At 37.4% G+C, this 576716-nt stretch overlaps 8 protein-coding genes, 1 long non-coding RNA gene, 1 other non-coding gene and 1 pseudogene across 28 annotated transcripts; 6 read left to right on the forward strand and 5 right to left on the reverse strand.

Moving 5' to 3' along the window:
- Positions 1-11120: 11120 nt before the first annotated feature.
- On the reverse strand, positions 11121-234759 carry LOC5566279. Of its 3 annotated transcripts, none has more exons than XM_021840864.1 (11): positions 234536-234759; positions 233922-234158; positions 87035-87308; positions 23685-25896; positions 23440-23623; positions 17376-17658; positions 16658-17201; positions 16420-16591; positions 12713-12901; positions 12487-12642; positions 11121-11832 (listed from the first exon to the last, which is right to left on the reverse strand). In XM_021840864.1, exons 4-11 carry the CDS (start codon positions 25760-25762, stop codon positions 11542-11544), a joined length of 3897 nt encoding a protein of 1298 aa, XP_021696556.1. In that variant the 5' UTR covers positions 25763-25896; positions 87035-87308; positions 233922-234158; positions 234536-234759; the 3' UTR covers positions 11121-11541. The 3 variants fall into 3 exon arrangements, with proteins under 3 accessions (XP_021696556.1, XP_021696555.1, XP_021696554.1); XM_021840863.1 differs by having other exon boundaries at positions 234465-234759; XM_021840862.1 differs by having other exon boundaries at positions 233922-234337; positions 234465-234759.
- Positions 222598-222669, forward strand: Trnaa-agc. Its single transcript has one exon. It is a non-coding gene; the product is annotated as a tRNA-Ala (tRNA).
- LOC5566290 lies at positions 223512-224669 on the forward strand. Of its 2 annotated transcripts, none has more exons than XM_021840866.1 (3): positions 223512-223806; positions 223867-224123; positions 224194-224669. In XM_021840866.1, exons 1-3 carry the CDS (start codon positions 223699-223701, stop codon positions 224564-224566), a joined length of 738 nt encoding a protein of 245 aa, XP_021696558.1. In that variant the 5' UTR covers positions 223512-223698; the 3' UTR covers positions 224567-224669. The 2 variants fall into 2 exon arrangements, with proteins under 2 accessions (XP_021696558.1, XP_021696557.1); XM_021840865.1 differs by having other exon boundaries at positions 223517-223806; positions 223867-224135.
- Positions 234760-241688: 6929 nt separating the features above from the next.
- Positions 241689-254371, reverse strand: LOC110675560. The gene is made up of 2 exons (XR_002499599.1): positions 253944-254371; positions 241689-241892 (listed from the first exon to the last, which is right to left on the reverse strand). It is a non-coding gene; the product is annotated as an uncharacterized LOC110675560 (long non-coding RNA).
- A 3782-nt stretch (positions 254372-258153) lies between these two features.
- Positions 258154-273533, forward strand: LOC5566283 (E3 ubiquitin-protein ligase Bre1). 2 transcript variants are annotated; one of them, XM_021840867.1, is made up of 5 exons: positions 258154-258288; positions 258519-258944; positions 262536-264358; positions 264425-264616; positions 272246-273533. In XM_021840867.1, the coding sequence occupies exons 2-5, from the start codon at positions 258581-258583 to the stop codon at positions 272816-272818; spliced, it is 2952 nt and encodes a 983-aa protein (XP_021696559.1). In that variant the 5' UTR covers positions 258154-258288; positions 258519-258580; the 3' UTR covers positions 272819-273533. The 2 variants fall into 2 exon arrangements, with proteins under 2 accessions (XP_021696559.1, XP_001650655.1); XM_001650605.2 differs by having other exon boundaries at positions 262536-264355.
- Positions 273463-293031, reverse strand: LOC110675561 (tektin-1). The gene is made up of 3 exons (XM_021840877.1): positions 292731-293031; positions 291849-292364; positions 273463-274206 (listed from the first exon to the last, which is right to left on the reverse strand). The coding sequence occupies exons 1-3, from the start codon at positions 292883-292885 to the stop codon at positions 273627-273629; spliced, it is 1251 nt and encodes a 416-aa protein (XP_021696569.1). The 5' UTR covers positions 292886-293031; the 3' UTR covers positions 273463-273626.
- Positions 293032-293753: 722 nt separating this feature from the next.
- LOC5566289 (ribosomal protein S6 kinase beta-2) lies at positions 293754-456175 on the reverse strand. Of its 8 annotated transcripts, none has more exons than XM_021840875.1 (11): positions 455971-456175; positions 450003-450463; positions 343906-344073; positions 334675-334806; positions 334444-334577; positions 334169-334360; positions 334016-334106; positions 333699-333947; positions 333531-333638; positions 321755-322251; positions 294485-294542 (listed from the first exon to the last, which is right to left on the reverse strand). In XM_021840875.1, coding segments are annotated over exons 2-11 (1653 nt in total). In that variant the 5' UTR covers positions 450084-450463; positions 455971-456175; the 3' UTR covers positions 294485-294541. The 8 variants fall into 8 exon arrangements, with proteins under 8 accessions (XP_021696568.1, XP_021696567.1, XP_021696565.1 ...); XM_021840873.1 differs by lacking the exon at positions 294485-294542 and adding an exon at positions 307167-307243; XM_021840869.1 differs by lacking the exon at positions 294485-294542 and adding an exon at positions 318712-320643 and having other exon boundaries at positions 455976-456175.
- A 13875-nt stretch (positions 456176-470050) lies between these two features.
- On the forward strand, positions 470051-471135 carry LOC110676937 (annotated as a pseudogene).
- Positions 471136-485199: 14064 nt separating this feature from the next.
- Positions 485200-536791, reverse strand: LOC5566291 (rab GTPase-activating protein 1-like). Of its 5 annotated transcripts, none has more exons than XM_021840879.1 (12): positions 536664-536791; positions 522301-522997; positions 500020-500470; positions 499759-499958; positions 495861-496240; positions 491522-492481; positions 490698-491405; positions 490394-490639; positions 490056-490220; positions 489819-489993; positions 486266-486333; positions 485200-486201 (listed from the first exon to the last, which is right to left on the reverse strand). In XM_021840879.1, exons 2-12 carry the CDS (start codon positions 522821-522823, stop codon positions 486094-486096), a joined length of 3984 nt encoding a protein of 1327 aa, XP_021696571.1. In that variant the 5' UTR covers positions 522824-522997; positions 536664-536791; the 3' UTR covers positions 485200-486093. The 5 variants fall into 5 exon arrangements, with proteins under 5 accessions (XP_021696571.1, XP_021696570.1, XP_021696572.1 ...); XM_021840878.1 differs by having other exon boundaries at positions 536540-536791; XM_021840880.1 differs by lacking the exon at positions 536664-536791 and adding an exon at positions 536397-536420.
- A 7534-nt stretch (positions 536792-544325) lies between these two features.
- On the forward strand, positions 544326-559121 carry LOC5566292. The gene is made up of 4 exons (XM_001650597.2): positions 544326-544535; positions 548303-549205; positions 549259-549570; positions 558193-559121. The coding sequence occupies exons 1-4, from the start codon at positions 544488-544490 to the stop codon at positions 558736-558738; spliced, it is 1809 nt and encodes a 602-aa protein (XP_001650647.1). The 5' UTR covers positions 544326-544487; the 3' UTR covers positions 558739-559121.
- Positions 559122-571414: 12293 nt separating this feature from the next.
- LOC110675562 (protein arginine N-methyltransferase 1-like) lies at positions 571415-573186 on the forward strand. 4 transcript variants are annotated; one of them, XM_021840883.1, is made up of 2 exons: positions 571415-571755; positions 571807-573186. In XM_021840883.1, the coding sequence occupies exons 1-2, from the start codon at positions 571538-571540 to the stop codon at positions 572903-572905; spliced, it is 1317 nt and encodes a 438-aa protein (XP_021696575.1). In that variant the 5' UTR covers positions 571415-571537; the 3' UTR covers positions 572906-573186. The 4 variants fall into 4 exon arrangements, with proteins under 4 accessions (XP_021696575.1, XP_021696576.1, XP_021696578.1 ...); XM_021840884.1 differs by having other exon boundaries at positions 571816-573186; XM_021840886.1 differs by having other exon boundaries at positions 571819-573186.
- The last annotated feature ends 3530 nt before the right edge of the window (positions 573187-576716 follow it).

Consider the following 576716-nt stretch of genomic DNA (forward strand, 5'->3'; position numbering starts at 1 on the left):
CGGTGTAAATTATTACGGGAACCGCAGTTTGTTGCTGATTTTATTGTTAAGGGCCTTGCGTGAATTAAACAAGTCGTTTTCATGTATTCATTAGTATTATATATATTATATGTATAAATATTATGTATATGTATAAATATTATATGTATATGTATATATGTATAAATTAAAATGAATTAACAGATTACACGAAAATATTTTTTTTTTTACCAGGATATTTTTTTTAGAGTATGATCGATGAGTTTTTAAATGTTATATATAAACTTTAAAAGTTTTGGATTTGGGTATGCGTTATGAGATCATGAAAACATTATATTAATACTTATTTATTTATTTATTGTTATTCAATTTTTTTACAATATCGAACACTTTTGCATCATTATCAGTACAGTTCGAGTATAGTTTTGCTTTAATTTTATTTTCTGACAATGGAATGAAACAGTGAAATTTTTGGGTTCCTTGGATCGTTTTCGCGTTATTATATTGCTCGCTGAGCTCTGATGCCGTTAATTCGTACTCTTCAGTAGTAGTAAAACAACTCGACCTAGCATTTTTGGTTGCAAGACAGTTATTTTTGAATTGTTTTGCCTCTTTTGCTGTATTTCTATTGGTTTTGAACTCATCAATGGCGTCTTGAATAGACCACGAGCTTGGCAGCATCGACAAAATCAATAATTTTTCTTTCCTTGTCGTGGCTAGATTCGAGAACCTTTCCTTCATATTCATAATTACCTCATCGTAGTCTGTATTTTCCACATCCTCAGGTCCTAATTTGAAGAGATTTCTTCGTACAGCTTCGTTGATTTCACGGTATTTTTTCTCGGGATAATTGACGTAACCCATCTTCGTCCATTCGTTGAAGCGTTCGATGTTGACCTTCTGGATGCACTCATCTTCTGATTGATTTGTTGAAACAGATGTCGCTGATGGTACCGTGGCAAGACTATCTGCACTTGGTACTTCTGGTAACTCCTCAGTTGTTGTCGGTGCATCTAGTAATTCCTCAGTTGTTGTTGTTTTCGAACTTCCTGCAACCTGATCCACCGATGATGTACAGATTGCCCGTTTGTCAACGTTTAAACGGCAGGACGTACAAATGCGTAAATTTGTATTCAATGTAGACATTGGAGCATAACCAGCCGCTTTCAGTTTATCTATGGTGCTTTCGGTGAGATTTCGTAGCTCTTTCGAACACTTTTTTTCTGCAAACGGCCTGCAACAGTTGAGAAAGCGACTACTCATGTTGCTCGTTAGATTTTAATAAACAAAATCACTTTTAAGTTTTTACTGACTAGTTTGGTGTCGTTTGCTTGACTGAAGAAAAATTTTACAATTAAATCTTTTATAACCATAGTGGAAGTATATTTTTAGCTTTTTTGTGAGTATGTTCATGGTATGTACCTATCATGTTTTTGATGTTGTTGAAGTTACTCGCTTTCTCCCAAATATGATTAACAAAGTCTATTCTCTACCAAGGCGGGTCTATACCCAGGTGTAATCAGATTTTAACTTTGTGGAGAAAACCAGCGCCGAGAAAACCGACCTGCTTTACGTATACTAGATCACCTGGGTATAGACCCGCCTTGTTCTCTACGAGGTAAACTTTTTGCAGGTAAACTAGTCGAATACCTGTATAGAAAACTTTTTTTGTAGCTTTTGTCTTCAATATTAGATTTCTTATAGGTTTCTTTTATCAAAAGGTTTCAACACTATTGAGAGAATTTTTCTTCAGTTACGTACAATAAAAAATATGACACTATCAAGACTTTAGATCACAACACTGGATCGCGTTTAACTTTCTAATAGATGCTATAATAGTTATGAATAATTAAATAAAATATCATGAAAACAACTTGTTAACCTCATGTGGTACCCTTAACAAAAAATTCAGCAACAAACTGCGGTCCTAAAAAATTAACAATGAAAAAAAAAATTCACTAGGTGTCAAATTTGTGAAATATTTGAAATGTCATAACTTTTTTGTTTATTGGCTTACCATCACCAAATTTTTATGGTAGATAGCTAATATTTATAATGGACCGTTTTCCCTCAAAAAATTACGTTGGTATTCCGATAGGGTTTTGAGATATTTGAGTTTTTGTGTCAAAAATTATGTTTTTTAATGCAAAAAAAAATTTTTTTACTGTGTGTATTTTTTTTTTTTTTGGAATCTTTATTTTGTTGTCTAACTTTGTTTCTTTAGTTGTCTAACAATCGAACAAACCGTTTTTGCTGTGCAGCTTTTTGAATATTTTTGAACCATTTTCACATACACCCTTTTGAATAGTTAGTCGTGATTCAACTTGAAGATTTGATATCGGAAAATTACGATTTAGATGGAACTGAAAAACTGTGCAAAGCTTCAGATATTTTTGAAATGGTCGATCAGAATCGACTTGCATGCCTCCGTGGAATCCCTCAAAAGTAAAAATGTAAAAATCGGGAAATGGACAATCAATACATGTCCCCAAATAAAGAAGCTATATTGAAAGTGAGTCAATCATGGAAGGTTAACCATGACTTTTTTTTTTATTTGGAATCTTCAATAACTCGAGTGATTCTAAAAACATAAATCTTTATAACCGACTTGTTTCGTAAAGCAAGTGATAGAATAAGAGAAAAAAAATATCTGTGAGTTTTTTTGGCATCCACCATTAGCCACGTGGCAGTCCTTCAAGGAATTTCTAAATATCTCCAGTACCAGATAGCTAAAACTTTCATTCAGGGTAAATACTGAAGATTGAAGAGTTTTTTGACTGTCTGTCCCAAATGGTGTAAAATAACTTTAAAACAAAATATAACGTGGTTCAAATTATTTTCAAGAGTAGAAAAGTATAACGTCTTTTCAAGGACTGAATATTGTATAGCAATATATGACCGAAAGAACGTTGGGCTAAGCCATTTAAGTTATATTTTTAAAATGATTTTTGACGCTAAACTGATCATATTTCAAACAAAACGTTCCCTTCTTTCACTAAAAGGCTGTTCTTTTTAGTTGTTTTGCGATATTTTTCCACAAAGATACACTATTCATATTAGTGAATCCATTCAACTAAACGTATTCGTTCTAAACGTTTCAGCTTTTTTTTATCAAGACAGCTATATGTATAACAAGAAAAGGTAATCTTACGTCAGTTCTGCCACACATGTTTCAAGTTGTGAAAACTACATAAAATTGTTTGCGAAGGATTTTAACAAAATAAACTAAATAACATGGATCGATCAGTTGTTTTATACTTGTTATAATATTGATGACAACAATGATTTAATTATTATTTGGACAACATTTACGATGCGAGCACTGTGCTATAGAAGTTACGCTAAATTTCAATTAATTTTGCGCTGTAGCTGTGCAGTGCTAGTAGTCCAATAGTCTTTGTTTAAATAGTCTGAGAGTTGGCTTCACAATGTTTCATGTTATAAGTACAAATAATATGAGTATATTTAAGATACTAAAATGACGTGTATCGAAAAATTCGGTAGGCCTAAATTTCCCATAAATTTGTCGATTAATTGAAAATCAGATTGAAAATTAATTACAAAAATTTATTCTGGGGAATGGTTTTCTGGCAAAAATTATTCTGGCGAATTGATTCTGGCAAATGGTTTTCTGGCAAATGTCATACAATCAATGTTTAAGATTGGTATAAAAGAAACCATGGGGAAGTAAACTTCCACCTGACGCAGTTTCTGTCAGGACATGATTGCTATAGGCAGTACCTGCATAGGTTCAGGCACTCAGAATCTCCTGCGTGTCCCATATCTGCTGGTGTGGAGGAAACATCGGAGCATGTCGTGTTCGATTGCCCGCGTTTCATTATTGTGAAAGATCGCATGCTCGCTAGATGCGGACAATCCCGAAGGGCATTGTGATATTGCAAAAACGCTACAAAACACCAAATGAATCATTCCGATGATTTATTCAATTCATAGAAATATACACAGACACTCGCACTTCCACACGTTCCTTGTCGCACTCTCTCGAACGGTTTCTGTGAATAAGTTATTCATATCTAAATAATCTAACAGCTTACGGTAATTGGACAATTCAGTAGTTACGATATAGGCGTAGGCTTCTTCAATGGCATTCAACTTTCAGTTTTTTCTTCTTTAAATTCTCGATCAACTTACTGGATTGGATCAGTAAATTTTGCACTCCCGTTGGATGAAGTGGAACTTAACAAACTAGTCGTTATCACTTACAACTTAATGCTATTTTATATCTGTCATAAAAGCATACAAAATGTTGGAACTTACCGAAAAAAATACATACAAAACGGAAAACTGACAGGAATGGAAGGGTCGTGGATTCATACGATCTGTACACGATAATCTCGGAAAATGATTGCAATATAATGCAAGAACTCGCCGTCAGTTCGCCTGATTTATAACTAATGCAAAAGGTGTCATAAAAATGGACGTGTTCATTGTCATAACGAATTTGCGTAGGTGAGTAGTTCGCCTAATGTGTAATTCAGTATCAACGGCTATCTATTCTGCTTTTCTGCGTCTAGCCACACAGATTGGGATTTTGAGAGGACATTTTCTCGACCGCAAAGGGGATCGCTTTCTATGGATTTATGGGAGGGAATTTAGTTCTAGTCTTCGTAAAGTTTGATCATTCGTGCAAACTAAGTGAAAGCCAGAATCAATACTATTGCTTTAGGATAACGCTTTTTCTATTGATTTTTACGAAAATGGAATTAATTGATGAAAACATTGCATTTTGCTGTCTTTGCTGTTTTATGTTGGGAGTTGTAAAACTGCGATTGCGTTTTCATTGCATAGTAAAGATGCTTTTCTCATTACACGAGAAAAGGTCCTAGCAGAGTGCATGTGCAGTTTTCGAGACACGGAAAGGGAAAATACCTCAACTAAGGAAAACAGTAGTAGAAGTCAAAGATTGTTGTTTTCAATGTAATTTATTGGTGAATATCGTCGTATAGTTTTATAACAAATCTGAGGAACAATCATTTGTAACCAAGAGAGCGCAGGATGGCACCTTTTTTTTTCTTAGTTATTTTTCAGGAGATACATAGATGACCCGATTTTGTCAACCCATTTTTCAAAACATTTTTCGGCTCCCCTTCAAAAAGTAAGCAATTTATCAATGTTATTTCTGCCCTATGCTATGCGTATTCAGAAAATTTGTTAATTTAATCAAAAAATTATTACCGGCTATTCTGCTATTATTTTGTCTAGATTTTCCCAAGATTTATACAGTCACCCCACGCAGTTGAATCACCCACAATTTATGAATCAGCTGACTTCAAACGACAAAATTATTATCAAACTTGCCAAAAAACATCACAGAATTATTTTTACTGATAAGAAACTATGTGTAGAAATAATTCTGTGATGTTTTGTGACAAGTTTGATGATAATTTTGTCTTTTGAAATCACCTGATTCATAAATTGTGGGTGATTCAACTGCGTGGGGTCACTGTACCACAATTTTTCCAACACGTAATCCAGGAATTTCTTCAGAAAGTAATCCAATAATTTTCTTAGGAAAATTTGTTATATTTTTTCGGGATTTCAAAAGAACTCTTTAATGGTAAACCAGGAATACATCCAGAAATAAAATTTGCTCAAAATATTAACTCCTGGATTTAACAGAATGTTTCTTCAAAAATTCCTGCGAAGAACCATGGAGTAATTTTGAACAAAATTTAGAAAAAAACCCATGGAGAAATCTCTGTATAAACTTTTGAAGGAGTTTCTGAGAGTCCGCTTAACTCTTTCTTAAAAAAAAACTTTACAAAAAAAACTTGTTCATGAGAAGTGTCGACCAACTTTTTTTTTTTCGAAAATATTTTGGTGTCTTGGGAGTTTTATCTAGATTACTGAAAAGGTTGCCGTTATTGATTCTTAAAGAATTCAAGAAGGACAAATTCGAATGAACTAAGGTGTGCTCAGACATACTCATAAGGATGCGGCTTTTTTGTCAAATGTTCTCAAAACCAAAAAATCGCGTGCTCTTCTGAATCCAAATCACATAAAAAGAGAAACCTCAAAGTTAAGCAATAATTTTCAATATTTAGAGGTGGCGCAAGCGACTTGAAGGTTGAACTTTCAAGTTATACCTTATGACCTTCAGTGAAGCCTTCATAACTTTGTTATTTTCCAGCGTTTGTTTAAAGCTTTCATTAGCGTTCTCTTCAAAACTGAATTTATGTAAATTTTGGTGAATATCAAACTTGTCAAAAATCAAAACTAGTATTAGTTAAAAGTAGTTTTCTCAAAATTTGTCCTCATTTTACTAAAAAAAATCATCTTTTTTTGACCATCACTATATGAATACTCAACCGTCTTCACATATTCTTATGATTTCGAAGATAATTACGATGTTTTTCAAACTGTATACACAACGTATTTAACTTGAAAATGGTTTTGACTTAATTATTCAATGAAAACTACGCTTGATTTTAGACGATTTGATATTTTACAAAATTTACGTAAATTCAGTTTCGAAGAGAATGTTACTAATTTTCTATTAGAACACATTCAAGAACTCAACAAGCATGGATAGATACCTCTTGAATTTTATCGAGGAATTCGTTCAAGATTCTTCTAAACATTCTTCAAGGAATTTCTCAAAATGCTCCGTTGGAAAGAATTTCTCAAAACGTTCTTGTAGAGGTGGAGCGCTATATTGAAATACTTAATTTTATTCGGAATTTGACCGCAAGGTGGCACTAATGAGCATGAAACTTTTACTTTTGTTTCAGATATCTCAGGAGATTGTCCATTCAGAAGGATGGCATCTTCAGCCAAGTTTTTAAGTAACTCAAGGGCTATCATTGCTCGAGCTAGTTGATTCAAAATTTTGCCACAAGGCGGCGCTAGTGCGCATGAAACTTTCATTTTGCAGATATCTACGTATCCTGACCACTAAGAAAGATCGGCAAAGTTGTTCAGTAGCTCAAGTGATACCATTGTATAAGCCGAAGACGCCATCTTTCTAAGTGGTCAGGATACGGACCTACTAAAGCAAATATTTGTTGAACATTTCCTAGAGCTGTCAGCATTGAAATTCTTAGAAGAATGCTTTGTGCAATTCTTAGAATACTCTTGGACTAATGTTTGAAAGAACTTATAAAGTATTTTTAGTTAATATTAATAAAGTCCAAAGTTCCTGAAGACATGTCTGAAACTTCTCCTGGAGAAACATGAAGAAATTACAGGAATTTTAAGAAAAAAACTTGAAATGTTCCTGTCAAATTCCTGAGAAATCCTTCGTGGAACTATTTGCAGGAGGCATTCCGAAATTTTGAAGTTATTACTGACCAGACTGATAGCTACTAAGTGTCTAAAAATAGGAACCTTGAAGACCTCATCCCAGGAAAAAAGAACCAATTAGAGACTGAACCAAAAAGGAACCACAAAGATAATGAATAGACACCTAAAAGAAACATAAGAGGAATCAAGAGATATTCTCAAGTTTTAATGAGGATTCTTCAGAGACTCCGACCAAAGATCGTCAAGAGGATTCTAAGATTTTTTTTGGAATTCCTTGTGACATTACGCCAAGTATTACTCTCTGTGTTTTTCACGATTTTCTCCGAGAACTTCATTATAATGTTGTTTAGGTATTTGTCATTCAGGTATCACTCCAATGATTTCTTCTAGTAGACAAATGATTCTTTTATGGACTTCAAAAGGAGCTTCTCCTTGATTTTCTAGTAGAACACCATCAAAAACTCTACCAGCAGTCTTCCAAGGATAGCTCCAGAAATTTATCGAGGGATTCGTTCGAGAATTCCTCTAAAGATTTTTCAAGGAATTTCTAAAAAAAGTGCACCGTCTTTCCGAAATTAATTTTATGATTCTCCAGAAATACTTTTAAGGAATTTTGGGTAAAACACTTGGAGATATTGAAGAACCTCTTTTGAAGAAGCCACGCGCAATTTATTTTAGGAATTACTAGAGAAATTGTTGGTGAAGAGACTGCAAGAGTAATCACTGGAGGCAATGATGGAGCAATCAATTGATAAATCTGTGGAGGGAATTCCTGGATACGATTCATTAGAAATTCCTGTTCGAAATTATGTATGAATTTATGGCAAAGTTCCTTATATATTACGTTGAATATCCCCTGTATAAATTCATAGAGCAATTCTTGTAGAATTTCCTGGAATAACTCCTGAACAAACTCCTAATAGTTTAGAAAAAAAGAATTCTTGTAGGAATATTTTAAGAGATTTTGTTCGACAATGGACAGAGAAATCTGCAGAAGAAACGGTGGAAGAATCTTCGAAGCATCCCGGAGAGAATTGTGAGTAATCCTTATAGAAATTTTTGGAGGTATCAGAGTCGAGTGCTACATCATTTCCTGGAGAAAATTCTAAAGACATTCATCTACATCATCATTGTTTTTCTGCTTTGGCGGAATCTCCGGAGGAGTCTCTGAATGTATCTCTAAACGTATCTTTGGAGAAATTTGGGTAAAACACTTGGTGATATTGTAAAACCTCTTTTGAAGAACACATGAGCAATTCACTTGAGTAATTACTAGAGAAATCGTTGGAAGAGACTGCAGGAGTAATCACCGGATAATTGGGCTTATTCTACGAGTGGCGTGAGGTGACAATTGTCGGTGTCGTATAGCGAGGTGACAATTGTCGACTCGAGTGAAGTGACTATCCATTTGATTTGCACGGCGAGTCACTTCACTCGAGTCGACAATTGTCACCTCGCTATACGACAACGACAATTGTCACCTCACGCCACTCGTAGAATTACCCCGAATATGGTAGAGCAAACCATTGAGAAATCTATGGAGGGAATTCCTGAATACGCTTCATGATGAATTCCTGGTAATCACCGGATAATATGGTAGAGCAAACCATTGAGAAATCTATGGAGGGAATTCCTGAATACGCTTCATGATGAATTCCTGGTCGGAATTATGTAAGAATTTATGTCAAAGTTCCTAATATATTACGTTGAATATCCCTGTAGAAGTTCATGGAGCGATTCTTGTAGAGTTCTTCTATTGCCTTAGAAAAAATCTTTGTGGATTAAAGATTGGACTCGGAAAAAAGTTCTACACTTTATTTTTGGTGTAACTTTTTTTTTTAACTGTCAAATAGTTTTCAAGATGCACTCGAAACCAGAAGAGTTACGCCAACAAATCTTGAGCGCGGTGATCGATAATCCTGGTCAGTCGCACAGATGGATCGGCAAAAGGCGTGGAATCCACCATTCTATCGCGTCCCGCGTTGTGAATATGTAAGAATTTATGTCAAAGTTCCTAATATATTACGTTGAATATCCCTGTAGAAGTTCATGGAGCGATTCTTGTAGAGTTCTTCTATTGCCTTAGAAAAAATCTTTGTGGATTAAAGATTGGACTCGGAAAAAAGTTCTACACTTTATTTTTGGTGTAACTTTTTTTTTAACTGTCAAATAGTTTTCAAGATGCACTCGAAACCAGAAGAGTTACGCCAACAAATCTTGAGCGCGGTGATCGATAATCCTGGTCAGTCGCACAGATGGATCGGCAAAAGGCGTGGAATCCACCATTCTATCGCGTCCCGCGTTGTGAATATGTTCCAGGAGACGAAGACCATCGACAAAAATCGAAAACGGAATACCCAGGGAAGGCGCGGAAGATTAGGGAGTACTTTAAGAATAACCTGAACCTTTCCACCCGAGACGTGGTCAATTCTTCGAAGTGGTTCGTCCAGCAGACCATGCAGTAGGCTGGGACACGTTTTTTTAAGGTCAGAGAGGAGCCAAACTGGACTGACAAGCAAAACACGATGACCAAATTGCGTGAGTGGAAGCTGTACCGTGTGTGGCTGATCAAGCCAGGCTGTCTCGTCATGGACGACGAGACATACATCAAGGCGTACACCAAACAAATCCCCGGTTCGAGTTTTTATTCGGTACGTCTCGCATGGAGGTTCCGGAAAAGTTCCGAAAGAGAAAGATGGACAAATTCGCTAAGAAGAACCTGGTGTGCTAGGTGATTTGTGAGTGCGGACGGTACAGCAAGCCGTTCGTTACAACCGGCACCATGAACGGGCAGATTTATCGAGAGAAATGCTTGCAGAAGCGCTTGCTGCCCTTCCTCCGCTCTCACCGTGGTCCCACGCTGTTCTGACCGGATCTCACTTCGTGCCTTTACGCCAAGCCTGTAATGGATTGGTACGAAGCGAAGGGCATTGATGTGATCCCGAAGGAGGCGAACCCGCGAAATACACCAGAACTTCGTCCGATCGAAAAGTTTTGGGAAATAATGAAGAAGAAGTTAGAAAAGCGGAAAACATTCAAAACCGTCTAGTTTTTTCCGAGTCCAGTCTTTATATAGAAAAAATTCACGTAAGAATACTTGAGAAATTTTGAAGAGCAATGACTGGAGAAATCTGTAGAAGAAACGCTGGAAGTATCTCTGGAATAAATGTTGAAGTAATCATTGTAGAAATTAGTGGAGGTATCAGAGATGGAATGCTGAACTAAATTCTAAATAAATTCATCAAAACATCTCATCTGATGGAATCTCTGGAAGAGTCTCTGAATGTATCCATGAAAATATCTCTGGAGAATCAAGCTTTTTGTCGAGAAATCTGTGAAGAAATTATTGAAGAAACTTTGAACTATGATCGGTAATTTTAGACTGTTTATAGCAATATCGTCAAAAATATTCTTCAAAGACAATTAAAAAAAAAACACGAAATATGCCTACATAACAATTCTGTGTTTAGAGTAGTGTTTAGGTGTGAGGATTGTTTGTCAAGTTTGGACCATGATTAACAACGGTTTGCTTGACCATTGATTAAGGTTATATCACACAGCCTTGAAGCAAAGGGATTCAAGATTGAAAAATAAAGATATGCTCAATCGGTAAGTAAATCTTCCTGGTCTCAAACAAAAGTCGAATCGTCGAAGAAGTTGTCTATGAACATATTTTACATAAAGTGCGCCGAAATTACTGTCCGAAAATGTCCTCTCAATCCACTTATCTCGAAGTCTTCCTCTACCGCTACTCGCAGGGGCGGCTTATCTAAGTCTAATAAACTGTCACAGTTAATTGACGCCGCATCGGGACAATATTCATCAGTGAAACGCTAAAAAATGCAACTAGTTTTGATGTTTTCTGTCTTGATTGGAACCTTTAAAATTTATTCTATCATCCTATCGCGCCGACCTGTGCGCGCTCTACACATAATCCTAGCATATAATTGTTTAGTTGAAACATCATTTTCGCTACTTTGGACACTATCTTATGCATAACAAGGAAACATGAAAATACTACATTTTGTAAGGTTTGTTTTTGCTTATTATCCTAGTTCAGATTTTCCTTTATCTACTCAATATGAACTATCCGGATCGCGATTTTGTTTTGGCTAATGAAACTGTCCCAATCCTAACGAATAGTTTATGTTACTAAATATTTATAGCTTAATGATCACAATATCTCGTTCACTTTGAAACACACAAACCTACGAGCAAAAACTCTATCTCACTATCTAATAATCAGAAAACAGGAAAAATCTTCGACAGTGACCCTCACTTCGTTCGGCTGTTCTATCGTTATGCCGTCGAATCGATAAAATCCGGTTGGTTGAGCTGCAGTCCTGCTACCGCCACCGAACCGTTGCTATTTCCGTTGGTCTGGTTCGCGTTCAGGTCGATACTGCCATCTCCCGTACCATTGGCCGTAGAGGCCCCCAGGTTTCCATTCTGATGGAGGTGATGCGGCGCCATCAGATGTGCCGGCAGGGACACCAGCGAGATCGCTTGGAAGTTGGTTTCTTCTAGATCACGTTGCAGCTGCATCAGGGCGGGCGATTGCTCCACCACCGATTGTACGCTGTGAAGCGTCTGTGGATGAAAGCGTTATGGTTTGGGTATTGCGTGGAATGAACACTCTTTTGGGAATGTTGTAAACCTGATGAAAGCTTAGTTCTAAATTATAGGAATCATGCAACATGCGGGGAAAGTGGTGATTTTTATTTGCGTGCTTTAGAATAGGTGATTGGGATGAAATGATTTTCCCGGAGCCTAGAATCCCAAATTGTCTTCTATGTTGGGTGCTTTTTCCTTCAAGGGAGCGTGCAGACATGCAGGAAAAAGACTAGCTATATTAGGAACTGGAATATATTATCATCTGTTTATTTCATTTTTATATCCAACAAATCAAATTACCTCTTCAAAAACATATCATATAAAATCAGATCTTTTGCGTTATACAAATAAGCACCCACAGCCAATTGATGAAAGATAAAACAATAGTTAACATCACAGTAAAACAATCGCTCTGTGTTGAACATGTATCACTTTCGATCCCTAAACGTAGACAATGTTATATTAAATATTTCATAAATAAACACGTTACCCCTTGGACAAAACTTTCGCAAACAGACTATACGGGAAGGTAAAAGGAAAGTAAAAAGCAAAGCACCTAACCGTTGAAATGCATTCGAACATCTTGTGCACTAGCAGTTTTTCTAAGACTTTGGAAAATCTCGGACTTACTTCTAAGGCTCGATCAATCGCTTCGTACTGCCGCTTGGTTTCGTTCAGCGCCTGGTGCCAGCTAGCCGTCATCACCAAGCTTGCCCCTCCACTACCGCCCATCATGGCGGCCACCTGCTGTTCCTTCTCCCGTAGACGAGCCTTCAGTTTGGGAATCTGATGGAACGAAACATTCGATTGCTGTTAATAAATTTTCCCTTGCAACGAAATCAGAATGGATACAAACCTCATTGCAGGCTTGAACCACGTGTTGAATGAGGTCCGGCTCTGGAATCGAGTCGACGTCGTTCCACAGTTTGAGGGCACTGATGATATCTTCCCGATTGATCACCAGGCCACCGGTTGAGACTGTATTGTTGCTATTCTGGCTATTGCTGCACAGCGTGCTCAGCTGGCAGATGTCTTCGTTGAGTTTCTGCAATTTGGATTGGGAGAAAGAGAAAATGTTGAAGTTCGGACAAAGGTGGATGCTTCATCCTTGGTATAATGAACGAATAAATCCCTCAATCCTTAAGACCAACTTCCAGTAAGGTTACCTATATAATTTGGACCCTCTGGGCCATTTTCCAACAAATTTCTCTTTAAATCAAAATACCAATTCAGTCCGCATGTCATTTAGATAGATAGGACTGTTTTACACCACACAGTTTGTGCATGTCTTTCTTTTGACTGAAATTAACCTGTATCCGCTCAGCAAATGGAAAAAAAGTTCAAATTGTAGCCATTTCGGCTATTCTTCACGAATTTTCTTTGTTTTAGTTCAAATGGAATCATCTAGATGTCTAGTTTTTCAATCATCATTTGCATTTGTGGATACGTCTACCGGTTCAGAGTTATTCCGGTGGGTTACTGGGTCTAGTCGGGTAAAAATGACCCCAACTTCCGTTTCAATCAATACCTTACTTATTAGTATGAATCTGACTCCAACTCAACTTGTTTTTATAGTCTCGACTACAGACGTCATGTGAGAACTAAATTAGTTATTAAGACCAGATTTGGCCTGGGTATTTTTATGTTTATTTATGGGACCTGCTTAGAACCGGCCAAAGATAGGTTAATTTTGATTTTCTTCCAAACTGTCGAAATTTGAATGCCTAACTTCATCATTTGCGAAAACCAACTCAGACATGGTCGTGGGAAATCATATTAGGATATTAACCACTTAGATGACAGGTCCAGGGACGTAGTTATTTACAAATTGGGGAAATTTCGAGCCTAGAGAATACTGTAAACTATTCTTCTGTTTCTAGGTGGTTAATACTAAATCTTGTTCGATCAGGATTGAGCTGGTCTTTCATAATGATAATGTTCAATACCCAAATTTGCCAGTTAAGAAGAAAAGTAGAAATGACCTTTTTGGAGTTGGTTTCAAGGGGTCCTAAATTACCAAAAAAATACCCAAGGACAAAGCAGGACCCATGGTCTTATTCAGTTCTGACATGTTGTCCGTAGTCGAAACTAACGATTGTTCAATAAAAAAATGATATTTTTTTCAGTCATAAAGTAAATAAAAAAATATCGGCAAGTTGAAAGGAGTTGTGGTGGAAGTTCAAATCGATCCTAAGGGCAAATCAGTCCAGCAGACGCAAAATCGTATCCCGATTCAATTGCAACCGAAGGTCGAGCAAGAATTAGCTAGATTACTAGAGCAAGATGTCATCGAGGAAGCCCCACGAGATTCTCCGTGGATCTCACGAGTCGTCATGTCGCATGCATATAAGTGACTGTACGGGAGTGCTGATCTAAGCCTAACTTTCAACAACTGAAAGAGTAATGAAAATGAGAATAAATCCAGATACAACCTTCTGTAATTATGCTCATTAGGGTATCAACTAGTGTATTTGTCATTCTGGGCTTATTTGAACGCGAACAATTAGTATACCGAACGAAACAGTGACCTAGGATCAATTTTCAATATATTTGAGACGAATATCCCATACAAACTTCAGTTCGAATGCGCCAGCTGGTGGAGCAACCAATTGAGTTGAAATTTTTAGAGAGCGTTTTTCTTACCCTAAGGCTTCTATCTAGTGGGTGCCCCGTTGAGTTTTACAACTTTTTTGTTTAAAGGCCAGTCTAATCCGGAAGACTGGCAGTGTGATTCAGAATTCTGCCGCTACGTGAGGAATCCGAATAGTATCAAGTCTAGTCTTCAATAAAGTTCAAAAATATTATTCAGAAGGTTGTTGGCATCCGATAGGCGAAAAGTTAGGTTCTAAGTAGCACATGACGCTAGTAAGCACGTTCAATCGAGCATTTTCAACTAGTATTATACCTGCAGAAACTTCAAGTTTTCAGTGAAGTTGTTCAGAAAGTCATTGCACCCAGGAGGTAGATAATCTGGTTTTGTCGCTATGTGGTGCTGAAAAATTAATCACTTTCAACTAGATAATTTGATTCGAAATACTGTCGCTTCGTGAGCAAAATTTTGGATACCTTGAATACGAATAGGATCAGATTTAGAAACGTATAATAAATTCATTATTAAGTGAGTCATATCTGATTTTCCAAAATTTTAATTGAATCAATCCTGAATCATAGGAATATGAAGTGAGTTATCACATGAATGTAAAGTGGACCAATTCTAAGTCACTTGAACATGAATTGCATTTGGGTACGAACCTAAGATAGTAGTTATAACACATGCTTATAAGAAAACCGTTACGACGAGGCCAGATTTTTCCGCAAAATCAAAACATTCCGTATGTTTATAACAAAGTGCAAACTGTGAAGAGCAAAGAGATTCTACTGCCTATTCAGTATGTTACAGATATCGTGTGAAGTAAAGTATGTGGAGGTTCCGAAACTTAAGCGAAAAGTGTACTGGAGATAGTTTATTAGTCGGTTAGCCTCCAGCTGTTTGTCCAATTTCCGATTCCCTCAGTAGAGTAAGGTGGGGCAAAAGTTCGACCTTAGTTGTATAATCAAAGTTTCCAGGAAAACAATTGCAGTAAAAACAAAACAAATACCATACAGTAAACCTTCAACATATTGGCTATACTTTGCTGAACAAACTTGTGTCAAAATATTTACTCATTTTTAGTTATAACAGTTTCAAAATTGATTGTCTTATTCGAACTTTTGCCCCACCGGTGGGGCAAGAGTTCGAATCTAGTGTGGGGCAAAAGTTCGCTGGCTAACACACAAAATATCGATTATTATTATTATTATTATTTCTTTATTAACGAGAATTTTAACTTAAAGCTAGTTCTTCTACAAAATATCGATCCTTTTATGACAGGCATACCTTACACCAGCCGTAAACTTAAGTTTAACGAAAAATACCCACTAAATTTGCATCAAAAAATTGCCAAAAACCGAGTTAATTGTAATATACTCAAAAATAGTAGTTTTTCGCAAAATTAAGTGGAAATGTAAAATTTTGGTGACAATTTTCACACGATCAGACAAATTTAACTAAATTTGAAGAAAATTTGTGGATTTTAGGCAATTTGCAAATTTTTCCGTGATTTTATACATGGGTCGAACTTTTGCCCCGCTGATTCGAACTTTTGCCCCACTATGGGCCAAAAATTGTTTTCAAGCATTTATGCAAAAACTAATACACCTCAAAGCAACCTTATGATAGGCCTAGAAACGCCCTTACATAAAATATTGAAAAAGATGTTATCTTCAATTGGTTCCATGCAACGAAAGTTTGTCCAGAAATTATAATATTCACGTCGAAAAACAACAAATAGCCATAACTTTTCCAAATCTCAATCGATTTTTATGATATTTGGAGTGAAAGTCTCTTACTTGAATAGCATTAGAACCACCATGACATTTATAACATTTGTTTTGAATTGAGCTAGAAATCTTAAAAAGAATCTCTTACCCCACTCGAACTTTTGCCCCACTTTACTCTATTTTGTTTATTTGTTATTGTTGAATCGCTTCCGGAAAATTATCATCAATTGATTAGATACTTACATCAATCTCCATCCGGTGGGATTGCAGTTCGGCTTTGCTCTTGACTAGCTCGGTACCACGTGTCACCAACTGTTGCGAGGCGTCCTTGAGATCATCTTTCAGCTTTTCATTCAACTCTTCGTACTCTTTCACGCGATCCTGTATCTCCTCGTTGGTTAATGCCAACTTGTTTCTAAAATTTAATAATTTTGAGATTAATTTATCCCTTCGATTATACAAGGCCACACAATTAACTCACTTGTGACAAACCAGCTCCTGAATGCAATGATCGTTGTCCATCTGCACGATTCGCAACACTTTCAGCAACTTGGTGATCAGATTGTCCACATCGATCACCTGGTCGACCAGCGATTGAGCGTTGCAATACTCGCAGATCGATGGCATCTCACCCATGGAAGCCCCCTCGGCACAGCAGCTGTTCTCGTCGTCCTCCAGCGATGAGCTGTGGCTGGCAGAGGTATGATCGGCTCCACCCCGCTGTTCCGAACCGCTACACGAACGTCGGAACCGTGGCGACCGCCCACTGGCAATAATACTGGACTGCAGCTCGATCTGCTGCCGGTTGGTGATCGCCTGCGACAAATTGTCCAGCGATTCGTCGTGGGAGATCATCATGTTGGCACCGCTTTCCAGCGACGATGGCATCTCGATTTGGGAAATGCGCGTCGACGATGACACCATGTTGTGCGAGTGGGAATCCGGCATCGTGACGTCCTCCAGCACGTTGTCCATCATCAGGCACGGTTCGGTTTCGGAGTCGAGCATCTCCGTCGAGTCGGATTCTTGGGGGTGATTGGAAACGTTAGAAGTGGGTCTGGGGCATTTGCCATTAAGCCATTTAGCATAAAGGTTTTTTGGCATAGCTTCTTTTTAAAGAAGGGATATAATTCGGCTTCCAAACGACTTTATGCTGAATGGCCCGCTCCCAATTGAGTTGAGTATTTTGTGGAACTTACCGTGACCGCAAATGTCCCTCTTCTCGCGGGAAGCAGCAGCTGACGCACTGGATTTAAGTGCTGCAGTCTTGCTGGTAGCATTCTTAATCGCACTAATAACGGCAGCTATGAACGATTGGCCCCGCTGAGGAGACAACGGAGTATCACTCTTGCAGGATTTCTGCGGGGAATCTTGCTGTTGCTTCTGAAGACCGTTCTGATTGGTGCTACCTGGTTGTTCGGATTCTGGACTACCGTCGCCACTGCTGCTATTCGTATACGCTTCGTTGTGGTAAATTACGTCCTGAAAATAAAGCGTTGAGATAAGGACGTTAAATGGGAAGTTCTCGTTCAATTTAGAATCACTCTGGTCCATGCTCGCTTCACGCTAAATGTTACCAGGAAAGAATTCTAAAACTATATCACTATATTCAGGAGTCTATACCTACTTTCTCTGAGCTAGTGAAACAATCTTCAACATGCTTGATAGGCGACTAAAGTTGGAGAAATACAACTCGTTGCTACCACACGGAGATAGGATGTTTCAGGACAATCCGTTTCAAGGGAATACCACAATTTTAAATTCATACGATAAAATGGTAATTACTTCAGCATTACTTCACATGTGGTATTCCCAGAGGGGAAGAAAGGCAAACAGGAAGACAAATGGTTGAAATCTGCAGTGGAAGAACTTACCGTATGGCACGCAACCTCTAGACAATCACACGTAAGGGAAAAATTTGGATGGAGGTTTTGTGTTGGAGCAAACAAATAAATCGTTCAAATTGTGTTGCCAAAGGATGGAATTTGAAAATGGTCGATCATGAAACGGAGAATTTTAGAAGAAGAAAGTAACATTCGGTTAGCATACTATCAAAGCAGCACAAGCAAGTTAAACTGGAATTAATGCAAAAACATTCTGTACTATGAGGTTATTAGCTATGCTAGATAAATTTAGTAAATCATCTGTAATTTCTGATATACTCCTAGTTCTATGATAACAGCTAAAGAGTTAAAAAGTTAAAAAGAGGATCTGTCAAAAAAGGTGATTTAACATTATAATACGATACTCAAATTCACATGAAGTTGTTAGAGATCGTTCAAATAATACGTAACGCAATAGGGGGAGGGAGGGGGTCTTACATAGGGTTACGATCCATACAAAAATTTAAAATTTTCCATACAAAAGCTGTTACGTGGGGGTTGGAGGGGGTCGTTACGTAATATTTGAATGAACCCTTACCAAATAATATATTGAATTTAAATTTATTTATTCATTATAAAGATCATAAGTGCCATTTTGGGCTTCATTCATCTTAGAAATATATAAAAGTATTGAGTTTGTGTCTAAAATTATTCAGATTCAGACATTATTCAGATGTAGTAAAAGGCATTTGGACAATTCATAAGAGAACAGATTAGTTATTTGAACTTTTTTTTGAAAAACGCTTTTTCAATGATTTTTGCTATTAGATACAGTAAGTCTAAAAAAGAGGAGCATTTCCTTAAAAATGTTATGCAGTATTCTAGTTTCGTTCTCCAAACCGAGCAGTTCGATCTTTTAGTTTTTTTTTTAATCTGTCCATGTGACCCTGTTATTTAACTGGCTTTCTTTGCAAATGTTGCCATTTTCACATTCGTATATCGTGTGGCAGGTACGATGATACTCTATGCCTAGGGAAGTCAAAGAAATTTCCATTACGAAAAGATACTGGACCGACCGGGAATCGAACCCAGACATTATCAGCATGGCTTTGCTTTGTATCCGCGGACTCTAACCACTCAGCTAAGGATGGCCCCAGAATTTAATCTAGTAAAAAACATATCAACGCACTCCATTCATTTCAGTAAAGTTGTTATTTTTAAATTGTTAAACTGCAAAATGGGTTCATTTTTTTTATAATTTTAATATCAATTCACAGGAAATTAAATATTGTGATGAAATCAAAGATATGGAGCTATGGACAGCATAGTGTATCATAGTTTGTATACAACAAACTAACAAACATAACGCATGTTTCTACAGGAAAGATTGAAAATAACCTACTCTCACCGTTTAGAGAACAAAACCATGGAATCAATACGTAGATCCACTAGATACGAGTAACTGACACTGAAGAAGATAACAAGTGATAGTCAAAATAAAAAGTTAATTTTATATGACTAAAAATTATTTACAAAGATAGGAAGTTCGACATCGAAAACAATTATGGGAAGTATGCACTTCAACAGAAAAGTAAACGCCTATCTCAATGCGTGGAAAATTTCTTGCAAGATACGGTCAAGAAAAGCATTTTTCTTTGATCGCAGTGGACCGATGCACGAGTTCACTATTTTGACGTTTGAGCGGTGCTGTATTATTTATGTGACCATGGAAACCAGTGAATTCGGCACCGCTCAAACGCCAAATTAGTGAACTCGTGCACTGGTCCGTACGCAGTTGAAAATAAATGTCAATTCAAATGGAGCTCACTGAAGAAAATTCCTTGACCATTTCTTCAACAGAAATGTTTTACTTTTCTTGAGCATACCTAGTATACCTAGCTTTAAACAAAAAAAAAACTACAACAAATTGCAAATTAGTTTTCCCTTCAATAAAAAAACAACAGTTTATTATCTGTTTGATAAATTTAAATAATATAAGTAAAAATCATTGATTGTATTGAATTTCCGCGAAAAACAGTTATGATCATCGAATGATCTTCAATCATCAAATGACCTTTAATTATCAAAATCAGATATGAAGAAAAAAGTCAATTCGAACTTAACGAAAAAATAGACTTTCCCTTAAAATGGGATTCATATTTATGGACAACAGCGAATATTTCTCTGGAGAGTTTTTTGTATTTTTTCTTCAAGGAAAATCAAGGCGTGTACTGCCGTTCTACGCATATTTGTCCCGCGGTCCATAAGGTTTACATAGAAAATGGGACAAGTAGGCGTCGAAGGGCAGTGTAGCGTTCGATCGTTTTGGAAATTGTGACTTTCGATATCTCTCGCCTTAAAAAAATTTCATAGAATAATGCCTGAAGGAGTTTTTGGAGCAACTCCTGTGAGTAATCGTAGGGGATTCCAAAAAATAAAGAGAAACCTTTTCAAAAATAAAAATAAAACAGCATAAAAATCATTGTAGAGTTTTTTGGATTAATGACGAAAATCTGAAATAAACATATGTGGAAAAACTTCTGTAGGATCTGTGGTAAATCTTCTCTAGTGAAAAACCGGTGAAAAAATCAGTGGAAACATCTGGAGCAAATACTGGGAAAACCGCTTTGTGTCAGGGTGATATCTGTGAAAATTACTGTAGTTAGTAACGTTGGAGTGCTCTAGGATTTTCTGAAGAACTTCAGCTAAGCATCCTTTAAAAATACTGGTAGCATCTCTTAAGCAGTTCTCAGTGTCTCAGGAGGAATCGCTGGAGAAAACACAAGAATTCTTGAAGCATTCCTTGGGATCTGAGATAAATATCATTAAGAACTTGTGGAATACTTGTCTCTGGTAGTTCCTTTGAAGCCTCTAAAATGTTGCATAAAATATGAACTGAACACTTTGAATAGTGTATTGATGTTAAAACTTTTTTATTGAGAAAAATTGCCACAAAAAGGACATTTTCTACCATACTGATTAGACTGGCCCAGCTTAGTATGGGAGAAAAATAAAGATGTATAATTCCACGGGGCACCCCCAGGATTATTCTTTAGGGTTAGAGGAAAACTTCCTGAAAATTGCAACTAATTTGGTTGTTCCATGAACTGGCACAATTGAATTGAAGTTAATATGGGATTTTCAGCTCAAACATATGGGAAACAGCACATCATCTCCTGTTTGGTCAGGAAAATTGTTGATCACGTTCAATTGAACCCAGAATGTCAAAAACACTACTTGATACCATAGCAAACAATATTGTAGAAGGTTGTATGATGATTACAATTGATAAAGTTGGTGTTTTGACAATCTAAAGTAGAATTGCAATATTGCTTAGTATTTCTTCAACTTAGCTGGGTGGTAGCCACCTGAGACGAGACTCGCGAAGTCGGTCTTCTTTTTCTGTGATTGCTGAGTTTTTTTCTTATTCCCCTTTGTGTTTATACCAATTATGCGCATGCTGTTCAAATCCTCACATGAACCTCTCAGCAAACAATGTTTGAGTTTGCATCACATCGAATCATAAATAGCCGTTTGAGTGAAATTTCATGCCAGCAAACGTAGCAGACATTAGAAATAATTAATCTTCTGCTTAGATTTATCAGCAACTTTGGACAAAACTGCTCCGGCGACTGAGGTTTTTAATAACAGTTTGCTTTGAACACAATACTTTTCACTTTTTCAGCCGGTGGGCTGCATTTGACGTTTCGTGAGAGGGGAATCTGGGCTGCATATGACGTTGATATTTTTCCTCTTCGCGAGTCTCTCTCAGGTAGCCACTAAGCGCATCATAGCCACCTATGACGCTGGGCGAGCTGCGGCACAAGACGCATGCATAAATGTGTTTGTACGGGAGTGCTGTTTCAGCCTAACTTTCAACAACTGAAAGGTTAATTTATTATTATTATTATTTCTTAAGGAGGTTTTAACTACAAAGTCATTCGCATCCACAATGAAAGGTTTATGAAAATGAGCTTAAATCCAGATAATATAAATATTAGTAGTAGAACGCTAATGGCGGTGTTCTCACAAAACTGAATTAGTTTATTATCACCTTTAACTGTATCTTTTCATTGTTTGGTCGATGCCATGTTGTAGTGGATGATTTTAAAATTTACTTGACACTTTGAGGACCGGTACTCAAGCTGTCAGCGCGTGGCAAACTAGATGTTGGTAACACGAACAGCAGCGACATTAGCATTCTTAGGTTAATGCTTCTACTATCCAGATACAACCTTCTGCAACTATGTTCATTAGGGTATCAACTGGTGAATTTGTCATTCTGGGCTCAATTGTACACGATTAACTAGTATACGGAATGAAACAGTGACATAGGGTCAATTTTCAATATATTTGAGCCGAATAATTCAAACAAACTTCAAATTGAATGCGCCAGCTGGGGGAGCAACCATTTGAGTTGAAGTTTTGAGAGAGCTTTTTTCTTACCCTATGGCACATATCTAAGGGGTGCCCCGTTGAATTTAACAACTTTTTTTTTAAGGGCCAGTCCAATAAATATTCCTGATTGTGGCCTAAATTCCTAGAGAATCACATGTTTTTCCCAGGTTGAATAAAATTCCGTGATAATTCCAGTTTTTTTTTTTTTTTTTGCAGGTGATAGACACCTTGGGCGTAATCAGTAGGTACAAAAAACTCAAATCTATTTTTGGACTCTCTTTATAACCCTTTCGGAACGGACTATTTTTCACCTTTATGAACAAATTTTTTTTGCAAAGTGGTAATATTCCAAAATGAATATCAATTTAACTCATTGGCTAAGGGAAATTCAAACCAGAGAGAAAATATATGTGATTCCGCCTCTGCATAAATTGTTTAAAAAACTATATCCAGCACAATTGTGCCAATTGTGCTGGTTCGCCCCGAACGGGATAAGAGTGTAGAGGTTATTTAAAAAAAAATCCTCAACTTAAAAATGATAAGAACTGCTTGAAATTTCTGTAAACTTTAACTGTGTTTTTTTCAGTGGTTATAAATTTCATTCTTATAACAGATCCATTAATAAAAATGTAACTTCACTGCCAGACTTATTGGATTTGAAAGCAATAATCGTTAAAAAAAAAGTGTTATTTTACAAATATGACCGCTTATCAATTGTCAAAATGAAGGGTTTGGGATATCATAGAGAAAACACTAAAAACTTAGTTTAGAGCGTTGTGAGTTTGAATTTATATAGGTACACGAATATTGTTGACCTAATTTAGACAGAAATTCAAAACTTTTTTTTAGGTTTTAAACATTAAAGTAGATAGAAACGGTTTATGATTGCTGAATAATAGATGACACTTATGACCTTCATTATTGACTAAGTATTTTCTATTCAATATATCATTTGATAACTTTGAGTGAACTGCACGGAGTCACTATATGTAATGGCTTCGCTTCTATCAAAAAATACTCAAACTATTATCAAACGATTTACCTCCAAATCCTGCTCGGAAATATTGTACGATGCAATCAGTTGCTCCACCAGATGATCTAGCCTTGAACCTAGGCCAGATAACGCCACAGATGCTCCGGAAACAGCGGCACCCTGCTGAATGAGTATATCTTTCGATCTACTTTCTAGTGCATTGTACTTGGCCTGCATCCCGAGAAACTCTTGTCTGAAAAATAATATAAAAATCAATCGTATGATACAATAATGTAGATAATGACCACTCGTACCTTCTCTGTTCCCCAATTCGCACCAGATGCCGGCACTCGTCCTGCTGCCGGTCGATTTCGCTCTCCCGCTGCGCCAGCGATTGCTTCAGTTGGGATATCTCCAGCTCGGCGTCCTTCAGCGCATCCATGCAGGATGCTTTCTCGGCCTGGAGGAAGTCCTGCATCTCGCACGATTCCTCCTCCAGTTCAGTCTTCTGTCTCAAAAGTTCCTCTTGGTTTTTCAGCGAGCGCTCCATATCGTTCTGAAGCGCACGGCAAATGCTCTTCAGCTTGGAGATTTCCGCCTGCTTCTTCTCGAGAACCGTTCCGGACTGTTGCAGTTGTGACTCCAGAATCAACAGACTGTCGCAATCTTCGCCCGTCTCGATTGGGACCCCATGAACGGATTCAAGCATTCCCAAGACTCGCTCGCTGTTGCACTGCAGTTCCTTTTGGGCGGCCAACTTTTCTTCGCGTTCTTTCAGTAGCTTTTGCTCCAGCGCCGTCACCAGTTGGCTCTTCTCCGAGTGCTTGGTCATCAAAGTCGAATACTCCGCTGTCAGCTTCTTGACTTTCTCCTCTAACTTTTCCATCTCTTTGTCACGGATATCTGACTGGGTATGTTTGTGGCACATTTCAACCGCTTCTATCTTGATATCTTTGGCATGACCGTTGAAGGCATCTTCCACATCCTTGCAGGTGATTGCCGTTTGAACGCTGGTTTCATGATAGATCTTGGTTTTCTGGACTAGCTTTTTGGTCACACCCACTAATCTCGGATAGCTTGGCATGGTTCTGGTGGGGGTTTCCTGTTTGGATGATGGTAGCTTTTTAATGAGCGAGGAAGTCATTCGGTTTGAATCACGAGTAGCGGACGCACTGCGAGAACTCGACCCTTTCAAATCCTCTGCAGACCGTTCTTTGGCCCGTCGTGGGAGAGTGCCGTATTTGTCCAGCGGACAACTTGCCTTCGCTTCCAACGCTATCGTTCCGACACGAGTTTTAATCGTGAGTGCCTCTGGGGCCACTGAAGTGGCTCGACCAGAATTTCGAGGAGTTGTGTTACCCTTACCACCTACCGAAGGCCAACGGCCATCATCCGTTGGAGTTCCGAGTGGTGTTCTACCTCGTGTTACAGAAGGCGTTCTTGATACGCTGACCCTTTGTAAGGCAGGCGATCCATCTTTGATGCCGGTTGGCAATGAATCAGGCTTCGCCGGACGTCTCGTTTGTGGCACTGGCTTTGCCGCTGCTACAGTTTTACCAATAGCAACATTGGAAGCGGTGATTTTCTCCCGAGACCGGGCTCTTTCTCGGACATTTAACGCCGAGGTTGGAGGCGTTTTCAAATTCAATGAAACCGATCGTCCCAGGGATGACGCTCTGGATCTCGAACTACTTCTGACCATAGAACTAGTATCTGCCGACTTTCTTGGAGATCTGGTAGTTAACGGCTCCTTCATTGCTACTTTCTTCTTAGTGGTACTACCCGACTTTCTTAGCGAACTCACCGGGCCACCCGTTACCGACGAGCTTTCACTACCTCCTTCACTTGCGCAGTAGTCGTTACTCAATCTACTACCACCGAGCAGAATAGTACTTCCAGTCTTATCATACGCGTCCGAGCTATAACTAATCATACTGGAATTACACGAAACACTAACTCCATTTCCTTCCTCCAGTCCACAACAACTGCTAGCATATCCGGCGCTATTATTACTCAAAGCTCGCTGCAGTATCCCGGTTTCGTTCAACGAACCACTGATACCGCCGAATTCGACCCCGCTATCACTTCCATCGCCCCCATTTAGCACCCTGACTGCGTCAGCGTCAACAACCTCCTTCTCCGGAAGACTACCATCGTTGATAAGCTCGATAATTTCGGCCGTCATTGCAGCCACAGTTTCCGACCCAGCATTATCGCCATCCCCCACCAGTGAAGAGCAGTTGTACTCGGTCACCGTGAAGGACGAATCCTGCGAGGATTTTGTCGTGTCATTGTCCGTCGCGATGGCCGGCACCTTGAGCTGGTCCACTTCTTCGGCACCGTCGCCGGCATCCGTTGTCTGTTTGGTGGTCACTTCCTGGATGGTGTCCATGGCGTTCGGTGTCGTCCGGTAAGGTCTAGGTCGGTTGGTTGTCGTCTATCGGGAATCACAGATTGGGTTTTACCAGTGGAGTTTTGTGGCTCCAGTTTACATCTTCGGAGGATGGTGTGTTTTATCAGTGCAATCTGTAATATGGAATGGAGAATATAGGAAAAAACAGCATTAGTGAGTGATTGAAACAAAAGCTTTCGCAGTAGTGGGTGGACTGCGTCAATTTGATGGGACTGCTATCGCACTGATAAAGAAATGCAACAAATACCGATAGCAAGATAGGTACCTACTGACTTATCTTATCGTATCTGACACAAATGCGAAAATTGCTTCGCAGGCATTATCAAGTTTATCGGCACAAGAAGATACACAGTTGATGGAAAGGTAATTTTAGATACAGTAACAAGCATGATCAATCAAATCAATAAATTATCAATTAATCAATATTCAATATTAATATCAATATAAATATTTAATACCAATATTAATTTCTTCATTAGTATCACTCAAAACGAAACCACTTAAAACATGTCTTCTTGAAAGTTTTAAATAGATAAGTTTTAGTTTGGTTTGGAAAAAAAAATGAAAAAAAAAAAAAAAATGGAAGCATTAAGAGAAATCTACTATATTGGATAGTATGAAGAAAATATATCAAAACATTTTTGCAATCTACTACAGATGACACGCAGGGTTCGTCCATAAGCGAATGTCATCCGCAAACTAAGTTTTTAAACATCCTTGCGGTAGCTCAGATAAGTCAAATGTGAAAATATTGTAAACAATTAGTCTCAAAATGCTGCCTTTAGGAACAGCAGCTTTCACAGAAAGTCTTTAAGACTTGGAATTCTGATAATTATGATTATTCTAACAATGCACGGTAGCCTTTTTTTTAGTTTAACAATCAAACATTTATGCCAAACTATGTCGAATGCTTTTTCTATGTCTAGACAACCAGTTGAACAGCCTTCAAATTTATCGCAACGAATCAGATTCGTATTCATTACACGTACAAGTTAATGAGTGGAGGTATACCCATGTCGGAATCGGAACTGCTTATTGGCAAGAATTAAATTTTCGTTAATGTGAACCGAAACAACTTTTCCAAGTAGTTTACTGATAGAGGCGTGTAAACTGATTAAATAAAGTTTCAGAAGGATTTTTGTCCGGTTTCAAAATTGATACAACCTTGAATTTTTTCCATTTGTCAGGAAAACGTGCCAACTGAAAACATAAATTAAATATATCAACCAAGAATGATAAGCTGCCATCTGAAAGTTTCTTGATGAGGATGTAAAATATATACCATCGTCGGAGATTTCACATTCTTGATTTTTTAAAAGGGTAGATAGCCAATTATTGCACAGGCTAAAAACGCGCCAATAATTGGACCTTTTGCTTGAAAAAAAAAAACAAGTATGAATAAAAACAGCCAAGGGCTGAAAGTCTCTCTATTAAAGACAATATTAATTAAAAACAACATCTAGACATATAAGATAGTATGTAATTAAAAGTATAACAGCTCTTAATACTGTATGCATTGTTCAAGATGTTTGTAGGAATTTAATTACAAATTAATTTGGATATTTTCACAAAGAATACATTTATTGATTCTATAATTTTCAGAAATTATTCCAAATGTACTTTTTACCAGTTATTCATCAATCGATTTCTCCAGGATTTCATGCATGGTTCCTGTTAAGGACATTTTTAAGAGCTCCAGCAATAATTTATCCATATAGGTTAGACTGGCCCACCTTAGTATGGGAGAAAAATAAAGTTGTATAATTCCACGGGGTACCCGCCAGGATTATTCTTTAGGATTAGAGGAAGACTTCCTGAAAGTTTCGCTCATTTGGTCGTTTCATGAGCTGGCGCAATTGAATTGAAGTTAATATGGGATTTTCAGCTCCAACATATAGGAAACAGCACATCATCTCCTGTTTGAGTCAGGAAAATTGTTGATCGCGTTCAATTGAACCCAGAATGTCAAAAACACTACTTGATACCATAGCAAACAATATTGTAGAAGGTTGTATGATGATTAAAATGGATAAAGTTGGTGTTTTAACTATCTGAAGTACACTGATAGGCAAAATAAAGTGCCCACCTCACCAGTTTTCGAATTTTTTTCATTGATTTGGTTCAAATTAAAGTTAACACACTTAAATCTTTTTTGATGTTTTATTTTTGATATTCTTTTAAAGTTGCACTTACGAAATTTTGATTAAAAAAAGAATTTTACTCAAAGAAAAAGGAAATCAATTTGTATTGAAAAAAATAGTGACAAAATAAAGTGCCCACTTCCTTCTTGGCCCCAGAAAAAAATATTTAAGAAAAATAAAAAGCAATTTGATAGTTAATGTGTCCACCTTTGGCCTTAAGGACTTGCTGGAGGCGCTTCGGCATGCTTTTCACCAGGTTTTGTAGTTGTTGTGGTTCTAGTTCTTCCCAGGCGCGCCCCAAGGCTTCAAAATAATTATTTTTGTTGGTAGCACCACATTTCCTCCTCCATGCTTCACTGTTCCTTGGATGTGGTGCTCTGCACCACACACGAGCCCGCCGCTTTCGGTTAAACAGCTCGATCTTCAGGAGCGCTACATCCAAGGAACGGTGACGCATGGAGGTGTGATATGATGAAATGTGATGGTCTGGGGGTGTTTTTCATGGAGTGGAGTAGGAAGCCTCGTGAAAACCGACGGAATAATGACGGCAGATTCCTACATCAACATCTTGCGGGAAAATCTGGATGTTTCGCTGATCCAGACGGGCCTTGAAGAGAAATTCATATTTCTCTAGAACAACGACCCGAAGCATACTGCCAAGAAGACCAAGTCTTTCTTCCGGTCTTGTCAGATTAAACCGCTGGAATGGCCTCCACAAAGCCCAGACCTCAACCCCATCGAGAATTTGTTGGCGATTCTCGATGCCAGGGTTGACAAAACTAGTGTTACAAACAAAAATAATTATTTTGAGGCCTTGGAGCGCGCATGGGAAGAACTAGAATAACAACACCTACAAAACCTGGTGAAAAGCATGCCGAAGCGCCTCCAGCAAGTCGTCAAGGCCAAAGGAGGACACATTAACTATTAAATTGCTTTTTATTTTACTTAAATCATCTTTTCTGGGGTCAAGAAGGAAGTGGGCACTTTATTTTATCACTATTTTTTTTTTTTCAATACCAAGGATGGAAAAAAATCGTCTCTAGCGACAAACAACACGGTACACGAACGGTCTAAGAAGGCCGTCGCTCTTGCAGCAAGCATGATTTGAACACCTCACCACGCGTGCACTCTACCGAGGTTGGGTGACAAAATGTCGAAAGACAAAATGTCGAATGCCAAAATGTCGAATGCCAAAACGTCGAAAGGACAAAACGTCGAAGGGACAAAACGTCGAAAGGACATAACGTCGAAAGACAAAATGTCGAATGCCAAAACGCCGAAAGCTAAAATGTCCAAAGGACAAAACGTCGAAGGGACAAAACGTCGAAAGGACAGAACGTCGAAAGACAAAATGTCGATTGCCAAAACGTCGTAAAATCCAAATTCAAAACAAAGTTTTTGGAAATTAAAGCAGGGAATTTTTTTTCGCAGTGTTATCACTTTTATATTATAATAATTAGCTTGTCTTGGAAGAGATTACAAAAATCAAATGACAGTAACCAAAACTTGTCGGAATAAATTAAATGTTTTATATTAAATAGGTCATGAAATAATTATTGGAGAGACATTGATGAGAGATTGTGCTACTTTTAGTCAAACTTTGAAACGGCAAATGCGAGGAGTGTGTTTTGAAATAAAACTATCAATTTGCATTGTTCTGTATTGTATTATGGTGTTTATACGATATGGTTATATACATTTATTCTCTACATAAAAAAACAATGCGGTAGAAGTCTGTTCTGTAGTACATTTCGAAAAACTTACTGGATATACTGATGAAGAATTTCTGTTTCCAAAAAGTAAAACAATAAATCGATTCAATTTGTTCTAATTTGATAAAAGAATTAGTATTTTTTAATAAATAAATAAATTACTAATTGTCAAACATTCAGTTGTAAATTTGATGAAATTGCTGCCACTAATTTGTTGAAAGAATGAGTGTACTTTACAAGAATAAACAATACACTATTTATCAAGAGATAGCATAACCAGTAGCAAATAAAAATTACTTTCAAATAATTGCTGTATAGATTTTAGAGAAGCTAGTGCACAAAATGAATGAAATGAAATGAAAGGGTATTCTCTACTCGAGTACAGAGTTTAATATTGCAAAAACTTATAGCAATGTTATTCAGGAAAAAGGTTTGAATGAAGGTTGTAATGAAGTTTGCGTAGAATATTCGTCATATCCAGCTCGACAGCCTGTGTTGTGCCTGGTATCCTTTGGAAGACTTGGGATTATTGAAGGTATTAGTTTGATTATCTATATTCGTGCCTAGGATCGGTAACTGTCATGTAACTGACCAACTGATAGAGGGTCCTGAAATGCTCGAGAGTTGAGTTAACGGAAAAGTCGTGTGAGACGCTCGTTCATACTTCGATCATATCTACTTTTACCTTTGGCTTCATTTTAACGCTTGTTCTCGAAGTGATGCACTGCTTCTCCTCTAGATTGAAATTGGTGTAGGATTGACATTTTCCAATATAAAATGTTACTTGCTTACTTTGATGAAAATGGTAAATTTTATTGTCCCCAACGCCGTTCGCATCGCAACCAATTTTTTCCTTGGCAACGCTAGTTACGTTCAATACCAACACATTCGTTAGAAAAACGACTACTTTCGACATTTTGTCTCTTCGACGTTTTGTCCCTTTCGACGTTTTGGGATTCGACATTTTGGCATTCGACGTTTTGGGTTTCGACGTTTTGTCTTTCGACGTTTTGTCCCTAAACCCTCTACCGACATATGGAGCATCCGATGCAATGTTTGTCGTGGGACAAAGAGTTTATCGGATGTTGTAGCGATCAACTTGAATCATGGCGCATTCTCGCCATTATTTATCACTAAAATCATGACCGAATGATTTTAGAATCACAAACAATATATCTGAAGGGAAATCAACAGATAAAAATGAAACAATCCTCAGAATGATAAAACTATGACTTGCGAACACTTAATCGCTAGCATACATGCAGAACGATGCATTAATTGCGGAGCGTAGTTTGTTGTGATATCTTAACGACAAAAGGTTAATCGTTGTTGCTATGATCGCACGATAAAGAACAACCGCGATGCATCGTGGATTTTGTCATGATCACTAGATTTCCATCCTTGTTCAATACAAATTGATTATCTTATTCTTTGAGTAAAACTCTTTTTTTATCAAATTTTCGTAAGTTCAACTTTAGAAGAATATCAAAAATAAAATATCAAAAAAGATTTAAGTGTGTTAACTTTAATTTGAACCAAATCAATGAGAGAAATTCACTGGTGAGGTGGGCACCTTATTTTGCCTATCAATGTAGATTTGCAATATTGCTTAGTATTCCTCCAACTTAGCTGGGTGGTAGCCACTGAGCGCATCATAGCCACCTATGACGCTGGGCGAGCTGCGGCACAAGGTGCATGCACATGTGTGATTGTACGGAAGTGCTGATCTAAGCCTAACTTTCAACAACTGAAAGCTTAATGAAAATGAGCTTAAATCCAGATACAACCTTCGGCAACTATGTTCATTAGCGTATCAACTAGTGAATTTGTCATTCTGGGCTCAATTGAACGCGATTAACTAGTGTACGAGTCGAAACAGTGACATAGGGTCAATTTTCAATATATTTGAGACGACTATTCCATACAAACTTTGAATTGAATGCGCCAGCTGGGGGAGCAACCAAATGAGTTGAAATTTTGAGAGAGCTTTTTTCTTACCCTAAGGCACATATCTAGGGGGTGCCCCGTTGAATTCTACAACTTTTTTGTTTAAGGGCCAGTCTAATATAGGTATACCTCCTCCACTGATTTCTTAGGATTCCCTTCACAATCATCGTTCAGTTGTTCACAAGATTTCAACTAACAAATTCTTTAGGGATACCTCTAGAAATTCCTCCTAAGATGTCTTGAGAAATTCTTTGAAATTTTTTTCAAGGCAGTTTGCGAAGAATTTATCTATGAGTTTTTTAAAATATATCTCCAGGGAAGAATGACAATTTTAAATCATTTTGTGGAATTTCCTGATGAACTCTCGCTAGGATCTCTGTGAACTTCTGAGGTAAACTTGTTTTTTTTTTTCTGAATTGCGAAGACAATTAATAATCAATTGAATTCCTGCATAAAACCTGTAAGATTTTTTGGAGGCATTCCTTCAAAAACATGGAACACAATAGCAGTAGAATTTGCTGATGTGAAACCTCAAATTAAATTTTAAGGAATCCATGTTCATTTTACTCAATTTTTCGAGAATTGTTTTGAAGAACTGCAGGAGTAATCATGGATGACTTGTTCTACATAAATTTCTGAAAGAATCTAATTATGAATCACTTTACTAAATAGAATTTATTGAGAAATTTGTGGAATATTTCTCGATAAATTTACAGAAATAATCCTGGAATAAGTATGGATCAATTCCTGAGACGTATCATATATGAAATCACGAAGGAATTCATATGAAAATGGCTAGAGACATAACTGAAACAATTGACGTAGGAACTTCTATATGTATTCTTCTAGGGGTTGCCGGAGAACCATGTAACTAATTTCCCCAAAAAATGTTGGAATAAACCCTTGATTATAGTATAGACCCTTGTGGATTTTTCTTGGCAGCATTTTTGAAAGATCTGGATACGTTATTGGAAAACAACCAATGGAAAAATCTTTGAGAGACCATTTCGGTTAAAGAAAGAGAATTTAGAGACGTTCCATTAAAAATATAGAGTTCTTAGGGCCTTGCATTGAAGTAGAGACCATGTTCCTTAACCCTTAGATACCTACTATCAGTCCTGCTGTTTGAATTTTTGTTAGGAATTTCATCAGAAACTGTTCGGTGTATTTGCCCAAAGTTTTCCTAACTGATTCTGAAGATTTCTTCAGTGATATTATACCTTTTTACTTCATATGAAATTAGGTACCGTTCCGGGGTAATATTAATCAGTTGGGCAACATTATTCGGAGTGACCCAATTCGTAAAATGTTCGAATCAACATTCATCGATGGAATATTTTTTATGCATTAATGGTGCTTCTTTTCCTTCTATTCTGGAGCTAGTAAAAATTGGGGGTTTTGCGAAAATTAAACTTTGTTCATGCGTAAATTTTTGAACTTTCCGATATCAGATTTCATCTATAAGTTCTTTGATCCAATAATTTGCTCCGCCGTTAGGTTGCAGAGCGACATGTTCAGAGGTACATTTCCTGACGACATCTTTAATTAAAACCATTTTACCACATTTCATTCGGTATAGATTCGTAGCTAAATACTATCATCAATAGGCAACTTATCACCGCTCCTTATAAACCTAAAATATAATGAAATCACATTAGAAAAATAAGCAAATACCTACTTATTTTAATTTAGATATTCAAGCCTGATTCGCTGCTGACAAGTAATTTCTCGGCCTGCAAGGAATCGGCCTGGGAAATTTCTGCAAGGAATCGATCAAGAATGCGCTTTTTTCTGATCGCAGTACGCAGTTGAAAAGAACTGTCAGTTCAAATGGGAGTCGCTGTAGAAAATTTCTGCAAGGAATCGGCGAGAAATTTCTATAGCGATTCCTTTTCAGTAGCAAATTAGGCTTCAAAGAACAAAAATGGTAAAACTCATTGTCAACAGCAAAAATTGTCATTTCCTCAAAGCTTGCTTCGATTGAGCTATAAAATAAATTATAGTGTGTGTAAGAAATGTCAAAAGGGGGTGATTCAGATATTATGGCAAACTAGTGTAAAAAGCTGGATAAACATTCAAACTAGACGAGCAGTTGGAAAGAATCAACGTTGCTGGAGACGTAGATAGCCTGTGGGACCCTATCCACGAAGCTGTGACAACAACGGCGCGGGAAGTGATTGGCACTGGTCAACGACGAAGAAGAAACGACTGGTTCGATGAAGAGTGCCAGAGAGTGAAGAATGTCGCCAGAAGCCGTATGCTTGTGGCCGGTACCCGACAGAACAGAGAGCAGTACAGGGCAGCGAGAGCCGAAGAAAAGCGAATCCACCGCAGAAAGAAAAGGCAGCACGAAGAGAGTGTGGTAGCTGAAGCTCAAGAAAGCATGAACCGGAATGATATGCGGAGATTCTATGCAACGGTCAATAGTGCTCGGCACAATGCCGTACCAGTGCCCGCCATGTGCAATGATCGAGAAAGAAATTTGCTGACCGATAAAACGACGGTGGCTACCAGGTGGAAGGAACACTTTTAGCAATTGTTGAACGGTGAAAATGAAAATGTAGCGAGAAACAGGGTGAACATGGATGATAACGTTCAAGCTGTGGACCCACCGACCATAGGAGAGGTTAAAAAGGCTATCAGTGAGCTGAAGAACTCTAAGGCTTCTGGGAAGGACGAGATCCCGGTCGAGCTTCTCAAGCACGGAAGTGAGCAGCTTTACCAGTCGATCCACCGAGTACTTCTGAAGGTATGGGAGGACGAAGAATTGCCCACCGGCTGGTTCGATGGCCTCATCCGCCCTATTTACAATAAAGGGCACAGACTGGAGTGTGCCAGTTACAGAGGAATCACCCTGCAGAATTCGGCGTACACAATTCTGTTGCGCATCCTGTTTAACAGACTGAGACCGCTCGAGGAGTCCTTCGTCGGCGAATACCAAGCTGGTTTTCGCGAGAGCCGTTCGACAACGGATCAGATGTTTAGCTTGCGAATGATCCTAGATAAATTCCGGGAGTATAACTTGCAGACTCATCATCTGATTATTGATTTCAAGGCGGCGTACGACTCAGTGAAAAGAAATGAGCTATGGCAGATATGTCTGAACATGGTTTTCCGGCGAAACTAATTAGGCTGATACGTGCTACGCTGGATGGTTCGAAATCAAGTGTTCGTGACGTTAGACGGGCTGAAGCAAGGAGACGCACTGTCGTATTTACTGTTCAACATTGCACTCGAGGGTGCAATAAGGAGATCTGGTGTGCAGAGAAATGTCACTATTATCACCTATAATATAATAGATATAGACCTAATTGGAATCGATCGCAGGTCAGTGGAAAAGGCCTTCGTGCCTCTGAAGAGGGAGACAGCGAGGATAGGCCTGACCATTAATTCTACCAAAACGAAGTACATGGTTGCAGGTAGAGATAAAGTCAGGCATGGTGGTGTACGTGCTGAGGTAGTATTTGATGGGGATGTGTTTGAAGTTGTTGAAGAATTTGTTTACCTTGGAACACTTGTGACATGTGACAACGACGTTTCCCGCGAAGTGAAAAGATGTGTTGCGACTGCGAATAGGGCCTTTTACGGACTACGTAACCAGATTAGGTCCCGCAGCATGCAAATGGAAACATAATTCACCCTGTATAAAACAATTAACCTTCCGGTGGCTCTTTACGGGCACGAAGCGTGGACGTTGAAAGAGTTAGACCGGAATACTCTCGGTGTTTTCGACCGTAAAGTGCTGCGGACAATGCTCGGTGGGAAACTCGAAAATGGTGTGTGGCGTAGACGCATGAATCAAGAGTTGCATCAAGTGTAAAAAGATGCGAATATTATCAAGCGTGTAAAATACGGCAAACTTCAACGGCCGGTCACTTAGTGCGAATGTCGGAAGATAAAATTGCGAAAAAAATATTCAGTAGGGAACCAGGTAGATGTCGGCGGCTACGGGGGGACCACAAATACGCTGACTGTACGCAGTGGAAGAGGAACCACGAGCTTGCGCCACTCTACGATGAACCAAGTATCCAGAAAGTCGCCAAAGCTGGAAGGGTACGCGATGGGCGGGATACGTTGTGAGAATGACGGACAACAATCAAATCAACCGCAAAAACGGCGTTCACCTCGAATATGGCCGGTACAAGACGAAGAGGGGTGCAACGAGCTAGTTAGTTTGGCCAAGTGGAGCAGGATCTTGGAAGTGTGCGACGCTCGAGAAACTGGAGGCAAGCAGCTATGGACTGAGTTTGTTGGCGTAACATTGTGGCGCAGGTCATGTCTTGAAGGACGTAGTGCCATCAAAAGTAAGTTTGGCTTCTAGAGGCTGTTTCGATTTGTTGCTCAGAAAATATGTTTGCTCATTTCGATGTAATTTTCACCATTATCAATTTTTACCTTGAAAGGAAGGACGCATCCCGAAAACGTTTTCCTTCCCTGTTTGTCATATTAAACGACAAAACGAATTCAACGAAAAATTGAAGGTACGAACTCTAGCATTGAATCTAGAAAGGATCAATAGGTATAAAATAATTCTTTTTAGTTGGTAATATCAAAACGTTCGTCAACAGAGTCTGTGTAAAGGTTCGGCACAAGAGTATAATGTGCACATGTACCGAGAGAAAACCTTAAATTATCTAAAATTGTTGCTTACTAGCTAATTGTTTATTTTATTGCTTCCTTCAAAGGAATGATAATTCAATAGATGCTTTAATCATATGATATAGCATCGCATTGCTCTCATGTCCAGAAACGGAGGTTAATATTATTCCAACGATGTCTCATTCCCCATGTAGATTGGATCTCCTTAGATCTACAAAAATGGTCCATAATAAACATATGCATGACTATTCATCCAATCCTGGCAGTAATTCTATCGTAAATCAGTCTTTGTTTGCGCTCTGTCTTCAAAATCGCGCATCCAATAAAACCTCCTCCACACATCCCAAGAAAGTGGGCGGAAACGGAGCAACAAACAGACCTTCTATAGACAAGGCTAAACACAGACCTAATTTCGATATTGACATCGGTACAAATTATCGTCGGGGTGAGTATGAATGTCTCGCGTGCTTCTCGGATACAAACTCCATAAAAAGTCACGTTTGCACTTCGCAAGTCTTGTGACTCGGCTGAATTTCCCCGGGATCTGTCTCATACGCGACGTCCAATAGATTGGGAATTAATTTACTCTGGCGCGACGGCCGACGTCCTCTTAGCGCCTCCAGCAACATTACATGCATGGGGCGAACAAGAAGTGAATTAAGTAATTATTGAAGATAAATACTTTCCTAATTGAAACGAATTGAGGTGCTAATGTCGCACCTACACGGACGGTGGACATACAGGCGCCATGAGATGTGAGAATACTTTGAACGGAGTGAAAAGGCATTCACGGATTTCACCAAATGCAGGGCTAACAGCAAAGTCTCGAAAATAGAAACTTTAGAATAAAAAAGCGACCAAAAAGAGATCAAATAAGGACCAAGCAAACAAAAAAAACTAAAGGGAATAAGAATTTTTCTAAGTATTTAACAAAGAATCCGACCAGAAATTTTACTGAGTGTGTTAGATTTTTTTTTCAAATTTCTTGTCACATTACGACAAGTTTTACTGAGTGATTTTATTGCATGTCTCTTGAGGCGAGCGGTCAATAAAAAAACAGTGACTTTAGGATCATTTTGTTTAAAAAACGAGACGAGGTTGGTGATAGAATCGCCATTCGCAGAAGGTCAAGGGTTCAATCCCAGGCCCGTTCATTTCCTCCTAGTTGTGTCGTTCACAAGCTTCTGTCTTTTGTTCTCAATCTATCATTCGATCGTTATAGTACGCTATAGTACCTCATTTTGTTTGAAAAGCGACATAACTTAGAAATCATCCATTGAAAATAGAGACTTGGTACCAGCGCTGCAGATGTCCCGGTCCCTCCATCAAATAAGTTTCAAATATTTAGCTTCGTGACCTAGAGGCAACAACCACCGAACCGGCTGCTGGGGAATTGATTTAGTTTAGATATGGAATGAGATTCCGAATTCAATTTCAGATTCATCGTCTCGTTTCATTTGCTGCGATGGCAGGTTCAATTTTTCCGTTTTCATATTTTCCATCTGAGTGCAGTGTGGTGGGCGGGAAAGCAATCTCCTATGTATGAGCTGAGCTGTGTTACTTTTTTTTCTACAGAACATGTAACTAGTTGGTGAATTTCTACCAACACGTTCTACTTGAAATCATACGAGCCAGATTCAAGCGATTCATTTCGGTTGTGCTGGGTAACTGAAACCACACAACTCATCCGTCCGTGAAGTCTGCCGTCCTTGAAGATTATACCTTAGAAAAGAGGCATCCAGCATTCGGAATCTCCAGTGCTAGAAAAACGCTTGCTGCAGCTGCAGAGCCAATGGAGCTGATTTAGATGGAACCGAAGCGGAAAGCATACACTGTGTGCGGCGAGGGAGTAATTGAATGCAAGTGCTCAACAAAAGCTCTACCTTCTGGACGTTTTCTCTCTCTGTTATGAGCGGGAGTAACGTCATTCTTAAGGTTGATTGAGTATGGCAATGGTTTTCAACCGAGTGTGACATGTTCAAAATCCCTGAAACAGATTTTGTCATCGTAAGTTGTATGAATTTATTAATTTTGTTGAAATACTCGAAATAAATGAATTTTTCTTTAGCACTCTTATTAAATTACTTTTAAGTTTCTAAAATGTTGTATATCTATTCAGAGTTTTCAATTTTCGAATGCATGAAAACATTGTTACTATGGTCAGTTATGTTAAACCTTTATTTCCCAGGACTTTGATCGATTATTTCATTACGAAATAAGCGTTGTTCAAACAACCAATGTTGCAAATGGGTTGAATTTATGGAATTCAGTTTGAAATGTTTAAATTGTTTTACAAGTACCATTGAAATAATGGACTATTTGATTAGTCTGAAAAGTATGGAATCATATTTTAGTAATTATTGCATAGTATTCATCTGACTCTGTTTGAAATTCGAAAATTAATAGAGCTCTGGAACTATCATGGTTAACAGAGAGTTAAAGGTCACGTATATCACGCGAAATCGACAATTAAGTATTGCGTATATCACTCTTCTTCGTGAAAAACTTCATCTAAAAATGTATTGACCAGTTTCAAATTTATATTGGTAGGTTATACCGGCTGATGCAGCGTGATATTTGAATTTCAAAATTACCTAAATCTATAGATTTACCTCTGCTGAGTCCGTTCTGGTTTCTGACCTTTGAGGTTTCTGACACACGATAAGCTTTTGGAGATTTTTCCAAATATTTCGTTTTGAATACTTCTAAGAATTACTCAAGTCCTAGAGTAATATGCCTCATGTTTCAGAGGTAATATCTAAACATAAAAAATGCTTTCTGTAGATCATCCAAGAAGTTTGCACATTACCTAAGATAATGGAAATTCCTTTAATGGGTTTTTGCTGTAGATATATCTCTTTAAGCGTCCCATCGAAAATCGATACCAGACACTTTTCGCATGGCTTTGCTTTGTAGTCGCGGACTTTACCACAAGGCTAAGGAAAGCCTCTAGATCAGCGCTGGTAGCGTAATAATAACTTTAGTGATTAATGATCAAAATAGTGACCAAATAGTGACTAACAAGTGCCTTCAAAACTACAAACATTAGTTTAACAACGGCTATGAAAATACGTTTTTCATGATAATAAATCGATAATTAAGTCAAGTCTAGTACACGACATTCAAGACGGACTTACAGTTGAGGTCGAAATACGGGTATCTTTCAAAGGATACAAACTCTAGTGGAATAAAATGGAATAGTACTAAATTCGATTTTTCATCTACTTACATTTTCCAAACAAATTTATAATAAATTTGAAACTGACATGTTTTACTTATTTGGGCAAGTTTGCTTTGAATGGTTCATTCTTAGAATTGGGGCAAAAGCAGTATCAATGGGAACAAAAGATTGAAAGAAGCTAGGTGATATTCTCACCGTATTCAATTCAATAAATTTTTTTTCTGAATATAACAAATTTATTAACGATCAACGCTCCGTCATCGTAATCATCGTCATCATCGAAACTTCAAAAGCAGTTTTTCCGTTCAAAACTGAAAATTATTCGATAAAAATGTGTTCACCGTGTTTCGGTTGGAGAATAGGATACAGTGAACACATTTTCCTCTAAATTTTCTTAATTTTGAACGAAAAAACTGCTTTTGAAAATTCCGAAACCAATGACGGATCCAGCCCCCTTAAGCCCGAAGTAAGAAATTTGTAAATGACCTTCATAAGTAAAAATGCAAGTAATTTTACAAACATGAAACAGCAATTAGTGCACACCCACGAGCATGAAGGCACGATTAGTGCTATTTACGAACCTGTGCAATATTTGATAATTTATTCTATAACGGATGTATTACTTTGAATTAATTGAATTATTTTTTCTCAAAAAAAATGTAAAACTGCAAAAAGATTTTTGCGAAAAATCATGTCCAGATAATTTTTGCGAAATTGTGGAGAAATTCTTTAAGGAGTTCAGAGAAAAGTTTTCGATTTTAGTTGTGGGTAATTGGCGGACTTAATACGTTCCGTATTCTGCCAACAATTCTACGTAAATAGAATTATCAATAATTTTCATATCCATTGACAAATTAATTTGAGTTGTGAGTTGAAAATTGTTCTCAGAATACAAAATCTATATGAATAATAATGGAATGGTGTTTGTATGCCACGAAAAGGCTTGAGAACGGTTCAACGGATTGTTACAATTTTTTTTACCGTTTGATTCGAGCAGGGTTCCGGCGTGTTCGTACATAGAAAAAGTTTAGGAAAGTCATTGAAATAGTCTTAAACGCGGGAGAAAACTTATGTGTCTTTTTGTATATAGCCTACTTGATGGCAAGATGAAGTTTGCCGGGACCAGGAGTTTAAAATAAAAATCATAAACGGATTTTCTGATAGTATTCCAGCTCATTTGTTGGAATTTCGATCAAAATTCCTGAAATAATTCATACCAAAATCTTTTAACGAATTTGATACTTATTCTTAGATACAATTTTAGAGAGAATCCTGGAGAGGGTTCTAACGAATTGTTTATTTTTTTTTTTGTTTCGATTTCAGTGAAATTATTGACTTGAATTGTGAAGGAATTTATAAAAACTGTCTTCAAGAAGTTTAGTGGATAAATTTTGTTCAAATTCAGACTAAAATCGTGTCTACAATATTGCCAGAATTATCACCGAAGATTTCTTCTAGAATCCCAACAGCACAACTTCATGCAATACATCAGAAATATCTACAGAAATATTCATCACGTTCAACTGCAATACCTTCTTTTCTTGGCACTTTTAAAAGCTAAAAGATTTCCTCTTTATCATCACCAAAATAGTGGCTTCAATGACCGTTTTGCTTGAAGAAGTGACTAAACAGGTTAAAAATAGCCAGAAGCATATTTCTATAAATTCAAATTACCAATCAATAGTGTGCTCACCGATCAAGATTTTTTTTTTAGCGAAAGTATATTCCTGGTTCTTCAGATTTGTGAAAATTTGATGTGTAGTTTGAATCCAACTTCCCTTAAAAATTTCATAAGAATTGCAACAGAAATTTCGATAATCCTCAAGAGTTCCCCCGGAAAAAATTAAAATATGTTTGCCCAAAATAGGTGCCATTGATATCTCAAGGTATGAATGCAGCGTTTTCTCTAGAAACTCGTCTGGTATTACTGTTTTTAAGGATTCTTAGGACGAATTCCGTGTCAAATCGGTCAGCCACGGAACTCGACCATCTTCGATTTGCAGTATATTTTGCACATGTTTTTGGTATGATACAATATGTGTTTTCCATAGAAAATCGATCATTTTGACTCGAGAATAACTTGTAATGAAAATGGCTTATACATTATTGCATGCAACTTATTTGATCAATTCTAACTCCGAAACTGTTGATTTTAGAGAAAAATGTTCTGAGAAGAAGTTGTAGTGAACCGTTTGGCCTGCAAGAAAAAAATATACACTAAAACAATATTTTATACTTGTTTTTAATTATGAATCGTGGTTTTACGGCTAACCAGCCGAGTGGAAGTTTAACAACTACCGAAAAGCTAAACATTACATATAATTTGCAATTGGATTAGATGGACAAATTGATGTGAAGATTTGCGTAAAAGTTACACGTCTTCGCAGTGAGAATCGAACTCACGACTCCCCGATCTCTAGTTGGGGCGCGTTACCACTACGCCATGAGAGGACTCATGAACGCAGAAGTTAACCTGAATTCGATTTCAGCTCAATAATCACGTGGTCCTTTTTCGCAAAGTGCACCTCTTTCGGAAGAATTGCGAAAAAGGACCACGTGAGTATTGAGCTGAAATCGAATTCAGGTTAACTTCTGCGTTCATGAGTCCTCTCATGACGTAGTGGTAACGCGCCCCAACCAGAGATCGGGGAGTCGTGAGTTCGATTCTCACTGAGAAGACGTGTAACTTTTTCGCAAATCTTCACATCAATTTGTCCATCTAATCCAATTGCAAATTATATGTAATGTTTAGCTTTTCGGTAGTTGTTAAACTTCCACTCGGCTGGTTGGCCGTAAAACCACGATTCATAATTAACGCTCTAATACCCAACCCCGCCTTTAGACGGGGTACACTTTGCAATTTTGTGTATTTTTTCGTAGCTCGGAAATCAAAATGGTTTTATTTTTGGCTTAAACCTTGGCTCATATCACGCATATGAGGAAAGTTTTTATGACTTTTGAAACTTTTTTGTGTTTATGAAAAATGTTTGAAAAATTGTATTTTTATATAACCTACAAACGCCTGCGGTCATTTTAACGTGTAATATAAAGAATAATATCTTTAATATTTTTCTACAATCAATCTATCACAGAAGAAGTGCCTGATGTTATTAAAATAATTTCAAATCTGTTTTTCCGTTAGCTACACGGAAAATAAAATATGCTCCAGAAAAAAATTAAAAAATATATATTTTCGAAAGTACCGTAAAAACATGAATTTTTATTATTGCCAAAAATCAGTAATCAGAAGAGGCTTCAAGGAAAAATGAAAAAGGGTAGGGATGTTCAAAAATAAAAATTATAAAAATCGAAAACCAAAATTCATAAATTTGCAATTAAAAATAAATCATTGCCCAAAACGTGTTAAGAACGATTTTAGATAACGAAAAATAATATATAGATCGAAAATAAAAATTTGGGTATTAGAGGGTTAAAAACAAGTATTTATCGAGCAACGGACTCATGTTCCGTAACCGGTCGTTTGAGAACGTCGCGACCCATTGGAAACCTCAGCCAGCGCAGTTGCTGGCTAGTGTAGTGTGCTATTCCTATACCTAAAAAACAATGCGCTCTCGGGCTAGGCAATGGAAATATATAGAAAGCGTTGTGTTTGGATGGGCATCTAATTCTTCCGAAAGAGGTGCACTTTGCGAAAAGGACCACGTGATTATTGAGCTGAAATCGAATTCAGGTTAACTTCTGCGTTCATGAGTCCTCTCATGGCGTAGTGGTAACGCGCCCCAACTAGAGATCGGGGAGTCGTGAGTTCGATTCTCACTGAGAAGACGTGTAACTTTTTCGCAAATCTTCACATCAATTTGTCCATCTAATCCAATTGCAAATTATATGTAATGTTTAGCTTTTCGGTAGTTGTCAATATTTTATGTTTTTTTTTTCATGAAAAATATAACTTAAATTATACAAAAACCCTTATTTTAATATTTTTTTAATTTTCGCCATAGAATCTTAATAGTAAACAGATGCAGGGTGGCCACCAAATATCCATTTTGAAATTCCCGTTTTTTCCCGGTTTTCCCGGCATGATATTCAAAATTTTCCCGGTTTTTAATTGAGAGGCCCATACGCAAAAGAATGACCCTTTGGTCGGTTTTTTAACTGAATATACAGGTCGGACTCGATTATCCGGAGACTCGATTATCCGGGGACTCGATTATCCGGGATTCGATTATCCGGAATTTTAGACTCGATTATCCGGAATTTGTTTTTTGATGTTCTTGTTTTTTAATTTTTATGCTTAAATCTGAGATAATTTGGTATTGCAATATACAATATGAATGGTTTTGCAGCTTTGAACATATTTAGGAAAGAGGGGGCTTGAAAAAGTGTATTTTTGTGTATGCTGATCAAAAATTGTATTTTCTTGTAAAGACCCCTACTATCCCTAGAAATAACTTCTGGCTACGCCACGGCATCATATAAATAAAACAACGAAAAGAGATAATATATAAGTTTTTTTTATCGAAGATTTCAATTTTTTCTTAGTGATTTGATTATCCGGAGGACTCGATTATCCGGAGTGAAAAAAAAATCTATACTCCGGATAATCGAATCCGACCTGTACTAAAAAATTCTACTTCAAGCTTTTCAACTGTATTTTTAGGTGATTTTTCCGTCCAATATGAAAAATTATATTCAAGTTATTTTTTTTTTGGTTCCCGTACAATTAGTATGAAAAATTGCTGAAAAAAACTTGAAATTCAACACTTGGCATTTGTCACTTTGAGCCATTTGTTTCTGGATTCTATTCTTGGCACTTATGATTCACTTCAACAACTAGCAGTCCCGGCAAATGTTGTATTGCCCAGTAGGTCGTACAGGCGTTAAAAATAATACCGAAGATTATGTAAAATTTACATTTCCCGTTTTCTCAACTTTCATGAACGATTTTCAAAAATATTATTCCACTTAAACACATCGGAGCTCTTGAGGACAACAAAAGTTAAAAAAATGTTCAAATCGGTCGTCCCGTTCTCAAGCCAACTCGTGACATACGAACACCATTCCATGATTCCATTTTCATTTATATAGATATGCCCCTCTTGTGCATTAGAACATTTTTCTCTAAAAACAACAGTTTCGGAGTTACAACTTTTCAAATAAGTTGCCTGCAAAAATTTAAAGGGCATTTCCAAAAGTTATTCTCGAGTCAAAATGATCAATTTTTCTAAGGAAGACACTTATTCTATCATACCAAAAATATGTGCAAAATTTAATCCAAATCGAAGACTATCGTGCACGACTTTTTTTTCGACTCATTCTGGATGGAATTCGTCTTAGGACTTATTAGGAATGATCTCGGAGATTTTTCTATTGCTTCTTTCTATTATTTACACTGAGATTTGCCAAAGAATACCACTAATACCCAAAGGATCCCTTGGAAGTACTCTTGGATGAATCTATGAAGTAGTTTCCATTAATTCATGGAGTAGATGTTGATGTTGATTTTTGAAGAATCTTGGAAGATTTCCAGAATCAATTATTTTTTTGTGGGAAAATCTGAAAGGATTATTAGATGTGTTGTCAGGGATATCTCTGGAGTTTAATTATTATTTTTCAAGAAATCATTAGATGGGTTTCACTCAAAATCATGAGAATACTCAGGCATCACTGGGAAATTATCAAACCCATAGGGAATCTCAGGGAAAATTGATCGAATCCGTAGAATAAAAAAAGGAAAGTGGCCGATAGTTCTAATGGATCGTAAGGCACTTTAATTTTTAAATCGAATGGATTTTTTAGTGGTTAGATCAGAGTAATTATCATTATCTAGAAGCTGCCGGTCAAATAGGTTTTTAGTTGTAATGCCAGGATAACTTTCACTTCCTAGAAACCCACAATATCCGTTTTGAAAGAAAAGACATTGTTTAAAAGAAAGAAAAACAGTGTTGAATGTGATAATTGGTCAAATGTAATTTCGACCTAACAGCATTCGGCGAAACGGCCTGATCCCCCAAATTTTAGACTAATTTAGGATTCAAAGACAAGACTTTTATCAAACAATTTATTATTCAACCTCAATATATTGAATAGTGCAGTAGCTAATGCAAAGGCCATTTTTCTAAAAAAAAAATGAATATTCATACAAAAAGTGTGCATAAAGTGTCGAAAAATTATTATAATTCGTGCAACAATTTTAAAATTTTCATTTTGAATCGATCTTATATCTTATATCTTAGAGTATTCAATTCACACACAATGGACCAAAAAGTTTCAATCTACTGCGATTATTGGATTATTCTCTAATTAGAAGTCACACCCTTGCAAATGGTATTGCCAAAACAAACGCGCAAAATTCATTCACATGCGAACAAGAAACCAGACACCGGTCCATGTTTGAACGTCCTAGAAACAAACGAGTCATGCAGGGCACATTTTATGGACTGTTTCGGGTTGTCTTATTTGGGTCCCAAACCAGCGAATGCTGGCCAAAGTGGTTTCGCGAGCAAACATTAAATTATGTAGGTATGTGGAATATGTTCAGATCCACGACGGGTGGTGCCCACAGTAGGTCTATATTTAGCAACAAAACATTCCTCAGGTGAAAAGTTGGGGGCAACCATCAACCGAAACATTCATGTCATGATCCTGAATGACAAATGAAAGCAAACAATCGCTCCATCATTCAGGGGGACCAAAATAAGACATACGACTCTAAATAAGAAATAATGTTATTGACCACATTATCACTCGTTAAGATCGCCGCTCTCGCTTGAGATGCGAGTGATAATCGAAACGATAAACGAGATAATTCAAGTCGTGTACAATGTGATAAGTGCACACTGGGGAAATTTCGCTGTTTTCGATGGCCAAAAACTCTAGTACTCTGGATATCGTACATGTTTGGTGCCTACGGGTCCTCAGATAGGCAATTTAAAGAACTTCAATGTTTGAAGTTTTATTCGGTCATGCACAACTGTGCGGTGGTGCTGCACTGGACTACCAACGACAGACAGACACATTGACAAGATGCAGTTTTGAGTGTGCCGTATTTGGATGAAATTGTACGACTGCGATTGCCACAGCTCGCTGCCGACCTACAACATGAGCTGGACACGACTGACCTAGTTGCTTCACTCTCGCGGTCGGATAAGGTTTCCATCGGCGTGATCCGGTGGTCACGCCATGAATCTGAATGCAGCGACATTGTCCAGTTGGATAATGTTGAAGGTGCGAAATTAATTCAACAGTTAATAAGTCCAATATGAAAAATTATATTCAAGTTATTTTTTTTTTTGGTTCCCGTACAATTAGTATGAAAAATTGCTGAAAAAAACTTGAAATTCAACACTTGGCATTTGTCACTTTGAGCCATTTGTTTCTGGATTCTATTCTTGGCACTTATGATTCACTTCAACAACTAGCAGTCCCGGCAAATGTTGTATTGCCCAGTAGGTCGTACAGGCGTTAAAAATAATACCGAAGATTATGTAAAATTTACATTTCCCGTTTTCTCAACTTTCATGAACGATTTTCAAAAATATTATTCCACTTAAACACATCGGAGCTCTTGAGGACAACAAAAGTTAAAAAAATGTTCAAATCGGTCGTCCCGTTCTCAAGCCAACTCGTGACATACGAACACCATTCCATGATTCCATTTTCATTTATATAGATATGCCCCTCTTGTGCATTAGAACATTTTTCTCTAAAAACAACAGTTTCGGAGTTACAACTTTTCAAATAAGTTGCCTGCAAAAATTTAAAGGGCATTTCCAAAAGTTATTCTCGAGTCAAAATGATCAATTTTTCTAAGGAAGACACTTATTCTATCATACCAAAAATATGTGCAAAATTTAATCCAAATCGAAGACTATCGTGCACGACTTTTTTTTCGACTCATTCTGGATGGAATTCGTCTTAGGACTTATTAGGAATGATCTCGGAGATTTTTCTATTGCTTCTTTCTATTATTTACACTGAGATTTGCCAAAGAATACCACTAATACCCAAAGGATCCCTTGGAAGTACTCTTGGATGAATCTATGAAGTAGTTTCCATTAATTCATGGAGTAGATGTTGATGTTGATTTTTGAAGAATCTTGGAAGATTTCCAGAATCAATTATTTTTTTGTGGGAAAATCTGAAAGGATTATTAGATGTGTTGTCAGGGATATCTCTGGAGTTTAATTATTATTTTTCAAGAAATCATTAGATGGGTTTCACTCAAAATCATGAGAATACTCAGGCATCACTGGGAAATTATCAAACCCATAGGGAATCTCAGGGAAAATTGATCGAATCCGTAGAATAAAAAAAGGAAAGTGGCCGATAGTTCTAATGGATCGTAAGGCACTTTAATTTTTAAATCGAATGGATTTTTTAGTGGTTAGATCAGAGTAATTATCATTATCTAGAAGCTGCCGGTCAAATAGGTTTTTAGTTGTAATGCCAGGATAACTTTCACTTCCTAGAAACCCACAATATCCGTTTTGAAAGAAAAGACATTGTTTAAAAGAAAGAAAAACAGTGTTGAATGTGATAATTGGTCAAATGTAATTTCGACCTAACAGCATTCGGCGAAACGGCCTGATCCCCCAAATTTTAGACTAATTTAGGATTCAAAGACAAGACTTTTATCAAACAATTTATTATTCAACCTCAATATATTGAATAGTGCAGTAGCTAATGCAAAGGCCATTTTTCTAAAAAAAAAATGAATATTCATACAAAAAGTGTGCATAAAGTGTCGAAAAATTATTATAATTCGTGCAACAATTTTAAAATTTTCATTTTGAATCGATCTTATATCTTATATCTTAGAGTATTCAATTCACACACAATGGACCAAAAAGTTTCAATCTACTGCGATTATTGGATTATTCTCTAATTAGAAGTCACACCCTTGCAAATGGTATTGCCAAAACAAACGCGCAAAATTCATTCACATGCGAACAAGAAACCAGACACCGGTCCATGTTTGAACGTCCTAGAAACAAACGAGTCATGCAGGGCACATTTTATGGACTGTTTCGGGTTGTCTTATTTGGGTCCCAAACCAGCGAATGCTGGCCAAAGTGGTTTCGCGAGCAAACATTAAATTATGTAGGTATGTGGAATATGTTCAGATCCACGACGGGTGGTGCCCACAGTAGGTCTATATTTAGCAACAAAACATTCCTCAGGTGAAAAGTTGGGGGCAACCATCAACCGAAACATTCATGTCATGATCCTGAATGACAAATGAAAGCAAACAATCGCTCCATCATTCAGGGGGACCAAAATAAGACATACGACTCTAAATAAGAAATAATGTTATTGACCACATTATCACTCGTTAAGATCGCCGCTCTCGCTTGAGATGCGAGTGATAATCGAAACGATAAACGAGATAATTCAAGTCGTGTACAATGTGATAAGTGCACACTGGGGAAATTTCGCTGTTTTCGATGGCCAAAAACTCTAGTACTCTGGATATCGTACATGTTTGGTGCCTACGGGTCCTCAGATAGGCAATTTAAAGAACTTCAATGTTTGAAGTTTTATTCGGTCATGCACAACTGTGCGGTGGTGCTGCACTGGACTACCAACGACAGACAGACACATTGACAAGATGCAGTTTTGAGTGTGCCGTATTTGGATGAAATTGTACGACTGCGATTGCCACAGCTCGCTGCCGACCTACAACATGAGCTGGACACGACTGACCTAGTTGCTTCACTCTCGCGGTCGGATAAGGTTTCCATCGGCGTGATCCGGTGGTCACGCCATGAATCTGAATGCAGCGACATTGTCCAGTTGGATAATGTTGAAGGTGCGAAATTAATTCAACAGTTAATAAGTGATGTTCTAGGGTATGAATGATTTTCTTTTTTTATTGAGTAATATTTTGTTCGTTTGCATTATCTACTATTTTCAGAGCAATTGCCAACGCTATGGTTTTTACAAATAAGTCACATCTTTCTCAATTACGACCCAAAGCAAAGATTTCCGTTTTTTATTTATTACAAATTCATCAATCGTTGTTGATGATCTGATGAGCGTGGCCGGTAATGGAAGCCAAGTTGTCGTTTCATTAATGACCCAAGTAATAATTTCAGTGCTTCTTGATCTTAGATGTTATTAATGGAGGTTTTATTAGAGATGTATTCATTCCTTACAGATTTAATAAAGCATTGCAAAGTGCCAAACGTTCTTTTCGGTAAAACCCACTTTAAAATGCTTTGTAGATATCTACAAGAGCTCCCGTTGAAACTTATTTGCTGGCCACATTTGTTGATAATAAATTGTATTTTGAAGGATCTGTGTAGTGTCTATTAAAACCTATACTTAAAACCTCATCTTGTTTGTCTTTTCAAGGCATAGGTAAAACTTCTGTACAGGACACAGTCGGCTCACCAAAGGTCACATACTAGATAAAAAGTCCCCTCCAATCTGCAGCATGTGTCAAGAAGAGAACAGCATAGAACACATTCTAATCCATTGTAATCAGTTTAAAAGTCTCAGAGACAAAATAGGATTAGCTAAATCAATGAAAAACATTTTTTAGAATGACAGAAAATCAGAAGGAAAGTTATTAGCGTTTCTCAGAAGAGCGAAATTGTATGAATTATTGTTAATATTTAAATCTACTTTAAGAGGCGAATGAATTCAATAATTTAAAGCCTCTATAATAAACGCAAAAAAAAAGGTAAAACTTCTAAGGCTACACTAAGTCATGTTAAAGCCTTCTTAAATATCAACTGTCTGATGCATGTTATTGGAAAGCAATCTGCGTGTGGTTATCAATATCATTATGTTGATAATGATAATCATGTAGTGAATTATGGATATGACAAACATAGAAATGACAAATATTCCTCTCGAAGAATCAACAGACTACCGTATAAAGCATATTTTACCCATGCTTGCCTGAACTTCCCGTTCAACAGCTGAGCTACACGAAAAAAGCTTTCATTTTTCAGGCACTTATCACTTACCGTTTTCTGCATAAGTACAATCAATCAAGCACGACGGGTTTCATTATAACAATCCAGTCCAATAAAACAGTTAGATACATAACGGCACAAATTCAATAAAATTAATTGCATCACAAACCTGAATCTTCCGATTTGTTTACCTTTTTGACAGCACTAGCTTTCCTGAGTGCATTAAGTTCAAATCAAGGCTCCCAAAAAACCTATTTGTCTTAGTGCAGAACAAATATTCTGATTTAGAAATATTTTAGCCAGTGAGGGTTTTGCGCACGGGTTCTTAAGATCAAAAGCGCTTATGATTGATTATATTGTTCAGAATAATCACCAATTGATCTTAAACTATCCCAGACAAGACCAGCAAGATTTAATTGGATGGAATCCATTTTTATTGTCGCCGTTTCGGATTGATAATGTTTCCCCCATTCAATTTATGATTAAGATGAGCATGAAATCATTCTGAAAATGGAATGGAGTAAAATATTAGATAGCAAATAATGATGTCGTAACTGTGGCGCGTTACTGTAAAACGAAAAATTTTATGTCATTCCACCAGTAAATTTTTATTGGCAGGAATTTCACGCGATCGTAAGAAAATTTTCTGCAACACAAAAAAATATTGTTTTAATTGATTATTATGAGTCGGCAGACATCATGATGGTTTCAATTCAAAAAAAAGGTTATGGTTCATAAACAACTTATTGGTTGATGTTTGTTCAATCATAAGCTCTTAACATTGGTTTTATTCCGTGTATTAGGATATCGTAAAAGATTTAATACCGCTAGTTGAGCTCAATAAGGCTATACAATAGCTCTTATGAATGTTTTATAGCATACTACAAGGGTAGATGTATTCATACGATACAAAACTAAGAAGATTAAATACGGTTTTAAGGTATAGTCTTAACAACCTCCTGTAGTGTGGGCCTTTTCGGGCTTAACGGAGTTTTATCAAAGGTTTATTAAGGTTGTTAAGACTAATAAGTTCTAAAATGAGTTTTAACGATATGGTGGTAACAACAGCTTGTAGTAAATGAAAAAACTAAAAATGTTACTTGGGGATTACCGAAAATCAATCTAGAAATGTTCGCATCAATCTTTTAAGGATCACACTCACAATTCACCATACACCACTTATCGTGGAATGATGATTGGTGTAATCTGTCAAATATCTCACCACTAATCCACTATAAGTAGACAGCAAGCACTTAGAGATATTGTAATAAGCTAAAATGTACTGAATTATTTACAATATTGTTGCAAAATCAAATCTTGATATATTTTGTTGTTTTTGGATAATAATCTACCATTTATTGATAAATTCCCAAAACAATCTACTATTTTCGAAATTTGCACTGATTTCAACTATTTTTCACATATTATTCCAGAAAATGGTCCAGTAATTCTTCCTAAAACGCTATAAGAAAAGTGTATTCCCAGTGGCACAACCAGGGTAATTTGGGGGTCAAAATATGAATATCCTGGTCATTATGATTTTCTAATTATCTTGCAAATATTATTGCTGACAAGAAAATATCAGACGAAACTTAGGTTTTACCAGGTTACTCGGTATTGGTTGACATCCAGGCTGGTAATGTGAACGCTGGTAAAATAACATAACGAATGCAGACAGCTATTCAACAAAACCAAGAGTTATGATTTTCCAAAAGAATCTACAATTATGTCAAGGACCGTAGACGCCTAAAGCTCATTTTCATCAATTTGGGCTGAGTAGTGACTGGGTATTGGTAAGGGATAAATCCCTTGGGTACAACCAACAAGTCTAAATATTTCATGTTAAACCCAAATTACACTCCCTTCCTATGTAGCATAGAGGTGGCCACCATCATAACGCACAGCATCCAATTTTACTCGATTCGCGCCCTTGCTCAAGCCGAGATTCTGGCTATGCAGTCAAACTGTCTGCAGCGTAGCCTTTCCGAAGGAAAACACAGGCGGACTACCATCATCCCAAAGAGGGTGTTTGAATTGTAGCCGTAATTGAGTTATTCTTCCTACCCCCAGCCCGGATTGCAAGCGCTGAAGTCCGCAGAACGTCGGATGCGATCAGATATGCACGTTTTCACTCCCTCTTTTGAGCTTATGGGAAGGGAAAAGTGGTTCAAACGTACTCATGGGGTCAAATTGTCCAATCTATAATCCAATCTATAAATAACGGAGAGTTATTACAGAACATTGGTTGCTTTTGGTTATATAGTATCAAATACAGATCTCAAAATATGTTTTTTACACTTTAATCAGTAAGGTAACATAATTATATTCAAATATTTTCTTACACCTCACTATCTTGCCCCAAAAAGTTTTGCACTGCAAAACTGTGTATGAAATCAAAAAAAAAAAACAAAATAAATTGAAACAACACAATATAGATACGCTTCCTAATATAGGTAATCGATATTTTTAACATAGTTGCTACTCCAAGATTGATCGGAACTGGTAAGAATTGTACTTCGATCCAAATGAGTAAGGGATGAGACTATCCGCTTATTCTCGAACTGCACATTTTAGCAAATTTCATATTTTCAATCAATAACCGCACCGGCCAAGTCCTTGCAGTCAGTTGGGATGGGGTAAGATTATTAGTATGTAATGATTATTGCTTCTAAAGGCCGAGAATACCTCTGCATCTCCACATTTTGTCTCTCAGTGGAACGATAGTGATAGAAGAATAAAAAGAAGTTTAGACACTGTTCAATATTTTTAGTTAGTGCAGTTCGATACTAATTCTCGAAAAATTATTCAAACAGACTTAAGTCAAAAAAGTATACAAACTTGCTTTAAAGCTTATACGTGTTTCGCAGATGAAATTCTACCCATTTCGCTCTGAATCAAATCAATTTTTCACTTTTAGAACGTTTAATTTCCGGATTTACAAAACGACGAAAGTAAGATTTTCAACTTCCACAACCTAACCACTTCTTTCGCCGCTCCGTTGTATGGAGAGACAAAGTGACTTAACCACGAATCAAAACAAAACACGACTTGAGTCGATTTTATATTGGTACAAAAACGTCAAAAGTAACTGAATATATAATTTTGTAATAAAATTTTTGTGGGAAATAACAGGAACTCCCTAGTTTTTGAACGCGAGCTTTAAGCTTTTACACGGCGAGAAAATGTTAAAAAGGTGATTCATTTTAAAACAGTTTTAGAAGACAAGTTGTGTCAGGGATGGGGTGCGACTCAAATCTCCTTCGGTGTTACCCAAAATTCGAAGGAGACGTGCACGAGTATTTTTTTTTCCGGACTGCACACTGGTAGTGCTGACTCGCAATGTGCTTTGGGCTGCGTGGTATCGAGTTGTCTCATTTTCATTCTTTGCGTTTGGTACACGCGTAAAAACATTCACTTGAATTCATTTCATTGATATGTGACTGTCAAAACTCTTAAACACGATAAACACAATTCATCACCACCTTATATTTCTGACTTTACCAAATATATTAACATCAACAATTATAAGTTTTTGCAAAGCACTTACTAAGCTTGTCCCCTTTTAAAGCAAACTTTGTTGAACATTGTCTAGAGTGAATTTTTGTGCTTTCACGAAAGAGACTGAAAGAGTAGAAATTGTGCTTTGCTTTGTCTCGCACAAAAACAAATTGTCTCCAGCACCTTGCTTTGAGTTTACTCGCAAAGAATGAGAGACCGCACAATTAATTTCTAAGTGGCACGCATGTTTTTGGCACAGCACTGAGCTTTCATACATTCGCTGGTTGTGATTCTTCTGAATTAATTTTCTCAAAACCGTATGGAAGTTGCATACGTCAATTTGAAAAAGTAATCTAGAGTTAGTGAAATTGGCATGACAATTTTTAAAAAAAAGCTGTACTGAGCATTTTTGAGAAACGCAACTCTGTAGTGGGAGCAGGCTGTTAGGCCGAAGGCCATTAGGCAGAATGCCGTTAAGCCGTTAGACTGAAAGGGCGAAATAACATTTAAGGTGAATAATACTAACTATTGTTTCATATGGCTAACCCTTTCTTCAGTGTTTTTTGTCTATTAAACAAAGGCTGTTTTTTTAGTTATATTTTACATCAGATAATGTGGGCTTCTAGCTAATGCAGCTTACCTTAACCTATAAACTATCAACTCAACGACCTAAAAGTAAAAAAAAATATTCGGAGGCTTATCCTGGCCTGACAACTAAGAACCCATTACCTTACAATTATAATCGATTATTTCCGGCCTTATGACCCTTTCGGCCTAACGGCATTCGGCCTAATGGGATAAAACCCTCTTTAGTACGTCGACATTCATAATGTCGACATTCATAATGTCACTTATTTTTAGTAATGACAAAAAATAAAGGTAAATAAAGGTAATATGAACCATCCATAGTTTGTTAGGGAGATATAAAAATGTAACATCGCACAGTGCCCTCGCTCTATACAAATGCTGGCCAAAAGTACAATTCTCACTCAAAACGTTCAAAAATGCTTATTATTTGACATAAAATGTTTTCTATGGCAATTTGATAGAAATAGTTGCTGAAACAAAAAATATATATTTCCGGTACATTACACATAATTGATTTAAAAATGACATGTTTTTTCAATTTATTCAACAGAACCGTATCCAGTTCAATTTATTGATATGTAATTATTTGCGTTTCGATATGAAGTTGAATCTCTTGTCAAGCTTTTAGTGGTTTCTGAATCTATTCGGGAACAGATGATGGTAAAAAAGCGATATTTATAACAGATATGAATGGTCTAATTTGCAGTATAACCGAACTTTTTTTATATCTTGGCACAAGAAAGTGCAAATGAAGCCATAGAACTACGATTTCTAAGGAATATTCGCCACTCATTGAGGGATAAGTGATTATTTTAGAGCGTTTCCTAGATATCTTACACTACTTTTGAAAATTTGTCTTACTTTTGAAGGAGCTCTAGGTTTTAAATTTCTTGACCATCTCATATGGTAAACATGTCAAATACGATTCAAAACAAAGCATAATGTATGGTTTTTCGAATGAGGCTGGTTGAGAAAGATTTGGTCATGATTTAGTACTGAAACTACAATTTCTATAAAACACCATTCACGGAATTCGAAAATTTCAGCCGACATCTCTACAACTCACATGGTGTAAAAAATAGAAATATACATCGATCGATCTAAAACTTTGAGGAATTGTTATTCAATATTAAGGAAATCAAGAAAAAATATACGATAAGGAACTTGCGAACTTCATTTTTAAACTTTGGTCAGCTTTAGGCCACTGGGCGTTGACACGATAAAATTATTATAAGCATGAAACGAGCTCACCAGCTGGTAATCCATCCTCGACTGAAAACAACCGCCTTATGAGGTTCATGAGGAATTCATAAGCCACCGAGAGGGTATTAGGCTCTATTGTGATTCAGGGTTATGGAATTTGGAGAGATGGTACATTCAGAGATATGGAATTCGGAGTCATAGCCTTCGGGGTAATAGGTTTCGGAGTGAAGGGGTAGAATCGAGTTTCAGAGCTTTTGGAGGGGTTTTCCAGGGGAAGGGGCATATCAGTAGTGGCTTAAGGGGGAACGAGTGTTTATCTATTTAATATCCCTTGTTTTCAACCATTCAAAATTTATTCCAAATCTCTTTAGGTTTGTTATGAACTCTATTTAACATCTTTTTATGACGTTCAGGAAAAGTTTATTGCTGTCGAAAAGGGTTTTAAGGAGACAAACATTGAGTTCCATGGGATCTAGTATTCCTGTAGTGACGTAAAGCGGGAACTAGCGACCTATATTTTTCACTTAATATCTCTCATATTTAACAATTCAAATTCATTCAAACTTATTACTAAGTGGCAAATGGGTAAATGGGGTAAGTGAAAAAAATAGGATATTTCATTGAATACATTAACTTATCCTCCAAGTTAAGCCTATGTGGGGAGTGAGCTTATTTCACACTTTTCTACGTCTTCTTAACACCACTTACATTTACCAATTCAAACTCCAACTCAAATATCCTTAAGGTGAAGATGAATCGAAGCCAAAACTCAAATTTTCAAGAGCACAGATCTGGTGAACCGAACACCCGTTTGGGCTGAAAACTTAATCGATTGATCACCACCAGCTAGAGGACCAATCGATTGAGTTTCCAGCTCAAACGAATGTTTTGTTCTCCAGATTTGTGCTCTTGAAAATTTGAGGTTTGGCTTCGATTTATCTTTACCTTCAATTACACTGCGGAACGAATTATTGTCTCAAGCACCAAATTACGCTATTTATTTTATTTTGGGCAGGTGAATGCTTTGCCGTTTTCTGAAATATCGTAGCACGTTTTCAAGTTTTCAAGTTCAAGTTTTTGAAATATCGGCTGTTGAAAATACAGAATTTGTCGATTTCAGCCAACTTGCATGCAAGTTCACCAACTTTTATGGCAATTTGTTAGCTTGATTTGTCAGAAAATTCAATTTAACGTGTTAAACATAATAAGTAAACAAAGTTCACAATCCTTTCTATGCTCAAAATTTATTTTTTGACGATTTAGAATAGTATTCTATAAAAAAAAGTTCACACTACAGTTGCCATATAAGAGAAACGAAGAATTTTGTATGGATACTGCAAACATGTTGATTTGGTATTAATTTAATCGTACAATTTGGATCAAGTTATATCGTAAATGAAAGTCGATGTCCTATTTTGCATGCTTGATTGATCAGATTAATAAAAGATTGATAAAACCTGCTTCAAATACCTTATAAACATCAATGAAACCACTATTTACACAACTTTGATGACCTGTAGCCAGTGTTGCGAAAAACTCAATTTCTCATAACTCACGCTTGAGATTTTTCATGCGTGAGTTGTCCATCACGCAACTCAGCAGTCAAAAAATCATAGGTGAGTTGGCTCACTTTTTTGACTCATTATCCCGTTTTTCCATAGTTTTCTCACGGCAATAATTTATTGTTACTTAGTCTGATAAAATTATAGTAATCCTTTCTAACGTAAACAACAACATTCGGATTTCACGAGTTTTTGCGACTAAATCATTTTTTACGGTTTGAGTTGATTGACTGATTTTGCATCAAAATCTCAAGCGTGAGATTTGCGAAGCTGATCTCTAATGAGTTTGCTCTCACGGGAGAGCGTATTGATTGAGATTTGAGTGTGAGTCTATCAACACTGCCTGTAGCACAACACTGTGACGTGCTGGTATAGTTCTGAAAATGCTATTCGATTCAGAAATCCTAAATTTACTAGAGATACATAACTTGATCCTCGAGTTATGCTGTTACTCTTTGTTATTTTTAAATCTATTATGCCCTCCTCTCCGCCCACAATCTCTTTCTTACACCACCTTATGAGGATCAGAGAGGATACCAAATTTCAGTATAGACGTAAGAAATAACTAGTTGATTCCGCTGAACATTCCTTATTTTCGACAATTCGAATTCTATTTCAAATCTCTTCAAATCCTTTAAAACTCTATTGTGACCCTCCCTATCTCTATTATGACTACCTTTTCGCACTCCCTTAGGTTATGTGGAACTTCAAGAGTGTCCGAATATGTTTTAAGGAGATAAAAATTGAATTCCAGGGACATTTGCGAAGTTTGAAGAGGAGTCAAACAAGATTGCAGTTTTGATGTAAGTGGAGAATGGGATGATTGTATAATATAAACTTCGACACAAATATCCTTAAATTTTCCAAAACCTATTATCAGCACCTCCCCGTCTTTTTATGACACTCTAAGTATTACAACATCTAAATAGGTTCAGGAGGTGTGTAAAAGCGTTAGCAGTAATAACCGGTAAGAGAAAAAAAATAAAGTAGTTTCAGCATGGATGGAATGAACCAAGAGTTTTTTTTTTTTGACTGAATTGTCTGAAATGTTTTAGAAAGATGCGATTGAATACGGAGCATGTTTTTTTTAAATATGGGCTTTCTAAAATATTCACTACAAAAGTGAATCAAAAATAAAAACAATAGCATTTGGCTGCCTGATCAGTACAGAGAAGTCAAACATGAATGTACAATCAGGTTTACTTTTAATAATTATGAGAATAATAAATCCTAGAAAAACGACCTTCTATAAAAAAAATAGTTAAAAATGCTAGAAAAACAACCTTTTATAAAAGAATAGTGTGAAAAATGCATTTTAAATAGTATTGTTTTCAAAACATCAAAAATTCAATAGTTTACATTAAATGAATATGGAATATTATTTGTTTGATAGAAAATATTGCAAACTACTGCGATACGTTACAAGTTTCTTGTAAAACTTTGTTAATTTTCTGTAGAATGAGAGACTGAGCTTGAGATAGCATTTTGAACCATATTCCCCTACTTTGCGAAATCCAACCCCCGAAAAAGGGCGATAGAACCTCGACGCGCTGCTGCATTTGAAAGCATCACGACGTAAACATAACTCTTCAATGAATGTGCGGTGTAACACGAAATGCGACGATAAAAATGGGGGATTAGACCGCAGGGGATTGCAGCTCTGTCAGAGGACACAGATCATCACGATAAAAACTGATGAGATTTCGTTATCAGGGAAGGATCTCAATTCGACTCCATGTTTGAAACGCGTGCCCTAGAACTACATTGGCCAAACGTGTCGATATTGACATTTTGCTGTCAAAATCCTTGAAACACCACCCTAACAGCCTCAAAAGCAATCAACCATTCGCAAACAAGGGTTCGCCTTCGGGGCAATCAAAAATGCACCCTTCTATTTGGCGATTTCTGGCAAAAACCAAACTTTTTTTCCATTTCGATTCAACGAAAGCGAACCTCGTGATTCCGTCCATACAAACGCGTCACTCCGCAACGCCATTTCGGGGTGTTGAAAGCAAAAGTTTCCGTTTCGATGCGTTTTTTTTTGTTTTGTTTTCTCAGTCTCCGTTCAATTCGGTAAACAAACCAGTAGCTGAAAAGGTGGACGTGCGACCGAACCCCGAGGCAGGCAAAATTATCATTTGTTGCCAGGAAATCCGAGCCGAAAAAGTCTAATTACGACCGAGTGAATTACGGGGGTCTTTGACAGGCTTTTGTCAGCTATGCACAGTGTTTTAATGAATCAATTTCACGATCAAAATATAATACTTAAAAAACGATTGTTTCTAGATGGGATGTGACTTCAAAAAAGTTTCTAAGTAGCCGCTTCTTTTGAGGTTATGAGTTTAATGATCAATCCACTTTAAAGTGAGAAAAAATAGGGTACCGTAATCCGGGGTAACATTGATCATTTTTCTGAATATTTCTTTAATATTTCGTTTGAAAATGCAAATGTTGCAAACTTTATATTTTTAAAACAAGTACTGCCATCCATAGCTCGTGACTGTATATTGTATTTTGATTATTGAAAGATTTAAGTATGTGAAAAAAAAATGTTTTAAGCGATTTTTTGATTTATCTGATATGGGGTAACATTGATTACCTATGTAAACAACGTTCGGTAATATTTAAAATGGCGTTATTTACTTAAATAATGGCCCCTGAAGCCGAATATGAAGGCTAAACTCTTGCAAGTCATTTACTTTTTGAGTTATTTTAAAATTAAAAACACCTCGAACCACGGAATACGCCTAAAGGTAGGCAATTTCCTAAGGGAATTTTATATTCTTAACAGTAATTCTGTAATGTTGCCTAATTGAGTATACTTATGAAAATTTTGACAACGGAATCGTCTTCAGCGATGCCATTTTAAGTAAGAATAGCATTTTCCTTGCTTATATCGTTTGCAGAACTTATGTAAGACATGAATGTTCGGTAGTGTCATCCATAACCATTAAAATCATTGTTTCGGAAAGGTGCCAAATTTACGCATAGGGTAAACGCAATTCTCGCAAAAATATTAACTTCTTTTACTAATGAATATAAATAGGAGCGGCACTATTTATGATTTGGGAATGTTACATCAATTAATGATAATGTTACCCCGCTGATCAATGATACCCCGGATCAAGAAAATTTACGGCTTCGGCACTATTATCGGCAAGCAAATTTCAAACCCCAAATAGAAACCACACCAATAATAACATTCAGATGATTATTTGGTCTGCCAACTTCCCGCTGACGAGTTTTCCGAGACTGAGCAAATAAATTCGCCGGAGATGCCATCAATTCATTTGATTTGATTTGGCTGATTTGAAACTGCCGAAGATATTTGCCTGCAGTTCTTATGGGAAAGCTGACGAAGAAAACTAAGCTGCCGACAATAGTTACACTTTAATGAGATATTCGAAGCGTGGTAAAAATGTTTCCAAAAAGTTTGTAACAGGTCTGTCGGTGTGAATCGATAAAGGATTGAGCAGCGCATAAATGTAAACAGACAAGCACTTAATTCGTCAGCTTGTGTCCAATAATATTACAAAAGAAACGCGGCTTCGACTTAGACTGCCGAGAATACATAAATTCTCCCAAATAAAAAAGTTAGAGGTTTAATGCCTTTGGCAAAATTTGTAGAGTATAGTATAATAATTTGGCCTTACACACGATACAGTATTGGATAAAACATTTGCAACTTTTTCAATTTTCCATACAAAATGACCAATTTTGGTAAGCTAGATCTCAGTTATTTATGGACCGATTCGAATGAAATTTTCACTGGCCAACAGACATAACTCGAATTTTAATATATATTTTTGAACAATTTTTCCAATCACGAGTTTGAATGTAATAACGATTTAACTAAAGTGACATTTTCGATGAAAAATTCAAAACTATTTATCTCAAAATCTGATAGCTATACACAAAAACTGTCTTCAGCAAACTTGTTTATCTCGTCAAAATCTACAACTTTGCTGAAGATACCTTGAAGCTATTCCTTCAATGTGCTTAGTTATGTGAATTATAAAAAATCGTCAAAATATTTACTTTAGTCAAACCGTTACTGTTTTTAAGCTCGTGTTTGGAAGAATCACTCAAAAATATATGTCAAAATTCAAGATATGTCTGATGTTCTGTGAAAATTTCATTCAAATCGGTCTATAAATAACTGAGATCTAGCTCACCAAAGTTGGTCATTTTGTATGGAAAATCGAAAAATTTGCGTATGTATTATTCAATACTGTATGTCTATAGATTGGTGGTACACAGAGCGTTTTCTGAACATAACTTAAAACAAATATTTTTGCGCTTTCTACAAAGTTGTTTGCAATGATAAAATACATGTTGTTGTTGAATACTAAAAGTCTGTATCTCTCATCGTTTAATATTTATAAATGAATGTATGATACATTTTGTCCACTTTCACTTTAAAAATCTTCATTCACCACAAAATGACGAAGACTATCATTCTTCTTCTTCTTGGCATTACGTCCTTAATGGAACAGAGCCTGCTCCTCAGCTCAGTTATTAACTGAGAGCTTTCTTTGCCTAAGTTGCCATTTTCGCATTCGTAGATCGTATGGCAGGTACGTTTATACTCTATTCTCAGGGAAGTAAAGGAAATTCCCATTACGTCCATCCTGGACCGACCGGGAATTGAACCCAGATACCTTCAGCATGGCTTTGCTTTGTGTAGCCGCGGACTCTAACCACTCGGCTAAGGAACGCCCCACGCAGACTGTCATGATGACTTTACGTTCTAACTTTAACATTGACTTACAGATTATAACTTTTTTAAACAAAATGTTTCTTTGCAGCAGTGGCATAGCGAGGGTTCTCGAGGCCCGGTGCGGAGCAAATTCGGGGGTCCTTAAAATGGGCTAAGCTAACATACAATTCTCGAAGATTTAGTCAAATAGACTCAAGTCAGAAAAGTGAACAGACTTACTTTATCAATCCTACGTGTTTCGCAGGCGAAATTTTACACGTTTTGCTTTAAACCAACTCGATGTTTAATTTCAAAAATTACAAAACGGCGTAAGTAAGATTTTCAACTTCCACAACCTAACCGCTACTTTCACCGCTCCGTTATTTGGAGAGACAAAGTGTAAGTCACCATGAATCAGAACAAAACACTACTTGAGTCGATTTTACACTGGTACAAAAACTTCGTATGTAATTTAATGAAACGGCTTATCATTTTGTCATATTTTTTTGTGGGAAATGATAGAAACTACCTAGTTTTTTAATACGAGCTGATTGTATGCAAAATTTAAGCGATGTACACGGTAAAAAATGTTAAAAAAGGGGATTCGTTTTAAAAAAGTTTTAGAAGACAGGTTGTGATTCTTCTCATTTACTAGAAATTTATCAAAACATATCGTGAGACATTTTTTCAAGTCTCCTATAGGAATTCTTCAGCAGGTTCTTCCAAATATTTCCCAAAGAAGCTCTAATGTCATCCAGAATTTCTCTAAGAACGTCTCCAAGGAGTGCGAAGGAAATTTTCCAGAAATAATTGGAGGGGATTCCTAAATAATAAATAAATAAATTCCATTAAAAGATCTCCAAATTTTTTCTAGAATCTTGAGAAATTCTTGGGTAAGAATTCCATTGCAGAAAAACTGAAAAAGTAATTATTGAAACTTTTGAAGGATTTTTTTTTAATGCATTCCGTGCTTGTGGCCACTACTGTGCCGGAATCAGTTTATCTGTATCTTCCTTACCGATACAGTTCTATTTTTAACTAATCTATATTTTACATCTGCTTTCACTCTCTTCTGCTCTCACTCCGAGCAGGTAGGAGAGTGCTCTGCTGTTGGTCCTATCGATTTCCATAAGCCATAGACAATTGCTCTTGCGGAGGTTCGTTTTGCCGTGTTCCTGAGTCGTTTGAGGCTAGCTGCCTGCAAAGTGGGTCAGTTTGTCTCAGTCTCCATCTGATACTGACGGAGGATGGATGTGCTCCCCTATGCACGGTCCTCCGTGCGGCGTCTTCTGGTGGCTGGACGGGTTATTTTTTGGAGGGGCTGGGAATTGAATCCATGACCTTCCGCTTATGAAGCGAAAGCGTAACCTCAAGGCTACGGACCCCCCTATTTTGAAGGAATTACAGGAATAATTGCTGTAGCATTTTGAGGTCTTAAACCCTAGAGGATAAACTAAATTGAAGAAACTATTGAAATATAATTTAAAAATTATTCAAGAAATGTTTGAAAGAACCAAAATTCATGGAGAAATGTATAAGGAAATCCCGGTTCAGTTTATTTTAAAATTTCTGAAAGAATCATCAATAGATTTCATAGAATAATCTCTAGTAGAATTTATGGAACAATTAACAGGGTGTCCATTCAAAATCTGTTTTTTAATTCCCGAATTTTTTCCGGATGCCTAAAATTTTTAAACTGGCCTACATTAAGATCCTTCGATTTGATATTTTCCAGGCCTTTGTCAGTAAGTGCTGATATTTGAATTCACTTTCAAAATATTCGTTTTCAAATGCAAAGAATTTTTTACCGTTCAATGCCTTTATACTTTTTATAACATGAGAACATTATTTAATTTTCTTACATTTTGACTGTCTAATATTGGAAAATATTATCAACACTATTGCAGTTACATATAAGATTAAAAACTGTAGAGGATTTAATAGGTATTGAAATCAAATCACTGAAGGTTTTTTTTTAAATTCTGCCACTGTTTGCTCTAGGATGTTGAGTATAGAGTTTTCAAATTTCCTGGGAAACGGGAAATAAATTTGCCATTTCCCGGGAAATCCCGGGATCCCGGAAAATTTTCAGAAACGTGAAAATAAAGCCTGTTAGATGATTTTTTTTTCATTACAGGTACAAAAAAATAAAACAAAAATACGAATATATTTTTGTTATATTTTTTTGTACCAGTAAACTTGTATGGTACCTACATTCTCTTTTTTGTAAATAATTTATTAATGTTTCTCAAAAAAATCTATTGATTTCGTTGTGTATGCTAGGCTTCTTTCGAAGACACATTTCAAATGAAGTACCGTAATCCGGGGTAACATTGATCATTTTTCTGAATGTTTCTTCAATATTTCGTTTGAAAATGTAAATGTTGCAGGTTTTATATTTTTAAAACAAGTGCTGCCACTAATAGCTCGAGACTATATACTGTATTTTGTTTATTGAAAGATTTAAGCATGTTGAAAAAAATGTTTAAAGCGATTTTTTTTATTTAGTTGATATGGGGTAACATTGATTACCTATATAAACAACGTTCAGTAATACTGAAAATGTCGTTTCTTACTTAAATCATGGCCCCTGAAGCCGAATATGAAGTCTAAACGCTTACAAGTTATTTACTTTTTGAGTTATTTTAAAATTAAAAACAGCTCGAACCACGGGATACGCCTAAAAGTAGGCAATTTCATAAGCGAATTATACATTCTTAACAGTAATTTGGTAATGTTGCCTAATTGAGCATACTTATAAAAGTTTTGACCACGGAATTGTTTTCGGCGATGTCATTTTTAGTAAGAATCACATTTTCCTTGCTTATATCGTTTGCAGAACTTCTGTGAGACATGAATCTTTGGTAGTGTCATCCTAACCAATTAAAATCATTATTTCGAAAAGTTGACAAATTTACGCATAAGGTAATCGCAATTTTCACAAAAATATTAACGTTTATTAGCTCATGAATATAAGCAAGAGAAGCACCATTCATGATTTGGAAATGTTTCATCAATAAATGATAATACGAACTTTTGATGAGGTGAGTCATTCCGATCAATGTTACCCCGCTGATCAATGATACCCCGGATTACGGTACCTTCACATATCAACAAACTTCTTCGAAGACATCAAATATCTAAGAACAATAGTTTACAAGTTATTCATTTTTGATCGTGAAATCGATTAATTAAAACACTGTGCTATGGTGTGCTTTGCGTATCGGTAACCCAAGATGCCTCCGGGTGGGCTGAAATTGACAAAGACGGCGAAATATGATTGGCTACCGGCTCTCATTATTTGAAGCTTTGAGACCGGTAATGTTTCGTTTCCTTCACAGCAGAGCTCAAGTCGGTCATCAACTGATTAATAGATTTTTTCGACCTACGCAAACAGAATTAAACCAGCCTGATCATGTTCCGAAGGATTACCAGCACGTGACCAGGTGACCAAGTTCACGGTCGTGTTTCGAAAGCAATCTGAAATGGCTGTGGGCTGTTTACTTCGCGCAAAACAGGACAAGTCCCCATTATGGAATGTGGATAATGTATGGAACCCAATTTATACTCGAAAGACCTCTGAACTTCCCAATTAGCGTTCGAAATATACCTTCGAAGAACACCCACGTTCTCAATTTATAAGTTATTATACGGTGACCATATTGCGTAAGCGTTACTGAATCATTGGCACAGGACACCGAAAATCGTTGCAAAACAACGACTGATTTCGGAGAAGACTGCTACTAAATTGCGAATGTGAAAATGATTGTATTTTTTTGTGTTTATCTTCGCCAATTGAAATATCATCGCGCCTGAAGTAGATTGCCACTGTACTGTAGATTATTTTTATTGTTTTGATGCGTGTTAACCTTAGTTCAACTTTTAGAGAAGCGTGATTTCCTATCGCATACAATGCAAAGAAAATTGACAACACTATAGGTATCAATGCATGTCTCTTCCTTAGTTTGACATGGGTTTATTAATAAAGTAGATATTTTTTTATCGCAGTCCTTACTTGAATTGTTTAGCTCGAACCTTATGCGTTGCTTACCTGAAAATGAAAGAAAAAAAAACTTTTAATTTGATGACTTATACCAGAACAATATTATAAAATTCCGACATGTACTTCAAACTTTTCATCAACTTTTACGTTGAAGGAATTCGATTCGTTTTAACAAATCTGAAGGTTGTTTAATTGATCATGCTTTTCTAGTCATAAAAATGCATTATATAATGTTTGGCATATATTTTTTTTTTAATTTTACAATCAAACGTAATATCGATTACTTTTTTAAAAAGACGTAGGAAACGTTCATACGAATTTAGGAAAACTAATAAGGAAGAATCTCAATCTGTTTTCCAAAACTGTTTCAAAGTGAATCACCGTTTTAACATGTTTTTGCCGTGTACATCGCCTAAATTTTGCATACAATCAACTCGAGCTCAAAAACTATGTTGTTACTATTATTTCCCACGAAAAATCTATGGCATAAAATGATAAGCCGTTTTATTTAGTTACTTACGACGTTTTTGTTACAGTGTGAAATCGACCCTAGTACTGTTTTGTTTGGATGGCTTAACCAAGATCACTTTGTCTCACTATACAATGGAGCGGTGAAAATAGCGGTTAGGTTGCGAAAGTTAAAAATCTTTCTTACGTCGTTTTGTAAATCCGGAAATGAAACGTTCTTTAAGTCAAAAATCGGGTTGGTTTAAAGCGAAACGTGCAGAATTTAGTCTGCGAAACATGTAGGATCGATAAAGTAAGTTTGTTTACTTCTCTGACTTGAGACTTTGTTTCACTTAACTACTTCGTAATGACTCGGTGTGTCTTTTGGTAGCACATGTCCTACAAACCTTTTTAAGTGGAACCCCCAGAACATAAAAGTTCAACAGAGTTCAAAACATCGCTCGAGACCGTGAAAGAGAATAACAACAAAACTTTTAATGAGTTCCAACGATAAAAGCTAGGACCATAAAAAGTCGTGCCGAATGCCTACCAGATGCGTCAACGGTAGCGGAACCATAAAAGCATTCATCGTATGCATGCGGACAAGAATTGGACCCTTTCGGCATTGAAAAGCCGATAATTGGTTTTCCTGTTACTTCATCGTGGATTGCTTTCGAAAATTGTTGCTTATCAGTCATCACGACCGACAGACAATGTCACCACATAGTGGACCAGTATTGAGCTGATGACAGAAGATGCTGAGTGGAAATGATAACAACGAACATGACTGCCTTGGTAAAGTGCTCCTTCGAGAGATGCTGGCTGCCTAAAGGTCATCATCGATCCATAATTATGGAATGGAATTTTTCATTCGCTGGAATGAACAAAAAACGAAGTTTCTCGTTTGAGCCAGATTGTGTAATTGCATCGCTGGTTTTGGAGTATCGCTTCAGGAAGGGACCGGAGAATGACATAATTATTATCGATACGTCGGCGGCGGCAGTCACGAACCATGGAATAGAGTTCCCATCTTCGGTAATTTTATGATCATAATAGACCATCTCCATGGCATAGGTCATCAGTAGGGGCGGATGTCGGCCATCTACTGCTCTATTCAGGTACACCGCCTCACCTCTAATAGGGCCTTAAGACACTTCCTCGCCGATGTGGATAGCTTGAAGCCACCAACTTCGGTTGAACGATGCGGTCATCAGGCAATCATTAAAGACCCCTCGCCAGAAATTTTCACTTTTCTCTACCTGGTAGCCTAGCGGCACCGTTGTTTTATTGAAAATTTAACATTGCCATAATTTTTCCTGTTCTCCAGTAACCAATTGCCTCCTTTTATGGAGACCTTTAATGAGTTTCTTTCATGAGCGTAGTAAGGATTTCGATCAGAGGTAAACGGTCTCAAATGCATTAGTCACGAATTACTCACAAAATGAACATTTTCGACACCTTCCGATTTTTTGTGGGATTATTCTAAAGTTTCTCATTGTTACATAGCGCGGGAAGATCACCTTTTCGTAGTGCGTTATGAGGTAAAGATCTACCAATGAACACTAGCTACTACTTCAAACGGCGAGAACAGCATGTTTTAGTAATCAAAAGGACTTATTAGTTCTTCCCGAGCAACAGAAAATAACTACTGAATACCAAATTGAGGTATTCCATACCATATAATTTCCAATATTTACAAACTAAATGAGATATGAATGAGCCCTGCATAAGAGGTAAAATACCTCAAATAATACCTTCTGCATATTCTACAAATACCAAGATGATAATTAAATCAGGTATTGTAATATCTTAATAACACTTGATGGATTTTCATATAAAAGTGAAATTTTTCAATAGTAAATCAATACCTCCAGCAGAACTCAATAGCTGTTCAATACCTCAATGAAGTATTTTTAATTCTTTTAAAGATTTTTTTCAATACCATTATAATACCAAATTGAGGTATTGACAGCTGAACAATACCTAATTTTGGTATGATACCAAAATACGGTATGCATAAGTTATTGGGGAGTTATTTGTTCCTCCTCGGGTTGTTACATTCGAAAGCTTGTTAAAAGTGACAAGTCTCGGTGTTCCCAGTTGGCCGAGAATGATCCTGAGACAAGAAATGAAATGGTGAAAAAAAATGATTGGTATTCAACTATTTGTCTTCTATTTTTTTTATTTTGTTATTTAGTTTAAAGAAGTAAGGTTTAGGAATCTGATGCATAGACAATATCAGTGTCATTTATTAACTTTATCAAGGAATCCGATTTTTCTGACAAAAGGACACATTTTTGGAGAGTGTGCTCACATTCTTTGAAGGATATAAATAGCGGTACTTTTCAATCAGAATACTTTATTGTGACAACTATAAGAAAATCGAATGCCTTATCACATCTCGATAGTGACAAAGTACAACGGCGTGCACTAAACAATGGACACGAGATAAACTACAATAAAAATATTGTTACGATCATATGCGGTTACTTTTTATAATGGGAACATTAGACTTGGTATTTTTTTCTAATTTTTCAGAAGAAATCATGTAGTCTGGTTAGTGCAGATGAAAGATCATAGAAATATATGCTTAAAGTGAAAATAAATCGAAATCAGACCTCAAATGTTCAAGAGCACAAATCTGGAGAATCAAACATGCGTTTAAGTTAAAAATTTGATTGAATGGTCACTATGGGTGCGGCTTGTTTTCAAAAGTTCGCAAAACTTAAAATTCCTGTGCTCAACTAAATTCAAATCACAAAAAGAGAACCCTCAAAATCTGAGCCAAAAATATTAATATTTAGAGGTGGCGCAAGCGTCTTGAAGGTGAATTTTCAAGTTATAAAAAATGACCCTAAGTGAAGTAATCATAACTTTGTTATTTTTCAACCGATTTTGAAACTTCTAGCAACATTATTTTTCAAATTAAATTTATGAAAACTTTGTAGAACATCGAATTTGTCTTAAATCAAAACTTGTCTTAATTAAAAATACTTTTATCCATTTTTTTCATTTTACTAAAAAAATCATTTTTGTGTGACAATAACTTCATTAATACTCAATCGATTCCGAATCTTTTTACATGTTTTTGAAGCAAATTTAGTTGTTTTCAAACTGTTCATACAACACATTTTTCTGAAAAATAATTTTGACTTAGGTATTCAACAAAATCTATCCAAAACCATGATTTTTTAATGCAAAAATCAAATTTCTTTAGATTATCTAAATTTTTTCGCCGGAAATTGCATTTTTCTATGAAACTTAAATTTATAAAGCATCTTGCCTTAATTACGAGTTGAATAGCGCACATATTTTTTAACATATGATAAAATATGTTTGTTTCAAAATTAATAAAAAACTGTTGCAAAGTCCTTCCCAAAGGTTAAAAAATGGGAGAAACCAGTTTCAGCTTTAGAGATACTATTTAACTGGCAAAAATTTGGAAAAAAAACTGGCCTTTTTCGTTAAAAAATCATATTTTAATGCAGTTTTTGCTGAAGAACTTGGTCAAGACATTTTTTTAGTGAAGTGTGATGTATGAAAGGTTTGAAAACAATTGAATTAGCTTCAAAAGCATGTAAAAAGATTTGGAATCGGTTGAGTAATCATGAAGTTATGGTCAAACAAAGTTGAAATTTTAGGCAAAATGAGGAAAAGTTTGTAATAAATTATTTTTAACTAAAACTTGTTTTGACTTTAGACAAATTTGGTGTTCAACAAAGTTTTTACAAATTTAATTTTGAAGGTATTCATGCTAAAATCGGTTGAAAAATAACAAAGTTATGTGTACTTCACTGAAGGTCATTTTTTATAACCTGAAAATTCACCTTCAAGACGCTTGCGCCACCTCTAAATGTTAATATTTTTGGCTCAGATTTTGAGGTTTCTCTTTTAATGTGATTTGAATTCAGTAGAGCACACGAATTTTTGGTCTTGAGAATATTTGAAAAATAAGCCGCACCCTAATTGTCACTAACTGTAGGTGACCCATCGATCAATTTTTTGGCCCACACGGGTGTTCAGTTCTGCAAATTTGTGCTGTTGAAAATTTGAGGTGTGAATTCGATTTATCTTTATCTTAAAACTGATTTCAATTTGATTCTGACAAACATTTGACTGATTTGAGATTCGCAACAGTGTTCCTCTGGCTAGACATTTGAGATTCTTTTAGGACTGCGTCAAAAGTACAAGGATCAATTAATTCTCCAGGTCTTCCAAATATTTTCCAAGAATTGAAGAAAGCATACGCTCATGAATTCCACTAATGATTCCCAGGAAGTTCCCATCAGATGCCTTAGAGTTTTTTTTTCTCTTGAACTCCCAGAGCAGGGAAAACTCAATTCATTTGTTTTAACTGTTCATTTTTTTCATTCAATCAAGTAGCCAAACAGAGCACTTATCAAATGAAAAGCGGTTACATGTCAATTGAATGGGATCTCCTTCGAATGGCCCTGCCCTGAATTGTCTATTTTTCGGGAATCAAATGATTTTTTTTTAATTCAATAATACCTTTACAAGATTTACAAAACACTTGTCTTGATACAGGGTGGCCACTAAAATCCATTTTGAACTTCTCAATATTTTTTTAAAATTACAAATGCTTAATGGCAATATCATCAGCCATAACAACTTCCTACAACTTATTTTTGGTAGTTTGAAGATTTAAAGCTTGAAGATGTTCGTCCAACATTATTTTCTCGATGACCATCTCAAATTCCCGGTTTTTCCCGTCCTTTTCCGAATGGATTCAAATTCCCGTCTTTTTTCCGCTTTTCCAGTTTTTTCCGGTTTTGTGCCTGCCCTGTTGATTGATACTCTTGATATTTTTAAGAAAATACTCATGACAATTCTCTTGAGATGTTGCAATAAGACTCCACGAATTCCTTATCAGATCCCTTTCCCAAGGAGATACCTCTGAGAGCACAGCTATGAACTTTTCTAGTATTTTCTTTTTAGATTCTTCCAGAATTAACACCAGTGACTGCTCAAGTAATCTAGATAGTTCTCCCTGATCAATGGAACACTTTCAAGATTTCAATAAAAATTTCCTCAGAAGCTTACCTTGTGATATCTTTTAGAAGACTTCCAGAAACTCCAGAAATTCATTCAGAGATTTCCACAAGAATCCTTTAAAATAATTTCCTGATTTAGATCCACAAAGATCCTGCGAGATGATATTTTTCAGACGTTTAGTAGAATGTTTTGGTATTTGATTTTACTTTCAAAATATTCGTTTCCACTTCGTTTCAAAATTTTTATTTACGTTTTGAAATGACTGGCGTTCAGACAAACTGGAACAAGTGTTTTCAATGGTTTCAGGAAAACGTACCCCAGGCATTCGAAATAACAAAATATTTGCATAATTTGCTGTAATAATGCAACTTATCTATTTGATAGTACATCTGTATCAAAACAGCATCAAAATTTAGTATTGATGAAGTTCTTGTCGTTTTTACCAAAGCTGATTATCGACCAAAATTAGAAGAAATTTTTCGATCAAATTTCTCACTAAGTTTTTCGAGAAAAAATGGGAGAAGATTTATTCCATTTTATCAGTTTTATCTTATTTTACAACAAAAAAACTGTAAGCAATGTATAAATATTAAAGTCATCTGCATATGCGATAAATTGAAACATCTTAAATACCGATCACTCCCTAGAAATCATCAGAAATTCAAAGAGATTTTGAAATTATATGATTAAATTTCTGTTCTGTATAGCTAAATTGGAACCAAAGTACCAAAAAGGACAAAGTTAAATAGTTAATCAATTCTTTTTTAAGAATGGTTTCAAAATTATGCGCGAGACACGGCTACTTCCTGGATAAATTCTTGACCAGATGAAAATTTTGTTGGACCCAAGAAGAGATCTTCTTAACAGAAACGATGTATATAATGATATATCGCCACAAAAATATCATTGTTCTCCAAAGCTGGTAAATACGTTTGACAAAACAGCATCTTACAAGGAATCCATTAAAGATTTTGCCAAGAGTTAAGAGAACTTACAATTCATTCATCCATCGAAGATAATTCATAATAGTCTTCTAAGTAATTTGTTGAAACCTGGGAGGGAGGCACCGATACTACACACGAAATATAAGACAACGTTATTTTGAACTGCAAGATAACTCCAGCTTGCCAACAACAATCAAGGCAGGCTTCGATAAAATCGGTAGTTTCCTTTTGTTGTGCACCTTCGATCTTTCCTGACAAACATGGAAAAAGGGCCACAGTTTTCTATGCACTAAATATTCATTTTCATTGGAAAAAGTAGAACGATGCGTTTTTCAATGCTTTATGTTCAATCAGATTAAATAATGCTCACGAGACATTACTTGCGTTATGTGCTTGAATTGATTTTCATTCGATTTTTATCACTTTTGAAGAAAAAAGAAAATGTGTTTTAATCAGTTACGCGCTTTTTTCATGTTAGTCCAATGTTTGAGATCTGGGCTCACAGTGACAGTTCGTGACAGCGGAATCTCGGCTCACTATGACGTACAGAAATTTTGTATTGGTTTCTCCCTCCCAGGTTGAAACTAATTGGAAAAGTTCGTTGTAAATCTGCATAAATCCCTACAGAATATCTTCAATGGCCTCATAAGTAATTTGTCATAGATCAAGGACTAGCCAACCTAAAAATACAGAAAAGGCTTCACCAAGAATCAGTATCATTGATAATTCCAGGAATTATGATTATGTTTCGAATTTCAGTAAGAGTCCCCTTAAATCTTCTAAAAAATTATCAAATAGCTTTTTGATCACGTTTTTGCCAACTTTAATGAATCTGCTTAGAGTTCCAAAAAAACAGTCAAGTGTCCTTTATTGAATCCACTAAGAATTAAAAATACTAATTACCTTTCCAGCAGTGAATTAATTATCAGCCCACACGCAACAACAAAAACATTGTCCCTTCCTATTCTTGTTGCACAACTTGAACAGAAAATGACAATGATCGCTCACTGCGTGCGTCACTGTCTAGGCTTTGCATTGCAATTTTCGAGAATTTACCCCGTGTTGGTAAGCATTGCCACATTATCAAATATCAAACATAAAATAAATTTAATGTTGTGTTTAAAACTACTGATAAATTACACGTTAAAAAGATTGCAACAATGTTGGCCCCCGTGTTTGTCATGATATTTTTTCTTGAGGTTGTATCCCAATTCTCAAAAGTTGTGACAAATGATTGTGAGCGCGCTTACTTTGTTGCTTGTTTTGCATTTATGTCCAGAGCAATTTAATCCACTGCTTTTCAGTAATCTTTCAAGAAACTGGTCTAGTATCACCTTGTTTCTCGTTAGGATTGCTGCAAAGATCTCATTGAAAATTTACCTTGAATCCTAGTAAATTTTATAAGGTATTTCATCAAAAGCCTATATTTTCAAGGATCCTAATGGTGTACCATAATATCTCTAAATTTATTCAATATTTTACGGCTATAAATCTATTAAACATATCACAAGAAATCAATAACAATTTAAGGAAAAATATGTCATCAAATTCTCCAGGAATGAATTATTTTTTACAGGGTTTTGGTAAAAAAATTGTAGAAACCGTTAAATATCTATTTAACAATTAATAAAATGTTAATCAAGGTCCGAATTACAAGCTGTCAGGCAGGTCTTGGCAAAATTTTCTAATTTCTCCCGATTGAAACAAAACGGTATTTTTGTGTTTGAAATGCATACAAAATCTGATTCAAAATAAGCAATATTTCACAAGTTTCAAGAGGGCTGCATTTGTGCTTAACCCATTCAGACACATCAATAAAGGCTTAAAAAAGTAATATTTCGCTATAGAAACTCGCTCAGTTGTTCGAACTTACAGCAGAAGTAGGAAAAATTTCTGATCAAAGCAATTCTGCCGTTTTGAAGCCATGAATTTCAAAATATTTAACCAAAAAACAAATACCGTTTTATTAAGTTGCTAAATTGTCATAGTATAACCTTGATATACAGAAGTTTGCTCATATTTTCATATAAGATTTTATTTAAAAATAAAATCGAATTATTGTAATTTATTTTACTTTATTTAAATCTGTGGCTAGCAACTGCGAAATCTGCGAGCTCCTATATTGAACTCGGTAAGTGAATCCATCAGGTTTCACTGCTTACTATTAGAGATGGTCGGGTCTCGGGTTTTGAAACCCGAAACCCGACCCGAACCCGAACCCGACGGATTCGGGTCGGGTTTGAAAATTTAAAAACTTTCGGATTCGGGTTCGGGTCGGGTTTGAAAGCTACAATATTATCGGGTATGTGTCGGGTTCGGGCTTGAAAAAAGTCGGATTTAATCGGGTTTGATTCGGGTTTAGTGAGCATTATGAACATTGTAACAACCTAAAAGCTTCCATATGCATTTTCGAACTCGGGTTTCATTCGGGTTTATCTTAGAAAACTTTTTCGGGTTTCGGGTCGGGTTCGGGTTTGAACTGCGAAAATTTTCCGAGTTCGGATCGGGTCCGGGTTTGCTTTTCAATTATTGTCTCGGGTTCGGGTCGGGTCCGGGTTAGCAGAAATAAAATATGTCGGGTACGGGTCGGGTTCGGGTTTGAAAAATGAGAAAACCCGACCATCTCTACTTACTATGTAATCGAAACTCTGTTAAGAACTCCACGTTATCGAATGGCCCTTTTTCTCGACAAATAGTGATGAAAAAGCCGTATGTGCTAAAATCACCCGAATAAAGAAAAAAGAAATCAAAATTAATGAAAGATTGATCAAAATAAATCGTACTCCACCTTTTTGTAGGAGTTATAGGGTTGATATGAGATTTAAAAAAACAAATTTCAAACGAAGTGATGCTGAAGGACAGATGCTCCACGCAACAATTTTATTTCAATAACTGCTCCGCGAGCTAAAAAGGCTGAAAACCCCTGGCATTACAATATTGAGAAAGCTATTATAAACTTTTATTTTGAAAACATCTATTTTAGGGATCCGTGGGATATTAGTAAAATTTGGAAGGGGCCGCAGCTTCAAAAAGGTTCTCAACCCGATAAAATTAAACCAAAAAAAAAAACTAAAATGCCAGAACGAGATTTGAACCAAGAACCTTCTGATTGAGAGCCACGTACGTTACCACGCTATCAATTTGTAGTGTTAAATTAAAGGTGATCGATACGAATGAGTTGAAGCAAAGCACTCCGCTTAGTTTTTTCACTCTGGCTGTTACGCTTATGAGGAATCATGATTATGGCTCCAGGAACTATGATTTGTAGCCATGATATCATGACCAAAAAAAAAAATGAATTTCATGACTTATAAATTCTGATATGGGAATCAGATTTTTATCCGCGTGGAAGAAGATATTTTTTAGGAAGTTTTACTGAAATTCATGGAAGATAGTCATCGTACTGAGTACAATTTTAATCGTGAAAATACTTAGAAAAAAAAATGCTGAAGTAATACTTATAGGAATTTATAGGAATATCTGGAGGAATATTTTAAAAGATTTCGAGATGAATACGTTGTCTTCTCTTATTGAATGAATTTATTATGAAATTAACCATTACGCATTTTTTATTATGAAATATAAGGATAATCTTTGGAAAATTCAAACAAATTATTAGTTTTTTTAATCTGTCGATCGCCCCTTGATCGACTACGCCCATGGTTTCTCTCAATATAGTGGAAGACTCGTTCGGTTAGTCCCCTCGCCGCCACCGCCGCAATGACCTTTCAAGGCAGTTTGGTGCGGGTTCAGTATTTTTGCCAGACCTCTTCATCTCCGTCGTTGCTGTTGAGGCGGCGGTGTCTCATTCGGGCTTTCAGATTCAAAATTTATGTGATCGGATGAGCCCCGTTTCGCGATTGGGAAGGGCTTTTAAAGAGTTGTGCAATTAATTTCAGGAGTCGTAAATTGCGTTGTAAACGAGTACGGCAACCGGTCATCGGATCGGGAGTCACAGAGGAGGACTACTGGTACTGAATTGACACGGTGCGATTTCAGAGAAGAAAAAATCCGCTAATGAAAACTTATTACCAGGATGATAAGTGATCTTCTTACCCACTGACTGACAGTCGAATTCACGAAACTGGTAATGAGTTAGGGTCCAAAAATGGTGAACGACGTACAGGTCAGTAGTTGCGGCGTGCTACAAAAAGTTGGTCACGGAACTATCTTTTCGCATCGTTGATTTTGTAAGTCGCCTTCTTTTGACATCTAATCTCGTGAACTCAGCTTTCTGAGAAAAAATGTATGCGACAGACTGCCGAGAAACAATGAAGTAATTACGATAGTTAATGTATGGCATTTAGTGTTTATTCACTCGCCACGATGCGCACAATTTTGCATTTTTAATCACCATTTTGTGAGAACACTACACATCCATTGCACGGTCGACCGCCCATGGGGATGCAAAAAGAAGTCACTGCTTCTGAGCAATGTGTCATATGCTACTGCTACTCTGCCGCTAGTAGCACACAATCTACTACCAGAGGGCAAACTTAGCACCATCAGGTTCGACGCGGGACGCGGAGAAGTTGTTTACGAAATTGTAAAGTCAAAACGATTAAACTCATTTGCTGCGAGCTAGATGAAACAAAAAAAAAAAAAAAAGTAACAACGACTCGAACGACCTCGACTTCATTTATGTTGGTAAAACTAGTTGTGTTAGCGGAAGCGATCAATTCCAGGGCGTTTGATTGGGGTACTGAGACGAACTAAAAATTGAGAGATATTGCGGCAACCCTTTGATTTGGATTTCTCACCATTTTAAGAGAACCAACGAAATGTAGAAGTTGTTTCATGTGCTAAATTTAAATGTTATTATATGATAAATGAAATCCTAAATATGATTCAATGGACACTTGTTTTTCTCTGTGTGTCTAATATTATATAAAGCGAAAGTTGTTCGGGATAGTAAAAGTTTCTCCACAGCAAAGCGGCATAAGAATGTTGTAAGAATATTTCAGGTCTTTTCTTCAATCTTATCGGCCGATTAAACTCATTAACTTTAGTTTCAATTGTGTTGTCATGTTGTATAAATATTTGAAAATTGTTTTCATGCTTTAAAAATCATGAATGAAGCAAAGAAATCTCAACTATTGAAACCACCAATGAAACAACATAAATGAGTAGAACAAGATCTCAAAGACAACGAATTCAAAAGCAATGCAAGTCTAAAGGAAACAAAAACAATATCCAACCGAAAGGAGGAAAAACACTTCCGAGCTGTTTACAATCACGGAGCGAAAGACAGACTGGAAGCGAATCATTTCGCTTTTTTTTTATTGTTGTCAATCGTAAATGCTAAAATGTTCCATGCCGTAGTTTCTTAAAAAAAAAATCCACTTCCGACGACGCGTTGCAACACTCGGGTAAGTGCTATTGCGGTGACGTTGGTTTGCTGTTGAACGCCAAGAAGATGAAAACCACTCACAAGAAATTGACGCCATGTTCGAAGAGATAGCGGATTTTTTCTTGTTAGCTACAACATCCAATACAAAACGTTTCTGTACTGGTACACAGGCGCGAGAAAAAAAAACCTTGGCTTATTGTAACGCACGTTGTTATTATTGCAATCGTGCTGTTATGATTTGAATACTGATTATTACAACGGACGCGGTTTTTTCTACGGTTGTAAGATGATGCGAGGAGCTTTCATGCACCGGTGACGGCCATGAGCTGTGATGAGTTATGACTCATGGAAGTGTGGAAAACGATGCAAACCAGATTCGGTACAATGTGCAGCAGAGAAAGCAACTATACGAGTACTTAGAAGCTGGCAACTGAGGAAATTTTGTGCAGATTCGGAACGATTGTGTGCAAGCATCAAGAAGTAGAATATGATTATGATGGCGTTACTGTCTGAGGGAGTTTATTGTGTCAGAGTTGCATCATAGTAGATTCGCTTGATGGTCGTACTAAATGTGACAGGGTTGGAACTTTCAGCATACTGTTGGCTTAACATTAAAAATTATATATCAATGTGAATGAAAATGAGCAAGGCAGACAAAATAATGGTTGTGTGGTATGAATTGTACATACAGAAAATATTTGTTTAGAGAATAAATTAACTACAACCTTATTCGGAACAATTTAAATCAAACAAGTCTACATTTACTACAGTGTTTGCAATATCATAAAACGATGAATTAAATTACCTACCAGCACAGATTACAGCAATGGAAAAAGAACAAAGTCGTGAAAAGACAATTATTTTCAGCTTTTTATAGTTCGTTATATTTTATGGTTCGATAGTAATCGGCAACTTTTGTTCTGAGACCATCAAATTACTTTGGTGCTTAGAGGGGTTAAGGGATGCATGAACAGATTCGGGAGTTATTTCTGGAAGAAATGTAGTGTACTATAAGGAATCCAAGCAAATCCCGGGTCCGTAACCGGTCAGGGGTAAACTACTGTCGGTCAATTGAACCGCAAAAAAAAATCTTCAGACTTTTTCCAATCAATAATTTTTTAAGCTAATTAATGGATCTGTTTCTTATCTTATAAGTTGAACCAAAAATTCGTTTTGGACTTCTCTCTTCAACCCCCTTGTGGAAGTAAAACAAAGGTGAATGTTCTACATACTTAGTTTCACGTAAAAAGGGTGTAGATGGTATGTATAATTAACCTTTACGAAACCGAAGACTTTTCAACAGGTCCGTAAATCAAACTCGCAGTCTCCAGATCGGCAATTGAAAGCTCTTGTTTCCATTCTAGATGAAAATCGAAGTCATGCTGAAGAATCTGGCTTCCTTAACTTCTTCGGGCCCAAAGTATCAACGTAGTTGATACACAATTTAGGAATACTAAAAGGGCTACTTTGGCAAAAACAGCTCTTTACTATTAACTTTAGGTTGTTAGAATAAATGAAAAGTTGAAAATCAGGATCTACTTTTGCGAGGACGTAATACTTAGGAAAAAAATCCCTATTACGTTACATAATTTGACAACGACTCGAACAATTACGGCAACAGAATGGGAAAATTCTACCAAAAGCTTCTACGGTTCTACCGTACGTCAATCCCGATTTTTTTTTTGTCACATCATCACAATCTGCATACAATCGCGCAGTAAATCAAAGAGAAGAGACGCTTTCCCATGGCGAACGGAACGGACAAAAAATCCCACGCAGTCTGGCGTTTGATTGCTGGTGGATGATATCACAGTCATCAGACTGCTCGACCGGATTATAATCTGTCTCTCGCATTCGACGAGCCGCGGCAATTAAAACCGACTGATGAGAAATTAAGTAGTGGTCTTGGCGGATTTTATTTTTCTGCTTGTGTGAGTGGTACATGATGATAGAATCGGTAACAGTGTGGTGCACGCGTGAGAAGTGTACTTAACAGACCTAATTAGATTCAGTTATCCAGACTGAAATTGTAAACAGAGCTTTGTATGATAATAGCACTGATAACGGGCGGATATTTGACTTCAGCTTAATATATAAGGAGAAGATGCAAAGAGATAATGTCGAATACACACTAGGCGCAAACATTGATTTAAATTATAGGTGCAGTGGGGTAATGACTTTAAAATGGAAAGGTGAATTTGGGTTAATGACTTTAAAACGGAATGGCTCGAAATCCAATTGCAATATAGTACCAAAACATCAAATATACAAGTTTAACTATCGGTTACGTTGGAGGAAATGCATGAACGTAACTTTATACATTGCCAAGGACAAAACGTCGAATTATGTTAAAATTTCAATATAAATTAATATAAAATTAATTAATAGAAAATCATTCTTCAAAAAAAATTCCTTCCTATTTTCTCCTTTCGATATTTTTTTTCCATTCAACTTTTGGTCCCTTCGATGTTCTTTCGACATTTTGACATTTACTGATAAATCGACTGTATGGTTTCAGTCTAGTTTGGCAATTCAAAACAACCGTATGGTTTCTCTTTCCAACGTTTCGGTCCTTTTTGGATCTTAATCAATACGGCCAATAACCGCTTTTTTTTACAAATAATTCATTGCCCCCTTGCTCAAAACGACCAATTATCGGATCTCTCTCCATTAAGAGGACAAACAATTGAAAAGTTTTGCAAACTGCCATTGGTCTTAGCATGGTGAGTGACCAATGACTTTCTCTTACTCATTAGTTGATTACCAAAAGGGTCTAGTCTTGGTACAAGGCACGCTAGCAAAACTCAAGTTGGCCTCTAAAAAAGGCACATGTATGCTTGAAAATCGAAAAAGGGTCAATCATTTAAAATCACGGAAAAGATTCATTCTTTTTGTAACTAAACAAGATTTCTAGAAAAAAAAAACTTACAAGGAATGTCCTTTGTGATTCTTCCACGAATTTCGCAAGTACTTAAACATGTGCTTTGAAGAGATTTCTCTGAGAATTCCTACCGAGATTTGTTCATGAATTGTTTTCGTAGTTTTCAGTGCTTTCTTAAAGAACTTATTTATTAGTTTTCACTGAGTTTGTCCTGGGATTCCAACGGAAAATCGTTTTCAGGCTTTCTGATCTCACCAGAAAATTTTTCGAACAAATTAGACTAAAAAAAATCTCTTGAAGAATTCCGTCAGAGAATGCATTAGAAATCCTTTAAATGATTTCTCCTGGAAAGTCCTCTATGTACTTATTACATATACATTTCAATTGTAAGTTCGAAGAATCCTCCAGCAGTTCGTTTATAATTTGTTTAGGATTGTTAGAAATTACTTAGAATTTCTCCAAAAAATAGTACAAAAAAAGGAGTCTCACCAAAAATGTCTTCAAGATCACTTAGTAATCCCCCTCAATTTTTTTTTTTTTCAAAAATTTCAACTCTAACATTCCTAGGAAGTTCCTAGCGGAATACGTTCAACTATTCTTTCACTCTTCCACGAAAATACTCAAATTAGTTCAGGAATTATATTATTGTTTCCCTAAGATTCTTCCGAAAATTTTACCAGAGATTCTTCCAAGTATTTTCCGGAGATTTTTTTCTTTACATTTTTTCGTCTTCTATAACAGAAAATGATTGGTGTTAATGGATGGAATTTCAACTGAAAATATTTGTTACTTAAATCTTACATAACATTTTGTATGAACTCGACAGTTTCATGATACTATGTTGAACATATTAATGTAGAGCCCATTTTCCTAACATTAGAAATTCCAAGCAAACTTTTTTAAAGGGTGTATTATCGATTATTTTGTAGTACTATAGAAATTTTACGCAAAAATATTGCCGGTATTTTCTTAAGAACATTACGGAAGATATATTGTGGTAAAATTCGTAATGTAAGATTTCAATGAAATCTTTGGGTAAACTTTGCATTACTTTGAAAATTTGTTGAGGAATTCCTGATGGGGTTTGAGAAATTCAAAACCATACGCATAAGAATTCTGCATTTTTTAAACTATCATAATTTACCTTTTTATAGATTCTTTGAAATGTTGGTTTTTGTAGTATGGAAAGATTTTTGTACGAAGTTCCTTAAAGCGTCATGGAAAGGAAGGAGAAACAACAAATTGTCGAAGCAGGTAGAACAATAGATGGGCAATGGTACAATGAAAATTAAGTTAAGGACTGTTCATTTTATAAAGTGGACATCTTGTGCATGCTGTATCTTTTTAATTTATCAATGATGTCGGATTTCTGCACATCGTTCGACTAGTATTGTACAATGTTGTGATAATAAAAATTCTCCAAAATAATTAAATTTCACACGAATATGGCACAACGATTAGAACGGTCGATTTTTGGAGGTTATCAATTGTTTGGATTGTTTGGAAAATTCGACAATTTATATTTTTTATTTTCAAAAAAGGCTTGTTCTTCGCAAGCATTATCAATCAGAAGCCTGATGGAAAAAATCAAGCTATTTTTTGGAACAATAATTTTACAGATAGAATAAAATCATTTTTCCCCTATATTTTTCAAAAAAAAATCAATTCAAAATCTGAAGGGAACTGATATGAGTAGAATTTTTTGGTTAAAGGTATGTCCTGACGGAAGTCCTAATATAGTATTAATATGAAAAACAACTTACGCCTTCATAAAGTTACTTATCTAGTCCCCACGTCACATTTAAAGAACAGTAGAAACACAATTGCTTTATTCTTAGAAGACCTTTCAAATTACAATGACAATCATCAAAATTGGTAACACTGCTGTAAAAAAATCGATTTAATTTTCCACATATTTTTTCATAGTATGTTATTCTAAGATTACCAATTGAAATATTTGTAGAAAACCATTTACAATTTGCTGTAGATCGATAAATATGCGTACACGATTTTAAAAGTATGAGACTTTTTAGTAAAACTACCATAAACAGTAAAATTTGTACTTAAGACAATGGTTGAACGCACGATTTAGCTCTCGTTTGTACAAATATAGTTTCTTTAGAAAGCCAAACTAGTTTTGAACACGCTTTCTACTTTTCTCTTTTGCTGGGAGTGAAAGGATGGTGTATCAGCAAATTTGGCCATAAATGGGTAAATCAGTAAAGTTACCTAATGTCAGAGAATGGTGGAATATAATTGATTTTTTTAAAGCTATACCTTCAGTGGGATAGTAAAGAATACAAACATACAATTTGTTCATAAAAATTAGGATTTTTGTTTTGCGAATAATAATGTTAAACTTTAACGAACAGCTTTTCTTATGAGTTTTTGGAAAAACTATTTAGCTCAACAACCAAAAGCATTTTCTAAGATTTTATATTTTCATAGCATTATAGAATAATGTTCAACTATGCACAGAAAACCGATTTCGATTTTATCAATAAATTAAAAAGATATAGCTTAAACAAAGTGTCCTCTTTATAAAATGAACAGTCCTTATTATTTATAACCTGGAAAATTACAGGATAGCTGCAACCTCATCAATAAATTTACAAATAAAACAGTATAGTACTAAATTCGGTTTTTTCATCTACTAAACAGCACGAAGATTTATAATCAAATAAAACAAATTTCTCAAGAAGATCCATCAGAATCTTCTTTGGAAATTGTCTTTGGAATCTATCTATGACTTCTGGTTTTCTAGAATTCTGCCAAAAAGCCTCCTAAAATTCCGCCCTCGTATTGCTGAAAAATGCAAACCAAAAATATGGATTCTGCCAAAAAATAGTAAAATTATTTCTGAAGAAGTTTTTTAAAGGAAGATCAATACAAATGTCTTTATGAATATCTTAATAAATCCCCACTCCCTTCCCTGTTATTTCGCTACATGGTTCTCTACAGATTTCTTTACCGCTATGTTTATTTTGGAAGCAAAAATTTTCGGGAGTTTTTCAACTAATTTCCTCCGAAGATTCGCAGGCAAGAGACATTCCAAAAACAATTTTCTTTTCAATTCTTGAATAATTCGGGGACTTGAAGCAAAATTTCTAGAAAAGAAAAACATAAGAGAATTTTTGACCCAATTTTTTTATGTATTTTAGAAATATTTCTCAAGGGCTTTTGATAAACTTCGTGAAAGAATTAGTAATCAATTTTTTGGGAAAACTATTTGAAGGAACAGAAGAATTTCTTATACAACTTTCAGCGAAATATCTCAGTATAAGATTTGACAGAATCACTTATTTTTAGAGGAATGCTGAACTTTTAATGGATTAGGTAATTATTTTTTTTTTGGTAAATCCGGGATTATATTCCGGAATCAGTTTTATAATAAATAGTAGACATAGAACGAATGTCCATCAGGAGGAAATTGCTTTGAAAGTATGAACAAGTCCCACAATATTACTCGACTAATTTTCAAGAGATAACCAAAATTTCTGAAACCACCTTTCAATATGTCTTCAAGAATTTCATCATACTAAAATTTCATAAAGAATGTCGAAAAGTTTTTTGGAAAATTTTAGAAAACTTGGCCATGCCGAAATTATTTGAATGTCAAGCCTAATTTTTCGACAAAAATTCCAGCTATGTACTGTCTGAGAAATTCCTTTAGTAATTTTGTATATTTTTTCAATTTTTTTTCGGACATCACCTTGAGCAGGGTATCCCCCAAAAACATGAGAAATTATAATGCAGTGAATATGCTGCTTTATGCTGAAACAGCGTTTATTTGGATTATTCAGAAAAAAAAACGAATTTTTGGAATCCAATTTCCCGGATATTGCTTTTTTTTTTTGTACCACGATATTTTTTTGCAACGGAAATGTCGAAAAATTGCGCTTATCGCAAACAACAAGAAGCTATTTCTAACAAATAACCATTAAATCGACAGCCGGACGGTTAAGATTTCGGTTGTCGCGCGATTCACCATGAAGTCAGAACCGCCACGCTGATGTTGTATAAGACAAGCAAGGTTTCATCACTATAGATGTTCAACATAAAACAACGTTACTATAGAAGAGATTTTTGTCAATAACAAGAGTCATGTACATTGAATCAGAAGATTTCGCTTCATGTTAAATATATTTTGGTAACATTTTCATTTTTATTATCATCAAAATTTTCTGGGGGGGCCTGGATGATTCTGGAGGGGGCCAGGCCTCCCTGCCCCCCCCCTGTTCCTACGCCAATGAATATTCACTTCAAATTTTCTCAGAATCGACAATCTGTGATCGGCCCTTTTGAATTGTTATAGGAGATGTATAAAAAATAATCATAATTGATCTCAAAAAGTAAGCGGCTCAAAAAGATTGGCAGAGCAACATTCTACGCAGTGTGTGTTGTCCGTTTCCAAATTAAGCATCAATAGATGTCATAACTCTTTCAGGCTTACTACTCTATTAGGAGACGTAGGCCCTAGGAGTACAATCATTTCAATACCTTATTTGACTCGATAATCTAGCCAAAATAACAAACAACCCTTTCGGTTAGATCTTCTTCGGAAATTACGCATTCTCTTCCATCGATCCAAAACCACGAGTTTCTCATTACGAACGACCTTCAAAAAACACTCCGAGTATTAATCATATCACAAACAAAACATAATTCAACATACTTCCGCTTCCTTCCGTCTGTGTCACAACGGAAAGCATTAAACACATTAACCAGATTCTAGACAGGAGATAACCAATCACCCGTTCAAAGCTCAGCACGATGCATGCAGCCAGCCAGTTCATATGTGCGTGTGTGACTGCAAACTGGATTTCCTGTTGTCGTCATTCATCCACTTAAAGAACGCGACGTTTCGCAGTTCCGTGCCGGGTGGTGATGGGATGGCGCTGCAATTATGCACCTATTATGCACATCGTCGCTTGTCGTTCACTCAGAGGTCCACTTCTTCCAGATGAGAAGAATAGGGTAGGTAGTAGGGTGGTTCAAATTGAAAAAAAGTTTGAAAAATATATTTTTCATATTTTTAAATTTCATGACTCGATGTCTGAAGGCACCATCGACTCATGGAAATATTGAGTCATGGAACAGATATGCTTTGGGGAGCTGTTTGAGGGTAGCATTATAGTAATCATGATATTTTGTTTTTAGTATAGTTCTACAAATCGATATCTTTTCCTATCAATCAGACTGTTCAACTCTCCTTAGCAACTTTCAAATTTGACTTAAAGATAATAAGATTGTATGTATACAACAATACTATCGTATTTAGAACATTTTTGTAAATTTCACCATAGTTTTTTGCATATAAATCTTCATCGTCTTTTGGCCACCTTCAGATCACCAACAAAATGGTTGTCAATTTATCATAAACATTGTAAGAAAGTTACAGAAGAATGGATTTTCAAACCTTTTCGTTAATTTGAACCACCTTAATAAGGTAGCCTTCTGCCGCGACAAACAATATGACAAGTATGAGTACCCATCGCGACGCGGTGACCCAAAGAACCACTTGTGGCAACAGGAGAGCAAATAATAACGAAATATGTATACCTAAGGGTGACATTTTTACGAGTTGCAAAAGAGATGAATTGATACACGACAATGTATGCCGACCGACAGAGTGTTCCATATATAGAGCTGTGTCGAAGCTTATCCACTTCCCCGAGTCAGCGAGTCCATAATTCACGCTGACAGGTGAATGGCGTCGGAACAACCACCATCATCATCATCATCAACCATCGCCGTATGAATATCATTATTCACTCACGGTTGGTCAGGATTGTTTTAATAATGTCGTAATTGTTATGGTGGTGTTTGTAGTTCTGGTGCCAACGGAAGTAAGGACGTACCTAGGAACGGTTAAAAATGAACTCCGCAGGTTTATACTAGCGGGGATGTACGGTATACACGTTCTTTAACATTTTCTGCAAATCCTTCGAAATCATCCAGTAGTTCTAATGACGAGGTACTCGACAGAAACTTTTAGAGTTTTATACAGTGTGAGAGAGATTAGATTTGTGTTGGAACGATTTCAGGTGAAATTTTCGGAAAAATACTGATTTTTAAGGATTCTAAGTATATTTGTAAGGCAATTGTTTTTTTGAAAAATTCAAACATTACATTAATTATTGTAGCAAAGTAGTTGGTTTCAAATTTCAACCTCTGCCCACGTTTAGCTACGCCCATGAACGAAAGCACCCAGTTCGCTGAGAATACGGATCATTTTTCATACTTGACAGCAATTGTTTCACAGGGATTGTCTTGGCCAGATAGTGCAAAACTCAAACGTTTCAAATCAGTTTCGAGATCGAGAACCACTGCTCTAAGTGAATATCGGAATTCAATCAAGCGTGCTTCACACTTTGGAGTACATATCTCAATTATTGATCCGATTGAAACCTCGGACAAGCAGTAATTCGATCTTGCAGTTGACCTTTCCGAACGCGTGCGCGCAATCTGGGGATCTCCCAATCGTACACTCGATGTTTTCGTAAATGCGTACGGCTAATGATACGTTGATGGTTGCCAACAGTTGTGATAATTAATCGATCGGCTCGCGCACAGGTCCCTAGAAGGAAGTCTCACCTCTTTGGAATCGGATTCGGCATCATCATCAGCAGTAGCTACAGTAATTCGCCGGCGATTGACCTAGGCGATTTGCATCGTCAGCAGCATCAGTCGGTGGTCGTTGGATTGTAGCTTTCGAGCGCGGTGAACACTTCAAGATGACGACGAACTGCGGACACGGTTGTCCTCCAGTTTACCATATAGGGTGGGTCGTCAGTAAGAAACGGTCATTCTCCGGGTCAAGTTGAATGAACCACCACCACCACCACCATTACTCGAGGGATTGAACTATCTGCAAAGAGAGAACATAACGAGAAACGTTAGTCAGAATATGGAAAAGGTAAGCAAATTAACGAGCATTTAAAGAAGAGGAACAGACTGTGTCTTGACAAAAAGCAGCTTAAAATACTTAGACTTAAGCAATAGTTTAATCTGGGAATAATTTTTTTACCGGTAAATTGATGAAAATAAGTAATGACATATCGGAAACTAACAATATAAATAAATAAAATCAATTAAAATTAGCACTTAAAAATAAAAATTTTCCAAGTAAACATTAAAAATTAAAACTACGCAACTAAAAAATTTCCAATGAAAAATTTTGAAAGAAGCACTTTAAAATTTGAAATATGCTAAAAACAAAATTAAAAAAGTACTAAAAAAAACAAAAAGTTGCCAATAAAAACTGTAACAACGAATTGCTATTTATTAGGGTTTAGATACTTTTTTTAAATATTTGTTTGACAAAATTCTAATATTGTAGTGCTTATTTTCAGTTTCGGATTATCATATGTTTCAGATAAACTAGTGATGGTAATCGTTTTGTAAACGCACGATATAAGTTTTCCCATATGCAAAATCCGAGCAACTTCGGTAAGAACCTATTGAATTTTTTTTTTTCGGCTCTGAATTTATTGCTACATCCGATGGCATCGAATGAACGAATGGCATATTTCCCTGGTGGCTTTCACTGTGCTACTGGAACGCAATGCACGTGTTCGTTGTTGAAGGGGCGAACAGGGGGAAAAAACGCTGTTCAAGGACTTTCCGGTATATTTGCACATTTTGTGCATCTGAATTTGAAATCACTGCGCAATTTTAAATTAAGCTAGAAGTATCTCGAAGTTGATGAGTTCGTTTTGTAGGTTCATTTAGCAATAATGGATTGAAACAAGCGAAATTGCACTGAAAATTAGCAACGTTCAGATTGCTGAATCGGATACCGTTCACAGAAATATTCCAGCACGTCACAATTTTGAGCAACAGGTCGACAAAGTTGTATAAAACACTGGTTTCATTGATGTTTACATGAAATTTAAATTATTATTTATCTAATTTTCAATTTTTTTTTTCAACAGCTAATATCTGAAAAACTCGACGTGTTATGATATTTTTGAAAACGATAATAGATTCAGCAATCCCAAATTGAGTAAATAGCGGTATTATAGTGCTTGAGACAAAAAAGTGTGTTCCGCAGTGTTATTCATTGATTTCACCCACTAGTATGGAAAATTACCAACTTGTACTTGTTTGTTGTATGCTGATTTATGTGCTTATATTACTATTGAAGTCAATTGAAAAGAAGTTTTCAAAAGGTTCTTTTTGATGTTTAAGAAAAGTATTATATTCAGCTATATAAAAGAATCGGCGAATTTGGTATGGAGACTGCAAGTACACTGCCGTTATACGCATAACTGTCCCATGTTCCAAAATATGCAATCGAGAAAAACGCGTTTAAAGATTTTACCACATTTAGGCCTCGTATTGACCAGGTGTGTGGTAAATTAAATAAAATCCTTACAATAGCATAAAAAATAGTGTGTTCATTAGGGTCAAGAGATTGTATTATGGGAATAAAGTAAATTTAGCTACGAAATTCAAAGTGGGACTGTTATGCCTAGAAATACGAGGTTTTTGGTCAATTTCTACGCATTACAGTCCCACTGAAAGTAGTGACCAATTATGTGCTAAGCACACTGCTGTAGATGACCTTTCTTACGTATATATTGTACCAAATGTAGAGGACGTATAACCTCAGGACTATGTTAAGGCATCTAATGAAGGCTCAAGTGACATGTGCCAAACGGAGCAACGTGTGGGGAAATGAAGAAATACGATTTTATAGTATGGGATGGAAAGCAAAGTTTTCTGTATGTGTGATAATGAGAAAATGTATGAGTTAGTGATAGAAAGAGTGGATGTGTAAGTTAGAGTTTCTTCTTCTTCTTTCTGGCATTACGTCCCCACTGGGACAGAGCCTGCTTCTCAGCTTAGTGTTCTATGAGCACTTCCACAGTTATTAACTGCGAGCTTACTATGCCAATGAGCATTTTTGCATGTGTATATCGTGTGGCAGGTACAAAGATACTCTATGCCCTAGGAAGTCGAGAAAATTTGCCAGTCAAAAATGGTCAATGTTGATGTTTCAGCATTTTGGCACAGAAAGTTTGTCGAATATCATTAAAAACTCAAAAGCTTTTTGTTTGTAATCGCTGAACCGTCAATCGTTCAAAGGAACGATATTGGTATAGAAGATTTTCTCATCCAAGTCGATTAACACCCTTCTGCGAAAATCGATTGCTTACGTCATTCTTATGTCTAAATGTCTAAGAAAGAAGGATTTTCGGTTCACTGCACTTCAATTGTTGAACCGTATTGAATCCGATTCATTAGATTAGACTTAAGCAATAGTGTAGTGTAGTGTAGCTCACTCAATTAGAATGGAAATACTCAATGTAATGGCATTCAGCAAGATATGCAACAATTACAAATGATTGTACATATGTACAGCCCACAAAAATGCCGATCAGCAACTCCCTCTTCAGCCCAGACTAAAAGTTGTACAATCAAAAGTTCTAAAAGTACTCGTAACAAAGTTTTGCGAGAAATTATCGTATAAATCGTTATAAAAAAAACTGATTTTTCAGTGTTATTTATTTAAAAAAATAAAATCATAACTTACCAACCATAAGGAGATAGAAATTTGGGTTATTCGGTAAAGTTGCTCCAAATCAGTTGTTCTAATACATTGTAGAACATTGTATACGCCAAAATGCGTCAAGAAAAAAGTTTATATTCTGATCTCGTAAACCAAGCGTGCAACCCTAATTTCACATCACTGAAAAAAATGTCTGAAAAATATGGAATGCCGAAAACACTATATATCTAAAATTGACGGTTAAGACGCTATCATTTTTGTCTTCCTAGATATGGTTTTGGGACCAACTCAGAGACCACTCAGAGAGATAGCAAATTCAGCAAAGTTGTTCAGTAGCACAAAGACTAATATTATTTGAGCCAAAACTTTCAAGATTTTGCCACCAGGCGGTGCCAGTGATCATGGAATTTTTATTTTGCGGATAGTTTAGTAGCCTGACCACTTACAAAGATGGCGTCTTCGGCAAAGTTGTTCAGTAGCACAAGGGCAAACATTAATTGAGCCAAGAGATTCGATATTTTGCCACCAGACGGCGCTAGTAAGCATACAAGTTTTGATTTGCGGATAGCTCAGTAGCCTGACTACTGTTATCTCAACGATCTAATTACAGCTGTAGCAAACAGATTCACGTGATGTGTTGCAGATCATGAATACTACACTGTAACAATATTTCAGAGAGCGATATGTGAGAGATATTTTCAATTTTCTCAAAATCCAATCCCTGTACTGTATCGTCTGCAAGGAAGTCATAATTACAGTAAATATTACCTGTGTTATGGATTAGCTGAGTTCTGTCAAGTAATAGAATCGAAATCCATGCAAAATTTCACAACTCCTACGAATCTGGTTTTCGATTACACAAATTGTTCGAGTATCAGCGATCGCCAACCGCATTGATGATCCCCTCGGTGAGCGATTCATGTTTCATTGGATATCAAGAGAAAATATTACACCCAAGAACGAGAACATCGCTGCCGTTATACGCATAATTGTCCCATGTTCCAAAAAATGCAATCGAGAAAAACGCGTTTGAAGATTTTAACACATTTAGGCCTCGTATTGACCAGGTGTATGGTAAATTGAATTGAAATCTTCACTATAGTATACAGAATAGCGTGTTTATTAGAGTCAAGAGTTTGTATTATGGGAATAAAGTAAATTTAGCTACGAAATTCAAAGTGGGACTGTTATGCCTAGAAATACGGGGTTTTTGGTGAATTTCTACGCATAACAGTCCCACTGAGAGTAGTGACCAATTATGTGCTAAACATACTGCTGTGGATGACCGTTCTTACGTATAGATTGTACCGAATGTAGAGGACGTATATCCTCAAGACTATGTTAAGGCACCTAATGAAGGCTCAAGTGACATGTGCCATACGGAGCCACGTGTGGAGAAGTGAAAAAAAAAACGATTTTATAGTTTCCAAATTTGGGAGGGAAAGCTAAGTTTTCTGTATGTGTGATAGTGAGAAAGTGTATGAGTTAGTGAAAGAAAGAGTGGATGAGTAAGTAAGAGAGTTTATAAGATGTAATAAATTCCTAAATCGACTCTTCCAGCTACAGGCTTGACAGAAACTCATGTGCGAATTCAAGGTTAATCTGCCGAGTAAATATTTAACTCAAAATTCACGACACAAATCTTCACAAGATTTGACATTTCTTTGGACTTTGTTTGCAATACATATCATGATATTTTTGATACATCGCAAATTAAGTTTTAGAACCACCAACATATTTGCAACTTGCACCGAAGAGCCAACTATGCGGAATAACCCAGTATGTGGCCAGGTCATCCTATTCTTCTTTTGACTTGACTTTGACTTCGTCTTGACTTCATCAAGTTTGATATTTCGCAAGATAGGTCTCAAGATCGCCAATATAATGGCTACTTCCTCTGGGGAACAGGGTATCCAAAACAACCTGGCATGTTATCAAGTCATCCAGGAACCTTTAAATTACACTTCTTTAGCCTTGATTTGTGAATTTATGAAGTTTGATGTTGCCAGCTAGGTTTCAGAACCGACAGTTTAGAGGCCATTTCCCCCAGGAAACCGGGAATTCAGAACAATCCGACATGTGGTCAAGTCATTCAAATACATTTGAACCACCTGTAGACCTAATTTGCAAATTCATGAAAATTGATATGTCGCAAGCCAGGTTTCAGATTCGCCAATATAATGGCCACTTCCACCAGTGAACCGGTATTCGGACCAACTAAGCATATGGCCAAGTCATCCAAAAATGGTCGAACTATTTTTATTTGGACTTGGTTTGCTAAATTATGAAGTTGATTTGTCGCAAGCCATGGAAATTAAAGTAATTACTGATTCTTCAAGTGGGATTATTTCAGTATTCCTCGTGATGAATCCAAAATTACGGTGAATTTCTAATCGATGACGGCGGTTCAAAAAAATTGAAAAAAATTGTGATTGACCCTGAAAATTCAACTGAAATTCATTGTAAAACCGATGGGAAATAATATTACAGTAAATAATACCTCGATATAACGTAACTCGATTTTTATTTTCGTTACGTTATATCGATGTTACGTTATATCGAAGCAAAATATTTTTTTTCTGAATTTCGTTCATCATGTATTGTTTGGTGAGAAAATGGGTCTTATATTGATATTATTGAAATAGCAGGCATTTTCAGTTTATCTCACATATTTTTTTAAATATTTTTCAGTATGTAATTTTTTTTATATTTTTCTTTTTGTTTTATTTTTTACTTTTACCTTTTTAATGCAGTAATCCCTAATGAAATGTATTCAGGAAAAAAACTATGAAGGAATCCTTTAACACTCGGAGAAACTATAGAAGAAATTCATAAATGAGATCTTTCAGAAATCTTTAAAATGTTAATGTTGAGCAATACATGAACATTTCTAGCAAGCAGTTATGGAATTTCAAGAATTTTGTTATGAGGAACTCGTGGTAGAACTCCTAAAGCAAATCTTTTTGTAATTTTAGAATGAACGTCCCAAGAATTTTTTGAAAAATGTTTTTTTAGAATTCATGAAGAAATCACTAGAAAACTATCAAAAACAAGAACTATCTTCGAATAATTTTTCATTCAAAAGTTTCTGAACGAATACATTGTGGAATTTTCGATAGTATTTTAGGAGAAATTTCTGGGGGATCTCAGGAGGAGGATGCTCAGTTTTTGAAATCCGTGAATATGTTTTTGTAATAAAAAACATCCATAAAAAATTTCTAGACTTATAGTCTTCAAGAATTACTTGAAGAACCCAATGAAAAAGAATCATTGGAATCTTTCTTAAGAAATTCGTGATGGAATCAATGAAAGATTTCATTTCACATAGAATCCTTGAAGAACCTAAAGTAGTATATAGAATGGTTTCTGCATAAATATTTGTAAAAAGTTCTGCAGAAAATCATAATTAAATTGGTGGAGAAATGCTAATAAAATTGTTCTTCAGGTTTTTGGACGAATACCTGTACGGTTTTTTAAATAATTTGTAGAGCATTCCAAGAATTAGAACTGGATTGTCCTTTAAAGTGGCCGCTGCAAGAATTCATGAAAAAATGCTGAAATAATTTATAAATTTCTAGACTCCGGAAAAATATAAGGTACCATATGTGGAATCGTTTGAAGAATTCATAGTTGAATCCACTTTGTATCCTGGAGAAATAACACATGAATATCAGGAGGGTTAACTTGTGGAATTTCTGGAATATCCCTGTCGGAATTATTTTAAGAATAGGTTTTAAGTTTTATACATGAATACCAGGACAGTTTGAGATAAGCCCATGGAGCAATTATTGGTGGAATATCTGGAGGCATCTTCAGAATCCGTCGAGAAATTTCGATATCGATATATGACTGTATTCAGTGATAGTAAATGCTTGAATTGCTCTGATTTACTATTGGTAGGTGTTTGAATCTTGAAAAATGTTTATAGCAGTTCATAAACCATGTTTTTAATAAAAATTGTAAAAATAAATGGGGTCAAAAAAAAGTTACGTTATATCGAGGTAAAAATTACGTTATAAAGAGGTTACGTTATATCGAGGTTACGTTATATCGAGGTATTACTGTATTAAATTGAACATTTCAATCAAATTTGACGTCAGACTCGAATGAATGACGAATGCATCCCGATAATTCTTCTTTCTGGCGTTACGTCCCAACTGGGACAAAGCCTGCTTCTCAGATTAGTGTTCTTATGAGCACTTCCACAGTTATTAACTGAGAGCTTTCTTTGCCGATTGACCATTTTTGCATGTGTATATCGTGTGGCAGGTACGAAGATACTCTATGCCCTGGGAATCGAGAAAATTTCCTTTACGAAAAGATCCTCGACCAGCGGGATTCGAACCCACGACCCTCAGCATGGTCATGCTGAATAGCTGCGCGTTTACCGCTACGGCTATCTGGGCCCCTGGGCATCCCGATAATACAAACACATAAAACGGGTTGTGTTGCACATGGGATGTAAAGTCAACGTAAGAAGAATGTGTTCCACATGGGATGTAAAGTCAACGTAACGATTTTCACAAACACCAGCTAATTCAAAACTCACAACTGAATATTTTGTTCAAGATTAGCGCAGCGAATTGTATAGTGTGACAGTTATGCGTAGAAATACAGTAGTGGGACAGTTATGCGTGGAAATTCAACAATGGGACAAATTGTAACATGGGACAATTATGCGTATAACGGCAGTACAGTCGCCTCTCCACATCTCGATATCGAAGGGGCCATCGAGATAGGGAGACATAGAACATATTTTTAATGAATACTAGATTTAAAACCGATCCGTTGTTAGAAAAATAGGAATAATAATAAACAAGCAGACGTCATTTCACGCTCCTCAATCTTGTTTAATCACGAAAGTCTGGTCTAGTATCCTTTGATAAAGTGATTATCGACATACGGAGAGAAAATCGAGAACGAAAAATCAACAAAACCACATCGAGATATGGAGATATCGAGAAATGGAGAGCAAATTTATATGCAGAATGAAGGGACCGAGGAAATCATCGACATAAGGAGAGATATCGAGATGTAGAACATCGAGATGTGGAGAGTCGACTGTATATGGAAAAACTCGATTACATCTACATTTATTTAATCATCTAATTCTTACCAAAACATGTCCTATATGAAAGTCTAAGTATTTTTTTGTATGCTCGATGGATTACAAAGCCTCTTATCGTGATTTTGATGAGTTTCTCAAGTTATTCTTATGAAATCGTTGGTGAAGCGCACTCTTCTCGAAAGTCTAAGTTAATTTATTGCTATATACTTATTGATCTGCAAATATCATCATTTTTTAATTGCTGTTGTTATCTTCAAAAGGGTTTTGACAAGACCTTCGATGGATCCCGGGCGAGATTATAGAAATACATCGGTGACTTGAACAGTCAACTTCACAGGGAAGTTCGCCGACTGTGTCAGTGTGCTAAGCATGCTATTCCGATGTCCAGTCAAGGTCTTCCTGTACACTGGAATTTACAGTGTTAATTTATTGTCAGTTATTTTAACTTTTAGACCAAGTTGTTAAGAAATCTTTGTAACAGAAGACATACGGTCATATTCGACACGCAACAATTCAACAGCTCTGAAGTGCCATAAAATATTGATGCTCATTTTTCTCACCGAAACCGTGAAATCTGTCCAAATCTAAATCGGTCGCTTCTCTTGGGGTCCATCCTTAATCCATTATTCAGTGCACACGTACACGCAACCGTTTCGCTGCTGCCCAGTGGAACTCTTTCCTTTCGTTCATCGTGTAACATCGTTTTCCACAACATATAGCATGCAATGGGTCTGGTTGCGGCAAAAGGCAAAGACAACCGAGTGAAAGTGGGAAGCTGATTGCGAAATCCTTTCTCATCCATAATCGCCGCCTCCTCCCACACGTTGAAGTACATTCGGCTATCAACGAAAACCATACCAGACAGCTTGGTGAAATGGTCGATAAAGTAAATGGCATCTCCTTGAAGTGTAGCCGGAGAAAGAAGGTGAGATTCTGGAATGATTTCTGAATAAGAGGCAAGTCGATTCAGGTGAAGGTCATCAGTCTTTTTCAATTTTCTACGGTGTTGATTAAATCCAATTCTGAACACTTGTAGTGTTTGAATCTTATTAAGCTTTGAAAGAGAATTCAGCATAACACCTCGGTCATCCGAAAATCGCGATTATCCTTCGTCTCTGTTCTCTGCTTTGGTCACACCAGTGCAATGTCGTGCCGCATAAAAGCGAAAGCGGCCGCAGCCGAATTCAATCTGTTCCAAACACTGAACGGCTCACCTCAGCATACAATTAGTGACCTCGATACCCGGTGAACGGCAACGATGACGACTACGCCAACGACAGGGTTGGTAGCGAAGCACTTTAAAGTGACTTTGTCACTTTTTGAAGATGGTCATTATAGAGTATTTTTTTGAAGGCTGTCACTTTTTCTGGCAAAGAGATGCTATTTTTTAACTATTTTCAACAACAATTGCGAAAGAATCGGCTTTTTTCATCGCAACAAAATTGGCTGAAGGTATTCCTTTTGAAAAAGCCAGTTTCATAGAGTTCCCACGTAACCTTTTTTAAGTTTTTAAAGAGTTTCTCTCTTCTTTCACTCTCTTCCAATTATAGCAAAGCAATACCAAAGTTTACAAGTTTTTCACTATAGATCGAAAGACAATGTCCTTGGTAAGCGTTCCATACAAAAACCACTACCGAAGAGGTTAATATGGCTCGCAGTTATTGATTGAAGAGAAAGTTAACAAAAAGAGCCTCTCAATGTTTGACAGGCCCTTTTGAAAAGTTACGCGAGAGTTCCCCAAAACTGGGAACAGGCCTGGTGTAGTAGTTAGAACACATGACTCTCACACCGAGGAACAGGGATCGAATCCCATCCCAGAGATATTAATTTTCTTATTTGAAGGTGCTAGTGATTGCTTCCTGAGAGTAGTGTGCTGTCTTTTGATTACACTGCGGAACAGGTTTTTGTCTCAAGCACCAAAATACCGCTAATCACTCAATTAAGGGTTGTTGAATCCATTGCCGTCTCCAGAAATATCATAGCACGTCTAGTTTTTGAGATATTGGCTGTTGAAAATGCAAAAAATGACTATTTTAGCCAACTTGCATGCAAGTTTGCCAGCTTGTATGGCAATTTATTTGCTTAATTTGCCATAGAATTCAAACTTCATCTTTATAACAATACTTATCGGCAAACTTTATAATACTTTCGATGCGGAAAAAATATTTTTTGATGGTTTTAAAAAGTATTGTATATTCCCATATAAGAGAAACGAAAAATTTTATATGGAGACAGAAAACATGTCGAAAAAAACCGTTCAATTTAAATTTAATCACGCAGTTTCAACCAAATTTATTCCAAAATGAAAGTTTAAGTGAAAAATAGCATGCTCAGTGGATTTGATCACAAAAATTTACAATTAATTATACTTTAAATTTCATATAAACATCAATAAAATCAATGTTTTATACAACTTGGGCGACCTGTAGCTAAAAATTGTGACGTGCTGGAACATTTCTGAAAATGGCATCAGATTCAGCAACCTCAAATCTACTCGAGACACATATTTTGATCCTTGAGACACGCAAAAATGTCATTTTTGTTACGCAGTGTTATATTACATGCTCTCATGGAGCGAGCGACGGAAGCAAGATCAATCGTGACCGGTTCGCGTCGTGCGAGTATGAAAAAATATTCGTGTTCAGTCGAAGATAAATTACTAACTGGTGAGCTCGTTTCATGCTTATTATAACACATTTTCATCGTACAGTTAACTCTCCCTTACTCGATGTTCTGTATCTCGATATTTCCCCTAACTCGATGGAATGCGCAGTCCCTTCAATCTAGCATACTTTGATCCCTCTGTAAGTCGATATCTCTCTAACTCGATGTTCCCTAACTCGATGCGATCTGTTTCAGTTTCCTATGCAAGTTTACCTCTCTAACTCGATATTTCCATGAAAATTTTCAAATATTCTTCAAATGTTAATAAATTTCATAAATTTAATAATTATGATTATAGTGATAGTAAAATGAAGGTTGACAAGTCATTTCAGGGTGATAAAAAAATTGAATTTTTGAAAACTATGCAAAAAGTGTCACTTTGCTAAATGTTCTTAAAATTTACTATTTTCACATTTAATTAACTATTTTGAATGTTCTTTGTCGAAATAATCAAAATTTCAAAAATTTAAAAATTTGTGTTCTTTATCTCGATATCTCCCTAACTCGTTGGTCCCTTCAATATCGAGTTAGGGAGATATGACTGTAGTAACATTAAGTCAATGTAATTTTCAAACAAACTATAAATGGTTCGTCGCTAAACATGTCGATAAAACTTCTTAGGGATGATACACAAATTATTTCACGCTAAATTTCCTTTTTTAACCCAATTCGCCCCTCCGTTTCGATATTAATAATTGGTGATCTGGTTTTAAAGATGTTCCTTGGAGGATCGACATTCTCCATATATAATGCCTTTAAAGGCCAATTTGGTTTTCGTCAATTTATAAAAAAAAGACTATATATACCAATTAACCAGATAACACTTTAATTCGCCCTTCGTGCTAATATAGGGCTATTATAGAGCTGACAAGCTCTACATTAGCCTATAACAGCCCTATAAGCCCGAAAAGGCGAATTAGCGGGCTATTGGTTACTTGTGTACAATATAAAATCTGAAAAAATAACATAAAAATCGGTTAATTTTTTTTTTTTTTTTTGAAGATATCTGAAAATTACGATATGATTTTTGTGAAATTTTCAAGATCTTCATTTGGCATGCCAGAAACCAAAATTCTTATTACTCAAAGACGGCTGCACCAAATTGTTTCATTTTTTCACAACGTATTCGCATTAATGTAAATGAGCGAAGAGTGGATATCGAATACGATAAAACTGAATACGATAAAAAATCTGTAGCCTGAGAATTTTTTTTGGATTATGGCTACGCGTCGATCCCCCAAGGAATTTTGGAATATTTCCGGATCCAGATAGACAATGATCGATATCAACACAGATGCAAAAATTAGAAAAGTTTTTTTTTGATACCTTGTGAAAATATTGAGAAACAAAAAAGTAATCACGATTTGAATATTTTTTGTGTGGTAAAAAATGAAGCTGCTAGTAGAAAGATTAAGTGCAAAACCTGTTTGAAGGCTAAAAAAATTGCATGATTTGTGAATTCTGTTCAACTCTGTTTGAAATTTCAGATTTTCTGTTTTACAATAAAAAAAACTTAATATCCAATCAGTTCATTGTAAGGTGAAGAACTACTTGGACACTTCCATGATTCACTTACATGTCTTGTTTTTTTTTCAGCCAAATTGTCTGAAACTTTATAAAATAAGCTTATTCTGGCCAAATATGAACTCAGTAACTTTAAACAATAAACAAGTGAATCAAGTGCTAAGAATAGGATCAAGAAGATTCTTCAACAACTTCAAACACATCCCCATCAAACACTACTTCAGTGCCTACCTGTATCTCCACCAGCAACCATGTACTGTGCGTTTTAGTAGAATTAAGGGTCAGGCCTATCTTCATTGCCTCCTCCATCAGAGCTACGAAGGCCACCTGCACTAAATGATTCCAACGAGGTCGATATCGTCCGCAAAGCCGTAAGCACTATTATACGTCGTATCAAACTTAAAATGTTCTATCACGACGGATGTTCGAACTTAACTACAATATACACTCATTTTCCGAGTATCATTTTATGAAAGCTGTTATGGTTCGTTCACTTGTACACCAAACATGCATAAAACTACTGTATTTCGATAAATAACTTCAGTTCAATTATCCACTTTACACTTTTTCACCGAAACGGCATGGACGGAGACGACCGAGCGGAATCTGATTAGCGATCGACAGAACCACGTCCCATTACGATTACTAATACTCAATATGTTGGATCATATGGCTGGAAGGAGATTCTCTATTTCCCGCGGGTTTCGCGTAAGTGTTTCTACTTACGGGTCTGCCACCCCCTTTTTGGCCCTTTATACAGCGATATGTTGAATGCAGATTGGTAATAAAATTTGACCTTACTGTTGAGTGGAGCCGCATGCAGAGCAAGACTCAAGCAAGGATTGGTGGCTACCTACATACCGTTTTGATTCATATTACGGACAGCTTCAAATTCCGGACACTCTAATTTGTATGGGAAATATTTCACGCGAAATGTTTCAATTTTTGCTGTTCAAAAGTTCTCAATTTCAAAGCTCGTTTTAGTAAACTTTTTCCATAAATATCTTTGAAAATTTATAATTCCCAACTACCTTGAATGTCTTTTTGGTGGTTTAACAATTTCAATTGATGAATTGACTGTTCCATTGATGGTTATCATGAGCTGTCCGGAATTCGATTCAAAGTGTCCAGAATATGAGGCAAAAGTGAGGAAGCGTCCGGAATAAGAATCATGAAAAGGCCACACATTTGGATTTATTTAGGCCACACATTTGGATTTATATAGTTGCGGAAGCGTATTCTTCACCCACCGTTCGAAAGTAAAGGGCTTCTGACGTTCGATAGCGCTAAGGAATCATACAGTATGATTTATTTTGTATGCTCTATGCTGGGTTATCCCTGAGTCCTTAAGTGTCCGTAATATGAATCAAAACGGTACATACATACATACAATCCATATATTTTATCATCCTGAAGGAAGAAGAAATTTTAGTAAAACATTTTATTGTAACATTGAAGTGTTGTATTTCGACCACTCACTAAATCACAGTGACCCGTTAGTTGTGAGACGAATCAAAACTGATTGCTACAGAAATGAAAATGGATACGACGAATATAGGTAACGGAAAGTGGTAATTTCATTGCATTATTTTCAGTCAAAAATCAAAATTTCATTGCACCATGCAAAAGTCGTCTTGGGAAAAAAGGTTGGGCATCGGTTTGCATCAGTGTCGTTCTCTGCAATACTGCAAAATTGCAGGTTCTCCCTGATCAAAGCCTCATACGATGGATATTAGCGCATGCCGTTCCTCTGCACACTCTTGGGTGTAGGATTTCCAATTTTCCGGGAAACGGGAAATAAAATTGTTATTACTCGGAAATTCTCTAGATTTCAAAAAAAAATCTCAAAAAGTGAAATTAGTCGCACTCCATATAATTTTTTTTTACTAGTTAATCTTTATGGTTCTCTCGTATTTTGTGAGTAGCTTATGTATTTTTCTCCAAAAAAATTGGTTGGCTTTTTAACGTCATGCGTGAAAAAAAAAGTTGGAAAAATTAAGCAAAAGACCAAAATGCTTGGCAAAGCACAAATTATATTTTCCGACATTGAATCAATTTTATCAGGTACTGGAATAAGAGCCAGTGTCTCCGGACGGATTGTGACTGTTGCATTGAACAGAATCCATAAACAATTTTATTAGCCTACTATATTCGCCAAATCACGTTGCAGCCTAATCCGTTTCGACAGAAAACCATGGTCCGACATAATCTTCCACATACATTCTTCTCAAAGTCAATAAACAGATTAATTATACAAGATCATTCGCATGGTAAATATCTGATCCGTTGTCGAGTGGCCCTTAAGCAAACCGGTCTGATATTCGTTGACGACTTTTTTGGCACCACTTTTCTCAACCAGCCCTGCAACGACGACGACCAAGCATTCGAAATCGTGTCAATCGGCGTATGTTGCTGGTCTCGGTGCGCCAGGGGGCGATGCATCCTCGTAGCAGCGAAAAGCATCAGGCCTCGCCACAACATTGATGAAAGTCACCGGGGCAATAAATAACGTAAAAAATGCTACACAGAGACCGCGCAAGAAAGTGGATTAAATTTCAATTGGCAGCGGTCTCCCTTTCGTTTGGCGCGATTCACAGTGTGAAAAAGCCGTGCCAGAAAATGTATCGAGATGTGACATGGGGACGTGATTCAGCGCGAACTCGATTTCTTTTATGTCTTGTCGTCTTAGGGAAATCTCTCGACAACGCATCGATGACCGTCTCTTGTCACATGTGGCGTTCATAAATCAATGCATTTTGTATGCTGCCCTCGTGAGAGAGATCAGCTGCTTTGTGCATTTTGTTGGGTGGGTCAAAGCGATGATCTATGTTATGTATGTTGCTGTGAAAATTGGACTTTCGGTCATGCTTCTGAATAGGCTTAGTTAGGCCTAGACTGATGGCACTTCTACTAATGTTCGTTTGGAATCTTTATAATCCAGCCGACAAGAACAAATATAGATGCAAACTAGAGAGTGTAGACACGGAAAATATAGGTAAATCAAATGGTGAAATAGATAATAACGGGGGCCTTCCTTAGGTGCACAGATAGTCGTAGCGGTAAACGCGCAGCTTTTCAGCAAGACGGGTCTTGGGTTCAAATCCCACCGGTCAAGAATCTTTTCGGGTTGAAAATTTTCTGGACTTCCCAGGGCTTTGAATATCTTCGTACTTGCCGCAGATACGAATGCAAACATTATTAATTGACAAAGAAAGTTCTCTGGTAATAACTGTGGAAGTTCTCATTCAACACTATGCGGAGAAGCAGGCTCTTTCCCAGTGAGGACGTAATGCCAAAAAAAAAGAAGGTAATAACAATCGGGACATAGAAGCAAAACGCGTACATATGTGTGGTGAACGTGGACTACCAAGCAAGGGAATCACAAGATAGATTGCTTCTAAACACGCAAAAGTGGGAATATAATGCATCTTATATTTAGTGCGCAGTTGGATGTGAAGGGTAAATGTGACTTGATTTATTTCTCGGACGACTGCTAATGTGTGATCGATGAAAGTCGATCATTTGCAGTGTAAATAGTTGTCATCTGCAGCGGAACCATTCAGTTTACATATTTCTAAGTAGATATTAGGATCGGTTTACCGATAGCCGATCAGCTAAAAAAAACTGCCACACATCACTCTCCACCGACGTGAATTCTTCCGAAAGCTGTGCACTTGGCGAAAAAGGACCACGTGATTATTGAGCTGATATCGAATTCAGGTTAACATCTGCGTCCATGAGTCCTCGCATGGCGTAGGGGTAACGCGCCCTAACTAGAGATCAGGGAGTCGTGAGTTCGATTCTCACTGAGAAGACGTGTAACTTTTTCGCAAAACTTCACATCAATTTGTTCATTTAATCCAATTGCAAAGTATATGTAATGTTTAGCTTTTCGGTAGTTGTTAAACTTCCACTCGGCTGGTTAGCCGTAAATCACGATTCATAATTAAAAACAAGTAATTTTAACAATTGTTTATGAATTAATTCACCTATCATGCAAAATAGGACTTGAACTTTAGTATGAGACATAATTTGATTACAATTCCACGATTTCATATCGATGCAAACGATTTTTTTAAACTCTTGCAGGCTCCATATAATATTCGCCGAATCTTCTATATGGCCAGATATAATACCAAATCATAAAACAAAACTTTTCCGTAGCGTATTATCGAAATAATGAAGAATCCAAAGGCCTACTTTTTCCACTAACATAAACAGTATTGAAAAGTGCTACTTTGCAGCACTGTTTCATAACGGTGTTGAAAAATAGTACTTTTCAGTTTTGTTTTGAAATTGTATTGCTCTGGAATTCTCGAGTCAGGTCATTCGAGCGGTTCCGGATGAAAAAATAATGGATGCGCCTATAAATAATTAGAGTATAAAGACAATTTTCGTAGTTGCATAAAATTGTGTATGCAACTCGTTGCAAAACTCGATTGTTTCAGCACTCGTCGTATTGTTCGACACGTACTAAATAAATCTTCATTTTACCACTTGTGGCATAAATAACTATTTTAACCACGAAAGTACTACCAGGCTTTATTCTGCTCATCTTGATCTGATAGATGGAGCGACCTCGTACGCTCACAACAATTATGAACCAGCATTCGATGTTGGTTGAATAATCCGTGGCTGAGAGAGCGGAGAGAAACGTTGGCTCTATCCAAACGCACATCTTCCATTTGACAACTCTAGCTTACTGCGAGGCTCTGCAAACACATCATCATTGCTTTTGGGATGAACTCTCGCGTAACAATTCTAAAGGGCCAATAATCAAATTGTAAACAAATCGGGTTTTGATACCATTCGATAGCATCTCCCAACACCCACAAACTGTGCAAACATTGTCAACATAATCATAAATCTTACCGTTATAAACTCGGTTTTCAAAACGGCCAATAACCGCTTTTTTCCAAATCATTCATTGGCCCCCGCTCGAAAAGGCCAATGATTGGTTCTCGCTCCATCAAGAGGGCCTACAATCGGAAAATTTCGCAAACTGTCATTGGCCTTAGCATGGTGAGAGGCCAATGACTCTCTCTTGCTCATTCATTGAAAACCGAAAAGGCCTAGCCTTGGGCCAAGCACGCTAATAAAATTCTATTTTGGCCAATAAAAAAGGCCCATACCTTGATGAAAATCGAAAATAGGCCAAGCATTCAAACTCATCATTTTTTCCACATTTTTATCAGTATTCAGAATAAAATCGATTATTAGCGTGTAGTAATAGTAAATCGTCACTCAACTAGCAAGAAATCACATTGATTGATTTGAATTCTGAAAAATAGGAATTGAAAATGTGGTGAATAATATTCAAATCGAATTTTCTCAGAGTCAATGATCTGAGGATTGGCCCTTTTGAATTGTTACGCGAGAACTGAGGTTGGTTTCTCCGAAAACGCGAGAGCATGATTTCGCTTTCCTCTTTGCCCTTTTGGGCAAAGAGCTACAAAGAGACAACGCAGAGCTGCCTGGAAATGCTCTTCCCCGAACTGAGCAATGAGAAAACATGCTCTCCCCCTAACTGAGAAAGGGAGAAAATAATCTCTTTCTCTTTTAAGCACTGAGGTTGTCAAAACAAACTCTTCACCACTGTGGGAATGAAAATAACCAAAAACCCAAACGTGTAAACTCTTCATCCCGCAGAGCTCGTACGCTCAGTTTGTCTGTGGGTAAAATTGCTTCTCTTTTGTAGTTAATCATTACAAGGGGGAGAAAGAGGCTAAGTCAAGAGCAAGGAAGAAGCCTGAGTACTACAGACTTCGTTAATACACCTTAGAACCTAAAAACTTTTTTTAGTAATTTAACCACATAAATCTGCACACAAGCTGCTAAACTTGCATGCAATCATCTACTAATATCTCAAAAACCTGACACGCTTCGACATTTTTAAAAACGGCAATAAATTCAGTGTTTTCTTCTTCTTCTTTCTGGCGTAACGTCCCCATTGGGACAGAGCCTGCATCTCAGCTTAGTGTTCTAATGAGCACTTCCACAGTTATTAACTGGGAGCTTACTATGCCAATGACCATTTTTGCATGCGTATATCGTGTGGCAGGTACGATGATACTTTATGCCCTGGGAAGTCGAGAAAATTTCCAACCCGAAAAGATCCTCGACCGGTGGGATTCGAACCCACGACCCTCAGCTTGGTCTTGCTGAATAGCTGCGCGTTTACCGCTACGGCTATCTGGGCCCCAATTCAGTGTTCTCAAATTAAGTAAATGGCGGGTTTTTGGTGCTTAAGACATAAACTTGTTCTGAGTTCTGTTTGATCTTTCGACCTTGACACTTGCTCCTACGGGGGCGAGCGACGGAGGCAGGATCAAACATGTCGCGCGTCGGTCTAGTAAGTAAAAAAGTGGCGTGATCGGTTAGTTCGGTTAGAGTAAGTGAAAAGTGCCGCGATCGGTTAGTTCTGTTTGATCTTTCGACCTTGACGCTTGCTCCTACGGGGGCGAGCGACGAAGGCAGGATCAAACATGTCGCGCGTCGGTTTAGTAAGTGAAAAAATGGCGTGATCGGTTAGTTCTGTTTGATCTTTCGACCTTGACGCTTGCTCCTACGGGGGCGAGCGACGAGGGCAGGATCAAACATGTCGCGCGTCAGTCTAGTAAGTGAAAAAGTGGTGTGATCGGTTAGTTCGGTTAGAGTAAGTGAAAAGTGCCGCGATCGGTTAGTTCTGTTTGATCTTTCGACCTTGACGCTTGCTCCTACGGGGGCGAGCGACGAAGGCAGGATCAAACATGTCGCGCGTCGGTCTAGTAAGTGAAAAAGTGGCGTGATCAGTTAGAGTAAATGAAAAGTGCCACGATCGGTTAGTTCTGTCTGATCTTTCGTCCTTGACGCTTGCTCCTACGGGGGCCAACGACGAGGGCAGGATCAAACATGTCGCGCGTCGGTCTAGTAAGTGAAAAAGTGGCGTGATCGGTTAGTTCTTTTTGATCCTTTGACCTTGACGCTTGCTGCTGGGCAGTGCGTCAAGAAAGCCAAGTTTTTTTTTCCTTTTCGGGTCGCGCGCCTATTTTTTTCTGAGTGCTTTTATATAGCCGAGCAAACGAGTGAGGCTGAGAGTGGATTGTGGCTGCATAGTGAAGGATAAAGGATCAATTGGTGAGCTCGTTTCATGCTACTATTTCTAATCTATAAAATATGTATGACTGCACATTTAATCGTTACAATTGTGGGACGTAAATATGAATTTTCAACAAACTATGAATTGTTCGTCACTGTGAGTGTCGACACAAACTCTGATTCATGAATTATTTATGTTTCACATTTTTTTTTATTATCAGAACACCCCTTTTTACCTTTATTTTTGTAATTAAAAAAAAAAACTTTGAATGGTTCGACACTACAAGTGTAGACTTGCGAAAAGTTCACTTTATTCAACAAACTTTGGATGGTTCGCCACTGTAAGTGTCGGCATAAGAATAAGAGTGTTCTATGATGTTCCAACCAATCAAGTTTTTTGTTTCTTTTCAAATAAGTAAAATATAATAACACATGCTTTCGTCCTGACAGCTGTAGGAATGTTACATTTAGGTATTTGTTCAACAATCTTTGAATGGTTCGTCACCTTAAGTGTCGGCATAATTTTCCTCTACATAGAAATTGTTCATATCAAATGAAAATATTATATTTACAAATAAGCATGTATATATCTCACAAATCACTATTTATCATGGTCTAATCGCTTATCAAAATGAATCCTGCGACCCAACGATCCTTCCCATTAACAAACATCCCTCTCAGTAACCTTTGTGGAGATGCAGAGGCAAACACGGTCTCCAAATAGCAAAGGTTACACACTAACATTCCTTCCCCCAATCCCACCTGACTGCAAGGACGTGGCCGGCGCCGTTATTGACCCTGTATAAATAGAGGCACTGAATTATGCACATTGAAGAAGATTATGGCCAATCCCAGCCAAACTTCTAGTTGATTCTTTGTGCATTTTCACTGACTTCGGTCAATCACGGAATAGCAACCATTGATATGTGTAGTCAGTCTAAGCTAAGCTAAGCTAAGCTAAGCTTAAGACATAAACTTGTTCTACTGTGTTATTTGACTGAAAGGTTTAACGGATGCAAGAATTCAACCGGGAACACAAAAACGCATTTTGCTAAAAATGAAAGATGCTAGTGGTTCGTATTGTACCTTATAATTCCACGCTAATTGCTTATCTTTTGACAGATACTCGTATTTCGGATACCACTTGAAGTGTTCTTCAGTGTCAGTTACTCGCATCTACAGTGGACGTTGTATCCGACTCGAAGAACCATGAATGTAATAATTAAAAGCTTTGTTCTGAACTCAATTTCCAACTTTTCTTTGTAACAAAATGAAATGAATCTATGACAAAAGGTCGTTAGACAAAACGTCGGAAGAACAGAAGAACGAAAGACAAAAGGTTGGAAGGATAAAAGGTCAAAAGAAAACGACAACCAAATATTGTTAATTTAGTTTTGTTGCATACATTCGATAGACTTGTTACATAGCGTAAAAAATGCGTGTCTCAGAGATCTAATTATACAGCCATTCCATGAAAAACCGATCTAGTGGGTCTCCGAATTCCGTGAAAATTTGCTATGTTGTTCCTTATCCGAAATAAGGATACACGTATTTTTGGATTTTTTGATTAGGGTGACCAGAAAAATCGCGATTTTGCAAAATTTGTATTTTTAAAAAAATTATAACTTTTGAACCGTTTGACCGATTTTCAATCTTTTTGGACAAAATGAAGGCTTTTTTCGTGTTTTGAAGGCCTCGGGACCAAAGGGGCTATTGCTGCTCTCATTTTTTCTTAAAAGTTCAGAAAATTTTACGTAAATTGTCAAATTTTCAGCGATGTATGTTTTTTAGTTTTTGAGATATATTTTTTTGAAAATAAAAAATCAGTCATTTTTCATCGGCACACACTGTAGATCTCAGCGCATTAGATTTGTAATGTTAAAAAAAAAATCATAACTTTTGAACAGCTCAACCGATTTCCAATCTTTTTTTATGGTATGTCTTGTTTACCTAACTGTGTCCCCTATCTTGCATCAAACAATGTAACTACGTCGTAAACGTTACGATCGTAACAAGTTGCCGACTAATATTGCGTCCACACCGCTACTTGCACAACCGTGCCAAATTCTAAGCAAAAAAGCAGGGAAAATCAAATTCAGTGAAAGTGCAACACCCGCCTCTTTACACACCATCGACAGTTTCGTGGAAGGTGCTAATTAAATCCAATTACCGATTGCCACGAAAGTGAATGGCTGTGATGGCTATAGGTTGCCCATGACCACACTCGCACTACATTCTTTAATTTGCACCGTCATTTTTTTGCTCTTGATGGCTAAATTGAAAAAAACTGCACAAAAAAAAACCTTGCCTTCGATATGGTCATGTGTCCACGTGTGGATCAATTTACGCTCAAAATAGATGCTGCAATCATCAATCACGAAAAAAAAAGTAGGAAGTTCAATCAAAAAGAACTGCTTTATGCGAGCGTCCGACCGTTAATGAACTTTCTTAGTTGAAGCTTATCGCGATCATGATCGCTCAACGCCCGACCGAGAATATCCCATCTCCGTACGTTGAGTGTAACATTGTTTTTCATTGAACAAAGTGTCTGATACATCCATGGCTGTGAAGGTTGTTCGATGTAAGTAGATTGATTGCCACCTTGAACGGACGAAATTGATGGATGCATGCGGATCTAAAAACGACCAATTCGCTCAACTGATGCCCACTGCACTGCAATTTCACTCGCTCATTTATATGGTGATCACGAACGAGGCAGCCAATTGAATATTCAGCAGGTGATTTGCGTACTACACGGATTTTATTGATCGTTTAAGCTAGGCTAAGTATATATTGGCAGGGCGGCGGGGTAATTGAACTATGATCAATTATTCCTATCCTTATTTTCTTTTTGTTGGAGTTATGTTCAAATTGGAGCAGAGTCTGCTACTGAGCACAGTATTCCACGACATTCAAACTATTCTTAAATGATAATTGAGCTGAAATATCTGTAAGTAGATAAAATGTAATTTAGTACTATACCATTAACGTGAAGATGCATCGAAGCCAAACCTCGAATTTTCAAGAGCACAAATTTAGATAACCAGACAACCATTTGTGCTGAAAATGCTACTCACTGGTCACTCGCTGGTGGTGACCAATCGATAAGATTTTCAGCACGAACGGTTGTCAGGTTCTCTAGATTTTTGCTCTTGAATATTCGAGGTTTGGCTTCGATGCATCTTCACCTTAATTTTCAACTAGAAATTGAATCCTTTAACATATACGATAACGATTCGGTTCGAAAGCTCTAATTTATTTTAATAATTCCACGTTTCAGGATGTTTTGAAAGATTCCGTCCATAAATTATTCAAAGATTCGTATAAAAGTTTTGATGTATAATGAATTTCTCCAAGCATTATTCTTGCTGTTACTACAGAAATAATAAACAAAATAATAATAAAAAAAAATTTAAAACCTTAGTAATCAGCGAAGAAATTGTAAAAAAGAAGAAATAATAGATTCGATATACCGAATCCGAAAAATAAAGCCAGCGGCATTATTTTTACATCATCTGAAGGCTTTTTATAATGGTTTTGTATAAAACATATGAAAACTACGAAAACATATATGTTTGTATTTATTATCGCTTGTGCTAATATAGGAACACAAGTGCCTATAATAGCACTATTTCTGCTTTCTGTTCCTATAGAACAACTAGATTCGTGGCATAGGTAAACTACAAATCAAAACCGCCGTATTTTTACAAAACTTTCATATTTTTCTTTGAAGTGTGTATCAAAAGCTTTCGATTGATATAAAAAGTTCTTAATTTATCAATTATTTTGTTTTATAAAAAAAAATAGTTTTTCTGAGTTGTACTACTATAGGAAAAATAGGTTTACTATAGGTGCAAAGGAGCTTAAACTGTAAGCAAAACAATTTATTTTGAACAAAATCTAGCTGAGTACCAATGGCATTTAGATAAATAGCTCCGGACCTTCATGTCAAAATATATTTTGCAATGATTTATAGCAAAATGTTACTATTGCGACTGTAGGGGACTGCCAACTAAAGAAACACCGACCCTACAAACATTTCTCCTTCTATGAAATACATGTTTTTTCATGAATTTCTAAAAATTCTGTAATTTCCATGAGATTTTTTTTACAAATACTTTTCATGATGCTTCCATGAATTCCTACTACAGTTTCTCCAAGGATTATTCAATAAGTTCTTCGGGATATCATAGAGGAATTCCTCCTGTAGTTTTCATAAGGATATTTTTCTTAAGATTGTTCGGGTATGTCTTCAGTAAATGTCGAAAGACATTTTTTCAGAAATTTCTCCTAGCACTTTAGATATGCCACGCGATATTTCTTTAGGGATTCTTTTTAGAATTCTTCCAGGGATTTTTTCAAGAGCTTCTTAAAGTTTCTTTTTGATTTCCACTTCTTTGGAGAATTCCTCAAAATTTTCTGTTTTTCAACCTTTTGGAAATTCCACAAGATTTCTCATTAGAAATTTCTTTACGCATTCACCCATTCAAACATTTCGAAACTGTTTTGATCAACGAATCCTATCGAAAAGTGAATTCAGGTGGACCTTCTATGATATCTTTAGCAACTCTTTTAAGACTGTTTCCAAAGATTCATTCAAGAATTTCTTCAAGTTCCTCTACTGATACTTCTACATAAATGTTTTCAATAATTCCATCTGAGATAACTTCAGATTTACATTAGATATTCCTCCAGATATTCTGTCGAGCACACTTCCAGAGATTTCTTCAGATTAAAGAAATGAATTCAGTTTCTTAAGAAAAACGTGATTCCAGGAATTAATCTAGGGACTCCTTCAATGATATTTCCAGGAATTCTTCCAAGGGGTTCTGACATGATTTTTTTTCAAATGATTTCTACGAGAATTCTTTGAGATACTTCTATGCGTTGATCTAGGAATTCTTCCAAAAATGACCCCTAGTAATTGTCCAGGGTTTTCTCCAAGTATTCTCATAATCGAATACTTCTTCTGTTACAGTTCTTCAGGATGTTTTCCATTAATTCCTGCTAAGAAATCAAGGATTCCTAATGTAAGATTAAATTAAAACGAATTCGAATACTTCTTCTGTTACAGTTCTTCAGGATTTTTTCCATGAATTCCTGCTAAGAAATCAAGGATTCCTAATGTAAGATTAAATTAAAACGTGGTAGTCGAACTTTAACTGTGAATTATTGATATTACTAAATTTGTTTGCTCAGTACCAAAGTTTCAGACTAGTGGGCTTCGCGGCCATGCGATTAGCGGCGTCAGTCGTTTAGGCGTATTGTGTCACGAAGTGTGGGTTCGAATCCCGCTCCAGTCGGTGGCAACTCAAACTCAAACGTCAAACGAAAAATTCATCACTGGGCTGTTCCGTGTTGTCCGTTGCCTAATGTTAGTGCAGCCTTTGGCTAAAACCGGTGTAAATTGTCTTTTTTATGTTTACAGTGCCGGATTATGGCTTCGGGGGGTCCGGATCAGATCTGTGGGTAAAATAACTCGTCTGTTTAAATACTTAAAAAGCTTCACATAGCTGAGGCTTGTAAATTAAATTTTGACTGAATCGTTCTCAATCAAGTACAAAATTCAAAATGCTTCAGTTGAAGACTATGTCAAAATTTAAATATGTTGGTATCTAATTCGGGAAATTTTGATCACATTTCCGTAGTTTTTGTATCTTTTAACATCTAAAATTACAATTTTTTGTTGTCAAATACATCTTCAAGAATACGTTTTTGTGTCGTTTCATCACTTACATTCAGTCATAACGAGAATAACGTCCGCAGTTTTCATTGTTTTTAGGAGTATATGATTTATCGAGACATCCTAGAAATAACGAATAACCGGTAAAATTTCAGATGATAGAATAGTAGTTACCCTGATAGTAAAATCAAGATAATGTATGAATTACCGAAAATCTTCGTCTTTTCAAAATCAATTCAGGACATAGAATTTTGGACAGCACTTTTCAGTAAACTGTGACTGTTTGCTCAGGGTGTCTACTCGTTTACCCAAATGAAATTCCCTGATGATTCCAGGTTTTTGCCAGGTTTCACCAAATAATTCCAAGTTCAACAAATACTCTAATTTTATATGGCTAAAACAAAATGATGACATATTTTGAAGTGTTTTTGATTTAATAGCAACACTTCTAGACATTTTTAAAGCATGCTGAAGCTATTCCAATGTAAAGGTGCTAACAATACCAATTTTATTTCCTAATGATGAAGTCTTTGAATTCGTTATATAAGAGCTTTTTTCATCATCGTGGACTTAACAAACCTTTCAAGTGTATCAGTATGCTTGTTACATTTCATTCGAACATGTTCAAGAGTTCTAAATTAACTATCTCTTTCCCATGGTAGCTCATAGCATAGTTCTGGTAGCGACTGAGTGACTTGAAAATAAGAAACTTAAAAAACTCTTTCCTGAAAAATGAAACTTAACAGGAATCAGAAAGAGACCGAAAAGAGACTAAACGACAGTCAAAAAACGAAACCTAACAGTAACCAGGAGAAAAGAGTTTAATACGATACGACCAGACATTTATCAGAGAATATTTCTAAAACTTGTTTTGAGAATTTCTCGTGATATTACGACAAATAATTTCTTCAGGTTAGGATTGAATTTATTTTTTATGAAATCTCTCCAAGAATTTTCCTAAGGAATTTCCCAAAAAAAAAATAGTTTGGGTGTATCGAAATAAAACCTGATTTTTTTTTTCATAAATAACCACTGACAATACCTCAGGGATTCCAACAGGAATTCCATCATATATTATTTCTGATATATTTTTTCAAGAAAATTTTGAAATCCCTCCAGGATTTTATCCGGCGATTCTTTCATAAGCTTTTCTAATACAAACTCCACGGCTCTCGTTTAAAACATGTTGGAATATTTAACCAGAAACTACTCTAGATATCTCCAAGCATTTTTCTAGATTTTCTACAAAAAATTCTTTAACATTTTAACTTGAAATTTCTCTAAGGATACTTTCAAGAACTTCTCAAGAGATTACTCTTGAGATTAGCATTCTTCGAGGAGTTTTCTATGTATTTCTTCAAGGAAATGTGAATGGAATTTTCCAGGAAGCTGAGAAACTGATAAAAAAATCGTGACGTTGTCTTAAAGCAATGTGGTTGTCTTGAACAATAAAAAAATCCTGTAGTGTTAACTGGTGTGGAATCCCAAACGAACTTTTGAATATGCCATGGAGATTTTTTAAGTAATTCATTAAAAAATGTTTGGAAGAACTCTAGTAATACTTGGATAATATGCTGGAGATATTCCTAGAGAAAAATGTAGGGAAACTCAATTATGAAACACAGGTAAATTTTAAGGAATTATTTGAAATGTTCTTAATAGATTCACTCGAATAACCCCTCTAGGATTTTTTGGATAAATTCTTTGGAATAACCTTAGATGGAATGGCGTAGAAATTCGGGATTCTTGAAAAAAAATCCTTGCGACGAATTTTACAAAAACTCTGCAATGAACCTTTGCGGATTTTCTTGAGAAAGAAAAAATCTGTGGAAATCATTGGAAGATCTCTTAAGGTAACGACTGAAGAGTTCGGTTGAAAAGTTAGTGAAAAATATCTGGAGGAAATCCTAGGATAGTCTTTGGAAAATTGTTCAAAGTGAGAAGAAATTTAGCATCATCATTATCTGCAAGCAAGATAAGGAAAAAAGATACTTCAGAGACCTTTTTGACAAAAATAGAAACTGTTAAGTGACTTACATAAAATAAAAAATTCTCTAAAAGGAACCTGTGACCAGCCCTAGATATGTTAATCCATGATTATATATGGAGATATTTAAAACGTCAATCATGTTTTAATAGGTCGATCAAATTTCATACTCGAAAGGATAATCACTGAACAGTTCAAATAATGTTGTGATAGCGGCGCAGCTGATTTTTTTTCGATTGAAGAGAATTTTCTTGCAAATAATGGTTTCTCTGTGTTGATGCAAAAATCCTTTGTCGTGAACATATTCTACCATGAATGATTGCATCAAAATAATTTCCCTGATTGTGATCGAAATTCCCTGAGAATTCCAGGTTTTTTCCAGGTTGAATAAATTTCCCTGATAATTCCAGGTTTTCCAGGTTTTTTCAGGTAGTAGACACCCTGATTGCTGTACATTAAACCTAGAAGAGTTTTAAAATTTTTGATTAAATCTTGATGGTTTGCACAAGTTTGCACTATGAAATAACATATGTAATCTTAAAGAATGGAATCAGCATTGTAAAACTTCATACTGAATATTGCAACACTTTTAAAAGTTGATGAGTTTCAAGATAATTAGACATGATCTGTTAATTACCTCGAAAATGTTTAATTTTCTACACAACTGTTTCCTAACCTTAATATGAAGCGAGCTTTCCATAAGGCCCGGAGTTCCATTGGGAATTGTGGTAGACGGTTTGTTCTGCACAGAAAACCTGCCTGAAAAATTGCGTTTATTTGGATGATTTTAAATCAATCAGCGATGTTGCACTTAAAACCGCTCGGATGCAGCTTGAGTTTTAGCATTCTTTGAACTTCGCTGTGTGTTCACACTAACCTTAACATTTCAAGATTGGTAACGGGGCCCAGATAGCCGTAGCGGTAAACGCGCAGCTATTCAGCATTACCATACTGAGGGTCGTGGGTTCGAATCCCGCTGGTCGAGAATCTTTTCGTGAAGGAAATTTTCTCGATTCCCAGGGCATAGAGTATCATCGTACCTGCCACACGATATACACACGCAAAAATGGTCAATCGGCAAAGAAAGCTCTCAGTTAATAACTGTGGGAGTGCTCATAAGAACACTAATCTGAGAAACAGGCTTTGTCGCAGCTGGGACGTAACGCCAGAAAGAAGAAGAAGAACGGGGCCGGCCACGCAGGCAAAAATGTTAAGCAGATGGTCGTTGTTACTAGAAACTCCAGTATTTTCTACTGTTAACTTAAACTTGGAACTGTTTTATAAAAGACGGACGGGTTACCATAGGGTACCACTGTAGTAAGCAATGGGATCATTTTATTCAATATCATGTGCCGTAAAACCTTGATAGTTTTTTTTTTTTTCGAAGAAAACTTCACTATTTATGCATGCTGTTTCAAAGAAATACAATTTAATTTTTTAAAACGAGTACTGACATCCTAGCTATCGATTGCACTTGATAGATTGCGAAAAGCTTTATTCTGAATGGATATATTATTTTTCATATAATCGAAAGTCGGTTTTCTGTTTTGGGGTAACTCTGATATTGGAGTATAAACCGAACAAAATTGAATGAATTACGGAACATTTATAGGGTGTTGCATAGCTCTAGGCGTTTAACGCTATATGGAAATTTCTTACTTAGATTACAAAAATGGTCCCAGTTTGTAAAAATTGGTTTTCGCTAAGAGACCGAATTCCTGTTCTACTATAAGTAGGCTATCATGGATAAGTGACCAACTCATTATGACTTTATCAAATAGTGATCGTAGAACAGATTGTTTGTAAGCGTCGCAAAAATGCTACAATCTTGTAAATTTCTAATATTTGCATATACATCTTCAAATGCACTTGATTCCAACGAATATAGCTTTGACATGAAGTGTCATACTAATACTCTTTACTTTTGCATTCGTTGTGCTTAACTGATTGACAGAAACTTCATTGTTTCGTTTAATATGTTGTGGGTCTCGCACTATCAAAGTTACCCGCATTATCAAAGTTACCCCGTTTTACGGTAGTTTAAAGAACAAATATGAACCGTTCGTTATGGTTCTAGCGATAGATATCATTTCAGAATCTGTGTTTGATGTCTTTAATAAACATGACGTAGAAAGATAAAGAACCATAAATAAATTATAGGAAAAGTCAAAAATTCGGAAAAAGGACGGACCTGGTATTGAACCTACGATTTGCTTCTTTGTAAGCAGAAGCGATAGCCGTTAGACTACAAGCACGTCTTTCTACATTTTTGTTATAAAAAAAGAAGCAATTGACACTAAATTTCGAGAAACAATTTTAATGCCTCGAAGTTTAGATAGTTGTGCTATGAAATTCGTAGAAGTATAAGAATGCCATTGTTTCACGCAGAGCATTTCTGAGATTGACCCATGGAGCAGAGTGAAAAGCAAAAGTGTATATGGCACCAAGGCAGGCCAATAAGCGGGCGAGCTTTAATTGAAAATTGCTATTTCCTCCCGCCCGCCTTTACTCGATTATTATGTTTTCATTGTAACGTAAACTCATCGTTTGAAGGATGATGACCGTTGTGTCGGACAGACGCGTAACATTGTTGCGAGACAGTGAGTCAGAGAGAAAGAGCATCATGAACATGTAGTCTGAAGTTTTTTGCCTGTTTTACATTTCGCTTCACATGACGTAAAACACGGCGAAGAAGATGTATTGAACAACCCCTTGAAAAGGGTTCCATCATTGAAGGCAAGGTCCGGTGGTGTTACAATTTCTCAAGCCTAATGAGCTTCCAAACTCGGGCAACTGTGCGCTTCCAAGTTGATTGTGTAATTTTCCCTCTTAGAGCTCGAAATAAATCATCTATTGTAGTCAATCGGTTATTGTTGGTCAAGATTCCTAAAGGGGACAAGATGGCGCTGAGTAACCTCAGCTGGAATGCGCAAAGTTCCCATTATTCATTTGAGGTAGAGCATGGTAGATACTCGCTGGGTGGTACCGACAGATTACCACGGATAATGAAGTGATTACTGTTTTTAAAAAGGGGACCGGGGTGCATATATTTTTCAGCATCTTGATGAGTTGAGCACGCGGTAACTCTTCTCCGATGGTTGATGCGTGCCGTAATAGTATACAATGATCATTATCATAATGGGTTATCGCATTCGATGCCGCTGTTGTCTTGTGCGTTGCCGTTACAATCCATTCCGTAATACGATGGGTTACTATATTTACAATCTTGATCACAATTGGATGAATGAAAAAATGATGCAGCTCATCATGTTTCAAAAGAGGTAAGTTAGCTTTTTCCCGGCATGATCAATCAGGTCAGTCCTACTAACATACTTTATTTAGCTATAAACATTACAACGGTTGAACCCTCGAAGTGCAAATCTAGCGTGTCTTCGGATACTGTGAGTACTTATTATTACACGATGGCCTCGCATTCGGCTTTGCTATAGCGAAGAACATATTCAATGGCGGATTACTCTTTCCATGACATCAACTTAGACACCATCCTGTGCCGAGCCATGTCGAGAACGTACCATGGATTATGGACAGCCACGAGTTATCTAGACATCGTGTCGCCCCCGAAGTGACCAAGCGTCTAGTCGGCTTACATACAGAAAAAGGGGGTGTTCACGATTTAATTGCAGCGTACAAAAATATCACTCTTAAAATTTTCATATTTTTTTTTATTGTCACTGTCCCGCTGTGTAGACTGATTCTTAATCCCAATTTTTAGTCTTATTCCTAAAAAAAACATAGAGCCAGGGATTTTAGCACGGTTTAAATTAACTCGCAGATTCTTCTAGATGTAAATACATTTATAATACAATGTTGGTAATTTCGGATTGGATTTGACGAACACTGCCCATAACTGCATAACAGTCACATTCGACATTTTTGTCAAATTGGAGTTAATACCATGGAGAGTCATCAAATGATAAATACTTTCGATCAACTTACTAAAATCTGTGAGATTGTTCTAGAAAATTCGAAAAAAATACCAAGTTGTTTTGTCACATTGGCAATTGTAACCGCATAACAGTCACATTGAGATTATACATGAGCCTCCTTTATTAGTAGCAACGAAATTTCTATCTGAATTTTTTTCTGACTATTCCTCCAATATGCGATATGAGTTGTAAAAAATTTCAGCCTCAAATAAGCTCTTTTGAATTCTTAATATTTTTTTGAAATTTTAGTTTCCTCCCATACTGCACTAAAATGCAAACTTGGTATCCCATTTACTCAATGCCTACTTTTGTCGAATGTTACAGCAGTCAGGTATCGATACCCAACGTATTTTTGGAAAATTTCCAAATCTAAAATGGCGGTCATATAATCACAATTCAGTGTCCAAAACCTATTTGGTCATCTTCCTAGGTCGATTTCTTCTTTCTGACGTTACGTCCCAAGCGTGCTCCTCAACTTCATCATTTGTACGGAAACAAACCTAATGGTTTGCATGAGGTATCGTTCAAAGCGGCGGGGGTATACGGTAGTGACGCCCACACAATTACAAAATAGCGTCGATTATCCTGAGATTTCTCCAAGAAATCGTCTAGCAATTTCTTTAGTGATTCTTGCAAAAATTACTTCAGGAGTTTTTCGAGGGAAATTAATAAAAGCTTCTTCAAACAATTTTTCAAGAATTTTCCGAAAATTCCTCCAAGGATTAATCCAGTGCTATCTCAATGTATCCCTGTGGAGAATTAGATATTATAGTTAAGCTTTTGTCCTAGTTTCTAGCTCAATTCTCCGAGGTACTAAGAATGGGCACGATGGAATAGTATCGCGGATCGCGTAAGTAGTGTTTGATTCTTTGCTCGTATCGCTTGCTCCTGCGGGGGCAGGTGATGTGAGCATGATAGCTTTAGGACATTTAGTCGAATGACGTTTGATCGAATGATATTTGGTCGAAAATATGTTTGGTCGAACGGACATTTGGTCGAATGGACATTTAGTCGAATGGACATTTGGTCGAATGCATTTGGAACGTCTAGCCAAATGATTTTTTTCGGCTGGACATTTGGTTGGAAAAATAGTTTGTAATGGTTTATTGGGAATGTATTTTGTAACAGATATAGAACTAAAATGGATTTTTTTCACAATGGATTGAAATTGGATCTTAAGAAGTCAATAATGAGACTACGCTTTACAACGTTGTTAGAATACCGTTTTGACTCATATTCCGAACATTTAAGGCCAACAGTGACTTCATATGCATCTGATTGGCATAAATTGGCTGACATTTGTGTAAATTTTAATTTCTTCGCAAAGTCTAACTGTTAGCTGTTGGGTGTACGAATAAAAATGTTGATTTAATTAGTTTCAGTATTGTTTTTACCTAAAAGTATCGAACAACATTTTGATTCAAATGCCGGCTACTGGCTCAAACTAGAGAATCATAACTACTGCCGCGGTATAAATTATATTGGAGACGTTGCAATTGAATTGCAATTGATTACCATTTCCTTGTTGTTTGGTAACATATTTCAGTGGAACATTTCAAGCAAATCGTCATACAAAAACCAAGAGTTCGAAATATGAGCCTGTTCGGAATTTGAGACAAAACGGTATATGCTAATGTTTATATATGATTAATTATTCATGTTAATTATTTTATTCTTCAGCCGTTTTTGGATTTAAAGACGGGACGTTTTATTTTACCAAATTTTGTAGAACCCTAAAGGGAATTGTGACAAATACTATAAAAATAGTTTTCCTACGGTAACCAATATATTCGACCACTATATATTTTATTTTAACTAGAGTTCTCCAACGTTGGGAACACGAAGATATGTTGAAATTATTATTCTTCCAGGATATCATCATTCTTGGAAAAAATGCCTCACAAATACGTTGCTAAGTTATTCAAATGTCAAGCTCTATAGAATTGATCACCTCGAATTGTCATTGTCATACTCGAGGCGAATCAGTTTATTGTGACTTCCAGTTATATTACATTCCTTGAAGCTAGGATGACGGTGTCGATGGCATTGATTGATAATAAGTTGATAAATAATTCAATCGAATTCATCGAACAAGACAGTCCAGTTTATTATGTGTACCGGGTTAGAAGAGTTGAGTCGACTGAGGTAACAGAAGTTGACTTCTTCCTTATAAGATCTGCTCGACGCGATGCATCCGATTGGCAGAATAAGCCTCAATGAGAAAAAATCCAGCAAGAAACGTCAAAAATGCAAGTCAATCGATGTTGTGGAAGAGTCCGATCAATTTAATCGTCGAAATATCGCTCGTCACATAATGAAAGCTTGAAGTTCATTCAATATGTTTCAGAAGTAGCTGACCTCTTGCACTCTATCATGTTGTTCTAGCAGTACCATATACGCTTTCCTCATTTTCAATCACTGTAGTAACGACAAAATGTGAATCTATTCAATAATCTGAAAAATCCATATTCGACTAAATTCTCTACTAAATTTCCCTTCAACCAAACTTCGTAGACTTTTTAAATCAATTCAATTCTTTTCGACCAAATGTCCATTCGACGAAATGTCCATTCGACCAAATGTACTTTCGACCAAATGTCCATTCGACCAAATGTACTTTCGACCAAATGTCATTCGACGAAATGTCCTAAAGCCCCCAGATCTTACCTCACTAACCCAATATTCTTCCCATGACAACTGTGAAGATGCAGAGGTATATTCAGCCTCTAGTAACAATGGTTGTCTAACTAACATTCCTTTCTTCCTTTTCTTCCCCGATGACCTCATTGTCTTCTAATTTTCCATGTGATTTCAGGGATTTCTCAAGGAGTTCTGCTAAAGAAATTTCACTATAAATTCCTCCAAGGATTTCTTCAAAATTCCTGCATGAATTCTTTTAGGGTTTAAATAAATACTACGGATTTTTTAGAAAATTCAATTTTTTTCCAAGAATTCCAATAGATTGCACCAGGAAATTCTTCAAGAACCCCTTCAAGGCTTGTGTCAGGTATTTCTTGATAAATTCTTCCAGAGATTTCTCTACTCATTCAAAAGGGGATAATTTTCTCTAAGGATTCCACCAGTAATTTCACATAGATGCTTCCAGTAATCCTTCCATATAAGTTTCGAACAGAATATTTTTTTTCTGAAAATTCCTTTAAAATTCTGACAGATATTTTTTTCCAGACCTATTTCACGAATTGCTAAGATCTATATCAAGATTAAAATGTATGAATATGAGTTTGATACTCGACACTGGAGACAATTGACGTCTCTGTCAACTGATTAGGACCTGCCCAACCGTGGCTCAAAAACCACGGGCCAATATCTCAGCAACAAAATTTGGTGGCAGGCCAAATTGGTTGTAGTCAAACCTATTTTTATTAAATCGAAAAAAGGATTACGTCCTGGATTTTCTGTGAATGCCTTTTTGTTAATTCTAGGCAAACTAGGATTAAATGAGTACCATGCGCAGGATTTTGTGAAAAAATTGCCATAATATAATCATGCCCAAGATTTTTTTGTAATCCTGTCCAAGAATATGTAAAATTGCTGTTCAGTATTTTTATATGAATTCTGCTCAGAATTCTATAAGAATCCCACCATAAACTATGTGAATACCCTGCCCATGATTTTATGATAATATTGTTTCAGATTCAGTGTATTTGTTTTGATTCTGTATGAATCCTCTCCAGAATTGTGCGCAATTACGGCTAGGATTTTGCGAGAATCCGGTGAGATTTTGTTTGAGCAATCTGACCTACAACTTTTGGAGAAACTTTAAAGTAGATGGAGTACCGTATACCTTTTAATTCCGCTCCTAAATGCTTATCTTTGACAGATACGCGTATTTCGACTACCACTTCCAGTTTTCTTCAGTGTCAGTTACTCGTATCCACTCCACTAGTGGAGGGGTCAATTATATCTAGGGAAGATTCAAATATATTGTATAGTAGAATCAGCCATTCCACATAATTCAAAATTATGTATAATATGATTGACTGGACAATTCATTTATTTCTCTTGTAGAACAAATTTCTAGGAAAACATCTTCTTTGGGTAGTTTGTACCCAAAAATTATATGGAAAAATAACTCTCGAAATATTATTTCCGTTTTAGCATTAAATATAAGAAGACAGTCTAAGCTCTCATTTGGTGGATGTATTAGCGATATTTTTTTAATTAGGTTCTTATAACATAGACACGTCTAATAGATGAAAATAGCATAAATATTGAATTAGTCTTGAATTTTGTTCAGCGAAACTTTAAACGATAGATAAACAAAAAATGTGTGGTTTTTTCTCATTTGTCGTAGTTTGACTGTTAGTTTATCCATAACTTTTGTCCCATGTTAAGTTTTTCTATTGTAAAAAATAAAAACAAAGTTTATCGTATACACCCTTCTTTTCCCAACACAGTATTGACTGCTTAATAGCAATCATCATTTTCCCCAATCTCACATCAAACTAGCATCGCACACATTAGCTGGGTATGAAAAACGCAAAGGAAGCCGCGTGGCTAGCCCAAACAAAATATGTAGGGGGATTAGGGGCATAATGAACATACGGGGCGAAATGGACACCCCCTCAATATCTGATAATATGCATACTTCATCAAAAGTTCATACACTGCATGAAATCTGTAATGCATTTGAAATGTTTGACGGTATAAAAGTTTATTTTTTGCTTCAAATGTCCATCCAAATTTGAATTGAAGTTTTTCTCAGTTTCAAATTGGCATGTAAGCAAGGCCGTGGAAGAATCTAATTTTTGAGTAAAATAACACGCCCAGAAAGATTCTTTTTAGCTATTATGATTGAGGAAGAGTCCTTTTACGCATCGGAACGATTGATAGTCATTAAATATATTGGATTCACTCAATTTCATGCAAGTGTTCGTTTCGCCCCGACACCTTTTTACCAGCCTTGTTTTCGACCTAATTTTCTATCTCGCTTATCTGACATATGATATGATTTTTATCATCATAAATGAATGTAGTACGTCGTACTAACATCAAACTTGAAAACTAGACGGGGATAAATTAAAAACATTGTCATTAAATGGTCTTAAAACGAACATTTGCTTAACGTGTCCATTATGCCCCTAATTCCCCTAAGCATAGAGGAAATTCATTAGTTAGAACGCTTTTTCGCAAACTAATCGCCGGTCGGGTCTTCCTTTTCGACACATCCACTGCCAGTCGAAGTCATAGCACCTTGTCAACATCGGCGAGCGAAAGTAAAAACAGTCGTTTGGTTGCGCGATCGATTGATTGGGATCGTAAACAAACTCGGCACCGCTGGAAAAGGGGTATGCAAAATGAGCGGGGAAATGAGGACCGTTGTCGCTCAGAGGTTCAGTTTTTTGAAAAAGCTGACAAAAACTCCTTTTGTTAATCATGATCTTAATAAGTAAATATAATCGAAATCCACAATATTTGTTAATTAAGGACACATGTGATAATTTATAACGAAAATTTAGTCTCATCATGTTTGGACGCTACACACGCTATGTCTAAAGCAGCAGATTATGCAAATAGAATGTACCTTGGATTTTTTCCCGCTAGATATCAGTATTTGGTCTATAATTTCATTATCGGAAGGTTACAAAATATTCTATCGGTGAATTTTTTCTCATACATTTGGTATGGGCTGAAATGCGCAGAGAAACGTGATTTTCATTGATTTGCATAGTCTGTACAGTTAACTCTCCCTTACTCGATATTCCGTATCTCGATATCGAGTAAGAGAACCATAGTAAAAGTTGGTTTTCATGGCTAACTCGCTGGTCCCTTGGATCGCAGTTGCACTGGTATTAAGTATGTTCTGTAACTCGATACCTCCCTAGCTCGATGGTCCTTTCAATATCGAGTTAGGGAGAGTTGGCTGTATATGAAAAAATAGCTATAACGTGGAAAAAATCAATATTTCACCGATGGAATATTTTAAAACCTTTCGATTATGAAAATATAACCCTATTACTGAACTCTAGCGGAAAAAAATCCGAGGTACATAGTATTATAGTATTAGAAAATACATACATTACCATAAAAAATGACCAACTTCGGAGGCTTAGATCTGAGTTATTCGTGGACTGATTCGGGTAAAAATTTTCGTTCATACAACATATATTGTTTTAACTTTATTCAATGTAAGGAAAATTTCGTCACATTGTTCGATATTTTATTAATAATTAAAGACCAGCAAAATTATCACATATTTTGTTAGAAAAAAAAAAGTTAGAACTGAACAACAACATCTGTTATCACTGGTCGTATAATTTTTATTTTTTTTTTAAATAGAATTTCAAAATGTATAGAAGTTAATGATTTTATTAGAATTTTTTCATGAAAATCAAAAAACTGACACTATGTTCAAAATGATTATTCAAATCTGGACCACTATGCGCCGGATTGGTACAGCTGTTTTCGACCGAACGAGCAGAGAAAAAAGAATCGCGAGCTACCGGCGGCGGGGCAGCCCATTAATGCAATGCACGACGATGAAAACTGTTTGTTATGATGGTTCGATGTGTTCCCGTGCGTAGGTCTCGTTTTGTGTATTCACAGAAAGCACTCCGAGCCGATGGATAATTGTCATTACTGAGTGAAGGCCATTGTTGTAAGGAAGGAAGTTGCACGTTTCGAGCGTCCGTTCCCAAATGGGTGACAGCACACGATGCCCAATTCTGGAGAATTGGACACCCGTAATAACGGGTCCCTCTATTGAAGTGGTTTCCAAATTTTTTTGAAGTTGAGGACCCCCTTTGAGTTTTGCAAACATTCATGGGTCCCAAAGCAAATCATCTGAAGACCTTATAATAAAACAGCAAACATTCTTGACAGGCACAACCACCATACATGATTTTACTACGACACTCTGGAGTCATCTAAGCTCCTTAAAAGCCTAACCAGGAGTCTACCAAACAATTCTCTATGATTCCGCTGTAAGTCAGATATTTAAGAGAATTCCAACGAAAATTTCCGTCGGAAATTTGTTGAATTTGAAAGGAATAAGTTAACTTTTGCACGATACATACATGGGATAAACCCAAATTTTTGCACGATTACTTGAATGACTATTTCATTAATATTAAATAGTTTTCAGATTTTTTTCCATCAAAAAGTTCACAAGTGCTCCACTTGGAATTTAAGATTAAGGTTCTACTGACGCACTAATTTCAAATTTTATTCGATCCAATACTGAAAAAAGCCATGCTTTTTCAGTGTTTAAATGTCACCACATCAAGTAAAAATCTAGTGAACAAAATTAAAAAAAAAATTTTGTCAAAATATGTACGAAGTAAGATGAACTATTTGCCTTTCGAATTCACCATAGAGAGTTTCAATTGGACGTGTAATTTCAGAGATATGGACAAAACACTTTGATATGTTTTGGAAAGGGTGAACTCAAACTTTTGCACGGAATTGTACAAACGTATAGCCGAAAAATCTGAAAACTAGTTAATATTAATAAAATGGCCATCGAACTCGTCCTGCAAAAGCTTGTGCTAAACAAGCAATGAGATACTCACAAAAACCAAGAAATGCGAAACTAATTTACAATAACTTCGCAAGTTTCTTGAAAAACCGTCATGTCTCCCTAGAGGTCCACGGACCACCAATTGGGAACCCCGGCTCTGTTCATACCTTTACATAAGACCAGACAAGACCATTTGAAATCGGTTGACGAAGTCATTGAACTGTATCCCCCTGTGTCATGATCATTCACAACTCCACCGATCATTGCAGTAAATAGACCTTCGATATGACAATGAGACAAACCTTCAATTCGACTGTATCACGTAACGGAGAGTGCACTTTGCCGGTCGTTGAGCCTTTCACTGCTGCAGCTCGTGGTTACCTAAGCATCATATATGCGTCCGCAATGCCAATTATGGAGCTACACGTAGCACAGCACAACGTGGGCTCCAATTTCCACGAATCCCATGCTTTCTAACCTGGGCGACGGGTGCACCTGACCGAGTGAATCAACAGTTTCCCGCATGAATGTGACAATTCAGATGAGCTTCTCCGCCATGGAAATCCGTTATACATATACAATCGGACCATCCGTTGCAGCGTTTCCACTCTTTCCCCTCCAGTTAATTGCAAGCAACATCATGCAATATAAGTCTATATCACCTTGCGAGTTGGACCAACCGACCGCCACCGATGAGACCGGAAAATTGGAAAAAGCCGCCACACAAAAGAAAAGCTAATTAGATTTTAATCCGAAAAGCTTTGCACACTTCAGAGCCACTGGGACTTTGAATTGCCGGTAACAATACAACACGGTCGGTCCGGTCGGTGATGATGATGATGATCATAAACGAATCCACCAGAGAAGGTATCATCATCATAGCCTTCATGAGCGTCTGAATTTCAAGTGCAATATAGTCTATAAAACTAGACTGTTTTCAAAGGCCAAAAGTGGGGAAACAGATGCAAAAATGGGCCAATTTTATTCTGACTACACCTTGAGGTTACCATTCAGTCTGTTTTTTGTGTCGCTATCTGTTTTAAACCAGTCAGTTCTAAGCAAACCTCGTGTTGACCAATAATTCGTACTGTCCGTAGGAAAGGATTAAAGCTGCTGGATTCAGCCTGGTAAGGATGCGATTCATGCAATCTCAATTTTTAATATAACAATTGGTTCGACTTTGACGATATCGTGAGCCGAAAGTACTACACGTTATGTTAAAAAAGCAACATAAAACGAGCTCACCAATTACTAATCCATTATTGGCTAGGCTTGCTTTTTAGTTAACTCTCCAATACTTGATATTGAAAGGACAATCGAGTTAAGGAAGTATCAAGACGCTGAACACACATTATTCACTTAAGAATTGAGTTTTGAATGTTTTTCAAAAAACCCAAAATAGTACACGAGTGGAAGACTACGTACTTGTCCAAGTAGTCACTTCGTTCACTGGACTATAAGTAGCATGCAGAGCTACTTGGGCACTTCTGTGATTCACTTTGGCATGGGGGTTTTTCTCGATCGAATTGTCCGAAAGCGCTTTAGTACGACGCATATTGTGGCCAAATATGAACACTGTAGCTTTCGAAAAATCCCTCTACCGAAGTGAATCAAAAGTCCCAAGAATAGGATCCGGCTCCTAATCATGACAAATAGAAAACATTGGAAAAATACTTAAGGAATACATTTTTCAATGTATGATAGTCACATATGACGTTATAGTGACGATATCATGCAGAAAAGATGTGAAGTCATCGATCCGGAGTAGTTCATTCAGTGCTGTTAAATGTCAAAATTTTGGTAAAATTTAAATGCTGCACCCTTGCATGCGAAATATCGCATCAACAAATATTGGCAAACATTTTCCGGTGACTTTTTCCACTAGGAGCGATGATATTAGCAATATTCAAATGTCAAAGTCACGTGAAATTCATGGCATTTAACAGCTCTGAGTTCATCTCCATCTAGAGCTATTTATTGTGCACCCCCGCTAATTTGAACGCCACCTCATTTTTAATTTGAATTTCTGGTCACCTTATGAACAACAGAAAATCGTACTTCTGGTTACCTCTTTGGCTGTTTCATTTTGTTTCTGCGTTTCGTTTCCAATGTTCCATTTCCATTCTTTCCGTTCCAAGAGCTGAGTTAGCGGGGTACACATTAAAAAGTGTGCAGATTGAATGCGGTCAAACCAACGGGGGTACCCGATATTATTTCAGAACATCTATTGGAAATCAAACAGGAATCTCTATCACTGATATCTCTGGAGAAAAGTAGAAATGAATTTCTTGAGAAATTCCTGAACCTCAGGAGTTACTCGTTGAGGATATCATAGGATCTTCAGTTATTTCAGCAGTAAAGAAAGTTCAGTTCAGCAGTAAATAAATCTTAAAGTTTTTTTTTCCGGATGTGGTTCTTAGATTGACTTCCGGAGGTAGTCCAGATCTAAAATGTGGAAGTTTTATGAAGAACTTGTTATTTTTTCTGGATATACTCATAAAATAATACAATCAGTTCTGATCGAATTGCAAAAATCCTAGAGTGATTGGTTGAAGAGAGGCATTAAAGAGTTTTTAGAGAAGGCCTACAATAATATTTGGAAAACCTTTCCAAAGAATTCTTGGTTTTATTTTTAATAGAAATCTTTGCACAAATTCTTTAAGGAATCTCTGGATGGATTTAAGGTTTTTATAGAGAAATTTGAGCATGCCTTTAAAAAATATTTAGAGGTTCTTTAGAGAAATACCTATAGGCATAATGAACGTTTGACATGTCTTTTTCAGCTTCTACCTGTTCTTATGTCAAATGTTCTAATGCGAAACGTCTTTATGCGAAATGGGCCACCCCGACATCCTAGACGGAGTGAGCTCGGCATTTTTCAATCTGAATATTAGCATTTATTAGCTGACTTTCGGCAAGCAAGCACCACGTTGGCTGAGATCTCGTAAAAAACATGTTTGATAGCTGTTCGGCGGTGCCAATCTCGGTGAAAATCTTTGAAAAATTCCGAGATTCGGCGAAAAACATTACATGTGTAGTGTTCCAAGTAGAGTCTCAGATGGATTGCCTGAATTAGCCGTCTAATACACAAATTTTTATTTTCGATAATAATTTTTCGTTATCTAAAATCGTTATATACACTTTTTCGACAATGATTAATTTTTATTCGCGAATTTATGATTGATTTTAGATTTTTTTTTGAACATCCCAAACCTTTTTCATTTTTTTCTTTTTCTTCTCTTCTGGTTACTGATTCTTGGCAATAACAAAAATTTGAGTTTATACGGTACTCTTGAAAACACAGGTCGGACTCGATTATCCGGAGTACCGATTTTTTGTCACTCCGGATAATCGAATAACCAGAAGAAAAATTAAAATCTGCGATAAAAAACATAAATATTATCTTTTGTCGTTAATTTATTTATACGATCCTGAGGCGTAGGGATCTTCAGAAAAAAAGCAATATTTTGGCTAGCATATACAAAAAAGAACCCTTTTCAAGCCCCCCTTTTTTACCCAAGTTTTATTGTATATTGCAATACTAAATTATTTCAATTTTATGCATAAAAACTGAAAAACAAGAATATAAAAAATTACACCGGTTTTTCAGGTCTAAAATTCCGGATAATCGAGCCGCCGGATAATCGAGTCTCCGGATAATTGAGTTCGACCTGTATTATTATTTTATTTTTATTTTTTGGATCAATTTTAATTTTCCGTTTTCCGGTTGATTGAAAAAAATATATAAAAAGGTACGATTTCTTGTCATTACACATTGAATAAACCCCTGGAAATTGTGGGTTAAAAAAATACAATTTATCAAACATTTTTCAAGACTACAAAATAGGTACAAAAGTCATAAAAATTCCGGATAATCGAGCCGCCGGATAATCGAGTCTCCGGATAATTGAGTCCAACCTGTATTATTTTTTGGATCAATTTTAATTTTCCGTTTTCCTGTTGATTGGAAAAAAATATATAAAAAGGTACGATTTCATGTCATTACACATTAAATAAACCCCTGGAATGTGTGGGTTAAAAAAATACAATTTATCAAACACTTTTCAAGACTACAAAATAGGTACAAAAGTCATAAAAACTTTCCTTATATGTGTGTTATGGTCCAAAGTTCAAGCCAAAAATAAAATCATTTTTATTTCTGAGCTACGAAAAAAATACACAAAATTCCAAAGTCTAAAGACGGGGTTGGGTATTAGAGGATTAATTCTTTAGAAAATATTTGGGAGTATTACCAGAAGAATTTTGGTAGGAATCGCTAAAAATTTACACGATAAGATATTTGAAGACATTTGAGTAATTTCCCTAATTTTCTTCAAAAAAGCTGAATCAATCCATTATGTAATGACATGCATTGCAGCATACACAAAAATCCACTGGTTACATGGATAAAAATCTGATCCCCACACCATGATTTACAAATCATGAAATTCATGAATTGGTTGGGTCATAATATCAGGATCACAAATCATGGTTCCTGGAGTCACAATTATGATTCCTCATAAGCGTAACATCCAGTGTGAAAACACTAAGCGGCGCACTTTGCTTCATCTCATTCGTATCGATCACTCTTAATTCAAGATGACGAAGCGGTTGTGTGGTAGAGTACGTGGCTTACAATCGGAAGGTTCTTGGCTGGAATCTCAATGTATGCTATTTACACTTTTTTTATTTTGTCGATCATAAACGGATGCGCATTTTTGGAATTTGAATCATGATTCCGAGCAATCAGCTACAAAAACCTAACACGTATGTTGCGTTACGGCAATCTGACTCATGATATCATGAGTCCAAATCATGGTGTATTTTCATAAGACGAAAACACGCTGAAATCATGATATCATGAGTCATAATCTTGTTTTTGGATTCTGATTTCTACCCGTGTACTTATTCTTGTTCGAGTTTTAGATGTATTGTGTCGTCACTCGAATCCTTAGTGTAGTGCAGCGGTTTTCAGATCGTGCTCCGAGGAGCTATGGCAGGTGCTCCGCGACTGTTTTGGAAATATGCACCAACGCACAATGGTCGGAAATAAATAACGTTTGGCCAAACCTTTTTTTCGCATTAATCAAACAAATATGTTATCTGGTGTTTTTATTGTTTCAGAAGGGACTATTCACATCATACGTAACTTTTAAAACCGCTTTTAAAAAAATGTGTTTTATTAGAAATGGAATTCAATTTGGCGGAAACCAAAATTTTTGATTGTATTTGATCGAGTTTGATCAAAATGTGTATGCAAAGAGGATAATTATTCAAACCGCTCTATCTAGAAAAAAGCAAATTTCTGCAAAAAAAAATCGAACGTTCTTGTAAGCTCTAACGATGCTTGATGATGTGCACTATTCAAAATGGCGGCGGCATGTTAAAAAATTATTCAAATTAGTTAAGTGTAATAGTGAACAGTACTAAAACTTAAACCAAATATTTTTTTCATTTAATTTCTCTATAAAAGTTGTGAACCATAAGCATTCATATAGTGCATAACAATGAGGAAATATTGCATTCTTAAAATATGAATTTTGTGCTTTATTTTCTTACCACGTTTTTTCGACTTAGCCAATTTGACGTCATAGAAGTCAAATAAATTTTAATTTTAGTTCAATTTCAATCAAGGATCATAATCATATATATAAAATCCCAGAGTTATCTGTCTGTCAGTAACGCTTTGAAATGTTTCATCGAAAAATTTCATTGAGAGCAACAACAGAAACTTGAGAGCACTACAACAGTTATTTTAAGTTTTAGAACATTACAACTGCATATTGAGAGCATTACAACAGCTATTTCTCAGAATATTCTAGAGTTTTCTGGAACATTGTTCTTCTTAATTCGTAGAATATTCTCGAACTTTTTTCATTGTCGTTTTCTTTTTCAGGATCTTGGTCTATGATCAAAACGTAAACAAACTAACTTTAAGCAAATTGTGGTTCGGTCGAATTTGAATTGAATTGTGGTTTAATGTTTAATTCAGGACGGGTTTCGTCAATTCCAGCCTAAGTTCCAAGTCGGTATTGACTCATTTAAGCATACTAAAAACAAAAAAATGATCAGCATTTGAGGCTATTGTTTCAGATTAGAACATTACAACAGCATTATGGCCACGTGCTCGATATAGTATGGCCAATGTATAAATTTAGGAGATTTTGCGGTCAATAATATCATGCGCTTCAAAAGATTATAGGGTAATTTACGGCTTCGGGACCATTTTGGTCACCCCGATACATTTTGGACTCACAAAGTATATATTTTGGACCATTGGCGTTCACATTCTGGAGACAAAGCCTAAGAAACTGTTTGTTTAAAAGCTTGCGCATAGTAAAATCAATCGATTAACAATGAAAAACTAAAGGAATTGTATGCTTTCAGCCTAGAAATTTGATAAAAGTTATTGTTTACATTCGTAAATTTTTTGACGTCTTCAATTTTAGTGTGTGACGTGTTGTGACGGTTTGTGTGGATGAACCGATTGAATTTAATTAATTTTAGTCATAATACAGATATTTTCCATGCGCAAACGTTTGATGCAAGTGTACAACAGTCTTATCCATCCAAATAACATGCACACTGATTGGTCTTTTGATTTAAGCTGGGAAATTTGTTGGTAAATGACCCAGAGTTGGACCCTCAAAGGTCTAAAATATATTGGTTACCCTTTCGCTTTAAAATTTCGATGGGACGTGACTAGCCACGTTGTGTAAGCTAGTAATGTAATCCTTACATTAAATATATTTTATAATGATAAAAAACATGAAAATCTCAAAATCATTTTTAGTAGTTTTAGCTGCCTCTTTATATGAAGCCCTACCATTGTGCAATGCTTTGAAATACAGTTAACTCTCCCTTACTCGATATTCCGTATCTCGATATCGAGTTAGAGAACCATAGTAAAAGTTAGTTTTCATGGCTAACTCGATGGTCCCTTGGAACGCAGTTGCACTGCTTTTGTGTTCTGTAACTCGATACCTCCCTAACTCGATGGTCCCTTCAATATCGAGTAAGGGAGAGATGACTGTATCTCAATTTTTTGCTTTAAAATATAATTTTAGTTGTACCAAATCAAACCTAGAATATTCGAAAATACTAATTTAGATAACAATGCGACCAATCGATTGAAGTTTAATTTATATTAACCTTATGATGGTTTTTACGTTATGGTGGATGGCGAAACACGGTTTTTAGAGTCAAAATCTTGATCATTATCTAACTTCCGTGTACATACCTTGGATATTTTTATAAAAAAAAAAATATGTATGAGAAAGCTCGAGCTGCAAAATTTTGTATGGAAAATAACATTTAAAGTTGAAGAAATCAAATTTTTCTCGACAGAATATTTTCGAACTTTCAAGATGTGAAAAATTGATGTAATATTGAAACGAAAGTCGAAAAATGTCATAATCAAAGCAATTCTGCTATTTTCAAGCCACGATTTTTGAAATGTTTGACTAAAAATCAAATATAGTTCCATTTAGAAGCCCAGTCGCTTGCTCATAGGAATTATAGGGTCGATATGAGCGTGTAAAAAACAGGATTCCAAACGGAGTGAAAACGAAGAACAGATGTGCCGTGCAACAATTTTATTTCAAGAAGTGCTCCGCGAGCCAAAAAGGCTGAAAACTCCTGGTTTAATATATACGACAAAAGCACGTACGTGCTATTAATTTTGCTCTAAATCATTCTAAAAATTTGAGGATTTTGGCAGACCCAGGAATCGGTTGATTAAACCGTAGGATTCCCCAATTTCCCAATGACCCTAAAGGAATTATTCAAGGATATTAAACAAAAATTTTGCTGAAATGCTTTCAAACTTCTAAATTTTCTTAAAATTTCTAGGAATCCTGTTGGAAATCCACACAGCATTTTTCTAGAAATTTGTTGATCAACTCAATGAGATTCTAGCTGTAAAGAGGATTTGAACGAAATTTCATAAAAGGTACCTCACTTAAGATATTGTCATGAATCATGATAAAAAAAAATCAGACCAAATTCGAGAGGTTAGACCGATAGAATTTGTAAAAGTATCCCTGGATACGTTTAGGAACAAATCTTTCGGAGCAGTCCTGGATGGGTACATTGTGAGATAATGAGTAGTTTTACTAGTAAGATCTTTGTCGGATTTTTGACGAATTACTTGTAATACTCTTGACGAATTCATGGCGAATCTTTCAATATGAATCCTGATATGATCTACAAATAGCTTCTAATAACGCAACAATACTATTAAGATGAATATCAAAGACTGAATTGAGACTGATCTCCGTTAAGTAAAGTGAAAATTTTGACAGAAAATATGAACGATCTGAAAATATAAAATTTTTACATACAAACTGTCTTTGGAAAACTTGCTCATTTTGTTTAAACCTACAACTTTGCTGAATGTACCATAAAGCTATTCCTTAAATATTTTGAGTTATGTCAATTATTGAACTTAGCAAAAAAAGTGATTTGGTCAAACCTCTAATGCTTTTGGAAAAATCACTCAAAAATATATGTTGAAATACAAATTCATTCAAATGGGTCAATAAATAAATAAGGCTTAGAATGTCTAAAGTTGGCAATTTTTATGAAAAAATCAAAAAAGTTTCAAATGTTTTGCCCAACACTGTATATTTCAATATACGTCATTGTTTCGCAAGCCATTGCACATTTAGAACAGTATCGCCTTTCAAATGATATTTTTCTTCACAAACAATTGCAAACAGACTGCTTACGTTAACGACTTGAACCAGGAGCCGTTGCTCCCAACAAATCCTCCATCATCTCCCGTGACCTGTCCGGCATTTAACGTTGATGCTCGCGGAAAACACGTACGTACCTGAAAATAAACAGAAAACGTAAACAAATTATTCTCACGCATGATGCAATACGAGATGTTTACAACTTCGGGTAAAGAGATCTATACTCTTCAGACCAGTCAAATAGACGCTCAAAACAGACGAAAACGAGTTAAACAAATAAATGTTCTATAGGTGTAAGATTCGGCGTCCGGTTAAGAGTGCAATTTGCTAGCTGCAACCAGGCTTGCCCCAAATAGTTTCACAATTTTAAATGATTGTAAGCTGCTACAGAAATAGCGGCCTCAGCACAGACCACACGCACTACCAGGGGCATTCCGTTATGCATCGCACCTTCTGTGCGAAACTCAACCATTCGGAATTAGAAGCTAACCTTCAACTGGTGCATGACTCCACGCACTACTCACAGCCTGTCGGCTGAAAATAGCTGCTGCCAACTCACGCCAAGCAGGCAAGCCCAGCCTGAATTTAGCGTACAGTCAGTGGTAGACCTTCCCCTGACTGACCCATCAGGAAGCAAATGCCAACGTCGTATATGTCAATCGCTCGCAGAACCGTTGTAAGCGATGCTGCTGAGCTTCCTTCTTTCTAGAAAGGAATGTGCAGTAGTTCTACAAACTAAATGTTGTCTCTAAAAATAGGGAAAACTTCGAGATTTCGTTGTTGTTTGTCCTCGAAAGTGAATCTGCATCCAGTGAAGGTATAGCGGCTGAGAGTCTTAATAGGAATTTTTGAGACCTTATGCCTAAATAGAAATATACCAAGACGAGACCCAACAGGAACCAGAAAGACAGCAAACAAGAATCTGGAATAAACGTTTTCATAAGCATTTTTCGGAGGATCCGACCAAACATTTTCTTAAGGATATTTCTACTTTTTTTATTTCTTTATATATTACATGTGACATTACAAACAGTATTTTTTACAGAATTACTGTATGTATTTTTGCCAGGAATTTCATAAGAAAGTGGTGTAATGCAAGGTACCTTCAATAATTCAATCTTTTTTTATATTTTTCCTTCCAATACAAATAGAGGTTTTTAGAGACCTTCCTCAAAATAGTGACCAATACTCTAAAAAGATCCCCGCCACCACCCCTGCGGAGCAGAGTTCACCATTAGCTATGCGTCACGGTCTATGTCTATGTAGGAAGTCCACTGCTAGACATTTGCGGGCGCGTTCCTATCGCTGCCGGAATCAAATTCAAAACAAACCACCAAATCAAAAACTGCAGCAGCCCCAAACTAAGTCCCCCGGCGAGCATAAGAGCAAACAAAACATTAATCTTGAGACTTTCTCACCCACTCGTCCGTCGGAGCGATCGTTGGTTTGGTTTCTGATGCGCGAAATTGGAGCAGGAAATGGGGAAATCAGACGCGAGTCTCAGTCGAGTCGAGACAAACAATATCAGTGAAGGCAACTCTCAATATCTAATAGTTAGTTTTCTTCGGTGAGACTAAAGTTTTGATATGGGTTACACCGACGACGAAGGCGGACATTGAAATATCTCTTTTTCTCCGGCGGTGGTTGGAAAATCTATGTAGGTCAATGATGAAGACGGAGGCAGCACCGGGTGTCATGGCTCAGAGGCGTAACCTGTTTTTTTTTTTTCATCAAGAAGAGGGCTTATACGATGTTGGATTATGTGAGCTAGATGATTAAGGGTTATCCATGAAATTTCTAAGGTCTTCTAGCGTTCTTTTAAAGAACAACTGTCATGTATCTCCAAGCATACCTCGAATCCCTTTTTGGAAAATTTCCTCCAAGGAGTCCGAAAGAAATTCCATCTGAAATTAATATAGGTATTCCTGTAGAAATACTGCTAGAATTTCCTTCGGGTACTTCTCCTGGGACTCATCAAGAAATTCCTCCAATAATTTCCTAAAAGCAATGCTTCAAAATACGGAATTTACACTATGAGTTGTTCCAAGTTTACGGCATATATTCTTCCGTGGTTGCTACTCCAGTATCCCCAAATTGAATCTATAGCTGCACTTACACAAGGAACCGACCAGATAATTGCTTAGGACTAACAGACACGCTCAGTGTATAGGTGCTGAGGATCTTTTATTTTTAGGAAACAATGACGCCTGCGATGTCAGAATGCAGATTAATGATGGGAAGGGGGAGAAACTGATATTGTATTTAAAACTGGCTTACAGTAGACCGTATATACCCCTGCATCTACGTCAGTTCATGCGGGAAGGTACAGTAGTAAGGTATTATATGGCAGAGAGGCTTGTGGTTATCAGACTCCCCCTGTATCAGGGACGTGAGGTAAGGCGTGCTATAACGATTGAAGGTTGGAAGCGTAGGGAAACGGTTTCTTGTGCATCTCTGGTTCTAGCGATTGCTATGAACGAATAGTTTAAGTGTGATAGATTAAGAGTGGAAGGTAGAAACAATTGAAAGACATAACTACAAAGTACGAGGCGCGGGCCTGGGATTGATCCCATGACATTCAGCCTATGAAGTAGAATTGGTTCCTCGTGAAATCACGAAAAGTATAATTGCTCACAATACTTCATGTATGTTTTTCATGATTTGCTTCAGAAATTCCATCAGAAATCAGTTAAGTTATTATGTTTAAGAGTTTTTTTTTTTCAGGTTTCACTCCGCAGGTTGCTGCAGTCGTTCATTCAGTGATTATTTTTCCGGCTTACTAAAGCATTCCTCCAAGATTTTCGTGCAAGAAATTACTTTGAGGTTTTTAAAAGAAATTTCATCATAAATTCTTCCAAAAATTCTTAAATATTTAATACTTTCCTCCAAAAAGTCCAGAAATATATCTATCAATTCTTTTTTTTTTTTTTTTTTGAAGATTTATTTTTAGTTTTTCTTCTAGAACTTTCAAGAATTCAACTAGTAGTTTCACTAATAATAGTTTTAGATATTACTTTTATGAATTGAACTAGTAATTTCACTAAGAATATTTTTAGATATTACTTTCAAGAATTCAATTAGTAATTTCACTAAAAATATTTTTAGATATTACCCCAGAGATGCCTCCATGGAATTCATACAAAATTTTCGTCAAGATTTCTTCAACATTTCAATCGGGAATTTCTCTAAGGATACCTTCAATAGTTATTTCAGAGATGTCTAATGTGATTTTTTTCGGGAAATCTTCAGAAAATTCTTTGAAAAATTCTCCAACGAAGGCTTCAAAGAATGACTCTATGAATTTTTGAGTATTTTTTTAAATTATTGCAAAAATTCTGGAAAAACCGGAACTTCTGCAAGAATATCCGAAAGAACTTCTATAAACTTGAGGGGTTCTCTAGAAAAATTCTCCAGATAATCATTGTAAAAATAACACGACGAACCCCTGGGTAATATCCTGCCGTATTTTTTGAAGAAATCGCTAGGAAACATCGAACAGAATCCCTAAATAAATTGCCTGTAATGTATAGGAATGATTGGAGGAATTACTTGAGTAGTTTTTGCTGGTGGGAAACGAATTCCTGGAAAAGTTCCCATCCGGAGCGTCTATTTACGGAGAATTGACTGTATTCGATTGATCAGCAAATATCAAATGATTCAGAAAAAATGTGTATTCTCTAAATAACTTTTTACGTAATCTTGGTAGATTCTTTGAAGCAAATTAGAATTTAATTTTTAAGGATTTATTTTCAAAACTATTCATGAAGTATCGATGCATGTTTTTTACTCGAAAAAAAATTCTATAAAAATTTCTCGAATATCTGAATATTGAAAATATTTTTAAAATAATATAATGAGGAATCTATGAAAAATTATTGAATAATTATTGAACATATTTTTAAAATAATTAAATTAAAAACGTTGAAGATTTTTCCGATAGAATTACTAAAAGGGATTTCTGGGAAAAACTTCTCTAAGAAAACTCTGGAGAAATGTATTCAAATTAGTTTCAGAATACTTTAAAACTATAAAGTGAAATGCATAAGTTCAATGTCTATAAAAAGTCGATAAAAAAACATGGAAGATTTCACTGCGGAACACGTTTTTGTCTCCAGCACCAAAATACCGCTATTCACTTAATTAAGGGTTGCTGAATCCATTGCCGTTTTCAGAAATATCATAGCACGTCTAGTTTTTGAGATATTGACTGTTGAAAATGCAAAAAATGACTATTTCAGCCAACTTGCATGCAAGTTTGCCAGTTTGTAAGGTAATATATTGGCTTAATTTGCCACAGAATTCAAACTTTATGTGTATAACAATACTTATCATCAAAGTTTGTATTACTTTCGATACGGAAAAGTTATTTTTTTATGGTTTAGAGAATTGTTGTATTTTGCCATATAGAAGAAACGAAGAATTTTGTATGGAGACTGCAGGCGTGTTAAAAAAATCGGTTTAATCGAAATTTAATCGCGCAATTTCAATCAAATTATGTCTGAAATGAAAGTTCAAGTTCTATTTTGCATGTTTGGTGGATTAGATTACAAAAAAGTATGATAAATTGTACTTTAAATTTCATGTAAACCTTTATAAAACCAGTGTTTTATACAGCTTTGGCGATCTGTAGCTAAAAATTGTGACGTGCTGGAACATTTCTGAGAATGGCACCAGATTCAGCAACCTCAAATCTACTAGAGACACATAATTTGATCCTTGAGACACGCAAAAATGTCATTTTTGTTACGCTGTGTTTCCTGACAAAATACTGATGATATCCTTACAGGAATTCTAATAAATATGAGTAATGGTACACCGAACCACTGGTTGCAAGATTTCCATATAATTCTGCCTGAAAATCTTACAAATATTGTATAATAGTGTTGCGTGTACAAAAATGTAAAGTTTTTCTACTGTATTTGTGTTGAAATGTTTTTGTCTTAGGACTTGTTTTGGATGTACTGTCCAGTCAAATTTCCAGAAAATCTCTATAGTTACTCCTGGAAGAATTATTGTTTGAATTCTCAGAGGAATATTTGCACACTAATAAAAACTAATATTGCACATTACGTAAACTTCATGGCAAGCAACTAAAATTTACGTCGCTTTACTTACTTTAATATGTCGAGCACATATGACGTAAGCTTTAATGATTTTTCAAAGTGTGTGCAATCATTCCTATTTATTGGAACCGTGAAAAAATAAAGTTTGAGGAATTTGCTGAAAACACTCTAGTAGACTTTCTTGGAATCACTTGATGAATTTCTTGAGAAAACTCCAAACACTGCATAAGACATCCTTATAAAAATTCTTAGTTGGATTGTTTGATAAATCTAGATTCAGGATAATTTCTCAAGTGTTTTTTGACAATTAAAAGTCTCTTCTATGCTGATGGTTATTTCCTTGAGAAATTTGTGCCATCTGTTGGAAAATTTCGGTATTATTAAGATCCTTTGTGAAATAACCGAAAGGTAAATTCTGTTTTTATTCCAATAAACTTCATGGACGAACCCTCAGAACACGGTAGAAAATATCGAAACACATTCCTGGAATCTCTATACAAGAATTGGCTAAGAAACTTTTTTAAATGTTGTTTAGAAAATCAAAATTCTCTTCTAAAATGTTGGGTTGTTTCCAATATTCCAATCTTGTGAGCGAATTTATAATAACTCAGTGACTCAGTGAGACTTGATTATGAAAGTCCAACTCAAAAATATTATCACTGCTAATTTTTTAGACTTACTTTTCAAAAGCTGCGGTGCTCGTGGATTGTGACTCTTTCGAAAAAAACAGAACTCATTTTTAAGAGTTGACTCTTTTGAATGATTTTTAACCTGATAAATAATAAATAACAGACCCCAACAACTAGGTCGAAACGTTGGCAATGATTTGAAATAATCAACGCTTAATTTGTGACTAAAACCCGAAATCGCAAATTATCTATGTAAGAATGCCTTGAGGATTTTTAATGGAGTCCTTAGGAGAGCTTCAGGAAGACGTATCAAATATTTTTTTGGAAAGCCGAATTGATGACATCCCTAGAGTAATCCCTACATATATCGTTTAAGATTTTTTAAGACATAATCACTGGAATACAGCCGAGTAAAAAATCCGAAGGTAAAAAAACTGCAAATGCAAAATCCATGATATAAATTCTCTAAAAATAACTAAAAATACCTTTATATCCATTATTGTATAAATTTTGTTTTCTGTTGAAGTTTTTGATGATTTCAAGAAGTTATTCATGACAGAATCCCAGAAGAAGAAAACTTAGAGAAATATCAAGAGAAATTCTTAGAAGAATTCCTAACGAAATTTGTACAGGAGAGTTGTCTAGTCAAATTTTCCAAAAACTTGCTGGATGATTTTATTTTAAGACAACTAGTAGTTTCAAGACTCTCAATAGAAACCTGAAAAGTTTCGAGACGTATTTTCAACAGATTTCATGCATTATCCATTATCAGGCTTTGCAGAATTCGCTCTCATTTGATTTCGAATCACGATTAAAGCAAGCGGAGAACAACATATACGGTCCATGATCGGCAATGTTTCGCAAGTTGTAACAAGCTTGATAAATAACGGCAGCGAATGAGAGCTCCAAAGAGAGAGTGATGATAAAATCTTTTTTTCCGCTTATTTAACATTGGATCTTCTTCTTCTTCTTCTTCTTCTTCTTCTTCTTCTTCTTCTTCTTCTTCTTCTTCTTCTTCTTCTTCTTCTTCTTCTTCTTCTTCTTCTTCTTCTTCGCATTAACGTCTACACTGGGACAGAGCTTTCTTTGCCAAATTTGCCATTTTCGCATTCATATATCGTGTGGCAGGTACGATGATACTCTATGCCCAGGGAAATCAAGGTGATTTTCCATTACGAAAGGATCTTGGAACGACCGACAATCGAATCCAGACACCTTCAGCATGGCTTTGCTTTGTAGCCGCGAGCTCTAACCACACGGCTAAGGAAGGCCCCATAGGGTGTTCTCGTTTTATTTCACTGACATAATAAACAATCCTCGAACATACGATAGCAATACTGTCCCCAAGGTTTGATACTTGTTTAGATGGCATTATAAAACCCAGCTGTTATCCCCCCGATCTAATCAGTGCTGTAGTAGAATATGATAAACAGACTCTTATGATGTGCTGCGGATCATGTTTGTTACAGAAAGCAATAAGCAAGAGGTACTCTCCATTTTTCAGCTTTCAATCCCTGTCCGTTAAAGATTTGGGTGACTTCTGGCAAGATCTAGGAAAATTCCAAGAATTTTCTCGAAATGTTATTATGGCGCAATTATTTTAGGAAAAATTATGCCGCAGGCAATTCTACTTTTTTTATTTATTTAAAACAGTTGATTTACAAGGCAAGGGATGCTCCCTCTGACTACGCTCACGACATGGCTCCAGATAGTCCCCCACGATTGAGTCCGCTGAGCGTTCTGCTGCAGCCAGCGTCGCCAAAGAAAAACAAAGAAACCGCGAATAGAAAGAATCGCCTGGCCGCTATTTTCCGCCATAAACAACACGAGTTCAACGGGAAAAACAATAAATTACCATTGCTCCATTATGGATATTTGCTAGCTATGTGAAACTAATAGCCATTTACAATATGCACAAGATTACCACGGACGTCAAAACAATGTCGTGTGGCTTTGGAGCGCCATGCCAACCGAGCTGCTCGCTGACCTCGATCATCCGTCTGTTGGGGAGGAATTGCCTCCGCGACCATCGTGGCTTGCTGATAGGTTGCAATTAAAATCGCATCCCACTGATTTAGAGGTGTCGACTGGCGGCGACCCGATCAGAATTACATAACCAGAATTCATTTTTATCAACAGCTCTTAAAAATAAGAAAAAATGATATAATTTTGCTATCAAGATGGCTACATTCTTAACTTTTTTTGTTTTCATCACAGGTATAACAGCATTTGTTATATTTTTCATATTGAATTTGTAAATTTGTTGTAAATAACATCTAAAGTAACATATTTTACGACGATTGAAACACATTCAGTAATAATTTTGTTATGATGATAATGGGACTTGATATACATTTGTTTAATTTTGTGCAAATTTTGTTACAATTTTTGCTCTAATGACTACAACTAACGGTACATGTTTCATAATACCTGGCAATATTAAATTATCATATTAAGAGAAACATATTCAGCTATTATTTAGTTTCTTCTGTCTGATCGGGAAAGATGCTGACCATTCAAGGCATTATTGCTCCCCGTATACACCGTTTATGAACAAAGCAAATTTAACGCGCTCCAAAGAGCGCCCGAAAATCGCTCGCCGCCACGTAATGAAACTCGACGCTTACGGATTAGTGTCTTTCATCGGTTTCGTCAGTTGCAAAAGCAAGCAAGCCAACTGCAGTATCATGGCAAGATCCCAGGTTTTCAGCAGGGTGGCCAGACCTACCGATTTCTCGGTTTCGACTTACAAGCAAGAGAATATAAACTACCAAACCAATATTACATTTTAAATATCCCATGAAGCTATTCTCAATCCTATCAGCTCCAGTCGATATTATACAATATTTTTACATCAGACTTACCTGAGTTACCTCAAGGGGGTGGGACGTTTCGCATAAGGACGTTTGGCATAATTGACATTTGGCATAATGATAGTTATATGCCTTCTTTAAAATGCTACCTGTTCTTCTATGAAACTGCTTTATGCGAAACGTCCATTAGGCCAAACGTCCTTTTGCGAAACGTCTTTATGCGAAATGGGTCACCCCCACCTCAGGGATGTCAAAAATCTTTGTTTGCAGAGGACATAGGTGCCAAAGCACAAATCCTGAGATTGCAAAAAAAAGTTTGAATATTTGTTCTTCATACTTCTAATGCTTCTAAAACTCAACTTATAATATTCCCTTATAAACCAAAAGCTCTTTATTTGAAACCTTCAAATAGACATGCGGTAACAATAAGAGGGGTTCCAATAAATAAGTCAGATGAAGTTAGGTATCTAGAGCTCATGCTAGAAAATATATAATATGTCTCCATTCCCTTATTATTAGAAAATCAAAACTTTGTCTTAAGAACAAGCTTTTGATATTCAAACAAATTTTCAGGCCAGCCATGCTGTACCAATATGGACTAGCTGTTGTAATACCAAGAAGAAAGCTCTGCAGAAGATTCAAAATAAAATTTTGAAAAATAATTTGAAGCTCCTTCCCTGGTATACTACTAGCGAGTTTCATAAAATATCCAATGTTGAAACATTGGAACAACTGTCGAATAAAATTAAAATTAATTTCAAACAAAATTCGTTGCAATCTTCTATTGCCAATATTAATGCGTTAAGTCAGTTAATTGAAAGCCTTTTTTATAAGCAGGTGAAATCAACTCACCGCTATAAATCCTGAACTGATACAACGAATGAAACGTAATAAGTTGTCAACAAAATGTTTATAAAAGCTTAATTTAGTTTTACCAAATTAGGATGATAGTGTTGCCCAACACTGAGCACCTAGATATGAAAAATGAATATAATGTTTAAAACAATACTGATAATAAACAAATAAAACAATAAAAATGTCTGGCCACACTCGTTCCCGGCCATCAGCACAGATGCATAAATTCCGACCGGGGGTATTAAAAATATACCGCCCATCGCTGGTAAAACATACATTTCGGCAGCTCAGGAATGCGAGCGATTTTCGGAGGATGCGGATTGTGGTGAACGGAGGCATGGCAACCGAGAGGACACCGCCGAGAGGTGGCCAACACAAACATTCCAATGTGAAAATGGTGCGTGCGAGATGCATCCACGACGGCTGATATTTATGCTACGTTCTGAGACCACCTCATCACAGGCGAGCGAATAGTCGACTTATATAGAGTAGAGTGGTTCAACATTCAAACAAAAAAGGTTTGAAAACCCAGTCTCCCATACTTTCCTTAGCCAATTGGTTGAAGTCTGCGGTAACAAAGCAAAGCCATGATGAAGGTGTCTGGGTTCGATTTCCGGTCGGTCCAGGATCTCTTCGTAATTTCCTTGGCTTCCCTGGGCATAGGTATCATCGTACCTGCCACATAATATACGAATGCGGAAATGGCAGTTCAGTTCATAACTATGGAAGTGCTTACTGAATACTGAGCTGAGAAGCAGGCTTTGTCTCAATGGGGACGTAATGTCAAGAAGAAGACGAAAAAAAAGAATACCTTTCTTGTTTGTTGTGTTCATTGAAGTTTTCAACTTTTTGAATTTTGAACCGCCCTAATTTAAAACATTTCAGTTTGCCTACAAGAAACTACAACACTAGCAAATCTTCCATCAGTTTACGGGAAAGCGTTATGTGTGATGCTGATTTAAATGGATCATCATATGTCAAGGGGCCAAAGCATAGATAGGTGTTTCACCTTTAATTATTTTGTGGTGTAGTGCAGTTCGGGTCTAATTTTAGAAGCATCAGAATTGTCATAAGCAATTCAAGCAACCTGAAAATGCTAGTGCTCATGGGCAATTGAAGCACAATGAGAGCAGAATCATGCATGCATAATTTGTACGTGCCAGATGAAATCGGGAAAAAAGAAACCTTGTAGCAGAACAAATTGAGAATTATAACGTCATTATCAAGAACCATGAAGATTGAATCATCTTCGAAGATAATAAATTAGTCAATACAAGACAAAAACAAAACTAAAGAATAAAATTAGCAATTCTTTTTGAATTATCGAGAAAAGTATATGATCAACAGAGAAACAAATCTTTGAGAAAAATAAATATATTGAATATCATTCGAATAACATGTTCTACTATTAATTGTTATTCAATACTTTATTGAACTCTTGAAAACGTACCACGACATACGTTCAGTGAGCGATTCCACAGAAAATGACGACTTTTTTCCCAAATTTCATTTTTATATGTTTTGATTTGGATGAAATTTTGCACATGCTTTCTTTATGCCCAAAAATGCCTTTTTGCATCATCGGCACAGTGGGTCAAGATGGAGAAATCATGGTCAAAAAAGTTATGATTTTTTAAAAAAAAAAGGTTGATTTTTCAACATGGTCTAAATAAACTTTTTGAATGCTTTTCGACCCGATTTTATGAAAGCACGCAAAATGTTCAACAAAAAAAGTATATGAGAAAATTTTGCTAATTGCTACCGAAACATTTGAAAAGTTTATTATGACCATTTTCAACAAATTCACCTTTTTTTTTTAATCATAACTTTTTTGTCCATGATTTCTCCATCTTGACCCACTGTGCAAAAGACTTCATTTTTTGTCTACTTCAACATATAAAATAAACCAAAAATACGATTTTTGAGAAAATTGATTTTTAAGCTTTATTTTCGATACATAAAAAATTACAACATTTTTTTTACAGCGTATATTTTTTTCCAGATAGTCCCAACAATAACCTAAAACTTTGCGGAAGGCACCAAACTGATCGGACAAACCGTTTCTAAGTTATAATTTTTTGAAAATTATTAAGATTTTTTTTCTTAGGCCCTTCTCAAAAGTAAGGCTAGAGTCAAAATGGCGAGCCGATGATGCAAAAAGGCATTTTTGGGCATAAAGAAAGCATGTGCAAAATTTCATCCAAATCAAAAAATACAAAAGTAAACCGACATTCGAATTCAAATGGAACCGCTCCAGTATTAAAATAATTCAATTTATTACCATTTTATTAAAAACATACTCTGCTATTTTATTTCATTATCATGGCATGTATTCGTTTGCCCTTTTTTTCTCGTCAAGTTTGAATACAGTTAACTCTCCCTTACTCGATATTCCGTATCTCGATATCGAGTTAGAGAACCATAGTAAAAGTTAGTTTTCATGGCTAACTCGATGGTCCCTTGGAACGCAGTTGCACTGCTTTTGTGTTCTGTAACTCGATACCTCCCTAACTCGATGGTCCCTTCAATATCGAGTAAGGGAGAGATGACTGTATCTTGGAAAAAATCCAATAAAAATCCAATGAGTGATTCCTAAACAAAATTCAGCACTAAATCTTTAAGAATCTTTGCTTTAACTTATGGTGTTGACCAGTGCCTAGAGAGATTCTCTTATGTGTGCCGTTCACAAATTTCGTAACGCTTCAGGAGGAAGGAGGGGCTCAAACGTAACGGCGCATAAAAATATTTAAGAAAATCATAGCAAAGAGAAAACTATTCTAAATTTTATCGTTACGTAAAGAATAGACGCTGCCTTAACATTATTTATCTATCCCAGTGAATCAAAACGTTTTTATAGCTGCGACCCCCTTTCGAAGTATAACAAACATTCCGCGAACCTGGAAGTGGAGAAAAACGAAACGAAAAATTATGAAAATCTTAAGTAGATATTATTAAGAAACAACAGACATCGATGGCAGATACATTCAAAAGTTTCATATGTAGTTCATCACAGATAATGCAAGAATTCGTTTAAGATTCTTAATGGTCTCAATGAACACCAGATGATCTTAAGAGAAGGGGTCTAAAAACATCATTCCAATAGTCCGTTGAGAAACTTCAAAGAAGGATCTTGGCAAAATCCAACTTAATATCAGGTAGTTGGGAAGAATTCTCAACAAAAATTATCGGCATAAATTTCTCAAAAATATTCCCAGGAGCACTATGAATATTTGTTCGGGGACCAACCCAAAAGACTTTTACAAATATTTAAAAGATTTCTATGGGTGTACTCAAAAGCTCCACTAGAATCCGCGTAATTTTTGCTAAGACATTTTTCTTAGATAACCAGGTGATCCACCAAGCTTTCAATATTTTGAGAAACTTGTCTAATGGGCTTCTTACACGAACCATCTAATGGGCTTCTTAGTAGCCTATTAACGGAGGCTGGAGGAAGATTTCACAAGCAACTCTTCACAAAACGTTTCTGGATATCTTTCGAAAATTTCATAAAAATCGTGATGATTGATTCGAGAAAATCTCGCTAATAATTTGAGAAGGAACCGTAAAGAATTACGATTTTCTTCAATTTCGTCTATTCTTCCAAGACATTTTTCAAAGCCTAAAATATACCAGGAATCTCTTATTACAGATTGCATTACAAGAATTTTATCAGTTATTGCGTAGATAACATAGCCATTTTAAAGTTTTTAATATTTGAACTCTAAACTCGACTAACAATGATCTCTTGCAAAACAAGCCTCACATTTATTTATCAATCAGAAAACGACACTTATGAACAATTGCTTCACGGACCCCTGAGAAGTCGTCACGGCCCCTAGGGGCCCACGGACCACCGATTGGGAAACCCTGATCTGTCCTTAAAGTATTTTCTAGCGTAATTTCTACAAAAAATAAAACATGGAGGAATGTCCAAAGCATTTCTATATTCCTCCAAGCAGTGGTCCCGGCAAACTTCGTGTTTGGGTGTAATCTTAGTAGTCTTTTGAAATACGCCTTGAATCGTCCCATGCAAAATGTCAGTTTTTTTTCTCGTGTTTCTTGTGAACACGTCGGAGCACTTCAAGGACATTGCTAAGGTAAAAATGTCAAAATCCGATAACCGGTTCTCAAGCCAACTCGTGACATGCAAATATCATGTAATTTTGATGTATATAGACATATAGATAGATATTGATTTTTTTTTGGCAATCCTCAACCATTTCAGTAATAATTAACTCTCTCTTTCCCACGACTTTGATCGACTATTTCTTTACGAAAAAGGCGTTTTTATAAAAAGTGCTTGAACAAACAATGTTGCAAATGGTCTGAATTTTCCGAAATCAATGTTTGATTGTTTTTCAATAGTTTTATTATTGAAACAGTTAGTTGACTTATGAATTAATCTGATGAGTATAAAATCACATTCCAGTAACTATTGCATAGTATTCATCTGGTTCGGTTTGTCTCAAGTTCGTAAAAAATCAATGGAGCTCTGGAGCTACCATGGGGAAGAGAGGGTTAATAAGGGGATTTTAAAAGAATCATAAAGTGAAGAAGGAACAATTCTGCAATCTGATTTTTTTTATGCATCAAAAGCTACAATGTTTTTTTTTTCGAATCAGGGGAGAAGCACTAATTTTTGACCTACAAGAATTCTGTGCCAATTTTCGGACTTTCACACACTGCTGTAATACGCATAATTGTCCCATGTTCCAAAATATGCAACCGAGAGAAACGCGTTTACAGTTTTTCACATTTCTACCTTGCGATGCTGTGCTGGTACCCTTTTTTTACGAAATGCTCTGCTGTAGTTCATTGATATTGAAATTTCGAATAAGGCTTAAGTGACATTGTGGTGAGCTTGAAATTAGTGATGTATCAAATAGTTTGGGATAGGAGAGCAAAACCTTGATAGCGTTTCTCTATCTAGCTTCCACCGTCACTCTCATCTATTTCAGATACCTAAAGCACCAACCAAATATTCAAAATTTTCCAAATCTAAAAACCTTAATTGTCTAGAACCATGATGTTTTTGACAAAATCAAGCAGTAGGGGTCAAGCAAGCAAATGATTTTTTCTATCTCAAGTACCCGCAATTTTCTCAAATCTAGCTGTAATATTGTGAAGAGGTATTCAAAGTTATTGTAAACTGCAAATTCATGAAGTTTGATATGTTTCCGAACAAAGTAAACTTCTTATCCATTTTTTTAACTATTGCTAAACTATAGTGTTTGATGGCAAAAAAAATCAAAATGGACAAAAACTAATATGCGTGTAATGGTAGTACCAAGTAGACCAAATCGTATGAACGGGTCGAAAATTAATGCTCTTCCTCCAATTCCTTGTGAAAATTTTGGAAGCACCCAAGAAGAAAAGTTTCAAAGAATCTTGGGAGAAATGCATGGACGAATTTCTTAAGAAATTCTTAGAAAAATCGTTTCTGATGGAACTAACCGGAGTCGTGGACATTTATGGAGAAATTATAAGAAAAATATCACAAAAATAAGACGTTCAAATGCTGAAATTTGTCAGCCCCCTAGAAGAAAAGTTTCAAAGAATCTTGGGAGAAATGCATAGACGAATTTCTTAAGAAATTCTTAGAAAAATTGTTTCTGATCGAACTAACCGGATTCGTGGACATTTATGGAGAAATTAAAAGAAAAATATCACAAAAATAAGACGTTCAAATGCTGAAATTTGTCATATAATTTTAGTTATCACTGTAATGAGGAATTCTTGGTAGATCGATTGTCAATTTCTGAAGGAATAGTTGTTAAAAAAAAATCCTCGACAGATGTAAGTTCTGGTGACATAATTGAAGAAATTCGTAATATCCCGCAAATTGTTGTTTTTTTTTTCAATACATTGAGTAAGAACCGCAATTAGAATTCCTGAAGAATTAAACTTAGAAATTCACAAAAAGATTCTAGGAAAGTTTCTAAAACGAATCCTTGGACAGAATCCTGAATAAATTGCCCGAAATATGAAGGAGTTCAGGAAATTTTCCAAGCTATCTCCATAAACATTGTTGTTCAAAATTCTAGGAGGAATCCATGAAAGTATTTTAAGATAAATCTATGAGAAAATCGCTTGCGCAATCTTCGGAAACTACCTGAAAAAATCGCAGAGGCATCACTGGAGTATTTCCTGAAACAATATCTGAACGGATTAAAATCTTCGAAGAGTGTAGTTGAATGTAAAAAAATCTGTCAAGAAATTAATTCATAGTCGTTTCAGAAATCAGCCAAGAATAACAAAGGGTTCACAAAAATAAACAAAATTAGGGACGAGAAACCGTTTATACCAGCAACCCTCCATGAATACGTCATGAAATGCAACTGGGATTGAGTTATCTACGGCCAACAAATAAGCCAAGAATTACGATATATTGTCAAAGATGTCTTCAAAAATACGCGATCAGTCAAATGGAATCTATTAAGATCTCATGAGAAGTCCGACAAAGATTTACGTTAGGGTTTTAATAGTTGATAAATCCCCAAAAAGTCGCGGGAGTATCCGTCAATGGTCTGCTGGTGGATTCCTGACCAAGACTTCCACCAGAAAACCAGTAAGGATCTTGCAAATAATTCGTCTAAGATTTCACCAAGAGTAAAAGCCAGATTCTTGCTCGTTAGCATTCTATCAAAGATATCAAGAGAAATTCTTCAACGATTGTTCTAGTGTTTTTTTCAATATAATTGTCTAGTGATTTCTCTACGAATTATTTTACACAATTTTTACAGTACAATTCTAGAATTCTTGTAAGAAATCTCGGAATGATTTTTCTCAATAGGTTTCTTTTAATTATTTTAAGAATTTTTTACAGGACTCCTTCATAATTATTGTCAGGATTCCTGTAGCGAATCTCTGTAGAGATCCCATCTATAAAATTGGTAAAAACTTACCACAATGCTCTAGAAATGTTCATGGACTGCTTTAACTCTTTAACTTTAACTCTTCCTCCAAGTATTCCTTCAAAGATTCTTTCATCCATAGTGTTTTTTTAGGTTTATTTCAATATATTTTTTGAGGATTACTCCAATAATCCTTAGTTCCAAAAAACAATAACAAATCCATTAGAAACCAATCGAAGATTAGACCAGTACTCACCAATGATGTAGCAAGCATTCTATCAAAGATATCTAAAGAAATCTTTCAAATATGTTTTCGAAAATCCACCACAAAAATTATCCCAATTTTATCGAATATGATCAAAATATCGTGATAGCAATCGTTGACTTATAGGTAATAATATTTCCTGTTCATATATTCAGTTCTCTTTAAACTTATTAAGCCCAACTCAGTTATGAACTATATACCAAACTCGTCGACATCGACGGCATCGGTGGATGGCAAGTCGCAGGTTTATTTTTAAGTTTAAACCATTTGGTTAGGCTGGTAGTTGCGCTCCTCGACTGATGTTTATGATTATATGCGCTCTAGTGTCTGTCTTCGCGATGCTGCACTCCACTGGCAATGCTGCTTCACTTTATGGAATCATGCATTGCATATAATATAGGTACCTACACAAGCACAGACGAGAGGATGCTATATGAGTGCCGAGTAGACTGGCCCAGCTCAGTATGGGAGAAAAAAAAAGTTGTATAATTCCACGGGGCACCCCCTGAAATTATTCCTTATGGTTAGAGGTAGACTTCCTGAAAATTTCAGTTCGTTTGGTCGTTCCATGAGCTGGCGCATTTGAATTGAAGTTAATATAGGATTTCCAGCTCAAACATATGGGAAACAGTACATCATCTACTGTTTGGTTCAGGAAAATTGTTGATTGCGTTCAATTGAACCCAGAATGTCACAAACACTACTTGATACTATAGCGAACAATATTGTAAAAGGTTATAGCATGATTAAAATTGATAAAGTTGGTGTTCTAACTATCTGAAGTAGATCTGCAATACAGCTCTGTATTTCCTCAACATAGCATGATGGTTCCCACTATGCGCATCATAGCCACCTATGACGATGCGCGAGCTGCTGCGCAAGGCACATGCATATATGTGACTGTACGGGAGTTCTGATCTGAGCCTAACTTTCAACAACTGAAAGGTTAATGAAAATTAGCTTGAATCCAAATACATCCTTCTGCAATTATGTTCATTAGGGTATCAACTAGTGTATTTGTTATTCTGGGTCCAATTGAACACGATCAATTAGTATACAAAACAAAACCGTGACAAAGGGTCAATTTTCAATACATTTGAAAAGAATATCCCATACAAACTTCGAATTGAATGCGCCAGCTAGTGGCTCAACCAAATGTGTTGAAATTTTGAGAGACCTTTTTTCTTACCCTAAGGCACATATCTAAAGGGTGCCCCGTTGAGATTTACAACTTTTTTGTTTTAGGGCCAGTCTAGTGCCGAGCGCAGACAGTTTGGGGAGTTGTTTATTTGCCTTTTATTCCAGCGACCCCATCATTGGAGCTAAGCACGAAACTAAGCAGATACTAAAATTGAAATTGACGTTAGTTAAAGCGGACGGCTGTAAAAGGGTTATACATACACTAGAAACAGCGTTGGATAATTCGTGAACAATTTTACGCTGTAAGTAACGAACTACTTTTCTTATGAACATAACCGAAGTTATGTAAATATTACTTAAAAACTTGTAAGCATCGAAAGTAATATGAACTTTTTTTTGATATGTATACACATTACACATTAAGTTTGAATTCAGCGGTAAATTAGGCAAATAAATCGCCATACAAGCTGGCGCCATACAAAAACTAGACATACTATGGTATTTTTGGAAAAGAGTGATAAATTCAGCTACCCTAAATCAAGTAAATATATGTTTTTTTTTTTATTTGAGACAAAAATATGTTCCGCAGTCTTATAGAACAGTTTTGTATTGAACTTATTAACTTATTAACTCATGGAGCAAAAACTCCCGGTCGCCGTGAGTTGCGAAGATTGCCAGCCACGGATCCCTTCATAACCAGCCAGTCAGTCACCTCGCGAGATTGAATTACAAAATAACGACGACGTTGACGTTCCGAAGCTTTCTCTTGGCTGGATTTTGTTCGATTTAGATAACTCATCATCAATGGACCGCGGCGGCGTTGCTGATGAGCTCCGCCGAAAACCCCCCTCATTTCTGTTGCACACACAATCCCTCAATTTAAAAAGTGTAATTGTCGTCGATCGGCACACTCGCATTCAGCATTTAAGTGCATTCAACCTCGATTGGGTGCGCTTTTCGGTGCGCTGTCATCGTTTTGTTTTATTGGTGGACACAGCAATATACCGAATTGCCGACGCACAGTGGCACGTGGCCGGACACAATATCAAAAATGGAAACAGAGTCCTGAAGCCCTATCTCAATTTTGGTATTATGTCAGAAATACGCGTTTACTCAATTTTCTAATGTTTTATTTGTCAAAAATAAAACTTTTTTTTTGTGTTATCTGAGTTTATGCCACATTCCTAGATTTTAGGTGAATTATGTTTTCCGTGTACCTTCCGAAATGTCAGATAGCAAAACACGCAGTACACTGTATGCATCAGGCTTAAAAGCATCAATTATGCAGTAATGGAGTTTCTAAGCGGTGAAAATGCTGTTATCAGGGTTGTCTGAATTTATAGTACTGTTATAATACCTCTATGCATTTATGATGCTTATTTGGGGCTTATTATTCGTGCTTATGATTACTTGTGTATTACTGTGCATCGAAAAACGCGTAATTTCATTTTTTTTTCATGAAGATTGTTTTATGCATCCACTAAATTATCGATTTTTTTATGACAACGAACCTCTGTTGCGACGTTTTGGAAACTCGGGACTTTTGGACTGTCGTAACCGGCAATGCAACTGAAGAGAAGATCATCGCGCATCGGACACCAATATTGGCGCAAACTGCTGCTGCGCTTGCGGTGGCGTATCTGATGGGGTGCGCACGCGGGTCTGCTGGCTATCGATTTCATTAGACAGTCGCCGAACCGTGCAGCACGAAAATGGCATTAACGAAAAAAAAAAATATATTGAGAAGAAGAAAAATATGGGCGCGCAATAGATGCCACAAAAGGCCAACGCAGAGCAAAAGCTGCTCCTCCTCCAGTTTGTGGGTAATGGCACCAGTATTGCAGCCTTTGCTCTTGCTTTGTCCATCAGGCACCAATTAATCGCTAAATACGTTATGTTTCTTTTCCTGAAAACTCTGCGCTGGCGAGGATTTATAATAAGCTCATCACGAAATGTAATTAAAGCGGCCTAGCAAGATCAGGGCTGGTAGCGACTGGGTGTCTTAAAAATAAGAACATTAGAGACCACATGCCTGAAAAATGAGAGCAAAAAGAGACTAGACAAGAATTGAAAAGAGACCATACAGGAAGCAAGAAAACAAAAAGAAATCATGAGACGGAAGTTTTCAAGAGTTTCTTTTTAATATTTCTAGCAGTATTTGGGAGTTACTAATCGTATTACTGTATACATTTTTTGCATGTTTTTCTTCAGAAATTTCATCAAAAATTATTTCAGTTATTTCTCCAAAGCTTTTTTCAGATATTACATCCAAAGATTTTTTCAGATATTTCTTAAGAAGGTCATAAGTCCTTCAAGAACTAATCCATAGAATGAAAAATCGCATATAAAAAAAAACTTATGAACTTCTTTATAGCAAAATAATCACAATTTTTAATCAAAAATTGTGTTTAAACTTATGGTTGATAATAAACGCTCAGATTAAAAAAGAGAGCAAGTCTCCCAAAAGAGACCTGCTACCATCCCTGCAAGATGAAACAAACTGGTGGGTGAATGCCGTGCCGTGGTGCACTTTTTTCCTTCGTGCAGTGCAGTGAAAAATGAGCCCCACTTTTTCCGCGGGTAGGTTTGGCCGAAGCGTGCGTAGATTGGTCGGATGGGAACCTGTTTCATAGAAGAAAAAAAAACTGTGTCGATGAGGAAAACGACGAGGAGACAACCGAAAAGGAAAGCCAGTTCTATCCGTTCTCGATTCGGTAGCTAGTAGGGCCTACACTGAATTACACTCCTAGACAGTGGGCAATGGAGAAATAGTCGGCAATGGGAAGGGGAAAGTTTAAACTAATTACAGATCTCCGATCAAAGGAAAGCACTAATGAAATTGCGCCAAATAGTTCCGAGATGAAAAATGTGCAATCGAAAGCAGGTTTATTGAAATAGCGCAATGTTGCCGCAGTGGGTGTTGGGTGTATTCTGGTGAGCATAAGAGAGTGAAAAGCTAGCCTTAGAAGTATTATTTATACATTCAAAGATTTATGTATAGATATTTATGGCAAAAAGTAACGATAGTTACCGTTACCTTAAAATAACTACGTAAACTCAATTTATACTACATTTTAAGATGTTTAGAAAGCGATAGAGGGCCATTCGATACAAAAAACAATTAACAAACTCACAAATCTCGCAATAATTTTTTTTTTGCTTTTTTGTCTTGAAAATACATGCTGTTATATTAAAACCACAAAAAAGTAATGTATTAGTTTTCGCTCATATCTGCTCTGAACTCCAGAACATGCTGGAATACAGGTCATTAGATCTATGAGCACAATCGATTATCGTTGAAACTACATGAATTGTGGAATTCGACAAACGTTATGAGTTAATAAATCTTCGAGCTGTTTAGTAGAATACCTACAAGAAGATAAAAAAACCGAATTTAGTACTATACCATTTAATTCCACTAGAGTTTGTATCCTTTGACAGATACGCGTATTTCGACCTCAACTGTAAGGCCGTCTTCAGTGTCGTGTACTAGACTCGACTTGAAGAAAACCATCGTATGCACACATTATATATTAACACTAGGTATAAACGTATTTCCTTACCCATTATTATTTTTTAACTTAAAATTTATGAGCTTTAGGTACATTTCATCCCTCTTTTGTTGAAACTTTAAATGCTGAAAGGTACATCACGGGAACGATTAGTAGGTACCAAGTTTAATAGCCATGTATTGCCGTTGCCGTTGTCTCTGTTGAGTAGCGTCGTAGGTACCTGTTTGCAAATTTCCAGACTCTCCGCCACATCCAGTTTCCAAGGAGAAGAAACATTTCTCAAAATTTTGATATCGGCCGTCGTAATTGTATGTCCTTCTGAAAAGATATGTTCTGCCACCTTAGATTTGAAATCGTATGTCATCCCCTTGTCTATCGTCTTCTGAGCTTTTCCTATTTCCGCTAAGTGTTCCTTGAATCTAACCTCGAGAGACCGCTTTGTTTGACCAACGTAGACCTTGCTGCAGTGGGAACAGCTAATTTTGTAAACACCAGCCTTGTTTAGTGTGTTTACCGGATCCTTGGTAGAGCCTAACGAAGTTCTAAGTTGGTTGTCTCTGCTAGAAAATACCAAATCGATTCCGAAATTCCTTAGCTTTGGGCGGAGCTGTTTGCTGATGTGTACGTCGTATGGGATGGAGACTCTCTTCATGGGTTCGGTGATAGGGGTTAGTGTCGTCAAAGCATTCCGGATTCGCTGTCTTTCCTTTTTGTCGATGATAGCTTTTATCGTCCTTTCCTTGTATCCGTTGATCCTTGCCGTCTCGTAGATATATTCCAGTTCCTTGGTCTTTCCGTGTTCGCTGAGGGGTAGAGTCTGCATCCTGTGGATCATGTGGTGAAACGCTGCCATCTTATGCTGGAACGAATGATTCGATGTGTAAGGGATAACTCGCTGGGTGTTTGTAGGCTTCCTGTAGATTTCGAAATTGTAAGTTGAACTTTCTTCCCTGGTGACAAGTAGATCCAAAAATGATAGTTTTCCATCCTTCTCCTCCTCGTGGGTGAACTTGATATCCTTGTGTACGCTGTTGATTGTATCCAAAATTTTAGCCAGATCGTTCCGCTTGATAACGCTGAAAATGTCGTCGACATATCTCCACCATTTATCAGGTAATACTCCTTGTTTCTTTAAATTTTCCTCAAAATTCGCCATGAATAGTTCGCACAAAAACGGGGAGAGAGGGTTTCCCATGGGGGCTCCTTTCGTCTGTTTGTAGAAATTTCCTCGAAATTGAAAGTAGTTTTCGTCCATGCACAATCTTGCCAACCTCATGTATGTCCTGACCTTTCCTTTCCATGCTGCATCCGTCCTTTGGGGTAATAACCAGTCCTCGAGAAGATTTAGGGAATCCTTTACTGGAACGCTGGGGAAAAGAGCCGCTACGTCGAAAGAAACCATCATCTCGTCATCCTCGATGTGTCCTGACTCTAATAGTTTCTGGGAGAACTCCTGGGTGTTTTTAACTGACCTAGTGGGGAATGGATTCGGCATACTCTGGAATACCTTGACTAACCATTTCGCCAGTTTATGAGTGGGGGATCCGTCGGCCGAGATGATTTCTCGCATTTCCTTTCCTGGTTTGTGAATCTTCGGTAGTCCTTTAATCCGTGGAAGAATGGGGTTTGACTCTTTCAAACGAGCCTCGCCAATAATTGCCTTGCAGTCCTTTAGGGTTTTGTCCGTGAGCTTGATGAGTCCGGGTAGTGGATCCACTCTCAAATGTCGGTAGGGGCCTTCGTTGATCTTTTTCGCCATTTGTTCGTCGTAATCCGTCTTGTCCATGATGACGACTGCGTTGCCTTTATCCGCCTTGATGTAGAATACTGGTTTATCCTTGAGTTCTTTCACGATCCTCGTCTCGTCCTTGTCTGCCTTGCTTCGTTGTCCTGTTGTAATGGCCTTTGCTACGATGTTCCTCGTTGTGTTCTGGTCCTTTATTGGTACGTTTTGGATGATTGCTGTTTCCATGTCTACGATTATTTTCTCCACATCAGGCTTCGTAGTCACCGCATATCCTAACCCCTTGTTGAGGTGTGTCAATTGCTCTACTGTGAACTGCTGCGTCGAACGGTTAACTACGAAATCTTCAATGGGTTCTATAATCGGAGCAGGAACGCAGTTAACTTCCGTCGTCTTGGATCGCATGGAGGCTAGTTTTTTCCGATGTAGCCTGTTCTTCCTGTCGGCTTCGCATTCTTCCGCTCGTTTAACCTTGGTCAGGAATAATGGGAATCCTTCCGGATATTCCTGAGCCAATTTTAAATGCAGAAAATAACACCTCGTCGTCAGCTTGTCCAGTTTCGCATAGTGCGAATTAATCGATGCCGTGATGTACTCTTTCTCTGCTGTCTTCTTGATATGTTGTGGGATATGGGGGCCCATCTTAATCCTATGGCTAACGGGTGAGTATGCCGAATCCATTCCCCACTAGGTCAGTTAAAAACACCCAGGAGTTCTCCCAGAAACTATTAGAGTCAGGACACATCGAGGATGACGAGATGATGGTTTCTTTCGACGTAGCGGCTCTTTTCCCCAGCGTTCCAGTAAAGGATTCCCTAAATCTTCTCGAGGACTGGTTATTACCCCAAAGGACGGATGCAGCATGGAAAGGAAAGGTCAGGACATACATGAGGTTGGCAAGATTGTGCATGCACAGTTAAAAATAATGAAGATTACACGTCATGTAAACTTCATTTGTGCGATGTAAGCATGACGTCATGTAAATTTAAGTCTGGAATCATGTAAATTTATGTTATATGTCATGTAATCACTCAGAATCCTGCTGGATTACATGACATATAATTGAAGTTTACATGACATGTCATGTAAATATCCATTATATACCACGCTCCAATTATGTGCATTATATGTCTCAGAAATTTACACGTTTCGTTCGAACTGTGTGGACGAAAACTACTTTCAATTTCGAGGAAATTTCTACAAACAGACGAAAGGAGCCCCCATGGGAAACCCTCTCTCCCCGTTTTTGTGCGAACTATTCATGGCGAATTTTGAGGAAAATTTAAAGAAACAAGGAGTATTACCTGATAAATGGTGGAGATATGTCGACGACATTTTCAGCGTTATCAAGCGGAACGATCTGGCTAAAATTTTGGATACAATCAACAGCGTACACAAGGATATCAAGTTCACCCACGAGGAGGAGAAGGATGGAAAACTATCATTTTTGGATCTACTTGTCACCAGGGAAGAAAGTTCAACTTACAATTTCGAAATCTACAGGAAGCCTACAAACACCCAGCGAGTTATCCCTTACACATCGAATCATTCGTTCCAGCATAAGATGGCAGCGTTTCACCACATGATCCACAGGATGCAGACTCTACCCCTCAGCGAACACGGAAAGACCAAGGAACTGGAATATATCTACGAGACGGCAAGGATCAACGGATACAAGGAAAGGACGATAAAAGCTATCATCGACAAAAAGGAAAGACAGCGAATCCGGAATGCTTTGACGACACTAACCCCTATCACCGAACCCATGAAGAGAGTCTCCATCCCATACGACGTACACATCAGCAAACAGCTCCGCCCAAAGCTAAGGAATTTCGGAATCGATTTGGTATTTTCTAGCAGAGACAACCAACTTAGAACTTCGTTAGGCTCTACCAAGGATCCGGTAAACACACTAAACAAGGCTGGTGTTTACAAAATTAGCTGTTCCCACTGCAGCAAGGTCTACGTTGGTCAAACAAAGCGGTCTCTCGAGGTTAGATTCAAGGAACACTTAGCGGAAATAGGAAAAGCTCAGAAGACGATAGACAAGGGGATGACATACGATTTCAAATCTAAGGTGGCAGAACATATCTTTTCGACGGCCGATATCAAAATTTTGAGAAATGTTTCTTCTCCTTGGAAACTGGATGTGGCGGAGAGTCTGGAAATTTGCAAACAGGTACCTACGACGCTACTCAACAGAGACAACGGCAATACATGGCTATTAAACTTGGTACCTACTAATCGTTCCCGTGATGTACCTTTCAGCATTTAAAGTTTCAACAAAAGAGGGATGGAATGTACCTAAAGCTCATAAATTTTAAGTTAAAAAATAATAATGGGTAGGGAAATACGTTTATACCTAGTGTTAATATATAATGTGTGCATACGATGGTTTTCTTCAAGTCGAGTCTAGTACACGACACTGAAGACGGCCTTACAGTTGAGGTCGAAATACGCGTATCTGTCAAAGGATACAAACTCTAGTGGAATTAAATGGTATAGTACTAAATTCGGTTTTTTCATCTACTTAAACGTTATGAGTGCCAAGTGCCTTTTGAAATGTTACTTTTGGCGTACAATGAGTTATTTGAGACGGTTTTGGTTATCTTACTAGAGCAGACGTTTATTGTTGCAGAAAACTAAATTGTAGTATTCCGTAACATATAATATCCAAAGTTTAACTTTAGAGATCACTTTTCTGAAAAAAGACCGAAAAGGTACCAATCATGAATGATTTCGGAAGTAGTTAATCAGAAATCAGTTAAGGAATTTCTTCAAAATTTTCTCTCACAATTTGTTAAAAAAAAAACTCCTGTGCTTCTTTTACGGATTTCCCTAGGAATAACTTTAAGATTTTCGTTCAGCATACCGTCATGAATACAATCAATAATTTTCTTAAAGTTGTCTTCAGAAATAACTCCAGAGATAGTTTCGAATTTCTTCCTGAAAATTTTCGAGAAAGTCCTCAGTTCTTCAGAAGTGTATCCAGGATTCTTCGGTAGCATTTTCTAGGATTCCCAAATTTTTCAAGGAATTCCTCCAAGAGTTTTATTAAGGGTTACTTTAAGATTTTCCCCAAAAAGTTCTCTACCACCAGAAGTTATGCCGAAGATTTATGCTGGGTTTCCTTCATGAATTCTTTCAGAAATTTTCCAAGGAATTTATCACAATTTTTCCAGGCATTGTCCAGTACATTTTCCATAAACTATTAGAAAAAATCCTGAAATAGTTACGGAGGTGTTTTCATAAGAAATCATAAAACCATACAAGATTAGGGGAAATTTCTTGAGAAATAACTGATGAACTCTTGCCGAAGAGAATTCTCCATCCTATTTTCTGCAAGGATTTCTGAAGAAATGTTTGAACCCTTGAGAAAGTTTTAGTCTGTCCTACGGTACTAGAAATTGGTATTTCCGTAAATTTACAATCTACACTCCAACCTTTTTTTACGACCGTTCTTCTTACGACGATTCTTTTTGCGACCAAAATCCAGATTAACGACCGTTTTAATGAATGATTAATATATTAACTAGTTATCAAATTAGACGGTCATGATGTTCCGCAAAATTGTTCAGTATATAAGGGCTAACATGCTGTGACCATTGAAATATGCAATTCCTCCACCAGGTGATGCCAGTGGGCTTTAAAATTTTTGTTTTTTCAATATCTCTAGATCCTGACCTCGTGGCGTATTCGGCCAAGTTCGTCAGTAGCTCAAGGACTATAATTATTTTAGCCAAGACATCCGAGGTTTCCCAATCATCAGGATCTTGAGGCTTATATGTTACAAATGTTATGTTCATATAGTGCCCCTACCGGTTAAGTTCTAAATTAAAAGGATGATCCTCAACTCCTAAAGGTAGATTGTACTTAGTACTGAATTTACTTCGAAGACAGTTCTGTGCCATCTCTTAACGCATACGAGATATTCGACAACACCCCAGAATTGATGAAATGTCATAACCACTGTGACTCCTATAACCCCAACCATTATAAGACACCTGACTGTATTCAGTTTATTCGTGCCCTTTTATCAGTGTTGTTATTATAAAAAATGATTGTGTATACATTACACACAACACAAAATATATACTTAAACAGGGTGTCTGCTACATGGAAAACCTGGAGTTATCAGTGAATTTCATTCATCCAGGAAAAAACCTGGAATTCTCAATGAATTTCGATCACAATCATAGAAATTATTTTGAGGCGGGATTTTTGCGTCAAAGCCCAGAGCAACCATTATTTGCTAGAAAACGCTCTGCAATCGAAAAAAAAAATCGGCTGCGCCGCTATTTCAGCTGTTCAATGAGGGTGCTTTCGAGTATGAAATTTTATCGACTTACCAGAACATGATTAATGTTTTTAATATCTCTATATTTAATCAGGAAAAGATTAACATATCAAGGACAGGTAGTAGGTTTCTTTTTATGGTTTTTATGCAGGTCTTTGATAAAAGGTCTATGAAGTATCTATTTTAACCGAAATGGTCTCTGAAGTCTCTTTTTTCTTATCTTGCTTGCAGATAATTACGATGCAAAACGTTTTCTCCTATTTCTCGAAAACAGCTTCAGGAATTATCCTAGCGATTTCTCCAGAGGTTTTATTTGGAATACTATCAGAAACTAATACAAGGTTTTCTACAGTAATGTTTACAGAAATTTCTCCAGAAGTTACTTAGAAAATCCTTGAGCACCTAAACGTTACTACCTACAGTAATTTTCTCAGGGATTACTTTGAACAATTTTCCATAGACTTTCCTAGGACTTACTCCAAATGGTTTGTTCACTTTTCAACCGAACTCTTAGGTAGTGACTCGAAAAGATCTTCCAAAGATTACCACAGAATTACTTTCAAGAAAACCCGCAAACGTTAATTCAAGAGTTTTTGATAAAATTTGTTCAATAATTTTTTTTTAGAAACCCGACAAGAATTCCTACGTTATTTCATTCACGATTATTCCAAAGAATTGCTCCAAAAAATCCTCGAGGGGTTATTCGGGGGAATCTATTGAGAATATTTCAAATAATTCCTTGAATTCGACCTGTGTTTCATTATTGAGTTTATCTAGAATTTTCTCCGCCATTTCATCCAAGGATTACTGGAGTTCTTCCAAACACTTTTGAATGGAATTCTCAAAAAATCCCCATTAAATAATGTAAAGCTCATTTAAGGTTTCACACCTGTTAACACTACAGTTCACAAAATCCTGAGAGATATTATTCAGAGATTCAAATGATATATTTTTTAATTCTCTTATCAATAATCTTGAAAATCTTATAAAAGTTCTTCAAGAGTGAGTTCTAGAAACCCTTATTCATCAAGGGTAACTTGAGAACATACACAAGTCTTAACAGAATTTACCCTAAGATTTGCTTTAGGAATACGCCACGATTTTTTTTTTCAATAATTTCTTTGTTTTTTAGAAAATTTTATTCACATTTCCTTGGAGAAATGAATGGAAAACTCCTTAGGGTATCCTTAGAATAATTTCTAGTTATAATCTTAAAGAAATTCTGAAGGACAATCTTGTAGAAAATCCTGAGAAATCGTTAAGACATCAGGAGAAGTTTCTGGATGAATATTCAAACATGTTTTGAACGGGAGCCTTGGAGGATGTAATTGAAAAACCGATGAATGAATGAACTGAATGAAATCCTGGAGGGCTAAGGGATTTCTTGAAAATATCTGAAATAATATATAAAAAAATCCATGTTTCATTTTGAGATATCCAGAACAAAATTTTTGGAAGAATTCCTTGAAAAATTCTTGGAGAGTTTCCATGGGAAATAATCACTCATGAATCACTTGAACACCTGAATAAAAATGAAAATCTCTCAAGTAAAGGTATCTTTACGTCCATATATCATGAAGAAATTATTTGTCGTAATGTCACAAGAAATTTAAAAAAAAAAGTTTTAGAAATATTCTCAGAGAAATGTCGGTTTTGATCACACTCTTTTTTCCTGGTTGCTGTTAGGTTTCGTTTTTTATTACAGTTGAGTTTGGATTTTTTTTTTTTTTTTTGGTTCCTACTTAGTCTCTTTATTCAGGTTAGAGGATTCTAAATTTCCTATTTTCAAGACACTCAGTCGCTACCATTTCTGCTCTATGCACAATTTTTAAAATAATTGGAAAATATTTGATTAAAAAAACGATTTTAGAAACATAAGCTGGAATTTAAACAACGTTAAATTTGTAATTTCGTGACAATTTTGATTAATTTAGAATTCTTTGACGTTTTCGAATGAAATGCAACAATTAATCATTTATCTAAGTTCCACATTTAAGTCGGAAACTATTAACCGGGTGCTTGATAATCCGTGTTTCAATTATCCTAAAAATGGAACTAATAGATTGAAAAATGGGCCCTTTGGAATGAGGTTGCATCACTTACCAAGGTGTATCCGGATCATGCAGCTTTCGAACCCTCCCCCACTAACAAGAACTCATTTCTATGAAAATCATGGAATTCCCTTCCCCGATGATCGTAATAGCGTGGCCGGCGCTTTATTGACATTACTAATTTGGGAATCCTCGAAAATGTACATTCAATATGGTAAGCTACTCCAGCTTTTGAACGAATATTGATTTATTTTATATTTATTTAGCCAGACCAAGTTGAGGATCGTGGGTTCGAATCAGGGTTGTAAAGCGTCAATGTAAATAGAGAATGTCGTGCGACTTTTACATAGATGCTTCCCTCACTGTCATCGGACGGCGAGATAAGACAGATATTTTTTTCGAATTTTCTTTCATTTTTCCGTCGCTACGGCTTATGACGGAATTGTAAACTTGATAATTTTTAGTTCATTATCTGGTGTGAATGTTATTTATATCGCTGGAATCATGAAAGGATATCCACATAACTTGTCAAACACATTTACTTCCCAAAATTCTCCAAAATGAGATAGAAATTTTACTAGCAAAACAACATAAAAATTGCTCTCGCGAGAGTTCCGTCATTGCGACGTGACGAAGTGAGCGCATGATATATAGCTTTGCCTTGTGACAGTGAGAAGGCTCGTTTCGTCAGTGTCGCAAGTCGGACATGAAACTTAACAGCCCTGGTTCGAATACCACAGGTCAAGGATTTTTTCGTAAAAGAAATTTTCTCGACTTCCCATTGAAGATTCTTCTCAAATTTTGCCAGCTGACTAGGGGCTAGGACTAGGGACAGGGGCTTCATTTTCAATTTTATTTCAACCAATTAAATTTATATTTTAACACGATAATTGTTAAATTTCGAATCTTCTTAACAACATTTTGTTTATCATGTAAAAGTGACCGAATAGCATTTTAATTCGCCCTGCGTGCTAATATAGGGTGATTATTGAGAAAAGAAATCCAAAATGGAGGAACAACGAGCTTGGTTTATTTCCTTCAATACTCGATAAATAATACCTGAACAAAAGTTATTGCCAAACATGCTACATTTTCTAACATAATTTCACTGAATCGCAAATTCCTAGAAATGACGCTAATTAACTTCTGGAAGTGATACATGCAGAATGTTTGACTCGGTTAGAGAGAATATACTGCTTATCACAAAATGTTGAATAGGACTTTCAAAGAATTATGGACACGACTTTCACTTACAACATGGTCAAGATTCTCATAGAATTAGGATTCCATAGACTTCCAGCCAGGATTTACATCGAATTCAATGCGTAATTTTTAAAAATCTTGGACTAGGTTACAATGGTGTCCGGCCATTTGGCCGAATGCCGTTTGGCCGAATTCCATTTGGACGAATGGGTCGTTTGTCCGAATGCCGTTTGGCTGAAACAAGAACAAAAAAAATAACCAATTTTTTTCAACGCTGATGTGTAGGATTTATAAGTGTAGCCCAATAACTGACCTGCTAGTTAACTTGTTGATCTTAATGATGTGGTGGGACGTCATGTTTGTCGCTATATACAGTCAGTGACATAAGTTTGTAACCAAATGCTGTGTTTCCATACAAAATGCCCAAGTTTGGGATACTCTATCTGAGCTTCTGGTAGTCCGAATTAGCTGACATTTGGATGACGAACTACAAATAACTTGAAGTTTTGCCTGTAAGGGAATTATTACATTGCAGTGATTCTACATAGAGTTTCAAAGGGTTGTTCGAAGACAAAAGTAAGTAACCGAGAGACTTTTTAATTTAATTCGAAAACGGTAAGTCATAGAGAGTTGGTGTGTTCTGCAAATTTGTGTGACTTCTGAAATTGAACAACTTTGTGGAACATTAAATTAAAAAATATCTCGGTTACTTACTTTTGTCTTTGAACAACCCTCTGAAACTCTATGTAAAAGGACTGCAATGTAATAATTCCCATACAGGCAAAACTTCAAGTTATTTGTAGTTCGCCTTCCAACTTTCAGACAATTCGAACTACCAGAAGCTGAAATATTAGCACCCCAAACTTGGGCATTTTGTATGGAAAAACAGCATTTGATTACTAACTTATGTCACTGACTGTAAGTGCTCCAAGAGAATACATCAAACTATCCGTTCATTCAGGACGTAGTTGTGAACTCGCGTCAAGACTCTGAGCTTATAATTGGTTCGTCTCTGGGCTACCAACGGTGTGCTAGTGTTTGAAATGTTTTTGATAATTCCATAAGATTTTTTTTTCTTCTTTCAAACATAGGCTATTCTTTCAACTTGTACTGGTTTCATTACTATTGGCAATAATTTAGCTCATATATTAATTGGAAATTTTACCGTCTTTAAATCATCGATAATTCTTTATAGTTATACTGATATAACAATTATTTGCATTACACTAGCTTAAATTTTTAGAGATTTTTCCTTCTTTCGATCATAGGCTGTTCTTTCATATTTTAATATTTTTCATAGTTAATGGAACAAAGGCTTATTATACGTTCATTGAGTCTTATTAAAAATTAAACCGAATGACTCGATGAACACTTACGTTGTGAAAAGAATAAGCCAAACTTGTGATTGCTAGAAATTAATTAATTTACTAAGTACTCTCAGAAGGATTGAAGCAAATCGATGTTACAGAAAGACGGATAAGTCGTGAACCGTTTTAGGAACTGTCAAAAGCTGACTGCAAACGCAATGCGAAAACCTATGCTGGCAGCTATTACTGCTAGCAGAGAATTTAATATTTGCTTACATTTAGAATGTTCTACTTTCAGCATTGACTGTTCCTTGAACTAACAGTGAAGAGCTGTATCCTTCTTCAAGAATAAACTGTTCTTTGAAATTCAGCTTTGAATTTCATTACAAATGCATGCTAACTGTAGTTCACAATTGTTTTCAATTTCGGTCAAACGGCATTCGGCCACATGGCATTCGACCAAATGACCCGGAATCGGTTACAATATAATCTTAGGTATGATTTTGATAGAACCATAGGTGAATTTATCATAGAATTAAGGACAGGTTGCTTTTGAAATCGTGGACAGCATTCTCAAACAAACAGTAAAATTTTGAAATGAATTTGGGGCGAGATTCTGAAGGAGTCCTAGGCACAGTTCTCATAAAATCATGGACATTATTATTACATAATCGAGGATATCGAATAATACAACGAGGGATTCTTGTAGAATTCTGAGTATTTTTTTTATAAAATGCTGGGCATTATTCACACAAAATCTAAAAATGGATTATATTGTTTAAAATATCCTTTGCAAGATTATTACATAATTTCAACAGGGACTTTTCCAAAATCTCTGTTTTTCAATTTCTCCAAAATAAATTTTCTACATTTTCTGAATTTTGTCAAATTTGAGGCGACTGTATTTAAAAACATGGCTCGTCACACAAAATCGATTAACGTGTTTTGGCCCACGGTTCAAAAAGGTTGGGCAGGCTTGTGTTTGCAACTGAATTTCCTTATTATCCGTCTCCACAGCTGCCACGATCACACATTATCAAACCGATTGAGGAACAGCGTCACAACGGAAACTGTTTATCACCAAAAAGCACCTGCCATTAATTTCCTAAACGATATGCATGGAGTAGAAACGCCGCTGACAAACGGGTTACTTGTTTCAGCGAAACAGCCTGGGTAGCTTTTGGAACCGTACAACCGAAGCGAATTTGAAACACAAGAATCCAGCCAGCCCCAACAGAACAGATAATACCTATACACATTGTGGAACTACAGTATTGTACGATGCATTGTCACCTTTTTCAAATTTGATTATTTTGTAAGGAAAATCGCGAAAAAAAAACTTGTCCAATACTGTAATGCTGAGAGATAAAGCTCCACTGCACAAATTATGTCGGTATTTCTTCCACTTGTGCATCTTCCTGACGCTCGCCGTAGTTCCGCTGCTGACAGACAGCCAGAGTAGAACTCAATGAAAACCACAGACGTTTAAATACCCTTGCATAGCCTTGCCCGTTCCGGTAAGATGCGCTCTGATGCCTTCGCTGTGGACGGCGCCGGATTGCTGCAACGCAAATGCATCCATTCCAACTAATCCAAGGACAATCTCCCCTCGGGGTGAGGTTCCTCTTCCGAGGTGGATACTACAGTATAAGGTTCCTTCAGCCTAGGCTATCAGATTCCCGCTTGGTATAGGGTGGGTGCACCGGTATTCACCATAGAACTTGTATGAATGTCATAATGATCATTCATGATAATGTGGCAACAATTTAAGAAACCTTAAATTTTGCTGAAAACATAATATAAAATCCTCATTTCGCCATGGTGTTCCAAAATTAGCCGCCTTCTTCTTATTCTTCTTCTTCTTGGCATTAACGTCCTCACTGGGACAGAGCCTGCTTATCAGCTTAGTGTTCTTTGCCAACGTTGCCAGTTTCGCATTCGTATATCGTGTGGTAGATACGATAATAGTCTATGCCCAGGTAAGTCAAGGAAATTTCCATTAAGAAAAGACCGACCGGGAATCGAACCCAAACACCTTCAGCGTGGCTTTGCTTTGTAGTCGCGCTAAAGAAGGCCCATATTAGCCATCTTCTATAAGAAATCAACGTAGGAGAAGAATTCAGGAATCGAAATAAGATACATGGCGAATACTGGTGCATGTGATCCAGTATTCGCCACTCATGTTTTAATTGCAAAATCAAAGCTTTTGACTTGTTCTTATATTTTTCCTAATAAATATGAATTGAAAACTTTTGTTGAACATATGAACAATGTTTAGAAGTATTTTGATTTATTTTTAACATTTATTTTACCTTATGGTGGCGAATACTAGCACATCTACCCTACGAGTGTTCATGACACTCGAGCGAGAAAAGGGTGAGCTTGTGACTTGTGTGTGGCGACAGATTGCTTATATTTACATACATGTTTTCTGACACTGGAGAACTTTGCCTTGAAATGGAACGCGATAAAAGTTAGTTAGAGATGTTAAAGTGGGGCTTCAGGGTAGATCTAGTTGCAAAATGATTGTGAGAGAACTCTTCTGGAAAAGGCTAGCAAATCGAGTTTTCCAGTTTTCATTTTCCATCCTATGTTCATCATTTCTAAGATCAAAGCCACGTGGCGCCAAACGAGCCAACATTGAGGTAGAACGAACCCTTTGCAATCATTCAACTTGCTTGTCAGAGAACAAACAGTGGGCGTATCGTTCTGAGAAGATGTGGCATAGTGTTGTCAGTCGGAAAACCACCGACAAGATGTCTGACGGAAAGCAGTTACACAACAGTCGTCTTGGAGAAGTGCAGGGATGGTAGCGTTTTTTTTTAAATTATTTATTCGTATCATTCCAAACATTACATTTATTTCTTATATCTATGTGTTCTGTGTTATTAGACAACAGTATCATCCTAATTTGGTAAAACAAATTTATGATTTTATTAACATTTTGTTAACAACATATTACATTTCATTTGCCGTAGCAGTTAAGATTTTTACGGTGAGTTGATTTCACCTGCTTATTAAGAGAAAAAACGCTTTCAATTTACTTAGCATAACCTGAATATACAACGCATTAATCGTGACAATAGAAGATTGCAACGATTTTTGTCTAAAATTATTAATTATTTTATTTGACATTTGTTCCAATGTTTCAACATTGGATATTCTATGTAACTCATTGGTACTATACCAGAGAGGAAGTTTAAAAATCATTTTCAAAATTTTATTTTGAAGCCTTTGCAGAGCTTTCTTCCTGGTATCACAACAGCTAGTTCATATTGGTACAGCATACAACATGGCTGGCTTGAAAATTTGTTTGAAGATCAAAAGCTTGTTCCTAAGACAAAGTTTTGATTTTCTAAGTGGATAAAGACATTTTACACATTTGTTACATTTGAATACCCTGAATGTGATTTTTGGAAGTTAAATTTTTATCTAGCACGAGCCCTAGATGCTTAACTTCATCTGACCAATTTATTGAAACCCTCTCATCGTAACAACATGTCTACTTAAAGGTTTCAAATAAAAAGCTTTTGGTTTATATGGGAATCGCAGTCATTTTTGAAAGTATAATGAAAAACAATCCAAAATTTTTTTAAATCTTCTACAGCCCAAGGAGGAAGTAATAACTCGCAATAACTAATGCATACCATATTTTGGTATCATACCACAATTAGGTATTGTTAGTTATTAATACTTCATTTTTGTATTAAAATGGTATTTGAAAAAATGTGTAAAACAATTAAAAATACTTCATTCTGGTATTCGATAGCTATTCAGGACTGCTGAAGGTATTGAAAAATTTCACTTTTATATGAAAATCCATCATGTATTATTTAGGTCAGGGCTGCCCAACGTACGGCCCGCGGGCCGCATCCGGCCCGCTACCTCATTTTGTGCGGCCCGCGAAGAGTTCGAAGATTCTTTTCATATTTGGCCCGTTGACTTTCCTACCAACCCGAACTAAATTCCGTGTGTTTCAACCATAACTTCCTCCGGCATTCAAAAAATGCAGCCTGAACAAAACTGATGGACAAGAGGCTAGGTTTTCATATATAGTTTCACTGAATCATAGGCTAATACTCTCACAGAATCCTGGAAATAAATTATACCAACACCTGGGCGTTATGCACGTAGATGCATTGACAAGATTATAAAAAAACACACACAGTTAAAAATAATGAAGATTACACGTCATATAATTTTCATTTATGCAATGTAAACATGATATCATGTAAATTTAAGCATGAAATCATGTAAAAATGTATTATATGTCATGTAACCACACAGAATCTTGCTGGATTACATGACATATAATTGAAGTTTACATGACATATCATGTAAATATTCAGCGTGAAATATACGCTCCAATTATGTACAGTATATGTCTCAGAAATTTACACGTTTCGTTCGAATTGTGCAGGATTTTGACAAAATCTTGAACAGATTTTTTGAAGAATTCTGGGCACGATTTTGACGGATAACATTGGCAAGATTCTCACAGAATTTTCACCAAGATTCCATAGACTTCTAGCCAGGATTTTCAACAAATACAATACATAATTTTCTAAAATCCTGGGCAAGATTACAATATACTACTACCATGCCCACACAGTTACGGATCACCCACAGTGACGGATCACTTTGGCGTTCAACATCGGATAACTCGCTCAAAACATAAACGTTGACCTAAAACATATTTTTCCCGTGTTATACTATTTGTCTTCTACCATTTGTAATGTTAAGCGGAAAAGTTAAGCACAACACTCAACCGCTAAATAACGGTGTATTTGACAAATGTTTAGTTGATACCACACAGCTATCATTATATGGTCGTTTTCTGTAAGAAGTGCCGTCAGCATTCATAAGCCCCCACAGGTGGTAAAATTCAAATGTTATACTATAAAACATGCTCGTTCGTTTCGATTTAGTATGAATTCATCTGTGGAAAACATTTTTCTCGATTGTTGATTCTAAATACCGAATATTAGCACTTCTAACTAGTGATCCATAATATGTACCAGGAAATGATTGTTTACCACGGTTATGGATCACTTCCAAATAATGTAGAGTTCTACCATTTTAAGCATTGGATTCGACATTTTTCTGACAATAGCACTAAGGATAAAACTAATAAAACAACAAGGTTTGGAAATTTCATTTTTTAGCAGACGAAAATGGGTGGAAAACTTGGTGTGGAGCGAAAACAGTACATGTCTCACTTACTACAATGCAGTATCACAACAAAAAAGGCATTTTACCCTTGTTTCCAGCTCTTACACTGCTATTTTTTGCAGTAATATGTGACATATTAATAACTTTCGCCAAATCATGGAATACAGATGCATTGAGTTAAAAATCTCTTGATTTGGCGCACTGATCCGTAATATGTCACAATTTGATCCATAATATGAAAATTGATCTATAATATGGTTTTCAGAAACCGATACAATTTTTATTTTTTTTTGCAATCCTATTCAAATATTGCACTCAAAACAGTTTACTAACCGAAGTTCCAATTTGAAACGATTCAATTCGTGCTTTTAAATTACAATTTTACGTTTTCCATGTCGTTTTATTGAATTTTATAGGTTGGACTCCACACTATTCGATCCATAACTGTGGGGTCATGGTATATAACATTTTGCAAGAATCTTAAACGAATTTGTAATAACATTTTGAGCAGCTTACTTTTGAAATACTTTTTAAGCACTCTCAAAGATTTCAAGGTTGCATTTCGAAATGATTGTTGAGTGAGATTCTGAAGGAATTCTAGGCACTATTCTTGTAACATCCTGGAAATATTCATAAAAGCTTGATCAGGATTTTAGCACATTCCGGGTCGGATTCTGACAGAATTATAAGTATGATTTTTATAAAATCCTGGGCATTTTTCGAAATCCAAAATATTTGTGGTACATTCTTCAAAATATGCTGGACTATATTATTATATATAACCCTATATATATATTGTATTATAACCCTCACAAAATCCATCTGAATGATAAGCAGAAAATTGTCTGTTTCTCGATTTCTTCAAATAAAATTTACATCATTCTCTGATTTTTGCCAGATTTTATGAACTTCATTTATTTACTTTTGTCAGACTTCATATTTGAGTTTATTTTCCAATGTGGCCCGCGACACAAAATTGTTTCTGTGATTTGGCCCGCGGGTCAAAAAGGTTGGTCAGGCCTGATTTAGGTATTACAATACCTGATCTAGTTATTAGCTTGGTATTTGTAGAATATGCAGAAGGTATTATTTGAGGTATTTTACCTCTTATGCAGGGCTCATTCATACCTCATTCAGGTTGTAAGTATTAGAAAAAATCTGGTATGGAATACTTTAATTTGGTATTCAGTAGTTATTTTCTTCTGCTCGGGAGATAACACGCAGGCATCGTCCTTTGGCGTCCTTTGACATCCCTGAGGGGCCCAGATAGCCGTAGCGGTAAACGCGCAGCTATTCAGCAAGATCAAGCTGAGGGTCGTGGGTTCGAATCCCACCGGTCGAGGATCTTTTCGGGTTGGAAATTTTCTCGACTTCTTAGGGCATAGAGTATCTTCGTACCTGCCACACGATATACGCAAGCAAAAATGGTCATTGGCACAGTAAGCTCTCAGATAATAACTGTGGAAGTGCTCATAAGAACAGTAAGCTGAGAAGCAGGCTCTGTCCCAGTGGGGACGTAATGCCAGAAAGAAGAAGAAGATTTATTATAACTATTGATGTAGGAATTTTCTAAAGAAGTTCCTGCCGCAAATTCGTCCAAAAACCTCTATCAGCGAAGTCCTAGAATAATATCTGGACTCTGGAGGTGTGATCTATTGATTCAGAAGCCTTTTCTGAGAGATCTTAACCGATAATTAGACCCATCGAGAATGTGTACCGTAATGGATTTAAGTTAGTTAAATGTATAAAGAAAAGTTTACAACGTTTATTACAAACATAATCAGCATTATGTTATAAACACTTTAGGGAACATTGAAAATTTGATTCAAAACATTAAATTACAATTCCATGGATAAATTGAAAAAAGTAGCTTTAGAGACCATTTTGGCTTTAAAAAATGACTCTAGAGATCTCCCATTTAGAGACTTGCACCAAAATAGTGACTACACGGAGAAAAAAAAATTGTCCAGTCAATCATATTTGCTGGTAGAACAATCATATTTGACATTGGATTTCAGTCAACCATACATTAAAATTGATTCAACAATATCTATGCTAGGTTTAACTATTTGGTATGATTGGTTCAACTACACAAAATAATTGAATCAACCATATATATGATTGACTCAATATTAATATACAATCATGACAATGGTATTATTGTTGATGTTGTGTTGTCAAAACCGGCACGAATCTTCTTTATCGACATTGCAAAAATGCGACAAAATGTAAATAAAAATGGGAGCAGGAATTCAAACCACTATCTTGAGAGTGAGAGCGCATTAACTTACATCTACTCCAACATCGCTTGTTGGTAAAAAGCGTTTTTTTGCGGTACAACTCATAACGTTTCAAGGTAATAATGTGCGGAAAGCTAATTCAACAATAATATAATTGAAATAATCATGTGATGGAAGACAGAAACAAACGCAAAAGCAATTGGGCAAACCATACTGTCAGTTTAGAAGCACCGAAAATATGCTTGTAACAATTGTATCCTGGCATGTTAAAGCAACTATCGGAAAAGTTATGTCAATCGTGCAAGAATTTTCTGCGTGTAAGTCTATAAGAATAGACCCGCTACCAACCCTGGAGGTGGATAAATTTCGTTCTGGAAAGGAATGGGCCACAATCTCTCACTGATGAAAACCATAATGCCGTAGCAGTCGTCACTTGGAGGAAGTTTCGGCCGAGGTTTCAACATGTGGCCCTCATCAGAACACTAATTTTGCTACACCCCAGTACGGAGCAGAATGCGACTCCTCTCGCCTGTTATGCTTCAATTGTTGCGACTAAGAAGATGCAATTCCAAACGAGTTATGGGCATCGCTGTTCTCGCCATGCGTGCTCTTAATACACGCGCATTTTGAGTTTATTTTTAAACGACTCCATCCCGAAGAAGAACGTTTAACACGATACAAGTGGATTATGGCGAGAGAGTGGCTTCAAATATTGTAAACTGCTACTCTCAGCTGCTGGAGGATGTGAATTATGCATTCTTAACTGCCGGTTACGATTCAAATTTTCACACAAACCATGTGCGAAAGGCAAATCGTACAATCCAAGAGGCCTCTAATAGAGCAGATAATTGGATTAAATCAAGAACAACACGATCAGCAGCAGCAGTAAAATCCTTCACCGTAGTCAGAGTTTAGAGTAGACATTCATTCCACGGACACTGCAATCACGCGTGCATTTTCGATCTCGACCAGTGTAAATCGTACGTACACCCAACATGTGAATGTCCAAAGTTCATACATTTCTGGAATTCTGTGAAAATTGTTAATGAAATCTTCACACATGCCGAAAATTGGCAATAACTTCACTGAATTGGAAAACTGAGATTTCTTATGTATTTTCTATCAAAAAAATGATCAAAATGTTTCACTTGGGTGTAAAAGTACTTCAGCGAAGAAAACGAAGCAGAAGCACCCCATTATCCACTTCAGCGAATTCATTAAGTGCTACCGCTGAACTAGAGGAGGTGGTGGTGGTGGTGGTATTGCCATATGCTGTGCTGAGTGGAAAAGAATCAAAACCGAAGCTCAAACTGCAATTTTGAACGTGTAACGAAATTGAAAATTGAAGCGGTTGTCAAGTGTGCGGTTCCTATGATGTGATGAATTCTTCCAACTTTTTAGAGGGACCGCCAGTTTGAGGGCTTTATTTAACAGAATTGGAATTGCTCTTAACTATATGTCTAATGACCATAGCGTTTTGGATTATACTAAACTTTTGAAGTTCATAACTCAAAAGATCTATTAGATAGTGATTCCTTCACTAGTTTAGATTGTATGTACCACTGCACCAGCACGAGTTTATGCATAGCTGTCAGGGGAGAGGTTATTACGGCACAGATTCACTTTGGTTAGCATTGAAATTAGTGCGGAAGAATTTGGTTTCAATACTTTGACCTGATCTGAATCTAGGTTAAAATTCATAATCCGAGAATTGGGCAGCCGAGTTGTGAATATCTTTTATTCCTTTAGTTCATAATTTTATAATTTTAGTATGAAAATTGAAAAGGGTGTTCACTTACGAAATACCAAATCGTGCACCCACATCACCTATACCTCCTACAAATCAATAGACGAATCCTTCTCCAAACATTTTCACGGCCCTTTTCCAGTATGCATCACAGTGTTTATGTCTACTAGTAACAAACGAGTCCATTGGGAGGACGAAAGAGTGATATAGAATCGGACATTGAAATAAATTTAATTTGATACTTTTCGACGTTTGTTGTGCTCACGTCACGAACGTTCCCATCAATTGAAAGGGGTTAAAAACGGACCCGGAACAGAGTGTAGCCGGGTTGATTTTTTCGGGAAAATTTATAGTCACTATTTATATAGCCTTTTCGATATTTATTACCCTGCATGGGAAACTAACTGTCGACGAAAAGCGATACAAATCAACAAAACGAAGGGGATCTCTCACATCACTCAAACCACGCCGAGTAACGAAACTTCCAACGATGAGACACAGAAGCTTGACAATCGAATTCCTGTTGCAATGGATGTCAATCTGATAATGGGTGACTGTTTGGAAAACAGAACGTCCGTTATTCTTCTAAATTGCAAAAGAACCTACGACTTCATCCAGCTTTCACGAAGGAGCTCCAAGTCAGTTGATAAAGAATGACGCAAAACGCGAAAAAGGTGTTCTCAGCTTCTCAGTACAGAGACAACCTTAAAAAGAAACAACAACGAACCTCGTTATCGATTTTGCTGCTGGAACTGTTTCATTCTTGACCGACATCCTAGAGACGAATGGAACAGGTTACCACGGACGATTTTTGCTAGTGCCAGGTTGTAACTGTATTTCGCAAGTCAGCTGATGGCAGGGCGTGACGTGACGACAACGCTCTTGCGCGCCTGGGAAGTAATCCGTCTTCTGGGTTTCCTCTTTACCATCCTGATTTATGCTAGGTCTTGCAGCAGTGGAATGTGGATATTGATGTTCTTTTTATAATGGATTTTTTCTCGTGCACCATTTTTGACGTCGTCGCTGTTGTCGGTCGTTTGAGAATTTGATTGAGTTGTGGATCTGGCTACAACCTCATCAAACATTTATCTAGTAGAAGCAAGCAGACAATCGACAAATATGACTATTCCAATCATGTACAAAAATGTGGTATATTATGCATTATACAATGTGCAGAGCTGGTCGAAACAGAAAGGAACTTTACAGACCAGACGCTTAAAAAGACCAAAGTGGAAGATAAAAAAAGACCAAACACGGACCAAAAAATACATACTCCGAGAGTTTTACATTTATTCAGGAAACCATACAATGGTTCGTGTTTAATGGAATGTGTTTCTTCCGTGGATTTTTGTTAGAACGCCACCAATACCTTTGTTCAGGATTTCTTAAAGATATCAATCAGCAACTAATCTAAGGAAATCTCCAAAAAGTAATACAGAGATTACTTTAGGAATCTCTCCAAGATTTTTCCAGAAATTCATCAAAAAATTCATTCGTGAATTTTATAAGTAATTCTCTATACATTTATCTAATCCAATCCAATCCGTGGAAGATTGGATTTTCTTCCGAGAATTTCATTCATTCAGGATTTCTTTGAGATTTTAACCAGGAGTTCCCCCAAGAAATACTCCGCAGATTTTATTAAGAGATTTCCTTAGGGACTCCTGTAGAGAATATACATTGATTTGCAGGGAACATGTCAAGTATTTTTTGAAGTCACTACTGAAATGAAAATTGAAAGGTACCAAAAAAATGATTCCTAAAGTGATTTTATAAAATGGACACCTTGTTTATGCTATATTGTTTATGTATATAGATGAAATCGTAATCAGTTTTCTGTGCATCGTTCAACTACTATTCTACGATGTTATAAAGATATAATATCTAATAAACCAGAAGCATGGTTAGAGAACAAAATAGTTATACAAAAACTCCTAAGAAAAGCTGTTCTTCAAAAAAATAAAGTATTTTTATGAATAAATTGTATATTAGTATCCTTTACTATTCTACTGAAGCTAGAGATTCAAACCCACCAATAATATTCCACAAATATATGACACTAGCTCATTCTTGTGATTTATCAATTTATGATCAATTTTGCCTCAAAATTTAATGAGATACCATCCTTTTACTCTCAACAAAAAAGTAAAGTAAAGTTCGTGTTCAAATTAAGTTTAGATTATTAAAGAAACTATATTTTATTTGTATAATAGAAATCTAAATTTGGAGTCTTAACCGCATTCTAAAGTATGAATTTTACTCTTTATAGTCGCTTTATTGTCAAATCTCACACTTTGAACAACAAGTTCTTTATGAAAATTAAAAATATAGATTGTCGGATATTTTAGTCAATTTATAATAATCATTGATTTTGATAACCTTAAAAAATCAATTAAATAGATATAACATTCACTAGCCACTTTATAAAATGAACAGGCTAGGCGACCACTTAATATATAATTTCTTAATGTTAGAAGAATGTCATTTCATTTCTATAGAAATACTTGATCTATTTCCTGGAGTCTTTGGATTTATTAGGAAATAGAGAGAAACATCTCTCGATCAATTTTAGAAGAAATCCCTTATGAATAGACTGTATGAATAACATAAAAAATCGATGCAGGAAATCTTGGAGGAATTATTGTATGATATCCTAGAAAATACTTCAACGTATTTCATCAGAAACCCTAGAATAAGCCTACATGTAGTTTCCAGGAAAAAAAATCTGTAAGAATATTCGGATGATCTTCTAGAGTAACAACTGCATAAATCGGAGGAAGTCCCTACACATTAGATGTTAAGACTTTTCTACGTATTCGAGAAGAATATAAAAATAAAATCAAAATAATAGACAGAGTTGCTCGCTGTCACTATCAACGCTTCAAATTTGCTGATTTGTACAGGCCGACTGCGATACAATTCGGATCAATCTATATCACATCAACATCATGCTGTCTACTCCATCACAAGTGCATTGATGGCGATAGACTATGGATATCACTGATGGGTTAAGTTCAGACTTAAATTAAGCAGTTAAAATGGCAAGTTATCAGTACGATATTTTTGACAGTGTTGCAGATAGAATGACTATTTGTTGGTCACTGAAAAACAGTAATAGCATGGATAATTACAACGTGGTCACTCATTCCGCAGTGATTATGATCTAGAGTGCGATGTCGCATCACTGCTGTTGGTTGTCAAATCAAAGTGATATTGATAGCTCACAAGTGATAGTGATAGTTTTAGACCATCAGCAATCAGCTGATATGATTGATATTAAGCAACTCTGAGATTATTTAACTTTCAAATTCCACACTGACTGTTACTGAGAATATTAAATTTCAATGGCTTTTACTAACTCACTGAGATAACTGCTGTGATAATTAGTTAAATTTAGATAATTTAATTCATTTTAGTACTTTAAATTGTAACTTTAGGTGGATTCATAGATATTAATGAATTACTTCAATTATCAAACCGCACAATCTCAAATTACACTGGCATGACTTTGCAGCTCACTATTTCTTTTATCCTAGTGCTCATGAACATTTATCTGTTGCTCTTTAATGACATATAGCTCTGTCAAATTTAATACTAGCTTGCAATGTCATCACTGGGCAGTGTTGGCAGCAACATTCCTCCCCAGGCTAAGTCAGTTGTAAATATATCTTATTATAACAACGGTAAGAATTGTATACTTCTTAAGAATAGTTTGGCCACCTTTTTGAGTGTTTTTGTAGTTTTTTCAGTGATTTTAAGTAATTTTAATATGGTTTATATTGAAATTTCCAGTCAAAAACTTCAAATCAAAATTTCTCAAGATTCCTCCTAAGGATTCTTCTAAAAGTTGGGCCATAAGTGCAGAATAACCTCAGGAATCAAGCCCTCAGAGTTGATGGACAATTTACTTGCATAATAACGGTCTGTCGGGGCACCGTGTATTCACTCGATGGCGTGAATCCTCGCGTAAATCGTGTAGTGTAAAGTTGGTAATTTCAAACATTTCACATCATCGATTGCTGGAAGACTTTCTGGAATGATTTCTGGAGAAATCCCTGGAGTAGCCTCTGAACACATTTCTGTTGATTTTTTCCTGGAGGGATTACTAGAAGAATATCTGAAACTCTTTCTCGAGGAGGAATTTGGAGAGGAAACCTGAAAAAATGTCGCATATGGATCTTTGGAGCCTCTAGAATATGCTCCCTTTTGATGCCGGAGCATATTCGAGCTTCTCGTATCTCGATTTGATACGAGCTCAGAAAAAAATCACATACTATGGAATTAAGAGATGTTTTTTTGGAATTGCCATGGCATATTTTTAGAATTTCTTTTAGATTTCACACGATAACGTTTCTTATGTAGGTAGAATGCTGGGTAGAATCTTCGTTGATTTTTATTTGTTTTCATCCTCGCCTTGACAATACAACAAACATTGGCAAAGCGCTTGCGCAAGATTGTCAGTTTCTTTTCAAAACCTACTGATACTCAACCGCTTTGTGATAATCGGAAACAAAAATGGAATGGATATCATATTCGAACCAGCTTAACTTTTTTACATTCGATTCGGGAAGTTGTAATTTTTGCACGAAGCACACTAAAAACGCATCAATATAATCGATTCCGTGAATCGGATTGTTCATTACCCGTATATAATATTTTTTCAATAATATGAACCTCATAGATAATCAATTCTCTAAAACTGACACTCTCCTGCTTTTGATAATCAAAAACACCAACGTTTTTAGTATCAAAAGCAAAGTCTAGTAGCCAGCAAAGACGAGAGTAATTAGACGAATTCTATGTCAAATCGGTCAACTTCGACTTGCACTAAATTTTGCACATTTTTTTCAGTACAGAGGAATAAGTGATTTCTAGAAATAAATCGAACATTTTTACTCAAGAATAACTTCTGAAAATGGCTTACCAGTTTTTGCAAGCAATTTATTTGAAAATTTATAAATCCGAAGCTGTTGATTTTAGAGAAAAACGTTCTATGGAGAAGATGTAGTGGACTGCTTAGCCTACAACAAAAAAAAAATGTAGGTACACTGAAAAAATATTATATTTTCGTTTTTCATGTAAAATTAAGAAATAAAACTCAAATTTTATATTACACAAATATTTTTTTAAATGTTTACCTTAGAATCTCGATAAGAAACAGATGTTTGGTACAAAGTTTCATGATGGGGATTTTTTAACCTTTGCGTCCCTGACCTATTTTTCACAACCAAATGTTCGTGATCTGTAGGCTCTAATTACCACAATACTATTCCAGTTTCATGACCTGTACTGGGAACTCAAGTTGGACGGTCGGTTCCGGTTTTATGCGGATGTCCCGGGTGGTCTTGTCCGAAAGTCATTTGAGATTTTTTCATAACTATTTTGCACGGATCAAACAAAACTACAGTGTTTGTAACTGAATCATGAACCAATAGTATATTCCGACTCATTCAACTAATTTGGAATCATACTGGCCGGTGCTGTATTCCCTGGAACCGTGTCCTGGGGCATCAAGGTTAATAAAAAAGTTCTTCTAAGAACAGCGTTCGATCGATTTTCAAAATATTGTCCCCTTTTTTTGTTAAAATAAATACGTTTACGAATAAATACGATATAAATATACGACAAAAAATGAATATATACGATGATAAGATAAGAATCTTTAAATTTATCTGAACCAAAATGAGTATCGTGATCACTTCGCTAGAAGTAGCCAATTTCGAGTTATTTTAAGGTTTTTGAAAAAAGTATTAATACAATAATGAAATAGGTCATTTTCATTGATTATTCTCGATTCTCCATCAAGAACAATAAATTTTCGAGAGTTTAGATCATATTTCTATTTGCTAACTTATTGTTTTTTATGGAGATACGTGAGTTACTAATAAAAATAATCGATTTCATTATTTTAATAATAATTTTTCAAAAATTGAAATAACTTGAAAATGGAAGAAGCGATCATGATATTTTATCATCAAAACGTATTTGTTTTGACAAGAAAAAAACACAAAATTTTGAAAATCGACTAAAAGTTGTTCTTAGAAAAACATTCTAATTAAAAAAGCCTACATCATAAAATTTCAGTGTATGTTCTTTCTTGTAGCCCAAACGGTTAAGATCAACTTCTTTTTTTCCTTCTCTAAAATCAACAGTTTCAGAGCTATAATTTTTCAAATTGGGGTCAACGTGGCGTAGTTGTTTGCACGTGCGCTTTATAAGTGGATGGTCATGGGCTTTTTCGTTTATTTAGTTCGTGTGTGTTAGGCGAAATTGCTGACGAAACTGAAAGTTTCTGCCCTTTCGTCGATGGACTATTAATTGGTGAGCTCGTTTCATGCTTATATGTCTAATAAGCAAAATTTGACTATTCACGTTTTTGACGGCACAATAGTACGAATGTTAATATTATAGATTTGTTTGAATAATAAATGGTTCATCGCCTCCAAGTGTCGGCATGCTCTATTTCATATTTTTCATTTTTAAAAATTAATGCATTAGCCCTTGTTTTTTAATTGAAAAAAAATAACTTTAGATGGTTCGACACAAGAAGTGTCGACGTTTTCTTTACAGACTGGTATATAGTATTATCTTGATTCATTTTTTTTTTAATGTTCGTCACCAGAAGTGTCCATGCCCGAACACCGTTTGGCCGAACGCCATTTGACCGAAAGGGTTATTTGTCCGAATTCCATTTGGCCGAAATTGAAAACAATAGTGAACTAAAAAAAGCATGAGGCTGCTGGGAAGGACGAGATCCCGGTCGAGCTTCTCAAGCACGGAAGCGAGCAGCTTTACCAGTCGATTCACTGAGTACTTCTGAAGGTATGGGAGGACGAAGAATTGCCCACCGGCTGGTTGGATGGCCTCATACGCCCTATCTACAAGAAAGGGCACAGACTGGAGTGTGCCAATTACAGAGGAATTACCCTGCGTACAAAACTCTGTCTCTCATCCTGTTTAACAGACTGAGACCGCTCGAGGAGTCCTTCGTCAGCGAATACCAAGCTAGTTTTCATGAGGGCCGTTCGACAACGGACCAGATGTTTAGCTTGCGAACGATCCTAGGCAAATTCCGAGAGTATAACTTGCAGACTCATCATCTGTTTATTGATTTCAAGGCAGCGTACGACTCAGTGAAAAGAAATGAGCTTTGACAGATAATGTGTGAAAATTGTTTTCCGGCGAAACTAATTAGGCTGATACGTGCTACGCTGGATGGTTCGAAATCAAGTGTTCGGATCGCAGACGAGGAGTCAACCACGTTCGTGACGTTAGACGGATTGAATCAGGGAGACGCACTTTCGAATTTACTGTTCAACATTGCACTCGAGGGTGCTATTAGGAGATCTGGCGTGCAGAGAAATGGCACTATTATCACAAGGTCGCACATGCTCCTTGGCTTTGCGGACGATATAGACCTAATTGGAATCGATCGCAGGTCAGTGGAAGAGGCCTTCGAGCCTCTGAAGTGGAATACAGCGAGGATAGGCCTGACCATTAATTCTACCAAAACGAAGTACATGGTATCAGGTAGAGATAAAGTAAGGCATGGTGGTGTAGGTGCTGAAGTAGTGTTTGATGGGGATGTGTTTGAAGTTGTTGAAGAATTTGTTTACCTTGGAAGACTTGGGACATGTGACAACGACGTTTCCCGCGAAGTAAAAAGACGTATTGCGGCTGCGAATAGGACCTTTTACGGACTGCGTAACTAGCTTAGGTCCCGCAGCTTGCAAACGGAAACAAAATTCGTCTTGTATAAAACTTTGATTCTTCCGGTGGCTCTCTACGGGCACGAAGCGCGGACGTTGAAAGAGTCCGAGCGTAAAGCTCTCGGTATTTTCGAGCGTAAAGTGCTGCGGGCAATACTCGGTGGGAAACTCGAAAATGGTATGTGGCGCAGACGCATGAATCACGAGTTGTATCAAGTGTACAAAGATGCGAATGTTATCAAGCGTGTAAAATACGGCAGACTCCAGTGGGCTGGTCACTTAGTGCGAATGTCGGAAGAAAGAAATTCGAAAATAATATTCAGCAGGGAACCAGGTAGAGGTCGGCGGCTTTGGGGAATACCACTAATACGCTGGCTGTACGCAGCGGAAGAGGACCTGGCGACCCTAAACGTGCGGGCAACTGGAGAAGTTTCGCCCAAGACCGACGAAGATGGAGCTCTACAATACGCCCGGCAATATCGTGACGCTACGCTGTAGCCATCAAGGTATCAAGGTAGGTAAATCATCATTGATATACAACTCTTTAGTACTTGTTTTTAATTATGAATCGTGGTTTACGGCCAACCAGCCGAGTGGAAGTTTAACTACAGAAGCTGAACATTACATATAATTTGCAATTGGATTAGATGGACAAATAGATGTGAAGGTTTGCGAAAAAGTTACACGTCTTCTCAGTGAGAATCGAACTCACTCGATTTCAGCTCAATAATCACGTGTTCCTTTTCCGCAAAGTGCACCTCTTTCGGAAGAATTAGATTCTAATAGCTTTAAGTTTCGACAAGGATTTCTGGGGAATGTAATTATGGGGAATGGGTTTCTGGGAAGTGTCGTACAATCGTTAGTCATTAGAGTGAGGTTATCGTTCTAGTGTTGTTGAAGAAAGCAAAAGAAGAATCTATGTGGGTTCAACTCACCTCGCGGCGATTTTGTCTCTACGAAATAAATTATTCAGAAGATTGCGTATCTTACAATAGCTTATGAGAGTTAGGTTTCCGGATTTTTTTTACTGCATGTTGTGACAAAGATCACCACGGTGAGATCAATAATTTTGCCAACATCACAAAACTTAGATTTATTATTAGCAAACGAGAAAACCCATTACTCCATGCAAAAAGACAACTTTCATAATGTCCTACGATTTTATGGCTGTCAGAGCCCGAAGATACGAGTTGGGGCACATTTGCCTGTCAGTTTTACTTTCAACCGCATTTATCGCACACCGGTGGCAGAAAAGTTTCCTGATCGTTATTCGCGATTAGATTTTACGACATCTGTTACTTTCAGACCGCTGCGCCGTTTTTTCTACCTCATTTTTCAACAAAGAAAATCCTGCTTTTCAAAGCCCACTAATGTGCCTTATAAATCATCGATTTTCCTCGCCTTTGCGCGCGGGCTTCTCTATGAGAATGTTTGTTTTTCCTGTCCTGTGTGTAGTCCTAGGTGGGTAGATGTTGATACCCCAGTCTTCGGGAGAAAGCACGGAGGCGCAGTGCCAACGGAATTATAAAGAGTATAATGGCAGCTTTATGCATAAAATAAGCTGTCTCGATGGGCACCACAGCCAGGGGCAGATCTTTCGCAACAGCCGTACAATCGACAAGCTATCATTTCACGTTTCGCTGACGGATATTTTGACGGGAGAAGCCTATTAATTACCTCCCCCGGTGACAAGCGATAAATCATGGCGTTCCAATTGTCCGGATCCTACAGGCTGGAATTGTAATCTCGCACGAGAAAGCAAAAATGTGCGAACTTTAATTCAATTATAAGTCCTACCTCACCGGGTTGGTTTGACCCAGAAAGGGACTGAAAACTGTCAGTGCAGGGCTGGTAGAGACTGAGTGCCTTGGAAATATAAACTTGAAATACTTCTTTCCTGAAAAAAAGAGAACGAAAAGAGGCCTAACAGGAATCAAGAAAAATATGAAGCTAAAAATAACCAGGAGATAACATTTTGATTTTTCTTAGAAGATGAAAAGACAATTCTCTAAGACTATTTGTGAAACCTTTCTTAAGAATTTCTTTTGACATTACATATTTTCCCGGAATTTCATCAGGTATTTGCTCAAAGTTTTTTCCAGAAATTACTCTAAGAAATTCTACACAATTTATTTTTATGACCTTTTACGTACTTTCTGAGAAATTGAAGAGTTCTCTTTGGGGCTCTAAATAGAGGCTTTTCAGAAGCTTGCAATAAAATAGTGACCAAATCTCTAAAAAGAGACCTGCTACCAGCCCTGACAGTGAAAGACGAATGAGCTCATACTTATCAAAATGTCCACAAATCGATGTGCAACGGTCCAAATGCAATGTGAGATCCGTGAGTCGTAAATCTGTCAATCAATCGCCAATCAATATACCCAAACGCCAAGAGTTGCTCCAGCCAACGAAATCGAAAGGCGATGCAACACTAATCCGCTTTCAAAGAGTTGATTATAGAGAGCGGCTGGCTGGCTGGCTCCGGATCAATTTGTGGCGTAAAAGTGACAGCGGAAAACCATCGCCAATGCAGATTAACCTTCTTCGAGTCGGGTCTGTTGCCTCTTTATCTCTTGAAGAGGTGCTCGAAGTGATAGTCTTGCCCCCATTGACAGTATCTATCTCCGTGGGTAGTTACAGTTCGAATTGGAGATATCTTGGCCGCAATTATGTACCGCTGGCTGGCTTGGAGAACATCCCGCTTTAGCGGTCTCCGGCGTTTTGCGGTTGACAGCTATGGAGTCTAATTGAAATACCACCAATAATGATCTACTATTTAGGTACGTGGCTCGTGCTCCAGCTGTTGCCGATGCCAGGGAAAGGTGAGTTCGATGCCACCGCCAGTCAATCATTTTATCACTCGACGTCTGTCGCACGTCCACTGGAGTGCCCATAGGCTGACTGGTTGGAGTGGATTTCGCCTTCGACAGGGCTCGAATTACATCCAAATACTGGCAACAGATGGTTTGTCGAGCGATGTATTTTTGGGGTTTGTGGTAAAGCTAATTTTGTGGCAAAACGTTTGAAAGATTTAGAAATGAATACCTGTCCCTCGATTTTATTGTTGGCGTTGATCGAATTGTTATTCGAATGATACATACCTGAAAATAAGAAAAAAGAGTTATTATTAGTTCATGTTGATAGAGTAATTTTTGTGAGATACTCAATAAAGTTTTATTGATAGTTGAAATCTTTCATATTAAATTATGCAATTTATTGGAAATTTTGAAGTCGAATGCGGCAACTAATGGAGACTTACGATAGGTCCGCAGGATCAAAAATCGGTTATCAAGTTAATTGCAAGAAACGTGCACAGCCGTGATGGTACAGACTTATTCTACATCAGGAGTATAAGTTCGAGTAAAAGCGCTCACAAACTCACTTTCTTTGGTCATCAAATGTAACTACAAACTTCCAGCACTACTTTTCGGATTTATACATTTGAAATCAACATACCAACGTTATTGACGTTAAAACTAATCGTGGCGTTAACACCGCTCGAAACAAGTAGAATTCATTGAAAAGGAGCTTTCTAAAACAAACGACAGCCGAAATATACAGAGATAAGGATAGAGCATCTTTGAGAATAAACATGTGGTGATTAAAAGGTGGAATTATCACTTCAACAAACAGCTGAATAGCACAGAGAGCTCAAACAGTGAGTGTCAAGACGGCACAAGTTATATCTACGTCAGTTCAATAGTCGACGGTAAGCAATTGTCCCCCACTTTGAGGTTATAATACCATTTAACATCTCATAAACAATTAAGCAAATTGTAAGGATAATATCGGAGCTGAACTCATTAAGTTCATATTGAGAAACTAGCCAATTGTCGTTACCGGTATATAGCATGAAACTGAAAAACAGAACTGTAGTGTTCCAAATCAGCTGCCGCCATGCGTTACTTTTAGCATTCAACCTACTTTGTTGATGGCTGCTGCATACTATAACAGATTTTTACTATATGAAAAATTTCTCAAATGCCGCTAATACTGAAACCCAAAGCAATCATTTTTCACCTACTTCAACCTAAGGATTTCTCCATAAACTCACGAGTTTGACGATTTTTTCAAAAAATCTTCAATGAAATCATCGATTGAATACTGAGAAAATTATTTCTAATCGATTTTTCACATAGAGAGTGTTTGTAGGATCTCTAACCTTTTATTAGAAAATTATTCTAAAACCTTTCTTTAAGGCTCATCCACAACTTCCAGAAATGTTCTTTACAGATTATTTAAAAAAAATCTGATGTTTTTACATTTTACAGCTTCTCCAATAATTTTTCAATGCATTTCCCCTGAATTTCTGCTAAGATTCTCTATATAAAATCTAGTTTTCCTCTATTTACATTGCTCTAAGACAGTCATTACATCTCAGTCTTAACGAGTAACTTTTCCGTTTCTTGTTAAGCTTATTGTAAACAGGTACAAATATTTAATTAAGAATAGACCCAAATGACATTCGTTACGCAAATTCATCAAATCATCTGCGATCAAATGGCAATGCCATATCCACTAATAATTATTTGCAGTCCCACGAGTCCTAATGACCTCAAACGACCATAAACGAGCAAACCCTGATACCCTCACGCCAACAAAGTTGTGCACAGCCCACCCGATTGACTCAATTCCCATCGCATTAATCTCCTCATTTAACTTGGATCAACTCATTTGTCAAACTCCCAGTCTCCACCGCACCACTTTTCGAGGAAGTCTCTCCACCTTGCCTTTGATTAGTTCACTGAACCGGTGCAAGTCACATGTTGAAAAGTTGTACCCCCAGCAACTACTCAACCTACGTGGATGGATACTTACATACATGGCATGAAAATAATGCCATCATGCTGTCAAAAGCGATAGCCGTTTAAACGTTTTTAATCCTTAATGGTTAGCGCTGCTCTTGGCTCCCAACTGACAGCCTGATTATTCTCTGCGATTTCTACTGTTCTTATTACTGGTTAAATCAACATTTTCCTACCAGAAAAAAGTACGCGAATTTTTTTTTTTTAATTTCTGCAACATTTTTTTACAATTCTATATTATTATGATCAATGGTCACCTGGTTTTTAAGATACTACTCATAGAAAAAATATTCGTCCGCCATTTTGTTTTTAGTCAATTTATCAAAAAATATCATAAAAGTCGGTAGAGTTGTCTCTAAGAAATCTCAAATTACAAAATTAAGTTTTTTAGTATTTTCAAGATTTTTGTACGGTCAAAGTGGTAAGGTAGGTGGAACAGTATTCGCCACTCTAAGAAAAACTAATATTTTCTTCTTCTTCAATTAAATTGTCAAGTTTTAGATAATTATAGCTTAATAAATTTGGCAATTGTAAAGTTTTGAAATTTACAGGTACATGTGATATAAATCAATCATTATTCGGGGTTAAATTCTGAGAAAATTAAGTGTTTCTCTCGCTCATCGCTCTCTGTAACAATCGTGATCCACAACGCATCATGAAAGTCCGTTTATCGTCTGCTGCTGCAGTAGGCCGTTTCGATTTCCACAAATGTTCGAAATCGAAGAACCACATCACATCTGGTAGCGAAACCATGCAAAATTTAAAAATTATATAAAAACGTTTAACTACTCGGCAAGCGACTTGAAGTTAGTATGGAAAAATAATTTATCTAGTATAGGAAAACGGACCCTTCCAAAATTTAATAGAAAAAGGTACTTTAAGGACGTACTGAAAATTCTCTCCAGCTGATAATCTAGGGCACGTATCATTGAACATTTTGTTAGAACACAACTTTCTAGTAGCTCTTCAAATAAACTAGGTAAAAATTTTAAAGCTTCGAAAATGTTATACGCATGATGTGCCGCTTTTTAATCTGGCATCACAGAGCATTTATTGCGCTTCACCAACCGCTTCAGCGAACGATTGTTTTGTTATTATAATATGTGGTGATTTATGGCAAAGCAGATCTAAATATGGCCAAATGGGCTACTTGTCGTATCGTGTGGCGAATGAAACCGGCGCCAATCGATTTCTCGCAATTTTTTTGTGTCAGAAGAGGTTCACTTCACGAACTGAAGCCAGCGGCCATAAAAGATCAGTTTTTTGGCTCGTTTTTTCCCACTGTGCGCTGGATGGAGGTGCCAAGTTGTTGTTGATATTAGTTTCACTTAAATGTTAAATATTCTAGTAATTTTCACTAGAAAGAAGAGCAATATCTTCAACAAAGTTGTTACCTAGTTCAAGGACTACCCCGTGTTTATTTGGGAATTCATCAACTTGGCGGCGCTAGTGAGCATAAAAACTATGCTCAGCTACAGATATATGCTTGTATCTCAAGATCCTGATCATCCAAAAGGATGATTTTTTTTACAAGTTTGTCCCGATTGAAAATTGCTTTCAATTGAACAATTTGAAATCCAAGATGGCGGCCTAGGAAACAAAAAGGCGACATCTGGTTCATAAAAAATCATTGTGCCTCAAGATCCTGATCATTTCGAAAGACGATTTCTTCGACAAGTTTGTTCAGGTTGATAATTTAGAAGGATGATTTTCAGGATGAAAACTGCTTTCAAATGAACATTCAAGAAATCCAAGATGGCAGCTTAGAAAACAAGATGGCGACTTATGGTTCATAAAAATCATTGTATCTCATGATCGTGATAATTTAGAAGCATGATTTTTTCGACAAGTTTCTCCAGGTTGAAGACTGCTTTCAATTGCGCATTTTGGAATCCAAGATGGCAGCCTAGAAAACAAGAAGGCGACTTCCGGTCCATGAAAATCATTGTATCTCAAGATCCTGATCATTTAGAAAGACGATTTCTTTGACAAGTTCGTTCAGGTTGAAAATTACTTTCAATTAAACATTTTGGAATCCATAATGGCGGCCTAGAAAACAAGAAGGCGACTTTCGGTCCATGAAAATCATTGTATCTCAAGATCCTGATCATTCAGAAGCATGTTTTTTTCACAAGTTTTTCCAGGTTGAAAATTGTTTCCAGAAATTTCCCCAGGAATTTTTACATTTTTTTTATTGAAAATTTATTTAGGGAGGTCCTAATTTTTTCAGTAAATATTTCATCGACTTCCCTTATTTTCATACAAGAATTCAACCAGTAATTTCTCCAGGGATAACTCCATTTTTTATTTTTAAGATTTACTCAAAAAATGTTTAAGAATTTTTGAACATCTCCACCATTAGGATACTTTTTTTTAATAGAAGTGGACTATATGTGTAGCTAACTTTTTAGATTGAGGTTACACGAATCACATCACTTATCGAGGTAAATCGAGATGGTGCAGCTAACTTCTGAATCCTTCCTACCTACAAAAACTCCTTCCTGCGACAACAATGAAGATGCAGAGGTATATTCGGTCTTTAGTAACAATGGATGTCACATTAACATTCCTTTCCTTCCCGGACGTTGCCGGCGCCGTTATTGACTGTAATATTTGGAACTCTCGAAATTATACACTGAAGATGGTAAGCTATTCCCCAGTTCCGTCTGTTATTTCCTTGTGCAATTTCGATTATTCTGGTCAAACACGGAGCAGTAACTACGAATTGTACGATCATCAATGATCATGCTCATGTTCATTTCAACCATAAGGAATTTTTCTTCAGAGAGTCCTTAGGCATTTTTTCCACAAATTCTTTTAAAAAAATCACAAGGAAGACCTCAATGAATCAATCCAGGAATGTCTCCGAAGGAAATTTTTGAGAATTTGTTGGAGTAATTTCTAAAATAAAATCCTAGAATCATATTTATAAAGAACCCTAAAGTAATTTCTGATGAAACATCTGAAAAAAATCTTGATAAAGATTTTACCGTCCCCTTTTCAAAGCCGTGTTTGACTCCCCTTCGAATAGCAAACAAATTTTATGATTTTTATCTTTCCAATGTTATGCATATTCATGCTAAAAATTATTAAAAAATGTTTGGAGAAAAGACAACTGTTCACATAAATTCCTGGATAATATTATGGACGATTATCTGAATAACATTGTGGATATTATCCTGAAAACAGGGCTGGTAGCAGTCAGACAGTAAATAATAGTGACTTTAGTGACCAAAATGATAAAAATAGTGACCAAAAAGTGACCAAATTGTGACCAAAAAGTGACCTAAAAGAGACTTCAAAACTACATGTAATATTCATGAAAATTACTATAAATGAAAATACGTTCTATGTGGATACTAACCAATCTTCATTTTGGGTGAATTTAGAGTATAGAGAACTGCACTGCCCTTGTTCGCATAGTCGACCCAGGTAACAATTTCAAGCTGCTCAAACGTTTTTATAACTAATTTAAATCAGCCTTCGTTTGAACAAAACCTGGTCATAGCCTCCACACTAGGGCAATTCAATTTTTAAAAATGTTTGAAAATCCAATCTCCCATATGCTCCTTACCATCCTTACCATAAAAATAGTGTTCTGTGAAATTTTCAGCTTTCTAGGCGGTGATTTAAAGGTGGCCCAAAGACAATATAGGTTTATATGGAAATTACTATGGTGAAATTTAGAGAAATGTTCCAAACACTCTAGTACTGTAATGTAAGTAGAAACTTATCATCCCATATTGAAAACTCATTTTTCAAACCTTAATGAAGGATGTTGCTGAAGAAACAAATCCCTTTTGAGCTAATTTTGTTTGGGATTTTTATACATGTTTGCTGGGCTATAATCCCATATTAAGCTATATAATAGCAAACAAACTCATGGATATCTCTACTGCTATACTTCGGATTGAATTTCTCTCTTCAGCAAATTTATTCATTATGGTTTGAAGAACGAGTTTTCAATATGGGATAATAAGTTTGTATTAATATTACAGAACTACCGTGTTTGGAACATATCTCAAAATTGCTCCATAGTAATTTCCATACAAACCTATATTGTCTTTGGGCCACCTTTAAATCACCACCTAGAAAGCTGAAAATTTCACAGAACACTATTTTTATGGTAAGGATGGTAAGGAGCATATGGGAGATTGGATTTTCAAACATTTTTAAATTTTGAACCGCCCTACTCCACACACTGTGTTCAGCTGTTAAACATCTAATTCTGGTGATTTAATTCAGCCTTAAACTTAAATGAAGCTATATGGAAGGCTGAAAAAAAGTCTAGCATGCGCTTATTGAAGCCCCTTTCAATAACGTCATTTCTATTTTTAGAACAGATGGCAACCTTCGAAAGCTTAGCAATCGCTTATTCATCCATTGTTCAACAAAGAATCAAAAAAAAAATATTAAAATATTCACAGGTTCATAGTTATGAGTTTTATAATCGCTACCAACAATTTCAAACACGCAGTGGAGAAGTGTGCAAGAATTTTAAGATGAAGATAAGTATACATATATGAAAATTGAGAATTGAACTGGGATTCACTTATTTATAACCACTCACCTTTACAACTGCTCCACATGAGGCTGTGTGAACATCATTGAAAGCAAGGGAATAACTTATCCATTTGTTTGAATAAGGGCTATGATAAAGGTTGCATTAAGGTTGGAGAAGTGATATCAGTGCTATGGGAAAACAACTAAGTTAGCTGTCATAAGTTTGTTTTGATTTTAGTGTTAATCTAGAATCCTCGAAAATCTTCAATTAATGCTGCTTAATGGTTGTCACTTGCGTTGATAATGATTACGAATAAAGTGGAAAATAAGTTTATTGTGTCGCTTCGTTCACTTCGTTCTATGCATATTTGTCCCGCCGTCCATAAGGTTTACATAGAACATGGTACAAGTAGGCGTAGAAGAGCAGTCCAGTTAACCTTTCGATCGTCGCGCGGTTTGCCACCGTCAGAACCACCGCGCTGCTGTTGTGAACGAAAAGCGAGGTTTTTCAGCAGTGTTGTACAATATACAACAGCGCGACGACTGAAGTGTTAAAAGATTTTGATATCATGAACAATTTTACATGAAATTTGTTGGGAATTATTGGAAAAATACACTGCAAATCTGCTGAAATATTTATAAAATCTCGTCAGGGGCCTCATAAGAACATTGTCATAGATCAAGGAATAACTAATAGGTAATCCAGACAAGGCTTCATCAAAAATCAGTATTATCGCAGGAATCCGCCATTCGTACTTCTGAATTAATCTGTCCAAGATTTCAGTGGATCTCTCAAAAAAAAAATTGTCAAATATTCATTTGGCTTAGGTTTTCGTAAATGGCAATATCATCAACTATAACAACTTTCTACAACTTATTTTGGTGGTTTGTAAGTTTAGTGCTTGGAGATGTTCGTTCAAAATTATTTTCCCGGTGACCGCACGTTTTATCTGTTTCACGACCCGTTTTGTATAGAAATAATTGACCTAAGATGAAGTGATTCTTATCGATATTAGTACTCGTTTTTGAAGTCCTGGACTAGTTTCTAACAAACTCCTTGAATTTCCGTTTGTTATTAAAACCCGTCTCCGGCTTATCTCCGGGAGGAATTTTGATAAGGGTCTTTCAAATAGGAGGTTAAACATTCCTTCTATGGTCACAAATTACTGCAGAAAGTTTACTAGTAATATATTTAGCAGATCTGCTAGATATTGGCCCTGGTATTCGCCAACATTTATTAAAATATGACGACTACTATAATTCAGCCCAAATGTTTTGCCAGCATATTCTCCAAAACCTTTCCCAGATTTTTTTTTAAATATTTACCTTTGCAAATGTCTACGAAATATTCAGGAATCCCTATCTTTTTTGACTCTTAAATTTCCAAATCACACTTATAGGGGATAGGCAAAATGATTGAGATAGAATAGTGAAAAGTGAAAAATGAAAAAGTGATTTGTTTGATTTGTGTCCTCAGTACTGTTGGTTTTTGGCTGCCCTAAGTTCACCGAACCATCCGGAAGTGACAGGCAGCTCATAAATTTAGAGAACCAATCCGGTGAGTTTGTTCCAGTATGATACTTTTTCTTTTGTGAGCCTTCCGAATCGTTTTTGTCCGCGTCGTGGAACTTCTGATCGTTTCTTGAACGGAAAATGTTATTTTCGTAGTTTAATAATTATGTTCAGATTGCGCATTCTGTCCGGGCGGGTGTTACGCAACTAACAATCGGTTGTGGATGCTTTTTAACCGTTCGATGACCCTGGAGGGATCGATTCTGCTTTTCGTATAATTTTGAGCAGATAAACCGACTGTGTTATCCTAGGGTGTTTAGTTCGAATGCGCTTCCTTTCGTTTTTCGATTATCTAAACATACAGTATCACCCAGTACAGTTTTTCAATGGGCACAGTACAGTTTTTCAATAGGCGTGATTTTTTTTACGCGTATCGTTATTTTACACAATCCGATGACCCTGGAGAGATCGGTCTTGCTTTGTACTGGTTATTGAGCAAAAATATTACTGCACAATCGACAAGCATTTCGCGAAATACTATTTATACTATAAATAAGCTATTGTTTTCTCTTTTGATTGCCGGCATTCAAAAGATTAATTTGAAAACGCTTAAACAACAAATATTTATGGTCTATCGCCAGCTTTCTAGGCGAATCCTGACAATATACCTTCCCCAACCTCCAACTCCGTAGCACTTATGAGAGTGTCGCTGAGTCGGTGGCCTCTCATTAAGTAAGTGCTACATCAACATTTCCTTCCCCTATCCCAAGTTACGGTAAAGATGGGCGTGGCCGGGAATAGCGATATTCATGCTTTTAGTATTCTTGTTTATGATTTGAACAAGGTATACTCCCCTGCCTTGTTCTTGAAAGTAGTCAGGATGAGATTATTAAAAAGAAACATGAATGTTGCTAGTATCCAATCTACGAAGTATACCGTAACTACGCTAACGCTAACGCTATAGGCAAAATGATTGAGATAGGCAAAATTTTGCCCAAATTCAAATGCTTATAACTTTATGAAAAATGGATGAAATTGGATGCATCTGGAAGCAGTCGACGGCAAATTTGGTCCAGTTTTAGGAACTTCCTTGGCCATGCATATTGGCCACTGGACACCGGAGATGTTCCGGATTTTCTGAGGTCATGTCCAAATGTCATTTTTTCTGTCGCTTCTATTTTTGTGCGGTGTAAAGTTCGATAGATGTTTGCAATTTTCCTAGAAACTAGAACTAATAGGAAGTTGAATGCCACCGGATGCATTAAGATTGGTTGGAAATCTTCAGAAATATGACCATTTCCGTAAAACTGGTTCTTGAAAGCATGGTCAGTCATGTTTGTATTTCCAATCATGTTAATATTATACGGAGCTATATCCAAGCGGACACTAACCTTAAAAATGATGATTCCTGCAGCATATTCAGAACCATTAGATGCACAGACTACACTATAGAAGGTTTCAAGTACCCTGGGGGAAGTGGTCAATTAGGAACATATCCGGAACCATATCAATATGGGCATCAAACTTCATGATTTTTAAAGGTTATGCTTTCCGAAGCATTTCCAGCATCACCGGCTACCATGACCACTTTATGTAGGTTCTAGGTGCCCCGGGGAATGTGACCGATTCGGAACATGTCCGTTCATCTGTTTAGAATCACATTCTACCATAAACAGTAAGATCCATGGGACTTGGAAAATGGCGATCATTTTCAGAACCACATGATGTAATAACCACTCTATAGTAGATTCCAGGGGCTCCTAGAGATGTGGCCAATTCGAAACATGACCTCATCCCCCAGGGCCCATGGAACCTACTATACAGTGGTCGTATAAATAAGTTGCGCTGTAAATACTTCTATTAGCATCACCTTCAAAAATCTTGATGTTTATACCCATATTGATGTGTTTTCGGGCATGTTTTGAATTGGCCACATCCCCCGGGGCACCTGGAACCTACTATAAAGTGGTCATGGCAGCCGGTGATGCTGGAAATGCTTCGGAAAGCATAACCTTTGAAAATCATGAAGTTTGATGCCCATATTGATATGGTTCCGGATATGTTCCTAATTGACCACTTCCCCCGGGGTACCTGGAACCTTCTATAGAGTGGTCTGTGCATCTAATGATTCTGAATACGCTGCAGGAAACATCATTTTTAAGGTTGCTGTCCGCTTGGATATAGCTCCGGATAATAGTTACATGATTTGAGATACAAACATGACTGACCATGCTTTCCGGAACCAGTTTTACGGAAATGGTCATATTTCTGAAGATTTCCAACCAATCTTAATGCATCCAGTGGCATTCAACTTCCTATTAGTTCTAGTTTCTAGGAAAATTGCAAACATCTATCTAACTTTACACCGCACAAAAATACAAGCGACAGAAAAAATGACATTTGGACATGACCTCAGAAAATCCGGAACATCTCCGGTGTCCAGTGGCAAATATGCATGGCCCAGAAAGTTCCTAAAACTGGACCAAATTTGCCGTCGACTGCTTCCAGATGCATCCAATTTCATCCATTTTTCATAAAGTTATAAGCATTTGAATTTGGGAAAAATTTTGCCTATCTCAATCATTTTGCCTATCCCCTGTATTTGTCTTAATAATAAAAAATATCTATTTCTTGCTGTTTGTGTTTGAAAAGATAACCCAGCCTTATATTTCAATACCGTTAGATCACGAAAATATTGACTTTAGTGACCAGTTTTCTGAAAAAAGTGACTTTAGTGACTTTTTGTTGGAAATAGTGACTTTTTAGTGACCAGGTCGAAAAAAAGTGACCAAGTTACTAAAAAGTGACTTGCTACCAGCCCTGTTAAAACAATAGTGTGAGAATAATCAAAGGAATTACAGTAATTAAACTAAAGAAGTTACTCGAGAAATATTTGGAAGGGATGAAGGAGTAATTCCTGAATTTCATAGAGACTTTTTTGGAGGAAGAATAAAGACTAATAAAGAATCCCTTGTCAAATTTATTGAAGAATATTCTCGAAAGGATCCTTGTAGATTTTCTGGAATTATCCCTGAAGGAATTTTCGAAGCATTTCTTTGGAGATACCGAGGACGATTTTTTTTAGAGAATCCTTAGCTGGAAAAATCGGCATAAGAACTTCAAGAGGAGTTCTTGTAAGGTTTCTTTAACACAACCTCAGACGAATTTCTTCAAAAACTCTAGAATGAAGTTTAATGAATTTTTCGAAAAAAGCTTCTCTAGGAAATTTTAGAAGATTTCCCAGAGTAGAAACAAGATGATTCAATGGGAAAATCTCTGGAGGAAATACTGGAATATTCCCTCGGATATATTTAACGTAATTTCAGAAGAAATTCCTCTGAGCATTCCACATTCCATTCACTGGTAGAATTTCTGGATAAATTCCTGAGAGAATTGGTAGAGGAATGTCAAGAGGGTATTTCTGGAAAAGTTCATAAAAGGTTGGAAGGGAAATACTCGAATAGTGTAATTTCTCGATTAAAAAAATCTTGGGCCATATAACTTTTACCATAATTTGAGCTTTATGTTGCAGATTTAGAGAGAACGAAATGAAAAGCACCTGAGAGGTCAAATAAATATATGTTGGCCGTTTAGAGTTACTTTTCAATGTAAAATGTGTGACTTCATACAATTATTGTGGCGTGATAAAATCGAACAGAAAACCGTGAAAAAACCGAGACTGATGAAATGAAGCGATATTAAAACGAGCAGTGATAAAATCGAGAAACTACTGTAATCTGTGCAACAGTTGCAAATGAAATGTTGAATAAAAGAGAAAGTCTCTAAAAGTTTCTTCTTCTTCTTGGCATTACGCCTTCACTAGGACAGAGCCTGCTTCTCAGCTGAGCACTTCCACAGTTATTAACTGAGAGTTTTCTGTGGCAATGTTGCCATTTGCGCATTCGTATATCGTATGGCAGGTACGATGATACTCTATGCCCTGGGAAGTCAAGCAAATTTCCATTAAGTAAAGATTCTGGACCGACCAGAATCGTACCCAGACACCTTCAGCATGGCTTTGCTTTGTAGCCGCGGACTCTAACCACTCGGCTAAGGAAGGGGAGTTTGGCGACCATTTCGGCTAAATATGAGTAGACCTTCCATTGAAAAACAGATACCTGTATTCAAATAGTAATCAAGTATCTAAAAATAGATCTGCTACAAGCTATGTAGCTACGCGTCGATCCCCAAGAAAATTCAGAATATCTCCGAAACCAAAAGATCAAAGATCAAAATCAAAGCAGATTCAAAAAATAGAAACGTATTTTAAAATCTTGAAAAAATGTTCAAAAATATTAAAAAAAAAAACATTGAGATTTAATAGAAAAGAAATGATGATGGTAGAGGACTTTAGCTTGGTATTGAGAATAATCTAATTTGAAATAGTGTATTTCTTGTATTTGCTCGACTTCATTAAATGTTTCATAATTTGAGTATACGTGTAATGATTCATATGGATTCATTTTGTACGAATCACAAATATCGTTAGAATAGTTGGGCGACAAAACGTTGAATTTCAAAACATCGAATGTCAAAACCTCGAAAAGCCTAAACGGCGAAGGAAGAGAATTGAAGAGAGCGAGAATTACTTGAAAGAATGCGTTTCTTCCGAAAGAACAAACAAAAAAATAATGTTTAATATCACGTCATTCAGATGTACATTATATGCGTCGCAAATGTAATGCAATATTACCTTACATTTGCAACATTTGAAAGTAATTGAAATTTACAAGAGATGTTCGCAGCGGTTTAAAAACGTTTCCAAAAGCATTTTGACAAGTCTGTCGGTGTGAATCGATAGAGGATTGAGCAACGTATTAATGTAAGCAGAAAAACACGGAATTTATCTGCTGATGTCCGAGAATATTACAAAAGAAGCGCGGCATCGGCTTAGAATGCCGAGAATACGTAAGTTCCCCTATCTGAAAAAAAAAATCCAAATCGGTGCTGAAATTTGACTGATTCCAACTGTTGTCCTTTCGACGTTTTGTCCATTTTGATGATTTGAGATTCGACGTTTTGTTTTTCGACATGGCGACAGCTGTGTTGTTTTCAAAAATAATCCACGCCAAGCTATAAACAATCAACCGAATGCAATAATATGCAATATATCCCTTTACCCCGAACAGCACATTTCCCCGAAAAGCTTCTTTCAAATAATCCTATCCTTGGCATTGTTGGCATCAAGTTTGTAGCCGAAATTAATCAAAGTTTTCGAATTGTTCCTTCCTTATATTCCTAGCTTTGTATCTTGTATCTGTACTTCAACAACTATGTCTATGTAACTAATATGTCTCTTTTAGGAGAAACTGCTTTTTAGGATAAACTATATTAGGGGCAAAGGGGATTTTCATGAAAAGTAGTAAAATCTCTTCAATCTTTCTAAACTCAATCAGATTTTTGTTATAACTAAGAGAGGTCGCAGATCTCCACAAGTATATTGATTCAGGATCACTAAAGCGATACCGACACAAAGCAACTTAAACGTTTTGATTTCGTGAGTCTCCAGTTGCTTCCTTTTACGGTTCAGTTCTTCGATTCTATCGCCAAATGCGGCGGCTACTGACAAAGCTATTCAATTCAGCTGGACTGCTGCTCCGGTGAAACACTGAGATTTCTTCCGGGGTTTCACAATCCGGCAAGTTGATAATAATAGCCGTTGCACGTTTCGCATCTTATCATCACTTTTCTCCTGCAAGTAATAACGATACGCCATGGCTCGAAGCGATAGCGGCCACTATTGGGGCTGCTGTTGCATGAGTAATAAACTCGAATGAGTCATTGAGCCGTGAAGCGTTTCGTCGGCTTACACTTACCGGAATCGCACGCTTCTCCACTCTGGTGTAGATACCATTTTCGGAAAGTTGCTCTTACTTTTACATCTGCACGCGATTAATGGTTACAGCGGTTGCGCCAACCAGTTCACCGGGGTCATAACCAATATGCAAAATTTTGTTTCGCCGCGGAGCTGCGCTTGTACAAGGACAGTATTGGACAATATATTTGGAACTTTTCCGATTTTCCATTCAAAACGGTCAAGTTCATCGGGTACGATCGGAGATATTTATAGAACGATTGAAAGGAAATTTTCCAGTTCCTCAGAAAAAACTTGACGAAATATTTGGTTTTTTATAATCAAGAGTTTAAAAGCAAAAAGGTCGAAATCTATCTAAGTTCGAAAGATATTGATTATTGTGTATGGAAAACCAAAAAAGCTGCAATTGCATTGTCCAATACTGTAAAGCGTACTCTGACGGTCGTGAGCTCTGAGGATGCAGCGTTAAGTTAGGTGAGCATGGGAATTTCGAAATTTAGCACGTTGGAAAAGTTGTACATTGCTCGGATTTAATAGCGCCAGCGCGGCTTCGTCCGCTGTGAACTATTGCCAATAACATAACCGACTGACTTCTTTCGGTTTCACCGTTGACCTTTTGGCAGTATGTATGTTTTTACTGCTCTAACTCATTAAATACAGGCGAGATGATTTGTACCTTTATGCCAATCCACTCTAACGATGCCTATATGGTACGAAACGCCTCCTAATTACGGTGATCACCTAGTTTTGAATGCGTTTGACATTGATCGGTTGCAGCTTGGCATTAATGTGCGTTTCGGTAGCAGTTGGGCGTTTTGAGCGCAAAATCCAATGTAACGCATAAACTACAATTTTTCGTTTTCTTTCCTAATCATACTCAAATCAATGTTACATCCTTGACCAAAAGTAATAGGGTAAATCGCCAAATGTTAAATGATCTAATACTTTGCTAAATGTTGAACACCTCATGATAACAACTGGTTTACATTTGGCGAGAATTTAGACCGCTTAACAAATGGAGACATATCTTACTGTTCGTATTCTTTATGTTGTATGTATGTTTGGCATATCTCAGAAAATGAGCTCGTTCACGCTTTGCATAAATATCGCATTAGGAAGGACGCAATTTCTCCAAATTTCTAGTAAAGTTATCTCAGGAGTAATAACAGACGTATGTCTGGTGGAAATTTTCTATAGTCATACCTGAAAAAGGGCAGTGGGGTCCACCAAAGGTTTTCTAAAAAACCTTGATCAGTTTTTGGTGAAATCATGATAAGTTTTCCAAACCATTTATTGAGAAGCTTCTGAAGCAGCAAATTTACGTACTTATGGCACAATTTTAAATTAGCTTTCAACAAATTGTTCGATAGAATTGCACTGCGGTACACATTTTTGTCTCAAGCACCAAAATACCGCTATTTACTCAATTAAGGGTTGCTGAATCCATTGCCATTTTCAAAAAGATCATAGCACGTCTAGTTTTTGAGATATTGACTGTTGAAAATGCAAAATTTTACCATTTCAGCCAACTTGCATGCAAGTTTGTCAGCTTGTATGGTAATTTATTTGCTAAATTTGTAACAGAATTTACTTATCAACAAAGTTCATAATACCTTCGATGGTAAAAAATATGTTTTGGTGGTTCAGAAAAGTATTGTATTTTGCCATATAAGAGAAATGAAGAATTTTGTATGGACACTGCAAGCATGTTGAAAAACCCGATTTAATCTGAATTTCATTGCACTATTGCAACTGAATTATATCTATATGAAAGTTGAATTCCTATTTTGAATGCTTGGTGGATTAGATCACTAAAAAGTTCGATAAATCATACATTAAAACTTAAGTAAACCTCAATAAGACCAGTGTTATATACAACTTTGGCGACCTGTAGCTAAGAATTGTGACGTGCATGAATATTTCTAGAACTACTAGAGACACATAAATCGATCCTTGAGACACGCAAAAATGTCATGTTTGTTACGCTGTGTTATCGAAACAGGAGTATTGCTGACAAACTTCTAATGCTGATTCTTGTGATTGTTGTTGAATTTATAGTTTGAATATTTTGGTATAAGGTTGAGGCAAACATATTAACGTTTAGAGATTAAGGCTAAGTAGCCCGTCATTCGTTTTGGCAACAATGATGAATTTTCAGCTTGCATTTCAAAGTGATAAATCTCAGTCTTGATAGTTCATATTGACTTGAAAAAGTATCACTGTACGCGCTAACATGCATAAAGTATGCTGATACTTTTTCAGCTGTGTCAGTGCAAAACCAACTGATTTTCTTTGATTCGAAAACGTGAGATGAATTAGCAACAATCATCAACGACGCGTACAAATTTCAATGACGGCCTACTTCGCCTAAAGTCAATGACTTAGAAATAAACTTCAAGGTTTTAAAACCTTAAATTTAGTTTGCCTATGGTAGCCCCTTTTCATATGGATTTCTCGATAATTTTAAGCAAACTGATTAGATTAGATTAAATACACAGTTTAAAATTAACAATAAAGGAATAAGATTTTGGAGAAGGTTTCATGTCCATTTTTGGTATTCGAAGAGAGTGCTGCCAACTCCGAATATAATGTGGCGAGAAACGCGCCATGAGCCTTTTTCATATGGAATTCTTGATAATTTAAAGCAAACCGATTAGATAAAATTGACTCGCTTATTGACCTTCATTGAATTATGAGATGATTGTGACTTTCACTTGCTTAGTTTTGTTTTAAAATGACACGCATTTTTTTTATTTAAGACGAGCAAAAGCCTTTGTTAGAAAATATTTTTTTTTTATTTAAAATGGATTTTCGATATATGGACGATTGGTATTTAAAACAATTACCATTATTGAGAAAAAAATCGTACAAATGTTTTTTTTAAATCGGCTTTGAATTTTGTACGTCATTTTTTCAGTGTAGATCGCAAATGAGACAATTTTTATATGAAATTCTCTATAATTTAAAGTAAACTGATTAGACAAAATTAACTCGCTTATTGAATTTCATTGAATTCTGAGGAAATTATTGAACACGCCATAAGGAATACACGGACTGTTCAACAATACACGAGGTTCAACACTAGGCGAATTGCCCTAACCAGAAAAAAATAAAAACAGTTTGTTAGATTTTTTTTTAATTTAAGACGAGCAAAAGTCTTTGTTAGAAAATCTTTTTTTTTTTTAATTCCCATCTCTCGATATATGGACGTTGGTATTTAAAATGTTATCTGCATTGAGAAAAATATCAAACAAATAATGTTCATTTTTTTTTAAATCGACTTTAAATTTTGTATATCATTTTTTTCAGTGTAGATCGCAAATGAGACAATTTTTAACATGAAATTCTCTATAATTTAAAGTAAACTGATTAGACAAAATTTACTCGCTTATTGAATTTAATAATGAAATTGAGGATGTTTGTAGTTCTCTGCCAAAATTGTATGCCGATTTCTCATGGGAAAACAATGTTACAGCATGTCAAAGTTCTGAGTATATTGTGACTTTCGCTTGTTTAGTTTTGTTCGAAAATGATACGCAAAACTTGTTTTATTTAAAACAAGAAAGAGTTTTTTTGTTAGAAATTTTTTTCCTCAAAAATGCCCATCTCGCGATGTACGGACGGTTGGTAGTAAACATAATTAGCTATCTTGAGACAAAACTTCATCCACATAGAAAATTACCATTTTTTTTACATCGACTTTAAATTATGATTTTTTTTTTTCGGAATAGGCCTGAAATGAGATTTCATTCAAAATTTTTATTTAAAAATTTAGACAATTATCTAGAAAGTTATCCATGAAACACTTTTTTTGTTTGGGTTAACATTTTTCGATTACATTTAAAAAAAAATGAGTAAAAAAGTTTGGCCCTTTCCAACTGAAAGTCTAGATAAATCTAGATTTGCAAAAACAAATTACGTCAAGATCTACACTTCCAGAAAGTTTCATTGAAATCTGTTCGAGTTGGCACAGAAAGCGTCAATAAGAATAACTTAACTGTTCAACTGTTGAGAAATTCACCGGAATCCGTAAAAATAGGTGATTAATGTTAAACAAATAAGAGATTTTAGCATAAATTTTGAACAGAATATTGGTAAGAGATTCTAAAGTATCTAAGGACCATATCAATAATTTGAAAATCCACATTTAAGCTACTTGCGCAACTATCAAATCTTATTATGTTTATGTGATTTGAATTCAGGAGAAGACACGAATTTTAAGTTTAGTCAACACTCGAACAGCAAGCCGCATCCTAATGTAGATGTTTGTTTTCTTCTTTGGACAGATTTATCAGTGGCGCAATTTATGAAAGAATTGCTATTTCTATTTGATAGAATTCTTGATTTTGAAAGAAATTACCAATTCTTGAAATTCTATGATTGAATAAAGATTTATTCAGCGTTTTGTGAGGAAAACTTCCGAATAATCGTTGCTAAAGCAATCCTTGCAGACCTTTCCAGTAGAATTTATACACTATATTCAATAAACTTTTCTTGGACCCTAAATACCGTGAAACAAGTGAAACTTTTGGTAGAATTTCAAATATTCTTGAATACTAGACATACTTCAAGTATTTCATGTGGAATTTGGGGTACAGTTTTAACCCTTAAAAGTCCGGGACGAAACTTAAATTTTCAAATGGCCCCATTTTGGAGACCACTAGATCAATTAATTTGAAAATAAATTTTGAAGTACATGCGGTAAACATAGCTAGAAGGTTGGCGTCTTCGGCAACCGTGGTTTAGCAGATCAAGGGCTGTATGACGATGAAAATTCGTATTGAGAATTTATCCGCTAGGTGGCACTAGTGACAAATTTTATTCAATCATCTGTATCTCAAGATCCTTATAAGCTGGAAGGTTTGTGTCTTCGGCAAAGATGAGCAAATCGAGGGCTATCTGATATAATATAATCTGGCTAATCTAATTGAAAAATCATCCGCTAGGTGGCGCTAGTAACAAATTTGTTTCAATCGTCTATATCTCAAGATCCTTATAAGCTAGAAGGTTGTTTTCTTCGGCAAAGATGTTAAGCGATTGAATGACATTTTTTACTAGCTCCACCAACGGATAAATTCTCAGTTAGATTTTTTAATTTCAGATAGCCCTTGTTTTGCTGAACAACTTTGGCGAAGACACCAACCTTCTAGCTAATAAGGATCTTGAGAAACAGACGACTGAAGAAAATTCGTTACTAGTATCATCTAGCGGAAGATTTCTCAACAAATTTGTTCATTTCCATATAGCTCTTAATCTGCTGTACATCGTTGCCAAAGACACCAACCTTCTAGCTAATAAGAATCTTGAGATTTAGACGATTGAATGACATTTTTTTAACTAACGCTACCAACGGATAAATTCTCAATTATATTTTTCATTTCCAGATAGCCCTTGTTCTGATAAACAACTTTGTCGAAGACACGAACCTTCTAGCTGATAAGGATCTTGATATACAGACGATTGAAGAAAATTTATTGCTAGCGTTATCTAGCAGATGAATTTCTCAATTAGATTATTTATCGCTACATAGCCCTTGACCTGCTGAACAACATTGTCGAAGACACAAACCTTCTAGCTCATCGGGATTTTTAGATATCTCTGAAACGCCAATTTTGGATCCCTCGTGTCCACGCTTTTCCCGTTCCCCATAAAAGGAAGAGGAGTTAGGGGGGTTGTCTCACACAAGAATTGTAAGACCAACTAACCGCATGTACTTCAACATTTATTTTAAATGAATTGATCTACCGGTTCCCATATAGTGGCCATTTGAAAATTCAAGGTTCGTCTCGGGCCAATGTGGGTTAAAGTATTTTTAGTATTTGATATTTTTTATATATATGGTAAAGTTTTTCAAGGATTTCTAACAAAATTCGTACAGAAATTGTTGGCAAAAATCTTGAAGTTATTCTAACGCAATTTTGGTGTATCTTTATAAGTGGCGTTTCTAGCACAAGCACTTCTGAAAAAAATGTGACTAAACTTTCCTGCCATGTTTCAGTGTCAATTCTTGGAAAGTTTTAAACAGACCTCCTGAAAAAGATTTATTTGTTTATTTATTCATAAAAAAAATAGTACAACTCCTGAAAACTTTAAGGAATGCTTTTGGATATTACATCGAATACTTCTCCTATGGCTTTATGCAGAGATGGACCAGCTAGACCAGCTAGAGCTGGAAGTCTGTTCAACAAAAATGATAAGAATAATAATCGTATTGCTTTTATCAGGAAAATTTCCAAGAAAGTCGAACAGACATTTATACAAGTAAGTTTTAGGAAAATTCTTAACGGATTAGGCTGACAATCTTGAAACTATTCAAGAAATCTTCCAGGAATTTCTTTTAAAATATTTTCCAAAAAAGTCCCTGTAGAATTCTTTTAGAAAATCTTCCAGGGAATATTTTTTCCGATATTAAAGGATGAATGGCTGTTAATTTCAAATGATATTACTAAAGACATCCTGAATTAATTTCTGATGAAACTTCTTGTAAAATACCTGATGAACTCCAACGCGAAACCCTGTAGAAACTCCTGAACCCAAACCCAACCTTGGATGATATCCTGTAATTGTATTAGAAATCACCCAAAATAAATTGTATAGGAGTAATCGGAAAAAATATTGCAATGTTGCTGTAACATTTCGTGATATCCTTCCTTAGTCGAATGGTTAGTGTCCACGGTTACAAAGCAAAGCATCTGGGTTTGATTCTCGGTCCAAAATTCATTACATTTCAAAAATTCAATTTGGATATCTCAACTATTCTCGAATAGATAATTTTTTCAATTTCTTTTTATAAGATGACAAATTTTATTGTAATTTCAAATGGTTAGAAAGCGCAATATACTGAGTTATTCCGGAGTAGAAAAAATGCCTCAGAGCTAATTCTGTACGTGGCCTTGAAGCATAAAAGTTTTCACTTGCTCTTGTGCCATAAGAATGCAAATCATGAAATTCAAAAAGACTAATATTCGATTCTACCAATTTATATTTGATTTTTTTTCCAGAATTAAACAGTTGTATTTGTGCAGCAAATTTGAAGGCAAAATTTCTGGTGAGTATAAACTAGCACTTGGAAAGAGAACTGGAAGCTTTCGAAAAATTTTGCCAAGAAGAATAATAATGAAGAATAATAATGCCAAAAAGAAGAAAAAGATCACTATATAGTGTATTATATAATTTCAGCAATGAAGTGAATCTGAAAAAGTATATCGCGAAATCTTGCAAAACTGTCACCAATTGAATACATACGTTCTGCACATTATATACTGTATTTTCATTTCCCCTTCACATTATTTTGTCCTTCTATGCTTTCCAAGGTCCCATCTCTAATTGGATTTTGTCCCCTCTAGGTCAGGGTATGTTTTCGGATTCAATATGTTATGTATGTTATCCCTTCAGTTCTAGCAAACTTGTCAGAACGAGATTCAGAACCCTGAATCAAACGCAAATTCGAAGGGAAGGAATAATTGCAAACAGGAAATTGTCGAACTGTTACTGGTACATATCCACTGCGCTTATAGCATGATGCTTCGAATCACTCGCCAGAGCCAAATAAGTTTTTATACGGAAAAAACTATTTGCTATTGAGGAATACGCCTGTACGAATAAGATTCATTATTTATTTTTTTACAAACTACCACATTTAATTATAGACAAAGCTATAAGTTACAAACCGCATCCTCCCCATACACGTGTCACACTCCTACCTTTCACCTTCTATTTTACACCGCACTGAAATATGAGATTCCTGTCGCAAACAGTTCTCATCCGCAAACATAATACCCACGAGAGATCCGCTTATTACCCTGCGGACCTTTCCGGATGATCTGTTGGGCAAAAAGTTAGCTGGGAAATAATTCCTCCACGTCACGACATTACCTATCGTAAATATGATACCTGGCAACACAGAAAATCTCCGGGCAAGACACGCAAATTTGCCATCATTTTGTATAATTTACGGTACCTAGAGTTGGGTGAACGTTGCAAAAGTCGCCTCGTGGTACTGGTATCTCGACCAGTGGATAACAACAAAATTGTTATAATTTATCAATAACAAATTTTATAGACGAGATCTGAACTGCATTATTACAACATATTCTTTTTACAATATTGTTTATTGTAGAGAAAATTTTATTATGATGAATAACTCCGTAACAAAATCGATTACAATTCTGTTGTAATTCGCTGGTCGGGTACATTCACCGTTTACTACAACCTTTCGTTCGTGACGCCTTGTCAGTAGTAAATCTAAATGCAACTATGGCTTTTTACCACTTTCTTCTGCTTCTTCTTGCCATTACGTCCCAAATGGAACATAGCCTGCTTCTCAGCTTAGTGTTCTTATGAGTACTTCCACAGTTATTAAGGGGACACGGGAGACCGTGTTATTTTCCCTATCTTTCGTCTCACTCTAACAATAATCATCAAAACTTTGTGGAAGCAAATCTCGAGTTTTAGTGAACCGATGAAACTGAAAATTTATCGGGTTGTGCACTACATATATATAATCATAGTGATACATTTCCGCATCGATATATGGAGTGGTTCTTGGGATTTGCTTCTTGAAATGGATAGGGTGATTATGATGACGTCCCGTGCGGCCTTAACTAAGAGCTTTCTTCGCTAAAGCTGCGATTGGTAAATCGTGTCACATGTACGATGATACTCTACGCCCAGGGAAGTGAAAGAAATGTCCATCACGAAAATAGCCTGGACTTCCCGAGAATCGAACACAGACGCCTTCAGCATAGCTTTGCTTTGAAGGCCGCGTACTTTATCACTACGTCAATGAAGGTCCCGCTCTTTACCTGACGTTTCCGAACCCCTCTAAACAATCCACAAATCCATAAAGGTGAAACTGGATACCTTTCCAAGGTCACTGCTACCCGTATGACGCGACGATGAGGAGGAGTTCGATGGATGCTTTCGAGTTTGTTTCGTAAAGAAAGCCGAAAGAAGACAAGGTAAACAAACCAGCAGAGGTGCATTCCGAAAATGCCTCTTCTCCTCGTCCACATTTTCGTACTTTCCATCAAACTTCGGGGGGAAAAGACCCAATCCCTAGCCAAACGTCTCTTTCGCTCTCTCTCGTTTGCGATTGATAAATAAGCACGTGTTCGGATTGTGTGCGTGTTTGCGTTCAGCAGGTAGAGAGCGCAAAAAATAAGCAGGAAGCGAAATGGTTTCACATCGCCGGTTCTGAAACAGGCTTATGGTTAACAGTGAAATCCGCCTCTAATTCTCGTTTGCGTGCCGCCGTAATAAAAGTACACGGAGGAGTCGTCACAAGTTACAAGACAGGCAGCAATCGCGGTAGGATGATCGGCAGTGAAAGGTACAAATTAGAATTTAATTGGATCGATATCTCTGATGAGTTGACGGACCAGACGGGAAGTTTCATTTATGATGCATTCCTCCAGAGATTCTCTAAAGGAACTATCAAATGAAATTCTAAAAAAGTTTGCTCCAGGAGGTCAATTCCGGCGAACAATTTCTTCGAGGAGAAAAAGAAAATTTTCTTTTCTTCGAAGAAAAAACGCGCCTGAATTCGCCTACAGGTATCAGAAATTCGTTCTGAGATTCTTTCAGATATTCGATGAGGAGTAAAGAAATTTACTCATGAATTCTTTCTGATATCTCTAAAATGTTAACTGCTAATCCAGAACAGGTTAGAACATCAATTCTTTCGAGAATGTTTTCAAGCAAGATGTCTTTGGTGACATTTTGGGCAGATATTTATAATGTTCCCAGATGGATTATTTTCTAATTTCCTGGCTATGTTTCGAACGGATTGGAGCAGCTGTGCCGTTCGCAAAAGATACGCAAATTCTATCAGATGCTTAACGCATCCTGTCATGCCGCAAGCCGAAATATGCAGGGATGACCCGGGCAGACAGAAGTTTCAAAACAACAAACAGCGTTGCGAAAATCTCTAATTCTCATTTCTCATTTTGGCTTTATGGTTGAATCATTTTCTACGGCATGAGTGTGAGCGAGTGATTTTGCATCAAAATATCATGCATGAGTTTGCGATAACAGATCCCAAATGAGTTTTCTCTCGTAGGAGAACTCAATAATTGAGATATGAGTGTGAGTCTACAAACACTGATCTCGAAACGAAGAAATTTTGATCTCATCCTCATTGAAAAGATGCAACTAGCTCGATATCTGAAAATACGTACCGTAAAACTGGGTAACTTTGATAGTTTTTGGAAGAAAATCTGAATATTTCTGCATTTAATTTGAAAGATTTTAATTTTATATTTTTAAAACAAGTACTGGTATCTCAGTTATCGATCGATTGCATAATGATTCATTTTGAAGATTGCACAATGATTCATTTTGAAAGGGCCGATAATTTTTCATATAATTGTAAGTCTTCCTTCGGTTCTGGAGTAACTCTGATAATGGGTATGTAAACGAATGAAAATCTATAAACAAACTACGATTTGGCATCATTACACTTGGAACTTGATTGGAGAATGTTAATAGAGAATCTAGATTTGATTTTGTTTTTAAAATAACAGAATTCATAGTCAAAGTTACCAACATAAAGTTTTAAGTCCCAACATGCATGTCAAACACCATTTTATAAGTATATAATTTGCATAAAAAATATTTTTGAACAAATAAGGATACCTCTAGTCGTTAAACATTGAATGGAAATTTCTGACTTCGGTTACAAATATGGTTCCATTTTATAAAAATTCTCTTTGCTAAGAGATTTGAGACCAAATCAACGTTCTACTATAACTGGGCTGTCGGGGATAAGCGACGAACTCTTTAAAATTATATCAAATAATTATCGTAGAACAGAGGGTTTCAAAAATGCCAAAATCTCATCGATTTTTAATATTTGAAAATAAAGCTTCAAATGCTCTCGATTTAAACTAAAACAACTCTGATACTCAACTCTCATACTAATCCTCTTAACTTTTGCATTCGATTTGCTAATCAGTTGAGCAAATAATGTTATTTCGTTTAGTATGAATTATCAAAGATACCCCGTTTTACGGGTTGTTTTGTTTTATGTCAAAGAACTAATTTTGATCTTGTGTATAAAAATTAAATCTTTGACATAAAACAAAACACAGTCATTTTAAAAATGGCTAAAAGCAACAAAAAGGCTCAGACAGCGAAGAACATCTTATTTCCTTCGCCTTTGTCATCTGTCAGATCATAATTTGATATTGATTTGTTGGTTAATCAATAAACTTTCCAGATATTGTTTTGATCTTATGATAGCTTAACAAGACATTGTTTTATATTTCTCCATTTATCTCTTATCTCCAACAAACCAAAAGCTAATTATGATAGCAAGTAATACACTCTAGAAGCAACAAATTGTGATCTTGTTAAGCAATTTTCACTGAAATCGAAATTCGAAAGATGAAAGTAGCACTTCGATGAACACCTGAATGGTGCTGATAACGCATTCCGTGGCTGCTAAAACATAACAGGAAATATCTACGTCAGTTCAACGAACGATGGAAAACAATTGCTAGCTGTTTTACAATTTGTTCTGAATGTTTTTTTTTCTCTGTTCGGATGCGCCACTGCGACCAGTATTTAGATCTATTGTGGCATTACCCGTATCCTTAGTGTATAGTGCATGTCGCATTACTCCATTTCCATTGATAGGTAATGAAGCATCGATTTCTGTACAGTTCTTGTTTTGATTCCTCAGATATTGATACAAATCGACTATGATGAAAAGGTCCCGCTATTTACACTCTTCATAGAAATTTACATCTCAGCGAAGGCGCGCCCCTTAGCAAACACAATCTATTAAATTTCTGAGAAACCAAATCGGTACTACTGATATTTGACCATGCAACGGAACTCTACCCGAGGAGGAACAAATAACTCCCCAATAACTTATGCATACCATATTTTGGTATCATACCAAAATTAGGTATTGTTCAGTTGTCAATACCTCAATTTGGTATTATAATGGTATTGAAAAAAATCTATTAAACAGCTATTGAGGTCTGCTGGAGGTATTGAACTACAATTGAAAAATTTCATTTTTATATGAAAATCCATCAAGTATTATTGAGGTATTACAATACCTGATCTAGTTATCAGTTTGGTGTTCGTAGAATATGCTTGAGATATTATTTGAGGTATTTTACCTCTTATGCAGGGCTAATTCATACCTCATTCAGGTATGTAGTATTGGAAATTATCTGGTATGGAATACCTCCATTTGGTATTCAGTAGTTATTTTCTTCTGCTCGGGTAGTCCCATCCTTGTTTCGCTTTTAGTTTAGTCCCAGAAAAATACTAGAAAGCAGCAAAATAAAAACACTAATCGGAGAAGCAGGCTTTGTTCCAGTTAGGACGTAACGTCAGAAAGAAGAAGAATCCAGTGGATTCCTAGCGAGCTTCTTCAGAGTTTTAGCGGGTTTCTGTGGATTCTTTACGGACAACTGAAGATTCTTATCGGACTCTTGGGCTTTCATAGCGGGATCCTTCGAATTTCTGTTTGATTCATATGGATGATTAATATACAAGTTTAACTTCTAAAACACAATTAAAACTCATTTCAAATTAAAGTGCTAATGAACTTATTTGTAAACAAAATTATGGATAATGAATAAAAGACCTAGTAAATATTCTGTTCCAAAAATATAACTTTTATTTTATTCCGAATACTGTCTATGTTCAATAAATTAAAAATTTGTTTGTAACTCATAGATTTTTTTTCGTAAATACGTTTCTAATAAAATGTTTTGTATTTCTGAAATCACTATTACACTATTTTGAGGAATTGATCAGTTCTTGAATTAAGGTCTACTATGCGAGTTTTGTTTTTAAGATACTTCCGCAATGAAAAGTGTGTGGAACAAATGTCACAATTAATATGACGGATCTACAAGTTTATAGCATAGCCCTAACCTACGAGAATTGGCTTCGAAGTGAACCGTTAGGAATTCTGGCCATCATTTGGTTCCATAATGATGATGTTATAACGTTCAAATGATATTGAAATTAAAAAATAATGGATTCCGATTTTGGCACGGTTCCGTTTTTGACAACTGAAAATTTCGACTTTGTTGCCAAAAACGGAATCCCACTGTATAGCCGAAATCTCAGGAGAATGCGTATTGAGATTCAATTTAGGCAATCACTGAAATGTCTTTTTGTCTTTTTGTCGAAGCCTTTCTTGTATGCTGTAAGTTCACTTTGACACTTGACACATACTCATGCCACGGCGTTGCGATCGCCCTACTTTAACAAACTTTTCCTCTGCTATATTTTGTTTCCTCGCTCTGTGTTTATAGCTTCTTAGCTAAGTGTCTTTCTGCACCTTCACGAGGACTAATTTGAGGATCTTCATCAACCCTGCTTCTAATAAGTACGGCCTTTTTCCAAAACAGTGAAAAAAAAATGATTCAAACGGAGTCATCCAGCAATAAATTCATTTATTTAATTTGTTTAATCATTATTCCTGAATTCAAAGATATGTCGAAGAGTTATTATGTTATCAAAATTTGCATTGTAAAATAAAACTCCTATTCAATAACCTGTATATATAACTAATAAAGCTGAGTATCAGGCTCGGTTTCGATAGGGACGTAACTTCAGAAAAATGAAGAACAATGAAGAGAAGAGTATACGCAATTTTTTTCTCTTGATAGCCTCTAAATTCGACAAGTTGAGTGTTATCAAGGTGAAAAATTAATTCTACTACTTAAAACCAAGATGGCGTCAAAATCCAAGATGGCCGCCAGATGTTTTCACTCAAAATAATACTCTTATTCTTCACTCGACTCGAATAAAACACCAACGATTGAAAACTTGTTTCTTTGTTGTACAAAAAATAATGTTTGCATTGATTGTACTCGCCATATACGTCAAAATCGTGGAACATGATTTAGAAAATCGTTCATTTCATAGGGTAAATACCATTGCTCACCTAGTTTTTGGAGCCCATCTTACGCAATTTTTCCTCAGCTTTCTGATGGTGATCACTAAATTCAAAACGAGCGGTGCGCTAATGGTGAAAAATCGTTTTTTCTAACCAAATTCAAGAAGGCGGCCAAATTAAAAATGGCCGCCAAACTTTTTTTGACTTCAAATGAAAGCTATATCCTTTCTCAATACGATGCCACTATGCTATGTGTTCCAAGGGAAATATGAGATATATCACGTGAAGAAGTGAAGATATACCACGTGAAGAAATACCCAAGATTTATCAAAAAATGGGCTTTTTCGCAAACTGTTTAGCTAGCTGGCGTACGAGGGGTCCACAAATTTGAGAAAACCGAAAGGACCAAGACCAACTAGCGATCAGTGACATAAAGTTGGAATTCTAAGGCCCCAAGCACAATGTGAACGGCAACGCGGTACAACGGCATGCCGTTTTGTCCATCTTGATCTACACTTTACTTATCAATCCCATGTTGACTAAATCCTTTTCAACATTGACTTGACAAGTAGAGTGTAGCTCAAGATGGGCTTGACGTTTTGCCGTTGTACCGCGCTGCCGCTCACATTGTGCCTGGAGCTTAACGATGGGTGCCGATGGCGGCCTGGTTTCAGCGAGAATTGCTCAGATATATTTCCCTAATTATCAAAGATTTTTTTATGGAACTCTTCGAAGATTTCTCTCGGTATATAATCGGATCAAGCATAATTGTTCAAAACGACGTATCTACTATTCGGAATATTCTAAAGCATATTAAATCCTGTTTAAAATGTTTTGTATTTTTCTCTATTGTTGTTTCTACTATAAGTTGGAAAAAAGAACACTGTTTCCAACCACTATTAACACTTTAATCGTCACGCTGTTGCATTTGGAAACAACACTGCTGAATAAAACCTCGCTTTACGTTTACAACAGCAGCGCGGAGATTCTGACGGTGGCACACCGCGCGACGACTGGAAGGTTAAGCAATGCAGATTTGTTTTGAATTAGATAGAAAAATTGATAAAATTAACAAATAAAGACTTTTGTTTTGTGCTTGTCACACAATCAATGATGATTCGTCAATATCAGTTTCTCTCAGCCATCATATGCCTTGATCCGTAAATACCTTGATTGTTACATACACCTTGCTTGATGCGTCGTCTAGACAGTTCGTTTTGCTCTTGCGTCACATCAAATACACTACAGTGATATTTGTTTAAAATAACAAAAAATAGATGGAGAACGAAAAAAAACGGAAAAAAAAAATATTTTGATTCTGTACAGAAGTCGTTTTACTATGAGCGTATGTACGGGTGCTAGAATCACAAATTTTGACAGTTGCGTCACTTTGCAAAACGCCAATGCAATGCGTCACCGAGCAAAGTGCATAAAGGACCAGGCTGGACAGAAATTTCTGCGATGAAAAAATGAGGCGATTTCGAGGTTTTTCCAATGAGTAAAATTTGAACTCAAAATTCACAACACGAAAATTCAAACGATGCGAGTGAGAGTGTACTGATAAACGAGTATTTTTTTCTGACACTATTTCTCTTTTACATCTATACTCACCCTTACTTACACTTCAAAATAACTCTTTAGTGACATGCCCTAACAAAACAGGCCTCGCGGAGTTGTGATGGCATTCTTTTTTTGGAATTTCGTTGTGTTTTGTATCGCATCTTCCACGCTGATTTTTCGTTGCCTCTCTGCTTAGTATTTTTTCGCTCCCTCACAAAAAGGCAAAGACAGCATGCTACCGTACTCAGGTGATGTTGAGGAGTATTATCAAGCCTATCATAGGACACAATTAAAATGTGTTTTGAAAAATAATAAAAATATTTTAGGAATATATTTGGAGACTCAATATGCAGATCATGCGTTTGTCTTGCACATGCGAAGCAAATTTTGATTTGTTTGTTTTTACATATACGTCGGATTGAAAAAAATATTCTTGTGACATTTTTCTTAGAGTAACTCCTTCATGGGTTCTATGAGGAATTAGCAAAAGAACAAACAATTAAATCTAACGATCAAATCTGGATATGATTGAGTAACTTCAATGCAGACAATTTATTTTGTAAAACCAGCTTACTTACTATTAATTGGATACTTTGTACATATAATCTAATGAAATACTCAGTTAACTATCTTTTCATTATTGGATGGACTTGATATTTGTGTGTCTGTAGTTTATTAAAGTTTCTGAATATTTACGGTAGCATAGAAAGAATCATAACAGTGAAAGTAGTTTGAGAATATGAGTAATGAAAGATAATGGTAGAATCTGCTTTGATGTATCGCTTGCTCGGTTGATAATTTTGCATCACCTTAAAATGAGGTGCTTATTGAATAATTTGCTGACACGCAATCGTGGAACAACCAACAACGTTTTTCTTCGTAGATAGTTCAAATCTCTCGTCCGACCTTTTGTTTTTCAGGATGCTACAAATTTACGAAGAACACGTATTCTTCAATTGTTCACTGCTCTAGTTCCCATCATATTGGAAACCACTAGCGATGGCCTGAACGCCGCCATGAGCTGGGCAAGTACACGGCTCAAATTAATCAAATTAGGCATACCCTGTGCTGTGTGCTCTGCTCAAATTAAGGGTAACGGCACCAACCTTCAACTGGGGGAACTGTGTTTCAAAAGCTACACGAAATTCACGAATGACGAGTTTCGATTCAAACAGCCTCGATCTTACTGGATAGAAAATTTCCGAGAAAGAATTCGTGGTTAGACAGTCGGTCCCCTTACCCTACAGTTCGAAAACGTTCGCAACCGAAGTGTTTCGATATAATTGATAAACTTTTTTGTCTAACCAACCATTCAACGCAGCAGGCCTCATTTTTTGCCGTTTTTTTTTCTTTTACCGAGCCTTTGTTTTACTCACCCCAACCCTATTACCCACATCCACCTTGGGGCTTGGTGTTTCGTAGCGCCACTTTCTTGATGTTTTGCGTCAGCAAAGCCGAAAGCTTTGTTTCGGATCTCGGTTCGCTTGGTGCTTATCTTCTTTCTTGCATCTTTTGTTTTGGGCGTAGTTTGGGCAAAAATTTTGTCTAATAACTGCTATCCGACTGCACACCCGGTTACAACAGTTGGCGTTCGCTCTTTTTGATCGGCTGAGGCGGCATGTGAGCAGTGCACCACACCTTGCAGATCAAATTTGTTGCAATTTGGAAGCGTATTGGATAATGGCAGTTAGAGCTGAGCTAACTGACATTATCCAATAGGCTGGTAACAGGTCTCTTTTTTGAGATTTGCTCATTTTAAGGCAATTCTCTAAAAAATCTTTATTTTAGATGAAACGTCTCCAGAGTCTCATTTTTGAACAATATGGTCTCTAAAGTCACTTTTTCCCTTATATTTAACCAGCATTCACTGGTGTAAAACTTTAAAGGCTTCAGATATACACGCAATTATTCCACATGTTTTTTAGGAAATTCTTCTCTAATCCATCAAGAAAAAGGAATTCTGGAATATTTCTAAAGATTTCTACAAGAATAATCCTCCAGGCATGTCTCCAGAAATTCCCCACCAATTCTCCACGGAATTCGTCCACAAATGTTTCCAGAAATTATTCATATGATGTTTAGAATTTTTCAGATTTTATTCCAGGAAATCCAGCGTAACTATCTCCAGTATTTTTCTCAAGGATTATCCTGGAAATATTCCCAGCAAAGACTATTCCAGGTATTTAGGTTTCAACTAAATATTTCAGCGATTTATCCAGCAGTTACTCTAGCAGATCTTCATACAGGAGTTATTTCAAGCAAAAGAATTTTTTTAAGTTATTGTTCCACACATTTTTATATGGATTCCACCAAGCAATTTTCAACAGTTTCACCCAGAAATCGCTACAAAAAATCTTCCAGCGATTATTCCAGGAAATCAATAAGCAACTCTTCCAGAAATTCCTCAAAAAATTCGACCAGTAACCTCGACCTCAATAAACTACTACCTGAAATCGAACCAAGAGCCTTGCGATCGGTAGGTCCGTGCGTACACCATGCGTCTATCGATGCCTTGATGTGGGGTGATGCTAAAACAATAGATAAAGCGTTCGTATTGCAATAATTGTTCCACCTTTCATAAGGCAAAATGTATGTGCTTCGATAATCTATTCTGCAGCGTGCAGGAGTTCTTACACAGATAGTTGCAGGAGTTCATAGGAAATCTTCATCAATGATTACTTAGGGATTTCGTTTCGGAAATATTGTTCAGGATTTTCGTTAATTTCAAATAAAATTAAAATATCCTCAAAATATCACTGAGAACATTTGTGGAAAAAAAACTTGTATAAATTCTATGAAAACTAGAAATTTCTGAAGGACTTCCTGAGGGAATCTCAGGAGTCATTTCAATAGGTATCCTTAAAGAAACTCGCGATTGAAATCTCATAGAAATCTTGACCGACAATTTTTTTTTTTTTTTTTTTTTTTTTTTTTTATGGTGTACTCAGCTGGAGCTGTATGACAGCTTCGTTGTCTGTGCTGGACCCCGTAGTGCAAATTTTTACCTCTACTTTTGCCAATATTTAGACGGAATAGGCTATGTTGCCCGCTTTAACACTATTTTGGATGAATATTGTGCAGAAGTAGTTTTATTAAATTGTTTTTGCTTCAGTATCCCTCCCGTAGTCATGTTTGTATAGTCATCCTTTAGTTCTGAGCAATCAGATTCTTGTTTACGCATGGAGAAGCGACATGAAAATATATGTTATTAATTAATGCATTTCTTGGAAATAACAGCTATGTTGTAGTAGTCAGTCTATGTTGACAAATTGTAGCACAGATGTCATCTCCAAGCATCTTTTGACAATGATAGACAGAAAATGTTAATTATACAGAATGCGGTCGTATATCAAACGATAGCGATAGGGAGATCCTTTTTTCCCGAATGGAATGAAGGTTATTGAAGTGAAAAATATGAAATGTACTTCCATCTATACGCGAACAAGAACTATCTGAAGTGTCTCGTCATTGTACGTCATGTTTTCTCTAGTATTTTAGTCGTTTATGCTACTAGTCTGAAATGTGATGTGTTATACTATATGAATAAATTTCAAAATATGAATCAAGTGTTTGGTTTTAAATAGTCTTTATCTTCCGAAGGTCGTACTGGAATGCTAATCAATACAATACTTTTCTAGGAGAGATGACTGCCATCTTGTAGTACCGAATCCAAGTTGTAGATAATTAATATGAGGAGAAGTATCAAATCTAAATGTACTGTAAATGTGTTTGGTGTGGTCATCGATGTGCTTTATGTTCATCTTATTGTTATTGTTCTGAGGCTTCTCAAAATGAGAATTCAATTGAATAATGTCTCAAGTTAGTTTACAGTTTGGATAGACAAAGTTATTGGTACGGTATTATGAATATATAGGGGGGCTGAAATGATATACAATATGTGTTCGCTAAGAACTAAAAATATTACTTACCCCTTTCTTAGTATACCCACCAACGCATATGGATCGTTTTTACCTCAGTTTGATGGTAATTCGATCCGTGTCCGTGCAGATCTATGTGCTTCGGCTCCTAACACGACGTTTGATACATACGACAGACGACTTGCACCCTCGTGATGGTGTTGTTGTTAGTTGTTATACATGAAAAGAAAGAAAGAAAGAAAGTTATTAGTATTAGGAATAAACAGGATTTAGTGAGTTTTCATTAAATTACATTTGACTAAATCGCTGATTATAGTCAACGACATCGGAAACTTTATGTGTTGACTGTTGATCTAGTTTTTCCTTAGTCCCGTTGGTCAGTATTGCTAAAGGTCCTTTTTATCATGTTTATTAGTACTTGAACAAGTTGAATATTTTAAGTTTACTACTTTTGTCATGTTGGTCAATAATGATTTTGATCAGTTTGTTTTATACATCTATTCATATTCAAATCTGGTCTCGTCTGTTTTCATTTAGAATCGTCGCAAATACACCTCTATGTGTTAAAAACTATACTAGAAATAATAAATGGAAATAATAAATAAATAGAAAGTCATTTTTATTGTCCGGATCCACTTTTCGGTGACAAAATAAAGCTTCATCGCGCCTAAGCCCTATCTATTTATTATAATTTTGCGAGAATGAAGTTGTTGTAGTTTTATGATACCAACATAATAAATGTGGTTTTTTATTATGATTCTAATGAGAGAAGCATGACAAATTAACATTTGTGTCACATTCTACTCGATGGATCCTTAGTCATTCTCCTCATTAGTCAATATAATAACCATCCAAACAAAATCTAACCTATCTGCATCAAAGCGTGGCTACGGCTCCCGTTACCCCGATGCCTGGTAACAGGATAACCGTTGGATCACATCCGTAAGATTGATGCATCTATGCCAGATGGTTGATGACGCGGCATTAAACAAATATTTCCTGATGTGATACCACCACGACTGGACATGTCTTTGGTTCCCATATAAGTGCTAATGGGGTAAGCCCACCCATCGCGGCAAGATTACACGTCCTAGGGGAGGGGTAGAAATCTTGACCGACAATTTAGAAGAAAATTCTAAGAAATCAAAGGAGGCATCTTTTTGATAAATACATTTTGAATTCTTGAAGATGTCGTAAATGGAAATTTTGGACGAAACGTTGGCGAAATCGACAACAGAGAAATTTTATTAAAAATCTTTGGAGGAATTCCTGAAGATTTTTCTGGTACAATCTCTAGAATAATTTATGGGGAAAATTATAGGTTAAGAAATTTAAGCAACCTTGAACCTTTATTGGAGGAATTCCTTAGAATACTCGTATGAAAATTATTAAGTGAACTCCTGAGCTAATTTGCTGGCTAGAAAACATAATTGAAAATAATTTAAACAATCTTAGAAATATCTTTAGAGTAATGTCTAGCCAGAATCTCTTGAAAATCTTTACGGAACATTTTGGTTCCTGGTTCTTATGTTTTTTTTTTCAGGAATGAAGTCTTTTAAGTTCTTATTTTTAAGGCATACCCCTGAGTTAAGTAGTCATTGATGATTCAGTGATGCTCAGCCTATCTCAATGGTCTTGGTTTTATGTTATGAATGTTACCTATCACAGGCATTGGCCGCTTGAGAATTCAGAAACAAATTCTATGCAAAGTTTTCAGGGTTGGTAGCGATTAAAGACCAAATAGCTACCAAGCGATAAGAGTTCTTATAAAGATTCCTTATATAATCTGAACAGACATTTCTCAAAGGATTCTTTCAAGGAATTCTCCATGAACATTATGATAATTATTTTTGTACGTAATTGCTTTACATAATTGTCAATGATCATTTTTTTTGGAATTTAGCAGAAAACAACTCCGGTCTATTGTTCAAGTATTATTTCGAATATTCTCTAGGAGTTCATTGAGTGTTTCTAACACAGACAGATTATTATTCAAGCTATCTTAAAGAATTCAAATTGGAATCTTCCGAAGGATAATCCCAGAAATTACACTACACTTTATATAAATAGTTTCTCCAGGAAATCCTCTAACAACTCTTTCAGAAATTTTCCAAATTAATCCTTAATTGTTCAGGAATTCATTTATTATTTTTCGCACCGATTTTACTTGAAATCCATTTTTAAAGAAATCAACAATTTTTTTCCAAGAAATTACTACCGATACTCCTGTTTTCAGCAAATCGCCAGAGAAATTGTTCAGATATCACTAGAGAAATTCCCGAAGGAATCCGGGAACTGTTTTAAGGAAATCCTCAGTAAATTCTATAGAAGTTATCTCTGATAAAACTTCTAATCAAAGCTTGCAATTCTGACATTGCCTGGAAGAACTCCAGGTGGATTCTGTAGACAAAATGTAATTATTGAAAAAAATAACCAATCTAAGGCTGGTAGCGACTAAGGGTCGCCGTAGGTTTTTCATAGGTTTTGCTAAAAACATCCCTCACCGAATCCAAAATCTTGGATATAAACCTTTGAGGATATTCTTGGTAGAACTCCTGTAGAAATCTTTGGAGGATTTGCTAGAGTAATTACTGAAGAAATCGATAGAAAAATCACTAGATAAAAACGAGAACATTGGGTTCTGGAAAAATTATTATTATTATTATATTTTATTGAAGACACTTTACCATTTTGTCATGGCATACGTGTCGGTCTGGGAAAATGTCCAAAGTTATCACTGTGGAAATTATTGCAAGTAGTTGCAATGAATTTCCAGGATGCAATTTTGGAGAAATTACAACATCCTTGTATTACAACATATCTCTGGAGGAAATTCTGGACGAAATCCTTGCGAATTTGTGAGATATTTCGTGAGGGTTACCTGAGGAAGTCCCTAAAGAATTCCCGAAGCTTCTTCTGAGAAGAAATTCGTGGAGAATAATCACGTAAGAAACTTTTTGTGGTTGAGTCTTTGGAAATTTGGCTCAGGATTTACTGCAGGGAGAATTACGGAAATAGAGCCTTTAAAGATCATTTTGGTTGAAAAAAAGACTGTAGAGATCTTCCATGAGAAATATAGACTTTTTAAAGACTTGAATTGAAAAAGTGAACAAGTAACTATAAATAGACTTGCTTCAATCCCTGTTCTGGTAATTCAAGGATTCGCGGCACAAAGTCCTTGTTACTGACAACAGTTTCTGAAATTGAATCTATTTTACCTAGCAGATGGTTAAAGACTCAGCCCTCAGACTACACTTGAAGCCAGGATAACAATCATGAGTATTAACCCAACAAGAACTGTTGAGTACTGGTAATTCAAGGACTCACGTCTTCTTCTTTTCTGGCGTTACGTCCCCACTGGGACAGAGCCTGCTTCTCAGCTTAGTGTTCTTATGAGCACCTTCCCAGTTATTAACTGAGAGCTTACTATGCCAATGACCATTTTTGCATGCGTATATCGTGTGGCAGGTACGAAGATACTCTATGCCCTGGGAAGTCGAGAAAATTTCCAACCCGAAAAGATCCTCGACCGGTGGGATTCGAACCCACGACCCTCAGCTTGGTCTTGCTGAATAGCTGCACGTTTACCGCTACGGCTAACTGGACTCACGTGAATTACTAAAAAAAATTTCTAGCTTGATTCGGTATTGCTGCTAGTACAAAGCCCCTTTTCAGTAGTACCGATTTGGTTCCTCAGAAAATAAATCGATTATGTTTACTAAGGGGTGCGAGATATAAGTCTCTATGCCTTCAACTGTATTGTGGAAGAGTAAAGATGTGGGAAGGCTAGTTGTTGTGGAAGCGATGTAGGTACGATAGGCAAACAGTTTCAACACTAAATAAATCGCACTCGCTCTTCTCGCGTGTGTAGTTAACATGAGATGGATGGATATGGGTTATGAAAGGGGTCCGCGTGGTCTGTAGGGATTTGAATTCTAAACTTGTAACCAACTCAGTTATTGGGTCACCAAGTGGCTCGGTAGCTTAGTTGGTAAAGCGCTCGTCTAGCACACAAGAGTCCTGGGTTCAAATCCCAGCCGAGCACGTGATTTTTTTTTCATAATTTCACCCATAATTTGTCCATTTTTACCACGCGTAATGAGTTAATTAATTTAATAACCATGCGGATTGGATTACCGAACAGCTTAATATAAGCGTCAATTTAAAATAGTTTCCAAATCTTTCTAAGTATCTGAACTAAGGTATGATTGGACTTCGCAGATATTCATACCAGGGTGGTTCAAAACATCGTTTTTGCTCAATTGTTCATAAAGTTTGCCCATTGTGCTCTTGACGGTTGGAGCTACGCTGACACTGTTAGATAGGGTACAGAGCTACTTGGGCACTTCCATGATTAACTTTAGCATAAGAGTTTTTCTTGGCCGAACTGTCTGAAATTTTGCAACAAGAAGCACTTCAATACGACGCCAAATACGGCCAAATATAAGCTCAGTAGCTTTCAAAAAATTCCACTGCAGAAGTGAATCAAAAGTGCCAAGAATAGGATCCGGCTCCATACATTCATCAAGTACAACTTTGCTGAAGACCGTATGGACCGATGCACGAGTTCACTATTTGACGTTTGACCGGTGCCGTGTTATTTACGTAACCATGGCAACGAGTGAATTCGGCACCGCTCAAACGTCAAATTAGTGAACTCGTGCATCGGTCCATAGTATCTATTGTCGGCGCGGTAAAAAGTTTGAAATAGTTCCTCACCGAAGTTGGATTTGTCTCGGAACCTGTGCGAGATATCTAATTTCGGAAGTAGTGCATTCGATCCGCATCTGGATGCGCTCGAATGCGCCGTACTTCCGACGTAGGGTATTTTGAATGCATTCCTAGAAAAATACAACTTCGGCGAAATGGCCGAATATAAGACCCGTAAAAATACCTTGAATACAGCGCTCAAGCTGTCCAAAAAAAACTGAGGCCTTGGAAAAAGTAGGCTGGCTAGCTTTTGTCAGTTGACAGGCAGTGATAGTTTTTAACCTTTTGGACCAAACAAAATCAAAATTTCCAGTGGAATTACAAATTAAAATTTAAAATATCGAAAATCTGAAAATTGTTAAACATGACCAATCAACATGAGGGTGGACTACTTTCTGGCATACAAGCCGTACGTCTGTTTTGGTCCGTCCATGACCAAAGACGCCGATCCAGTCAACTGACGCAACTGGCGGTAAGTAATCCTACAATCTTCGTTGCAGTACACATTGAACAACTTCCAAGCCCAATCCAGCGCAGCCAAAACCCGTCCTCGGAGGGCAGTAACTGTTCGGAAAGCGCCGATAGCGATGACATCGAGGAGTTCAACGAGCGTAGATTCTGTCGGATCTGCCGTCTGAGCGACGAAGAGCTCATCGAGAACGTGTGCGACTGCAAGGGAACGATGGCCCAAATCCACGAACGCTGCCTCCGGATGTGGACCATCTACAAGCGCAGCCAGACGTGCGAGATTTGCCATTCCAAGTTCCGGTGGACGTTCGAGCGAAAGCTGTTGGTTAAGCTGTACTTATGACGGGGAACGGACGGGTGGATTCGATTGACAATATCTTATTTCTTGCAGGAGCAATTGGGCGATCGTTGCGAACTTCTTCCGGAGGAAGTACTTTTGGGTGCTGTTGAGAGATTTCCTGAATCTTTTGGTCCTGTTCGGAATATCAGCGCTGCAGAATGCAAGGCTTGTCACCATGATTCAAGAAGATCAGCCAAGTTTGGTTCTTCCGCTGGCGTTGATAGGTGCATCGGTTTACGACTTGTACTTCAGCCGATGGGTCATGAGTAGAACGCTTCGGGCTTATAACATGGTTCGAGAATATTGGATCCTGGCCCATGATGATGAATTCTTGGGATATTTCAACGAGGAGTATGCCGTTTTCGGGGAAACTCATAGCGAAATTGAAAACATGCTTCTGGCAGAATACGATGCTCCGGATTGAGTCATTGACTATTGGAAATGCCCTCAAATTTAAAATGTGAGTTAACCAGTTATTCTCATTACAAATAAATGAGCAAGTCGTCATTGGACAACATAGAGCGGAAGTAATTGCAGTAATCTTTTTCACATGTATAGCGCAAAGCACGTTAAATCTACAGCTCCATCGGTCCACTCAATGTCGAAATTAGTATGGCCTCCCATGTTACCTATAAACATTCTATCCTAAAATATCGTAACTTCTGCTTTTACCTCTCTCTAGACATTTACAGGGTCATTACAGAATGTCCAAAACATTCCAGGATATTAAAATTTTCAAATACATGTAAAGAATGTAAACTGAAAAAAGACTGTAGATTAGCAGGGCTGGTAGCAGTTAGACAGCAACATAATAGTGACTTTAGTGACCAAAATGATCAAAATAGTGGCCAAATAGTGACCAAAAAGTGACTTCAAAACTACAAGTGTTGGTCATAAAAATGGCTAGAAATAAAATACGTTCTATGTGTATGTAAACCAATCTACTGCCCACAACTGCATATGTATCACATTCGTCATTTTTGACAATTGGGTTGACAAAAATCACAGTTTTTTTGTAGCTTGATCGAAAGAGCACATTTTTCTAAGTATGACACAATTTTATTGCACTTATGACCAATGAGGGGAAGGGGAAGGAATTGATAATGCATTCAACTGGCTCCCACGGTTGACCGTATATACCGCTGCGTCAACGCCATTTCATGCGGGAAGGGTGAAAGAATGGGGTAATTTTTATTGCAAAGAGTCTTGTTGGTTTGGTTAGCAGACTGCCTGGAAGGCGTGCTATAATGATGAACGAATGGAAGCGTAGGGAAACGGTTTATTTCTGTCCGTCTCAGGTTCTAGCAAATGCTATGAACTGTGATAGATACATCAACTGTGATACATTAAGAGTGGTAGATAGAAGCAAGTTAAAGATACAACTACAAAGTACGAAGAAAGGGACGGGCCTGGGATTGAACCCATGACCTTCTGCTTATGAAGCAGAAGCGGTAGCCATTAGACCAACAACCCCGTCCCAAAATCGGTTCAGTATTCTTAGAGAAATCTGAAAATTACAAATGAGGTTTTTTATAGTTTTCAAGCTCTTTATTTGTCCAGTGTGGTACCAGAAACATAAATGCACATTACTCAAAGCCGGTTGCACCAAATTGCTTAATTTTACAACATAATCGCATTAATGTATCATTCCGAGTAGTGAATATTTGAATACGATTAAAAATTCTGTAGCCTAAGATATTTACGTAGCCATAATGCCCGTCGGTCCCCCAAGGAATTTTTTGAATATCTGCGGATCCAGATGACCAATTATCAATACAGTGATACCTCCATGAGTCGATGTTCCATGACTCGATATCGACTCATGGAACCATACTAAAAACATAATTTCATGGTTACTATGATGGTCCCTAGAAGCAGCTTTCCAAAGAATTGCTGTTCCATGACTCGATATTTCCATGAGTCGATGGTCCCTTCAATATCGACTCATGGAGGTTTCACTGTATATCGACACATATTCTGAACCTAGAATAGTTTTTTGAGAGCTTGTGAAAAAATGGTTCAAAAATATCGAGAAACAAAAAGGTTACCGTAATCCGGGGTATCATTGATCAGCGGGGTAACATTGATCGGAATGACCCATCTCATAAAAAGTTCGCATTATCATTTATTGATAGAACATTTCCAAATCATGAATGGTGCTTCTATTTCTTATATTCATCAGCTGATAAAAGTGAAGATTTTTGCGAAAATTGCGTTTACCTTATGCGTAAATTTGGCAACTTTTCGAAACAATGATTTCATTGGTTAAGGATGACACTACCAAACATTCATGTCTCACACAAGTTCTGTAAATGATTTGAGCAAGGAAAATGCGGTTCTTACTAAAAACGGCATCGCCGAAAACGATTCCGGTGTTAAAACTTTCATAAGTATGTTCAATTAGACAACATTACCGAAATACTGTTAAGAATGTAACTTTCCCTTAGGAAATTGCCTACCTTTAGGCGTATTCCGTGGTTCGAGATGTTTTTAATTTTAAAATAACTCAAAAAGTAAATGACTTGTAAGCATTTGGCCTTCATATTCGGCTTCAGGGGCCATGATTTTAATAGGTAACAACATTTTCATTATTGCCGAACGTTGTTTACATAGGTGATCAATGTTACCCCATATCAACTAAATCAAAAAATCACTTAACACATTTTTTTTAACATGCTTAAACCTTTCAAAAAACAAAATAAAGTATATAGTCACGAGCTATGGGTGGCAGTACTTGTTTTAAAAATATAAAATTTGCAACTCTTGCATTTTCGAACCAAATATTTAAGAAATATTAAAAAAAAATGATCAATGTTACCCCGGATTACGGTATCGCGATTTGAATATCTTTTAGCGGTAAAAAATGAAGCTGCTGGTAGTGATTAATTTCATTATAGTTTCAAAATATAAGGCTTTTTGTTACCCCGCTCCTGAAATTTGGCGAAAATCCGGAAGAAAAAATAAATAAAATCACTTAATTCAGTGTAATTTTTCATGACTTTTAGTGTTTTGGCAAGTTTTGTAATTAATCCCTCACAATATTGTATGAAACAACAGGTATTATAGGATAATGACTTATATTTTTGACAAACATGACAATGGAGAAAACAAGACACAATAATTGTAAGTATGAATTTAGCTAAGTATGTTGTCCAGGTGTCCGGCCATTTGGCCGAATGGGTCGTTTGGTCGAATTACGAACAAAAAAAAGTTTGATACAATGCTGATTCATAGGTGTGGCCCAATAATTTTTCAGCTAATTAAACTATTGACTTTTATGATGTGATATGGCGTCATGTTTGTCGTCATATAAGTGCTTCGAGAGAACAATAAAATCAACTCGGTAATTCAGGACGAAGTTGTGAACTTCACACATCGCGTCAAGACTCTTAGCTGATGCTTGTTCCGTTTCTGGGTTACCAACGGTGTTCTTTGGTTCCAAGATTTTTTAATGATTTCATCAGAAGTTATTCCTTCTTTTGAACATAGGCTATTCTTTCGAGTTATACTGGTTTAATTACTATAGGCTATAATTTAGTTTTTACTTTCATCGGGATTTTATCTTCTTTAAATCATCGATAGTTCTTTGTAGTTATACTAATATAACGATAATGCATTATACTAGATTAATTTTTCATTGGTGATTTTTCTTCTTTTGATCATAGGCTATCCTTTTAAACGTAGAGTTTGAATTAAGGCTTATACCGTGTGCACCCCCGCTAATTTGAGCGGTACCTCATGCAAACCATCGGGGTTCATTTTTAATCTGACCATCTAGTCACCCTAGAAACGTGTTTTTGGTTACCTTTTTCGCTGGTTTGTTTGGATTCTACGTTCCGTTCCACAGCGTTCCATTTCACTTTATTCTGTTCCATGAGCTAAATGACGTTTGAACCATTTTTAAACTGAACGATGTGCAAATTAGCGGAGTACAGATCAAAAAGTATTCAGATTAAACGTGGTCAAACCAACGGGGGTACCCGGTAATGCCTTATTAATAAGTCTTTTTCAAAACATTTTGTTTAGTACAAGGGTTAGCTTAGGTGAGGTGGGATGTAATTCTCCAATTATTAAGATTGTAACGTGTGAACAGAACTCTGCTCCGTTGCTTGCAGTAAACTGATTGACTCGGTGGACAATTACGCCAAAGAAGCTCACTGTCAAAATGTGTGATTGCTAGAACTACGAAACAATTTACTTAGTACGATTCGAAGGATCGAAGCAAACCGGTCTAGTTACTGTCAAAGGCTGACTACAGTCACAATGTGAAATCCTTTGCTGGCAGTTATTACCGCTAGCAGAGAAGTGAATAATTCCTTACATTTAGGATGTTCTTCTTTCAACACTTACTGTTTCTTGAACGAACAGTAAAGAGCTAAATATTTGTATAACAATGACGATTTGGCCTTCTTTAAGAATAAGCTGAATAAGTTCTTCGAGATTCAGCTTCGAAATTCATTAAAAATGCATGCTTATTGTAGGTCACTATTGTTTTCTATTTCGGCCAAACGGCATTCGGCCAAATGACATTCGGCCAAAATGACCCGGAACCGTTTGTCGATACCATACGAATGTTATTTTTTTAAGTATCTCACTCAGAGTAATATTTACGTCAATGTCTCTTAAAATAATCATACAACCGTTCGCGACTCAATACTCAAGGGAATTAAGCAACCCTCGCCTTAAGGCGAAGTAGGCCGTCATTGAAATTTGTACGCTTCGTTAATGATTGTTGCTAATTCATCTCACGATTTCGAATCAAAGAAAATCAGTTGGTTTTGCACTAACATAGCTGAAAAAGTATCAGCATACTTTATGCATGTTAGCGCGTACAGTGATTCTTTTTCAAGTCAATATAAACTATCAAGACTGAGTTTTATCACTTTGAAATGCATGCTGAAAAGTCATCATTGTTGCCAAAACGAATGACGGGCTACTTAGCCTCCTGTACCTTAACCTGCAATGAAATTCTTAAGAAAAAAAAAGTCGAGCACTTGGCACAGTAGTCGCGCACTAGACACTGAAGAAGTCTGTACGTCGTAGACGAAGTGCCTATTTGTCAAGATAAGCAACATATTAGAGTTTAAAGGTATTTGCTCGCCTTACTAGTAATTTTTAGGGCCCTATTTTATAAGTCGAGTCAATCAAAATGACTCGACTGGAGTCACTGTCGACCAAAACATTTGCTCGACACGGCTCTGTCACTCGAGTTTTTCGACAGTCCTCACTCTAAGTGACTGAATTACTATGGCAGTCGACGGATGACATCTGAAATATGCATGCTTACTTTGATCGACAGTGATTACAGACGAGTCACTTAAATCTGCTCGATTTACAAAATTTACATTTTTTTTTTTTGCAAAAGTGAAGTGAGGTGGTCAAGTTTAATTTTTTCCTACTCATACTCTAATATTCCATTCCATAAATTTTAAAAAGTATAATGAAAATCTCTTTCAGGTCACTTCAATTTTCATTTTGAAAGAAATTTCATTTGAATTACATTTTATTAGTAAAATATTTCCACTAAAGAAAACATAAACCAGAAATTTAACTTTTTTTCAAATTTAATCATTATATTTTTGTTTTGCTAGGTTACAAGAGCATATACGTAACAATTGTTGCCATAGTTACAACGTTTTACATAGCCAATCAGTATGAAACATTTGGGTTCAGTAGATCACATTCATATGATAGAACTACGTTCATTTACTCGTCCGAATTGGTCTTAAATAGAAGCAAAAAAATATCGTGTTCCTTATAATTTTAACTCTCTTACACCTGATTCGGCCAGGGTACTCCTTATTTGGCCACTCTCATAAGAAATCAATGGGTTGGCCAATTGAGGAACCGAAACTGAATCTATGGCCGAAACTGGTTCTGGTGGCCTATGTTGACCATCGAAATTTTCGTAGTGAAAAAATGGTTTCAGCTAAGTTCTGATAAGTAGATTAAAAAACCGAATTTAGTACTATACCATTTAATTCCACTAGAGTTTGTATCCTTTGACAGATACGCGTATTTCGCGTGTACTAGACTCTGATATTTTTCATACATAATACGCATTGAAAGCTTGCATTTCACGTATTTGGAGGCTACCCATATATTTTAAAGACATTGTTTCATAGACTGGCCAAAACCGGTGTTTCTACCTTACCTGCATTTGAATGTTTTTTAATTTATTCAATAGCACATTGAACCTTTGAATTAGAACATTCTCACTCCAGGGATAGTAGCGACAGTCTCCTAAAAATAGGATCTATAGAAAACTCATGCCTAACAAAAGACTAAATAGGAATGAAAAAGAGACTGAATTAGACCTAAGGAAACCAAAACAAAACAAACTGAAATCAAGAGATGAGATTTTTCGTAATAAGGGCCTGATGTTGAACGCCTTTTGTTGAACAATGCGTGTATTCCTTATGAAGTGTTCAACAATTAGCGAGCATTTGAGCCGTGCAACAACTGGCGAATTAATCAACTCCTCAAAGAATCCGAATTTTATTCGTGATTATAGACTCAGCACTAGATTTTGACCTATCCATACGATTTTGGCCTTTGTTTGAACTTTGTTTGAAAATCCTTAAATTGGCACAGAATTCTTGTAGTTCTACTGCTTTTCCATATTCGCCTAAAGTTTTCTTCGGTAGTGCTCCAGAGATTTATTCAGGAGTTCTGTTAGTGATTTTTTTATGGAGTTAGAAAAATCCCATCAAGAATTTCGTTCAAAATAGCACGAACAGCAATAAGAATTACTCCAGAGATACTACTAAGATTGTCTGAAGAAAAAAAAATACAAGAAATCTCTAAGCTTTAGAGAATTTCATCCAGTGATTCTTTCATCAATTTTCCTAGAGTTTTATCGAAAATTTCGGACAATTTAGGACATCTCTTTTAAATTTGGAATACAACCAGATAAGCACTAATTTTCTACATACAAGAAATCTGTGCTATTTTCGGACTTTCGTACAAAGTAAACGAACATCGTATGGATGGATCGAAAAATAGTGCTGAGTCGAAATGTAGGTAGGTAATATAAAACAATCACGGTCGATACCTTTAATCTTTATTTAGGTGAATTCCGCGTTTTTATTTTTTGTCAATTTCTGTTGCAAAATATCGTTCAGTTTTAGAAAAATGACGTCATAAACGGTAAATGGCGTCCTTACGGTATTATGTACTGCTCTACCAGAAATCTGTACAGTATTTTATCCAGGGTAGACAATCGTCACCGTCAAATGGAAAAAGTCGTCGACGAAACTAAAAAAAGAATCGTCATCGTCACTCAACCATCGTTGGATGACGATTTGCTGCAGTGGTCCACCACAAAGGCTCGGCGTCATGACGAAAAAATAAGCCTCCTTCGTTATAGTCGAATCTTCATTCGGGAGCTCTGAGACGACTAAAAATATGAAGTGAGGCGTCGATAGATTATGAGCCTTTTTTGAAAAAAAAAAATAAAAACAAAAAAACAAAACGTGTCCAGAATTGAACAAACGATCTCTGCATCGTCAACGTCACGCGCTTACCAACAGAGCTATTGTTGAAACTTGAGGAGTACGGATTGGATCGCCAATACAAGCAATTCTGGGATGGCATTCGCCGTTTTGTGCATAGCAAGCGAATGTACAATAAACGCCTCCTTCGTTTGAGAGAGGGGAGCGAACGGAATGAAGACAAACTTGTTCGTTGATGATTTTGGATTGAAGTTCGACGTGCATTCTTTCGTCGATGACGAGACGACGACCTGCAAGAGTTATTATACTGGCTGACGATGTCTTTTTTTATTTCGTCATCGCACTGTGACGAAGCTGACGTTTGCCTGCCCTGATTTTATCAGACATTTCAAGCATAATTCTTCAATCCGACGTATCTGCAAAAATAAACAAATCGAGATTTGCTTTGCATGGGCTTGACAAACGCGTAATCTACATATTGAGCCTACAAAAGTATTCCTAAAACCATTTTTCGCTTTTTTGAAATAAATTTCAATTCTGCCCTATGTGCACTTTACTCAGTGTTTTAATTTGGCTACATACACCCTACGTTTCTAGAGCGACTCAACTGTCAATACTTTTCATTCTAGTACATACACCGTACATATGCTCATAGTAAAGCGACCTATATGCAAAATCAATACATAAAATTTTAATCAGCAGATACGTCATACTGTTTGGGAATCACTAAACATGTTGGAAATCGAGAAATTCGGATTTCCACAGCTGCAGCTAGCTGACGCGTCGGCAAACTGATGTGGAACACCATCAATATTCGGTTCTAGACAATATTTCTTACCAAATTTCTCACAATAACTGTTCTCCATCTACTTTTCTTATTCACGGCTCCGTCAGGTGCTCCTGTTAGTTAAGATGAAATTGGAAACATTCGGAAACCAATATTCGTTGTATAGTTGAACGTAAAAACTAACTTTATTAAGTTTTATGGGAATTTGCAAACCGGTGTATGTGCAACTACAAAACAATACTGGTGTATATGACGTGACGCATGTGAAAAACAAACTGTCAAATCGACGCATCAAGCAAGGTGTATGTATCAATCAAGGTATGATATCGACGAACCATCAAGGTGTATGTGAGCAGCACAAAGCAAAAGGGTTTATTCGATAATTTTACCAGTTTTTCAATCTAATTCAAAACAAATCCGAATTGTTTAATAGTGGTTAGAAACAGTGTTCTTTTTTTCAACTTATAGTAGATACAGTAATAGAAAAAATGCAAAACATTTTAAATAGGATTTAAAATGCTTAACAATATATTGCATTGCATTTTTCTCGAATCCTTCCGAATGTTAGTTACGCCTATTTGAAAAATCATGCTTGATTTATCTAGTGTTATTTGACATTCCTGTCGAAGATTTTGGGTGAACCATGTCCCAAGTTCTGTAAGAATTCTATCCAAGGTTTTGAGAGAATTGTGCACAGAGTTCTAGTAGAAATGTAGCTAAGATTCCATCAGAATGTCACCCAAGATTAAGTTTGTAGTTCTTTACTGAAATGATGTGAGAATGCTGACAGAATTCCTGCTCAAAAACCCAACCTAGAGTTATGTGAACCACCTGATTTTTGTAAGAAATTTACCCTGGATCTCATTGAATCCAGTATAAAATCTTTAAAAATTCTTTACATCAATCTGTGAGAATTCTGTCCCAGATTTTTGGAGATCCATTGATTTTCAACGAATTTGAGACAAACTGAATGAGATAAATAAGATTGTATACACATTATATTGAACCAATACTCAATTAACTGTTTCAACAGTAAAAATATTGATAAACAATCAATTTACTATTACATTATAAGTTCCAAACCGATGATAGATCTATGTTTAGTAAAGTTGAAGTGGTACTAGCGATCAGAGTTTTCAAATATTGTGTATTTCTTTCACCACTGCACTGCGAAATTAATAAGTGTAAATGTGCCTATGAAAGTGCGAGATTGCATAGAATCATATTGGTATATCCAAACCATTTATAATTCTTTGATTTACAAAGAACGAATCCGCTGAAAACACCGACTCGCCGAAGACGAAAAGCCACTGAAATAAAGATAATCTTACAAATCTAATTAATTAATCGACTCTAAGTATGATGGTTCAAAGCTATAATATGAAATATTAATAACGATTAAAAGACGTTTAGCAATCCAAATGCTTTACAATATTTAAAGTTTAAGAAAATTTCCTAACGATCCAGAAAGATCTAATTGACCATTACTAATAAGTATCTAGTTGATATTTTCTACTGTTCGATAAAACTACACTTACCAGGCACACACACTTTCGCGTTTATTGTTCGTCCTTTCTGCCAGCTGCCACGGTCGTGTATTCCAAGTCCCCTTTTTCGTCTTGGCACTGTCACACGTCACTTCCCACTCTGAAGAGTAACTCTACCGTAAAACTCTATTAACAACCAGTTACACAATATCATACACTCTTTTCTCCCAGTAACACAAAATTGCCTTTGCCTTTACTGCACCAATAGTGCACCTTCTCCGGCCGAAACTTTTATTCCATTTAATTTGTAATTAATTCAATCAATATTCATTACCACACGCCCCCAGCAAAGTCTTCATCCAAATCATCAGCTTTCTTCAGGGCTTCTCTGAGGCCGAGCTGAGGAAGCTTTTCCCCCGGATGGAACTTCCTTTTACTGCACGTTTCGATGACGAGTGGCTACCTGCCTTTCCACCGCCAATCAAGCCCACGAAAAAAGCGAAACCGAAAAGAATAAATTTTACAATCACTCCTCAATATAAAAAAAAACTGTTTCACCACTGCAACAACTGATGCATTTCCTTCTCCATTTACCTACACTCCCCTATGCGATTGGGTGCGTGTGTACTCGATGGTGTTTTTTTCCTCACGAAGAATACCTTCACCTTTTATCACGAAAACACAGATCTTTCACAATACGATTGCGTTTAGCAATTAGCATTAGAACAAAACAATCACGTTTTCTTATAACTTCACAAAAACTTCTCAAAGTTCCAAAGGATACTGGGAAAAAAACGACCCCAGCGGATTGAAGAAACGCGCGCGTAAACAGCGACTATCTTCCGAATGCACTTTTCTCAACGGTTTCTGGAAAACGACTGACTGACTGCTGCCAAAACGAAAGCGAAACGAGCGAGCGAGTGCTGCCGAGCCGCGAAAAATGACAGCCGATGTTTTGAGGAAGAAACGAACGCAAGGAAAGAAACCGGCGTTGCACAACGCTGCAAAGCGTATTGAAATCACGGCACATTGGAAATTAATGTGAACTAAGTATTTTACTTAGAGTCTTTATATATTAATATACCTAATGCGTGTTGAATATGTTGAAGTAATTCGAACAATATTACATGAAAAAATCACATGCAACGGATCTTCTCTCATACTTATTAACTCAGAGCTGTCTTTGCAAATTAACCATTTTTGCATCGTGTTTATTGTGTGGCAAGCATCAATATTCTCAGGGTGTAAACCGTTTCACCGCTTCGTTTAACTTAGTTAAAATTTGACAGCTCGATATTTATTTCCCCTCCGGTTAGAAATAACCCTGCTCTGGTTAAACATGACAGTTCGAAAGTCATTTTATGCTCCCGTGAATTTAATAATAATTAACCATCGCCCGTTATGATATTTGTGATTAAACCCTTACGTAATATGTAAATGTAAATGCTGGCCAAAGAAAAACGAATGCATTCACTTTGCGCAAGTTTTGGTCATAATTTATTTATACTGATACAGTGTGTGCGACGACAGAGGAGTGACGACGCTGGACCCGCGGCACGGGTTCGGCGTTCGGGTCGGGCTCGTCTCGCGAGAGAGATTTCCAGACCGTAAACAAAATGCGAGAGAGCAATGTGGACGCAAATGTCATTCGCACTATGCTTTGTTTCTACACTGGGTCGTTGACAAGGGAAAAGAACCGGGAGCACGCTTGTAAAAATCTTTTCAAAAGTGAGTCGATTTTCACAGATACAGTCGGCTCTCCACATCTCGGTATCAAGATAGGGAGAGACATTGCACAATTTTTTAACAGGCCAGGGGAAGTGGTTCACCTACAGTGAATTTATAGCGGAGAAAAAGTAGATTTTGTATAAAATAGACAGGAAAATGAATGACAAGTCCATCCACTTCTCCTGGCTTATAAATAGGGTGATCAAAGTATTTTGGACAGACCGTTACGCGTATATAATTTGACGATTTACGGCAAAATCAAATGGATGTGGCCAAATTATATATTATAATGCTCTGTCCAAAATACATAAAACATTCTACTAGACTAAACATTGCTACGTTAGGGTTCATTCAAATATTACGTAGCGTAAAATTTGCCAATTTTAGACCCCCTCCCTCCCCCACGTAACAGCTTTTGTATGGAAATTTTTAACTTTTTGTATGGACCGTAACACTATGTTAGACTCCCCCCCCTCCCCCTATTGCGTTACGTAATATTTGAACGATCCCTTACCAGGAAAATTAAGAACAAAAAGATGTAATTTCGTGTTCACAAATTCTCGAAACCTTATTCAAATAGTCTCAAGTCAGCAAAGAGAACAAACTTACTTTATCAATTCTACGTGTTTCGCAGACGAAATTCCACACGTTCCGCTCTTACCTACACAGCAAAAAAAGTTGTTGAATATTACATCGAAACTGCTGCAACCAAGTCATTCCCTCGGTTGTGTAACATTACACAGCTCGACGTACTCGCGGGCTGTCGGTGTAATAAATGCGACCGATGTAATTTTTCCGATGTAATAGTTTCAACGTACACAAAACTATGTAATCGATGCGATGTAATATGAAAACTATGTAATCCTAGCGATTTAGGAGGAAAAAGCGATCACAGATTCTGCTCAATGGCTGATTAAATTGCTTTTTTATTCTTTTCGATCTGTAATCATATTTATGATTTAAAATCGAGTATTACCTATGATTGAGTTGAGTATTATAATTTTGTGATAGATAAAAGCAATTTAATCAACCATTGAGGAGAATTTGTTGATAAAAATATAAAACATGTTTCGAACAAAAATATGAATACAGAGTCATGTAAATCATCAATTACTTTTTTATTGCAGTAAACAATTATTTAAAATATGGAACATAATGGCTTGGACGCTTCTGGTGATGAATCTGAGGAACCGCAGTGGACACTTCCAGATGAAATACAAGTCTGCACTCAAGGATGTGTTAAGGTTCCCTTAGCAATCAGTAGAATAGTTCACAGAGCTCGGTCATGTTTTTCGTGCCAACCTAAAAAAGAAATGTAAATATTGATTTTTTTTTTATATGTATATATCTATGATCGATAGGTCTATAGTAATTAAAGTGAAAGTATTATTATGTTAAATGAAATTTCTTTTCTAATATGTTTGGGGTCATGCACAAATAATGTCACGCTCCAAGGGGATGGGTTGGTTGGAGGGGTCAGGACTTATGTGAGGAAACTTTTTTAGAGGTTCACGCAAAAAGTGTGACAAGGGAGGCGGGGAGGTTGTCGAAAAAGTCCCAATTTTACGTGACATAATTTACCATCCCTTACACGAATGTCTGTGTTTCAGGTCCTAAACGTTAATCTTGTTTTGAGTGAAATCTCAGATTCAAAGATTTTAATAAATTCGCTTAAGGTGATTATGAAACAAGACCAAATTTTGAATTTTCAAGTGTACAAGACTGGAGAATTTGACAACAGTTCGCGTTGAAATTCAATCAAATTGCTGGTGGTGAGCAATGGCATAAATTTTCAACGTGGAGCGCTGTTAGGTTCTCAAGTCTTGTGCTATTGAAAATTTGAGGTGTGGCTTCGTTCTATAATCACCTTAAGAATATCGTTCTGCACCTGGACGCTTCCTGAAGCAAATTTGTTCAGTTCACCTGGAATTTTAGAAATTATTCAATCAGTTTCCTCGTCTTGAAAATCTTGCATCAGGTATTTCGCATGAAAAATTTCGCTTCTGGTCATCCTGTTGAAATTCGAACCAAGGATCCTCTAAAGCTTTCAAGTTTATTTTCACTGGAGAAGCGTTTTCATTTTATTTTATTTATTTTTTGACAATACATTTATGAAAGTATTTTTACCATGCAAAATAGTAAATATTAACACATTCGCCTAAGTGACACTATTTAAACTTCAAAAGTTTTAAATCTTGTCATCCTGAAGAAGGTCATCAACCTACATTTTACTATTTATTTATTTATTTTGAACTAAAAAAATGATAGAAGGAAAAACCCCTTTGAGTGATTTTCTTTTGAATTTTTACTATCAGCATAATGATAATGTTCAAATTTATGGAATTTATATCGGTTGGATGAGATTTGAAACTTATTAAGAAAATATCCAGGAATTCCTTCCAGGATTTTTTTCAGAAATTCTTCCGAATATATTTTCCAAGAATTCCTCTAGCAATTTCGTCCAGAAATTCTTCCGGTGTTTAACTCCAGGGAATTTCTCCAGGAATTTCACACAATGCCTCGGATATCCTCCAGGAATTTCTCGAAGCTCCTCCAGGAATTTCTTTGGAGATCCTTCCGAGTTTTATTCAGAATTCCACCGGGATTCTCTCCATGGTTTCATCAGGAATTTCTCCGGAGTTTCTCTAAAAAATATTCTTCCGGTAAATCCTTCAAAGTTCCTGCAGGATTTTTTTAAGATTCCCAAGAATTTCTTGAGTTCCTCTTGGAATTTCTTCGGAGTTTCTCCGTGATTTCCCTCAGATTTCCTCCGGGAATTCTTTGAGAGCTCCACCGGGTTTCTCTTCAGATTTATTACAGGGTTCCTCCAGATTTCCCCTACGAAATCTTCACGAGTTACTACGAAAAATTTTCTACATTTCCTCCGGGAAATCCTCCAGAGTTCCTCAGGAAATTTTCCAAGAGTTACTCCTGGAATTCCTCTACACTTACTCCTGGAATTCCTCCAGAGTTCTTCGTATAATTCCTCCGGAATTCCACTAGGATTTTTCTTAATTTTTTCCATAAATTCTTCCCGATTTCCTCCAGCAATTATTCTGGAATTCATCCAGCAATTCCTCGGAACTTCTTCTGGATTTCCACCAGGAATTCTTACAGAGTTCTTCCATAAAGTTCCTCAAACGGTTGCTCTGGATTCCTGAAATTCCTGAAAAGTTCTTCCGGAGCTCCTTCGGGAATTCCTTCAAATATCCTCCATTTTTTCTCCAGGAATTTTTCCCGAATTTCTCAAGCAATAACCCCGGAGTTCTTCCAGAAACTTCTCTGGAGTATTCTTAGAAACGAATGCGGAGTTCCTCCAACAATTGCTCCAGAGCTCTTCCAAGTATTCCTTTGGAGTTTCTCTAGGAGAAAATACAGAGTTCCTTCAAAAGTCCTCCGGAAATTCCTTCAGAGATCCTCTAGGAATTCTTTCGGAGCTTCATCGGTTTTTCCTCCTGAGTTGCTCCAGAAACTCATCAGGAGTTATTTCAGCAATTATTCTTGTTTTAATCCAGCATTTCCGTCGAAGTTTCTCCAGAGCTTCAACAGGAATCGCTTTGGAATTTTTTGCATTTGGAATTTTCCCGTAGTTCTTTCAGGAATTCCACCAGGATTTTTTTTTACGGATTTCCCCCATGAATTTCTGCGCAATTTCTTCAGCAATTATTCCGGAGTTTTTTTTTTACAAATATCTCCAGCAATTCATCCGGAGCTCCTCCAGAAATTTTTTAGGAGTTTCCCCAGGAATTCCTCCAGACTTTCTCTGGGAAATCCTCTACAGCTCTGCATGGAATTCTTCCAGAGTTCCTGCGAGAATTGTTTCAGAGTTATTCCCGGCATTCCTCCAAGAATTTCATCGGAATCCCTCCAAAATTTGCTTCGGAGTTTCTTCAGGAATTCTTAAGAGTTCCTCTAGAAATTGCTCACAGTTCCTCCAGGAATTCCTTTTGAAGATCCTCCAGAAATTTCTGCAGATTTTCTCCAGGATGTCCTCCATAGTTCCTTCAGGAATTTCTCCGGAGTTTGTCTGAAAATAATTCAGCAGTTCCTCCAGCAAATCCTTCGGAGTTTCCCAGGATTTTTTTGGAGGTCCTCAAAGAATTTCTTCAGAGTTCCACATGGATTTTCTTTGGAGTTCCTCCAGGAGTTCCTTCAGATTTCCTCTGGAAATTCCTTTGGAGCTCCACCGAGAATTTCTTCAAACTTTCTCCATAGTTCCTACAGGAATTTTATTGGAGTGCCACTAGAAATTCTGCAGAGTTCCACCAGTAATTCCACAGAAATACTCTTTAATCCACTAGCAACTCTTCTGGAGTTACTCCCAGAATTTTCCTAGATCCTCAGTAAAATCCTTCAGAGTTCCTCCTCGAATCCCTCTGGATTTCGTACATGGATTTCTTCCCGAAATTCTCCTGGATTTCATCCAGCAATTCCTCGCAAGTTCAACCGGGAATTGCTCCGAAATTGCTCCGCAGCAGCAGCTCATCCACCTATCAGTCAATGTTAGGTGGACAATTCTAGCTTCCGGCAATAAACTCATGAATTTTGCTGGTTTAATTGATTGTTTTTGTTGATCACATTCGAAATGGATAGACAAAATACAACAACCGATGTATGCGCGTGCAGTTTGGTCTATTTTTACTGGTGTACTTAGGCTGTGAACCGTTCCACCAGTTGGTTGAACTTTTAGTCAAAATTTGACAGCTCGATGGTTATTTCCCCTCCGGTTAGAAACAACCCTGCTCTGGAGCATGGTTAAACTTGACAATTCGAAAGTTATTTTCTGCTCCCGTGAATAACTAACCATCTTTCAAATTTGTTCTGAAAAAAACTACTCGACTGTCAAAGCTCAAACGGGTCGACGGCAATGTTCAGTATTACCATTTAAGGGGAAAATAACTATCGAAATGTCAAATTTAAACTAATAGTTTAACGAACTGGTGAAACGGTTCACAGCCTTAATATCCATTTTTGATAAAAAAAAAATTGGACCAAAATTAGGCCACCGATGAAGTTGCCCTCTAGGGTAAAGATAGGTAAACTCGTATGCGAAACTGAAACTGATTGCATCAAGTTATAGAGGTATCGTCATACAGAGGGATCAAAGTATCCATCGAGTTAGGGGAAAAATCTAGTTACAGAAAATCGAGTAAGGGATAGTTGACTAGTAATCATTAAAATAGTGTAATATAGTTTTTCGTCTTCTCAAATAACGAAATTAGTGCTTCAACGATAGAACCATTGACTAATCAATCAAATCGATGTTTATAACTAAAAAATATAAAAAATAGTATTTAAAAAAATGTTTGAGCAATTTATCTAGAAAACCAGTTCAGCATAGAAAAAAAAGCATTTTCCAATACTCTTTAAAAAATATTAGTCTAACTATGTTTCAATATTCTGAAATCGGAGTATAGATTTTTTTTTTCACTGGACCCATTCACAAATTTCATAACGTATTTCATTGTATTTCTTTATATGACACAGTGGTGTAACCAGAAATTATTTCTAGGAGCATTAGGGGTCTTGAGAATATACAAAAAACCCTATTTATTTTTTCTTATGAGCACTTCCACAGTTATTAACTGAGAGCTTTCTTTGCCGATTGACCATTTTTGCATGTGTATATCGTGTGGCAGGTACGAAGATACTCTACACAGCAAAAAAAGTTGTTGAATATTACATCGAAACTGCTGCAACCAAGTCATTCCCTCGGTTGTGTAACATTACACAGCTCGACGTACTCGCGGGCTGTCGGTGTAATAAATGCGACCGATGTAATTTTTCCGATGTAATAGTTTCAACGTACACAAAACTATGTAATCGATGCGATGTAATATGAAAACTATGTAATCCTAGCGATTTAGGAGGAAAAAGCGATCACAGATTCTGCTCAATGGCTGATTAAATTGCTTTTTTATTCTTTTCGATCTGTAATCATATTTATGATTTAAAATCGAGTATTACCTATGATTGAGTTGAGTATTATAATTTTGTGATAGATAAAAGCAATTTAATCAACCATTGAGGAGAATTTGTTGATAAAAATATAAAACATGTTTCGAACAAAAATATGAATACAGAGTCATGTAAATCATCAATTACTTTTTTATTGCAGTAAACAATTATTTAAAATATGGAACATAATGGCTTGGGACGCTTCTGGTGATGAATCTGAGGAACCGCAGTGGACACTTCCAGATGAAATACAAGTCTGCACTCAAGGATGTGTTAAGGTTCCCTTAGCAATCAGTAGAATAGTTCACAGAGCTCGGTCATGTTTTTCGTGCCAACCTAAAAAAAGAAATGTAAATATTGATTTTTTTTTATATGTATATATCTATGATCGATAGGTCTATAGTAATTAAAGTGAAAGTATTATTATGTTAAATGAAATTTCTTTTCTAATATGTTTGGGGTCATGCACAAATAATGTCACGCTCCAAGGGGATGGGTTGGTTGGAGGGGTCAGGACTTATGTGAGGAAACTTTTTTAGAGGTTCACGCAAAAAGTGTGACAAGGGAGGCGGGGAGGTTGTCGAAAAAGTCCCAATTTTACGTGACATAATTTACCATCCCTTACACGAATGTCTGTGTTTCAGGTCCTAAACGTTAATCTTGTTTTGAGTGAAATCTCAGATTCAAAGATTTTAATAAATTCGCTTAAGGTGATTATGAAACAAGACCAAATTTTGAATTTTCAAGTGTACAAGACTGGAGAATTTGACAACAGTTCGCGTTGAAATTCAATCAAATTGCTGGTGGTGAGCAATGGCATAAATTTTCAACGTGGAGCGCTGTTAGGTTCTCAAGTCTTGTGCTATTGAAAATTTGAGGTGTGGCTTCGTTCTATAATCACCTTAAGAATATCGTTCTGCACCTGGACGCTTCCTGAAGCAAATTTGTTCAGTTCACCTGGAATTTTAGAAATTATTCAATCAGTTTCCTCGTCTTGAAAATCTTGCATCAGGTATTTCGCATGAAAAATTTCGCTTCTGGTCATCCTGTTGAAATTCGAACCAAGGATCCTCTAAAGCTTTCAAGTTTATTTTCACTGGAGAAGCGTTTTCATTTTATTTTATTTATTTTTTGACAATACATTTATGAAAGTATTTTTACCATGCAAAATAGTAAATATTAACACATTCGCCTAAGTGACACTATTTAAACTTCAAAAGTTTTAAATCTTGTCATCCTGAAGAAGGTCATCAACCTACATTTTACTATTTATTTATTTATTTTGAACTAAAAAAATGATAGAAGGAAAAACCCCTTTGAGTGATTTTCTTTTGAATTTTTACTATCAGCATAATGATAATGTTCAAATTTATGGAATTTATATCGGTTGGATGAGATTTGAAACTTATTAAGAAAATATCCAGGAATTCCTTCCAGGATTTTTTTCAGAAATTCTTCCGAATATATTTTCCAAGAATTCCTCTAGCAATTTCGTCCAGAAATTCTTCCGGTGTTTAACTCCAGGGAATTTCTCCAGGAATTTCACACAATGCCTCGGATATCCTCCAGGAATTTCTCGAAGCTCCTCCAGGAATTTCTTTGGAGATCCTTCCGAGTTTTATTCAGAATTCCACCGGGATTCTCTCCATGGTTTCATCAGGAATTTCTCCGGAGTTTCTCTAAAAAATATTCTTCCGGTAAATCCTTCAAAGTTCCTGCAGGATTTTTTTAAGATTCCCAAGAATTTCTTGAGTTCCTCTTGGAATTTCTTCGGAGTTTCTCCGTGATTTCCCTCAGATTTCCTCCGGGAATTCTTTGAGAGCTCCACCGGGTTTCTCTTCAGATTTATTACAGGGTTCCTCCAGATTTCCCCTACGAAATCTTCACGAGTTACTACGAAAAATTTTCTACATTTCCTCCGGGAAATCCTCCAGAGTTCCTCAGGAAATTTTCCAAGAGTTACTCCTGGAATTCCTCTACACTTACTCCTGGAATTCCTCCAGAGTTCTTCGTATAATTCCTCCGGAATTCCACTAGGATTTTTCTTAATTTTTTCCATAAATTCTTCCCGATTTCCTCCAGCAATTATTCTGGAATTCATCCAGCAATTCCTCGGAACTTCTTCTGGATTTCCACCAGGAATTCTTACAGAGTTCTTCCATAAAGTTCCTCAAACGGTTGCTCTGGATTCCATCCAGTAATTCCTGAAAAGTTCTTCCGGAGCTCCTTCGGGAATTCCTTCAAATATCCTCCATTTTTTCTCCAGGAATTTTTCCCGAATTTCTCAAGCAATAACCCCGGAGTTCTTCCAGAAACTTCTCTGGAGTATTCTTAGAAACGAATGCGGAGTTCCTCCAACAATTGCTCCAGAGCTCTTCCAAGTATTCCTTTGGAGTTTCTCTAGGAGAAAATACAGAGTTCCTTCAAAAGTCCTCCGGAAATTCCTTCAGAGATCCTCTAGGAATTCTTTCGGAGCTTCATCGGTTTTTCCTCCTGAGTTGCTCCAGAAACTCATCAGGAGTTATTTCAGCAATTATTCTTGTTTTAATCCAGCATTTCCGTCGAAGTTTCTCCAGAGCTTCAACAGGAATCGCTTTGGAATTTTTTGCATTTGGAATTTTCCCGTAGTTCTTTCAGGAATTCCACCAGGATTTTTTTTTACGGATTTCCCCCATGAATTTCTGCGCAATTTCTTCAGCAATTATTCCGGAGTTTTTTTTTACAAATATCTCCAGCAATTCATCCGGAGCTCCTCCAGAAATTTTTTAGGAGTTTCCCCAGGAATTCCTCCAGACTTTCTCTGGGAAATCCTCTACAGCTCTGCATGGAATTCTTCCAGAGTTCCTGCGAGAATTGTTTCAGAGTTATTCCCGGCATTCCTCCAAGAATTTCATCGGAATCCCTCCAAAATTTGCTTCGGAGTTTCTTCAGGAATTCTTAAGAGTTCCTCTAGAAATTGCTCACAGTTCCTCCAGGAATTCCTTTTGAAGATCCTCCAGAAATTTCTGCAGATTTTCTCCAGGATGTCCTCCATAGTTCCTTCAGGAATTTCTCCGGAGTTTGTCTGAAAATAATTCAGCAGTTCCTCCAGCAAATCCTTCGGAGTTTCCCAGGATTTTTTTGGAGGTCCTCAAAGAATTTCTTCAGAGTTCCACATGGATTTTCTTTGGAGTTCCTCCAGGAGTTCCTTCAGATTTCCTCTGGAAATTCCTTTGGAGCTCCACCGAGAATTTCTTCAAACTTTCTCCATAGTTCCTACAGGAATTTTATTGGAGTGCCACTAGAAATTCTGCAGAGTTCCACCAGTAATTCCACAGAAATACTCTTTAATCCACTAGCAACTCTTCTGGAGTTACTCCCAGAATTTTCCTAGATCCTCAGTAAAATCCTTCAGAGTTCCTCCTCGAATCCCTCTGGATTTCGTACATGGATTTCTTCCCGAAATTCTCCTGGATTTCATCCAGCAATTCCTCGCAAGTTCAACCGGGAATTGCTCCGAAATTGCTCCGCAGCAGCAGCTCATCCACCTATCAGTCAATGTTAGGTGGACAATTCTAGCTTCCGGCAATAAACTCATGAATTTTGCTGGTTTAATTGATTGTTTTTGTTGATCACATTCGAAATGGATAGACAAAATACAACAACCGATGTATGCGCGTGCAGTTTGGTCTATTTTTACTGGTGTACTTAGGCTGTGAACCGTTCCACCAGTTGGTTGAACTTTTAGTCAAAATTTGACAGCTCGATGGTTATTTCCCCTCCGGTTAGAAACAACCCTGCTCTGGAGCATGGTTAAACTTGACAATTCGAAAGTTATTTTCTGCTCCCGTGAATAACTAACCATCTTTCAAATTTGTTCTGAAAAAAACTACTCGACTGTCAAAGCTCAAACGGGTCGACGGCAATGTTCAGTATTACCATTTAAGGGGAAAATAACTATCGAAATGTCAAATTTAAACTAATAGTTTAACGAACTGGTGAAACGGTTCACAGCCTTAATATCCATTTTTGATAAAAAAAAATTGGACCAAAATTAGGCCACCGATGAAGTTGCCCTCTAGGGTAAAGATAGGTAAACTCGTATGCGAAACTGAAACTGATTGCATCAAGTTATAGAGGTATCGTCATACAGAGGGATCAAAGTATCCATCGAGTTAGGGGAAAAATCTAGTTACAGAAAATCGAGTAAGGGATAGTTGACTAGTAATCATTAAAATAGTGTAATATAGTTTTTCGTCTTCTCAAATAACGAAATTAGTGCTTCAACGATAGAACCATTGACTAATCAATCAAATCGATGTTTATAACTAAAAAATATAAAAAATAGTATTTAAAAAATGTTTGAGCAATTTATCTAGAAAACCAGTTCAGCATAGAAAAAAAAAGCATTTTCCAATACTCTTTAAAAAATATTAGTCTAACTATGTTTCAATATTCTGAAATCGGAGTATAGATTTTTTTTTTCACTGGACCCATTCACAAATTTCATAACGTATTTCATTGTATTTCTTTATATGACACAGTGGTGTAACCAGAAATTATTTCTAGGAGCATTAGGGGTCTTGAGAATATACAAAAACCCTATTTATTTTTTCTTATGAGCACTTCCACAGTTATTAACTGAGAGCTTTCTTTGCCGATTGACCATTTTTGCATGTGTATATCGTGTGGCAGGTACGAAGATACTCTATGCCCTGGGAATCGAGAAAATTTCCTTTACGAAAAGCTCCTCGACCAGCGGGATTCGAACCCACGACCCTCAGCATGGTCATGCTGAATAGCTGCGCGTTTACCGCTACGGCTATCTGGGCCCCATGACATTTGCTTTTATAAGCCTCTATTGCGTTCATCACACAGACGTTCCTATGCAATGTTGCTCAAATGATCACTGTGTACCCTAGCAGCAATCAGCCCTTACCGTAGTTTTGCAGCCTAGTAGTTCAGACTACTATCAAACTATGATAAGGCCTGGTACTAGAGTGATTAAAGTGAAGTATGAAATAGTTTTATTAAATGGTCCTGATTCCCCATTTCATTTCATCACTCACTATCGACACTTTTATTTTCGTCACTATTACGTATACCACCGATTATCACCGATTATCAACTTTCGTAAAACACTTCAGATATATTTTCCATTATATCACTTTTCGCTATCACAGCTACAAATTTTCTTCAAAATTACATCACACCATCTTCATATAAATTCATTGTTATTATCATTTACCATCTGTTACCATTACTAAGTAATTAAAAGATATTAAATTTAAATTTTTCATTATTTTGTTGCTGTTGAGTCATTACTATTCAAACTACGATTTAACACTACGATCAAGAAAATTACAGTAAAAAAAAGGAAAAATTACTTCGATCCATTCTTTTAGACTCGCTGTCATTATAAACACTTTTATCATGCATGTATGAAGAACTAGGCAACGTCCATCGTTTTCCGGGATTTCTAGACCCCCCCCTTCTACCTCTGTCAGGCTTTTTCCAATACCTAATTGCATTGTCACACTTTCATAGACTGCCCCCCTCCCCCAAATGATGGACGTCATTTTTGGATGACCCTTAGAGAAATAATTGCAAAATGTCCATTGTTAAACTAGTAGGGTTCATATAATTACCATTTGTATATTTAACAAAACTATCACAATCACTTCCAATGCCATTTTCAAATTTTCATCACCATACATTTTTTCAAACATCATTATTAGCACCCTCACAATCACTAATTTTATAACGACGATTGTAACGAAGAGTTTCACCAAACACACATTCTTATGTCGTATTATAAATTGAACACACGTTGGCTTTGAAACTTAACCTCCATAATCAGTAATGGATTGTAAGGATTGTACAGCTCGTGGAAATGAACTGAGCCATCAACAACCAGCACTGGTTTATAAGTACAATTAATTTTTACACTAGTGAGCGAAAATAGGGGCATGAGCGGATACTGGTACACTGATGGTAACTACTGAGCCCTGGCGGTCCCTCCGTTCGAAGAGGACCTGATAATATGCCGAAGCATATTAACAGATCCTTTATGAGATGAACCAGCCTAGGGCTGAAAATCTCAATAATAAAGCGAAAAAAACAGATCCTCCGCCTGAATGCAAGCCGTTTCACGATAAATCATGAAGAGGTGTGCCAAAATATTGGGAAGGTAATATGTTTCACAGACGGGTATTATTATGGTGCACCTTCTACTTTGGCACCGTCAAACCCTATGTTCTTGGCCAGGGTAGAAGAATGTTAATAATATATTTTTATAACATATTTGGAAAATTTAAAACACGCAGAAGATAAAAAATATCTGAATATAGCAATAAAAACTTTGACAATAATTTGAAATTCATGTACAACCTTGGAGGCGAATGACTTTGTAGTTAAAACCTCCTTAATAAATAATAATAATAATAATGTACAACCTAATCAACACTACAAAATACAGCGATCTAATATCAAAAACCAAATACTTCAGAACTTAGCGATTATATATTTGAAATCATCGCTCTCTGAAAAACACAATAACAAGCCTTTTTAGTATTTCGTGATTCCCGATTGGTCTGTTCCTGAGTTCAAATTCAGTTCACCAATTCTCAATTTTTCCTGGATGTCTGGAAATTTGATGGAATCATGGTTTTACAACTTCATATATTCCAGGCATTTTAATAAAAGTTTCGTTATTTGTTCTGACTTAAAATTTCGTTTATACATAAATTGTCAAGTATTTGAAAGTATTAGCAATAACATTGCAGTTCCATAAATATTGAATTAAATAGACTAAAGCATCAGAGGATTATTCGAGTCTAATCTAACTCAAAAAATCTTTTGCAAATTCTCCAGCTTAGAACTTCAAAACAGTTTTGGAAAAACATAAATGTGTAAACAATTAATTGTTCTATTATAAAGACCAACTTAAAATCATTCCAGTAAAGTTTTATGAATTACCAGCATTAAAGTTTGTAGTTGTAAACCTGTAATCAGGTCTTCGATTTTTCAGAAATCTCAATTAAAATTTGTTGTCAAAAAAAAAGTTGAATTTATTTGTTTATTTATTTATTTGGCATGGTAAAAATAACTTTCTATCCAGTATTTATTTTCAATCGAAAGGGCGAAACTACGGGCAGTGAGCCCATAAGAAATTTTGAGAGATGTGGGTAAATGGGGTAAGTGAAAATAACATGTATATTTTAGTTCCAAGATCATGCATAAATCTTCGAGGCCATTCAGAACATTAAGACAGGCAAGAAATTTGAAAAAACATGTTCAATCCAAAAAAAAAGGAAGATTGTTTACCTGCCAAATATGACTTCGTAACATGTTAATGGCGTGCAATCTTTTTTGATATTTTTGGATGAAAAATGTTGCGAGCAACAGTGAAATAAAAAAAGTTGAGAAATAATTTTGATGTTGATTTAAAAAAAAAGCCAAATTGAAACACTATTAGTTTTCTAACCACGTGGTAAGTGAAAATTTTATTTTTAGATGTTGAATTTGTGTTTGCTCTTTAAATAGCCATATGTTAGCAAGGTTCGCAATTATCATAGAAAAACAGAGCGTACTGAATATTAAAAAACACTTTATTCAAAGCGTTGAAAGCTAATAGAAATCATGGAACTTTTCAAAAAGATAACGATATTACGGTGTCTACTTGAAATGTAAAATAAATTTTCATATTCATTTTTCATTTTGTAGCGTTTGTTGGGGCAATAAGAGCGCAAGTCAATCCAAAGCCGATGACAGGAGGGGTAATGGCTGAATAGTCTATGCTGACCACACAAACGCCATGGGAGAAGGAAAATAGGATTGGCTTGGGTGTTAGGTAAATAGGATAGACTTGACACAATAATGCTAATAATGCTGCAAAATGTAATGAATCTGTAGGTCAAACAATTCTATTGATTTTTTTAGAGCCTACGAGCAAAGTGGTTCGATATGAAAATAGTATTTTTCACATATAAAAATGTATATGTAAGGAAAAAAACAATATTTGAAAAAAATATTTAAAAACTGCTGATCAAATCTAATAAATTTGAAAAAATAACTTAGAATAGCAACATGAAAGATGTTAAATTAAAAACATCAACTTATGTAGCGAAACAAGTGGTAAAGCAATCAATCAATCATTGCGTAACTATTAATCGAAACTAAGTGTATTGAAGTTTTGTTGAATGCCGTTGTTGTACTCTGTCATGTCATTTGTATTATAATCTCAAATTAAAAATTTAGTTGTCAGATTATGGTATATCTTAATTGTTATTTGTCGTTACAGAAATTAGCATCCTCAATATCTTCCAAATGCCTAAAAATCAAGTAAACTACATGTATAACTATTGTTGAACCCCAGAAATGATTTGTGTCTTGCAAGGTCTTTGAAGTCAGTTTAAGGTGAAGATGAACCAACGTCAAATCTCAATCCTACAAGAGCACAAACCTAAAGAACCAGACAACCACACACGTCGAAACCCTGGTGGACTGCTCACCAACGAGTGACCAACCGACCAAGCCTACAGTCTGAGTGACTCTTTGACTCTCCAGATCTGTGCTACCACAGAACTGAAGCCAGGCCTCGGTTCATCTTGACTTTAATGTCCCCATTGTCAAGCGCGAACAATGAATGTAACGCAGAACCCAACCACACCCACGCAAGAGCGTAACGTTTGATACATCACGGTACTGATGAGTTTTGACGTTGGATAACGTCTTACGGCAACATATGGGGGTACAATTCAGAAAAACGAAAAATTGAGCATGTAACGAAAAATGGTCAGGTTTTGACCGCTAATAACTCAGTCATTTATCGATAGATTTTCAATATTTATCCATGAATCGATTGGAAATTTATCTACGCGTCGATCCAAATGGAGGAAACTATTGATTATTAGCAACAAACTATTGAAATATCGTAAAATGTTGACCCCTTTCTTATCTAACCAATCACGTTCAAGCACATTTTTCGGTTCCGCTTCCCACTATAAAAGCGCACCGCACCCTGCTTCTTCCCTCATTCTTCTTTTTGCCGTCTGACTGTGAACACGGTCGGCGAGCAAATTTCGCGAGTCATTCGCGTCCTCAGTTCAGTTTTCAATAGGACGCGAATACAACCGAAGAACCACGCATTTCGGAGCCGCAGCAACTGAAGCCGCTCATTTGAGTGCACCAGCCAGCATAATCGTTTTCGGCCAGAAATCGTCGCCACCAGCCAGTGCTCCGCTGTCATTGCCATGCGGGAGGCTAGCGCGGTCATTCTGGTTCATTAGATCGAGCGGCACAGCCGTCATCGTCCGTGTAATATTCCCTAATTTGTACGAGATGGCTGAAGAAACCAAAGCCGCTTATTGAAGCGCACATCGTCATCCGCACCGCAAATCTCATCGGGCGAGGCAGATTGGAACCAGTGCGCCGTCAAAATGTGTTCGTGTTACGCAAATTCAACAACTCAATCGGCCCTTTTGAGAGCCAACAAATGTGTTTTAAAGAGTTATTTGTATAATATTCCCTAATGTGTTTACCACATACTTGCTATAATCTCTTAATTCATCTCATAGCATCATACAATAATTGATTTATTACGAATAATTGACAATACGGAATATGGAATCGCAGATCGGTCTTAAGGTGACACGGGAGACCGTGTTATTTTCCCTATCTTTTGTCTCACTCTAACAATTATCATCATAACTTTGCAGAAGCAAATCTCTAGTTTAGGTGAACCGATTAAACTGAAAATTTAATGGGTTCTGCACTACATATATATAATGCTAGTGATACATTTTTCGCATCGATATATTGAGTGGTACTTGAGATTAACTTTTCAAATGGAGAGAGTGATTAAAACACCGTCCCGTGGCCTTAATCAAGAAGTCCTGATCGATTTCACCGCCAGCAACAACGATTGCTGTGGCGCACAAGATTCGAAAACTCTGCACCTGTTATGATGTGGAGCTTGGCTTGTCAGATGATTATGGTGATATTTGCGCTGCCGAGATCACTATAATGAATTGTCGGCCACTACTGGTTTGCCTCTACATTTCTCCGGATACCACAATGAAGCAGAAGAAGTTCTTTATGGCGCGGAACTTCTTGGAGTATCAAAAGGAGACCATGCCAATCATCGTGACAGGTAACTTCAACATCGATTTGAGCAAAGAGGAGAGCCTCAACCTCAAACTGGCTTCGGAATCCACTAAAGCAACCAATCTTAGTGGATCATGAATGGACCTAACGTTCAACCGGTATATTTGTTTGGAGAGCAAAAGTTACCGCTCATGCATCATCTTCCATCGACCGGTTCTCTCGGTGTTGAAGTGTTAACCGAACCAACCAAATAATAACACTCAATGTTCATAATAGATCAGAATTGACATGCAACAAATAATTTGAAAATTGATTAGATTTTTTGTCAGTACCTAGAAATCTTCCATAAGTTCGTGACGGTCCTAAATCAGGAAATAGAAGAAGCTAACGTTATCCAACGTCAACTTGGCGGTCGTATCTCGGAAACAACCTCTTACTTTTTTTTTCTAAGGAATGGTTTTACAGCATAGCTGAGCCTTTCGGTTAATAAGACCGATGTATAGAAATAATTTGTTTCGAAATTGTCCGCGTGGTCTTGTAATACCCCCATTAGATAAGAATCAACTATTACCATACATACCAAACGCTCGCCATGACCCTATGCCTAACATTGGAATGTATGGACTTAGCTGATGTGGCTTATTTGATAAGTACCTAGTTCTTTCACTCATTGATTTTCTTCAAAACCTTGTCAAATTTAGATAATTGATGGATCAAATTTATTACTGCAGTGAAAGTGCTTATTGTGTTTATTAAGCAGAATTAGTTCATTCTATTTATTCAATGAAAAATTAATATCAAGGCCAGAATTCACAGAGAGTGAAATATTTTATAGTACTACAACACCATAGGAGATCACATAACATCACCTATTCAAAGAACGGCATTTTGTCTTATTATTTAAGTGGAAAGTGAATGCTACTGATCGCCTTTTGCTCCTATCCGCAACCCAGTACACGCACCGGTTTGGGTCTCGAAATCCTCGTAGAAGATTACAAACCATCAATGGCATTTCCCATATACTAACCCACATTGCACATTCAAGGGTCTGATTGTGCTCCTAACCCACCCTCAGTTTGTAATCTTCTCATCAGCTTGAAAGTTCCTGGAACATAAATGATTCCAATGAATGATAACTGTGCAGTAGTTTGAATACTTAGGATCACTTAATCAGAATAAAAAATCTGATTGTAATAAAAACTTTGCCATTATTTTGAAGTTCATGCAACCTCTAATCAACACTACAAAATACAGCGATCAAATATCTAAAATCATCGCTCCCTGGAAAATATAATTCCAAGCCCAGGGTACATGAAATGTAAAATAAATTTTAAGTATAAAAAATGAGATTTTGGTCTCGGAATGTCATCAAACACAAGTTCTAAATACTTTATTTAACAATTCCGTTTTGAGAAATCATTTCTCCCGAAGATTTATTTAGCCTCATATCCGACTTTCTTGAATACAAATTACAAGCGGAAGAAATTTTACAACACAGAAACGCAATTGCTGTCCCAGGACGTAAGAAATAACAATGAAAATGTTGTAATTATAATGTTTGATCACTTGCTTGCCATAAAATTTAACATAACAAATCCAAACAAGTATCTTCTCAAGTATCCATCAAAAATGTTGTAAAGAATATCGTCCAGAACTAAACAAAAATCTGCATAAGAATACATAAGGGTCATTGCCATTTATTCATTCGTCAAAGATCTCAAATAATGACTGGAAGAATTCTCTGTAAGTGTGTAGAAATTCATACAAAATCTTGACAGGGATCTTATAAGGGCTTTGTCATAGATCGCGGACTGATCGAGTTATTATTCTAAACAAAGCTTCTTCAGGCATCAGTATCTTCAGGAATCCTCCAAACAGGAGTTCTTAATGAATTTATCAAAAATGTCATTAGCAGTCCAGTTAGATGAAATTTTCCATTCCAAAGTCCCATGACATTTTCCATAAAATCTGTAACCTCTGCCTTATTTATGTCGACAGGAATTCGCATGTCCATGGAACTTTCAAGTAACATGAAACCAACGATTTTTAACAGTGCTTTTCCAGGTTTTGTCACACAATTTCAGGTATTCTCGTTACGGCCATTTAGAATCTTCCGGGGTTTTCTCGCTTCTCCTGAACGAGTAGACACTCTGTGTTCTTATGTTTTTCTCGAATAAGTGGTCTCTGAAGTGCCCAATTTTTAGACACTCAGGCGCTACCGGCTCTAATACAGTGTTCCGAGAAATGGTGCTGTCTGGGGAGTGGAATTCGGGGAATGTTATAGAATATTCACTTACTTACCCAAAACACCGAAGCTGCCGTGCCACGGTTCACCAGTTTGTTCCCAGGGATGTTTGTTCTTCTGCCTTGCCCGCAGCCTTGCGCCAATATGTCCTCATAGGCCAGCTCCGGAATGGTATATTCGGCTGGACTCCAGATTCTCCATGAAGTTGACATCTGTTTGGTCGTGTGTTCCGGCAATCCAGTTATCCGATCAGCATCTTGTAAAAAGTGTGCTTCTTTTTCGAACTTCCTTCGGAGGAATCGCCTTTGAGCAGTGCAGCGGCAGTCTCGGTTCCAGCTTTTGTTCTGCGCAGGCAAATCGCTCTACAGTACCTACTTTTCGCGCAAGAAAATTATATAACATGATATGAAAATTAATTTCCGCGACAGAAAGGCACCGAAAAAACGAGAACATGGCGGACTCGGGCGGACTCAGCAACGAATGAAAACATATCATGGGAAGTGTTGCGAGACTTATTATCGCGTTTATTAGGAATGCAAAATAGCATATAAATCTGTGTAATATAACAACGTTCGTCGGAATGACTTGGTTGCAGCGGTATCTGTGTAATATTTATATATTTTAGATGTGAATATTACACAAGTACCATGTAATGAGAAATTGATTTATTATTTTCGTGTAATTTCAGGGCGATGTAATATAACATCAAATAGATGCTATTATGCATCTGATTTTTGCTGTTACATCGGATTTTCATTACATCGGCTGAATTACGTCGATGCAAATTACATTATTTTTTGCTGTGTAGCTAGATTTTTCACTTTTAGAACGTTTCATTCCGGAATTACAAAACGCCGTAAGTAAGAATTTCAACTTTTGCAATCCAACCGCTACTTTCACCGCTCCGTTATATTGAGAGACAAAGTGACTTGACCACGAATCAAAACAAAACACAACTTGAGCCGATTTTAGACTGGTACAAAAACGTCGAGAGTAATGCGTAATATGCGTAGTATGCACCTGAAACGTAAAGCGCTCAAGTAAAATTTATCTTTTTTACCAAAGTAATTTGGACAGCTGATCCAGTACGAGCGAAATGTCACTTTTACTTGCGGAATCATTGAGCGGCACTTTTTTTCCGTAAGGAAAAGTGACAGCTCCATTTGATTTGTACAGCAGGCGTTACCGACGTTATGAAATCAGCTCTACTTCTCAGCAGCGTACAGCTCAAGTAATGTCGGTAGCGGAATCATTCCTTGACCGTTTCTTGTCCTATTCTTTTGCACAGTACTTATGATCAGCGTACCAGCCATAACTGAATGAAACGGCTTATTATTCTGTTATATATTTTTTTGTGGAAAACAATAGAAACTACCTAGTTTTTTAACGCGAGCTGATTGTGTGCAAAATTTAAGCGATGTACACGGCGAAAAATATTAAAAAGGTGATTCATTTTAAACCAGTTTTAGAAGGCAGGTTGTAATTCTTCTTAATTAATTTTCTCAAAACCATATGAAAGTTACTTACATCAATTTGTAAAAGTAATCAAGATTTTTTTCGAATCACTTAAATGTAATAAAGGGCATATCGACATACGGAGAGAAAAACTGGAGTGAAAATCACATCGTCCTCCTCTTTCTGGCGTTGCTTCTCAGCTTAGTGTTCTTATGAGCACTTCCACAGTTATTAACTGAGAGCTTTCTATGCCAATTGAACATTTTTGCATGTGTATATCGTGTGGCAGGTACGAAGATACTCTATGCCCTGGGAAGTCGAGAAAATTTCCAACCCGAAAAGATCCTCGACCGGTAGGATTCGAACCCACGACCCTCAGCTTGGTCTTGCTGAATAGCTGCGCGTTTACCGCTACGGCTATCTGGGCCCCATCGATCACATCGATATGATTCTATAATATTCTCAAGTAAACTTTTCGCCAGATTGAACCGTTCCCCAGAAGCTCATTCCTCAGAATGTACCATTCCCCAGAAACCTACATGATCATCCTTTTTTTCTTTTGTAGTGACAATGTAACAGGCTGAGGCTAAGGTCTGATGTGACAAAACAAATACGTAGGCTCTTATACTATGATAGGTTGATTGTAGAAAAGGGTTTATTCACAAATTTCATAACGCCAAAAATGGTCATTTTCGACATACACCCCCCCCCCGTAACGCTTTTTGTATGATTATTTTACAAATTACTCAACTAGGGTTGTCAAGTAGAAGCATTAACCTAAGAATGCTAATGTCGCTGCTGTTCGTGTTACCAACATCTAGTTTGCCACGAACTGACAGCGTGAGTACCGGGCCTCAAAGTGTCAGATTAATTTTAAGAACCAAAACAACATCATAGTATAGAAGAAACAATGAAAAACCATAATTAAAGGTAAAAAAAATTGAAATCAGTTTTGTGACAACTACACCATTAGCGTTCTTCTACTAATATTTCTATTGGTTGTCATGTCTATTACGGCTTAACCAGCCGACGGTGTTTTGAAAATATCTGAAGGTCGAAGACACAAAAGTCAATTTGGACGAATTGAGATGTAAAATTGTGAAAAATAATAGAAGAGTTCTGGTGGTCTTCGATCCCACGACTCCCAATACGCTAGACTGGGCGCGTTAACCAACTACGCCACAGAACTGGTAACGATTCTGCAACGCAATCGGCCAACCTGAAACCAAAGTCCGTCATGACCCCATTTTCTCCTTCACAACCCTACATCTCCTTCGGCTCTCTGAGATTCCCAATTCGACTCTCCTAAGCGTGCCTACGAACAACAGTGAGAGATTTCATTTTTAGCGTCGCACTGTTGCCATGCCAATTAATTATGAATCGTGGTTTACGGCTAACCAGCCGAGTGGAAGTTTAACTACTACCGACAATTAAAAAAAAAAAAACAAGTATTTATCGAGCAACGGACTCATGTTCCGTAACCGGTCGTTTGAGAACGTCGCGACCCATTGGAAGCCCACACAATAGAAATCTCAGCCAGCACGTCGGTGGCGATTTCTTTTTTACAGCGTACTTCGATCAAAGAAAAATGCCGTTCTTGAGCATTTCGTGCAAGAAATTTCACACGCATCCAGATAGGCGAATACTTTTCTGTTGAAGTGCATACTTCGCTAAGTATGCTGTTCCGCTCAAGAAAAGTAAAAATTCCTGCGCAAGAAATGGACAAGAAATTTTCTCTATTTGAATTGACATTTCTCTTCAACTGCGTACTGCGACCATTTAAAATGCTTTTCTTGAGCATTTCTCGAAAACTTATTCAAATAGTCTTAAGTCAGAAAAGTGAACAAACTAACTTTATGGATCCTACGTGTTTCGCAGACGAAATTCCACACGTTCCGCTTTTACCCAACTAAATTTTACGAACGTTAGAACGTTTAATTCCGGAATTACAAAACGGCGTAAGTAAAAATTTCAACTTTCGCAACCCAACTGCTACTTTCACCGCTCCGTTATATGAAGAGACAAAGTAACTTAACCACGAATCAAAACAAAACACAACTTGAGCCGATTTTACACTGGTACAAAAACGTCGGAAGTAACTGAATGAAACGGCTTATTATTTTGATGTTTATTTTTGTGGGAGACAATAGATACTACCTAGTTTTTTAACGCGAGCTGATTGTAATCAAAATTAGAGCGAAAAAATGTTGAAAATGAATCACTATTTTATAACAGTTTCTGAAGGCAGGTTGTAATTCTTCCTAATTAATTTTCTCAAAACCGTATGAAAGTTACTTACGCCGATTTGAAAAAGTAATCGAGATTTCTTGCAAGAAATTTCCAACGCATCGAGATAGGCGATAGTCCATTTTACGAAACGGCAACACTGATGATATTGCTGTTACTTTCACACGTTACGACACCGCCTACTGTTAAAATTTCATTCATGAAATGAGCGATCAGCTGTTCAAAAACGTTTCGTAAAATGGACTATTACTTTTCTGTTGAAGTGCATACTTCGCTTTAAGGTTTAGGCCAAAAACAAATTCATTTTGATTTCCGAGCCTAGAAAAAATACACTGAATTCCAAAAAGTACCCCGTCTGAAGGCTGGGTTGGGTATTAGAGGGTTAACTTTCAAATCTTTCCGTGCGATTTGTAACTGTACTGAAAATGGTCTATAGACCATTTTGTAAAGTAACACGTGATTTCTGACATTCACCCCTCGATGTCATTACTCTTACTCCGTATCTTTCGCACTGGGGTTTACCGCTACGCCGAAATGATAGCAGTGCTGCCAGCCAACTCGTGAAGCTTTTTCATTCCAGTTTTGTGTATGTGTCGGGTCGGTCTGAAGGGGAAAGAGTGCCGCAATAATTTATCCCAAAAAAGTTACTAAAAACTGTTACAATTTCGCTTTAAAGGCTTACTTTATGTTGCCGACAAGGTAAGTAACGTTTGCTGATGGGTTTTTCCTGGGAAAAAGCGGGATTTGTGGGAAAAAACGTCCGAAAACAATTTCACTTTTTCCTCTTCTTTTTGACATTAGCTGCGCTAATGTTCCTTTCCTCACTCACAATGGAGATTTCAATTTCTTGAGCTTTGAAAAATCGATAATCCAAAAATTTGTTACGTCTCTGGGGCGAATTTCGGGTGTTTTTTGCCTGAAAATCGCAGAATTTCGTTCTAGTTGTTCATCTCGCAACCGATTCCCCGCTAGAAATCGTCGGTTTGGCAAGATGTCAAAACGGGCGGCGGAAGACGCTGCCGGAAGTGGGTCCACTCCCGGCAGCGGTGGCGGAGCACCGCCCCCAATAAAGAAAGTCCACTTTGAGCCCCACCTGATCGGGCCGATCTCGACCCTCGAGGAGATGGACATCAAGGTGCTGCAGTTCCAGAACAAGAAACTGGCCCAGCGGATCGAGCAGAGGGTCCGTTGCGAGGCGGAACTCCGGCAGCGGATCGAACAGCTCGAGAAGCGCCAAACGCAGGACGATGCCGTGCTAAATGTGGTCAATCGGTACTGGAACCAGCTGAACGAGGACATCCGGGTGCTGCTGCAGCGGTTCGACGCGGAGACGGCCGACGAGTCGGAGAATAAGAGTGAGTATCCGGATGGGAAGGGTTTTGGTAGCTTTCGGGAGGTCTCTTTAAAAACTTAATCTCTTCCGTAGTCATTTCCATATTCCTTCGTAAATTCATCTGAGTTTGTCTTTAAAAAAGCGGGGATTATTCTTGAAAAACTATTAGGAACTCTTTTAGGAGTATTTTAAATTCCTTAATTAATTCGACCAGAGATTCATCATTAAGTTCCTCCATAAAGCTATCTAGAGAATTACAATTTACTCCTGCAGTTCTTCCAAACAATTCTTGAGTATTTTCCAAGTGAAATTTCATTTGAGGTTTCACACCAGTTAAAATAGTACAGAAGCTATTTCGACTATTTCTACACAAGTTTCTTCTGGCATGTTGTTCAATGTCTTTCAAGAAATTTCTTTAGAAAATCCTGCAGGATTTTATCCAGCGATTCACTTGATTATTTATACAACAATTCAAGCGTGTGCTAGAATAAGGGCGTAAGTAACATGATCGATTTCTTCATCAATTCTCTCTTCAATGAATAAATGTGACAAGTTGCATGTTTGTAGGAACTTTTTTACATCAGGACGCTTGCTAGCGATGCAATATTGCTTCCTGAAGTAAAAAAGTTCCAACAAAGCTGCATCTTATCACCCTTTTTCACTAAAGAAAGGATCGATGAAGAGAAATCGATCATTTTACTTACGCCCTTATTCTAGCACACGCTTGAACTATCCTTGCAATTCATCTAGAAAAACCTTCAAGACTATCTCTGAAGTTAATGAGTTTTCAGAGATCCTTGCTAGAGCTCATCAGGAATTGCTATAGAAGTTTAATCAGAGATTACAAATTGTTTTTTTGACTTTCTGAAGAAATCATAAAAGCAATCCCTGGAGTAATTTCTTAATGTATTCTTAGAGGAAATCTTAGACAAACTGAACGACAGTTCTGGAGGAAAACCTAATTAATCGATGGGAGAGCATAATCCATTAGCCCATATGATGGAAACCAAAGGCGTAACCTGTAGTGGTGGTATCACATTTTGGCATTTTTTGCTTAAAGCCGCGTCATAATTCATATAGCATAGACGCACTAATATCTCGGATGTGATCCAACGGACATTCTGCGTCATTGCGTCATAGAATAGATGCCCATTTAAAATAATTAATTTATTCGAAGTGGACATTAATACTATTGGTGACGATCAGTTTGCCTTTTGCTAACCTGAATGATCCGTAGCTAGCTAGATATATCGTTATCATGTACGACGTAGGGAATATTACTCTGAGGAAAATTACTAGTAGATTGAGTAGAAATAAGTGGCGACAATCTTATTTTAAAATGGTTTTTATATTGCCATAATAAGAAATATCTCTTTTGTAACAACGGTATAATCTGATTCCAGCTTCATTTTCGCAAAATTTACAAGTAGAAAGTAGGCGTTGTGAAGCATTGCATTTGCCACCGAAAAGTGAATCTTGTAGGAGACTGTAATAGAAGCCCAAGGTAACTTTACTCTTAAATATTCACTATAAAAATGACTATGGAAAGTAAGACGCTGAGATCGATCATTAGGGTACACTTGATAGTTTCGAGAAATTGTTGAACAGACAAGGACTATTTTCTTTAAGGATATACGAACGTGAAGACCTGAAATTAACTAGAACTACTACTAAAGAGCCTAATTTTGTTAGGACTTGACAACAATTGACATTTAAGGCTCTAACCTTACGTAAAAGACCAGACCGAGGGTTCAGCCTTGACAAGTTAAGCTGTCAGGCAGCTCCAACTGAATATCATACAAAAAAAATCTAAAACTGTGCCATTCACCCCGTTTACGATATGTGATAGGAACACCGTATCTCCAAATTTAGAAATCCAGTCTATGAAAACATTATTTTGTATCTGTTATTCCAACGACTTATGATTCAGAGCTTAACTTGTCGATTCCCTAACCTCTCAAATCAACCAGTTCAACTAATAGAAATCTATGAAATTTTGCTAGTACATAGCTGCTAGAAATAACGATTCCAATTATTTAGTCTCAGGTCACTAAAGGCAAATCTATAAAAAGTATATTATTTTAATGAAACGTAGAGTCTATGTTGTTGGTAAAATGTTTGAAGTATTTTTTTTTAAATTTGCCATTTTAATGGACTTGTTTTCATATATTTTATCTTTACAAACATGACTCCTCTTGTTGAAAATGGGATTTTATATCAATTGCTTTTGTTCCCCCACAAATTGTTCTGAAAAATTTCACAGTGATTCGCCCAGACATTTAAGGCGCGAATTCTCAAACAATGTTAAAAATAAGTCCACAAAGATTTCCTCGAGCAAATCCTTCATAAACTTCCATAGTAATCGCTATCCAGGGATTAAGCTTTCCAAAAAAAAATCCTTTAGAGATTGTTTTCAGATATTCTTACTCCGATTTGTCAAGTTGTTACTCTAGGCGATCTTCAGATTTAGAAGTTTCAAAGAGTTCTAGAGGAACTCCTCTAGAAATACCTACAAAGTTTAGTTCTACTGTTAAGTTCGTTTGATGATTTTTCCAAGAAAACCTACACATTTTTTCAAAGAATCTTTTAACAGTTATCAAGCTATTTCGATTTGAAAAAATCAAGCTTTAGATTCTCCCAGTAAATGCTCCGAAATTTTACTGAGATATATCCGAGAAATCTTCTAGAAACTCTTTCAGACATTTTTTTTCTGTCGATCACTAAGCAATTACACTAGAAGTTTTCTGCAGAAGATCTTTCGGTAATTTTTACAGGAATTCCTTTTACAATTTCACAATACGTTCGACCTCTCGTTCGTACCCATGGAATTTCTCTAAGAATTTCCTTCAGAAATTTTCACTCCATTTCAAGCTATAATTACTGTGATATCCCTTTGTTTCCCACGACTTTGATCGACTTCCAGGCAATCCAAATCAGATAAATACTATGAGTGTCCAATGGATAAAATTTACAGTCCGAACGGTTGTTATGTTCTCTAGATTTGTGTTCTTGGAGATTTTCGATTTATCTTCATTCCATATTTACCTTAATTCATTAGTCAACCAACTGTTTCAACGGTAAAACTATTGATTTACAATAAATTTACTATTCGTATAAATACACTTTTTAAACTAATTTCGAAAAATTTAGCCCGTTCACAACATTGTTTGCTCAGGCATTCAAAAAACGTTTTTTTTAAGATGATTATAGAACGAAGCCACACTTCAAATTTTCAAGAGATTAGCACAAGTCTTGAGAACCAAACAGCGCTCCGCGTTGACAATTTATTCGATTGGTCACCACCAGCAAGCAAGCAATTTGATCGATTTTCAACGCGAACGGTTGTCAGACTCTCTAGATTTGTGCACTTGTAAATTGTTTGGCTATGCTTTATAATCACCTTCAAGAAACCTTGTCGAAAGTTGAATACAGACAAAGATCTAGCAAAATCCATGGAAGAAACACTGGATAAATTAGTGGAAGACTGTAATTTCTTTGTGAAAATTTGGAAATACTATACTATTTAGTTGAAAACTAATAAGAATTGTCTCCTTATAATTACACTTTCAAAATGTGATGAATACTTTAATAAACAAATATTATTCTTTTTCAGATGAAAACGAGGTCACCACCTCGTTCTTGATGCAGTTATCCACCTGGGACAAGGAGGAACTGGATGACAAGCTGGCCAACCGAGTGCAAGTGTCCAAGCGAGCGGTGGCCAAGATCGTACAGGTGTTCGATCGCCTCATGCAGCGTAATGACAAGATTACCCGTGCAATGCACGGCGAATCGGAGGACCCCGAGGCCAACGTTCCGGACATGGACGAAACGCTGCGCCAGAGCTACACCGAAGTTATGGCGGAGAACCGGAACCTACAGACGCAGAACACTCTGCTGCATGAGAAGTTCCACACGATTTCTTTGAAAATGAGTGAAATTCAGGACATGCTCAACGGTAAGGAAACGGAATCGGCCGAGTTGAAGAATCAAATCGATGATCTGCAGTACGAGCTGGAGAAGGTGCGCTGTCGGAACGACAAGCTCGAGAACCATCTGGCAGAGGCAATCGAGAAGTTGAAGGCGTACCACCAATTGCATGGCGACATCTCCAGTAAGGATGAGAACAAGCATTCGACCTCGACGTCTAGTTCAACCAAGGGTGGATCAATGACCAGCGTTGCGGCGCAGCACTTGGAAGACCTTCAGAAAGAGTTGGAAGAGTACAAGGAGTTAGCAAACAACCGACTCCAGGAATTAGACAAACTTCACGTACAGCATCGCGAAGCACTAAAAGAAGTCGAGAAACTCAAGATGGACATCCGTCAGCTGCCCGAGTCAGTTATCGTCGAGACGACCGAGTACAAGTGTCTGCAGTCGCAATTCTCCGTACTGTACAATGAGTCGATGCAGATCAAAACCTTGCTGGACGAAAGCCGGAATCAGCTGCAGACGAGCAAGAATCAACATCTGAGGCAAATCGAAATGATGGAAAGCGAGGAATTAATAGCACAGAAACGAGTCCGCAGCGACATGATTCAAATGGAAGATGTGCTGTCGCAAATCCGCAAGGAGTACGAAATGTTGAGGATTGAGTTCGAGCAGAATATGGCGGCAAATGAGCAGACGGCCCCGATCAATCGGGAGATGCGTCACCTCATAACGTCACTGCAGAACCACAACGGACAGCTGAAGGGAGAAGTCCAACGTTACAAGAAAAAGTACAAGGAAGTTTCGGCAGACAATGTCAAGCTGAGGAAGGAACTCGAGGAGACCACGGCAAAGTTGACGACCCTTCAAGAGCAACAGCAGGCGGAAGTAAAGAAAGAAAATGAGCAAGCATCGGCCGCTTCCGGTATTAAGGAAGAACCTGGATCGTGTGACGGTCAAGGTTCGATCAAGGAGGAAGATCCAAACGATCCTGCTTCCGGAGCGATTAAATCAGAATCCGGTGAAGAAGGTGATGGTTGTGATCCAAATGGGGTGAAAAAGGAAGAGATCGGTCCGGATGGGAAACCGATCAAATCAGAAGCTCCTGGTACTCCAAAAGGAGACGGTAAGGAGCGAGCTAAGAGCGCCGAGTCAGACTTGGTGCGGGATTTAAGAAATCAGCTGAAGAAAGCTTTGAACGATCAGAAAGAGATGAAACTGCTGCTGGATATGTACAAAGGAGTATCCAAAGAGCAGCGAGATAAAGTTCAATTGATGGCGTCGGAGAAGAAAAAGTGCGCCGAAATCGAAGATTTGAAGAACCAACTGAAAAAGGTTCAGGAAAGCAAACGGGAAGACCGTAAAAAGCTTGCCGATGAGGAAGCGCTCAGGAAGATCAAGCAACTGGAGGAGCAAAAGTACGAGCTGCAGAAGCAGGTTCAGAATCAAAAGCAACCGGACAGTGCGTGGAGCAGCGGTTACCGACCGTTCGTTGGATCGCATGTAGTATTATCGGCTGATACCTTCACGGAGAGTTGGTTTCATTACAGCGGGTTCTTTTTTGTGTTTTAGGAAGAGGAAGCGTTACTAAACGAAATGGAAGTTACGGGACAGGCGTTCGAGGACATGCAAGAGCAGAACTCGAGGTTAATCCAGCAACTGCGGGAGAAGGACGATGCCAACTTCAAGCTTATGTCCGATCGGATAAAGGCCAACCAGATGCACAAATTACTTCGCGAGGAGAAGCAAGTGCTGGAGGATCAGGTAGGATATGGATGGCTTCATGTTAGAGCCGTTGTTCTCCATCCTCATTGATCTTTGGCTTTCGGGGTTCCCAGGTCGACATTCGCTGCGTCGATCTGTACTTTGTTTCTTTTCAGCCGCAAAATAATGGTGTTTTTGATAAATGTTGAGTTTGTAATAGCAAAGCTCTATTTAAATTGCCGTTATAAGTAAGAACTGCCGTTAGCATTCATAAGTTCCTACAGGTGATAAAATTCAAAGGTTATAGCATAACAATTGCTTGTTCGCTCAGATTCAGTATGAGTTAATCTTTGGAAAACATTTTTCTTGATTGTTGATTCTAAATACTGAATATTAGTTGTTCCAACTAGTGATCCATAATATGGACCAGGGACTGAATATTTACCACAGTTATGGATCACTTCCGAAGAATGTAGGTTTCTGCCATTTTAGGCATTTGATTTGTCATTTTCAGGCAATAGCACTAGAATCAAACACTAACAACATCAAGGAATGTAAATTTCACCTTCAAACAAACACAAATGGGTGAAAAGCTTGTAGAGCGAAAACCGTTTATATTTCAATGACTACTGTGGGAACCGATAGACGTATTTTTCGGGCATTGAAGACGTGAGCGAGCTTGATGAGCATGAACTTCAAGCAATCAAAGCCACCATATTCTTTGAGCGAGCTGTGTCACTCAATCAGAATCTAGTTAGTGATCATGAGAGATCACTGTTGAAATAAACAATGAGCTTGGAAACTTATCAACAATAATCCAACACCAAAGCGTATCAGTATCACGACTACTGTACGGTGTTAATAAATCAAACCAAATGTCGCTGTAAAAACCAACCTTAGGAACTTCAATTTTCAACGTTTGAAAAATCTTTCTAACTTTTCCATCCAATATTCGGACTATTCATTTCCATCTATTTGATAATAAAAACTCGTGGAACTTATCAGTAAAAAACGAAAGTGGTATTAACAAGTTTAACAACGGCAGAGGACAGTCGCCATCAGCAGAACCGATTCTATAACATTCCCCAGAAAACCATTCCCCCGAAAACCATTCCCCAGAATTCCGTTCCCCAGAATGAACCATTCCCCAGAAAATCGTTCCCCAGAATGTAACATTCCCCAGAAAGAACCATTTCCCAGAAAGCTATATGAATATACATTTTTTTCTTTTTTAAATTATTGCTTTGCGTGAGTCACTTATGTGGGGGCCCAGATAGCCGTAGCGGTAAACGCGCAGCTATTCAGCAAGACCAAGATGAGGGTCGTGGGTTCGAATCCCACCGGTCGAGGATCTTTTCGGGTTGGAAATTTTCTCGACTTCCCAGGGCATACAGTATCTTCGTACCTGCCACACGATATACGCATGCAAAAATGGTCATTGGCATAGTAAGCTCACAGTTAATAACGTTCCGATATTGCGAAGTATCGATATTTGATTCGATACGATTATCGAATCAAAGTATCGATACCACCGATATATTGATTCAAAATATCGATATATCGGAATATCATATGATATATTTGAATGCAGCAAAATCCCTGTATCGTTTTGTGACCTGTCAATTAGTTTGATGAGATTAAACGAAAACAATTGAAGACTCAAATTTATTGGTATTTTGACCGTTATGGACACAAGTATTTTCTGATAAGATACAGTATAGAACAATTCGAAAAGTAACTGTTTTTTTAAATACAAATAAATAATTATATATGGAGAAAACCTTACAATTGTTTTCCTTCCGATATATCGGAAGGAAATATCATCGATATCACCGATATATTGAATAGAAAATATCGATACCAAAATATCGGATATCGAAAGCAAAATATCGATATTCCGATATATCGGAAGTATCGGAATGTCCCTATGTGGAAGTGCTCATAAGAACACTAAGCTGAGAAGCAGGCTCTGTCCCAGTAGGGACGTAACGCCAGAAAAGAGGAAGAAGAGTCACTTATGTGACATGCTAAGGTCTGATGTGACAAAACAAATATGTAAGTAGGAGGGTTAGGGACATAATGAACACACTGGGCGAAATGTACACCCCCTTACTCTCTGGGAATATGCATATTTCAGCAAAACTTTATAAACTGTACGAAATCTGTATTGTATATGAACGTTTTGACGGTATAAAAGTTTACGCTTTGCTTCATTTGTCCTCTGAAATTCTACTATATTTTTTTCTCAGCTTCAAATTAGTTTATAAGCAAAGCGTCCTCCGCTTATAAGGAGGAAGCGGTGGATTTAATTTTAGAGCAAAGAAACATATTTTCATTCTATGTGAAATAAGCATTTACCTAATGTGTCCAATATGCCCCTAATCCCCCTATTCATGAGTATTTTGCATATTATAATAATACACCCTTCTTTTAATACATTCCCATAAAATATACAGACTATATGTTTATTTTTGCATATATAGTGATGCACCCTTCTTTCAGTATTATCTCATTAATGATATAGGCAAAATATATCGTTGGAGAGCCCATATAGCATAAGGTCACTTGGCATAAAATGATTTGGTATAAAGCCATTTGCCATCCAGCCATACTTATGCTCCTTCTTTTCAAAAAGGATGTTCTTCATGTCATGCCAAACGGTCATTGGACAAATGGCCATTATATCAAATGGTCCTTGATCATTTAATCAATCATGCCAAATGCCTTCTTGCCAGTGTAAAAATATTCTACCGAACTAACCTGTGATCTCAAATCAAATGTTAATTTGACAGCTGCTACGGATTGATTCGACTTACTTTGTTCAAGTGTACGGGACGAAGCAAAATGTACAATTTTAATGTGCAGAATTGTAAGTTTTTATTCTGCCGAGTTTACGTAATCATTATATCGGAAACGTATAATATGATACTACGAACGTCTTTATTCTAATCGGTGTAGCCCTAAAAAGTAAGAGACGATGCACCTTCTTAAAACATTGATGAAAAGCTGCATACATCACTACATTAGCTTAGCTTAGCTTAGCTTAGCTTAGACTGACTACACATATCAATGGTTGCTATTCCGTGATTGACCGAAGTCAGTGAAAATGCACAAAGAATCAACTAGAAGATCGGCTGGAATTGGCCATAATCTTCTTCAGTGTGCATAATTCAGTGCCTCTATTTATACATGGTCAATAACGGCGCCGGCCACGTCCTTGCAGTCAGGTGGGATTGAGGGAAGGATTGTTAGTGTGTAACCTTTGCTATTTGGAGACCGTGTTTGCCTCTGCATCTCCACAAAGGTTACTGGGAGGGATGTTTGTTAATGGGGAGGATCGTTGGGTCACATGATTCACTTTGATAAGCGATTAGACCATGATACATAATTATTGGTGAGATATAAACATGCTTATATGTAAATATGATATTTTCATTTGATATGAACTATATCTATGCAGAGAAAAATTATGCCGACACTTGACGTGACGAACCTTTCAAAGTTTGTTGAATAAAGTGAACCTTTCGCAAGTCTACACTCGTAGTGTCGAACCATTCAAAGTATTTTTAAGTATTACAAAAATGAAGGTAAAAGGAAAAAGGTGTTTGAGAAAAAAAAAGTAGACATAATTGATTTATAAATCAGAATTTATGTCGACACTCACAGTGACGAACCTTTCATAGTTTGTTGGAAAATCATATTTACGTCTCACCGTTGTAACGATTAAAGGTGCAGTCAAACATATTTTATAGATTAGAATAGTAGCATGAAACGAGCTCACCAATTGATCCGTCATCCTTGAGCAGCAACAATCCACTTTCAGCCTCCCTCGTTTGCTCGGCTATATAAAAGCACTCAGAGAAAATTGGCGCACGACCCGAGAGGGAAAACAACTGACGACTGCTCGGGCTTTCTTGACGCACTGCCCAGGAGCAAGCGTCAAGGTCGAAGGATCAAACACAACTAAGCGATCGCGGTTTTTTTTCACTTTCACTCGACCGACGCGCGACATGTTTGATCCTGCCCTCATCGCCGGCCCCCGCAGGAGCAAGCGTCAAGGTCGAAGGATCAAACACAACTCTCTTTGCAAGTCTATACTTCTAGCACAGACAAACAGACCGAACCATTCAAAGCTTTTTTTATAAAAATAAAGGTAAAAGGCAAGGGATTCTACATAGAAAAAATGAATTAGAGTTTATGCCGACACTTACAGTGACGAACCATTCATAGTTTGTTGAATAATCATATTTATGTAACCCCCCAACCCTCTGATTTTTGCTCATGAGCTGAGCATTTTCAATGCCTTAACGGGGCAGGATCCGTCATTGATTTTGGAATTTTCAAAAGCAGTTTTTTCGTTCGAAATCAAGAAAGTTTTCAGGAAAATGTGTTCACTGTATTGTATTCTCCAATTAAAACACAGTGAACACATTTTCATCGAATAACTTTCAGTTTTGAAAAGAAAAACTGCTTTTGAAGTTTCGATGATGACGATGATTACGATGACGGAGCGTTGAGCGTTAACTCAGTTAACTGAGAGACGGATTAGAAAAATAAAATGGCGTGTTTACTCTCAAAAACTATAAAAACATGGCTGCGCTTACGTTTTGCGGTTCATACTCTTCAGGGTGATGCACCCCGCACGCAGTGTTGGCAGAGTGGGCCACACTACATTGCAATATGATTTGAAAAAATATCCAAAAACTGAAAAATGCATTTTTTTATCCATTCCTAATTCCATTCTCTACTGTCCATAAAAGGACGATTCACCCTTATTTTCAGCTCCAACTTTGCTATTATTTGCAATAACATGTGACGCATTGTTAACATTATAATAAGTAGATGAAAACCCGAATTTAGTACTATACCATTTAATTCCAGTAGAGATGAAAATCCGAGCTAGAGTCGAGTCTAGTGCACGACACTGAAGACGGCCTTACAGTTAAGGTCGAAATACGCGTATCTGTCAAAGGATACAACTTTGACAGATACGCGTATTTCGACCTCAACTGTAAGGCCGTCTTCAGTGTCGTGTACTAGACTCGACTCTAGTTCGGTTTTTCATCTACTTATTTATAAGAAAATTTTCCCCGACAGAATGTTTATACATCCAATGACAAAATCTTAGCCCAAATGTTGAACGCTTTCGTAAAAATATCCGAGGTACATGGATGTTCAATAATGATCGAGATTTTTACACCGTGAGTATAAGATTTGTGAAAACTTTGTTATGTCGTTTACAATAACGTCGAAAACAACATAAAGTGAAGATGAGTAAAACCACCTCTAAATATTCAAGAGCACAAATCTAGAGTGGTCTTAAATGACAATTATTGGTATGATGGGTCTACCCCGTTTGGCATAAAGTCATTTGGCATGATAGTCATTTGGCATAACAGTTGTTTGGCATAATAGTCGTTTGGCATAATTTGAAAAGGAAGATACTTCAGTGCACGCAGCGAACTAGACTATCGAAATTCATACATTTTGCCTTATGAAAAGTGGAACGATTATTGCAATGCGAGCGCTTTATATAAGGCGTCGATAGGCGCGTGGTATACGCACGGGCCTATCGATCGCAAGGTTCTTGGTTCGATTCCAGGTTGCCGCGAAAACATTTTTTGTTTTCAAATTTTGGTTTCATAAGGCAAATTTTTGAATTTCAAACCGATTCCTTGTGGCGAATTTTTATAAGGTATTCTTATGTATTTCGTTAGTCCATTTGCCTGAGTGTGGTACTGTAACATCCGGGACCATAAAATGCGTCATAAACTATCATGTTCCTTCTTCTTTTCAATAACAAGGCATATGTTAGGCGTTGGACACATTTCCGTTAAAAATGCGCTGAAATATCCCGGACATAATGGCCCTAAAAGTTATGTATGATGCAATTCCAAAAGAACTTTTTGGATTTTTTTTATTTGAAACATGAAAATTAGAAGTAGGGAAAGTGTACCAGCTATGGCTATAGTGGTTCCCTATTTGTCCATATGTGTTTTCTCGAAAACTTTCACATTTTGAATATTTTTGAATGTTTCAACATCAAGATATATTTGATATCAAACTACTTGAACACACAGAATGATTGAAAATTTGAAGATAATCATTTTTTCCCGTATGGCGAAATAGGAAACCATTATGTCCATAACTGGTACACCTACCCTATGTCCTATCAATAACTGACAACGGAATATACTATCGCCAGCAGTTTATCCATGTATTTGTTCAAATTCAATGTTTTTACAATTATGCCAAACGGCTATTATGCTAAATGGCGATTATGCCAAACGACGGTTATGCCAAACGGCATTATTATAAACAGCTATTATGCCATATGGCATTATGCCAAACGGGGTAGACCCGGTATGATGTGGTTTAGTATAGGTAATTAAAACCGTATTTTTGAGCCTAAAGTTGAGATACTTCAATGCAATGGTACACATTTTCAAAACAGTCGCGGAGCACCTGCCAAGGCTTCGCACCATATGAAAACCGCTGATATAGGGCATGCCAAGTGCATAATAACAATATATTAGCATGCAGGACAAATGAAGGTGCTATTTGGTTACATGGGAATTCTTTTAGGAAATCTTTCTTGAGAAAATTTCCTCAAAAGTCAAAGAATTCTTTCAGAAACCTTGTGGGAGTTCATCAAGGGTTAGTTTAGAATGTAATCAAGTCTCAAGTCAAGTCAATCTTTATGAAATACCTCTGATTTCAAAAATGTCTTCAATAGTTTCTTAAAAAAATCCTTGGCGTTTTACTGGAGACATCCCTAAAAAACGACTGCAAAAAAACTTTGTACACTTCCTTTAGAAATTTCTCAAAGATTTTCCGGAAGAATTCTTGAAAAAAAATTAGCAGGAATCTCTGGAATAATTGCTAAAGATAATTCTAGAGAAATTTCTGATTGAAAATTATGATCGACAATTTTGTAGAAAATTAAAGATGTTTTAAAAGGGATTCTTCGAAAAAGCCCTAGAAAAAAAAAAGATAATAGAATCGTTGTATAAATTAAAGGCGGTCTTTCCTGATGTAATCCTATAAATTATTCTGTGTAAAATTTTGGCAAAATTATTGAAGGTATCAAAGAAAAAAAAACTCTTAAAGGGATGGATTCCTTAGAAACTCCGTATAATCCCTAAGAGAAACGAAGAAATCTTTACAGTAATATCTGAGGGAAACTTAGGGGAACTAATAAGGATATATACAGCAATATGAGCAGTAACACTTGTAATATTATGATGAATTCTCAAAAAATATGTTTGCAATTTTCGTAGAGAAATGTGTGTAAATATCCACTGAGGAATAAACATTTTATATTCTTATTCCTGTTAGTTTTCTTTTTGTTTTATTGTTTCCTGTTTCATCCCGTTTTGGTTCCTGATGGGTCCCTTTTTCGTCTCTTCTTTGAGGCAAAAGGTTCTTTTAAAGTCCCTATTTTCAAGACATTTACACACTATTAGCCGTGGCGTCACTTGGAGTATCGATACACGTAAATTTTATCGCACCCAATTAAATATAGAGTTCCATGTTTGTTGATCTGGGATTCCTGAAACGCTCCAAATTTATAATGTTATGTCTAACACTTCTATATTTTTTGTCTGTAAATGCTAAACTTTGTGAGCTTTGAATGAAGTTCTTGATTCGCCTACCACAATACTCTAACAATCTACCTTCCATTGTCAGGTAACGACCCGCGACACCCAAATCGAAGCTATGCACGTGGTGCTGCGTAAGCTGGAGGAAAAGGAACGAATCCTGCAGAACACGGTGACCACGATCGAGAAGGAACTGGTTGCCCGTCAGCAGGCGATGGAAATGCACAAACGGAAAGCCATCGAATCCGCCCAGTCGGCTGCCGATCTGAAGCTGCATCTCGAAAAGTACCACGCCCAAATGAAGGAAGCCCAGCAGGTGGTGGCCGAAAAGACGAGCTCTCTGGAAGCGGAAGCCTACAAAACCAAACGGCTACAGGAGGAACTGGCCCAGTTCAAGCGCAAGGCGGAACGCATGAAAAAGATCGAAATGTCCGGCACTACGATCGACGAGGTCATGCTGGAGGAAATCCGCGAATACAAGGAAACGCTCACCTGCCCGTCCTGCAAGGTCAAGCGGAAGGATGCCGTACTGTCCAAGTGTTTCCACGTTTTCTGTTACGATTGTTTGCGAACTCGTTACGAGACCCGGCAACGCAAATGCCCCAAGTGCAACTGCGCTTTCGGCGCCAACGACTACCATCGGTTGTACTTGTCCACGTAAGAGGTTAGTCTATTTCTTATCTTCCATTGCCAACTCTTTATTTATATACAGATATTTTTTAAGATTTTTTTTTTCTCCTGTATATGATGTTTCGCTCCCTCATTGTAGGGTGCATTTCTTAGGTCTTGAACAATAAGCGATGCATAGCTGCATTTATGCATTCTTTGAGATACGAAATTGTGAATTTTTTTCTCAAAACCAATAAAATTGTGTTAGATTGTGTTCTGTCATCATACGGACGATGATGTTAAAATACATTGACCTATATCTCACTTTTTACGAGATACCATCCCACTATGTGCAGCGTTTTCAGTTTTAATTTCAGAAATCCCTCTCATTGGGACCATATTCGGTGGCGTGAAGCCACTGACTGTGGCCACACGTTTTCTCCGTTGTGTTCCTGTAGCTGTGACCGGTATTAAGCTTTCATGTCCGTTCTCTAAGTGATAGTTCTTGTAATTCATTTTAGTGTAATCTAGGAATGCTAATAAAATTTAACTATTTCTATTTGAAAAATCAATGATTGCAAAATTTACCCTATTACCTACATGCGATCCGTGAATACGCGACGTCAGTAAACAGATATTGACAACAGAAACTCACTCAACAAAACAGAATTACTGGAAAAAGTCGTTTTATTATTATATATTTAAAAGTCTAAACTGCTGACTTTTATCCAAAACTCCAATAGATAAATAAATACTTTAAAAAACAAGACTGTCGGTTGCAAACACTAGTCGATTTATTTTCTGAAGACACGAAAGAAATCCAGTGCACACCTCACTAAATCGTTATAATTATAAAAATCCTAGAAATTCTGAAAATTCAAACTCTCCCTCAGAGTCATGCAATCCACTTCGTCAATTTTCAGCGAGTTTGTTTTCAAATTGATTTCCTCTTCTTGCATGACTTGTGTGTTCAGCAGATACCTGAGCGTGGCTCGAGATTGCACTAGCATGTGGTCCAACTTGGCGACCGTTTCGCGCAACGCCGCCAACTCCTTCTTTAGACTGTTGTAAACGTTATCCTTGCATAGTTCAATGCCGGGCCGGTGAGCTCGGTTTGCCATCCGTACCTGTGCCAGCGCTACGTAACCCTCCTTTTCGGCAATTTCCTTCTCCAACTTGGTGACCGTGCGAGTGAGTTCGTTGACCTGATGAACCGTTTCCTTGTGGACATTCTCCAACTTGGTTTTGGTGTAGCGAACCTCGGCTATTCGTTTGCAGAAGGCCGCGTTAGTGCGATCTACTTGATGGCGGATGTCCTCGGCGGCTTGCTTAAGCACTTGGTCGATGTACGAACGCAAAGTTTGCGCCGAATTGATTTCCTTTGCGGTATTCTCAATGTTGGTGTTCGTTACTTCGATCCACTCCGGATCGGTGTTGTTACTGGAAACGAATTGAAAATCATATTAATTGTAATGACAGTGCGCTTCGTACCTTCGTGCTGTGCGTCCACAAATTATGTCCACTCTCTAAAGTTTAAAAAAATATCTACTTCTCAGTGCCAGTGCTGGGAATGGTATTGCTGTGTGCATTTGAAATGCAAATATCAAATGCGGGAACACCAAATGCGGGAAGATTTTTCACAAGGAAGGCGATGTCAAAGATAGATTTTCATTGCTAGGTTGGCGGTGATTTTTATCACGGTTGCCAAGAGTCCTTTGATTAGTTTGTGTTACCGCTTTTGGAACGCATTTGAACAAGATTTGCACGTCAAATGCAAACAGCAATAATAGTAGTAGGCTTGAATTTCGCGAAAATCACGTGGCTCTCCCAATACAGTAGTTCAAAAACGTGAATCTCATCAAGTAGCCTTTGTTGGGTACATGAATTTTCTAAATCTTGAGTGTCATTGAATGCTCTAAATGCGGGAAATAGAACATTTTTTCTACTGTAATTTTGGGTTGCCCTTAGCAACGGGTTTTTTTTGCTATTTTCAAGGCTTTTTGCCTACAGCAGCGATGGAAGTTGTTGTATAACAGTTAGGTTGAAGCAATCGACGAAACTCTCAGCATGAGAGGTCAAAAGAATTTGAATACAGAGCTAGAGCTCAGTCGAGTCTAGTGCATGAAACAGACAAGAAGCATTTTACAATTTATATCCGAAAAACTCTATTCTGTTCCGTAGTTAAATTCCAAAGTCCGGAGTGATTATTTTTACTAGTTTTCAATATAAAACAGTGGCGACGAGAAAAAAAATCGTTTTAACGCGTGTTGTAATATTAAATAAAACCACATTTCGTTTTTCACAAGTGATCCACGGTAGTGAGCTATTCTACAAGTCTGCCACATAGTGTAGAATCAAGCTAAACGGTATAGTGCTTGACCGGCAATTCATACGTCGGTTAATTTCAGCCGTAAAACGTGCGTGATAGTAGTTTTAATAAATTAGATACATACTTAGCAGTTTTGTGAAAAAGCGTGTGTTTCAGCGATTCACGCCATTTTGTACCCTTGTACTCAGCCCCTGAATAGAGAGGAGAACAAGGAGGGCAAACACAATAGAATAATAAATTGATCTTTTTAAAAGGCAATCTCGATAGAGCAGTACAGTGTTGGTGAGCATCCCGTGTGAGCTGCTTGTGTGATCTGCTAAGTGTGGGCCAGGTAACGTTGAGTTCCTGGTGGTGAGAAGAGCAGTATCAGTCCCAAACACATCCATCCAATCAACGATCGGCAGAAGGTGATATTCGCGGAAGACCTGTGACCAGTGAACAGTGAGCTGCGTGTGTGATCTGCTAAGTGTAGGCCAGGTAGCGGTGAGCTTCTGGTGGTGAGAAGAGCAGTATCAATCTCACGAGAAGAGCAGCATCAGTTTTTAACACATACATCGATTCAACGTTCGGCGGCAAGTGATAGCGGAAGGCCTGTAAGCGGTGAGCTACGGGTGGTGTTGAGCAAGAGAGTACCACCAGAATTAAGTATCTGTAGCCAGCGGAGAAGTGAGACCGAGAATTTCTGTCGAAGGTAGTGAAGAGTGAGTAACTACTAGCACAAGTAAGTGACCACCTATTCTGTTGTTTTAGATCCTCACAAACTTCGATACGATGGCACCAACAGGTTTGATCGACATGTTAGACCACTACGTGGTTGGACGATCTTTTACAAATTATATTAAACGGTTTGATATTTATTGCAAGCTTAACAATGTACCTGAAGATCAAAAGCGATCGTATTTTATTACTCTCAGCGGTGAGGCAGTGTATGATGAATTAGCAAAACTTTATCCTGATGTAGATGTAGAGACTGTGAGCTATGCTGATATAGTAAAAAAACTTAAATCGCGTTTTGATAAGGTTGACCCAGCTCTTATGCAGCGTTACCGTTTTTATAATCGTTTTCAGGGCCAAGCAGAGTCCAGCGAAAATTTTGTGTTAGCTGTGAAGCTGTTGGCTGAACAATGTAATTTTGGGCAATTCAAAGAAACCGCGATAAGGGACCGCTTGATAATGGGTCTAGGCGATAAAACATTACAATACAAGCTACTAATGGAAGAGGATTTAAGCATGGAGGCGGTTGAAAAAATGATTATTAACAGTGAAGATGCAGGCAATCGGGGGAAAATGATGAACGAGGGTAGTAGTTCAAATGTCCATTCCGTTAGGCATCGGATAGGCAGACGTAACGACCCAGACGGCTATGAAAGCAATTGGCGTGTGGATAATCGTTACAGGCAGAGAAGCAATAGCAGGGGACGACAAGTTTCAAGAAACGTGTACAAGAAGCGAGATCGTTCTACCTCCCAAGATCAGAATAAAAGATTTTACTCTAATGCAATCTGCAATTTTTGCAAACGCAAAGGTCATTTGAAACGGGACTGTTTTCGTTTTAAAAAATCAATTTCGGTGAAATCGGTAAGTGAGCAGCAACCTGCAGTGGAAGATGTCGCTCACTATTACAAACGCATTAAAACTCAAAAGTCCGGTGACGAAGACGACTCAGATTACGAATGTCTAATGATCAAAGCCATAAATAGTGTTAGTGAACCTTGTTTAATTAATGCGTTTGTAAACAACCAGTGTTTGCCAATGGAGATGGATACCGGTTCCGCAGTGTCAGTAATAGACAAGAACACATACTATAACAAATTTTCTACAGTGCCTCTCTCAAACAGCACACGTAAACTAGTGGTTGTTAGTGGATCTCGCTTGAATATACTTGGAGAACTGAGAGTCAATGTGTCTGTGAATAATAGAAATGCTCTAACTCGATTAATTGTTTTGCAAACTGACAACAATTTCATCCCACTTATTGGGAGAGATTGGATGGATCTATTTTTCCCAAGTTGGCGTAGAGGTTTGGTTGGTGTTCAAGCAGTTCAAAATGTGGGCTTCGACGATGACAAGGAGAAACTTTTAGGTTATGAAGCTGAACTTATTCTCAAAAGCGATCAGCCCATTTTTAAGCGTGCTTACGAGGTGCCGTACAAAATCCGGGACAAACTGTTAAACCATTTGGATATGCTTGAGAGTCAGAAAGTTATAACCCCGATAGCAGCAAGCGAGTGGGCGTCTCCAGTCATCGCCGTCATGAAGAAGGACGACGACATACGCATGGTGATCGACTGCAAGATTTCCCTTGGTCATCAAGTTTTGACAGCTCATCGAAATCAGCTAAAACTGATCCAAAATCAAAGTCGTAATTCGCTGGTCCTGGTGCCGTACCGCGAAGATCGAAAACGGAGACGTGATTCCTTTGAAGCAGAAGAACTATTTCTCGGATTTCCAGACGTCCCTCGAGTACCTGACGAGGAAGAATCGAAGAAGCGAAAATTATGCAGCGTCGTCCGAAGTCCTGTTATGACCAGAAGTACTACTGCATTCAGAATTAAGAAATATCAGTGAATTGTTAATGATTTAATTTGTATTCGAAAAAGTATTTATTTTCTCAAAGAAGGGAGAATTGTTGTATAACAGTTAGGTTGAAGCAATCGACGAAACTCAGCATGAGAGGTCAAAAGAATTTGAATACAGAGCTAGAGCTCAGTCGAGTCTAGTGCATGAAACAGACAAGAAGCATTTTACAATTTATATCCGAAAAACTCTATTCTGTTCCGTAGTTAAATTCCAAAGTCCGGAGTGATTATTTTTACTAGTTTTCAATATAAAACAGAAGTGAATTTCATTGGCTTCGCTGACTGTGATTTGGTCTACTTGGCTACTGTAGAGTGAATTTCAAGATTTTTCCCTACCCTGCTCAGTGCTAAAAACAGTACTTTTCAGTGCTACAGAAACAGTTTTTTGCAATTCCTTATCGTAATAGGCTGTTTTTCATCACGACAATCTGTCATGAAACGGCCTACTTTCCTGCACTGAAGTATGCAGTGCGGGAAAAGTCATTACGCAACTGAAATCAGTGCTGTAATGATTCATTACGTAACGCTTTCTCATTACACAACGTTTTTGAGTTGCGTAATGAATCGTTACACAACAATTTTTCAGAAACTGTAAAATGATGGTGAATGCATTCCGATGTAATTTCTGATTCCCTCAAGTGGTCTTCTTCGAAATTGCAAAAACATTTTGTACGTCACTCGTCGTAATTATCCTACTCGGCAAGCCTCGTAGGATAAATTTACGACTCGTGCTGTAAAAATCATCATTCTGCAACATGTTCCGTAAACTACTATTTTCTACTATTGATCCCTTTTCGATCCTTGTTTTGATCCGTGCCTTCGATTTTTCTTTGGACCCGTTAGCGAAAGCTTGCAGTGTAGGCTGACCATAAGCCAACCAGATAAAAACGGGACAAATAAAAAACAAAAACGGGACAATTTTAACCTTCCAGTCGTCGCGCGGTTTGCCACCGTCAGAACCACTACGCTGCTGTTGGGAACGAAGAGCGAGGTTTTTCCACCAGTGTTGTACAAAATACAACAACGCGACGACTGAAGTGTTAAAAGACATGGATTATATGATTGTGCTACTTTTCCCCTAATTCCAGTTCCCCGAATGGCCCGTTTCTCCGAAGCCATTTCCCTGAATGACGCGTTTCCTTGTAAAGCAATGCAGCTCAAAAAAGTGCAATAATAGTCTTTACCCAAGCAGGTGAAAAAAGCAAAGTAATAGCAAATTATTGACATACAAAAGTGATATTAACTTGAAAGATATAAGAGACAAAAGATCCGAAAATAATATCTAAAATTTACTCCTGGAATACTATTAGCATATCATATTTAGCTTTGATATGATCTCACCAATATCAGCGAGCTATTCCTTAGATCTTTCAACATCAAATTTATGTATGACTCAGAAGTTCCAGGAATAAAATTTTGATATTATCTTCAGATATTATATCTCTTACTTATGTCAATCAAATCAATATCACGATCTAATGGTCAGAACTTTGCTTCAGCTCGAGTAGTGAGATAGTGTTGGAAGAAGGAGATATTTGATCATTCTCGACTAAAAGCATATTGCCAAAAACTCATATTGTTCACCACCTTGAAATGCAAAAAGTTATGACAATTATGAGTGTTAGAACTTTTCGGAGAACTGAGCTATTCGGGAAAACAGGGTTTTTGGGGAGCTAGCATTCTGAGAACTGGCGTTGGGAGAACGACATTCGGGAAACCGCTATTCGAGGGAAAGTAGCAGAACCAGATTATGCAAAATTCCAAGCTACATGTCTGTATAATTCAATAAAAATCACTTAAGAATGAGCTTTAATGAGCTTCAACATTCTTTGATTTCCAAGAAGCAGCGTTATTTAAGAATTTCCTAAAAAAATCTGATCGCGCAGCGATTAACACCCAAGACACGTTGTGTGATATTTCGGTTATGGAATAAAATACGATCTAAAATTTAGCCGTTCTGCCATGGCGGAGGCATGAGAACTACTAAATCTATTTATTGATGAGGATATGTTCTATTGATTGCATTCATATGTGGTTGTAACTGAGTAGGGTAATTGCACTTATTGTTGACGTTTTGCACAAACAAAATCGTTACACTTTTCAATTTTTCAAATTCAAACGTATTTTTTTCAAATATTTCATTACTTTATTGAAATATCCACTACTGATCAGTTAATCTAATCAATTGCGTATCAGAAGTAAACACATAGTTGTTCTTTTTCATTTTAGGTATTATATGAATAATTATCTTATGGAGATCCGTATTTTGGAAATCCACCAAAATTTGGCATAAATATGAGTAGAGAAACGCAAAAAGTTAAGCAGAAGCATGTACGGATCAAGCTTAACTCTGTTTGAGAAACTAATAATTGCTTGGAAAATATATGAGTAAGACAATAAACTCTGAAATATTTCTAAAAACTGTTTGTTATGTTGTTATTTTTATTTTTTTACTGGTGTTGAAAATTATGTGTCAATTCTCCATTTCCTAAAATACGGGACAATTCGAGCATTTTCCATAAAACGACGGGACAGTCCGTCGAGGGGATGAAAACGGTACTGTCCCGTTAAATACGGTACGTATGGTCAGCCTATTGCAGTGGTAATACAAGTAACCACTAGCCCGGTATTTCGCCTTTTTCGTTTTCTAGGGCTATTATATGGCTAATATCGTTAGCTCTGTAACAGCACTATATTAGCAAGGAGTGCAAATTAAAGTGCTCTTGATTACTTGGGAATCCTTCTTGGACACCGTCTTGGGAAAAAGCTCTTAGAAAGTTACGTCTTCTTTCGTTTATTCACTGTCCCATGTTAAAACAAAACAAAAGGGAGGGTGAAGCTCTGAATTCAGAACTTCCTTCCAAATAAGTGGAATGGAAAAAAGACGTTTCTCGGGAATGCGCGTGTGACATGAGAAACCTGGAGAAAATTCCCAGAACCTCACTCAGTGCCGTCGGTGCCAAAAGTGGGGTCATGGAACAAAACATTGCCGCATGGATGCTAAATGCATGATTTGCGGAGGTTCTTCTCACGTTAAGGACGTCTTTCCCGTGAAGGAAGATAATAAAAAGTTAGTATGCGCAAATTGGTTTGGCAATCATAAGTCTAAGTTTTGGAATTGCCATTCCTGCAAATGAATTGTTGAGGCTCGTACCAGGCAGATGAACGAGAACTTTTTTGTAGCCGGAATTCTCCAGGCAGAACCACCAACAACCCACATTTTGCAGTCAACGATCGCTTACTTCTACGCTTATAATCATGCCCATCAGGTGAATTATGTTCATTCACTAGCTAATTTTCTTCCATGGGTTATCCGTTCGAATGGAAATACCCGAGAAAATTCTTACGCCCATGTTGTGCTCGTTCTTTGAATGGTAAGGAGGACGAGCTGTTTAATTTCCCAACAGCTAATAACATACATATACCGTAAAGTGCCCTAATTCAGCGCATTGCCTAATTCCGCGCATTTCATACAAAATTATTTACATATGGAAATACATATCAATACTGCAGCAACTCGTCCCCTTAATGCTACAACTAGATAACTCGAAAATCAAAATTTTGGGATGTGTAACTTTAAAAATATTACCGTTTTACAAGGTGATGGTTAATCGCAGAGAAAATGATTGAGAATTAAACTTCAACATGTATATTTTGAATCACACGCTTATGAGCTGCGGATATTTTGCAGTCCAATTAAGAATAATGTTTTGGCATATTGAAGTCAAAAATTTCAAATTTCGAGTTATCTAGTTGTAGCATCAAGGGGACGAACTATTAACGCCATTTGATGCTACTTTGATTTAGAATAAGTTTGAATCACGAATAAAAGCAAATAGAGCAATTTTTCGCGGCGTAAAAAAATAATCAGTGGAGGCCCGTCTGAGTAGACGCCATTTTTTCAATTTCCTTAGCGTCCGTGCTAAGACTGTAGGACACAAACAAACGTGATTTCTATATTGAAAATGTTTCGTTATTTATGCAATATTCTATGAAACTACTTGCTACAGATGTGTTTCATGATGCTTCTATGAAATCTTATCAAATATTAGCATAATTATTGAGATTTATCCCAAAAAGTATTGCGCGGCATTAGGGTACGTCATTTTCATAAGTCCCTAATTCCGCGCACTGCTATTTACAGAACAACAAACAAGTAAAACATGCTATATTGGTCTTCACAGCTGAATATTTATCTGAGGAAGTATTTTCATGCATAAATACGTTTCGCAAACAACCGGAATATCGGGAAAGCCCACTTACAGGAAAACTAGCGGCCGTTCAGAAACCACGTGGTCATTCATGGTGGGAGGAAAAGTTTGTCCAAAACCAAGGTCCATAAACATTTGTTATTGCATGAACAGTGCAGAATACGAATATACAGACTTAAATTATTTTACAGGAATCCGTGAAATTCAACGTAATACCAACAGGTGAAAATTTCGGTGAAATAAATTAACGGAGTATGGTAATTTTTTACAGTTTTCGGTAAAATTTTACCGCAATCTGGAATAACATGCATCCCCAAAGCTGACAAGGAAAAGTAAAAAATATCAACGTCTCCGCAGTCGCGAAACGTCCAAATGCTGAAAAATTGAAAAGTATTGTTTGAATACAAATAAACTGAATAAACTGTTATAAAATCCTCAGTGTTCGGAGCAGTTTTTCCAAAGCTGCTGATAAATCTAAACACAAGACTATAGTTATTTCAAATGTCTGCAACTTTTTCTGGCATAAAATTTTACTTCAAAGGCTTTTTATGTTTCGGTGTGATGTAATCGCAATTGCATATTTGCTGGGATGTTCATGTGAGGGTTTGCGCATGATTGATACAAACACAGAGGAATAAGTAAAAATCTCAGCAACGACAGAATAAGAAGACCTTCGCGAGTCTCGTCTCAGGAAAAGACTATAACAAATGTTTATCCTTATTTCATGTGATAGTCAAAAAATTATAAAAAAGTCTACGTTACGGATCATACAAAACTTTACTTTTTTCATACAAAAAGTGTTGTGGACGGGGGTAGGGGGTTGAAAATGTTCAATTTCAGCGTTACGTAATGAACGGATGCTGCCTTATACAAAATTAATGTTAATTTGATTGTTTTGCAAGTGCGCGGAATTAGGCATTCTTCTGCGCGGAATATGGAAAAGCGTTAAAAAAATGCGCGGAATTAGGCAATTTCAACGAGTGAACTATTTCAAAAAAATCACAATTGTAACGTGTGAATACAGTCTAGTTTATATTTTTGCCATAATCTAAAATAGATTTGCTAGCGATCCACCCATAAAGCTTTTTTGTTGATGCAATACTAATTTTTAATTAAGCATTTGAAATGTTTTATTCGTTAACTGCGTTGAATTACGGCACTTTACGGTAGCAGTTATAACTGAAACTTATTTCAAATCTGGATCCATACTTTTTTGTTTATCGATATGATTGGCTGGATGGAGCATTTGGAGGGTTGCAATCATCATTCATAGGCGTATAAATCATCAACTTTTTTCGTCATTTAAAACCAAGTTTTTGAAATGTTGGATGTTTCTGTTTACACACAGTTTGGTATATATACTTTCATAGCTTCCCTTATCTGGTGATGATTAAACTGCGCCCAGAACTCTCCGTCGTTAGCAAACGTACGGTACCGACTGCCGCCCCGGTATGACCTAGACCGGCTTCCGACAACCGGATGTCGCAGCTGCATACGCGCAGTACCTCGAGGCTGCATTACCGGAAGAGGGTAAGCTAGATGAAGCCTCCCTCGAGGACTGCTGGAGAACAGTGAAAACACCCATCAACAATGCAGAGCAACGTCGGGTACGTGGGATGGAGTCGACGGAACGATTGGTTCGAAGAGGAATGTAGGCAGATTTTGGAGGAGAAAAATGTAGCGCGGGGCGGTCATGCTGCAGCAAGGGACTTGATAGAACGTGGAACGTTATAGACGGAAACGGCAACAGCAAACCCGCCTCTTTCGGGAGAAAAAAACGCCGCCTGGAGGAGACGGAATGCGAGGAGATGGAACAGCTGTGCCGGGCTCAAGAAACACGTAAGTACAATCAGAAGCTCAACGCATCCCGCAACGGCTTCGTGCCGAGAGCCGAGATGTGCAGAAATATGGATGGGAGCATCTTGACGGTTGAGCGTAAGGTGATCGAAAGGTGCAGGTAGCAATTCGACGAACACTTGAATGGCGCTGAGAGCACAGGCAATGAAGGTCGGGCAACGGAGCAAATGCCTTCGTCAGTACTGCGGGCGTTGGAAACCAACCAGCCCCCACTTTGAGGGAGGTTAAGGATGCCATTCCACTATGGGCGATCAGGTGGCCAATAATCGAAAAAATGACTTGTTCTGATAGGTTCTTCTGGTACATCTTACATAGTAAACACCCATATGAGGATATTCCTGGAATACTAGAGCAAGATCTTTCGTGGATACATCGATACAGTATGCCAAAGTTAGAGTTTTTAAGAAAAACAAAGAATTCAGTGCAAATACAAGGTATACTTTGGATGGAATATACTACAGAATCGTAATATTTCATACATATCTTTATAAACTGTTCAAAAGCTTACTAAAAATGGTATCGTAGAATTATAAGACGAAATAAAAATTCGTACTTTAGTTCAGGTAAATGTGGGGAATACACTGAAATAAATATTTTCGATTTTTACTGAAACTTTACACATCCCATACTTTTTTGTCCCAAGTTGTCCCAGGCTGAATTCATTTCCAAGGTTATTCTAAGATATAAACTAAAGGTTCGTGGAGAATTTAACTGCACATATTTGCACTTTTTTCAATTAGGGCTCATTGACTTTTTTTTTTTTCAAAATTTTTGCCTTTTTACCCTTCTTACAACCATAAGAAGGGTATAAAGATCGCTTGAAAAACCGACTTTTGATCCGAGGCCCGGAGGGCCAAGTCTCATATACCAATCGATAGAGCTCGACGAACTGAGCACATGTCCGTGTGTGTGTATGTGTGTGTGTATGTGTGTGTGTATGTGTGTGTGTATGTGTGTGTGTGTATGTGTGTGTGTGTGTTACAAAAAATGTCACTCAATTATCTCAGCCGTTTGTCAACCGATTTAAACACTTTTAGCTCTAAAAGAAAGCTACAACATTGCCATAGAACGCTATTGAATTTCATTGCGATCGGACATTTCGTTACAGAGTTATGATTCAAACAGTATCGTGAAGTACTAGAAAAAGCATATTCTAATATTTTCAACTGTCTGCATTTTGATCGATATCTCAGCCATTTTTGAACCGATTTAAGTTCTTTTATCGGCTAATGAAAGCTCTGACATTCAATCATAAGCCTTCAAATTTTCATTGAAATCGGATTACTAGTTTCAGAGATATCATTGGAAGAATTTTTTAAAGTACCGGAAAAAAAAATTCTCTGAAATATTCATTTTTTTACATTTTGATCAATTTCTCAGCTATTTTAAATCCAATTTAAGCTCTTTTTTCGTCGATTGAAAGCTCGAATATTATTCACAACCATATTGCAATCGAATTATAAATTACAGAGATAAAAATCATTATTTTCAAAAATCTCTAAAATTCCCCTTTTTTTAATTTAAACCTGCACATAAATCTTAAAAAAATCGCTGGCAAAATCATTTTAGGACATCAATTTTTCATTTTTCGATATTATTTTACAGGATGGCAACATGGGTTTATAGACCCTCTTAAACTATGATAATAAGCGTATGAAAACTAATAAAGTTCGATATCCGCCTTTTGACGTGCAGTTTCCTGGACTTTTTCGCAAACCATTAAACTATTAGGGCAGATAGAATATAGTCACAACATCCTAAAGTTTAGTTATACACCGGGGATTCGCTGGTTGGAACACGACTGCCTTCCATCTAGCGAATCCGACCCGTTAGTAGGAAAGACTGACAGCTGGTGAAAATGCTCCACACGAACGCATCTGGACAGCAAATCGCCACAAAACGCACATATACATACGCATTTGTTCTATATATGGAGACTTCAAAGCGACGATACTCAGACGTCAAAGTTAGTTTGACATTTTATGTTGACATTTGAGTGCTTTTAGTTGGAATATTTTCCAACCAGCGAACATCCAACCATCGAGTCATTCCATGTAGCGGAACCCCAACGAGCGAATCCCCACTGTACTGGTACAAGGTTCCAAATGAATGATGAATAATAATTATCTCATACCTGTATGGAAATGTAAGAAGGGTTCAGTCTCACCATCGGTGGATTAAGTCAGGTTTTCTTTAATACAGTCAACTCTCCCTAACTCGATATTGAAGGGATCATCAAGTTAGGGAGGTATTGCTGTTTGCGTTTGAGATGCAAATCTTGACAAAAAGTCCTCCAAATGCGGTAACACAAAACAATCAAAGGACACCTAGCAACGATTACAGAATGTTTATAGTGAAAAAATGCGTTTTTTACTGATGATGTATATCGGCCACTTATGCAATTAAAGTTGTGAAATCCAATTTTTATATATTAAAACTTACATAATATTGATGGTATGAATCAATTAGTGACATTCAATTATCTCCTAATATTATCTTTAGCTAATAGGAGTTAACCCTCTAATACCCAACCCCGCCTTTAGACGGGGTACACTTTGGAATTTTGTGTATTTTTTCGTAGCTCAGAAATCAAAATTATTTTATTTTTGGCTTAAACCTTGACTCATAACACGCATGTAAGAAAAGTTTTTTATGACTTTTGAAACTTTTTTGTATTTTTGAAAATTGTTTGAAAAATTGTATTCTTATATAACCTATAAATGCCTCGGGTTAATTTAACGTGTAATATAAAAAATCATACCTTTTATATTTTTCTACGATCGACCTATCACAAAAGAAGAGCCTGGTGGTATCAAAATAACTTCAAACCTGTTTTTCCGTTAGTTACACGGAAAATAAAATACGCTCCGAAAAAAAATTGAAAATTTAATATTTTTAAAAGTACCGCAAAAAATTAAATTTTTATTATTGCCAAAAATCAACAACCAGAAAAGGCTTCAAGAAAAAATGAAAAAAGCTATGGATGTTCAAAAATAAAAATTATAAAAATCAAAAACCAAAATCAAAAATTTACGAATAAAAAAAAATAATTGCCCAGAACGTGTTTAGAACGATTTTAGATAACGAGAAATAATATTTAAATCAAAAATAAAAATTTGGGTATTAGAGGGTTAAAGTGAATAGACAAGGTTCTTCCGTCTGAGACCACTAGTCGCTATATAAGAAATGAATTTGTTGACTTAAGTATAACCTACAATTTTGATGCTTTTAAAAATATTTTCCACTAGCAACACAATTTCAAAGAATTGCTTCCTTGCGATCATCTTATATCTTAGTTTTTTAACATATTTTTGGCATTTGTTCCTATTTTCAGTCAGTTTACGTGATTTTTTGGTAAAAAATTGTATTTATTTTCAAAATATTTGTAAATAAGAGGAATAGGGTCCTAAAGCCCTGTCCTAATTTTAGTACCAAACGATTGAGTTTAGGCCAGAAACACGTGTTTACTCAAGTTTTGAATGCTTTTCGTTGGTTTACGGTCAAAAAACATTTTTTTCTAATTTTTGAGATTTTGTCACACCACTTGGTTTAAACTCAAATTTTGGGTGTATTTTGTTTTCCGTGTCCCTTCCGAAATGTCAAATAGGAACAACCCCAGTGTTAAAAAGATGAGCCCCTGTGGCGTTTTTGCCGACTCAGTGAATGTCAAACATGATCTAAAGTGTCAAGGTTCAAATTTGAACCTATTATAAAAATTGAATTTTAAATGTGATATAATCGTTATTTGAACACGAAAGATTGCTAAAGTGGTTGCAAGAACATGCTCTTTTGTTTTGTTAAATAAAAACAAGATTTTATTAGAAATTTTAGGACCCTATTACAGGGTAAAAATAAACATAAACCTTTTGTTTGACTAAATAAATGTATGAATAACTCAAAATTATGTCCCAAATTAGTATGCTAATAATATAATTAATGTTTCCAGCAATGACTATTGAAATATCGAATTTTTGAATGAGATTTACAGATACCGCAATAATAGGCAAAAAGCTGTTTTCATTGTCCTATTATTGCGGTATATGCTTTTTCTCAAAAATGTAGAACTTTTATTCAAAATTCAATATCTATCATGTAACTACATCTATACTGAACTGATATACCCTTAAAAATTTAAGCGTATGAAAACAGGCCCGTAGATAGAGAGACTGGTTAAAAATATAGGCTTTGCTTGATGCATCATCTAAAACTGTTCTTCCAACGATCAAAATCGTTTAATTTTTAAAGCATTCATCTGGTACAGCTTGGGAATACTATAAGCTTTCATCATCATCAATAATGTCCATAGAAAATAGAGTTTTCGATTAATAATGAGGGTTTAATTCTTATACCGCAATAATAGGGAATATCGCAATAATGGGCAAATTACCCTATAAATGGATAAATTATAAGTCATATGGGTGTTTATTATTGGAGTGTGTAGAAAAATGAAATAGTTGATTTGTAATGAGAGTCATCATATTGTGTTCAGTGTGTAAAATAACTCAGTTCGAAAAGCTCACTGCACCAGTGATGCCACATACACAGATTTATCTATAAATACACAGATTTTTTTCTGTTTTTGCCTACAGATATCTGTGACCACAGATCATAGATTGTTTGGATAAAAAATATTTTTGAGATTTTAGGATATTTAACGAGTTTATGATACGGTTTTGGAAGAATTAAAACAGAAATGCCATTACTCTGTTTACATTTTCTCAAAAACTTAACTATTTTGAATTTTTAGAAACAATTATGCATCTCTAACTACCTTTTAGTAGAATAAGTTCAAATTAAAAATGTTTGACATGCCAAGAACACCCATAAAAACGTTCGTAAAGGTTCTTTTTAACCTAAAAAACGTAAAATTTTAAATTTTATTGCGACACAGATTTTTACCAAGCTTTTTGGAGATTGTCTTAAGATAAAAAGATTTTTTCAGCCGAAAACACAGATGAGAGTTGGAAAAATGTGGCAACACTGCACTGAACTGGGATCAGCTTCTGCTGATTCAGTTTTGAAATGGATATGCTTGAGAACGGGCGTGTGTTCTTGTACTGCTCAGAGCAGAATTCACGACAATCTGTTTAGATGTTAACTAAATAAATGAATGAAGCGTTTCAATCCTACCATTCCCACTTTCAATTATTTGCGAGCCGACCTGAATACATAGGAAACTTACATCGATAGTAATCTTGATGTTAACTAATTCAATTGCATTGTTAAAGCAAGGGCCATTTTCATACCAGAATGTGGAGCAAAATTTGAATCCGTGATTATAGAAGATAATCTTAAATTCTTGATTTATTTAAAAACGAAATTAAAAACGTTTTACTCAATTAAGAAATAAAAATTTCGAAAATGAAATGTCTCAATTAGACTCTGGCTCTAAGCCCCTTTGAAATTTTTCAAAAAATTCAAAAATACCTCAGAGCTAATTTCGACATTGAAAGAGGAAAACAACTTATTACTTACTAATTGCGAAAAAGCTCGACAACTTGCAATTCAGTTTAAAAACGCGCATAATTTCAATCTAAAGCAATCCTGCAAAAGCTACTAGCTATTGTCCAATCAGTTTGCTTTCCTCCGTATACGTACTGTACTTTTTGAAAAGGTCATTTTGAGCAAAATGATGGTCCACATCAACGAACAATCATTTTTTTGCCAATGAACAGCCGATTCCGACATGGACATTCGACCACTCATCAACAAATCTGAAGGCTATTCTACTGGTGTTACTCTTCTAGACATAGAAAAAGCAGATGAAAAACCCGAATTTAGTACTATACCATTTAATTCCACTAGAGTGGAATTAAATGGTATAGTACTAATGGTACACTCTAGTGGAATTAAATAGTATAGTACTAAATTCGGTTTTTTCATCTACTTATAGGCATTCTACTAAACAGCTCGAAGATTTATTATAGAAAAAGCATTCAAAAGGCTTGATTGTAAAATAAAAAAAAAACAGAGTTGACAGAGCTGAGTCGAGCGAATTTTTCGGTCGATAGTGACTCCAGTCGAGTTATCGATTCGAATTATAAAATAGACCCCTTAAATGAGTTACCTCAGAGATGTCAAAAACTTTTGCTTGCGGATGACATAGGTCTCTCCGCCAAAGGACAAAGCCTGCGTGCCATCTGTAGTAGATTGCAAAAAAGTTTGGATATTTTTTCTTCATACTTGGAACAGAGTTGGGAAAAGTTCTGAGATTCACACTACAGTAGGCATGCGTAGTGAATCACAGTCACCGGAGCCAGTGAAGCTCACGCGTATCGCTGCTGTAGGCAAAATGCCTTGAAAATAGCAAAACACCCGTTGCTAAGGGCAACCCAAAACTATTGTAGAAAAATGTTCTATTTCCCGTTGCATTTTCAGCCTTCAATGACACTCCTGATTTAGGGGCCTATTTTGTAAATCGAGCAGATTCATGTGACTCGTCTGTATTCATTGTCGATCAAAGCAAGCATGCATATTTCAGATGTCACCCGTCGACTCCCATAGTAATCCAGTCACATAGAGTGACAACTGTCGAAAATCTCGAGTGACAGAGCTGAGTCGAGTGATTTTTTCGGTCGACAGTGACTCTAGTCGAGTCATTTTGTTCGACTCGACTTATAAAATAGACCCCTTAGAAAATTCATGTACCCAACATAGGCTACTTGATGAGATTCACAATTTTGAACTACTGTGTTAGGAGAGCCACGTGATTTTCGCAAAAACTCAAGCCTACTACTATTACCATTCCCAGCACTGACTTGGAAAAATGGAAGATTTCTCGTAATGCTTCCAAAACTTCCCATAGAAACCATACACACTGAACAGTTTGGTAAAATAAATTAACGGAGTACGGTAATTTTTTACAGTATTCGGTAAAAAATCACCGGAATCCGTTAAGAGGAAAATAACCATCATCGTTTTAAAAATTTTCAAAACCAGTTTTTTTGCTCAATATCCAAGCAATGTTCCAGAAAATCTATCATTGCATTGCACTGGCTATCTGAAATCCAATGATAGATTTTTATGAGGATTGCTTCAAATTTGAGTGAAAAATCTGGTTTTTAGTGTTTGATGACTGCTGATGATTGAATGATGGAGTCTTGAGCCTTAAATTCCGACGAAGTTACGGTGTTTTATTTCACCGAACTGTTCAGCTGTTGAAATTACGGTGAAATTCACCGTAAGAGCTTAGTGTGTATAAATTGGCCAGATGCAGTTAGGGACTCATGCTAGATAAAAATGAAACTTCCAAAAATCATACAGTAATGTCCCGATTTTGTCAGTCCCATGCTGCATTTAGGTTTGACAAAATCAGGAAAGAGCTAAAATGGGGAAAAAAAAGTTCGACAGGTTTCAAGTTTTATTTTAACTTAAGGACTTAGTTTTACAATTTTGTTAGTATAAACATTGTTTTTTACTTCCATTTTCTATGTACCGTGATCCAAGGTTACATTAATCAGTTTCTTGAATAATTATTAAAAATTTCAAATTTCAAAATTTCGGTCTTCAGATGATTGTAAAGGCGTGGCGAAGGTCATATATTGACTTTATGCACTCAATATTGCCAGTATAGACGTTTTTACTCTGATTTAAAATAATTTCAAAATTTAGGCTGACAAAATCGGGAAAAAAGGATGCTAAAATCGTGGGTAGACAAAATCGGATCAAAAAGGGTGCTAAAATCGGGGGTAGATAAAATAGGAGGTAGACAAAATCGGGGGCTGACAAAATCGGGTCATTACTGTATTAAGGTCATTCAAGCCACTTGTTATAAGAAAATCTAAACTAACACAGAGCAGCTAGATAAAAAATGAATGTAATGTTTAACATGATACTAATCTTTTTCTTCTTGGCATTACGTCCTCACTGGGACAGAGCCTGCTTCTCAACTTAGTGTACTTATGAGCACTTCCACAGTTATTAGCTGAGGGAAGTCAAGGAAATTTCCATTGAGAAAAGATCCTGGACCGACCAGGAATCGAACCCAGACACCTTCAGCATGGCTTTGCTATGTAGCCACGGACTCTAACCACTCGGCTAAGGTAGGCCCCCGATGATGCTAATAAAGGAATTAAAAAGAATTATTCCATAAAGAACCATACGTACTAAGGATCCAGTGGCACCGTCCCGTCATACACCTTCATCCCCATCTGGTTATGTCTTAGTTCGACATTCTTTTCATCGATCTGTACCGATTTCTCCTTATTGGACAAATCTCGATCCAGCAGATAAATGGTCGCCCTCAGCCGACGCAGCTGTTCCACGCCTTGCTCCATGAGTTTATGTAACAACTCGATGGCCCCATTTATCACATCCAGTTCTTTGCGCAGTTCCCTGTCCACGTCGTCCAGCACCAGGTCAACTCCCTGGCGCATCTCCCGCATGATGACACACTTCTGGCAGATCGGCACGGCAATCTCCTGTAGGGTATTGATCGCGTCCAGCGTTCGCTGCTTGTACACCTTGAGGGCCTCCTCTTCGATGTGAGCGTCTTTCTTCTGCTTTTTAAGCTCATCCTGACGGAACCGGATGTCCTCAATGCGTTCCTTCAACCGGTAATCCGACTCATTTTTGTTTAATTCGGTGGTAAATTTGGTTTCATCGATTAGGCGTTCACTTTCGCTGTGGACCAGTCCGGAAAATAGGATTATAGGTCATTAGGGGCAGGCGGGGCATAGTGAGCATTTGTCGCGGAACAGTTAAGTAATATTCATGAATATTTTGGTCGTACAAATCTTTTATGAAATAAAAATATAGCGTACTATTCAATGAAATATTGTATTTTACTACACTTAAAAGTTAATAGTATCTGCTTTCTGTTTAAAATTTTACTTTTCATTGAGAGAATTAATTATACTGAACCAACTACAATTTAATTTGAATTTATTTAAGGAAATTTACGGTGATCATCCAAGGAGCTCACTATGTATCGCCTACCCTTAGGTAAATCATTTACATTTAGGTAAATCCCCCATGCAAGCAACTTACCAAATTACTCGTTCGGCCAGCGTTTGTTGATTGAGCGAAAACACGTTTTTGGTACGGTTGTTCAAGTCCCAGTCACGTGGAGTGTACTTGGGACGACCTGGTCCAAAAAGAACCAGGTTTTGATTGACCAGGTCATCGCAGTGACGACGGGACATCCTGGAGAAATTTGCAGAAAATGTACCTACTAAACTGACACCGTTAGACTGGTCGAGCTTTGTGCCACAGCAATCGATATCAACAACTCCAAAACTGCATGCGAGGTTTCCATGGGCAACGTTTACGGTGCATGGATATCAGTAAACCGTTTCTGCTTACTCCGGTTGGTGTCGAAAATTAGGCTAGGGTATATGCTTCAATAGTGGAGGTATCAAGCATGTTCTATTGAAGAGCCGTTATTTATGACTATAATTCTAACGTAAGGGGAGTAAATCCCAGATAGCCGTAGCGGTAAACGCGCAGCTATTCAGCAAGACCAAGCCGAGGGTCGTGGGTTCGAATGCCACCGGTCGAGGATCTTTTCGGGCTGGAAATGTTCTCGACTTCCCAGGGCATAGAGTATCTGCCACACGATATACACATGCAAAAATGATCAGTGACATAGTAAGCTCTTAGTTAATAACTGTGAAGTGCTCATAAGAACACTAACCTGAGAAGCAGGCTCTGTCCCAGTGGGGACGTAGCGTCAGAAAGAAAAAGAAGGGAGTAAATCTTACTGAGACTGGCTCATCATTTACATTCAATTGATAGCGGGAGATTGCTATCGGTGTATAGGGAAAGAAGGCTAAAGAGTATGTAAACAATCTTTAGTATCGACCTCATTTCAATGCATCGTTTTAATGTACCAAAACGTAGTACACGGTTTCAGGTAGAGACAGAGGCAAAGTGGTTCTGATGCAGAAGAAAAACAAAAAATACATCAGGGAACTAGAGGTAGAAGTCGACGATTCTGTGGAAGGCAACTAACACGCTGCATACGAGACCATTCCTGGTTTCAAGGACGTCTTAGCAATAAGTAACTGAATATAATTGCTGTCTTAACGATTTATTACATTTAATTTTGACTTCATGCTTCGAGCACAGTATTGATATAACGTATTACACAAATAAAAAACAACACAATACATAAGAACATAAACATTGAAATAATTGAAGTCTTGTAAATTTAAAATTACTTATTTAATGCTAGCTTGAGTCCCACAGAATTACTAATTGCATTTCACGCTGCGCCGGTAGACGGACGCTTCCGATTACTTGAGGAACGACACCGTCCAACTGGTTTTACCAACTGCTTGTTCAATATGAGCTTGCAGAGTGGATTTTTCGCGGCAACCGATCCGGAAATGCTGTCCGGGATGTCCGAGGTGGTTTTTATCTTCAGAGTCCTAAGTGCGGGCAAAATAATTGTTTGCCAGAGTGAACGAAATTTATCCTGCAAAAGCGAAAGCTTTATTATATGATTCTTACGGAGTAGTTTAAAGGGGACATTACTCTGCCTATAAACTGAGCTTTTATTGTAAGTGCCTCAAGGCTGACCAATTGGGAAACGTCTTCGATGAAGTATTGTGTAATGCGTTTCATATCGAACACACACAAACTCTTGAGTTGCGGCGCATGCTTCAGAATCAATATCAGTAGACCTTTTTCGTAAACATTGATGGGAAATGTAAGACTCTTGAGATTCGGGAAGCGCCTTAGAATTTCGAGCAACAATGTTTGGCCGACATAATCATCACAGGACACATGTTCAACAGTATACAAAGGCACTATCGGATAAAACTCTTCGGGTTGCACATCAAGCGGTAAGCCGAGGGTCTGGAAAAAGGTAACGTACTTAAAATATACGTAATACTTAATAATTATGCAGTAGAATAGTAGCAATGGTTATTTGTTAGAAATGAATCAAAATCAGCAAAGAAAACAAGGAGTAGGAAAATGAAAAACACGAGACTAGAAAACAAAAAAAAAGTTTATTGTGATTTGAAAGATAAAAATAAGTATATAAATGGAATAAAGAAGATTTACTGGCAATAATATCAAAACTGACCACTTTCTTTAGACTCTTATTTTTAATCGAAATGTAATCCACTTTTTACTTTTTCCACTTGCAATGAATCTTGGTGCAAAATTGTAAAGACTTCAGGGAAACCTTCAGAGACTCTTATTCGAATATTTCACAAGTTCTTTCGGAAATATTTCGAGAAAAAGCTTCAGGAGTTCTTTGAATAATTACTTCAAGAGTTCTCTAGAGATTCTTCACCAACTCTTCGAAGAATTAGTCCAAAAGTTCTTCAAGAGATTTTCCTTAGATCCCGACGCTACTACCTTCTGCAATTTACACATGGATTATTTTGAAAATGCTTTTCCAGTAACTATTCCAGGATTCCTACAGATGTTTTTTCCGCTTTCCGGATTTTTCCAGTTACTCTAGGAATTTTACAAAGATTCCTATACGAGTTCTTATAAGAAAATCCACAAAGGTTAATTCCAGAGTTTTTGAAAATATTCGTTGATGTTTTTTTTTTTTCAGGACTTCCTATGCCTACCAGTTTTTGTTCTAGCCATTTTCATATGGATTCCTTCAAGAGTACACTCACTGGAATGTCCCAGGAATCGCTTCGAAAATTTCTCCAGCGATTATTTTCGGAAATCTATTGAGAATTCATTTTGAAATTCTCCATGAAATGCCTTCATAAAGTATTTATCCATCATGATTATCAGGTATTTCTCCCCAAATTCAACCAGGTCCTGTAGTTCTTCCAATCAATTGTCGATTAATTTCTTAAGTATAAATACCTTGGATTCTTCAAAATATTATACGAGAATTCACCTTAGAGCAGTTATTTCTCTGATCATTTATTTAGAGATTCCTTCCTATTTTTTGCAAGTAGCGTGGAATATCTTAATAATCACGTGTCCAGAAGAAGTTCCATACCCTAGAATAGAAATGTCACCAATGCACTAAATTTATTAACGTTTTCGATTGTGGCTGCAAGCCGTAACAGCAGTTAAGATTTCTAATACTTTCAGAAAATTCTACTTACTTATTTGGCTTTATATTAATTATTTTGATAAAGCCTCGCCAACGACATTTCGCTATTTCACTCTCTTCATCCTCGACTGTGACCTTATCCTTCCAGCTTTAGCTACCTTCACGATACTGGGTTCGCCGTTGAGTTGAGCGAGCTTGTGGTTCATCCTTCGCCGCCACAAGCCGCCGAAGATCGTCCTTAGCACTCGGCGTTCAAAAACCCCAAGAGCTTGCAAGTCCTCCTCGAGCATAGTCCACGCCTCATGCCCATAGAGGGCTACCGGTCTTATGAGCGTTTTGTACATCGTGCATTCGGTGCGGGGGTGAATATTTCTTGACCACAGTTACTTATGGAGCCCATAGTAGGCACGACTTCCACTGGTGATGATCGTCCACCAACTCGAAGGTATCCCCGTCTATCGTAACACTGCTTCCTAGGCGGGCTTTGTCGCGCTCAGTTCCGCATGTACTTTGTTTTCGACGCATTCACCATTAGCCCGACTCTTGTTGCTTCGCGTTTCAGGCGGGTGAACAAATCTGCCACTGTTTCAAATATTCTCCCAATAATATCCATGTCATCCGCGGATATTGAACAGCAGGCACGAAAGTCCGTCGCCCTGTCGTAGTCCCCGCCGAGACTCGAACGAACTGGAGTGTTCGCCCGAGATCTTCACGCAGTTTTGCACACCGTCCATCGTTGCTCTGATCAATCTTGTGAGCTTCCCGGGAAAGCTGTTCTCGTCCATGATTTTTCATAGCTCTACGCGGTCGATACTATCGTATGCCGCCTTGAAATCGATGAACAAATCGTGCGTAGGGACCTGGTACTCACGGCATTTCTGGAGAATTTGCCGCACGGAAAAGATCTGATCCGTTGTCGAGCGGCTGTCGATGAAACATGCTTGATAACTTCCCACGAACTCGTTTGCTATAGGTGAGAGACGACGGAAGAGAATCTAGGATAGCACTTTGTAGGCGGCGTTTAGGATGTTGATTGCACGATAATTTTCACACTCCAGTTCGTTACCCTTTTTGTAGATAGGGCATATAACGCCTTGCTTTTACTCCTCCGGTAGATGTTTTGTTTCCCAGATTCTGACTATCAACCGATGCAGACAAGCGGCCAACCTGACCGGGCCCATCTTGATGAGTCCGGCTCCTTCTGTGCCTGTGTTCTCTGCGCCATTCAGGTGTTCATCGTAGTGCTGCTTTCACCTTTCGATCACCTCGTGTCCGTCCGTCAAGAAGGTCCCATCCTTATCTCGGCACAACTCAGCTCGCGGCACGAAGCCTTTGCGGGATGTGTTGAGCTTCTGATAGAACTTCCGCGTTTTTCGAGAACGGTACAGCAACTCCATCTCTTGGCATTCCACCTCTTCCAGGCGGCGCTTTTTGCCCCGGTTTGCTGTTTCCGCTTCAGTCTGTATCGTTCCATGTTTTGCCGCGTACCATGCTGCAGCATTGCAGCCCGCGCTGCATTCTTCTCCTCTAAAACCTCCTGACACTCCTCGTCGAACCAATCGTTTCTTGAGCTCCGTTCCAGATATCCGACAATGCTTTCGGCAGCGTCGTTAATGGTTGCTTTGACTGTCCTCCAGCAGTCCTCAAGAGGGGCCCTATCGAGCTCGCCCTCATCCGGCAACGCTGCCTCAAGATGCTGCGCGTACGCATTGGCGACATCCGGTTGTTTCAGCCGCTCGAGATTGTACCGGGGCGGGCGTCGGTACCGTACATCATTGATAACGGATAGCTTTGGGCGCAGTTTCATCATCACCAGGTAGTGGTCGGAGTCAATGTTAGCGCCACGATAGGTTCTGACGTCGGTTATATCGGAGAAGTGCCATCCATCGATCAAAACGTGGTCGATTTGCGATTCTGTCTGCTGAGGTGATCTCCAGGTATACCGATACGGGAGGCTGTGCTGGAAATTGGTGCTACGAATGGCCATGTTCTTGGAGGCGGCAAAATCTATCAGTCGTAGGTCGTTCTCGTTCGTCAGCCGGTGGGCGCTGAACTTTTCAATCGTCGTTCTGAACTCCTCCTCCTGGCCAACCTGAGCGATCAAATCTCCTATGATGATCTTGACGTCGTGGCTTGGGCAGCGGTCGTACTCGCGTTCGAGCTGCGCGTGAAATGCGTCCTTGTCATCATCAGTGCTTCCGGAGTGTGGGCTAAGCACGTTGATTATGATGAAGTTAAAGAATCGACCTTTGATTCTTAATTTGCACATTCGTTTATTGATCGGCCACCACCCGATCACGCGCCTTTGCATATCACCCATCATTATGAAAGCTGTTCCCAGCTCGCGTGTGTTGCCGCAGCTCTGGTAGATGGTATGATTACCTCTAAACGTTCGCACCAATGCTCCTGTCCAGCACACCTCCTGCAGCGCTACGATGTCGAAACCGCGGGTCTTCAGTACATCGGAGAGTATGCGAGTACTTCCAATGAAGTTGAGAGATTTTCATTTCCACGTACCGAGTTTCCAATCGCTAGTGCAATTTCGTCGCTGTGGTCTTTGCCGATTGTTCCGGTCCGTTTTCTCTCGTTGACGTTCCTGTGCTGATGTGTTTTTTCAGTTGGCTTGCAGGACCTGACACCAACCCCCTAGATTTCCGGAGGACCATAGTGCGCAGTTTAGCTTAGAGTCCTTCTCTGGCACTCGGACGATGATCAGCCGCTTCTAACATGGAGTACAGACGATCCAGGTTTGCAAAAGCAAAAGCAAACCCCCCCTTCCCTGTCAGCATACGTCCAAAGTTCCCACCGGGGGTTGGTTACCCGATCTTCCCTAAGGTTACTCGTACCCCGGCCAGTACCACGCGGAGGTAGGGATAGGAGTTGCTGGACAAGAGGCTAAGGACCGCACAAAGGGGTCTATTTAATTCCTGCAGGTACGCGAGGTACCAATGGTACGCCATGCTCAGCCATTTACCCCCGCCTGCAGAAAATTCTACAGGATGTTATTCACGGTTTCGATTGATTAGTTTCTCAATAATTATAATTACAAATTATCTAGAAAATCCTTCATGAATTCCGCAAGAGGTTAAGAGTTATTTCAGAGAATTTTGTAGGAGTTCATCATGGTTTTCTACTTAAGGTGAAGATGCATCGAAGCCAAACCTAAAACTTTTAAGAGCACGAATCTGGAGAACCAGACATCCGTTTAAGCTGAAAACTTAATCGATTGGTCACTTACTGGTGGTGACCAATCGATTAAGTTTTCAGCTTAAACGGATGTCTGGTTCTCCAGATTCGTGCTCTTGAAAATTTGAGTTTTGGCTTCGATTCATCTTCACCTTAAATTTTAGCAGAGATTACTTTAGGACTCTTTTTGGGAATTCATACTGAATGTTCAATCTCGCTCCGCCGTCGTCGTCATCGTAGGCTACTTCGATCCACCCAACAGTGTGTGAAGAAGCAGCCCATTCAACCAGCCAACTGCGATAGCATTGTTTGCTACGATTGTGTTCATCGTCAGCCCAATTCGACGTCGGGCAGCATGCAGCAACACAGCGCACAGCTGCTCCATTCTGTATTTTTGTTGTATCCCATATCCCATTCGTGTATTGACTGTTGCCTATAGAAGGCGACTCAGAACCATGTATCGTTAGTGTATTAATATCGTTCCCCACCGAGAAGGAGCACTGCCTCTCGGTGGTACGTAATAAAATAAAATTAGTAAGCAGCAATAGTTGTCCGTTTCTATCGTCGTTTGGAGTCCAACGGTCAAATCACAACGTAGGGCTCGTTTCATCCTGGACGAGACACTGCATTTTTTTAAATAATTTCTCGACATATTCTTGAAAATTCTCTGAAAACACATATGGAAGAATTCCTTGATGAATTATTGAAGAACATCTTTGGGAAATTTTCTGAGAGTTTTTCTAAAGTTTTCTTAAGAGGAATTTCTAGAACAATTTCTAAAGGTATCCTCATTTATATTCCTGGTTGGATCTTTAGAAAAATATAAACTGTATTAGAAAAAATCTTATAAATTCCTAGAGACATCTCTGCGGATTATTTGCTGAATTCTTAAATATGTTTTAAACTAAAATTTCGGAGGAAAGTTTAAAGAAATCGGTTGAAAAATCACTACATAAATTTCAGGATAATTTAGTACTTTATTGAGAAATTTCTGAAATAAACTTTGAAAAAATTCCTGGCGGTATCTCTGGAGTCATTTCTGGGTTATCATTAGAAAATTGAAGGTATCTTGAATGAAATTCTTGTCGGAATTTCAACTATTCAAACAGATTTCCACAATAATATCTTAACCCTTTGGGGCCGGCGCGGTCATATATGACCGCAGTACAAAAAAGGCTGTAAAAGAAGAACCAATGAACAAATGTATATACTGTCTTCGGCAAAGTTGTCCCAAATATACTCTTTTATCAGAGAAAAATATGAAGTATATGCCTTTATGACCTAATTGACAACCTAGAACATCCTGAACATCTTGAAGTTTGGAAAATTGAACTATAAGTACATACGAAGCGTGAAATGCTGTTTGTGAACATAAATGATGTTCAGGCTAGATAATACAGAATTACTCTTTTAACGAAAACACTATTTCACTTGCTTTGCTATGTCCTGGGATGTTCTAGGACGTCCAAACTGTCCTGAAGCACACTCTTTGAAATCTACAACCGTAACAGAAATTGTTTGGGCTAAAAACAATAACATTACAAATTCAAATATCTACCAACCTCTGAGAATCTCAAGAGCTATTTCAAGGAACGTTTGGGATATTCCAGGCCCTCCAAATTACCCTGGAGTTCAGAACTTCAGGTCTACACTTGTTCCAGTAGTTATTCTCGCTAAACTGAGTGAAATTAGATAATCTACAATGTTTACTGAACCTCGTCACGGATCAAAAGGCTACTTCAAGAAACGTTTGAGGTATTCCAGGCCCTTCAAATAACCCTGGAAATCTGAATTTCATGTCTATATTTATTCCAGTAGTATTTCTTGCTAAACTGGGTGAAGTTATATAGTCTACCATGTTCACTGAACTTTCGCACGTATCAATAGGATGTTTTAAAGAACGTTTGGAGTATTCCGGGCCCTCCAAATTACCCTGGAGTTCAGAACTTCAGGGCTACACTTATTCCAGAAATTTATCTCGCTAAACTGAGTGAATTTATAAAATCTTTCCTGTTCACTAAACCTTCTCATGCATCAACAGGCTGTTTCAAGGAACGTTTGGGATATTATAGGTGCTCCAAATTACCCTGGAGTTCAGAACTTCAGGTCTACACTTATTCCAGTATTTTTTCTTGCTAAACTGAGTTAAGATATATAACTTACCAAGTTTACTGAACCTTGTCACGGATCAATAGGCTAATTCAAGGAACGTCTGGGGTATTCCAGGCCCTCCAAATTACCCTAGTGCTCGTAACTTCAGGTTTACATTTGTTTCAGTAATTTATCTCACTAAACTGAGTGAAGTTATATAATCTAACATGCTCACTAAACCATCTCATGGATCAATAAGCTCTTTCAAGGAACGTTTGGGATATTCCAGGCCCTCCAAATTACCCTGGAGTTCAGAACTTCAGGTCTGCACTTGTTCAGGTAATTTATCTCGCTAAACTGAGTGAAGTTATAAAATCTAACATGTTCACTGAATTTTCTCACGGATCAATTAGCTGTTTCAAGGAACGTTTGGGGTATTCCGAGCCACCTAGATTACCCCGGAGTTCAGAAATCCAGATCTACAATTGTTCTAATAATTTTTCTTACTAAACGATGAAGTTATTTAATGTTCACTGAGCTTTCTCACGAATCAAAAAGATATTTCAAGGAACGTTTGGAATATTCCAGGCCCTCCAAATTACCCTGGAGTTCAGAACTACAGGTCTTCCCTTGTTCCAGTAATTTTCCTTTCTAAACTTAGTGAAGTTATATAATCTACTATGTTGACTGAACCTTCTCATGGATCAATATGCTGTTTCAAGGAACGATTGAGGTATTGCAGATCCTTCAAAATTTCCCCAGGACTTCAGAACTTCAGGTCTACTATTTTTCCAGTAATATTTCCTTCTAAACTGAGTGAAGTTATATAATCTACCATGTTCACTGAACCTTCTCACAGACCAATTGGCTATTTCAAGGAACGTTGGTGATATTCCAGGCCCTCCAATTTACCGTGGAGTTCAGAACTTCAGGTCTACTCTTGTTCCAGTAACTTTTCTCGCTAAAATGATCAAAGTTTTCCCTTTGGGGCCGGCACGGTCATTTATGACCGCAGCCGGAAAACGGCTGTTTAAAAAGAACCAATGAATAAAATTTACTGTCTTCGGAAAAGTCCTTGCAAATATACTTCCCTGTCAGGGAAAAATTTTAGGTGTATGCCTTAATGTCCTACTTGGCAACCTAGAACATCCTGAACATGCAGAAGTCTGACAAATAAAATAATTAGTATAAAAGTAGCTTAAAATGCCTTTTGTAAATACATTTGATGTTCGTATTTGGTAATACATACCTATTATGTCAAGAAAAACGCTGCTTCACATGTCTTTTCATGTCCTGGGATATTCTACGACGTTCAGACTATCCCGAAGCTCAATTCTCGAAATTTACAGCAGTAGTTGCTTGCGCTAGAAATAATCAGCGATGCCAGATTTCTTTGGACATCATTCCGTAGACGAAAAGTGATAAGCGGGGGGGAGAGATCCACGGCATTGCAATTCCGTAGATTTCCGTTGGAAAAATCCGTAAATTACATTTGAATATACATTTTCCGTATAATTATCTTACGGATCCGTAGAAAGTGCTCAATTCCGTAGATCTACGGAAATTTCCGTAGATCTGGCAACGCTGCAAATAATAATATTTTCAACTCAAACGGAATCTATTGACCTCTGAGAATCTCAAGAGCTTTTCCAAACTATCCTGGAGCTCAGAACTTCAAATCTGCCCTTGTGGCAGTGTTTTTTTTCGCTAAATAGAGTTCAGTTATATAATCTACCAAGTTATATAGGGCCCCCATAGCCGAAGCTGTAAAGTCGCGGGTATTCATCATGACCATGCTGAGGGTTCCGGGTTCGATTCCCGGTCGGTCCAGGATCTTTTCGTAATGAAAATATTCTTGACTGCCTTGGGCATAGAGTAAAGGGTGTCCACGATGAAATTGCCACTCACAAAATTGATTCGCTTAATTCGAGTTTTCATCCGATTACCATCAAAACTTCAGGGATTGAGAAATAACTATTAAACTTCATTTTACCATTTTACTCGTATTTTATTTACAGTCCATACGTAAATGCCCGCACCTTGGCCTCAACCCCGGCTATGAGATTCTGCACAACCTGTGAATCAACCGTTTTTTGCATGTAAACCCATACTTTCATGGACAACGAAACAAATGTGAAGGCCGACTTCAAACAGATCCCCGGCAACCTGTTTTTCACGGCCAAGGATAAGTTCAGCGTTCCGGAGCATGTCCGCACTCAGAAGAGGTCCAAATTTGCGAAGAAATTCCTGGTTTGGCAAGCCATCTGCACGTGCGGGAAGCGGAGGCACCTTTCGTGACCTAGGACACGATGAACGGACAAGTGTACATGAAAGAGTGCCTCCAGAAGCGGCTGCTCCCTCTCCTGAAGGCCCACAACGTCCCAACAATCTTCTGGCCGGATTTGGCCTCATTCCACTACTCCAAGGACGTGCTGAAGTGGTATGCGGATAATAAGGTCAATTTCGTGCCGAAAATGTTCAACCCTTCCAAAACTCCGGAGCTCCGCTCTATCGAGAAATACTGGGCGATTATGAAGCAGCACCTTCTTACACACTTAAATTATTTTGCTGACCTCAGCAAACGGATTGCCGAGAATCCAACAGCTGAGATTTCGGTAAAAAAAAATTGCCGAAAATCGGTAAACTTTTTACCGAAATATCGTTAAAATTTTACCGAATCTCGGCAAACCAAATTTTTTACCGAGATTTCGGCAAACGTTACCGAGATTCGGTAATGGTTTACCGAAATCTCGGTAAAAGTTTTGCCGAGATTCAGCAAATATTTTACCGAGATTCGGCTGTTGGATTCTCGGCAATCCGTTTTACCGAAGTCGATTTCGGAAATTAAGTGTGTAAACGACCTAAGGTAGTGAAGACAGTCGAGGAACTGAAGAAAGTATGGGTTCACATGCAAAAAACGGTTGATTCAGAGGTTGTGCAGAATCTCATGGCCGGGGTTAAGGCCAAGGTGCGGGCATTTCCGTATGGACTGTTAATAAAATACGAGTAAAATGGTAAAATGAAGTTTAATAGTTATTTCTCAATCCCTGAAGTTTTGATGGCAATCGGATGAAAACTCGAATTTTGCGAATCTTTGGCTGTGGTCGCATGGTTTGCTGCTAGGGTTTGATTAACATCAATAAAGAGGAGTAAATATCAATAGAATGATTCGTTTATAAGGATTCAAATTCATCGTTAAACGCATGTATCATGAGCTTCTCAAGAGTGTTACGTCTGTTTGTCTATGACAGTACAGTAGTGACGCCTCTACACGGATAATCGTGTTGCACGATTGCAAAAAAGAAGAAGAGCTCGAGATTTGTATGACGATTACCGGATCTTTTCGTAAAGGAAAGAGTCTTGACTTCCTTGGGCACAGAGTATGGGCGCATGCCTGCCACACGATATATCCATGCAAAAAGGTCATTAGCTGAGAAAGATTTCAGGTAATAAATGTTGAAGTGCTAAACTAACACTAAGCTGAGAAGCCAGCTTCCTCCCAGTGGGAACGATATGCCAAGAAAAAGAAGAAGATTCGTCGACAAACACATATATTCAAAACGTGTTTCTACTCGTTTACGCATTTAGACTCTACTGACGTTTTCACAAATTGTTCTCAAACAAAAGGTGAAAAGCAGGGGGGTTGAAAATAGTATATTTTTACGTGACATAATTTATGGATGCTTCCCAATAGATGTCGCTAATTATGACTGGAAACTTTGTCGAATACACCATGTTTCGGAAGTGCTTCGTTTCGTGGTTATTAATTTATTACCACTAAATCCTGACTCTCATCGCGTTGTAGATCTTATGTACTGAACATCACGACAAGTTAGATAATCTAGAACATTCAAAATGTTCTGATAATATTTGCTGAACACTCGGATGGTTCAGAATATACGGTAGATTACAGTTCATCACCTTGTATGATGAACAAGGTTGTTATTACAAGCATAGACTTCAAGTAATGAACTCAAGAGCAGTTTGGAAGACCTAGCACCTCCCAAAAAAATATTTGTCATCACTTCTTGTTATGTTTAGCATTTTGAGCACCAAAACTATTGAAAGGCGTTCAAAAAACTGTATAATAGTTCTTGGAAAAAATCAGGCCCCAAAGGGTTAAGGAAACATTGAACAAATATCTGTACTGATAAATGACCAAATTCCATGACAAAATCATGAATACATACAGTACTAAGAGCAGGGGCCCAGATAGCCATAGCGGTAAACGCGCAGCTATTCAGCATGACCATGCTGAGGGTCGTGGGTTCGAATCCCGCTGGTCGAGGATATTTTCGTAAAGGAAGTTTTCTCGATTCCCAGTGCATAGAGTATCTTCGTACCTGCCACACGATATACACATGCAAAAATGGTCAATCGGCAAAGAAAGCTCTCAGTTAATAACTGTGGAAGTGCTCATAAGAACACTAATCTGAGATGCAGGCTTTGTCCCAGTTAGGACGTAATGCTACAAAGAAGAATGCAATGATACTTGTTGTAATTTAAAAATAAAAACTCTAAAAAATGTTTTCAGGGAAAAGTCTGGTAGAATTATTTGACGTCTTTATGAGGACTTTAAACTCCTGGTTCTATTTGGCTTATTTTGTTTTCTTGGGTTCTGTATGATCTTTATTTTAAGGTGAAGATGAATCGAAGCCAAACCTCAAATTTTCAAGAGCACAAATCTGGAGAACCGAACACCCGTTTGAGCTTAAGGTGAAGATGAATCGAAGCCAAACCTCAAATTTTCAAGAGCATGGATCTGGAGAACCAAACATATGTTTAAGCTGAAAACTTAATCGATTGGTCACTCGCTGGTAGCTCAAACGGGGGTTTGGTTCTCCAGATCCGTGCTCTTGAAAATTTGAGGTTTGGCTTCGATTCATCTTCACCTTAAAACTTAATCGCTAGTGACCAATCGATTAAGTTTTCAGCATAAACGGATGTTTGGTTCTCTAGATTTGTGCTCTTGAAAATTTGAGGTTTGGCTTCGATTCATCTTCACCTTAAAGTTTTTATTTTTGAAACACTTAGTCGCTACCAATCCTGCAATGTTGAAAAAGACTTCTAGTGAATTGAAGGAAGAAGATAAAAGCAAGAGAAGATAAAAGCGAGTTAAAAGCGTAGAGGCCGAGAAATAGTGAAATTAAAAATAAGATTTAATTATTGAAAAGAAGTTTTTACAAAATTTTGTATAGTTATTATTTTAAAGAGAAAATCAATAGGTTGTCGAGTAGCAACCAAATTAACTACAAGTTGGAAGATTTTCTGTTAAATGTACATCTAATGGACAACGATCATTATCCAACAAATACCAATAAATCTCGAAACTAAAATGACCATAATGAATAACCTTCAATTGTTTCATCTTTTCTATTCCGTTCAGAGACAAGGATTCCCTTGATAGATAGCCGCACAATTGCAACGTGTCTACTTTCGGTAAACTGCTGTAAATCATAGATAAACATGCTTGGTCGAACTCGCAATCTTCGAGAAAGATGCTCTTCAGGTCCTTACATTCTCCCAAAAACTGCTGGAATTCTGTCGTTTCACAATACGTTGCACTGTCGTATTTTTGGTAGTTCACACTTAGATCTAACGATGTTAACGCAGGTAGACGTAGTTTGAAAAACATATTGACTGTAGCATAGTCCACCGTTGCCTTTAGGACCTTTAGCTCTGAAGCCATTGACCTTAGGATATCCAGATCCTGTGGACCGTGTACGACTATATCGAGTTGTCGGGCCTTTGAAATGTAAGGCCACAGAGCCTTCTCAAGACTGATTGGTTTATATGTCGAAGCGTGATTCTGGACATTCAACTTTAAGCTATTGATTCTGGAAGATACCGATTTTTGACTGCCTATTGTTTCTCCATGCTCGAAGTAGGTGAACTTAATATTGAGATTCTTCAACCGTTTGCACAAAGGTAGCAACTGGTCCAAAATCTGACATTCCAGCATTTGTAAGCATAGTTTCAGTGAGTCCAAATCCGCGGCGAGTTGTCCAACGATGTCCAGCAGGTAGTTCAAACTGTTCAGCCTGAAAGATCTGACGCAGAGATGACGATAGTGCCGATCCGGTACCATTCCGCTCACTGCCTGGGGAAACTTGAGCTGGTCCATGTCGAATTTGAGCACAAATCGGTCAGCCATGTGGGAGAAAATGAGCTTGTTCCAGTGTTTGCACACCAGCGTCAAGTTGAGAAGGCTGGCGCTGTCGAGTTTTTCGAATATTTCCAACCAGATCTAGACAAATGAGAAAAATATCACATTATCAACTATATAATTTTTGTTTCAAATTCAATTTTAGGGAAAGTTTTACAGTTCTGCTTAACTGCATTACTGCCCATAAATGCATAATTGTCCTGTGTGAAATGTCCCATAGAAAATCCAGCAAACATGGGACTGACATGCGTTCATGGGCAGATTTTGATAATCTTTAACGTGTTCAGGTAAACTTAGAGGCCATTTGAACAGAGTTGAACGACAGTTTAATTTTACTCTGAAAAACTCCGTGGGTTCGATTTCCACCGGAGCACGTGGTTTTTGTTTCGAAAATTAGTAATAAAAGTCATAGTTGTCATTTACCATTCGACAATGATAAACTGTTTCCATACCTTCATGTTTCAAAATATATTAAATTCGTATCTGATCCAATTCCATATTCGTACACCTATCAAATATGCTGCACAATGTCCATTTTCAAGGTTATGAACGTCATTATTGTGATATTAGCACGACTAGTGAATATTATTTCTAAACCAATATCAGAGTATTTTTCGGAAAGTGGTTTGGTTTATCTTCGCCTTAAAACACTACAGTAGTCAGTAGTCACGCTGTTGTACTACACATTTGGAAAAACCTCGCTTTTCGTAAACAGCATCAAACGGGTTCTTCGCGACAACCAGACGGTTAAGTTGGCTCGTTTCAGATCCTTTTGTTAGTGCTAGAAGCCTATTTACCTCATTTGGCAGGACGATGGTTGATTTTGAGCGGCGTTTGCTGGCCATTCTTTGCAGTTTCTGTCTATTGAGCTTTCTTTGAAATATTCACTGTTTAAAACATAAAACATTTCAATTATTTAAGATAAATATTGTCTGCAGGCAACAATCTTCGTATGAAGGACGATTAGCGACTAAACCAGTTGAAAAGACTTTGGATGCTACAGATGCTACAGATCCACGGATGTGAAGTTATGAAGTTTTGTGTGAAGTTATGTATGAAGTATCGTTAAAAGGCCTTAGAAAAGACTTATTTATAAATGAAACCCGAAGAAAAAAATTACATTCCATTGACTGATAGTGTGAACTTCTCCAATTGAAGTATTGTTGATTGAGGATAAAGTGGAGAAGTTTGACCACTTTAACCATCCAATACCTAAATATCCAACGAATTATGGTTTCTGATTTTTCTCATTTTTATTGTTCAATCCCTATCCCTATCCTTTTCAATTTATTCTTGAAACCTCTTATGGATACCTATTTTTGACAAAAAAAAAAAAAGGTTTTTACGGTACTTTTGGAACCTTAAGATTTTTTAGGTTTCTGTGATGCACACTTCATTTTTCGTGTAACTAACGGAAAAATCAGTTTTGAAGTGAATCTATCTATCTTCTTCTATCTATATAAATAAAAATGTAGTGGTGTTTGTATGTCACGAAATGACTTACGAACGGGTCAACGGATTAAGGTGATTCTTTCTCCGTTTTGTTCGTCAAGGGTTCCGACGTGTTTGTGTGTATAGAAATCTCAAGATATTCACCGGGAAAGTCGGAATAACGAGAGTGAACGGAACTATAATTTTGTATGGGACGACGCATAGCGTTTTTGAACAGCCTACATGACACTGAAGGATCTTATACTGCTTCGCGTTAGAAAATGGGTGCGTTTGATTTTTGACTAACTTCGCCGCGTCGCAATTCAATTCTCAATAAAGCGATTGCGCATAATGCACACGATGGAGGCATAGACAAACATCTAAAATCGCACGTTGGTTAATCCATTTTAAGTCGTGAAGCAATATTTATACAATTGGGGTCGAAATACGCGTATCTGTGAAAGCATCCAAACTCTCGTGTAATTAAATGGTATAGTACTAAATTCGATTTTCATTTAATTTATTTTTTTATTGGCTATCTTTTCTCTTGACTGCGACAATTTTTAACTTAATGTGGTTCATCACATTTTTCCTTTTTTGCTCTATGCTGCTCTAGAAACTTTGTCAGACATCCTTCAAATATCGTAATTGAAGGGTATCTGACAAAGTTTCTATAGAGTTCCTGGCGAAATTTTTAATCATATTGTTTGATAGCATTTTCCATGCCTTGCGACCCAGATAGCCGTTATTAATTGCGTAAAAGAAAGTATCGCGCCTCCCCTAGGCATAAAGTATTTTTGTGCTTGACACACGTGGTAGGGTAAGGATGGGCAAGATGAGACCCCTGAGAACAGAATCTTCTTTAGGTTGTCCAAAAACATCACTTTGACAGAAATGCTCCACCTCCAAATGGTGGCTAAGGATGTTACAAACAAACTTTTGTATGGGGAGAACTATTCCGAAGATTCCTCCTTTCAGGATTCAGGGTTTTCCAGCAACTTCCCAAAAAAGTCTTCAAAATTTTTAACCAGGTTTTTCTTGGAAATTTCTCCAAAAAAAAATCTCAGCCGAGAAGCAACGAAAAATGAGCGAGGAAGATGCAGCACAAAACAAAACAGAGTAAAATTCCATCAAAAAAGAGTGTCATCACATCCCCCGAGGCCTGTTTAGATAGGGCGGGACACTCGAGTTCTTTTAAAGCGACGAGAGAGAGAGGTTAGCAGAAAAAAAATCCTCGCATTATTTTGCATTCTCAATCGAATCGCTTGAGGATCTGTGTTGAAAATTTTGAGTTCAATTTTTACTCCTCAGAAAAACGTCAAAATCGTCTCATTTTTGCATCGCAGAGGGGTTTCTATCAAGCCATACTTAATGAGCGGCCACCGACTCAGCGAATTCCTCATAAGTGCTACGGAGGAGGAGGTTGGGAGGGGTAAAAGGTCATAGGATTCGTTGTAAATTTAATCCTTTGAATGCCGGCAATCAAAAGACAAAACATATGTTTTATGATTTCGATTGCTAATTAGATTTTGCATAGCACTACTCGATTCTTTGAATTTTCTAAAAATATAGCGCATATATTGACGGTAAATGTTAGTTCGCAACTCTGCCACGGGCGGCGCTGCGAAACTAATTGTTTTTAAATGACGATCTTTAGGTTTCTAGTTAGGTTTCTAAAGATCAAAGAAAAGCAGTTATAACCATTTAAGTGCAAAAATCTGTCTATTTTGGGGTCCGTGTATTTATTTAAATGATAAACGTCCTTTTTTTAGCACGGCACTTTTTTTCTCATTTTTTTTAATACCGTAAAACGGGGTAACTTTGATAGTTTTTTCGAAGAAAACTTGAATATTTATGCATTCTGTTTCAAAGAATTACAATTTATATTTTAAAAACAAGTACTGGCATCCATGCTATCGATTGCAATTGATAGATTGCCTAAAGATTTATTTTGTATTGATGTATAATTTTTCATATACCGTTTTGATTCATATTACAAACACTTAAGGCCTTCGTGAAGTATAACTCATCAGACAGCATATAAAAATCATCATTCTGTATGATTCCTCCGCGTTATCGAGCCTTCAAAACAATTAACTTTCGAATGGTGGATGAAGATTTTGATTCCGCAACATCAATAATTTTAAATAAATAGAAATGTGTGCACTTTTCATGATTCTTATTCCGGACACTTTCTTACTTTTGCCTCGTATTCCGGACACTTTGATTCGAATTCCGGACAGCTCATGAAAATCATAGATATAACAGTCAAATCATTAATTGAGATCGGGAAACCACTAAAGAGGCGTCTGAGGCAGGTGAGCATTATAAATTTTCATAGATATCTATGGAAAATGTTGACTAAAACAAGCCTCGAAAGTGAGAAGCTGTCCGTAATATGAATCAAAACGGTAATCGAATGTCGGTTTTCTATTTTGGGGCAACTTTGATAATGGAGTACAAATCGAACAAAATTGAATGGATTACGTAACATTTATAGGGCATTGCATACCTCTAGGCGTTTAACGTTATATGAAAATTTCTGACTTAGATTACAAAAATGGTACCAGTTTGTAAAAAATGCTTTTCGCTAAGAGATTTGAGACCATATTCTTGTTCTATGATAACTAGGCTTTCAAAGGTAAGTGACCAACTATTCAAAACTACATCAAATAGTGATCGTAGAACAGATTGTTTATAAGCGTTTCGAAAATGCAAAATCAAATCATTATTTTATATTCGTATTTAAAGCTCCAAATGTTCTCGATTCAAATGAAAACAGCTCTTACATGAAGTGTCATACTCATATTGTTTAGTTATGCATTCGTTAAGCAAAACCGATCAACAGAAATTATGATATTTCTTTTAGTATGTGATGGGTAACGCACTATCAAAGTTACCCGCATTATCAAAGATATCCCGTTTTACGGTAATTGATCACCACGATGTCATTACCTTATCCTCCCTCATTGAACCATATGATTAACAGACTTCGGAATGGTAACTTTGATGTAGTTTATTGTGTGGCAGAACTATACTTTTTTCACCTTCGGAAATTCTTTGCAACTTTTATCTATGGAATTTTTAAGTATAGCTCATGTAAAATCAATAATCGTATAATTTATGTTTAACCAAAAACAGCAAACACTGGAAAATTTTCTAAAAGTAGTCCAGGAAGAATCTGAAACGTAAGTTGAATGAGATTTATGGAGAAATATGTTAGAAAAATACAAAATGTATGTTAAACAACTATAATTAAGAAAAAAATATGATTTTTGTTGCAGAAATTACGTATAGAATTGTGGTGAAATTTTATTTATAAATATTATCTAAAGTAATCACTAAAGAATGTTTTGTAAGAGTTCTATAACGGTCCTTGGAAGAATCACTGAAAGATTTCTGAAAGGATTAATCAAGTAATGGCATGAGAGTTATCAGTAGGAAAAATGAAAAAATAAGAGAATTTTTTTAGAGGATCGTTGAATTGAAATATTTGGAGAACAGCAATCCTGGATGATTTCAAACATACGACTTTCGGAAATCCTGTCAAAATGAAAGAGCAACCATTTCTCTCTCTAAAATGAAAAAAATCTATGGTGGAAGAATCTGTGGAGCTGTTCATTTAGGAATTCATTGAGTAATTCCTAGATATAAAAATCAGTATTGTATACAGCATGATTCAATATGTTTAAGATGGCCGATTGATTTCTAGTAAAATTTTCAACAGTATTGATGGTGAGGCTGAAGTATTTTTAATAATCAGAGGACATAACATGATAACATGATCTCACAGTTATGGATCAAATAGTGTAAACGTAATCAGTAATCACTGTAATATTTTTTTTCAAAATAATTAAAATCTGCGTGCGGACATCTGGAGAAAAGATTCGCATGAGTTTTCTGGAAGAGGAGCACACTCAGCTCAAATCACCGAAGTCGGTAATTCGTTTACCGAAATCTCAACAGCTGAACGGTCGGTAATTCATTCGGTAAACGAATGAATTACTGAATGGTCGGTAATTCGAAAATTGCAGCTCAGCTGTCAAAAACAACCGAATGTTCGGTGATCGTTTACCGAAGAACGGTAGTCTCGGTGCTCACGTTTTCTCTCGGAATCTCACATTCTCACTAAGAAAAAGAACCAAACTATGCACAATACATCATCTTATTTTATTATTTTATCAAACAAATCATACAATTGCGTGCATTCTGCTCCGTCGAATACAAAAAAAGTGAAGGTAGATTCCATTTAAATGAGGGGAGAGGAGCACCCGATGATCCCGATGATTTTCACTTGAAGCGATACCGGTGGAAGCACGATCCGATACATTGGCTTCAGATGCATACAAGAACTACCGTCGCTGATATCTGGCCTCGATCTGGACTGCGAATAATGTTGATGGTTAATACGTTATACATGCATATAGACTAGTTGACTTACCTCCATCGTTATAACATTTGGACTACTTTTCAATTTAACAGGACAAAACAGGAAAAAACGATTCAACGCTGTCAACAAGCCATCTACCGAAGTCGGTGATCTATGAGCACGATTACCCAAATTTCAGTACAATATTTACAGTTTTCGGTAATACTGAAGATTTACAGATCCTTCGGTAAAATATTTGACAGATTGGCCATGGTTCACCGAAATTCAGTAATTTCGATGATGGTAATTTGTCAAAAAGTGGTCGTTTACCGAAATATCGGTAATTTGACGAATTACCGACCAGATTCAGTAAATTTATTTACCGAACACTCACAGTCTGTTTAAGTGTGAGGATTCTGTAGGAATCGAATGGAAAAATCGGTTTGCTATTCCAAATCGTAGAAATGAAAAAAAAAGAAATTTTTGCAACAACGCTTGTGGGAAACATTAGAAATATCAACGTTAGACTGCTGAGGGAAATTGAGTATTCTTTGAGATTTTGAAAGACCTTGTGCATGGATGTCATCACGAAAAAAAAAGATTCCGTAGTCAAATTTTAAATCAAGCGCATTTACATGATCTTTTTCATTCAGTATCGGTTTTCCCACTTTCTTTACATTTGTTTTCACCGCTCGTGTTTTGTATCGTCTTCAAGTTGATTAGTTTCCATTTTTGTCTTGCACTAGAATCTAGGCGTTCCGTTTAATATTCTTGATTCCTTTTTTTCTTCATCCTAACGCGTAAATATAATAATTGAAAAGCTTTTTTTCACTTATCTTAAAAATAATAAAAAAAACACATGGTAAATTATTAATGCATAATAATTCTAAAAATAGATCCTAGGTCCGCTTCTTGCATCTGTCGTTTTTTTGTTGTTGTTGCATGGTGTCGTTCTTTCACGCACGTTCAGTGCTGGTAAATGAATATGAGCTGTTTTTTTAGGGGACATAATTGAGCTACCGTTGGGGGGAAAATAGTTAATCAAAATTATACAATAGAAGAAGGCAGAATTGGTTTGCTTCGGTGTTGAGCTTCTGCTTCACAACAAACAATCCAGTTGGCGTAAGTATAATTGGCGACTGTATAAGTTGGATGAGTTGCGTCATTATAGCTTGTTACAGCACTTATTGTATAATCAGGTCTATGGTACAGAAAAATTATATATCGTTTACATGAACATTCGGGGGACTGGGAGGTTTAGATTTACAGCATATGGTTTGTTAGGACAGTTACCCTACAATCAGTCAAATCATTAGAGTTTAAATGTGTATGGTTATTCTAAAAAAAGAGACTATTGCATTTTTGTTGTGGTTGCTCCAGTTTCATTTCTCTGTTCACAGTTGGTTGGTCTTCAATAATTTATCTAAAGTAGCTTAAGAAAAACATAATGTTCCTAATAAAAGTTATGACTTCTTCTTGATTTTCTGTTGGTACGGAGGTTCATGTTTAAAATAATGTAAGCCTTTCGTTACTGTCTATTTTCCTATCATGTACTTAATCGCATATTGTATGGTCACCTTTACAAGAGAAGAAAAAAAACATAAAACTATTGGTCATTTCCTACACAATGTTTTGATAATATTTGCTACCGTGAGTTGGTTTGACTTCGATCGTCTCCATAAAACCTTTCTTTACCCTTCCGCTTGTATCGAGCTGTGTGAGTGCTTGTGATTAAAATAACTATTACTTTCAATATTTTTGGAGGGATATTTGGCTAAAGAAGGTTATTTCGTTTTTACAGTTAGGCATCCTAGCTATAGTGGTTTGTTTCATTACATATTGCAATTCACCGACACCATCTCTCCTAGTATTCTTTCTTCTTCTTCTTCTGATGGAAATGGTGGTATTGTAACCAAAATAAATCTTCCCGTCGCGCACGCACTTTTGTCCTAATTAACAGAAACGGAAAATCTCAACGGTGCCTTTCTTAATAGGTGATCTCTTGGCTTCTCCCTGAACCTTTTTTTCTAGAGCTATAGATTTTGCAGAGCAATTTTGAACGACAAACGACTATTGTTTTTGTCAGATGCGTTTTTTTATTTGATTTATCCTACCATTTTTCTCTGCGCCTTTCTCGCAGTTTAGCTTTAAGTTAGTTAGTTTCAATTTGTTTTGAACAACGTTTCGTGTTGGCGCCCACTAAGCGTGGGGCGCCAATCGAATTTTCCTTTTTTTTCCTTTCTTGCCATTCTTTTCTTTTACGTTTTTCAGGAACTTAACGTTTAGCGGTATAATAGTGTGTTTTTAGTACATAGCAATAGTAGTAGTCGTAGTTATAGTTATTAGTGTGATTGTTCACTCGATGGCGAGGATTTCGTCGCTCCCGAACATTGTACATTTATAAGTCATTTTTCAGCATTGTGTTTTGAAATGTGGTTGAACACTGTGTATAGCTTGTAGTTTGTTAAAAACTTTCGTTTGAAAAATTGAACATTCTGCTCATCGACCGTGAATTTATAACCCAGTATGTGATTTTGAATAATAATATCATATCTTATTTTTGTATTGATAAGATATTCAATGCCGCCGATTCGAAAGTATCTCGATAACCCTTCAAATTTTTAGACTTTGAAATTAAAAACCTGAAAATTTCTCATTTTCTTCATAACCGGTGTTTAGTAAAAACTGAGAAAATATTTTCAATACCTTTCTGTAATCAAAGTAAAGAACATATTTTTTTTTCTCGGGTGCTGTCTGTTTAATCGAAAATGGCGTCGAAACAGTAAGCATTCCGCGAGCCTGTTGTACGGTTTTACAAAACGCATGGTCATCGTGGAAATAAGTTTACGGTAGACTACTTTCGAGACGAAAACGTGCCCTTGAGTATAGTTAACCGGATCCTGGCATGCCTGACCGTGGAGCGGAAGGCCGTCCGGCGATGCAAATGACGAAGAAGAAAAAGGAAGCATTGAAAAAGCTGTGAGCACTGGCCGAGAATATCAAGCTCCCATTCCTTGATTCACCGAAGCTTCAAGATGATCAGATTACCTTACCAGTCAGGCTAAGGCCTGGGTGGCCTCTGCTGTACGTAGGAGACGTCTCAATTAGACTCGGTCCATGGCTGCCCGTCGCCAGCCACGCATGTTTTCGAGAACCATTTTCACCGGGTTGTTATCCGACATTCTGGTGACATGTCTGGCCCACCGCAACCTCCCAATTTTTGCTAGCTGGACGATGGTTGGTTCTCCCAGCAGCTGATGCAATTCGCCTTCTCCACATTCTGTCATCCATCTGCACTCCGCCGTAGATGGTCCGCAACACCTTCCGTTCGAAAACACCAAGGGCACGTTGATCCTCTGCAAGTAGGGGCCATGTTTCGTGCCCATAGAGGAGTACCGGTCTAATCAGCGTCTTGTAGATGGTTAACCTTGTGCGATGGCGAACTTTGCTCGATCGGAGCGTTCTGCGAAGTCCTAAGTAGGCACGATTTCCAGCAACGATGCGTCTCTGAATTTCTCTGCTGGTGTCGTTGAACTCGAGGTGGGGGACGTGCCGTGTCTTCTCTTGAGCTCCTCGCCTATCATGTGCTTCGTCTTCGACACATTGATGTTCAGTCCGATTCGTCTAGCTTCAGCCCTTATTCGAATGTACGTATCCGCCATCGTCTCAAAGTTGAGTGCAACAATATCAATGTCGTCGGCGAAACCAAGTAACTGAACGGACTTTCTGAAGATCGTGCCACTCGTGTCTATCCCCGCTCTTCTTATCACACCCTCTAACGCAATGTTGAACAGTAAACACGAAAGGCCATCACCTTGGCGTAGCCCTTTGCGAGATTCGGAGGGACTCGAGAGTGTCCCTGATACTCGGACTACGCACATCACTCGCTCCATCGTCGCCTTGAGCAATCTTATCAGTTTGTCCGGGAAACCGTATTCGTGCATAATCTGCCATAGCTGTTCTCGATCGATTGTATCATAGGGCGATTTAAAATCGATGAGTAAATGATGTGTGGGTACCTTGTATTTGCGGCATTTCTGCAACAACTGGCGGATGGCGAATATTTGGTCTATTGATGCTCGTTCGCCCATAAATCCTGCCTGATATTGCCCAACGAATTCTCTAGCAATTGGTGATAGACGGTGGCATAGAATTTGGGAGAGTACCTTGTATGCGGTGCTTAAAATTGTGATCGCACGATAATTGGCGCAATCCAACTTGCCGCCCTTTTTGTAGATGGGACACACGACACCTTCCATCCATTCCTCCGGTAATACTTCCTCCTCCCAAATCTTGGAAATAACCCAGTGCAGCGCTCTTGCCAGTGCATCATCATCGTATTTTAGCAACTCGCTCGGTAGTTAGTCTACTCCAGCGGCTTTGTTGTTTTTCAACCGTCTAATCTCCATTTCTACCTCCTGGAGTTATTTCCGTGCCACCTTCGCTACTGGCCACATCACCATAAGGTGCTCGTTGTAGTGCTGCCGCCACCTTTCGACCACCTCACGTTCGTTCGTGAGAAGATTTCCATCACAGTCTCTGCACATATCAGCTTGTGGCACAAAGCCTTTGCGTAAACGGTTGAGCTTCTCGTAAAACTTCCGTTTGTCTTTAGCGCGGAACAGCTCTTCCATCGCTTCGCGATCTCGATCTTCTTGATGGCCCTTTTTTCCCTGGAAGGTCGAGTTTTGTCTGTTCCGTGCCTGTCCATACCGTACCTCGTTCGCTCTCGTGCAGTATTGTAGCATTCTTCTCATTCTTCAATTGCTCGCATTGGCCGTCGTACCAGTCGTTTCTCTGATTCGAGGCCACTGAACGAGGCGGATCTTATGTGCCTCCAGCCATCTTCAAGAGTGGCGGCGCCAAGCTGCTCTTCCGTTGGTAAGGCCACTTCCAACTGCTGCGCGTATTCTTGGGCTACTTCTGAGTCCCGTAGCCGCTCGACGTGAGTTGGTCACCGTCGAATGTTTTGAGCGCATACATACAGCAACTAGGTAGTGCTCCAAATCTATATTCGCACTGCGGTATTTGCGTACATTGGTAATGCCAGAGAAGAATTTTCCGTCGATTAGAACGTAGTCGATTTGGTTCTCGGTTAGATTATCTGGTGATCTCCAGGTAGCCTTATGGATATCTTTGCGGGGGAAAAAGGTGCTTCGGTCTACCATACCACGAGAGGCTGCAAAGTTAACGCATCGTTGGCCGTTGTCGTTAGATACGGCGTGCGGGTTGTTCCGCCCGATCACCGGTCTGTATCTCCTCCCGTCCTACCTGTGCGTTCATGTCGCCGCTACTATTCCAGCGAGAAGGGGAATTCAAAGCTGTGATTCAAGCCGAGCGGTCTGGACATCAATCAACAAGAGTACCAAGGAGGAGTGTCTCGAGAAAATCCCGTTCTAAAAAGGAGCATCATGCGGATGGGAAGTACGTCTTCACCCCGGACCCTTGTTCCAATACGCCAAGAAGACGCGGGAGTATCTTGAGCAGAAAAAGATAACGTACGTGTTGAAAGGAATCCGACCAACAGTGCCCTAGTGTCTTCAACAATAATTGGCGGGCCAAGGATATAATATATTATATGAAGCAGTTGATCACGAGAATCTGAAATTGTATCCGGAAGATGCACGTCAGTGTCGTCCAACGCTCTTTTTGAGTGCATCGCGACAAGGTTGCGTGGTACGGCTGATCAGGACCCCTTCTCTAATATTCATTGACGTTTTTTTTTTGAAGAATAGTTACTGTTTTTTTAATAAAAAATACTATCGAAAAGTACGAAATATATCAAGTTAAAACTTGTCTCCTCGAGGGGAGAAAAAGTTGCCTGGTAGACTAGAAAGAAAAGTCAAAGGCCAGAGCCGAAAACGATTTTTAGTTGTAAAAACAAGTAGCTTCTGCCACCGACATTTATGGTGACTCCAGAGAGGACCTTTGGAGGATCTTCTATCAAGCGGTCTCTTTGCGAAAACCGATCCCTATATCGAAGATATTACACAGTTTGCAAAATTTGAAAGTTTTTAAAAGAATCAGTTGCTTGTAATAACAAGATTGCAGACAATTATAAGAGCCCACATAGCGGTAGCGATAATGAACAAAGTGTGTCTGTTTATCTTTGATTGAACCCTAATCTTGTAGCAATACCTCCTAACGCTGCGGTGTATCTTCTTTCTAGAAAAATTTCGATATACTTACAAGCTAAGAAAAAGCTATACACAGATTGTTCAACCCTTAGCGTCGCAGAGAATATCGAATTTTGAAAAAGAATTCCCTAATTTTTCCGTACGCTTGCTAAATTTCAGCTCCCATCCCTTGGGATAATCCTAGCGTTTTGAATTCACAGTTTTATACACATCTGTTCCGCCGCGCAGAGAATTTGTTTATAACAATTCTAAACTTTATACACCTTTTCCGAGTGCATTCACTCACTATATAGCAAATAGAATCTGAATTGAATAAGTGCTAGAGCTGTGGTCGGTCACGAACCTGGCAGCGTCACATTTCACGATGATTATCAGAACAACCCAAAAAGAAAAAAAAAATAAATCACAAGTGTACGTCGCCAATGATTTGTCAAGATGTGCACATAATACAGTTTTAGTTGAGATATTCACGGCCACCGATAAAGTCCGACTAGTAAATGGGTACATGTAGTGAGAAACAACGATATCAAAGTCGAAGAAAAATGAATCCACTCGAAACTTTTTTTTCACAGTATTTCACAACTTACACAACTTCATTCTTTTATTCTTATCTGCTTAGTCCTGCTATGGAGAGTACGTGTTCCTTCAATAATGGTCAATCGCGTTTAAATATTGCCTAGTCTTCTCGATCAATCTTGCTAAATACTCTTAACTCAACATGATTACCGCCAAATGTACCATATTTCCAACAATGTCGGATCCGTGTGGTTCTCGCGTGGCATGAATTGGATCAGCGATCGCTTGCTTCCATGCCCTCTTTTATTCCTATATAAATTCCGATCAAATTTGTAAACTACTATGTACATAATCAAGCAATTGTTGGAAGGTGTAATATACAGTGAATGATCATATTGCGGCACAAATAGCCTTTACTAACTCGTCGCTACATCAAGTAGAACGTTAATACGACTAATAAACGGTTGATAGAAGTTACATCGATTGTAAACAACTTGTAAAGGGATCCAAAAACAAAAGTAAATAAGTATTGCGTCCTTTTCTCTAAAACAAATAGAATTAAATTCAAAAGATAATGAACGTGTGGACTTCTCGGGCACCGTTCAGAAAATGTAAACGATAGAAAGTGTTAAATCAAAACCGAGTAATGCGGGAAAAACCATCGGCAAAAATCCTCAACTGTTTGAAATATGGTTCGGCAACGGTGTCAGCTCTGCTGTTTCAATGCTACTGTATTGTACAATCATTTCTAGCGTTCTTTCTAACAAATCCTCACTTACTTCATATACCGTTTTATCTTTCTTTGTGTTCTGTCGAATCATCACCATCAACTGCCATTGGTTGGTTGGTTTGTTCTGCCGCCCGATTTCTGTTGCCGTTCGGTTTTCTCTCTCCCTGTTGGTTGCTTTTCTGTTGCATCTTCTTCCGATGTGAGGGATGTTGGGTAAAGGGGAATTAGACTACTAGTATTTTTTTTATTTTTTTATTATATTATAAATCTTCTAAAATTGTTGTATTCCATTCTAGGCCTCTAACGAAAGATCATAGAAAAAAGTTTGAACATTACAGTTAGATCTGGGCATTTTGCGAGCCTAAAGCTTCGTTTCTTCAATAGACCACGTCCCAATTCCTTTCCAGTTTTCCTTTGAAATCACACATTCGGATGGAATCTTGACCAGGATTCGGACGGAATCATGAACAGAATTCGAATGCAATCTTGAACAGGATTTGTATGGAATCCTCAAAAGGATTCAGATTCCGAATCCTGCTCAGGATCCAGACGGAATCCTGAGCAGGATTCTGATGGAATCCTGAGCAGGATTCGGATGGAATCCTGAGCAGCATTCGGAAGGAATCCTGAGCAGCTTTCGAAAGGAATCCTGAGCAGGTTGCGGAAGGAATCCTGAACAGGATTCGGAAGGAGCCCAGAACAGTATTCGGAATGAATCCTGAACAGGTTCCGGAAGTAGCCCTGAACAGTATTCGGAAGGAATCCTGAACAGGATTCGGATGGAACTCTGAACTGGATTCGGTTGAAATTCTGAGTGGATGATGAACAGAATCCAGATGAAATATTAAACAGGATTCTAATAGAATCTTAAACAAGATTCGGATAGAATCCTGATCAGGATTCGGGTGGATTCCTGAACAGGATTCGGCTGGAATCCTGAACAGGATTCGGGTGGTATCCTGAACAGGATTCGGGTGGTACCCTGAACAGGATTCGGGTGGAATTCTGAACAGGATTCGGGTGGAATCCTGAACAGGATTCGGGAGGAATCCTGAACAGAATTCGCATGGAGTCCTGAACAGAATGCGGATGGAAATTTTCGGGTGGAATCCTGAAAAAGATTCGGATGGAATCCTGAACAGGATTCAGATTGAATCCTGAACAGGATTCTGATGGAATCTTGAACAGAATTCAGAAGCAATCCTGAACAGGTTTCGGATGGTATCCTTAAAAGGATTTGTATGGAATCCTGAACAGGATTAGAATCGATTGATGAACAGTGATTGGATCGAATCTTAAACATAATTATCCACAAGGTTTGAGGAAAATCCAAAGCCAAAGAAAACGGGAGAAAGGGGATAAAGATGTTTTAATTTTTGCATGGCATAATCAATGGACGTAATACTCACTATGAAATCGGTAGCTCCGGATACACCTCCATCATTTCGTCCTGAGGCGAAGGCCGTGGCGCAAATGGCTGCAAATGGGCCGGCGTATGTCGCGCATTGGGTCCGGCTACGAACTGCGTACTTCTCGCCGCTGACTGCTGCTGTGGCGGTTGCTGCTGAGGTTGTGACTGTTGCTGTTGTTGTTGGTGCTGTTGCTGCTGGAACATCATATGATGGGGCATCGGCTGGGGCTGGTGACTTGATGGCATTGCCTGTGACCGGGGCATACTGAGCATCTGTTCATCCTCCAGCGTTATGACGCCGTTTCCTATCGCACCGCCCATCCGATGGTGACCGTGGCCCCCATGATGGTGATGACTACTGTGACTGCCCATGTGATGGTGATGATGGTGATGACTGCCGTGGTGAGGCCGCGGCGTCCGGCGGGGTGACCGTGCCGTCACGACTCGTGGCTGTTGCATTTCTTCCAAGACAGAGGGGGCAACGTAGGTGAATCCCTATTTGGAAACGAAAGTTGATTAACATTTTGTCTGTGCCAAAAACACATAAGATCTTATTACCCTAAAATTAAAATTTTAAAAACTTCACAAAATATGAACGGATTTTCAATTGTCTTGCTGTTTTGGATACATAACTTCATTTACTTTTAGAAAAAAATACAAGAAAATTTAATGTGGAAAAAGTTATAAAAAATAGCGAAATTTTGAAACTCAAAGACAGTTTTGTATGAAATTATGCTTTTTTCTACGAATATTTACGACAGGAAAAGTACCACTATATTACATTGGTTTGTTGAGAATTTTATGCATGATAGCACTAACTCAGAAAACATTGTTTTTTGTTTCCCCTAAGCGACTAGGATCTTCTGTAACTGGATATTAGGATGGCTGATGTGCTGACTACCACTACAAGGCGCTAGTGAGCATTGGAAATTTTAAACATAGGTATATATCGGCCGACCCAGTTTCGATAGAAAGGCTGGTGTTTTCGGTAATGTTGTTCGTTAGATCGTGAGCTGTACGCTGCATGTCTGAGGAAGTTTCGCATAAATACGTTTGGCATAATAGATGTTTCGCCTAAAGCAAGTATTTTAAAGAAGGCTTATAATCCTCTTTATGCCAAATGTCCAAGAAAAAATTAAACGAATCGTCTCGTCACCACTAGAAAGGGCTAGTGACCATCAAATATTTTGAACTCATATCTCACGATGCAGAACAGTTGAGAAGCCAATGTTCTCAGAGCAAAGTTGTTCGTTAGGTTCAGGTTTACTTCCTATAGGGTGACCTGTAAGTTTCACTTTGTCTCAAATTTCGAACATAACTCGTATTCCGAACAGCAGCCCTTTCAAAAGTTGTTTTTATTGGTTTGTTGTTAAGAACTTGCAATGTAGAAGAAATAGAGTCCAAATTTTTTTAATGAAACCTTGTTTTAAATTAATAACACGAAAGACCATGTTCTTGCAACTACTTTAGCATTTTTCCCCGCTCAAGTAACGACTATATAATATTTAAAATTTAGTTTAAAAAAATGGTTGCAAATATAAACTTGACACTGTTTGCTCCTCTACTTTCCAAAATATCGCTTTCCCTTGTGGTGTTGTCCAAAAATGACAACAATATACTAGGAGGATTTGATGAACACTATCATTAAAGCCTTAAAATGCCTAAAATAGCGTCTTTATGCGTTTAAAAAAAATCTCGTGGTTCTCAAGAGATTCGTTTAAGAAATACATCAGTGATTCTTGTAGTAATTCAGGTAAGGATTTCTGCAGGATAATTTCAATGCATTGTTCTAGGAGCTGCTTGATCCAACATTTTTTTCTGAAATTCCTCTAAAAAGTCTATAAGAATTCATTCCAGGACTTTATCAGTAATATTACCAGTAATGCTCACAAGAGTTTTCTAAAGATATCTTTCCGGAATTTCTTCAGGCATTCATTTGAAGGATGTTTCCTAAATTTCCTATAGAATGTCTTGAGGCAAATGTACAAAGTTCCTGAAATCGTTTTAGGATAAACCTAGAGAAGAACCCATTGGGTAGGTTCCGGTAATATTCATTCATAATTTCCATTAATCTTTCTTGGAAACCTCCTACTAGAAATTGATTATCAAAACAGATCATGTTTGTCGTCCACTTAGTCGACAAAAATGCCACAGGAGTTTTAATTTTTGAAACGGGGGTTGCTCCTGTCTGACATTTTCACACCTTGGACATGCCCTATAGCAAGTGCAGCGATTGACAATAGACTGGCCTGATCCATCTGACAAGCCAATCGAGCCCGCTGTCACCATAGAAGATGTTGTCTCCATCCATGTCGATGGACTGGACATTTTGGAAAGGACATGGAAAACAAAATACACCCAAAATCTCAATAACCGTAGAAAATTAATTGGACTATAACCAACAAAAACATTTAAAAATTGAGTTAACATGCGTTTCTGGTCTAAACTTAAGCCACAGACAAACAGACATCACACTCTCATCGATGTCTATCGACCACATTCTCAACGGTCGATTCAAATATATGGTAGCTGGCCAATTCACCACTTGCAGCGCTCGCATCGTTTTTGTTCGTGTTTGACGTTTACACACTACCGCCACCTGTTGGCCCATCGGACAAACACAGTGATTTTAGCATTGGGCGTAAATGTTCTCGCGACTATGATTTTGGTCGCGATGTGTTCTAAATGCTACGTCTGTACTTAAGCGTTTGGTACTAAAATTAGGACAGGGCTTTAGGACCATATTTGAATGATTTTCTTGAAAAATCACTGTAACGGACTAACGATTGGAAACTCGGATCATGGAACTATAAGTCTCTCAATTTCTAGGGAAGTACTCGCATTCTTTCTGTTAAATTGAGGGTCCGCAAGTTCGACATCGTAGCGCTGCAGGAGGTTTGCTGGAAAGGGTCGACGGTACATACGTATTCGTGATCAAACGTCAACATCCCACCGCAAAATCGCCGTATTTTATCAAGAAAATAAAACATTTTTCCCCCACAGCGGCATGTGATGGATGCGTGAAAAATCAAATCTCTCATCCCCTGACTAGTTGCGCTATCAAAGTATAGATGGCTAACAGTATGTTACAGTATTCGCGCTTGGAAGCGTATACCATCTACACAGAGCTGCGGCAACAGACACGAGCTGGGCACAGCTTTTATCGCGATGGGCGAAATGCAGAGGGGTTCATGCACAAATTATGTCACGCTCCAAGGGGGAGGAGAGGGTCAAGCCAAGCAAGACAAGCCTTACCAAATTTTCAGAGCGCTCATACAAAAGGCGTGATAAAGGGGGAGGGGGTCTAAAAAATTGAAATTTAGCGTGACATAATTTGTGTACCATCCCAGAGGCGCGTGGTTGGGTGGTGGCCAATCGACAATATAATATGCAAGTTGAGGATCAAAAGAAGTTTCTTCAATATCAGCATAATCAACGTGCACAGCCCTCACCTTCCTTAGCCGTGTGGTTAGAGTCCGCGGCTACAAAGCAAAGCCATGCTGAAAGAGTCTGGTTTCGATTCCCGTTCGGTCCAGGATCTTTTCGTAATGGAAATTTCCTTGGCATCCCTGGGCATAGAGTATCATCGTACCTGCCACACGATATACGAATGCGAAAATGGCAATTTGGCAAAGAAAGCTCTCAGTTAATAACTGTGGAAGTGCTCATAAGAACACTAAGCTGAGAAGCAGGCTCTGTCCCAGTGAGGACGTAATACCAAGGAGAAGAAGAAGAAGAAGAAGAAGCCCTCACCTAGCAAGTGATGATGGCGATAAGGACGCTTTCTATGCGCAACTGGAACGTGAATACGACAGCTGGCCAAGCCATGATGTCAAAATCGTTATCGGAGATCTCAACGCCAGGAGGAGGAATTCAGACCGATTATAGGGAAGTTCAGCGCTCACCAGCTTACGAACGAAAACGGCCTTAGACTGATTGATTTCACCGCCTCCAAGAACATGGCCATACGTAGTTTCTATTTCCAGCACAGTCTCCCGTATCGGTACACCTGGAGATTATCCCAACAGACTGAATCGTAAATTGACCACGTTTTAATTGATGGACGACACTTCTCGGACATTATCGATGTCAGAACCTATCGCGGCGCGAATATTGATTCGGACCACTACCTTGTGATGGTTGAAGCGCGCCAAAGACTTTCCGTTGTGAACAACATTCGGTACCGAAGCTCGCCACGGTACGATCTGAAACGACTCAAGCTACTCGAAGTCGCAACTGATTACGCACAAAGCCTTGGAGCAGCGTTGCCGGATGAGGAAGAGCTCACCGAAGCCCTTCTCGAGGACTGCTGGAGTAGTGTGAAAGCAGCCATTACCAACGCAGCGGAAGGTGCCATTGGGTTCGTGGAAGGAAATCGACGAAACGGTTGGTTCAACGAGAAGTGTCAGACGGTTTTGGACGAGAAGAATGCAGCGCGGGCGATTATTCTGCAGCAAGGCACGATGTGGAACGATATAAACAGAAGCGAAGACAGCAAACCTATATATTCCGGGATAAAAAGTGCCGCCTGGAAGAATTGAAGTGCGAAGGAATGGAGTAGCTGTATCGTTCTCAAGAAACGCGTAAGTTCTATAAGAAACTCAATGCATCCCGAAAAAGGCTTTGTGCCTCGAGCCGAAATGTGCCGGGATAAAGATGGACGGGCGAACGTGAGGTGATTAAAAGGTGGAACCAGCACTACGACGAACACTTGAACGCTTCATCAGTACAGCGGATGAGGTAGATGTGCCAACTCCCACTATCAAACAGCTCAAGAGCAACAAAGCAGCTGAGAAGGATGGTATTGGAGCGGAACTTATTAAAATGGCCCGGACAGGATGGTTACATGTTTGCACCGATTGATAGCCAGGATCTGGGATACAGAATAGCTACCGGAGGAGTGGAACGACGGAGTACCAGTAGCGCAACCAGGATTTGGCTTTAGGGGGGGTTTTGGCAGACAAAATGGAAGTCAAGGTAGCAAAATTTCAATATGTTTCTAGACTAACATTAACAAAGGGCGAAACAAAAGTTTTAGTTCCTCTCGGCCGCTTCAGGCATAGTACCTTTTTGTATATCCTTATACCATAAGGTAAAACGAGTCTCTTTAGAAATGAACTGTTAAAAAGCTCACTTGAAATTTAAATATTCTGATAATGATTCACATCTTTTTCTATTGTAATTTGTTCGAAAGTTCATCCAAAAGTATTTCTTCACTTTTTAGTTATATTTGAAAGCATATACATACAAGTTATAGCGACGAATGATCTTTCAGCGTATTAAGTTACAGTAGGAAAAGTTGCGATATTATTAGCTGTTGGTCGAAGGCAAATCAGCATTGCAGATTTTAAAGCAATATATAATATTATAGACGAATATTTCGACAATAATGTTTCATTTGGCTCATCTGCATTCATCGTTATTGCAAAAAACTGAATCACTTCTTACAACATGTTTTCGAGCTGTAGGATAATAAATCACTAAATCTTTTTCAACCCTTATGAAGAAACAGTGTTAATTTGCGATTTTGCAGATTAGGGATGGAACATCCCCTTTGAGCTTTTCTAGCGCCAAGATTTCATTCGTAATTATTGAATACAAATGAAATGCTTCTCCATCAATTCACGTACAGGACGTAAATTTGGATGAATGCTCCGTCAACTAAGAGATTGTTGAAGCTTCGGATGTTAAATCAATCAACTGTTAAGAATTCCAATATATCTACTTGTATGTAAGGAAAACATCTCGTCAAAAGCATCAGTAAAAGAGAAAAAAAAAATGTTATTATGAAACTCTTCGGGGTCTCTTAATAAATAAGTAACAACATAGAAGAATATAACTGTTAATACAACCTACTGATCCGGTGTTTGTAGATTGCAGTATGGTAAGTCATACATATAAATTTGTCAGCTCTAGGGGGGGTTTTGACCCCCAAAACCCCCCCTTGGTTGCGCCACTGCGGAGTACTATACCCAACATACATAAAGGGTGACAAGTTAGAATGTGAGAACTATCAAGCGATCACCATTCTTAACACAGCCTATATAGTGTTTTCCCAGACCATCTTCCATCGTCTCTCGCCTCTACCAAGCTGATTTATGGGAAGTTATCAAGCTGGTTTCGTAGACGGGCGATCGACAACAGACCAAATCTTTATGTTACGGCAGATCCTCCAAAAGTGTCGCGAATATCAAGTCCCTACGCACCACCTATTTATCGATTTCAAAGCGGCATATGATACCATCGACTGCGAAGAGCTATGGAATATTATGGACGAAAATGGTTTTCCCGGGAAACTGACTAGACTGATCAAGGCAACGATGGATAGTGTACAGCACTGTGTGGAGATATCGGGTGCGTTATCGAACCCGTTTGAAACACGTAAAGGACTTGGACAAGGCGATGGTCTTTCCTGCCTCCTGTTCAATATTGCTTCAACACGCGGGGCACGATCTTTAATGAATCCAGCCAGTTCATCTGTTTCGCTGACGACGTGGACATTGTCGGAAGAACGTTCCAGGTGGTTTCTAAACAGTATACCAGGCTAAAACGTGAAGCAGAACGGGTTGGATTGAAGTTAAACACGTCGGAGACAAAATATCTGCTGGCTGGAGGAACCGAGCGCAATAGAGCTCGCATTGGCAGACGCATGATCGACGTAGATGAGTTCGGGTGGTGGATGAATTTGTCTACCTCGGGTCATTGGTAACGTCCAGAGTTGTTAACGTTAATCAACGATTAACGCCGTTTCGTTATTTCGTTGACGTTAACCTGTAACGTTTAACGAAGTTTGCGTTGATTGCGTTGAAAAACAATTTAACGATAACGTTAACGTACAGCGTTGATTCAACGTCAACGACTTCGTTATTTCTAACGTTAAAGATTTGATTCCAAAATCTAAAAAAAAAATTACTGGCTGTTCGATTGATTTATAAATAAGTAAAGGTAGAAACCCAGAAAATGATGCAGTTAAGATAATAATAAATAACGAGTGAACATTTTATTACTAACATAAGAACAAGATAATTGTGAATTGTGTGGACAGTTTCAACTTAGACACTGAAACATGCCATGTTCAGAAACAATTATTTAGCAGAAGAAAAGCTTAATCTCATTGCAGGTTTTTTGGAATGTTAACTGATTTTCTCTTAGTAAGTAATGCCGTTTATATTAGAGCTCCACAATATCGGAAGTGGGAAAATCTGCTCTACGACCATTGCCACTTCCGATTGCAATGAGAACTTTTGTCTGCTATGGTATGTTAGGGTATTATGGCAACTTGTATTCGGAAATGAGAAGTCGGGTCATCCTGGGGGCCGGCAAGTCAGAAACATTTGGTTGCTGGATGGGTAAAAAAAGGACGCCATGTGCTGGCTGGAGGTAAAGGAAGCCGCTCTCAGCGGTTTGCGTTCAGCTAATTGTTGTGGGTTGCTAGGAAAATCTTTGCAATTTGTAAAAGTTCTTCCAACCAATCACTAACTGACGTTCAAAGAGGCTGACTGTTGGGTGCCTACACTGTGAACTTAGATTTTTTTAATCAATTTTTCATGGATACGGGGTATCAGCATAGAAACGAGCTGTTTATTGATTTTTCGAAACATTCTCTGAGAACCTTTTCGAAATATAAAATCAACGCTTGGGTTAGCGGTGATCGTTGACGTTGATTCAACGCAAACACGTTAACGCTGACGTTAATAGCCATGAAAATTAACGCAACGCCGTTGACGTTGATCCAGTGCACAATCAACGTTAACGGCGTTTATCGTTGATTAACGTTAACAACCCTGGTAACGTCGGATAACAGCTGCAGCAGAGAAATTCGAAAACGTATTATTGCCGGAAGTCGTGCTTACTACAAAGCTCTACAAGACCTTGCGGTCAGGTAAACTTCACCTTCGTACTAAGTGTACCATGTAGAAGACGCTGATAAGACCGGTAGTCCTCTACGTACAACTCATCACTACTCTGCACAAAATAGAGCTACACCCTTCTTTCGGAATAGTAGTTTCCAAATGTATAATTTCACATGTATGTCCAATTGTTATCAAATGTAGTGATGTATGCAGCTTTTCATCAATGTTTTAAGAAAGTGCATCATCTCATACTTTTTAGGGCTACACCGATTAGAATAAAGACGTTCGTAGTATCATATTATACGTTTCCGATATAATGATTACGTAAACTCGGCAGAATAAAAACTTACTATTCTGCACATTAAAATGATACGCCCTTCTTTGCGTCAAGTCTAAATTACAAATTACTTGTTTAATTTTGCACAAAATAGTGATACACCCTTCTTTCAGTCTTATCCTGTTGACGATATAGACAAACTTTTCCGTAAGGATACCAAATGGCAAGAAGGCATTTGGCATGATTGATTAAATGATCAAGGACCATTTGATATAATGGTCATTTGGCCAATGACCATTTGGCATGACATGAAGAACATTCTTTTTGAAAAGAAGGAGCATAAGTATGGCTGGATGGCAAATGGCTTTATACCAAATCATTTTATGCCAAGTGACCTTATGCTACACACTCAATCTGTTCGGTAAAAATAACTGGGTTTTGGAACTACCGAAAAAGTCAGTAAACTAAAAATATATGTCAGAAATCGAAAAACAGAGATTTTTTACTGAAATTTTGCAGAGAGTTTTCTTTTTATATCATATATCGATAAAAAATAAAACATGGTGAAATTTGCTTTTCAATTACGCGTGGCGACAGTTTTCATTTTACTGACTTTTTCGGTAGTTCCAAAACCCAGTAAAATTTTGTGTGTATATGGGCTCTCCATCGATATATTTTGCCTATATCATTAATGAGATAATACTGAAAGAAGGGTGCATCACTATATATGCAACAATAAACATATAGTCTGTATATTTTATGGGGGTGTATTATTATAATATGCAAAATACTCATGAATAGGGGTAACGTCAAAACGTTCATATACAATACAGATTTCGTACAGTTTATAAAGTTTTGCTGAAATATGCATATTCCCAGAGAGTAAGGGGGTGTCCATTTAGCCCCGTGTGTTCATTATGTGCCTAACCCTCCTACCTACACGCAAAAAAATTGTGCGGTAAAAACTACCATTTTAGGGGGTTAACTTAAGCGCTCGCACCGGCAATTTTCAGCAGACCAGAAATGCGTTCGATTTTACCATGTCGGTAGTCGAAATCAGATTGTTGTAAATTATTTCTGTCAAACGTACCAGTAATGTGGTGAGATGTACTGTAAACATAGTAAATTGGTCTGAAATTGCATGGTAGTTTCAAGAATGGGCGTAGTCAGCTAAAATAGTAATTTTTACTACAGAATTTTTTCCCGTATACATATTTGTTTTGTCACATCAGACCTTAGCCTGTCACATAAGTGACTCTTCTTCCTCTTTTCTGGCGTTACGCCCCAACTAGGACAGAGCCTGCTTCTCAGCTTAGTGTTCTTATGAGCACTTCCACAGTTATTAACTGAGAGCTTACTATGCCAATGACCATTTTTGCATGCGTATATCGTGTGGCAGGTACGAAGATACTCTATGCCCTGGGAAGTCGAGAAAATTTCCAACCCGATAAGATCCTCGACTGGTGGGATTCGAACCCAGCTACGGGCATGAGAAGTGGACAATGCTGTTAGAGGACCTGCAAGCGCTAGGAGTTATTGAACGACGTGTGCTTAGGATGATCTTTGGCGGAGTATGTGAGAACGGCGTATGGAGGAGAAGAAGGAACCACGAGCTTGTGCAACTCTACGGTGAACCCAGTATCCAGAAAGTCGCCAAAGCTGGAAGGGTACGATGGGCAGGACACGTTGTGAGAATGCCGGACAACAACACAGCGTAACAAAAATGACATTTTGCGTGTCTCAAGGATCAAATTATGTGTCTCGAGTAGATTTAGGGTTGCTGAATCTGATGGCATTCTCAGAAATGTTTCAGCACGTCACAATTTTTAGCGACAGGTCGCCAAAGTTGTATAAAACACTGGTTTTATTGATGTTTACATGAAATTTAAAGAACAATTTATCATTTTTTTTCGTAATCTAATGCCAAATAGAACTTAAACTTTCATTTCAGATATAATTTGATTGAAATTGCACGATTAAATTTCGATTAAACTGATTTTTCAACATGCTTGCAGTCTCCATACAAAATTTTTCGTTTCTTCTATATGGCAAAATACAACAATTCTCTAAACTATCAGAAAATATTTTTTCCGCTTCAAAACTATTATAAACTTTGATGATAAGTATTGTTAGACACATAAAGTTTGAATTTGTAGCAAATTAAGCAAATAAACTGCCTCACAAGCTGGCAAACTTGCATCCAAGTTTGTTGAAATAGTCATTTTTTGCATTTTCAACAGCCAATATCTCATAAACTAGACTAGGATTCAGCAATCCTTAATTGAGTGAATAGCGGTATTTTGGTGCTGGAGACAAAAACGTGTTCCGCAGTGCAATCCTGCAAAAATGGTGTTCACCTCAAATCCAGCCGGTACAAGACGAAGGGAAGCGCAACGAGCTAGGTGGTTTGACCAAGTGGAGCAGGATCTTGGAAGTGTGGGGCGATCGAGAAACTGGCTAATATTGTGGCGCAAGTCATGTCTTGGAGGACGTAGCACCATCAAAAGTAAAGTAAGTAAAGCCGGATTATACGAAGCGATTAAAGTCGCTATAGCAACACTAGACTTTGTGAAGGCACCAGTCTTTAAGAATGAGTTAAGAATCTTGAGCCATTGAGAGTTTGAGATATTTTATGCTTGTGAGCGTCTCTTAGTGGCACCATTGCGAACTTATTAGGTATGCTACGCATTACTTAACCAGTAGCTGTTTTGAAAACATCAACCTGCTATTTGATCTGCATCCTGAGATATATGAGTTTTAAGTTTTAAACGCCGCCTAGTGGTAAAACATGGAATCAACTAAACAAGCAATCGCCTTTGGACAAATTAACAAATTTGCTGGAGATACTAGTCTCCTAATATAACTCAAACTTGTATGTATGATATAAGAGTTTGAAATATTTGAAATTCACTAGCGTCTACCAGTGGCTGTTTATTGAGTTAAGAAGATCTGCAGCGTAAAGTTCTTGATTCAATGAGCAACATTCTTCTTCTTCTTCTTCTTTCTGGCGTTACGTCCCCACTGGGACAAAGCCTGCTTCTCAGCTTAGTGTTCTTATGAGCACTTCCACAGTTATTAACTGAGAGCTTACTATGCCAATGACCATTTTTGCATGTGTATATCGTGTGGCAGGTACGATTATACTCTATGCCCTGGGAAGTCGAGAAAATTTCCAACCCGAAAAGATCCTCGACCGGTGGGATTCGAACCCACGACCCTCAGCTTGGTCTTGCTGAATAGCTGCGCGTTTACCGCTACGGCTATCTGGGCCACATTGCTAATGTTAAAATTTGTCCTCATCTTCAGAATCTGGAGTTATAAAATTTCATAACTAACGTATGGACTCCACATACTAACATTTTCTGAGTAATTAAATTCCCAACTAAGCAATGTGTAAATGAAGCATATTTTTTACTATTGCAAATCTTCACAAAAGAAAGTATTGTAATTGTATATAGCTGTTTCTGAGATATGAGCGTCCAGCGTTTTTAAACATCGCTATTTTCTCAAGAAAATAAGTCTTCAAAAATCGGTTCACTAATAAAGAAGTTACAGCCCTTCAAAATGCTCTGGGATTATATTGACCCCAGAACATAGACAAAGGATTAATATAGATGAAAGAAACACTCGAATTTACTACTTACTTGGAAGATTAGATTGGCACTCTCACTTAACGTTGAATCGTCAGGTGAGTCGACTGGTATCTGCTTGGTAAATTTGGTGTCGAACTGCGAGACGTCATCTTCACTTCGCTGGAAAGACAAATTAATCAATTCCAATTGATCCGTATTCAATCTCAACAAGTTTCTTACCAAGACAGGCTTGATTGGTGGGTCCAATCGTCGAGCTAACACGTCATCCCAGTTGACGTTTTTGAAGAACGAATGTGATCGAACAGCTTGCCCATCCGTGGGACCACTGCCGAGACGTTGCGAAACCTGTCGCTTCATAAGCCGGCGGATGAGGTCTCTGGAATCTGCCGCCAGGTATGCTGGGATGTTAAGTTTGCCCTTCAGAATGGCATCGATTGTGTTTTTCCGGTTATCTGCTGTGAATGGTGGCTAAAATGGAAGAGACGGGGTTGTTGAAGATTGATTGGCATACGCTTTCCAAGTGTAGCAGGACATACCATGCCCGTTAACATGTCGAACATCAGGGCACCAAGTGACCACCAGTCCACTGCTTTGCCGTGACCACTTCTTGTTAGAATTTCAGGAGCCCTAAAACGAAAGAACATCAACATCAGCTAACTTTTATTCAAATTCAAAAAGTGCATACTCACATGTACTCGATAGTGCCGCAGAAAGTGTGCGTAACGATTCCCTCCTGGATGTGTTCTTTGCAGAGGCCAAAATCCGTCAGTTTGACGTGACCTTGGGCGTCTAGTAGTACGTTTTCCGGCTTTAGATCTCGATAGATGATACCCAGATTGTGCAAATGCTCTAGCGCGAGGATAATTTCACACAGGTAAAAGCTGAAAGTAAACGGAAAACAGTTAGCTAACTCCGACAAATTTTGCTTCGTTTAAAATGCCACAAGGCCATATACGCCACCTACCAAGTGGTGTCCTCTAAAAATATTCCTTCTCGTTCTAAATGCATGAACAGCTCGCCACCGCTCAAATACTCTAGGATTAAATACAATTTTCCACCTGTCTGGAAGGCGTACACTAATTCGACTATAAATGGATGCTGGAAGAGGGAAAAAAGTTGTTAGAAGAGTTATTTTCCGATTCTATCCTCGGACGGTCGCCGGATATGGACCAAGAGGCTAGGTTGGAATACTAACCCGCACGGCTTCCAGGATGTTCCGTTCTGCACGTGTGTGGGCTGTGTCTTTTTGATTTCTAACTATGGATGCTTTTTTCAGCACTTTCATGGCGAAGTAGGAGTTTGCGTCGGCACCGGTAGTTTTTCGGACCTGTGGATGGAAACGAAGAAGAAATTAGATGCGGTTAGATTATGAAGCTCTGATTGTAAGTTTTTATCATCGAAATTGCAGTTGAATGTTACTTCGGAGCAATCAAATACCACTTTGAACGGTGAGAGCATTACTGACATAATTTCCAATAATGTAAATTGCATAGTTTTTTTTATAATTACTGAATTACTATTAGTCATTATAATGTTTTCTAAATATTTTACTATCGATAGATAGAAACTGATGGAACAGACATTTTCCAATGTAAATCGGGTCTAAATTGGAATCCCTATCAACATCTCAAACTAGATCTCAATTGAAATCCCAATCGAGATCGTAATTTCAATCGAAATCTCATTCAAAATCCCAAACGGAACCTCAATTGAAATCCTAATGGAAAGCTTAGTCAAAACCCACTAACAAAATCGCAGTCATAATTTGAATTGAAATGTTAATAAAAATTTCATTCAAAATCCTTATCTAAATCCCAATCCCAATCCGGAATCCCTACTGACATCCTAATCTAGATAGCAAAAGAAATCCAAATTGAAAGCTTAGTTGAAATCCCAAACCAAATGCCATTCGAAATCTTAATCGAAATCCCAATATAGATTTCAATAGAACGTGTCCGTGTCTTTTTTTTTTTAAAATAAAAATTCCAATCGAAAGCAAAATTATCTCTACTGAAATCACAAATCTAAATCCCAATAGAAAATTGAATAGAATCCCAAACGAAATCCCAACGCTAATCCAAATCGTAATTTCAATAGAAATCTCATTTAAAATGTCCAACGAAATTTCAATTGAAAAACCAATAGAAATACAAATTGAATTCTCAAGCCAAATCAAAATCTTAATCGAAATCTGAATCGTAAGCCCAATCATTATCCCACTCTAAGCTGTAAAGCAGCCTTTGTCTCAGTGGGGACGTAATGCCAAGAAGAAGACGAACCCTACTCGAAACCACAAACAAAATCCCAATGCTAATACCAATCGCAATTTGAATTGAATTCATAATCGAATTCCCATGAAATTCCGCAAAAAATCCAATCGGAATATCATTGTATATCTGAACCGAAACCTCAATCGAACTCTGATGAATTCTCTCAGAGATCTCTCACAGAATTCTCATCAGTATCCTCTCAGGATTCTCGTTGGATTCCTCGCAGGATTCACAAAAGATTCTTCGCGGGAATCTCATCAGAATCTATTCATGAGTCTAATCAGACTTTATCAAAATCATCGCAGGATTCATATCAGGTTCCTCGCATGAGTCTCATGATCCTCTCAAGGTTCTGTTCAGAATTCTGTTCTCTCAGGTTTCTCATCTCATAAGACTTTTCTTCAGAATACTCTCAGAATTCTTATCAGAATCCTCTCAGGGTTTTCATCAGAGATCATCTCTCGATATGGTTTTAAGAATCTTCATAGAAATCAGAAATCTTCCCAGGATTCTCATCAGAAACCTTTCAAAGTTGTCATCAGAATCCTCTCACGATTCTCATCGGAATGCTCTCAGGATTTCATCAGCTGCTAAATTCTCATAAGAATCGTTCCTGGAATCTTATCAGAATCGTTCCAACATTTTCATCAGAATCTATACAGGTTTCTCATCCTTTCATAGTTCTCATCGACAAGATCCCTTCCTCAGAATACTTACAGGATTATCATCAGAATCCTTCCAGGATAAATATTCTCAACAGAATCCTTCCAGGATTTGTAACCAAATCTTTCCAGTATTCTTATAAGAATCCTTCCTGGATTTTTATCAGAATTCTTCCTGGATTTTCAGTATTCACATTAAATTTTTACACGATCCTTCCAAACTTTCAACCAAACATTGCAGAGATCTCACATGAAATTCCGGAATTTTCAAAGAGTTACTACCAGGATGCTCATTATAATATTTCGAGGATTATCATCAGAATCCTACATGGATTCCAGTATCGTCACCAGAAACTATTCAGGCTTTTCATCAGAAACCTTCTAGCGTTCTTATCAGAAAACATACAGAAATTTCATCAGAAATCTTCCAGGGAATTTATCAGAAATTTTCCAGGGATTTCATTGAAAGCCTTCTAGGATTCTTATCACAATCCAAAATGTTCATCAACTTTCTACAGGATGCTCATTGGAATCCTTTAAGAATTCTTATTGAAATCGTTTAAACATTTGCGCAAGAACTCTAACAGTATAACAAGAATTTCAAAAATAATGCTATGACTTTGAAAATCTAAAAGTAGAACTTCGTTACTAAAGTTCCGGCATAATGATTCACCGTATCCCAAATACTCTTATTGAGCTTCCGATAGATTTACCTTTACGAACCAGTTGTACTTTACTTTGTATTGCTAATAAAGAGAGTATCCTTCAAATTCCAGGGTTTCATCAGCATTGCTGCTCAATTCTCATCAGAATCTTTCCTGGAATCTTATCAGAATCGTTTCAGGATTCTCATCAGAATTCTCATAGGAAACTCATCAGAATCGTTCCAACATTTTCATCATAATCAATACAGGTTTCTCATATGAATTATTTCATGATTCTCATCTACAAGATCCAATTTTTACTTCAGAATCCTTTCAGGATAAATATTCGCAATTAAATCCTTACAGGATTTGTAATCAAATTTTTCCAGTATTCTGATAAGAATCCTTCCTGGATTTTCATCAGAAATCTTTTTCGATTTTTATCAGAATTCTTCCTGGATTTTCATCATAATGGGTCAAGCATTCACAGTTATTTTCACAAGATTGTTTTCAAACTTTCTAGTGTTCGCATAAGAAAAATTGCAGAGATATCATATGAAATTCCGAAATTCTCAAAGAGATACTTCCAGGACGCTCGTTATAATATTTCCAGGATTCTCATCAGAATCCTACCTAGATTCCAGTATTGTCACCAGAAACTGTCCAGGCTTTTTTATCAGAAACCTACTAGCGTTCTTATAAGGAACCATCTAGGGATTGCATCAGAAATCGTTCAGGGAACTTACCAGAAACCTTCCAGTGATTTCATTAGAAGCCTTCTAAAAGTCTAATCACAATTCAGGATTTTCATTAACTTTCTGCAGGATGATCATTACAATCCTTTCAGAATTCTTATTGAAATTCTTTAGAGCTTCGCACAAGAACCCTATCAGTATAACAAGGATTTCGAAAATAAAGCCTGTTATACTGTTATACGCAAATAAAGCTATCTTTCGAAATCTAAAAGTAGGTCTTCGTTACTAAACCTAAGTTCCGGTATAATGTTAAAATTTGCATTTTTGTGCCACAAGATAATTCTTTCTTAGAAACATTTGTATTCGGGACCAGATACCAAAGTTACAAAAGTTCTGAGCAAAAGTGTGCAAAAAAGTCGTCCACGTCTTTTAAGGGTTAATCTCCGTCGAAATCCCATTTCCATACGAAATCTTAATCAAAATCTCATTCGAAATCCGAATCTAATCCTAAACGAAATCCCAATCGGAATCCTAATCAAAATCTCAAACGATGTCACAATCCAAATTTAAATCGAAAACTCTATCAAAGAACAGGAATTTCCAACGAAACCCAATCTCAACCTTCTCTTTTTTTACGTTTTTAATCGACTATTTCTATATGCAAAAAAAGCGTTTTTATAAAAAGAACTTTAGTCCAAGATCGGTCGCATGCATGTACTGCGTACACGCAACTTGAAAGAAGCTCGCTTTTCATACACAGCTCAAGCGAGGTGGCACTGGCGATGGCTGAATGCGCGACCGCTCTTGAGTTAAAACCAATGTTGCAAATGAGTTTTTCGAAATTAGTTCGAAGCAGTTTAGTTTTTTGTCAATAGTAAATTGATATCTTATCAATAGTTTTACTATTGAAACAGTTTTTTGACTCTATTGGGTTAATCTTTGTCAAAAATCAATGAAGCTCTAGAGAAAAAAAAAGATCATCGAAACCCCAATAGAAACTCAAATCGTGAACTTCTCCATCGAAATCTAAATTGCTACTCCGTGAAACTGCTTCCCCATTGGCGTAGCTTCTCTACTGAGACCTCCTATCACTGTCACTCATGGAGTCATTTTCATGCGTATAACTCATCAGTACACATCAAATTCATGTCCCTCGTCAGCTTCCATTAGATTGATTAAGATACATATCCCTCCCAATTCTTGAACGTATTAATTGAAGCCACCGTTCAATACCGTAGACATCCGGTAATTAGAACTGATAAACGGCTCTCGTAAAATGAACTATGTGCAAACAATATCTTTGATACGGGCAGCTTATTTCGCATAAAGACGATCCGTAAGAAGACGTTTAGCATAAAAATGCTTGACGCAATGGAAATTTCGCATGGGACAATTTCATACACGAACAGGTAGCATTTTAAGGAGGGTATGTAGTACTCTTTGTTCCAAATCTCCGTTATACGAAACGTCTACGCTTAAAACTATACGAAATGCAGGGCTGGTAGCCTATGAAATAGGAACTTTGGAGACCTTATGCTTGAAAATAGAGACCAAAAAGAGAACAAAAACTAGATCATTCAGGAACTGAAAAAAGCAAAAATAATATATCAGAAGATAAGTTTTTATAAAACAAATTTCAGAACCATACCGCATTCATACATTTTTTTTATGAATACTTTAGCTTTTGTTTGGGAACTACAAGTATTAATACTCGTATTCCTGTGCGCATTTCTTCAAGATTTTATTCTACAGGAATTTCATTAGAACATTCTTCTTAAGGAATTCCTCCATGAATTAATTCAACAAGCATTTTTTTAGGGACAATCCCACAAATAACTCCAGAGACTCCACCATGAGTTTCTCCAGGAATTCCTCCAAAGATTCTTTCCCAAATTTCCTAATTGATCTCTCTAGTAGTTTGTCCACGATTTCCGTTTAGGACATTTTTAAGAACTTATGCATTATTTTTTAAGAGATGTTTCCACTGATTTCCCCTAGAATTGTCATTCAGTTTTTCAATTTTCAAAGATTTCAACCAAGAATTTCGGTAAAGATACCTTTAGAAGTTAATCCAGAAATTCTTCCTATGATTTCATCAGATAGGCCAGCAAAAATTCCAGGGAATTGTCAAGGACATTTTTAAGACAATGTTGGTGAAAAAAACCTGAAGCAATATTTTATGAAACTTCTGTAGAAATTCCTGATGAACTTTTGCAAGGATCCAAGCTTTTGAGGAAATCTAGATGAATTTGTAAGATGATTGAAAAAAAATTCAATCCCTGGATAACATCTTGCAGGATTTTCTTTATGCATTCCTTGAGAACATTGAGCAGAAATCTTGAAAATGGTGGAAATAATTTCTGTAATACCTATTTGCTAGTAAGTAGATGAAAAACCGAATGTAGTACTATACCATTTAGTTCCATTAGACTAGAGTTTGTATCCTTTGACAGATACGGGTATTTCGACCTCAACTGTAAGGCCGTCTTCAATCTCGTCCAGTCGAGTCTAGTACACGACACTGAAGACGGCCTTACAGATGAGTTCGAAATACGCGTATCTGTCAAAGGATACAAATTCTAGTGGAATTAAATGGTATAGTGTTGAATTCGGTTTTTCATCTACTTATAGGTATTCCACTCAACAACTCAAAGATATATTATCTATTTGCTAGTGGTCAAGAAATTTCTAGTTAAGGTGAAGATGAATCGAAGCCTAAATTTGAATTTTCAAGAGCACGGATCTGGAGAACCAAACATCCGTTTGAGCTGAAAACCTAATCGATTGGTCACCACCAGCTAGTGACCAATCGATTAAGTTTTCAGCTTAAACGGATGTTTGGTTCTCCACATCCATGCTCTTGAAAATTTAAACTTTGGCTTCGATTCATCTTCACCTTAAATGTTAGGAGTGAATCACTAGTCGAAGTTATTGTGTGCCTCAATAAAGACGAGTTTTCAACAGATTTCCTGCAATAACCTGGAGCATTTCTTTAGATAAACCGTGAATGAATTCACGAAGGAAAGCATATGCAAATGGCTGAAGAAAAAACTGAAAAAAGGCGTAGATCCTCCCTCAGAATTTCTTGTAAGGGTTCCTGGATAGATATATAACAAAAACTCTGGAATGTATGGGGATTTTCATGAAAGAGTTGAAGAAAATGAAAGGGATGGTAAGAATATAGAGGCTAAGTCTCCAAAGATCGATCTGCTACTAGCCCTGGCAAATGTATGTAAGTCTCGCTAATGTAGCTAATAATAACTATTATTATTGTTGCTGTACAAACTAATGTAGCCATACAGTATTTGCCGATGGGATAACCGACTAATGATCGATCGACAAACGATGCGATGGAACGAATTCAGCTTTTAGTGCATATTTAATGAATTGGCTTGAGATTTATGACCCACTGAGGACGAGAAACTCTGCTATGACGTTTGTGTTGGAATACCTACGTTTGAGTGGACTAGCGTATCCAACTTTTCTTTTCTTTTTTTTTTTCAATTAGATTGTCAGTAGCCGCATTAACAGACATTTAACCTGTGTATGGCCAAGTTTGTCCGAAAAACTAAAAGTAGGGAAACGTTAACTAAGAACTATAATGACCACCTATTGATTACGGGTTATTAAACTGATAATAGTAGTTGACACATTGTTCGCTATCGGAAATCGTGGAAAAAAGGTAATGAACTGGAATTAAGTTTGCGTTGCCAGTTCAACGTAACTTATTCCGGTTTCAGAAAAATGTATTTCAAGAAGGGTAATCAATATAGAGGAAGAAGTTGACTGTGAAGAAAACAAAATTTGCCATTAAAACTCAAACTTTATCTATTATGTGTACAGCTTGATAGTATTATTGGATCTTAGCATAGTAAGCAGGATTTCCAGAATTTTTTTCGAAGTGATAGAAAACTCAGTTACTTCTCAAGTACCATTTCGAGTTCTTCCATATACTACGAGCTGTTTTTACTGCAAAAAGTTATTTAGTGTTTATTAAAACCTGTTATTATAACCTCAACTTGTTTATCTTATCAAGACAACGAGAAATCTTCTAAGATTTTACTAAATCTTGTTAAAGTATTCGCAAATCTCAAATGTCTTATGGATATCATTGCCTGTTCAGCTCTACTTAATGGTTCATTAAGTCTATTATGATTGAATGCACCACTGATAAAACTTTAATAAATAACATGTAAGACCTGAAAGCATTGAAATTGTTGCATTCAATGATCCTAATGAACTGAATTCTATAACATTGAATTTGGAGAAAAACTGTTGATTCATCCATTGTAGCATTTACGAAGATAAATTGTGAAATCTTCATGATTTTCGAAGAAAATAAACACTGCCCTTCCGCATTATTAGATTTTGCTTTTAATTTCCAATAACTGCTGTCATAAAAAGCTCGTTTCCAGTCGAAGACGACGACGATTCCGTGTCTCGGCACCATTTAAACATGGGGCACCAGCGCCCACTTGAAATCAACTAGATATAGTTAGTGATGGAGTAAACGTGCACATCAAGTACAACACACAGAGTGGCTTAAGTTACGATTCGCTCCAACCCTCGACGTTCGGCATCGGTGCCACAAAACAGCACGATGGCGCGCGTGTTAGCCATAATTATCACTTTTTAATATTTATTCAGCATCAATAAAACCCGTCCCGGCGTTGTTTTAAAATCTATTCCACTAATACTACACCGCAGAAAGCTGAATGTGACGATAAAAGTGCAGTTTTACAACTTTTTTGAATCGGTTTGTTCTACTGGGGTGAAGTTTACAGAAGGGATTACACCTGTTAGTTTGCACAAATTCGCTGCTGCACTTGGCAAACAGAAAACGCATTTGGCTGGCACACATAATTTGTAACCTTGGTGAACAAACCGGGCTGGTAGCGACTGAGTGTTTAAGAAACTTCAGAAATTTTATGCGAACAAAGAGACTAATAAGGGGCCAAAACCATAACTCTAAGCACACCTCTTGAGATTTCTCGAAAGATTTCTTCAAGTACTCCTTCAAAAATTGATGCAAATTCTTCCAAAATTTTATCAAGAACATCCTAGAACTATCTTCCTTTTTAATTCTTTCAAGAATTCAACCTCTAAATATGAAAACTAAATTAGACAATTGGACAAGCTTCAGTCTTGGGTAATTTTTCAATTTTTTTATCGGGCCTTGATGAAACCAGATAGGTCAATTTCATTTTCCATCTAATCTGTCATATTTAGATATCAAACTTCCTTAATTACAAAAATATAGCTTAGTACTTATCAAGACAAATCTTTTGAGGGATTAAAGGCACGCAGAAATCGAAAAATAATTGAAAACCTTGTTCACAGTATATTTACTAGATCCTTGTGGGCCCATTACACGTGGGCACGGACATGTCTGAGTCAAATTTTGGAAGTTATGAAGTTAGGCACATAAATATAACAATTTAGTAGAAAAACAATGTTGACCAATCGGAAACCGGTTTCAAAGAGATTCGATAAACGTAAAATTAATGAAGATTAAAGCTGATCCAGTAGTCTAATTCAGTTCTCATATGACATTCTTGGTGGATACTATAGAAACAAGTTGAATTGAACTCAGATTTATGTTAATTAGTAGGTTAAATGTTGATATCATTTTTTTCCTGTCCTGACCTACTGACTCACTATAAAAACTGCGTACCGGTGGATATTTCCAAAAAATCCTTGAATGATTAGACACCATAGTTCATGTTCGGTGTTCATATTTTATTGCGAACAACCATCAGACTTGTCCATAAGCCGGGTGCCACGCGCACATTGTGTAATTTATTGCAATTCTTTGTAAGCTCCTATCTATACACTTGTAATCCTGTGTGGCCGTGTGTCATTGAATGTCACAATCGAGTGCCAGCAGATACACTTGTAGCTTGCAACTGCACATAATAGACAAGAAGTCCCATGTCAAGCAGTGGCAATCTTCGCACTGCCCATTAGGGTGGCCCATAATGATAAAACTACAACAAATCTGAAGTTAGACCTCCTAAATGTGTTCACTTGGACCCCCAGAAGCTAGTGTAAAAATTTCAGCGGATCCGTCAACTTGAGAGTTTTTGGATTTTTTTTTTTATCATTATGGACCATCCTACTGCCCCATTCATCCATTCCGCATGCACCTAACTCACCTGGAAGACTTTGCCGTAGCCGCCCTTCCCGAGCACTTTCTTCAGCTCGAAATCCTGCGGCCCGAGCTTCATCCGGCCCGGGTTGACGATTTCCTCTGACAGGGGGATGGTTTCCGAACCTTCGGCATCGAGGTTGCTGTTGATGTGTAGCTCCGGTTCCAGATCGACCTGCGCGTGAGAAAAATGAAGGAAACGAAAATGCAATTAGTTACCTATCTGGTGCACTTGTTGTTCGGTTCGGTTTGGTTGGGAAAAAGTTTGTGTGGCTGAGTGGTACTCTTCGTTGGGTGGGTGAAGACGACGAATGTAAACGTGGGGAGGGTAGACTAGACACCATCAGGGACACTAGAGACGCAATGAAATGAGTTTCTATTTTTGCAGAGTACACAGTGTATCGGTACTAGTCGTTGCTGTGGTTTGTTAGCTGAAACTTTTCTTGATGCGCTGCAATACTGTAAGCTGTAGAAGTTATGATGGTACTTCAAGGCAATTTCTTGCTAAGAACAAGACCATGGTGAAATCTTCTTTGAAGTTAACATTTCATTTCCCAAATTAGATTCATAAGTAGGAAAATCGCTTTTATTAAATTATACGATTCCACAAAAGTGGTGATGAGTTTCCTTCTTGAGGGCATCCGCAAACACTTAATCTCCCAATCGCTGCTAGATGCAGTTTCGAGAAGAAATGTCATTATATAATGCCGTTTCAGCATTTATCTAAAACACCCTCGATATATAAGAATACCACCCAAACAAGACTGCTTTTCACCTGATGCTTTTTTTTATGTTCGGAACATAAACCACTGCGACCAATATTTGATCTTTTATATCCGTGTCCTTTGTTTAGTGTATGTCGTGTTACCTTATCACTATTGAGAAGTGATAAAGTATTTGGTTTTCTTACAGTTGTAATTCCTAACTAGATCGCAGGAAAGAATTTTAATTGAAAGGTTTCGCTATTTATACCCTTTGAAGAATGTGGTGGGTACACTCTTCATAGGCGCGCCCCTTTATCAGTCAAAATCGGATGCCTTGATAAAGCCAAGGAATTATACCGATATTGTCCATACATCAGAATCCTAGTCCTTACTTCTTCAAACTAGAGAACTAAATAAATAAAAGAATAGAAAACAAATTATTGTATTCGACTAATTTTTTTTCCTTGTCTCTCATTCTCATTCTTGGTCATTCTCGGCAACTGGGAAAACCGAAACTTGTCACTTTCAACAAGGTTTAAAAATGTTCCTTTGATTACTATAATATCCTGTTCGTTTGAAGCAGTCAGGACTAGGGTTCACTGGTAGATCTTTACAAAAAAAACGGACCACGAGAAGGTGATCTACCCGCGTTATGGGTCTGATGCTTCCTCGATATGCTAAGCTACTAAAGAAACCAAACAGGATACAGAAAATATTGCATATGTATTTTTCGTATGGGTTCTTTAGATTTCAGAGCAGCTTAACAATAAGGCTACAAAAGGACGTAACTGATCTTGTAAATATAACTTTCTCACGTCGATATGGAGTGTATTCAAGCGTACTCACAATCAGAAAGAGAAATTAATGCTTTTTGCGAGTTCCATCGAGATTTCTGTTCAGGATACCTTAAAAATAACCAAGATTATTTCAGTTTCTAGGGGATTTATCCAGAGATTCTTCTATGGATTTCCCAGCATTTCCTCCAAAATGTCGTTTAGATTTTTTTTTACATTTCAACCAAGAATTTCTCTAAGGCTACTGCCATAAATTGCACTAAATTCTATTAGATGGAATCCTGTAATATATCGCCAGGGAAGTTTCTTAGATTATTGACTCTTTATTATAGTGAAATTCAGCCTGAGGCATGTGTTGTTTAGAAATTATTGCAAAAAAATTCTAAAAGAATACATACATTCTACTACAGTAATATAAATCTATTCAAATAAAAAGGAAATGTTGTTTTTATGTCACGAAATGGCTCGAGAACGGCCAATTCTTTCACAGTTGAATTCATGATGTGATGCGGCGTGTTTGTGTGTATAAAAAGCTCAGGATATTCACAGAGAAATAAGAAAAAATAGAGTGAAAGAACAGTCATTTTGTAAGAGACCTTTCATAGCATTTTCCATCAGCCTACTTGATAGCAAGACAAATTGTGCCGGGACCACTAATGTTTCATAAAACTGCTTGAGGAATACATGATACACTCCTGCATAAATCTTGAATGAATTTCTGGACCCCAGTCTTGGAAGATTTTCGAGATAAATTACTGGAATAATTATTGGAAGAGCAACAAAACAAAAACTAACTAGCATTTTAAAGGAATTTCAGGAGAAAACTCCGAAGAGCTCAGTTGAAATCTCTGGAAAAGTTTGTACAGGAATAATTGGAGGAAATAATTGAAAATGTAATCGCTGTAGCATTTTCGCACAGAATCTTCAATCGAACTTTTTGAAGATTCCATGGAAAATTTGCATTTGGAAGTCTGGGGAACAATCGTTGGATGATATACTGAGGAAACTCATAGAAGAAACTTCATGTAGAATTTCTGTTTGGATCCATGAAAGATCTCATATCTAGTTACATAAAAAATAATGAAAAAACCCTTGAAAAATAATGAATAACCCTTGAAGGAGTTTCTGCAGCAATTCCTGGGGGAAAACGTGTTTTTTTACGAATGAATCCCTGTGGAAATTGCTTGAATAAATACTAAAAAGTCGTGAGAACTCTTGGAGCTATTTTTATTAGATCTACTTGAAAATCTTTGAAAGATTTTCTTAGTTTCTGAATAAACCTTTTCGAGTTTTATTGGAAATATTCCGTAACAATCTTTGAAGCAAATCCCAGTAAACCCTTCACGGAATTTTTGGAGCAATTCCTATGGAAAGTAAACGTTGAACTGCTGAACGATTTCCGAGAAGGAAATTCTGATGGAATTAATTTAACCATCCTTTAGGAATTCGATTAAAACATTACTGGGAGAATGGTTAGGAAAATATTTAGAGTAATTCCTGCAGGGATTTTTTTCCTCTGTTCGGATGCGCCACTGCGACCAGTATTTAGATCTATTGTGGCATTACCCGTATCCTTAGTGTATAGTGCATGTCGCATTACTTCATTTCCATTGATAGGTAAGGAAGCATCGATTTCTGTACAGTTCTTGTTTTGATTCCTCAGATATTGATAAAAATCGACTATGATGAAAAGGTCCCGCTATTTACATCCTTCATAGAAATTTACATCTCAGCGAAGGCGCGCTTCTTAGCAAACATAATCGATTAAATTTCTGAGGAACCAAATCGGTACTACTGATATTTGACCATGCAACGGAACTCTAGTCACATCCTTGTTTCGCTTTTAGTTTAGTCCCAGAAAAATACTAGAAAAAAGGGGCTTTATGCTAGCAGCAAAACCGAATCAAGCTAGAAAATTTGTTTAGTAATTGTCAGTAACAAGGACTTTGTACCGCGAATCATTGAATTACCATGGTACCAGAACATATTACCCTAGCCCGACAAACAAGATGAGACTAGGGTTCAAATTGGTAGATCTTACCCCGTAACGCACCACGAAAAGGTGATCTACCCACGTTACGGGTGAGGGGGGGGAGGTATACCTGGAGATGTCCTTCAGTCCTGAGAGTATCTCTATATAAACTAGAAAAGATCCTAATGTCCTTTTCCTATAATTTACCGCGAGAATTCTACCATTAATTCTGTTGTGATTACTCGATGCATTTCTTTAGAAAATGTTGAATTCTTTTAGAATTATTCAAGATTTCGCGTAGCTATTTCTTTTTTTTTCTTCTTGATGTTACGGAATACGAGTGATAGTCCATTAAAATGTGCCCAACATTAGAGCGCCGTAGCTTTGAGTTTGTACTTTTCTTAGTAGACTATTCTAACGAAGTCATGCATTTGATAACTACAGTCATCTCTCCTTTACTCGATATTGAAGGGACCATCGAGTTAGGGAGGTACCGAGCTACAGAACACAAAAGCAGTGCAACTGCGTTCCAAGGGACCATCGAGTTAGCCATGAAAACCAACTTTTACTATGGTTCTCTAACTCGATATCGAGATACAGAATATCGAGTAAGGGAGAGTTAACTGTATTTCTAAACATGCAATGTCAACATATGATCTATGAATTATTCAATAAATTCTCATATTACCATATTTTCTGTATCAAATTTCGCTAAGGATTTCTTTAGAAATTTCGAAATAATAACAGTTCGTTTTTAAATACTGCATTTTGCTTCAACTCCAGTGATGTTACCAGAAATTTATCCAGATATTTCGCGAAAATTTGTCTAGATATTGTTTCATGGCATCTCAGAAATATTTCTTAATATTGTTCCAAGAACATTCGTTCAGGAGGATTCTACCCCATTTCCCCGAATCCCATATCCCCGAATTCAAATATCACGGGGCACTGTACATTCGGGGTAATGGAACATTCGGGGTAGTGCCATTCTGAGAGATGGCATTCGGGGAATGGACTTCGGAGTAATGGAGTAGAATCGTTCAGGAGGTATTCTAAAAGTACATTCCAGATATTTTCGTATCTCTACATGCGTTTCTGAAGGATTCCTAGCAGCGATAGGGTCTTAACATTTTTAATGCAATATTGTTTTTTTTTAAATGCTCTTGTTCTTGCAACTACTTTGGCATCTTTTTCCGCTCTAATTAGTAATTTACCTTCAATTTAAAAAAAAAAAATGCTTCAATTTCTCAACCTTGACACTTAAGATCATGTTTGACGTTGATGTTTCACATTTCGGAAGGTATACGGTAAACATAATTCACCCAAAATCTGAGTTAAAATCTAGGGGTGAAACATAAACTCAGAAAACAAAACAAAAATGTTTTTTTTTTATTCAAACGTTTCGATCCCCTTAGACTGAAATCGTAAGGTCGAATAGGGAAAGTAACAAAGGTAGGTCAAGATAATTTGCATAAACTAGAAGCTGCCAAATTAATTTTAAGTTGAATGGATTGTCAGTTGCTAGATCAGGATAATTTGCATTACCTAGAAGCCCACAGTTATATCCGCCTGTGAGATATAACTATAAAGAACAGCCTTTGACGAACACTGCTGAATATGCTAGCCATTTTAAATAGTAGTAAATGGTCAAATGTTATTTCGGCTTAACGATCCTTTAGACCTTACGGCGTTCGGTCTAACGCCCTGCTAGCTTCTCCCAAAATCTGAGTTAAAATCTAGAGGTGTGACATAAATTCAGAAAACAAAACAACAATATTGTTTGCACTTAAACCAATATAAAATAAGAAAAAAAAAATGAGTAAAGGTGTGTTTCCGACGTAATCTCAAGCGTTTCGTACAAAAATGGAAATAGGTTTTTAGGAATTTTGGTGAAAATGCCTTGAGATTATTTTGCCTATCAACTATCAGCAGACACTTACAAGAAATTGAAAGTAAGAGACTCAGTAGCGCAACCTGGCTTTGGTTCTAGGGCCGGTTTTGTAAACTCAAAGGTGAAGGTTTTTGAGAAGGTAAAAAGGGAGAAACGAATATTTAAATATATTTATAGACTTAATTTGAAAAAAGATAAAACAACATTTGTAAACTCTAGCTTCTTTCGTACTTCGTTTTGATATCAGCTTACACCGCTATTTAGAGGTGTCTGTTGTACCCGATATTTTTTTTAAAATGGTCTGCTATGTACATGGAGGTGGATTAAAGAAGCTTAAATTAGCATTGACTTCGTTTTTCCCAATAAAAATATAAATGGTTTCAACGTGGTAATCAAATGTTTAGAATTTTTTACAGCGAACTGACAACTACTGGATAAAATAAAAGGAAAAACTTCACTGCCAAAACCAACATTATTTGTTTTCCGCAGAACGACAGAAGTTTGTCCATTTGATAGATTTTAAGGACAAATTAGGGAGTCGATGCCGGTTATGGACCCTTTGCGTATTATGGACCCCCTACAGAAAAACATAAAATTGACACTCAAAGCAACCTTATTCCGGGGGAACTTCGATTGCATTGTTAGTCAGCAGTTTCAGGCAAAATATTTGGTTTGAGGCGCATAAATACAGATATTCGAACAGTTTTGTAAATGAAACCACACAAGAGGGTCCATAATACGCATTTCCAGGTGGGTCCATAATAGGCACGTCGGCAGCGAGCCGGATTACATGGGAATCAAATGGAGGGTCCATAATACGCAACGTCAAATTTGTAAACAATCCTATTATGGACCCCGGGAGGGTCCATAATAGGCATTCGGACAACAGTTTTCTAAATGTATATTTCTCTGGGAAAATCGTATGATTTTGTATGTTGCATGGGTGTACTGTGAAGTAAAGACATTGAACTTGTTATTAGACTCTACAAAACGTATATCTGCCTGATATATAATTGCGGAAAGGCGCCGAGAATGAATTTCAGCTACTAAGGGGTCCATTACTAGCATTGACACACTAACACGATGAGTGTGCTTGCTGTCTAGATCATATTCTGAGTTGAGAAGTCGAAGCTTTTATTTTCGTCAGTAATTAACCACAGAGACACTGACCACTGAGGCACGGCCAGATAATCCTCTTTATTCGATATTTCTAGAGACAGACAATATTCTGATAACGATTTAAACTTCGTGATTGGTTCGAACGTTCGTCCAAAACTATTCTTGCCTTACAGCCTTACATTTGAATGCAGATTTGATGTCGTTCAATCACTCTGCGTCTGTATTGATCTTTAAATATGTTTTCAAGTTTTTCAAAAATGAAAACAATGTTGCAGTAGGAACGGAACCGCCATTCTCCTTGAGCATTACCAGGATTTGAAAACTGAAGAATCCCAAACACACCAACCACACCACACCAACAGAGACGTGTAATTACATAGCATCTTCATCCGAAGAAAGCCCACATACTTATCTCCGAAAGTGTACCTTGAATCAACGTTTTGAAACATCTTCATCAGAAGGAATTTTGTTACCATTACGCAAACGAATCGTGTTATTTTGAAATCATTAGGTGTCAAAAGGACGGTCTTCCAACAAAGTGGAAACATAAGTACGAAGATTTTTCCAGTCAGATCGATGATCTTTTTTGTAGGCTTTGCGAATAGACATAATAAATTAGACCACTAATGTCGCTGCAAATCTTGTTACCAACATCTAGTCAGCGTATTTTGGAGGTGATACTCAAAGTGTCTTCAATATTACCATAGCAACCTGTTTTCGAAGTCAAAACAATGACCTTGTCACAGCTCATGCTCACGCGTGCTGTATAGGGCAAGTGTACCATTAGTGGTGCACCTAAGGGAAAACTGCTAAAACACGGTGTTAAGATCATGAAATATATGATTTTAACGTATCATTCGATAGATCTCAAATCCTTCTATCATTCAAATATATTACTTTACTTTTACTTTTGCTGGCGCTACGTCCTTCAAGACATGACCTGCGCCACAATGTTACGCCAACTAACTCGGTCCATGGCTGCTAACCTCCAATTCCTCGATCGCCCCACACTTCCAAGATCCTGCTCCACTTGGTCAAACCATCTAGCTCGTTGCGCTCCCCTTCGTCTTGTACCGGCCGGATTTGAGTTGAACACCATTTTTGCGGGATTGTTGTCCGGCATTCTCACAACGTGTCCCGCCCATCGTACCCTTCCAGCTTTGGCGACTTTCGTGATACTGGGTTCACCGTAAAGTTGCGCAAGCTCGTGGTTCATTCTTCTCCTCCATACGCCGTTCTCACATGCTCCGCCGAAGATCGTCCTAAGCACACGTCGTTCAAAAACTCCTAGCGCTTGCAGGTCCTCTTCGAGCATTGTCCACGTCTCATGCCCGTAGAGGACTACCAGTCTTATTAGCGTCTTGTACATGGTACACTTAGTACGGAAGTGAAGTTTACCAGACCGCAAGGTCTTGTGGAGTCCATAGTAAGCACGACTTCCGGCGATGATACGTCTTCGAATTTCTCTGCTGCAGTTGTTATCCGACGTTATCAATGATCCGAGGTAGACGAATTCGTCCACCACCTCGAACTCATCCCCGTCGATCGTCACGCGTCTGCCTATGCGAGCTCTATCGCGCTCGGTTCCTCCAGCCAGCAGATATTTCGTCTTCGACGTATTTACCTTCAATCCAACCCGATCTGCTTCACGTTTCAGCCTGGTATACTGTTCCGCAACCACCTGGAACGTTCTTCCGACAATGTCCACGTCGTCAGCGAAACAAATGAACTGGCTGGATTTATTGAAGATCGTGCCCCGCATGTTAAAGCCCGCCCGTTTCATAACACCTTCTAGCGCAATATTGAACAGGAGGCAGGAAAGACCATCGCCTTGTCGAAGTCCTTTGCGTGTTTCAAACGGGTCCGATAAAGCACCCGATATCTTCACACAGCACTGTACACTATCCATCGTAGCTTTGATCAGTCTAGTCAGTTTCCCGGGAAAACCGTTCTCGTCCATAATCTTCCATAGCTCTTCGCGGTCGATGGTATCATAGGCCGCTTTGAAATCGATGAATAGGTGGTGCGTAGGGACTTGATATTCGCGACACTTTTGGAGGATCTGCCGCAACATAAAGATTTGGTCTGTCGTCGATCGACCGTCCACAAATCCGGCTTGATAACTTCCAACAAATCTGCTTGCCAGTGGCGATAGACGGCGGAAGATGATCTGGGAAAGCACTTTATAGGCTGCATTAAGAATGGTGATCGCTCGATAGTTCTCACATTCTAACTTGTCACCCTTTTTGTATATTGGGTATATTATTCCCTCCTTCCACTCCTCCGGTAGCTGTTCTGTATCCCAGATCCTGGCTATCAATCGGTGCAGACAAGTGGCCAACCTGTCCGGGCCCATTTTAATAAGTTCCGCTCCAATACCATCCTTTCCAGCTGCTTTGTTGTTCTTGAGCTGTTTGATAGCATCCTTAACTTCACCTATTGTGGGAGTTGGCACGTCTCCCTCATCCGCCGTACTGATGAAGCCATTCCTCCTGCTGTCTTGATCTTCCTCCTCTGCGCCGTTTAGGTGTTCATCGTAGTGCTGCTTCCACCTTTCAATCACCTCACGTTCGTCCGTCAAGATACCTCCATCCTTATCCCGGCACATTTCGGCTCGCGGCACAAAGCCTTTGCGGGATGCATTTAGTTTCTTGTAGAACTTGCGTGTTTCTTGAGAACGATACAACTGCTCCATCTCTTCGCACTCCAACTCTTCCAGGCGGCGCTTTTTATCCCGGAATAGATGGGTTTGCTGTCTTCGCTTCTGTTTGTATCGTTCCACGTTTTGACGGGTGCCTTGCTGCAGCATCATCGCCCGCGCTGCATTCTTCTCGTCCAAAACCGTCTGACACTCCTCGTCGAACCAACCGTTCCGTCGATTTGCTTCCACGAACCCAATGGCACCTTCCGCTGCGTTGTTTATGGCTGCTTTGAGACTATTCCAGCAGTCCTCAAGAGGGGCTTCGGTGAGCTCTCCCTCTTCCGGCAACGCTGCCTCAAGGCTTTGCGCGTATTCAGTTGCGACTTCGGGTTGCTTGAGTCGCTCCAGATTGTACCGGGGCGGGCGTCGGTACCGAATGTTGTTCACAACGGAGAGTCGTTGGCGCACTTTAACCGTCACAAGGTAGTGGTCCGAATCGATGTTTGCGCCGCGATAGGTTCTGACGTCGATAATGTCCGAGAAGTGCCTTCCATCAATCAAAACGTGGTCGATTTGTGATTCAGTCTGTTGGGGTGATCTCCAGGTGTACCGATACGGGAGGCTGTGCTGGAAGTAGGTACTACGTATGGCCATGTTTTTGGAGGCGGCGAAATCAATCAGTCTAAGGCCGTTTTCGTTCGTAAGCTGGTGAGCGCTGAACTTCCCTATAATCGGTCTAAATTCCTCCTCCTGGCCAACCTGAGCGTTGAGATCTCCGATAACGACTTTGACATCATGGCTTGGGCAGCCGTCGTATTCACGTTCCAGCTGCGCGTAGAAAGCGTCCTTATCGTCATCGTCACTTGCTAGGTGAGGGCTGTGCACGTTGATTATGCTGATATTGAAGAAACGGCCTTTGATCCTCAACTTGCACATTCTGTTGTCGATTGGCCACCACCCAATCACGCGCCTCTGCATTTCGCCCATCACGATAAAAGCTGTGCCCAGCTCATGTCTATTGCCGCAGCTCTGGTAGATGGTATAACCATCCCTATACGTATGTACCGTCGACCCTTTCCAGCAAACCTCCTGCAGCGCTACGATGTCGAACTTGCGGACCCTCAATAATTCGGAAAGAATGCGGGTACTTCCCAAGAAATTGAGAGACTTACAGTTCCATGATCCGAGTTTCCAATCGTTAGTCCGTTTTCGATGCCTGGGTCTATGCCGATTGTTCCGGTCCGAATTTACATTGTATGCTTCCTGTACTGATGATTTTTACGGCTGGCTTGTAAGGCCTGCACCAACCCCCTGTCTCGCCGGAGGATCATCGTGCACAGCACTGTTTAGAGTCCCACGCTGGCACTAGGACGATGATCAGCCGCTCCTAACATGGAGAACAGACGCTGTTTTGAGCCGCCCCTAACATGGAGAACAGACGCTCTGATAAGCTACACCCTCCGAAGAGAGGAGCCCCCCTTCCCTGTCAGCATACGACCAAGGTTCCACCAGGGTTGGTTACCCGATCTTCCCTACGGTTACTCGTATCCCAGGCGGCACCACGGGGAGGTAGGGATAAGAGTTACTGGACAAGAGGCTAAGGACCACAAATGGGGTCTATTTTATACCTGCAGGTACGCGAAGTACCAATGGTACGCATTGTCCAGTCATTTACCACCCTCAAATATATAAAAATCACGATTCATTTGAAATTTCCCTGCAAAAAGCCTTGCACCAATAATAGGAACACTGTTCCTTTAGTGGAGGTATATTTTAAGGATGGTTCCTTTAGTGGCGCAAACCATTGATTTCTTATGGGACCCTCCACTATGGGTACTGATGCACCACTATAGGTGCAAAGGAGCAAAAAAATTAAGCAAAATAATTGTTTTAAATAGTTTTACGGTTAAATTTCATGAATATTATTCGATTACTTGTATCATTTTCGCATCGTACATAATACAAAAATATCACATAATCATTTATTAGCGCGAAACATGCCAAAACACACTACCTCCACTATTGGAGCTACCTCCACTAAGGGAGCGTTTGCCCTATTGTTGAAACAATGGTTTCTTGCGTGTCCTGCAGAGTTGGAACTCCACAAACAGAAGAATGTTCCGTCTATATGTGTTGTTGTACAGGTAATTAATACTTAACTAATTAACTTGTGCTATGCTATGCTTTTGTTAAAAAATATGAAATTGGTGCAGTCCCATATTTAAAAAAAGGTATAACCGTCTCTATAAGAGCTTTCAACCAAAATATCCATTACAAAACGTGAATTATGTGAAAGCTTATATTTTTGCTGATCAATAGAAGCAAAAGGGGGAATATGTGCGGTGATGCAAAATATGTCTCCAGAAATGTACTAGAAAATTATGAACATTTGTATGAGGAGACTTAATTTAAACTTTGAGCGCTATGTTCTCAATGCCTTCTATTTCCGTATGCGACAGTTATGTTTTTATGGGCAGTATAACTACTTCTGAAAAATACTCGAAACAGAACTGACTGGATTTATGCATCCACGCACTACTATCTATCGTATTTCCAAACGTATGAATATTTCGATAGTCCAGTGATGAATGAAATTTGAGCTAAGTTAACCCGTATAGGCCTGAGTGAAAGAAAAAATACTAAAACTTTCGCCACTTAGCGAATTCTTAACGAATTCTAATGATATTCTGTCAGTATACTGGCACACATGTCTAGTTTCTAGCAGTGGCCAGAGGAACCCGGGAATATTCCTGTGGCCGGAGCTATTCCGGTGGGTTACTGGGTCAGGTCGAAAGAAAAGGGTGCTGTGCGTTTGTGCCCCTGGAGGTAGGCAAATTTCAAATCACAGATAATTTCCGGAATCGGCTATTATGTGGCCACTATATCAAGGAATTTTAAGTAAATCGCATCAGTGTACCCTTTGAAAAATGATTGATTTGTATAACCATGTTTCCTGCATTTAATTCACAAATGTCCATTTTCGGGTCTCGGGACGCCTCAAGTTTACGATAAACTGGCCAATATGTATCTAAACATCTGTGTTAAGCATATGGGAACGCGTTTCAATGAACTTTTATGTTTGATCTTTTCTTTTCGAAAAATGAAACGATTTAGTATCCAACAAATCTATAGCCGGTTCATCCAGGCATTAGGTCCGAGTGACCACATCCAGTACATTCTAAACGGTCCAAAACTCTTTATTAATAATGCTGAATATCAGATCTTAATGATCTATAAAATTTCAATGGATGTTATTGTAAATAAATAAAGATAATTTGACATGTCCCAAAAAAAAGACGTTTTTTACCCGACTTGACCCAGTAACCCACCGGAATCACTCCAGCCACAGGAATATTCCAGCGTTTCCCTGGCCACTTCTAGAAACTAGACATGTGTGCCAGTATACTGACAGAATATCATTAGAATCCGTTACTAATTCGCTGAGCAGTGAGCGTTTTAGTAGTTTTGTTTTCACTTAGGCCTACACGGGTTAAGCTGGAAGCGCTGCAAGCTCCAGTCGAAAGAGTACTGCATACAATTTAATTAATATACTATCGAGGTGAATGGCTGACGATGACAGAAAACAGCTGACGCGCCTTCATCTTCATTACACATTATTCTGGATTCAGCATTGATGTGCACATATTGTCGGCTCAAATATCGCCACGCTGTTTGAAAACCGTTGGCTGTCTGACATCTATACGTAGTAGCTACATCTGCGGACTTTCAACGCGTCGTGTTGTATTGTTGTGACTGTTCCAGGTTGTGACTAACAAACGACAAGGCGACGATCGACGCGACTTCCAGTCGGTGGTGCATTAACTTATGGAAAGTCGAGCGCATTTATCTTTGTTTTGATTCCTTTCCAGGAAGCCGTTGACCTTCGACATTTTCCGTTTGTAAATATGCAACTCTGTTGCAACGGACTTGGCAGAATGCACCATTCGAATAGCAGTTTTTGGGATTGGGTTCAATGAATAGGTTTCCAACAATGGAAAAACCGAAATCCTCCCACGTAGATCGAATTGCATCAGCACGGCAATAAGCAGGCGAATCGTAACTCTTGAGAACCGGAGAACGAAACGGCGCAATTCTTGGCGATGACGATGTCAGTCATGCTCTTTTGTGGGCGGCAATTGGTTACGCTCGATGACGAAATAGCACCAAGCTCAATGACGTGTCCGTGTCATGTGTTTGCTCTGTATCGAATTATCCACTAAAACAAAGATGAATCATTCATTCACAGCAGAGCTACCTACGTTTTATCGTTATCGATGTGACGTATGACGTATTCGATATGCTAGCGATAGTTTATTTATTTTGGTAACAATTGTGTTATGCAGTACTTCTTAGTCGTTTACGGCCAACATTTAAAGATTTTATTTTTCAGCTAACTTTCTTCCCGAATATGTTTTTTTTTTTTCAATTGGGAGCAGCGGCGATTTTTGAAAGTGTGTAAAAATTATACAGAGTTTTTGTTAGTTCAGAACGGTTGTGTGGATCGTAGGGGGAGATCCCCTAGTACCGGACAGCTCCCAATACCGGACAAAGTCGAAAAATTGAGAAATCACTGTCCAATCAAGACGGTTTATTAGCAGAAAAGAAAGCTATTATGGAGACTAATGTTCGCGTAGAATAACACATCTTTGAAATATGCATGCCTTTTTAAAAAAGTAGAAATGTTTGAAAATCTTAGAAAAATTTACGTATCGCCTTAAATTTGAGTCTATTCAGTATTTTTTTTAATATGACAAAATTCTTTGGATCACGCAAGCTCTAATTTGATAGTATAAATGTATTTTGTACCATAATTGAACTAAATGTGGACAAATTACAATTTTGGTTAAACACCTCCTGTCCCCCAGTTTCGGACAGCTTGATTTGTTATATGACTTCTTTGTAATTATTGCACCAGTGTCTCAAAATACATTCATTTTTCATGGATTCCGTCGATCATGACATTAAACATGCAATAAATCTAAGGGATGGTACACAAATTATGTCACGCTAAATTTCAACTTTTTTGACCCCCTCCCCCCTTTGTCACACTTTTTGTATGAGTCCCCCGAAAATTTTGTAAGGCTAGGCTTGTCACGCTTGGCTCGACCGCCCCCCCCCCCCCTTGGAGCGTGACGTCATTTGTGCATGACCCCTAAGAAGAATGGACATTCTGAACAACATCGTAAAATGTGCTATTTTTCATGATATATGAAAGAGGTTTTTGATGGACATCCTGCAAAATAAGAAAAACTCAAAATGTTCTTGTAAAAGTTGCCAATGCATTGAATCAGCAATTATATACTATTCCTATAGTAAAAACATTCAATGATGTTCAAATTAAAGAAAAAAAGGCATTTCCACATTGTGTCCGGTATTAGGAGCCACCTTTCAAGATCGATCAATTTGGTACTAAAATACATCATTAAAATGCAATGTCAAAATTCACATTTATATTTTCAAATTTATTTTTGTACACTATAAAAATGATAATATTTATGATAAATGGGTAACAGGAGCACATAAAACCAATATTTTTCGAATTATGAATTTAATGGCTTAAGTGTCCGGTACTGGGGGATCTCCCCCTACTCAATTTAGTGCAGCATTTATGAACATCGTTCTAAATTCAGATCCTGGTATAAAGTGAAATATTTTAAATTGTTTTAATGTGCATGTGTCTTGACTATACTTAAACGCTCTTATTTTTATTATGTACCTATTTTAAGTATGTAAAGTACAACTGTAAAGCATACTGAAGTAATTCAATTATTATCAATTGTGCTGAACACAAATTAAACAGAACAAACGCCACACTGATTATGCAATGCCAGAATTAATTTTATGACTGCTAAATCAAATCCATTCTGCCATTAAACGGCTTGTTAAACCAAACCAGACCCCATCTGTAACATTCACTGTTCTGACTTAAAATTCGAAGCTCCCAACAGCAGAGAGGTCATAAAACACAAACTACCGGCGTTGGGATTAACGAAAGACGACAACGATGTCTCGTCGTCTCTGATTTTGTAATTACATTATTCTCGGCTTCGAACCGAAACCGCAACCTCAGCAGCGAGACGGCGCTTTTTCTTAAAACGATTTTCATCGCTTAAAAATAGCACATCGTGTGGACGCGGAAATTACTTCACAATTGGTGGTGGACTATTTTTAGGGCCACATTCCGCGGATGTTTCATTGTTATTCATCGGAGACGTCTCGCGCGTCGGGTTGTATATATCGAATAGAAGGGCGAAATCCAGACGAGAACAACGGTTGAAACATCGAAATTTGACAATCGGGAAAAATGGTTTCTTTTTTCGATGCGAAGAACAAGATATCTCATTACAGTGCAGCCCCTCCTCGAAGAGGGGTGTGTACGCTGTCAGTAGTCAATTTAAACGCTGTTATGGGGGTCAACGACAGGAAATTATGGAATGATGAAGATGTATAGGTCGTTGCTGAAGTACGTGCGTGACTTCCCGCTTGAGTTGATCTCCGACACCCGTGCGTCGGGGATTAAAGCATATGGGTCTACTTGGGTAGAACATGCCCATGGGCGTAGTCAGGATTTCCACTTAGGTTAGGGCGTTAAGATCTCAAAAGCAATACACTACGAACTTGAGCATGATTGACCGCCCGCAGTTGCTACTCTGTTATTGCAAGAACAGCTGGGAACCAACAGACGCTATTCAGGATCAGTAGGATCCTCAATAGCAAGTACTGGTGTTCTCATTATTATAACAAACAATAATTCTCATTATTATAACAAACAAAGGCTGACTTACACACTTAGAAAATATCACCGACTCCGGTATTTTTTTTACCGAAATATAAACCGCTGAGCGCTCGGTAATGCTTCCGGTAAATTTAAGAATTACCGAACAACCTGTAATTTTAATCGACTCGCAGCTGTCAAAAAAATTACAATATGCTCGTGAATTATTACCGAGCGAATGGTAAAATAGATTACCGAACGCATTGTTCGTAAAAGCACGCAGCCAGAATACGATGATCGACAAAAGAAAAACAATGAATTGAATATTGATATCGAATGTTTGATTGATTGACTTATTTCGTGTTTTAATTTCTTAATATTTTGGACATGTTTGCATTATTATGTTTATCTGTTGATGAAGGTGGGACGTTGAACACCATCAGCGACATTACCATCAACTCGAACTCGCGCTTCAAATCTAGCACTACAGGTATAAACCAACGCAGTTTTGCCATTCCTGGCTTCTTTGCAGCTGTTCACCACTTATGAGCAAAACCGCCACCGATTCCGACGATGTGACGATGTCATCCGGAAACGTAATTTGTCTACAACGAAAACATTTTATCTCATCTTAAGTATTAGCTTTTTAATGAAAATTCTCAGGTTATACTTACGGAAAAGTAATACCGGGCGCTCATACTGCTGTTGTTGTTTTTTTTAAACAGTGTCACTATTACAGAACATTAAACGGTATCGTATGCGATACGATCTTGTTGATTAGCATTTCGAAACAAATATGGCCACTGAATTTTCAAGTAACCATTTGTTCGGTAAAGCATTGAAGCACTTTGAACTGAAGTACGGTAAAAAATTACAGTCTACGGCGAATCCAAACGATTTACAGTTTTTTCGGTAAATAAAACGACGATTTCGGTAAAAGTTGTCAAATATTGTTTTGATTTTTTATTTATTCACAGGTGTTCGGTAAATCTCGTTTGTAATACCGAAACTTCAGTTAAATATTTATTTACAGTACGTTTCCGGTAAAAAATATTACCGAACAACGAGAAAAAATCTAAGTGTGTACTATGAAGAACGTAAACCCTCCTCATTCTATAACACAGGAGTCCAAAATGTGTCTAAATTAAATTCCTCGATTAGGCAATTGGTCTGATTATGTATTGGAAAAAGTCAGAAAATTTGATCAGTGACGAAATTGAGATGAGGAAATCTTCAGGAGAAAAACCTCTTAAAAAGTTTATTTAGAGTTTTTTCCGTGGATTTTTTCACAAATAACACCGGTAACTACTCCAGCAATCTAGATATTTCCTTGATAACTAAAATTTCCATCTATAATTTTTTTACTATATGTGCAGGGATCTCCCAGGATAGTTGTGTTAGGTCGCCCCTGGTTGCTACTGCAGTATCACCAAGATCAGCTACACTTTAACAAAGAACGAATCAGATGACAGCTTGAGACTAACAGACACCCATCAGTGTATAAGTGCTGGTGATCTTTTCTTAATAAGGCACCAATGGCGCCTGCCACGTCAGAATGCAGACAAACGAGGGAAAGGGAAAATAATGGATGATGTCCACAGTAGACCGGATATACCCCTGCATCTACGCCAGTTCATGCAAGAAGGTGTAGGGTGGTGGTAATTTTATGGCAGATAGGATTGCTTGTTGGTTAGCAGAGTGATCATGTATCAGGACTAAGGAAAGGCGTCCTATAATAATGGAGGAATGGAAGCGGAGGGAAACTTTGCTTTTGTCCATCTCTGCCTCTGGTTCTAGCAAATTCTATGAACGAATAGATCAAGTGTGATAGATTAAAAGTGGAATATAGAAGCATGTGAAAGATACAACTACAATGTACGAGGAAATGGGCGGGCCTTGGATTGAACTTATGACTTTCTGTTTATGAAGCAGAAGTGGTAGCCGTTAGACCACCAACCCCGTCATTCTTGTGGTTCTTTTAAGCTTACTCTTAGAAATTCAATTAGACATTCATTCAGAGATTAATACATGAATTGTCCCACGAACTCATAGAATATTTTCACAGAATTCTTCTAGATTTACTTTAAAGTTCCCAACAGTTATTTCTGAAACACCTTTAGGAAATCCAAAAAATACATGTTCAGGATTTTCTTTCTCATGACTTATTTTTAATTTAGAGGAATTTGTGGAAGTGATTTCCTTGTCTTCAAGTAGAAAATTCATCCAGTAATTCGTGGGAAAATCTGAAGAAAAACATTTGAAGGAATATCTGATGGAACCCCTTTTATAGACGAATCAGAGCTGGCAATGACTGAGTGTCTTGAAAATAGAATATTTAGAGCCTGAAAACAGAGTCCAAAAAGAGATCAAACCTAGGACCAAACAGTTGCACTGCGTTGCGTGGTAACGAAGTATTTCGTAGATTGCATTCTGAAAACTGTCATGTTATTTACTTTACCACTCTTACTCCAATTATTTACGAAGAACTACTTTCCTTTTGTTTTCGAAAAACTTGTGACATTTCGGCAAGTATTACCGCTTGAGTTACTGTACGAAGTTTTTCACGATTTCCTCCAAGAATTGCATCAAACACTAGTTCAGATATTTCGTGAAAGTCCTTCAGATATTACTTCGAACAGTTCTTTATGAGTTCATATTGTGATTCTTTTACGGACGTTCTAAAAAAAATCCTTCAAAAATTTAGTTTCAGCCTTTTATTTCCAGAAATACCTCAATGGACTTTTTAGGATAATCTTCTAAATTTATCGTTCGGATTTCATGAAGATTTCAGCCAAAAATTTCTAAAGATTTGTACTATGATTACAGGTCAAATTTTTTTCCAGACTTCCTACAGCGATTTCTCTAAGGAAATGCAAGGATTTTTTCAAGAATTACTGAAACAATGCGGAAAGAAAAATATAGTTATAACTTTGGATTATCCATGGATATTTTACTTGAAAAATGTTTGAAAGAACTGCGAGAGTAAGCCTTGAATAACATGCTGGAGAAATTCCTAGAATTTTCTGAAGGAATCCCTGTTTGAATTAATTGAAGAACTCCTGCAAGAGTTCCTAACAGCTTTCCTCGAATAATCAATGCAAGAATTTTCGGAGCCAAATCCTAAGAGATAACATCGATTAACTGAAGGAATCCATACAATAATTTCTAGTTGAATAATTTGAAAAATCGGTATACAAATTCTTTTAGGGATTCTTAGAATTTTTTTTTATTAATTTCTCTGTAGTCAATGTTTGTTAATTTTCCTCCTGTATGAAGCTTTTGAAGATCTTCTAGAGTAACAAGTAGAAAAATTAGTGGATATTAGTTCTAGAGTAGTTAGTAGAAAAATTAGTGGACAAATATTCAGGGATAGCCTTCTGGAAAAGTTTCAGCGTAATTCTGGGGGAAAGTACGTGAGGTAGAAGCGTTGAAGTGCTCTAGAATTTCCTAGAGCGGATTCCTCAAAGCATTTCATGAAAAATCGCTGTAGTAATTTATGGAAGACTCGATGGAAAATTCTTCTAGAGAGATTTTTGAAGGAAGAAGTCCTTGAAAGTTTTCCAAAAGAAGTCACTAATGCTTCTAGAAATTTTTCCTCCTGAAATCTCAGAAGAGATTTCTAAAGAATCTGTAGAGTAGTTGCATAAGAATATCTGGAGTCTTTAGAGTTCCTGGAGTAGAAGTTTGCACCATTTTTAACTGCAAGCAGAATAAGGAGATATCAGAGGTAAAATAGAGTCCTTACAGAACTTACATTACAATTAGAGATTTTTTTGAAACTGGCAAGTCTGCTGCTACCAGTTCTGAATCGAATCCACTGTTCATCGTTTCTGAAAAAAAATATTTTGAAATAGCTAGTAGGTAAGTTCTGCAGGCGAAATCCATAGCAGAATTGAAGTGACTTTCATTATAATAATTTATGGTAGGTTCTTTGGAAGATTTTTGTGGATTTTTGACGAATTGTTTTAATTATTTGACCTGAATTTTTTTTTAGGAAGCCAACTTTTTTTCAGGAATTTTTCAGAATATACATTCAGAAATTTCTCAAAAATGGTGTAAGTGTTTTAGGGATTGATTCAGTGATTGTTTCATTCGTTTCCCTGGGATTTCATCCAAAGTTCCCGTTTAGGACATTGTCTACAATTTAGCCAGTAATTTCTTCACTGATCTATAAAGATGTCTTCAAAAATAAAAATAAAATATAATCATATAAATCTATTATTCCATTGCACTTGTTATCCATAATGCGGTAATAGATTTTCCTGAGGATTTCTTTTTCCTGAGGAATTCGAACACAAAAACTGTTTTTTAATGTTTGATGATTGAATTATGAATTCAACAAAGAATTTCTTTTCAGGAATAACTCTAGAGCTTATATGAGATTGCTAAGAATCCTTCAGGAATTTCACAAGACATTATTCGAAAAATTTCAGAAAGAAGTTCTCAAAGAAGTCTTCAAGAGCTTGTAAAGGATTTTTTCCAGAATATTTGGAGCAATTTAAAAAAAAAGCATTTCTAAAAAAAATCTTGTGGTAATCTCTGATAAAGATATAGTATCCTGATAAACTCCTGCAAGTGTCTTTGAAAGAACTCTGGACTCTTGAAAGACTTGGAGGAACTTAAACAATTATTGCGAAAACATTCAATCAAATCCTTGAATAATATCTCGCAAGATTTTCTAAAGAAATTGATTGAATAGCATTTGAACGATACTGTTCAATAAATTTATTTAAAAAACCCGAAAATATGTGTAGGAATAATCGAAAGAATAAAAGAAATAATTGATGAATGTGGTGTGAAAACTTAAGTGAAATCTTGAAGAATCAAGTTGACTTCACTTACACGAGAAATGTTTGCAAGAACTAGACGAGAATCCCTACATGAAATTCTGGAAAAATTCCTAGAGACATTTTTAAAGGAGCTTCACGAGGAATCGCTGATTAAGTTTTTGAACATGTTTCCTGAAGTAATGACTAGGACTAGAGGATCTTTTAAAGTAATTCATGGTTCATCTTTCGCATCATCGCTGCAGGTATTTCTGGACGGATTTTTGGGAGAATTGGTGGAGACATCTTCAGAGAAAAAATCTGAGCAGAAAATTCTGAGGAACCTGTTGAATAGCTACGTAAGAGTCTAAGAAGGTTTCTCTGGAGTCTCTAGATTTAGAATATTTTGATTAAAATGATACTTTAGGGCAGGGTTTGTCAACCGATGGTCCGCGGACCCCTAGGAGGCCGTGAAGACTTCTCAGGGGGTCCGCGAATCCGTTTTTTAACAAGTGTTATTATTGAAATGATTAATAAAGGAGAGTAATTTTTCATTGTTATGCAAGAGTTTATAATAGTGGAGTTTAATGTTCAATATTAAAAAAACAACTTTTTTATGTACACCCACAACTACTGAAAAAATATTTGTTATGTAATTCTGTCCATATTTCCTAGCGATGTATGTAGAAAATTTCTGGCATTTTCAGAGCTGATCCTTGACATATTTTGCCAACTACCTAGTGAGATTCCCGAAAAGTTTATGAGAAGTTCCTTAGCAAACTATTCACGGGATTGAAAAAATATTAAAGTATTCACTGTTTTCACTAAAACAATTGGCGAAATCTTCTTGAATCTTTTGAAAGGATTTTTTTGAGATTTTCAGAACATGTTCATAGCAAAGATCCTTCAAAAACTACGAAAATTCTCAACGGATATCTGACGAGATTTTTGAGATTTATTACTTATATATTAACAGCTATTGTCTGTTTTTTGGAAAACTCAATAGAAATGTTTTTTAGAATAATCAAAGAAGCCTACAATGATCGAATCCTTACATATTTTTGAAAAATAAACGAGAATTTCGCGGATTCTGTGGCAATTTTTGGTATACCCGAAGGAATCTTACAAATCTTGTTAGAAAAAATAGGATGTTTCTCGGATAAACTTCTTTCTTGGTACTCCTAGACATATTTTTGAAAAAAAATCTTGAGTTGAAATCTTCGAAATATACTGATGTAGGATTTTGTGAGATCCTCTAAAAGATATCCATCGTATTCTTGGAAAGATGTATGAAAGACTCATGGCATGATTTTTAGTGGACTCCGAATGATCTAGGAAAAATTCTTCCATAATCTGTGATGGATTCCAGAGAAAATTATTGGGTCTTTGAAAAGTTTTCATAAGCTTTGGTTTTGAGATCATAAACTTTAGGGGTCCGCGAAAAGTTTGTAACACTCTGAAGGGGGTCACAGCTTCAAAAAGGTTGAGAACCACTGTTTTAGAGACATAGAGGCTTTTAGAAGACTAAATTCAAAAGGTGAAGTCAAGTCTTCTACAAAGAGACCTGCTACCAGCTCTGGCTACGCCCATGAACATACCCACAGACAATTCTTTGGTCCCTTCTGGCTAGAATCCCAAGAAGCAAGCACCGAACAGGGAAAGATTAAAGTGGATCAACATAATATGTGTGGCGATTCGCTTCCTAGAGGGAGAATCGTCGAGTCATTGAACTCCCCCCGTAGTCAGTCAGTCCCTTCCTGAGGTGCCTCATCATCTGTCTGTCTGCGGCAAGTTGCAGCTGTTTTCCTCACCACTGTTGATGCATTGCCCTGTCTCCCGTCTGCTTCTCGAGAGGCGTGCATTTCTTCTCCTCGACTCAATACGGGGGAGCGGTTTGTTTTGTTTTTGCTTTCGATGCCATCGTTCTTGATGATGTTGTTGTTGATGTTTGTTGTGGTAAGAGGCCGTCGAACGCCGGAAAGTGCAACAGTTGTGGCTGTCCTTCTATACGCACATGATCTTGACATGATATGTACACTGCCGTGCGGAAGTTTGGGTTCAGTTCATACAAAAGATTTTTGTCCGTATCTCTGGGATTGCACTTATAATGGGAACTCTCTATGGCTCAATCGAAAGACACTGAGTTAATCTTACTTCGTAGGTATTTTGACAACAACATTTTCCAAATTTTGTTACCTAAATTCTCACTTAAAAATTACACTGAAAAAACATGTCTAATTATCATAGCATTAGATTCACAACAAATTGAAACCAGTTGATAATTTTGGTCAATCCAATACTGAGAAAATTAGCTATGTTTTTTCAGAGTAATTTTTGAAAAATGTCACATTTTTTAGTAAAAATTTAGTAAACAAAATCTACAAACTAAGATTTACTCATTAACTCATTTCGAGAAAGCCATAGAAAGTTCCAATTAGAAGGGCATTCCCAGAGATATGGACGAAACACTTTTGTATGTTTTCCAAAGGGTGACCCCAAACTTTTGCACGGCAGTGTATTTATTGTTGTAATATGCTTTTTCCCCTTCTCTCGCAAAGAGGTTCGTTTTGCTCTTGTTGTACTCGGTGTGTAGTGCATCACTATCTGATGCAGTGAGGAGGTGCATGGAAAGAAAGATATTGTCTTTGAGTTTTACGGCTTTTTCCATTGATCGCACACCCGTGAAGCGCAACTGGGATTCTTCTCTGGCGGCGGGTCAAGGACCTCTGCTGGCGGGAAGAAGCGTCAGTGCGGTGCCATTGAACCTTTGTCGTTTCGTGGACTGAGTTTCAGTAACAGCGAAAGAAACTAAACCAGTCCTACAGAAATTAATCCAGTGACTCTTCAACCTTGACTGTGCTTCGTATCAATCATAACAAACCCAAATTCTAAAGTTTTATTCAAAAAGTTCTTTGAAATTCTTCCAAAAATGACTAAGAAATTTCTCTCGGAATTCTTCCACGATTTTTTCATTATTGAAGTTATCTCCTATTGAACTCCTGTAAAAATCGCTGAAAGAACTCCATGCAAGAACCTGTAACATATTTCAAAACGCTGCCTCTCGATTAATGGGTCAATTAGATTATATTTGTTGAGGTCAAAATACGCGTATACAGCCATTCCATGAAAAACCGATCTAGTGGGTCTCCGAATTCCGTGCAAATTTGCTATTTTGTTCCTTATCCGAAATAAGGATACACGTATTTTTGGATTTATTGATTAGGGTGACCATTTCCGAAATAGGGTGACCAGAAAAATCGAAATTTTTATTTTTAAAAAATCTATAACTTTTGAATCGTTCGACCGATTTTCAATCTTTTTGGACGAAATGAAGGCTAAAGATTTTGACTTTTCGGGAAAAATATAAAATTTCACAAAAATTGTGTTTTTTACATGAAAAATTTCAATAGTTTCCGTTTTTTCGTGTTTTGAAGGCCTCGGGACCAAAAGGTCTATTGCTGCTCTCATTTTTTCTTAAAAGTTCAGAAAATTTTACGTAAACTGTCAAATTTTCAGAGATGTATGTTTTTTAGTTTTTGAGATATATATATTTTTTTAAATAAAAAATCAGTCATTTTTCATCGGCACACACTGTAGATCTCAGCGCATTAGATTTATAATGTTCAAAAAAAAATCATAACTTTTGAACAGCTCAACCGATTTCCAATCTTTTTTTATGGAATGAAAGCTTAAGGTCTCAACTTTTCAGAAAAAATAGAAAACTTTGAAAAAAAAAAAAATTGCACATTAAAATATATGAAAATTTCTAAAAAAAAAACTAGAAATTTTTATATTTTTTCACGTTTAAACATATTTTTATCAGATTTTTCAATTTTGTCTGAATAGTTGAAATTTTTAGCTTTCATTCCATACAAATAGATTGGAAATCGGTTAAGCTGTTCAAAAGTTATAATTTTTTTAAACATTACAAATCTAATGCGCTGAGACCTATAGTGTGTGCCGATAAAAAATGACTGATTTTTTATTTTCAAAAAAATATATCTCAAAAACTAAAAAAACATACATCGCTGACAGTATACGTAAAATTTTCTGAACTTTCAAGAAAAAATGAGAACAGCGATAGCCCCTTTGGTCCCGAGGCCTTCAAAATACGAAAAAACGGAAACTATTGATTTTTTTCATGTAAAAAACACAATTTTTGTGAAATTTTATACTTTTCCTGAAAAGTCAAAATCTTTAGCCTTCATTTCGTCCAAAAAGAAGATCCATGGGCCGTTTGGATACTTAAGACTGCTGAATAAGCAAAAATAGAAAAAAAAAACTAATGTTTGTGACAATGTTCTACAATAATATTTATGTTCATCACTGTTTTCTAAATTGTATTCATAAAATTGTAATCATATGAACTACAAAAATCCAAGTCATTTAAAATATGTCTAATTATTTCATTGAATCTTGTTAATGATACATAAGTAATTTGATATACATTTGAATAATTACATTATTATCTATAAATCTTTTTAATCCTCAGATGATTAATTCAGTTTCCGGATAGTAGACGATAATCGAGACCCGAATCGAAAACTTGTATAATGGAGTCCGTCCTGTATAACATTTAAATTTTGTATGTTTGATATATGATGAATTGTTTGCATTTCAGTAGCGACTGTGTGTCTTGAAAATAGGAACTGTAGAGGCCCTTTTCCTGAAAAAGGAGAGACTAAACCAGAACCAAAAAGAAACCAAGCAGCAATAAAAAAAACCTAACAGGGATCAGGAGATAGGAATTTGTTTCCTCATGAAATCAGACCCAAGATTTCTATTTTTGTTATTTGTTCGTGACATTACGACAAACAATACCGCTCTTATTACAGTATACATTCTTCAATGATTTTCTCACGGAATTTATTTCACAAATTATTTAAGGTATTTGCCTAAAAATTTAGATATTAGTCCGAAGATTTTCTCAGGTTAGGATAGATGGATAGACTCATTTATTTGAGAGATTTGCAACCCGAGATCAACTCGTCTTCTATTTTTTTCAGGATTTCATTTAGTGATTATTCTCCATGGAGTCCCCACGAGTATTTTCCTAAGGAATTCATCAAAGTATTTTGTTTTGGATATCTCAAGAACACAACCGGATTTATACCAATTTGATTTAATTATCAGGAATTTCTTTTTAGTTCTAAGTCCTCCATGATTTCAATCGATCATTCTTCCATCGATTTTCCTAGGACATCCTTCAAGACTTCCGTTTAGAACTTCTTAAAAAAATCAACCAGAAATTTCTCCAAGGATGCCTCTAGGGATTGCTTAAAAATTGTCCTTCAGAATTTCTGTAATATTTTAACCAGGAATTTCTCTAAGCATATCTTCAGGAACTCTACAATACTTTTCAAAGGTTTCCCAAGGAAGTCTTCAAAGATTTGTCCGAGTATTCTTCCAGGATTTTTTCAGGTATTTCTCCATGGAAATGTGAATTAAACTTAACAAAAATATGATAAAATATTAAAAAAAAAATCGTGAGTTATTTCTAAAGCAAATTTTAAAGTAACTTCTGACGAAACTTGTGTAAGTTTTCAAGTCACCCTTGATGAATAAAGGTTACCAGAAGAACTCATAGACCCTCGAGGACATTTTAGAAAAATTTCTAGTTAAATTATTAGGATGATTGAAAAAAAAACTAATAAATCAATACTCTGGATAATATCTTGCAGCTTTTACTGAAGGAACTTCTTGTAAAACATCGGACAGAATCTCTACAATATGTGCAGAAGGATTTTCTGGAAAAAATGCTGCAGTGTTGATTACTATAGAACCGCATCAAAACTTTTGTAGATTTCATAGGATTTTTTGAGAAATGTTTGGAAGTACTGCATTTGTAATTCTTCATTGAAATTCTGGAGAAATTCCTAGAAAACAAAATCTAGAGAGGGTTTTCTCGAATAACCTCTCGAGATTTTTTGGAGAAATTCTTTGGTGTTACGAGGTAGATAGAATGACGTTGAAATCATTGTCGGGTTCCTTAGCAAATATCCTGAACATTTTCTTTCAAAAACTCTGAAATTCACTTTTGCGGATTTTCTTGGAAAAAAAATCTGTAAAAATCTTTGGAAAATTGGTTGAAGCATTAACGGAAAAATATCTGGAGGAAGTTTTAAGAAGGTGTTTGTAAAAAAAAATAGTCCCTAAACAAATTACTGGAGATACTAACGTTAAAGTGCTCGAGAAATTCCTGGAGCAAATTCTGGAGAAATGTCTCAAGATATTCTTTGAAAAATTGCTGGAAGAATATCTGGGAGAATTGGTAGAGGAATCTCTAGAAAAATTTCTGGAAAGATCCCTGAAAGTATTCCTGGTGAAATCTCTATTTATTTCAATCATTTTCTAAACAAAATCTAGCTGTGAATCAATGATACTTAGATAAATAGCATCTGAACTTCACGTAAGCAATATTTTGCAACGATTTATAGGAAATTTATAGTGGGCTTCGTGGCCGTGCGGTTAGCGGCGTCAGTCGTTTAGGCGTATTGTAGCACGGGGTGTGGGTTCGGTTCCCGCTCCAGTCGGTGGAAACTTTTCGTCAAACGAAAAATTCATCACTGGACTACTGGGTATTCCGTGTGTTGTCCGTTGCCTAATGTTTGTAATCGTTCAGTCTGTGTAGCCTTTGGTTGACGACGGTGTAAATTGTCTTTTTAAAACGGCCGTAAAAGTCACTAGTGAGACTTTAGGGGACTGTCTACTAAGGTACACTGATTGAATGTTATTCATAAAATTCAATTGTGTCTTTGGAGGTGGATACAATTTCATACCCGAAAAGATACTCACTAAAATCCCCTAGGAACGTTTTGATAGCGACACTGCTGAAATTTTTGGTGTATTTTGGGCGTGAAAATTCTGTGTCATGAACATATTCTACCATGAAATACTGCCTCAAAGAAATTCCCTGATTTTTTTCCAGGTTTAATAAAATTCCCTGATGATTCCAGGGTTTTCCAGAAAGTAGACATCCTGTCTAAATTTGTTAGGGTACCCAGGGTATTTCACGATAAAAATTATGGGGAAATACATTGATTCAAATACTTGACAGCATGTATTACCTCCCGAGCAAAGTCGAATAACAACCGCATAACATAGTGACAACAAGATAATATTATGAATTATAAAGTGGTTCTAATAATTTTCGCATGTTCAGTGACAGATTCCGATAAGGCTTCAAATGGCCACTTTTGAGACCTCTTGGGCTGTTGTCGTGTGACGGCTTGAATAACATGATTTTTCGCAAAGAATTGAATATAAATCTTCTTATATGGGACATGACCCACGTGTTCTTTTTTTTTTTTTGGATTCCATCAAAATCGATCGAATGATTGCGAAGGTACAGAATTTTGAAACTTCGATTTCGGCACTCAGTACTGTAAAGGTTAACATGAGTAATTTAGCCTCATAATGGAAGATTTCAATTTTCACTGTTCATTCTTCTCAATAAATGGGAAAATCTTCGACCTGTCGGGATCCGCAAAATGGTCTTTGAATCGATCAAGCTTGTGCGTTCCAAGTACTTTTTCATGTTTAAAAGCAGTGCTAAATCAATTCAGATATTAGGCAATATGTTCAATCGCAGAATAATCTATAGTAGAAACAAACAGATTTGAAAGTGTTTATGAATTGAAAATGCACTGATAAATCCGTTGAGGGTTTCTCTAATGATATCACCAGGAATTGGAATGTGTAAATGACCAACTCACGAGTGTAAATAAGTATGACAGACTTGCGAGCAAGCTTGATATGAGTACATTCGAACAGCTTAAGCTTCGTTTACTCGCGAGCGCGACAGATGCGAGACAGCACTCTGATACTCGCGAGCATTTTGTTTTGTTTTTATTCCAGTTCAGCAAATATGTTCGCCAAATTGCGCCACTGTTAGAAAGTTCTTCAAGAATTCGTTCAAAGACATATTTCTCCAGAAATCGTGTGAGCGTTTGATGTCGCCAGGAAATCATTCACAAGCTTTCAACAAATTCCTCTTAAAATATATCTAAGATTTTTTCGTGTTTTCCTTCTGGTGTTCCCAAAGAACATTCTTGACGAAATTGGCGATGATTATTCCACGGTTTTCTTCTTAAATTTCTTAAATCATTCTGACATTAATCCTACCAGGTTCCCTCAAATAATTCTTCCATAGATTTATTTATGAAAATGTGTAGTGGAGTCCTTTAAAAACAATACCCAGTTTCAAAAACTACCAGATGTTTTTCAGGATTTTTTCAGGAATTTCTCCGAAAACACCTACACCAAATAGTACAAAAATAGTGTATTTATTGATTGATAATCAAATTGATGTATACTGCTTATCTTCTGCTAAGCTTAGATAAAACAGTTGTTTAAAATTCGGTGTTTCAAATTTGCGTATTGTGGCGAAATGTAACTCATTTTTTTTTTTGAGTACAGTTGAACCATTACTACTTCCATTACTTGACTCACATCGACTCATGGAACCATATTAAAAATCAAATTTCATGGTTACTACGATGAACCCCTCAAACGGCTTTCCTTAGCATTGCTATTCGATGACTCGATATTTCCATGAGTCGATGGTCCCTTCAATATCGACTCATGGAGGGTTGACTGTATGTAAAACGTTACATAAGTAACATAAGTAATATTAATCTTCCCAGACAAAAAACTGTCCGACCAGCTTGAATCAGACTTCAAAGTCTGCGAAACATCCGATCAATTTGTCAACTTGTATTATCTGTAGATTGTGTCTATATTGTAAAGTATCACTCGCTTTAAACCCACACCGGCAAAACTCAGAGACCAGCGCAGGGACAACGACCGCACAACGTGAAATTTATTGCCCCCAGAAAATCAGCGAAAGAAGCTGACCTCGGCAACAACGGTGTATCGTTGATAAGATTTTTAGCGAAAAAAAAAATGCCGAGTGAATCAAACTTCGCTGAGTTTGGAGTCAACCCAATTGTTGAATGTAGCCTTTCGAATATCAGCAAATGATAAGCACTGCATCTGAACAGGTCATGATAAAGTCGGTATTATCTCAGAAACCTCGCATCGAATTCGGGCATTAGCCGAAAGCATGCACGCATTGAATCAATGTAAGACAAGAATTGAAACAGCAAAGAAATCGCCACCACCTCGGTCGACGTGGTCGTCGTCTTTGACTTCGTCAAAATATTTAGTTTGCACTGCCTTGAACCCATATTTCGGTGGATTCGACGATTGGGACGAGTCGGGAGATAGGACCGGTATGCGCGGGTCTGCCCTGTTCCGTTTTGTGTGTTTGCCCGGTTTTTTATGAGTGTTCACGCGTGAATGTAGATATGATGGTGATGCGGTGTGTGAGTATTGTTTGATCCCTCGAAGTCGCAGTGCCGAAGTTATTCGCATTTTTCGGCAATTGATGACGGTGAACGAACGATGATGGTGATGATGATAATGATTGCTCGAAAGCTCTTCACGCTCACAACCACCACCCCGAACCTTGCCACTATGGGCAAGAAATCGAAAATTCGTGACATACTCCAATAACTTTCATAACGAACAAAATTTAACATGAAAGTAAGAGCAATCCTACTAGGAAAATTATATGACAGGATCTGAATATAAAATACCTCTAATGGACCCTGGCTCTATGTTCTTTGGGAAATTCTCTAAAATTTTGAGAAATTCCTATTCAAGAAAAAGTTTTTGACAGTTCTTGAGGGACTGATTTGGAAGAAGTGAGAATTATTATTAAAAATTCAAACATGCGAAAGCCGTTTGTGATATAGTTTGTTACATCCTCATCACGAAACTTCTGAAAAGTAGCTTATCATTCTTGACAACAAATAATTTCCTACCAAATTGAAAATACCAAGGTTGTACCGATTTTTTTGAAAGTTAAATATTTATCTAGCATGAGCCCTAACCAATTTTTTGGAACCCCTCTCATTGTGACAACATATCTACTTGAAGGTTTCAAATGTTTTGGTTTTTGTGGGAAATTTATTAGTTGAGTTTTGGAAGCATTAGGAGAAATCTTCAATTTTTGCAAGTATGAAGAAAAAATGTCCAAACTTTTTTGACACGGAGGCTTCGTCCTTTGGCGGAGAAACCTAAGCTTCCTTAAATAAATATTTTTGACATTCCTGATGTAACTCAGGTAAGTCAGACGTGACAAAACAAATTCTGAATAAACGATCAATAAACAACAATCAGAAGTTCATCCCATACTATTCATTTTATGAACTAACTTTTTGGAATTTTGTCGCGAAATTTGGATTCCTAGCCCATAGTGAGCCGTGTGAACGTCGAGCGCGAGTGAGCGGAAATTGGTGAGGATTTTTTTAGTGCAGAAAAAGGCGAACGATGGGAAATGCCGGCTTTTGAACGAGTGTGGTGGGGTCGTTGAGTCGAATATTGTTATGGAGAGTAAGAGGGTAAGACGATACGTCTGGAAGTGTTTTCGTTTTTTTTTTTTGGCGGCTGGCGTGTTGTCGTCGCTGAGAGTGTATGAATCAACTTCTCAAGGACTATGGTGTTGGTATAGTCCATGATGTTGGGGCAAAAAATATGCACAGCTACGGGAATATCAGTTTCGAACGGAGAAAATCACTTATTTCGATCGGTGTATTGGGTGGTACTGCGAGAGAGGGGTTGAGTAGAATGTGAGAATTGTCAACTAAGTGGCGAAGTAAAGCTGTTCTTGTTATCTTCTTTATTTTTTGCCCTTTGGAAAAAGCTTTTTTTGCCATAATTGCCTTTTTGCATTCGTTTATCGTATGCCGATAGAAGTGAAGAAAAGTAAAAAAAATCCAACACAGAAAATTTATGGATCGTCCGGGAATGGAACCGGCATGACTTTGTCTAATAGTCGTGGACCTTACCGCAAGGCTCATGCAGCCCACAGACGACTCAGACCGTTTCACCAACATTGACTCTGCCCTCAGGTTGTGCTTTGTTTAACCGTGTGTGATGCTGCTTGACGAACCATTTTGACAGTTTATGGAACCGATTTGACGGTTGGCGAATCAGTCGGTCATATTTTTTGTCTTATTTCAAGTTTTGTCCTGCTTTTTCATACTTGGCAAACACCGTGAAATGTCAAGGATATTTCGAATTAGAAAAAGCTATCTTAATTAATATAAAAAACAACAAGTATGTTCAAATGGCATCTATCCCACAATCCATGTTGAGTTTCGTGGTTCAAAAATCGACTTCAGCCACATAGAAAGTTTGGGATGCATTTAATATTGTATCACAACACCTTTAGATTCAGTCGATGTTTGGCGATTCTGATATTGTTAGTAAAATCATTCGGGCTCGTAATAAAACACAAACTATTATCTTTGGTGTATTTTCACAAAATTCTATTGCTATCAATGCAAGAGTTCTATTGCTATCAATGAAAAGTCCGTTGTCTAGTGTGGTGCTTCCTTCAAAAAGCAAATCGTCCACTGGAAGCATTAACGTGTCTTTGCTTTAAAAAAAAATCCGACTACTAGTTCCAGCATAGATGCTAGCAATCATGGGAACATAAAACTGTTTTTTTTTTGTGTAATATTTTGATGCATCACGGTTATGCATTTTCTCATCATTGTATTTAGTAACTGCCTAGAATGATCTGGATTAAAGCACAAAGCAGATTTCTCTATAAATCATCAGATTGTTTCAGGATCTCATGAACTAAATAGATGAATGGATATTTACAGACCCTCATAAGATTATTAAAATATTCGTGTTGGTAGATTGATGTAGTTTTTAGCGACAGTCTTACAAAGAGGATTCCTGTTGTGGTTTTCGGAAGATTTAAGACAATAACCTTGAGAAAATAATTGTAAGAGAAAAAAAATTAAAAACATAATAGTGTCTTTGGAAAAGTGATCAATTATTTTCGAAGCAAAAGGCTAGTTATATTCAAAAATTCATACCTATGCTCATATCCGCTAATTAGAAATTTCTTGAAATCGTTCGTGATTGTGAAATTTCAAAATGTCCTGATTTCGAATCACAAAACTGGTCAATTGAGTCACTATTTTTTATATGAAGATAAAGGAACGATAATTTTTTTTTTTCAAACATTATTCAATATTCCAAAAATTTCGCAAGGGATTCCTTCAGAATTTCCAAGGGATTCCTCTGAAAATTAACTCAGATATCTTTTCGAACACCTGTAAGGATTTTTCCAATAAATCTAAAAATTTCTCAAAGTGTAAGTTAAAAAATTCCTCAAGAAATTCTTTCATACATTCTATACAAAATCCTCAAGGGGTACCTTTAGGAAATATTCAAGGGATATCTCCAGATGTTTTTTCAGATATATTTGCGGGTATTACTCCGAGTATTCCTCCAGTGATTTCTTCAGAAATTACTCCAGAAGTGTTTCCAAGTATTCTTCAGACAATTCAGGAATTTCTCCAGATGTTTCTCTAGGAATTCCTAGAGGATTTACTCTAAGAATTCCTCAAGAATACCTCAAGGAATCAAAAATCACGAGCAAGCTCTGTAGGAATTTATAAAGAAGCTCCGTATTCAATTTATAAAGAATTTCTCAAATAATTCCTAAAGGAATTTTCTGAAGAAGGACTTAAATATTGTGGATAAACCTTCAGGAAATTTCTGAACGAATCACTGATGGTAACTTCTTTAAGAATTTCATGGACTGCCTGGAAGATTGTGTAAGTGGAATATCCGAAGAAATCACCAATATTCCGGGTTTTCAGGAGCACGGTTCGATTCTTCCGTTAGGATTCTTCCGATGGCAATTCTCATGAGTATTTTCGTTAGGAACTCTCAGGGTCCCAAGTTCTGAAGAGATAACTCTAAAGATAACTTTGAAAATTTTCAGAATTGCTCAAGATTCCGCAATGAATCTTCGTATTCTACTGGAATTTCGCTGAGAATTCTCAACATATATCTAAAATTCAAAGCTCCCTCCCAAAGCAAAATCCAGAGGATTCTTAGACTCTGATGGAATCTTCCTCTGCGTTCTCAAGATAGTGCTAACAATTCGCAGAATTTCATTGGGAATTCTTAAAATTTCACTAGAAACTCGTAAAGAATCTTTGGATGCCGCTAGAAAGAAAATATAGTTCAAGAATTCTTCCATGGATTCCGCCATGAATTCTTCCAAGATTTGCTGAAGGAATCACCTAGAGTAAGGTGGGGCAAAAGTTCGACCTTAGTGGTATAATCAAAGTTTCCAGGAAAACAAAAGCAGTTAAAACAAAACAAATACCATACCGTGAACCTTCAACATATTGGCTATAATTTTGCTGAACAAACTTGTGTCAAAATATTTACCCATTTTTAGTTATAACAGTTTCAAAATTGATTGTCTTATTCGAACTTTTGCCCCACCGGTGGGGCAAGAGTTCGAATCTAGTGTGGAGCAAAAGTTCGCTGGCTAAAACACAAAATATCGATCCTTTTATGACAGGCATACTTTACAATTTTGGTGACAATTTTCACACGATCAGACAAATTTAACCAAATTTGAAGATAATATGTGGATTTTAGGCAATTTGCAATTTTTTCCGTGAGTTTATACATATACATATACATATACATACAAGTTTATAACTTTTGCCCCGCGGATTCGAACTTTTGCCCCACTATGGGCCAAAAATTGTTTTCAAGCATTTATGCAAAAACTAATACACCTCAAAGCAACCTTATGATAGGCCTAGAAACGCCCTTACATAAAATATTGAAAAAGATTTTAACTTCAATTGGTTCAATGCAACGAAAGTTTGACCAAAAATTACAATATTCACGTCGAAAAACAACAAATAGTTATAACTTTGCCAAATCTCAATCGATTTTTATGATATTTGGATTGAAAGTCTCTTACTTGAATAGCATTCGAACCACCATGACATTTATAAGATTTGTTTTAAATTGAGCTAGAAATTTCAAAAAGAAACTCTTACCCCACTTGAACTTACTCTAATGATTCCTTTCAGTGATTCCTCCGCGAATCACTACAGAAACTCATGCAGGGATTACTACAGACACTCTTCCAGTGATTTCTTCATGCATTTCTCAAGTGTTTCCTCCAAAAAAAAAACCACTGGAAAAAAAATCGTCCACGATTTCCTCCGAGAATTATATAGGTATTCCATCAGGAGTTCTTCCAAGGCTTCCTCAAGGAACCGTCCAAGTCCAAACTTTTCCATATAAATTCCTCTAGCGATTTTTTCAAAAACTTCTGTTGGTATTGATTGTGGCATTCTTCCAGGGAATACTACATAAATTCTTCTATAGATTTGTACAAGAATTTCTTCAATTCAATCTAAAAATTTCTACTGCGGATGTTTCAGGGAATCCTCAAATGAACATTTTAGCGATCCCGCCAGTAATTCTTTCAAGGTTTCCTCAGATTGAATTTTTGAAAAAATGTCACGATTCCAAGTAAAAATTTAGTCACATGTTCGGGAAGACTTCAATCTGAAACATAAAAAGGCATCAATCAGAAGCTGGAAAAGGCTCGGATTAGAAGCTTCAACAGTTCCAACCAGAAGCTTGTAAAGCTTCAATCAGATGCTTGATAGGATTCAATTTCAAAAAGCTTCAATGAGAAGCTCAAAAAGCTTCAACCCGAAGATTGATTAGCTTCAAATAAAAAATTGTAATGTTGCAAGCACAAAGACCATGCTAAGGGCGACATGTTGCAATCCCACCGGTAGAGGTACAATGTAGGGTATAAGGGTTTATGGACAAAAGGTCGAATATGGTTTGCTTGATGAGAAATTTTTCCTTCATTCAAAATAGATTTTCGACCTTTTGTCCCTTTGTTGGTTCTTCTACTTTTTGTCCTTTCAACCCCTTGTCTTTCGACCTTCCGTCCTTTCGACCTTTTGTCATTCGATTCGAAAGATAATTATAGATCATAAATTTATAAAACGGTAGGTATATGAAGTGCAAAAACGGTAGGCTGAATTCGTAATGCGGCTAAAATTACTCGATTTTCATGAAGGTATAAAATCGCCTTTCAGTACTGTAATCATAGATCCGAAAAATATACCATCACAATTTTGGCAATATCATTGATAACACTAAATTAGGCATTACCCATACTTGAAGCAAGATAAAACTTTTAATGCCTTGTGCTGTTGACGTCCGTGATACGTATCTTGTTTTCTACTACTTATCAGCTTCGAGAACAGTTGACCTATTTAGATTAATACAGAACAGAGGAACTCATTGAAACATCCATCGGCGCTTCGATCTAAGAATCAAGTCAATAGGATCCAACATAACCAGACCATCAGACATTAGAGGGAATAAATGTCTCCGCCATTCAACGCCAGCCTCGAAATTCGAAATCGGTGAGGGTCAAAATCCCGTTCAAGGAAGCACATAAAAAGCACCTACTTAAATAATTGCCGTTTCAAAAGAAGGAAGCCCCCGGCCAAGAAGCAGGTAAAGCGCATGCTTTCGGCGCCTCTCGATAATGGTGATAACACGTTTCGAAAATATCGAAAACCTTGAGAAGTTTATTCACTTCCCCCCATCATCGGTTCAATCAGCATCATCATTCGAGTTCGCCAGTTTTGTGGCCCGTCTGACTTGCAAGAGTCAGCCTGGTGGTTTATTTCGCGTATACGCACAGGAATGGGTTTGCTGTATCTACGTGCCTTTGAACACACTTTAGGGCCTTCTATTAGCATCATCAGCTGGGACTGAAACTGGTTCAATGGCGGCTCGCATATCAATGAGCTCGATAAGCCTTACAGAGCATGAGGGATTCGATATCGTGACAGGGTTTCAATAACTCGTTCTAAGTTGATTCATTATTGGCTAGAGGAAAACTTGAACGAATGATACAAAATAGATTTGTCTAGTAAGTATGCGTCTAGGGCTCCTACTTCAACAATCATTGGTTAAGACCTAACAAACTTCAAATATCAAATTGACATATATACGTTTGCTCGGTAATTCAATCAGCATAGTTTTTAAATTAAATACATCATTACGCGTAGTGAAGATGGAAAAATTATGAAAACATCCACGTGCTCAGGTGGGATTCGAACCCACGACACTTGTATGCTAGACGAGTACTTTACCAACAAAGCTTCCGCGCTAATTGATGACCCGATCAGTGCTGTTAAATGTCAAAATTTTGGAAAAATTAAAATGCTTATAGCACCCTTGCATGCGAAATATCGCAACAGCAAATATTGGCAACCGATAGTAACAGGAAAAACATTTTCCGATTACTTTTTCCACTAGGAGCGATGATATTAGCAATATTCAAATGTCAAAATCACGTGAAATTCATGACTTTCAACAGCACTGGACCCGACAACTGACGCTTGTGCTCCACAAATAGTGATGACCTAGGCCATCACCATTGGCGTTGACAAACACTCAAACCAATCGTCCACCTACGGGTTAATCATTCGGACAACATGTTTTGACTGCACCACAATTCTATCTTTTGTCCACGAAACACTCCCGGCACAGGAGAGATAAGCAGACGTCAATTTACATTGCTCGTCGTCGTCGCAGCGTCGGCAATGGCGACAGTTTTTTAGTCGCCAAAGTCGCTCTATATTGACGGGATTGCAAACTCGCTGACGCAGAATTGGTGCGAATCGCGTGATTCTCTACCGGCATGGTGTTCTATTTCGAACGAAAATAACCCTGTTCTCTGTGTATCTGTCCAGCCCAATAACAGACAATGTTTGCTCCAAATGGCAGCAACTGTATTTCCATTCAGTTAGTATATAGTGGCTATTGGCATTGAATTTATTAGCGTTAGTGATCGCGCCAAGCTGGATTCGAATTTTATGATATCGTATCTAATAAATTCGATCAACATCTATGCCGGCCGAGACGCGTTCGCAATACGCCTCCCGCTTTGTCTTCGGATAGCCAAGGAGCTGAGTCTTCCTACTCACAAACACGTACACATAGTTAAGAATAGGTATTGATATTTCCTTCGATAATCATTGTCGAGACATGCAAAACAGGAATAATGCTTTTAAGTCTGAAAATTATTTCTAATTTACTTCAAAAGTAAACTATTTATGGGTCAAACACAATATTAAAGAAAACATTCTAAGGACTATACTCACTCTGAAATATTTTCTGGACTGTACTCACTCATGATATAGATAAGACATCTTTTTTAAACGTACCTGAAATAGAAACAAAATAATGGTATTAGTTTAGTAATTGCAGAAGAAAAAAAAGTTATGCTGTATTATTTAGATGTCAGGCAATTAACATGGTAGAGTGCTGTTTGAATTTTTTGAGATGCTATGGTCCTGGACCTACTTTTTATGAAACAGCTCCTCTAACGTCTGCATAAATTTTTATTCAGAAAAATAACCTAAATCGTGATAACCATCTTGTTTTAAAATTTGCTTCTGTCACGAATTTTCTTGGTGCTAGATTTCTTATAGTTTTTGCATTCGTGCTCAAATTTAACTGGCGATAATACCTGTGTATTATTCAAAAGTGTAGTGAATCTTACAGTTTTATTCCAAGAATTGGTTCAATACTTGTGGAAAAAAATACCTTCGTGAAATCAAGAAAAGCTAGATTCGAATCGCCTACGCTGAATTGAACGAAGCTTCCCCTAGAAGCTGCAACTGGTTAGGTTTTTTTATGAAAACATACTAGGACACTCGGTGAGAATGTTCCTTTTATCTGTTACTACGCAATAAGCAAATTCAGGTATACGGAAATTGTTGTTTTTTGGCGAAATCAACTATCACTTGCTAAAAGTTGTCTACCTCGATGGTCCCTTGAAACGCATTTGTACTGGTTTTGTATTCTATAACTCGATATGCAATATTTGTGAACTAAAAAAATTAATAATGTTAATAAATAATAACTGTTATCAGGAACAGTCATCAAAATATTCTTTTTTTTTAAATAAAAATAGTTTTTAAATAGTTCATTACAAAAGTTGTCGATATACATTTACATCTACGAATTGTGCGGTCATCTATGCTTATACCTATGCTTATTTTTCGATAAGTTAGAGAAAATCTCTCATGTTTCTTCTGATTTTGTTTTTGGCACCGGATATCCAAAGATTGAGTTGTATTATTTCATGGATTATATTTCTAATACATGCATTTTGGGTTGGGTTGGGAGACTATTAGGCAGGGCTGGTAAAAAAAAGTCATTTTAGTGACCAGATTTGAGAAATAAGTGATCAAAAAGTGACTTTCGAATCTCGAAAAAGTGACTGAAAGTGACTTTAAAATCTAATCGCAATCACTTTTATTTCAATTCTATCAATCAATATTTCAAATTACAAATGATGATAGAAGATCGAATATGATTGAAATATACTGCTTGAAATCAATGTATCATAGATGCGTCCTTCGACTAAGGGAGAACAAATGGTTGGCATAAGCCTGAGTGACATTGAAATTTTCCATCAGTAAGTTTAATGGACGGTAAGTTTGGCCGAATGGACATTTAGTATAAAGACAATAGATTTAATAGGCTGTTCTTCTGAGTTATGATAGTAAAGTAGTTATTGACACTAAGCTTCTAGTATTTCAATCAAAATTACTTGGACACTTTCGTTATTCACTTGACATTGGAGGTTGTAGTCGGTAGAATTGTAATAAACTATGCAACAAAAAATACTTTTACTACTTAAAACCCTCCGCTGAAGCGGATCAAAAAACCAAGAAGATGATCCGACACCCCACATTACTTTGAAGAAAGCATGCATGATTTCATGAACGAGTCAATGAAAACGATAAATTCTTTGAAACATTTCTGTATTAACATTCTTATTTAGTAACCCATAAATATATGTTTTCGTATCATTCTCAAAAAATTTCGAAAGAGGTTCTTTTTAAAATTATGTTTAGAAACAATTGATAAAATACATTCTCAAATAGATACTTAAATACATGCATAATAAAAATTGACGTACGCTGATTTTTTTTTAACGCGGTACCGCAAAAAAAGCCCGCATTATTTCAAAAAAAATCTGAGCGATTTTTTTTTCGTGTGGAACAATGTTTTGTTATGATTTGTATGGTCATAAAACGTCAGAACACAAGGTCTTTTTACGTCGTTTTTTTAATAACGCGGCTTTTTTGCGCGGTACGTCGACTGACGTAAAAGAAAACCATAGTGTATACTCTAGCTTAAATCCTTCCGGCCACTTTTAAAGGTTTGGTTTGCAAATAAAGTTTGTCCTAAGAAGTATGATAAGTTTTTACTCTCAAATAGATCATTAAATAAATTAAATAAGTTTTAGTGATAAATGTTCGGCGTTAAGTCATGGGGGACCAAGTACAAAACTTGGTAAAATTAGATTATTCTCTCATGATGCGAAATTACCTTACCTCCGTTTCACTTTGACCAGATTTGATGAATATGAAATGTAATAAATTTACTTTGGATGATCAATAAAAATCGATTGAAGTGTGCAGTCAGAGTGGACCAAGTGCTTATTACCATAATAGCGAAAATGATCAGCGTGCTGAAAAATGCGAGGGAATTAAAACATTACAAGAGATTTGTCAGATTTTTCGACATCGATTGATTCTTCTACTTATCCATCAATAGAAATTTAAAAATATTACTCTATTCGATGCATTTGATTTTGATTTTTGGCCATTTACCATATTTGGATGGGTAGTCAGAAATTGCAACAATTTCTGTGCAGACAGAGTGGACCAAGTGTTGAAAAGCAATAAACTGATTGATAATTGCATGTTTTGAGTCAATTTCAGAGTTCGATAGAAGTTTATGTTAGTTCTATGGTGTATGTATGGAATGTGCTAGAACCCGCTAATTGGACCAGTATATTTTGGTCGGTACTCAAGATTTTCACTTGGTCCACTTTGACTTAACACATATTTGAATATTTCTGGTCTACAATGCCCTGATCCTGCAAAACCTTATTTTACCAGCTATCGTAAGGAGTGTATCGAAAAGTAGTCGCAAACATTCAAAACAGGGTAAAAAAATATTGGGTCGAACCTACAAACATTTTTTTGATCAGAAATGCTTTACAATGCATTTAAAAATTATGATGCGGTGATATTGTTTCAATATAGTGGCATTTTGTATGATAATTTTGAAAATTACTAACAGATGTCAATGAAAATCTTGCACACCTCTGAAAAAATAGATATGTTAATGAATGTGTTGTAAAAATATTTTGAAAAATTCATTAACAAGCATTTGAGAGCAAATTAAAAAATCGAAAAAAGTCGATTTTTAAGGACCTTGTTTTTTGATTTTCTCATTCTACACGTTAATGCTAATATCGAACGATGGTAACGAATCAAAAATATTTTTTTGTTTGGAATAGTTTCTTTGCATATTTATGAAGTAACGTAAGCAAAAAATGGTACGCTATATAATTACCGCTGTATATGACAGAATTTCAAAAGTTGAGTATACAAAAGTGACTTTCTAAAACCGACCTTATTTCAATAATTGGGCTTTCTTAGAGCAATATTTTTTTTTTTTTTTTTGAAGTCCGTTTTAAGTGCTGTGTGATGTAAACATATTTTCCGATGGAATAAGCTTCTAATTCTATTTTGTTTGATATACATTTTGTTCAATACAATTCACCAAATCTTCGGAAAACACTTGAAAATGTAATTTTGTGCAAGATTTTATTTTCTATGCTTAATTAACCTTGTGGTATTTAAATAAAGACTGCATATTATTCAATATTTTTTTAGTTGCTTCAATATTTGATGAAATGGTGAAGATTTGCGTGAAAAAAGCTTTCAAAAAGATGAACTATGCTCTGAGATACACCGTTTTAAATGTTTGAGACTACTTTTCGATACACTCCTTAATGCCACTGATTTCGGTATTGATGAATAAATTATTGAAGATTTTACGATACTGGTGTCGAATGGTCTTGATAATCTGCTTATCTTGGAGATATGCACCCAGTTTGACCATGCAAGCATTAAATGATTGTTATTTTCCTAGAAATTGTTCAGTCAAAGTAAAGAAGAAAAAGAGTGAGGTCTAAACGATGAAAATGTCGATCAAAATGAAAAATAATCCAATGGAATCCGGAATGACTCCAGTACCATTGAAGCACTACAATTCGTACTTTGATCATTTAAACTAGAAAATATTATTGGTTGTTTGGTTGTAATTTGGCCAAATACATAAAGACAAACATTATGTTCTTCTCCACTATTTTACGTCCCCGTAGATGTAATTTGTTCCTTTTGTTCGTGGTAGCATCCATATTCAGTAAATGTTCATGAATAAACGGAAACCCGTCGAAAAAAAACTTTCAAGAGTGTTGTTCGAAATAAAAACAATGAAAAATTCCTAATCGCTTAATGTTTTTTTCACAACTTTAAGAAGCTCCTCAAAAGTAAAATAATATCAACAAACGTGCTCACAAAGAGATTTATTTTGAATCTTAATGTACTAAATATGTAGCTGATCATGGAAAGGAAGATAAAATTTTAAATTAATTTATCAGAAAGTTTCATCGGATTCGAAAAAAAAACTATGTCCTCCCGAACCGCCCATAATCAGTAAAGTTCGAACAAAAGCAGCTGAACAACCCCAGTCTGCGTTGCATAAATGGCGAACCATTTCACGATCAAAACAAAGAGCCAAGCAACTCAAGTACTTCATGTACCCGTCCGCCGTCGTCGCCACCCGCATCCACTGCGGCAACTTTTACGACAATAAAGGAAAGGTTGGAATGCACTCGGCTCTGCATAAGAGAGAATTTGTAAGACTTCCTCGTTCCTCCGACTGCCGCCGGCTGCATAATATGTACTTACATACACAACGAAGAAAGTACAACGAAGTGCGACCTTAAAACACAGTTCCCATCGGCATTGGCGAGGCCAAGATAGTGCAGAGCGAAGGGTTGCATTATGCTTGCGCATATTTTATTGCTGGCTTCGTTCATAGAAATTTGCCGTGGGCGAACGTAGTCGGTGGTTTATCTTTCTCCGCTTATACGAAATTAACCTTCATTGGCTTTTGAACGGAAAAGTAAATGGTTTACTATCACTAAAATTGACAGTGATGGCCAAAACTGTAAAACTATATAACTTTATTTATTATAATCCCTGAATTGCTATTTTTTAGCATATTGTCATTGTCATTTTGCGGCCATCATATCATTTTACTATTCAATTTAACGAATAGTGCATTTAGAGAACATAACAATATCAAAAAAATAAAAAATAAGCAGGAACAGATAAATATGAAAAGCTTAAAAAATGCGCGAGAAAATCTTGATATTAGGCATTGCAGAATTAGTTCTTAATTAATTGTGAAGCACGATCAAAGCAAGCGAACAAGAACATCGCATATGTATCGGTCCATGTTTCACAAGTTGTAACGAGCTTGATAAACAGCAGCAGCGAAGGAGAGCCCCGAAGAGAGAACGATGGCAAAACTCATTTATATCGTTCATTTAACATTGGTGGTAGGTATTCTACTTCAGTGCCCAACAAGTTTGGAGCTTGTATAGATGGGTTATATCATGCCCTGTTATACCCCCGATATAATCAGAACTGTAGCAGTAGACGATAAACAGCATCTCATGATGTGTTGCGGATCATGATTGTTACAGAGAACAATAAGTGTCCTAAAGTTTTGTCCGTCACTGTAAGCTTTCTCCTACCCAGTTGTCATGTATATGAAAAAACTCCCAAAATGCAGCTGTGGGAATGCGAAACAACTGCGAAAAAAATGCACCGAACAACATTCTATTTTGGGGGCGAAAGTAAAAAAGAAAACCTCGAAAATCGACTGATCCGGGAAAGTGAAATGCATAAGCAAAAAAATTGTCAGGTAGGTCATGTTCGGAGCAGATCGAACGGAACGATCAGCTCCCCGTTTCTTCACCTGACCGACCCATTCCACCAAATACCATGCCACACCCAGCCGGTTTCGGTTTCAGTGTGCTGCAGAGTTTTCTTTACCGCACACCGAGATCGTTACGATTGTAGCCCAGGTAGCTGCCAAAAAAGTATGCATTGTTGGTGCACGCATAAACGAAATTACACAAAATTGTGTACGATTTGTACAAAATCGAGTTCTTATGGACCAACAAACATAGGCTGAAAAACCTGCCATTGGGATAATTTCTTCTTATTTTTAGCAAAGTATATGAAACATACGAAAGCTCCGCAATACAAAGCATCTCTGTGCGTCATGAATTTTGAGAAAATGAAGCACAAAATAAATTGATTTTTCAGGATGTGTGAAAATAACACACATGGTATGTGGGTCCAGAAGGACTCGATTTTGTGTAACTTTATTTTAGATAGTGGTGTATGACCTGGGCGGTGATGATGATGATGGTTTGCGAAAGATGCAAACCAGTGCGAGAGAAAGGAGTTGAAGAGAAAGTAAAACTTATTGTAAGAGTTTTCGGTTAACAACATAGTTTCAACATACTCGTTTGGTTGGGTTGGAATTCTATCACATCAGATGTTTGAGGTATGGGCATTATAAATAAATATTTAAGAGGAGTGTTATTAGCTTTAGGTCACTTCATAATATTATTTTTCTCCGAATCAAATGTCGCTAGTGTTAAAGTCCGAGGCTACAAAGCAAAACCTGATCGTGTCTTGGTTCTATTCCCGGTTGGTCAAGGATTTTTTTTTTCGTAATGGAAATTTCCTTGATTTCTCTGGGCATATAGTATCATTTATAGTATCATTGTGCCTGTCACACGATATACGAATGCGAAAATGATAACTTTGCCAAAGAAAGCACTCACTTAATAATTGTGGAAATGCTCTACGAAATGGAAGTGCTAAACACTAACTACAACTCGTATGATATCCGACCAAATTAGTTGAAAAAATAGGCAAAATGTTCAAGGAATTTCTCAAACAATAGATAGCAGGAATATTTTCCAAAATTAAGTTTAATTTATAATAGATCTTTTTAAGGAATTTCAACCTTGCTTACATGAATAGAAGAAACTTAACCTGGTGTGAGAAAGTCCAACAAAATCGACCACCATTTTTATTTGAAACTTTCATAGGGCAACTAACTAAAACAAAATAACTTAACTTTTCAATACTTCGAAGCTTCCCTTAGCAATTTTTTCAGAAGTTCATTGGTTGTCAAATCGTATACTGAGTTTTTTCGCTGAAAGTTCAATATAAATTCCTCTGTGAATTGCTACAAATCGTCTTCCCAAAAATTCGTGAAGTTTATCAAAAGTCTTTCAGAAACATTTCCAAAATGCATCACAAATTGTGTCAGAAATTCTACTAGGGAAGGTGTACCGGTATTCGCCATGTACCAGTTATTCGCCACCCCAGATTATATACCGTTTTACGACATATATGGTTGCCAATTGTTTAGTGATCGCTAAATTGCTTTAAGATAATACGGAAACATTCTTGGAAACCACAATTTTTTTTTCAGAAAAAGATCATTTTCCTTAAAATGTTTGCTCCTTTGCACCTATTTTTCGCCATGGTGTTCCTGATTTGCCACCCTCCATAAGAAATTAACGTAAGTGGCGAATTCAGGGACCGAAATTAAATTCGTGGCGAATACTGGTGCAAGTGGTCCAGTATTCGCCACCCCCATTTTTAATACAAAACCAAAGTTTCTGATTAGTTTGTATATTTTCCCTGCTGAGCATGGATTGAAAACTTTCGTTTAATGTATTGACAGTAACCAAAGGCCGTTTGATTGGTGTATAAAACATATTTTTCTTTAGGGTGGCCAAAACTGGTACACCTCCCCTATGGCTTTTACAGGATATTCTGCTTCAATGAATGATACGAGAATTATCTACAAAGTGTTTTCGAAATTGTTGATTTCAAGGGAGCAGTTCTCGCTGAAACCAGGCCGCCACCGGCACCCATCTTTAGAGTTCTAATTTAATGTCACTGATCGCTTTGATAAAACTTGAAGGTGGTCGTTTCGGTTTTCTCAAATTAATGGAAAAACTCATTCTACCATTTAAAATCAAAATAGCGTCAAAATCCAAGATAGCTGCAATATTTTTTCTCTTAAATTAATACTTTTATTCTTCACTCGGCTCGAATAAAACATCAACGATTGAAAATTTGTTTCTTTGTTCACAAAAAATGATGTTTGTAAATACCATTGCTCACCTAGTTTTTGTAGCCTACCTTACTCAGTTTTTTCTCAGCTTTCTGATAATGAGCAGAATTTAGAACGAGCGGTGCGCTAATGGTGAAAAAACGGTTATTCTAACGAAATTCAATATGGCGGTCAAATTTAAAATGGCCGCCAAAATTTGATTAGCTTAGAATGAAAACTATATTCTTTCTCTAAACGATGCCACTAAGTTTGCTATGTGTTTAAAGGGAAATATGAGACAAATCACGCGAAGAAACAACTAAGTTTTATCAAAAAAATGGGATTTTTCGCTCACTCCTTAGCTAGCTGGCGAGCGAGGGGTCCATCAATTTCCAGGATTCATCAGTCAATGAGAAAACCGAACCGATCACCTATAAGTTTTATCAAAAAATAGCGATCAGTGACATAACATTGGAATTCTAACGATGGGTGCCGATGGCGGCCTGATTTGAGCGAGAGTTGCTCAAGGATAATTTCTAAAGAAGATTCTGATGTTTAATTTCATTCATTAGAGATGTGCTAATCACCCTGTAATCATTTACCTCTAGAAAAGTATCTGTAAGTCCTACCTGCTTCATCAAATGTTTTCCTCCTTTCACAGATGAATTTTGCTTGTTTTGGAAAAAAATAGGATTCTTATGGTGTCTGAAAGACCATCAGGAACTCCGCAACAAATTTTCAAAGCCGTGCAAGAATTAATTCCAATATTAAAATTCACTAAATCTCACATTACGAATTTTGCCAAAAGACAACTTTGAAAATGTTCCTCATTATTTTTGCATTGGACTTCTACAGTACTACCACAATAATTGAAAATAATGTCTAAAAAAAAAGTTGTTTGGAATTTCTGCAAATAGGAAAAATTGGTTTCTACACCAATCTGTTCGTTATCATCATGTAACTTCTGAGTTTATACAACACATTTGCTAAGATGTTAGATACAAATACTATCAATCAAAATTCCATCCGTTTCAACGCCATTCACGCAGAAAAAAGAATAAGTTTTTTTGTAGGAAATCCTACGAAAACAGCTTAAGAGTTTATGTTAGATATATTGTCAGGAATTTCTGTAGTAAATCTTGTGAAAATGCTTGGATGCAACTCTGGTGATTTTTTTGAAAGAATCCTTTACGGCAGGCCTGCTTAACCTTTTTGTACCGCGGGCCACATTTCAGTAATAGTATAGCGGAGCGGGCCAAACCATGTCCAATTTTTTTGATCAAAATTCTTTTGTAAAAGTATACAAGATAATTGTTTTGATCATCATACTAATAATGCAATAAGAATTCTACTCAGTATTCTATAGTAATCTTGGGAAAGAGTTGAGTTCAAAATTATGTCAGTATTTAATTCAGGAATTTCTGAAAATCCTGAACCTAATTTCATATTAGAATCATGTTAAGGTGAAGATAAAACAAATTCAAATTTTCTAGAGCAAGAATCGGGAGAACCGAGCATCCGTTTGAGCTGAAAATTTAATCGCTAGTGACCAATCGATTAAGTTTTCAGCATAAACGGATGTTCGGTTCTTTAGATTCGTGCTCTTGAAAATTTTAGGTTTGGCTTCGATTCGTGTTCACCTTAAAGATAAAAATCGTATTCATCGCATTTTGTCACAATTCCGCCCATCATTATTTTAAAAAAATGCCTAGGGCTGTGAAGGAATCCTGTCCGAATAAATTAATCATTTTCGATCATATTTATTTAAGCTTGGTTGAAGTCAGTCTCTCCTATCAAATATTGAAGAAAGTCATGGCATAGTGTTGTTGAAATTTTAATTAAATTGTTGTAATTATTAAAAAAAAAACATGACTTCTCATTATGAACCTCAAATTAAAAAAAAAATTGATTGATTCTCGCAATATTGCTACTAAATTTCCTAGTATTTATTGTTAATCACGAGTTGAAAAAGTTGCCACAATGCTGCCCCTTGTGTTTGTCATGACAATGTTTCCTGAGATTGTATCCCAATCCGCAAAAGCTGATTGACAATTTCATTGAATTTGTTCTGAGTATAAACAAAATACGACACTGCATAATTTGAATCATTAATGATATCAAGTCAATTTGAAAGATTTAAAAACTTATTAGATCATCATATTAGCGCGAAATTTAATCGAAAGTTTCAATAATCATCCTTGGAAGACGAGTCTTCAAGCTCTTTGCGGGCCGAATAAAATGACGTTGCGGGCCGGATGCGGCCCGCGGGCCGTACGTTGGGCAGGCCTGCTTTACGGGAATGTTTGATTTTTTTTTAAATATTCTTAGGTAGGCATTTTTGAAGAAATTTTAAATAAAATAAGAGGGAGTTTTGAAGGAATACGGGGAGCAGCAACAAAACTGCTTTTAGAAAAAAATAGAGAAGAAAATTTTCTGTTAAAAAAACGCGGACAGATCTGTGGACGACTACTCTAAAAAATCGCTAACTTCATTATCCCAATTAAATTTTGTTTTGTTGCTTATAAAAATATTGTGGAATATTAAAGATTCCTCCTAGAGTAACACCTGGAATAATCATTTATTGTTTATTTTAATCGTGATAACATCCTTAAATTTAAACGTATTTTCGATTTTTCTGCAGTTTTGGAAAGAAAATGTAATTGAGTTTTACTAAAAAATACAAGAACATTTGAAAGGGAAATGGTCTAGCGCGGGGAGAGTTTTATAAAAAAATATACTTTCTTTGGTAAAGATTTGCAACAAGGAAAGGGCTACTACCGTGATGAATCAATACCCGGATGCTTAAGTAGAGGCAAATGTTCGAACACTATTTTTAACAAGTATTTTTCGAATAAAATTGAAGTTTGATATTGCCACAACTAGTTATATGTTAGATCTTGCTGTAAACGATGAATTTTATGTTAAAAGTTATAAAAAAAATCAAGAAACACATTGAAACATTCAAGCATGTGTTGTCCTCAAATCCGCACATCTCACAATGGCCGGAAAAATGAAGTTTGTCCAAAACTAGTTTTATCGCCTTAATCGATGAAATATGTAATTTGAATATGTTATTTAGCATTTTTATTGTTTAAATATTTTCAATAAACTTTGTATGAGAAATATCGTCAAAATATATGTAAAATATTGAATTATTTAAATAGCTCTAACTTGCAAATCAGCTAATTTCTGCAAAAAAATTAATCTTTTTTTTTGTGAGATCTAAGGATGCTTTTTGATGTGCAATATTCGAAATGGGGGCGACATGACGCGACAAGAGTTGTTTTTCATGTTTAAAATCATCAAAATGACGAAAGTGTAATATTGAACAGTATTAAAACTTCAACCAAATATTTTTTTCCATCTTCATGCTCGATAAATGGGGAAATATTGCATCCCTTGATTATACATTTTGTACTCTATTTTATCGTCACATTTTTTTTTTTCAATTTTTTGACTTTAGCTAATCTGCTGTCATAAAAGTGGGCTTCGTAGCAGTGCGGTTAGTGTCACCGAGTCATTTAGCCGCATCGTGCTATGGAATGTGGGTTCGATTCCCGCCATTTTTTTAAGCAGTACATACGTGTTATCGAATTTAAGTGACGCATGGTGTTTAAAATTAAAAAAAAAATACAATTTTGACGCAAAACGTAATAATAACTTCGTTATTTGAAGTCCTAGAACTTTGGTATCTTCGAAAACTTGTCGTATCTTAACACGTTCTAAAACTTTGCCAAAGACGCGAAAGCTCTAGGACGCAAAACAAAAAAGTTTGCATCGCAGTGCCATTTATGCGGCGAAATTCCCACTAACTTTCATCATCAAATTGAAGATCAAATAAATTCAAGATAAGTCTCCTTTGACACCAACCTGAAAAAATGCACTCCTAAAGCGCTAGAGGTTAAAAAATAAGTCACGCTGATTTTCTTAGCACTTGTAATCTCTTGTTACATTTCAATGATAGTACTTGCTGGTTTTTAATAATATTGCTTTTCAATTCTCGCGTTCAGTATCATAAGGGCGTAACTGCAATGATCGATTTCTCTTCATCGATTTTCTCTTTGGCTAATTACTAGGCCGGGCGACTATTTTTAACTGATATTTTAGATTCAATAGATATTATTCATCATTCTTCGTCATTCTGCATCGTGAAAAGTTCCGAAAACTGATTGAGTTTTGTTCAGTGATCCAAAGAGAAAATCGACGAAGAGAAATCGATCACTGCAGATACGCCTGTATGATACTCAACGCGAGAATTATTGGTTCACGAAAGTAAAACACAACACTTTCAAATGATGTCCGGAAGCCATTTATTGCTTACTAGAATACGAATTTGAAGCCATTTGTTGCTTACTAGATTACGAATGAAACTAAAATGATTAGAAGTGTTGAAAGAAGAAATGATGTATAAAATTATATAATTTATTATAAAATGTTAACATTCAATCAATGATAATTATCAGTGTGTCCCGATATTGACACCGTCCGGATTTTGATTCACCACGGTATATTATGCATTGATTAGTTGGAATTTCTTGCGGAAACTCACCAATTTGTGAAAAAAAAATCACAAATCGGTTCACTAACTAAAAAGTTACAACCCCGTTAAAGTGCTCTGGGTTCATATTGACCCAAACACAGAATCCGACAAAGAGTGTCTCAGATATGTAAAACAGTTCACAAGAGGTTAGGTCATAATCTAGGAAGGCATCTCATAAATCAGACATGGATCTTGTTGCTAGATATCTTCATGTGTGGCACCGCATTTTGAAAAAAAAATGACTCAGCACAATTTTGATCATTTTTTGGTATGAAAAACTAAAATTACTAGAAATTGCAACATGACAACGAAGGTGTTTCATATGCAAATAGGCACAATTTGGAATATTTTACAGAAAATGCAAAAACATTCAAGTGCCTTGATGCGTTTGTTTCGTCTTTTTAGATTCATATTTCTACAATCGTACGCTAATATGACATGCCCTTAAATAATCTATACATTTTAGTCAACAGTAGTGCGTGATGAGTGCTTCTGTAGCGCTACGCTACATCCACAGCATGTACCCGTCCATATGCCAACAAATTCATTCATCTATCGCGACTATTGCTGCTGCTACCTTACACGGCCAACCAGTACTTATAGTATGGACTATAAAGCGACTATACCGGCAAGGGCGGCGCGTCCCGCAAGTAAACAAATTGACCGCGCGTGTAGATTACATCCGCGCGAGGACGCTTACGATGCAGCGGCGCAAGGCAAGGGCAACCGTAAATAATAACAATAAATTTATCAAAAACAGACGCAGAAGTGCGGCGATGGCAGAAAAAGCCGTTCCCGCCGTGGAACACAAACGGTCTTGTGTGTCGTCCCGCAGCAAAAACAATAACACCGCGCGCGGTTTTCGCATTTCCTCCACGTGTGTGAGAGGTTCGCTGGGTGGACGTTGGGGTGGGGTAAGAAGTGAAAACGCCAGGACGTGATGATTGCAACCGATTCACGATTCGATCGGTAGCGGGTGGTCTGGACTTTGTGCAAAACAGTGCAACATAATCGACCGTATTGATGGGAAAGTATGGCACGTGTGGGTGCTGAGTGCGTTTAGCTGACAACTTTGCACAACAGAAACAAGGAACGGGTCCACACTGTGGTACAATTCAGTTGAATTAACTCTAGCTGTAGCTCTGCAACGCACTTCATCGCTACAATAACCAACAAGTTGCACGGGTTTGTGGTTTCAAAGAGAGTGTTGGGTCGGCGTTGGTGGTGCGATGGCGTATGTTTATACAGCGCTGATAAGGTTTGTTCTCTTGTGGACTGTATTCTACGTCAACAACCGACACGAGTGTGCAGTGCACGTCCTGGAGTGTTCGAAGGCTTCGTTTTCTTCGTCATCGTCGTCGAGGTATTACGTGTTTTATAAAACAAACTGGAAACACTAATGTGACGCAAACTTCAACCAGGTTCAGCGCTGCAATTTTTTTTATTTTTTGCATCATCACACTGAGTTCAAACGGTAAACGAAAGGCACACGCGACCGGATGTTGTAGATAAACAGGAAGATACTTATGTGGGTTGTTGTGGCATGATAGCGCCAACACAGATCCCCGGTTTGCGGTTATCATTGTTGCTGTACCATCGGTCGAATCCGTTACAAATGTGTTTCAGCAGTGAAACCTACGGTTCCCCTACTTTCTTGGCCTTCTGAATTGTTCGGTATCTTGACTTACCTGAAAAGAAAGAAAGAGAAAAACGCAGTTAGTTAATTGCTGATTCAGCATCGGGAAATCTTTTTCCCTCTTAATTGATACTTCAATTCAATCAAGCCGATTGAGACCGAAAACTCGTTGCGCTCTAGAAAATTTACAAAACCTGTAACCGCATATCAGTCCCAACTTTGTTCGATTCCCTATTCACGTGAGCCAGTTTTACGATTACAGATAGTGCACCAAGTTACACATTTGCTTTATGAGCGAGAAATTCCTTGAAGCGGCGAAACTAGTTCACTGAGTCAACCTGTCGCCGTGGACGGTCCGATCCATCATGAGAATGCAGCAGCAGCACCTGAACCTGTTTGGGGCTAGCGTACTTGCAGCGAGACAGCATTCCAAGGCCTATGCCTATAGCTCTATCTAGCGCACATGGTGCTGCAATCATCTCAATGACAACGTCATACCGCGATGCAACCGGTAGCAGGAATTACCGTCCTCATCGTCTTAGGAGCTAGAGTCCGCTTCAAACGTTGAAAACGAAACAAGACAAAAACACACAAATTATGCAGAAATCGAAAAAGGAGCGAGAGACTTTTTCTGCAGTCAGTCGCCCAGGAGCCATCAAAGTGGATGTTATGTAAATTTGAAATTGGAACACTGCAATTTCCTACTGTCCCGTCGTCTATCATACATTGCACAGTGGTTCCATTTGTTCTATGAATTGGTCATAAACCATCATATACAATATTTGTTTTAGAAATATCATCAGAAATTGACGAACCAATTATGTTGTGACCGTGCGCATCGTACCCTAGTGCTGTGCGTACACAAATTCTAAAGCAATAAATAAAACAGTACTTTTCAGTGTTACAAAAACAGTACTATTTATTGTACTATTGATCCCTTTTCGATCCTTGTTTGGATCCGTGCCTTCGATTTTTCGTTGGACCCGTTTGCGAAACCTAGCGGTTGTAAGCTTTCTTTGACACCGTCTTGCGAAAAAAAAACCTCTTAGAACGTCACTTCTTCCTTCGTTCATTCACTGAACATGGTTGCAACCACGAACAAAAGAAAGGCTGAATCTCTGAATTTACAACTTTCCGAACATCAAATCGAAGCAGCCTCTAGCCCAGGCTCTTTTATTTAAGTGAGGAAACAAAGAGTGCCGCTTATCGTGGCCAATTGTTCCGAATTTGGAGGATTTAGGCAGGAGATCTTAAATTCCATTAGGGGAATCAATGTTTTCTTTCAAATCGCAAAGAAAAAAGACTGCACGTTTTGCCGGAAACTTTCAAAGATCACGAACTTCTTCTCAAACATCTTAAAGAGAGGCAGTACAAATGGTTTACTTATGATGACATCGTTCTGAAAGGTCTTTCAAGTGACTAAGTCACCTGAAAAGATCAATAACGGAACATATGATTTACTTACTTGAATTTTCTTTAATCCAAGTAATCAATATAAAAAAGAGAACCCAATCTGGTATTCTTCGGAAAGGGCTCTAAAGTGATCTACATAATATTAAAGCTTTAGAAAAAGCAAGTACGTGTGATATGGGAACATTCCCTGAAACCTGAAGGAAATTTTCAGAACCCCGTCGCCCCCCTCAGTGCCAAAAGTGGGGTCATGGCACAAAAGATTGCCGCATGGATGATGAATTCATGATTTGCGGAGGTCCAATTTTAAAACCAGACAAAAATCCTGCAGAAGCTTCTAGCTATCGTCCAATCAGTTTGCTTTCCTCCATCAGTAAACTTTTTGAAAAGGTTATTTTGAACAGAATGATGGCCCACATCAACGAAAATTCAATTTTTGCCAATGAACAGTTCGGATTCCGCCATGGACATTCGACCACTCATCAACTTTTACGTGTAACAAATTTGATCCGTTCCAACAAATCTGAAGGCTATTCTACTGGTCTTGCTCTTCTAGACATAGAAAAAGCATTCGACAGTGTTTGGCATGAAGGTTTGATTGTAAAATTAAAAAGCTTTAATTTTCCAACATACATTGTTAGAATAATTCAAAGTTATCTGTCAAATCGTACACTTCAGGTTAATTATCAGAACTCCAGATCTGAAAGACTTCCTGTAAGAGCTGGTGTTCCTCAAGGCAGCATTTTGGGACCAATATTATACAATATTTTCACATCTGACTTACCTGAGTTACCTCAGGGATGTCAAAAATCTTTATTTGCGGATGACACAGGCCTCTCCGCCAAAGGACGAAGCCTGCGTGTCATCTGTAGTCGATTGCAAAAAAGTTTGGATATTTTTTCTTCATACTTGCAAAAATGGAAGATTTCTCCTAATGCTTCCAAAACTCAACTAATAATATTCCCACATAAACCAAAAGCTCTTTATTTGAAACCTTCAAGTAGACATGTTGTCACGATGAGAGGGGTTCCAATAAATTGGTCAGATGAAGTTAAGTATCTAGGGCTCATGCTAGATAAGAATTTAACTTTCAAAAATCACATTGAGGGCATTCAAGCCAAATGTAATAAATATGTAAAATGTCTCTATCCCCTTATTAATAGAAAATCAAAACTTTGTCTTAAGAACAAGCTGTTGATATTCAAACAAATTTTCAGGCCAGCCATGTTATATGCTGTACCAATATGGACTAGCTGTTGTAATACCAGGAAGAAAGCTCTGCAGAGAATTCAAAATAAAATTTTGAAAATGATTCTGAGGCTTCCTCCCTGGTATAGTACCAATGAGTTACATAGAATATCCAATGTTGAAACATTGGAACAAATGTCAAATACAATCATTAATAATTTCAGGCAAAAATCGTTACAATCCTCTATTGCCACGATTAATGCGTTATATGTTTAGGTTAAGTTAGGTTAAGTATATTAAAAACGTTTTTTTTTCTCTTATAAGCAGGTGAAATCAACTCACCTGTAAAAAAACTGAACTGCTACGGCAAATGAAATGTAATATGTTGTTAACAAAATGTTAATTAAATCTTAAATTTGTTTTACCAAATTAGGATGATAGTGTTGTCAAATAACACAGAACACCTAGATGTAAGAAATGAATGTAATGTTTGGAATGATACTAATAAAGAAATTAAAAAAAAAAAAAAAAAAAAAAAAAAAAAAAAAAAAAAAAAAAAAAAAAAAAAAATGATTTGCGGAGGTTCTTCTCACGCCAAGGACGTCTGTCCTGTGAAGGAAGATACCAAAAAGTTTGTAGCGCAAATTGCGGGGGCAACCACAAGTCTAACTTTTGGGATTACCATACGCGTAAACGAATCGTCGAGTCTCGTACCAGACAGATGAACGGTAACGTTTTTCGTTTCCGGAATTCTCCAGGCAGAATCTCCAACAATGCTCAGTTTTCAGTTAATGATCGTTTGCTCAAGAATCATACGCATCAGGTAAATTTTAATCATGCTCATTCACAAGCTAATTTTCTCCCGGTAGCAATTCGAATCTTTTAATTTCGCAAGGATTTACTCAAAGAAACTCGTTTATGCTCCTCCCTTCAAATTTTCTTCCAACTCCTGTCGCTGCAGGCAACTTCTACTCCGTCTGTTCATTAACGGATAATCCCAACAAAACATCATCAGAAAATGCAATTAAATGGCTGAAGCAGTCCAAGTTGGTGTAAAATTTATTAATAAAATTGTTATCGGATTACGTTTCTCTAATGGATCCAAACATATTTTGAAAGTCTTTAAATTGTTCTTTGAATGGTAAAGAGGACGAGCTGTTTAATTTTCTAACAGCTAATGACATACATATAGCAGTTATTACTGAAATTTATTTGAAACCTGGATCAAAACTCAAAAGAGATCCTTTTGTTTATCGTAATGCTCAACTTGATGGGGCATGTGGGGGAGTTGCAATCATCATTCATAGGCGTATAAAACATAAACTTTTTTCGTCATTTGAAACTAAAGTTTTTGAAACTATAGGAGTTTCAGTTGAAACACAGCTTGGTAAATATACTTTCATAGCTGCCTATTTGCCTTTTCAATGCTCTGGACGGCAAGTTAATTTGCTCGAAACTGACTTGCGAAAATTGACTCGCAATAGGTCAAAATTTTTTGTCATTGGTGCCTTTAATGCCAAACATTGGTCATGGAATAATTCTCAAAGTAATTCCAACGGCAGAATTTTATTTGATGAGTGTTCTTCAGAATATTTCTCAATTCAATACCCTGATAGCCCTACGTGTTTTTCCTCTTCTAGAAATCCTTCTACGATTGATTTGGTCTTAACCGACTCTAGTCATCTTTGTAGCCATTTAGTTACTAATGCTAATTGTGAGTCTGATCATGTTCCTGTTACGTTTCAAATATCCCATGAAGCGATTATAACAGCTCCACTTTCAATTATTTTCGAGCCGACTGGAATATATATGAAACATATAATGACTCTAATCTTGATGTTAACATTTCATTAGAAACTAAGCTTGATATTGACAATGCTCTTGAAACTTTAACAAATTCCATTGTTGAAGCCAGGAGCATTGCAATTTCAAAATGTGAAATAAAATTTGAATCCGTAATTAAAGACGATAATCTTAAACTCTTGATCCGTCTTAAAAACGTGAAGAGCAAGAAATTTCAACGCACTCGCGATCCTGCTATGAAAATTATATGGCTGGATTTGCAGAAAGAAATCAAAAATGTTTTTCACAATTAAGAAACAAAAATTTTGAAAATAAAATTACTCAATTGAACCCTGACTCTAAGCCCTTTTGGAAATTATCTAAAGTTTTGAAAAAAAAAAAATCAGAAGCCAATTCCAGCCTTGAAAGAGGAAAACAAATTATTGCTAACTAATTGCGAAAAAGCGTTAGCGTTAGCGTAGTTACGGTATACTTCGTAGATTGGATACTAGCAACATTCATGTTTCTTTTTAATAATCTCATCCTGACTACTTTCAGGAACAAGGCAGCGGAATATACCTTGTTCAAATCATAAACAAGAATACTAAAAGCATGAATATCACTATTCCCGGCCACGCCCATCTTTACCGTAACTTGGGATAGGAGAAGGAAATGTTGATGTAGCACTTACTTAATGAGAGGCAGTGATGCATTTGAACGCGTTCAGTTCGCGTTCCAGTTCAATTTGTTGAACACAGCGATCAAGTAGGCTTGAACATTGTTCAGTTCAAAAATATGAACCCGTGCGAGCCAAAATTTGAACCCAATGAATGTTGACTGATTTACGACAAAAATCTTTGACAAAGCTTCGTTTTTGATATGCATAATATCGGAGCTGTACATTTTTTCACTTCATGGAAGTTTACGGCGATTCATTCATTTATTTATCAAGCGAGAGCTACGATCATAATTGCCAACTGAACGGGCCGTTCTTGAACAACAGCAGGCTCTTGCTCGCAAGTTCGTTGACTACTGCGTTCTCGTGCAAATTTGGCTCGGGATCCGTTTACTTTTGGCTCGCGTTCAGTTCAAAATGCATCACTGATGAGAGGCCACCGACTCAGCGACACCCTCATAAGTGCTACGGAGTTGGAGGTTGGGGAAGGTATATTGTCAGGATTCGCCTAGAAAGCTGGCGATAGACCATAAACATTTGTTGTTTAAGTGTTTTCAATTTAATCTTTTGAATGCCGGCAATTAAAAGAGAAAACAATAGTAAAATAACGACACGTAAACACGGCGACAAAAAAACGCGCGAAACCGTGAGCAAAATCTATCGGACGACGCAAAACCGAACTGTCCTGCTTGGGCTTCACTACCCAGCAAAGACGCTCCGAAACAGGACTAATTGCGAAAAAGCTCAAAAACATGATATGCAGTTTGAAAGCGCGCACAATTTTAATTTAAGGCTTACTAGTCCAATAGAAAATCAAGTTACTCAGTACTTTGAAAACATTCTCAATCAAGAGAACGTTTTCGAAAATGCCTGGCAGACTGATTTGGAAGAAGTGAGAACTATTATTAAAAAAATTCAAAAATATGAAAGCTCCTGGCGATGATGGAATTTTCTACATTCTCATCAAAAAAATTTCAGAAAGTAGCTCATCATTCATATTTAACAAATGTTTTTAGTTGTCATATTTTCCTGACAAATGGAAAAATGCTAAGGTTGTACCAATTTTAAAACCAGACAAAAATCCTGCAGAAGCTTCTAGCTATCGTTCAATCGGTTTGCTTTCCTCCATCAGTAAACTTTTTGATAAGGTAATTTTCAACATATTGATGTTCCCACATCAACGAAAATTCAATTTTTGCCAATGAACAGTTCGGATTCCGGCATGGACATTCGACCACTCATCAACTTTTACGTGTAATTATCAGAACGCCAAGTCTGTAAGGCTTCCTGTACGAGCTGTTTTTTTTTGGCCAATAGGCTGTACCACTATGCATTGCAGCGCGCAGTTATACACCGTTGACGAGAGAAAGAGCGAACACTCGTGATTAGATCTCCGCCACGACGAAGCTAATCCACCGCAAACGCAAGGTATCTTCGTAGGTACCACACAACCTTGCGCGAGTAGGTGAGGACCATGGCAGTAGTGCAGCAACCGGTTGAAGTCTTCACTAGGATGGAGCTTGTACGAGGAGTGCAGTACGACGACTAGCAAGGTATGACGGCTGACGCGATTGTCATGGTGCACACTTTGCTCTTTGAATCTAGGGCACTAGGAACACACGTCGATTTGTGCACCGCTAGGCCGGCTCGTGTGTTTGACACAGATTCTCGCTTCGCACTAGGGCACTGCATGGGATGATGCAAAGATGCACGTAGGTGCATGCCAGTCACGGTTTAGCGATGGTTGAAGATGAGCGGAAATTGGTGGAATAGGTTAGGTACAGTGGATGGACCGGAACGATGAGTGTTCAAATATGTACCTTCAAATGGCACTTGTTGAACTCACTGGTTTGAAATTCATTGTTTTCACTTTTTTATTATTTTATGTCAGAGGTCCCCTAACTTCTTCATGTCGCATCCTAAATAGGATCCTAAACCATCTACTTCACATCTAAGTGGCTTATTAGAAAGCCATTGAGAAAATCTTACTTCGTTGGTATTTGAAGAAATTCGGAGAGAATCCTTCTCAGAATTCTAAGAGAAAAGAGGATTCAAAGACAACTCTTCTCAGGATTCGGAAGAAAAACTTCACAGGATTCAGAGATGATCCCTTTTCGAATTCGGAGAAGTTTCCGGAATCGAAGACAAACTTTTTCAGGGTTTGAAAAGAATCTTTCTCAGGATTCGGAGAAAATCCTTCCAAGTTCTCAGAGTTTAGTCGAAATTATTTCCAAGATTCTTAGAGAATCCTTCTTAGGATTCGGAGATAATCCTTTTCAGAATGCGGAAAATATATTTCTTTGGATTCAAAGATTTTTCTCTATGGAATTGGAGAGAATGCTTCTCTATACGAAGAGAATTCTCCACAGGATTCGGATAGACTTCTCAGGATTAAGAGAGAATCCCTAGCAGGATTCAGAGAGAGACCTTCTCATGGTTCGAGAAGAATCCTTCTCAGGAAATTCTTCTCAGGATTCAGAGATAACTCCTCAGGATTTGGGACAAAGCCTTTTGTTCTCAGGGTTTAGAGAGATTTCTTTTCAGGATTCTGAAAAAATACTTCTCAGGATTCGGAGATAATATATCTCTGAATTTGGAAGGAATCCTTCTCCGGAATCGAAGAAAATACTTCTTAAAATTCAGACAGAATCCTTCTAGGTACTTCTATGCAGACTCAGGACTCAAGACTTCAAGACTCAGGACTTGGATGAAATCCTTCTCAGGAATAAGAAATAATTGGGAAAGATGCTGAGAGATTCCTGATCGTAATTCGGCGTGATTTTTGGTAGTTATAAACATTCATGGCACAGCCATTCGATTTTTATTGCGCTCTGATCTTTGTCGTTAGTATTCGTAAATCCTAGGAAGCGTATTTTATTATTCAAATCATTGTACTAAATTTTCTTATATATGCCAAATTTTCTCCCTTGAATCCTACCCTACCACACTCAAGCGTTACACAAACCGCTTAACAGTGAACGAGTGAGAGACGTAAACAAAAATAACCCCCCTGATAGACCGATATCGGGGTTGACGGAAAAAGGCCGAAGGCAAGGGGGGCCACCGCCATACAGAATGAGTTAACATCTTTTCAGTTTTCTAGAGCTCCAACAACAACAGCACAACGCCGCCAGAGGGCATACACACTAACACATTTCGTATGCTCGTCATTGACCTACTTTTTCGAAATGTAGATACAGCGTAGGTTTAGCGGGGAGAGTCATGTAGCAATAGGGGGACCACTATTTCTATTTTACTTGCTGTCTCGCAGCTACCTACTCTCATTCTTCGAGTCGCATACATCAAACAAAATAGCCCTACCACGGGTTACGTTTTACGGTTCAATCTTTCTTTCATAAAACGTAGCTCCGCGTTCATCTAGTTCGAGGAAGAAAAAAAAAACGTTACTCCGAAAATAAACGTGCGACATAAGTCAAGATGGCTTTGGATGGAGTAATATCGTCGTTTTGAAACGTTGGAATCGATAAGGGAATCTCTGCTCATGTCTAACATTCAGTGCTTCCAATTCTTACTAAGTTATTTAAGAAATTTGTTCAGCTTTCAATGATTTTTTCTGGAGCATCAGAAAATACATTGAAAACTGAACAATTTTTCGAATATTAAGGAATTTATCAAGATTTTTTTTTAAGTTCCTATAAGAAATCATTCTAAAAGATATTCTTCGGATTTCACTAAGAGCTTATCCAGAAATTATTTCATCGAAATTTCAGGATTATTTAAAGTGCGCTCATTTTTTTCAAAAATAATTTTACAAAAAGATTAAAATATTCAAAGATTTTAGAGATTTGTTCTCAATTTTTTTTATCTTTATTAACGAGATTTTTAGCCCTGGGCTAGTTCATCTCGGGACCAACGGCTTTACTTCCCTTCCGAAGGAAGTTGTCACTGTTTTTTTGTGACTATCTCGGGGATGGGATTCGATCCCAGATCCTCGACGTGAGAGGCGTGTGTTCTAACCACTACACCAGGGCCGTCCTCAGTTCTCAAAATTTGTTTGAAGACAACTCAAAGAATTCTCTCGTTGGGTTCCTGAAATAACTCCTAGAAACTCCTTAAAGGGACGTCTGGGAAAATTTCAAGGTGAGTTATATATTACCGTTTTGTGTCCAATTCCGAACAGACTCATATTCCGAACACTCGATTTTTGTATGGCGATTTGGTTGAAATGTTTCTCTGAAATTTGTCATCAAACTATCTAGAAACGGCTGTCAATTTCAATTCTCTTTTAAAGTCTTCAAATGTGTTTTATACCTCGGGAGTAGTTATGATCTGAGACGAGACTCGCGGAGACGGTCTTCTTTTTCTGCGATTGCTGAGTTTTTTCTCGTATTCCACTCAGTGTTTACATCAATGTTGCGCAAGCCGTTTAAGCTCTCACATGACCATCTCAGTAAAAAACTATTGCGTTTGCATCACACCGAAGCATAAACGGAATTTTGAGTGAAATTTCATGCCTGGAAAAACTGAGGTTTTTGATAATAGTTTATTTTGAATACAATACTTTTCACTTTGTCAGCCATGAAACGACGGACTGCAATTGATGTTCCGTGACAGTGGAATCTGGGCTGCATATGACGCTGATATTTTTTTCTCTTCGCGAGTCTCTCTAAGGTTATGATTATAAAGTTTGAGGTCTGTAGAACTAGCTAAGATAACTTTATTTGAGAAATTATTCATTTGAATACAATTTATTCGTGCTGTTCGAAATTTGAATCAAGGTATTCGGAATATGAGATATACCGAACACAGTGTTCGGCATTTGAATCAAAATGTTGTTTCATACTTTTACTTAAAACTATACTTAACAAATCTATATAAAAAAAAATATCAGCACGCGCAAAAGATAACAGTTAGACATTGCGAAGAAAATAAAATTTTCACATATATCAGCAAAGGTATGCCCATCAGATGCGTCTGAAGTCACTGTCGGCCTTGAATGTTCGGAATATGAATCAAAATGGTATTTCAGATACCTATTCGTAAATTTCCTAAAAAGCCACAGAAACCTCTAGGGTAAAAACTTTAACTATGCTACTGGGAGATCCTTAGACTTATTCAATAAGGAATGTCTAGGGCAATGCTAGGATGAATTCAAGTAAGAATATCCAGAGCAATACCTGAAACAAGAATCACTAAAGGAATTGTAGAACCCAATTTTTAGAATTGTTCCAGCACCAATCATGACTTCCTTGCAATTTTGTAGGCATCCTGATGAATAATTGCTTTTGATGAATCACTCGAACATCTCATAATTTGTTTTTAATGAAACTCCTGAAAGATTAAATCATGCTTCATTATACTAATCCTACCTAGGTAAGTTCATCAAATGAACCTTTTGTATAAAAAGTTATAGTTTTTAAAAGAATACTTGTTTTTTTTAAGGAATTTTGAAGAAGTTTTTGGATTAATTTTTATAAACAGCTCCAGAGATGATAAATCTTCGAACTTTTTAGTTGAAATGCCTAATTTAGTACTAACCATTAAATTTCCTTGAGGTCTCCCTAAGAGAAGAAGCATCATTTATAAGAATTTCCGGATCAATTTTCCGGAAAAATATTTGTAGGAATCACAGTAGCTCAGTAACTCAGAGCCTTCTTTGCCCTGGGCAGTCAAGAAGATTTCTTCATTAGATAATGAGTGTATGTGTTAAAAATCAAGATAAAAAAACAAGTAGGTAATTCAGTAGTTCTTTTATTGACTTCTTGAAAGAATTTCGTTCAAGATAACCTGGAATCTTTCTGAGTTTAATTCAAGAAAATACAATAGAGACCAAAAATTCGTTCAGAAATTTGTCAAGAATGTCCTTAATTTAATGATTCTTTCATTAATTTCCCAAGAATTTCCTTCAAAATTTATGCTTAGGGCTTCTTTAAAAATTAGAATCGGTTATTTTTTGGAGGAGGACCCAGGGATTTCTTAGCATTACTTTCAAAATTATCGTTCGAATTTTCTTCAAGATTTTAGCCTGAAATGTCTTTACAAATACCTTATAAATTACTCCTAACATTCCTCAAAAATCGCTCCAGAATGTTTTGAGCAATTTCTCAAGGAAGTCAATTTTTCCAGGAATTATGTCATTGGCGTCTCCAGGGAATCCTTGAAGAAATCATTGGATGAATTGCTAGGAGAGATAATATTCTGCAGGATTGTTTTGTAATAGTTCTGATAGAATGCCTATGAGTGAGAGAAAACCGAATTTAGTACTATACCATTTAATTCCACTAGAGTTTGTAACCTTGAATTTTTATAAGAATCCCAGGATAAATTTTCCGGAAACATGAGAGCCTTCTTTGCCCTGGGAAGTGAAGAAAAATTCTGCATCAGGTATCACTAATTACTTCATTTCAATTACCATTGTGTTAAAATTCACGTTAAAACAATCATGAAGGTAATTCAGTAATTCATTTTTGGACTTATGAAAAAAATTCGTCCAAGTTACCTTCAATCATTCAACCTGAAATTTTTCGGAGGATAATTCAAAACACTACAATAGAGACCAAAAATTATTTCAAAAATTTGTCAAATGCCTCCAAGATTTTTGTTTAGCGCTTTTTTTTTTAAATTTAAATCGATATTTTTTTCAGATAATTGTTCATTTCTTGGCATTGCTTTAAAAAATATCGTTCAAGATTTCTTTTAAGATTTTAGCCTGAATTTTTTCTAAAGATATCATAACAATCCTTGAGAAATTATTTCATAATGTTTTGAGCAATTTCTCAAGGAAGTCGTCAAAGAATTTCGCTAGGAATTCTTCCATGGATGTCTCCAGGAAATTGGCAAGACATTTTTTTCAGAAATCAATGAAGGAAGTCTTGAAACAAATCCAGGAGTCATTTCTATAAGGAAATCCTAAGGAAATCAACTTCTGGTTAAACTTCTATAGGCATTTCTATAGGAATTTCTAGACTCTTGAGGGCGTCTTGACATTCTCATGGAATCCTTGAAAAAAAAGCATTGTACGGAATCCCTGAAAAATTGAAGTAGGAATGATCGGAAGAATTACAGGAATAACTGCTGTGGTATTTTTTGGTGTGTAAGGTTATACTGAATGAACTTTTGAAGTGGAGAATTTACTTGAAAATTAATTCAATGTAAGAACTGCAAGAACAACTTCATGAGGAATCCCTGGTACATTTTATTGAGGAATTCCTAGGAGTTTTGTTGATAGATTTCCCAATATAATTCCGGGACGAATTTTTGTAGCGGAAATTCTTGTAGGGTTTTCTGAAAGAAAACCCATTCCTAAAATAATTTCGGTAATTATTCTAGAACGAACCTTTGTAGTTTTTTTTTTTTGAAGAACTCGTGTATGAATCATTGGAAGATGGAGTAACAACGGAACGAATCGACGGAATCCTTGAATAGTCACTGGGAAAACATTCGCTGTCATAAAGAGAGAAGCCACTTTAAGTATTGCAGAATAAATTTTAGGATCACTGGAAATATTCCAGGAACTTTTTATCATGGTATATGGGAACGTATTACTGAATACACCTGCGAAATATTTGCGTAAAAAGTTATTTGTTATGCTACAGCCATGAATCGGGTACAACATAACCTCTACACAGCAACTTTAAAACAAAATGTTTCAAGTTTTTATTGCGATCATTTTTGTGTCTGAATTGGACTAGTATAAGCTGGCAATTCGATAGCAAAATCCATAGAGGAGCATAGAGAGGAACCCCCTCTTAGAATCTGTACATGAATGCTACAATCACACATAGTATTCCAATTAAGGTCACTGCTGGTTCATGGATACCTCCATCGTCTGGCGTGCGTGAGGGAGCAAGAACGGAAGTTCTCCCGGCGTTATGTAGGTCGGGCACATTGCTTATTCAAACAGGTTTTGGGCGTGCAAGTGTGCATCTGCGCAACAACCGAAAAGGACTGAAATGTTCTAAGGCAAAGGTGCCCTTCTCCTTTTCGAGACGATAACAGCAGGTGTATCACTATCGGTTGCTCAAAAAGACAGTCTTCTGGCATCGAAACTGATATCACTCGTAAATTATATTACTCTTTGCTAGTGACGACGCGTAAATGAATCCGTATGATTATGTGTTGAATTTTGAAAGAAATCTGTTACGCATGTAGTTGTAGTTCTGTTCGGTAGGCATAAGATAACGAGGGGGGGGAAACAGCTGGAGACATCGTAAAATGGGTCACGACATAGTTTTTCGATTTGTGCTGTGTCATTGGTGTGGTTGATACAGGAAAAACTTTATTCATACGAAGACGTATTTCATTCATGGTGTATAGAAGGAGGCAGTTGTAATTGGTTGATGATAGAGTTCAGGACGTTGTCTAAAGTTTTAAGGTGACATAATCAGATTACTGTATTAATCGATTACAGATTACTGTATTATTTCGTTTCTGAGTATATGATTTGCTCAGAATGGACGTGCTATACCACGTGTAGGGCCAATGGCTTTTAGGGCGTTATCATAGGTTAAGCTAGATTTCTTTATCCATCGTACTACTATGTGACACCAGCGAGAACTAAGAGAGATGCACATAAACCTTGCAATCGAGTTTCATTATGACGCTTTTCTGACGCAAATTAACCGGTATTTCTGTTGTCACTTGTTTTATCGTCTGCTCGTTAATAAAATGACATATGCACATATGACATATGAAGACAAATGCACACGACGAAAACGTCAGCATAAGATAGAAATCTAAGTCATAAGTGGTCCAGTTTTAAAATTGCACTCACGGTGATTCAGCGAAAAATGTAGAAAATTATGTTAAAGACATATCAAAAGATCGTTCCAGACTGGTTTAGGATCGGTTTTACGAGGTATGCAAATCGCTACTTTGAAAGTCATCTAGATGTCTGCATTTTGTGTAAGAACATTGGATTTTTGTCTTTCTCATGCACCAACGTGTACCGAAAGGCGATATGTTCACTCAAAAAAACTAATTTCCGATAGGATAATGTATATCCTTACAGTTGTGGTCGAAATAAGCGTATATGTCAAAGAAACCAAACTCTAATGGAATTAAATAGTATAGTATCAAATACGGTTTTCATTTACATGGAAAATTACGTCATTTGTGCTTCAAATTTACGTCATTTTACTCGCTGCATAACGGTAACATAAATTTACACGATTATTTTCTAATTGTGTTTGTTTGTGAAATTTAGTTGTATACATGAATAAATCAAATCTATCCCGTCAAAGTCAATATCTACAAGCATTTAAGATAAATATCGTTCATAATCTTCCAAATGAATCACAAAGGACTTAAACTGTAAAACAAATACAAAGTTCATAGTTAATAAATTTACCCTAGGAAAATGACTCCAAACACATGATTGAAACCGTATAAAGAGGTTATTACAAAAGTTTTTATTTTTTATATTCTTGATAAAATGTTGTAGTAATTATTTATAAAATCATCATACGCAACTCAGGAGGAATCCCTGATACACCTTATGCAAAATTTTTGATAATATGTGTAAAGGAATAATTGCAAATATTAAAGGAATTATTACTGTAGCAGTTTCTGAAGGAAGTTCTTACTGAACTTTTCAAAGAATTCAAGAAAAATATTATCAAGAAATGTGTTTAGGATTTTGCTGCAGCAGTGAACCCTGCATGTAATATTAGAAAAATCTCCGTAAGAAAATACTTGAGCGTTTTTGAGGAATTTAAGTAGGGATCCATTGAAAACCTAGACTAGGGATACATTGCTAGTAGCGACTGAGTGTCTTAAAAATAGGAGACATCTTCCATGACAAAATGTACCGAAAGGAGACATGGATACAACAAGAAACCAGACAGAAGTTAGCAAATAGGAGTATTATTTTTTAAATAATGTTATCAGACAACAGTACGACAAAAATTACTGCGCATAGTACTGCTTGTATTTTTTTTATTTTGTTCATGAATTATTTTAGGTATATGTCCAAAGGTTGCTTCAGATAATACTCCAAAGATTTCTTGAGGAGTTCATTTCATGATTTTTGAAAATTACGAATTTCCTAAGGGAATTCCTTCGTTTCAGATACCTTTAGAATTCAATCTGAAATTTTACTAAGGATGACAACAGAAATGGACGTAGACAGAGGGGCAGGGAAGGACAATTTATAGGGATTCTTCCAATACTTCGCCTAAGATGGTACTTTCGGAAATTCTTCTGCATATTTTTTAAGAAAATTTTCATGTGTTTCCCCTCGAACTCGGTCAGAAGATAAATCCGGGATTCTGCTTTAGGAATTATATTTTTTTAGGAATTATTTTAGAAACAAACAAAACATAAAAAAATATTTTTATTTTATTCCTTAGTATTAGATATTCCTTCAGAAATTACTTGAGAGTTATCAATAAATTCATGAACTCCTTCAAAGATTCCCCAAAAAGTTCTTACTTTTTAATATATTTTTATATTCTTAGTGAAATTCAACCTTACAGTCAAATTCTAATAAGTTTCTTCTGGATTTTTTTATTATTCTTATTTTTCTGAACAACTCAACCAGAATTTGCAAAGATTAGCACAGAATTCCTGCAGGAATTATTCCTAGAATTATTCAAAGATTCGATCAGGAATTTTACTAGGTATCGTCGTGCGGGGTGACATTGGTCCATAAGGGTGACTTTGGGCCAATATTTTCACAGCAAGCTAATGGCAGAATTATAAAAACAATGAGTCAAGCTTCAAGATTGCGTTACAAATAGCCAATAGATGGTCATAGATTAGTTCTTTGGCGTTCTTACTAGCCATGAGACGCATCAAAAGAGGCGGTCAAAGTCACCCCCTAGGCCCAATGTCACCCCGCACGGCGGTACATCTTCAAATATTGCATTGCCTTAGTCAGGGATTTCCCGACATATTGCTAAAGGGATTCTTCAAAGTAATTTATATCAAATAATTTGGATACAATCGTAGAAGTTTCTTCAGAATTCGTAGGATTTTTTTTAATATTTCTTCTTGGCTTCAACAAGTTTTTTGATAGATCTCCTGTTCAGGATTGTGTTAGAATCCTGAGCAGGATTCTGTCCAAATCATGCTTGGGATTCTGTCCGAATAATGCTCGGGGTTCTTTCCGATTTTGTATGTATCGTGCAAAGGATTCTGTCCGAATCCTGCTCAGGATTCTGTCAGAATTCTGCCCAGGATTCTGTCTGAATCTTGCTCAGGATTCTATCCAAATCCAGCTCAGAATTCTGTCCAAATCCTGCTCGGGATTCTGTCTGTATTGTGCAAAGGATTCTGTTTGAATCATGCTCAGGATTCCGTCCGAATCCTGCTCAGGATTCTATCCGAATCCTGTTCAGATTCTGTCCGAATCTTGCTCAGGATTCTCCGAATTCAGCTCAGAATTCTGTCCAAATCCTGCTCGGGATTCTGTCCGAATCCTGCTTGGGAATCTGTCCGTATCGTGCAAATGAATCTGCCCGAATCCTGCTCAGGATTTTTTCCGAATCCTGCTCAGGATTATGTCTAAACCTGTGTCCGAATCCTGTTCAGGATTCTGTCCGAATCCTGTGAAGGATTCTGTCCAAATTGTGTTCGGTAAAGGATTCGGTCCAAATCCTGTTCATAATTCTGTCCAAATCCTGTCCCGGATTTTGTTCCAACTCTGTTCAGGATACTGTTCGAATTCTGTTCAGGATTCTGTTCGAATTTTGTTCAGGATTCTGTCCGATTCCTGTTCAGTATACTGTTCGAATCCTGTTCAGGATTCTGTCTGAATCCGGCTCAAGATTGTGTCCGAACCTGCTAAGGATTTTGTCCAAATCTTGCTCAGGAGTCTGTCCAAATCCTGCTCAGGATTCTGTCCAAGTCCTGCTCGGGATTCTGTCTGTATCGTGCAAAGGATTCTGTACGAATCCTGTTCAGGATTCTGTCCGAATCCTTTTTAGGATAGATCTCTGGAGGAGATTCTAAACGAATTTCTGGAGTACTTATAGAAGGAATGCCATAAGAATCTTCTCGATCGAATTTTCGGAGCATTCTTGGGAACATTCATTTAGAAATCTGTATATGCAATTCGAAGGGAATTATTTCTAATTATTCTCCTAAGGAATTTATTCTCACTATTTTAGAAAAGTTTTCAAAGAAATCCGTAAAGAAATTCTTATTTGAGAAATATATGTAGGAACATTGACTATCTGAAAAAAAAATGTAAAAAAGTATCCCTTGTATGCGTTTCATTAGGAATCTCAATAGAAATTCCTCAGGAAAGAACTCAGTGAAAGTTTTTTTATAGAATTCATGAGAAATTTTTCGCTAAGCCCGAGCAAAATTACGAAGTGTAATATTCTAGAAAATATCTTGAGTATATGCCAAGAAAAATGTTGAAAGAAATTTAAAAGAGTACCTTGGAAAATATTGAATCAGTTTTTGGAATACATTGACAATATCCTTGAATAAACTTATGAAGGATTTTCAAGTGTAATTCCTGAAAGAATTCAAGAGGAATTATTTGAAGCCATCTTTGGAAAATTAAATGTATTGTTAGTTGAACTAATAAAATTGTTAGTTGAACTCTTAAATTTCCACCTAAATTCAGAAAAAAATATTAGAATAGTTTACGGAGGAATGGAACTAATGAACTCATGCCTTATGTTTTTAAGCCATCCGTTCGATAAATTACCTTGAGGAATTTCTGGATAAAACTTCTTGAAGACTACATCATTACCTAAAGGGAAAATCAAAGCAAAATCCTGGAAAAATCTCTACATGAATCTGTATACCATTTCTGGGGGATCTTCTATATGATTCTTAGGAAGAATAATTGCGACTTGCCTGGAGAAATTTGGGAGTCATTTCTATAAGAAATACATGTGAAACATATTTTTGAGAATTATCAGATGAGCTCTATGAAATCCTTGTATCCCGTGGCTTGACTGCCGTTTACTGGGACTTTCACCAATCGAACCTTCAGGCATTTTCAATTCCGGATTTTTTGAAGGCGTTAATGGACCCATTACTTAGGCATCAAATTGAACCAAGATGCGTTTCGAACTCCTCTTAGCTATCTGTGAAAGGCAAAGGATGTCGATGACCTTCAAAGTTTAACGTTTCATGCAAAAATAGTGAGAAGGTTATGTATAATCATCGTTTTGATTGAAATTCGTAAAAATGTTTTTGGGGCCACTCGCCCTCCTCTGATTGAAATCCTGGCTATGCCCATGGCCACAGAAGTTACCTTGGAGATTCCATCAGAAGTGTCTCCAAAGATTCTACTAGAAATATTTCAAGAAAGCCCTAAGTCTCCCAGAGACTTCTGTAACTAATGATTCTACCATCATTTTTTTAAGACATCTACCAATATTCCCGTTCAGAAAATCTTTAAGAATTCAATCAGTACAAATATTTTCTAGTATTTCCTATACCATTGTCGTTCAGGATTTCTTTGTGGTTTCAACCATAAATTTCTCTAAGAATACCTTCTGCAATTACTCCAAAGATTCCTCCTAGGCCTCTCAAAGGAATTATTCCAGACATTTCTGAATCGGAAGTTATTTCAGAAGGAAATCCCAAAGTAACATTCGGGATAATACTTCTAAAGTTCCAAATCAACCATGATGAACTTTCACAAATATTTCGGAAGAATTTTTGGACTCGGAGGATTTCGTAGATAAATTGCTTACATAATTGTAAAAAAAAATGGAAATCAAATCTTTGGAAAATGTCTTGCAGGAAATCGTTGCAAAATATCAAACAGAATCCCAAAGGAATTTCGGTATGAATGATCGGAATACTTATTACCGGAATAATAACTGAATTATTAGTATGTGTGAGACCTTTAGTGAATTTTCGATTAAGCCATGAAGTTTATACTTGAAAAAAACACTCGATAAATTGTTTAGAAGAACTGCAGCAAAAAACTTAAGATGAAATGGTGAAAAAAAAAACACAGTTAAATTTCTTTGGAACTTAATGAGGAATCCCAGGTAAAATTTATTGAGAATATTAAATGTATTTACTTGCACAATTCGTAGATGAATTCTGGAGCAACTTCTGAGGTATATGTGAATACATTCCTCAAAGAAACTATATGAAAATGCATGGAAGTATAACTGGAGAAATTGGCGTAAAAATTCCTTTAAAAAACTAATAAAAATTCTTCTAAATCGGTGGAATCATTCGTTGTATAATTTCCTTGAAGGTTTCCTGTGAAAATCTTTGTAAGATTTTCTATAGTAACAATTAAAGAAATCAGAGGAAAAATTGATTGAAACATATCTGGAGTAAACTCTCAGATAGTCTATAAGTTCTTGTGGACATCACAGACCCTTTGGTTTACCATAGAGAATTTAGAGACATTTCGTTTAAAATAGAGGCTTTTTCAAGTCTTGCTAAAAAAACCTGCTTGCAGCCCTTCCATTGGCAAAGAAAGCTCTTGATTATTTACTGAAGAAATGGTCAAAATATGTATGTAACGCCACAAAAAAAAAAGATGAAGCATATTCAAAAATCTCAATCAATATAGAGAAGTTGACATAAAAAATAAAATAGCAACGGTTTGCTGCTTTCATTCATTGCCACCATTCAGTGGACTTTAAAAAGTTAAAAACACGCGGAATCGTTGCTGATACATGTGGTCATCTTTCAAGGCAGCGTGTTTTAAAAACAGATAGAGAGAGAGCTATAGATAGGTAAACAAACGGAATCAACGAAAGCCGCCCCGTTTACATAAGCTCGAATCGAACTAGCACTACTGGCGTGTAGCTAGAAGGAAAAGAAAGTAAAGCCGGTTACCGGTGGCCACTGCCGGCATCGGCTCGCGAAATTTAATTAAACTAGGTCAAATACGACGGCGCTGGTGATGCACAGTGGCGCGGCTGGCCGCCAAATCTTCAAAAAAAAAGGGTTTCTTAAAATCGCATGCAAGCAGTTCTTGTAGATTAAAAAAATCAATGCATGTTACGCTAGACCTTTGTTTCACAATGTTGTAAAACTTGTATTTCAGCTTTTAGTGTCTGCTCATTTTTTAGTGTTATATGTATTTCCATTTTATGTACAAACAGACTTTTCATCGAAATTGATGAAAATTGTCGGCTACATAATGTATAACGAAATTTTTTTTTTTTTTTTTTTTGTTAATTCCAGTATTAAGTAAAGTTAATAAAATATCGTTTTTAATCGATTTTAGGCACTTCCGAACTTTTGAATGAAAGAGTGTCACTGTGGTGCGATGGCAATGTTTTGGTCGGTCTTATATGTATGTAGACTGTGAACGTAGGCCGATGAATGATTGGCTACATTTTACTGGCCAACTGCCGGCATGTGGCTCGCGAGGTGAGTGCATATTTACACTTATGCATTGCCGTTTGCTGATTATAACTTGTGATGTGAAAGAAGGTCGCTATAAAAATTTGTGATCATCTGAAATAAAACAATGCTATATCTAATGCTTGAAAAAAAAATAGAAATTTTACGAATTTTAAACAGAAAAATACCGTAACTCGAAAATAAAGGATACAGAGCATAAAATAAATTTGGAAAAAAAAACGAACATCAATCTAACAAAAGATTAATGAAAACGAAAGTAGATCACTATCGAAAACCCACCACATGGATGCCCGCACAGTTCGTGGGATTTTCGCTAACCGAAGCTATTGAAATGCACTCGCCACTAAACACGATTTCCGGAAGCCTTATATGGAAATCGGCATGCCGTGAGACCGATTGACGGCCTGAGCCGCAGCAAACAAAAGCCCAAAGAGTATGAATGCCCCCCGCACGACTTTGATGAATGAAAGTGGAGGCTGGTCTAGCCGAAAACCGGTTTAAGTAAGTACGATAGGATCGCTGTAGAAGTTCGGGGAGGCACTCACAAAACGGTTTGCACTAACGCTCAAGAAGAGGGCCTCTCTCTACGCACAGTTACGGATAAAACATTTGCCACTTTTACGATTTTCAATACAAACTTTGGCGGGTTATATCTCCCTTTTTATGAAAATTTTGGCGGTAAATTATATTATACATCACGTATCGGGGATACGACTGTGATAATTATGTTCTAGGTTATGGCATTCAGTCTATTATGCTCAAAAAATCCGTTTTTGAGCATAATAGATCGAAGGCCATAACCTATAACATTATCACAAAATATAAGAGGTCTACATAATAAATGTCTTCAACATGTGTAAATTTACGGAAGGTACTATTAAGCTCTTTCTTCAATTCAGGACTGGCAGCGACTGAGTGTCTTAAAAATAGGAACTTTAGAAACCTCATGCTTGGAAAAAAGAGATCGACTAAAAATCAAATAGGACCATGCAGCAACCAGAAAATAAGACTTCTTGTAGTTTTTTTTTCTGAAAATCAGGCTAGACATTTATTTATGGTGTTGTGACAAGCATTGCTCGTAACATTATAATAACTAATACTGCACGCATTTTTCAGGTTTTTCCAGGATTTTCATCATCTAATTTGCCCCTAATGACAACAAAACTATGGAAAATTGACATTTTTCACTAAAATTTGACTATATTTTTTCCCTGTTTGCGTTTTAGAACCCTATGCACTTCCACAATGTTCTGTATTTTGATTAGTTACTTTATTTTGTAGAACAATGTTACCACCAAAAACTTCAAATTTCTCAAATATTAAAATAAAACGATATTTTCGGTCCTTTTATGAAATTTCTTTGTATTTCAGTAGGGTGACCAGATGGAGAGTTGGTGTACAGTCATCTCTCCCTTACTCGATATTGAAGGGACCATCGAGTTAGGGAGGTATCGAGTTACAGAACACAAAAGCAGTGCAACTGCGTTCCAAGGGACCATCGAGTTAGCCATGAAAACCAACTTTTACTATGGTTCTCTAACTCGATATCGAGATACGGAATATCGAGTAAGGGAGAGTTAACTGTATTATGCAAACTTGTTTCAATTTTATTAATTTACAAATACACCATATTTGATAAACTGCAAATAAAAACGTTCAAGTGCTACCTATAGCAGGATTCCGAACTGAATGTTCTGGTCACCCGATGCGCCATATTATTCGAAAATTTTCATCCAAAGACATCATATCGAGAAAAGCACGTTTTGACACGCATTCATCTTATTGATCTTCGTATGAAAGTCCTTTACAAACAACCTTCAGGAATTCAATGTGGAATATTACTAAGTTCGAATCCAGAAGTTACCTCAGACTTCTTCAGCCATCGACTTCTTATTCAGGATTTCCTTCCAAAATTCTTTCACGAATGACTTCCAGGAGTTTATGAAAAATGACTTTTATATCGATTTCATTAGGATTTTATCCTAGATTTCTGTTTAGGTTATTTCCATGAATTCAATCAGTAATTTCTCCAGCGAAGTTAGTTCAAGATTCATTCAAAATTTCAACCAGGAATTTCTCTAAAGATACCTTCAGAGACTTCTCTCAAGATTCCTTCAGGAAGTCCTCCAGAAAATCTATTAAATTTTTTTTTTAGGAATTTCTTTTGAAAATCTGGGAGACATTTGTAAAACAAATCCTGTTGTAATCCCTGAAGAATCTTATGTAGAAACTGCAGATGAACTATTTAAAGGATTTCTGAGATTCATGGAGCGAATTCTCCATATACCGTAAAATGGGGTGAAGTTGATCACTTTTGGACGATTATGTTCTATAATCCCTAGTAGCATGCATGTATTATCATACAAACAATTTTAAAACCTGTACTGGTTGGATGCTTATCGAATTATACAAACGAAATTTTTACGAAATGTTATCATCATAACAAAAACATTTTTCAGAAATCAAAAAGTGGAATTTTTGATTCCGGGGTGAAGTTGATCAATTACTGTGACAGGTTTCCTAAAATAAAGAGACATGCTATTTACTAAATTCAGGGTCACTGATCCCGAATCAAGTCTCAAAAATCTTACAACTTGTTGAAAAATCGATCAATTTCAGAATTAAATGTTGTGAGTTATAGAATACACCACATTAAACGCCTAAAGGAATGCAATCTTCTTTGAAATTAGCAACTCGCTCACAAATAGAACTTTTATTTTCTCTGAAAATGTATCCTCAATGCAAATTTAAAGTTGGTTCACAGAACATATCTGGAATGTATGAAACAGTTTATTTAAATGGTATCTTTATATAGCCGATTTTTTGGAGTAGCACCCTTCAACAGTTCATCGAACATTTCCTTAAAAATCTGTTTTTTCCGTGGTATAACTATATAGAATGGCGATCCGAATTCATAAACATCAAGAGCAGCTACCAGGTATTGCGATATCACAGAAGTTGTGATAATTGATAACGGATCATAGCTCTCTTGGCAGCTTATACATGTAGGTATGGGAATGATCAACTTCAACCCACTGATCAACTACACCCCGAATTACGGTATTCCTACAGAAATTTCTTCAGAAACACATTCAGAAATTTCTCTAGGAATTCCTTTGAAGATTTTCCAGGGATTTTACCAGCAATTGCTCCAAGATAATCTCTACCGCAATCCATACAGCGATATCTCTGCGGATTTCACTCTTTCGAATTTTCCTATTACGAAACAAATTTTGATAGCTACCAAATTTTATACCGGATGCGGTAGGCCTCCAGGAATCTTTCGAGCAATTTATCCAAGATTTCTACCAGAAGTTCCTCCTTGACTTTTACCATGGATTGCTACAACAATTATTCTAGGGATTGCTGCAGGAAAATCTCTACAGGGATTCCTCTACAAATTTCGCGAGGAGTTTCTCGTGATTCCTTCAGTATTTTACTTTTTCATTTTTTATTCCTTTCCTGTTTACTGGGATTTCTTTTGAAATTTCTCCAATGATTCTTCCAGAAACTTATCCTTAAATTGTTGCTCCAGAGACTCCTCCAGAATTTCTTCAAGCGATTTTTCCCGAAATTCTTTCAGAAACTTCACCAAGGATTCCTCTTAAACATCTCTACTACAGGGTTTCATTCAGAGCTCCTCCAGGGGTTACACTAGAACAATCTATTATAAGGATTTCTCCAGATATTTGTACAGTGATTTTCCAGGAATATCTCAAAGGATATTTCAGGGGTTCCTCCAGCAATTATTCCGGAGATCTCTTCAGAGATTCAATCAAAAGTTCATGGATTTCCTCCAGGGATACTACAAAAAAATACTTCACGTATTTCTCAATGGATTCCTCAAGTGAATCGAAAATCGCTAAATAAGTTACTCCAAGGATTATTCTAATAATTTTTCAGTGATCCCCAGAATCTCTCCAAAGATTCGTTATGGGCCTCCAAAAACTCCTCCGAGATTTCCCTTAGAAATTCCATGTATTCCTCTAGGAGTTTGATCAGAAATAACTCTAGCAATTCCTCCATGATTTTTTTGTAGAAATTCCTCCAGGAACTCTCTTCCATCCTATTTGTTTTCCAACTTTTTTGGAAAAATCCCTGGAGCGATCTCTTGATAAAAATATGGCTAAAAATCTCTGTTGGATTTCATGGAGGAATCCCTAGAGGAAAAAAAATCTTGCAGGAATTTTATGAAGAATAGCCGAGGATATCTTTGGAGGAATTCCTGAAAAAATCTCCGGAATAATTTTTATTGCTGTAGAGATTATTTTATTTTATTTAGTTGGTGTTACATCAATTAATTTGATAAAACCTCGTTAACGATGTTACGCCAATTTACTCGGTCCAAGGCTGTGTCTCTCCAACCTCGATTTTGGCCCACGTTCTCCAGATCTTGTTGCACCTGATCAAGCCACCTCGCTCGCTGTGCTCCCCGCCTTCTTGTGCCAACCGGATTCGACGCGAACACCATCTTTGCAGGATTGTTGTCCGGTAGTCTTGCAACATGCCCTGCCCAGCGCACCCTTCCGGCTTTCGCAACTTTCTGGATACTTGGTTCGCCGTAGAGCCTAGCGAGCTCGTGGTTCATTCTCCGCCGCCACAAACCGTTCTCCTGCACTCCGCCAAAGATCTTCCTAAGCACCCTTCGTTCGAACACTCCAAGTGCTTGCAGGTCCTCTTCCATCATGGTCCATGCTTCATGTCCATAGAGGACCACCGGTCTTATAAGCGTTTTGTACATGGTACATTTGGTGCGGGGGTGAATCTTTCTCGACCGCAGCTTCTTCTGGAGCCCATAGTAGACGCGACTTCCACTGATGATGCGTCTCCGTATTTCACGACTAACGTTGTTATCAGCCGTTAACAAGGATCCGAGGTAGACGAACTCATCAACCACCTCAAAAGTATCCCCGTCTATCGTAACACTGCTTCCCAGGCGGGCTCTGTGGCGCTCGGTTCCGCCTATCAGCATGTACTTTGTTTTTGACGCATTCACCACCAGGCCGATTTTTGTTGCTTCACGTTTCAGGCGGGTGTAGAGGTCTGCCACCGTTCCAAATGTTCTGCCGACAATATCCATATCATCCGCGAAGCAAACAAATTGGCTGGATCTTGTGAAAATCGTACCTCGGTTATTGAACCCGGCTCTCCGCATGACACCTTCTAGCGCGATGTTGAACAGCAGGCACGAAAGTCCATCATCCTGTCGAAGTCCCCGGCGGGATTCGAACGAACTGGAATGTTCGCCCGAAATCTTCACGCTATTCTGCACACCGTCCATCGTTGCTCTTATTAGTCTTGTGAGCTTCCCGGGAAAGCTGTACTTGCTGTAGAGATGTTTGTGGCATAATCCTTGGCGAAATTTATGGAGAAATTGCAAATCCTTGGAGAAATTACTGTACAGATTTCCTGGAGGAAACCCTGAAGGTATTTCTAGAGAAATTCCTGTAGGAATCTCTGACGGATTAGCAGGGTAAATTTCTGAAGGAATCAATGCAGTGTTACCCGAGAATATTGATGAACGGATCTCTGAAGAATTACCCAGGTAACTTGTTGAAGTAATTCCTGGAGAGATCTCTGGAGGCATCTCAGAAGCAACCTTTAGAGGATTTCCTGGAAAAATTCCAGAAGTAGCCCTTGAAGGAATTCTTGGAAGAATCACTGTTGAGATTTTGCTGGAGGAATCCACAGAGGAACCCCTGCATATTTTTGTTCGTGAAATTCTTGTAGGAATCCATGGAGAAAACTTGTAGAAATTCCCGGAGAAATCTTTAGTGGAATCCATGAATAGATTTTCCTAGAGGAATCTATGTAGAGATTTTCCTGGATGATTCCAAGTAGAGATTTTGCAAATTTATTCACTTGGGAAATTCTTACGATAATTCATGTTATGGGGGAATCTCTGGAGGAATTTTTAAGGAAATTCTGGGAGGAATCACCGAAGGAATTTTTGGAGGCCCATAATGAATCGATAATGAACCCATGAATGCGTGAGCAAATACACACGAAAAAGGATTGGAATGAAAACTGGAAAAATATAATGGACCTTTAAGAATTGTTTTGTACGAACTGTAGAAATCTCAGGAAAGTCTGCTAGAGTAACTACTGGAGAAATTGGTGAAAGAACTAGTGTATTGATCTATGTAGGAACTACTGAAATAGTATCTGGGAAAATTTCCATATTAATTATTGTGAAAATTTCGTTACGGAGGTTTCGTCGAACTTCAAAAAAAAAAAAAAGAAAATCTGGATAAATTATGTTTACTATTCCTTAAAAAGTCTAGAGGAATTCCTGGAGGGAAGTCAGGAGAAGCTTCTGAAAGCATTTTAGAACAGGAAATCAGGAATCACTAGAAGATTTCCTAAAGCTTTTCCTCGAGTAAAAAATAACCGCAAGGAGAAGAAGTAAAGTAGTAACTCAGAGACCATTTTAGTTGAAAAAAGACCATAGAGACTTTCTAATGAAAATATAGGCTTTTTAGAGAGTTGCATTAAAATAGAGTTGAATTCTCCGAAAAAAGACCTGCTAACAGCATTGTTAATTGTTTTAGTTATGCCAATTATATATAAAAATTTGTCAAAAAATTAACTTCAGTTAAACCGTTGTCGCTTTTGACTTTTTTGAAACAAACAAAAGTGTAAAATGCATGTTAAAATTCAAATCATGTCATGAAAAAAATTCAGATCTAAGCCTCCAAAGTTGACAATTGTGTATGGAAAATCGAAAAAGCTGCAAATGTATTGTCCAATACTGTGTATATAGATGCCGTTACGAAAGCCCTGGAATTACCCCGGCTAGCTCTGCTGCAGGGCGCTCCAAACTGCGACCCAAAGCATTGAAACATGCGCGCCATGCCTTTGATTTGTGCGAATTCGGCGAAACCAAGGCCAGTCACGTTCGGTTGGGGTGAACTGCCCGACAGGGGGGAGGGGCTGCCCCTGTGATGGAATGCAGACGTTCGGAGATCTCACAGACGTCACAGACATCACACATTCACTTTCTGGGTATGCTGCGACGGCAGGCCAACTGTTCGGCCAGCTGTCTGCTCGCGTTGAGGAACCTTCAAACGCTTTCGGGGTTACCAATTCGCAGAAACTCTGTCTGCTTCGGTCCAGTGGTGGTTGGTTCCGGGTTTGCGCTGGTTGTTTGCCGTTTGAGAAATTATTGGTTATAATTTGGCTAATGGTGGGCTACGTCAGCGTCGTTTTAGTGTCTGTCGATGAATTCCGCAGGGAAATCACTTCGGATATGAACATCGACTAATCTGTTCATTTGGTAGGATTCTGGTAGTATCAAACTCCTAAGTGAAAAATTCATTTTTGCAATTTCTCATCGTAATAGGCTGTTTTTCATCACGCCAATCTGTCATGATACGGCCTACTTTCCTGCACTGAAGTATGCAGTGCGGGAATAGTCATTACCTAACTGAAACCAGTGCTGTAATGATTCATTACGCAACGCTTTCTCATTACGCAACTGTTTTCAGTTGCGTAATGAATCATAACACAACCATTTCTCAGAAATTGTAAAATAATGGTGGATGCGTTCCGATATAATTTCTGATACCCTCAAGTGGTCTTCTACGAAATTGCAAAAAGTGTTGTACGTAACTCGTTGCAGAACTCGATTTTTACAGCACTCGTCGTAATTATCCTACTCGGCAAGCCTCGTAGGATAATTTTACGACTCGTGCTGTAAAAATCATCATTCTGCAACTTGTTCCGTAAACTACTATTTATAAAGCTTCTCGAAAGGATTTGAATGTTGATTTGCAATCAGATCGATTCTACATACAATCCAACAGCTTGGTGCTAGTTACTGTTACTGTCGGGTTTACTTACTCGTAATAGAATTAGAGAATAAATGTATACGTACCTAGAAAGAGAAAAGAAAAAAAATCAATTAAAAAATGATTAAAAATTATACAATTAACATATAAAAAAAAGTCGAGCAAAAAATGAATGCAGTGCAACACCGTAATTAGTTGAAGCTATGTTATCTGGAATGGTAGCACCATAATGAGTGCTTGGCGTGTCAGCGTATTCCTCTATATCTGAATGGCTGATACCTATGCCATAGCTTTAAGTTGCCCGCTAGTAGTGTGCCATCAGTGGCGTATTGAGAATATGTAGGAAAAAACGAGTACAAATTCCGGCGTTTGGGAATCCTTTCAGTTCGAAATTTTCTATACAGTTCCTGAATTCAAAGATATGTCGAAGAACCATTCTGGTCATTATTCATCCTTCCTCTACGATGGCACTAAGTTTACTACATGTTCCAAGAGAAATATGACACATATCACGTGAAGAAATACCTAAGATTTATCAGAAAATGGGCTTTTGCCAACTGTTTACGCCAACTAGTGTACGAGGGGTCCACCAAACTCGAAACGACCACCCTTTAGTTTTAGCATATTCTAGCGATCAGAGACATAAAAATGAAATTCTTACGATGCGTGCCTGCTTTCAGCGAGAATTGCTCACATGCAAAATGGTCAGCTGATAAAGAAAGCTCTCAGTTAATAACTGAGGAAGAGCTCATATGAACACTCAGCTGGAAAGCAGGCTCTGTTGAAATCGGGACATAATGCCAGAAAGAAGAAGAAGAGCGGCTCATACATCGGTAGGTATTTAGCTCGTTCAGAACGTCCATATCCTAGAAACATTACCACCCCGTGAATACACCACTGCTAAGTACTCACTTTTCTACGTTGCATTATCATTGCCAGTAATACCAGAAAAAAAGTAACCAACACTTTTCCTAGAACTGCACTACTGCAATTGCAGTTGCCGGAGTGGGACTTGCGCGGCATGCCCTTTACACCGCGCCCAGGCAAATGCTATACCCATCAGTTCGCAGGCAACATCGTGTTTGTTTACAACTTATTAATGATGCCCCGTTATTCCCCTTGAAGAATTTATGAATGGGAAAGTAGGCATGCGAAGCGAACCCTTAACTGCACTGCAACCTATCGATGTAGGTCAAACACGTGGCATGTGTGCCGCGCCATTTATTTGTGTTTGGAGAATACTACGTAGTTTTTTTTCGTTACCACGTAATTTACGTCAGATATTTTCCAGCCAGCAGCCAACCAATACACAATGCAGCAGAGCATTTGCGGACAGAAAGCTAACGAGCTGGATCATTTGATTACTTTTTTCCAACAGGGCAGCTGGTCCCAGTTCGAGGGAAATGACGTCAAACGATTGTGGGATGCACTTTAATGGGTATCCTTTTACAATGTGAGCAACAGCTACAGTAGTTCATTGCTAATTCGACGATTTATTCACTGTATAATATATCAGAGGGGCCTTAGCTGAGTGATTAGAATCCGCGGCTGCAAAGCAAAGCCAAGCTGAAGGTGTCTGGGTTCGATTCCCGGTCGATCCAGGATCTTTTCGTAATGGAAATTTCCTTGACTTCGCTGAGTATCATCGAACCTGCCACATGAGATACGAATGCGAAAATGGCTATGTTCGCGCGCACTTTAACGGGCTTTCGGACACTGCACTAATTGATCCGTTTTTACTTATAAACACACAAACAGTTTATTTAACGTAATAACAAAACTACACTTTATTTCACGCGAACACAAACAGTAATTTATTGCCGTCTTATACGGCCGACTGGCGATGTGTAGATCGCGACGGATTGTTTTCAACTGCCAGCTGATTGCTGGCTGGCTGGCGATCGAGAAGCGATCGCAAGGGAATGTACATACATATAGATATCACAAAAACGAACATGAACAAGTGGGACGGACTGACCAAATGCGTGTAGCAGAAAAAGATCACCCTACCTACAGTAGTTGTGGATCGCATTTGGTCATTCATTATTCCCTTCGGTCGGGCTGTAGTGGCTGATTGATTTTGGCTTCAACAGGCTACTTTGGCAAAAAAGCTTTCAGTTAATAAATGTGGAAGTGCTCATTGTACACTAAGCTGAGAAGCAGGCTCTGTCCCAGTGAGGACGTAATGCCAATAATAATATATAAAAAATAAAATTAGTCTTGGATTTATTTTTAATTCGAAAATCGTTTTCATATGAACCATTAGCTTAATTATAAAAAAAACGCATTCAATCTATTTTTAATCAATTTATATTTGTACATGAATACAATTATCGGACGTGAACTGTGAACTTTACGCCTACGCCTACTACTTTACTCATCACTCTACAACGTTACTCAGTACGGAGAAAGGAACGAATGACAAAAATAGATATTTGTACACATATTCAGCGCCTAAAAATAGAAAACACTATTCCGGCGTTGTCGCAATTTCCGTCTCCGGATCGATGCGAAATCCATTCATTCACTGTACAAAGTATCTCTGCCGATGTTCGTCAGAATATACCTTCCCATTTACCTAGCCGGTATCGTACGCTTTACTCGAGCTGATGGTGATAACAAATTTGACAGTTTTTTTTATCAGAGTTTGGTTCTCATAACCTTTACCGGTGCCGACATCAACGTTTCAAAATTCTCAAGCTTCGCCATCGTTCTATCGATTCTGTTTGAATTCACAAGGAAAAAAACATAAAAATGGGTTAAATTTTTGATCCATGCAATTTTTCCTGATTTAGGTTTATATTTGTGTGGGTACCTAGCATTTCACATAATGGAAATTAGGAAAAAATGCAAGAAACCTCACTAAAAACTTTAATAATCAATAAAAATTCACTTAGGAGACTGTTTATGTTTGGATCAGGCATTGCAAAATTCGTTCTCGATTCATTTCGAAGCACGATCAAAGCAAGCGATGAAAGACATCGCATCTGTATGGATCAATGCACGAGTTCACTATTTGACGTTTGAGTGGTGCCGTGTTATTCATGTGACCATGGCAACGAGTGAATACGGCACCGCTCAAATGTCAAATTAGTGAACTCGTGCATCGGTCCATTGGTTCATGATCGGCAATGTTTCGCAAGTGGTAACAAGATTGATGAGCAGCAGCAACAATGGAGAGCCCCAAAGAGAGAGCGAAAACCCATTTTTCTCGCTTATTTACTATTGGGAGTACGTATTTTGCTTTTCTGCCATGATAAACAATCCCCGAACATCCTATAGCAATAGTGCCCAGGTTTGGGTGTTTAGGTGGGTTTTATCATGTACTGTTATCCCCCGATATAATCAGACCTGTAGCGGTCGACGATAAACAGACTTTCACGATGTGCAGCGGTTTGTTACAGAGAGCAAGAAAGATGCTGTCAAATTTCACAGAATTTGACCCCTGGTTTGGATACTATTGTGATCATCCCGGGTCATCGGATATCGCTTCCGGTAGGGACCCTAGAAGGATACTCCTAAATTATCATGTAATGATATCTTGCGATGGTTCAAAATTCATGACTCTTCACCCAGAAGAGAATAAATGTCGTGTCATGACTTGTAAAGGGGTTCTGATCAGTGTTCTCTTTCACTCAAATCTCAATCAATGAGCTCTCCGCGAGAGCAAACTTATTAGAAATCTGCTTCGCAAATCTCATCCTTGAGTTTTTCATCCAAAATCACTCCATCACACTCCAGCCGTTGAAATTGATTCAATCATAAACGCATAAAAAACTCGCTAAACCCGTATGCTGTTGTTCACGTTCGAAAGGTTTACTATAATTATACCAGACTAACAAGAAATAATTGCTTTGTGTGAGAAAACGGTAAAAATACGATACAATGGGTGGTATGCATAAAAGCGCTTAACTTTACTACTACTTAAAAACACGTTAATGCTTCCAGTGGACGATTTGCCCTTTGAAGGAAGCACCACACTAGACAACGGACTAGCATGCAACGCCCAGTGGCACAGTCGAAATACGTTCCTAACGAAAAGTTTTTCGACTGGAGCGGGAATCGAACCCACACCCCTTGACTCGATGCGGCTAAATGCTTGGTAACACTAACCGCACGGCCACGAAGCCCACTTTATGTGCACGTGAACTTACTACTACTTGTAGCCAGTGCTGCTAAATATCACGAATATCACGTGCCTTTGAAAATTGAATATTGCTAATATCATCCTTCCCCGTGGAAAAAGTCATCGGAAAATGTTTTTCCTGGTGACCTTTTCCAATTACTATCGGTTGGCACAACTTGCTGATGCGATATTTTGCATGAGAGGGTGCTGTAAGCATTTTAAATTTTTCAAAATTTTGACATTTTACAGCACTGCTTGTAGCACATACTTGTAGTATCTACAACTTGTGGTACTTGTAGTATCTACTCAAAAACAAAATCCACAGTTCCAAAATCCAGTTTTCTACAATTTTGGTATGAATAAAAAACCTTTCGAGCATGAGCTACTACATACGGGTAACAGTGAGCTGTCAACTGATGATGCACAGATAGAAAAATCCATGTAAAATGCAGCGTGAAATCATGCACATAAAGAGAACATCAGTTTTGACATATATTTACTCAACAAATCATTTGAAATTATAAATGTTACTACATTGCCGCTATACATCGCGTAATCGAGCATGAATTTTGACCAATTACGCGACAATTCTGTTAAATTAAAGTAGGTTATGTATTATACACGACTTGTAGTGTAAATTTGCAATAAATCTGGCAAAGCTATGGGTTTCAACCCGATGTATTTCGATAGCCCATTTGCCTGAGTGAATGAGACACGATAGAGAAACAAAACATACATCATTCTCTGTTGAAGGAAAAACAATGTGTGTCATCACGTGTTACATTCACTGACAGCAGGCTTGATAATACTCCTCAACATCATCAGGGTTCGACGACATACTATACAGCAGCGTGCTTCCTCTGCCTTTTTGCGAAGGACCGAAAAAAATGCTAAGCAAAGATACAACGAAAAATCAGCGAGGACGATGCAGCACAAAACACAACTCCCCGAGGACTGTTTTGTTTGGACGGGACGCTCAAGAGTTCTTTTGAAGCGTGAGTAAAGGTGAACATTGCAACAAAAGAGAGAGAGAGAGTACCCAAAAAAAATCCTTTTGCACTCTTACTCAAATCGCTAAGGGATCTGTGTTGAAAATTTTGAGTTCAGTTTTTACTCCTCAGAGGAGTTTTTGTCAAGCCTGACTGACAGTCTCTCATTCTGATCAAGGAACATAAGCGAATATGTTTAATTTTCTGTACAATGTTTGCGACAAAGGGATTGTTATTTGAACCAATAGGTCACAATGGAGATGCTTAGGGCCGCATTACCAGAAAGCATGGAAGTTGTTACCAATTTGAAACCAAAAATAAATCTATGATTCATGAACTGTTCAATGGTTTGATCGGCATTTTCTGATCAGTATCCATACTCTGCAACTCATCCATGTTTTTGACCGCTGAGTTGCGTGAATGACAACTCACGCATAACAAATCTCGAGCGTGAGTTATGAGAGTTTGAGTTTCTCACAACACTGCGACGCTCGGTGAATGGTTTCGATAGGGCTCCAAATGATCCTTTTCAGAACATTTTGTGCCGTTGTCTAGCTAATCATCTGTCGGCTTCAATTGAAGCTTGGGCCATATTACGAGCCAGAGAGTTGATTTTAATTATTAGAAGAATTTTAAAAATTCTCGTGTCCCGGTTTTCAAATTCTCCAAAATAAAATCCAAGATTGCCATAAAAATAAAATTTGAAAAAAAAAAACATTTGTTGACAAAAAACAATGATATTTTTTCAGCTCAGTATTTAAGTAATTTATTACTTTTCTTTCTTACATTGACTTTAGATATGATTCGCTACAATATCGCTCTTCACATAATTGTCCAATTTATATAACAAAACTCATAGAAAATGTTACACGACACTTATGCGAAAAGCACAGGAAGTAGCTTCAATTGGCTTAAAGCGGAGAAACATATGTTTTTAACTTTCATTAATACTATAGAGTACTCGAAAACTTTCTTACATACTTGTAAATTTTGTATAGTATTGTATATTTCTTCTGTTTCAACGAACGAATTTAAAATGCTTCTTAAGGGATTCAGAGCATTTCTCGTATAAGCATGAGAATATCCAGCGGGTACTGAATTTCTAGTAAAATGTTATAGGCTTCTAATGGAAATGATATAATTTCAGTTGAATCCTAAGCATTTTCTTCGTAATATATAGATTTTTAATAACCTTAAGGAATTTCTAATTAAATATTGTGAACTTGGCGATACATACTGTCGCTATTCGCATAACTGTCCCATGTCCAATGGAATATGCTTTATACAGGAGACAGTCAAACGAATATGGGCAGCAAAGATAATTTACAGAGATCTGAATAGAATTTCAGCATGATTTCCAGCAAAATTAAATATGGACTTTGGCTCTCAGTTAATAACTGTGCAAGTGGATGCGAGTAACTGACACTGAGGAAGACTACAAGTGGTTGTCGCAAACTATGGCCATGCTTTACATTAACTACAACGATTGACAGTAAACTGGATGTCTCGGGCCCGATCCATCTGACAAGCTAATTGGCCTCTCTATCACCATAGAAGATATTATCTCCATCCATGTCAATGGTCTGTTCAAAAGATAAGTTGTTAGGGCGGAATTATGATACAATACTCAAAAAATATACTCTTCTGAACCTTTTTATTGAGATTTTGCTCAGAGGGTTTGAATACGTAATAGAGTTGAGTTGTAGTTATAGAATCAAAAATAACAAAGTTTTACATTCGATTCTCATTTGGATGATTGTTTAATATGTATTTGTGTCCACTAAACTCGAGTTGCCACGATCAGCCTCGCTCCATCTCGTACTAAATTTGGTACTAAAGAAATTACATAATTCCATACAAGTATAGAACATAAAATTCGGCTCCGTAATGCTTTAACGCGATTGAGCCTCAGATAAATGAATTAGATTGAAAAAAATCGTTTCATATCCAACTCTGTTCGGGAACAAAGGCAACCACGGCAGACTAGACGTCATTGTTGCTCGTCAGATTACCCGAGAACACTCACGGGGACTATATTAAATGTCAGAAAATCTAGAGAAAGGTCGTTCATGCAAAATAGAGCACTAAAGCCCGATAACCATCGAAGAGCCCAACCACGACCAACCAACATCGACCGGCGGCCGGAGTGCGTGGGTTGAATACGTGATGGAAGAAGGGCGAACTTTTGTCACCATCGCTCGGTCAATTATCCTCGCCGATACGCGTGGGAGGCGTCAAGTGTCTGGCGGGCTCACGTATCCACCCACATCCGGACCCGACGGCGCTGATCAACGCTTTATTGAGAATGTCTCTTTTCAAAGTTGAATCGACTTCTTTAGTCTAATGAAGCAAAGGCAGAGAAAAATCAAAGTCAATCTCGGGTGAACTTTTAGATTAAAATAATGTAGGAGTAGGTATTTTTAATTTTTTTTCAAATTGTTTTACGATTTTGCGAAACATAAGTTTTATCTATTTGAAATCGATGTCGGGGCTACGGATGCGGAAATACGCTTCAGGAAGAGGCGCCACCTTGCAACACTATCCCATCCCTCCAACCCTTATCGACAATATTCAACGAGACAGACAGCGCCTGAGCAAATTACTTGCTATACTAAATGGCGTCTACTTACTAGCTGCCCGGCGAATAGCTTAGCTCTGCAAAACATACTTTCAGAGAGTTACTTTAGCCGGCTAAAGCTACGATTTACAAGAGTGACTTTTCTTGTAAACGTTTAACATTGTGCATCATGCACAAGAAGGATGCTTTTAACTCGAGCTGAGGCTTCTTTTACAGCAAGTAAACCGGATGGGGAGAATGGTCCTATCTGTCGTCGAACGTTGCAATATTACAACAAAGAACGCGACAAATGTGTCCGACAGATTGACGCCTTGATGAATTATGCGTCCTTGTTTAAATTGTTTGAGAGAAGTACAATAAATCAAACGATCATGGTTTATTAGAATCTTTAACACTTGGGATGTAAATTAACCAACATTTTAAATCAGTATTATAAAACGAAGTATTAATTCAGTAATACATTTTGATTTCTCTATTTGCCTAGTGTTCTGGTGATTGTTGGTGCAAAAAAGCACTAAAAAGTTTTTTTTGCTGTTTTGGATATTTCATATTTAGTACGATGGATATTTCATACTTTTACGACCGATTTTAATACCGGTAAGTGCAATGCACTTCTTCTGTTAGTGGCTTAAACAACAGAAACAAATAGTATAAATATTCTATGAATTTGTTGCGGGAGGCGTTGGGTATCGCACCGACTTTTACAGCAGAAAAAACACAATTAAGGTACCGCGGGGCAAGTGGGAACGAAAAAAACGATAGTTCAAACAAATTGTTCAATCAAATTTTCAAATGTCAATATTTTTCAAATCCAACAACACAATCACGTTTTGGCAACATATTTGCTGGTGTGTGCATCAAACTAATCGAATAATTTCGAAATTGTGAAAACCTTGGAAGAAAGTTTTAGAATGAGCCAATGGTCCCACTTGCCACGCTAAGCGGGGCAAGTGGGACACATCCAGTTTCATGCGTCAATCCACATCAGTAAGTCAACCATTACAATAATAGGATTGATAATTCATAGATTTTTTATTTTAAGTACATATTTGATGTACATAAGGGATCAACCATAAAATACGTTACGTTTTAGGAAGAAACCATTTATTTAATAGTATGTCACCTCACATTTAATATTAACTGAAAATTCCTCAATAAAAGCGTAAAGAGGTATTAAACATGTTCAAAATATATCATTTATAAGTTGTTAATTAAAATGTAGAACATAAACAATCAATAATTGACGAAATTATAAATATGTTTTGTTATTATTTATATGCATGGCAGAAAACCACCTTATGGGGTGGAATTGTTTTCCATCTCTACTTAATTTGGTAGAAATAACAAATGAAGTTCAAATAAAATAGAAAAGTAATCGTTCTCATGATGCATTTCAAATTTCAGCTGTGTGTTTGTTCAATTTTGAAGTCGTATTTCAAAAATAAAAAATAAATTTAAAAATAAAGAATAATAACACTTTTCTTCTCCCTCCTATGCAATTACGTAATTTGAGGTTGATCTTTTTTGATAAAAATCATTTGTTTGAATGTTTTAGTGCTACTCTCTAGGAGAATGTATGAAACGTGTACGAAAAGTTTTGATTCTGGTTTTTGTTTTGATAGGTCCCACTTACCCCAGGTACAAATATATTCTGGGGTAAGATAGACCATCGAAAATTTCATATGAGATGAAATCAAAATACTGGTTTATCGTTAGCAGCTTGTAATAATACTCAAAATTATAGCATACTGATGGAAATTCGATTTAAAACACATTTATTTTTTGCGAGTCAATGCAAGACGTGAAACGTGTCACAATTTGTCATGCAAGTTGAAAATGGCGCTGAACTGACAACTGTTACATGAACCACATGGTAATAAAAATAACAATATGTTTAGTACTAAATACATTCCTTGTCATTGTATCTTCAACTTTCTAGAAGAATACCCCCATGAAAAACTTTTCCTAGTTGAGCTATGACGAAACGCCCCACTTACCCCGTGTTCTCACTTGCCCCGCGGTACCTTATATGATGTTTGATCAGCTGAAAAGCTAAAACATGTTTTCAACTTATTTTCAGCGTACTCTCTCCTAACTTTCGACTTATTTTCAACTCACTCTAAGTATTGACACATGATATACAAGATTATTTGAAAAAAAATTCAGATTGAAACAGTGAAAATATTCATGAAACAAGTGAGAAGCATACATTGTTTCATTTGAAGTGTAGTATATATTTCAATTTTAATTCACCTTCGAGTGGTTCTTGACTACCTCTCTTACTTTCTTTTGCACTGTTTATAGTTTATTGTGCGTGATGTAAATTTACCATTTTAAATAAGTATTATATTCATTGAACAAATATTAATTCAGAAATTCATTTCGATTTCTCTATTTCTTTCTAACTGCTTCAAAATTTAGAAGTAATATGGCAAATGAAACCCTAATCATAATAGTACCGATTACATACAATTCGAATTCTGGAATATTATAAACAAACTAACAAATTCATGTTATTTGAGTTGAATAAACATAGGGGAAATTGCATTGACCCATTTTTTTTTTCTTATTTTGAACTTGTCACTGTGGTAAGCTTTTTGGATTGAAAGCTAGCGTTTCCAACTTTAATCCAAATTCGAAATCTTCAGCCTCTGAGCTTTATTATACATTGATTTTTACAGCTCAAAATCACATATTTTCTTACGAGATTTTGTATTTTTAATTGAGTTTCATCAAATTTAGCTAATTCTCTCACTTCTACAGAAACTTAATTCCAAATTTAGCTTATATTCGTTTACCTTGAAAGTTTTACACTGTTTGATGTACACATGCATATGTTTATATCCATAGCTGATATAATAAAATAAATAATTGCATTCTTCTTACTTGTATTCCAATCAAAAATATATTCTATTGAATTGAATATCAACTGCAATCAACAAGATCGTCCATACAGACGGCAGGATCGACTCGCCACACTCTAGCGTATCGACTGCATGGTGGATGACGTATCTCCATCCACATCCCAAAAGTCAATGACCGCGTGGCCAAACACCCCTCCTGTTTTCTGGAGTAGCTAGCTAACTACATCTCCCACAGTCAGAAGGCACGGAATTATGGTATTGTATGGCAGTTACAACCGCTCCTCGGCGAAGGACGGATAAAGTCAGTTGCGGTCAGAAAATATGAAATTGAGGCGAAACAGAAACCGAGCGGGCTATCCGGGGAAAGTCGGAAGGGAACGAGATTGCTCCGGTATCGTGTGTGATATCATTACACACGATATGTGTGTCTATTTTCGACGTGATGAAAGAAGGGGGCTCGTATGCGGTTCGGTTCGATTCGACACCTTCCTGCGTGTACTGCAAGCAAGCAAGCACCTCAAGAATGAATGTTGCCGATCTATGGAAGAGAAGAGCATCCGAGTTCATTCCGGCGTAACGATTCTTCTGGTTTGTTATTGTTTCGTTCATCGCCCTCGCGGTCAGCGGCCGGCCGTAAGCAACAAACCAATGCAAGGCAGGTGTCAAGGAACTCTCCTTCGTCTTCGTATAGGGTGTCCCAGAAACAGAGGGGCTCGACTGTACTAGTACACGACACTGAAGATGGCCTTGAGGTCGAAATACGCGTAGTGGAATGAATGATATAATATTAAATTCAGTTTTAATTTAGTTATAGGTAATCTAGTAAACAGCTCGAAGATTTATTATAGTACACACTCCCAAAAAATCATGTGATTTTACATCTTTTGGATGCACATAAAAGAAGCGAATCAAATGACGAAAATTTGTGTTAAATTTCAAATACGTTAGTGTCTGATTTGGAGAATGTCGATCACAGTGCCATCGTTTTCGTGTCCTTTGTAATGTAAAATTACATTTTTTGTTCAATACATTTTTAAGAACACGTTTTTGTGTCGTTCCATCACTTACATTATGCGTCATTCAGCCTTAGCGTGAATTACGTCCACAGTAATTTTCATTACTTTTAAAAGTGTAAGATTTTTCATCGTTTCAGTTCATATACATCAACAGTTATTTATTAGAGAATATAATGTTTCAAATTTAAAACTAATTATGCGTCTTTACGGTAAAAGCTTGATGAATAGTTGAATCGAAAAAAAGGTATTTTTCTCCGTTTACTCAAACCGCTATTTCTCAACCCCTTGACAATATTTTTCAATCCTTCATCACGAAAATACTCATCATAAATAGTGCTATCGAATGAAGATTTCAGGTTATGAAATATAAAATTGTGCATATAGTTTAGATTGAACATTTAACAAAAAATGTCTTGAAATCAATTTTTAGAGATTTTGAAAAGTTTGGTCAAATATTTTATAAAACTTCTTCTTCTTCTTTCTGGCGTTACGTCCCCACTGGGACAGAGCCTGCTTCTCAGATTAGTGTTCTTATGAGCACTTCCACAGTTATTAACTGAGAGCTTTCTTTGCCGATTGACCATTTTTGCATGTGTATATCGTGTGGCAGGTACGAAGATACTCTATGCCCTGGGAATCGAGAAAATTTCCATCACGAAAAGATCCTCGACCAGCGGGATTCGACCCCACGACCCTCAGCATGGTCTTGCTGAATAGCTGCGCGTTTACCGCTACGGCTATCTGGGCCCCTTTATAAAACTAATACTCTCCATTAGTGGTGGAGATGTTCGCATCACTAAATTTGCTTCAAACTAACTTGCAGAAATTGGTTCGCAATACCCAGGTAACCATAAGCCGTATATCGGGCCCTTTCAGCAATATACGGCTAATATAGTGCTATTTAACGGCTTATTGGCATTATATCAGCCGTAAATCAACATTTTGGCCCAATATACGGCTTATTGGTTACCTGGGTAAGTCAACATTTTTTTCATTGACCACTACATATAATGCAAAACATCGCTCATGGAATAATTCGCAAAGCAATTTCAACGGCAGAATTGTATTTGGTGAGTGCTCTTTAGTATATTTCTACGATTCATTTGATCTTAACCGACTCCTTTCGAGTGTAAACCAATGAAAAACAAAACATGACAGTCTCGTGAACAGGCTGGTGTGAGTAAGTTCGCACCTGGCTGCTCAGGAGGACATACTAAAATAAATGGCAAAAAGTTCGCGAACACTCGCGAGTAATCGAACAAGATGTGTTTCATCATTGTTTTGACAGACAAATCAAGTGTATATCCATCAAATCGACAGTAAACACCAGTTTGTAGTCAAAAGACCCTTAAAACCAGAAATTTCGGAGGGTAAACAGTTTTTTCTGACCATCTCCGAACACGTTCACGAATCTCTTCAGCTTCGTTTATTCACGAACACGACAGATGCGAGTAAATCAGCACTCTCGACGCTCGCGAGCATTTTGTTTTGTTTTTGTTCCGGTTCAGCAGATATGTTCGCCACTTTCCAGCACTGCTCTTCAAATCTCGATGTTCTACATCTCGATATCTCACCCTACGTAGAGTGCAGTTACTCGAAGTTATGTACGGGCTGCATCTTTCAACTGTAGTGCATAGTGCGGACGCGACATTGGTTCCGAGAAAGACCAAAAGATTGGTTTTGTCAACTACTTTCACTCCCCCATTGCCTGGAAATAGTTCAACATGACTGCCGCTGGATGTGCAATTTTGAAAAGCAGATATTTGTTGTAGTACGACCTTATGGAGTAAATAAATTTCATATATTCTGTACTACATTGTGTTTTGATATTTTGTTTTACATAATAGAAGGAAAAATTCTACTTGTTTATTTTTGTTGTAGGATTTTACTCCAACTAAAGTTCCTATCACATTCTGTGAAGCTCCATTGTTATCCATTCCTCACATCTTTCTACGATTTACGGGCCATTCCGCAACTCGATTCCGATGGATTTTGTCTCCTGTGGTACGTCAGATCCGCAAGACATAAAAGCCACGATCCCTAGCCGCTTGTTTATAAGCCCACTACATTAACTTGAATTCAAGGTACTTCTGTCAGATGTCTTTAGGAAAATCGTAGCAATCTTGATGATATCATAAAAATAATAAATATTAATCCGTATTAAGGCCGCACGGGACGTCATCATAATCACCCTATCCATTTCAAGAAGCAAATCCCAAGAACCACTCCATATATCGATGCGAAAATGTATCACTATGATTCTATATATGTAGTGCACAACCCGATAAATTTTCAGCTTCATCGGTTCACTAAAACTCGAGATTTGCTTCCACAAAGTTTTGATGATTATTGTTAGAGTGAGACGAAAGATAGGGAAAATAACACGGTCTCCCGTGTCCCCTTAACGGATATTAATACTAATATTAATGAGTGTCTTACCCCATGTGTAGGCTAAATCAATCTCAAATCAACCATGTAAATGTTCAAAATGCTATGAATTGTCAAAAAATTACTATTCTTTAGGTGAAATCATCCAATAAGATAATTATATATTGACCTCAAAACATTTTAAAATTGTGTTCGGTATTTGAGGCCTCTTTCGATATTGCTAAATTTGATACTAAACAACAAACCTAATAATTTCAGAGTATCTTCTGATATAGCACCAATTTCGTACAATAAAGTAAGCAAGTAACGGTTTGTGCAAAACTGGATAAAAAGCTTCTAAGAAATGTTACGCCTTTTATACATTTATTGTAAAATAAATCGCAAAAAAAATCTACTCTTAGTGAAAGTAAGAATTAAATGAGTGATAAAACGATTTTTTTCCAGCAAAAGTTTTGAAATGGCAGTAAATAATCTTCCCCATACTTTCTGGGACACCCTACATGCACGCACATTTCGCCATATCATACACCTTTTGCGACTGGTTGAGTGGTTGGTACCGGCCAACAGCTCTGAGTCAGGGTGAGTTCTGTTGTTTCTCAGTTGACTGGTTCTTGAGCCCGGCTTTTGGTATTTAATACATCCTGCTCCGCATCATCATCATCTGCTCCATTCAGACCGATCGCCGGTCAGTGCCTTGGTTCGGTTGGTTCGTTTGCTTGCCGTTTTAGGTTTAAGTCCATTCAGTTCAGTCACCGGCATGTGGCGTTGTTGTTCTTGTTGCGAATTTATATGCCTTCTACTTGCTGTCGACGATGATGGTAATGGTGCGGCGATGATGAATGCTCTTACTTTCGATACGAATGTTTCGCCCGGTCGTTGAATTGGCATCATCGTGTGCTGTTGCCTTCTTTCGCTCCTTCGTAATATAGTCGGCCAATCATTCGATATGTACGTGTTTGTTCAGGACGTTCTGCAGCCAACACGCATTGGTAGTAGGTAGAATGGTTACTTAGAACAGGGAAGGAGAATGGGGATCATTGCCCTCATTGGAAAATGATTACAGGTGTGCGAAACGAAGGCAATGTGGTACAATGACCGAATCAGTTCAACGAACGAGGTTGTCTTTTGCTGTTGTGAAATTCGCAGGAACCGCTTGCAAGGCTGCCCAAGAATGACTTCATAGAGTAGACGTGTATTTAAAGTTCGTTGCGAAATATATTTGTTAGAGTTCAGGCATACTTTAAAATAAAGGCAATTACTCTTCACTGCAGTACTGATTGATATCCTATTTTTCTTCTTTGTAAATAAAAAGCGAATTAACTATACAACGGATCAAACGATTGTTGGATTCCTCTTAAGGTGAAACAACCTGGAATCAAAATTCAATGATGTACCAAAACTTTGAAGGCACAATTCTCGCGAAACAAGCATCAAACTACAGTGCATTTTATATTTTAGCTTTGTGCACTAGTAGAAAGTTTAAAATGAGAAGATCGACATTTATTACTTCAGCAGATTAGTGCCTTTGAAATCGCGAGTTTCACCTTAAAGCAGGTCAATGTGCCTGATAATCAAGCTCCTCTAGCAAAGTTCCTGTACCGTCCATGAACGAATAATCTGTAGTCCTACAAGAACTGACAATCGATTCTGGCGATTGAATTGAAAAACATACTAACTCTGTCAGTTACCATTTCATCCCCAAAAATGAGCGCTGAGCAAAGAAAATGACACAGTAGTAATTTCCGAATATTGCATTTTTCTCTTGAATCATCTCTCAACAACGTCTAGCCAGTTCGGGGGGTCGTGTTTGCTTCGTCTGGTGTGCCATTACCAAATTTTCCTTTTTTTGTGCCAACAGCGCATAGACGAAAACCCGGTGGTGATTCAACCTAGTCGGGCGGGGGCGACAGCTGACTCCGAAGACTCTGTCTGTCATTATATTTGGATGTGAAAAATATGAAAAGCAGTCTCCGCGACGTTACAGCGCCACGACGACGAGGGACTTGTAAGAAAATGCAATCATATTAGTCATTACTCTGTCTCGACGGGCGGCGACTCGAGTGGGATCTTCCCATGATTTATTGGATTTGCGGTGTAGCACGGTATGCTCCCGTCCAGAAGCTATTAGTGAGGCACTCGTATTTTTACATTTGAGAATGATTCGCGTGGAAGCGCTCTTTGTCACGGGTATAATAAAGAATTGATAGATTACAAACGGCGATTCAATGATGAAATGGTACTTAAGCATCAGCACTCCTGGACGCGTCCATACTGTCGCCACGTGCTTTGATTGAGAATAGCTCTGACTCTCACAGCTGACCGAAGTGGTCAATGAGTTGGAAAATAATTACACAAAATTCACCGGTAGTAACGATGTGTTGATGCAAGGTGCCGGTCTGTGAAGCGGTTTGGCCGGGTATAGTCTCGGTGAGCATCACAACGCTTGAGAGGTTATCAACAAAAGGCGAAAATGGGCAGGATTCGCTTTTTGATGAGTTGTTCGATTATAGCTTTTCAGCTTTTTTTTTCAGGAGTTTTTTTTTGCTAAACTTGCTATTCCTTGCATTCAATATGACAATGATCGCTCACCGCGTGCATAGGGTTTTTTTTTTAGGCTTTGCCATGCCTTTTTTAAGAACTTTCTGCGTGTTAGTAAATATCACTACATTATCTAATAACAACCAAGATCTGGGGTCGCCCCAGATCTGACCCAAACATGTTTTTGCATTTTTGAAATTATCAAAATGACAATCACACAAAACAGTGGCGCGGGAAGTGGGTAGGACATGCCCTACATATGAAAATAATTGAATAGGACAGTCAAAGGATTGTCCTACCCATGATTCCACAAGAATTTGCACAAATAACTAGTTGAACTATTGATCATCTGGTCGGCATTAAGTCAGAGTGGACCAAGTGACATTTTTCATATTTTGAGAAAAATGGGCTTAAAGTCTAACACTTTGTAATTTTTTAACTCGTCTAAATTTTAGTTCAATATTTCCACACACCTTTGCGTTACTTCCAAACAATATAATGTGAAGTGATAATCATGAAAAAACATAATCCTAACCGTTAATAGACCGATTTTTTGGAGGATTATGTGCACTTGGTCCAGTCTGACTGATCACCGTTTGGTGATTTGGTTCACTCTGACTGAACAATTTCTAGGAAAATAACAATCATTTAATGCTTCCATGTTCAAACTGGGTGCATATCTCTAAGATAAACACATTATCAACATTTATCGACAACAGAATCATAGATTTTCCAATAATTGATATCTTCAATCTCAAAATCAGTAGCATTACGATAGCTTGAAAATTAATGCTTTGTAGAGCCAGGGCATTGAAGACCAGAAATATTCAAATATGTATTCAGTCAGAGTGGACCAGGTGAACATCTTGAGTAACGGCCATAATATACTGGTACAATAAACGGATTCTAGAACATTTCATACAGACACCATAGAACTACCAAAAACTTCTATCGGACGGACTATTAAATTGACACAAAAAAAAAACAATAATCAATCAGTTCATTGGGTTTTGACACTTGGTCCACTCAGTCTGCACAGAAATTGTTGCAATTTCTGACCACCCATCCAAATATGGTAAATGATCGAAAATCAACTCCAAATGCAGGGCTGTTACAAAAATCTTAAAATTGTATCCGCGAAAATCGCGACTTCAGAAATTTGATCCGCGCCTAGGAACTCCAATCCGCGCCTAAAAAAATCTGTTTCATTGGCATATTTACAATTCATTATAAAAATTCGTAAACGTGCTTGATCAAAAACTAGTTCTTTATGGTATTAAGGGGGCAGGATCCGTCATTGAATTCGAAATTTTTAAGAGCAGTTTTTTCGTTCAAAATCAATAAAATTTACAGGAAAATGTGTTTACTGTATTCTATTATCCAACCGAAACATAGTGAACACATTTTCATCGAATATTTTTTAGGAATGGAAAGAAAAACTGCTTCTGAAGCTTCAATGATGACGATGATTACGATGACGGAGCGTTGATCGTTAAGTGATTATTTTCGCCTTATCTTAAAGTATCTACAATTGAGGAAAACAAGTTGGTATACGGATTTCTTTCAACACTAAGGGTAGAGTTAAACTATGAAATATATTTAATTTACCCCAGTTGCGTCACTAGGCAGGAAAAAAGACAAAAAACGGAAAAATCCAATAATTCGAGTTTTTCATGGAGAAAATCGTATTCAACAATATCACACGAAATTTATTTGTCATCAACATATTCTTCTTCTTTCTGGCGTTACGGCCCCACTGGGACAGAGCCTGCTTCTCAGCTTAGTGTTCTTATGAGCACTTCCACAGTTATTAACTGAGAACTTACTATGCCAATGACCATTTTTGCATGCGTATATCGTGTGGCAGGTACGAATATACTCTATGCCCTGGGAAGTCTAGAAAATTTCCAACCCGAAAAAATCCTCGACCGGTGGGATTCGAACCCACGACCCTCAGCTTGGTCTTGCTGAATAGCTGCGCGTTTACCGCTACAGCTATCTGGGCCCCCTACAACATATCAATATATTTTTTATGAAAAATTGTGCAATTTAATAAATGGTAGTGCCCAGTTTGCAACTATACTTACATGGATAGGCAAACACCATCATATTATTTAAAAAAATAGGGAGACTTACGGCTTCAGCACCATTTGACTATTATCGGCAACCAAATTTCAAACTCCAAATACACAGTATTTTATGATCAAAACACATCAAAGAAAAAATTAAGATGATTCTTTGTTCTGCCCGCTTCCCGCTGACGAGATTTCCGAGACTAAACAAACAATATCGCCAGAGCTGTCATCAATTCAAATGAACACGCCTCAAAATGCGACTGAATTGGAGCTGCTGAACAGATTCGCCTGCAGCGCTTATGGGAAAGTTGCCGAAGAGAATGAGACTGCCGACAATAGTCACACTGACAAGAGATGTTCGGAGCGTTGTTGAAGCGTTTCCAAGAGCATTTTGACAAGTCTGTCGGTGCAAATCGATAGAGGATTGAGCAACGCATAAATGTAAACAGACAAATACGGAATTTGTCAGCTGATGTGCGAGAAAATTACAAAAGAAGTGCGGCATCGGCTTAGACTGCCGAGAATACGTAAGTCACCCTATATGCTAAGAATATTTTTTAAATATTTTTAACAAATTTCTGTTTTTATGAAAATTGTTAATTTTTTTTCAGTAATATTCATTAGTCATTGGCAGTACATTGGAGCATACATTTGAACTCTCTCGACACTTGACACAAAATGCCCAACTCTACAGGTCAGATCTGAGCCACCTATAAATAAATTTTGATAAAATTTTAACAAGACCTTATTTATACATGAAAACAAATGAAATTCCAAATTATAAAAATTGGTTTGTAAACTACTCAGTTTAATTATGAGGACCTTACTATTTCACACAAAAGTATTGAAAATGTAATATACATACAGTTGTGCTCGTAATAATAGTAGTAAAAGCTGATTTTCATACAAAATTCTCAACTTTGGCATGCTGTAACTTTGTTTTCCTATGAGCAAAACACATGAAATTTTGACAGCGAACTCTAAATATCTCTTCAATTTCATTATCACAAAATTCGTCATAGTACTGCACACATATAAAAACTAATATTACGTACGTAACGTAAATTTGATGGCATTAAAACTTAAAAATACGTCATTCTTGTAAAATTATGTCCAATGTGACTGAAAATCTTTGTGATTCGAATAATATTCAGTCCATTGTGACGGAAAATTACGTCATTTGTGACTTAGATTCACGTCATTTTACTTGCTTCAATATGTCGGGAACATATGAAGTAAATTTCAAAGATTTTTTGATCGAAAAGTTAGGCACCAGGTGAAATCGCTCAAAATAATAGTAGTCTTGATATCAGGGGCTCATTCATTTATTTCATAACGCTGAAATTGGCCATTTTGGACACCCACCCACCCCCTTGTAACGCTTATTGTATGAATATTATTCAATTTTTAGAGAAGGTATCGACCGTGATTGTTTTTATATTATTTGTTATGGCTATATCGGTCGTGCGACTCAAAGGAAAAGGGAGTCTATAGAAGATTTTTTACAAATGATGAAATGAATAGGTGGATCATAATCAGTAAATTTGACACATTTCTGATTTCAAAAATTTAAAAGTCAAGCCAAATGTGGTGAGTGGTCTTACTGAGCGCCATTTTCTAAGATTTTTAACGGAAGAGAAATGTCCTTCAAACTCACAGGATTTGAACGGTATCATTTTTTATTTCCAGTTTATTTTAAAGTCAAAAACCTATAGATCGCCGTCAATAGAATAGAATTTTAGATTAGTGTCATTAATAATTAAGGGAGGCACTATCTTGATTGACTAGTTACCCTCGAGAAAAATGACACCAAATAAAATGAAAATGATTTACAAATAAAATGTTACTGCTTTTTATATTTCCCTTAACAGTACTTTTTATATCAGTGACTACTACTAAATGAACTTTACTGCTCTCAAGGAGAAGACGACTTGGATTTTCTGTTTTGAATAGAAATTTCCTAATTATGAAATCACGACTGTATATAACTGCAATTTTTGCCACATGATTTGGGAAATCCGCGATTTTCGCGACAGAATTTTACCCACCCGCGATTTTCGCGCTTGGCTGGCCAAATCCGCTACAAATCCGCGAAAATCGCGAAATCCGCGAGAATCGCGAAATTCGCGCCTGTTGTAACAGCCCTGCAAATGCATCAAATTAAGTAATGTTAAGGTACCGCGGAGCAAGTGGGAACGAAAAAAACGATAGTTCAAACAAATTGTTCAATCAAATTTTCAAATGTCAATATTTTTCAAATCCAACAACACAATCACGTTTGGGCAACATATTTGCTGGTGTGTGCATGAAACTAATCGAATAATTTCGAAATTGTGAAAACCTTGGAAGAAAGTTTTAAAATGAGCCAATGGTCGCTAAGCGGGGCAAGTGGGACACATCCAGTTTCATGCGTCAATCCACATCAGTAAGTCAACCATTACAATAGTAGGATTGATAATTCATAGATTTTTAATTTTAAGTACATATTTGATGTACATAAGGGACCAACGTATTTATTTACTAAACGTTTTTTATTACGTTTTAGGAAGAAACCCTTTATTTAATAGTTTTAATTCCTCAATAAAAGCGTAAAGAGGTATTAAACATGTTCAAAATATATCATTTATAAGTTGTTAATTAAAATGTAGAACATAAACAATCAATAATTGACGAAATTATAAATATGTTTTGTTATTATTTATATGCATGGCAGAAAACCACCTTATGGGGTGGAATTGTTTTCCATCACTACTTAATTTGTTAGAAATAACAAATAAAGTTCAAATAAAATAGAAAAGTAATTGTTCTCATGATGCATTCCAAATTTCAGCTGTGAGCTTGTTCAATTTTGAAGTCGTATTTCAAAAATAAAAAAAAAAAATTAAAAATAAAGAATAATAACACTTTTCTTCTCCCTCCTATGCAATTACGCAATTTGAGGTTGATCTTTTTTGATAAAAATCATTTGTTTGAATGTTTTAGTGCTACTCTCTAAGAGAATGTATGAAACGTGTACGAAAAGTTTTGATTCTGGTTTTTGTTTTGATAGGTCCCACTTACCCCAGGTACAAATATATTCTGGGGTAAGATAGACCATCGAAAATTTCTTATGAAATGAAAACAAAATACTGGTTTATCGTTAGCAGCTTGTAATAATACTCAAAATTATAGCATACTGATGGAAATTCGATTTAAAACACATTTATTTTTTGCGAGTCAATGCAAGACGTGGAACGTGTCACAATTTGTCATGCAAGTTGAAAATGGCGCTGAACTGACAACTGTTACATGAACCACATGGTAATAAACATAACAATATGTTTAGTACTAAATACATTCCTTGTCTATCTTCAACTTTCTAGAAGAATACCCCCATGAAAAACTTTTCCTAGTTGAACTATGACGAAACGCCCCACTTACCCCGTATTCTCACTTGCCCCGCGGTACCTTAATGAATTTCTATTGATGGATGAGGAGAAGAATCATTCGATGACGAAAAATCTGACAAATCACTTGAAATGTATTTAATTTCTACCATCAGCGCGCTGATCATTTTCGCTTTTATGGTAATAAGCACTTGGTCCACTCTTACTGCATACTTTTATCGATTTTTATTGGTATCCAAAGTAATTTTGTTGCATATCTCTCGGAGTATACAGCACTCACCAAATCTGATCAAAGTGAAATGGAGTAAAAGTAATTTCGCATCTACTGGAAGAATAATCCAATTTTCCGATATTTTGTACTTGGTTCACTCTTACTTAACGCCGACCATCTTTTCTACAAACATGTAGCACGGTCGTATTCTTTCATAAACATAAGGTAAGGCTAATGATTTTCCCTTGAAACGTGAAACTTTGTGCATGATTTCTAAGGTTCACAATTTAAGAAAACTGTTTGAATTTTCTGAATAAATTTATGAAAAAAAAGATTAGGTTGTTCAGTTATCAAAACAGTATAACATAATTTTATTACACTTCAACATTATATTGCTGCGTGCGTTTGAAACCTTTTAGTGCCTAATAAAGCAGATTTGAAGTCGAAAAGGGCCCCACTATAATTAAATTAATGTAATAAGAGCTGGCATGAATATTGGCATTGCTAATGCAATATTAGTGCACATGCTTCATCATAACAGCATTTGAGTGTTGTGTATTTTGGGCATGCTTGCAAAAATGAACAAAACATTTTTTTCATACTTAATTTCTGCCTTGTGCTTTTGGTTTATTTTTTTTTCCTTGAAGCCGAACTTGAACCTGAATTGCTGATGGTGTTGGTGATCCGTATTACAGACGCCCTAATCTCCTGTATCATAGAAGCTTCCAAAGTTTCATGGTATAATAACAGTAAAAGAAAGAAGCATTGTGATGCGATGTCGAAGTTGGATCACTTATTGGTCGACGAGATGGTTATTTTATTATTATTTTTTACACCTGTTGGGCACATGAAAGAATCCACAACAAAAATATATAAGTTTCGAAAGTTTTCGCTAACATCTAGGAAATTTCAGAGAGTAACTCGAAATGCTAAGTGTTTATTGAATATAAATTTGTTGTGGGGAAATGCTATGTACTTCGGGGTTCCATTTACATGAATATGACCTAGGCTTAACTTAAAGTGTGGCTCCACTATAGGCACTTGCCCATTAACGTGTCATGAAACATATGATTCACCAATTTCATTACGCCGAAAATATCAATTTTGGACACCCACCCACCCATTCTTATCGCTTTTTGTAAAAGTATTCATCAAATTTTGTATAAGCATTAACATGCAACAACATCACCCACCCACCCACTTCAGCGTTATGAAATTTGGGAATGGGCCCTAATTTGAAGCTTTCATAACGCCCCTGTAATGCGTCATGCCTTAACAATTGTGACTAAAGGGCTAGTAGGCGTTAGTAATGTTGATTCTCTATTGAATTAATGCAATGCTTTAATGCTTGTGGTTACTTGGGTACATCACTAATGTTGTGGCATGATTCTTAGATAAGTTCAGAGAAATGATATGAAAAAAAAAACAGCTCTATAAGATTTTACTGGACGAATACAACAGTTAAAGAAATATGTAAATCCGTAGAACCATTCTTAAGCCAACTCGTGATATGTTTTTTTTATATTGTTTAGGGCTGTGCAAGATGAGGATTTATCGGTATCGGCGATATCATATTGATTCAATATCGGTATCGGCGATATATTTGATATTATCTATATCGAATCGATATCCGATAATTTTAAAAAGAGATATTTCAAAGCCAAACCGACAGATTTGGCTTTATTTGACAAAAAAAATGCATTATGTAGTCTATTAGATTTCGTAGTGATGCTATGTCATACCCCACGAATATTTAAAATACCATAGAATCAGTTTCGTTTATGTAATAATATCAACAAATGTTCTTACGAATATCGGACTTGTAATCGGACGACAAAAAACAATATCGATATCGGGAAATATCGGGTCGAGAGTTATCGGATATCGTATCAATAAAATTGAACCGATAATATCGATAAATGCAGAGTCCTAATATTGATATAAGCAATCCCAAACTGTTGAGGGTGCGCAAATTAATCTATTTTTAATTATGCTGAATCAAAGAAGGTTATTCATTTTAATTTACCTTAGTATGGACCAATGTAACTTTTGATTGGAATAACCCAGTAACTTGAAATTTTGTGACAATTATTATTTGTGGATTGACAATTGATTCATTTTTGCGGAAACAACACTTTGGAGGTGGTATCTTCCACAAAAAAAAAGTTACAAATTGTGGCTTTGGATCGAAAATTTAAACAGCTTGCAAATATCAGTGTGTTGACCAGTTTCAGTTATGTTGAGTTTAAATGAAAGGCACAAGTAGTTTCAGAAACCCTCCAGGAGATCCAGATTTGATCACTGCGGTCACCGGGAACCTGCTACATCTGAAAAATGCCCCTTTAAAGGGTCTCTGACCCCTACTTCACCGTTTATATACGGTTGAATAGGTATTCACGTGGACTATGAATAGAAATTATCAAATCATATCCGCATTTATACCCGGTTCCGGAAACCCGGAACATCCGAAAAGTATGTTTCCATGGTAGTTTTTAGAATGTAATTCATATCGACACTATTAGTTTGATGTATATTTTGGCATAAAAATCCTCTAAAATTAAGAACAAGTTACCGGAGCATATCCCCTGAAAAGTTCGGTCCAGTATGGTTTATGCAGATTATTTTCCTGGAGTCCCAGAAGATGACCAATGTGGACAATTCGATGAAATTACTCGAATTTTTGCCCCAAAACAAAATAAATGGTGTCCAAATCTTTACTATTTTTAGTGTATGGATATAATTTGTTAAAAAGATGAATGGATGGTTATTTTGGCCCTTTTAGAGCACCGGAATGTCACAGGAAAACCCGTATTATGGAACCATTAAGTTTTGCAGCAAAACTACACGTGTGACGGCTCAATCTTCATAATTTTGAATACACGTGACTCTTATAGATGAATGACCACTTTGCTTCTTTTTGACAATCAAAATATCCGAGGAATGACCACCAATGGAAAAATGTTGAGTCATATATCGAATTCGTTTTTGAACCCAGGTTGGAACTGGCGCAACCCGTTCTGAATCACAGTTTCAACCCCAACCCGATTCAGGTTCGACCGAACTACAATTTGCTTGACGTTTGTTTGTTTATGTGTTGATCACCGACCCAGTTCCTAAAAACGAAAACGACAATATACAGTACTGGACAGTATTAAGTACGCATTGGTCGTTTTTGCATACAAAATACCATGGAGAGTCATTGTGTGAATCGTACCCAATGTTGTGCAATTTCATTTAAATGTGATAGGTTAAAACTGACCAATTATTAGGGCGTAACTTATAAATGTTCCCTATGTATACAGGAGCACACTGGATTTACCTGGTTCTGAATTTACTTCTAAGTTAGCTGTGGTTAGTAAGAGACTGTCGACAACAACACCGTGTTAGTAAAACACATTGTAACGTAGGTCCTCAACCACTCCCCTCTAACGTAAAACGCTTCAACATAAAATGTGTTACAAAGGATAAATTTAATATATAACAACGCGTTCAAAGCAATGGATGTGCCTTTAATCAAACATTCCAAGCTAATAACAAACATCCATTTATTCAGATATTTTATATAAGCTAAATAATGATAAATTAATTAAAACCCATTTTTATGTCAACCATCTTTAGAGCCTACAACAAACGATGATGTTTAAAGCTGAAGCTGAATCTATCAACCAGATGCTGTCCATTGCTTTGCACCCAAAAATTTGCATACTGTTTGGATTCTCCACAGTGCTCAGTTTAACTTTGATAAAGAAAACATCTCATAAACATAATCCGCAGCATTTTGCTTGGCAGGTAAACTAATTTTTAGAGGGACTGTACCTCTTCTCAACCACAGTGTGGTATGCCTACATATATGCACAACATTCTACCCGGATTAGTGCCCGAATCTCCAGGCCATCCCCAAATGACCCAAGGCATTGCATTGTTTTGCAGTGGCCTTGGATTAATCCGAAAGAAGAAAAAACAGATACCTGGTATTCTGTATACCGAGGACACTGGGGAATATGCTCGGAAGGAAGGTAGATAGATGCAAGAAAGAGTAGATATGGATGGATGGATGGATAACTTACCTCATCGACCTCGATCACATCATCGTCTGAGTCACGGATGTTATCCTCCTCGTGCAGCTCCAAATCGAATACACCAGCCATTTTGGTGTCGCCTTATGTTTACTGTTTTCTCCTGGGTTTATTTCTCTTCCTTATATTCACTGCCTCTCCGGGTAATTCCTGCAGGCGTAATTTATGGATTTTTCTTTTTCGATAACTTCACCGTTTTGATTCAACAATTTCGTTTCACTTGTTTGTAAGACTTTTTTCGCAGTTTACCAAAAACAGAAAACCTTAGCACATCACTTTTCCTAAAGCACTCTCCAATTTCACATTCCTTCGGCGGTTCTTGCCTTGGCCACTTGCAACGAAAAATTTCCGGGAATCCACAGCAGCGCAGATTATATGCGGGGTTTTCCACCAGCCGATGAAAACAAGTTTTACTGACAGCTACGAAACACTTTTTTTTCCTCGCGAAAATCCTACAGATTGGTATCAAAATAAATGCCGTTAATGAACACACCTGCTGCAAATGGGTCTTTGCCTAAAACCTGAGTTTTTTTCTTCTATTGAGCACTCGATTTTCCTCCAACATAAGCTTGAATGCGAATCCCGAGACGAAAAAGCACACACGTCTTCTTCCCAATAATGGCGCGGTTTGTTTGTGGTGAAATTCGTCGTCGTCGCGAACGAGGAGAGCGCTGTTTTCGTTCTTCTTTTTGCGTTGTCAAAAACGTTCTTCTGTCTGGTCTGTCTGTCAGTCGGTCGGTGCTTACACAAACACATTCACAAGCCGCGGTGCGAGATGACTGAATAAGCGAGAGAGTGATGGCGATAGAAAATGTGCACGGCAAACAGAGAGAGCATAACAGAACACGCATACACTCCCGCTCACGCATTCAGGAGCAGTGTTTTATTATCATGACACGGTGTCTCTGGTGAACTAACGAGTGCAAAAAATAACGTTTCAGTTAAATTTATATCTGCGATATCTAGTGAAATTTTGGTATTTACGATTAACAGATTCTCCAAGTAATTCTGTAATGCACCCGAAAAATAATTGTATGATTATATTTAGTAACAACCTATAATAATCCTTCAATATTATTTCATTTTTCCATCCCAATTTCTGAATTCGAAAAGCTTGGTTTGTTCTACAGCAGTGTTCACCGAACTACGGCCCGCGGGCCAAATGCGGCCATAGAATTAGTTTTGTGCTGCCCGCTGACTTAAGCTAAGGCTGTGAACCGTTTCACCAGTTCGACCCATTTGAGCTTTGACAGTCGAGTAGTTATTTCAGAACAAAGTTGACAGATGGTTACACTGAGCCAATTAATCCGATTATATTTATCTGGAAAATCATATACACGCATCAGAATTCATATTTGATAGGTTTTATTAACACCCAATAAAGACTATATGAAGGTCCAACGAGGTTTAAATAATAACCATATGGAAGCCGTTTGAATTTCACATATAACTTATTGGATATCGTTTACCCATTCGGTAATTGAAAAATCAGATACATGTTATATGATTTTATATTGTGAAAAAAATCTGTTTATATTTAGTACTACGATGGCGGCCACTGCATACAATTTGGTAGCAGATTTTGGTTTAACGACGAGCTTTTGCAAATTTGTAACGGTAAGTTGGTACATATAAGCTTTTCAATAATTATATAGTTTTATTTACATATTTCAGAATGTGAAACCATTATTTGCGAGAATTTACCTTGCTCGCTGAAGAAATTCGCTGCTGATTCTATACAACTGAGAACTTTCTAAAGTTATGTTTGACGATATCTAGGTGAGATGTTTTATTCGGCAGTTAGTTTTGTGCTTAAATTTTGTTAACATAGTTCCATTGTTTCAGATTTTTGTACCGACCATCCTACAACAAAAATTACTTTGCTGCAGGTTCCAGTAGTAACTATGAGATGGTTAGGTAGTGGATTTGAATACCCGGATGATGAAAGATTTGAAGACTGGGGAAGTACTTGGTCCCTCTTAAAGCATGTCAAAAAAGAAATCATTTACGTGGATTCTAATACGTTATGTTAAATAAATAATTTTAAAATGTACTACTCTAGCGTACTTTTATTTTTGAGATTTTTTTTTCAAATAATCATGTAGTAAATGCCATTTAAACATTATTTCAGATTTATTAAAGAACCAATTATTATCTATATTTATTTTGGATGAAATGTATATGATTCTGTCTATAACACCAACTTCCATTGGATTCCATATCCATCGTCTTTATGCTTAAAAGGTATGTGATTTTCATAATGAACGCTATCTATACAATTTCTAAATAAGAGCTATATGAAAAGCATTATGGAAAAAAGCTATATGTTTTTGGTAATGACTTGAACATGATTACTTCTCAGAGTGTAGTTATTCTCAAACTCACGGGAGCAGAAAATAACTTTCGAACTGTCAAGTTTAACCATGCTCCAGAGCAGGGTTATTTCTAACCGGAGGGGAAATAACTATCGAGCTGTCTAATTTTAACTAAAAGTTAAACGAACAGGTGAAACGGTTCACAGCCTAAGTATGCTGTTTCACTCAAGAAAAGTAAAGAAAATCCTTGACTGAATGAGTCAAGAACATTCCTCCAGAGAACCCCCTTTGATATGACATTTCTTCTCAACTGCGTACTGCGATCAAAAAAATGTGATTTTCTGTACCATTTCAGGGAAGAAATTTTCCACGCATCGAGATAGGCGATTATTTTTCTTGTCAGCTAAGACAAGACGTGTCAGGTCAAAGTACAAGAACGAAACCAATTGCCTGTCAAAAAAGACCACTTCTGATTGGTCGTTTTGGCAAAGGCCTACTTTCACATCGTTGAGTTGAATTGCAACAGGGCACTTTGTTGCTAGCCTGGCAGTGTTGCTAGTTCATAAAGTAGAGTTTTTATCAAAAGTTCGAAATATTTTCATGAAATCTTTTTGTTTAAAACCTTTTTATATTAAATGTTATGTTTACCCCATGTGCTCCTACAATGCTAAAATGAATAAAAAATACTTAATTGAAAGTAATATAATGGAAATAGTGACAATTTTCTCTAAAAATATCGCTGGTTTTGAATATAAACCTATTTTTTTAATAAGCTTATATCCGCTATTGCTTTGGATGAATGGAACATGCCAGAAACAACCAAATTATGAGCCTTGACATTTGTGATTGTTCACAAGATTTGCTTGAAAGAATACTGGTAGCACTGGCTACCGAGGTTAATGACTGAAAAACAACGGGGCAGTCTTAGTTGAGCTGTCACGTCCTGTCCTAGCTTGTCAGTAGCAAACCAGTCTTTACTGTGAATATAAATGTGGTATGACCGGCATGACATTATTGTATGAAGTCAAACCTGATCACATTCTTGTTTTTCTCTCTTCAATACTGCTGAACATTAATTATCATTAATTGGAAACATCAACTTTTTAATCCTAAGTAACATCTCTAAAAATTTTGAAGCATAGAAAATTTTCTTAAATTTCAATACTCGCATACTCTAAGATAACGCCCTAAAAGCCATTGGTAGCCACCTGTGTAGCTCGTTGTTTCTGAGCAAAAAAAAAGAATAAGCATCCAAACCAACATCACGGGCAGGTAGATAATGATCCTTTCTTCCCCATAGCGTTGTTAAATAGCATGAAAATCCTTTCAAATGCTCAGAAACAACGAGCTACACACATGGTTACCAATGGCTTTTAGGGCAAGATCAGAAGTTATGCGAGAATAATTTCTTGACTCAAAAAAAAGGTGCTTTAGCTACAATACCGGACATAATAAAGTACGTATCGGTTGTTTTTTTTTTCATGCAAAATTTTCATGTTTGGAAACTTGGAATTCGGCTTCTAGTGCTCCGGTTGACGAGAAATTTTCAATGTAGCGTGAAAGCGGTGAAGGTGTGAAATTCAGAGCAATTCACAAAGTTGACTTATCTCAAATATTGAAAAATATGACAAAATTTTGAATTAGAAATAACTTTAAATAAAAATACCTAGAGCAATATGCCCTTTCGCAAAATTGTGCAATTTGATAAGACACACAAGAAGATTGTCAAACAACGTTTTCAGTAAAACTGTTTCATTTAAAAAAAAGGATTATTTTTTTGGCCTTTTTTTTACAAAATGAAAAATTTTCAATCATGTATGTGTTTTAAATGTTGTGATTTTTCAGTTCAGTAAAATTTATGTTAATTCAGAGCTGTGGTTAAAAATCACAACAATTGGACCACTAGGAGCCGTGATCCAGACCTACAAATTTGACCATTTTGCAAGAAAAACAGCCAATGCATGTTATATTCTGTCCAGTATTTTATCTTCCATATATCTGGACTAGAAATTATTTTTTTCAAGTTCACGTAGTCTTCCGGATACTATTTTTTTTTTCTATCTAAAAAAACTTAAAAAGTTCTAAGCAATCATGTTAATCTCGATTATATTTTTTTCAAAATTTATGCACCATTTTTCTACATATTCTCAAAAAAAACTCTTGTATTGTTGGAATCTTTTGATTTTTATAATTGATCGTTTGATTCCAGAGATATTCCGAAATTCCTTAGGGAACCAATTGGTTCTTCTTCTTTGTGGCATTACGTCCCCACAGGGACAAATCCTGCTTCTCAGCTTAGTGTTCTTATGAGCACTTCCACAGTTATTAACTGAGAGCTTACTGTGCCAATGACCATTTTTGCATGCGTATATCGTGTGGCAGGTACGATTATACTCTATGCCCTGGGAAGTCGAGAAAATTTCAAACCCGGAAAGATCCTCGACCGGTGGGATTCGAACCCACGACCCTCAGCTTGGTCTTGCTGAATAGCTGCGCGTTTACCGCTACGGCTATCTGGGCCCCATAAGGAACCAATTGGTTAACTTATATGAATACCTCAGTCTAAACAATTTTTCTCATGCCTTTGATTCGTCTTTAAAACATGAGAAGGCAATTTTAACGTACTCGTGACAATACTATGAAAAAATATGGCAAAATCAGCTAAAATTCTGAATTAAGATATAAAGATTTTTTAAATAAAATCTCATAATTGACTCTATGCTTTTTAAGGAGCTAACATCATTATAATCACCCTTTCCATTGAAGAAAAAAATTTCAAGTACGAATCCATACATCGATGTGAATATAACTCATATAGTTCTATATATTTAGTGCACAATCCATTAAATTTTCAGCTTCATCGGTTCACTAAAACTCGAGATTTGCTTCTGCAAAGTTTTGATGAAAATTGTGACAAAAGCTAAGAGAAATAACACGTTCTCCCGTGTTACCTTAATATCGAAATTTTTGAAAAAATATTTTATATATGAATAAGAAATAGTCTATTATTTGCGGAAGCTCAGAAACAATTATAGATGGAACACTTTTTGAGCAAAATGCAACTTTTCACAGAGACACCGCGTGATTCTCCTTTTTTTTAACCTTGCGCTGTGCTATATATTATTTTTTGCCTATCACTTTCAGCGATTTCAATTTTTTTTTTTTTGCTGATTCAATCCAACACTCAATCGGGTATCCATGCCCAATTTAGCCAAAAGTCGAAATAAATCGCAAATTATACGAATCAAAGTCTCTCACAGTCACACAAGAGAATATGTTCAATTTTTGCAAAGAAGTTTCGTATGTCGGAAATAAGAAAATATTCCACTTCGAAATCGCGATAACGTCTTATCAGTCTTTGATGAGATACACTTCGAAGCACCGTTAGTTACGTATTAACGTATATTCAGCAACGTACGGGGCAGACCAACACGCTAAAACTGTAAATCTCCTTCGCCCGCGGAGGAATGTTCCGAAGTAAAAAACACATTGATCTGCACAAAACCGCGTGTATGCTCTTTAGCACCATTTCAGTGTCTTCCACATAACTTCACTTATGTTTTTTGTATCGCAGAATTTCAATCATATGAATAGATATAGTTTATCACATATTCTCCTAGCAATCGAATAAAAAATCACCATACCACACCGCATTCAAATGCTGGAAAATATTTATCGCACTATTTCTTCCTATATAAGGTCAAAAAATAATTTCCTCAATCAGCAGTAGCAGCTTATAGCAGCACAACACCCAAAAAAAAAAGTCCAACACTTCTACGTCTAGAGGGAACACGGGAAACGCGCACGACGTGAACCAAGTGTAACCATCGTCTAATCAATGGAATGATTTTGCCGAGTGCTCGACCGATCGTATAGCAGAACGATGACGGATTTTACTACGTACGATTACTCTATATTTACGATTGCGAATAATGATAGTGGTGCGACACCAACACCACCGGGAAACGCTTATCAAAGTGTGCGTTTCTATGTTGAACGCATGTTCTCACCACTACAACTAAAAGATTGTTTTCCGATGTAATCCTGCACATGAATGAGACGAAAATGTCAAAAACATTTATTTTGAAACATGTGTCTAATGCACAACGTTTTTCCTTACTAATTAAAAGGTTATGAATTCAATCCCAGTCGATGTTCTAAGTAACGAAACTTAAATGTGCGCTACTTTTTAAACTTTTCATAATGCCTATGAAAAATCTTTCATTAACATCTTACTAACCTTTCCTTCCCATTTATTCAGCTGTTGCAAGGACGTGGCCAGGGCAGCACTCGGTTGTTGGATGCGTCAAACGCGCCTAAGAACCTTTAAGTTGAAAAACAGATATATTAACTTGTTTTTGTTGACTATCAAGACCTCATCATCCGATGTGAGCCTGTAGGTGTTAATTTTGACGAATTAAGGTGGAAAATTAAAAAAAAACGTCTTTTTGATGGAGTTTTATTGGGCTACATGTAGAGCGCGTAAACCAGCTTTATCACAGAACAGGTAACGATTTTGCAAACATTTTTTGCGAAACTGGTATGTCTTTCACAATACTTACCGCAAATCAATCTTATAAGAAACTTAAACACACTGTACTGAGGTTTACCATATCTTTCTCTTTCCTTCTTACACCGCATGTCATCGTGTCTAAACAGAGTATAAAAACTTCGCTGGGCAGCTGAAATAAGGTTGGGCGATATTCTACGCCACTCCAGCGGTAGAGTAGTGTAATAACGAAAATCTCGCATTTTTGTCTAACCCTTGTATTTTATGATTTTTTCCGTACAAACTTCAAGCTCGTTCAAGTCCACATTAAAGTTGACCGATTCCGCTAAAATTTTCACCACACACAGTATGAGTCCAAATGAACAAATAAACTGAGAAAAATCTACACGTCAAGGTCGTGTGTTTTACTTATAGATTTGCGCAATGAGGAAAACCACATGATTTGAGTGTGGTAGCCATGTGGATTTCATCATTGATTTCACGGTATAATAACATGTGTATCAACATTAGGTTGTCATGTGAAACAAACATGAATTTGTTAATATTAAATCATGAAAACCAACTGATTTGCTTATTGAATTCGAAATGTAGTAGCTTTAGATAGTCATGTGTGATAGAACATAAATGTCATGGGACTGAAAGAAGAAATTTGGTAGAAGAACTTTTGCTCCCCAAAATATGGATCCGAGGCTCCTCTGCTTGTCGCAAGCTCTCTTGATTTTTATTTTTAAACCCGTGAGCCAGCAACAAGCGGGGCGCCGCAAATCCATAATTTGGGAAGCCAGGGATAAGCATATTCCATTTTTTCGAAACTGAAAGCCAGGAAAATCTGTTAGTGGAATCCGATTTTTCTACTAAACTGTACATTATAATCAATGTTTTCTTATAGAAAGGTAGAATTCTCGTATATCGGTCAACTTCACTAATAAAAGAAAAATCGAATTCACAAATTTCCATCTAACACTTTCAGCTTCAAAATTTGCTTCTTCTCTTTGGAAGCATGATGATGACTGTCGTTCGACACGAGGTCCAACCGCAATTCAATTCACTATGCATCCCATGGGTTGATCACAAACAATTTAGAAGCTTTGAACATGGAAATCGATAGCATAGCTCATGGATTTCATCATAACAATCTCATTGCGCATATCAATGAATCAACCAACTTGAACATGATGATTATGACACATGAGTGATGATCTATGCGTCCATAGGTTGACACATACGAATCTGAAGAGAAAGCTTCGGAAACTTATGTGGAAAAAATATGGAATCCTTTTTGTCGGTTGATGAATCAATCCATGAAGCAAAACAAAGGAATTTAATATCTACGAAGTTTGCAAGAAAATCATAGCAAATCGATATGGACGTTCATGAATCGATCCATAATTTTAAACACACAGATCGAGCGTGTGGATTTTTATCAGTGTATGGGGGTGTAACTTAAGACTTGTACCGTCCTTTTATCATTAAATAAACATTAATTAACCCCTAACTTTATTTGAACACCTTTTTACTTGAATTCCTTATAAAACAGAGTTAGTAGTCAGGCAAATGGACTAATTAAATACATAGAAGAAACCCCTTTAGGAAATTCGCCGTCGGGTTGGAATTAATAAATTTGCCTCATGAAACTAAAATTTGAACACAACCTGGAATCGACCCAACAACCTTGCGATCCATATGCGCATGCGTACACCACGCGCCTATTGACGCTTTGATGTGGAGTGATGCTAAAACGATACATAAACAATTATTATTGCAATACTCGTTTCATCTTCCATAAGGTGAAATGTATGATTTTCTAAATTCATACAAATTCAAAAAACGAACCATTTATAAGGTTCTGATAACACCTGATCAACTAACAAAATAGGATTCGATAGCCAGTCAGGGCCACCTAGGACAACCTCTTTTAAGTGCTTATACAGTATTGGACAAAACATTTGCAACTTTTTCGATTTTTCATACAAAATGACCAACTTTGGTAAGCTATATCTCAGCTATTTATGGACCAATTTGAATGAAATTTTGGCAGAACATCAGACATAACTTGAATTTTAGGGGTCTATTTTATAAGTCGAGTCGATCAAAATGACTCGACTGGAGTCACTGTCGACCAAAAAATTTGCTCGACACGGGTCTGTCACTCGAGTTTTTCGACAGTTGTCACTCTATGTGACTGGATTACTATGGGAGTCGATGGATGACATCTGAAATATGCAAGCTTACTTTGATCGACAGTGTTTACAGACGAGTCACATGAATCTACTCGATATATAAAATAGGCTCCTTAACATATATTTTTGAGTGATTTTTACAATCACAAGTAACGGTTTGACTAAAGTGATTTTTGACGAGTTTTTATAAATGACATAACTAAACATTTTGAATGAATAGCTTCATGATATCTTGAGCAAAGTTATACCTGGTAACGAGATGAACAAGTTTGCTGAAGACAATTTTTGTGTGGAGCTATCAGATTTTGAGATAAATTGTTTTGAATTTTTCGTCGAAAATTACACTTTAGTTAATCCGTTATAACTTATAAACTCGTGATTGGAAAAATTGTACAAAAATATATGTTAAAATTCAAGATATATTTGATGTTCTGTGAAAATTTTATTCAAATCGATTCATAAATAACTGAGATTTAGCTTACCAAAGTTGGTCATTTTGTATGGAAAATCGAAAAAGTCGCAAATGTTTTGTCCAATACTGTATATGCTTATATCAGCTATTTCTGAAAGAATTTACCTCCGTTTTCTGGTGGTTTCTTATATGTCACATGTACAGTGATGGACAAAACCTTGAGACTACTTTACTAAAAAAAATAATTTTCGAAGAAATTGAGATGATCCATAAATATCAACCTGCATAGAAAAATCACAAGCTACACCCCCAAATTAGTTCATTTGAACCCCTAAAATTTTCTTTGAAAATTTGAGCGAAATTCGTTAACTCTAAAGAAGGGCTTAAAAGTTTTAAGTTTTAAGTTAAAACTTGTATGTAGAAAATCGGGTAAATATATATGGGAAAAGTTTGTATGAAGTAAATTGGCTAAATATATGGGAAACTAATTGTATCATTTCATAGACAAACTTTTGTATTATCTCAAATCTCCCATTTTCCTAAAAAATAAATTAAATTTGGAAATATTATGAAAACAAGTACCTAGTTTTACCAAAAAGTCATGTTCTACAAATTTATTTGTCAAATTTAAAAATTGTACAAGTCTTCAAACTTGACTATTAGGTGAAATAGCCAATACGTACTTCATTACAATTGATTTTTACAAGTTGAATGTTTACATATAAATCTTCTATCAAATATCCAATATTTTCTACATACAATTTTGACGAGAGCTGTAAAAATCTTCATAGTAGACCACTCGAAGGTGTCAGAATTTCATCGAGATGCATTCGACATTATTTGAAAATGTCTGAAAATTGTTGTGTAATGATTCATTACGCAGCTCAAAACAATTGAATAATGAAAAGGCGTTGCGCAATAGTCAATAGTACCTGATTTTAGCAGCGTAATAGTTAATACGCATCTGATGTCAGTTGAAACCGACATATGCATAGTTAATGGCTCAATCAGCAAAATTCCAACAGGAGCAATTCCAGCGCAACTTCATTGCTCGAAACACTTTACAAGACTGACGTGTTTTTTGTCTCTTCCTGTTTGCTTAGGTTTTCCTTATAACTCAAAGTTTGAGTCTCAAACTATATGCCCTTCTGCTTAGTATATATCTTCTCTAGTACCCCTCTCATCCCTACAATCTCCTCTTGATCTACTCTTATATAATAATAAAATCGTTTCTTCTATTATCTTTCAATGAAAATATAAATTCATATTATCTTTCATTCATCTCTTGCATTCCTTGAGTTCTTTCATACTAAAGATAACATAAGGTACCGCGGGGCAAGTGGGAACGAAAAAAACGATAGTTCAAACAAATTGTTCAATAAAATTTTCAAATTTCAATATTTTTCAAATCCAACAACACAATCACGTTTTGGCAACATATTTGCTGGTGTGTGCATGAAACTAATGGAATAATTTCGAAATTGTGAAAACCTTGGAAGAAAGTTTTAGAATGAGCCAATGGACGCAGTTACCTCGCTAAGCGTGGCAAGTGGGACACATCCAGTTTCATGCGTCAATCCACATCAGTAAGTCAACCATTATTATTATTATTTATCTTTATTAGGGAGATTTTCAGCCCTTGGCTGGTTCATCTCCGCAGTCAACCATTACAATAATAGGATTCATAAGTCATAGATTTTTAATTTTAAGCACATATTTGATGTACATAAGGGATCAACCATAAAATACGTTACGTTTTAGGAAGAAACCATTTATTTAATAGTATGTCACCTCACATTTAATGAAAATTCCTCAATAAAAGCGTAAAGAGGAATTAAACATGTTCAAAATATATCATTTATAAGTTGTTTATTAAAATGTAGCACATAAACAATCAATAATTGACGAAATTATAAATATGTTTTGTTATTATTTATATGCATGGCAGAAAACCACTTTATGGGATGGAAATGTTTTCCATCACTACTTAATTTGGTAGAAATAACAAATAAAGTTCAAATAACATAAAAAAGAAATTGTTCTCATGATGCATTTCAAATTTCAGCTGTGTGTTAGTTCAATTTTGAAGTCGTATTTCAAAAATAAAAAAATAATTAAAAAATAAAGAATAATAACACTTTTCTTCTCCCTTTTATGCAATTACGTAATTTGAGGTAAATTTTTTTTGATAAAAATCATTTGTTTGAATGTTTTAGTGCTACTCTCTAGCTAATTGTATGAATCGTGAACGAAAAGTTTTGATTCTGAGTTTTGTTTTGATAGGTCCCACTTACCCCAGGTACAGATATATTTTGGGGTAAGATAGATTATCGAAAATTTCATATGAAATGAAAACAATATACTGGTTTATCGTTAGCAGCTTGTAATAATACTAAAAATTTTAGCCTACTGATGGAAATTCGATTTAAAACGCATTTATTTTTTGCGAGTCAATGCAAGACGTGAAACGTGTCACAATTTGTCATGCAAGTTGAAAATGGCGCTGAACTGACAACTGTTACATGAACCACATGGTAATAAAATAACAATATGTTTAGTACTAAATACATTCCTTGTCATTGTATCATCAACTTTCTAGAAGAATACCCCCATGAAAAACTTTTCCTAGTTGAGCTATGACGAAACGCCCCACTTACCCCGGATTCTCACTTGCCCCGGGGTACCTTACATAAGGACTGTTCATTTAAGAAAGTGGACACGTGTTTTTTACAGTGAACTTTTTATTTTCGAACAAATTCATGAGTTTACCTAAAATACATGGAAATCAACGTAATTTCGATCAAATTCACATAAATTTGAACATTTATTGAGCATTGCTGGAGAATGCTCTTACTTTTCTTTTGATACCTCCCATGAAATTCTGCACAACTTTTTTCGGAACTTTTCGAACTGCTTTTTGAACTGCTGACCACATTTTCTTGAAAAAATCGATGGAGCTTGCTTCTCTTCCATCCTTCTTAAGATGCCGTTTGATTATTGCCCAATATGTTTTAATGAGGCGTAGTTCTGAGCAATTTGATGGATTCGATCATTTTTCTACAAATTCGACTTATTCCTTCTTGAGCATCTCCAAAGTAGCTGAAGCATAGTGAGCCGATGCTAGGTCTGGCAAAAACAATGGAGGCATGGTATGCTTTCAGTAGATGGGCAAAAGCCATTTTTTAATGCATTCAGTTCTGTAATTTTCGCCGTTGATTGAACCCGTCGTGAAATATGTAGTACTTTCATACCGCAGGAGCAAATTGCTTGCCATACCAAATCATTTTTCCCAAATTTTTCTGTTGGGATGTATCGTACGTCGTCAGGAATATCTGTTTTGGCCACAGCGTTGAAAAAATTCAATTTGGACACTTCGCAATTTAAGCCAAATCTCGGAACGGCAGTTTTTCTGTACACCATTTGTGCAGAAAAAAATTGAGAGTCGCCATGTCAATTCGACCCATCGTTTAGAATTTATAATTTTTTTATGTCAACTTTTGTCTGCTGTCAAAATAAACACTTGAGATCACACTGAAACAAAATTTTATTTGTTTTTATGGAATTTTTACACCAAAATGCTAATATTTAGGTGTTCACTTTCTTAAATGAACAGTGCTTATTTTGTCCAAAAATGTTAGAACATTTTGTTTCAACATCATCATCTTCCACATCATCATTCTTCATTCCTCATTACTCGCTTCTTACTACCAATTCTTTATTCCTCATTCCTAATTCCTCACTCTTCATTCCTCATTTTTCACTCCTCACTGCTCATCCCTCATCTTTCATTCATTAATTCTTTCATTTTTTACTCCTCATTCATAATTCTTCAGTCCTCATTCCCCACTTCTCACTCCTCATTTCTCACCTCTCGCTCTTCATACCTCATACCTCATTCCTCTTCTTCACTCCTTCTTCCTCATTATTTATTACTTACTCCGCACTCCTCATTCTGTATAACTTATTCTTCACTCCTCATTCTTCACTCCCCATTCCTACCTCCTCAATCTACAGACATCACTCCTCATTCCTCATTCTTCACTCCTCATTCCTCACATCGCACTATTGGTGCAAAAATATCGAGAAACAAAAAAAATAATCGCGATTTGAACATTTTTGGCGGTAAAAAATAAAACTGCCGGTAGAGGGGTTAAAGACGCTCAAAGAGTTGTCAAAATTGTTCTCAACTAGTATATAATATTTATACTGCCGTGAATCACAAGTCAGTCCCATCTGTAAAAAAGTAGGCATTGAGAAAATGGACTGTGAAGTTTCCAAAATCATTTTACACACGAATATTCAAAAATCCAGAGATTTGGAACATGTTCAAATCTTAATGAAACTTTCGCAATTTGCTATTCACTGCGATATCTTTCCGAGAAAAATATGAAGATGATCTGTTGACACTGTTAATTTTTGTGTTGCATGGTGCGGAAAACTGTGGTGGAACTGATATGCGGTTACTTTTCATTATGGGACAATTTGACTTGCTGTTTTTTCCTAATTTTTCCGAAAAAAATATATTATCTCTTTAGTGTAGTTGAAAGAACATAGAAAGATATGTTGAAAACTCAATTTTGACGAAAATGCAGATGGGACTGACTTACGGTTCACGGCAGTATAGTTGTTATAAAAAAAAATAAAATTTATTTAACTTATCGGAGTGGCTTAAGTATGTATTTTACATGGCTTAAGCCAGTAAGCTTAGCTTAATGGAATGGAATCTAAAAAATAAATTTTAATACATGATGTTACGTTCAGGGATTGAATCCTGAGAAAATTGAGAGAATCTCTCACGTATCGCTCTCTTTAACTATCATAACATGCTGCACATTATGAGAGACTGTTTATCGTATACTGCTACAAGTTTGATCAGATTGGGGGGATAGTAGTGCATGATAAAACCCCTCTAAACATGCTCCAAGCCTGGGGGACACTGTTGTTATTGGAAGTTCGTGGATTGTTTATCGTGCCAGTAAAGAAAAACACCTATCCCCAACGGTAAACAAGCGAGAAAAATGGATTTTATCATCGCTCTCTCGTTGGGGCTCTCGCTCGCTGCTTCCATTTATCAGACTTGTTATACCTTGCGATACAATGACGATCGTGAACCGCAACAGATGGGATGTTTTTCTTTGCTTGCTTTGATCGTGCTTCATTCTCAAATGAGAGCGAATTCTGCAACGCCTGGTTACGTTCGATAAAAGTGAAACGCTCAATGCTCAATATTATTATATATTAATATTGAAATAAGGCTGATATAAATATTAATTTTCTTTTATGTTACCCCCTGCTTCGAAAATCCGAAAATTATGAAGGGGAGAAAAAAAAGAGTCATAATTTTTTTTGACATCAGTTAGTTTTTTTTTAATTTTTCAAGTAAAAACAGGTTAAATAATGATCCAGAGGACGATTGAAAAAATGTAAGCAACTATCATAAAAAATAAAAATTAAAAAAAACAAACATTTTTTTTCGTTTTCATTTATTTTGTTCCTTATTTATTTTTATCCCCCCCCTTCGGCCTTCTGATACCTGAAGTCTGCCGTATTTATTTTTTTTATAATATTAGCTTCCTAGTTCATCTGGTACTACTCTAGATGTATAAGTCTAGTATTCCTCAGCACTTAATATTCAAATCATCGTACCTATTAGGGCCCACTCGCAAATTTCATAACGCTGAAGGGGGTGGGTGTCCTTGAAGTGTTACACTGCCGTTATACGCATAATTGCCCCATGTTCCAAAATATGCAATCGAGAAAAACGCTTTTGAAGATTTTAACACATTTAGGCCTCGTATTGACCATGTGTGTGGTATATTAAATTAAAATCTTTACAATAGTATAAAGAAAAGCGTGTTCATTAGAGTCAAGAGTTTGTGTTATGGTAAAAGTAGTGACCAATTATGTACTAAGCATACTGCTATGGATGACCGTTCTTACCTATAGATTGTACCGAATGTAGAGGACGTATATCCTAAAGACTATGAAAAGGCACCTAATGAAGGCTCAAGTGGCATGTGCCAAACGGAGCCATGTATGGGGAAGTGAAGAAATACGATTTTATAGTTCGGGATGGAAAGCAAAGTTTTCAGTATGTGTGATAAAAAGAAAATGTATGAGTTAGTGTAAAAAAGAGAAGATAAGTAGGTTAGAGAAAAAAAAATCCTATATCGACTCTTCCAGCTGCAGGTTTGAAAGAAACTCATCTGCGAATTCAAGATTATTCTGCGGAGTAAATATTTAACTCAAAATTCACGACAAAAATCTTCACATGATGTGACATTTCTATGGACTTGGTTTGCAAAATCATAATATTTGATACATCGCAAATTATGTTTTGGAATCGCCAACATATTTGCCACTTGCACCGAAGAACCAGTTGTTCAGAATAACCCAATATGATATGTCGCAAGATAGGTCTCAGAACCGCCAACATAATAGCTACTTCCTCTGGGGAACAGGGTATTTAAAACAAACTGGCGTGTTATCAAGTCATCCAAGAACGTTTAAATTACCCTTCCTTAGCCTTGATTTGAGAACTTATGAAGTTTGATGTTGCCAGCAAGGTTTCAGAACCGACAATGTAGTGGCCATTTCCCCCAGGGAACCGGAAATTCGGAACAATCCGACATGTGGTCAAGTCATTCAAATACATCTGAACCACCTTTAGATTTGATTTGCAAATTCATGAAAATTGATATGTTGACATGAAATGATGTCACAAGCCAGGTTTCGGATTCGCCAATATAATGGCCTCTTCCACCAGTGAACCGGTATTCCGAACAACCCAGCATGTGGCCAAGCCATCCGAAAACCGTCGAACCATTTTTATTTCAACTTGGTTTGCTAAATCATGAAGTTGATTTGTCGCAAGCCATGGACTCAAAATTAAAGTGATTACTGATTGTTCAAGTGGAATTACCTCAGTATTCCCCGTAATGAATCCAAAATTACGGTAAATTTCTAATCGATGACCGCGGTTCCAGAAACTAGAAGAATTTTGTGCTCGACCCTGAAAATTCAACTGAAATTCATTGTAAAACGGAGGGGAAATGGTATTTTGATATTGAAAATTTCAATCAAATTTGACGTTAGGCTCGCATGAATGATGAATGCATCCCGATAATAGAAACATATAACACAGGTTGTGTTCCACATGGGATGTAAAGCCAATGTAAGAAGATATTCAAAACGATTTTCCAAAACACCAGATAATTAAAAACTGCCTACTGAATATTTTGTTCGAGATCAGCGCAGCGAATTGTATAGTGTGACCACAGACAAACAGACGTAACACTGACGAAATTTCCATCGACCACACATTTAACGATCATTTCAAATTCGCTATGTTATTGCGGCGCTTATATTAAATCCACATCCAGCGGCGGTGGTAACGCGCAGAAGATATGCGCGCAATTCAAACGCAACGTCAAAATTCAAGTAGCCTGGATTTTTTCGCCCTTCAAGGACACAAATGTTTCAAATTTGCTAAATCTGAAACATTTGGTGATTTTCATTATCACTGCGACGGTATATCGACATTTTCAGATAATCGCATTACGTGGATATATCTTGCAGAGCACAATACAAATCTCACAACCAGAGGCGCGCGCATCGTTTTTCTTCGCGTTTGACGTTTCACACTACCGCCATCTGCCGGTCTTGTTGCACGAAACACTTTTTCGTACAACATGCTCACCAGATGATGATGGTGTAAACTGGGCGATGGATTTTAATGAAATTTGTTCTAAGTGTTACGTCTGTTTGTCTGTGGTGTGACAGTTATGCGTAGAAAGCAGTAATGGGACAGTTATGCATGGAAATTCAACAATGGGACAAATGGCTTGCTTTTCATTGAGTTTCCGAACAAAGTTAATTTTTGGTAAGAGTTTTCTAAAACTATGCGTAAAAATCAACTGTTCGATGACAAAAAGTCAAAATGCACAAAAAGTAACATGGGACAATTATGCGTATAACGGCAGTTACAGCTCATACAAAATTCGAAAAATATTCTTATAAAATGTGTTACAAGGAAGTAGGTGGGTGTCAAAAATGACCAATTCTGGTGCTATGAAATTTGTGAATAAACCCTTATGTATCCTCAAAAACAATCGGAATTAAATTACGCAGGAAACATCATTGTCACTTGTCACAAGTGTTCCAAGATTAAAAAAGTCTTCAAGAGCTCAAAAAACAATAAAGGAAACGTATATAGTTGCATAAATAAGGCAGGTTCAGTTGCGTTGGTGCTAAGGCAGTTCCTGAAGGCGATGTAGTTGAAGTTGTTGAAGAGAATTGGAACAAATGTGACAATGATGTTTCCCGTGAAGTAAAAACCTGTATAAACACGTGTTCTTGTTGCAAATACTTATTACCTTGTGCGGATTTTGTAACCAGCTTTGGAACCCGCAACTTGCAAAGGAAAACGACATTTACACTGTAGCTTAATAAAAGCTTAACTGGCTTGCTCGATCCTCTCAGGTGCAGAATGGCGTTGGGAATCGAACCCTGTACTCAGTTTTGAGGGACAATTTTTATCACAATAACAGTCTGTAGGAGCACCGTGTGGCAGTTTTGGTCTCACTCAGCCATTGGTGAATTCGTTCTCATTTGAATTTGAAGCACTATCGAAGCAAGCGAAGAAAGCCATCCTACCTGTATCGATCCATGACCGGCAATGTATTAAGTTGTAACAAGCTTGACAAATAGCAGCAGCGAACGAGCAGCCCCAAGGAGAGAGAGAGAGATATGATAAAACCCGTTTCTCCCGCTCATTTACCATTAGGAGTAGGTGTTTTATTTTACTGACATGACAAACAATTCCCGAACATCCTATAGCAGTAGTGTTTTATTATGCACTGTTACCACCTCTTCTCTCCCCCCTTCCCCATAAAATTAGAGATAAATGAGAGATAATCTCAGTTTTATCATAATTCAACTCCTGGTCTCACTCATTACCTTCTCTTTTAGGGCGATAACATATTGCAGGAGTAGAGAAGGGATAAAAGGAGAGAAAAGAAAAGAGTCAAAGCTCTCTCAATGCAAACTATATGGAAAACGCGCTTACCTGGTATACTGAAGGCGAAACGAAGAGGTTCAAAGAGTTCTGTGGAGATCATTTGCTGCTTCGACGCGCAAGAACGCTAGTGAACGCTAGAGGAATGTGATATGACCATAGACTTAAAAAGTAAGACCTTGAACTGTCGAAGAAACGCCTTTAAATTTTGGGGACCAGTCGGGTACCCAGTAAAACCATTTTCCGTGTAGGATTTTTTCCGTGCACAATGAACTGTCAGATTGACGTTTCATTTTTTGACAGTTTGTCATCGATTTGTTTCGCCTCGCCACCCAGAGGAGTAGAAGAAGAAGAATATTAGCTGTGTTCAATGACTTTGATCGAACTTGCTCGGGGTTGGTTGTACTAGCTCGTATTTTTTGTCAACAAATAACTGTCAAAGCTACTTCGAGCAACTCCAAGCTGCTTTCTTAATGAACGCTCTTTTTACTCTTTTTGCTAATTTACCGGAATTCCACGTGAAAAAAAATTCGCGCACTTAACAATCCGTATCGCTTCGGAATTTTGCTTTTTTTCTCAATGTTTACGTTTTAAACGTCAAAAACACGAGCTACTGCGAGCTGGTTGAACTAGCTCGGACTCTAGCTTCCAACCTGTTTCGAGCGACTCGGAGTTGGTTGGACTCGGCTCAATGAACACAAACCCGAGCGACTCGAAGTAGGTTGGAGTGGCTCCCCGGATAAAAACGTATCATTCAGTGAATGGAATAAACCATTAATGTACAATATAACGTATTGGATACAATACAGTGTATTGTAATTGAATGTCGAAGCAATATTATTCTTGTTTGGATATACAATTCAAAAACAATATAATATATTGTAACAGACAATTGTATTGTTTTTAATTGGTTTTATACCTTACAATTTTGGTCAAATTCCTATTTTCGCGTAAAACAACTGTTGCTTTTTTCTATGTAGCTTTGCTGAAAGAAATAAACAAAACAAGTTCAGAAAGCAGAAATGTTGGGTGAAAAATATGCAAAAAGTTAAAATAAGTAGTTTTTTAGAAGTCACTTGACATTAGCTGTAACGACGAATGCAACCATAATACAGTTCGTTGAATTGTTTTTGTATTGTACAACAATACACGAATTGCTAATCAAGACAATACATGAACATTATATCGTATTGTGTTTTCAAAATGTTTGTATGAGAAAATATCTATATTTGTATTGTTACGATACTTAACCACCCATACATTATATTACAAAAATCTCATATACCATACAGTGAACTGTTCAAAACAATATATTGTACTGTAATTGTATTGTCAGTTTACATATACTGTATTGTATTTCCCATATATTGAATGGTACTGTTACAATACGTTATATTGTTTTTGTATTGTATTTTTTATTCGGGTCAATGAACACCAAAAGCTGACTCGCAAGTGGTTGCAACCAAGTTCGAGCAGCTCGTTGAACACAGCTATTGTTTTCTATTTCGCACATTGTAATTGTAATTGTATTTATTAATCTTACGATAACCAGCTTTAACATTTTTATCGGGTCAAGGAAGTCATTGCGATGATATTTTTTATATAAATCACCGCTGTTATCGATCATCTGAACTACGGGAACTACGACATATCGGACAGTGGAGACCATTCTTTGGTGGTGGCTTCCCCGGAGAATTTTATCAACTCGGAAATCGTCGTCGGGAAGAAATCCATGGGCCCACTGTTGTTGCGAGGAACCGGTCTGTTGGCCGATACGGAAAATCCTTTGGTGTTGCAATTATTGACTGCGGATAGTACCGCTAACAGCTATGTTCCGGACGCCCATATCAAAGAGTATCCCCACGCCGTTTGAAAGAGAACTTGATCGGAGCCCTGCAGGCCCGGAACAACGCCCGAGTCGTCTTCTCCGGGTCGCTATATTTCTTCTCTGATGTAGCATTCCTGTCGTCGGTTCAGCGTGCCCAGAATGCAAAACTGCACAACAAATCGGGTAACCAGGATGTGGCCACATTCATCAGCAAATGGGTCTTCGTGGAAAACGGAGTTTTCGGTTGAACACCTCAAAGAGGAAGAAAGTCAACCACCAGCAGCTAACACAATCACCGAACCGGTCGTGAAATTGAAACCCTGGCTGCCGATGACAAGTGGCAACCATTCCAGGCCAACGATGTCCAGCTGGAATTCGTCCGGATCGATCCATTTGTTCGAACCACTCTAAGCCACATCGGTGGCGAACGCTACCAGGCCAAATTCAAGATCCTCGATGCGTAGGGCGTGCATCAGTTTAAGGTCGATTACGATCGCATCGGATATGCCCATCTATTCTCGACAACGCAGGTCTCGGTGCGGCCACTCACCCACATCCAATATGAACGGATCATCCCAATGCGTATCCGTACTATGTGAGCGCCTACTCAATGATGGTCGAAATGTTCCTGTTCTCGATCATCTTCCTCCACTTCAAGGATGACGGCCCCATTGGGAAATCAGCCACTGATAACAAGACTCAGTAGATAACCGGAGGTAAGTTTGACGAGCACTAGGTATGTAGCTCACCTTTACAGTCTCATTTTTTAGTGTCGCTAAATGAATGCCTGTAATCGAATGATTCAGCATATGCTGAAAGGCACAATGAACGTCCATAATCAGAAGTAAGGTAGCAAGTTAATGAGTAGAATGAAAAGATTCCTCAGAGGAATTAAATTGATAATAATTGATTCCCTGAAGTAATCAATTTGATTCTGTTGAGGAATCATTTAGATTTCCCGGAGGAATCACTATGATTCTCCGGAGGAGCCATTATGATTCTCCGTAGGAATCATTACGATTCTCTGCTCCAATCATTACAATTCCCCGGAGTAATCAATTTAACTCTATGGAGGAATCATTAATATTCCTTGGTTGAAACAAATTGATTCTGTGGAGGAATAATTTAGATTCTCCAGAGGAATCATTAGGGGAGGACGGTGCAAGATGAGCAGCCCTTAATTTTGAAACTGAATGAATTTTATTAAAACATTATACATTGTTGAATTGAGATTCATCCAACTACTATCCTTGATAAAAGTTACAAGAGATAATATGAATTTGAAAAGATTTTTTTTCAATATAATTAAAATAAATTTAGCAATGCTCAGACTAGTTGCTTAAGCTTTATCACATTCATTGGTTAAATTGTATTTATAGAATTGAGCCGTTATAGAGTCGTTTTTCATCGTTTCTTTCTATTTCTAGAACAATAAAATAAGTAATGCATTTATATCTCCAAATTATGAAATAATTCAATAATTTTCTGCTCGAACAAAATTTAAGATGTATAGTTTTATACAGAATATACAATGCGTATCAATGAGATGAGAAACTATAGAAAATAAAATAATTGGGTTCTGAGGTGACAATTCTCGCATAACTTGAGGTCTCGCCCTAAAAGCCATTGGTAACCGAGTATGTAGCTTGTTGTTACCGAACAAACGAATGGATTTACACGTTATTGTGTTATACTACGAAGAAGAGAAGACCCTCCTGTATCTCTCAGTGGAGATAGTTTTTATCCTATTCCATCCCTTGTTGCCCCGCAGCGTATTTAAGCCAATCGAAAAACGTAGGTATATTTTGTTTACTCATTTTATTAATTGAAATTTTTATTTTTTTAGTCTGTTATTTTTATGCATCATAGAAAACATGTTAAACGGTTCCATTTAATTTAAAACAAAAAAAGAATAATGGTCACATTCAGCAAAAAATAGTCAATCCTTAGGGGTTCGTCATGCCTCACCCTACCCCACGATTCCTTGGATGAATCATTACGATTCTTCGAAGGAATCATCACTATTTCCCGGGTGAATCATTGAGATTCTTCAGAAGCATTATCACTATTCCCCGGAGGAATCAATTTGGCTCTGCGGAGGAATCATTACGATTGCTCGGTTGAATCAATGATTCTGTGGATGAATAATTTGGATTCTTCGAAGGAATCATTTAGATTCCCCGGAATAATCATTACGATTCCTGGAGTAATAATTTAGAATCCCCGGTGGAATAATTACTGTTCCTTATTCGATTCAAATACTATTCAATGGTTAATCAAATTGCTCCTAGAATTTCTTTTGTCGGTTGATATAAATTTATAATGTAAAAAAAATATAATGAACAAATAATTATAATTAAATTTATTAACTCATTACGCGTGGTAAAGATGGACAAATTATGGGTGAAATTATGAAAAAAATCCACGTGCTCGGCTGGGATTTGAACCCAGGACTCTTGTATGCTAGACGATAGCCTTCCCACATCTTTACTCATCCACAGTACTGTTGTTGTGGAAGCGATGTAGGTACGATGGGCAAACAGTTTCAACACTAAAACAAATCGCACTCACTCTGTCCGCGTGTGTAGTTATATGAGATGGATGGATATGGGTTATGAAAGGGGTCTGCGGGAATTTGATTTCTAAACTTGTAACCAACTCAGTTATTGGGTGACCAAGTGGTTCGGTAGCTTAGTTGGTAAATGCTATCATATGGCTATTTAAAGAGCAAATATAAATTCAACATCTAATGAGAAAATTTTCAATTACCCCATGTGGTTAGAAAACTAATGGTGTTTCAATTAATATTTTTTTTTTAAATTCACATCATATTAATTTCTCAACTTTTTTATTTAATTTTAAAATTATTTGAGAGGGAAACTTAGAAGTAGCAAAGAAAATTGTTTCTCGCAACATTTTTCCATCAAAAATATCAAAAACATTGCACGCCATTAAGTTGTTACGAAGTCATATTTGGCAGATAAACAATCTTTCGTTTTCTTGTCTGTCGTAATGTTCTGTATGGCCTTGAAGAATCACGCATGATCTTGGAACTTACATTTATATATTCACTAAAATATTCATGTTATTTTCACTTACCCCATTTACCCACTTGCACCGCAGTTAATGTCTCAACATTTTCTATGGATTCTAGTTGGTACACTGCCCGTAGTTTCGCCCTTCCGATTGAAAATAAATACAGGAAAATTATTTTTAGCATGCCATTAATTAAATAAATTCAACGTTAATTTTAATTGCGATTTCTAAAAGAATTAAAGACCTGGTTAGGTTAACTACCGCAAACTTTAATGCTGAAAATTCATAAAACTTTACTGGAATGATTTTAAGTTGGCCTTTATAATATAACATTAATCGTTTACATATATCTGTTTTCCAAAACTGTTTCGAAGTTCTAAGCTGGAGAATATGTAAAAGCTTTCTTGAGTTAGATTAGATTTGAACAATCCTCTAATCCTTTAATCTATTTGATTTAATATTTATGGAACTGCAATGGTATTGCTCATACTTTCAAATACTTGACAATTTATGTATAAAGAATTGGTGAACTGAAGTTGAACTCATGAACAAAATAAAATAGACCCATCAGGAATCAGGAAATACTGAAAATATAATCGCTATGTTCTTTAGTGTTGTTTAGAGGTTGTATAAATTTCAAATTAGGTTTTTACTTTAACAATCAATGTTTTCTTTTCCCCTGGGCTTGGAATTATATTTTTAGGGAGCGATGGTTTTGGATATTAGATCGTTTGTTTCGTTTTCCATTTGTTTTTCAAAAAGTTTCTTATCAAAATTCTTTAACATTCCAACGCTACTGCCTTTAGAAATTTCCACACGGATTACTTGTAAACATTTTCCTAAAGATCATGCTTTAGTTATTTTTCTAGATATTCTTTCTGCGATTTTTCTAGTTGATGCATTAAGAGATTTCTTTTTTTCTTCTAATTCTTTCAAGAAAATCTGCAAAAAAAAATTACAGATTACAGATTCTACAGAAGTATCTGTAGAAATTCTTGGTGGAAATCTCAAGAGGAATTCCTGGGTGAAATCTCCGGATCAGTTTCTGAAACAAAGCCCAGGATGAATTCCTAGAGGGAATCCTGTAGGAATTGCTATAAGAAATATCCGCATACATTTCTGGAGAAAATCCACGGAGTAATTTCTGATGGCAATCTCATAAGAAATCCCTGTAGGAATTCCTCGTGGAAATCTTATATGGAATTCCTGGAGAAATTCCCTGGAGTAAAACCCCGGAAGAATTTCTGGACGAATTCTTGGCAAATATCTTCGGAAGAATTTCTGAAAAAAAAACCTCGGAGTAATTCCTGGATATTCTCTTAATAAGTTTCAAATCTGATCCAATCGGTATAAATTGCATAAAATTGAACAATATCATTATGTTGATACTAAAAATTAAAAAGAAAATCACGCAAGGGGGCTTTTCCTTCTATCAAATATTTAATTAAATATAAAAATATAAATAGTAAAATGTAGTTTGATAACCTTCTTCAGGTCTACGATATAATGTAACAATCAAGCTGTCTGGAACTGGGATACAGTATATGCAAGACCAAAATTGTAATTTGTCCACATTTTGCTCAAACATTGTGCAAAATACATTCGATCATACTTGCGTGATCTAAATATTTGTTTCAAGGAACATTATTAATTAAATTCAAGTTAAAGGTGACGTGTTATATTTTTTTAATTGATTTTCAAACATCAATGTATACTTTTCAACGCGCGCCATTACAAGAATGTGTTATTCTGCACAAACATTGCTCGCTATAATATTTTTCTTTCTTTTAATACACCATCTTGTTTGGACCATGATCGGTACTGAGGGATCTCCCCCTACAGTTGATCACATTTGAAATTTGTATCCATTTCTATATTAAACGTATTTTCATACCCGTTTGCGAACTAATGTTTGTAGTTTTGATAATTTTAGCCACTAGTCACTGAAATTTTGTCTGGCCGCTTCTAGCTCTGTAGTTGGAAAATTTCTCAAATAATTTTTTGGTGTAATTTCTGGTACCGTCATCGTACCAGTAGCCCGCTCACTAGTTTAAAAAGTATGGTAATTTGAGTAAATACACAAAAAATGTTCACAGTATGATTCGATTTGTCGATCTATAGGTTCCAAATTTAATTTGTGTAAACTTATCTTTTTTCAGTGTGTGCGGGCTACTGGAACATGAGCGGATACTGATGCACTGAGGGTAGCAATTTTTAAGAAATCCTGTTCGACAATCCCTGAGGCATTTCTGGAGAAATCATAGGTTGTATTCTTGAAGATGTTATAAACCTGGAATCTTGGATGAAGTTTCAAGGAAATCAATGGAAGACATTTATGGCGGGTTTTAGAATCCCCTTCCCCCATAGTAAGATTTTTTGTATTAAAATTAAAAGCACTTTGTATGTTGCGTAACAAATCTTAAACCCCTCCTCTCCCATATACCCTCGCGTAATTAATAGACAATCCCATGTCTTAATGTAACGAAGAATTTCAAAAAAAAAAAAAGTCATAGATATATTTAAAAAAATGATAAGATTCAATGAGGAATCAAACGCTTTTTGTTACGTTTCTTTTGGTTTTGATGGTTTCTCTGAGATTTTATTTTTATTTTATTTTATTTTATTGATGTACAAGGGGATCAAGGGCCAAGTCTCCAGTATAAGTTTGAAAACTCATACCGTCCATAATACACCGGGGGATTTGGAGTTTGGGAAGTAGGCAACGCAACATCTTTGACCAGAAGGTTCTTTAAGTTTTGCTTTTACTCTAGACTTCCCCTACACGTATGATTGATGCAAGGTCGAAAGAACGTGGAATCAGTCATACATATAGCGGTAGTGAAGTGTTTTGCCTAAGGATTTGGGAAAGGAGGGAATATGTGTGGTGTAGAGATGGTCAAAATAGTCGAAATTTGGGAGCGAATCGTGGGTCGCTCACTCACAAAAGTGAATCGACTCTTTTGATCGATTCAGTAATTCATTGAAACAATCATGCATTCCTATTTATGAACCTAGAATATTACAATTTTTAAATGAGAACACACTTGATAAGACTTAATACTTCAACTACTAATACATGTCTGGTGTACTTGACTATGTTAAGTGTAAGTGAAAAAAAAACCTTCCATGGTATTTTTTGAGGTGGCTTTTCATAAAAAGCAGTGCTAGTGAATCATGACTCTTTTAAAAAGAATCGTGATTCGTTCAATTATTCTCGAGAGTCGACTCTTTTGAATGATTCGTAAGTGATTCACCCATCTCTAGTGTGGTGTTTTGTAAATAACTCTGTGGAACAAATTTGTTATTAGTAAATAATTAGTTAATCTGATTTACCTCAATTAGCAATAATGATTAGATAAACATTATACTCATTATTTTCTAGGCCATTACGCTGCCATGATAAGGGATATCCCTCCTCTCCGATGACTTGTTCCTCTTTCTGTCGGCCAATACGCTGCCATGTCTTTCCTCTCAGATGAATTTTTCCTCGTTGTAATGGCGGGTTAGATATGAAAACAAGGATAAGGAGAGAAGAAATTTTAGTGATTGTTACATGCTTTACTGCTGTATTGGCCTACAATGAAATCATACAAAATTCGCTCTTTGGATTCCCACGATAACAATCCCCATGCAGCTTCCGAGAAACTCCATGGCAATGATCACTTTACGCCATGTGCGGCATTCATGACATCTCAACAAAATTGACTATAAACAACAAAAAATTAATCCGAAAGAGCGAAAATCTTAATGTTTCAATGTAGGACAACTCAGCTTTACTGCATGTGAGAAGTTCTTGGTGATATTCTCACAACGGCCATTCAGAATGGTTCGACGGATGTAGATAAAAGATCATTGTGATAAAATTAACGCGACGACATGTTAGCACAGAGAACAGACGTTCATCTTTTCTCGTCAGCGTGTGTAAAGCATTATACTGGTCATTTCAAAGTATGTCGTTATGCTCCTGTTACGCGGCGCTGTCGTCAAATTGAGAACGCTACAAATTTGCCGCTTTTTACACTTTGGCGCTAGTGTCGATAACAAAAATTGCCACTTGTCGCTAGCGTTGCTTTGTGTGCTAATGCATTTTGATGTTCACTAGTGACATCGTGTTGTCGAAACGAGTTTGCATGTCGGGCTGTCTGCGTTGGCGGCGCTGATGCTTGATTCGAACCTTTACACATGGTTCAGATGAAATTTTGTTCGACCCTCCATGTCTGTTCTCTGTGATGTTAGTAAGCTCAGAACGATTATTGTATTTGCAAATTTTATTTTAAATAGTTAAGCTAAGGGTTGATTATTGTATATAACTTATTATAGAAGTAGAAGTAAAACGCGCACGCGAAGTTATGATCTTCCATCCCATCTTCAAGTGCTCCCCACAAGCACAACGCTTCATTCTGGCACTTTAGAACGTCCATGTTGTAACTTGCTCACACAAGAAATCTGCCTCGACCGAGTTGGCAGAACGCGCCCATACCCCTTTCTGAACCAAAGGTTTTGATAGTTTCTCTGAGATTTGCACTAAATTGTCCATATTCACATAACTGTTCTCTATTGGGAATCGTATAGTATGCTGGGAATGTTTTAACCAAAGTCCTCCAAAATCGTGGGTGAGTCGTTGATGACTTGGTCGAGAACGGCCCTTGTGATTGTGAGTGTCGTTTACAGGAGGAGAAGGTTGGCATTCTAATGCAAATAATTTAAACACTTTTAAAGACAAAACGCCCACACAAACATAGCATTCAACAACTTTACATCGGAATCAGTTTTAAGGATTAGACACATAAGGGAAAACAGTACACGATTAACAAGCTATAGAACAGTAACTAGGGATTTACGGTCTAACTAAGATCTCTGCGATTTCAACACTGTGTTACAAGTAAAAACTAATAATTGCAGTTAAGTTGCGGTGCTTTCGGTGACTCGACATTTCTGTCTGCTGCTGGATCACTTTTTGCTGTACTGCAGCGTTCGCGTCACTGTGTCGATATAGGGAAATTGTACCAGTTATGGTTCCCTATTTGGCCATATGTGAAATTTTGTTAACTTTTACAAATTAAATCTTTTTGAATGTTTTAATATCAAGATATATCTTAAAGCTTACTACTACAACAAACAAGCCATTTCGAATCGTGAAGACATTCAAGTAATCACGTAAGGCGAAATAGGGAACCACTATGTCCATAACTGGTATACCTACCCTATTTGGACGTGTGCGAAAGGAGCACGTGGCGCTGCTTGATGTGCTTGGCACGGACATGTGCCCCCTTTGTGTATTTGCTGGGGAACCACCCGACGGCCCTGTCCCGGATCCGCTCGCCTTCGTACCAGCCTTCCGCCATTTTACTGTGCACGTTGACCACTTCCGTGATGTCCAGATCCAGTGCGTCCGGTTGCAGTGGCTAATAGGGATGGATGGCCACCACCTGGGGGCAGTCCCACTGCTCGTAGATCTTCTCGTCGGAATTTTCCGAGGATAAGGATTCCGTCATCTTGAGCCAACGCTCGCGTTTCGTTTCCGATGGACAGCTGATGATCATTTCGATAGTTTTTCCCTCGTGGTCCTCCAGCAGCGTCATTATGATCAGGTGCTTTCCGATGGCTTGCATCTCCTTAATCGGAAGCATATCTCCGGACTTGACCGCCAGCAGAGCACGTGGACAGTAGTCCGTGATTAGGTAGATTTCGTCGCCCTTCTTCTTGGTCAGCACGATCAAACCGGTGAACAGAAACGCGTAGATGCTGCTCTTGCTGAACTTCTTGCCGTAGGTGAGTTTGGCGTCGGCGCCGCGCCACAGCAAGTGCACCAGTTCGCCCTTCTTGTCCAGCTTACGCATCATGCTGCCTGGTGGACCAATTCCGGGAACGGGAATACAATCTGCCGCGAAATTATCTCCATCTCGTACATCTGTTCGCTACGATGGGCCACATCGTTGCACTGTTTCAAGATCTGGTTGATCAGTACGAAGGTCTTTTTCCAGCTGATGAACTCGTCGTCGACCGATTTGAGTTGTTGAAGGCAGCATCCAGCAGGAGGCGCATCCATGTTACCCGCTGCATCGGAAGCATCAGGAAGGATGACAGACTGAGGCCACAGCAAATCGGGTCCGATTCCAATTCCAGTAGCGTTTTGGTAAACTCGATTTTGTTCGCCTTGATGTTGGAGAAGAGCGTCTTGCGCTCGGAGGAAGTTAGCATCTTGACGTCCCGGAAGGCCGGATGGATTTGTTGAAGATATTTACTGGGGAACTTCGGTGACCGAGTTGGTAATAAAATCGCTGCGAATGCAAAATTTGCAACAACAACTGTTGATGCAAACAACAAAAACAAAACTGATCGAATAAAAAGGGACAAACAAAAATTATGTAACTATGGAAAACGTCAAATGAGCGTGGGTACCGTGGGTCGTTCACATTCTACAAACCGTTCGCCCGAAAAAATCGAGAGTTTCATATTGATTGTTGATATGACTGCGCTCGTTTTGGGCGTGAATGGAGCACGGATCAGAACGTTTGGTAATGCATTAAATCCATAAATAGGAAAATTTATGATTGATGTATTAACTATTGTAACTTTTTTTTTTGTAATTTAATTTTAATCTCTTTGCATAATTACAACTGATTTGTTAATACACTGTTAATCAGTATTTTTGTTTTTCAAATTATTTCATTGCTTTCTCCAGTTGATCACTACTTCAGAATATCCTTTTTTATTAAATGTGGTGTAAGAATCCCTACTGGGTTTTGCTGACGTAAATGAAAAACTGTTTTCGAACGTAAACAAGAATAGGAGTGAATAATATTGTGCTTGTTCAGCTCTAACCTCTTTCTGAAGTATCCATGATACTGACATAGGGGCAATGGGGGCAATATGAACATACGGTGCAATATGAGCCACCCCGATTTTGACCTCAAAAACAGTGTTTTAATGTCTAGTGTCATTATGAACTGCTAAAGGATGCCTCAAGTAGCCACCACAATAAAAACCGTAAGAATATTCGTTTGAACACTCAAGATATTTACAAAAATGTACAAATTTGTCCTTCGTCATGAAAAGCTTATAATTTTGGCAGTGTTTAATTAAGCTTATAAGTCAATTATATTTATAATTCTGGTAAACTTTACCAATCCATTGAAACTTCTGATCATAATGAACAGTTCGTGAGCGAAATTAAATTTGTTCGTAAACCAAATTATTGATAAACAATATATTATTTTCAAGATTAAGGTGCGGGGCAAAATGAGTCATCTAGATTTAAGCAAAACAAACGATGTTTTGAACATAAAAATGCATTAACTAAATATACCAGATTATTTTTTTACTGCATAGTCATCTTTATGCACCATTACAAGTGGAACACTGCTAGAAAATACTGCAATTTAGTACTAGTATACCATGGTCTGTTTACTATGTATTATGTATCTTTTAAAAATAAGCCGCTAGAATCAATAATTTCAAGCAAAGCTAATACAATTCCCTTTCCAATAATGTACTCTTCACCACTAACTCTTCTCTATACTGTTTTAAATAAAAATCATTCGATTGAATGGGGTGGCTCATACTGCCCCGTAGGCTCATAATGCCCCATATGGTTGGTGACCACGTAGAAAAACATGGTTTTCCAAAAAGTTCCTGTAATAATTTGCAAGTTGATGTTAATTAATGTTAATCGACGTAACAAGGAAGATAGCATTTCACAGTACAAGTCACTTGCATTTAAGCATAATTTTTGCTGTTTTTCTATGCATTCCATGACGTTTTCCTTAGGCGGCTAATATTGCCCCGATCATCCCTATTACATAACTAACATTTTTCAACAATACAATAATAATTACTAATTATGATTCGTCAATCGAATATTACTTATTTCTATTTGTTTTGTTTCCTGTAAATATTTTCCTAATAATACGAGATAAAAAGATGTCGAATAATATGAACAGTTGATCATGTGAGCCTGATGATTGTTTTAAACTATCAACAGTTTAAACAGTCGCTCTTGTATAATTTTAAGAGTTCTCTTGGCTTTATATGACTCCATTTAAGCGATTTGAAAAACAGATGGTTCACTGTCAGATGGTTTAGCAACCAATAAACTAATATCTTAATTCGAAAATCAGATGGATTTTCATCGAAAATTCAACTTCAAAGAAAATGCAATATTATTCGTCCCATCTTCACCTATCTAAAATAAATCAATCCAATCCAACGTAAAACAAAACCAAAACAACGCCATAATGGGTTCCAGCCAATTTGATCGGATAAACCTTGAGTATCTGATTTTGCAAAACGCCTCTAAAATAATGAATTTACATAAGAATTCTTGATTACGATGCGATCAAGTAACAATCAAATTTTGTAAAATTTTCAGAAATTCTGTGCAATTCTATGGCTTACATAAAACAAACGTGCTTCTTGTGGATTGCTTTGTCAATGCGGTTGAAAAAAAAACGATTAGACATGTTTGTTAAAGTCTCAAACCGTATTACCTAGTACAAAGTCGAGGATGTAAAAGAGAAGCGTACGCGTTGAAGGTCTCTCCATGCATGTTGTATGAAAATCGCGCTTACATGGCATACTGAAGCGATGCGAAGAGGCATGGAAAGTGTGCTAAAGCGTGAAAGCAGTGCGTGTGGTGCTTCGACGCGTCAAAACGCTAGAAGACTATTGAAACTATTTTTTTGCAGCACTCATATTGTGCGTGAATTTGTATCTGATGAAAACTGTTTTGAGAAAATTCAATTGACAAACACAAAAAGGGTTCTTACTTATATTTGAAAAATAAAATGTGCTTTGTAACACTGAACTGATTTTCAATACTATACAATAAAATTTCCTAACTCAAAATTATCATTTGGCCATTCCATAGAAAACAATAAAATCTCACAATGTTCCATGACTTATAAATACGAGAGTCGTTATATTTTCAATTATTATATCCCCAGCTTTTACTATAATAAAGTGGTAAATTGTTCTCAAATTTTACCTAAAAACGAACTGCATTTGGAGCCATTCGTGATCTTGTTTATGACATCGATGATTCAAGCTTAGAAAGGATACCCATTAAACGTTTACAGTGCTCGAAGGAAAGGTAGATATTTAAAAGAATATTTCATTCCATAGATACAAACATGATATTATGTCTATAACTAGTGTGTTGCTTTAGTAAATGTAAAGCAATTCTTCGTTCATAACAATAGAAGTTTATTCAATTAATTTTGTGTGAAAAAAGGAATTAAATTTCAAATTTCTCGAAAATTATACTTGTTTTTTAATATTCGGTTCACACTTAAATTATTTCACCGACCTCAGTAAAACGTTTCGCCGAGAACCCAACAGCTGAGAATTCGGTAATTTTTCAATCCACATTTTTTGCCGAGATCTCGGCAAACTTTACCGAGATTTGGTAAACATCCGAGATATCGGTAAAAGTTTTGCCGATTTTGTTCTTGGCGATTCTGTTTAGGTGTGTTGGCCTAAAAGCCATTATTATGCACAACCAGTACACACTTAGAAAATATCACCGACTCCGGTAATTTTTTTACCGAAATATAAACCGCTGTGGCTTACAATTCAAGTAGTGACCACAATTTAAGCAGTTATTTGAAATATGTTTACACATTAGACATTATTGTTTTAAATGTCTTAAAAACTGATACTTGATGGAAGGTCCAAATCGTGACCTGAAAAAATAAGGTAGATTTAATTTACAAAACTAATACTCTACATGGTGTTTCTATAACTAATAAGTGATAATACGACGCATTTTATTTTACGAAATTGTAGCAACAACTTTTTAATAAAGAATATACCTATGCGGGGTGACTTGCAACACTTAATTTTCAAGCAATTTAAAGTTTTATAAAAGTGGAAAAGTTTTGTGTTAGGTCTACTCTATAATCAAATGAGTAATAATTCATCAATCAACTACAAACACTCGTTAAAAATATTGTTTGGTTAAGATATTGGACCTTGATGATTTAACACCTCATTTTCCCATACATAAATATTCCAATTATTTTCTTACAAATAAGTAATCGAAATGCTCTTGTACTGGTTCGAATGTTTTAAATACATGAATAACAATAGTTAATAAGTCCGACTAATAAAAAATATCAGCATTTTGTTAGCAAAATCTAAATTAGCATTGAGTGTTGCAAGTCACCCCGCACGAGGACATTCTTAAAAATTCATCTTTGTTATTATTTTTGATATGATAAAATATTAGGATTCAATCTTCTGTCATCACATTCTGTAAGCGGGCCGGCCATTAAAAGTACAAAAAGGAATTTAGATTTTTCGATGATGTTTAGATCATGGTTTTGACTGATTGAAGTTGAAAAGTGTTGCAAGTCACCCCGTTTGACGGTAGGTTTTTAAATAAAATCACTCAGGTCGTACCTACTTACGGAAAACAATCAGAGAATATTAAACAGATGCAATACTATCGCGTTGACTATCACACCGAATCAAAAATGGCGGCCTAAAAAATATCAAATTACAATTTGATCGGTTAAGGTGATTATAAAACGAAGCCAACCTTCGAATTTTCAAGTGCACAAGACTGGAGAATCTTTCAATAGTCCGCGATAAAAATAAATCTAATTACTTGCTTGTTGGTAGTGACCAATGGGATAAATTTTCAACGAGGAGCGCTGTTTGGTTCTCAAGTTTTGTGTTCTTGAAAATTTGAGGTGTGGCTTGGCTTCGTTATATAATCACCTTAAGCATTGTAGCACTACGAACTGAAGTACGGTGAAAAATTACAGTCTACGGCGAGCAAAACAATTTACAGTTTTTTCGGTAAATAAAACAACGATTTCGGTAAAAGTGGACGAACATTGTTTTGATTTTTTATATATAATATAGGGGTGTTCGGTAAATCTCGTTTGTAATACCGAAACTTCAGTTAAATATTTATTTATAGTATGTTTCCGGTAAAAAACATTACCGAACAACGAGAAAAAATCTAAGTGTGTACCAAATATGTTTTGATCTTGAATTAATCAATTTGTCTTTTTAATAGTTATTTTGGTAGTGATTCAAATTTAAGAACTGTGTCACGAAAATCTGGATTAACTATTCATTGGTTATTTCATTAACGTGATCAATCGTGTGTTCAGTCTTGTAAATTACTCATTAATTCGGTTATAGATATAGATATATAACTCATTAATTCTGTTATAGATATATATATTTTTTTAATTTTAATATTGTATATACTATTAATCATAGCCTAGGATTGCTATTTCGACTTGTTTCGTTTGGGTTTTATGGGTTAATTCACAAATTTCATAACGCCAAAAATTGTCATTTTTTATACCCAACCACTCCCTCGTAACGCAATTTGTATCTTCAGTACACCCACCCACCCCCTTTAGCGTTATGAAATTTGTTGGCCCTACATTGTAATTTCTAGTGGGCTGGACTGCCGAATGATGACGAAAAACAACTTGCTTTGTGATTTGAACGGTTTTCTTGTACGTCATCACGAAGCAATGCTCCTGCTTGATGAAATGATTTTTACCCCCTTGCTATACATTCTACAGAGTCGCCTTTACAGGCGCCAGTTGATGCAGATGGACATAGGAAAAGAGAAAAAACCGAATGAAGCAGCCATGCGCTCTCTCTCTGGTTGCAGGCAGTGTGCTGTTGCTGAAGCACAAAATCAATGAAAACAAGGAGCGCATTGAAACTCTTTCGAAACCTCTCCCAGCATGCCATACCATTTTTACCTCTTCTCTTCTCTTTTCGCCAACACTTCACTTCACTTCTCTTCTCTTTCAATATGTCATCAGCCTACTCTCCCTTTCACACTCTCATAAGATGCACTCTAAAAATTGATACCCAAAAAGCACAGATTTTCTTTCATAAATAATCGTAAACCCAAACATGTTTGAATAATTATTTTTATCTTAGCTGTTTTCCGATAAATCCTGCATACAACGGGTCTGTAAGGTGAAGGTATGATGAACAAAGTTAATTTCGGAAAATTACATACTGTTAGGACCGGGAGTATTACAACGATTGCTGCAGCAGATTGGTTTAATTCCTCTTCCATGCCGAACTTTTTTTTATGCACTGTACGATCTAAAACTTTGCTAAAATTCATATACGTGGGTTTGGGTACACTGAGCTAACTCTTATAGTAAACACTATATGTTACGCATATATTTTTGCACTATTGGATTTTCATATAGTATTAACTTGAGGGCGGAAGAGGTAACTTCAAGTTATATGCAACGCATATGATGAGGTGCTGGAAGGAGCATGATAGTATTATATGCCAATCATTTAATATCTGCAGAAGAAAGGTGTGTACAGGTTTTATATGAAACCGCAATATATTCAAATGAAGCCCGGCGGATTGATTATATGCAAATGCAATTTGTTTTATTAATGTAACAAATAATTCGAATGTATGTTTCAAATATTAATAACAAGGTGTTTTTACTACATATTCAAGTTTTATTATTTTTATTCCAATATTCACACCAATTTTATATACATATATAATGATATAATAAAAAGCATGTTTTGCCATGGGGCCTTCCTTAGCCGAGTGGTTAGAGTCCGCGGCTACAAAGCAAAGCAATGCGATTCCCGGTCAGTCCAGGATCTCTTCGTAATGGAAATTTCCTTGACGTCCCTGGGGCATAGAGTATCATCGTTCCTGCCACACGATATACTCTCAGTTATTAACTATGAATGTACTCATTAGAACACTAAGCTGAGAAGCAGGTTCTGTCCTAGTGAGGACGCAATGCCAAGGAGAAGAAGATGTTTTACCATAGCTTGACATGGGAGACACTTTCGCTGATATGGTAAATCTCTTCCAGGGAAACCAGTGTGATGTTCAATTGGCTTTGCCGACCGGAAGAAAAATCTCGAATCTATCGTGGAGGAATAAAATGTGTTTTCTTAGAATTCCGTCTATATTACTGATAAAATATTTACCTTTGAAAATACTTCTGCTGGATTTGATGTTCTATGTCGTTTGTACCAGTTTAGAAAAAGGTACGAATCTAGAAAATAGATTTCTAAATATTAATTGTCTCAAAATTCCTTGTGTTTTAGCATTTTAATGATTTAATCACCTTTTAAAAGAAGTCAAGAATGTATAACACAACTTCACGTACAAACGTTCCATTTTTCCTACTGACATTTCGATCATATTTTTTACAGCGCATACCAGCATATAACATTTAACGAGGCATGCTGTTTGGAAAATTTAAATGCGAAGCATATACCAGGTAAATGCTTGCAGCATATGATACATATATGAACCCAGCATCTTCAATGTTTATTTGACCCTTGTTGTATTCTAATAGCTTAACGAGTGATGAGTATAGGAGTGTTTTTGAAATGTACGTGTAGCGCAGAAACTATAGCTTATATGAAATTTCTGATAGAATAACCTGTTCAATTTATTTCAGTGTAGGCTGGGTACGAAGGACAGAAACCAAAATCCTCACCGGCTGTTGTTATTTTGTATAATATTGGTTGATATAAAAAGTTGAAACGGTGCTCAGTTTGTGTATGCTTGATCTATTGCTTTCTAGGTAAGCATTTGTCCGTGACTATTTTATATTAGGAAACTGATTACGAAAATGCAACTTTCTTTGTATTTTACGAATGGGAATTCCTTTTCCTCTTGGTTTGCACAAATTGATTCGAAAATATGGAGTATTGCTTCGAAAACAAAAGCACTGTATAAAACATATAACTAAAATCCACGAAATATGGGGATTTTGCTAACATTAACAGGTTTAATCATTTGATACATTCACAAGCAATGAAGAATATCCCGAGCAGAGATTGAGAGTTTAAACATAGTTTAGTGGTGAGTAGGTACCTGATTTTTACTCCATTGAAGACTGAAATCAAATTAAACATTTTCAGATTCAACATTAATCATAGATATCAATTCTAATTATTAAGCAGCAAAAATAGCATCGATATTACAAGCGAATGGCAACTTTTTTTTTTTATCAAGATTCTGTAAAATTGAGAATGTTTTTTTTTCTGATTGAGTTTATTTTGCAAGTACAGTGACGAACAAAGCTTTGAGACCATCTTGTTATTTTTCTTACAATTGCTTAATTGTTATATTTTTATCGTGTTTCCATTGTTATACGAGATTTGTTGTTTTTTGCGTCTATAATTTTATTTCACTATTCTATATTCATTTACGGAACAAAACAATTGTAAAAAGAATGAGCAGGAACATGCAAACTTGAGATGCTTGAAAAACCGTGCGACAAAAACATTAGACCACTGCTATAAAAGTCGTGTTCTACCAAATACTATATGGACCATGATTTGTTATTGTATGGGATCGTCCATTAATTACGTAAGGGTGTATGGGGGGAGGGGGGTTTTGAGATTACTTAAGCACCCTCATTTTTTTTATTTTCACACAAACAAATCTTACAATGGGGGTAAAAAGCCCCCCCCCCCCCCCCTTTTGCCAAATTTGTCTTACGTAATTAATGGACAGCCCCTATCATATGTCTTCTAGCTTTACATCGCAGTTTTCCAGGTGTACATTTTGATAATAGCATAGACAATGTTCAACACGGATAAATTATATGTTTTTTATTTACTTTTTTCAAAAGAACTTAGCTTTGTCTGATGATATTTGTAGCATGTTTTCGTTTATATTTAGTTCAAAAGAGTTGATTGATGTTGGTGCTATTTGCTTCATATTAACCTTCAGGCTGTCGCGCTGTTATACTTTGCACAACAGTTGTGTTTTATATGCTATCATTTTGTAACAAAGATATCTATCGGCACCAAACCAAAATGTGTTCCTCAAGAATCTTCTTAAGAACAATTATTATAGTATTATACTCGACAGTTTTTAATTTACAGTATGACCCTTTATAATACGGTAAAATCAACAAATGTATATGAAAGTCGCATAGTAATGAACGCACTATATACGGTTCGAGTAAACCGCAGTTTGAAATTGGTATATCTCAAAATCCAGATAATATAGAAACTTGGGGTCTTTAGTAAAGTTGTTCTGGAAGTGAAGCGCTATCTGATGGTACCGCATTTAATTCGGAATTTGACCGCTAGGTGGCACTAGTGGGCATGGAAGTTTTACTTTTGTTTTGCAGATATTTCAGGATCTTGACCATTTTGAAGGATGTTCGGCAAAGTTTTTTTAGTAAGTTAGGGACTATCATTGTTCGAGATAGCTGATTAAAAATTTTGGCACTAAGCGGCGCTAGAGAGCATGAAAATTTTGTTTGCGGATATCTCAGGAGCCTGACTACTTACAAAGATAGTGTCTTCGGCAAAGTAATTCAGTAGTTCAAGGGCTATCATTATTTGAGCCAAGAAATAGGATATTTTGCCACGAGGCGGCGCTGATGATTATGAAATTATTATTTTGCGGATACTGCAGGATCTTGAGTTTTTAGATAGGCACCTTTGGCAAAGTTGTTCAGAAGCTCAGCGACTATGATTATTTTACAAAATCTCGAATTTTAAGGATTGAACAAAGAAAGAATTTGAGCTACTGAACAACTCTGCCGAAAACGCCATCTTTCAAAGTGACCAGGCTCCTGAGATAAACCCTTGATTTGAATTTGGTGTACAAAACTATCCAGATCTTTTGATCTCGATCTCAACTTTCTCGAAAACGTGTTAAAGATTACCAAGAAAACTGTCGAAATTTGGAATAGTGTTGATAGACAACATAGAAAACACCTAATTAAACCGTATCAAACATATTCCATGCCAACCCGAAACTGCAGTGTACTGCTAAGATAAGGAATATTCTACGAGTAATCATGGATGTCACGGAACTCCATATGGTTTTTGTTAGAGCACTATTTTTCTAGTTGTGATCTTAAATTTTTGTCACGTTTTTTTCCAACATTCCAGTCAGGTGGCATAAAGCTTTGTCCGTCACTGTTTTTTTCTGATTTTATTCTCACTTTAGTCATTCAAACTAAATACAAAAAAATATCCAAATTTACTTAAGATCTGTATTTAATCACATTTCGTTCTCATTCCCTCCTCGGCATGATTTTCATTGAAGATAGAGATAACCGACTGAATATCGAATCTAGGAGATTTATATATTAGTAACACAGTACGATAAAACCAAATGATTATGATCAATAATACGTCTAAGCATCGGGTGTTGTTCAAATTTTCCAGGTTAAGCGTAAGCCGCTGGCTTATATACGTAGGTAATTAAGCACCAAAAAATGCTTGGCGAAGGAAACGGGTATCACTTTGTGGTTTAAACTGATCCAATATCGCGACTGTTCCCAGTCTGATTTGCTACTATTTGTGAATATTTTGGTTGGTTTTAAAATAGTCATGGGTGATTTTAAACGTTCTCCTCATTCGGAGATTAATAACTGTTACGAGAGTAATGCAGTGTCTGGTCCACGACTACCTGCTGGCTGGACTTTTCTTTTTTGTTTCCTCTACTTAAGGCTGTTACACCTTTGTGCTGAATCCCTAAATATGAGATGGTCGTTATTACCTGATCCGCCTCTGGCATCTCCGGCGGCACCACTGCTTCCGGTTTTCAACGGACGAACGAGATCATCGCCACATGCCGCTTCGAATCCAACCTGGCCCAGACTGTGGCGTTGGTTCAGCTTGTTGCGCAGTTGTGTCTGCGCCGGCAAGGTATGGGAATGTTCACGATGTTTTACCTGCGAATAACGTATTCAATTATAGAATCATACACTGAGTGGTAGTAGATAAGGATACTCACACTTGAATCGGTGTAAGATTGGAACGTGGCCATCGGAGCGTTGACATCGCGCCTCGTTACCACCTTCTCCTGAATGGAGTTCAGCGTTTTGGAAAACCATGGCTGCCAACTGCTGCGATTTGTCTGCAGCTCGGTCAAAGTTGCGGTGAGCTGATGATGGAGATCCTGGAAAAGAGACAAACAATTTATTATGGAGCATGATAAAATTGTCATTGAATAAGCCCAATATCCTTTCCCACTAACCCAGCATCTTTCCATGACAACTGTGGAGATGCAGAGGTATACTCAGTCTCTAGTAGCAACTAACATTCCTTCCATTTCAAGATGACCGAACTCACCTGATTCTTACACTCCGCTTCTACCTGGGCTAGCTTGGTTTGTGCCAACTCCTGCTCCAGTTCCAATATCCTCTGTTTCGCAATCAGCAGCGGATCCAGCGGACCGAGATTGCTCTCCGTTTGGGTCGAAGTTTGATCATTGTTGTTCTCATTGTTGGCATTCTGCAGATTCTTGCCGTACGATTTATGCAACGGGGAAGACTTCGGTATACTGGACGAACATTTGGAACAGCCGGATACGGTTTTCTGTGAAGCAAATTGTTTTAGACAAGTTATCCAAGTACATTTGTAAACTTATACTCACTGTCAAGTCCTCCAACATTTGGTGAAGCTTGTTGTTCTCATTCTCTTGTCGCTGTATTATCTGCTTGTAGTCTCCAATGATCCCGTTGTTCTTTTTGTCCACCTTCGCGAGGGCTTCCATTTTTTCGTTCAACGTCACAATCTCCTGCTGCAGTTTGCTCCTTTCCTCGTGGAAACGCAACTCGTACTGCTTCAGTTCCCGTTCTTTGCGCTCGTTTTCCTCCTTCTTGGCCAGATATTCCAGTTCGTATTTCTTCAGCTTCTTCACCTTGCACTCGAACGCGAGCTTCATCAGCTTCTTGGCTTGATTCTCGCTGCGACACTTCTTCGGCAGTGTCACACGGAAGTACTTCAGAATTCCCTCGAAGTCCAGTTCCAGGAGATCTTTTTTGCACACAGAGAGCAATGTTAGCGCCACCTGAAAGAGCACCGTGACTCCGTCGAGGAGGAACGCATCCAGAATGGAAAATACGAAGTACAGTGGGAAGCGTGCCGTGAACAGCGTCAGAAACCACTGGCTGGCAAACATGTGCGACTCGACTCCAGTGTTGAGGAAGTGCTCATACAAATCCGGCAGCTGATCCTTCATCAGCCGATTCAGCTGATACAGGCGGAGGTACAACGATTCGAAGCCCATTTTGTACATATCGCGAAGGCCGTAGTTGTACATCAGGGCTACCAGGACGCAAAAAGCCTCCTCTTCGGGCATCTGGAATAAGAAGGCAATGTCAATATACCTTTATATCTGTGCCTTGGGGTCATATTGACCCCAGAGCACAAAGAGCGGGTTTGTTTGACAGTTTTCAGCTATCTATAAATACTCACATGAAGCAACAAGCTGGCCGCTATAAAGCTCAACCCCTGGCAGTAGCCAACCTCCGTGTCGTACACCGCGTACGCCTTCGACACCTTGTACAAACTGTCCTGGCCCATGCCACCGGTGTCCTTGAAGTACCTATGCGCCGGGAATGTCCTGTTGATGTCCCGTTGAATCACATTCTCACAGCTGGTTTCTTTGGTAATCAGTATACGGTACGAATCAGCCATATCCGTTTTGTTCTCCACATTGGCCAACTTCTGCCAAATCGTCCCTCGCAGTATATCCGGGATGCCGCTGCGAACCAAGTACGCCAGATTCTTTGGTCGCTTGTCCGGGTTGTCACGATCCCATTCCACCAAGATCTCGTTCCAATCTTCCAGCAGCGCGCTGGAACATTCTTTGGATACTTCGCCGGTACCACTCAGAAGCGGTTCATCGCCATCCGAACTATAGTCCGGACTGGAGTCGTCGAACTCCATCGATTGCACACTGGCGGACGTTTTGAACGTCCACGTTTTGAAGTTCAAGTTCAACGAAAGTGATGCCGGTGGCGTAGGCTCAACGATTTCATCCGAATGATCGATTGATTCCACCTTCCAATTGCCTTCGCCACTTTCCTTCAGGGTTAGATAGTAGTGCATCACCAGAAGCCTTTTGTTGGTGAACAGATTTTGCATGATCCGAAGTTCGCTTTGCGACAGAATCATCACGGATGTTTCGATTACAAATCGCACCGGTTCCTGGATACCCTTGATGACTAGATCGACCGCAACGGTCAGTGATTTCTTCTGCGTTTCCGTATTGAGTTGTTCGAACGCCTTGTCGTTGGCTTTCCACTCCGCACGGATCTGGTACGGCAACTGGGCGTAACTGGCTGCAGTGGCAAGGGATGTGATCGAAGCCGTCATCGGATTTGGCACCGGTGGCGGCGCGACTACATCGGTGTTGATGTAGCCCATTGTAACCTGAGGGGAGGATAGTGGAAAGGGAAAATTAACTGAACTATCGATTTTATAACATACAAGTCTGGATCAGTTGGCTGATGGTGGTTTAGCATAACGGTCATTTGGCATAATTTCGAAATATGTGAAGCATGAAGGTAATTTAGGGCCTTCCTTAGGGTCTGGGTCATTTGGCATAAAGCCATTTGGCATAAGGTCATTTGGCATAATGCCATTTGGCATAAAGGACATTTGGCATAACAGCCATTTGGCATAACGGGCATTTGGCATAATTTTGAACAATGTAAAAATAAAGGGTCATTTGGCATAACGGACATTTGGCATAATATCAAACCATCTGAAAAGTAAGGGTTATTCGGTATAATAATTCAGATATTCCTTTTTTTATGTGAATTTTTTTTTGTAATATTACGCAAATGAAAAAGTCATGTTAAAAAGAAGGTCGAATTCCTATATAACAAAATAACGCATCGAACCGCTATGCCATAACCCTCGAAAGAATACCTTATGTTTAAAAGAAGGGTAAATCTCTAGATAAATATCATGACTAAACAGAATAACAGAAGATTAACTAGGGTGTCAATCAGTGACGCAATATTTCTTAATTTGAAATTGAAAATTGAAAACAAGGTAATGACTTTGGAAACCAAGAAAAAAATGCAGCAACATTGCTACTACAATTATCTTTTAAATAACATTTCGTGATCCAACGAACCCGATCAACCAGTGCACACTGGTCCAGGAAGCTAATTTAGGCGGACATGAGATTTTCGTCTCGATTTATTGATTTTAGAGCCATAGTTGCTCTGATAATATGTTCAGAATTGTCGGTTCCGGGTCATTTGGCCGAATGTCATTTGGTTGAATGCCATTTGGCCGAAAGAGTCATTTGGCCGAATGCCGTTCGGCCGAAATTGAAAACAAAAGTGAACTAGCATGGATTTATAATGAATTTCAAAGAACTCATTGATGTACACATAATTAGCATTTTAGTAGTATTTCAAGAAACAGTTCGTGCAGAAAGAAGAACATCCTAAATGTAAGCAGTTATTCACTTCTCTGCTAGCGGCGATAGCCACCTGCAGATGTTTGTAGTTAGATTTTGACAGTAACCAAAAAGGTTTAAGACTTATTCGTCCTTTTGCTGGATCTGGTTGTTTTGATCCCTCGGATCGTACTAAGTAATATATGTCATAGCTCTAGCAACCACAAGTCTTGGTTTTTTTGACTTACATATTCCCCGAGTCGTTTATTGCTATACGCAAGCAGGAGGAGAATGACACTCACCCAAGTTGAGGTAAAAAAAAAGTGTTTTGAATAAGACGTAACCCGACCAACCAGTCTTCATAATTCTTTATAGATCTTTGACCAACGATGGCGATTGCTAACGGTTCAAAACGAATCTATATCCATCGCTATCGAAAATCACTGACTGGTTGACCGGGAAGGGATTCTGGGGTAATATTCACCCTTGAGGCAAAACAACCCCACGGTGCCTTTTATGAGTATTTGTAAAAAAATTGGAAAAGATTCGTCAAGAGCGGATAGGAGTGATCCACAGCATGCGATTTTACAAATCCAACTTCCAGAAAAATGTCTAAATTTTTCTGAAATATTTGTAGAATCCCAGAAAAGTCGTTTTACTCCTGTGGTGCATATTACCCCAGATACCCTTATTATAAGCTTTAACATGAATAACTATAAGAAATACTTCACTCTTGAAAGAACAGCCAATGATCAAAAGAAGGAAAAATCTCTTATGAAAATTTAGGCAAGTGTAATGCATATAATAGTTTTATCAGTACAACTACAAAGAACTTCCGATGATTTAAAGAAGGTAAAATTCCCAATTAAAATATAAGCTGAACTATTTTCAATAGTATAACTCGAATGAATAGCCTATGTGCAAAAGAAGGAAAAAAATCTGATGAAATCAATAAAACACTTGAAACCTTATTACACCTTTGGTAGTCCAGAGGCGAATTAACCGTTACCTCAGAGTCTTGTGAGGAGTTGTGAGGAGTTCACAACTTCGTCCTGAATTAACGGGTCGATTTTATCATTCTCTTAGAGCTCTTATAGAGTGACAAAAAATTACGTCCCGTCACATTATGAAAAACAACAAATTAATTAGCTTATCTAATAACTGGCCACACTAATGAAACCTACATATCAGAGGTGGTGTTATTTGATTTTTATTTTCATGATTCAGCCAAACGGCATTCGGCCAAGTGGCCGGACACCGAATTTTCAGTACTACAAAGTGTACGTATCAATTTTTTTACGATGATTACAAGAGTAAAGTAGGAATAGGCCAACTTCTTTATTTTAACGAATCGTGAGTTGGTATGTTCAGCAAAGTTGTAGCAAATGATAAGAGTTGCTCAATATCAGTCATAACAGCGTATGGCTGATTTACATAAACTATCAATATCAGTTGCGAGCTACAGAAAATATATTGAAATTATGCCAAATGTCCGTTATGCCAAATGACCCTCATCTTTCACTTAGTTAAAAATTATGCCAAATATCCGTTATGCCAAATGTCCTTTATGCCAAATGGCGTTATGCCAAATGACCTTATGCCAAATGGCTTTATGCCAAATGGCCCGCTCCCCCTTCCTTAGCCGAATGGATAGAGCCCGCGGCTACAAAGCAAAGCCATGCTGAAGATGTCTGGGTTCGATTCAGAATTTTTTCGTATAGGAAATTTCCTTGACTTCCCTGGGCATAGAGTATCATCGTACCTGCCACACGATATACGAATGTGAAAATGGCAACTTTGACAAAGAAAGCTCTCAGTTAATAACTGTGAAAGTGCTCATAAGACCACTACGCTGTGAAGCAGGCTCTGTCCCAGTGATGGCGTAAATGCCAAGAAGAAGAAGAAGAAGATGAAGGTAATTGCTCGCTTATCTTATGATAACGCCCTAAAAGCCATTGGTAATCACGTGTGTAGCATGCCAACAAATGAAGGAATGCACATCCAAACCCTTCTTGGTAGGTAAATAGATTATGATCTACTCTGTATCATAGCATTGGTCACATATCCCCGAATTCTATTTCTCCGAATGACCCATTATCCCGACTAACATTACGCCGAATCCCATCACCCCGAATGTCTTATCACTCCAAATCGCTACAACCAAATCACTGATGGAAAAGTAATAACAATCCAAATAAAAAAATTATTTTGACAATAAGCTTCAATCCCAACAGTATAACGACCTTTATTTTGAAAAAAATCGAAATTATACCAACTTTCCATTATGTCAAATCACCATACATTGTTCGAAATTAATATCAAATGACCATTATGCCAAATATTCTTACCGCCAACTGACTTTATGCCAAATGTCTCGCTTGCAAAAAATATACATACCATGTCCAGAAGTTGCATATCGGCTTGCCGTACAATCTTCCCAGGGCTCAGCAGAACGCCGAAGCACCGCTCGATGAACAACGGGGGAAACTGCTCCGAGGGAATCTGTTTGACCACGATGCACACCTCCTTGTCGGTGTTGCATCGTAGCCGAAAGCTGGACTTGGCATCGCGCGGGACGGTTGTGTAGCTACTCTTGTCCTTCTCTTTGATCTCCAACGAAATGCCGAACTCGTACATGGCCGACTGGATCGGATTGCCTGCGCTGTCCGACGTGATGGAGGACAGCATAGCGTTGGCGCTGCTGTCCGCCAGCGAAGTGGTCATACTGGCCGGAACGCTCGGCGGAAGAACCCGCTGGAAGGCTTTGGCGAAGCAAGCTGTTGAGATAGAACAAAGAAGTTAGAGGTTATTCATTTTATTTGGAATTCCCATTAGGGTGCGGCTTTTTTTTTCGTAAGTTTGTAAAAGCCTAACCCAAGTAAATGCTGTTTATACAGCTTATTTCAGCTGAACGAACTGTTATCTAGTTATCTAACTACCAATGTTACTTGGGAAGTTCGTGTGCTCTTCTGAAATCAAATCACATAAGAGAGCTCAAAGTTTGACCAAAACAATAAAACGATTTAGATATGGCGTTAGTGACTGGAAGGTAAGTTTTCAAGATACAAAATATGATGTTGAACAGGTAAAGGGTACGTAACTTCATCATTTTCCAACCAATTTTAGCCCTCATTTACCCATGGCAGCTCTAGAGCTCCATTGAGACTTGAGGGTTCGATTCCCGGTCGGTCCAGGATCTTTTCTCAATGGAAATTTCCCTGACTTCCCTGGGCATAAAGTATCATCGTACCTGCCACACAATATATGAATGTAAAAATGGCAACTTTGGCAAAGAAAGCTCTCAGTTAATAGCTGTGGAAGTGCTCATTGAACACTCAGCTCAGAAGCCGGCTTTATCCCAGTGAGGACGTAATACCTAAAGAAGAACTTCCTACATTACCAAATTTGTCTGAACTTTCCTAATGCATTAAGAAAAAGGGACACATTATGCATTAAGCGTCACAAATGACCCATGACATTGAAACGCTCTCAAAAATCATCTAGACCTTCATATTGTTCCATCATGCGACGGCTCAGAATGCAGATTATTCATCCAGAAGTCGAAAGAATTTCCAACCCGGAAAGATCCTCGACCGGTGGGATTAGAACCCATGCCTCTCGGTTTGGTCTTGCTGAAAAGCTGCGCGTTTACCGCTAAGACTATATGGACCTCTCAAAGAAAAAGTTATAATACTCGAATTCAATTTCCGTTATTATCAAATCATTCGACAAGTCATAAATCATGTTTTGGATAAGTAAAACGACATTTTATTGCTTGCAAATTATAACTTTTGGCATCAATCGCAATTTCGAAACCTGTTTAAATAGGGCACCAGATGTTCTTTTAGGAAAACCTCCAGAGATTCTTTCAAAAATTACTCTCTAAATATCTCCAAAGAATTCTCCAGGAATTATTTCGAAGATTCCTTCAGCGATAATCTCCACCGTAAGCCTTACAGCAATTTCTTCACTAGGGCTTTTGGCTGAGATTCCTCCAGGAAGAACTTTTGTACGCCATGATACATTTTAGACCGCTTTCGAAAGGGCTCCAGGCATAGCTTACAATTAGCAATTTTTCCAGGAGTTTCTCCAAGGATTCGATAAGGCATTTGTCCAAGGATTCCTGCAAACAAATATTTACAGGGTTCCCTTTAGAGATTTTGCAAGGCCTTCCTGCAGGAATGTCTCTAGTGAACCCTCAATAGATTCCTCCAATATTTTTTTTTTACTGGGATTCTACCAGAAATTACTCCTAGAAATCCTCCAATATCTGTTTAAGGAATTCTTTCAGGAAAGCTCCGGAATTTCTCCGACGATTTTTCAAGCGATTTCTTGTGGTATTCCTTCAGAAATTACTCTGGAAAATCGTCCGAGGGTTATTGCAGAGATATCTTCCAAGGCTACACTTTTTAATTTTATTTTGGGATTATTAGAGTATGTTGAAGTTCAATTAGTGGTTTTCATATCTTCAAGGTTATCTCCAGGAATTTCTCCGGGAGTTACACTAGGACAATTTCAAGATGTTTCTTTAGTGATATCTTCAGAATTTTCTCCGAGGATTCCTCCACGGAAACATACAAAGATATCCCCAAGTAGTCATCTCAAGGTTCTTCCAGGAATTATCCCTAAGATTTCTTCCGGGATTCCTCCCCGGATCGCTTAAGGAATTCCTGCAGGTGTTTCACAACGCACAAATTCTTCAAGAATTTCTTGCAAGAATTGTCTCAGAGTTACCACGAGGAGAATCGTGACATATATTATTCTACTGATTTATCCAGATAATACTCCAGAGATTTCCCAGGAATTTCAACAGAGACTCGTTTTGGGCCTCCATAAAATCCTTCGGGAGAGAGTTCTTCTTGAAATTCTTTCAGAGATTCACCTATGAATTACTACAGGAATTTCATCAGAGATTATCCTAAGAATTACTTTAGGGATTATTTTAGGAAAATCTCTACAACAATTCCTCCAGTAAATGCTTTACATTAATTATTTTTGGAAAATCTCTTCATGGAATCCTCCAGAGATTTCTCCAAGAATTATTCCAGGGATTCCTTCAGAAAAATCCCTACAGGGCTTTTTTTCGGGGATACAAATTCCACCAGCAAAATCTCAACAGTGATTCTTTGGCTCATTCCGAATGAGCCTATGCATGCCATAAAACGTTTGACTTTTACTGTGCGCCATGTTTTCAAGTTGTCCGTGAGAGAGAGCGAGACAGCACCAACAGTAAAAGTCAAAAGAACAAAAGAATTTATGGCACGTACAGAGGCTCATTGCCCGCTTCCGTTTTTTAATGACATGTAAACATTTTTTTTTTGTAAAATGAGGAAAAATTTAGAGGATACTACTTTTATCTAAAACTAGTTTTAATCTGAGAGAGAGGAGACACCTCACTGACAGTTGGCATTTTTCTTGCCTTCTTCGACTTGTTTCTTCTATTCTTGAGTTGTGTACAAAGGTCAGATGAACTTATTTTGGTTAAAATCAATTTCACTTCTTGTTGTTGATTATGAAAAAGGATATGAATATAGAAAAAAACCATAGGAGCTAGTCAACACACATATATTTGGGTGTTAAACTTTTTAAAATGTGAAATCATCGAAAAACACCTAGAAATTTGATTAACATTTGCTTGAATTTTGACGGTTTTTCATATTCTGCCCTTCGAATGTGCGGTTTTCCAGTGACAGTTGATGACAGGTTCCCTTGACTTTTGGGAGCACGCAATCTAAGCCAGCTGTCTTCTCTCTCTGAGATTTAAATGTGTCCAAATGTTCTTCAAATTTTTCATAAATTAGATTTTGAAGAGAATGGTGCTATAAGATTTAAAATTGGTTCAAAAATAGCAATGTTATATGAACTTCACTGAAGATCTTTCTTCGAGTTGCTTGCGCCACCTCTATTTGGTCGGTGTTCAGACCGTTCAGACAGACCGGACTAGGTGAAATTTTAGCGCTATGAGGATGCTTCAGGAGCTACATCAAATTAAATTTTTTTTTCGATGAACTTCGATACGAATGTATCACTGAATAGATAAGTTCCATTATTACAACACAAGTATTTTGATATTTCGACTGCGTGTGATACGTTTTCCTGAAACCATGATAAAACGCTTGGTCCAGTCTGTCTGAACACCGACCATAACTTAATGTTTTTTTTTGTCAACTTTGAGATTTACCTTTTTATGTTATTTTTTTTACATAAACCGCACCCTACTCCTTATTGAGGCTGAAAGCAACTTAAGCAACACTAACATGCACAATATAAGGACAAAACTTGAACAGATACCAACCGCTAACTTGTGAGACCGCTTCCGGGATGTTGCATCTAAACACATGGCACTGATGCGCGGCAGTTTCCTGCGATTCTCCGTGGGACCAGGTAAAGGCAAAGCACGCTTGATTGGTGGTCTTCACTGGGCCACGAGCGAAGAACAAAATCCGATGAACCTCGTAAGTTGCCACAACTGTATTCGACTCTCCATCGTACAGCCTGTGGATGACGTTGCCCTTTAACAATATGCTACGCAGAACTACAACACCATGCTACTTACACAACCAATCCCTCCGACCGGGTTGGAATACTAACGGACACCTTCATTCCGAGAGGCGATGTGCTCGCACTACCATTCATCTCCGAAACCTTCTGCAAGATTTCCTTCTCTGACTTGGGAGCGTTGATACGAGTAGCCCCCAAATACGTTACTCCGCTGAAAATCGTACACTCCTGATCGATGTCGGACAAATCCTCATCCGTTTCCGACGCTAGGCAGGGTGATTTGTCCATTCTCTTCTCCACCATTGGGCTAGCGTCCAGACAATCATAGAACACCGACTGTCCGACGCGGTTCTCCGGTGATTGCACATTCGGAGTGCCGTCCCCTACAGCATTGGCGACAATGACCGGAGGAGTGGTTCGAGGCTTCAAGCCACGTAAAGACAGCTGCGATACCAATGCCCTGTTGCTACCGCTACTGGTCGTCGAAATGTTGGATGTGATAGGCGCTGGAATGGGTAAACCGGGGTGTTTTGTTAGTACAGGTGCAAGCGCTGCAGAAAACACGTAACAGTCATATGATAATCACCGGGTTCAGTGCTGATAGATTGTTTTATTTTTCGAGACCTGAGGCAACATTTGGAAAGCATTTTCGATGCTTACAATAGCTCGTTGACAAACAATAAACTACGATTTTGTTCTACAGGTAGGGGTTTGACAAGCTTCCCATATTGATATAGCTGTACTTATTCAGATCCATAGAGGGGAGTCGGGGGGAAACTGCACCAATGAGGTTAAACAACTCAGTATATAATTTTGTTTGGTTAATATGCTCAGGGTATGGTCACCAGAGTTATGAATCGTATGACAAGTTACACGATTTATATCTCAAAAATAATAACCCAGTTCGTAAAATCTTAAAAATATCTTGTTTACAATTGTAATAACAAACCAATAGCAAAAATATCGAAAAAGGGAACTAACAAAATTATCATTATTATAATATTCATCACAAAATAATAGCTGAATGAACTCTCCGCGGATAAGGGTAAATTTAGTTGTTATTCTAATTCTGCATTGTTTTGTCTATATGTTGATATTACTATGTTATTACCACCCAAGTTAAAATTAGTAACAGCTGAGTAACAGCTTAGTCAGCTGAAATGAGTATATTTTAGCTGAATAAAGTGTTGATCAGCTGAGAATGTTACTTGGGAATGGCGTTTTAAAATATATCTTAGTTTTTGTGCGGTAAGATTTTATTGTGCAACAAAAATGGCACAATGGTGACTTGGGTAGGTGATTGCATCGAATTCTCCCTCGAGTGTCCAAGAAGCCGTGGTATAAAGGGTTGAACATGAGCCAAGATTTTATCAAGCTAATGTGTCGGCTGATGTCCAACCACTACTCTTTGGGATCACACCTGTATCGAATAGGGCTCTCAGACAGTAATCGTTACAGAGACATCAATCATGTGTTGTGGTACTGTTCCGAATACGGCATTGCCAGATCCGATTTATGTGAATCTCTCAGGACCCGAGGACAACCAGATAAGGAAGACATAAGAGGTGTTCTGGGTAGGTTGTATAATGTTCAAATTTTGGGGTTTTCTCGTAGCACTAATTTATAAACACAACCACTAGGTTTAACGTTCAAAGTACAAGAGACCGACAGAGGCCTGCGTTTATTGTAATAACCGGTACATCGTATTGTAAAGGAGTGAGTGCTGAGAGTAGAAGCTATCAAGGTGGCTATTAAAGCTCTTAGTTTTTTCCTTAAAACCGCTTGAAAAGTGGTCCCAATTGGGACGAATCTATCGGAAAAGTTGTTCCACAGTTATTTAGTGCGTTGGGTAAGTGGAGTACAGCAGCATATTGCAGTGATTCGTGCAAAAACAGCGACGAAAATTGCAGCGCTCGCTGGTTAATATCAAGTGTTGAGGAAAAGCGAACAAAGGGATTATTAGTGGTGGAGCAGAGGGGGGCAAAGATAAACCGAAGTGGTGGCTGACAACGTCAGTTGAGTGCTAGCGATAATCTGTCTCACAAACGGAGAGATCTGGTGGGTTCTATCGAGTGACTATCACTCCGATACGAGAGAAGAGAATCTTAAAATCACTCAGCATAAAGTGCGGTGTGTCAGAAAGGGAAAATTTTAAAAATATTTTGAAAAGAATTGAAAACCAAAAATTTGAAAATAAAATCAGTGTTAGGCAGCACCATGGAGTCCAATGAAGAATCCATGATGAATTCAGCCGCTGAAAACATGGATGTAGATGACAGAAAGGAAGATGATCTACTACAGAGTGTCTCGATGGATGATGTTGGAGGTGAGGGATCTGTCTCGTCTTCCATGCTAAACTCCGACGACGAGGATGATGGGGTTAATGTCACCATCCAGGAGATACGAAATCAAATGCAGGTAAATGATCAAAATCAAAATCAAGAAAGGCAGATCTTAAGGGCAAAATTAAGTGGAGCGAAAAAGAAGCGTTTCAAGAAACTGTTGTTGAGTGAACATGGTCGGGAGGAGGCACTGTCGATGGTTCTAGTGCCACCAAAAGAGTCGACTCCGAAAAGACCTAGGAACATCAACAACAGTAGTAACAGCGACAGCAAACCCATCCCTAAAAAGCAGAAAGGACAGTCGATTCACATTTCTGTCAACAGCCGGATGGAAAATATCAGACAAGATCAACCAACTGCTCTCGAAAATCAACAATCGACCTACAGTGAGGTGGCCAAATGGGTAAGGGTAGGTATTCTGCCGAAGAACTATCCTCAAATTCAGCTGACAGACGAACAACTGTACAGTCTACAAGAGGCCATTTTGCTGAAGGTTACGCTGCAAAGAAGGGAGTCTTTCAAGCCAAAGTTTACGAACTGTTGGCAACGAACAGGACATTTGGTGATAAACTGCCAGGATAGGGAAACGTCGGATTGGCTAAATTCAGTGGTTCCTACGCTTATCCCTTGGAAAGGCGCGGAACTTACGGTAGTCAATGCGGACGATATCCCAAGACTGGACGTAATGGTAGGCTTTTTCCCTCAAAGTGTTAATGATGAAAATGACACTATCAGAGTTTTCATAGAGAGCCAGAATGACGGGTTGAGTACCGAGAATCACGTTGAATGGTTTTTCACAGTTGACGAGGCGTCCATGCAACATTTTAAGACATGCAACTTCCTCATCAACTACAAGTTCGGGCAAACAAAGCTACGGAAAAAAGGGATGTACAAACCTGGGGTAGATGGGATGGTAATCGCGAGAGACGAGCCGAAGGAGCTGGAACGGGTAAGTAGCGTGGATCCTGGGACCGAACAAAGCCTTAGTGTCCCGGTGACAAGCGGGACAGACGGTAAAGTGCCGGAAGCAAAGTCCTCGAAAAATCACCACCAAAGCACTCAGAGTACAGGGCTTCCCAAAAACGAAAACAGCCAAGGGAAATTCGATGACCGAATTTGTTCTGGGCCATCTAAGAACTCGAACCATTTTGGGCTCCAAGTGGATGTACAATGCCCTGGGCTCGCGAAAGACCAGCAGTGCTCCACAATACTGATGGACCAAAAATCTTCAGAGCGTTCAAAGGACCGGAATACTTTTGGGCTTCCGAAAGACCAATCTGGCTATCAAAAAGATCAAAATTATTCTGGGCGACTAAAAGACCAGAATGCTGCTGGGCCTTCGAAGGACCGGAACTGTTCTGGGTCTCAGAGGGACCGTAACACATCTGGGCTTCCAATGGACCAGAACACATCTGGGCTTCCAAAGGCCCGAAGTCGTTCTGGACATATAAAAGACCGGAATTCATCCGAACCTTCGAAGGAACAAATGCCTTCTGGGCCTGAAAAAGACCAGCACAGCAGAAAATATAAATAACAATCGAAACATGAAGAGTGAATTACTAGTCCTCTAATGAACATTTATAAAAATGAATACTGATATTAAATTTATTCAAATAAATCTTCACCATGCCAAAGGTGCAACAGGAATACTTTGTCGAAGATTTTTGAAAGAAAATTTTAGTGTCGCGTTTATTCAAGAACCTTGGGTTAACAAGAACCGAGTTCTTGGAATCGCTGGGCAAATAGGAAAACTTGTTTATGATGAAGGAAACTCAAATCCTCGGACAGCAATCTTAATAAAAGGGGGAATAAAATTCGTACCTATAACACAGTTTATTGCAAAAGATATAGTCGTGATTCGCATGGAAATACCCACAACTAGGGGCAAAACTGAAGCTTATGTAGTTTCAGCTTATTTCCCTGGAGATGTGGAGGCGGTACCTCCACCCGAATTGACAGCTTTCATTAATTATTGTAAAACTAATAATAAACACTTTATCATTGGTTGCGATGCAAATTCCCATCATACAATCTGGGGAAGCACCAACATCAATAAAAGAGGGGAAGACCTTTTTGAATACATATCTTCGAACAACATCAATTTATGTAACAAAGGAAATCAACCTACATTTATAACAAAAGCTAGGGAAGAAGTATTGGACATAACCATGTGCAGTCCTTTATTTTCGACGCGTATAAAAAACTGGCATGTTTCAGATGAACAATCTTTATCTGATCACAAGCACATAGTGTTTCAATACAATGCTGGGGAAATAGTTAAAATAGCGTATAAAAATCCCAGGAACACTAACTGGGAGAGATATGCTTCAACAATGCAATCTGAATGTTTATTGCTAAATACTACAATTCAATCAACAATGCAATTGGATAGAGTTGCAAAAAATATTACTGAACAAATAATACAAGCATACAACGTTAATTGTCCTGTCAAGGAAGAAATCTCAAATCGAGAGGTTCCTTGGTGGAATAAAACATTAAATAATTTAAGGAAAAAATCGCGAAAACTTTTCAATAAAGCGAAAATTTCTGGGCAATGGGACCAATATAAAAAGGCCCTTACAATGTACAACAAAGAAATTAGAAAATCAAAACGACGAACCTGGAGATCCTATTGTGAAAACATAGAGAAAACTCCAGATATAGCTAAACTGCAAAAAGTGCTTTCCAAAGACCATTCAAATGGTCTGGGAAATTTAAAGAAAACAAATAGCGATTTTACTGTTAACTCACAAGAAACCCTTTAAATGTTGATGGAGACTCATTTCCCAGGATCAAACTTAGTGGTAAGTGATAATGAAGAAAGTATAAACGTTAACGATAATTATGGGCCGACCGGGACTATAAGATATAATTCGCTTATACCTGATACCATTTTCACAAAATCTAAAGTTGAATGGGCGATGAACTCTTTCGAACCATTTAAATCTCCGGGAATGGACGGTATATTTCCTGCCCTGCTTCAGAAGGGTGGGGAAATACTGCTGGATTCTATAACAAATATTTTCAAAGGAAGTTTAATGTTAGGCCATGTACCAAAAATATGGACCCAAGTACGAGTTGTCTTCATTCCTAAAGTAGGAAAAAGAGACAAAACAAATCCAAAATCTTTTAGGCCAATAAGTCTAACATCTACTATGCTTAAAATCATGGAAAAGATAATAGATGAATATATCAAAACAGAATACCTACAAAAGATTCCTCTTAACAGGTATCAGTATGCATATCAAACTAACAAATCTACAGTCACTGCTCTACATAATTTGGTTACAAAAATAGAAAGTACTCTCGATAGAAAAGAAATTGCTCTTGTAGCATTTCTTGATGTAGAAGGTGCTTTTGATAATGCGACATTCAGTTCAATAAAAAAGTCAATGGAAAATAGGCATTTCGATCCTGGCATTATAGCTTGGATTATGGAAATGCTGAAAAATAGAGAAGTATCTGCTGAATTGGGAGTATCATCTATAACAATAAAGACCACTAAGGGATGTCCTCAAGGAGGCGTATTGTCGCCTTTATTATGGTCGCTTGTTGTTGATGATATTCTTAATAAATTGACAGAACAAGGCTTCGAAGTTATCGGTTTTGCTGATGATGTGGCCATAATAGTTCGTGGAAAGTTTGAACATACCATCACAGATTTAATGCAGTCTGCACTAAACTGCATTTCGCGGTGGTGCCAAAACGAAGGGTTGAATATAAACCCATCGAAAACCATTTTGGTACCGTTCACTCGCAGACGGAAAGTAACTTTTAAAAATATAACAATTGAGGGATGTATTGTCCAATATGCATCCAGTGTAAAATATCTAGGAGTTATTCTAGATGATAAACTTAATTGGAACTTGCACTTAGAGCAGGTAATAAGCAAAGCCACTATTGCCCTGTGGGTGAGTAAGAATACTTTTGGTAAAAAATGGGGTCTCAAACCTAAAATGATTCATTGGATTTATACGGTTATTGTAAGGCCCAGGGTAGTTTATGCCGCACTAGTATGGTGGCCTAAAACAAAGCAAAGCACAGCCCAAAAATAGCTAGAAAAATTGCAACGTTTGGCCTGCATGGCTATGACAGGAGCAATGCGTAGTACGCCATCAAAGGCCTTAGAGGCAGTTCTGTATAAGCTTCCACTACATCAACACGTGCAAATGGAAGCTGAAAAGAATGCACTAAGACTGCGAAGAACGAATATCTTTCTTGAAGGAAATCTTTCCGGACATCTAAGTATACTGAAAGATTTTCAAATTAATCCATTAGTAGTCATGAACGAAGACTGGATGGAAAGAACCCTAAACCTAGATATACCATATAAGGTGGTTGAAACAGACCGCCAAATGTGGGAATCGGGTGGGCCTAGTATTTCACCAGGATCGATTATGTTCTACACCGATGGTTCTAAAATGGGTGATAACACAGGGGCTGGAATAACAGGTCCAGGAGTTAATGTTTCAATACCAATGGGACGATGGACAACTGTTCTCCTTGCAGAAATATACGCCATCTTAGAGTGTGCTTCTATATGTCTTAGAAGAAAGTATAGACATGCAAGGATTTGCGTATTTTCAGACAGCCAGGCGGCTCTGAACGCATTAAAATCCTATACATGCCAATCAAAACTGGTTTGGGAATGCATACAAGTATTGAAGCAACTGGCTATGAATAACCAGGTGTCCCTGTACTGGGTACCAGGCCATTGTGGAATCGAAAAAAATGAGAAAGCTGATTTTCTGGCTAGACGAGGATCGAATACTCAGTTTTTAGGACCAGAACCCTTTTGTGGAGTTTCAAAATGTGTAATACAAATGGAAATAAAAAAATGGGAGCGTAATATGATACAGTCGAACTGGATTGGTACAAATACATCAAGACAGTCTAAACTGTTTATAACTCCAAATAAACAAATTACAGAAAAACTTCTAAACTTAAATAAAAAATCATTCTGTATAGTTATTGGACTATTTACAGGACATTGTCCAGCTAAATATCATTTAAAGAAGATGGGTCGAAGTCCAACTGATATCTGTCGGTTTTGCGACTGTGAGATAGAGACCTCTCAACACTTGCTTTGTGAATGCTCAGCACTATTTGCGCAAAGAAGACAGTATTTCAACAAGGGCATACTGAGTCCTTTTGAAATTTGGCAAGGAAATCCCAATAAGGTAGTTTTTTTTTTTTTTTTTTTTTTTTTTTTTATGGTGTACTCAGCTGGAGCTGTATGACAGCTTCGTTGTCTGTGCTGGACCCCGTAGTGCAAATTTTTACCTCTACTTTTGCCAATATTTAGACGGAATAGGCTATGTTGCCCGCTTTAACACTATTTTGGATGAATATTGTGCAAAAGTAGTTTTATTAAATTGTTTTTGCTTCAGTTTCCCTCCCGTAGTCATGTTTGTATAGTCATCCTTTAGTTCTGAGCAATCGGATTCTTGTTTACGCATGGAGAAGCGAAAATATATGTTATTAATTAATGCATTTCTTGGAAATAACATACAGAGCTATGTTGTAGTAGTCTATGTTGACAAATTGTAGCACAGATGTCACCTCCAAGCTTCTTTTGACAATGATAGACAGAAAATGTTAATTATACAGAATGCGGTCGTATATCAAACGATAGCGATAGGGAGATCATTTTTTCCCGAATGGAATGAAGGTTATTGAAGTGAAAAACATGAAAATGTACTTCCATCTATACGCGAACAAGAACTATCTGAAGTGTCTCGTTATTGTACGTCATGTATTCTCTAGTATTTTAGTCGTTTATGCTACTAGTCTGAAACGTGATGTGTTATACTATATGAATAAATTTCAAAATATGAATCAAGTGTTTGGTTTTAAATAGTCTTTATCTTCCGAAGGTCGTACTGGAATGCTAATCAATACAATACTTTTCTAGGAAAGATGACTGTCTATGTTGCCATCTTGTAGTACCGAATCCAAGTTGTAGATAATTAATATGAGGAGAAGTATCAAATCTAAATGTACTGTAAATGTGTTTGGTGTGGTCATCGATGTGCTTTATGTTCGTCTTATTGTTATTGTTCTGAGGTCTTCTCAAAATGAGAATTCAATTGAATAATGTCTCAAGTTAGTTTACAGTTTGGATAGACAAAGTTAGACAAGAACTAAAAATGTTACTTACCCCTTTCTTAGTATACCCACCAACGCATATGGATCGTTTTTACCTCAGTTTGATGGTAATTCGATCCGTGTCCGTGCTGATCTATGTGCTTCGGCTCCTAACACGACGTTTGATACATACGACAGACGACTTGCACCCTCGTGATGGTGTTGTTGTTAGTTGTTATACATGAAAAGAAAGAAAGAAAGATAGTTATTAGTATTGAGAATAAACAGGATTTAGTGAGTTTTCATTGAATTACATTTGACTACATCGCTGATTATAGTCAACGACATCGGAAATTTTATGTGTTGACTGTTGATCTAGTTTTTCCTCAGTCCCGTTGGTCAGTATTGCTAAAGGTCCTTTTTAACATGTTTATTAGTACTTGGACAAATGGAATATTTTAAGTTTACTACTTTTGTCATGTTGGTCAATAATGATTTTGATCAGTTTGTTTTATACATCTATTCATATTCAAATCTGGTCTCGTCTGTTTTCTTTTAGAATCGTCGTAAATACATTTCTATGTGTTAAAAATTATACTAGAAATAATAAAGAAAAGAAAGTCATTTTTTATTGTCCGGATCCACTTTTCGGTGACAAAATAAAGCTTCATCGCGCCTAAGCCCTATCTATTTATTATAATTTTGCGAGAATGAAGTTGTTGTAGTTTTATGATACCAACATAATAAATGTGGTTTTTTATTATGATTCTAATGAGAGAAGCATAACAAATTAACATTTGTGTCACATTCTACTCGATGGATCCTCAGTCATTCTCCTCATTAGTCAATATTATAACCATTTAAACAAAATCTAACCTATCTGCATCAAAGCGTGGCTACGGCTCCTGTTACCCCGATGCCTGGTAACAGGATAACCGTTGGATCACATCCGTAAGATTGATGCATCTATGCCAGATGGTTGATGACGCGGCATTAAACAAATATTTCCTGATGTGATACCACCACGACTGGACATGTCTTTGGTTCCCATATAAGTGCTAATGGGGTAAGCCCACCCATCGCGGCAAGATTACACGTCCTAGGGGAGGGAAATCCCAATAAGGTAGTTGAATTCATTTTAAGAATCATACCAGATTGGGGTACGTCGCACTATCAGTCAACTGCAGTTACTCTTAAAAGTAACTTGTCGTCCTGAAAATATGCGAAAAATAAACAGGGGTATACCACAATAGATCAACTTAATGGTCGCAGTGGTTCAAATCCCAACAAAAGAAAAAAAAAATCGTATTTTATCGTTTCATCTCTCATCTCTCAATTATCGTTTATATTCCTTTCTCTCTGAGATGGTCTTGGCTATTTGCCCGAATATAACAGGCTGTACCTCGAATTTATGATGCTAATTTACAAATTTTTGAAGCAAATTGATGTCCTTGTTTGATTTGTTAGGACGCTTAGGTTGTTCAGTTCACCTCGTCCTTATCCTTTGGTTTTCGTCTTTCCTTCTTGTCTTCCTTGAATACGTCTGTTTTTACCATCACAGGTTTTCATGTGCACTCTACGGTTGACCTGCAGCAACAACGCTAAACACTACATTACGCTGTTGAACGTCAACGAGCATCCCCTAAATCCTATCCTTCCCCGAAAATTATTGTACTCCCCAACCTCGACCAATACACGTAACGCGGGTAGACCATCTTTTCGTGGTACGTTACGTGGTAAGATCTACCAATTTGGACCCTAGTCTCATCTTGTTTGTCGGGCTAGGGTAATATGTTCTGGTAATTCAAAGATTCGCGGTACCAAGTCTTTGTTACTGACAACAGTTTCTGAAATTGAATCTTTTTTACCTAGCAGATGGTTAAAGACTCGGAGTTGATCAGTCTCGAGACTACACTTGAAGCCAGAATAACAATCATGAGTACCGTAATCCGGGGGCAAATTGATCACTATTTTACAACTTTTTGTTGTGTAATCCTTCGGAATTCAAATATTGTCAAATAAATTTCGACAAAATCAGTACTGCATTGATCATAATCAGTTTGTGTTACCGATTTTCCATGAAAAAATATTTAACATATCATAAAAATAGTTTTAATATCAAAAATTAAGAACGACACACTGGGGCGAAATTGATCACCATATAACAACCCGGGTAGAGGTGAATAACAAAATAATGGTGAAATAAGAACATATTTTGCAATCATATCTAGTTTAACCATTATTATGTTATTGATATATGACATTAAATATCTCATCAATAGCAAAACATACAATCATAGCAAAATTTGTCATTGGTATGTTACACTTGAAATTAATGTAATAACTAATCAATAACAAAATATACTGTCATGGTAAAATTTGTTATTTGTGCAAAAATACTAAAAAAACATTAAATATCTAAAGAATAACAAACATTGCCATCACAGTAAAATATGTCATTTTTTTTGATATTTGAAAACTTTATTTAAATAATTCATGAGAACAAACCAATATCAAATTTTGCCATAATAGCTTTTTTTTTACTATTCGTATGATGTTCATTGAAGATTTGAAAAGCAATTTTTTTTGCAGGAAAGCAAAAAGTTTATTTTTCAATCATGCTAAATTTAGATATTAAAGATATTAATTATCATTATTTTGATCTACTCGTGAATAGCTTATTTTGCTATTATTTTGTTATCAATATCTTAATAATAACATATTTTGTTATTTACTGTTGCCCATACTTTTGCTCTTATTTTGTTATTACAATGGCAAAATATGCTATTATTTAGTTTTTATGCCATACAAACTTAGTTATTATTTTTGCTATTTTATCTCTTATTTCAAACAAACAAAGAACAAACTTTGCTATTCAAACATTCTATTTTAATGGTAAATTTTGTTATTCTCTTGCTATTTTCCTCTACCCGGGAAAGCAGGTTTAAGAATACAAAATATCCCTATCTACTAAATTTGGGTCTCCTGAATCTGAAAATGATGTCAAAATTCTTATAACTCCAGTATTTGATCATTTTATTGCATAATTAAACTTTGAAAATCTGCCGATTACGCCTAAATGTAGGCAATATCCCCAGAAATTAGCACATTATTTGAGAATAAGCGGTTTTTTGAGCAAAACACAATACTTGCTGTGCTGAATGATAACAAAAATGAGTTCAGTAGTTCATGCTTAAGCTTACAACCCATTTAGAAGACTTTAAGTTGAAATTTAGGAATAGCACCAGTGAATTGTTTAGCACCGACATTTCCAACTGTTTTGCTTACACCTTCAAAAAGTGTGAATATTTCTAAGCAAAACTGATCCTAATAAAAATGAAATACTTCAAAATCATCATTAGACATCTATATAAACGAGAATACATGAAATGTCTGTGGTGCCAACAAAACTTTCAACAACTTTGGGAGGAAATGTGTTTTGGTATCGACATGATCAAATTCACCCCAGTGATCAATTTGCCCCCGGATTACGGTATCAACTCAACAAGAAATGTTAAGTACTGGTAATGGATCATTAAAATAGCCAAAACGGCCGCTATGGAAAGCATAGATAGCGCTACCGTAGCCTTGTGTGTTTCACAGAACAGCAATGCTGTCACAATGCTAAATCCATATACAGTGGCACCTTTGTTTTGATGCGGTGAGCACTGACAAAAACTACCTTCAATGATCCATTCAAGGACTCACGTGAATTCTGATTACTAAACAAATTTTTTAGCTTGATTCGATTTTGCTGCTAGTAAAAAGCCCCTTTTTTCTAGTATTTTTCTGGGACTGAACTAAAAGCGAAACAAGGATGGGACTAGAGTTCCGTTGCATGGTCAAATATCAGTAGTACCGATTTGGTACCTCAGAAATTAAATCGTTTATGTTTGCTAAGGGGCGCGCCTTCGCTGAGATGTAAGTCTCTGTGAAGGGTGTAAATAGCGGAACCTTTTCATCATATTCTATTTTTTATCAACCTCTGAGGAATCAAAACAAGAACTGTACAGAAATGGATGCTTCATTACCTATCAATGGAAATGGAGTAATGCGGCATGCACTATACACTAAGGATACGGGTAATGCCACAATAGATCTAAATAATGGTAGCAGTGGCGCATTTGACCAGAGAAAAAAAAACCTCGACTAAACTGCGAGTTTTACGGTTCCCCAAAACTAATATAGAACGTTAAGAAGCAAATGTGATTTTATAAACAAAAAAAAAATCTAATGAATTCGGCTCCGTTTTGCCTAATGGCGCTTGAGCCTGAGAAATAAATGATTAAGTAAAAAAATCGTATTTCATTTATTTAGTTAACTTCTAAACAGATAACACTAAATCAACTATTTCACGCCACAATACTCGGTTCGTGGCCGCATCTCTCCATCCTCTGTTCTGCCCCACGCTCGCCAAATCGCTGCGCACTCGATCGCTGCACTCCAGGTCTTCTTGTACCAACCGGATCCGAAGCGAACACCATCTTTGCAGAGTAGCTGTCCGGTATTCTTGCAACATGCCTTGTCCATCGTATCCTTCCAGCTTTGAAAATCTTCTGAATACTGGGTTCACCGTAGAGTTGAGCGAACTTGTGGTTCATTTTTCGTCGCCACACTCCTTTTTCCTGCACAACGCCATAGATCGTCCTAATCACCCGGCGTTCGAAGACTCCAAATACTTGCAAGTCCTCCTCGAGCATCGTCCACGTTTCATGCCCGTAGAGGTTTACCGGTCTTATGAGCGTTTTGTATATGGTACATTTGGTGATGGGGTGGGGTCAGCTAGGATCCAAGGTAGACCAACTCGTCAACCACTTCAAACGTATCCCCGTCTGCTTCCTAGACGAGCTTTGTCGCGCTCGTCTTGGACGCATTCACCACCAGTCCAACTTTTGCTGCCTCGCGTTTTAGGCGGGTGAACAGGTCTGCCTTCTTTTCAAATGTTTGGCCGACAACAACCATATCATCCGTGAAGCAAACAAATTGACTGGATCTCGAGAAAATCGTACTCCGTCTCTCCGCATAACACCTTCTAGTGCGATATTGAACAACAGGCACGAAAGTCCATCACCTTGTCGTAGTCCCCGGCGGGATCCAAACGAACTGGAATGTTCACCTGAAACCTTCACACAATTTTGCACACCTTCCATCGTCGCTTTTATCAGTCTCGTGAGCTTCCCGGGAAAGCTGTTCTCGCCTTGAAATCGATGAAAAGTTGATGTGTTGATACCTGGTATTCACGACATTTTTGGAGGATTTGCCGTACCGTAAAGATCTGGTCCGTTGTCGATCGGGCGTCAACGAAGCCGGCTTGATAACTTCCCACGAACTTGTTTGCTACAGATGACAGACGACCGCATTTAGAATGGTGATCGCTCGAAAGTTCTCACAATCTAGCTAGTCGACCTTCTTGTAGATGGACCACTCCTCTGGTAGCTGTACTGTTTTTCAGACTGTACCAACCAGCCTCTCCGGGTCTCCGGCAGCTTTATTGTTCTTGAGCTGATGAATGGCATCCTTAACCTTCCTCAAAGTGGGAGCTGGTTGGTTTCCATCATCCGCAGTACTGATGATGACGAACGCATTTCCTCCGTTGTCTCGACCTTCATTGCCTGTGCTCTCAACGCCATTCAAGTGTTCGTCGAAGTGCTGCTTCTACCTCACGCTCGTCCGTCAAGATGCTCCCATACTTATCTCTGCACATCTCGGCTCGCGGCACGAAGCCGTTGTGGGATGTGTTGAGCTTCTGATAGAACTTACGTGTTTCTGGACACTGACATAGCTGTTCCATCTACTCGCACTCCGTCTCCTCCAGGAGGCGTTTTTTTCTCCCGAAAGAGGCGAGTATGCTGTTGCCGTTTCCGTCTATAACGTTTCACAATCTGCCGGGTCCCTTGCTATAGCATGACCGCCCACACTGCATTTTTCTCCTCTAGAATCTGCCTGCATTCCTCGTCGAACCAATCGATCCGTCGACTCTGGTAATGCAACCTCGAGGTGCTGCGCGTATGAAATTGCGACGGTTGCTTAAGCCGCTCTATGTCACACCGAGACGGCCGTCGCTACCGTCGTTGTTAACGAAGGAGAGTTTTAGACACAGTTTAACCATCACCAGATAGTGGTCAGAGTCGATGTTAGCGCCACGATAGTTCCTGACGTCGATAATGTCGGAGAAGTGTTGTCCATCAATCAGAACGTGGTCCATTTTTGATTCTGTCTACTGTGGTGATCTCCAGGTGTATCGGTAGGGAAGGCTGTGCTGGAAGTAGGTGGGCCGTCAGCCGGTGAGCGCCGAACTCTCATATTATACGCCAGGCAGTGTTTGGATTTCGATCAGAATAAGCCGATCGAACCGTATTCGGAGAGTGTTACAGTTCGCGAACCATAACAGTTCATTCCTTGTTGAGTGCTCGCCCGAGTCAGTCGACTATCGCGCAGTGATATACCGAAACCGAAGTTCACCAGTGTTTTTCCCAAGTATATGGTTATTTTCCTGGCTACGATCGGAAAGTATACCGCCGATAGTGCACCCGCACAAGGAGCAGCTACCATTGGCCGAGCCCAGATTGGTAGACTGAACATCTTTAACTTGACGATCACCACCAGCATCAATCGGTGGTGATAATACCACAAAAGGCATCATCTAATTCGCACCACGTGGCAGAACAAAAGCGATCGGCGTCATCGTTTCATCGCATCAAAACAAGCTGCAGAAATAGATTGGACCTCGCCGGTACGGTCTTCGTAGCTAGAGCAACAGAAAGGAGATTGTAGGTATTGTTCCTCTCCAGTTTCATACCATCCGCATTACTTGGTCGCTGTTAGTCCCCGTTGTTAGAGTGATATTCTCACAGTGGTCTCGAAGTGCTCTTCCGCTCAATTAATTGGCAAATTTTTGATAATTTTTTCAAAACATTTTTTTGGAGTAATATTCACACACCGTGTGACACAGTGGTCTCGGAGTGCTTTATTGCTCAATTATATTTTTCCGCCTCATTTTTTTTTTGTGAATATATTTTTTTTATTTGAAAATATTTTTTTTGTTAATATTTTTTCGTTATTTTTTTTCGTTCGTTATTTTTTTTTCGTTCGTTATTTTTTTTTTTCGTTAATATTTTTTTTGTAAATATTTTTTTTTCCGTTAATTTTTTTTTTTACACTATTAGGAATTTCTCGCCAAACTAGTTGTAGTACGTGAGTTGGTTATTAATAAATTCCTTTGACAATAGTGTGATTAAATTAAGTTAATTCGCTCATTAGCGCTGTGTTGATCTTCCTTTGCGGTAGAGCAAAAATTGCTCCGCAATGGAACCAAATGATACTGGCGGAGGCACACCGGAATATTTAGTCTCTTCTGACGATGAGTTAGTTTTGGGTCAGATGAATAAAATTCTAAAAACCCAACATAGTGAGGCCATGGAGACCATCGATGATGGTACTCCTTCTCCTCCTTTATCTCCTTCAGCTGTGCCTCCAGTACACTCAGGTACTGCATTGTCAGGAGATGTTACGGTTAATCTCTCTGTTCATGACTCACCGCATTCGTCTCAAAAGCAAACGGTTACACATTCTGGTCTGCTTGGCAGTTCAAGCCAATCCCATGCGTTTTCCCCCTCTGGTTCCTCATCGAACCCGGCACCCCCCGCCATAAAGCTTACCCACCCGGATCTAACGGTCCCTTTCTGGTTTTCTTTCAGCCCAAAGCGAATGGAAAACCGTTGAACAAACTCCAAATTGAAAGGGATCTGGCAAAATCGTTTCGAGGTATCCTCGAGATAGATTCACCCAGCCGTGATAAGTTGCGTGTCACAGTCAGTGATCGCGATCAAGCGAACAAAATTGCTGCCTTTGAGCTTTTTTGATGGAGTACAGAGTCTACATTCCCAGTCGCGAGGTGGAATGTTATGGAGTGGTCACGGAGCACAATTTGACTCGCGCAGACATCATGTCGGGAGCTGGTGGGTTTAAAAATCGTGCCGTTCCGCTGACTCCTGTTCTTGATGCCAATCAAATGAACAAAGTGTTGCCTGATGGCTCAAAACAGCCGTCAAATTCGTTCCGTGTAACCTTCTCCGGTTCGGCCTTACCAAGCGTCCTCGTGATTGGGCGTCTTCGGTTACCTGTTCGTCTCTATGTACCGACGGTTATGCACTGTGAAAAGTGCCGGCAGTTGGGCCACACTGCACCTTACTGCAGCAACAAACCACGTTGTAGTAAGTGTGGCGAACAACATGCCGAAGGTTCCTGCAATATGGAGCCAAAATGTACCTCTTGCGGCCAAGCTCCTCACGAACTCAGTGCATGCCCGAAGTACATAGAGCGGGAGAAACATACCATAAACTCTCTGAAACAGCGGTCCAGGCGTTCTTATGCAGACATGCTGAAAAAGATCGCTCCGACTGTTGCTCCATCGGCCCATACCTTTCAAAGCAACAACATCTTCGCATCCCTGCCGGATAACGATCAATGCTCTGACTCTGAGGATGGAGAAGAGTATACAATAATTGAGACAGGGACGAAAAGGAAGCGTGCTGTTACAAAACGGCGCTTGAAGCAACAGGCTTCTCAGAACGTCCCTGTTGATCAAAACGCTTCTTCAAAGCCTTTGACAAAATCAAGAAATGGCGGAATCACCAAAAAGGGGTCACCTCCAGGCTTCCAGTTTTCAGCTGGAGAATTTCCGTCACTTCCGGGAACTTCTAAAACCCCAGTTGTCCCAGCTTTTTGCCCAGAAGAACAACCAATTCGTCGGCAGGAGCAAAATAATGCTTCCGGAAAACTGACTTTTTCTGGGATAGTGGATTTCATTTTCGAAATGTTTCAATTTTCACCCGAAACGAGGAACCTGCTCAACATGGCACTTTCCTTGAAGCAAATAGCTTCAAAGTGGCCGATTCTTGACTTGTTTGTATCTTTCGATGGCTAATATGGTCAATGAGGTCGGAGATATGATCGAAGTACTACAGTGGAATTGTAGAAGTCTTTTAAAAAATATGGAGGCGTTCAAATTTTTAGTACACAGCACTCGCTGCGACATATTTGCTCTCTGTGAAACATGGCTCACTTCTGATAAAAATATCTCTTTCCACGATTTTAATATTATTCGTCTGGATCGAGGGGATGGATATGGAGGGGTGCTCTTAGGGATTAGCAAGCATCACTCCTTTTATAGAATCGATTTCCCCTTGATGACAGGCATTGAAGTAGTTGCATGTCATATTACAGCCCGAGGTAAAAGCCTCAGCATAGCCAGTGTGTACATACCGCCAAACGCTACAATGTCTCGCAGAGATTTAGCGGCAATATGCGAAGCTATGCCTGCGCCATGGTTGGTCCTAGGAGATTTTAATTCTCACGGTACAGCCTGGGGGTCACCGAGGGACGACAATCGCGCAACCTTAATATATGATCTTTACGACTACTTCAATCTGACCATTTTGAACACTGGGGAAGCAACACGAATAAAACCTCCAGATCCCCCTAGTATGTTAGACCTCTCAATCTGTTCGAATTCATTATCATTGGATTGCATGTGGAAAGTAATTCAGGATCCCCATGGTAGTGATCACCTGCCTATCAAAATTTCAGTTACCAATAATTCGTGTCGAACACACCAGATCGACGTAGCGTATGACCTCACGAAGCATATCGACTGGGGAAAATATGCTGAAGCGATCTCCGTAGGTGAGCAATCGGTCGAGATACTTCCTCCGCTGGAAGAATATCAATTCTTATCCGCGTTGATTATAAACAGTGCTCTTCAAGCTCAGCGTAAACCGGTTCCAGGATCTTCAGTACGACGTCGGCCACCCACCCCGTGGTGGGATAGCGAATGCTCCGGAGTCTATCGCGAAAGATCAATGCGTTTAAAGAATATCGGAAACGTGGCACGTGCGATAACTACGATCGGTATTGTTCTCTTGACCGCAAGTTCAAGAGCCTCGTGAAAGCAAAGAAACGCGGTTACTGGAGGAATTTCGTTAATGGTCTATCACGGGAAACGTCGATGCCAACTCTTTGGACGGTCGGAAGAAGAATGCGCAATGCGGTATCGGTAAATGAGGATCGTGAAAGCTCTTCTCGATGGATATTCGACTTCGCGAAGAAAGTTTGCCCGGATTCTGTCCAAGTGCAAACGATCACACGAGATTATCCTGACGAAAGGAATGAAATGGACTCAACTTTTTCGATGGCAGAATTCTCACTCGCTCTCCTTTCATGTAACAATTCTGCCCTAGGTATGGACAGGATTAAGTTCAACTTGCTCAAAAACCTCCCAGACGTCGCAAAGAGGCGCTTGTTGAACTTATTCAATGCATTCTTGGAGAGCAACATTGTTCCGGATGATTGGAGACAAGTGAGAGTTATTGCCATCCAAAAACCAGGAAAGCCTGCTTCGGACTACAACTCGTACCGTCCTATTGCGATGTTGTCGTGTCTTCGAAAGTTGTTAGAGAAGATGATTCTCTTTCGGCTGGACAAATGGGTTGAATCGAATGGCCTTCTCTCAGGTACTCAATTTGGATTCCGCAGAGGCAAAGGAACGAGCGATTGTCTTGCGTTGCTTTCTACTGAAATTTAACTGGCCTATGCTCAAAAAGAACAAATGGGCTCAGTCTTTTTGGATATTAAGGAGGCTTTTGATGCAGTTTGCGTAGATGTCCTTTCAGACAAACTCCACGAGTATGGACTTTCCTCGATTTTGAACAACTATTTGTACAATTTGTTGTCTGAGAAGCATATGTTTTTCTCACATGGAAACTCGACAACTTTGCGAATAAGTTACATGGGTCTCCCCCAGGGCTCGTGTTTAAATCCTCTTCTTTACAATTTTTACGTAAGAGATATTGATGATTGTCTCATGAGAAATTGCTCGTTAAGACAGCTTGCGGATGACGCCGTTGTTTCTGTCACAGGACCAGAGGCGGACGATTTGCAAGGACCGTTGCAAGATACTCTGGACAATTTGTCTGCATGGGCTGTAAAGCTGGGTATCGAATTCTCTCCGGAGAAAACTGAGTTAGTTTTCTTTTCTAGGAAGCGTAATCCTGCGGATCTAGAGCTTCAATTCATGGGTAAGGAACTCTCTCAAGGTTTATCACATATGTATTTAGGGGTCTGGTTTGATTCTAAATGCACCTGGGGAAAACAAATAAGATATCTGTATCAGAAGTGTCAACAACGAATCAACTTCATGCGTACACTCACAGGAACATGGTGAAGAGCCCACCCGGATGATCTGATAAAGCTATATCGCACCACGATTTTGTCGGTTCTTGAATACGGTAGTTTTTGCTTCCAATCCGCCGCGAAAACACACATTCTGAAGCTCCAGCGTATTCAGTATCGCTGTCTTCGGATCGCTTTAGGCTGTATGAACTCGACTCATACCATGAGCTTAGAGTTATTAGCAGGAATACTGCCTTTATCAGATCGGTTCGTGGAATTGTCGTTAAAGTTCCTCATCCGCTGTGAAGTGTTAAACCCGTTGGTAATTGAAAATTTTGAGAAGCTAATCGAACGAAATCCACAAACAAGATTTATGACATTGTACTACGTGTACATGACTCTGGAGGTTAACCCTTCTTTGAATCCTCCCAATCACGGTTGCTTCCCTGACTTCTCAAGTTCCGCTGTAGTTTTTGATCTGACCATGAAGCAAGATATCCGTGGAATACCAGATCTGCTTCGTTCGGAGCAAATACCAAAAATTTTTGCAAGCAAGTTCCCGCGGGTATCGAAGAAGCCGTGGTTCAAGGGGTTGGACTTAAGCCGAGACTTTATTAAGGTAATGTGTCGTCTTATGTCCAATCACTACTCTCTAGGCTCTCACTTCTATCGAATAGGGCTCACAGATAGCAATCACTGCAGCTGCGGTGTAGGTTACCAAGATATCAACCACGTAGTTTGGGAATGCCCCGAATACGGTTTTGCCAGATCTGATTTTTGTGCAACCCTCAGGGCCCAAGGGAAACCAGAAAAGGAAGACATTAGGGATGTGTTGGGTAAACTTGACTTTGTGTACATGAAGGTTTTGTACAATTTTTTGAAACAAGCTAACATCATTGTTTAACTCCCCTTTCTTGTCGGTCCACTTGTCCACCTTGTGTTCCCTCGAAACCCGTCTTTTTGTATCGTTACAGGTTGTCATTGTCCACTCAACGTTCGACCAGCAGCAAAGCAAACACGTCACAACTTAAAGCTGCTGAATGTCAACGGAACGATCCCATTGTCCTATCCCTTCCTTGAAATTATTGTTACCCCTAACCTCGACCAAACCGCGAGTTTTTCGGTTCCCCAAAACTAACATAGAAAATTAAGAAAACACCATGAATTTGTATTCAAGATCAAAAGAACTCGGCTCCGTAATGCCTAATGGCGCATGAGCCTAACAAATAAATGATTAAGTAAAAAAAAAAACCATAACAGTTCGTGGCACATCGCATTCGGAGAGCACTATGAATGTAAACATTCACTCTCTCGTTTGGTACGTGGCACGAGAGCGTTCGCGAGCAGTAACTCTCACAGACTGCAACAGTATCCAGTCATTCGGGTAATTTCTGTTTTGCATAAAATTGTTAATAACTTTCATATTTACTGATCGTGCAGCCTTTAACAACCTGATAATAGTCTATTGGACCGTTGATTGCAAACATAGCACAGAAAATAAAAAATATTCGCATCTGTTTCTTGATCAGAATGAGTGTGGGTCAGCGAATGTTACAAGTGTTGACACACAGTGATCGGTGCCAAACAATGGGTAGTGTGTGTCTGTCTTGTTTTCGTTCATGGTTCGCAATCTTCCACGAACGATGAATGTCATGCATGTTGTATGAATGCAGGCGGATAAATGGGCTGAAATTATGGCTCGTGTGTCAATGATCGTTAAATTTTCCAAAGCCTGACGCGAGGGGAATTTCTTAATTCATGGATAAATTATTGATGGAACTTATGGTAGAATCCTAGAATTGACAGGACTGATATCTAAAAAAACATTCTGAGGACATCTTAAAAAAAATATTGGATGAAAGTAAATAAAAATTGAAGTTTATTATAAACCATTTATTTCCAACTAAAATTAGTATCCTTTTATAGATACGATCTCAACTGTAAGGCCGACTGTCCCTGGACATGAAGTACACGATATAAGAATGCAAAAATGAAAAATTTGGCAAATAAATCTGTCAGCTAATCACTGTGGAAGTGCTCATAAGAGCACTAAGCTGAGAAGCATGCTCAGTCCTACTGAGGACTTAATGCCAAGAATAAGAAGAAAAAGAACCTATATGTGATATATAGTTCTTAATGGTCTTGCAGACGACATCCACTTCTCTGGAAATGAGCATAAAACTTTGAGATAGAAGGCTGCCATTCTCAGAAGAGAAAGACTCAAAGGAACAAACACATGGTTGCAGATAAAGACCGAGGGAGGTTTAGAGTGGGCTTTGCAGTTTTCAACTCTGAGGTTTGTTTATCTTGCAACGCTTTTCCCATATGACAATTACTTTTCCCGTAGAATACGTGACTTACAAGTAATTATAACACTCAAGCTGCAATTTGGGCATAAATATGATGTAACCGTAAATTCGGTTGAAATTTATCTCCATTTCATTTCTAAAAATAAAGTAGAGCATTAATATGAGTATTACCTATAGCTATAGTGTATGGAAGATGCTTGTAAAAAAAAACTGTAAATTCGAACTTAGAAGCATGTTATGTTCCAATTGCGATTTAACACTGACAAGAAGTAGATACAATATAGTTGTATTACTTATACCGTTCCACCTCAATTTAGTCACACGAGTAGACAAAAGCAGATAAAACTCACCACACCATAAATAAGCAATCACGTTTGCGTTGCATCAAGCCAACAAGAGTAAACATCCTCCTTCCTATCTAAAACTTACCCTTGTTCGCGCCGCTACCGCATGGCTCTCCACCATCGCTTGCACTCAGTGTGCGTTCCTCGTCCAACTCGAGTATGACCTCATCCATGTTTTTCTGTAAATCCAATACATTTCCGTTACCCTCGATGTTCAGTATCGGCGAAATGGCATCCAGCTTCTTCGGGGCCACCACCAGATTAACCATCATTCCTTCCTCGTCGTCTAGGCATTCGCTCAGATTCAACAGCGATTCGCCGCTCTGTTTCGGTTCCTCAACAGGCTTGCGAGTTCGAGACTCCGTTTTTGAGCTGGGAATCGTCTTGACAATGTTCATTATCGGCGAGGGAAGTATCGGACAAGAACCGTCCACCGTATCCAAGGGGGATGGTGCTTCGGGGACGATTTCGTACTCGCCACTCGTTGTGACCGAGTCGGAAGATTTGATGCTGAGATTATCGTCCGCTTTCGAGGGGCTGATGCTCAGTTCAGCGGTTGTCGGTGACGAGGCTGCATTGCTGGTTTCAATCGTAGGGACATTTTCCATCTTACGATTTTGATCTTTTACGACGGGAGAGCAGCTTATTGCGTATGATCTAATGAATCGTATTCGATTGAAGATGCTGTATTATTTCTTTCGATTGTGAACAATATTTTAGATACTTTAATTAGCGTATTCAACAACCACGCTTGAAGGTTTCACATTTTCGTTGATCACCATCTGAAATGCAAAAAGGAGAAAAGAAATCGTATAGACCAATGAATACTATTTAGTCCTACAATCAGAGAATGCAGATGTAGGTACCGTAAACTAGGATAGCATTGATCAGTTATTGGATATCTCTTCAAAATTACTTACGGAAATGCATATCTTGAAAGCTTTAAAATGGAAAAAAATGCTACCCTAAATTCCTGATTTAATTTTTGCAAAATTAAGGCATGTTTTGAAATTTTTTTTTGTTATTTTGTTTTGCTAGCATTGGCATTTTTGTAAGTTTGATCTCCCATGTAAGAAATAACCGATATTATTTGAAATGTCGTCATTTAAGGCCGTTTACGAAAGGGAGTCAAGGTAACAGGAGTTCCAGGAGAAACCAGGAGATTTGAGTTTGTTCCCTCAGACAATCCGACCAAGTATTTCTCTAAAAGTATTGCCAAGAGTTTTTGTTAATCCCATGTGACATTACACAGGCCTGGTAGTGCTTGAGTGCCTATAAAATAGGAACTTTAGAGGCCTTATGTTCCAAAAACGAGACCAAAAAGAGACCGTATAGGAAGAAAAAAGAGACCAAAAAAGACCGAACGGGAACCAAAAAACATATAGGAAACAAGAAACAAAAATAATTCAAATCAGAAGATCAAAGTTTTCAAAAGAATTTTTCAGAATATTTGGCTTAAACCTTAAACTTACACGTATATTAGGAAAAATTTATACAACTTTTGAAAAATTGTTGTATTTTTTTAGGGGTACATGGTCCAATTCGGACCTAGTAACAGTTTTTTGGTCATATCTTTTCAGCACGATGAACGGTATGAAAAGTTTTATGTTTTCTTGAAAGCCTGATTTAGCGCGCGCACTTTTCTATCAGAGACTTTTGTGATATCTCCTACCAGGACATGACTAGGCATGTTTGAACAAAACTCTTCAAAAGGTCCGAATTGGACCAACCCTGTTCCAATTCGAACCCTCCATGTTCTAATTCGGACCAACCTATATTTTATCGTTTTTTGCTCTGATAGATATAAAATATAACTCCGATTTGTTTGATATCAAAGCTTGTTGAATTTCTTCTATAAGCGCAAGCATAAAAAATAAACTCAACTTCAATTTAGTTCGAGTCAGAATTAGCTCAAATAGAATGTGAATTTCGTTACAAAAAAAAAAAAAACTGTGTGAAATCCGAAACTGGTTAAAAATTGATTACAGCGAACTTTCCCTAACTTGATTTTAAACTGACCATCGTGTATGAGACATATCGAGATAAAGAAAATATATTTTTGGAAAAAGTCATTTTTGCTTAAAATAAAGTAAAATTTCAACATATTGAAACATGGCATGGGGGGTAAATCGGGTATCGGGTTAAAAAGATGAACTTGTTCGGGAAACTGAAAGATAAAGCATCGAGTCTCGGGACATCAAGTTGGAGAAGTATCGACATACATTTTAGGGTCAAATTACGCTATATTGAAGTGATTATAAAATAAAGCCAAAGTTCAAGCTGATGGTCAGAAAACATTATTATATCGGGTAAGGGAAAGTTGATTGTATTGTTCTCAGCACCCTTAAACGTTTTTTTGTATTGAATTGCCAAATAAAACTTGGAAAGCTGTATCCAAAATAGACTGTGGTATTAATGGAGATATTTTTCAAATAACTGGTTTATTGATGCCTTTTTTGCGGTTTATCGTATTTCTTTTAATTTTTCAGACTTTACTTGACAACAGAAACAAAAGCAACCATCCATCAATATTACAACTTCTGTGATTTTCTGACAATTCCAGAAGACTTTCACGGGGTGGTGCTTATGAAATAGACTGACTGTTCGTTGAAAATCAAGAGGTTCGTATTGAACCATATCAAAAGGTCCGGATTGAACCAACACACATTCCGAGATGTTCAAGCTAGTTGAGCACAAACACTGCATAGGCATATCAAAACCATATGGTCAGATGAAAGCTTAGGCTTAGGGGATTCGATTTGAAAATAACACAGAAAGATTGGAGAATTATTGTCAATTACAGAAGCTTGGAAATAATGCTAACAACAAACTAATATAAAAATCAAACGAATTAACTGAAAGGCGTCAAACGTATTGTGTTAGGTCCTACACAGACGATGGGTAGAAAAACGGTACACACGATCTTCGCAGTAACGCCAGTATTGAGAAATAATTGATGGTCCGAATTAGAACAGGGTCCGAATTGGACCAGCTTTCCCTAATGATTGAAAAATTGTATTATTTTATGATCTACAAATGCATGGGTCTAATTTAACGTGTAATACAAACATTTATATAGTTTATATTTTTCTACAATCAACCTATCACAGAAGAAAAGTCTGGTTGAATTGAAAGAATTACAAATCCAAAAGGTAAGGAATATTACATTTTCAAAAATACTGCAAAATCATATTTTTTTATTATTGTCAAAAATAGGTACCCAGAAGAGGCTGCATGAAAAAATGGAAAAGGATAGGGATGGTAAAAAAAAATTAAAAAAATCAAAAACCAAAATTCATAAATATGCGAATAAAAATAAATCATTGTCCAAAACGTGTTTAGATCGATTTTAGATAGCAAAAAATGATACTCAGATCGAAAATAAAAATGTATATAATTCCTCCATAAAATTAGTTCAAGATACCTTCAAGAAAACAAACTAGAATTATTCAAACCTCTCTTTCAGTTTCAGTTTCGGACAAACATGCTCCATTGGCATAGCCGAGAAACATTTCTGTCGAAAAGTTTCAATGACTGAAGCGGGAATCGAACCCACACTTCATGACACGATGCGCTTAAATGCCTGACGACACTAATCGCACGGGCACACCAATCAATTAATTGAAAAACGAGTAAAATTTTTCAAACTGATTTCGAAAATTTATTTTGTTTGCGACATTGTTTGCTCAAACACTTTTCATAAAAATGCTTTTTTTTTTCGTAAAGAAATATTCGATAACAGCCGTTGGAAATAAAAGGTTAAGGATAATCTCAGAAATTTCCTATGATGATATTGATCATTTTTCAATGTACTCGATATACAATTCCTAGAATAAAATTTATGAATGATTTGAATAGACATCACAATTATCTCCCTTCATGTGTACGAGATATTTTAGGATGTAAAATCCTTCCATCTATGAAAACACTACTGGTTTTTAAATGATGCTTCTTATTTTGTATGATTCTGTTTCTGTTTTTTTCTCTCATTTCAGAATTGAAGAAATAATTTCCTTGACCGACTTAGTTTTGATGATCTGAAGTAAACCATCCGTCATGGTCCTCATTGAAGATTTTGGCTCTGCTATGGATTTATTCCGTTTAATGCTTTAGCATAGTTTTATTTTATAACGTTATTTGAAAAGATAAAGAGGTTTTATGCCTTTTTGAGAACGATTTGTAAAGATAATCACTCAAGGGGCGTTTCCTCTTTCTAAATTCAAAGTTAAAATAAAAAAATAAATAAATTAATAATCCCAGAAATTACTTCAAATATTCCACCATGAATTTCTTCAGTAATTTCACCTGCTTCAGTAATCCATGTTCTTTCACATTTTTTTCAAGAAAATCTGGAGTTCAACCAGTTATTTTTCAATCGATTTCGCTAGGCTTCTGTGCGAGATTTCCGTCTAGAACATTTTCAAAAATTCAAGCAATAATTTCTCCAGAAATGCATTTACTATTCTCTAGGATTTCTTCCAGAATCAGCGTTCAGTTTTTCTAAGATTTCCAAAAAGAATTCCTTCAGCATTTACTTCTATGATTTCTTCAGAAAGTGCTTGCAGAAATTCTTTGAAAAAATATCAAGCAAAGGGAAAGTAAAGAATTTATCCAGGATTTTTCTCAGGGATGTTTCCAGGGTATTGCCAAGGACTTTTTTGAGACACTATTGGAATAATTCCTGAAAAAAAAAACGAAAATATCGCTATAATAAATCCTATTGTAATCATTGTTTAAACTTCTGCAGCAATTCCTGACGAGAATCTCTAAAAAAGTACCTAATTTCTGTGGAAGTTTTTTTTTCAGATGAATTTTTAAGATAATGATTGAAAAAATAATCAATTGAATGACTGGATAAAATCGTGTAGGATTTTCTGGAGACTTTTCTTGAAAAATATTCAACAGAATAAATGAAGGAACTTGTGTATAAATAGACGGAATAATTGCTGTAGAATCTGCTGTTGTTTAACCTCAAATGATGTTCTGAAGAATCTTTAAAGATATAACTTGAAAAATTACTCGAAAATCGTTCGGAAGAACTTCAAGAACAATTCGTAGATGGAATTTTTAGTTAAATTTCTAGAGGATCTACTATAAGAATCACTGGTCGAATTGATTGAGGATTTGCTGGAAGAATTCTTAAAATATTTCCATTAATAATCTCAGGAAGAATTTAAGACGAATTCACGAAGAAATTCATATGAAAATGGTTGTAGAAATAACGGAAAAAATCGGTGTAGGATTTCCTTGAGAAATACTTATAGGGGTTCTTATAAACAATTTTAATATTTTTTTTTTGTTTTCAAAAACTGTTGAATAAACCCTTGGGGATATTCTTGGAAGAAATCGCGTGGGAATATTTGGAATATCTGCGGTTACTCTAGAAAAATCGGTGAAAAACTGGAATTGATGAAAAAAAAAAACTCTGAAGAAAATCCTGGAATATTTTCAGAGTAGTTCCCATGTAGGAATTCCTGATTATGTAGCAAGCTGCAAACAGAAGAAAAAACTATAGATACCTTCAATTGAAAATAGAGTCGTTTTAGAGACTTGTTTTCAAATAGAGAACAAGTATCTAAGATGAGAACTGCTATCAGCCCTGCATAATAGCAAGTATTACTGTTAAAATTACTTTTAAATTCCATTGAAATTCTTCATTTTTTTCCTGTAAATTACTGCAGGAATTTATCAAAATTTCATTATTTATTCGAGAAATTCCGTATATTTCTTTTCAGATAATATTTTAAAGATTTCTTCACGAGTTCATTTAGTGATTATTTCACGAACTTCATAAGAAGTTCCTCCAAGAATTGCATTCAAGATACTTTCAAGATTTCGAACTACCTAAGAATAATTCAGAGATTTTAACAGGAATTCCTCCAAATAATTTTTCAGAAATTTATCTAGAAAGTCCTAAGCCCTCCTTGAATTCATCCAGTGATTTATTGATTGACTTTACTAGAACTGTCCAGCTTTTTTTTTAAGAATCTTCCTAAGAAAGTCCTCAAACAAATTTTCTAATAGCTCTTCCAGGGAATTGTCAAAATATTTGCTTTAGAAATTGAAAAAAAATTCAGAAATCATAAAATCTAGGAGGAACTTTTAAAGTAAATCTTTGAGTAGCCTGAAACTTCTGTAGAAACTACCGTTATATATCTAGGGATTCATCCATCAAATTCACCAAGATTTCTTTCAAGGTTTTTATTTAGGATTTCTCCAAGTATTAGACCAGTATTTTTTCCAGAGTTTGTATGAGGTTTACTCCAAAATTATTGTTCGAGAATTCTTTGAAATTACTACCAAGAATTTCAATAAGGCTACCTTTAAAGATAGCACCGGAAGTTCAATCTAAGATATCTTCAGGAACTCCTTCAGAAATTGTCGTGTAAGTCCTCAAAAAAAAAAAAAAGAATTCTATCTGAATGTCTCTAGATGATTGTCAAGGAACTTTGGTAGATTTTTTTGGAGGAATTCTTGAAAAAATCAATCTTGAATATTTAGAGAAAATATTAAAGTAACTCTAATGAAAGTTCTGTAAAATTTTCTCAAAGCAAATGTTACGGCGAAAATGGGGTTCTGTGAGGCTCAAAGCCGAATTCTCCTGAGCAGACCTTCGATTAATGAGTGCGAAACAGCTAAAAGCTGAAATTTATTATCGTGATTATTCTAATACTATTCTACATTTAGCAATACCTACATAAATCGGTCTTAGCCGGTAATTTGAAAATCATATCCACAAATAACCGTAACAACTTGCTGAGTCATCTGTGGTAAATTCTGTTATTTGTGGGATAGCTTAGCTTTTTTTTTAAACTATAGGTATTTTTACCGTTTGATCTAAGCAAATTTAGCTTTTAAACAAATTACTTCAGAAATAGAACTCAATTTTAACAGCATTACAATTCCATGAGCTTCAATTTAGGACGGAACCCCTGAAAAATGTGAAAGAATAAGTGGAATGATTTCTGCAGTATTTGCTGATGTGACACAAATGAACTTTTGAAGAATCTAAGGAGATTTTACTTGACAAGTTTTTGAAAGAACTGCAGAAATATGTCCTTGATGAAATGCTGGAGAAACACCTACATAAGTTCAATATTATGGAAAGTTCGTAATTGAATAATTTCTGGATGATTTCCTAATAGCTTTTATTTAATAATCCATAGAGGAATCTTCGGGATAATTCCTGGGAGAACTGTAGATACATTTTTAAATTAATCCATATAAGAATGGTTTGAATAATAACTGAAACATCGGTAGAGGAGCTCTTGTATGGTTTCCTGGAAAACCCTGAACGATTTTTTTTTTGAAAACTCTGGAATAAACTTTTGCGAATATTCTTGAATGAATTCTTGTAGGGAACTTTGAAAGACCAACAACCTACCAAAATCTAAAACAAAAATGGCGGAAGAGCCAGTGGGAAAATCTTTGGAGGAATCTTGTGATGCTCTGAGAAAATTTTCGGAATATTATCTGTGGAAATTACTGAATTTCTATTTAAAAAAACTGGGAAAAGTCCTTTGAGAATTTATTGAAAAATTTTGGGAAAATGGAGAATCGGTGAAGGAATGTTTAGAGGAATTTCAGAGGAGGAACCTGAAAGTATTTGAGAGGAAATCTCTGTAGATATCACTAGAAGAATTATTGATGCTTTTCCTCTAGAAATACGAGAAGAAATTGCTGAAGAACCTTTGGAATAATCGTGTAAAAGACTCTAGGCCCTCTAGAATTTCGCAACATGATTCATGTCCATGTACCTAACAACAGACCTCCTACTAGACCCGAAAACTTGGACCGCCCGCAAATCGAACCCAGGCACAGTAGAAATTTATTGGTCATATCATTCAGACATATCAATGTTGTGTTAAGTTAGAGGTGTTGTTAGAATAAACATATGAGCACTGTAATATCTGATGTTGCTGGTGCATTTGATCACCGTTCTTTAGTCACCGATATTGCACTGCACGTCCACATCTATTTGATGACGATTTTATATTGATTTTATTGCCGCGGAAAAGCACACAAACATTACCCTTCATTGACTGATACGATACTCGGCGGATTGCCTGCCTGTTCAATCCGCCAGGTGAGTGCTCGAAAGAAAGCAAACACGGACAGGTTTTGGGCGAGAACAAACATCCTTGGAGGAATGAGGTCACTCTGCTCTTACTAGTGAATAGGTATATTGTCCACTAGGGCAATCGTGAATCTGCGGTTTAAAAATAGCGCGCACACACGTGAACTAGGGTGTCCCAGAAAAATCAATGTTCGAAAGGTCACGGTGCTTAACCTAAGAATGAACGGTATGCCTATTTATAACAAATCTGTAGAACACATGAACTTTCTAAAACTATACTATTATAAGGTTTATAAGGTCAAATGTACATCTCATACATCCGAAGGAAGTTTAGACTGCGAAATGATGATTCCATGTGCTTTGCGGTAATCGAGTTGGGAAACTTAACGAGCGTCGGGGTCTCTTAAGGAAGTGATGTTGAAAAAAGTGTAAGTTATTGTTCAACTTACCGAATAATTTAACAAAAACATGGGAAAAGTGGTATTTTTTCTTAAATTTACTTAAGTTTCAAATATGTCCGCTTATACATTTTCCAAATGTACTCTCCTACATCTGAACAACACAACGAAGAAGTTAAGCAATCATCTATATATTTCTGTATATCATAATATTCTATGTTGTATATTTCTATTTTGTAAGGTGTACGAATATGGAATTGGGTCAATCATAGACACAAACCCAATACTTTTCCATTATTCCAAAGATTCAAGCAAATTAATACAGTTTGTCATTGCCAAACAATAGATGACACCTATGACCTTAGTTATTGATAAAGTTTATCGAAGTCCATGCACCATTTAATAGTTTTATACCAACTTGATATGAAAACAGTGCTTCGTACGAAAATGAAATTGGGTCGCTATATCATACACTACCGGGTACCCCCGTTGGTTTGACCACATTTAATCTGAACACTTTTTAATTTGTACCCCGCTAATATGCACATCGTTCAGATTAAGAATGGTTCAAACGTCATCTAGCTCATGGAATGGAGTAAAGTAAAATGGAACGCTGTGGAACGGAACGCAGAATCAAAACAAAACAGTGAAAGAGGTAACCAGAAACACGTTTCTACGGTGACTAGATGTACAAATTAAAAATGAATTCCGATGGTTTGCATGAGGTGCCGTTCAAATTAGCGGGGGTACAATGTATTCATTTTTGGCGTTTACTGCTGTTTTCTAAATTGTATAATAATAATACCAAATTAAATGCCAAGTTATTTAATGTATGTCCAACTATTTTGAATCTTGGTACTGTTCCTGCATATTTTAATAGGTGTATTCCCATCTAAGTAAACACAAATAATCCCCGGATAATTAATTCAGTTTTGTCCGTATAATAGAACCACTGATAATCGAGACCCCGGTTAACCGAATACTTCTATAATCGAGTCCGGTCTGTATAAAATTTAAATTTTGTGTTTTTTGGTATATGATCAATTGTTTGCGTTTTATTCTAAAATGTTCAAAATTTCTAAATTGTAGCGCTAGTAACGACTTAATTTCCTGAAAATAAGAACTTTAGAGACCTTTTCTCTGAAAAAAGAGACAAAAGATGTGGAACTTAGAGGGAAAGCGAGTTGAAAAGCTGTACCCATTTCAAGCTGCTGGCAAGTGGTATATCTAGTATAGAAGCCATCGAACTGTCATTGCCAATGATAAACAAAAACCATGTGATTCGAGCTTAGACCAGTTGTTGCAAAGATTGCATACATAAGGATCGAAGGACGTTCGACAAAGTTGAGATGGAAGGTCTGAAGATGACACATTATTTTTTTTTGTAAATGTTTCCTGACATACTCTCCAATACTCATGTTTGATAAACACAGAATGTGATGTTTTATAAAATATTATATCCTATCAATATCCAATCCATCCTATCAAAATTCTTCGTTGCCACTCTGGAAAAATGTTATATCTGGTTCATTGCAATACAATGTCGATTGATGTATTGGTTGTATAACTCTTTTGACATTTCGATATCCTTATGCCAGCATGCATGGGTTCCACTTTTTGAGCTCGAGTTCCACTTATGTTATGTGCTTAACAGGAAGCAGAACAGGAACAGGAACAGGAAGTTATAGTTATATAAGGAAAACCTCATTAAAACAGACCTGAGATTCCTCTGAGGGTATTTCATTTTTTTTATTTCTCGTGACATTACGACAAACAATACTGCTCGTATTACTTTATGCATTTTTAAATGATTTTCTCAATGAATTTCATAAAAAAATATAAAGTATTTGCCTAAAGATACAGATATTACTCCGAAGATTTTATCACGTTAGGATAGATTTGTTTATTTGAAAGATTTGGGAGATCAGGACTGGTAGCAGTCAGCCAGCAAAATAATAGTGACTTCAGTGACCAAAATGATCAAAAAAGTGAGTTGAAAACTACAAGTATTAGTCATAAAAATGGCTGGAAATGAAAATACGTTCTATATGTATATTAGCCAATCTACATATTAGGCGAATTTAGAATGTACACTGAGCCAATTAATCCGATTATATTTATCTGGAAAATCATATACACGCATCAGAATTCATATTTGATAGGTTTTATTAACACCCAATAAAGACTATATGAAGGTCCAACGAGGTTTAAATAATAACCATATGGAAGCCGTTTGAATTTCACATATAACTTATTGGATATCGTTTACCCATTCGGTAATTGAAAAATCAGATACATGTTATATGATTTTATATTGTGAAAAAAATCTGTTTATATTTAGTACTACGATGGCGGCCACTGCATACAATTTGGTAGCAGATTTTGGTTTAACGACGAGCTTTTGCAAATTTGTAACGGTAAGTTGGTACATATAAGCTTTTCAATAATTATATAGTTTTATTTACATATTTCAGAATGTGAAACCATTATTTGCGAGAATTTACCTTGCTCGCTGAAGAAATTCGCTGCTGATTCTATACAACTGAGAACTTTCTAAAGTTATGTTTGACGATATCTAGGTGAGATGTTTTATTCGGCAGTTAGTTTTGTGCTTAAATTTTGTTAACATAGTTCCATTGTTTCAGATTTTTGTACCGACCATCCTACAACAAAAATTACTTTGCTGCAGGTTCCAGTAGTAACTATGAGATGGTGAGGTAGTGGATTTGAATACCCGGATGATGAAAGATTTGAAGACTGGGGAAGTACTTGGTCCCTCTTAAAGCATGTCAAAAAAGAAATCATTTACGTGGATTCTAATACGTTATGTTAAATAAATAATTTTAAAATGTACTACTCTAGCGTACTTTTATTTTTGAGATTTTTTTTTCAAATAATCATGTAGTAAATGCCATTTAAACATTATTTCAGATTTATTAAAGAACCAATTATTATCTATATTTATTTTGGATGAAATGTATATGATTCTGTCTATAACACCAACTTCCATTGGATTCCATATCCATCGTCTTTATGCTTAAAAGGTATGTGATTTTCATAATGAACGCTATCTATACAATTTCTAAATAAGAGCTATATGAAAAGCATTATGGAAAAAAGCTATATGTTTTTGGTAATGACTTGAACATGATTACTTCTCAGAGTGTAGAGAACTGCAGTAAATTCAAATCTTTCGTAACAGTTATCTGTCCGAGATAAAACATGATTGTCATAAATGATCAAAAAGATAGCGTATTTGAGATTTCATTTATCATTTTATTTACGAGACGAACATTAGCTCAATATAAAGCTACTATCTGTGGGGTGCGGTCTCGAATATTTTGGTCATTCAATTTGAACACAATATTTTCCACCTGTGCTAACCGTTGTTTGTTTGCTTGTTTCGCAGAAAACCATTTTCAATGAGCACGCTTAAAATACTAAAGCTTGTACAGTTTGATGCATGCAATAATTCGAAAATATCGGCTGAATCAGATAGTTTTTGGCTGTATGTCAGTTTAAAGTATATTTTACAAAAGCTTCGCAAAATTTTGTCAGTTTTTTCGCTACATAAAATGTATAACATTTTTTAGCGTGACAAAGAAAAATAGAAATATCAGTAATAGAATGCTAGAAGCGCTGTTGTCACAAAACTGATTTTAATTATTATTACCTTAAATTATGGGTTTTCATTGTTTGTTCAAAACCATGTCATAGTTTTGGTTTTTATAATTAATTTGACACTTTGATGCCCGATACTCACGCTGTCAGTTCGTGGCAAATTAGATGTTGGTAACACGAACAGCAGCGACATTAGCATTCTTAGGTTATGATCGCACACTTCTAGGCATACTCGGATCATTTTGATTAAAATTTAAACTTAACAGCAGCCTGGCTGCTTGTTGATATCCAGTTCACACCCCCGCAGGTTATATCCCTTATAGCACTAAACAGTAGAAGCATTAACCTAAGAATGCTAATGTCGCTGCTGTTCGTGTTACCAACATCTAGTTTGCCACGAACTGACAGTTTGGATACCGGGCCTCAAAGTGTCAGATTACTTTTAAAAACCAAAACAACGACATGGTATTGAACAAACAATGAAAACCCCTAATTTAAGGTAATAATAATTGAAATCAGTTTGTGACAACAACGCCATTAGCGTTCTACTACTAATATTTCTATTCACTAAACCGACTAGCGCCTTTAGCTTTTTTACTTGCACTGCCTTCCCTGTACGTTAAACCTAATGGCCAAAGACAAATTAAAAACCTCCATGTTCCTTGCAGTTGCCCAAAATTTTATGGCTCATAAGGTAATCTAGAATGCCGTGAAAAGTGTACTGCGATCTGTCAAACTTGGGTACCTTATGCACAGGCTGTCGACATGATGGAGACACTATCTTCTATGGTGACAGGGGGCTCGATTGGCTTGTCAGATAGATCGAGCCCGGGACATCCTGTCTACTGCAAATCGCTGCAGTTGATATAGGGCATGTCCATTGCCTGCTTATGCACTACCGAGGGACTGAATGCAGTACTAGAAGTGGTACCAAATCTGAGCCTGAGTGGGACGGACCTGTAATGGCGGAAGTAGTGCGCTGTATAGATCATCTGATAGTCTATACAGCACACTACTTCCGACATTAGGTTTAACGTACAGGAAAGGCAGCGCTAGTAAAAAAACGGAAGTCGCTATTCGGTTTAGTGCTAGAAGGGGTATACTATGTTTTATTTCTGATTTCAGTCGAAAAAAAACAAAACAAAAATCAAATACATGAACTCTGGTAAACAAACTAGTGATAGAATTTTTAGCATAACTCATATACATGAGGAATTTACTGGCAGAAATTCTTTGAAGATTTTGAAGTAAAGATGTAAAACGAATTACTTGAAGCATTTCTGTAGATAAAATCGAGGAAAAATATTTGGAATTATCGCGATATTCTACCATGAATTACTGTCTCATATAAATTACACTGATTGTTATCGTTCAATAAAATTTCCTTATAATTCCAGGGGTTTCAGGTAGGGAAAGTGTACCAGTTATGGTCATAGTGGTTCCCTATTTGGCCATATGTGAAAATTTTGATAACCTTCACATTTTAAATCTTTTTGAATGTTTCAACATCAAGATACATCTTAAATCTAACTAATACAACACAATTTTTTTTTCAAAATTTGAAGACATGAAATAAATCACGTATGGCGAAATAGGGAACAACTATGTCCATAACTGGTACACCTACCCTAGTAGTTATTTTTCTTGACTTTACAAACATTGATTTTTTTGCTCGGACACCCTAATGTGAACACAATCGGATTAATCTTTATCGACCTTCAATCGACGTAAAACTGAACTATGCTTCACAACATCTACATAGTCGAAGTATACATATATGTAGAGCATTGATTTGGATACCCTGGAAGGCTGATTAAAATAGCTTACACGTCTTTTATCATCTCATTTCTCGTTGTCACGATTTCTTTTAGAAGAAAGCATTTCTTTGTCTACAATCATCAAACCAAATTTATCTACTTTCTACGTATATGTCCCTAATATGCATTACATAAAGATAATTGAAAAGCCCAATCAATCGATTGGGAATGAGCTCAAGATTGTCGGAATGAACTTCGTCAATCAATCAAAATCTCCACTAGTCACTGGAGGTCAACTAGGAAATCACATTATACTATTCCCGCTTACTGCCGATAACAATCCGTCTACCCATGGATCACTTTTTTGGTCTGCGGTCCCAGAACGAAAACAACACACAAAACAGTATCGATCCCGTTTCGTTCGGGTTGGTTCTGTTCCACCACCCCCCACCCAGCATCGAAATCCATTACCATTGAACAGAGATGAAAATTTTCTTCGCACACAGGACGATTTTCACTTGGGAAATACGACCGCAGAACGACCATTAATCGATGGCAATCCACAACCGACACAATCTCCGAACCGAAAACGTACTTTTCAATGTAAATTGGCTGCCATGGGCTAAACTTTTGCACCTTTTTTTTGCGAAAAACAAATGATAAACGGGAGATTTTATTTTCTTCTGCGAACGCAATCAATGTTTTGTCATCCGTCCGAAGGATAGAGAGAGAGATGTGCGCGTTTGTGTGAGTGGTGCATTTTTGACAGTAACTTTTTATTTACAACTTTTGTGGTGGATCACGCACACATCCTTAGCTGCACGCTAAACTGTTTTTTTGGTTTTTATGCGAAACATGTGCCAAAACCGCCAAAACGGGACCACGGGTCAAGCGTGTGCTAGAATAAGGGCTGAAAAACAATTTATTAAAAATCCTCGTTTAATTTATGATCTTGCCCTAAAAGCAAACAAATCTCGCATAACTTCTGATCTCGCCCTAAAAGCCATTGGTAACCATGTGTGTAGCTCATTGTTTCTGAGCATTTGAATGGATTTTCATGTTATTTCACAGCGCTATGGGGAAGAACGGATCATTATCTATCTGCCCGTGATGTTGGTTTGGATGCTTATTCTTTCATTTGTTCAGAAACAACGAGCTACACACGTGGCTACCAATGGCTTTTAGGGCGTTATCTCAGAGTATGCGAGAAATGTGTGGCTTGTTGTTGCTGATCAAAATTATGAATTTACACTTTAATTAACAACGCTACGAAGGTAAGAAGATCCTCTTTTATCTCCCAGGAGTGATAGTTTTTGTGTACACTAATAAAAAAGGCATAGTAACGGCGACCAAAACAAGGGTAAAACTGTAACATCTTTAGCATCTGAAAATGAGCATTTTTGACACCCACCCCCTTGTAACGCGTTTTGTATGAATATTCTACAAATTTTGTATGAGCTCTAACATTCTAAGGACACCCCGCATAGGAAATTACCGTACTTGAAATATTCACTAACATATTATGAACATATCCAATATTGTTACCCATTAATGGTATGCTAACGCTAACCTTACGTTCAAATTCATAAAGTAGAACATTAGTACTGATAACAGTAACCACAGCAAATACGGTCTTCTAATATTAGAATAGTTTTTTGTTTGAGCTACCATACGTAAATTTTATTTAACCATAATAGATATTGTATACTGCTCTAGTCCGGAAGCATGATGATGACAAGGACGCATTTTACGCGCAGCTCGAACGCGAGTACGACCGCTGCCCAAGCCACGACGTCAAGATCATCATAGGAGATTTGAACGTTCAGGTTGGCCAGGAGGAGGAGTACACCTGGAGATCACCTCAGCAGACACAATCGCAAATCGACCACGTTTTGATCGATGGACGGCACTTCTCCGACATAACCGACGTCAGAACCTATCGTGGCGCCAACATTGACTCCGACCACTACCTGGTGATGGTGAAACTGCGCCCAAAACTATCCGTCATCAACAATGTACGGTACCGACGCCCGCCCCGGTACAATCTCGAGCGGCTGAAACAACCGGATGTCGCCAATGCGTACGCGCAGCATCTTGAGGCAGCGTTGCCGGATGAGGGCGAACTCGATAGGGCCCCTCTTGAGGACTGCTGGAGGACAGTCAAAGCAGCCATTAACGACGCTGCCGAAAGCGTTGTCGGATATGTGGAACGGAGCTCAAGAAACGATTGGTTCGACGAGGAGTGCCAGGAGGTTTTAGAGGAGAAGAATGCAGCGCGGGCTGCAATGCTGCAGCATGGTACGCGGCAAAACGTGGAACGATACAGACTGAAGCGGAAACAGCAAACCCGCCTATTCCGGCACAAAAAGCGCCACCTGGAAGAGGTGGAATGCCAAGAGATGGAGTTGCTGTACCGTTCTCAAGAAACGCGGAAGTTCTATCAGAAGCTCAACACATCCCGCAAAGGCTTCGTGCCGCGAGCTGAGATGTGCCGGGATAAGGATGGGAGCATCTTGACGGACGGACGCGAGGTGATCGAAAGGTGGAAGCAGCACTACGATGAACACCTGAATCGCGCAGAGAACACAGGCACAGAAGGTCAGGACAGCGAAGGCGATGGCTACGTCAGCACAGCGGACAGCGGAAATCAACCAGCTCCCACGATGGGGGAAGTTAAGGATGCCATTCAACAGCTCAAGAACAACAAAGCCGCTGGCAAGGATGGTATCGGAGCCGAACTCATCAAGATGGGCCCGGACAGGTTGGCCGCTTGTCTGCATCGCCTGATAGTCAGAATCTGGGAAACGGAACAGCTACCGGAGGAGTGGAAGCAAGGCGTTATATGCCCTATCTACAAAAAGGGCGACAAACTGGAGTGTGAAAATTATCGTGCAATCACCATCCTAAACGCCGCCTATAAAGTGCTATCCCAGATTCTCTTCCGTCGTTTATCACCTATAGCAAACGAGTTCGTGGGAAGTTATCAAGCAGGTTTCATCGACGGCCGCTCGACAACGGACCAGATCTTTTCCGTGCGGCAAATCCTCCAGAAATGCCGTGAGTACCAGGTCCCTACGCACCATTTGTTCATCGATTTCAAGGCGGCATACGATAGTATCGACCGCATAGAGCTATGGAAAATCATGGACGAGAACAGCTTTCCCGGGAAGCTCACAAGATTGATCAGAGCAACGATGGACGGTGTGCAAAACTGCGTGAAGATCTCGGGCGAACACTCCAGTTCGTTCGAGTCTCGGCGGGGACTACGACAGGGCGACGGACTTTCGTGCCTGTTGTTCAATATTGCGCTTAAAGGTGTCATGCGGAGAGCCGGACTTAACAGTCGAGGCACGATTTTCACGAGATCCGGGCAATTTGTTTGCTTCGCGGACGACATGGATATTATTGGGAGAAAATTTGAAACGGTGGCAGATTTGTTCAACCGCCTGAAACGCGAAGCAACAAGAGTCGGGCTAATGGTGAATGCGTCGAAAACAAAGTACATGCTGGTTGGCGGAACTAAGCGCGACAGGGCCCGCCTAGGAAGCAGTGTTACAATAGACGGGGATACCTTCGAGGTGGTGGACGAGTTCGTCTACCTCGGATCCTTGTTGACGGCTGACAACAATGTTAGTCGGGAAATACGAAGGTGCATCATCAGCGGAAGTCGTGCCTACTATGGGCTCCAGAAGAAACTGCGGTCAAGAAAGATTCACCCCCGCACCAAATGCACGATGTACAAAACGCTCATAAGACCGGTAGTCCTCTATGGGCATGAGGCGTGGACTATGCTCGAGGAGGACTTGCAAGCTCTTGGGGTTTTCGAACGCCGAGTGCTAAGGACGATCTTCGGCGGCGTGCAGGAGAACGGCGTGTGGCGGCGAAGGATGAACCACGAGCTCGCTCAACTCTACGGCGAACCCAGTATCGTGAAGGTAGCTAAAGCTGGAAGGATACGCTGGGCAGGGCATGTTGCAAGAATGCCGGACAACAACCCTGTAAAGATGGTGTTCGCCACGAATCCGGTCGGAACAAGAAGGCGTGGGGCGCAGCGAGCTAGGTGGATTGACCAGGTACACCAGGACCTGGAGAGCGTGGGTCACAGTCGAGGATGGAGAGAAGCGGCCATGAACCGAGGGAATTGGCGAAATATTGTTGGCGAGGCTTTATCAAGATAATTGATGTAAAGCCAAATAAGTAAGTAAGTAATACTGCTCTAGTCAGCATTATTAACTAACATTTCAAACAAGCTCAAAACCAAAATGTTGTCAGATCGTTTTTCATGCCTGATTTATTGAAGATTGTATGTATTTCACAAATTTTCGGTTTTCATTCTTCTTTGTTTGAAATGCATATTTAACATAGATGCTAGTGAATATCTGGTTACTTTGAGAGAATTATCTGATTCTCTATGCACTGTCAGTGGTGAATATGAAATATTTCAAGATACTGATATTCACCACTGATTGACGCAATTCGCTGTGTGGCGGCGCTAGTGATTGCAAGGAGCTTCAATTTGAATATTTACACAGGTTTTCAGATTTTTTTTGTTCTAGCATAAACATCTGCACAGATAACAGATGTTTATGCTAGAACAACTTTTTTTTCTGAATACCTGTGTAAATATTGCAATTTTAGGGAAAACTTTCCGTTTTACGGTGCAACGAAAAGCTACCGCAGCTGTCACATTACTGATTTGCACTGGTGAATCATCAGTAGGCTTCAATGATACCTTGGATACCGTCTTGATGATCGTTGTTTGTTGCTATTTTTCATAGCGTTTTCTCTTTCAAGCATACTATGATTGAACTGTTTGCTTCAATGATGGAATGATTTCGAAGCCTGCGGTAGAACTTTGACAGCTGCGGTAGAACTCTGCGGCTACCGCAAACCGGGAAATTTTCTTAATAACCGTAATATTCAAATAGGGCCCTAAAGCCCTGTCCCAATGTTAGTGCCAAATGCTTAAGTTTAGGCCAAAAACACATGTTTACTCAATTTTCTAATGTTTTCCGTTGGTTTAAGTCCAAAAAATATTTTTTTAGATTTTGTCAAACTTTTGGCTTAAACTCAAATTTTGTGTGTATTTTGTTTAACGTGTCCCTTCCGAAATGTCAGATAGGAACAATCCCAGTGTTAAAACTAAAACCCCTGTGGTGTTTTTGTCGACTAAGCGAACGTCAAACATGATCTTAAGTGTCAAGGTTCATTTATGGACCAATTTTCTAAATTGGGTCCTAAAATTTTTAATGAAATCTTGTTTTTATGTAAGAACACGAAAGAGCATGTTACTGTAACAACTTTGACAATTTTTCCGGCTCAAATAATGGCTATATCATGTTTTAACTTTAATTTAAAAATTTGGTCCATAAATGAACCTTGACACTTTTGATCATGTTTGACGTTCGCTTAGTCGACAAAAACACCACAGGGGTTTTAGTTCGACCACTGGGGTTGTTCCTATCTGACATTTCGTAAGGGACACGGAAAACAAAATACACCCAAAATTTGAGTTTAAGCCAAAGGATGTGACAAAATCTAATAAACATGTTTTTGGGCTTAAATTGACGGAAAACATTAGGAAATTGAGTAAACATGTGTTTTTGGCCTAAACTTAAGCGTTTGGCACTAAAATTGGGACAGGGCTTTAGGACCCAATTAAAATTTAAACATGATATAGCCATTATTTGAGCGGGAAAAATTGCTTAAGTAGTTGAAGTAACATGCTCTTTCGTGTTTTTAAATAAAAACAAGATTTCATTAAAAATTTTAGGACCTGATTGTCTTACACAGTTTTACAATCGGACTTCAACATCTGTTATCTGTGGTGAAACCATGCTCCATTTCCCTTTCCCTAGCAATAAAACAAAAATGTTGGGTTTTCCCAAAAAAAAATATATATATGATAGACTAACCTAGGCTTGTATCTCATAAGTTGTTTCGAGCCTGCTTCATAGTAAACAGCAAACTATACAATTTCAGCGTCGAATTTTATAAAACCGACTGCGCACTTACTGCTCAGGACGAAAACTTCTGGAAATAATTTTGCACTCTTGTTATTTCAAACATATTGTTCACGGTTCTATGTGTATTGCCATTGGTCCATAGTAATATGAACTAAAACATATAATGAATCCTGAGTGTACTTCTTGTTATTCTTACTACTAATTGGCATAGTAATATTGACAAAATGCAGTGGTCTGCATTACCATACATTTTTTTATCAGTGTACATCTACGCTAGGGCACGCATACTATCGAGCGTAATTAAGGCTAAGTAGCCCGTCATTCGTTTTGGCAACAATGATTAAATACTTTTCAGCTTGTGTGTCAAAATGTAAAACTCAGTCTTAATAGTTTATATTGACTTGAAAAAATATCACTGATACCACAGACAAACAGACGTCACACTCGCATCGATGTCCATCGACCAACTTTTTAACGATCGATTAGAATATCTGGTAGGTGGTCAATCATCACTCGTCAAGCAGCGCTCGCGTCGTTTTTGTTCGTGTTTGACGTTTACACACTACCGCCACCAACCTGGGAGGGAGAAACCAATACAAAATTTCTGTACGTCATAGTGAGCCGGGATTCCGCTGTCACGAACTGTCACTGTGAGCCCAGATCTCAAACATTGGACTAACATGGAAAAAGCGCGTAACTGATTAAAACACATTTTAGCATTTCATCAAAAGTGACAAAAATCGAATGAAAATTAATTCATGCACATAATGCAAGTAATGTCACGTGAGCACCTTTCAATCTGATTAAATATAAAGCATTGAAAAACGCATCGTTTTACTTTTTCCAATGAAAATGAATGTTTAGTGCATAGAAAACCGTGGCCCCTTTTCCATGTTTGTCAGAAAAGATCGAAAGTACACGACAAAAGAAAACAAGCGATTTTCCCCAAGCCTGCCTTGATTGTTGTTGGCAAGCTGGAATTATCTTGCAGTTCAAACAAACGTTGTTCTATATTTCGTGTGTAGTATCTGTGCCTCCCTCCCAGCCACCAACTAAAGTGTTTTTTAGCATTGGGCGTACATGTTTGGGTTTATTCATAAATTTCATAACGCAAAAAATGGTCATTTTTGACACCCACCCACCCCCTCGTAACACTTTTTGTATGGATATTCTACAAATTTTGTATGAGCTGTAACACCTCAAAGACACCCACCCACCCCCTAAAGCGTTATGAAATTTGTGAATGGGCCCTTTTCGCGACTATGATTTTGATCGCAATAGGGTCCTAAAGCCCTGTCCCAATTTTAGTACCAAATGGTTAAATTTATGCAACAAACACATATTTACTCAATTTTTAAATGATTTTCGTTGGTATAAGTTCAAAAAACTTTTTTTTCGGTTTTTGTCGCATCCCTTGGTTTAACTCAAATGTCGGGTAAATTTTGTTTTCCGTGTCCCTTCCGAAATGTCAGATGGTAACAACCCCAGTGTTAAAACTAAATGCCCTGTGTTGTTTTTGTCGACAAAGTGAACGTCAAACATGATCAAAAGTGTCAAGGTTAATATTTGGAACCAATTTTTAAATCAAAGTTTAAACAAAGACATACAGACGTCACACTCTCACCAATGTCCATCGACCACCTTTTTAACGGCCGATTCAAATATATGGTAGGTGGCCAATCCACCACCCGCAGCGCTCGCATCGTTTTTGTTCGCGTTTGACGTTTACACACTACCGCCATCTGTTGGTCCATCGGCCAAACACACCGATTTTAGCATTGGGCGTACATGTCATCGTGACTATGATTTTGATCAGGATTTGTTCTAAGTTTTACGTCTGTTTGTCTGTGGTTTAAATATGCTATTGCCGTTATTTGAGCTGAAAAAATTGCTAAATTAGTTACAAGAACATGCTCTTTCGTATGATCAGATAAAAACAAGTATTCATTCAAAATTTTAGGACCCAATTTGTTCGAAGCGTTACGTCTGTTTCTCTGTGCTAATGCTTTTTCAGCTGTGTCAGTGCAAAACCAACTGATTTTCTTTGATTCAAAATCGTGAGATGAATTAGCAACAATCATCAACGACGCGTACAAATTTCAATGACGGCCTACTTTGCATTAACAGAATAACAAATGTTCTGAATCGTTTCATAAAAGTAAAATACTTTTCAAATTTGGGTGCTTTTGATTTTTAGTGCTGAACAACGAAATTTCCGGTTGGATTTATTTGAGAGTGTGCGGAGGAGGATTTCGATGTTTGTACACCACCAGGCGCGTGAAATATTTCATCTGACCATAAACAGCGCGGGCAGCCGCCGCCACAAGCCGTTCCCATTCCGTGTCTCTAGGCAACAAAAATTAACAAAAGAACAGAGAAGCGGAGTAAAAAAATTAGTATTTGCAAGTAAAAACGGTTCTGATTTGTGCTCAAAAACCCAATTCTCGTGCCCAATGGAGTGTGACGATGCAAGAGAACCGTTCTTTCAGCTTCCCAATGAGGTAAGTGCGAGAAAAGAGTCAGAAATCGCCAGATAGACTATCGCATAACGATTCTGCGATTCTAGAGTTTCCGACCTGATTCGAAAACCCGTTCACAATTTTGGTTAGGATAAAAAAAATCACATTTTTTGGTCGAATTCTGAATACATTTTCAATGTTTAATATTCGGATGTAGATAATGTTTTCTCATTCATTTACTATTCAGACATTCGAAAATCGTAATATTCATCACAGCCTGGATGAAAATGTGATAAAAGCTTTCAGCCTTGGTTCATGTAAACAAGTTTGCGTGCAGAACACAGTAAAAAATTTCCTGTTTCAAATCCTACACGCATCGAATTCCATACATTTTGCCTTATGATTGGAACGATTATTGCAATACGAACGCTTTATGTATCATTTTAGCATCGCTCCCAATCAAGGCGTCGATAGGCGCGTGGTGTGCGCTCGGGCCTGTCGATCGCAAAGTCCTTGGTTCGATTCCAGGTTGCCGCGTAAGTGTTTTTTGTTTTCAAATTCTGGTTTCATAAGGCAAATTTATGAATTTCAACCCGATTTCTTGTGGCGAATTTTCATAAGGGGTTCCTATGTTTATCGATAGTCCATTTGCCTGAGTGTGGAATTATAGTAATCCTTTCTAACTTCTTTATTCTTTATGATTTGACCTATATTATTCTTTATTATTCTTTATTTGGAGCAGGGAAAAGCCCGTTTGAGTTGAGCACCTCAGCTCTATCTCAAATGGGCGCAAAACCTCCTCATCTTTTAGTACCAACAGAAAAACATACAATCCAAATGATACAATTTAACTTAATAATATACACTTATTTTCTTAATAGTAACATAAAAACGATTTAATTTGCTAGCCTTAAAAAGAGTTCAACGAGAATTAACAACAACATGCAATTCTCTCAAGTTTTTGACGGGTTTTATGACTGAATCGTTTTTGACGGCTTGAGTGTGACTGAATGATTTTGCATGAAAAACTTGAGCATAAGATTTGAGAATCAAATCTCAAATAAGTTTGCTCTCGCATGAGATCTCACTTATTAAGATCTCTCGAGGATGAGTCTGTCAACACTGAGTATAATAAATCTGAGATGAATTTATTCCAGGTTTTATAAAAGAATTCGTAAACAATACAGTCAACTTTCGTTCGTTGCACTAAACCTGTAGCCCATTCAGTGAAAGACTTTCACTAATCGGGCTGAGTGTCAAATAACATAGAACAAAAGAAAAGCAGAGCTACCAACATTGATAAATTTCTCGCATAATCTGAGATAACGCCCTAAAAGCCATTGGTAACCAAGTCTCGCATAACTTGTGATCTCGCCCTAAAAGCCATTGGTAACCACGTGTGTAGTTCGTTGTTTCTGAGAATTTGAATGGAGTTACACGTTATTTAACAACGCTATTGTGAAGAAAGGATCATTCTCTACTTGCCAGTGGTGTTGGTTTGGATGTTTACTGATTAATTTGCTCAGAAACAATGAGCTACACACGTGGTTACCAATGGCTTTTAGGGCGTTATCTCAAATTATGCGAGAAGTGTATAACTCGTTGTTTTTGAGCAAATGAATGAATAAGCATCCAAACTAACACCACTGGCAGGTAGAGAATGATCCTTTCTTCACCATAGAGTTGTTAAATAACATGTAAATCCATTCAAATTCTCAGAAACAACGAGCTACACACATGGTTACCAATGGCTTTTAGAGCGAGATCATAAGTTATGCGAGATTTCGTCTTATGTCAGAAAATGACGATTGCCTTCGTTTTAGGTGGGCTATAGCCCCCTAACGGGAGCTCAATTAAAGCGTAGCCCACTTAAAGATAGTGCAACGAACGAAATTCAACTGTATCGTATTTAAAACATTTATGTATTGAGCTCTATTTGCGTTTTTGAAAGTTCATGCAATCCCTGGCCAAGATCACAGGGGTTGACGGTGCCAAAGTAGAAGGTGCACCATAATAATATCAAGCGTCTGTGAAACATATCACCTTCCCAATACTTTGGCTCACCTCTAACGGTTCATGATTTATCATAAAACGGCTGCATTCAGGCGGAGGATCAGTTAATGGGTTCATTCAAATATTACGTAACGCAAAATTTGCCAATTTTTAACCCCCTCCCTCCCCCACGTAACAGCTTTTGTATGGAAAATTTCAAATTTTTGTATGGACCGTAACGTTACGTAATATTTGAAGTATCCCTAATATGTTTCGGCATATCATCAGGTCCTCTTCGAACGGGGGGACCGTGAGGGCTCAGTAGTTACTTATAAACTAGTGCTGGTTGTTGATGTTTCAGTCCGTTTACACGAGCTGTAGCATCCTTTGTACTAATCAGTAACGGTGGTTAAGTCTCAAAGCTAACGTGTGATCAATTGTTTTATAATGCAATATAAGAATATGTGTTTGGTGAAACTCTGCGTTACACTCGTCGTTATAAAATTAGTGATTGTGAGGGTGCTAATAATGATGTTTGAAAAATGTATGGTGATGAAAATTGAAGTGATTGTGATAGTTTTGTTAAATATACAAATAATAATTATCTGAACCCTACCAGTTCAACAATGGCCATAATACATTTTGCAATCATTTCTCTGAATATAAACGCAATAGTGTTTACACATGCATGATAAAAGTGTTTATAATGACAGCGAGTGCAGAAGAATGGATCGAAGTGATTTTTTTACTGTAACTTTCTTGATCGTAGAGCTAAATTGTAGTTTGAATAGTAATGACTCTACAGCAATAAAAATAATGCACAATTTAAATTGAATTTCTTTTATGATAATAGATGGTATATGGTAATAACAATGAATTTATATGAAAATGGTGTGATGTAATTTTGATGAAAATTTGTAGCTGTGAGTGTGAAAAGTGACATAATGGAATGTATATCTGAAGTGTTTTACGAAAGTTGATGAGTGATAATCGGTGATATACGTGATAGTGTCGAAAATAAAAGTGTCGATAGTGAGTGATGAAATGAAATGGAGAATGAGGACCTTTTAATAAAACTATTTCGTTCCTCACTTTAACCACTCTAGTAGCATTTCAGGTCTTATCATAATTTGATAGTAGTCTGAACTACAAGACTGCAAAACTACGGTAAGGGCTGATTGCTGCTAAGGTACACAGTGACCATTTGAGCAACATTGCTTAGGAACATGGATCTAAATATGTAATCCGTAAAATGAAAAATCAGAGGGGGTTGTGTACAAGACACGACCGCATGACGTTAACTACGCCAAGTGATTTTTTGCATTTGAATTTTAGTCGAATTTCATAGTTGCAGCCTTCTTTTAGTTCAAACTCTAACATAATATCGTGACGGTCCCAACATTTTAGATTTTCAATTGACACCCAATATGTTGCCGTAATATGTAGTTAACATCAAAAGAAGAATGAGCGAATAAGTTGAAAATGAAGCTGAAACCCAAAAGAATCGTGGAAGACAATATGAACGAGTTTGGTTGCGTAAGAAAGGGGTCGACATTTTCCCAATTTTCGACAGTCTATCGTCAAAAATCAAAAGTTTTCTCCATTTGAGTAAAATGTTGTATAAATTTCCGACCGATTGGTAGGAAAATATTGAAAATCTACCGATAAATGGCTAGGTTATTACCATTCAAAATCTTACATAATATCGTGACGGTCGCAACATTTTAGATTTTCAATTGACACCCAATATATTGCCGTAAGACGTAGTTAACGTCAAAAAAATAGTAATGTAGATTCGTTTGCTTTTATTTCCTTAGGTATGGCTCGAAATATTCGAAAAAGTGGACACACCCCAACTACGCGATCTATCACTCGTGTGCAAACATTGGAACAGTCTTATTTTTAAGCACATGACACATAGATTCATGCTGAACTTTGACCTTGATCAGCGCAAGTATCCCCGAAGAGCGATCGGTATGGTACCGGAAAGGACATATAAAAATCTATGCCTTAATTCGTTCAAGTTAGACAGTCCGGTTTACCTTTTGGACACCGTTAAACAGCTGGCTGTGAATTTGGTGTCGCTGAAACTGGACCTCGTTTCGCTTGAATGCCAGACTCTGGTGCAACTGTTGCCACTGTGCACTAGAATGACAGAACTGCGCATCAAGGCTAAGTATTTCGAGTGCGATGACACCCTCTATCAACCCAGGCCATTCCTCTCTACGGTCAAGAGTTTGAGTTTTGATGTGGAGAACTACGTCTCGACATTTAGCCTGTTCAGCTTTGAGATGTCATTCCTGCGTATGTTGCCAAATGTGCAAAAGTTGCAATTGGTGATATATCGTCCGTTGGATCTGGGTCTGCTGGTATGGATGGCCCCTCGCCTCGAGACCCTAAAAGCAACTGTATATTGCAATGCAATCAACAATTTCCTGGGAGTGCGTCTGCCTGTATTGAAAACGTTGGATCTTACCTTGCTACAGCCGGAGCAACAGTGGCGTAAGAGAAGAACATTCCATGCGAGATCCTTCGGGGAATTTCTGCGTGGCTGCATCATGCTGAAGACCGCTTTGCTCTCGTTTCGCTGTGAATACGACCAGCAGCTATTAACTACCATATTCACCAGCCTCCCATGGGTCGAAAAGTTGCAGCTCTCTGGCGGGTTGGCTACTGAAAGGTTCTCACTCAACGGTATGGAGCGAATGAAAAAATTAAAGGTAATACCAAAGCACTGTTTGTTCATATTTATTTGACCAAGTTTCTTTTGCAGGATCTCTCATTGCACTGCTTACTCCTATTTCAAGAGGAACAACGTATTGTGCCAATGCCAACGGTGGAAAAATTCTCATTATGCTCGTTCATAAGACCGAATAGATTCAGCGACGTTCTGAAACGATTTCCGAACCTCAGAACGCTATCGTTTCGAATGCATGGCGATGAGTTGCAGTCGATCAACGAAGCCGTGCCACTGTTGGAGGATTTGTCAGTCGATATCGGACGCATCACGCCTGATATGATTAACCATTTGCAACAGTTGGATGGCTTGAAAAAACTTACGATCGATGCGCACATGATTGCTAGGGTAAGCATGACCTTCCATATCTTAAGATGATTCTATGATGTTCCCCGGAAAACCGTCGCCCAGAATTTTACTCATCAAAATTTCACTTCCTAGAAAAAAACAATCCTCCGAATGCACCATACACATATATACAATCAAGTTTTAAAAAATCTTGCCAAATATAGATCTCTATTAGTAGTTCTATAAAAATGTCATGAAAAGGACAGCATTAATATTAATGATTATTACGTAGGATAAAAAACTTCTTGGGCACTTTCATGATTCACTTTGGCATGGTGGAGTTTCTCCTCCGAGTAAAATTCAGTATTCGAATACTTTTGGAAAGGAGGACATTTTCAGCCCAAAGGAGGACGGGAAGACATACGATAAAAATAGGACATGTCCCTCCCAAACGATACCATCTGGTAAGTCTACCTGCGGGGGAGTCAGTAGCATTTGATCTGATGATTATGTTGCATAGGGTAGGGTTCCTTATTTCGCCATACGTGATATTTTTTTTTATTTTCAAATTTACTTATTTACTATTTCAAGTATTACTTATGTGTTTTTTCACGATTTTCTCTAGGAATTTCATCAGAAATTTATTCAGTTATCTGCCCAAATTTTCAGTTATTAGTCCGGAAATTTCTAAATGAGTTCATTTAGAGATTATTTTTCAAGGAATTACTCCACGAATTTTCCAAGGGAATCTCTCCAAGAATTTTGTTTAGAACACCTCTAGAATTCAACCTTGATTTTCTCAAGGAGAGCCAGATCAATGGAATTTCTTCAAAGATTATTTCATTAATCATCTGAATTACTCCGAATTCTCTCTAGAAATTTCTAGAGATTTTCTTTGATATTATGTTTTGGGATTTTTATAAACTTCCAACTAGAAATTTCTCTAGAGATACCTTCAGAAATTGATTTATTGATTTCCTCTAACATTTCTACAAAAAAATCCACAATTACCAGCACCGCATCATGTTCCAGTAGTCCGCTCAAGAGTTTAAAAAGTTAGGTAATATGAGTAAATACAAAAAAGATTGTGCACAATATAATTCAATTTGTCGGTTTAAATCGTCTATTCACTATTGGCTATAGTTTTCATATTTACTTTGTCTAAACTTAACTTTTTTCGGTGTGAGCGGGCTACTGGAACATGAGCGGATACTGGTGCACTGATGGTAATTTTTTTAGATTCTCTCAAGTAAGTCTTGAGAGTTTTTTTTTCTGGAGTTCTTCCAGGAATGTCTCCAGGAATTTTTTCTGAAAAATAAACCAGTGAGGTAATTTTAAAGAAAATCCTAGAGTAATCTCTGACAAAACTTGTGTATGTTTCAAAGGAACAAGGATCGCTGGAAAAACTCCTGGACTCTTGAGGAAGTTTTCGAAGATTTTCTAGATAATTTGCTAACATAATCGAACAAAAATCAATCGAATCTCAGTATTCCACATGATTTGATTGTATAAAGAAATTTCCAAAAAACATTGGACAGAATCTCTTTAGAAATTTGTTAAGGAATGATTGGAGGAATTAATGGAAAAAATTCTTTTGTATAATTTGGTGGGAATGGCAATTTTTTGAGAAATTTATTAAGATGTTTTTGATAAAACTGCATAATTGAATGAAATGTTGGAAAATTCATAGAAAATAAATAGATCTGTTCGAAGAACCCATCAAGGAATTTTGGATTTCTGGGAGGAAACGAGAATGAATTTTTGAAGAAATCCACATGAACAGGAGGTATTCTCGCAGGGTTTCTTAAAAAAAATATAAGTTATTTTTTCAAACATTGGAAAAATAAAAGGAAATGCTGTACAAATCTTTGGAAGATCTTTTAGAGTAACTACTGGAAAATTCGGTTGAAGAATCAGTTGAAAAACATCTGTAGGCAATCTGGATAGTTTTGCAAACAAAAATCAATAAATACCTGAGGAACTTACTGGTGGTAGTAGCTTTGGAGTTCTCAAGGATTTCCTGGAGCAAATTCTTCAAAACGTCCTTTGAAAAATCGCTGGAAGAATTTCTGGAGAAAACCCTGTATTAGACCCTGAAAAAAATCTAAATAAAATCACTATGATAATTGCTGAAGCTTCTCATCGGAGACAAAGTTCTTGAAGAGCCTGTTGAACCCGTTTTAGTGTCAGAAGGTTTCTTCAGAGCCTGTATAGTTTTTCAGCTGGATTCAATACAAGCAGAACGAACAAAAAAATATATAGGGGTACCGGGGGCAGTATGGACACCCGGGGCAGAATGGACACCCCCTGTATCTTTGCATAGGCGAATACTTTTACACTTTCAATGCAAACAATATTTCAGTTGCCGATCGGAAGAGTAAACTATCCACTAAAATTTCAGAAAAAGTGTTCAAAACATTGATTTTAAAGCGAAAAATTGAGCACGATTTTATTCGGTTCGAAAATTATAACATTCACACCTCACTAAATAGGGTTTCAGAAGCAAATGACTGCAAGTTGACCGATAATGTAGCTCTTGATTGAATCTTCAATTATTTATGCTATATTCAAAAATATAGCAGATTTTTTTTCTGGTACTTTAAGACATTGAAAAACTTATATGGAAATTTCTTATACTGTTGGGGCAATATGGACACCGGGTGGCTAAGTAGAGCTGGCACTTCAAAGAGGAAGAAATATAACTTCAAACACAAAATTATCCAAAAATATTTAGCATTCAATGCAATAATTATGAAGTGGAACCACAAATCGGTTGAAAATCGTCAATTCTTGATTAAAACTAACCTGGAGGCAATATTGAAAGCATCCCTACGAAAAATGTCGTATATTGATTTTAATCATATTTTCAGTGGCACAGTGACCTGTCACTATGGTTTCCTGAATATGTACTTCATTTTCCGAGGTTTTGAGAACGATCGCAGGACAATTTTCCTATAAACATTGAGGTGTCCATACTGCCCCATGGGGGTGTCCACTTTGCCCCGCTAGCTTGATGGCGACTAGCGGGGCAGTGACCCGACGAATTGTAATAGTATACAGGAGAAACTGAACATGTTTGCAATTGTTTTCATCGCACAGAAACTCCATCAAATAATTCGTTGGAATTTCTTCAAAAATCCTGCAAAAAAATCTTTCAAGAAAACTTTATAATGTGCTCTAAATATTTATATGAATGATGCCACAAAATATCAGTTGGAATTTGATCACATAAATTTTCAGGAATTGGCTAAGAACTAGAGAGAAGTTCTCTTTTCTCAGAGAACCATGAAAAACCTTAACGTATCAAAACCCCTAATAAGAATAAGAAGTATATTGAACAGATGATAAATAATTTAATTTATTTTTCAAGCTACCTGCTTATCTTGTTTTTTTTTTGTCGAATCGAGAGTAGGACAATCCTTTGACTGTACTACCCATGTCTTACCTGTTCTATCCACTTCCGGCGCCACTGTTTGACATCAAATGTATCTTGATGTTAAACATTCAAAAGTATTCAAAATGTGAAAGTTTTCGAGAATTCACATATGGCCAGATAGGGAACCACTATAGCCATAACTGGTACACTTTCCCTACTCCTTTTTAGCAGAAGCAAAATGTGCGTATATCGCCTCTACATTTGTACTCTTATATCTCATGATAAACGATAGCGTGTTTGCTGGGTACCCGTGCCCTAACTCCCAGTGTTTTCTTGTGGAAGTGCAGAGGACTCTTCGGCTTTCATACAGCAAGTAAACACGTCAACATTTTTCACCCATCTCCAAATTGGCACTTACACATTGAGGATGCTACTGATCCCGAGTAGCGTCTGCTGATTCCCTGTGTAAGTTACAGCTATTCTTGCAATAACGGTGTAGCAACTGCGTGCGGTCAATCATCAGGTATCAGGTATCAGAAGGCCGGCTCCAAAGGCACGTTCCCCACCAGTTGGGAGATTTGTGCCATCGCCATATTTGAGCCTATTTCATCATCTACCCGATGGGAGAGGAAAGGGAAGGGAAAGATGGGAGGAAATAGGAGTGGGTCCCTTGAAGAGGGAAGATCGCATAAGCGAAATGAGAGCATGTAGCTCCATACCACAATGGGTTCGAACAGCGCCCTAAAAAGGGCACTGCAAAACGCGTGAGCGTAAAGAGAGCCTATAGCTCATTACCACAGCGGGTTAAGAATAACAGGATGTCCTGAAGATTCAGGCTTCTGTATTCAGTTTCACTTAATAAGTGTTTACCAAGTAATTGGAATCGCATTTGCGCAAAAACTGGACAGTTACATATCAGGTGATACGAAGTTCCATAATCGGAGTCACAACTATCACACACAAATGAGTCAGCACGCTGAATATTTGCCATGTGATAGTTGAGTCGGCAGTGGCCTGTCAACGCTCTGACCAAGAGACTGCAATTCTGCTTTGACAGATTTGTTAAATACTTCGCCACCTTTGGAGATGGCTCAGTAATATACAATTTTGTTAGACGACACGACTCCAAACTATTCCAATATTGCTTGTGCTGAGTTGCCGCCCAAGAGTTTATCTGAAGCTTCACCCAGCACTTCGAAATTGGAATAGCCGGCTCAGGGCCAATGAAGTCATGCGATGCTCCATCGCGAGCTAGCTCATCAGCCAATTCATTTCCAGCGATGGAAGAATGGCCAGGTACCCATACAAGGTTTACAGAGTTGACTGAATTCAGTTCCTCAATTTGAGTTCGACATGCGATAACAAGCTTCGACCTTGAGTTGGCCGAAGCGAGAGCTTTTATAGCAGCCTGACTATCTGAACAGAAGTATATGACTTTACCCATTACGCGCTGTTGAAGTGCTGATTGCACTCCACACATAAGAGCAAATATTTCCGCCTGAAAAACGGTGCAGTTTCTACCAAGTGAGTAAAACTGATTCAGCCTTAGCTCACGAGAATATACTCCTGCACCAGCTCTACCTTCAAGAAGGGAGCCATCAGTGTAACATACTATATTGTTTGATATACTTCTTTCCAAATAGCCAGACGTCCACTCTTCCCGTGAAGGGAATTGTGTGGTAAATGTCCTGTAAGGAAAGTTACAAGCAATTGTGAGATCACTTGGAGCAAGGACAATTTTGTCCCAATTCACCAAAAGTGGAAACAACGAAGTGTGTGTAGATCTACGATTCACTGGATTTTTCTCCAGTAGATCCAGTACCCATAAACGGTAAGAGCAAGAAAGTGCTTCTTGTTTAAGATATATGTGTAGTGGCGCAACGTCGAAAAGGGCCTCGAGCGCTGCTGTGGGAGTTGTAGAGAACGCACCAGACATCGCCATCAAGCACATCCTTTGGAGATGGCCCAATTTTGATTGGATTGTTCTCACTTCGCCCTTTTGCCACCACACAAGACATCCATATGCCAATATTGGTCGAACAACTGTTGTGTAAATCCATTTGATATATTTGGGTTTGAGGCCCCAAGTTTTACCAAAGGTTCGCCGGCATTGACCGAAGGCCATGCAAGCTTTTTTGACTCTGAAATCAATGTGAGGTGTCCATGAAAGTTTGGAATCTAGAATGACTCCGACATACTTTACTTGATCAGTCACATTAATCTCAGTGCCAAAAAGACGTAAAGGTCGAATTCCATCGCGGTTTCGTCTTTCCGTAAAAAGAACAATAGATGTTTTATTCGGGTTAACCGAAAGGCCATATTGGCGACACCAACTCTCGACTACCTGAAGAGCACTTTGCATCAGGTCGAATAGGGTGCTTATGCACATACCAACTATCAGAGCTAGATAGTCGTCGGCAAATCCATAAGTTGGAAAACCGCAATTATTGAGTTGCCTCAATAGCGTATCTGCTACGAGATTCCACAAAAGTGGTGACAAGACTCCCCCTTGGGGGCATCCGCAAACACTCAATTTTCGAATCGCTGATTGACGCAATGTCGAGAAGAGATGTCGGTTTTTGAGCATTTGATGAATCCAATTGGTAATCATTGTAGGTAGCCCATGGTTTCGTGCGGCTTCCAATATGGCATCGAAAGACACGTTATCAAAGGCACCCTCAATATCCAAGAAAACACCCAAGCACGATTGCTTCTGAGCGAATGCTTTCTCGATATCGTATACAACTTTGTGTAAAAGAGTCACAGTGGACTTTCCAGATTGGTAAGCATGTTGATTCACATGAAGAGGCATGTTTGCCAAATAAACATCACGGATGTGATGATCGATAATCCGTTCCAGACATTTCAGAAGAAAAGAGGTCAGACTGATTGGTCTAAAACTCTTCGCTTCCTCATACGACGCACGTCCTCCTTTTGGGATAAACTTTACAGTAATATCACGCCAGGATTTGGGAATGTACCCGGTAGCAAAACTGCTTACAAGTAGCTTTTTCAAAACATGTTTGATAAACTCAAATCCCTTTTGGAGCAGAACAGGATAAATCCCATCCGCTCCTGGAGATTTGAAAGGAGCAAAACTATTAAGTGCCCATTGAATCGATTCAGTAGTTACGATACTGCGAGCCGAGGCCAGAGACTCGTAACTACATGAAAAGACATTTGATTCATCCGTAGATGCTATGTCCACACATCCGGGGAAGTGTGTATTGAATAAACATTCTAAAACTTCTTCATCGGAAGAAGTAAAGTCACCATTAGGTAAGCGAATTTCGTTCACTTGGAAATCCTTAGATTTTGCAAGAATTTTGTTCAACCGACTGACTTCACTCAAACTGGAAACATTTGTACAAAGGTTTTTCCAGCCGGATCGTTCAGCAGAACGAAGAGCCTTCTTGTAAGCCTTGCGAGCTGACTTGAACGACTCTGATCCAGCTGAACGGCGTCTGTTCCAACTCCTTCTACATTGTTTCCTGAGTCTAGTCAGATCGGAATTCCACCATGGGGTCCCTCTTGTAGTCTTTACAGACCGCAGAGGACATGCTTCTTCAAAAGCTTCCATAATGTAGGATGTTGTAGTATCAACGGCATCATCCAGATCACTTGGATTTTCAATGGACGGAGAATATCCATGAAATTTGGTCGCAACCAATTCAATGTAGAGTTCCCAGTTTGTTGACCGGGGATTCCTAAAACGCAAAGTCTGCGCAGTTACATTTGAATGTTCAAAGAAGATGTAGCGATGATCAGATAATGATTCCTCATCTGATACATGCCAATTCGTCAACTCGTGACTGATTCTATTCGAGCAGAGCGTTATGTCTAACACTTCTTCTCTATTAGAAACCATGAAGGTTGGGCGATTGCCTATGTTAAGTAATCCAAGGTCTGTACTACTTAAGTATTCCATCAGACTGGAGCCTCTCAAATTGATATCCGAGCTGCCCCAGATGATGTGATGAGCATTGGCATCACTGCCCACAATCAGCGGAAGGCCTTTTGTTACGCAGTGTACGACAACTCGTTTGAAGTCATCCGTTGGGGATGGTTCATCATGTGGTAAATATACCGAACAATAGACGTATTTCCTGTTGAGGTCACCAACAGAAACATCGATTGTGATAGCACATACATCTCTGGTAGTTAACTCAGAAATGAGTGTAGCAACGATTGCTTTATTAACGAGCACGCATGCGCGGGGCATGGAGCGCGAGTTTGCCATTTCAAGCTTGCTAAAAGTAGCAAAAACTGGGTCCACAAGGTTACCTAGATAGAAGTTCCCTCTACGAAAGTAGGGTTCTTGAACTAGCGCCACTTGGGCTGCACCATTTTGCATGAGTCTGCAAAGATTGATCGTTGCTGTTCTTTTATGCTGAAGATTGATCTGAGCTAACCTAACCGTAGCCACTACCCAAACTAGGCAGGATTAAGCTTTTTGCAATCTCAGCACGAAAAAGACCAGCAACGAAAAAACCAGATCGGTATCTATTTAAAGTCGCCAAAGGCGAAAGAGCACAGAATACACTGTGTAAAACGCATAATGCGAATCCATATAGGTGATAATTTAAATTAAATGTCAACATATTCATAATCCCACCCTTATTAAGCCTCAAGATAGAGACTGAAGAAGGGCAGCCGATTATCTCGGAGAAACACAAGGTCACCTGCACCATTGCTCCGGGTAGCACAGGAAGGACTCAATACTGTGGAGGGCGCCCTGGTACCCCACAGGCTCCGTTTGCGGTTAGGTTTTATTTAGACCCCCCTAACCATTCATTCTTAGGCACGGTACGCATCACACCATAAATTAGGGGTCACCTGTGAGGTGGACTTTTACCACCGGAACAGGCAATCCGTAGTGTTAATTCTTAGCCAGTTGAAACAACCGCTACCGACACTACGCGGCTATCTAGGCTGCTCGGGAAACGATAGCGTGTTTGCTGGGTACCCGTGCCCTAACTCCCAGTGTTTTCTTGTGGAAGTGCAGAGGACTCTTCGGCTTTCATACAGCAAGTAAACACGTCAACATTTTTCACCCATCTCCAAATTGGCACTTACACATTGAGGATGCTACTGATCCCGAGTAGCGTCTGCTGATTCCCTGTGTAAGTTACAGCTATTCTTGCAATAACGGTGTAGCAACTGCGTGCGGTCAATCATGCTCATCTTAGATGAATCAGCTGGAATTGGAAATTGGAAACGGAATTTTGGGGATTAGTTTTCTGGAGAATGTTATAGAATCCTCAAGATAGTTTTATCATGCTATCAATTCTTTCTTATTTCCTCAGACCAACTTTCGTTTGTTCCGCTCCATCATCGCTCTGCCGGAGCTGAAAAGTTTCAATATAAATACCAGATCGATGATTCCGGCCAATATTGCCAGTTCAGTGGCCGCATGCAACACTTCTTGCAAGCTCGTACTGAACGGAGAGACGGTCAAACCGGCGACGAGAGTTCGTCGATCAGGGGTGAAACGAAAACATCCGGTTGCTGCATCGAGTCCCAAGAAGAACCAATCGGTTGAGCAAAGCGTGAACCCGATGGACGAAACTCAACCTTCTGACAGCAGTGCCAGCACTAGTGGTTGTAGTAGTTTTGCAACCAGCTCATCGGATACTAGTCATGTAAGTTTTTCGGCGGTCAACAGTTCGGCGACGAATGGAGAATGTTCCGATGGAGTGATGCAGGAGTCAGGAGTTGGGGCTAACGTAACATTGGCCAACGGCGAATCTAATGATGCTGAATCGATCGTTGAAGCTTCAGGTTCTGGAAGTGATGAATCGACGGTAAGTCTGGAGCCTACAGATCACAGCTATTGTTCGACATCTAAGTAAATTATTGTGCTGTGGTCCAGCCTTATGTTTTGTGTAAAGATGATACATTTGGAGATGTGTGATTGATGTTTTTGAAGATTATTTATGTTTTTATTTTGTAATGTTGTGTATCATTGTGATCTCTATAAATTTTTTCAAATGTATATTTCATTTATTAATTTTGTCGAGCAATTGCAAGGAAGTTTTCCTACGTTGTTCTCACCCACAGAACAAAGTCTACCTTGTTTCCATATTTTTAGAAAATCAGTCATTTTCTGAATCATACAAAATCAATTATCAACAAGATAATCATCACTGTGGAATGTCGATTCATGCCTCTTTTGTGCCTTGAAAGTGCTTATACTCATATACTTTAAATAAAAACAACTGATTTGTAAAGCCTAGTTTGCGTAGTTTTTGTTGAATTCAGAACATTTTTATTATCGTGATTCGTCAACATTCGTATTGATAAAGCGGAGAGAAAAGCTTGACGTAAAATTTGAACGAAGCGTATGTCAGAACGGCGACGCCATATTGGTCACGTGGCGTAACTTGGGATTAATAGATTGAATACGATTGTATTTATGGGCCATCCTAAGCCGAATAGTTAGAGTCCGCTGCTACAAAGCAAAGCCATGCTGAAAGTGACAGGTTTCGATTCCCGGTCGGTCCAGGACCTTTTTGTAATGGAAATTTCCTCGATGATAAATGACAGAATTCACAAAAATGTTACAGTAAACGGGCATGAAAAGGGCGGTCCATTTATTACGTAAGGCTATTTTTGGGATTTTTCAACCCCCCCTCCCCCTATGGTAAGATTTTCTGTATGAAAATAAAAAATAAATTGTATGGCGCGTAAGAAATCTCAATACCCCCCTCCCCCCATAAACCCTTACGTAATTATTGGACGGCCCCAAACGAGGTCGAAGAGGACTTGCTAGCTCTTTTTCTTCTTCTTCTTCTTTCTGGCGTTACGTTCCAACTGGGACCAAGCCTGCTTCTCAGATTAGTGTTCTTATGACCACTTCCACAGTTATTAACTGAGAGCTTTCTTTGCCGATTGACCATTTTTACATGTGTATATTGTGTGGCAGGTACGAAGATACTCTTTGCCCTGGGAATCGAGAAAATTTCCTTTACGAAAAGATCCTTGACCAGCGGGATTCGAACCCACGACCCTTAGCATGGCCAAGCTGAATAGCTGTGCATTTACCGCTACGGCTATCTGGGCCCCACTTGCTAGCTCTTGGGGTTTGCGAACGCCGTGTGCTAAACTCTATATTGAATTGGTTGCGACCAAATTTCATGGATACTCTCCGTCCATTGAAAATCCAAGTGATCTGGCTGATGCCGTTGATACTACAACATCCTACATTATGGAAGCTTTTGAAGAAGCATGTCCTCTGCGGTCTGTAAAGACCAGGGCCGTCCATTTTCAATTCATTGAAAGCATTTTCAGTCCCCAACTGACTGACTCAAGCTTCTCTTTCGATTGAAACTCTACTGTTTCGTTTCAATCCGACAAACATTTCCTTCCATCGCAGCAAGCGTAGTCTTTCATTTCTTTCGTGCTGCATGTGCGTCGCGCGTTATTTATCAGAGCCTCACCGCAGCGAGCTGGTCTTTCAATCGGTAGTCTCTAGCTTTAGGAGCTGAATAATTCAAATGAACGGCGTGGTGGTCTGCATACTTTCTCTATCTTAATTTATTACCTAACAAGTTATATACATTGCAAAAAATATGCAAAATCCAATTTGAAACATTTTGATAGATTTCAATGCATTCAAATGAAACGAAATTCTTACTCTTTCATTTCACCTTTCTTATTCGCTGCTTTCAATAAGGTAACGAAACGAATGAGTGGCGAAAGAAGAACGAAGCGACGTAGTTGTTCGTCACCATCGAGACGACGCAGCCAAGCCTTCGTGTTTCACAAAATGCTTTCGAAAATGCACAGCCCTGGTAAAGACTACAAGAGGGACCCCATGGTGGAATTCCGATCTGACTAGACTCAGGAAACAATGTAGAAGGAGTTGGAACAGACGCCGTTCAGCTGGATCAGAGTCGTTCAAGTCGGCTCGCAAGGCTTACAAGAAGGCTCTTCGTTCTGCTGAACGATCCGGCTGGAAAAACCTTTGTACAAATGTTTCCAGTTTGAGTGAAGTCAGTCGGCTGAACAAAATCCTTGCAAAATCTAAGGATTTCCAAGTGAACGAAATTCGCTTACCTAATGGTGACTTTACTTCTTCCAATGAAGAAGTTTTAGAATGTTTATTCAATACACACTTCCCCGGATGTGTGGACTAGCATCTACGGATGAACCAAATGTCTTTTCATGTAGTTACGAGTCCCTGGCCTCGGCTCGCAGTATCGTAACTACTGAATCAATTCAATGGGCACTTAACAGTTTTGCTCCTTTCAAATCTCCAGGAGCGGATGGGATTTATCCTGTTCTGCTCCAAAAGGGGTTTGAGTTTATCAAAAATGTTTTGAAAAAGCTACTTGTAAGCAGTTTTGCTACCGGGTATATTCCCAGATCCTGGCGTGATATTACTGTAAAGTTTATCCCGAAAGCGTCGTATGAAAAAGCGAAGAGTTTTAGACCAATCAGTCTGACCTCTTTTCATCTGAAATGTCTGGAACGCATTATCGATCATCACATCCGTGATGCTTATTTGGCAAACATGCCTCTTCATGTGAATCAACATGCTTACCAATCTGGAAAGTCCACTGTGACTCTTTTACATTCGTTCAGAAGCAATCCTGCTTGGGTGTTTTCTTGGATATTGAGGGTGCCTTTGATAACGTGTCTTTCGATGCCATATTGGAAGCAGCACGAAACCATGGGCTACCTACAATGATTACCAATTGGATTCATCAAATGCTCAAAAACCGACATCTCTTCTCGACATTGCGTCAAGCAGCGATTCGAAAATTGAGTGTTTGCGGATGCCCCAAGGGGGAGTCTTGTCACCACTTTGTGGAATCTCGTAGCAGATACGCTATTGAGGCAACTCAATAATTGCGGTTTTCCAACTTACGGATTTGCCGACGACTATCTAGCTCTGATAGTTGGTATGTGCATAAGCACCTTATTCGACCTGATGCAAAGTGCTCTTCAGTTAGTCGAGAGTTGGTGTCGCCAATATGGCCTTTCGGTTAACCCGAATAAAACATCTATTGTTCTTTTTACGGAAAGACGAAACCGCGATGGAATTCGACCTTTACGTCTTTTTGGCACTGAGATTAATGTGACTGATCAAGTAAAGTATGTCGGAGTCATTCTAGATTCCAAACTTTCATGGACACCTCACATTGATTTCAAAGCCAAAAAAGCTTGCATGGCCTTCGGTCAATGCCGGCGAACCTTTGGTAAAACTTGGGGCCTCAAACCCAAATATATCAAATGGATTTACACAACAGTTGTTCGACCAATATTGGCATATGGATGTCTTGTGTGGTGGCAAAAGGGCGAAGTGAGAACAATCCAATCAAAATTGGGCCATCTCCAGAGGATGTGCTTGATGGCGATGTCTGGTGCGTTCTCTACAACTCCCACAGCAGCGCTCGAGGCCCTTTTCGACGTTGCGCCACTACACATATATCTTAAACAAGAAGCACTTTCTTGCTCTTACCGTTTATGGGTACTGGATCTACTGGAGAAAAAACCAGTGAATCGTAGATCTACACTAGCGTTGGGCGAATTTGATCAGAACATCGATGTTACTAAATCGATTCAAATTCCATATGTCGAATCGATTCGCCGATTTAATCGAATCATTTGAATCGATGTTTTTGAATCGATTCGATTTTAAAATTCACAATTCACAAAATTTACAAAAACAAGGTCTTAAAATAAGACCAAACGTAATTGCATTTGGTAATTAAATTCCTTGAATTAAAAACGTTTGAAATTAAAAAATATACATAAACACCTCAAGGTTAATTCAAAATAAGGTTTATGGTTCTTCAACTCATTAAAAAATTCTGATTAACTTCGTCTTTTTGAATCGAAACAAAAAATCGAATGAAGAAAATCGATTCATTCCATTTTGAGTCATCCCAACATCGATTCAAAAAATCGATTAATCGGAACGAAAAAATCGATGTTCATAAAATCGATTCAAAATCGCCCATCGCTAATCTACACACACTTCGTTGTATCCACTTTTGGTGAATTGGGACAAAATTGTCCTTGCTCCAAGTGATCTCACAATTGCTTGTCACTTTCCTTACAGGACATTTATCACACAATTCCCTTCACGGGAAGAGTGGACGTCTGGCTATTTGGAAAGAAGTATATCAAACAATATAGTATGTTACACTGATGGCTCCCTTCTTGAAGGTAGAGCTGGTGCAGGAGTATATTCTCGTGAGCTAAGGCTGAATCAGTTTTACTCGCTTGGTAGAAACTGCACCGTTTTTCAGGCGGAAATATTTGCATTATGTGTGGAGTGCAATCAGCACTTCAACAGCGCGTAATGGGTAAAGTCATATACTTCTGTTCAGATAGTCAAGCTGCTATAAAAGCTCTCGCTTCGGCCAACTCAAGGTCGAAGCTTGTTATCTATCGCATGTCGAACTCAAATTGAGGAACTGAATTCAGTCAACTATGTAAACCTTGTATGGGTATCTGGCCATTCTTCCATCGTTGGAAATGAATTGGCTGATGAGCTAGCTCGCGATGGAGCATCGCATGACTTCATTGGCCCTGAGCCGGCTATTCCAATTTCGAAGTGCTGGGTGAAGCTTTTTAGGGCGCTGTTCGAACCCATTGTGGTATGGGGCTACATGCTCTCATTTCGCTTATGCGATCTTCCCTCTTCACGGGACCCCACTCATATTTCCTCCCATCTTTCCCTCCCCTTTCCTCTCCCTTCGGGTAGATGATGAAATAGGCTCAAATATGGCGATGGGTCAAATCTCCCAATTGGTGGGGAACGTGCCTTTGGAGCCGGCCTTCTGATACCTGATCGTGATTCGTCAACATTCGTATTAATAAAGCGGAGAGAAAAGCTTGACGTAAAATTTGAACGAAGCGTATGTCAGAACGGCGACGCCATATTGGTCAACGAAACGTGACGTGGGATTAATAGATTGAATACGATTGTATTTATGGGCCATCCTAAGCCGAATAGTTAGAGTCCGCTGCTACAAAGCAAAGCCATGCTGAAAGTGACAGGTTTCGATTCCCGGTCGGTCCAGGACCTTTTTCTAATGGAAATTTCCTCGATTCAGAATTCACAAAAATGTTACAATAAATGGGCATGAAAACGTGGTCGAAGAGGCTCGAAGAGGACTTGCTAGCTCTTGGGGTTTGCGAACGCCGTGTGCTAAGGACGATTTTCGTCGGCGTGCAGGAGAACGGTGTGTGGCGGCGATGAATGAACTACGAGCTCGCTCAACTTTACGGCGAACCCAGTATTCTGAAGGTGGCTAAGCCTGGATGGATTTGCTAGGCAGGGCATGTTGCAAGAATGCCGGACATCAGACCTGTAAGAATGGTGTTCGCTACGAATCCGGTCGGAAAAAGATAGGTGGATTGACCAAGTGCACCAGGACCTAGAGAGCGTGGGTCGCAGTCGAGAATGGAGAGAAACGGAATGAACAGAGTGAATTGGCGAGGTTTTTTAAGTAAATTGATGTAATACCAAATATACCAAATATAATCAAATAATAACATTTTTTTTAATATTTGATATATTCCGCAAATTTCAGAGAATTTAGCAATGTCTGAGAATAGTTTTACTTCAATTGTTTTCTCTTTAAAAATATGTATGCATTACTACAGCAGTTAACAGGTTGCGGTCGGCGGGATCTTTAGCAGAATGCGTGACTCGAGACAGACAGTCGAATTTATACATTGTCTACGTAAGACCTTTGCTATAGGAAAGGCCTACAGGTCTTACAAGTCAGGCTTGACCGGTTAAGTAAGTAAGGTGATCACAATCGATCTAAAAAGATTTTGAAAGAACTAACGTGAGTTGAGCCACTCCTCGAATTTTCAAATGATACTGACGTTGAAGAAGTCAACAAAAAGCCTTAAAAAATGATCTTTTATCAAAGTTTTTGTTACTAGGGAATATTGTCATCAAACAAATCATGCAATGGAATAATCAATTTTTTGTTAAGAAGATTAATTCATAGTAATTTATTTCAATAATGTTTTTTTACATGACGTTAGATGTATATTTTTCCTGATAATTTCGTAATTGTTTTAATGTTTTCTTGTAAGATTTTCGCGGTTTTATCATTTTTATCAATACTATAGTATGCTAGTCTTGTGAGTGTGTGTATTTAATTTCACATATTTTTATTATTCTTCTAGAAATGCCTGTCTACTGCTTTCCGACAAAAAAAAAACTGACATTCATGACCAATTCATTTATTTTTCTAGCATTACCCAGCACTTGAGTTACTATGAATGAATTTGCTACATTTCTCAGCGATTGTAATTAAACTATGAATTTGCCAGGAAGGTAACCAATTTTGCTACATTTTTTTCTTTAATGGAATATTACGCTCGTAATATTATTCTTCACTAAAACAGAAGATGCGTTTCGCATGCTTTGACTACTTATCGGCAAAAAGGTGTGCTTAAAAGTAAATATCACCTCTTCGCTTACGTGTGTCAATCCATCCCACTATTGGCAGTTTCTTTTTCTTCATTAAAGTGCGGGTAAGTCCATAACTTTTCAATGTTACGGACTTGGCTACGGATCAGTAGTAATATCGCTAGGGATAGATTTTACACTACGTGTATCTAAACATCATTCGTGTGATTTGTTCACTGATTTACTATTATATGATATGAAGTAACAAATACAAATTTGTAGGTCTGTTAAAGAAAGTGTAAACTATCACCATTCTATTGTTTTAAATTCTGAATATCATTATTAACAGAAATATTGCATTGTAAATAGGGCGACATCTGTAGCGGCATTTTTGAAATGCTTGAATATAATTTATGAAGTTATGATCAGTACATTTTAGTTCTCAGTGAATTAGATTGTATCGTAAACGGTTCGTCGCTTCTCTCTTGCAATCTTTCTTCAACCACTTTTCATGACATGACAAAAATGTTTGCTATAAGTTTTACTGGTAAATGTTTAGTTATTTTAGCTTTCCGTGTTTTATATTTAGAATGATCAAATCATTCTAGTATTTCGGTTTTGCTGGTTTGGGGTATAAAGTATATTTAGATAAAGGTTAATTGTTTAGTCTTTTCTCATTCGCTATCATGGGGCTTAACATACGCATAGCTTGCTTCATTGGCTATTTTCCTTCGTATAACGATCGCATACAAAAGTTTCACACAGTTTGCATAAATTTCACATGGTCCATTATAAAAAAAAGTTATTTTGAAACTAAAACCAATTGAATTGGTTCTGATGAAAATGTTACATTTATAGTCTTTGCCAGATAGCTTAATTTCATTTTCTATACTATGTTTTTACTGCTGTGTGGATAAGTATTTCGTGCAAGTTTCCTCATGATACGTTTCACACCATTTTACTGCAGTCGGTATGTGATGACTCTGTTGCTTATTCTCGGTATGATTACTTGATTTTTGATGTATCAAACATATTATTTGCTTGCTTTCTTTTATGCTCATACAACTAGATGAATTTTTAACTCCTAAATCTTGCTCTGCACTATTTACTAATTTGTTTAGTGAAACTTCTGATTCTGAGGTAATTTTCAAAGATGTACATCGTTTTTCATTTTGTTGTGTTTGTGTATCAGATACTTTTTTTTCTGTACAATATATTTCTTGAGACATCTAGATAGAAGATGATATACGGGATCTCTCTTTGTATAGATTTCAACGAAATTTTCGCTAAATTTCATCTAAATATATGTTCGTGGTACACGCAGTTTCCGATGCAAATGTTCGTTTTTTTTTTTTGAAAAGAGTTTTGGGAGATGTGCGGTAGGGTTCTACGAAAAACCCCGGATCATGCAAGTGTTTTTATAATTTTCCTTCAAATCGAAATACTATCATATATTATTCTGCACATTTTTGAGGAAGTTGTCCGTTTAGCTCATTCTGTTATTGAACTAGTGCATCAGAAACTATCTTCTCACGATAACGAAATGACAAATGGTGGAAGAGTGGACTTTGAGAATTAAGTTTTTAGCGAGTTTTAACTAGACATCTCTGTCGCTCCACTTCGCATACAACGGATTGGGAAGTACAAGGCTTGTGCCGTAGAAGTAGTGAGAGTATAACAGGCATACAAAGTCAAGTTACTTCTGAAAATATATCAAATCAACTTACTTATTGTTTTCATTCAGATATTGATGGTAAAACATCCAATTTTATTTATAGACAAACAATAGAATGACCTGTTATTTTTTTCTGAATTAAGACTCATTGCAAATGTAAAAAAGTCCAGCCTTCCTTAAAAACATATTCTTTTGGTCATTTATCTTGAAAGAATAGCAAAGGAGTGTAACAATAATTGCGCTAGCTGTTACATCTATGTTTTTTACTATGTGGTTGTGAGGTACTGGCCATTTTGTAACTTTGAGTTTATCTCTTTTGTTCGGTTTCAGTTGGAATCGTTGCGTTTGTGTACTTTCCGTTTGTCATTTTGTATGTTTTTGTAAACGTTCAATTGGGCTATATTATTACGGTTCTTTTTTTTGTAACGTGATCGGAGTTTTGATAGATCTCTTTGGTAAGATAATATGAATATACAATTTTGCTATTAATCTGTTTATGTAATGTTGCTGCGATGAAATATTTGTTTAATAAAATTCAACTAATTGCAGTAATAATCAATAAATTTAACTACGTTGGAAACAAACGTGTCTTCAAATTTGTCATTACTTCTGATGCCATTGTCTGGCTAGTTAATTACTTTTGAGAACAGCACAAAGAGAGCAGATTCATTCAGTTCAGTTTACGACGTATTTTTTTCATTTGTTCCAGTAACTTTAATAGTAAAACTATATACAATTTTCATTTATTACCACCGCGGACAATCCTATCCATAACAATTTATGCGCTGGGTTTATTTTTGGACCACACAAATGAAGTATCCTTGTATTTTTTTTATTGCAATGAGGTGTTATCCTTTTCATTCGAATTAACTTACTTAGAGGTAGCGAATGACAGAAATTTATCTAATGTGAATTGATTTTTACACCCACGGATATAGTGCGTGGTCTACAATGAGAATTTTTGACGGTGTGGAGTTAATTCTTCTCACGCCTCGAAACCTTATTTGTCTTTTCCGTTGAAAATCGTAAAATCAAAACCGGATTCGAAACAAAACAACGTTCTTCTCTAGCCTACAATTTTGATACCAAATTTAGTTAAACGTTTATCACAATCATTTACCTTGATTTAATTTTCTGGGTTTTGCTTTAGCTTTTAGCCAATTTTGCTTATTTTCCTCGCTCTACACAGCCAATCAGTTCGTTTAGGGTCGTTTGATTTTTCTTCTTAAACTCAGCTCTTTTTAATGATTTGCCTAAAGTTTGGTTTTTAGTTTCAGTCTTATGCCAATCGTGTGTGTTCAGTTTTCCCGCTTCCATATTTTTCACGGATATTTAAAGGTAAAACAATTCGAGTAGATTAATTTGCCAATTTTTCCCTAGCCACGGAGAACACAAATTTAACACCAGCCTAACGATTTTGCCTATGAGGCATAATTATGAACCCCATATCTTTCAAACAGTTAACTCCATCACCTGTTGTTTTTTTTACGGATTTCTGTCATTTTTTTGTTGAAGGGCATTTTACAGAAAGATTAGTGATACGTTAGTTACGATTTTTGCTTGTCTGTAAGTTTTGAAATAGATTAGCAATTAGTTAGTGTTTCGGCACGCTTGCCAATTTATTTATGCTACCTAACAAGATGTAGTATGTAATTTGCATATGTCTAATGAGGTTGATTCTCGGATGAGACGTTAAATTTAATTATTAATAGTTTAAGACATCGGCTTCCTCGTGGTGAAGATATAAATACAGTTAGACTAAAAATTGGATATTTTTTTACAAAGATTTATAGCCGAAATGGCTGAGATTTTGCATTATCTTAATTTTCAAGTCTTCCATTTTTCTCTCGTGTAATGGTATATATTTATTTGGTTTACTTTACTCTAGACCCAAAATTAAAAAAAAAAAGCAAATTAACCCAAATTTAAAACTTGAAAATAAAACGCAAAGTTTTTCGGAGTTTAATCATTAGCTTTAATGCAAATGAGCTATTTCACACCAAAGTAGTTCAGTAGCTCAAGGGCTATCATTATTCGAGCCAAGAAATAGGATTATATGCCACCACGCGGCGCTAGTGAGCATGAAATTTTTGTTTTGCGGATACTGCAGGATCTTGACTTTTCAGACAGGCACCTTCGGCAAAGTTGTTCAAGAGCTCAGCGACTGTCATTATTTTATTGTCGCACCGCCACCAAACCGGATCGCGCCAGTGAGACTCGCGACGCGCCTCAACTCGCTGCATTTTGAAATTAGTTTTTTTAGTGTGGCGTTGCATTCTTACGATTTTTATGAACACAGCGCACTATTCACATATTAAATGCGACGCACGGGGCCCGAGAAAACAATAATTATAAATAAATGTTGGTCTTGATTTCTACCGGATACATAATACAAAATCTCGAACTCGATTGACATTTCAGTCGTCGCGCTGTTGTATTTTGTATTACGGTTATTAAGAAAATTTTCCGGTTTGCGGTAGCCGCCGAGTTCTACCGCAGCTGTCAAAGTTCTACCGCAGGCTTCGAAATCATTCTATCATTGAAGCAAACAATTCAATCATAGTATGCTTGAAAGAAACAACGGTATGGAAAATAGCAACAAACAGCAATCATCAAGACGGTATCCAAGGTATCATTGAAGCCTACTGATGATTTACCAGTACAAATCAGTGATGTGACAGCTGCGGTAGCTTTTCGTTGGACCGTAAAACGGAAGGTTTTCTCTGAAATTGCAATACAACACTGTTGAAAAAACCTCGCTTTTCGTTCACAACAACGGCGTGGTGGTTCTGACGGTGGCAAACCGCGCGACGACTGGAAGGTTAAACAAAGAAAGAATTTGAGCAACTGAACAACTCTGCCAAAGACGCCATCTTTCTAAGAAATCAGGCTCCTGAGATATTTGCGAAACTAATGTTTTATGTTTACTAGCGCCACCTGGTGGCAAAATTTTGAATCAACTAGCTCAAAAAATGGTAGTCCTTGAGTTACCGTACAACTTTGCCGAAGACGCCATCTTTCTAAGTGGTCAGGCTCCTGAGATCTGTGAAACACAAGGTTTATTCTCACTAGCGCCGCCTAGTGGCAAAATCCCGAATTTCTTGGCTAAAATAATGATAGCCCTTGAGCTACTGAACAATTTCGCCGAAGACGTCATCTTTCTGAGTAGTCAGACTCCTGGGATATACGCAAAACCAAGGGTGTTGTACAAAGTACAACGCGCGACTACTCGCGTTATAAAAATTCGCGCGACGACCGAAAGGTTAACTCTAGTTTTGTGCGTGATGGCCTCAAAGCTCGCCTAACAATCATCTCTCGGGCGGGCCGTCCCAAACAGCATCATCTCTCACGCGGGTCGACCCAATCAGCACAGGTCGAAACGCGGGCCATGCCAGACAGCAGATGCTGATGCATTTCAACACTCAAACAGCGGGATGCCTAGCAGCGTTGTGAGCCAAACGAATACACCCACAAAACATGAACGGTAGGCGAACCTCGTTGCGTAAACCCCCCCCCCCCCCCTGGAAATCGCTCAACATGGTCCAACCCTGGGTGGGAGGCACAGATACTACACACGAAATATAGAACAACGTTTGTTTGAACTGCAAGATAGTTCCAGCACAGACAAACAGACGTCACACTCTTATCATTGTGCATCGACCACCTTTTTAACGGTCGATTCAAAAATATGGTAGATGGTCAATCCACCACCTGCAGCGCTCGCATCGTTTTTGTTCGCGTTTGACGTTTACACACTACCGCCATCTGTTGGCCTGTCGGCCAAACGAACTAGTTTTAGCATTGGGCGTACATGTCATCGTGACTATGATTTTGATCGAGATTTGTTCTAAGTGTTACGTCTGTTTGTCTGTGGTTCCAGCTTGCCAATAACAATCAAGGCAGGCTTGGGGAAAATCGCTTGTTTTCTTTTGTCGTGTACTTTCGATCTTTCCTGACAAACATGGAAAAGGGACCACAGTTTTCTATGCACTAAACATTTCTTCACAGACAAACAGACGTCACACTCTTATCATTGTGCATCGACCACCTTTTTAACGGTCGATTCAAAAATATGGTAGATGGTCAATCCACCACCTGCAGCGCTCGCATCGTTTTTGTTCGCGTTTGACGTTTACACACTACCGCCATCTGTTGGCCTGTCGGCCAAACGAACTAGTTTTAGCATTGGGCGTACATGTCATCGTGACTATGATTTTGATCGAGATTTGTTCTAAGTGTTACGTCTGTTTGTCTGTGATTTCTTTTTCATTGGAAAAAGTAAAACGATGCGTTTTTCAATGCTTTATATTCAATCAGATTGAAAGGTGCTCACATTATGCTTGCATTATGTGCATGAATTGATTTTCATTCGATTTTTGTCACTTTTGACGAAATGCGAAAATGTGTTTTAATCAGTTACGCGCTTTTTCCATGTTAGTCCAATGTTTGAGATCTGGGCTCACAGTGACAGTTCGTGACAGCGGAATCCCGGCTCACTTGACGTACAGAAATTTTGTATTGGTTTCTCCCTCCCAGGTCCAAACAAAATCATTTAATTCTAGTTTGGTCTTGAATCTTATACAGTGTACGTATGCTCGTGCTCATAACATTGCATAACGTAAGGCGGATTTTCATGTTGATTGTTAAAATCTTTGAGTTCAACTTTCTTACAGTGTACCTGATGTGTCAATCAACGTTCATAAAAATCAAAACAGTGTTTCCTTCATCGCTTATTCTGGATTTTTACTGCATTTTATTTGTATGTAAAGTTTTAGTGAACATCCTGAAAATTTGTATTCAAAACTTGTGGTAATGCATTGCAATACTATTTAATATCCTCCATTTCAACAGACGACTTAGCTCTTTTAGCAGAACAACAGAAAGCATCAACATGGACACGGCTTCCATTTCATCCGACCACAAAGATAACGCAGAAAAGTTGGTCACTCAGATGAAACCCGAAGACATGACCTCCAGGGAGTACTATCTGGACTCGTACGCTCATTTCGGATCCCACGAGGAAACTCTGAAAGACGAGGTGCGAACTCTGACCTACCGCAACGCCATATACCACAACAAGCACCTGTTCAAGGGCAAAACCGTGCTGGACGTGGGCTGTGGCATGGGAATCTTGTCGCTGTTTGCCGCCAAAGCCGGTGCTGCGCGGGTTATCGCAATCGATTGTTCCAACATTATCGATCACGCCCGCAAGATAGTCGAAGCGAACCGTCTTGATCATGTGATTACATTGATCCGTTCCAAGGTGGAAGCTGTCGAGCAGCTTCCGGACGGCATTCCGGAAGTGGACATAATCCTATCCGAGTGGATGGGATACTGTCTGTTCCACGAGGCGATGCTGGATACAGTTATCTACGCCCGGAACAAGTGGCTCAAGCCCAATGGTATGATGTTCCCTGATCGTTGCACTCTGTTTGTGACGGCCATCGAAGAGCGCCAAAGCAAGGACGAACGGATCAACTGGTGGGAAGACGTGTACGGGTTCAACATGAGCGCCATTCGGAAGGACGCCATCAACGAGCCCCTGGTGGACGTGATTGATCCCCGCCAGATCGTCACCAGCTCGTATCTGATCAAGGAAATTGACATGTACACCGTGGTCCGGCAGGATCTCAACTTTGAATCCCCTTTCCATTTGATCGCCAAACGGAACGACTTCGTCCAGGCGCTGATCACGTATTTTAATGTGGAGTTTACCAAGTGCCAGCAGCGGTTGGGCTTCAGCACCTCGCCGGAGTCACCGTACACCCACTGGAAGCAGACGGTGTTCTTTCTGGACGAGTATTTGACCGTGAAGAAGGGCGAGGAAATCTGCGGGAAGTTTGCGATGAAGATGACCGGCCAGAGGAAGAAGAGCAAGGAGTTGAAGTTTACAATCGACGTGCGCTTCGAGGGGGAGCTGGCACAGATTGTGGAGAGCAATCAGTATTTGATGCGCTGATGGATTCGGCCAACGAGTTATTTTCCGGAAAGCTGTTTATAGCTGTTAAGTTTAGTTTTACTGCTCAGAAAAGCAATGACAAGTCTTAAAATCACAGAAAGTGAACTATCTCGCTATCAGAGATAGAAAAAAATGAATTCGAATCATTATTAACTTTCAGACAAACATTCGTGCAAGTTAAATCTCCTTTTTGTATAAAATCATTAGAATTAATGTATGTCCAATGGTTCTACATCGGTCAGAAATATACGGGAACATTCTCATATGAATATGAAAAAGGATAGAGTCGTGTTGAATTTTGTCACCTCGGTACTCGAAACCGAAATTTCTCACCTTTCTCTACAGCCAGGGTTTGTTAGGATATATATTTTCAGAGTCTTGGTCACTATTTTAATGCAAGTCTGATAAAAGTCTATTTTAATTGGAGGTTTTGAAGTCTCTGTTTTGACGACAACGGTCTTTAAAGTCACTTTTGTCCGCTTTCTGCTTGTAGTGAATCTTGGTACAAAATTCTATAAGCTTCACCGAAAAACCTGCGGCGACTATTTCAAAGTTTCACATGTAATTCTACTCAGACTCATCGAGGTAAAGCATAAAGAATTCTTCTAGTGCTTTCTTCAAAGATTTCTTCTGGAATATTTTCAGAGACCCCCAGAAATTTATCTAAAGATTTCCCCATCGAAAATGCTTCCAGCGATTTTTCAAGGGAATTTCTCCACGAAGTCCTTGAGCACTTCAACGCTACCACCTTCAGTAATTTCCATAGGAATTACTCCAAATTTTTTTCAAGCGGCTGTCCAAGCAATTCCTTCATATATTTTTCTACCAATTATGCCACTAATTTCTCCAGTTGTTACTCAAGAAGGAGAAGATTTCCTCAGATTCCTACAAGAGGTCTTGGAAGAAAATCCTCAAAGGTTTATTCTTGAGTTTTCGAATAAAGTCGTTAAGGTTTTCCTTGCCCAAGAAATCCTACGAGAATTCGTGCGCTAATTTTTCCACTCATTCTTCATTTTCATATAATTTCCTTCGAGAATTACTGCACGTTTACTCTCAGCAATTGCTCCTTTTTTCGCTTGTTCAATCGTAGACTTTTCAATTAGTAACAAAACTTATGCCAAAAATAAAGTAGGGGAAGGGTTGGTAAAATGAACACCTTAAGGAAATCATCTTGTTTCTGATAGAAAAACGAGGAATTTGTATAGTTCTTTCGCACAATATCAAAAATAGGGATGTAATCTATAGCAGCGACATGGATTCAAACTAAAATAGATAAATTTTCACATATTTTCATCGCTATCAAAAAGCGATGCAAATGTTCATTTTACCTGCACTATGTGGGTAAAATGAACAGCTGTGTGTGGTAAAATGAACACCATGCAAAAAACGTGAGCAAAACAAATATTTCTGAAAATTTTCATTGCCCCACCGAAAATACATTCATTGAAGATGGTAACTTTTTTTTACTATTACGTTTATTTGAAGGCTCACACGCCGTATCCGGCATCACAGAGCCGATATTCAGCTTCTATTATGAATAGAAAAATTCAAACCCTTATTATGTTTATTATTAGTTACACTCTTCTCAATTTCCGATGATACAACGGTCGCAGTATGATCAGTGTTTGGGGAACACTGATCAGAACAAGCCTTCTTTTTGGTTTCGCTTTTCTCGTTGATCCGTCTCGATCGCCGTCGCTTATTTTTTGTAGCCTCATTGTGTTCCGTGGATGAGTTTGACTAAAGAAACTATAAATTTAGACTCTTTAAGTTTGACGCATTGTCATCATCGGTCCAGTCGTCGTCATTGTTGTCGTCGTTCTGTTGTTTCGCTTCTGCTGGTTCACTTGCACGAACAGGAGATGGTGATTTTTGCCGGTTGTCGTTTATCGGAGAAAAGTCATCCTGATTAAACAACTCGTCCGACGATTTGGATGCTGTCGATGTTCGCGATGATTTATTAGTTGGTGCGGGACTTGAATTCGGACACTTCTCGCCGGGATGAGTCGATTGGCCGCATCGTTGACATGATTTGGGCTGGTTGATATACGAAACCATTGTAGGCTCGTTTTCAATAGTGATGAAAGAAGGAATTTGTCGAAATAAGTTCATCCTAAGCACTCGCACTCCGTTAGATATCCCGGGAAAGTAGTGCTTCCACTTCTCGTTTCTAATGGAGATTACCTCTCCATACTTCATCATGTGGTCAGCAACGGTAACGTGGCTCATCGACGGTGGGAGGTCGTGGACACGAACCGTCACTGCGTCACAATCGATGTAGACCGGAATCCGAAATTTCGTATTACCGCAAAGCATTGCACGCTTCCAATTATGCTCTGATTGGTAGCGAACGGCAATTTCTTGCGTTTTCATTTCTATCTAAGATAAAGATAGGACAACTGGGAATAAAATTGAATCCAGTTTGTGATCCAGTCGCTGATTGGTTGAATTTGATGTCTGCGAGTGTGTAGTTGCGTGTGGCAAGTTACCATCGGATGCGTTTGTTTTGGTTTTGCCCGTGTTGCCGGATTACTATATTGGGTCGTTATTTTTTACGGTTATGCATAAAATTTTGTAGCCGACTGATGTAAACCTAACAAAAAAGTGAAACGAAATCAGATGGAATGATTAAAAATTTGAAACTGTATGTTGCAAAACTACAAGTAATAGTAACATTTCCAGGAGAAGACGGCACAAGGCGAAGTGACAGAACTTTTGCCTTTGATAGATATGCATTTTTCTTCTTCTTTTTGGCATTACGTCCTCACTAGGACAGAGCCTACTTCTCAGCTTAGTGTTCACTGAACACTTCCACAGTTATTAATTATGAGTTTTCTATGCCAAAGTTGCCATTTTCGCATTCGTATATCGTGTGGCAGATAAGATGATACTCTATGCTCAGGGAAGTCAAGAAAATTTCTATTAAGAAAAGATCCTGGACCGACCGGGAATCGAACCTAGAACCCTTCAGCATGGCTTTGTTTTGTAGCCGTGGACTCTAACCACTTGGCTAAGGAAGGCCCTATAAATATGTCTAAAGTAAATATATAATAAATTGAATCGAATGAAATTATTCGAATTGAAAAACAAATTTTAGTGTCCGCGGCTACACAGCAATGCCATGTTGAAGGTGTCTGGGTTCGACTCCCGGTCGGTCCAGGATTTTTTCGCAATGGAAATTTCCTTTCCCTGAGCATAAAGTATTATTGCACCTGCCACACGATATACGTATGCGAAAATGGCCACTTTGGCAATAAAAGCTCTCAGTCAATAACTGTGGAAGTGCTCATTGAATGCTAAGCTGAAAGCAGGCTCTGTCCCAGTGAGGACGTAATGCCAGGAAGAAGAATACACTATAATTCACCTAATCAATACGATTAAAAAATAAATAATAATTAGGAATATTTTTTTGTGAAATAGTGTACCGTCTTCCATACAAATGGCAACACTGTTTTTACGTAACACGCAAGGGTGGAAAATTCACAACTGGGCTCATGGATGAAAAGAAGAACAACTAAAAGAAGTCAGGTGTCCGATCTTATCTTAGATTTCTATAAGCACACAGTTGCGCGTGTGATGCAACTGTATGCTTTTGAGGTCCGCAAGCTGGAGCTTTATTTCATTCTCCAAAAAATCCTTCACTTTTGCCACATCAGGGCGAACGGGGAGGACACTAAAGTCAACCACTAGAGTATTTTTCCGCGTACCGGACATTTTCTACGAAATGCGAACGAAAGCGAGAGAGGTGAAGAAGTACGTCCGACGCGAGCAGAGATGGGGTTGCAACTGGTTGAAGATGGTAACCCATTCA

The sequence above is a fragment of the Aedes aegypti genome, chromosome 2 (genome assembly GCF_002204515.2).
Source record: "Aedes aegypti strain LVP_AGWG chromosome 2, AaegL5.0 Primary Assembly, whole genome shotgun sequence".
Taxonomy (NCBI): Eukaryota; Metazoa; Arthropoda; class Insecta; order Diptera; family Culicidae; genus Aedes; species Aedes aegypti.

Coding starts and splice junctions, on each gene's coding strand:
- LOC5566289 (XM_021840875.1), bottom strand. CDS start 450,083: ATGGCTGGTGTATTCGATTTGGAGCTGCACGAGGAGGATAACATCCGT. Junction 334,807..343,905: donor GCTACGGCAAAGTCTTCCAG/GTGAGTTAGGTG, acceptor TTCCATCCACAG/GTCCGAAAAACTACCGGTGC. Junction 334,107..334,168: donor TGCGGCACTATCGAGTACAT/GTGAGTATGCAC, acceptor CTTTCGTTTTAG/GGCTCCTGAAATTCTAACAA.
- LOC110675562 (XM_021840883.1), top strand. CDS start 571,538: ATGCTCGTGCTCATAACATTGCATAACGTAAGGCGGATTTTCATGTTG. Junction 571,756..571,806: donor ATTTGTATTCAAAACTTGTG/GTAATGCATTGC, acceptor CAGACGACTTAG/CTCTTTTAGCAGAACAACAG.
- LOC5566291 (XM_021840879.1), bottom strand. CDS start 522,823: ATGGAAAATGTCCCTACGATTGAAACCAGCAATGCAGCCTCGTCACCG. Junction 490,640..490,697: donor AAATGTTGGAGGACTTGACA/GTGAGTATAAGT, acceptor TTTGCTTCACAG/AAAACCGTATCCGGCTGTTC. Junction 486,334..489,818: donor AGATGCCAGAGGCGGATCAG/GTAATAACGACC, acceptor TCTATTTTCTAG/ATTCGTACCTTTTTCTAAAC.
- LOC5566283 (XM_021840867.1), top strand. CDS start 258,581: ATGTCAAAACGGGCGGCGGAAGACGCTGCCGGAAGTGGGTCCACTCCC. Junction 258,945..262,535: donor CGACGAGTCGGAGAATAAGA/GTGAGTATCCGG, acceptor ATTCTTTTTCAG/ATGAAAACGAGGTCACCACC. Junction 264,617..272,245: donor AGCAAGTGCTGGAGGATCAG/GTAGGATATGGA, acceptor TTCCATTGTCAG/GTAACGACCCGCGACACCCA.
- LOC110675561 (XM_021840877.1), bottom strand. CDS start 292,885: ATGTCCCGTCGTCACTGCGATGACCTGGTCAATCAAAACCTGGTTCTT. Junction 292,365..292,730: donor CTGGCCGAACGAGTAATTTG/GTAAGTTGCTTG, acceptor ACTGGTCCACAG/CGAAAGTGAACGCCTAATCG. Junction 274,207..291,848: donor ACGGTGCCACTGGATCCTTA/GTACGTATGGTT, acceptor ATTCGTTTCCAG/TAACAACACCGATCCGGAGT.
- LOC5566279 (XM_021840864.1), bottom strand. CDS start 25,762: ATGGACACCATCCAGGAAGTGACCACCAAACAGACAACGGATGCCGGC. Junction 12,902..16,419: donor CCCACCGGATGGAGATTGAT/GTAAGTATCTAA, acceptor TCCAAATTGCAG/AAACTCAACGAAGACATCTG. Junction 11,833..12,486: donor CGATTGATCGAGCCTTAGAA/GTAAGTCCGAGA, acceptor TTTCATCCACAG/ACGCTTCACAGCGTACAATC.
- LOC5566292 (XM_001650597.2), top strand. CDS start 544,488: ATGGAGTGTGACGATGCAAGAGAACCGTTCTTTCAGCTTCCCAATGAG. Junction 544,536..548,302: donor TCTTTCAGCTTCCCAATGAG/GTAAGTGCGAGA, acceptor TTATTTCCTTAG/GTATGGCTCGAAATATTCGA. Junction 549,571..558,192: donor ATGCGCACATGATTGCTAGG/GTAAGCATGACC, acceptor TTATTTCCTCAG/ACCAACTTTCGTTTGTTCCG.
- LOC5566290 (XM_021840865.1), top strand. CDS start 223,699: ATGACCAATCAACATGAGGGTGGACTACTTTCTGGCATACAAGCCGTA. Junction 223,807..223,866: donor GTCAACTGACGCAACTGGCG/GTAAGTAATCCT, acceptor AGCCCAATCCAG/CGCAGCCAAAACCCGTCCTC. Junction 224,136..224,193: donor CGAAAGCTGTTGGTTAAGCT/GTACTTATGACG, acceptor TATTTCTTGCAG/GAGCAATTGGGCGATCGTTG.